Source organism: Megalobrama amblycephala, linkage group LG12, assembly GCF_018812025.1.
Source record: "Megalobrama amblycephala isolate DHTTF-2021 linkage group LG12, ASM1881202v1, whole genome shotgun sequence".
Taxonomy (NCBI): domain Eukaryota; kingdom Metazoa; phylum Chordata; class Actinopteri; order Cypriniformes; family Xenocyprididae; genus Megalobrama; species Megalobrama amblycephala.
Genome location: NC_063055.1, coordinates 15,780,081 through 16,356,796, shown reverse-complemented (window position 1 = coordinate 16,356,796; position 576,716 = coordinate 15,780,081). Strand labels below are relative to the sequence as shown.

Here is a 576,716-nt window from a genome sequence, read left to right as displayed (position 1 = left end):
CTGGAATTAGATTTTATCCATCATTATTTGATTGGGTTTTGAAAAACAGGCTATTTGGTTGATATAAATGTGGTCTTTTTCAGTGGAAAAAGTTAAAGTTATCATATTTTGATGAATAAAAAAAATATGATTTTATATAACGTGCAGTGATTGCGCATTATATGATCAAAGCATTTATTAAGCAAGTTTCTATGATTATTCTCGTCATCTTTTTCTTCAATTTTTTTCTTTGTTCAGAATGAAATGGACGATTGGGAAGAGCATGAAGAGTTGAGAGCAATTGAAGGACTTGAGGGTAAATTCTGTCCTGTCTAAATTTTTATATTCAGACCGATTATGAATGTATCTAAGTTCATTTCATGACAATTTTTTTTTTAAATCTTAATTTTCTCAAAAGGTATAGGCACTCCCATGAAAGTAGAAAGTTTTCAACCCAAGGAGAAAATTGTACCTATTCCTGATGGAAGTTCCTTTTTCATACTTGGAAAGAAAAACTGGTATGTTTAAAAAAAATTGTACAAATGATGGTTGCTAATAATTATAATTTTTCTTATCTCTGACCTGAAATTGACCTTGCCAATGTTCACATAGTCTCAGAGTTGCCTGCCACAACCTTATTCATCATCACTACTTCACCAACATCATCCTCGTCTTCATCATACTGAGTAGTTTTTCATTGGCAGCTGAAGACCCAATCAAAACTCATTCTGTCAGGAACGTTGTAAGTTCATGCATCTGTAGAATAGAGGACAAGGCCCAGAACGCTTGAGGGCCAGTCTGTGTGCAGATCATTCGCTGTTCCTTTTCTTCACATTCCCAAAGTCAGCCAAATTATTACAATTTTAAAATTCTGAAATAGTCAGGCACACTAACTGGCCCTGCAAATTAGCATTTGATAGTCTTAGAATAGTGATAGATCTCATATCTCTGCTGGATGGCATTTCTCAAGAGCACTGTGGTACCCATGATTCCCAAACACCATCCCTTGTGCCCTATAGTGATTACTAAAATGGTTAAATCCCATGAAGGCTTTCATATTTCACCCACAGTCAATTATGTATTACATAAATAATAAAGAGATTTTTATTTACAGTGACATTATTTTTGTAAAATGTATTATTCACATGTATTACTTATTAATCAGTTATACAATGAGTTCATCCATAAAGCAGCTCTGGAGAAAACAGTGATAACATCGCCCAGCTCAGTTCAATTCTCATCCAATAGCGTCAGTGCAGTCAAGCTAATAATATTGCCGAATACTAAGTGTCCCCAACTACGCAAGGCAGTATATATGAGTGTATATATATATATATTTCTTTTTTTTAATTTTGAGGTGAAATATGACCCAAACTCATGAGATTGACCATGGTACCAAAGACAATGACTGTACTCTTGATTGCTGTCTTCATGTCCTGTGATAGATGCTGGGCTATGCTGATTATGTCTTTACCACCGTCTTCACTATTGAGATCATGTTGAAGGTAAACTTTTGATCAACCCATGCACAGTTAAATTCTCTCTCCAAACCGATTTTAATCTTTTCTACATGTCTAGTAGTGGGATACATCTGTTGCCAGTGCTGGGTAGATTACTTACAAATTGTAGTCTGTTACAGATTGGAAATTAGATTATAAAAATCATCATCTGTTACATTACACATTGTATTCTGACTACTTTTTGATTACTTTTGACCTAACTAATCTATCATATTAATTTGAATAGGACAATTTTATTGATACCATATTGATATAAAAATACAAAGAGAAAGAGAAAATATATTCCACAAAATGAAGGGCATTAAATTTTGTTTCCCAAACTGTGGTTTGTGAGTTCATGAAAAGCTAATAATGAACTAAATCATAAAAAAAGGTCAAAAGAAAATAAATAAAAACAAATCAACACATACTAAAAAGATGAAATATTTTAGTTGTTTACCTGCATGTTGTGTCCATTAATCGACCTAAAAAAACACATGAATATGTGAATGTGTTGTTAAATTATTGACCTAATTATTAAATATATTAGGTCAAAAGAGGTTCACCTGAAAGTTTTGGAATAACTACATGAAATGACATGCATTTTAATGTGTTTGAAAGACAAAGCCTTCCAAAGACAGTAATAAATGGTTAAGTGATAATTCAAATAATAATAATTATATTGTGTTAATGTAATGTGTTCATCAGCAGTTGATTAGATATGCAATATTAAGAAACACTCCTTAAAAGTGAAATGATTTCTGTAAGTTTAGTGGTCAAGTGCTTTTGCCTCTTAATTTTACATGTTATTATATTCACTTTACTTGTGGTGTATGCAATTCCACAAATCGAGTTAAGTTTAAACATTCTGGTTAACCTTCATTTTGAGTGTGTACATTAATGACAGTGTGTGACTGTGTGTTTTGTTTAGATGACTGTGTATGGAGCTTTCCTTCATCAAGGTTCCTTCTGCAGAAACGCCTTTAACCTTCTGGACCTTCTGGTCGTCAGCGTGTCCCTCACCTCTTTCTTCTTGCAGTAAGTTTCCATCCATCACTCAGTTCATTCATTCATTCATTCATTCATTCATTCATTCATTCATTTGTTGTCATTTCTGCACTTAGTTCTAGTGCCATTTCTGTGGTAAAGATTCTTAGAGTATTGCGAGTGCTCAGGCCTCTTCGAGCCATCAACAGGGCAAAGGGTCTCAAGGTACAGTCTCACAATGCATTTATCAAGGTTAACATCCAAATTATCCAGCAGACTGTGCTGAAACAGCATCCAATACCATTAGGTCTTCAAAATATATTGAAATAAAATTAATATTGCAATATATTTTAGTGCAGTTTAATTGAAAACATTTATAAAGCGGGTTCTGTGAATCGAGCTGCTCTGAGATGCAGAAACACATGAGCTGCAAACATGAACACAGTGTCGTGTTGTCCGCTTGTCTTCAGAGCGTGATTCAGTGTGTGTTCGTGGCCATCCGCACTATTGGCAACATCCTCATCGTCACCACTCTCCTCCAGTTCATGTTCGCTTGTATTGGTGTGCAACTTTTCAAGGTACTTAAAATCAAATTAAAATGGACATTTATTACCTTTTTAATGCATGTTCCTGGTTTTATTTTGCCTGATTTATCAGTTCTTAAGAAAAGAGTTTTAGTCAGTCTTTCTTTAAAATGTAATAACTTGGTCCACTCCTGATTTTCCTTTTAAGTTGACATCACCTAGGCTGTGCAGGCTACTAGTTAGTGTTAATCAATAGTTAAATCAGTATTTTCATGCTGGTTAACATTAATGTACCTCTTGCAGGGCCGGTTCTACAGATGCACTGACGAGGCGAAACATACACCTGAAGAGTGCAAGTGTGTTGTTTGGCCATAAAGTCGTTTAATATGCACTTACAATGACTCAATTAGTTGTTTTCTGAGACTTGTGCATGTGACTTTTTTCAGGGGCACTTTTGTGGTGTTCAAAGATGGTGATATGAACCATCCAATGGTGAGGGAAAGAGTTTGGGAGAACAGCGACTTTAACTTTGACAATGTGCTGATGGGCATGCTTGCACTATTCACCGTCTCTACGTTTGAGGGCTGGCCACAGTGAGTGAGGGAATCATTCAACAAAACAGCAATGATTTTGAATCCTCCATACTTTAATTGTCTTTTTTTATTTTGTATTTCACAGGCTCTTGTACAAAGCCATTGATGCTAATGCAGAGAACAGAGGACCCATCTATAACTACCGTGTAGAGATTTCCATCTTCTTCATCATCTACATCATCATCATCGCCTTCTTCATGATGAACATTTTTGTGGGTTTTGTCATCATCACCTTCCGTGAACAAGGAGAGGCTGAGTTTAAAAACTGCGAACTAAACAAAAATCAGGTTAGTCTGAATTCAAGACCATCTCATTGGATAATAAATAGGTGATTCTAGGTCATATTTCTTTTGATTTTTTTTTTGGTCTCATGGTATGTCTCTTTTTCTCACAGCGACAATGTGTGTATTACGCATTGAAAGCTCAGCCAATAAAGATTTACATACCCAAAAACCCCTCTCAACTCAAGTTTTGGAAGATCATCAATTCCTCTCAGTTTGAGTACATCATGTTTGTGCTCATTCTGCTCAACACGCTCACACTGGCTGTACAGGTACAAACACACACACGTTTACTTAGTACTTACTAAATGGAGTTATTCCATAGACTTAAATTTTTTTATATATATACAGCCTGTACTGTAAATACATACCATCCCTTGTGAATAAGAAGTGTGCTTAACTGTATTGAATGTCCACTTGAAGTGTACTTTCAATCTTAACTGTATATATATATATATATATATATATATATATATATATATATATATATATATATATACATACATATATAAACTTTACAAGCAAAAAATATAATATTAATGAAATAAAAGGCCATGACTGTTTCTTAACACTTAAGAACACATAAAAAAGTGAATTTTGTAATGTCGAAAGAAATTTTACTTTAAAGTTTTACTTTAAATCATTGTTTTAATATTCTTTTTGTCGTCCTTAAAAGAAGTATACTTGTGATGTGTTGACTAACATACTAAAGCACATGTATCTGTAATGTGTTAATCAATATTACATTTAAATTTGATATATTTTTAATTGTACTAAATTGCAACTCCATTATTTTAGATGTATAATTACAAATATATTTCAATACATGACATACAAGGTTCAAGTATTCATAGCGCTTCACTTTTTCCACATTTTGTTATGTTACAGCCTTATTCCAAAAGGGATTAAATTCATTATTTTCCTCAAAATTCTACAAACAATACCCCATAATGACAACGTGAAAGAAGTTTGTTTGAAATCTTTGCAAATTTATAAAAAAAAAAAAAAAAAATCACATGTACGTAAGTATTCACAGCCTTTGCTCAATACTTTGTTGAAGCACCTTTGGCACCAATTACAGCGGTGCCCATCACCTGGCCAATACCATCCCTATAGTGAAGCAGACATGACACTTGCTATTCAGGCCAAAGAGTTCAATCTTTGTTTCATCAGACCAAAGAATTTTGTTTCTCATGGTCTGAGAGTCCTGCAGGTGGGCTGTCATGTGCCTTTTTACTGAGGAGTAGCTTCTGTCTGGCCACTCTACCATACAGGCCTGATTGGTGGAGTGCTGCAGAGATGGTTGTTCTTCTGGAAGGTTCTCCTCTCACCACAGAGATACGCTATAGCTCTGTCTGAGTGACCATCGGGTTCTTGGTCACCTCCCTGACTAAAGCCCTTCTCCCCTGATCGCTCAGTTTGGCCGGGCGACCTGCTCTAGGAAGACTCCTGGTGGTTCCATACTTCTTCCATATATGATGTGCCACTGTGCTCATTGGGACCTTCAGTGCTGCAGAAATTTTTCTGTACCCTTCCCCAGATCTGTGCCTCGATACAATCCTGTCTCGGAGGTCTACAGACAATTCCTTGGACATCATGGCTTGGTTTGTGCTCTGACATGCACTGTTAGCTGTGGGACCTTATATAGACAGGTGTGTGCCTTACCAAATCATGTCCACTCAAAAGGATGCACTTGTGCTCAATTTTGAGTGTCATGGCAAAGGCTGTGAATATTTATGTACATATAATTTTTTTGTTTTTTATTTTTAATAAATTTGCAAAGATTTCAAACAAACTTCTTTCACGTTGTCATTATGGGGTATTGTTTGTAGAATTTTGAGGAAAATAATTAATTTAATCCCTTTTGGAATAAGACTGTAACATAACAAAATGTGGAAAAAGTGAAGCGCTCTGAATACTTTCCGGATGCACTGTACATTTGACAGTGCACTTTACCCATATTTCAAAGACAATAGTGGTAATTATGAAATTATATATAAAGATGTACTTAAATCCTACTTGAGTTAGTCAAAAAAGCACTCTAAATTAAACCTTGCATTTAATATAAAATTAAACTATAATACATTTTATTATACATTTATTCACATTTTTATGGTGACCTTAGTAACACTGAAATGTTTCAAGCTGAAATGCTGCATATTTGTATTATGAGAAATGGAAAAACTAATTGATCCTACATTGTACCTTATTTCAGTGTAAAGTTCCTTTGGAAAGGTTCTGCATAAAAATGCAGCCAATCACATGTAGTCTAGTCCACTAATGATATTACATCACTGTGACCCCACAGCACTATGAGCAGTCCAAACTCTTCAACTTTGTTATGGACATCCTGAACATGATCTTCACTACGCTCTTTACTGTTGAGATGATCATCAAACTTCTGGCTCTGAGACCTTACGTGAGACTTGCTGGACACTTTCTTTCCTCTGTCACTTTTCATTTTGCTCCAATGGTTTGATAACACGTCTGTATGTGTTAGTGCCTTTACGTTTGTGCTTTTTCCTCTGTTTCTTTGCTCTCTCTCTCTCTCTGTTTCGGATTATACAGCACTATTTTATAGATGCTTGGAACTCCTTTGATGCACTTATAGTGGTGGGCAGTTTGGTGGACATCATGATTGCAGAGTTCAGTGTATGTAACTATGATTTTAAAACTATATCTGATCTGAGGGATTCCCATGCATGTGAACTTTTGTTGTGACGATGATTAAGTACTATACCATTTGTTATCTTAGACACATACTCACTTATCAATTTCTATCATGTCACATCTTATGTTTCCTGCTCCCCTGTGTGCGTTTGGAATGTCCTGTTACTGGTTCAGGGTGGAGGCGGCCATGGTGAGGTAAGAATATGCCAGTCACTTTATGAATCATCTAAATAAGTATTCATATCTTGCTAGCTTTATATTTATTGTTCATCAACAGAAAATATATACTATAAATTGTACATTTAAAATTCATAATAAAACCTTAATTGTGATCAATAAGAATTTGCTGCCAACTTGCTTCCGTTATTTTTAATTAACAAACTCCCAACTCAGAAAATAACTCCCTCTGTTAATTAAATGGGGCCATGAACTGCATTATTTTATTATTTTATAATGTTTCCTGGGGTGCACTTATAATGTTAGTATGATTTTTACATCAAAAATTTTTCCTACCCTGATTTTAGCCCTCTGATTTGAACGCTCTGTTTTAAGGGGTGTTTCTGCTGTGAGACTTCAGTGTAAATGCCCACTGCTGTGATTGGCTAAAATCTTTGCATATGAAAATAACTAAGTATTATATGTACTGTAAGTATTATAAGTATTATATGTAATTATATAACTCTCAAAAACTTTTAGCACATTTTTACTATTACAGTTCTCAAGGTTTACTAATTGTGAAAAGTGTTGATTATAGCATTATATTGAGATTGTGGCATGCAAGGTTGCAGTGATGAGCATGTAGCTGATCACAATAGTGACACAGTAAAATCTTTTTTACTTACACAAGTGTGGTGCGCTGTTCCTGTCAAATCCAATATAGAAGGCACAGCATAGTTTTTTTAACTTCAGGCTCTCTGCAAATCCAGTGCAAATCCAGTGCTACAGTGGTAACAATGTAGAAGTATGCGTTGATCTTCTTCTGCACAGGCTTACTTTCACCTATCTATGACATAATAAATAGGCACATTCCACTACCAGTCCTATTCTGGGCTTGGTTTAAATAAAAGCAGTTTTTGTACTAACAAGGAAGCTTTCAATTCTGAAACCTACAGTATATTCTTGTAGTATGATGACCTGTTATATGTCAAAATCTCAAGGAAAATTTGTTTTCTCAATTCATGACCCCTTTAAGACACTGTGGTGTTGCTTATGCACATTCATCTTTTAAAAATATGATCTTTCCGACATGACTAACACAAGTTCATGGTGCTGTTATGGTGACATTGTATAGAAATTTGCATAAAGAAACTTTGGTCTTGGTTCATGTGGTGACACATAGATTTAATTTAACCATTTGATTGTCTTTGGAGATACATTTTTCTTGACCATTTCCCAGTTTTCCACATTTTCGACAAAAAAACAACAAAACCTGCATTATATTTTGACTGCTTCACAAAAAAATCATGTTGAAATGTGCCACTGACATGATCAAGGACCTTGTTAACTGGACTTTTTGATATTATACATTAATGTTTTGTATGTCCTTCTCTTTCTCCACTTCAAAAGGGGAAAGATGGGGAGAGCGCCAAAGTGTCCATCACTTTTTTCCGTCTTTTCCGAGTTATGCGACTAGTCAAGCTGCTCAGTAAAGGTGAAGGCATTCGAACCCTCCTTTGGACCTTCATTAAATCTCTACAGGTGAGAAATTTAGAAAACAAACAAGCTTACTAGACTCCCTCATTCTCAAATCCCTTATTTGTATCATGTCTCTCTGCTTACCTTCAGGCACTGCCATATGTCGGCCTACTCATTGCGATGATCTTTTTCATCTATGGTGTGATTGGAATGCAGGTGGGTTCATCTTAATACGATGTCCTCTGTACAATGTACTGTCCTCTCCCTCTACTCATTTGAGAAACGTTCCAGATTGGGAAGTTTAAACTTTCTTTGCTGTGGTTCCAGACATTTGGGAAGATAGCTATAGACGACAACACTGAGCTCAGTCGGAACAACAATTTCCAAACCTTTTTCATGGCTGTACTGCTGCTTTTCAGGTAGGAATACAGCGACCTTAGCCATCTGGTTGATATTTGAATTGAGATTGGATAATGATCTGCTTTTTTTGTCTGGTTAGTAAATGGTTTGAAGTAAAGGTTTGTTGCGTGTCTTCAAACCCAGATGTGCAACGGGTGAACAGTGGCAGCAGATCATGCTTGCAGCACTGCCAGGGCGTCGGTGTGACCCAGAGTCTGACATTGAGCCAGGGGAGGAGTACAGCTGCGGAAGCAACCTGGCGTACCTCTATTTCATCAGTTTCTTTGCACTCTGTGCCTTCCTGGTAAGGGATAAAACATCAACAACATTGTCTCCTAAACGTTTTGCTTTCCCCCCAGAAACTTTTCCATTTGCGTGCATGTTTGTCTGGAGCTGGTGTGCTGTTGGCGACTAACAATGAAATCTTGCTTGTATACTTGTGTATTGTATGTTCATTTTTTGTTTTTCCCTGTCGTTCGTCCATCATCTTTGCTTTATTTCTTCCGAAGCATTATTTTGCTTCACTTCAGCTTTGATAAAGAGACATCCACTCTTGCATTGCATGAGCAATGAAGGGAAGGGTGTGTGCAGGGTTGCCAGGTTTTCACAACGAAACCCACTCAATTACTACTCAAAACTAGCTCAATTGCGTTTCAGGGGGGCTCCCCCGATAAAAAATGCGTTCCGGGGGGAAAAATCCACGATTTGGTGGGGCTCCCTTAGTAAAATTCGCATTCCAGAGGCTAAATATCATGTTATGTGGAGTCGCTTCAACCCACGGCAACAATGTAGCCCAATTCTTGGCAACACTGGGTGTGTGTTTATTTGGGTTGATTTCAAATATCAGCAGTGTTTCTTAGAAATTTAATTTGCAAAAGTTTTGCACTCTCTTGCTGACTGGTGATTGAAATAATATGAAGTGGGAGGAAAAACTTCAATGCTTTTTCTAGCAAATGCAATGTTTTTCGGGGAAATAGAATACTTTTGTGAGCAAACATAAAGTTTCTCAGGGAACTATATAACTTTCAAAATCCATCTCTGAAAATAATAAACAAATTTGTTTATTGATTAATCTGCATTTTCTCAGATCATTAACTTGTTCATCGCTGTCATCATGGATAACTTTGAGTATCTGACCAGAGACTGGACTGTGCTAGGCACTCATCACCTCGATGAGTTTAAACGAGTCTGGTCAGATTACGACCCAGAAGCCACGTAAGTGATTTCACACATCCACATACATTGTGTCTGTTTTTATGAGAGCATAACTAAATCCCACAGTCTTAAATAAGTATGTAAATTACATTTATAAATACTATTGCATCTCTTTGCACCAGGGGAAGGATTAAACATCTAGATGTAGTCACCATGTTGCGCAGAATTCAGCCTCCGCTGGGCTTTGGAAAACTCTGTCCACATCGAGTAGCATGTAGGGTAAGGACATTTGGATTTGTACTTTAACTGGTGAACAATACTTACATTTTAGCAGGAACCCAAGCCTCCAGGCTTCAAAAATCATTCTAATATGCTGATTTGGTGCTCAAAAAACCTTTATTATTATTATCAGTGTTGAAAACAGTTGTGCTGTTTAATATTTTTGTGGAAAGCATGATACATTTTGCTTTCTGGGTTCTTTGATGAATAGAAAGTTTAAAAGAACAGCATTTATTTGAAACAGAAATCTTTTGTGACAATATAAAAGTCTTCTTGATTAATTTAATACATCCTTGCTTAATAAAACAATTAATTTTTAAAACCCCAAATATTGAACTGTAGTATATGTAGAGACCAAATTATCATAGAGACTTGTGAGGCCCAGTAAACAACCGCCTAGCAACCACCCAGAACACAACTTAGCAGTGTCCTGGCAACCATTCATATCTACACTTTTCTGTTTCTCTCTGCCCATCTCTCTCTTTCTCTTTGGCAGAGACTGGTTGCTATGAATGTCCCTCTCCATCCTGATGGCACTGTGTCCTTCAATGCCACCCTGTTTGCTCTTGTTAGAACTTCACTCAAGATTAAAACAGATGGTGAACTTCTGCACATACACACAAACTCACTAACATACAGTACAATACACTTACTTCTGTCAATTCTAACATGTACAAGTGAGAACGTTAGTAATTGCTTCCATAAATTAAACTTTTCTGTGGAAAAGTATGATACTTGTAGGATTTAAATACTATGTTGTATGATTTTTGACAAACACTACAGCAAAAATGAAGCCTTTATCTATGCTAAATACAGTAATACAGTACCTTTCCGTTCAACACAGGCCCCATTGACCAGCAGAACGAGGAGCTGAGAGCTATCATTAAAAAGATCTGGAAACGCACCAAACCCAAACTCCTGGATGAAGTTATACCTCCCCCTGCAGGTATAATATCTTCTTATAGGCTTTACATGTTTAATGTGGACAGCCATCACCATATATACATCTTTTCTCCCTCCTTTTTTGTCTTTTTAAAAATCCATCTCTCTACGTTTCAGGGAATGAGGTAACTGCAGGAAAGTTCTATGCCAGCTTCCTGATTCAGGACTACTTTAAAAAGTTTCGTAAGCGAAAGGAGAAAGAGAGGAAGAAGAAAGGCAAGGACAAGTCAGCCTCTCTCCAGGTAATGAATTATGACAGTTGTCTGAGTATGTGTGTGTGTGTGTGGTCTTTTCTTGACTTTTCATTTTTCAGTGACATCATGTCTAGTCCACACAGGATAAAAGGCCGTTTATGTGCAGGAAATAGGGAGTCGTAGAATTAGAACTATTTCTGAGCATAAACAACATATTAAAGCAAGAAAATAACAGTTAACTTAATTTGCTCAAATGGACACATTCAAATAACTTAAAGCTGAATTGGGAAGCATCAAGTGAATCTTTTTTCTTCACTGTAACTCATGTTATGTTGTTGTGCATGTCATTTCAGACGACCTCTTTAATACATGGAGTATTTTTTAAAGTAACAACAATCAATTAATGGAAATTTCTAAGGCCTTATTTTCATTTTCATTTTCATTTTTTATAAATTATCAACATGATCAAAAGTTTGCTGTTGTACCTGTTGTACACAATCTACAACATGCCTTCTGTTTTCTGATTGTTTATGCTTTTTAGTAAGTAAAATGTCTTTTAATATTATTCTAAAAAAGTCCACCTTCAAGTTGTGGTACACATTTTTTTTTTTCTGTAAATATTTGACTGAATTTTATCAAGTAAGCATTAAAATATCATATTTTTAGTAATATTTCAAGATGAACACTTAAATAAAGCAGCTTAGGTTTACTTGATATAACATAACATTTACTTGATATAACATAACATAACAGGCTATTGAGAAAGTTTTAAATATCTCTGAATGACCATTGTATTGCATTGCATTATATTTTTGCTCCCAACAATTAGAAATACAGAGCTTTGATCATAAAACTAAGAATTTAAACAGTCTTACTAAGTCATATTGTGGGTGATATAGAGTGAGAACTAATATTATTATCTATGTATTTTTTACAAGTAGTCTGCTATACTCTTATATCTCATTGATTTACTCCACAAGCTAATGGAATTTCATCTTACTTTTTGCCATATAAATATAAGCTACCAAATTCCATATTTTTGGTCAGTTTGAGCCTTTTTCCCTCCTTGAGTATGAGCTCCATATTCTCATACTACATTTTTGCAGCATTCTGTGCAACCCTAGTGCAGGTAGATTAATTTTTTTAGCATCACTGGATTTGACATGACTCTCATCTTGTGTGGTCCAGGCTGGGTTACGCACACTACAGGATTTGGCCCCAGAGATGCGTCTGGCTATGGCGATGGAGGATGAGGAAGGGCTGGAGGGGGAGATGATGGAAGAAGATGAGTTCTTCAGGGTGAGAACACTTGGGAATAGTTTATTGAGTGTGCTTTAAACTAACCGACAGCATGCCAGATCAATAAACCTGTCAATAAACCTTAACCTAAAGTGCCCCAATTATGATATTTTAAAGGTTCCTAATTTTGTTTCAGAGGTCTCCTACAATTGGTTTCCATGCATCCAAGTTCAAACAACACATATATTTTCTCATAACATACATTGCAATAACAATGGCGTCGGTTTTACTGCATAGAAAAGAGCAAAAACAGTGTTTTCTCGACATGTCGACAACACAAACCAAATTCTTCCAGGCCTCGGCTACAACTAATGTATAAAGGCAGGTCATAGTAGATGTTTTTCGTGGGCAGCCAATGTGTTACAATCCTGCATAGGTTTGTGCAGAAAGTAAGACTGGAATTGCTAATGACTCATTTCAAGCAGTTCAAAATTGGTTCCTTCTTTTGAAGGACAATAACTCCATTTATTTATCGTAAATAAATTTCGTAAATAAAATATCGTAATTTTAATTTCACTAATTAATATTAACACTATTAAAAATGTCCACCTTGTTTGAGGTGTACCATAAACCTTACATGATAACATTTTTGTAGTAGGCCTACGTATGTAACTGTCCATCATTTATTTATTTGCCAAATGACGGTAATTTTCTTCAAATCTGCCAGTTGTGGAGGTTTTGGGGTAAGCGGATCCACAGCAGCTTTGGCGCCTACGCTCTGTTGTTATGTATCGCATTCTCATTGGTTTGCTGTCATATGGTGGACTTCATGCGCGGGGAAAGCTGTCCTCGAATCACTCACCCAAGCGAAAAAATGCTGTTGCTGCCAGATCTCGATCAACGAAAATCACATTGTATTTGATACAAAACTAACTAAACTATTAAAGACAGACCTACCATAAGTAGACCTACTGTAAATATCCAAGATTAATTGATTGTCTATGCATTTGTTAAAGTTATCAATTTGCATTATTTCAAAGAACACTAAAGATTAAATAATAATAAAGATTTTATTTATTATACTTATATTTATTATAATTATAATTTTACTTTTAAAGTTGTTTGATTTTAGCCTATTTATAATAGGCTGCTAATATTTATTATATTATACTTATTTTTAATTCTTAATTTAAAAAAGCATACATTTAAATTGACTACTACCATGGTGTTTCTAATTTGTCGTCTCTGATTAATATCTGATGCTGTGTTCGAAATCGCCCCTATAACCTCATTCACTATTCCCTACTTTACCCCACTAATATAGTCCACTTGAGGGAGTGAATGAAAGTGAGAGTGAATTTGGACAGTAAGTGTGCTGGAAGGGCTGCCACTTTTATATAGTTTGTGCTTGCTGTTTAATAATCATTTGAAACTTAACAAACTGGCAGCTCCAGCAGTAAGAAAAAAATATTTATCTTGAACTCTGCCATGGAAACTACGTATAAACTTTAATTAAACAATTTACTGATCACTTAAAAAGGAATTTATACCTGTATGATATTACGCTGTAGCCACATTGGACCATTGTGGTTTGGAAAATGGATGGATGAATGATTTGGGCGCCATCTTCTGGTGAAATGCGGGAACTCATTTGGCATGCGACTCTCACAGTGCATTATGGGTATTCTCTAGCCGTTAAGCATACATCAGTTGTACGCTCGTTGTACAACAACAAGCACAATTACAAAAATACAGCATTTTTTGCAAACGCCCCTTACTATAGTAAGTACAATTTGTTAGTTAATATCGCTCAGTGCTTAATTGTATAATTATACTGTAACAAGGACACTTAAAATAAAATGTATTACAACTGTATTAGTTAAAACTGTGATTTTAAGGTGTCCATATGCATTATAAAACTATATAGAGACAAGTCTCACTGCAACTACAGTTAATTCTGTTTCCCTTGACATCTACAGAGTGACAGTGTCTTCAGTGATGCTCCTCCCACACCAGTTATGTCCACCCCCAGAAGCACCCCTATGCCCCCCCATCTGGACGAGACCACAGTGAGCATTGAGCGTCCTCCTAGAATACGCAATGGGAGCTTAATGCTGGAGGAGGCCCTGGTGGACTCCCGTCCGGCATCTGCCCTATCCGAAAACGAAGTGATAGCTGATCAGCCTCAGAGGTTGTCTCCCCTGCCCAGCAGGTGGTCCTCAAGTCACAGCAAACTCACCCCACTCTGGATACTGAATACCACCCCAAGGCAAGCAGCACACTAAGATAAGAGACAAAAGAATAGAATTATACCTGTATAATTAGAAGCTACTCTTCTGAATGTAGAGAACTCTAATGGCTTGATCTGGAGTCTCAGTACCTGAAAGCTGTTTTGAGGGATTTTGACTGAAGGATGGGGTATTTGGTCCGATTTTAGTCCAAGACAAAACTTAATGTTTTAATCTGTTGTAAAGGGCCTGTAATTTGATAATTGTCAGTTCACAAATCGCTTTACAGCTTTGAGATGATGCAAAAACACATTTTCTTTGCAATTTAACATTATAGAAACTGAAAATACGCCAAGTAATTTTGGGGAGTTGCAATGCTTGCCAAGCTTGATAGACATGCCGTGTAGATCTCATACTCTTTAGTGTATTCTAAAATGGGAGTATGGCTGGTATTTTCAACCTTTACATACCCAGCGATCTCTCAGTCAAACCCAGTATAACCGTCAATTTTCTCAGGAACAATTTATAGTATCTTTCATCAAAAACTTTAACCACCATTAAAACATTCTATAATACTTTCTTTCAGTTATTACTATTAGCAAATTAGTATTTTGAAACATCATGACCCCCTGGAGTAACAGGTTACAATTTAACGAGATTAAAAAATTAAAATCCCTGACGACTAACCCTATTGTAACAGTCTACTAACAGTCTACTAATACTCTACAACTACACGCAACTAACTATCACTTTAAGGCACATTCACACCAAGAGCAAAGTGACAATAAAACTATGTAGTCATTCTCATGGTATAGCATAATGTAAGTAGAACACATTCCAAATTTGTCATTAACTGCTTTGTTTAGCTGCTTGTTGCTGCTGTAGCTTTTTAATGTTTCCTTTAACTCAGACTTAAAGACTCAGCTCTGAATATATCTAGAGTGCCAGTACTGGACACATGGCTCAGTAGTCTTTTTCATATCAAAATATGTGGTGAAAATTCACACTCTGTGTTAATATGCTTTTAGGCAGTACATTGTAACATTTACTGTCAAAGTAGTTTGCATCTTCTTGTCTTAAGGCTGGAATACACTACACAACTTTCACTAGGATTTTTGCCCTGATTTGCAGGGTGCTGCAATGCTAGGTGCTGAAAGTCAGTCAGTCTGCAGATTTTGCAGAAAAACACAGTGTATGATGGGCACAGACTCTGATTTCTTTTAGCTTCAAACTCTGATTCCATCCAGTCGGAAGATATCACATATGTTTGATATTTTCAGCTGATTTTAGAATACATGTTGTTTTAATTTGTTGTGCATCTCCTAGCAAGGTCATTTCTGCATGAGTTTGTTGTGTTTTTAATGACTTGAAAGTCTGGTAATGGTGATCCTCAGTCATTTAGTCCAGTGTTTCCCAACCCTGTTCCTGGAGGCACACCAACAGTGCACATTTTGGATGTCTCCCTTATCTGAATTATTGATGTGCCTTCGGGAACAGGGTTGGGAACCACTGGTTTAGTGTATGATGACCAGTTTACCTCATAAATTCCCCCTGTAGTCAATTTTATCCCTTAAAACTAATCTTTGATCACCAAAATGACATATTTAAACATTTTTTCCTGTGAAAAAAACTTTTCTTCTTGCCTTAAAGGTGCCCTCGAATGAAAAATTGAATTTATTTTGGCATAGTTAAATAACAAGAGTTCAGTACATGGAAATGACATACAGTGAGTCTAAAACTCCATTGTTTCCTCGTTCTTATATAAATCTCATTTGTTTAAAAGACCTCGGAAGAACAGGCGAATCTCAACATAACACCGACTGTTACGTAACAGTTGGGGTGTACGCCCCAATATTTGCATATGCCAGCCCATGTTCCCAACATTATGAAAGGCATTAGATAAGGGCAGCCAGTAACGTCTGGATGTGCACAGCTGAATCAACAGACTAGGTAAGCAAGCAAGAACAATAGCGAAAAATGGCAGATGGATATCATGATATTTTTAGTGATATTTGTAAATTGTCTTTCTAAATGTTTCATTAGCATGTTGCTAATGTACTGTTAAATGTGGTTAAAGTTACCATCGTTTCTTACTGTATTCACGGAGACAAGAGCCGTCACTATTTTCATTTTTAAACACTTGCAGTCCGTATAATTCATAAACACAACTTCATTCTTTATAAATCTCTCCAACAGTGTAGCATTAGCCATTAGCCACGGAGCACAGCCTCAAATTCATTCAGAATCAAATGTAAACAATATAACAGTATACAATACTCACATAATCCGACGCATGCATGACGAACACTTTGTAAAGATCCATTTGAGGGTTTTATTAGCTGTGTAAACTTTGTTTATGCACTGTTCAAGGCAAGCGCGAGCTCCGTGGGCGTGGAGCACGAGAATTAAAGGGCCAGTAGCCCTGAATTGGCTCATTTATAATGATGCCTCAAAATAGGCAGTTAAAAAAATGAATTAAAAAAATCTATTGGGTATTTTGAGCTGAAACTTCACAGACACATTCAGGGGACACCTTAGACTTATAATACATCTTTTTAAAAAAAGTTCTAGGGCACCTTTAAAATAGCTTGAATGTAGCTCTACACCCTTGCCTCATTTAGTATATGCAGATCTATGAATATGCTAATTAGCTCCGCCTCCACTCCACAAGCTCAGAGATCCACTTGGTCTACTTACTGAGGTAAATGGTTGCACAATGGAAATCACTTTTTACAATGTCGGACACATGACGGTAATTAATATGATTAACCTTTTGCTTGACTACATTATCAAACAGATGCTAGTAATGTGTTGCTAATGTTACACAAACCATGTTCCCTTTCGCCATCTGAGTTAGACAGCTGCCTTTTAAAAATCGGTATCCTTAGAAACGCTTTGAACAATTCAGAACGTCAGTGGAGAAAGGCATATAGTTCATCATAACATCCTAATATACTTCAACACCCGCTATATTTTTACATCAACAGAAAAATATACCGGGATAACCTGGCCTCTCTTGAGTTAATGATATGCTAAAGCCCGCTGGCATGTTGATGTGATTGGTTACAAGGTAGCTTGTGATGTCACAAATACCAGCAATTTCCAACTGCGTTTTTGAAACTGTCTTAAGATCACTGCAGTTTTAAACAGAAAATACTCAGTAATGGTGTTAACTTATGAATTTGCAAATGGTTTGTCTTAAAGCATATTAAAAAGTATATGATGTATAGTGTTTTAAAGTATGTTCAGATTTTGTCTCAGATTGAGTTGTGTAGTGTATTCCAGCCTTTAGGGAAACCTTGACTTTGAACATCATTGTGGAATATTATCAGCCATTGTAGCATTGGCTTATTTCAGTTAGCATGAAGAAATGCAGGTAACATGAATGTTCTTCATACTTTCAAAAGGTATTTGTTGAAGGACAACCTCAATTTCAAGGATTTTTTTTATATGATCTTAATGTATTTTTTATTAAACTCTCATATTCAGGACTGATACAACTAGAGCTTGTGGTTATATTCCTTCCCCATCACCGGATGGAGGAATGCAAAATGGGGTAGTCACAGAAGGGGTCGTCGTTCCACAAGGAGATGGAGGACCAGTCACAGGAGGAGCCATGGAAGGAGTCACAAGTGGAGGTGAAGGAGTCACAGGAGGAGGAGTCACAGGAGGAGCAGTCATAGGAGGAGCAGTCACAGGAGGCGCAGTCACAGAAGGAGCAGTCATAGGAGGAGCAGTCACAGGAGGAGCAGTCATAGGAGGAGGAGTTACAGAGATGTCATACCCTGCAGAGCAAGGTGCTGTCAACAAGGAGGACCCTCAGAGTGCTGTCTCACATGATAGGTGAGTAGGAAATGTTTTACTACCCATAATGCACCAAAATAATTCATTGCCCCGATATACTTCAAGCGAAATTTTGAATGAACTGGTGTGACATCATTTCAAACACAATCAGGCCAAAACGAAGTTCATTTGGAGTTCGAAACAGCTTGGCAAAGTGAACTTCCCGGAAAGGTTCGCTCCAGCTGGTAAACGCCTTCAAGCTACCACTGGTCCATTTCGATTACATAATAGATAGGAGCTTCTGGGACTCGGCCTTCTTTGATGTGGAAATATTCTCCGGTTCATTTCTTCTGTTCAGTCCAGAGGTCAGACATCCGCAAGTAAAAGCATGAACACACCGGCGAGCTGCTTTAGAAATTGAAGCTTTAATTCTAATCAAAAGCGACACACTTTTTTTTCCATGTTTAATACTGTAAAGCTGCGTGGCATTGGGTTGTTCATTGACACCACTGCAAAGGTTTAAACTTCTGTGTGAAGAATGAAAAAGAACTTTGTTGTGAATATATCAGGGCCTTTACTCAAACATCAGTCTGTCTGATATTTTACAAGCTTTTCTCACAAATTAAATATATATCTGTCTGATTTTGTGATAATGTTTTAACAGACAGTGGTTTCCTGAGGTTCCTCCGGCACAAACTGCAGCACCTATTGGGAGCAGAGAATGTGTGGCCCCAGTTCAGCCCATTGACAATAACAGCAGTAGTTACCAAGGCAACAGCCAAGATACTGGTGGCTACAATGGCAATGGTTACCCTGGAAATGGCTACAATGGAAATGGTACCAATGGGACTGGTTATCCAGGCAATCGTTACTCCAGCAATGGCTATAGCAGCAATGGCTACACTGGTAATGGCTACACTGGTAATGGTTATCACAGTAATGAATACAATGGTAATGGATACAACAGCAATGAATACAACGCAAATGGTTTCGCTGCACGGCGACGCATGCTTCCCCCAACTCCCTTAGGTAAAACCAACTGTTATCTTTCTGCAATGCAAAAAAAAAAAATAATGTGTTAAACTCTTCATTGAACCTAACATTGTTTACTTTTTCCTGTATCTGTCAGGCCGAAAGCCAAACTTTAACATCCAGTGTTTGAGAAGGCAGGGCAGCAATGAGGATCTCCCGATCCCAGGCACTTACCACCAAAACTCCCCACCTTGTAGGGCACGAATGCAGGTATCTTTTCTCCAGATTTGGAACTGTATCTCTGTAGGCGGCACCAACAGACACTGACCAACACTGATAATCATCAGAATATAGTACGGCACTTCTCAGACATTCCATGACCCAACAGTCACCAATTCAAGATGTTCAACTTGCAAAAACAAGCGCTGGTCAACGCCAACAGACGGCAACAGGGAAAAGCCACTGATCTGACAAAACCTGACAAAGTGTCTGTTGCCGTTTGTTGGTGCAGTGTGAATTGGCCTTATAAAGTCATATCACATATGATAGGCCTCGACAACATGATCAGCACTTTCCTGAAAAAAACGTTTGTTTTTTTTTTTCCTGAAAAACCTTTCGTCTGCTACATGTCTTCTGGTGGATTATCCAAGAAGATGTGCACACATCTTATCTTTGATGATTTGAATAAAGTAACACTAAGAATAACTTTGTTATTGTTATTGATATTTCAAAATCAATATTTAGTGGATTTAAGCAACTGATACTTAAAGATGCTCTATGTAAGTTTTTGACTGTACTAAAGCATAAATATACCACAATGTATTTGCAGATATTTATTAAGCATGCTGAGTTCACATACTAATTTCTCTAAAAACTATTGCTATAGCCAGTTATTTTACTTTAAAATTTGCGTTCCGTGTCGGAATTTCTGTTTTTGTTTTGGTCTGTGCGAGACCGCGCGTTGCCAATTTACCCAATAGTATTTCACCACCCCGGGTTGCCAGTTGGCAGAAAACACATGCATTGAATTTCAGCCATGGAAGGCAGCGAACAAATTGGGTCAGAGATCGCAGATTCTACCCAACCTAAAAAAACCTCAGCATCCATCTAAAAATCTCTATGAACGAGAGCATATTAAAATGCAATATCAACTCATCATTAATCAATAAATAAACTAATTATCTTACAGTGTGTAAGTCTTCCAATGTCAATTGAGCTCGCTCCTGTTGCACGTCTTCAAACTGGCAACCCGCGTGCGCATGGAGTCTGAGGAGGAGGGGGTGGGGCAAACAATATTTTGAATTTGGACTGCAGTACCCATTTCAACCACTAGCTGTCATTCTTACATAAAGCACCTTTAATATTTATTAAAAATATTAAATTATTATAATAAAAATATTAAAATTGTATCAAACATGATACAGCAGGCATTTGAAACATATTTCAGTTATCATTGTAATGCATTTCGTGGTACTATTTCTACCATAATAAAAATGTTAATGAAATCATTTAATCATTAAATTAAATGAATTGTTGCTGCTGTGGCTTTTTACAGTTTTTTTTTTAAATTGCTTTGGTGCACTTTTCACAAGCAATTGGTAAATTTTCAAAACTCTTAGTACTAATATCACAACAGATCATCAAAAGTGCACTTTTTTCAAACATTTTAGCATATTTTCAATTGTGTTAGTACAATACACAAAATACACAAAGTATCCTTTTCACTACACAAAATGTTTCATCAATATAAATGTTTCATTCACAGTAACTGCCTTTCATAAAGCTCTTACTATCAAACTTTTCATTTTCATCTCTTTTCATTTGTCTATTATTTAATCCAACTGAACTTAATGGTTAATCAGTGAATCATTTGGTACACCTATAGATTTCTAAAGATATTGATTCTATAGGCATAGTTTCTATAGAACTTATTAGCAATTTTCGATATGGATAACCAAATGTAATAAATTCTTTTAACATTATAAGCAATTTATCTTAGATGATAATCACAATTTTCAAAGTGTGTGTGTGTGTGTGTATGGTCCTGGTAAACACTGCGTTGTGAACCAAATGTCCCAACATGGATGGTACGTAATACCAGTAATTTTAGAAAACATGTTGATTTTCACTATAACAATATTCTTGCTACAATTTTTTAATAATTATGAATAATAATCATAATATTTATGTAAATAATCAATATATAAATATAAATTTAATATACATTTTTACATTTATATTTATCTTGTCACTGCTGAAATTCTTTTTTTTTTTGACTACCACATAGCAAAATAGATTTCTTTATGATTATAAAAGCAATAAAAATACATTTCCATCAATAAATTATAATAAAACCCTAATGTATCAAATATGATACAAAAACAAGTATACAAAAATATTTAATTATAAAACATTTAAAAAAAAACAACATTTAATTTGAAATAAAACTGTATAAATTAGATAAATGTTCTGACATATTTCTTCATATCTCAGACTTTACAGAGTTGAAAAGTTAAAGCATAATTTAGATATATCATAATGGATATATAGAATAAAATATATCACAGTATATATCATTATTTTGAGAATGCATCACCAGCAATTTACCATTAACACAAAATCAACATTGAACAACAAAAATAAAATAATCATTAAATTCTACTAATGACAAATTTCAGTTTCACTGTTTTCACACATAGAATAAAATGACTTTCTCACCTGCTTCCACAGACAAACAACAGCTACGACTCACGGCGAAGCAGCATTTCATCTGGGGTTTCTTCTGCCTCTTGGGTGAACAACCAGGCCAGGCGGGGTCGTCTCCTCTACGCTCCCCTCATTCTAGTGAACGAGGTGGGGGGCACTGAGGCAATGTGGGGTGACACCAATGGCAGCGCCAGCCTGCCAGCGTCAGCCCGCCCCGGGTGGATTGGCAGTGGAATGGCAGGTGTAGCCCAGCAGCCTCGGGCGTACACCACTCTCAGAGTGCCCTCCCAACACAGCCCCGGATACATAGAGAAGGGAAGCGCTGACAGCCTCGTGGAGTCGGTAAATAAGCTTCCTGTATGGTGTATCAAATAACCCTAAGTAAAAAGGATAGTTTTTCAGCAGATTCAGTGGCTATAAAAACTATTCAAGCTGGACTTTGTTTTGTTTTACAGCAGTGAATCATAGACTTAATTGTTGGGCTTTGACCAACAGAAAAAGAAACTTTAGAGGGGTCATGAAATGGAAAATCAAAATGTTCTTGATATTTACACATATAAGAGGTTGCTCTAAAATAAAAACATAATGCAAGTTTCATCTCATCTCCCCAATTCCCAGTTTCAAATATGAGTTTTCCATCTTTCTGAAATGCTAGGCTTTGAAATTCACATTTGAAGTCGTGATGCCGCAATTTTCTTCTGTGCCCCTTTACATGCATTTGTAAATCAAAAAGTGTCAGAGAGAGACGATCAGACATTGTTGTCCCTGGATGTAGAAAAACCTTACCGCCCTTCCAAAATATATCAAACTCTTAGAAATTCATGGATGGTTTATTTATAATATAGCTTGTTTTTAACAATGTCTGAGCAACTGAACAAGAATGTTTTTATTTGTTCGTCTCATTTCACAATGGACACTTTAAAAAAAAATTATTTTCAACATGCTGCCGGTATTTCTCACTATCTTGTATTGAAAGTTACAGCAGTGCCAAGTATTTTGTCCTCAGAGGCAATGGTTGTGGCCGCATTGGTTCATTTTAATCTGACCCAGGCTCAAACATATACGGCTCTATTAAAGAGATAGCCATCTCGACATCAAAACACGCCACACATGCTGTGGATATGGTGTGATGAAGTTCGCCAATCACAGCAGTGGGCCTTTACTTATGTTTCTGAAAGAGCCCCTGAAATGAAGTGTTTGTGACAGAGAGTGAAACTGATTATGGAAAATGATCATATTATAAACAATTGAACTTTGTGATGCTAAGCAAGTTCATAAGCTAATTTCCAGAAATGTAAATGTGACACTTATGACCCTTTTAAATTGAAGAAAAAATCTTCAATAATTCTAAATATATACTTTAAACCCCATTTAATATGACACACCTAAATTACCACTGCAACTAACTGCTTCTAGCAGACATAATTAAATGTGGAAATTTCAGCTGGTTAAAAAGTGGATTTCAGCTGGTTTTAGTGTAAATAAATCTGATCTAATTTCTGTGGTTTTCTTCTCTTTTTTTGTATATTTTAGATCCTGATCTCTGAAGGCTTGGGTCTATATGCAAAAGACCCCAAATTTGTTGACTTTGCAAAACGGGAAATTGCAGATGCCTGTCACATGACTATTGATGAAATGGAGAGCGCTGCAACTGACCTTCTAAGTCAAGGAAGGGCAAGGCAACCGGTCGGGCGCTTCGAGGAGGATCTGTCTGATGAGATGAACTGTGTTATATCATACTAAATGGGTTTCAGTTTGTTGGGGAAAGCAGAACATAAATTTTCAGTGTGATTGTGATGTTCCCTGCATCACAAAAGTGCATACATTTACCTCTTCAGAGTTAATTATATTCAATTCCTTCAGTAGATAAGGAACTTGTGGTGACCACAATGACTTGTATATCCCAATTGCTTTGCACATAAAAGTTTAGTAAGAGCCTAACCAGACCACAAGATGAGCTATATTAGTCTATGATTACAAGTCCTGAAGCAATTTCTGAAGAGACAGACTTTGTGAGATCTTAAAGTCAATATCTAAATTTGGTAAAACTTGCCCATTTATGATGAAAGTATTTGTGCTTGTGTAAGTCTTCATTTTTCATAAGATTAATTACCCTAATAAAAGACACAAAGAGCCAATATCTTTCCTATGACTGGATCACACAAACCAACAGGGAAATGTTACCATTTTATTAATGTTACCATTATAAATTTACGGGCTCATATACTTCTTTCATTCAGCACAAATCCAAATGTTTCCATGGTTGCGATGTAACATTTAATTGCTAACCTATTTATTTGTAAACAAACCTGTGCTTCATTTGTGTGGTAATGTTCACTTAAACAGCATTCACATACAAAAAGATGTTTTGGCATACCACCACCAGTTGTACTGTGCCACCGCGATGGTGATGTTAACTAGCAAAACCCTAATTTAAGTTTATTGCAAAATATGCATAATATTTAAGTATCTTGAGAACATGGAGAGACTGACTCTATTAAACAATTTGCAGTGCTTTATGGGAGTGGCCGTTCCCTGTAGAGCTCTTTTGGTGCCATTTGATTAGTAGAACATTCTCTAGTCTACAGCACCATTAGTAATGTAGCTTTTCCACCACAAATTCTGAAATAACATTTAAAAAAAAAAAAAAAAAAACCCACACACACACACACACACACACACACACACACACACACACACAAATTAGCAAAGACAATGACCCAATCAATTCCCGTTGGATAAAATCAAGTCCTGACCAACATTTTATCAGTGTTTGAAAAGCCGTTTCATTTGGATGTCACAATAAGGAAGAAAATGTCTGTTTCATACGGATCTCCTAAAGGGACATGGTGGTGGAAAAAATATGGGATGGGAGGAAAAAAAATATTATATTTGTGTTCTCTCGCAAAACCTGTTGTGAGTTCGGACAAACACTTCCTGTTTAATTTCCCACTCGCAGTGGTTCAGACAGCTGCGTATGTTAAAAATGGAGCAGTTCAAGGTAAGTGAAAGACACCTGAAAAGGAAATTATGCAAGAGGATTGTCTCAAGGGAAAAGTTACTCAAGCTTAATGGACCTGGTGGTATGGAGCCCCTAAAAGGACATAGAGAAGAAAAAACTATTTGGGGAAAAATTCATTTTTTCCCACCATGTCCCCTTAGGGACTCTAGTTTTTGGCACATAATGTGGTAAAGCTAAAACAGGTTAACATGTTAGCAGTATGGATGAACTTCATGATGAAAAAAAAAAATTATGCTATTGCTAGAAAGGAAACATGTAAAAATTTGTTTTGCGGAGTTGGCGCATTACAAAAAAACAAACAAAACAAAAAAAGTTACATCAATTAACTTTTTGTTTCAGGTTTAATTTATCACTTGATAAAAAGACACATTGAACAGCATAAAGTTAAATTGAAAAACGTTACTTTACTAGTTACTTGAAAAAGGTAATCTGATTACATAACTAGTTAATAGTTAATGCATTTCCCCCAACACTGCATGCATGCATGTATATATTTGATTCTTACAGGTTGTTCAAGATTCTTTACAATTGAACAGGCACATGACCAAGTTCACAATGTCATCACTAAGCCAGAAGCTTCTGGCAACTTGCAATCTTTATTTAAAATTGTTCGTGTGACCAGCTAATCTTTGATTCTTGCACATTTCGTTAATCCAAAATATATATATTTTTTTAAGCCAATCAGTTGAAATCAATGATTCAATGGCACCATTTGAATGGGAATAGTATCTCAGAAGTCCCAACCACTTCCCAGTTTCTATCAGTTAGTTTGACTTTACCTGGTGTGCTCAGTTGATCAGTTCACAAACATCACATACACCATCCAGTGTTTCCCACAGGATTTTGTGAGACTGTAGTGGGTGGACACCGGTTCCTCTAGGGGGGTCCGGGGGCATGCCCCCCCGTAGGAAAATTTTGTACATTTTAAATTTAAATGCATGAATCTAGTGCATTCTAAGAGCAAAATTAAGTGACTAGATCAATGAAGAAATTTGTTCTCTTGTAAACAATTTTGTGCTCTAAAAGTAATTTATTTATTGCTGATGGTTGGGCACATTAGTCATGTACACAACATATAGTAGGCTAAATGAGAGTTCGTAAGTGGTCAAACATGTAGAGTACACATTTAAACCATTGAAAATATGTAGCAAAAGAGGTTACCTTTGTTGAATTATTTTATTTGTGGGAGCCTGTGTCTGTATTTGTGGAACTAATGGTCACTCTTTGATTTGTTAACCAATCCAGAATGCACTAAACACACCACTTCATTATAGAGAAAAATAAAAAATGAATAAAAATATATAATCATAAGCTGACCAATAAATAAATAAGTAAACTAGATGAGTATGTAATTCAGCAGCTAAAAGTATTCTAGCCTAATTCTTGGAAGAAAAAAAAAAAAAGCTATGGAATGGCTTCAGATGACTTTGAATATAGTGCACGAAAACTTAATTGGTGCTAGTCTACTTATTTTGCTCTATGACTCCCACTTTTGCCATATAAAGGAGCGCAATTATCAGATGGTAATTTAAATATCCCGTCATATCCGTATTCATATTTTGAGACTGTGGTGGGACCAATTAGAATGTGGCGGGCCGCCACAGTCTAGTCAATGTATGGGAAACACTGCCATCAGTTATACTGCAAAATACTAAAAAGCACTGCTACAAGAACAAATGTCTTCAAGGCGTTTATTGCAAGGAAGAAACTTTAAAATCCGATTTGAAGAAGCCAAAATCCACAATTTCAGAGGTTGAATTCTGCAAGGAAACAAAGAAAGCCACCATGATTAGAGCTATCAATTTAGTCTGATACAGGAGTGTCTTGAATAACCCTATAATCAAGGTTGTACAAAAAAAAAAAAAAAAAAAAAAAAAAAAAAAAAGATAGTGACCACACACAGTAACACTTACACTTGGCTACACAGCTGTAAGAGACGTACAGATACTTGAATGTGCCAAAACATGGATCTGAGAAGACGCCATTGGAGGCTACTAGGACACAGCTATTGTTTCCTTCACACCTTTATATAAAAAAACAAAACAAAAAAAACAACACTTGACCAACTTATTTCTATGATAACGTCAAACTGCATTTAAACAAATTTTTTTTTTAAAAATAAAAAAATAAAATAAACCTCACCCATTAGTAACTATTTCCATGGAGTTTGAGGAGTAGCAGTCGGTTTTGGTAGTCTGAGAAACACGTCGTCTGACAGAACATGTGCTGCGATCAGTTCGGCCATAGTTAGCAGTGTGAATGTGGATGACAGCCCCTTGCTCTTAAAAAAAAAAAAAAAAAAAAAAAAACACAACAATTCAACTTCAATCAACTTGCTCTAAAAACAACAATTCAACTTAAAGCAACCCTCATGTAGCATACATGATACACACCACATTTCAGAGTATTATTTGCATGTTCACAGATCACACTTGTACCTACAGAAAAGATGATGTTAGTTCATTTTAGCAAAGTGAATATTTTAAATAAGAGGCTTGAGCTTGTGTAAAGTGATCAAGCTCAATACTCACGGAGCACAGACGGGAGGCAAAAATAAGAGACTGCAAGGTACTTGTACGTGCCAACGCAGGGATCAGTAAAGACTGTTTGTGTCGCAAACAACTCACAACTTTCCAAGCCATTACAGCTTTACAGATCATCATAAAAAAAAAAAATAATAATAAATAAGATGCTTACATTAGTTATTAGTAAACAAAGAGGTACAGCAGAAGTTGCATACATTATCCAGCTACCTTTTCGACACAGGAGCCAGTGCATTGGGAGAATAGCAGCTGGAGTTTTGGAGCTCACTGGATGGGCGTCCTTCAGAGCAAGTGACTTTATCTGTACGTCCATAGTTTGCAGTATTTATGTGAATTTTACCATTCTCTACATGGAGATTTAACAACAAAATTCTTACATGAACAAGTGGAAAAGGTCAAGATAAGGTAAATTTTCCAAATTAAAATGTGAAAAAATAGCTCACCACAACTCAAGTAAGCATATCCACCATGACAAGTCACACTTGTTTCTGGAAGAGGAAGACCATTACAGACTTGCACAGAAAGTTAATGGAGGAAATGGAGGAACAAAATTCCAAACCTGCTTGGATGCAAGTGTAGTTGGTAGTGTAGTACTTATAGGTGCCATCACAGGGATCATGTTCTGCAAGTCCTTGAGTGTTTAACTCACACATGCTCAGTCCATCACACCTGTTTAAAGGACCAAGATGCAAACCTGACTGGACTCTTGGAAACAGTCCACATAAGCAACAACAGTCAGCATTACCAACCCTTTCCAAAACTGAAGTATGGCCAAGTGCCTTGCACATCACTATTAAGACGCTAAAGGCAGCTGTAGGTACACTACTGTTGTTCAGTACAGGCAAAGTCCCTTTAAGACAAGTCATTTCACTCGGAAGCCATCTTTGAAACGCCTCTCAGGCATCCTGGGCATCATGCAGCTCCAAAGCTGTTTGCCAAGCTTTCGATTAAATTTCATATTTGAAATCAATGAAATCTGACAACAACTGTCTCATAATTTTTTTCCCCCAAACGCTCGAATCATGACAAAAAAAATAAAAAAATAAAAAAATTATGCTGGATCAAGCTAAAGCGCATGCGCAGACCTAAATGCGCGTCTCTTGCCTCATTTCGGAGGCGCGCGTCTGACTGTTTCTATAGAAACCGGTGCTTCTAACGGCCGCTGCAGTGACGCGATGACTTTACCAGTCGGCGATTGGCTCTTATTTAGAAGGCGGGACTTATTCCGCCATATTGCTCGTTACACTTTCTCCCATTAAAAACAATACGAGTGACACGTCTTGTGTTATTCTATAGTCTTTGGTACAGCTCAAGAGATGTAATAAATAAATAAATAATAAAGATGAGTATCAATTTAAACTTTTGAAAAACCCAGAAAGTCTAAATCTAAATGAAAGCATCCAAATGGCTATATTTAACATACTGGATGCTTTACAGTCATTACAAACGTAAACAACATTCCATTAAATGCTGCAGAAACTCATACACATGCCGTCCAAATACCCACACTTGTGGTCTTGGCCACTTGAGAGCTTGTGCATGCGACAGTAAGTGCGCAAGACTGTCCAGTGTCTTAAAAATGCCCAAGTGCAATACCCTTAATGCACACTAAACCCACACCATCTCGAATACGAGTTCGGGAACTCGCATGCCCCGAAATCACGAGATGTCAAGGAAAACATACGACTAAGTTAAATTAATTATATATTACATATAATTTGGTAGTAAAATATAAAGTATGGCGTATTTTATTGATGCAAAGATGAGTAGGCTATGTGTATTTTGTACTTGAAGAAGCCACCACTGAACAGACAGAACTGTATTTTAAAATGCAAAGTACTGAAAATAATAATAATTAAAAAAAAAAGCTGTAAACCCTTGCATTTTTTGCAAGACTATAAGTGTGTCCCATCGGGTAATCAAAAGTTCTACACATAGCCTACTTGCAGTCTTCACACCTACTTGAACACTTGAGCCAAATACAGGAAATACGTCATGTAAGTAGACAAGTGATCAAGTGCAAAGACAGCAAGTGTGGGTATTTGAACAAGGCTACAATCAGCATATTTTCAAATGCTCATGGCTGCCACCTTGCCTCTTTCTGGCTCCTGTAGGATTGAATTAAAAATCTGCTCCTCCTCTGTGTAAACGCACCGTTAATAGTGACACACAAAGCAACTGACCACGCTCACGTTTTTTGACAACTTTGGAGTGAGAACGAGTTGAAACAGTAATCAGACTCAATTCTACACATAATTCTTGTCTGAAGTCACAAAGAAAAAGATCTTTACCGTTTAGAGACTTCACGAACATCCACTGAACACAGAGTATTAGATGTCTGTCCTTGTGGTCGTCCTACGCTGCAAATGTTGCTATTTGTGCGACCAAAGGTTGCTGACTGCACACGGATCACACCAGAGTCTGAATAGAAAAATAAAGGAAAAAAAAAAAAAAAAAAAAAAAAAAAAACAGCAGGACATTATATTACTCTGAAGATAATAGTAATAAAATAACTTTGGTTGAATGTAACACTACAACATCTTACCACAGCTGAGACGCTGGACAAACCCATCACATGTAACAACAGTCTCTGAGAAAAGATAAGATTCCAGCTTCAAGGTTTCATTCATCATTACTAGCAAGGTGAGACTGACAAACTATGAGGGAAGAGAAACTCCAGATACTACATCAGCAAAATACTAAATACTGTGAGACCGAAAACCCCATACAGTAATGTTGGTTTTGGAGTGAATGACACATGTAACAAGGAGTGTTATTGTTAACTACAACACAACATTTAACTTTGGTTTGAGAATGTCAGATTTAATTTTGCCCTTCAGTAAATTTAAAACAAAAACAAAAAAATTATAGTGCGAGGATCTTACAGAGTATATATATATATATATATACTCTGAATAAAATGACCCAGTTCAAAAGTATGTGAACCATTGATTCTTAATACTGTGTGTTGTTACCTGGATGATCTACGACTGTTTTTATGTTTTGTGATGGTTGTTCACGAGTCCCTTGTTTGTCCCAAGCAGTTAAACTGAGCTCTGTTCTTCAGAAAAATCCTCCAGGTCCTGTAGATTCTTCAGTTTAAGCATGTTTTGCATATTTGAACCCTTTCCAGCAGTGATCGTATGATTTTGAGATCCATCTTTTCACACTGAGGACAACTGAGGGACTCAAACCCAACTATTAAAAAAGGTTCAAACATTCACTGATGCTCCAGAAGGAAACAATGCATTTAAGGGCTGGGGGGTGAAAAATTTTGAACAGGATGAAGATGTCCCAATTTCTTATTTTGTTTAAATATGGTTTTTCATTTAGTACTGCCCTTCGGAAGTAACAGAAGATACTTGCATGTTTCCCGGAAGAAAAGTTAAGTACAATTTACCTTGATATTCAAAAGTTTTCACCCCTCCCAGCTCTTAATGCATCATGTTTCCTTCTGGAGCATCAGTGAATGTTTGAACCTTTTTTTAAATAGTTGTGTTTGTGTCTCTATTGTCCTCAGTTTGATAAAAAAAAAAAAAAAAAAAAAAAAAAAAAAAAAAAAAAAAAGAGCTCAGTTTAACTGTTCAGGATAAACAAGGGACTCATGAACAACCAATCACAAAAAAATCTTTTATGTAATATATATTATATATATAAAAATGTGATAAATCTATCTATCTAGCTATCTACATGCAAAAGCCGGTTTGAATATAGCAGTCAACCAGCACTGAATGTTCTAGTCACAGTCTGTGTGATCATACCACAAAGGTTCAATATTGTTTTATATTAATATTAAGGTTAAATATTAAAAAGGGTGTATTCACGCCATGTATGTAATTTTGAGATTCCGTCTTGTAAAGTGTTCACATCCTTGTAGAACTTGTAACTACAACTTCCTGAGAGCTCCAACTCGTACCACGTGACCGCTGTAGATTCATCTAGGTGTTGGTATCGTTGTTGCCATAGAAACGAATGTCACATGTTGTCATCTTGTAATAGACCTTAGTCAAGGTACTACCATATTTTTTTGACAGGAATGAAAACTAGGCTGAGAGGGATGGAAGCAAGTCCTTTCAACGGACTGGTTGTTTAACATACAGTTTGTCCAGCCAATGAAATGGGTCTCTCTGGGGAGGAAGTGCACCATTGTAAAGACTGCAAGTCTATCCCTCACAGCATGGTTTTCATCTGTGTTGTATTCAATATGGTGTATACCCTGACTAAAGCCTATTACCATAATTACAACATCAGTGAACACAGCACAAGTAATGGTTGTGAGAATGCTGATTGGTAATATGGTTAATGGACTAAAGTACCGGCAGATATCAGCAACCTGGAGTTTAGAAGCACTGTAAAAGAAAAACAAAGACAAGTTACTAAATTAATGACAAATTTTAGATTTCATTACCCATAAATATAAAAGTTACAGGAAAGGGGGCATTTACATTGCAGTTGTTGTTTTCCTTCGAATTCCTGTAACGCTTTTTTTTGTTGCATATTTTATTTCTGCATATGGTGTGCTTATGTGGGAAACAAAGTTAGTACAAATTAATACGCAGTATTCGATCATTGCTCCAATTAGCTAATGTGTCATTAGCAAGGAGTAACAGAATAGAACTGCAGCTTTAAACGGTTAGTTTGGCCAAAAATGAAAATTCTGTAATTACTCACCTAATTACTCAAATTTGTAAGACCTTCGTTCATCTTCGGAACACAAATTAAGATTTTTAATGAAATCTGAGAGCTTTCTGTCCCTCCATAGAGATCCAACGCAACTACTTTCAAGGTCATGAAAGGTAGGATTAGGAAAGACATCTATAAAGCACTCCATGTGACCCCAGTAGTTTAATTTTATGATGTGATGCTAAAAACAATTTACCACTTTATTTACGAAAACATTGATCTGCTGCAACACACATTCACGAGATCATCACGACGTTTTGCGTAGACAAGCTTTGGATAATTTATAAATGAAGCGGTAAATTATATTTTTTTGTGCAAACAAAGCACTTGCGTCACTTCAGAAAATTGAGGTTAAACCACTGGAGTCACATGGAGTACTTTAGCAACGTCTTTCCGACCTTAGACCTTGAAAGTGTTAGTTGATCTCTATGGAGGGACAGAACCTCTCGGATTGCGTTAAAAATATCTTTGTGTTCCGAAGATGAACGAAGCTCTTACTGACGTGGAACGACAAAGGTGAGTAATTAATGATAGAATTTTTATTTTTGGGTGAACTAATCCATTAATTTTGACAAACTCTACCAGAGATAGTATTGTGCTACTAATGAATACTTATCCACTTTTTTTTTTAATGAGAAATGCTGTCCTGTTTGTCATGATGACGTCTAATGTCTCCACCAAAGCAACATTTAGCAACTTGTTAGCAACCACCGTTTTTAAGACACAAAGGTTTAAAAAACAAAAAAACAACAACAAAAAAAAAATTATATATATATATATATATATATATATATATATATATATATATATATATATATATATATATATATATATATATATATATATATATATATATATATATATAATAATAATAATAATAATAATAATAATAATAATAATAATAATAATGTGCCCGCATAGCCACTGTAATCTTTATAACTGGAAGTTGATGAAAACGAAATACTGCCTCAGATGCGGCTGTTAATGACAGACAAAGCATGAATCTCTGAAGTGTCTTACCATATATAAATTCATCCATTCATTCATTCATTCATGCTGCCTTTTTTTTCCCCTGATAATTTGGTTTGCAGTTTTTATACTCGATACGATTATACGATTTGCCCATGCACCCGGTTTTATGAAAGCCCACCCATTTCAACGTTTCTGGCCTCGTCCCTGCCCTATACTAATACTAACTAACATTTAGTGCTCATTTACCGTTGGTTATGTACAAGTTAGGATCAAAGATAAACTGAAACTCACGGCGCCTTAGTTCTGCGTAGGACTACGGATTAAGGCCGTTATTGGAGAACAGAAGGAAAACATTATGCGACTAATTACTTTACAGAAAGCGACCTACTACCTATGAACTATCCGAACACTTACATTTTTAAAACACGAAAGGAATTGAATTAAAAAACAAAAAACAAAAAAACTTACAGGTAAATAGGATGACACTCAAAGAATCCATGTTGATGATAAAGATATTAAACTTTACCTCTGCTCAAGTTGGAATCAGTTGAGTGGATCCATTTGTAACAAGTTCGTTCCGACGTCACGACCAATCCGTTCCCAGGTGATGCTTTTTGTAATTTAATTAGCTCAAGAACTACGCAGGGCGAATGGTAAATTTTTTTATTCACAAATATCTATTATCTTAATCTCCTCCTTTATATAAGGTTTTCTGTAACGAACTCATTCTTTTAATGAAGTCTCTTAAACTTGTGAAAAATATAAAAGATAATTCTATTGTTACATATTATGAGTCTGTATTTGGTGTCTTGTGATTTTTTTTCTCTCTCTCCCATTTATCTTTGGAGCTTTGTCGTTGGTGCCTGTTAATGAGTTCTTAATAAGAATAAAAATAAACTACGTAGGGCGAATTCATCCGAATGCCCCTTCAAAATTGCAGCGACGATTCCTCCGAGGGGAGTTTAAACTCCCAATATAGAGGAGACTGGGGATAGATGTAACACGGGTTAGTTGTAACACTTCCAATTTCTGCAATCAGGAACAAGTTACAAATCACCTGATTCACACATGCTTGGTTTAGTCCTTATTCCACATGAGGGAAAGTAGAGCCCTGTGGCAGACACAGCATTTTAAAGGAGAAAAACTCATTTTGATATAAATAACTTTTTTTTTTTTTTTTTTTTTTTTTTTAATTCATTTATTTTTGTTATGGCAATTCCTGCTTTGCAGTTAAACTCAAAAGTTAAATTATGTTTATTGTGTGTCCTTGTAGATATTTTTCAAGCAAGTTGTTAGTGCCAATGTTTTGGCTTTTAAGGCGGGTGCACACTGCGATTTATAATAGTCCTTTACAATGGTTGCTTGTCAGACTGTACGTTCATGATCCTCATGTCACACTGTGGGATCTCAGCTGTCCTATATGTCAGACTGTACGACAGTCAGGATGCGTTAAAAACTTGTCCGGAGTTTTACATCATCAACACACACGTGTTCGGTGACTGTGAGCTGCATTACACACGAGACTGAAATTGTGGCTAACAAGGACATCTCTAGCGTTAATTTTGATCTGGGCTTTTTTGACGTTGACAATTTGATGTTTGTCATAGGAGAAGTCACACTGCAGGACTGTGTGCCAAATCTTCTGACACTGGCAGAATTTTGTCAAAGGAAAATTTGATCTCAACAGTCAATAATCGGCTGTCGGTGAACATGTCAAACTAGCGATGAAAGACTACAGATTTTAGCCTAGGATTATAGGAATCTCAAAATTTGTCTCAGACGACATATAGGACAGCTCACAGTCACCGAACATGTGTGGGTTGATGATGTAAAACTCCAGACAAGTTTTCACACGCACTTCCGTTTTTAACGCATCCTGACTGTCGTACAGTTTGACATAAATGACAGCTGAGATCCCACAGTGTGACATGAGGATCATGATCGCACAGTCTGACAAGCAACAATCGTAAAGGACTATTATAAATCGCAGTGTGCACCCGCCTTAACCCGGACTATGGGGTGAATTATTCACATTTTATGTTTGTGCTACAAAGATAACAGCTATGTCATTTAATAGCTGACACTTGTAACTAGTTTTAATCACATTTTGAATGCACTGGCTTAAAAAAAATCCAAGATACAGACAAATGTCAAAAATGTTACAACCATCCCCAGTCTCCCCTATACTTGAATTATACTTTTCCTCAATTCCTTTAATAAAGTTATTTTACACCAATAACACAAAATAGTTACACTCAGCACATCAAGGACAAAAATGACCCCAATGACCATTGATGTCTGAAGTTGAAGCTTTATTTCTTGTTAATTTGGCCACTGTGTTAAATAAATACCTAGGGTTGTTAGGTAGGCCTTTCTGTACGCAATAACACATTCCTTCCACGAATTGCAAAACACCCCTAGTTTTAATTCCTTCCAGCGGCACTCCATTTTTCATTCTGCTCTCGAGGGCCCGAGTGTCCTTGTTGTACCACGGCATCAGACTATTTTTCTTAATCTTCATTAAGTACAAAGGAGCAGCCATGTCTAAAGTGCTGGAAGTGCTGTTGCAACATCAAGTTCTTCTAAATGATCTGGTATGCTACGAAGTAGAAACAGACCAGGAAATTATTTATAAAACAATCTTTAGTGGTAGAAGTGATAGTTCTACCATATTTGTAACAGGGAGTTGGTTTTGCAACCTTGGCTAAATGGAGTATACAGAAGACTAGATAATGATCTGAGATGTCATCGCTCTGCTGCAGAATTCCAAAGCCATTAATGTGGCTCTCTCCTTCATCAATATTGTAAGACTGTCTGGACCAACAGAGGGCTACTCTCTGAGAAAACAAATGAACTTAACATTTGAAGATCAGAACTCAGCATTATGTATCTTTCTGATGTCAGGTATGTATCTTTTACACTTTATTTCTGAGCATTTGATGTTTTGTATCAATTATCTTTGATTTGATTATGTAATTGGCATGATACATTTACCTGAGTAATAAATTGTTACATTTGATTTTATTCTGACTTGTTCTGAAATGATTGTCTTCAGTAGATTACGATGTATCCTTTGTTACCACAAATCTGTGACCCGGGGTAAGTACATACTAGATCTCGGATTGTATGGAGCATAGGGCACATCTGGCAAGATTCTAGATTTCTGACTAACTGCTTGACTTTAAGTTATTATGCAGTCGCATTCACTGTATGGGGCTAGACAAACGTAAGTACTAGCCATAACCTCTGGTATATGGGGCTACATGGGTATCTTTTAACAATAGCAAGCATGGGCGGCATTGTTAAATTGCTTTAGCCATAACATCTGGTTATCAATCAGTATAATGAACAGCCAGTGCGAGGACCCTGTGTGACTGAGAACTGAATGAATTTAATGAATTGAGAACTGAAACTGTAATTTATTACTTACCCTCATGCCGTTCCACACCCGTAAGACCTTTGTTAATCTTTGGAACGCAAACTGAGATATTTCTGTTGAAATCCGATGGCCCGTGAGGCCAGCAAAGGGAGCAATGTCATTTCCTCTCTCAAGATCCATAAAGGTACTAAAAACATATTTAAATCAGTTCATTTGAGTACAGTGGTTCAATATTAATATTATAAAGCGATGAGAATATTTTTGGTGCACCAAAAAAAAACAAAATAACGACTTATTTAGTGATGGCCAATTTCAAAACACTGCTTTAGGAAGCTTCGGAGCATAAATGAATCAGTGTATCAAATCTGCTGTTCGGAGCGCCAAAGTCACGTGATTTCAGCAGTTTGGCGGTTTGACACGTGATCTGAATCATGATTCGACACACTGATTCATTATGCTCCAAAGCTTCCTGAAGCAGTGTTTTGAAATCGGCCATCACTATATAAGTCGTTATTTAGTTTTTTTTGACGCACCAAAAATATTCTTGTCGCTTTATAATATTAATATTGAACCACTGTACTCACATGAACTGATTTAAAAATGTTTTTAGTACATTAATGGATCTTGCGAGAGGAAATGTCATTGCTGGCTATGGAGGCCTCACGGAGCCATCGGATTTCAACAAAAATATCTGTATTATATCTGTAAAATATTTGTGTTCCGAAGATTAACGAAGGTCTTACGGGTGTGGAACGACATGAGGGTAAGTAATAAATGACAGAATTTTCATTTTTGGGTGAACTACCCCTTTAATTCATGATACCTGATGCACTGATGTCAATGAATTAAACCTTATTGTAAAATGTTACCATTTTCAAGTATTTGAATCAATTCCTTATTAGCCTTTCTGTATTCAGAAAAAAACATCAACAAATATTTAACACCTTCTTCCTAGCATTGTTCCCGCTGTGGTGCAGGGTCCGCTTTTCGGCATTGTCTTCTCCATTTGGCGCAGTCTAGAGCGTCTTCGGGGGATACGTTGACCAACTTCATGTCTTCCTTTATTCGATCCATCCACCACTTTTTCGGACGTCTGCGTGGACGGCGACGTCAAATATTTAACACCAATAATCCTAAATTCTGAGATCTTTTCTTGTGATTTCCATTTTTCCAGCTTTATAAACCCTTTAAGGTTGTTACCCATTAGAAAGATCTTAGAAAGATCTTTCCCCCACGTGTACTTTAGTCAACGTACACTACCAACCAATGAATACACATCATAGGTGAATAAAAGTGTGATTAGTCCTTCAGTCAATCTTGAATATATTTCTAAAATATTGCATAGAATCCTTTTCCACGTCAAAGTCTCTTTTTATAAATCTGAACATAGTGGATTTCTCTAAAATCAAATCTGTGCATAGGCACATTTTATAAATTAGCCCCCTGATGTGCACATGACATGAATGCAGATAAAACAAAAACAGTGTGAATAGGAAAACAAGACTTTATTTATTGAAAAGAAACTGTCCTTTAGAGCAGGCCACTGAACCTAGTGGAACTTTAAGGGAAAATCTTCCCTGTACACTTGCTCTGTACAAACAAAGACTGAATGTTTATGTGAGAGAAATGGTAACACAGCCCCTTCTCTTGCATTAAAACATTCTTATTTCCCCTCAGTGGGCATGATGGTCATATGAGAAGTTTTCATGTTATGTTTTGGTAGAATACTGTAGTATACAGTAAATGTGTAACCAGGAATACAGAACAGAATTATTCTTACTACTTTAAGGCTTTGGAAGCCATTGGATGCTGCTTTCAACCTATTTGTGATCAGAAAATTGAGTGTTATTAATTATCGAGGTCAACTTTCATATTCTGGAATAAAAATCTTTTGTGTAATTACTTCAAAACTGTGGAAAGAAATTTTTAGTGTTGCCAGAATACTCTAGTTCTAGATGTAACACCTCTTTACTCTGATCTCTTCATAGTCACTGAGTCCAATAAAAGCAAGGTGTAAAAGCATGGCAACAATGACCTATACAATGACAAAAACTTTGATCTGTAGTTTGCTCTTAATAATCATCTATCTTGTAATTGTAGTTGTAGTCCAGTGCATCTGTCAACTCAATCTCTTCTGGTGGGGTTGTGCTCTCTTCATAGGTTTCCCCAATGGGCCAGGGGTCATACCAGGGGGTTGTATTCTCTGTGGTAGTTGGAAGTGAAGTTGTGGTAGTCATGATTGTGGTAGGGGGTGTCGTTTTGCTGGCCAGAAGCCTCTGCTGCCGTAGGTGGCGGATTCTCATTAGCCTTAATTGACGGAGACGGGCCCTTTTCATGTCCCCACCGTTACCATCAGGAATTTGGTTACTGAATTTAGAATGTGGGATTTGGTTAGTGCTGTGTGAAATGTGCCGCCCACCGCCCCTGTTGCCGCTGCTTAGCAACCGGATGGGCCTATTGCCATGGAGAGCCATGATCTGTTTGATGCGGTCCCAGTTAGACTTGTTGAGGTCAAAGTTGCACAAGGTAGCACCTGGGTCAAACCCCACCACACATAGACGGGTGAAGGAAGAGTAGCCGTCTGCTCGGGCAGTTACACGGTATTCACCAGGGTTTAGAAGTCGCCAATAATCTCCAGATTCACCTAAGAGTAGAAGTCTTTTTATTGAAACTCTTTAATACACAAACAGTTACATTTCAATAACTACAGAAAATATCTTACCTGTCCTTACATCATGGTTGACTCCCTCCACAGACACAGTGGCATTGGGAATAGGGTTTCCCTCTTTATCCCTCACAACTCCCTTAATGCCCCGATGCACCTGGAAAAACAACCATAGTTAATATTAGGTTGCACAGGGCAGTGTTGTTGTACTCAAGTTCGGAAAAGACCGGACTCAGACTGAAGTCAGTCTCAGGTCCAATACCATATTTTAAGATGGCTTTCACACTGGGCACGTGGTCTGGATCACGCTCAACTTGATTCTGTCAAACCTTGGTGCACTTGCATTCATCTTACATCATCACAAACATGCACGCCACATGATAGAAAACAGAACGTGGTCAATATATTGTTTTTTTTATTAATTTGATTCTATTATGCACAGCAGAGTAAACAGCCCTTTTTTTCTGTTTCGAATGGGAACTCACATTGCATCCTAGGATGCTTTGGGGAACGCCTCCTGCGTGACCGGTGTTTGAAGCACACGTCTAAACGTGACAATAACATTGGCTGGTGACAACCTATGATGTCACTACCAGTGCGACCAGAGTATAAAAGGGCACCTGTAGTACACGTCAACAACTTCTTTTGAAAGAAAAGAAAAATAATTACATAAAACAAGTACACATAATTGGGAAGTCAAGGTTTTAGTTTTTCTAACAACATCTCGGCAGTTATTGACCAGCTTTGAATAGTTCTGTCCTTGGCCCCACTGAGTTTAGCAGTGGTGCCCTCAAGTAAGGCAATGTCTCTGAAGTAAAAAAGCCAGATGGAAGTACAAAAGGTGGATGGTTCAATCCATAGTTTTAGGATATTTTTTTTAGCTGCAGTACCTGCAGCCAATAAGATCCTCTTTTGATGAATATTTAGCTGAAGTGTAGAGTCATCTAAGAGCAGGAAGATCAAGGGGTCCTGAGGTATTTCTAGATGTAAAATATCAGAAAGGGCCGTATATACAAAGGTCCGTAAAGGTACCACCTTAGGGCATTCCCAGAATGTGCAGATACGAACCTACTATAGAATTATTACATAGATGACAATAAGGATCAGATCTGATCTTCATTTCATACAATAAACTTGGAGTAATGTAAGCCCTATTAATAAGTTTATAGTGGATCATCTGATGCGCCAGGTTTTTAGATGCAATGAAACATCTGGCCCATACGACATCCCAATCAGGTTTGGTTGTTACTTCCTTTTCCCAGGAATAAATAGCTGGTATATAGGAGTACTGTTGAAAGAGAATAGAGTTATAGACTTTAGAGACTAAGCCACTTGAGGGGGTCCATCCACTTCCACAAAGGATGTGGAAGTGTGCTAGCAGTCCAGGGAACACCATAGGCCTTTAGGGCTGACCTCAGTCTTAAATATAAGAAAAAGGAAAATCCCGGTAAGGAGAATTACTGTAAATGTTGAAATGATTTGAGGCCCTCCTCACAAAAAAATGTAATTCAAAGTGTGAATACTGCAATCTGACCAGGCTTTTTAGACAAAGGGCTTTTTTCCAGTTTGCAAACAGTTATTATGCCATAAAGGGAGAAAGGACCTCCCATAATTTTCTCAACCTTTTTCCATACATCAAAAGAATTTTCAACAATGGGTCCATATTTTTTCTTTGAGTTTTTAGAAATACTTGAAAAGGGGAGATCTTGTAAGCGAACAGGTAGGGTGATATTCGCTTCTAGATCTCGCCAAGGAACAACAGAATTGGGGTTAACCCAGATTTTAAGTGTTCTTATTTGAAATGCTAAATGGTATGATTTAAAGTCTGGAAGTGACAAACCCGCATCAAGTTTCCTACGTTGCATTGTCTTAAAGGCGCTCTAAGCGATTCTGAGCGGAGTAACTTCCTGTTGACGTTCGAAGTGTTGTCAAACAAAACAGGCTAGCTAGACCCTCCCTCCTCCTCCTGGCCCTCCCCTCCGTGCTTCCTGAAACAGTCATGAACGCGCATTTAAAATGTAAGTAGCTTGCGTATTGACGCTGCTTGTCAGTTATTGGCTGGAGCATGTTTATTATGTTAAGTGGTCCAGGCTGCACCAGTTTGTTTTTATTGCAGTTTTCGGAGCTTGTGGCGACTACAGAGGCCGCGTTTTTTTTTACAGTGTGTTCAGGGGACAGGCCGCTAGCGCATAGTGAGGAGATGTTTGCGGTATGTGACAAAAAAAAAATTGGGCCTAAAAACGCGTCAAATTGCTTAGAGCGCCTTTAAGCCGGATTCTGGGTTTTTTCTTATTCCATATGAATCCAGAAATAGCCACATTGAGCTCTTTGAAGAAACATTCAGGTGGTGGTAATGGCAACATAGAAAATAAAAAATTGACCCTAGGAAGGACATTCATTTTAATGGTAGCTATTCTTCCATGTAGAGCTAAACATAATGGGGACCACCTATCTAAATCCTCCTTGATCTTATTTAAGAGAATTTGAAAATTATATTTAGGGATAAAGCGTATAGTTGGGGATATTGTGATACTCAAATATGTAAATTGATTGACTATAGAGATCAAGGGGGTAAGCTGCTCGATTCTTGTCTTGATGCATTCATTAGGGGCATTAAAACTGATTTATTCCAAATTGATTTTATAACTTGAAAGCTTACCAAATATCTTGAAAAGATTTAAACATTCAGGGACGGACACAGAAATATTGGAGACATAGAGCAAAATATCAGTGTAGAAAGAGATTCTATGCAAGGTATTTACAATGGGCTGTATAGCAGAAGATTGGCGTACTGCTTGAGCCAATGACAGCCTTGACGAGTACCTCAACCAAGAGCGAAAGATGGACACTAAAGAACCGGTGAGTACACGAGCTGAACAACCGTTATAGAGTGTTTGAAACATTTTAATAAATACATGTGCAGCCCCTATATGTTTAAGAACTGCCCAGAGGAAGCTCCACTCGATCCTATCGAAGGCTTTCTCCGCATCCAATGAGATGACTGCGGAGGAAGCCGAATAGGAGCTGGATCTATGAATAATATGTAGTAATCGGCTGATGTTATCTGATGCAAATCGATCTTTGAGAAAGCAAGACTGATCATAATTTATGACCTTATTTATACATTTATCTAGCCTAAAGGCTAAAGTTTTGGCAAGGAGTTTTGCATCAAAAGTAATTAAACTAAAAGGACGATAACTAGTGCATTCCTAGGGGTCTTGTCTTTTTTTAAGTAAAAAAATGTGATAAGAGCTGTATTCTGGTCCCTGTGTAGGGCTCCATTTTCAATCGCAAAGTTAAATGAATTTAGAATAAGCGGCGCCATATATCCCAGATCACAGAAATTAATTCAGGAGGAATTCCGTCGCTACCTGGAGCTTTGTTCTCTGGCATAGAGTTTTAATTCAAGTTCAAATTTTAATTCTTCAATTGACATAGGATTATTAAGTATATCATGACAATACTCCTCAATTTTAGGAAGATGAAACTGTTCAAGAAACAAAATACATTGCTGATATGACACAGAGGTATCAGAAATATACAACTGTTCATAAAATGTTTTGAAAATTTGGTTTATATCTTCTGGCTGGGTATATAGAATGCCTTCATTCTTTATACTATATATATTTGCTCTAGCCTCCATATGTTTAATCCGTAGCGCTAATAATTTGCTTGGTCTCTCACTGTTACAATAATATGACTGCCTTGTGCGGTGTATTATGAATTCAGCTCTATGTAAGAGTAGTCCTTTCAGTTCAGATTTAAGTAGTTTATCTGCCTTCCATTGAAAATAAGTATTTTTGAGGTCCTGTTCCATCATCCAAATTTGTCTCTCCAGTTGTTCTTTGTGGATATTTCTAGATTTTTATTGAAAGGAAGAGAAGGCAATATATTTCCCTCTTATAAAACATTTTGTCACCTCCCATAGAGATGGGATTCTTTGCAGATTTACTATTAAATTTAATGAACTCTACTAAGGAAGAACGTAGCTGTGACAAGAATTTATGATCACGAAGAAGGGAAGTATTAAATCTCCAACGTTTGCACCCAGAGGGAACAGTGAAAGGAAGAAGACACAGCGTTACTGGGGAGTGATCTGAAAGGAGGATAGGTAGGATATCTATGAACAAATGGAATACAAGCGGATGATATGAGCAGATAATCAATATGTGAAGAGCTCTTGTGACGGGCTAAGAAGAATGTATAATCTTTAACACCTTCACTTCTCAACCGCCATATATCACATACCTTTATTTGATTTATGAAGTCATTAAAAAACTTGGGTCAGATAGAGATTTTGAGGATTTATCAAGTGAAGGGTTATGGACCTCATTGAAGTCGCCTCCTACGACAAGGTGATAGTCATTAAGACTCAGTATGATATGGATGAGTTGCTGGTAAAATGCGCTATCATACTCGTTTGGAACATACACTGAGACAAAGGCGCATTTAATATTGGTCCAAGTACCAAGTACACATGTAATATGACCATCCACATCACTCTTCGAACAATGTATAGAAAAGGGAAGGTGCCGGGCAACCAATATCAAAACTCCCTTATTTTTCTTTACAGATGAAGAAAATGAGGCTATTTTAAAATGTCTATTCTGAAAACGATGCATGTCACAGGCTTTTAAATGAGATTCCTGTATTAATGCAACAGAGGCCCGTTTAGATCTAAAAAAATCCAAACATTTAGTTCTCTTAACAGCACCGTTTAAACCAATACTATATTAAGAGCCATAAATCAGACATCATAATGCAAGACATATTAAGTATGTAACAAAAAAGATTAGACTTACAAGAGTAATTCATGGCATCTGGAAAATTGAGGGAACAAAAAAGAAGAACCGAATGAGAAGGCAGAAAGCAGAGAACAAGAACAAAGTCTCCTGCCTGCCTGTTTAACAACTTTGTCTGGATACGTGGCCAGTATAACAGTCGATCACTCGAGTGGAAGAGCCGACTCGGCATACCGGTTCACCGATGTGATGCTCGGTATAATGTTAGTCGCTGCATTCGATGAGTCTTTTAGTCAGTTGCTATGGTTTGCGGGCTGGCATCCGTCAACACCACAGCTGCCGCGTCCTACGATTCGTGCAGATATAATGCGGACTCCTGGTGCTGGGAAGCATAAGATTCCACTTCGGCCGGTGTTTCCATAAGAGAGGTTGATCTGCAATGTGTCACCTTAATCGTAGCGGAGTAAATCATGAAAGAACGGATCCCAAGCTGCGTGGGTTTTTTCCTAGCCTGATTCATTTCATGTCTTTTCATAGTGGTTTGGCTGCTGTAGTCGGGGAAGAAAAGAAGCAAACTGCTTTTGTGAAGTATTGGACCGGCAGTTCGGGCTCCTTTGAGAATCTTGTTTCTGTCCTGAAAGCGTAGTAGTTTAAAGATCAGTGTTCGTGGGCCTTTTCTGTTGCTGTCATTAGTGTAGATACAATGCGCCCTTTCTATCTCGATTGATTTGTTTTTAAGGGAGGGAATCCACTGTGATAGCTGTGTTTGCACGGAGCCCAGAGGGTCGGTGCCCTCTTCCCCTTCTTTAAGGCCAATGAGACAAATGTTGCACTGCTAACTCTTATCTTGCAGTCTCACCATCTTGTCTTGTAGCATGTCTACGGCTAGCTTAACTTCGGCCAATTCATGCTTTACTTTACGAACCGCTGACTGAATATTATCAAAGTTGTTACTAATTAACTTCAACTCTCTCTCCAAGAAACCGATTCTGTCAGCAACAGGTTGAAATTCCTCCTTGAAGATTTCTCAAACAATACCAAACTGTAGCTTTAGCTTGTGCTGCACAGCGCTTCGTTGTCTGGTTCTTTCAGCCATTTTTTCTCAGATTGGAAAGCTGTCGTTAAGCCATCACACACTGGTAAACGAACCCAAGGAGCAGGTATTATTGATTTATACCGAAGCTATAACTTGAACGGATCAGTACCGAGTACGGGAGCTCCAGACTCAAGCAGCCATCTCTGTCAGTAGGTCACGTGATCTCAGTTACCAACATTCTTTAAAAAAATCTTCTTTTGTGTTCAGCAAAAGAAAGAAACTCATACAGGGTTGGACCAACATGGGGGTGAGTAATGATGACAACATTTTCATTTTTGGGTGAACTATCCCTTTAACCCACCCTTAAGCCTACCCACACCACCAAAACTGTCCCTAACCTTACCCGTATCCCACCTCAATAGCAGCACAAGTGTTTTGCAATACAATATGAACACAATAAGTACACTATACTTATTTTTTGATGTAAGTACATAGTAGGCCACCTAATATAAAGTGGGACCCTCCTTCTCTAGACCCTCTCTCTGGCAATCTCTGGAATCCAACAGGAAGTGTTTTTTTGCCTTAGTTTGTGAACCCTTCCTAGTTGTAGGCACCTGAGTGTTGGAGTCTAGAGAGCCCATTTTTCCTCGGGTTTGGCTGAAGAGCAGAACCCTCCCCCTGAGATGGGTCTTGAAACAGGGTGGTCGCAGCTATGTCTTCATGATTGAGTGTAAGTGGAATCCTTAATAGTAGGATTTCTGACTCCCTACAAGAGAGCTTAGCTTTGCTTAGCCCCCTTATACTTTCTTGTGATCTGCCAACCAAGGAATGCTCAGAGATTTTCTGGTCTTTGAACTCCAACAGTAAGTAGTCTATTCACCTTGGGCGAACCCCTCTTGTTGCATGGCCCCTTTGAGAGTGCTGGAGCCTAGAGACCAAATCATTTTACAGGTTATACAATGGTTGTAGCTAGCCTTGGATGGTAGCTCCCATTGGTCATTTAGTAAGAGAATGTAGTGGAAACTTCTCAGTTATGGGCAAGGTCCTCCGCTTCCTGTAACGAGCTTGTTCAGCATAGACAGTGACATCAAGTGGCCTCCTTGGTTGAACTGTTTAAGGTGGAGTGTCGTTAGGCCTCTGCTCGCTCTAGAGAGTCATCCTGCTGAGGCGTCCAACCTCAGAGCTCCTCCTGGATAGCAGTAATGAGTTTGTCAGGCTGTTTTGTGAGTCTCCTTGGTAATCAGTCCTTGGTGTAGAACGTAGTTAGGCCTCCTCTCGCATTAGAGAGTCATCTTGCAGAGGCCTCTGTTCTTAGAGCTTACTCTGGGTGGTCACATTGGGTTGAATGGCTCTCTGTCTGCCTCCTTGGCAGAATCACCCTTAGGAAAGCATTGTTAGGTTCCCTCTCAATTTAGAGAGTCATCATGCTAAGACCTCCACTCCCAGAGCTCTGCTTGGATAGCAGTATCGAGTTGTCAAGCTTTTTTGTGCTCCTGCTCGGTAAGCAGTCCTTAGTGCAGAACGTTAGGCCTTCGCTCGCTTTAGAGAGTCTTGTTGAGGCCTCTGACCATAGAGCTCCCCTCGGATACTATATCAGGTTGTTGGCTCTCTGCGAGCCTTCTTGATGATATTTTAGTGCTGCTAGGTCTCCTCTCTTTTTGAGAGTGGTTTTCCTGAGACCTCCACTCATCAGCGGTATAGTGTCTCCTGGAGTGACAAAATATTCCTTATCCTTGGTCATATTACCTTGAAGGTATTCGAAGGAATACCAGGCTCTGAGCTCTGCCCACGGGATATGTAGCCGGGTTTCTGGCTCTAGGTGTCACGGTTACACACAGAAACAAGATGTTAGGATCCAAGTGCAGCGTATTTTATTAAAGGGTAATCCAAAGTCGTAATCCAGAAACAGGCAAGGGTCAAAATCCAAGGAACAGTCCACATATAACAGAAAGTCAGAGGAACAGAAGTGCACGTAACAATAATTAACAAACCACAACCAAGGACAGAAACAACTGAGTTTAAATAGACAGACAATAATGAGGAAACACAAAACAGCTGAGTGCAATGACATGGGATAATGAGTCCGGGAAGTGTGTATGGGTAATGTAGTCCAAGGGGTGAAAACAAGAGTCCGGGATGGAGTACCCTCTAGTGGCTGATAGGGCACTCTCACTGGTGATCATGACACTAGGCAATAGTCACAATAGCCGCTGGTGCGTACCATCTAGGATGGGGAACCCAGGTGAAAAAAGTACACTTCTATAATGTACTTAAAGTGCTCTATTTTTGCGCACTAATTTTGTACTTAATATACTTAAAAATTCTTTAGTACTTCTTAAGATAATCTTATGAACATCTAAGTGTACTCAACTGTGCTATTTTGAGACACCATGAAATATGAACTAAAATGTGCTTTTAATATACTATCTCTGTATTTAAAAAATGTATTTAGATACCACTACTAAATATATATTTTAAATACAGAGATAGTATAATAAAAACACATTTTAGTTCATATTTCATGGTGTCTCAAAGTAGCACAGTTGAGTACACTTAGATGTTCTTAAGATTAGCTTAAGTACTAAAGAAGAATTTTTAGTATATTAAGTACAAAATTAGTGCGTGAAAATAGAGCACTTTAAGTACATTATAGAAGTGTACTTTTTTTCACTTGGGAATTGTGACTCCGGACCTAACTCTGTGAAGTCACTGATTTTATGTCAGCTGTTATGCATTAATTCCTTAAGCATGGCGGAGTGGGTATTTGTTCCCCAAAGCGTAGTGCGAGTTCCCATTCGAAAGGGAACATCTCAGGTATGCCTGCCCACATCTCCTTCAGACAAAAGTTGTTGTTGATGTGTACTACAAGCGCCCTTTTATACTCTTGTAGCACTGGTAGTGATGTCATAGGCTGTTGTCGTCAATGTTATTGTCAAGTTTAGACACATGCTTCAGACACCAGTCACACTGGAGGCACTCCTCAAAGCATCATAGGATGCAGTGTCTCATTCCCCTTCTCAGGGAACCATGGTTACATTCGTAACCTTAGATGTTTACTGTATGTGCGTCGCATGAAGGTGGCTTTCTGCTGCTTGCAAATGGGATCTTTAGAGGATGCCTCCCTGACTGCACTTGCTATGCGCAATTACACTGCAGGCTCACTCTCGCTTGTACACAAGGAAAATCATCAACACTATCGTCCCTTACATGTGTTTTACTGAACTACTGTAAGTACATCATTATCAGCTAAAATGCATGCGCAGGTTACTTTTCTTCCTGAACATGTGCGCACCCGAGTCCATGTTGTTTTCACATTCACTTGAATCGTGCCACAGTTAGAGTGCAACCGAACTCAGACCACCTCCTTCAGGTAGTAGAGACTCAAAAGAGATTGTCTTCACTAGTGATAGAAAATATGGCCCTGGACTCAGACTTAAGACTGACTTGAGTACTACAACACTGGTGCTGGGTTTTTTACCTACTAGTTTTAATTCAAGGGAACTTAATGCTGCATCATGTCATTGACGCTAGGGGAACGCCTTCAGCATGCACTGTGCCCACTTTCTTATGGGTGACAACTCACACAATCTTTGGGAGTGGAGCATAGTCAGTTTCTGAGGGGGACTGTGGGACTGTGTTCACAATAAGAAAGCTCCACTCCTGTCTGGCTCTCTTCTCGAGCGATGAGAGTCAGATATCTGCTCACCACTGGTTCCGGTCCTGCAGCGTGGTGGCCTTTGTTTCTGGGGATTGCAGGTTGAGTGGTCAATGCCATGACACAGCATCTCGTTCCCTTCTCAGGGAACCATGTTACATATGTAACCCAGAGACAAGTTTTTTTTTTAAACACTTGTTGTAGTCCCATTCACATGATGTGAATGTGAACAGTTTACCTGAGCCATGAAGGTCAGCAGTGCCTCTCGGTTATGCTCCCACTCTCTTAAAAGTTCACTCTGATGGGGGAACTTATCACAGCCCAAGAAAATTGACAGTTCAAAACAGTTAGTGTGAAGGTAGCTGAAGTCATTCATACCTACAAGAGAAGAAGGGACAAGAACAGGTATCAAAAATAAAGTCACTAAAAGCCCCAATATACTCATGTTAAGTTCTTTTTTGTTCCATCACTTATGTTTGCACAAGCTCTGCAATTCGGCTTTGCATTTAAGTCACATCATGCTTATTTATGTACCATTTTATACAATAGATTGCTTTAAATCAAGCAGCTTTACAGTTTTAAACATGAAAAAACAGTGAAAGTATCACTTCGATTAGATTTACAAATTCATTTTCTTCTATTAAGCCACTCTCCAGAGTGTTCATGTTTTTACTCGTGGACATTGACCTTGACAAACTGAACAGAAGAAATGAACCCGAGAATATTTCCACATCAAAGGCGGCGAAGCCTCAACGCACACCAACATATTGCATAATTGCCATGGAACAATAGTAGAACAAAGGTGTTTACCAGCCGGAGTGAACTTTTCCGGAAAGTTTGCTTTAGCAAGCTTCTGTATATCAAATTCCTGAAACAAACTCCAAAGGAATTTTGTTTTGGCCTGATTTTGTTCAAATTTTTGTTCTTCGATGATATACTGTATATCAGTGCCTTAATGTGTCAAAGCAGATTCAATTTGATCTGAAAGATCTTTCTAGATCAGGGGTGTCCAATCCTGCACCTGAAGGAGCACCTTCCAGGACAGTTTAGCTTCAATACTATTTAAACACCCCTCAACAAGCTAATCAAGTTCTTCCAGATTTTTAGAAACTTCCAGGCATGAGGAGGCTACAGCAAACCTTAGCAGGAATACGGTCCTCAAAGAGCAGGATTGGACACCCCTGTTCTACATTACCATTACAAAAAAATTCCTAATGCTCACTTCCTGGGATGGGCTTCCACTTGGCACGGTTGACAATTCCCAGCCCACCTGTTGGATCATCACTATGGCATCCACCCTGATAGGTCTGAGTCATGGTGCGGTGAGTAGAGGCATAAGATATGGCCAACCAGCGGAACAAAGACTGGTCCTCAACCACTCTGATCTCTTCCTCTGGTTCACTCTCTCCATATCCCTCTGGGTATCCTTCTTGATACCCTTCATGGTACCCTTCAGAGTGACCCTCATGATGGTACCTTTGGTTCTCATCATGGTACCCTTGGGTCTCATCGTGATATCCTTGGTTCTCCTCATGGTACCCTTGGTTCTGATGGTGGTAACCATAACTTTCCTGATGGTATCCATAGTTCTCTTGATGATATGCATGGTTTTCTTGGGGGCCACTGTAGGTCTCCTGATGGTATCCAATGTGAAGGTAAGGGTTGGGTTCTTCTTCCTCTTCCTCGTACTGTCGCTTCCGTCTATTTGCTCTGGAGTTGAGTTTTTTCTCCATCTCCTCAGACTCTTTGGTGAGGCGGCGCATGTCGAAGGGGTATGTCACCAGTCTCTCGCCACCCTGCAGGTTGGCACCAAGCACAAATGGATGACTCTCCATCCAGGAGATAAGGGCAAGAGTCTCCAGTGCAGCCTGAAAGGGAGAACATAAAGAATATTATACAACATTTAGTTCTGGTTCTCTAATGTAATTGGTCAATTTTAAGACACGTTCAAGACCAAAGTAGGTGATTGGTGCTTTGATTCATTAAATTAACATATATAACACAGTATTGTTTCCTTACTGAGCCATTGCTTGAAAGAATACCCTCAGGGATGGGTACATGGTGATTTGGTGTTAATTTGGGCACCATGCCCTTATCCTCTGCATCCCAAAGAAGGTTATTTATGTCTGGAAAGTTCTGGAAGATGTCATGGCCATCTTCAGTCCAGTGCCCTAATGTCCAGCTGCCCAACTCTGAGCCCTGTGAAACAAAGTTATGTTACTTACAATTCTTTAGTGAGATTAAAGTGTCACAACACCATTTATATTTGTACATTTGGCAGACTTTTATCCACATTGATCTGTCTATTATTAGTCAGTTTGCATGTTCCCTACGAATTTAACCTCTCTGGTTTAAAAGGTTGATGTTTCTGGCTCATATCCCAAAAGCAAACAACAAATGGTGCTAACATACATTGAATCTGTTTGAAAGCAGTAAATATTTTAGCAATCCCTGCCTATTGACAAAAATTACATATTCACTTTTTTATACATTTTTAAACGCACCTTCTCAAAAGCTCTCACATGGCCATCAGGATTGACTGATGGCACCAGATGAATTCGGGTCTCATCCACAAGGTGGCGCACTCGAGGGTTGCCATCTTTATACTCTCTACACAGGTACTGCATGAGCATTAGAAGAAGCTCTCTTCCCAAAGCCTCATTACCATGATAACCTGCTGTATATCTGAACTCTGGCTCTCCTGGGGAAAGATGATGGTATGTTCATCAATTGGATAATGAACACACATTGTTTGTTTCTCCTCCTCGTTTATGTTAAAATTTCAAAACTGATAACAAATCATTTAATGATTAGTACCTGTAATATAACCAAAATGGAATAATAATACTGGGCCTCATTTATGAAACAAATGTTTTTGGCCGTTTCCAAGCAAAACTTGGCATTTATCAATATTGAAGTGAGCGGTGGCTACGATCAAATCTCACATCAGGTCTCAGCTCATGTAACGTTATGCAAGTTTTTGACTTAGCATGAACTTGTGTGCAGCATAGTAAATCTGGTGGAGAATTGTAATAAGAGCATTTTGATCAATTAGATTATTTTCCCAGATTAGAATGTCAAATAACATGTATATTTTTTTCAAAAATTAAATTAGAATAGATGGGTGTTTGTGACCCATTAAAAACCATACAAAAATGCTTTTTTCAGGGGTTTAGCTCTACATGCGCAAATAGCAGCATAAACAAAAGAACATGAGGATTCACACATTATCATATCATGCACCTGCAGCGCTTCTGTGAACTGAATAACTGAAAAACTGAATAAAATCAGTCTACAGGCTATAAAATAAAATAAATAGGACTACACAACATATATTTAATTTAAATAATTAACAGATTAACAAAAGAAAAAACTGTGTGATGCTCGTTTTTGGGATGCATTGTATTTGTTTCTTTATATCTTTATTTTTTTAAATCCAAGTGATCGCGCAGGTGCCTCACGCACGCACACAACTTCAGTTCTAGCGTTTCTAACTTGACATTTCAGCCATTCATCATCAAACTAAACTGCAGACAACCAAACATAAAAGTTACACTGCTTAAATTAAATGGTCCGCTGTAAATCAACGTGCCCAGCGCCCAACCGCACACATTTTTGTGCATGTGAAGGATGCTGTTTTACGTGGATACTGGAACACGAATGAAGTAGGGCTACAAAGCCTTAATTGTTTACATAATGAAAAATAACTTAGCAACCAAAATGTTACATGCAAATATAGAAACATTTGGATTATTGCCAAATGAGAGAGGTAAGCCCATCAGTTTCGCTTTAGCCTAAAAAAATAATTTTGGCTTGACTTATGTTGTTTATAGCTAATGAATGCCACTAATTTATGTTTTATTTTATAGTTTAATATGTAATTTTATAGCTTTTTTTAAATTCTTGTTCTGTTCTGAATACCGTTAAACTTAAAAGATTTGTTGTGAAGGGAACTAGGCCTATGAATGTTTCGTTTTATTTACCGGTATTAAATAAACATAAATTAATGTAATTGTTTGCAATTACAAGGTTAACAGGTGTTTTTGGTGTAAAATTAATTTCTCTCTCATGAGATTACTTCCTCTTTTTGACCGGGTTAGGTTTCTCTGTTTTGTAAACTCTAGGGACGAGGCTTCTAAACCATGAATTTTTAGGAGCGTGATATTTAAATGACAATTGTTTTCAGCCACCATTTTTATCAACCTACGATCAATTCATACGCTAGGATTGACAGGGTATGAATGTTTGATAAATCACACGTGAACCCTGCCATAAGACGATGTCTGTGCTTGGATCTGCGCTCGTTTCTACGCCAGATTGGCTCACTGTGTCTTCCATATCTACTCTAATGTTCCTCACCTGTTTCGTGCATCCCAGGGTTATCAGTAATTTCCATGGCATAAATTTCCAGACCTTTAAAGCTCTTGCCCAAACTGTAGAACCTAGTGATGTTGGGACACTCCTCAGAAATGGATTTCATGAGCTGTGACAACAAGAAAAATCAAATTTTTATTTTTATGTGATTACCACACATTTAATCGTTTGTTGAAATCCATAAGCCTACAAAACTTCTGTGTAACTCAAATATGTGCTACACCTTGAATCTTATGGCTTAGAAACAGAGAAATTCTCTGGCAGCCACCCACAACCTCCTAGCATGATGGTGAGATTTACAATTTCTTAAACATAAGCTCTCGTTTATTTTTATCTTTTTTGCCATTCATGAACTTTTAAGACTCCACGCTCTCCCATCACCTTCTCCATGTCTAGGTAGTTGTGATGGGTGTAGTCCAGGTCATCTCGATGTGTCACTTCATTCTGACTTTGGTACTGGCTGAGAGGATCTAAGTAAAGAACAAATGCACAATGTTGATTAATGTACTTATAATTAATATACTTACAGTAAAACCAAAATGTATTCAGACACCTTGAACATTTCATTCATTAATACAGTTTATTCACTATAGTTTAAAAAAATGGTAATAAAATATGACAATCTTAATTATGTCAGATAACACTTAAGCAAAACATGGTCTGGTAAAAGTGTCTAAATAATTTTTGGTTCCAAATTTTTTAATCAATTTTACTGGTAGTCCACTGTATGATTTTTTGGGTATAATATATGTCACAGTTTACTTTATTTGGCTATCCTCACCTACATAAAGGAACTATAGTGTCCTGCACCCACTAGTAAAAATATATAAAAAATATCAAAAATGTCTTAAGAAATTTTTGGCTTGACTGTATATAATAAACTGTTGATGCTTAAAAAACTAAATAAATAAAAATAAAACAAACTTTTTCAGCATGCAATGCACAAAAAAAAAAAAAAAAAAAAAACAGAAGTGCCTGTGTTGAGTCTTAAAGGTTCTGAGTCTCACCTGGTACTGGACAGCCCAAAACCTCCATTCTCATACACATAGTACCATTCCAGCTCTGTGGTAAGATACGGATGTAACGTGCCACTATCGGCTCCATAAACTGAGACAACACTGGGGTGTTTTTATCTGAGTTGCCAAAGAATAACTGAGAGCAGAGTGAAAGAAGATAAAAAGTGACTCAATGACTAAACAGTTTTAGTTGAATAGTTTTTTTTAAAATTACATATTGTATAATATCAAGTGCTGCACTTTAAGCATGGCCTATAATAACATGGGTATAGAACAGTGGCGTGCAGTGGTGTTCTGAAATGAGGAGGCACATTTTATGAATCAATGTAAATTCATGTGCATTACTCTTAAAGTTGACACATCTTCCTTGTTAAATGAACATTACTTTACAGTACATCAAAAAAGAAAAAAAAAGAAACCAAATACAATTCTATTTTGTAATTTTACATTAACAATGTAATGTTCTATTTATCAAAACCAAGTCAATCTCATCAAGTTAGTGTTTTAAGCATTTCTACATTCATTCCAAAATAATAACTAAATGCAATAATAATTTAAACAATATATTTTATTTGTGTATTACGGTTTTTCTTTTTAATTGTCAACCTAGGATATTTTGGATCATCAGTCATGTCACGCTCCATTAACACCGTCTGTCACAGACACGAATTGTATTTTTAATTTCACCAAGCTGATTGCACTAAAACCCCCCGCAGTCACCATGCTTTCAGTCCATTTCAAGTTTGATTTGACATGACATAGAGCAGTGATATCTAACTGGGTGATCTGTTTACTTACTTTTCAAATAGTCTTCCGACTGACGCCATCATTTGTTCTGTCAAACTGACGCGCTGAACGCGCACGTCAACGAAAGCCGGGATTTATCACACAAACCAATCATATCCAATCATAACCAATTACATCCAATCATAGCGCGATGGAGACATTGCCTCCTCTCACGTGACTTTCCCCCATTCATTCTCAATTACCCCCCACAAAACCCACCGCACGCCGGGGGTCTGATGATTTTAAATGGTTTCCTATGAGAGGAAAGGGAGGCATGACTACATAGACTGTAAAGCATGACTCCTCTGTGTAACTTTACCTGCGGGTGTCGCTGTTGGGCAGTGTTCCTTAAGAAATACGCGTGACTTGCGCTCTTTTTAATGTCATAATTTGTAATATTTGTGTTGTTTTATATGTAATATGGATTATTTTTTCATCCTATTTTTTTTGAGGAGGCACTACCTCTCTTGCCTACTCGGAGGAAACGCCCCTGGTATAGAACCATATTAATTAGGGGTGAAGCGGTTCTCGGTAAAAATCGAACCGTACCGTTCTGCACACTCGGTTCGGCACGCACTTGCACCGCGGTTCATCTCATATCTGACGACGCATACACATTTATAATATGGTTTGAAGAAAATAAATAAAACAGACAGACAGAGTTAGACTATGCTCTATATATGAGCAGTCATTTACGCTGTCATTAACCGAGTGTTGATAGCGTGTGAGCGCAGGTGAGACCTGAACAGCGCACATTGATATCTGCGTTTAAACTAAACTCATTTAAGCCTTGCCAATTTAAACATTTGAGTGCAAGACGCGAAAGAGAACTTACGCACATGCTGTGAGAAGATTTGTACACTCATCCAAAGCGTGCATGCGGAACGCGTGTACAGCGTGCAAATATTGAGGTCTCTTTCAAGTCTTGTTTGAACTGACAAATTAACACAAAATTATGTGAATATGCCCATCTTGGCGAGCATCCTAGCAAGCATAGTTGGTTATGTCTTAAGTGAACTTACACACTCGAGAAAGAACGCATGTGTTCAGTATCAGTGTGTACTGATCCATGTATTATGTCTTAAAGAGACAACAGCCCTTGCATTCCTGCTGTCTGAATGTGTTTTTAATGTTAATAAAACAACAAAAGACAAAGAAATCTCTCGTTGCTCATGACTTATTAGTAACTTATTAATTAATAATGACTGATCTTCATTTAATTTATACAGTGAAGATTACATGGAATGTTGTTTTACATTTTATTAGCTTTTTTATTAAATTTCTGTACCTTTCTGTACTGGATACATGAAAAACCTGAAAAGCTTTATTTATTTGTATCTTTGCTTTACTTTATTTATTTGTGCTGTTTAATTATGTTCTTATTTTCTTTATTTTTATTTGACATACTGAACCGTACGGAAACCGTGAACCTAAAACCGTGATACAAACCGAACCGTGAGTAATCTGAACTGTTGCACCCCTAATATTAAATTATTTGCATACTTTAGTATGATGCTTTATTGTAAAACCATTCATATAATCATAATTGATGTAAAAATTCATATACTTGTACATTAATTCTACTTAGTACATTTTAATTTCAGAGCAACTATGTGACCTTTACCTGAATTTTAGTTTTGGCTGAAGTTAAATTAATATTTATTGTTTAACTACAAAAGGTAGTTTGAGATCAAATAATAAAAGGGTCTCCTTGTAATATCAGGGTCACGGACCCCCAGCTGAAAATCCTTGTCAAGTTAATGAGCTATGACCTTTAAGCATCACAGAAAGATCTGGAAACCAAAAGAAGAAGAGAAAATGGTGGCAATCGGGCAACTTACCCATTCAGCATATCCATCATCAAGGACAGTCCATTCTCTGCTGTCGTTACTAAACGCTACATAATAGGTAGACACATAGTCGCTCCTGAAACAACAAAACAATAACAAGTACTGTAGACATAGACTGTTTAGATAGTTTGGTAGTTCTTAAAATCAATTAACCACAGAGGTAATTTTTTAATGTCTGTCTTACTCTAAGGGGTCATCTCGACCTTGGGTGATAACGCCAGTGAACTCTGTTAGTGTACGTGCGTCCAGTTCAATCCAGTGGATCTTCTCTTCAGGGTTAGCACACCATGCCCCACCATTCATATCATCTTCATCACCAGACGCCTGTTACATGAACCAATATGTTCACATTGACAACATATCACATTTCATATACATTTCAGTGTTCAGTCTATACATTTGAGTATCTGTGCATATATTTATACCTGAATATTAAGACGAGCTCTGTGTGAGCCATAGCGATGTTGATAAACAGAGGAAGTCAGCAGCTGGTCATTGTCTATGCGATGAGACTCCATACCCAGAGGAGGACAAACTGATTCAGCAAGACATAAATCACAGGAAGAAAATAATATGGATGAATGTGTGCTACATCCTATGATGTTTGCTAAATAAATAAATGTGAATGTAAATGTGATTGACACAATATGTTCTAGTCCAGACTGAAATCAGTTTATCTGTGCTTTCACACTAAGCACTGCAATACTTTTCTGATTCTTTTTTGAATTTTCTTTTTTCTACTGAATTTTTTCAATTTATTTATATTTGTCCTTTCCTTTGTGTTCTAAAATGTGTTCCAAGTAATTTTTAAATTATTTTATATTTTATTTTTTATCATTATTATTTTGTGTATTACTTCATTCATTTTTATTTCTTCTATAATGTAAAATTGACAGTATGTATAAATATGTACATATATACTTAATATTAGTTTTAACTATCAAGGTAAATGGAAACTATAAACAAGACTTTGCAGAAACACAATAAACTCATCAAGATATAATTAAAAAAAAAAAAAAAACTGTAATAGAGACTAATAACTTATATTTAAAAAAATTTATTCAAAACAATTTGCTCTGCCACTTATTGTCTTCATTCAGAGTAGAGCGCATTAAGATGAAAGACTACATCCATGCATCTGTTTCATGAGCAGGGAGGACATTTGGAATTTTCTTTGAAAAGAACCAGCTGTTGAATTAAAGCAGGATTTGGCAGGATTCAGCATCTGAAATAACTTTAAAACAGCTGAAGTCTTTCACAGTGTTTTAAGGTATCATATTCACTTGAACGTAATGAATGCTTCATCAAGATCTCACTATTTAAATTACTTTTATGTTAACATTATATCTAAGACGCTACAAACATAAGACACTGAACTGAATGCCAGGGTTTTGCTTGAAGGAACATATTTGTTTGGTAAGATCTGTGGCCAGAACTGAGAGCTGGGGGTGCTCTTATATAAGTTTGTTGCATGTCAGTATTTTATTTATTTATTCACAGTTCCTGAGTGTATTTATTGTCCTATGTTATCTATTAAGCGATGGAGCTAATGGCAAGCATCCCATATGGCTACATGCCCAAACCAAGTCCCACCACTTACTTTTAGGCTCTCTGTACACGCGTGGTGGAGGTTTCTGAATCCTGCGTTCTCTTTCCTCCTCTTCTTCATGCCTCTTCTCTTCTCTTTCTGAGGAGACAAATTATTGGGAGAAACACAAAGTACACCATTAATACTATAGATTCATGAGCAAAACATGAAAATAAAGCTGGCAGTTAACTGCTGGTAGTCAGTGTTGTTACTGTTATCTAACTGTTATCTAACTGTTACTGTACTCTTACTGTTATCTAAAAACATTTTTGGTAATTAAACTTAAACTTAAATGAAAATTAGAAATGTTGCCTTGACAGTGTAAGTTGTCTACTACTAAAAATAAAAATAAATTAAATCTAAACAGAAAAAAAAAAAGAAAAAAAAAATAGTAAGAATTGCCAAAAGCACATAAAGTTACTAAAACCTAAACTAAAATTACAATGAAAAATCAAAACAAAAAAGCGAATTAAAATTATTAATAAATGCTACAATAACATACAAATAATACTAAAATAACACTGCTGGAAGTAAAATTATTCCACGTGCATTTAAAAAGCACCCTTCCTAAGTGATGTCCATTCAAAAGTATAGTTTTTATCTAAAATAATTTAGTCTGAGCTGTTTTTGTTGATGCGTGAACAAACTACTAAACTAAACATTTGTAGCATGTCTGCCATCCAATAACTGCAAAAAACTTTGTACTTTTTTACTTTTAATATCAGTTGAAGCAGCTGCACTGATCAAGTGCATGTGAACTGATCATCTCATCTCCTCTTTACTACTAGTTACAGCAAAAAATAAATATGGGTGATCACTAGAAAGATACATTCCAATTTACAGAAATGAATCCTGTCTCATGCTCATGTATGACCCGTAGGGGGAGTGGTTCTGGCATTTTAGTTGAAGCTGCTAGTTCTGACGTTTGTCTTGCCATTTTTTGGCATGCACTCATCTCAAGCATGGCGGCGTGGGTATATCATTTCCCATATTCGTTTCAAACGCAGTGTACAGTTCCCTTTCGAAAGGGAACATCTCAGGTTATGTATGTAGGAGTGGTGAGATTTGATAATTGCTTTCAGACACAGGTTCACGTGATGACGTTCCCCCATATGTGTTTCAAATGCAGTGTCTTGTTCCCTGTTCTCAGGGAACCACGGTTACATACGTAACCTGAGACGTTCCCTTTCGAAAGGGAACTCTACACTGCGTTTGAAACGCATATGGGGAACGATATACCCACACCGCCATGCTTGAGATGAGTGCATGCCAAAAAATGGCTAGACAAATGTGAGAACTAGCAGCTTCAACTGAAATGCCAGAACCACTCCCCCTATGGGTCATACATAGGCTGTCAGTGACAGCATTCCTTATGGCCAACAGCCCAAGCTATAAGCCTCAATGAGGCCTTCCACAGAAGGCCTACCAAGGTCGCTCAAAGGCTTCTGGGACCAAACTTCTTTTCAGAGAAAAGAGGGTACCTCTAAGGGAATGTGGCCAGGGGGCCCGAACAAACCCTAGCAAGTCACTTGTCAGGGGAAACAGAGTCAACCCTGAATGCCACCAGGGAGGCCGACCTGGTCTCACTAAAGCAACCTAGTCTTGGCCAACAACCTGACTGATCACAGAGTCTCAAATCACATTCTTCAGAGAAGATATCCAGTAAGAGTGGCTGCAAAGAGGCAGTAACCAACTCAGACCAGAGCGAAGAGACGGGCATCCTGGAGAGCAAGACTTTTTACCCTTACCAATGAGGGGAGTAACACTCTGCTCAATCCTAGGATCTACACAGTGCTTGATTATTTGCACTGAGGAGGCTGTCCACTCTAAAGGAACCCAACAAGGGGAGTACATTTAACAGCCTGGGGGCTGATCCTCAATAGGGAGGCCTCAGAGAGGCCTTCAACCACTGACCAGCTTAGGGAGCTAAGTACTATGCAGGACAACCCTCAAATGAGGGGAGTACAGAGCTCAACCTAACAGATAAACCGTACTGTAGGCACAAAATCATGGAGGTCCAAAAAGGGGCCTGCAACATGACACAAATTCTACGTTGTGTAGAAATACATCCCAGCAGCCTGTGAAGCTACATGCACAATCTGCTTAAATGGCGGCTTGTGAAGGCCACACACCTAGAACAGCTTGCTTGCTGATAAGCAAAAACCCACAAACATGGAACTTGTTCAGAATGAAACCGAGTTAAACCAGCAGATAAGACTGTAGAGTGGCGTCAGCTCATGGCAGTGTTCTACATAGGTGTGATTGGCAAAGGACAAAAAAGCAGGAAACTATACGGTGCACTTACCATGACGCGGCGACAGCCCTGCATGATGATTTGGCCTGCATGATGTTGGCCATCATACTAAATGAATTTCGCAAATGGACAGCGACTCTTAAGTAGCACGTAGAACACCAAGTCAATTATATTTTTTCAGAAAAGCACGTGGAATTGGGGCGAGCGTTTGTAACCTTGCACGTAGAGAGCGCTCTTTAGAGCAAAGATACATCGTTATCGGGAAACTCGACCCAGATCAGTTTTAAGCATTAATTAAAGTGAATCGGTTCAAAGGAGTCATTAGTTCGCAAATCGAACGTGTCATTATTGGACAGATATGCTCATATGCTCTGCACATATAACGTTACTCCCAAATATATTTTTAGGTCGCACAGATTAAATTTTTAGGAGCATATGCGACAAAAATGTTGGCAATTTTGAGCCTTGTAGAAGCTGCTAAGCTTTCTAGCTAGAAGTAAGCAATAACCAACATGCCGTTACTTTGCTAAATTAGCCCAGAATCGTTTAACATTAATGTTATGGAATCATGACAAAAATGATCAATAGATTGGTTAAATTTTACTAGACCTGCATATAAAAATGAAAGACAATATATTGGATTCAGGGCTTGACATTAACTTTTTTGCTCACCAGCCACTGTGTTTGGTTTTCCAAAGTTACTAGCCACTCAACATTTTCACTGGCCACAATTTTGCTGTTGGGAAAATAACATTTTATATGATTAAAGTTGACTTTGGCATGCTTAAATTAATTGATTTTGAGTCATTTTACTTGATTTACAAGATTTAAAACCCTTTTAAACTTTCAAATAAAGATTGACCACCAAAATCAAGACTACATTGTATATCAGCTGGTATGTACAGTTATTTTTGTTTGGCTATATAAAAAGAACAAAGCAAATTACAAATAGTAATTTAAAAAAATCTTTTTTTCAGATACATAGGTTTATTTAACACGTATACATTTAATCACAAAAGATGTTAAATAACATTAATGACAGACAAGTATTTATTTGGGGGCTGCTGAATGCATGTACATAATATACTGACATATATTCAGTTTTTTACCCACCTGTTTACGTCCACTTAAGTCATAACCGACTATATTCACGCAAGATACTCCACACGATGGGCATTTTGACATCTGTGTGTGCGGATATTTGACTATTCAGGCGCAAGGAAAACTGAGTGTGCGACAGAGAGAGTGTGCACGCGAGAGAGCGTTTCTGTTGCGTCATTCAGCGCAATTCCGCCTATCCGCCTTCACTGCAATTTAATCGATAGAGAATTGTGATTGAATTGTAATTTTGTGATACGAAGAGCTTGGCTACCTTTCATTTGGCTGTAGGCTGAAATTATATTCAACCCGCCAAAGTGGCTAGTGGGAGTGGCTGTCTTACCCGCCACAGCTGAAATCTACCCGCATTTGGTGGGTTGGCGGGTGTTAATGTCAAGCCCGGATTGGATTTGCTTACCTGAATCATCCGTGTCTTCGTCAGTCAACTTAAGCTGTTCACGTGAGTAGATGGTTGGGCGCGGTTGGGTGTCTGCGCATTCATAATGGTGCGCGTACACTTTGAACTTCAATCGTGACAAATGATTGGACTACTTGCGGAGTGACATGACGACATGAATCAGAGGCACAAAAAACGTTGACAGCGGTGAGCGGTCATTATGTTATGTTTACCAATACTCGACCCATCGCAACCGCCGCAACTACATGAGTGAGTCAGACAGAGGAGACTTTCAAAATGTGCAGTGTTGGGGGTCCTCCAGGACCAGGGTTGAGAAACACTGTTCTAGAAGGAGGCCCAAATGGGGCCTACAACTCATGGGGCCTACAAAGACACGTGACGCCAACTCTAGTGGCAGTTTCTAAATTCTAAGGGAGCCATATATAGAACCAAACTATCCAGTGAGGTTAACTATTTAGCTCAACCTGAGCTTAACCCTCTGGGGTCTGAGGATTTTTGGGGCCTTGGAGAAGTTTTGACATGCCCTGACATTTGTGCTTTTTTCAGTTGTTCATAAACATATTAATGAAAAAAGTGTCATTACACTGTATTCAGCACAAACTAGACTACAATAATATGTGAGGAACATGTATGTACATGTTTGTGTTTCTGAAGGAATAACGTTTATGTGTGGTTATTGAAAAAACAAAAAACTTAAGTCACTGGAATAAGGCCAAAAAAAAATATATTAAATCTGTTCACAAAAATTATCCTGCCTACTCGTTCATATAAAACAATAGAGAGATTTAAATTTTCTAAGACACTTTTTGTCAAGAAACACAGTATGCGTGAAGTTGAGAATCATCATGAATAATGCTGTAATTCACACCTGAGAAGACAAAAAATCCGCATAAGGACCTGTAATGACCTGCATATTAATGAGCTCTTTCAGTCAGGTAGGCTGTGAAAAAAAACCCTCTGTGATCATGCTGATAACAGGATTAATGTCCACTCTTGACAAAAAAAACAAAAAAAACATTATTTTTATGATCTCATGCATGCACATATTATTGCACATGATGTGAAGAAAATTTTGTATAGGCCTATGTTAAATTACAGTACCAGTCAAAAGATTGGACGAATTTTTTTTAAAAGAAGTCTCTAACAAAATAATGGTTTTCTATTTTAATATACTTTAAAATATAATGTATTTCTGTGATGCAAATCATCTGAACATTCCTACCTCTATGGCATTTCATATAGGCTAATATATTTGTTATATTATATAGCCTAAATGTTAATGTGCACTTGACAAACTATACATCATTAAAAAGATCTAAGACTAAAGCTTCACATTTTGACTCTTAAAATCTTATATTGACCGTAATTTCTTAATATGCTTAAAAGCATGCACATTTGATGAAATATTGATGGATTCTCATATGTTTATGTCAATTTTCTATACAGAGGAGTAATATTTATTCTAGATTTATTGTCATCACTGTGAGCGCTGGATACTGTGTTTTCAATTCATACTTGCAGCCAGAGGGTGCTCTGTGCACCTTTAGTCCACAAGTATCTCAGTAGAAGAAGAGGAATATCATGTGACATTCCAGGAACTAACAGGCTTCCAGAGATCGCTTTAACATACAGATAAACACATTTGAAGATAATAAATACACGATTGCGATGATATATGCATGTATTGCCTTACACAATTTAAAACCTGACATCTTAACGTTTCTTTAGACACAAGTCTATTTTTTTTGTGATTAGTATTCACTAAGTTACACTTCATTTTCTGAGAACTATCAGATTGGACTTCCTTCAGAGGGAGACGAGAGATCACGTATCATGTTAGTTTTCTTTATTTTGCAAACAGCACAACATTTTGTTTTTACTCTGAGTGTACACAAATAAAAGAAGATATTCCACAGATTAAAATGGTGTATAACACTTAACTGTATGTGCAACACTGACAGAGTATTTTGAGTCTCTTTCACACTGGTAAGAAAAAAACCGAGGTGGTATCGCCGGCGATACCTCAGACTCCAGAGTGTTAATTCTATTCAACACATTCCAACAAGCAAAGTACTCAGTAAAACACTTAAAACTCTTTAAGCAAGAGGAGTACAAAACTCTGCCAACATGCTCCAAAAGAGGCCCAAACCGGGCCTACTACTCCAGAAGACACGGGCGTCAGCCAGTTGCAGTGTCAATATTAAACCATCACAAACCTGCGCCATCATGTTCCTGAAGGAGGCCCAAACGGGGCTTGCGACTCCATTTGTCTAAGCTCTAAGGGAGCCTAATCTGAGAACCAAACTATCAAGTGAGGTAACCTAGCTTAACTCAACCTGAACTTAAATCTATACATTCCAACAGGCAATGTAGTAAAAACAGTCTTAACCCTTGTAGTAAGGGGAGTACAATGAATATATGCTGCCATGCTCTGAAGGAGGCCCGAACTGGCCTACTACTTCAAATAAACACGGGCATAAACCTGTGGCAGTGCTAGTTCTTAGTGAGCAAAACTCTGACCAAACATCTACCAACAGAACTTGTGACACAACAAGTTATTGTGTTCAGAAGGAGGCTTAGATCAAAGCCTTCAACTCCAAACAACGCAATCAACTCTTGTGGCAGTGTTCAAACTCTAAGGGAGCTACAAAAGAACCAAAATGAATAGTGAGGTTCCCTAAACAAACTCAACCTGAGCTATGCATTCCAGCAGGCCATGTACTCAGTAAAAACACCTTTCACCCTTAAAGCAAGGGGAGTATAAATTAGTCACCATGCTCTGAAGGATGGCCAAACTAAGCCTACTACTACAGAAACAGGTGCTAACCTGTGGCAGCAATAGAGTTACAGCTCACACTGTGTAGGGCAAAACTAGAACTTAAAGCACAAACAGTGCTTTACTTTTCATTCATACCATCCTGAAACTCAAGGATGGACGCTTTTTACCAAAACAGAAGTTCTTATAAGTTCTTCTGTACTGAACCCTAGGGAACGGGAGCTAAATCAAAGCTAACACCGTTACACTCAAGCTTGAATGTTAATTCAAGGGGTTCAGGGGAAAAGACAAAACACAATATGAATGAAAATGCTAGAAAAAGTGGGGCCTACACAACACTAGCATTCCATATAATGATAAGGGGCCTACCACCTGAGACAACGGCACCAGGGAGACTAGCAATAGCCTGCTTCCTTAGCTGCTATATATCTTGCACCTACACCAAAGGGGTAATGGGCCTTGGCCTGACAACTCTGATAAGAGGAGGCCAGAACTAGGAAAACTATACAACCTGACAAGGGAAGTAATAAAAAGGGTGAAATGATTTAGTATATCACCTGAACCCTAGTTCTAGCCTAGGCCAGCTATAGCTGTGGGCCTAGAGGGCCACACATGAGCATAGATCTGCCTGGGGCTTAAACTCAGCCTCTAAACTCTCACTAGAGAGGAGGCTACTCTCTAAAACAGGAGCTCAGAGGAGCAAAGCTCAACCCAAGCCAAACAATATCAGGAGGCCCAGAAGGCTGATGTTAAACATAGATCTATCTGAAGTAAAGAGTGCTAATCTCAAAACAAACTCTAGCTATGACCAGAGGAGAAGCTACTCTACCAATGGTGGCTGTAAAGGCGGGCATTTTGTTTGCCAACACCAAAAATAAATCGTTCAAGCCAACCTAATGGAACTTCAGAGCCCTAAATTCCCCTTTCCTTTTTTTCTTACATGCCCAGGAAAAAACTATACAGGAAACTTAAGGTCAAATATTTTATAACATAAATATAGACCAAGCTCACCGAAGACTCCTCATCATGGAAGGGATGGAATCTAAGGTTCTTTTAAGCCTAAAAGAGCCTCTTCACTATCAAGCCTGAACCCCTTGAATTATCAGCCCTCAGCTTGACTGTAAGAAGTGCCTGTGCGTGTTTCGAAAAATTTTCTATTATTCAGGAGGTGGAGGAGAGGGTAGATGTGAACTACCCTCACGGAGAGGAAATCAATCACTGATGCTGCTGGCGTCTGCGATTGATTACCTCCCTCAGATTCTGCTTCTTCTTCATGGAGTCCCGCCTTCTCTGGGACCTACTCCGAGGAGGAGGAGGAGGTGCCCGAGAGGCAACAATGGACTTCTGGCCCTGTCTCCAATCCTTGAATCCTGTCTGTCTGGGCCCAGGATCAGATGTGAGTGGGATGCAGGTTTTAAACGCTGATGAGCGTGCCTTCACCTCTCTGAACTTTCCCACCACCGCCTCAACGGAGGTGCTGAAAAGTTCTAGAGGGCGAAATGGTGCATCGAGAAGAAAGCCCTTTTCTTTCTCCCTGATGTCAGCCAGGTTCAGCCACAGGTGTCTCTCCGTGGCCACCATTGCTGCCATCGATCTACCAATCGAGGCAGCGGTTTGCTTAGTGGGCCAGAGAGCCAGATCCATGGTGTGGCACAGCTCTTCTACCGCCTCAGCGGACAGACCCTGCCCCTGATTCAGATCCTTCAGCAAATCAGCCTGGTAGGCCTGTAACACCGCCATAGTGCCTGTAACACCGCCATAGTGCCGCACCAGCCTGACCCGCTGCCGCGTATGCATTGCCATTCAAGCGAGAAGTAACTTCAAGGGGCTTGGAAGGCAGGACCAGAGCTTTCAGTGTCAGAGCCTGCCCTGTGACGAGATAGTTTGCAAACATTTCGCCAATAGGGGGCATCGACACATACCCATGCTGGCTCAATCCCTCAACATCAGCGAAATCCGGCCGCTGATGCAGGTGAATACGAGCCGAGTATGGTTTTTTTTTTTATGCCTTCTCGATGTCAACATGAAGATCAGGAAGGAATGGAAGGCTCACGGGGACTGCTGTGTTATGGCCAGAAAGGAACCGCTCGTCAAGCCGTCCACGTGCAGCCCCTTTCTTAACACGCTCCCAAGGCAGCTGCAGCCTGCCAGAAGCGCGCTCCATAACTTCAAGCAGCTCTGCATACGCAGGGCAGGGAGGCTTTGAAGTCTCACCAGGCTCACCTGCTTCCTCTTCAATATTCATCTCCTGCTCTCTTGGGCTTGATGCCAGAAGGGCACTCGCTGCTGGATCTGATGATGTCAAAGAAAGGACATTATCATCCTCCAGCAGCTCATCCTCGTCAGCCACTGAGGATTGAGAGAGATTTACACCTCTCTCAAACACCTCAGCGAGCTTCACCTGAGAACCCCATGATTTCAGCCGCCACTCTGCCTCAGCACGGGCACCACCACCACTCGAGAATAGGGCCAGATTAGAGCGGAGCGTCCTAATAGGCAGACGCTCACAATTCACACAGACAGCGCCCTCAAGCACTGTCCGTACGTGCTCCTCCCGCAGACAGAAAACGCACAGATGTTGGAGCTAAACTCTGCAGGACCGAGTTTGGACACCTCTGCCATAGATAAATCAACCTACAAATTTCTTGCTAATAGACACTGAAATTGGACAGAAGAATATATTTTGAAAAAATATACACAAGAAAATAATACACTAGTTTCATCTGGAATGCTCTGGATTCCCATTTCCAAGAAATATTTATCTTTACAATCTAGAGATGGGAGGATGTACAGTAATATAGATTTGTGCCCCGTAAATCTGAAGATTATAGTTCTTAAAAAGCTCAAAGACCTGCCGCAATAACATAATTTCAAGCAAAACCAGTTGAGAAGCCATGATCTAGAACATCAGTACACTCAAACCCGAACATTCTTATCTAGTTACTTATTAGAAACATATGTTTTGTTTTTTTTAAAAATAAAAATAACAGCTTCAAAATTTGTGTTTTTGATATGGGTGTGTGTAATTCACGTTGTCGAGCAATACGTTCAAGTATCGTCAAGTTATGTGTACCACAGACCTTATTTAACACAAATTATAAACCCCTATAATATAAAACCCCATAGGAAAATCTTGAGGGAACCAATGGTGTATTAGTCTTCCTGGTATTGACATCATTCCTGCACCCCTCTATAACTATGCTGTGGCATAGACAGTGTGTAATTATTTTACTTCAGGTTTAAATATATTGCAGATGATTTCTGATGCATTCTCATAAACCATAAATGTCCTTGTCCTTAAGAGGACAGATAATTTATACTGACTTTCCCCAGTATTATATTCCTCTCTTTGACTCCTTTTACAAACTGATTAACGAGATATAGTTATTTTCAGTGGTGATGCCACAGATGATGTCAGAAGAGCTTAACTTTTGTTAAACCTGGAACATTTCTCTCAAGATCTCTCAATCTCTATTTCTCAGCTTGCTTTCTTATTTTGGTTTATATTCAACAATATCATGCATATAAAAATTGTTTTAATTCCTGCCCAAGCCAGTATAAAGGACTTTGGTCAGTCTGTTAGGAACCAAAACTGAAAAATTAGTTCATGGGAACAGGGTCAGAGTTCACAGTTGTTAATGAATGCTTGTCATTCAGTAATTTCCTGCAACTGTCAGTCTATAATCAAGTGTAAGCAGAATGTAGGGCAGCTGGAAGACAAAACAGAGGTGATTGTCATGCTAACTGTGTTATTAATTTGTAGTGCAGATTTTTTTTTTTCAAGTTCAAGACAAACCAAATGGAATGAACAATGATTTAGCAAAAGAAAATATGTAATTTTACTTGTGTATTGTAATTTTACTTGTGTATTGTATGTCCAAATATCTGACTGAAACCAATGATAGTCCAATACTACACTGGAATAAACAACACAGTTACTACACTATTATTGTGGTAAACTGAATAACGCACTAGGTAGTTATGGTCCTCTAAATTGTATTGTTGTTCAGAATATCAGGCTGCTGCGTTCTAGTGCCTATGGCTGAATCATGTTCAGTACAACATAAAGTTTTAGTTGAGAACACAGCAAAAAACTATAAACTTTATTTATATGAGGATAAAACGCTGTACCTCTTTCCAGTTGTTCTTTTCTCTCCCTTTCCCTCTCCTCTTCCAGTTTCTTTTCTGATGACAAAACAAAAAAAGTAAGGGTGTAAGTGAGAGCATAAAATAACAGAGTCAGTATTCAAAAGGATTCAAAAGACCACTGAGTTTAAAAAAATTAAAACAAGGAAATGATATAATGAATTTGTAATAAATAAAAAAATATTCAAAATTTTGAGCTTTTAGTTTACAAATCAGATAAGTAAATCTGTGACATGGATCATGTGAACACATTAGTACTGTAGGTCGGATTGAAGCAGAAGATGCTCTTTGGATCATTCTTAAATAATGCAGGAAAACATGATTGTCACGTTTCAGTTTGTGTTTGGATTTTGTTTGGATTTTGATCAGCTCCTTTGTTCAGTTTCCCGCCACTCCTTTGTTTCTATGGTTACCCTCATTGAGTTCAATTGTCCCAGCTGTGTCTGATTTATTAACCTCGTTAGCTCCCCTGTTTCCTTTGTATTTAAGCCCTTGGATTCTATCCAGTCTTTGTCTAGCTTTGTTTATGTTACTTGGTGTATATAGTTACACCAGTTCCTGGTGATTTTCCCTGTTCAGTTTACTCCATTAAAAGTTCTTGAAGATATCTCCTTCGTTGTGCGTTTATACTACACCACCACTCTTGACAGAAAGCTAGACCAAAACAGAATACAGGACCGAAACGAGATGATCCTGGCTGAGGACTGACTGTGGAAACTGAGGCAGAATGGTTGTCCTTTGGAGAGATATGTGGAGGAGCTTCTTGAGCTCTCTCATCAGGAGAGCTGTCCTGATGCCTCTCTCAATGTGTGTTTTCGGATGGGACTGGATGAGGAGACAATTTGTTATAGCGAACCTGCTTGTTATTTCTCTCGTCGAATGTTATGTTACTTGGTGTTTGTAGTTAGTTTTCCTGGTGATTTTCCCTGTTCCTTGTTCAGTTTACTCCATTAAAAGTTCTTGAAGATATCTCCTTTGTCATGCGTTTAAATACTACACCACCAATTGTGACAATGATCATGATGTTTTACAGAAACTTGGAGTTCTTGCAGCTAGAGTGCTGTTATCATTAAAGCAACAGAGGGCAAACCAAATACTAAAGTCAAAATATGTAAGAGAATGCTGGCTGAAAGTCATATTTCCAAATGAAGTGAATTACTGTAGATATAGACTGAATCAGATAATCAAATCAAAATTGTTCCTGACACATTTGTCCTCAAGGCTACAATCTTTTCCTGGAATTCTGTTTTTATGCCCTAATAAAAACAGACACTGTCTGCTTTTGTTTTAGTTCTGGACAGAGTTTTGTTACTTAATAAAAGCTCACTTTATCTAAGATAAGTGCTCCATGCACCCCATATCATCTTGCCTCTTAAAACCTGATAACAAGGTAAAGTACATTAGGGTTTTTATGCACATAAGGGTTTTTGTTTTTGTTTCTTGAGTAAGATTTAGCTGGGGAGCAGACGCAAGACATTATAGAATTCTGGTTGGGAAAAAAAACAAACATTTCCACTGACATTTTCATTTAATGGCAACATGATTTTAAATGATCAGCTTCACCTTAAGCGGCACCTCTGTGTCTCTGAAAGTACTTATTTAAGGGCAGAAATAACAGGTCACACTGTCTGAACTCTCATTAAGACAAGAGGGAGGCCAACACCTCTCACTGTATGTTTGTTTTCTTTTCAAAATGGAGTATCAAAGAAGTATGTACTGTACCATGTCCATATTCATATTCTTCATACCAGTTGTTTTCAAATGGAGGGACGGTGGGCTCCTCTGTGACAAAAGAAAAGAAATGTAGGTTAAATTTGTGAGATTTACTGGGAGTACAGTAGAGAAACTTTAATGACTCATAAAATGTTTGCTTAAATGTCTGTTGCTGTTGGTTCACTGTCTTTTGTAAGAACCACACAAGACATTGTGGATTTTTAATGGTGTAAAAACAAGATCTTTCATGAGATGGGCGTATATTGTGGTAAAAGTTTTATTTGATTCACACACAAATTCATTGGGTGCTTAAATTCATTCCTTTGTAATAATAGAATAAACAGATGTATTTAAAAAGAAAGCAGAAAGCCATTAACCCAACTGCCCATTAAACCTACTTTTTTGTCAGTTTTTATTATGTTTTGGAGCTATAGTTACAATTACAAAATGTGTACTTAATGTAATTTTTAGACAGTAAGTTGTACCATTCTGCAATAATAGTAAAACAGAAGTAGCACAAGAATATTTCATAAATCATAGTTTATAACGCTATGTTATTTTGAGGAGGACACGTTTAGGACAGCGTTTAGAAGGAATGATCGCTTTACCTGTGGTAGTGAAACGCCAGTCATTGTCGGTAGAGCTGATCTCTTTGCCATCAGGGAAAGGCAGGTTTTCTGCCACCTCGTCTGTTGCCAAAGAAAAGACATTTTTGAAACTTATTAAAGTGTGTCCTAACTGACAATCGGTCATTTGTGTCTACCCAGGTGAAAAAAAACAAAAAAAACAAAAAAACAATTGAATGCACTAATGTACAAGCAAGTACATTATTAGTACATTTTTATTTTTTGTGCTAAATAAAATCATAAAATGTAGTTATACACTATAAATACACTAATTAAAAGTATATTTCTACTTCAGTAGTACTTCAGTGCACTTGAAAAAGTATACTAAATACCACTAATACTTAAATTGATTTTAGTGCTTTGAAATAAAATATACTATGTGTTTTAATAGTATATTTATTAAAGGGGACCTATAATGCCTCTTTTACAAGATGTAATATAAGTCTCTGGTGTCCCCAGAATGAGTCTTGAAGTTTCAGCTCAAAATACCTCACAGATCATTTATTATAGTTCGCCAAATTTGCCCCTATTTGGGTGTGAGCAAAAACATGCAGTTTTTTTTGTGTGTCCCTTTAAATGCAAATGAGCTACTTCTCCCAGCCCCCTTTCGAGAACAGCTCGCGCTTTGGTTGCTCAACAACAACGAAGCTGGAGAATCTCACACAGCTAAAATGACAATTGTCAGTAACAGTGTTCAGTCTTACATTGTTCAAACCAGAGTCGGACACTGATGGAGAGACTCAGGAAAAAGTTACAACTTTTAGAATGCAACTGGAGGTTTCTGAATGGTTAGTGGATACATTTATGTAGTTGCTGTGGAGTTGATTCAACTCATCGTCTAGCATGTGCCGTCATGTTAATCTTTTGGGAAAATCCAGCATTGTATTGACCCTCGCTTGTGAAGCAGTCCAGGTAAAATGACAGCATGGCTACAACAACTCTTCCTCTTCTCTAAAGCAGCCCAACATGGCCTCACCCCCTTTGTTGCGTGTTCTCGGGGGAAGGGTTTATGTCAATTTTAGGGAAGAAGCTCGTTGTAGTCTCTACTAGTTGTTTGTTGTAGTCCTTAAACGGTGAATTTTGTAAAAGGAAATATCTTCCTTTGCATTGAACTTTGTGTGTCGTAACTTTGCAGATGTTGTTTATGCTCAAACAGCAACATTACACACTAAAGTTAAAAAAGTGAAATCATAATCAACCACCCCTTTAAAAGTGTGCTTTGAATGCTTTAAAAATTAGTTCAATCTTATTAGACTTTTATTTAATCCTAGTTTAAATTGATTTTATTAAAAATACATTACTAATGTACTAATGTAATTTTAAGTGTGGTCAGATAAAGTAAACCAAATATACATAAGTGTTTTATAAGTGCATTACTTAAGTGTTATGAGTGCTTTACATAAACTTTTAGTGGATTTTTAAATATACCTAGTTCTATTTTAATGGATTTTCATGAAAAATTAAACATGCAGGTTAAATGTGTACTAAAATTCATAAAGTATATTCATAAGTATACTTTTAGCACAAAGTACTTAAAGTGCTATATTTTATACATTTTAATGTGGGGAAAAAGGTGCTAGTAATGACATACTAATAGTGTACTTGACTGTACTTGTTACAGTTCACTGGTTCACTCTGTCTCCCTGTGAGTGTGTGTTGCTACTGATGAGCTGATCAGTGTTAGCTGGGGCTCATCAGTGCCGCTATTTAATGTCTGTGCATTTTGTCCTGTATTGTCAGATTGTTGGTGGTTTCGTGTAGTGTTAGTCCTGGCAGGGTTTGAGTCTCTCTGGCCTCATTCCTGTTCTGGATATTCTCTGTTGAGGCAGTTTTGAATTACCTGTTGTATTCTTGTCGGAGGACTTGTTTGCCCATTGCAGTCTCTGCGCTACCAAGAAATACATTGCCACCTGCACCCACGACGTCTGACCCTTGCCATCTTTCCTGCTGCTATTTTTCTTTCACATGACAGTACTATTTAAAGACACCATTAACATGTATATCACAAGTATATCATATAAAGGAAATATGTGACCCGTCACGGAAACCAGGGACACAAGTCGGCAGCGCAACTATTGAGCAAACTGAGAAAGAAGCGTTTTTTTTTCAAAATTGGTGATTTTCGTTTTTTTCAGGATTTGTTAGTTGAGATCACGAAGAAGCATCTCCGTGTTTTAGGTAGCAGTATTGTTTTATTTAAAAGCGTACATTTTGAGGTTGAAATCGGCTTGTTTTTCTGGGATTCTATCTCACAGTAGGGGCGTGTCATTGTCTGTTTGTATTTCCATACTGGAATCGGATACGCTGGCTTTTGTTTCTTTTGTTATTGCCGCTGCCCTCCAAGGGAAGCGTGGCTACTTATTTATGCAGCGCTCTGGCCGGCTCTAGCTGATATCAAAATTTAATGAAGATGGACGCCGCAAAGAATATCGCAGACGAGCTGAACCGTGGCCGTTACACCGAAAATGTTTTGAAGTACAACATACGGCTGGATTCTTTAGCTGCGGAAAAAGAGTGGCAGGACATGCGAATTATTGGACATTTAGAGGCAAACAGACGCATAGTAGTGCAAACTTCGGAGATGGTTACATCCACAAAGAAGACCCCGACAAAGAGAAAGTGTGCCCGAACAACTTATTTCATTGGAGGCAACGAGATCTTTTCTGTTTCTTATGGGGTGAGTTTCTATAAACATCAAAGTTTGTCGTTTTGTGTTCATTCTAAGAACACGTAGGCTACACGTTATCTCATGTGTCTTTTGCTATTAGCTAGCTCAGGAGTTTCGTTTTAATTGTAATCGTTAGCATCGTATCACTTGCCAAAAACCCCCATTACTATAATGGGCTTTTAGATGGTAATGTTAGCATCTGCTATTAATTTGAATAACGCTTCAACTGCTTGAATTGACTGGTGTGAATGACTTAGCTCATGTAAACCTTACTATCCTTGAATTGAATGTGACGCTAATAATTTTAGCCAGTTACTACTTAATATTCTTAACAAGGATTTACTAATGTAATAGTAAATGTATCAGATTAAATTCCTACTAGGGCTGGGCGATATATCGCATGCGATTCTCACGCGCATTTCGTCAGTAAAGCCGGTTCCCTGATTACCGCTAAATCGCCATCACCTGCTTTCAAATGGAGCGGCATTTAACAGACAGAGCCGTAGTTCACTGATAAGCCACGCAATATCACGTTCATATCGCAGATGAATCGCCTTCGATAATGAACGCGATATTTGCGTGGCTTATCAGTGAACTACGGCTCTGTCTGTTAAATGCCGCTCCATTTGAAAGCAGGTGATGGCGATTTAGCGGTAATCAGGGAACCGGCTTTACTGACGAAATGCGCGTGAGAATCGCATGCGATATATCGCCCAGCCCTAATTCCTACGTAAGTATAAAGTATCCGTAGCCGTAAAATGTGCGTTATAAGTCAAAAGTAAAAGTATTTATTGAAGAGTTTAAATGTACAGGATTTTTTTAATCCTTTGACTCAAACCAGGTCTAACCACTAACTGAGGTCTAAACCAGGACTATACGTTATCACAGAATCCTGTTAAAAAAGTCCTAATGTCAAAAAAGATAAATTACTGACATTTACAATGCACATTATCCTTTATTATTAATAGTATGCGGTCCGATTTTTCCCGTTGCGTCTATCGTTGCTATGCAACCATGCAGCTTTACAGGGGGTATGGCTTATCTAAATGAGATGTAAATGAGCCCTTTTGTCACTCCCAGCAGGTGAGAACAGGCGAGAACTGCAAAATTAGAGGTCATTTTCTGCCCTTTGAGCATTTTTGAGTGCCTACCTTTAAATGGCCACAACTTCTCCAAATATTATCAGATTTCCATGTTACACATCGTTGGAAAGCTTGGAGACTACACTTTCAGAATCTGTGAATAACTCAAAATGCCCCAGAACCGACTTGTGTCCCTACTTTCCGTGACTGGTCACATATTTACATAGCTACAATACATTTGAAATGAATTATTTAAAATATGTGGGCAATACATTTATAAATACATTTTGTATAAATGTATCATATTATTATAAGTGTATTTTTTTCAAGTCTGAGTACATTTAAAAGTGTAAGAAAGATGGGTTCAAGTGTACTACAAGTGGTAACTAAATTTTTTTTTAATACAGAGATAGTATGTTAAAACACATTTTAGTTCATATTCATGGTGTCTCAAAATAGCACAGTTGAGTACACTTAGATGTTCTTAAGATTATCTTAAGAAGTACTAAAGAAGAATTTTTAGTGTATTAGGTACAGAATTAGTGCACAAAAACAGAGCACTTTAAGTACATTATGGAAGTGTACTAAGTGTAGTGAAATAAAGTGTATTATATTTTAGTGCACTTTTTTCCACCTGGGTATTTCTAACTAGCTTCAGGTCTTAATTAATGTAAAAACATTCATTTTTGAAAGACTTACATCTGGCATCCCAATAATCATCATCATCAGCTGGACGGCCAGCAATCACAGAGGTTGTAGGTGTGGGCTCATCCACCTTCCAATAGTCATCGTCTTCAAGTAAGTTAAAGGAAATGTTGATCATAATGAACAAAGTGGTGTTTATTTACACAGACATGAGAGATATTATGCTTACATGAGTCAGGATAAGGTTGGGAATACTCATCCGTGTCAGGAGGAAAATCTGTTGGGAAATCTGTGGTCTTCTCTGTCGGAGGGTTTGTAGGTTTTGCCGCTGTTGTTGTCTCTGCAGGAAATTCTATGGATACCAAACAGTCTTTGTGAGTGCAATTTATTTCCAGATGTATTCCAGATCAAGGAATAAAATCTTTCAACTTGACCTTATTCCAGACACAGCAGGTTCTCTAAGGTTGTTTAACAATGATATATGCTTCTGTACAGTAGCGGGTCCTGACCGTAAATTTAGGTAGGGCAGATTCTGGGTCTTAGCGCTACTTTATGATAAATACTTTGTGAGCATTAAATTTTAATCACTGAACACACACACAGACACTTTTGGCAGAGGTCTAACATCCTTGAGTTATTCAGCCTAAGGGTAGTCTAATGTTGATTGACAGGATTTAGGTACACACGACACACACATAGAATGCTATATTAGTATTGCCTTAATTATATAAATGCTATTCACATTAGCACATATAAACTTTCATTAATTTGATACGAAGAAAAGACATGCCAACTAGATACTGACCTGATGCAGACTAATATACACATAGCTGAAGCGGACTGATATTCTCTTGGTCTAGAGCAAGATTTAAGTAAGGCAACATGAACATCAGCGGGACAGTCTAAAATCTGCCCCATGGCTCTCAATTAGAGTGCACTGCAATTCAATTTTTCACCACAAATTTACATTGGAAAATTGTGAGGCACTGTAGAGCTGGGGAGGGCTCAGGCACCCGCTGCCCCGCTTAATGTCATAATACAAGCCTGGCGAAGCCATACGTTAAATTTTAATATATCAAGCTCACTTTACAGATTAAAATAGTCTAGAAAATCTGAAAATATTTGTTGCAGAATGCTGAACACATTTACAATTTATTATTGATGCAGTTTACAGTGCTTCCCACAGGCTTGAAATATACTTGCGGTGGTAGCCGGGTAAAAATTCTCCTATTACCCACGGCACAAAAATGGTCTACTACATGTGACAAACAAATAAAGTGTAATTTTTAACATTATTTTTATTTATTGAAATTAATTTTAATTACATAGCATACTATTACATTTAATTACATACTAATATTATGCATTATTATGCATTGTAAATTATGCAAAATTACAGCATTTAAATGGTTATCCTTTTTCTATGTTCTCCTTGCTGTCATATAGTGTCTCTCTCAGTGAACAGGACACAGATTTTACTAGTAAAATTTATATAATGAATAATATATGTGTCAAATAATGTTAGTCTTTTCTTCCTGTGGGGGAGACTACAATAATTTACTATGAATTAAATGGAAATCAAATTAAATAAAATTTATGTGAAACCAAAATACCAATAATGCCCAAAAGAAAAAGAAAAAACTTAGCGAAATTAAAACTTATAACTTTTAATTATAAACAAGCCCAAAATACACTGGGACTCTTATTTTGAAATGTCTGTACTATTGCAGGCTGATCCTTCAGATTCTTACAACCATATAAAAATTTTATATAAAGGCCATGAAGTAGACATTGTAATAATTCATCAACTTGAGTTCATTAGCAAAAATAGTGGGGAAAATACTTCTACAAAACCAAGGCAGTCAATGTTCTGCTCCAGTCACACCAAAATTCACAGAATCTAATTGAGTAAGTTATTTAATAAGAAGGGCTTCTCTAACCTTCATCCCAGTACTGGTCAGGTTCAGGGTCATAAAACTCCTCATCATACTCAATGGGCACAGTGGTTGTGGGTGCCACAGTGGTGGTGGGTGCCACAGTAGTGGTAGTGGTGGTGGTGGTCTCCTCCCTGTTCTTCTTGCCTTTCTTCTTCCCACCCTTCTCTCCTTTGGCTTTCTTCTCGCCCTTGGGTTTCTTGGTGGGTTTAGGAACTTTGGGCTTCTTGGTGGGCTTGGGCTCTTTCTGTCGTTTTCCTCTTCCCTCCCTCTCAGTTTCTCTACGCATTCTCTTTACTTAAAGGACACAGAGAGAATGAAAGGGAAGGAACCAACTTGGCAAATGTAACAATCTTGAATTTTGGAGCAAGTGAGAAGACTGTAGTTTATAGCTCAATCATAGACCATAGCCACACATGTAAAAGCTAGTTGAAGGTTACTTTGTGGTTAGTCTCAGACTGTCGGATGCATATTGGACACAAAACTGTAATTTTCTGAAAACATCAAGCTAATCTGATTGGCTACATTTATGCAATTTCCATTCCAGGGTTTACAGTTCATGTTTACAAAGTACTGTTTTGCTACAATAGGCTATCTTGGTTGTCATATGCAGGTCATTTGGTCTGTCTGTGTAACCTGCTCTTGTCTAGAATAAGTTGGGAAGTGGATCATACTTTATACCAATAGTCAAAGGTTTCTGCAAGACTTTTTTTTAATGTAAAAAAACAAAACAAAAAAACGGTTCATTTCCATTAGTCAATTCACTTGTATTACTTCATCATACTTTGCTTAAAAGTAAAAAAAAAAAAAAAAAAAAAAGTCTCAAATATATTATATTCTTATTTGAAAGCAATAATTTACAAGAGAAAATTCAATAACAGCCATGTCTTTAAGACCATGGAATGAGGCTTTATCTGAAGTGTACCATCATTCACTTGGGTTTTCACAGCGAAGAACCATTTTAGGAACCCCAAAGAACTTTTCAATGAACAGCTCTTAAAAGAACCAGTTTTTCTTAATGTGAAGAATTTAAAAAAAAATTATTATATTAAAAACCACTTTAGGAACATTTTGTGCAATTGAAATGTTCCATGCAAGTAAAGGTTCTATATGGAAGAAAAACCTTTATTTTTATGAATGTATACATATTTCCCCGCCAAGACAAAAAAAAAAAAAAAAAAAAAGTAACATTATCATCCATGAAAATAGAGTCTGTAATGATCAATAAGCTGCTTGATCAAATGAAAAAGCACACTTTAAGAAGTTTGGGGAAAACAATCAGCCAATTCTGGCTTTTCTAAAAGTCTAGTTTTCTGCACTGCAACACTGACTCCCTCAGTCAACTTACGCTTCTTGGACACTTGTAACAGGAACGTACAAAGAGAAAGGAATGCATCTGTCTAACAGGATGTCTGGCTACACTTTGATAATTCCCTCCAAATTTCCAACACATTGTTCTGGATGACTGACTAATTCAAGCATGATTCAAACAGCCCTTCTAGTAACTTCTGCCCCAGATCTGGAAACAGGAAAAAGATTCTCTAAAAATACTATAAATATTAAAGGAACTTAATAACATACACAATAAAAATCTTTGATCAAGGTCTGTTTGACTATATTCTACTTCTATATAAGACCCTATAGGTCATTTTCAAGCACCTTATTATGACCTATAAATACGTTTTAAAGTCATGCGCCCTCTAGCGGGCGTAAAAATAATGAGTGTCGTGTTACGTCTGGCGTCATGAAATGACATATGACTGTCGTTACCAATCAAAATGCATGTTCATTTAAATACAATGTGTGGACTTTTTACATCATTTGTCCTATTTCCATTTAGAAAAACTCATTTTTCTATTAATGTCTACACCCACCCCACCCCTAAACCTACCCTTAGTGATTTATAGTGCATAGGCTATACACTTTATGAGCACATGCGTTCCCTGGGATCGAACCAACGATAGCATGATCACATGATTGCAAATTGTTATATATTGCAATGCTCTGCCAATTGAGCTACACAAAACCCAAAATATGACACAGATAAAAGGGAACAATGCATTAAAATGAAAGTGTCCTGTTGTCGATAGGTGCGCAACTTTAGCAAACGCTCCTATGGGTCGTATTTCAGGGAAGTGACAAACGACCTATATAGGCGTATTGGTTGGAGAACATGTTGTTCTATATAGCTGGATTATTCTACTTTAAAAACTGTTTATAAACAATGCATGAATGTCCCTAATATTTGAACATCCATCAGAAAATGAATCTATCAGAAACATTCTCTGTGTGAGAATCATTTTGCATGTTCAGGTTTGCTCACATTGGGTTAAGCTGACATTGAAAGGTGGGTTTTGAAAAAGGGTGTGTGTTTAAAGATAGCAAAATGGTGGAAGTAAACAAAATGCTAATACCTTAAAACATTTAAGATTGAACACATTTTAACCATTTGAAATACTAAATATATATTCAAACAGTCACATCCTTGAATGTTTGAGTATATTATCAGGTACTGACAAAACAATAAACCCAGAATGTTAAATAAATCAAAAATGCACAGGCTGGACTTCACGTTCTGCCATAATATTTGTGATAATATTGACTGATAATATTAAGGTAAATACTTACAAATGATGTCCAGCTTGAACGTGGCTTGTGATTCTGTGTCTCCGTTTCTGGCCACACATTTGTATATCCCAGCATTGTTCAAATTGGCATTGAGAACAATGAGAGAGGACAAGGAATTGCCATGATTGCGCACCTTGAGATTGTCATGTTTTGTTAGAATCTTCTCACCATTAGGAGAAAACCAGTGAATCTCATCTGCTTTCCCAACAACTAGGAAAAAATAGAAAAATTACTTAATTGATACAGTAACTTTAGCATCTGATTTAGTTCAACAACAAATGCATATCCAGCTACTGCCTAAAGTTTTTTATTATTTATTAAATACTCTTGCACTATATTCCAAGCCATATGATATGCTTTGTGTGAAGAACAGACCGAAATTTATGTCAATGAAATTTAACCTCAAATGCAGCATTTTTGTAACAGATTTGATTTTTGTTGTCCAATTGAGAAATGTATTGGCTAGTTAATTTAGTGAATGGTGACTTGCATTTGACGTCTGTCCATCACATAAAGCCATCATAGGACTCCAAAAGACTTGTTGCTCATATAGACCACTTTCATTATACTTTTTTTGTCATTTTGTAATTTGACAGATCCGCTCCCCTTTCAATTTCATTGTCATAAAAAGAGTAGCCACAATATTCAACAAAAATGATCTTGTGTTATCCACAGAAATAAAGTCATACGAGTTTGGAATGACACGAGGGTGAGTAAATGATGACAAAACTATTGTTGTATGGTTAAACTGGCCTCTCACCTTTGCACAGCAATCGTTTGTACTGTCCAACTTCAATCCTTGCATTGGGTGGAATTATCTTCACTTGTGGAACATCTACAGAAACATAACAAATTATTCTTAGCTCTTGATTTCCACATTGTCAACTAATTTTTAATTGAAAATACACTCTAACACACACACACACACCCACACCCACACACACAAACTGTCCAATTTTAGAGTTCATAACCTCATATGTTGACACAGACGCTTTGGCCCTTGAAATTTATCCTGTACTGTCTCCCAAGGGCAGTTTCACCCCTGCTGGGAAAGATTTAAGCAACATTCTTGCCTGTTGCTGTGAAGTCATTACCCACACAGAGCTAGTCAACGCCAGTCCTCGGGAGTCTGAGTAATCTGGCAAAGGTTTACTTAGCTGTCGATAAACACTAGCTTCCAATGAATGGGGTTTCAAAACAGCCTTTTTTTCACCATTTTTATTGCCAGAGAGAACACAAAAATTATTAGGAGAAAAACAAGAACAGGATTGTTCAGTTGGAGTCAAACTCATATTGTCAACGTGAACACTGTGGCAACAGAGCATATGCACTAACCAGTACGCTACAGTTTAGGCCGAAACAGGACAAATGACAGCTGTTGATAGCTTCTTTGAAGATTCTTTTTAAACCTCCAAAAATTCCAGAAAGAAATTTCCAAAAATATTACTAGTGCTTTTCCAAGTGTTTCGTGAAGAACAGTTTGACCTTACAAAAAAGAACTGCAGTATAATTAAGCACAACCATAGATTTGCAGTATAATGAAGTATAATCACAGTACAACTGCAGTACATTGAAGTTCAACAGCAGTAAACCTGCAGAAATTGTATACTGCAAAATTGCAGTTTTTTCGTGTCCAAAAAACTGCAGTTTTCTATATGTAAAAACTGCAGTAATCTTGCTCATACAACTTCAGATTGGATCCAAAAGATCAAATTTTACAGATTGTATCAAGTATTATTTTACCCTTTTCAGTCTGACAGAGTAAGAGTGCTAAATCATCTAACAGACAGGAGCACCAGGGTAAAGCCTGGGCTGGTGTGCAGGTGTGTTTACCAGAGCATCTTCAGAATGAAGAACCACAGCTGGGCCAAAACTGAGCCAAAAAGCCAAAAGTCTTAAAGTTGATGTGAAACCCTGTTCAAAACTCATTTTACTTGGTTAATGTGTTTATATATAAATAAACAGGATTCAGCTAATAAAAATGAAGGGCAGCACTTGATTTTGTTCACTTGTAATTGATGAAACCAAGCCTGCTCTAATAATGCCTAGCTATTATTTGTGAGTAAATGCAGTCATTATGGATTTCATGTTGACTTTAAGGCCTAAAAAGCAACCAAAAGGCTCTTACACTCCCACCAAGGCAACAACCTTTATAAATATCTTGTGAGAGGCTACAAAAAGAGTGACCAATAACACTACAGATATTTCTGCCAAAGACATGTATAGTAAATACATACACTCCTATTGGGTTCCACAGGGTAATTCAACCATGTTGGGATGGTTCCTCTGTTTTTCTCATTACTCTTTGTAATTTCACTGATCAGTCCAGTTTCTAAAAGTGAATCTGCATACCTGCATTTAATGGAAATGCTGTGTTATTGAATACCAGAAGCCTGCCAGTAACCATATTTTCCAAACCTCAGCAACAGTGCTGCTATTAACTCTTAAATTAACTCCTTAATCCGAGTTGCAAGAATAATGAAGCCATCACATTCTTTTGAAACACAAGGATGAAAGTCTGTCTTCAATGAGTACAGTGCTAGTTTTTCATCTTCTCCATTAATCACATCATGTCAGGTAAATATTAATTTATTCAGGCGTTCAGCAGCGTTTTTCTTCCTCAGTGAAATCTCTTCTTAGACAAGGCTTCTCCAAACGCAGGTGCAAGTATTGCTGTTGTCACCAAGAGCTTTGCTCACATAAATGCAAAAACTCCTTCAAGAAGAATCCTTGTCTTTTGTAAAGTATCACTCAAAAATGTGCTGTAAACTATGTGCAAAATACAACCTGTCAAAGTAAATGCAGTGTGCTGTTGGAAAACTGAATACTAATTTGCAAGTGCTTTTTTTTCCAAATCACAGAAAATTTGTACTTGGTTAAAGGTGACATCACATTTAACCCTTATGTTCTGTTGAGACCCTGGAGATCAACCTGATAGCTTTTATAGAACATAAAGTTTAAAAAGAAGTATTTTGTCATTTGTACCTGCTCCAGATGTTGCCTTTCCGTCCTCCACATGTTGCTCTGGAGCTGTGTGGCTGATCTCTGATTTGCAGTGTTCTGTCAATCCGTTTACAGTCCAGAAGTAAACCAGCAGGGATAGATAGAGAACAGATTGTGCCGTCTGGTCCCTCAGTCCCGGCATGGTGCCTTATTCACTGCTGCAAACAGAAGAAGTGATCCACAGACAGTTTTTAGCAGGAGACAAGTGAGTGTGGGAGAGGGAGAAAGAGAATGTGTGCAAGTGAGACAGCGGGGTGGAAGGCGAAGGGGAGGGTGGTAGAGACACATGAGGAGCTACAGAGGAGTGTAATAACAGACTTAAAGAGAGGGGGTAGGAGAAAGAAAGAAAGAAAGAAAGAAAGAAAGAAAGAAAGAAAGAAAGAAAGAAAGAAAGAAAGAAAGAAAGAAAGAAAGAAAGTTGTAATGTATAGATCACTGAAGCTTTATCCCTCAAGAACCATATATGGAGAAAAATGGTTGGTGATATATAGAGGGCTTTTTGTTGAATCAAAGTACTGCAAAGAACTGTTTAAGCTTTTTTTCAGAGGGCGTATTTCTGTAGTTTTACTAGGTGATGAGAAATTTATGCAGTCATCTGTATAGAGTAGAGTTGATGAGGACAAATTAAGAGATCCAATAGGTGTGGCAAGATCCAAATGCAGGATTATTGCATGTAATATTTATATTCAGTGTTGGGTTTTCGATGTTGTTAAAGAATTAAAGTGTTCAATCGATTAGACATTTAGATTGATTGATTTGTCAGAGCTGTAGCCATGTTGGAAATGCTTTGACAAAATGGAACAGCTGCGCTTTACAGTAGTTGACCTGCTTGAGTTCAAGTACCACCAAGGTCCTGTCCTGACCCTGTTCACCTCACTTCTTTCCAATGCTTCTCTCTTTATATATATAAACGCTGCATTCTAAGCAGGGACAGAAGAAAGTATTATAACATAAATAAAAAATACACACAGCACGGTTAAAACATGGTTTTGAGTAGGTGTCATTCAACACACTTTCAAAATCATAATAAAGGGGTAAATTGTTTCAGGCTTGGATCCACTTTCTTTATATTAACCTTCAGCTGGAAGTCCAATGAAAGCTCAAAAGAGAGAGGAAAGAGGGACCTAGAGTATCTGATAGTATAGGCTGGGGGAGGGGAAGGATGAGGAGGAATGAGAGAGAATGAGAAAAAAGTCTGAATTAATTGGAAGTGGATTCAGAAAAACTGGACACCAGTGTGTCCAGAGAATTATTGTAATATCATGATCTGGGGATCGGAAAGAAGTTGAGAAGTTTGTAATAATTGATTTCTTATGGATTTAAGGCATAGACTTACACTTGGCATCCCCAAAGATTTTTTTGTTTTTGTTTTTAAATATTATTTAAAATTTGTTGCCCCGTTTTTCCAGTTTGGCTGTTGTCACTGCACCAAATGCTCCAACAAAACATAAAAATGCTCTAGCTATAATGAATCCTTTACCTTCAGCTTTTAGTTATTTAGGAGAAGACTTGTAAAGTAAAGTAACGCATTACTTTTAAATATACAAGAAAATATCTGAGCTACTTTTTCAAATAAGTAACACAAGTTACTTTGCTTTCCCATTTATTAACTGACAGTTTTCCTGTCCCATGTTGAGAGCCATTGGAAGTAAGAGCCGAGGCATTGTGTGCGCTGTGTGAACATGATGGTTATATAGTTCTAAAATAAATGTGAGCATGCACATAAACGGATTCAGTATTCCTCAAAATGAATAAAACAGTGAAATGCGAACTAAAAATATTACGCAAACCTGCAATAAATACGATAAATTCACAAATATACTTTATGTATTTAATCTCACTTTATTAACCAATGTCTTTGATCCAATTCAACCATACTAATAAGCAAAAATGACTTTAGATTTACATCGCATTTGTGTTTCCTTTTTTTTTTTGTTTTTATTGCTTAAGTAAGAGTCTTGAACTTTCTTCTCCTGCATCCTATTCTTCTGCAATCTAGAATGGCAGCACAGCCGAACGATTTGTTTGAGCTGCGCCCTCTACTGTAAAGGCATGAATTTGCACTTCCTACAGCCTGAGGCTTATTCTTTTCACTTTTTGGTTTGAAAGGGTGTTTACATTTTCCAAAAATATAATTTTTTTTCCAAAAAAGTAATGCAAAAGTAACATAAAGCATCACTTTCCATAACAAGTAACTATGTAATTAGTTACTTTTTTTAGGAAATAAAGCAATATTGAAAGCATTACTTTTAAAAGTAACTTTCCCCGACACTGTTTATTTTATTCTTGTTATTTAAACATTTTTAATGAAGTTGACCTCAAATGTGATGTGATTTGTCTCTCTGCTAGTAGGTTGGAATATGGATAGACAAATGAGATCTAAGCAGTATGGGCAAAACTTAATGCGGTATGGGGATTTAATTTTCATCATAATGTGGAAAACATTGTGTGCATTCCATAGAATAAGAAAGTCATTCTATTTTCAAATGACGCATGCATGAGTAAATTTTTTTTCCCTTTTCTTTTTTGGTTGAACTAACCCTTTAAGCAATATGCTACCAGCTCCACCATATAGTATTGTTAGGTTATTCCTCAGCACCCCAAATATTCTCAGCCCCTTCAGTCAGGAATACACAGCCACGGGAAGAAACAGACACGGAAGCTATTTCAGAGGTTTACTGTTCAGCTAAGGTATATATACACTCAATGGCAAGGATACATTGCCATATATAAGTCATGAGCTAAGATGTAAGGAATGTCCAAGGATGTAAGGTACCAAGGACAGGGACAGATACAAGGGACATCACCAGGCACTGATGTCTTCAGCACAGATAAGCAGCGAGGAGATATGCGCAATGGCATGCACAATACACACAGCCAGTACTTCTCTTAACTGAGAACTGATGTCTTCAGCACAGATAAGGAGCAAGGAGATATGCGCAATGGCATGCACAATACACACAGCCAGTACTTCTCTTAACTGAGAACTGAGAGCAGGTCTCTATTCTTACAGTTATGCTAAAGGTTGGTAATTTATGCAGTAGTCTAATTTTTAGGCAAGGCAAGGCAAGGCAATTTTATTTGTATAGCACATTTCATACACAATGGTAATTCAAAGTGCTTTACATAAAGAAGAAGAATAAAAATAGAACATGAATAGAAATAACAGTGCTGATACATAAAAGATATAAAATACATTAAAAATGAAATAAAAACAGGAAAAAAAAATTAAAGAATAAAAAGATAATATGTATAAAATAGGATGCAAACAGTTCGGACGTAGCACAGTGCTCAATCAACAAATGCATAGGTAAAAAGATGTGTTTTGAGTCTGGATTTGAATGTGGCTACTGTAGGAGCACACCTGATTTCTTCTGGAAGCTGGTTCCAGCTGCGGCTGGCATAACAGCTAAAAGCAGACTCTCCCTGCTTTGAGAGAACCCTTGGTATTTCTAAGTGAGTTGATCCTGATGATCTGAGTGATCTGTTAGGTTTATATTCTATGAGCATATCTGCAATGTATTGAGGTCCTAGGCCATTGAGTGATTTATAAACAAGTAACAGAACTTTAAAATCAATTCTAAATGCAACTGGAAGCCAGTGCAAGGACCTGAGGACTGGTGTGATGTGTTCATGTTTTCGGGTTCTGCTCAGAATCCTGGCAGCAGCATTCTGTACGAGCTGCAGCTGTCTTATGGTCTTTTTGGGAAGACCAGTGAGGAGCCCATTACAATAATCCACCCTGCTGGTGATGAAAGCATGAACAAGTTTCTCTAAGTCTTGACTGGAGACAAAGCATCTAATTCTTGCAATATTTTTGAGATGATAATATGCTGATTTAGTTATTGTCTTTACATGGCTACTGAAACTCAGGTCTGACTCCAAAATTACACCAAGATTCCTGACTTGATTTTTAGTTGTTTGACCCCTAGAGTGAAGGTACATGTTCACTTTGAGAACTTCATCTTTGTTTCCAAACGCAATGACTTCAGTTTTGTCTTTGTTTAACTGAAGGAAGTTTAGGCACATCCAATTTTTAATTTCATCAATGCATTGGCACAGGGAGTCAATGGGGCTGTAGTCGTTAGGTGAGAGGGCTAGGTAAATCGGGGTGTCATCTGCATAGCTGTGATATGCAATTTGGTTCTTTCTCATTATTATTTATCCGCATGTCATGGATGTCCACTCAGACTTATGGTCACCGATACTCACATAATAACCTCTCCCTTCTAAGTATGACCTGAACCATTTAAGGACCATCCCAGAAAACCCAACCCAGTTTTCGAGCCTGTCAAGAAGAATGTTGTGATCGACAGTGTCAAACGCAGCACTGAGGTCAAGTAGAACCAGCACTGATAATTTACCTGAATCTGTGTTTAGGCGAATATCATTTATTATCTTTATGAGTGCTGTCTCTGTGCTGTGATGCTGTCGGAAACCAGATTGAAAGTTATCAAAGTATCCATTCAAGCTTAAGAACTTGTTCAGCTGATTGAAAACAGCTGTTTACTTTAACTTTTAAAGAACTTTAATTTTAAAGAACTTTAATTTAAAGTTCTTTAAATTAAAGAACTTACATTAAACTAGTTACAAAAAATAACATTGAAAAAAGTGTCATGAATCCCAATGTACAATAATTACGAACAGAGAAAAGCATAACAATAAGCAAAACATGTATTTGATAGAAAACTAATCAATGAAGTAATTTTGGAAAAATCACTATCACACATAGAATGACTCCTGTTAGAAAATTCCTTCCACCTCCTCGAATGGAATTACTCTTGGCCTTTAGTGTCACAGACTAATGTAATATACCAGTGGTGGCAAGAAAATCTGAGCAATATGGAAAAGACACCTCATATCATCCACCAACACACACATATGCAGTCTTGCTGGACCTGATCTCTTGACCCAAAAAGTAAATCTTCACTATGTCCCTTGTTTAAACTTTCACAATACATCAGTTGGTTTTCTAACTTAAAAAGAGGTTTGCTCAGATAGATAGACAAAATGACAGCATTATTTAAAGGAACAGTTCACCAAAAAAAAAAAAAAAAAAAGGAGATATTTAGCAGAATGTCCTGGCAGCTCTTTTCAATATAGCAAAAGTGAATATTAAAGGTGGGGTAAGTAAATTTTTGAAGATGTTAACAATAGAGAGCTAGCATTCAAAGCATAAGATCCCACCCTTCAGAGAGTCTCCAAAGCCACACCTCCTCCAAAACACATGAACACACCACAGAAGAGTCTGCAAAGCGTAACGAGACAGTGTTAAATTACCTCATGTCTCAAAACACATAACATTACAATAATAATGAACATAACTTAAAGAGCACTGACCTGTACCACCTGACTGCTGCAGATTAATTTTGCCGTTGCTAGTGTTGCCATTGAAATACATAAATTTGAGTCACAAACCACTCTGAGTATGACATCACGGGTTTCCCTCTCTCCCAAATTACGGTAGTTGTGGTGTGAACGCAGCATAAGTTCATTGTTTTGGTACAGGAGGTACTGTAAAAGGTGGCTTCTGTTTCGGTTGTGGTGCTTGGTGACTGTCTAACTCTGCATACCATAAAACGCGGCTGTGACATATGATGTCTGCGGGAACAAGGTGCACGGAGGTATGGAAATACATACGCTGACAGGCAGATAGAACATTGTATCATTGCATTTGGACCGATTGGATGAACATTTTATGGTCCTATGCCTTCCACAGATGATATATATACATATAAATATATTTAGGCCACTTAACTTTTTGATTGCTATCAGGATGTGAAAAGACTTTCAACTAGCATTACAAAAAATGTTTCTGGAACAAATTGCCTACCTTGCCTTTAAGCTCACAAAATGAACAAACAGATAAATAGAATGAGCAACAGATAAATATTGAATGAGAGATATACATAACACATTACAAATTGTTTGTTGAATGACAGACAGACACTAAATGACAGAGAGACGATGCAGTATTTCCACTGAAACGCACCTCTTGTATATTTTGTGAGCAGTCCAGACCACAAACAGTTCCTATTCAAAGGAGAGCTGTATATTTGTGTTTGTGTGTACACATATGTCTTTGAATTGTGCTGAATGAAAACACAAATTAACTGTCTGACTGACCACAAAATGATCTGGGACGTACCAGGTCTGCAGACCCTAGCGAAGATTGTCAAGAGTGAAGAGGAAAAAAGACTTTGAGGGCTTTGTAAGGCAAGGAAGGGGAGTCTGGTATAAAAGTACTGAAAGTAGGAAAATCATGCATTAAGGAGGGGGAGGGAAAGAACCAGAAAATACAGCTGAGAGAGCAGAGTGAAATGCAGAGAGAGAGAGAGACAGAGAGAGAGAGAGAGAGAGAGAGAGAGGTTATGAAACACAGAGAGACGGAGGAGGGGGATATCAGCCAGAAGGCTCCCAAGATTCAGATGGGGAGCAGGTTGAAATAATGTCTCATCACACACAGTCTACATTATTATTCAACTAGCACAAAGCTTTTGTTAAATATGCACACTATAAAAAGCTAGATTTTTCTGGAAGAAACACTTTCATCTCAGTCATGGAAAGACCAGTGTGCTTCTCTGACTCACAACACTAAAATGCTGACAGAGGTTTAGCACAAACCACTGAGCCTGTGATGAAGGGGTAAGAGGGTCTGCCCCAGCTTGCGACAATGTTTAAAGCAGTAGGAAGGGGTGAGGGGAACTGTGGCCAGCATGCTTATGTGCAAAAGATGTAGCCATCAGTCTAAAAACAGTGGGCACTGCTCAGCATTACTAAAACTAACATGCAAAAGATCTGGGACAGAGAGCAGTCTGATTACATACAGATGGGTAATTGCAATACAAATTTCTCTCTCCCTTTCTGTTGCTTTTTGTATCGTAACCCTTGGTACAGTCAATGTTGAGTTGAACAACTTAAGAACAAAACTATCACACAAAATGACAGCATTATTTAAAGGGACAGGTCACCCAAAAATTCAAATTCTGATCTGATCATTTACTCACCCTCATGTCATTGCAAACCTGTACAGCTTTGTTTCTTCAGTGGCGCATTAAGGCGATGTTTAGCAGAATGTCCTGGCAGCTACCTTTGTGTGAGAAAAAAAACATTCACTTTTTTTCTTTACCTTATATCTCATATCTCACAGGTTCAATGCTAATACAGGCATCATGCACTGTGACATGCCTTATTTGAATGTACACCATCCCCAATCACCTTTATTGTATGAAAAAAGAACAGCTAGGACACTCTGTTAAATAACACCTAATTCAGACCTGTTCTATTATCGAAATTAGTATCTGTGTGCATACTGTATATTATTCTGTCAATATTTACCGTTTAAGAACACCAAGTTGTGTCTCCTCCATTAATTTTCCTTCTTTTATTGTTCACGTCGATGTGGTGCAGACTCCCAATCGAACCTGCTGACTTTCTCCTTTTTTAATTTTCTTTGATTACTAGTTAAAATGGTGAATTATGCTTTTAAAAATTATGATGTAAACCTTTTATTATAGAGAACTGAAAGCTTTCCTTCTAAGTAGTAGAATGGAGACAAATACAACTCTGCTGTTCTCTGTTCCAAGCATGCGACTATAAGCACACGCTCCTTGGCCATCATTTGTGTCCTTCATCCAGACAGGATGTCATCTGGCATAAGCATTTCCAGCAGAGAGCGGTTCTTCAGCCTAGCCAGATTCAGATATCAGCCAGGTCTGTTCTGGAACTAAAGGAGATCTAATAAATCAATCAATAAATTAATAAATGTTGAGGATAAAACAACTATTTATTGAATAATTTGTTTTTGTCCTTGCCTCTGAGGATGCAATCCTGCCTTTTTCTTTGGCTCTCAACAAAGCAGGCCAGATGTTTGTCCTCCTTGATTCAGAAATTCCTGGAAGAATCACCGACCTCTCTAAATTGAGTCCTGTGAGAGCAGTCTGGATCTGTTAGCCTGACTCGGGGACAGAGGGACAGCATCAGATCCACAGCAGGTTTGCATTTGATGTTCTGATGTGTCAGCCAGGGAAATGCAGGCCAAACTCCTCAGACGAGCTGTGTATATAGGTCATTGTATGCAGGAAAAACAGTCCTAATGAATACAAATTAATTTCTGGATTACAATACTAAGGAGAAAAGCACTTTGAAATTGTGTATTTAAAATAAAAATAAAAAGTTCCAAAGTATTAAAGGCATGAGAAAATTTAAAACACTTTACAAGGTTCACTTTGTTAATTATTAGTTAATGAATTAGATATAATGATCAATGCTTTTCATCAAACTTAATCTACAGGAATTGTAATTTTTCAATAGTGTTGTTTAACGTTCATTATAATTAATTAATGTTCATTATAAATAATTAAAAAGAATAATTCATGTTCATTTAACAAACGTTAATGTATGCAAATTGCAATTTCCTGTAGAGTTATGCAGCGCAGATTTCATGTGGGTCTTTATAAAGCAACAAAGATAAAAGTAATTCCTGATGGATACCACAGTTGTTATTCATTAACAGATTAGAAAACATTCAATGCAGGAAAGCACATGCTATTCAGACTGCATGAGCCATTACTGTCGACTGACCCCTAATGGTCAGTCCACACTATTACAATGCAAGAACAATGATCTATGATGATAAGGACATTTTCCATTTGGTTAAAAAAAAAAGAACATGTAAGAACTGCAATGAAACACATTTTAACACTGTTTTTTAAAGTTGCATTTATTTATTACTCTTCATACGATACATCACTGTACCACCGCATATATTCTGAAATATATTTTCATTATAAAATAGGGATTCTACAATCAAGGTTCAGATATAATAAAATGCTCTGAAGGATCATAACAGACAATAATGATGCATCTTTAAATGAAGTGCAGGATATTTTGGACTTACTGTAATTTGATTCAGGGCAACTCAATGAATCAAATTGGACATTTGGGTTTGTATCTTCTCAAGAAATAAATGTCATCTCTGTAGGCCAGATAGATGGAGTATTGTGGAATGCTTTCTTCTAAAACACACAAAATCATAACGGAGAGATTCTAACATTTAGGACGGCAAGGTTTCTCATTAAAAGAGCTTGACCCCCAAACCAGCTTCAAACCCACAAATGTTCCTTTTGGTCCAAACAAATATTGTTACATTGTGCCATAGTAGAGTGAATCGTTTTTGACATTGTAACGCTGCAAAAAACCATTCACAAAAGCACAGTAAATACCAAAGGCCACAAAATCTTCTGATTTGTTTTGACGTCAAACCATTAAGATTGTTAAAAACATCCTCCAGAGAAGGTTCGGTTGCGTTTCAGCGTGTAAGACTACAGTTTTCACAAACATGGGCTATAGAAATATATACTGTATAAGTCAATATTTTGCAGTGCTGCATTAGTGTACATACATATACATACAGTACATTCCCAAGCTAGGTAGATTACTGCAAGAGACACCACACCATTTTGTGCTACGACATGGGATCATGGCTGTCCTCAATAAAATGTCTGCCCAGAAGAGATTTGTCTGAAGCCTGAGGTATGCATAATATGCCCCGGTAACAATCATAATGTTACAATCATATAACTTTGTTATATATATATATATATATATATATATATATATATATATATATATATATATATATATATATAAAATCACACATACAGACCACCCTCTCCTTTATAAAAAAAAAAAAAAAAAAAAAAAAAAAAAACAGCAAAACAACCACTAAACAACTAATTGTGCACACATATACAAGAAAAGGTGCCAAACCAGGCTCATATCATGATCAGGATGATTGCTTGATTTGTAGGTTTGATTGTTCATAAGAAGTTTTGAGCTACTGTAGTATGCAAGATAGAATCACACTTTTGAGGAGTTGCACCAGTTAGTAACTGCACATGACAGCTTGAAATATCCTACAACAGAAGGAAATGCAAATGTGCGCTTTCCAGCGTTTTTTTAGGCAGTACTCTCACTTGACAACATTTGTGTCTCCTCTCAACCGTTTGACACTGAAATTAGCCGACATACTATCACGCAACATCATAAAATTCACTCTTGCTTTCAGCAGGTCAGTGTGGAAAACAGATCACTGGGTAGGAAACACATTAATGCTTGCCATGGAGTTTACAACTGCACTGAATTCACTCGGATATATAGGATTATGAAAGTGTTGAACCGGCTTATCTAAATTAATACAAACCAGCCAAACTATTAAATAACCCAGGAAAGGGTGATTTGCCTTTGTATATAAACATTCTTTTTCCCATCATGCTTTGCTCTTATTCAAGTTTATAAAATACTACTCTGCTTTATATAAAATTAAACTGGCTAAAGTGACAGGACTTCTAATATACATCCACTGAGTATTTATATTCATGTGTCGTTTAAGAAAAAACTACAAAAGAATAAAACAAGAGCGTAAAATTAAACCTGAAACATACAGAACGCACTGTACTCATATCGTACAACAACACTTTGGACTAGGTAACTTAGACAAACATATGCAACCATACCGAGTTAGATTTAACAAGCTTTTTTAACAAGGAATTTAAAACAACGATTCCTGGATGCTACATCTCTAGCGCTACCTGACATGCTAACAAGACGAGAGTGCAGGATAGGGTTGCAAAGGGAGGAAAGACTTTCCCCATCAAGTTTTTTTCCAAAATGTACAGTACATCACTGTCAGTTTACATGACTGTTGCAACCCTCACATCTTTAATGGACCTGGACTAAGGAGAACAAGACGCAAATGACAAAAATACATCAAATTCTCAACTATTTTCTGCACTAACCTGATGTGGCTCAACAGTAAATAAGGTATTCTACTTTTTTTTGTGTTTAAATCAACAAGTCTCACGGTGTACTTGACTACACTATCAACAGGTCTCACATGTCTATTTGAATGCTGTATGTTAGGTGCAAGAAGTTCACTAAAGTGATTCACTTTTTGATACTGAAGTTTTCGACGCGTCTCATGCAATTCTGAAAGAAATAATCGTTAGGTTACTTATAACATACAGCTTAAATGACCTGCAGCTTCCTGGCTAACGTTTTTTAAACCAGACACAATTATCCCTAATAAGCCTTGTTTACACACTTTCATTGCTAAAAGTGCTTCCTGGAGCTGTAACGATCTAATCACTGTCCAACAGTTTAAAAATAAACCATCTATTCTCTCAGGACAAGCTAGTAGACAGCTTGAGAAAGCTGTACCGCATAAGAAATGTCATAACAAGTAACCGATAACAATTTTTTTTAGGATTATTTCTGGCATAAGGATCAACAACATATTTGGGGCTCGTCTAGGATACTAGAAATGACCCAGCACAAGTTTTTCGCCATGGGATCATCCTCACTCTCGTCCACAACACGTCCAAAGTCACGTTATGACTACTTAAAATTGGAATGTACCTGCTGTAATTAGAGAAAACGTAGGCTTTTGCTTCATGCAGACAAGCACAACACCTCCAAATATCACATTTAACTTTGATTACTGCCCTAATTTAAGCTCAAAGCTCAAACAGAATTTAGCTGATAAGGAAAATTCTGTTAATAGTAATCAGTCTGCAAGTGTCAACATTAGCTTTGTAACAGAACTGCGAAATAGATACTCACACATTCATACATTTTGGTCTACAGATCACTAAAATGCACTTTCCCATCAAAAAGATGCCCTGACTTTACAATTTCAGGCTCTTGTTGAAGAGTTCCTGCCAACAGAAACATGTCAGAAAATTTCTGAATCATATTGTGACATTTATCTCTCTAAAGGGACAAAAAAAACTTTGGCCTTTTGAGGCTATTTCCATCCAATGTTTTGATACCTCGTTCCATTTTTCAACAGTGAAGAGTAAAGAGCCAACATCAATATAAACTCTGCCAACTTTCTTGAGCATTGACTCGGTCACAGTGAACATGTTCAAATGACCATGCGGACCACAAGGCTTTCACTTGACTAGTCTCAATCAAATACATGCCTAATTAGTCAGGCCTTCACACAGGAAGTCATTCTCACTCAATACCACAGTCGCAGAAGCACTGGCTTGCTTCTGCAACTGCACACCCATGAGGCCTATAAATAAAGTCTCTTTCTTCCTGACAGGTTCAAGACAACCTGCTGCCACTGAGGCAGTTAATTCTAAGATTCTCCTTTTAAACTGATAGTTGGCAACTAAATCTCCTGTTCTTTTTCAGAAAAAGCATTAAAGAGCCAATAGGTACTATAAGAGAACAGAAGACAGTAAAGAGTTTTATAGCAACTACAATTACAACATAGACTTGTTTTTGAGTGTACTTGAGCAAGAAAGGACAGAAAGGAAACAAAGAAACAGAGAAAGACCAAGTTAGAGCATGAGAGATAGTCAAGACTGTACAAATCAAATGCCTCTATGTCTCTCAGATGAGTCTCGCCTCGCCCTCCATTTCAGGTGGCAGCTCACACACTCCAGTGAAATTTATCTCTTTCCCTTCCTTCCCGCCTTGACTCCCTGCTTGAGACCCACTGTCACCAGGCGAAGCGTTGCTATGTGATAGTGTGTCAGGTGATGTTCGGTGTCCTGTCCCAGCACGTCGCTCCTTCAGGTAGCCCTCGAGACGTTTGAGAATTTGCTTGGGGTTCTTCTTAGCAAAAAGCTCCACTTCTGTGCATCACAGAACAGACAGGGACAAGGTCAGGCATTTTCTTTTTCTTAGTAGATAGACTCAAATGTTCAACATCCAGGCTACCTTGACCAATGGTGTTCAATCCTCTTTTCATCAGAATTTAGTCCTAGCCCAAATTAAACACACCTGAAACAGCTAATTATGGATCAAGATCCCTAAAAATTTCCAGGCAGGTGTTTTGTAGCAAAACCCAGCAGAAAAGTGGCTCTACAGAAACAGGATTGGACACTCCTGACCTAGACAATTTATGGTAAACTAAAAAAAATAAAAATAATAATAATAATAATAAAAAAATATATCATTGGGAAACTTGGCATTCAAATATGACCACCCACCCTTATATCTCAGCATCTATTGAGTATTAGGACTAGGACAATAAATCGTTGCATCACTTGATTCTGAGATTTTCTGAATGCATCACGATTCTCTATTGAATCTATTCTGAGCTTAGTTTTTAACAGCAGATGGTGCTCTAGGCTAGTTTTTAACCACAAGCTCAAATGCTCACGAAGAAGAGCGCTCGTGAGTTCAGCTGTGTCTGAGAATGTACTTGCACCTCAGAATGCTTTTATGTAAAGAATGTAAACAGCCCACTACAAACACTCTTGTAATTCAATTCAACCTTTTTGAACTTTATGAATGATTATTTTAAAGAAGGTTTAACTCTCTGGAGTCGGGTAATGCGCTGGCGCATTTTGCAGGATTTTTTTCACATTGCAGCAAAACAGACTTAAAATACTCTGTCATTTTTTGTCATAGAGACATAAGTAATATATCAATTGAAACTATAGAATATCTTCTTTTATTTGTGTACCCTCAGAGTAAAAACAAAATGTTGTGCTTTTTGCAAAATAAAGAAAACTAACATGATGCGTGATCTCTCGTCTCCCTCTGAATGAACTCCAATCTGATAGTTCTCAGAAAATGAACTGTAACTTAGAGAATACTAATGACACAAAAATGAGACTTATGTCTAAAAAAACGTTGAAATGTCAGGTTTTAAATCGTGCAAGTCAAATCGAAAACAAATATTCTCTGTTTATGTAATCTGTATGAAAAGAGACATGTCAGACCTCCGTGATTCAGCTCATTATCCGCTAATGCGGCCACGCCCACGGAGCCAGCGCTATTCAGACGCAAATTCTGAGGCAATACATGTATACATCGTCTCAATCGTGTATTTATTGTCTTCAAAAGTGTTTTGAATAGCCATAGTTAGCGATCTTTGGAAGCCTGTTAGTTCCTGGAATGTCACATGGTGTCTGTTCTTCTTTAGATGAATTTGTGGACTAAATGTGTACAGAGCGCCCTCCGGCTGCAAGTATGAATTGAAAACACAGTATCCAGCGCTCACAGTGATGACAATAAATATTGAATAAATATTACTCCTCTGTATAAACTTGAGAATCAATCAATATTTTTCCAAATGTTTATGCTTTTAAGCTAAAAGCCTATATGAAATGCCATAGAGGTAACATAATTATTCAGACACTTTGCATCACAGAAATACATTATATTTTAAAGTATATAATAGAATACCATTATTTTAAATTGTAATAATATTTCACAGTATTGCTGTTTTTTCTGTATGTTTGATATTGAGCTTGAGATATGATCACAGAGGGTTTTTTCACAGCTTACCTGACTGAAAGGCCTCATTATTATGCAGCTCATTAGAGGTCTTTTATGCGATTCTTTTGTCTTCTCAGGTGTAAATCACCCATTATTCATGATGATTCACGCCTCCACGCATACTGTGTTTCTTGACAAAAAGTGTCTTACAAAAACTAAATCAATATATTGTTATAAATGAACAAGTAGGCAGGATAATTTTTACATAATTTTGAAGCAAAAACTCTAGTCTACAACCTCCAATACCCAGAAGTTTTGTGAACACATATATAACAGTTTTTGGCATTATTTCAGTGACTTAAGTTTTTAGTTTTTTCAATAACCACGCATAAATGTTATTCCTTAAAAAACACAAACATGTACATACATGTTGCTCACATATTATGGTAGCCTAGTTTGTGCTGAATACAGTGTAATAACACTTTTTCCATTAATATGTTTATGAACAACTGAAAAAGCACAAATGTCAGGGCATGTCAAAACTTCTCCAGGCCCCAAATCAGCCTCAGACTCCAGAGGGTTAAGTGGTGTGTGTAAGGAACTGGACACCAACAGAGTACGGGTGTTTCTAAAGCACGCAGTGCCATCTGCTGTTAAAAACTAAGCTCAAAATCGAGAGAGAATCGTGATGCATTCGGAAAATCTCAGAATCATTTCTTGATTCGAGATGCATCGATTTATTGTCCTAGCCCTATTGAGAATGCAGCAACTTTTACCCTAATGAATGACAGTGTGAACTAGCCAATCAGAATAGAGGGCATTTACATGTAAAACTTTAAAGGTACAGTTATAAAAACAGCTTGTTTCATCTGTGAGAGTGAAACATGTTTTTGGTGCAAACCTTTACTAAGTAAGAAAAATAAATTACGGCCCCTTTAAATGATATTGACCAAATGACACAGTGTTAATTTTAATCTCTGCTAAATGTCAGTAAAACAATACCATGAACAAATACAACACTGTTAATTTTTAACGGAAAAGTCACCTTTGAGTACATGGCCAGAATCCGAGATAGTTTTCTGCTGGTTCTTCCACAGCTGGTAGAGGTGCAGGAATGTTGCAACATAAAAATCATTCAGCACAGCTACAACCTGTTGCCTTCGGTTACACTCCCTAGGTGACATCACAAAGCAACAAAATGTTTTACTGCCATGGAAACAACCGAAGTGGTTATGGTAGGCTACAGCACAAACAGCCAAATGATTTCAAAGCTTGAAAACATGTAATTAATATTGCACAAAATAATCTTCAGATAATATTATGACAAATGATGACTTACTTGGACAGCACTTCCTCTCTAAGAGCATGCAGGGCGATTCGGGTCATGTTGATTGACATCACACTGAACGGAAAATTCTGCAGGTGTTAAAAATAAAAATAATAAGTATTTTTTATTGTAATTGAATGATAATGATAAGTTCGTAGTTTTTAAGGCATGATACCGGAGCAAGTGTATGTTTGTTTGTGTTTTGCATCACCTGGACTGGATGCTGAGAGAGTCTGTAGATGTCTCTAGCAAGTGGTAGTATCTCTGGGTCCATGACGAAGTAAAGAGTGTGCATCAGACCCAGAAAACCAGTTCCCCTTAGATCTGTAGCAGGGTCTGAACCTAGGAGTATGAAAGACACACAAAAACAAATATTGCAAACAGGTGACTTCTATTTCATGGCATCATGAATAAGTTGATTAGTATGGTTAACCCTCTGGAGTCTGAGGCTGATTTGGGGCCTGGAGAAGTTTTGACATGCCCTGACATTTGTGCTTTTTTCAGTTGTTCATAAACATATTAATGACACAAGTGTCATTACACTGTATTCAGCACAAACTAGGCTACCATAATATGTGAGGAACATGTGTGTACATGTTTGTGTTTTTGAAGGAATAACGTTTATGCGTGGTTACTGAAAAAACAAAAAACTTAAGTCACTGATATAAGGCCAATAAAAGTATATTAAATCTGTGTTCACAAGACTTTTGGGTATTGAAGGTTGTAGACTAGAGTTTTTGCTTCAAAATTATGTAAAAATTATGCTGACTACTCTTTCATTTATAACAATATACTGATTTAGTTTTTGTAAGACACTTTTTGCCAAGAAACACGGTATGCGAGGAGGCGTGAATCTCCATGAATAATGGCTCATTCTCACCTGTGAAGACAAAAGAATTGAATAGTAATGACCTGAAAAGACTTGCATATTAATGAGGCATTTCAGTCAGGTAGGCTGTGAAAAAAAACTTCTGTGATGTCTCAAGCTCATCATGGTATATGAAACATACAGAAAAATGTTATTACAATATAAAATAATGGTTTTATATTATACTTTAAAATATAATGTATTTCTGTGATGCAAAGAGTCTGAATATAGGCTTTTAGTTTAAAAGCATGCACATTTGGAGAAATATAGGATTCTCATATGTTTATGTCAATTTTCTATACAGAGGAGTTATTTTTTATTTAATATTCATTGTTATTACTATGAGCGCTGGTGTTTGCAATTCATACTGCAGCCGGAGGGCGCTCTGTGCATTTTAGTCCACAAATTCACCTAAGAAGAAGACGATATTCCATGAATGGTGTTTACCAATTCATACTACAGCCGGAGGGCGCTAAAGAAACAAAAACTCACTTAAAACTTATCAATAGAAGAAAACAAACAGGAATTTACTGCATGTCTTCCAGAGATCGCTAACCATGGCTTTTTCATCCAGATAAACAATTTTCAAGGCAATAAATACACGATTGAGATGATGAATGCATGTGTTGTCTCTGAATTTGCCTGTGAATAGCGCTGGCTCCGTGGGCGTGGCCGCATTAGCGGATAATGAGCTGAATCACGGACTTCTGACATGGCTCTCTTTTCATACAGATTACATAAACACAGAAGGTTTGTTTTCGATTTGACTTACACGATTTAAAACCTGACATTTCAACGTTTCTTTAGACATAAGTGTAATTCTTTTGTCAGTAGTATTCACTAAGTTACAGTTCATTTTCTGAGAACTATCAGATTGGACTTCGTTCAGAGGGAGATGAGAGATCACGCATCATGTTAGTTTTCTTTATTTTACAAAAAGCATAACATTTTGTTTTTACTCTGAGTGTATACAAATAAAAGGAAATATTCTATAGTTTCAATTGATGTATTACTTATGTCTCTATGACAACAAATGACAGAGTATTTTAAGTCTGTTTTGCTGCAATGTGAAAAAAAACCTGCAAAACGCGCCGGCGCGTTTTTAGACCTCAGGGAGTTAAACAGTTTATCTGGATTTTTTTATGAACACATATTTAGCAGATGTGCTCAATCTTTGACATACCTTGAAAGCCCACATTCTCCCAGTGTGGTCCATAGCGAGGGCAGTCTGCTCGAGTGCAAGTCAGTTTCCTGTAGATGGTCTGGAGTACACGCATGTGCACTGGCTGTCCATTATCCAGGGAACCTACAAAATTACAAACATTTGATATAACAAACCAATAGTTTATTAATTAACTGCGTGAAGGCACTGAGTTGTATGGATTTTTTCTGCCTCATTGCCATGTGGACTCTGTCTAATCTATTGCGTGTTTGTGACACCAATGATTTTGATGACCAAGGTCAGAAGCACTACTCGAGAGAGGTGCGGCTGCAGCTTAACTGTGGGAGTTCGATGTACGTGGTGGATTTTGTCCAACAACTCCCGGACTTTCTTTTGAGACAACCCGATGAAAAACTGGTAAATGCGGGGAAAACGAGGGGAAGGAGAAGGAACCCGGGAAAGCGAAGTGGTGTCAAGTTATGCCTAAGGAAGCAGGGTCTGACCAGGACTCCTCTTCCCTCGGTGATCCTGGTTAATGTTCAGTCCCTAAGAAATAACTGAATGAGCTTCAAGGGTATGTTTGATTCCAGAAGGTTTTGAAAACTGTGGCGTCCTGGCTTTTACGGAGACATGGCTCAATGAGCAGGACCTAGACACGGACCTGTGCATTGACGGTTTTGGAAGACCACTTCGTCTGGATCGAAATGCAGAGGTGATGGGAAAAAACAAGGTGGTGGGGTATGTTTGTATGTCAATGAACGATATTACATTGCTGTGACGGTGCGATATTGGACTTGCACGTCAGATGTTGAACTTTTGACCGTATCACTGCATCCTTTTTATTTGCCTCGAGAGTTCCCACAAATTTTCATGATTGTAGTGTATATCCATCGAAAGGCAGATGCTGTTTCTGCTGCCAGCACCATTTCTGAGGTGGTACAAAAACTACAGTCAATTTCACCCAAAGCACCTTGTTTTATATAAGCGATTTTAATCATGTCGCTGAAAAAAAGTATTGACACTATTATCAATATGTTACCTGACCAATCAGACGGAATAAAACATTAGATTTGTGTTATGGGTCAGTGAAGGATGCCTACAAATCACTCCCATTACCTCCATTGGGCTCGGCCGATCTCAACTGAGTGTTTTTATTGCCAACATATAAGACTGTTTTAAGGAGAGAAAAAATACAAACAAAAGACGTAAAGGTTTGGACTGAAGACGCGGTGCTTTCTGTTTCTTCCAAGTGTCAGCCTTTACATTTGTTTGCTTCTCTGGTGCTACTGTTTGTGCTCACATAATTTTATCATAAAGGTCTTCAACCCTGTTCCTGGTAGTAGCTAATCAAGCTCTTCAGCATGTTTGAAAATACTCAAGCAGGTGAGCTGAAGCAGGTTGGAAATAAACTTTGCAGCACAGTGGGTCCCCAGGACCAGGGTTGAAGACCTCTGTGCTATGGTTCTACTGTGATCTTTGTTTGAAAATATTTTCGCTGCTAAAATTGAACAAAAACAGTCAATGTTCCTTCTAAAACGTAAGTGACTTGTACAGCCTATTATTATCCACTATCGATCACCACTTACACTAAATGTAATAAAATCAGTCATTCTCGCGTTTTGGTGATTTCCAAGTGATTTTGGTGATTTTTTTGGTATTGACGTTTTAATCAGGCTCCTTGTCCGGCCGGGCACTTTCACTTGACCCTTCAAAAAATCCACTTATCCCGGACTAATGGACAAGCGTTTACCCAAAATTACCCATAAAGAAGTTTTTTTATGACTTTTTTTTTTTGACAATTATGTTTCTACTTGTGTTTTAGGCTATATAAACATTTAAATACTGTCATAAAACAGATGTATTCAAACATGCATTCAATATTGAACCACATGTTAAGTACTATTACAAGGAATATGCAATAGCCTATAGTGCATATATGTAGCACAATGCTCCTCTCTAAGTTCAGTTTTGTAGATAACTAACGAGTTTTTGGACACTGAACGGCTTTCCTGAGATATGGGGCGGTAAATATGACATCGGTTTTATTGATGTCTTTCCACGGTTGAAACACTCATTGAGCGATTACATTAAACATGATACGGATTTTCAACATGATACAATCTTTCAACATACCTTCAGAGGCTGTTGTAACTAAAGTGGAAGAGATGATCAGTTCGTGCTCTCTGCTTGAACTGAGGAGCGTGAACACCAGGAACGATCGTGACAGAGACGTGACATCTATGATCTCACTTCAGTCTATGGGAAAGTAGCCCATTTTTCGATAAAATGATCACTCAATAGTATCTATTTTATTTATTCTCTGACAGAGCACACAGCCTCAACTGAATGCGCTGCGCCTCTTAGCAGCTCACTGAACAGAACAGACGCAGAGAGAGGTGCACCAGCGGCAGTAACGGGGAGTCTTGGAAACTAGATAAGGTTTCAACAAGTCGCTAGATTTGTCACAATGCGCTTTCTTGGAAAAAAGTTGCTAAGTTGGCCCTTCCATCTAAGAAGCACCCGATTTTACTCATCCAGGTCCCAGCCCGCCGCTGTCCAAAACAGCGTTATGGCATTTTGCACCGGCCAGATACAATTACAAAACTGGTTCCGCGTGTGTATCACACAAGTGTACATATTTTGCGACAACAAATCAGTTATTAATTATGAAACCTATACTCAAAATAAACTGGTAGTATTATTTTTTTATTCAAAACTCTAAAAAATGTAATGCCTGTAGGAATAACTTAATTTTATAGTCATATCTCCACCAGCTGGTAGCAGGGAGTGTGGCAAATACAAATGACTGACATTGTCCTCCTATATTTATATACTTAAATGCATATTGCCCACCGTGCTCTGTTTTCTTAAAGCCACCGGGTGACGGTGACACGGGTGCGAGGGCCCTTTCATCGCTTTAAATTTCATATTTATCTTTGTTCTACTATATTTATGTAGGCCTGTCGAATGTTAAATGGATCCAATCAATGTTCAATTAAAATAATTTGATGTTGCAGCAATTATCTAACTAGTATACTTTAATGCATGTGAAATTTTTGAAATTTGCGGATTTAAAACATTATCAAAATTATATATTTATATATATTATATATATTTTAATGACAATAGCTCAAATCGGTATCAGCCAAAAAATTCCATCGGTGCATCCCTAATTTAAACAGTTACTCTGGTAGCCATCTAAACAACTTAAGAAATAGAAAATAAAAAATCATTTTATATTTACATTTATAAAAAGGGTACTCTACAATAAAAGTACTCCAAGTTTTTTTACACCTTTCGAAAACGGCACGATTTGAAATCGCCCCGGTCGTGACGTCACAATTTTCCTCAACGCGCCGCTAAACATATGTATGTTAATCAATAAAGTGTGTTCTTTGCAAACTTCATAAGCTAACCTCCAGAAACATAATATAAAGATAGTATAAACATAAAATGCATTTCACCACCCCTTCAACTGATTCATCAACACTAAAAAAAATTATGCATTGAACATTAGTCAAAAGATGTATGTACAGGTGCTGGTCATATAATTAGAATATCATCGAAAAGTTGATTTATTTCACTAATTCCATTCAAAAAGTGAAACTTGTATATTATATTCATTCATTACACACAGACTGATATATTTCAAATGTTTATTTCTTTTAAGTTTGATGATTATAACTGACAACTAAGGAAAATCCCAAATTCAGTATCTCAGAAAATTAGAATATTACTTAAGACCAATACAAAGAAAGGATTTTTAGAAATCTTGGCAGACTGAAAAGTATGAACATGAAAAGTATGAGCATGTACAGCACTCAATACTTAGTTGGGGCTCCTTTTGCCTGAATTACTGCAGCAATGCGGCATGGCATGGAGTCGATCAGTCTGTGGCACTGCTCAGGTATTATGAGAGCCCAGGTTGCTCTGATAGTGGCCTTCAGCTCTTCTGCATTGTTGGGTCTGGCATATCGCATCTTCCTCTTCACAATACCCCATAGATTTTCTATGGGGTTAAGGTCAGGCGAGTTTGCTGGCCAATTAAGAACAGAGATACCATAGTAAACCAGGTACTGGTAGCTTTGGCACTGTGTGCAGGTACCAAGTCCTGTTGGAAAATGAAATCTGCATCTCCATAAAGTTGGTCAGCAGCAGGAAGCATGAAGTGCTCTAAAACTTCCTGGTATACGGTATACAACACCAGCAGATGACATGGCACCCCAAACCATCACTGACTGTGGAAACTTTACACTGGACCTCAAGCAACGTGGATTGTGTGCCTCTCCTCTCTTCCTCCAGACTCTGGGACCCTGACCCTGAATGCAAAATTTACTTTCAACAGAGAACATAACTCTGGACCACTCAGCAGCAGTCCAGTTCTTTTTGTCTTTAGCCCAAGCGAGACGCTTCTGACGCTGTCTGTTGTTCAAGAGTGGCTTGACACAATGCGACAGCTGAAACCCATGTCTTGCATACGTCTGTGCGTAGTGGTTCTTGAAGCACTGACTCCAGCTGCAGTCCACTCTTTGTGAATCTACCCCACATTTTTGAATGGGTTTTGTTTCACAATCCTCTCCAGGGTGCGGTTATCCCTATTGTTTGTACACTTTTTTCTACCACATCTTTTCCTTCCCTTCGCCTCTCTATTAATGTGCTTGGACACAGAGCTCTGTGAACAGCCAGCCTCTTTTGCAATGACCTTTTGTGTCTTGCCCTCCTTGTGCAGGGTGTCAATGGTCGTCTTCTGGACTACTGTCAAGTCAGCAGACTTCCCCATGATTGTGTAGCCTACAGAACTAGACAGAGACCATTTAAAGGCCTTTGCAGGTGTTTTGAGTTAATTAGCTGATTAGAGTGTGGCACCAGGTGTCTTCAATATTGAACCTTTTCACAATATTCTAATTTTCTGAGATACTGATTTTGGGATTTTCCTTAGTTGACAGTTATAATCATCAAAATTTAAAAGAAAGTTGACAGTTATAATCATCAAAATTTAAAAGAAATAAACATTTGAAATATATCAGTCTGTGTGTAATGAATGAATATAATATACAAGTTTCACTTTTTGAATGGAATTAGTGAAATAAATCAACTTTTCGATGATATTCTAATTATATGACCAGCACCTGTAGTCATTAAAACAAAGCATGCTACCTGACTTGTCAAGTCATATGTTCTACTCACATTGTGCAATGGCAAACACTAAGTCTCTCTCCTCTACAAGGTCTTTGTGTAGGCGTGGAGGCCCGAACAGGAAATGGGTGATGGCAGCCAATCCAGTCCTGCGAATGGTGGGCTGAATGTTCTTCTGATCAAGTATAAAATAAAGAACAAAGAAAGACAATGGCTTCAATAGTCATGACAATCATTGTGTCATCATGTGTATTCACTTGAAACAAACTCACAAGCAGGTCTCCAAGATCAGTGGTCTGAAAATGCTGCAGAGCCTCATTGAAGGAGATCAGTGGTGATGGAGTGAGATCCTCAGCAAGAACTATAAAAGATACAATCCCTGCATTATAAACATTGTTCAGTCTTGAAAATCAGAATATATAAAACATATTCTATCAGTAAAAAATTATTCCAATATGGAGGGCGAAGCAAGAGAAATGTGGATTATAAAAAGTATTCAGTTTTGCTTATTACAGAGTTCCTACACATTTCTCATTTCAAAATTCCATACTTTTCCACACTCAAATTTCCAGACTTCTCTATAGATTTTTCAGAGCATATTTAACATTTGATGGTTTTAAAATCCTAATGTTAACATGTATGTTACATTCTGACTACACTATTAAGTTACCAAATAATTGCCAGAATAAACTAAAGGATTGCATACATTTAAAATATTTTAATTCATATTATAAGTTTAACATAGATTTAAACATAGATTTTAAACTTAAAAGTTGTGATACACTATCCAGTATAATAATGTTTGTTTGTAATACTATAAATTTACTGAGGAAATCACTTCACTAGTAAAAAAAAAAAAAAAAACCTATACCAAAATTTATTTTAAAAACATTTATTTCATACAAAGTAAACTTCAAATCCATTAACATATTTATTGACATCACTTAAAACTTGCTGATATAAAATTAGAATTAAACTTTACTTGGAGTATTTCTTCATTGCACAATGCACATTTCTTAATATTATGCCTAAAAGTGTTTTAATATATCACTATTAATAAGGATTGTATGATCTTTTTTATCAGTCTTTAAATGCAAGATATTTAAAGTGTACCTAAAGTATACTATATTAGTATATTAATTGGACCTCAGCACTACTTCTGCACAATGGACCCTTCGCTAAACCCTGTCGTCCTTAGTTACTGTTGCTATGCCTGTCAAGCTTTCACGCCTGGCAAATCATTTACAGTATGTATGCACCGGTGTCAGGCATTTCCAAGGAGATAATTAGTCATTTTTGGCGAACAGGTGAAATATCTGAGAGAGCAAGACAAAAGGGACTGCAGTATGCATTCGAGGGATATATCCACAACATAATATGCAACTGATTAAAAAATAATTTGATCAAAATTGAAGCTAAAGCTCCCAGCGCAAGCAGCAGCCACTTCATACACTGACCATTCAAATGGGAAACACACAAATTAAGGAACAGCTTTGTTCATCCACAGCAGGTTAAGTGAAATTTGTGAAAATAAGCTAATAATTATAAATCAAACAGCTTATCCATAAGTCTTGTGGAATAAACACAAGACATTAGCCTGACCACTTTGCAATGATAACATTCCAGGCTACTCCGTCTTGACTTTAATCATCTTATTTTATGTTCAAATATATGCATTATGAACAAAAAAAACATAATTTTTCCAAGCAATGATGTGCTGAGTTAGCTAGCTAGCTAACCTACCCGTCAGATTGTCCTACCCGGGCTTACTGCATGTGCGCACATCAATATTACATCATTGTTGTCATGATAAATAACACAAACCTACTGTATTTGCATTATTGTAAGGGTAGGTTTAGTGTTGGGGTAGGTGTAGACATTAATTAAGCACAATCTGATAAGTAGCATTTTTTGCTATCGATTTATATTTGTTCTAACGATTAATGCTATATAATATTGTGCTACCACTACTGTACTTGCATTATTATAAGGGATGGGGTAGGTGTAGATGTTAATAAAGCCACAGACCACGTTAATATCACGCTGGAAGCACAATCTGATAAGTAGCATTTTTCGCTAACAGATTTTGCTAACGTTACCAACTGTAAATCTGACAGGGTAGCACAAATTGTCAGAACACCGGCATTTCTCCTCTTGGGTTTTAGGTTTCGGGAAGGGAAAAAATTCCACCACCCCGTCCAAACTTTTAGGATACCGTGTGTCAGATTTACACAATCCATACGCACAATGCTTCGGCATGTTTCCCTTGCTCGAAAGCTTGACAGACCTCCCGCGCCTAGTTACGGTTGCTAAACCACGATTGGACTGTGCCGGTTTTCGGGCGTGGCTTAGCGAAGGGTCAATTAAAGTGCATTAAGTACAAAATTAGTTGTTCCAATTTAGCAGACTTTAAGTATATCAGTTTAGTATACCAAAAGTGCAATTGCAAGGTATTTTTATTTAGCACATAAATATGTAAATGTATTTGTAGTATACTTTGCACAAAATAAATGTATTTCAAATTTTCACTAGGGTTATCAGGAATTATTACTTCATCCAAGTCTTCACCCATTAAATATTCACCCATTATTTTACATTATTTTCAGCATTTTATTCAGTAAATAATACAGTTATCTGTAAAAAATTAATCAAAATTGTGCTTATATGATGAGAAAAAACCTAAAACGGTTTGATAGTACTGTTTTGATACTATAAACATGGTTTGATATTGCACGATCACCAAACAGCAAAGTACAGTTTGATTTAAATAGCATGAACCCTTTATCTGTTGCTGGTCTGTGTGACAGGGAATCTCACGCTCATTCATTTAGTGAAGATCAAAAGAGACTTATAATAAAGATTTGTTTTGTGTAATGAAAACATGCACCTTTAATTCATTTTAAACTATCTCTAAACTTTTGGGCCAGTTGCATAAACAAAGCCTCTATGTAAAGGCAATGACTTAAGAACAACTGTCTGAACAACTAGCAGTTAGCCAAGGGGTAAGCAGTCTTACTTTTCTGATTCAAATGAGACTAATCTACATTTTTATGTAACTTAAAAAAATTATGACCAGTCTTAAAGAAAAAAACTGATGACTAACTGGTAAGACTATGCTAAGCAGTTTATACAACTGGCCACCTGGAAATTACCAAAATCTTAGCCATAGTTTTCCATTCTGCATAGGAGCCATGCTAGTGCATCACATGTGTGCAGGTTGTGGGTTGAGTCTCCTGTGATAACCACTATTTGTTGCTAGATTACGGTTCAAAAGTTTAGGGAATTTTTATATTTTTGAAAGTCTCTTATTCTCACCAAGGCTGCATTTATTTGATCAAAAATACAGCAAATCATTACAATTTAGAATAAGAGTTTTCTATTTTAATATATTTTAAAATGTAGTTTATTTCTGTGATGGCAAAGCTGAATTTTCAGCAGCCATTACTCCAGTCTTCAGTGTCACATGATTCTTCAGAAATCATTCTAATATGTTGATTTGATGCTCAAAACTATTTATTATTATTATTATAAATGTTGAAAACAGTTGTGCTCATTTTTGTGGACACCATGATAAATAGAAGTGAATAGAAAGTTCAAAAGAACAGCATTTATTTTAATACATATTTTAATTCATTATAAATGTCTTTACTGTCACTTTTAAACAACTTAATGCATCTTTGCAGAATAAAGTTTTAATCTCTTTAAAAAATTTTGCTGATCCCAAAATTGTGAACAGTAGTATATGATGAATGCTCCAAATTAGTCACTAATGACGATCCATCTCTGTAAAGATGCCTATGTCTGGATTAGACATTGAGGCAGCACACTGGATTTGGGAACAGACATATTATATTTACTCAAGCCTGATCTACATGCATCTGCCTGAAATTACTGTAAAGTGTTTTTGTTTTTTCTTCCTGTAAATTATCTTTTAATTACAGAGTTTGAAAGGTTTGTTCTAAACCTTTAACTCTAAGTATCAAACTTTTTAAATATCAATTCATTCTGAACCACCTAACATACAGACTCCACTTAAACTTAGCTAAAAGTCTTTAAATTGGCTTAAAGAATCTCGGTCAAATTTTTTCAGTTTCAGAGCAGTTTATGGTTCAGTTTACAGAACCTACACAAGTCTGATATTTCATGACACCTTATTTACCAAGATCTGTCAGGGGACAGATAATTTGTTAAATATTTTTTAAATTTCTCATATAATGAAGTAAGATTTTGGTTATATCGCCCACCCCTATGTCTATTAATGCCCATTTGTTGCCTGCATATATCACCAAGAGATGCTAATTCTCCAGATTGTATCTGACAGCGATCAGGTTTCGTAATGTATCTATTTTAGCCAAGGAGGCGATGCCATCTCTCTAGGGTAGGGGCGTATGCTTAGTCATGATGACGTAATGTGCTCAGTATCCAGGCTAACAGGACGTTGTTTCCATGGTGACAAGGTAATTGGTCTCACCTGGTTGGATGCTCTCCAGGGCATCCCACTCCTCTTGTGCTCGCTCCACCTCCAAGCTCACCTCTGGGCAAAATCACACACACATATAGAGTAAAGGTTGTTGTTGAACTACTGACATCATTCTGTGTGTAACAATGTTTCTGAGTGATGTAGTCTTTACCTTCCGTTTTAGTCTGACTGCCTCCTGCTGCCAGAGACTGCAAGAGTCCATTCTGTTTTAGTGCTGAGATCTACGCAACCACAAGTTCACACCATTACCATCGCTATTCACGCCAGTAACAAAGAACATTGTGTGACTATGTTTAAGTGAAATACTCACTGGGACAGTTTTGAGATAAGGATTGCCATTCACGTTGCCATTCTCTTTGATGCCATTACCTGGAGTCAATCCATTCAGGATCTAAAAAAAAATAAAAAAAATCCAAAACACAGCAACAGAAAGCAATCGTGATCCAAGCAGATAGTGACAAGACGTAATTTCACTGAACAAATTTTAGCAATGTGTTCTCACAGTTGTGCATTTGGAGTGCCCATTAGTTAGATCCTCTGTCTGTTTACATTCTTGTGGAAAACCATTCAAGCCCTAAAAGGAAGAAATTAAAATACATATTAAAAAAAATCTATATTCGTAATATTATTCCTTTCCCCATATGTTTCTGAAAAGCTACCACAAATGTCTGAAATGAAACTACATTTAAAATGTAAGAATGTCTGAAATTAATTCTAAGCATATTCAATTGAAACTGCAATCTGACAGTAATATCAATTCAAATTTCTATCACCCTATCATTTTCAAATACAACAATGCACCACGTCTGCCAAATTTGAAAAAGAATCGCAATGTCCATTTGATGCTGCACTGATAAAATCAAAATTATGAGCACTGTACAAATGTAATTAAGATTCTCCCTGGTCAGTGTATTTTCCATGTTGTGAAATTCCCTCTGTGTTGTCTTCTCATAGAGTAAAATAAAGAGAGGAGGTGTAAATGATGGCATGTCACCTGTTAAGAAATTTAAAATGCAGCATTAACCGGACATCTGTATAGAATAGTACAGTATAGTTCAGCTTTTTCATGGATTTGCAGACTCAATGGACTTCTATGTTTTATATCAGTTCTCAGTTTCATTTAATGATCTTTGACTCGGATGTTCCTCCAAAAATTCCTTAGTAGCAATAAACTCTATAAAACGAGCAGTTTAGATTAGGGATGTCACAATATACCGGTATTGACAATATAACCATATAATTTATCAATCTCATGTGAATACTACACATACGATAATATCGTAAATAATCCAGAGCCAGTATTTATCTGGTTGTCGCCTATCGTAAAGAAAAAAAAAAAAAAAAAAGACAATGCAGTGTGTAGATACTATTGCTGCACAAAACCATGTCGGAGGAAACACTCTACATGCACCCAAAAAAAAACGTTAGCTTGCCAATGTGGGAGTTTTTTTGGATTTCATAAAAATTACCAATGTTTCCCTACCCTGTTTCTGAAGGCACACCAACAGAACACATTTAGGAGTTCTCTCTTATCAGACCCATCCATTTCAGGTCTTGGAGTCTCTACTAAACTGTGTTTCAAAAATGTGTACTGTTGGTGTGCCTCCAAGAACAGGGTAGGGAAACAATGTGTTAGACAGCCCAGTCTGGATGACGCACCAATAAACATTTAATTTCTGTGTGCTTTTTATACAGTTAAGGTTACAAACTCTCTCTCCACCTCACTACACTTGCAGTTTAAGTGTGACTTAAAATTATGTACGACTTGGCCAAAAAAAGAGAAAACACAAAATAAAGTTAAAGATGAATTTGACTGACAGCATTATTTTTTATTTATTTTTTTTTTTTTTTATAGATATTGTGATAAGATGGTTATTTTGAATTCTTTTGGCCCCGTGTATTGATAATCTAATATTGTAACAGCCCTAGTACAGATCATTTAGGCTTGAACTGAAATCTTAAAATGTTTTGTATTGCAGACTAAGGTATCTGCAAATCTGGCTTACAACAAAAATAACTTTTATATTGATGGATTAATTGCAAACGTGTCATGGATTTATTGCATTTTGGGGGAAAAATAATCCGTTTTTATAATAAACCTTTTAAAATCAAAATGTAGATTTGAATTTTTAATGTTTTTATAACCAAAAGATGCTATGTGAAAGTTTGAAACAGAAAATTTCATCTTGCCACTTTCTTGGTAAAGAAAACACCTTTTTACTCAAATTAATCAAAATGGAGTTATAGCGTTTTGGAACCAAACTCTTCATATACACATACAAACATCCCGGTAGCTGTTTGGATTTAAATAGGCAGAATATATCATTGGATCATTATTGCAGTGATCATTATAATGTTAGGCAACAGTTCTTCTAACCCTAATTGACCCTTCAAATTCTCACAGAGAGAAAAATACTTTTCAGGGCAAAGATTACACTGACAACGTGCTGACAGACAAGATGCAGGTTATTTTTGGTATGAAAAAAAGTCTCAGCTTTCCAATTTTATAATTTTTTTAAGAAATTCAAATGATAAATACCATTTTGTGGCTCTTTAATTTGTCGTGGCAGATCACTGTAGTGTCTTAGTTCAAGTGGCACGTGAACTGATCATCTATTCCAACTGGTAATAAACATGAATTAACATTAGAAGGTATGTTGTTTTAAATGCAGAAAAGAAAGACATCAACACACACCATTTTTTAAGTTCAAGTCCACCAATGTTAATTTAGTAACTCTCCTGTCTGGTAATTAATTGGAGTAACATAGCCTATGTTTTGTTTAGACCTATTCCTTTTACAGGCTATAATTTAATCTGTTTTTCTCCGTTTACAGAAGCGCAGCAGGTGCGATGTGACCATGAACAGGCTACCATGGTATTTTTAATAGGTTACAGACACATCCCTTCAGATTTAATTTAATAAGCATACAATTTGCATGATATTGAGTGGAAATAAATCATGTAATCGCGCCTGCTATGTTACACATATCTGAATGATCATTTGTGATGTTCTTGAGCTGAAAACGCCAGCGAGTGAAATATCCTAACATCCAACTTCGATAACAGAATACAGCAGAAATATAGTAATTATAGAGTTATGTGTGACTGTTACGCATGCTAATCACTTCCATACTAAATATACTTTATACTAAAACAAATAGGAATAGCAGAGACCCCCAGAGATAAATGTCTGGCATGCTGAGAATTATTGTTCTGTAATTGGCCAAAATGCAACGTTCAACTTTTCCGAGATCCTCTACTCTTCCCTGTGGAACCCGGAAGTTGGACCTCTGACCTATTTTCAGTACGATCTGAATTTCTGCATTTTGAATTTTAGAATATTGAATTTGGTGTTTTGAATTTGTTATTCATGTTGAAAACTTGAAGCTGTATTTTTAAGAAGTGAATATTTGCAGTCTAAGAATTCAGAACAAAAAATACACTGTTTGAAAATACATATGTAGAAAATTATGCCATAAAAAAATGCTAAATTTATGCAAAATTCACTTTTGCATGGTGTTGACATTGTGTGTACACAATCACCCTATAATGGTAAAAATCCAACCACTCCTTTTTTTTAAATCCCAATAAATCATAAGCTGTGCCTCAGAACAAGCCTTTCCAGATCCCTGGTAATGTGACGTCACTTTAGCCACAGGCCCCACCCCACGAATGTTAACAGACACTGCTGTTTTAACATAGAACTGCCCTGAGCGAGTTCACAGCGAGTTGTACAGTCCGCCATTGCTGCACTGACGAGAATGTCTCCCAAGCATTTTAGGTGTTCCGTAGCTGGATGGATTAATCCACATAGCTCTCTCCATTTACTCCCGAAATCTAAGGTCTTTATATATTTGTTTACTGTTAGTTGTAATGAGTGTTTCTGTGTACTTCGCTGTATATGTTGATGATAATGCAAGGGAGAGAGAGTTTATGGATAATATTTTAATGCACACATGCACTGTGTTTTATTAAGCTCTTACAGTGATTTTCTAGAGTGAAAACAGACGCTTCATACTTTGTGTGAAGTACAATAAATGTTATAAAACTCATCGGTAAACAGGCTTGTACTAATATAGTGGATAAAAACAAGTAGACAATATAACGGTAATTAAACTAAACTATACCTGTTCTATCTCTATGCAGCATATATTCGCCATTTCTGACATTATAGTGCGTCCTGACTGACTCCTGACACCGGAGAATGAGCTTTTGAAGCTCCGCCCTCTTAGGCTGGGTGCAGCAGCTCATTTGCATTTAAAGGGCACACACTGAAATAGCATGTTTTTGCTCAACCCCAAAAAGTGGCAATTTTAACATGCTATAAAAAAATATCTTTGGGGTATTTTGAGCTAAAACTTCACATAAACACTCTGTGGACATCAGAGACTTATTTTACATCTTGTAAAATTGGGCATAATAGGTCCCCTTTAAATGACACTTGTCAATAATTCAGAATTCAGACAATAAATCGAATTCAGATCATTTTGTCATATTTCTAGCTCCATATAATCCCCTACGCCATTCTGAAGTGCGTATTTGGACAGACCCTTGACCCTCGATTTTGACCAAGGGAGTGAGTCTACTCAATATGTACACTTCAGGCAGATCCAAGGACCACAATGCAACATGATTGTGACGTCACTGCAAATCGCGAATCACACCCCACACAACTCTACTGTATGATATTGGGAGTTATTTTGAAAAATTTAACCGCATAATACTTGTAGCTGCCTTAAGCTGACTGTTGTAGCTTATTGTATTGTTATCATTTTCGTTTGCTGTTTGTATATTTTCTCCAAGCCAAGCATACATACAGGCCTATAGAATGGTGCGTAAAATAAATTCATAAGGAAAAAAAACTAAATAATAAATCAGCTCCATTGCAGATTCTAATTGTACAATGGCTTAGGACGTTCCATTTAATTATATTTCAAGGGTTTCGCCAGTAATGGGCACTCGTGCAACATAAGCAATGATATACATCCAAGTGAAGGAGACAGAGGGAAGTTAGCGAGGGAATGTCATAAAAAATTGGACTTAAATGCAGCCCATGTGTGATTTGCTAGAACAGAGGTCATTGGTTCTCACGCATCACACACACATTTGAGCTTCTTCTTTTGCTTTTTATGGATTCTATGTATTCAAAAAAAGGTAATTATTGTGATTCGTCTAGATCTGAAGAATTTTTGAAAATGGTGATGATTGATTCCAATCCTGATGGAAAATGGGGGGTCCTAAATGGGGGTTTAGAGCACATACTAAATTCATGTGTCAATATGAATATTAAACAGCTGAATTGCGATGAATGCACCTGTGCATTTCTGATTTACTTCAACACAACTCTAACTAAGCAACAAATAAAGGTGCACTGTTGTTTTTTTTTTTTTTTTTTTTTTTTGCTTTGAAGGGAATAGCGCAGACCTAAGAAACATAATGTGGGGTAACTAACCCCAGTTTAAAAAGGAAAGAACCACCTAGCAATGATGAAGCACATCTACCCATTTTTAGCAGACCCTGGCCAGAAATAAAATGTAATAGATACAATCTTTAATAAATAAAGATTGTATCTATTACACTGTAATACCAGTGACTGTTAAAATGTATTTGATAAAGATTCGTTCAAAAACTCTGGACGGAACAAGTCTTTATTCATTCATTTCAAACAATTTTTTACATAAAAAAAAATATTTTAATTTAATCCATTAATAGACTCATTTATACCATTAAATGAGTCTATTAATTATAACAACGTTTCGCATGCAATGCGCAAAGTCCTGCAAACCACTTTAGGTATGCCCCTCTTGAGCCACCATGCTTGAGCCAGCATGACAAAAATGCGAAGTTTTCATTAACTAAAACTAGACTAAAATACCCAGATACTTATCCCCGGTTTCACAGACAAGGCTTACATCTAGTCTCAGACTAAAATGCATTATTGAGCTGTTATCAATCATTTATAAAATATCAAAAAATGTATGATATCGCATAAAAAAAATGCTGGATGGAAATGCCAAGATGCGCAGAGATTCTCAAAAAAGCATATAAAACTTATCCGCTCAAATGAGTCGGATACATTTTTTATGTGATACGAAAACAAGTGCATAAACTACGATGGAAACACTTTTACAGAATAAGTTCCTTGATGCGCATCAAAAAAGACATTTAACTTTGCGATGGGACGACATAACTGGACCAACCAGTGAAACGATCTCATTGCACAGCATCTGAAATGCTGTTTTGGTCATTCTGTAATGCCTGAGTAAGGCATTAAAGTGGTTTGGTATAATTCCCTCCCAGAAGTGCCTCACACGATTGCGTTCACAAACACCAGGCATCTGAATGCAAGACAACATAGTGTTTCTTGCGGTTTGTCTGCACACTCAGAGGGGCAAGTAATTTATTATATATGAAAATTATTATATACAGTGGCTTCTACTGCAGCAACTTCGATTTTTACAGGAAGTGACTTTTTTTTTTTTTCGCTTTGACTGACTGGATATTCCAAATTTGCACACAAGTTAAATTCGATTCAATGTTGGATGGAAACATAGGTATTGTTTTGACTCAAGATGCACACCAATAATGTATTTTTCTAAGGCACTTTTATAAAAGCTACTTAAATGTCCTAATTAAACTAAGAACTAATCCTAAGCCCTGTCTGAGAAACCAGGCCTTAGTCGACAAAAACTTGACTAAACAAAAACAGGACAAGGTTGACTAAATATGATAAAAACTAAAAAGTATATTTGACAAAGGACTAAGAATAAATTTAAAAACAGCTGACAAAATGAACACTAGTTAAAGGTGCTAAAGAGGATCTTTTCGTCAACTGAGAAACCAAAGACTGTTAGTGAGTTTCGAGGGAACGCCTCCCAAAACTCGTGCACGAGTATTGGAACACGAGTGTTTATCACCACTGTGTCGTGTGGATTCATTATGTCGGACTCACCGCAGGTAACTCATAATCTGCAGTTGTTATTCCTGTCTCCTGACAAAAACATTGCATGCGGCGCCTGTAGAGTGTGGAAAGTTACTGGAGCGCACAGCTGCGCACGTCTCGCACAAGGAACGTCATGGCAGTGACTGACAAGCCAGAGGGCCAATCCGCGCACGTCTCTCACAAGTAACGTAATGGCAGTGATTGACAAGCCAGAGGGCCAATCGTTTACGCGATGATCGCGTACACGATTGGCTGATGTTTTTAAGGCCCTACCTCGTGCACAGATGATGTATATTAATATTATTCCTTTCAGTGCACCTAATAAATAGTCTTTTATCAGTTAGTAAAGACAGTTTCAAGTAATATTGCAAAAATGTATAAAACATCCTCTTTAGCACCTTTAATACGGAGATGCTGCACAGACACAGGTCTTTCTTTCACACACACCTCTTTCTTTCTCTCTCTCCCTCTCTCTCTCTATCTCTATCTCGATAGGCTAATTCATTCAAATAAATCAAATAAACCATAGCTGTCAAAAATATTTTTAATATGAATTTTTAACCCTTGCAGTAAAATTTAGTGATACAAACAGCAATGACAGCTTAAACTTGTCAATGCTAGTAAATGACTATGGTATAGACAGGATAATCCATGGCTAGCTGTGCTTGAAATTATTTTAATGCACAATGTAGATGCAAAGATCCACCCAACGGCTAGCAGTTTCAAAATAAAGAGTTAAAAACAATAAAAAAATTAAAAACTTACTAAAAAGGATATTTTAAACATGCATTTGTGTCATTAAATTGTTGAAATATTAACTTAAAATCTATATCAAGTAAATATCTTAATCTTACATCTAAGAATTTCTGCTAACAAAAAAAAAAACTTTGGGGAACCCAACTCTCTCTCTCTGTCTCTCTATATATATATATATATATATATATATATATATATATATATATATATATATATATATATATATTGCTGTCTAATACAAACAGCTGAAATAATAACCATATCTGATTCTATTTTTTTTTTATCTGTGGAAGTATATTGTAGTATAGTGGCTTGATGTACTCTGGGTAGGGATGTCATACATACCTCTGTATGTGCTGCGACTGCAAGAACCCCTTCCATGACATGAGTCCACTGTCTTGCTGTCCCCCTACTGTCCACCCATCCTGTGGACTAGGCCAATTGTAAACACTGCCCAAAGGACACACATTGTTCTAGAGCACTTTTAACGCTTTCAGAAGCACCTGCTCCTTGTCCTACAAGCGTAGATTAAGACTGAAACAGCAGAAGAGCTTTCAGTAGTGCATTGTTTAACCGTGCCGCTTCTTGTGATTCAAAGAGGGGCTGGTAGAAGAAACAGAGCTGGGCCAAGGAGCAGAAGCATACTTTCAATAGTAACAGGCCTATGGTTTGTTTCTAGTCGGATTGTGCAACGAGTTGTGAATTGTGATGGCCGTGTTGGAGATGGATTTCTCAAGTCCGTCAAGTGCTAATTGTACCGGGTCTGTGACACATCAATAGGTGAGCGCTAGGCTTCCTATTGGTCCACTTATGAGAAACTGGAGTGTTGCAAAAGGAGCAGAAATTAGAAATAGATAGACAGCAGTGATGAATCTGTATTTGACAGTGCCTCTGTTAAGATGAAATCTCTGATGAAATTTTAGAGAAAGCAGAATAAAATTCTACTTGGAAGATTGAAGGCTTATTATAGGGGTGTGTCACTAAAAAGGGAGTTTATCGATGGATTGGAGGGTTACTATGGGTCTCTTCAGAAACCTCCCTGTGGCCTTCTGCTGACAGCTACAGCAACATCCAAATAAGTCTCTGTAGGATACAATAATAAATATTAGAATATGCAAATTGTATAATATATAACACACTTGAAAAGGTATATGCAATGCAAACATCAATGCGTGCACAATACATAGGCATGCACTCTCCAGTTTTCATTATAGAACAATGTAAAGAAGCGCTGCACAGAAAATAGGCATCCGAAAGGGATGACGTCATCTGATCAAGACCGCATCCCTATGAAATAGAAATAGATAGAGGCCGGCAATACGACCACCAATTACCACAGGTGAAATTTCAAACGGTCCCTTTCGTTTTGCAATGTCTTTAATGTGCAGACAGGCTTTATATGGCGGATAACTGAATCTATTGCATTCAAAACATAGAAAGGCTGAGGGGTGACGTCATCTATATCCTGACTCACAAAACCTGAACTAACTAAACATTATAATAAACATGAACGAGAGACAACCCAAAAGCAAAAGTATTAATCGATAATTAACGCTAATTTGGATATCAGCGACATCAGATATGATGCATCAGCTCCAAATGCGGCACAGCATGAATGTATGACAGCATCCAGTGAACTGTCAAACACCTTTACAAAGATACATTAACCATTATATAGAGACATGACGGTATTTGCACGTATTTTACTTCAGCAGTCACGAATTTAGAAACATATATTGAACATAAAAGATTTATCTGACGGCTAATAATGATAAAGACCAACAAAAAACTGACCAACTTACTCACTTAACAGTTGTTTCTGCCACAAATAACGGTACATTTCAGCCCCCCTCGTTATTCTCTTCAAGTTAAATGAGTAACACGAAACGCTCACATTTACCTCAGCACTCAAGACCTGCCGTTACTTATTTCAGTTTAAAAATGTGTTATTTACTGTCACATTTCAGTCAGTGACTGGTAAAGCGTCTGTCTCGCGACCTGCTCGAGCTAAACTGCCTCAATCTTTTTGTACTCTCGCTTCTAGCTTAACGTTAGCTAACTTGCCTATAATTAGTCTTTTACGAGACAATATACACCAAAACGTGCGAACAATGTAGCGTTATTTTTCTTATCTGCTAATTACGCATTTATACCTCTGCTAGAATGATAGGTATTAAATATTAGTTTTATTTTTACCTCAGTTTCTCTCCCTCCAATCTCAGCTTCCCTTCCCCCTTTCCACAGTAACTGAAAACCCTGCCGCCTTGTGGGAATTGTGGTTCTTCTACTGTAAATAGACTTCCGGTACTGTAGGAGCGCTTAAGTCACGCTGTAAAGTTCGTTTTGTTTTGGTTTGGTTTTTTGGGGGTTTTTTTACAGTTAATTTCAAACAGTGTCAACAGTACTTAATCTAAAACTATATTAAATAATATTTTTAATTATTGTATATATTCCATTTTATGACTTTTTTAAATTCTACATGGAATTTACTTGTATTTTTACAACAACAATTATTGTAAATAATGGCATAGTTTATGCTTAAATGCTTTTGGCTCAACAGTCCTTCAAGTAACCGAGAAGTTCAAAAACATTAGTAGGCCTATGTGAAAACACCTCCTTGCTGTAGCAAACTCAGGCTAACCCACACTTTTGTTTCTTTGGTTGTTTTTTTCTTTGTTTGTTTTGTTTTGTTTCAAAGTGACAACAGTAATCAGAAATTATTTTAAATTCTTGTATAATTATGCAATTTTATGACATATTTTAATTAACTTAAATATAAACATATTCTTATTTGTTGTATGTTTATATTAGAATGATGTCCTAGAATTTAAATGGATGCACAGGTGAATGCTTGAAACTGTATGGTAGCCTACTTTTTTTGGTTTTTGGTGGCTTCAGTGGAATAAAATGTATAGCTTTTGTCTACATTTTTGTGTCTGAATCCTTTTTTCTGACTTCATTACATCTGGTTTGCATCAACTCACCTAGATGTTTTGTTTAAACTTTTTTATGGATTGGTTGAAGAATGTTGAACCTCTGGCAAACACAAAAATATTTTACAGAAAACAAATCATGGACAATTGCTCATTTATAGCTATAAATACTTTAAGTGAAAATCCATTTGCATTCCCTCTGTAAAAATCTAATGCTCAGTATTTCCTCCTCTTCAATGACGTAGGCCTACTATTTATTTGATAAAGTCCCATTCAGAAATGGAGTGAGACATCTCACCAAAATGCCGCACGACAGGAGATTTATGGTTCTTTCCTTCTTATCGCACTTGGTTTCAATAATACGTGTTTCAATCTGCCTCTTTGTCTTTTGCTTATTGCATGGAAATGAAAGTAAATAAATCATATTTTCAGAAGCGCATATAACAGACTCTTTAATGTTATATATACACACAAGCAACTTTTAAAGGAAAATGTTCTTTTACATACATTCTTACATGCAACACATTTAAGGCAAGGGGGGAAATGGCAATTGAAAAATAAATTGTTGAATAAAGTAGTTATTTTTGTTTTGTTTTGCACACAAAAAGTATTCTCGTCACTTCATAACATGTTATATTAAGGTTATATTAAGGTTGAACCACTGTAGTCATTTATACTTTTTTTTTTGTCATTACTTTTAAGTGGAAATAGCCTACACTTTGCATAAATCATTTTTGGTTTTGGATTCTGTCAGTCTTTCTGTTCCTACTGCTCATTCTTCTGAATCCTATTTGCATACACATCTTTTCTTGATTACTGTACTGTTACATAAGAATGGCAAAGGAGATAAAATGGAATTGAGCAAAGAACTAACTGAGCTTGTATGTACAATGTCTCATAAGGCTGTTAGTAGAACCAGAAGTGAACTGTTAGTAGAACCAGATCGTGTCTGATGACTGAATACTACTAATAACTTACTAATTTAAATGCTTCAGTTGGACTATCACCTGCTGTTTAACAACAAATATTCATCATGTCTTTTTCAGAAATCTCCATAAACTGTGGATGCAGAGAGGTCATTTACACAACTTTTGCTTTGAAATTTATTTAATATAATCAGAAATGGCCAACTGCATCGGAAAAAAATGAAAAACATTAGAGAGGGAACTGTGGCCCGCCTTTGGCCAGGACATCAGTGTTTACCTCATTTCCTCCTTTGTGCAATGTTGGCTCAAACAAACCTTCAAGGAGCCGAGAAGTTCCTAAAACACATGCGAATGACCAAACACCTCCTTGCTTTGGCAAGACCATGCTAATCCAGTCCAGACGACAAGACATTTTTATGGACTGAATTTCTGGCTGTAATACGATTCACATTCCCTTTCCGGGGGCAGCTTGCTTGAACATCGTTGAGACGCTAATGGGCATAACTGACTCAAAATGTTGTTTATGTAACTGGCTGAGTGGCCTGCCAAAGTATGCTGATGAAGCTATTTCCTGTATTTCCTTACGCAGTCTGCAAATTGAGGCTTCGGTCATAATTTGTGCTCCTCTTGTGTTTTGACCCTTTTGAACAAAAAAAAGACTGATACTGTAGTTTGTCGTTTTAATTGTTTTAATGAACATTCTTTTAGCAGACATCCTTTTCCAGGGTGATGCAATAATTATATTAACTTAAAATAAATACTTTTTTTTTTTACACAAAAAATGATAAAACAGGAAATAATTAACCCAAAAATAGTAAGTGGTGTTCTGCAGAAGTATTTGAGTGAATAAAAGGAAGTTAAAGCCACAAAATGAAGGTGACAGAGGAAGTCAACTGAATTTACCATCAGTTTAAAATCAAAACTTACTAAACCTCCATTACAATGATCCAGTAACCTACAGCATAAATGTTTTAGTTATTATAGTTCTGTGCATGTGAAAACATTTAAAATGGTGTGGCTTGAACAGCAAAGAGCAGCATATTGCTTCGATGGACAATTTAACTTCTGCATCTGTGTGAAATGTTTACAAGTGTGGGCTGGAATGGGTGTGACAGCTTTGGGTAGGATGAGCTTGACCCTGAAAAGAGTCTGCTTGTGTTATGACATCTGTGTTTTTATAGGGTATAAATGTAGACGTCAGCAGGCAATGGCTGCTTCCACACTACCATTGGATGCCATTCTGTGCCTGAGGTGATTTGCGAAATCCACCTGGGTTTGAGAAAGTACCCGGTTGATGACAGTTTTTGGGATCCAACCCTGGAGAACAGGGACAAACTAGACATTAGAACACTCATTAAGCATATTTAGTATAGTGTGATACTACAGTATACTGAGAGTGACTTTTCTTATCTTCCTTATTAAAGATCATTACAAGCATTAACTCTCAATTATTATTTAATTTCAAAGCTGCTTTAAAAGGTAAACTGTGTCATTTTTAAAGCCACCAGAAACACCCAATAAAACTGAAAAAATAATGCTTCTTGAAAACTCCCCCTACTGGTTGAGAAAGAGATAGTCCCACCTCAAACGCATGCTATTGGGTGAATTAATGGGCTCAAACAAACAGAGCAATGTTTTGATTGCAACAACAGTGCAACTTTTCAGGGGAATCAGTCTAGTAACGGCTTTCTTATAAATATTAAACTGGAATACGAGAAAGTATTTAACATCCAAGACATTGCATATGTCACTTTTTAACTGAGAGGGCAACTGACTTACCTTAAGGTCTAAACTAAGCAACCAGGTAAACTTTGTCTTATTGGGATCATCTGCACTTGGTCGCATCACAATACAGGTGGGTCCATTCTCAGCCCTCAAAAAATAAGACATTTTGTAAATTGAATACATTGCAAGAGGTTTGAATTTTTGTTTGCTTGTTTGTTATTTGGTAGGGGTAGGGGGAGTGATTCAAATTTTCACTTACCTCACAAATCCTTTCTTTTCAGGCATTCCAGGGTGCTGAGTGGACATCCCAGCAAGAAAGCATGTAGATCCCCTGCGCTTGGCACAGCGGACACTTACAAAATCTCGTGGGCCCACTACATTTCCAGGTGTTTCACCTGAAATCTCATGTGTGATCATAGTATCCTGACCGATCTTCTGAAGAATCTGAGAGGGACCAAAACTGTACTGAATACCAAATATCTCTAGGCAACTGTAGCTGTATGTTTTGTTACATTGTTATGGAGGCCTATGAATAAGATATGAGAAGGCAGTCCTTCAAAAGTGCAGTGACTAAAAATGCACACAGGCCTGCAGCATAGGAAGCTGGCAGTCTGTAGATCTATTTCTACCCACCTTGACTTGTTTGACATTGGGATTCCACTCCCCCATTTGTTCCATGTTATCCACAAGCTCTTCATAAAGGTCATCTGTTTGCTGTTCCAGCATTACTTCCAACTTAAAAACCTTCCCAATGTCCGGTAATACTTTACTCATCACCTTATCCCCACTGACCTGAGAGAGAAAAGCCCACATTAAAAAACTTTTCATTACTATTGTTATAGTATATATGAATAAAAAAAGGGTTTTGCCTCTAAAGGCCTGGGACACCAAAGTGCAGTGTAAAACTTTATAATAAAATATGCATGTATACATGGCCTAATCAGAATGAATGATGAAATTACAGTCTCAATCTCAGTTTGCCAGCCATCCTGGTCACTGAGGATGCTGATAGACTTCTGCAGAGCTTCTTGTCCCTGCTGCACATAGCACTGCTCAGCTTCACTGTACGTCTCCTCTGCAATCCGACTGCCTATGCAAAGAAACACACACATAAATGTGATCATCTCCATAAAGAAAAAACAAATACATACTAGATTTCTGTAGAAAATGTGCATGAAAATGGTGGAGAATTTTCATTGACCCTTTCTGCAAATTACATTGTTATGGCAGTAAGTGGCAATAAGTGTCTTCATATGTTACTGAATCATTCATTCAAAAACACTGAATCATTCAGGAAACAAGTAATGCACATGTGCACTTCAGAATCCCGTTGGTAGTAGTAGGTGTAATTCAAACATACAACTCTTTTCACATACTGTTTTTCGCCTACTACATAGGGAAGTCGGATTTGGATTCAGAGACTCATTATCATTATGTCATTATGAGTGAGTCATTGAATCATTTACTCAACCAATTCATTAAAAACACTGAATCATTTGGGAACAAAACAAGTAACCTCATCCAAAATCACATAGGTTGAATTCAGGTGTCCCATTAGCGTGACATTTTCAAGTGTCCCAATTTACTTGAGAGGGTACATTTGATAAAGAACTTACTTTACCGTTAAAGAAGTACATTCTATATAGTATGAATGTGTGTAGTATGAATGAAATCAAGACATACTACTGTACATCCGCAATGTTGTCATTGTCATGTGACCTATGATATCCATTGTGTTGCTTCACTGCCATTTATATCTCCTCTGCCGTGGCAATATGGAACAGTAAAGAGTCCATCAGATACACACTTCATAATCGCACCAAATGTAGTAGGTCATCTGGGTACTTTTCACCCACTATGAATACTATGGATTCGGACATACTACTTTTTTTTTCACCTACTGTACTATATAGGGTAGTATGTGATTTCAGATGCAGGGACTGTCTTTATGTACGTCATTGAATTATTCACTCTGATTAAAAACATATATTCATTCAAGAACAAAACAAGTGATTGTTTTTATGAGTAATTCACACTCACTAATATTCAAAACAACAGCACTATTGCTCCTGTAATATTGCTTAAGCCTTAAATGATACAGTATATTGAACAGACAGTTAAACAGGACAATAACTGAGTAAATCATTTCGAGAATTTAGTTGGCTATTATTATTATTAGCTATTACATGTACAGTTGAAGTCTACAGCATCCATATTTCTTTAATATGAATGTTCAAGGTGTGTGGAATTTCTCTTACTGAGCAGGGAGCTCCTTCTTCGGATGTGGTTAATCCAAGCACTAGGTCCAGGTCCAGAAAGCTTGTTCAGCTCATGATGGATTGCAACCATTGCATTCTTCCTCAGACCTGATTGAAAAAAGTTTTTTTTTTTTTTTTAAGATATGTATATGGTCGGTGATTTTGCCAAGTAAGACATGTTCCTGGATCAATATATTTTGTTGAAAAGCCAAATCTTGACATAAATTGTAAAGTTGGTCCCTTAATAAACTTGAATTATTATTTATTATTATTATAAAAAATATATTTCAGAAAGCATTGATATATAAAACAGCTTCTTACCTGTCATGTTTCTCATGTGCCTGTAGGAAATGCCAGCACACAGTTTGAACGTTGCAGGCAACATTATAAAATTTTCTTTACTGATAAATGAAATGCAGGCACGGTGAGTTAGAAGTGGAATCTGAAGAACAGTTGGATGCTTTGGCCCCTTTATAGCCCCATCAGACAAGGTCACATTCTCGTCACCTCGCAGATAAAACAGCACCATCACTCAACGCACGGGGGCGACCATGTGTGTCAAGGATGTGCAGTGAACATGACGGCCTATCTGTTACCACTATAAACATATTGTTACAGATAACGGCTAGTGCCTGAAAACTACCCACACAGAACACTGGTTAGTACTGTTTTCACTTATGTCTTTTTTTCTTCCTTTTTCGAGTCACAACAAACAGTACAGTACAACTAAACTTATATACAGATATATTTTCACATTTGATAAGCCGGAAACTCTCAAAATGTCACACATGACTTGCTTGCCTGGTTTCATTACAGATTTAGTTCAAGAGGTCAAGTTTATAATGTGACAAAATCATCATCATCATCATCATCATAAGTCCAAGGGGTCAAATAAAATGACATCATTACTTGGTGGCATCCCAAAAAATGAGGTAATTAGTGGCTTCTCCAAAAATAAAGCTGAGTGGCCACTTTTAATGTTACCTTTCAACAATACCATATTCTGCAAATCCAGGTTACATCTTATTACACGCTGTGATATATAAACTCACATCAAAGCTGCAACAAATCAATTCTCCATCAATGACAACATTAAGAGGCCGGGCTGACAGCCTTGGACACAACGGCAATGGAAACTTTCCTAGTTCTATGAAAATATTGGTTTAATGACTCGTTGGTTTTTAGCTTGATGTAAAATCAACTTGTTCAAGAACATTTAAGCAATATGTTGTGGGGGAAAGTGGCTTTATGAGTGAAACTACCTTAACCCACAACCCTGCGTCCTTCAAAGTAATTTATACTTCAGGCCTTAACCTTTATCAGACAAACTTCTAATCAGGAGATGTGGAACAGCCTCAGACTGTTGAAATGAAGCGGGAACAGGTGCAAACCATGGCTGTCAATGGATTACAAACTTACGTACTCATGAAATAGCTTCAAGTCATTATTTTAATATGGTTACTGATTGGTTACTGACTAACTATCCATTTATTTAAAGAAACATTTGAACACTAAAAAACTCATAAAAAAAATCATGTATTCTCTATGCATGGGATATAAATGAAACCTGAAAACTGTTTTGTTGTCCTAAAAAGGGAAAAGGCTTGACTGTGTACAATAGAAGTATTATTAAATGGTCAATTCTGACTCCTCTTGGAGCTGAATTGAATCATGCACTCAACATTGAACTTAAACAGTCATATTAAAGAAATATGAATGCTGTAGATTTCAACTGTACATGTATTGCACTGTAACAGTGGCAACTATTGATCTATTTTTACTTCACCAACTAAAATATTTATAAACAAAGCCACAGGTCTTTATGAAATGTACCTACTCAGGTGAATTCAAGTAAATTGGGACACTTGAAAATGTCACGCCAATGGGACACCTGAATTTACCCTATGCAGTTACTTGTTTTGTTCCAGAATGATTCAGTGTTTTTAACAAATTGGTAGAGTGAATGATTCAATGACTGTCAATGGATTACAAACTTGAATTAAATTAACTACATGATGACATTTTTTAAAATCAAATTACTTATATTTTATCAATATTTCCTGTGAAAAAAGACATTATTGTAGCATATAAGTAAAGCATTGAATTGACACAACAAAAAGTGCTTTTTTACACTAAAACATTTTTCTTTTTGAAATAAATTACAATAATACTTTTATTTATCTGGGTTTCCACAAAAAACGCTGATAAAAATAAGAAATGTTTCTTGGACACCAAATCAGCATATTAGAATGATTTCTGAAGGATCATGTGACACATTTTAAAATGTTAAAACTGTTTTAAATTGTAATACTATTTCACAATATTACTGTTTTTACAGAACTCAATGTATAAATTAAATTATATAAAGTACAATTATTAATTTTTTATTTTATTTAATTTTTTAGTTATAAAATATTTTTATATTATCTCAAATATTATATATTATAGATATTTTTATATTATCTCATCTAAAATATTTTTTATATTATCTATTAATTTAAATTGACATTCCTAACATAAAGTAAAACCATTTAAACCAAAATAATTCAGTTTTCCTTTCCATTTATTATTCAGTTTTATGTTTATTTATCGTTCATGATAATCACGTATGTTATCATAATACAAACACATTCACATTTCTAAAAGAACTACACAGTTATGTTCAGGCCAGCACAGGTTTTATTCAGAAGGACTGTCAGGTTTGGCTTCACATGCAGTCAGCGTAGTACAACACCTCTCTTTAAAATGTGTGTGTGTGTGTGTGTTTGTGCGTGTGCATGTTTACATTGTGTGAATGACTGAAGTGACACACAAAGTGCAAACCGTATCATGGGCACTAACCTGGACTAGACTACTAAAAAGGAGGCACTTCATTGGGTTTTTTTTTTCTCTAGAATGTAATTAAAACTCACTTCATGACTTATACAAAAAATGAATCCAAAAGGAGCCATGTCCTCAAAATCTTGTCTTCTCTAATTTCTCTAGTTTTTACTCTCCAAATAAACATCACTTCAGTTCCCTTTTAGTTTGGTCATTGTTTTAAAGGCAAAGTTCCCTTTTATGCAGCAATTACACGTCACCACCAGTTCATTCGTCACATTGTTGTATGGAGGACAAACAGAAAGTATACATAAGCAAAGCATTAACTCCTAGTCTGAGGAAAGGTTCATTTTTCTAAACTTCACAGCTGTTAAATTACTTCAGAGGATACTGTAGAAATATAAACCTATAGGTTTGAAGTTTAAACCATCAGGCCTTCAATTTACAACCCTTTTGTTTAAATTACAGAAATAATTTACTGTGACTCAAAGCTTTCCCGTCCATTTAGAAAACTCTAAATAAAATTAAAAAAGTGGCAAACCTTTCCCTTATGTTTCCATAGACCAAATCAACATCTACTTGCTGATATAACATAATATCAGTTTACATCAGTCCCTCTTAATGATAAAGAGTGCAAGAAACACTTAATGAACTAATACAAAAATAATATGCACTTTATCTATGCATATTTGGGGAAAAGTCTGATTCAAAATCACTGTAAAGTCAGTAACACGACTCTCAGTTGCTGGAGTATCATGTTAATCAAGTTTTATAATAACTAACCCAATTTAGATACACAAGTGGCAAAAGTGATGAATATTCCCTGTAATGGTAAATAAAGTACTTCCAAATCAACATTGGTCACAATTTTTAAAAATAGGAGAAATGCATTAACATGAATCTTTTCTGAATTTCACATGAAAGTGACCATGAATCATCACAACTATGTGGCGTATAAAGTGTCACCACAATGAACAACAGCATGGCACTAGTATACACAGAGATCAGACCCCTAAAGCGTTAACAGACACATTGGTCCCGCTCGATGAATAGTTGATTGACCATGCAGAGTGCAGTGCAATTTATGTAACATGTCATAATACAGTGCAATAACCAGTTATTACACACATTTCAGACGAGAAGAAGTTTGAAATGTTAGAACCTGCACTAAGTATACACTTTTTTTCATTTTAAACCCTTCAGATGAAATTTCTAGCATGGTAAATTAATGGCATAACTGATCCATAATTTGGTAAACACACATCAGTTTAATGATTGGAAATGACATGGCACTTAGCATACGTACTCGTGAAATAGCTTCAAGTCGTCATTTTAATACACTTGATTTGTCTTGAGATTCGCTATTGAACTTTGAGGCATAAAAAAACCCTTGGAATGGTATTGTAAATGCAAGATTATGAGGTCGAGATTCATATTCTGTTCCTTCTTGAGTCGCTCCATTTGGTTACTGATAAACTATCCATTTATTTAAAGAAACATTTGAACACTACAAAACTATCATGTATTCTCTATGCATGGGATATAAATGTATTTTTAGGCCAGTGTGTTCTGGATTCCCATGATGTCTATACAACTGAAATCCTGGACACTTTTTAAATGAGTACATTTACAGTTGGGGAAGATGAATGAAATGTCTTTCTACCAATTGGCATCTGAATGGAAACTGCATAAGTATGAGAAAACATCTGCTGAGGTATGAAACTTCATGAGTCTGGTGTATTGTGTGTGTGCATAAAGGCTGAAGTGAAGTGGTGCCAGTTTCAGTCTATTAGTGGTTGAAATCTGATTAAATGAAGGCATATTTACATACGGAATCTGGAAGAAAACTGTTTTGTTGTCCTAAAAAGTGAAAACGCTTGACTGTGTACTGTAGATGTATTATTATTACATGGTCAATTCCGTCTCCCCTTGGAGCTGCCGTGATACAAATTTAGCACATTTTTAAACTCTTTTCCACATCAGCAAAATCTCACAGTAGCTCAGATTGAAGAGTCCAGCAACATCCTCTGATTCAATGCCAAATTGCCTATGAAAGCTGAATTAATCACCTTTTATCATATATTTTCTGTAAATCGGGTAAATGAGCCACTTATGAATAATGTGATGAGATGAGAAGTACTCCCTGACTGATTTATTGTGCTGTGATTGGCTATGTGTCTGCTGGTAGGTGGCCTACCAACCCAAAGACCACGTCCACTGAGATGGCTCCGCCTTTCACTATGGTCAATGGCCTTTACGCACAAAGAAACTGATCATACAGAGATACTTTTAGCTTATGTTTGTAGACCACGTAGTGTCCGACAAATGGAGCAGATGAGATTTTAGAAAACGGACGCTGGTCTTAAGTGGACTGGAAGAGGCTGAAGCTGCCAAATTGAGTTTGTTTTTCAGTGATTTCACATAATTTGCAGATGACAGGGAAGGAAAACGTATACAGCTAAAATGAGCTCCTATTTCCTTGTGCTTTTAGGCCTTTCGTCACTCTCTGCAGCGAAATATGGCAACGGTTACTCAAATACGTGTCTTCCTGTAATAAGCTCTTTGGCCTGAGAGAATGCAAGGCAATGCACATTTTGGGTTGAGGTTGGAGGTGTTACATGTAGACGGAAAGAAAAAAGGGGTAGATAGGTAGGTATAGCGAGAGAGGGATGGAGGAGGAATCGAGAGTGTGCGTGTGTTTGTGAGTGAGTGTGTAGTCTCTTAAGTTCACTATATTAGCTTTCCTTTGCAAAAGAACATTTAAAAAGCCCCCTTCCCATTCCCTGTGGAGGCCTCTCTTTGTCGATAAAATCCCCTGAATAATATGAGTTAATATTCTGTCATTGTCAGTGGCTCTTTACTGTTCCAGCAATCCTGAGGGAGCGTGAGGTGAAGGAATAAATGTTCTCCTTTCGGTCACAAAACGGATAAATAAAGGTCTTTAAACAGGAGTTTGTTTTTTCTCCTGTCCTCTCAGCGGGCCGTGGATGGGTAGTGAGGGCCAAGGCAAGGAAAACAGACTCTTCCACGCTCTGTCGACTGGTCTTTAAAGGGCAGGAGGAGTTCTTCACTCGTATTCTTTCCTCTCTTTATCGCTCACTCGCTTTTGTTCCCTGCAGTCCAGCAGCGATCTGTCCACTAGGGGGCAGAGTTTGACATGGAGTCAACAGAGTTGACACTGGAAGACGAGACCCGGCTTTGAGCGATGGTCACCTCTGGATGCTGAAGGATGAGAGACAATGACAGATAGAAATAATTCATGTTAGTTATGATTTAGAAATTCTCTCTCACATATAGACAAGTACAATCAGGGTCCAAAATTAACACTCGCCAGCAGCGTTGGGGGTAAGGCACGTTACTTAACCAAATATTTTTCCCCGAAACGATTGAAAAATTCTCTCTTCCCCATTTTTCTCCAGAAATAGGTGCTAAATGAAAATAAATGTGCGTGCTTTAGTTCAGTCCAGTTGGACTTGTTTATTTGTAGGCAAAATATCAGAATGTGGGTAATGCCTCGCAACATAGATCTCTGCATGTGTAGAATGTAACACATGCAGAGATCTACAATGCAAAAGTAACAATGCATTGCTTTTGACAAATTGTGATTAGATATCTAGGCCGCCTAGTTATTTTGTAGTTTATTTACAAAACGCATACGCTACCATTCAAATGTTTGGGGTCAGCACAATGTATAAAAAAGAAATTCATACTTTTATTTAGAAAAGACTGTAATTTGATAAAAAATAATGGCTGCTGAAAAATCAGCTTTGCCATCACAAGAATAAATTACATTTTAAATTATATTAAAATAGAACACTACTTTTAAGCTGTAATAATATATGCAGAATGCAACTTTTTGAGTAGTGTATGTATTTCTCGTAGTAAAATAACAAAATAAAAATATGAACATGTGTCTTAATGTTTGCAGTTTAACATCTATATATTTCAATGTTGATATTGTCTCATTTAGATATATATTATTATTAAGATTAATGTCAAATACAGCTTTATGGCTGATATGAAATTAAGTTAAATTTAAGAAATAACTGAAAATATATGATTCAAAATCTAATTTAAACCTGGAAATAAAAAGAAACTTTTAGGATTCTGAAAAACATAAAACAAAGAAACATTTTAATGTACAATGAAGAAGAAACATAAAAAAAAAAAAATCTGCACTCTCTGTAAGTCACTAATCAAATAAGTAATTTTTTTGAAATTTATCAAGTGAATTCCTGTGTAAAAACAAAACAAAAACAAAAACAAAAAAACATGACATTTTCTAAATTAATGTGGCAAAGTTATTTTTGGCCCCTGGGTACAATGCTTCCTGATTGTTGCTGATCTGCTCTACATGTGTGAGCGTGTGGTGTCCTGATGGGGTGTTTGACCTGGTCTGTAGTTAACTATTGTGTTCTCTGGGGTGTTCCTCTGTGGTGGAGGTGGAGGGGATCCTCACATGTCTCCTAAAGATCCTGTCCAGCAGGCTACGCCGAGGCGGCTCGGGAGGCTGGTTCCAATCCAGGTCAGGGGGCCGTGTCCCCTGAGGCCCGAATACATTAAGGTCGCTGAAGCACTCTGTCTCGATCATCTGCAGCAGGGAAAAAGAATATAATAAAAGGAAGGACAGAAAACAGACAAAATAGCAAGAGACAGACAGATACAGATAATCAAAAAGAGAGAAATGATGATGAGAAGGTCAAATAATCCTTTCTTAACATCTTTACAGAATGGATAATTATAGTTCTGGATGCTGATTAGTCAATCAGAACTGCTCCAACATTATCTATTTTTAAATTTATAAATTTATAAATAATTTTTATTTGATCTGGCTTTGAGTTAACTCTTTGAGTTAAATCTTTATGTTTAAATCTATGTTTTGTTGTTTACTCGTGGCTTTGTCTTTGTCTGAATTTTATCTAATGGTTATTAATTTTTGTACAGCACATTGGTCAATGGCAGTTGTTTTTAATTGTGACCCTGGACCACAAAACCAGTCATAAGGGTAAATTTTTTGAAATTGAGATTTATACATCATCTGAAAGCTGAATAAATAAGCTTTCCATTGATGGTTTGTTAGGATAGGACAATATTTGGTCGAGATGCAACTATTTGAAAATCTGGAATCTGAGGGTGCAAAAAAATTCAAATATTGAGAAAATCATCCTTAGCAATGCACATCCACTCATAAAAATACATTTTTGATATATTTACAGTAGGAAATTTACAAAATATCTTCATGGATCATGATCTTTACTTAATATAAAATGATTTTTTGCATAAAAGAAAAATCGACAATTTTGACCCATACAATGTATTGTTGGGTATTGCTACAAATATACCCGTGCAACTTATGACTGGTTTTGTGGTCCTGGGTCACAACTGTGCTATATAAATAAATTGAATTGAATTATGCAGCCTTCCAATCATGCTAATATACACTATAACCAGCTATAAACACTATTAACACCTGTACAACTAAGGGTCAGCGACCTTTTTAATTTTTTCTTGTTCATTACTGTGCCAAATGGAATGTTAAAGATGATGCCAGGCTGAATGATTCATTATCGTGTTATCGGAAAAAAAGTTGCCATATGGCATTACATTGGCAGCAGGGGATTTTAGCAGCTTCATACCTCATTTTGCCATGGGATGGAGACACTGCCAGTGGCAAACTTGGAGTAGAAATCATTGTCTGTTTGGTCCAGGTTGACACCCTTAACGGTGGAGAACTGCTCAATGTCCAGAACATCTTTACAGTAGACCGCCCTGGGCTATGAAATTAGCAAAGAATGGAAACAAAAATAAAAAAACAGAGTAATAAGGGAATTCAACCATACTCAAATTTTGATCAAAACGTGTTATACACAATCTACAACATGCTTTCTGTCATCTGATTGACAGTCTAAACTGTTTTTTGTGAGTAAAAAAGTAGAATAATTATAAAAACGTTCCCCTTCAGCTTGTGGTACACGTGTCGTACTACTGATTTTTAAATGTAAACGTAAGAATAACTTTTATATTGTTGGTAATATTTCAAGATGAACTCTTGATTGGTTTACTTGATTATCCATACATCATGTTTTAGAAAAATCATGTTAAAATGTGAGTATCAAATATGATACAGATTTTGAGGAAGGTTTATTACAAACCCGATTCCAAAAAAGTTGGGACACTGTACAAATTGTGAATAAAAAAGGAATGCAATAATTTACAAATCTCATAAAATTATATTTTATTCACAATAGAATATAGATAACATATCAAATGTTGAAAGTGAGACATTTTGAAATGTCATGCCAAATATTGGCTCATTTTGGATTTCATGAGAGCTACACATTCCAAAAAAGTTGGGACAGGTAGCAGTAAGATGCCGGAAAAGTTAAATGTACATATAAAGGAACAACCTCTCAGAATGGCAGTGTCTCTCAGAAGTCAAGCATTCCCCCAATGCTGCGGCGAAAAATAGTGCAGCAATATCAGAAAGGAGTTTCTCAGAGAAAAATCGCAAAGAGTTTGAAGTTATCATCATCTATAGTGCATGATATCATCCAAAGATTCAGAGAATCTGGAACAATCTCTGTGCGTAAGGGTCAAGGCCGGAAAACCATACTGGATGCCAGTGATCTTCGGGCCCTTAGACGCACTGCATCACATTCGCTACTGTAATGGAAATCACAACATGGGCTCAGGAATACTTCCAGAAAAAACTCTATAGGTCAAAAAAGAAGCCAAATCTAAACATGATCCAGAAGCACAGACATTTTCTCTGGGCCAAGGCTCATTTAAAATGGACTGTGGCAATGTGGAAAACTGTTCTGTTCTGTGGTCAGACGAATCAAAAGTTCTTTTTGGAAAACTGGGACGCCATGTCATCCGGACTAAAGAGGACAAGGACAACCCAAGTTGTTATCAGCACTCAGTTCAGAAGCCTGCATCTCTGATGGTATGGAGTTGCATGAGTGCATGTGGCATGGGCAGCTTACACATCTGGAAAGGCACCATCAATGCTGAAAGGTATATCCAAGTTCTAGAACAACATATGCTCCCATCCAGACGTCGTCTCTTTCAGGGAAGACCTTGCATTTTCCAAGATGACAATGCCAGACCACATACTGCATCAATTACAACATCATGGCTGCATAGAAGAAGGATCCGGGTACTGAAATGGCCAGCCTGCAGTCCAGATCTTTCACCCATAGAAAACATTTGGTGCATCATAATGAGGAAGATGCGACAAAGAAGACCTAAGACAGTTGAGCAACTAGAAGCCTGTATTACACAAGAATGGGACAACATTCCTATTCCTAAACTTGAGCAACTTGTCTCCTCAGTCCCCAGACGTTTGCAGACTGTTATAAAAAGAAGAGAGGATGCCACACAGTGGTCAACATGGCCTTATCCCAACTTTTTTGAGATGTGTTGATGCCATGAAATTCAAAATCAACTTATTTTTCCCTTAAAATTATACATTTTCTCAGTTTAAACATTTGATATGTCATCTATGTTGTATTCTGAATAAAATATTGAAATTTGAAACTTCCACATCATTGCATTCTGTTTTTATTCATAATTTGTACAGTGTCCCAACTTTTTTGGAATCAGGTTTGTAGAACATCTCTCAATCATCATTGTATTGCACTGCATCATATGTTCCCTCAACAACTACAGTTTTTATCATAAAACAAGGCATTTGAATACCATCTGACTAAGACAAATTACTGAGCGATATAGAGTGACAACTGATATTTGTATGTATTTTATACAAGTTGTCTGCTATACTCTTATAATGTTTATGCACTGATTTTCATCACAAGCTATCAGAGTTTCATCTTACATTTTGGCCACATAAATATGAGCAACTGCACTAAATTGCATTTTTGATAAGTCTGAGCTTCTTAATAAAATTCAGGTGTTTTTACCTCCAAGTATGAGCTCCATTTCCTGCTATACTATATGAGCCATAAAAGCCTGATGTTTCAAATATGTTTTTTTTTTCTCAAGGTTCAATAAACTGTTCCATTAAAAAAAAAATTATTTTTCTGACTATTATTTAATTTGTCAGGCTTTACAGTGTTAACATCAACTTCATGAGAACAGAAACTCACATCAGGCACAAAGGAAGGTTCCAGAATGCCGGCCTCTAGCCTCTTGAAGTTGATGTTCTTAAAGAATGGGTGGGCTTTGACTCCAGCAGCTCCATCCGCCTGGCAGCCGAGCCTCTGCTTGGGATCTTTGGCTAACAGCTGTGGGACAAGAAGCGGAGAGCAGCCAGCCAGACATTAGGAACACAGGTTTGTACATTCTTCAAGAGTGGAATTTGAGAGGCGAAGCTGGTCAATGGCTTCGAAACACTAGGAAAAAGAGCTTGTGTGCCAAATGAAGACATTTAAATGGAGCAAACATCCTAAAACTAGGGTCAGCAATCACAAACCAGACATCACAAAACCGCACAAAGGAACGTGTTAGGCTGGGAAGTTTTATGAGCTCAAATGTGGAGGCCATTTGCATGACGCAACATAGAATTTCAAATTAAAGTCAGTTAAAAGGATGGTTCACCTGAAAATCATCATCATTTACTTATCTTCATGTCATTCTCAAATCCAGTTCAATTCAATTCATATTTGTTTGTATAATACTTTTCACAATACAGTACATATTGTTTCAAAGCAGCTTTACAGAAAATGCATGTGTCTACATTATAATTTAGAGTAATCTGTTATCAGAGGTTACTGTGTCCAAGTCATTTTCATATTTCAGAAATTTACAGTTCTAAGATAATACAAATCATCCTGTTAGCCTACAGGTATTAATTTGAGGCAGAAACAAGCTCATTAAAGTAATTATTACAAGTTGTGAACACAATGATTACAATATATAGAAAATTTGACTTTCATTCTTCCATGGAACACAAAATAGTAATGCTGCATTTTCCATACCAGATTAAGCATAGTGTGAATAACAAGTACTCCATATGATATGAGCCATTTTTAAGTCATTTAAATGAGTTTCAGCAGAAGGCCAACTGTTGGTCTTCATGCAAAACCTAAATCAAATGTGTGCTTTAGCTTCTTAAAAAACTTTAATTGGGTCAGAGTCAGTTAACTGAGAAGATTTTAAGCTTTTTTTTTTTTTTTTTGCCAAGGACCCCCAAATATAATGACCCCCTTTTGAGGGATCCCCTTCTTAAATTTAAAAGCAGCTACACTACCGTTCAAAATTTTAGGGTCTGCAAGGCTTTTATTTTTTAAATGTCTTTTAAAGAACATTCATTTGTTTGTAACTATGCATAATTTACTGTTATTACTATAGTAAGTTCTTGTAGTAACGAGTGCTGTAAAACAATGAATCGCATCCAAAATAAAAGTTTTTGTTTACATGTGTTTAAGAAATTTGCATGTATATACTGTATATATATTTATATAATTTACATAGATGCATGTATTTATATACACATAATTACACACAGTACACACATATTATGTAAACACAAGCTTTTATTTGGATGGCGATTAATCACGATTAATCGTTTGACAGCAGTAGACGTATAACTACGTCACCTTAAATTAAAGTGTTACCATCATTTTAACATTATAATGTCTTTACTGTCACTTTACAATGAAATTAACGCTTCCATGCTGAATAAAATAATTAATTTCTTTAAACAACTAAAAATATTTATACTATGCAAGTAAAATTTCAAATGTGATATTGTAAAAATATTGTTAGAAAAATTAAGTAGGCTTTTATATTATAATTGTACCACAGCAAATGTTAAGATATTCTCTGGACACACGTCTTATAAAGCAAAATAAAATAGTAATTTTATCAAATTTGGTGAATGTAAATTTTTTTTTACAAATATTTCATTATCATCTTATGGTGTAACGGTGGCTGCCCCGATTAAACTTAAAGTATTATTAAAGGGTTAGTTCACCCAAAAATGAAAATTCTATCATTTATTACTCACCCTCATGCCGTTCCACACCCGTAAAACCTTCGTTAATCTTTGGAACGCAAATTGAGATATTTTTGTTGAAATCCGTTGACTCAGTGAGGCCTACATAGGGAGCAATGACATTTCCTCTCTCAAGATCCATAAAGTTACTAAAAACATATTTAAATCAGTTCATGTGAGTACAGTGGTTCAATATTAATATTATAAAGCGACGAGAATATTTTTGGTGCGCCAAAAAAGCAAAATAACAACTTATTTAGTGATGGCTGATTTCAAAACACTGCTTCAGGAAGCTTCGGAGCATAATGAATCAGCGTGTCGACTCAGCGGTTCGGAGCGCCAAAGTCACATGATTTTAGCAGTTTGGCGGTTTGACACGCGATCCGAATCATGATTCGACACGCTGATTCATTTATGCTCCAAAGCTTCCTGAAGCAGTGTTTTGAAATCAGCAATCACTAAATAAGTTGTTATTTTGCTTTTTTGGCGCACCAAAAATATTCTCGTCACTTTATAATATTAATATTGAACCACTGTACTGATGATGAACTACATGAACTGATTTAAATATGTTTTTAGTACATTATTGGATCTTTAGAGAGGAAGTGTCATTGCTGGTTATGGAGGCCTCACTGAGCCATCGGATTTTAATTTGTGTTCCGAAGAGAACACAAAGTATAAAAAGTATTAAAAAAAAGTTTCCCAGTAAACAGCTCATAAACTACCGATACACAAAATGAATGCACCTGCTAACTTTCAAATCCCTAAAAATATGTTTTTGTAAAATCTGGTTTAAAGCAACATGAGGCTAAGTAAATGACATATTTTTCACTTTTGGGTGAACTGTCCCTTTAAGATTAACAGAAAGACAGTCGCATGACAACTCTAATAAAAGACAGCTGAGGTTCTTTACAATACATTTAGAGTATTAAACAATCCTGAACTGAGCTGGTCTCAGAGAGCTCATTATCAGCTTCTTTCCCAGGCGAAAACATGCACTAGCAGCCAGAAAAATGAGCCAAACATACAGAATGGACTCAATTTGACCAGTTTTGTGCGCTCAATCAATGGACTCTTAATCAGCTTCTATGGCGTGTTTGACTGAAGAGATAATGTAGCTTTGGATACAAGCTCTTAGTTGTACTCTACTGTGTCATCTTTGATTTTGACCAGCACAGAAACTTCATTCTTTTATGTTTATGCATGTGTGTGTGTGTGTGTGGCCTCACCATCCTGCAGATGGCTTTGGTGTCTTCTGAAAACTTGTCGCTGTACTCCTCTTCCTCCTCCTGCACCCTCTTCTCCACTTCTTCCCTCTTCACTCGCTCTTTGCGAGCGCGGAAAGGCGATCGGCCAGCGGTCATCTCATAGATCAGACAGCCCAACCCCCACCAGTCCGGACTCATGCTATACCGCTCGTTATTGATCACCTCTGGAGCTGTCCCATCAATACAGTTTGAGTTCATCAATCAATAAACATTTCAAATGTTTCATATTGTCATGAATAGATATCTAGTAGGACTGAGTGGTGCAGCTAAAAACAGTTTTTATTATATTATATTTGGTATGTACACTAGTGTTCAAAATTCAAGATTTTTCATGTTTTTGAAAAAAGTCAAAACCACAGTAAAAACAGTAATATTGTGAAACTGTATTACAATATAAAATAAATGTTTACTATATTACCGTAATATATTTTAAAATGTAATAACTTATTCTGTAATGACAAAGTCTTTAGTGCCACATGATCCTTCAGAAATCATTCTAATATGCTGTTTGGTGTTCAAGAAATATTTCTTATTATTAGCAATGCTGAAACCATGATAATTTTTTCCAAGGATTTTTTGATGAATAGAAAGTTCAAAAGAACAGCATTTATTTGAAACAGAAATCTTTTGTAACATCATAAATGTCTTTACTGTCACTTCTGATCAATATAATGAATCCTTGCCATTGAAAAGTATGAATTTCTTTCGATTTTCGAATGGTACTGTGAATCAATACATTTAATACTTGTTTATTTGATTGCAAAAAATACATTAGAAAAAAAGTTATGATTCATTTATAAATTATAGATGCTATTTTGCTTCAATTTTAAATCAACAGCAAAATCATAAATATTTTACACAAGCTGTAATATTTCATACATTTATAAATCAATACAGCTAAAGATCATTACCCATGTAGCCCACAGTCCCCACTCGACCACGGATCTGTTCTCCATCAGGCACTTTAATGGCCAGCCCCAGGTCTGAGATCCGGATATGACCTGTAGGGATAGAGAGGGAATGGTAGCAAACAAACCATTAAAAAAAAAAAAAAAAAAAACGCTAAATGCTAAAATGTTAAATGTAAAATGATTTATTGTTGCATTTTACAATTTATTAAACTTTAATTTACTTTTATTTAAATAAACATGTTACACATGCTACACATTTTTTGTATGCATCATTTTCTGTATTTTATAATGATGTCATGTTTAGTTGAAGCTTTTGTGTGAATTGATAAAAAACAAGCTTTGCTATCAGATGGAAGCTTGTTTCCGCCACAGAATAAATTAATTTAAAAGATAATTTATCTCACAATTCTGACTTTTTTCCCTCACAACTGCGAGATATAAACAATTGGGAATTATGAAGACAGAATTTTGGAATATAAACTCTCAATTGTGACTTTTTTTCCTCTGAATTGTGAGATATAAACTCACAATTCTGAGAAAAGAAGTCAGAATAGTGAGATATAAACTCGCAGCTGCGAGTTATCAAGTCCAATTCTGAGGAAAAATAGACTGACTTTTTTACTCAGGACTTCATAACACGCAACTGCGAGATTATATCATGCAATTCTGAGAAAAAAGTCAGAATTGTGAGAAAAAAAAAGTCAATATTGTTAGATAAAAAGTCACAATTACCTTTTTATTTTTTTATCCAGTGGCGGAAACAAGTTTCCCTAAGTATCAGCCAGTAACACGAAGAAAAAGTGGGATCAGTACATCCCTAGACCAAATCCAATTTAATGTAATGCCATATTTAACTCATTGAATGAATGAAAAATTGATTTGACTTACCATTATCATCTAAAAGTATATTCTCTGGTTTTAAATCCCTAGAGTGAAAGAAAGCAACATAAAAATGGCTCAACCATAAAATTTCATTATCATTGAGGATGGATGCATTTGAGGATAGTAACACATTGGTTCCTGCTCACCTGTAGACGATAGACTCTCTGTGCAGGTGTTCTAGACCGCAGCAGATCTCGGCGCCATAGAACTGCACACGCTCCTTCTCAAAGCCCGGGGTTCCCATGTTATAGATGTGAAACTTCAGATCACCACCGTTCATTATGGTCAGCACCAGACACAGGGCATCTTTGGTCTCATATGCGTACGCTAAACTAACCTGAGAGTCAGAGAAAAGAGGATGCCGATACTCAAAAATACATTCTTTCCCCCTTTTATAAGTATTCATGCTGTTAGCAAGCCTTTATTGGACAAAGAATTGGACAGAGACTGAGGTATATGCATTTGAGCTTTTATTGCATGGCCACTTGTGACTGGATCGCCCAAGATGGATGTTTATACCAGGTGTAAACATGACCAAAGTAAAGTAAAAGAGATGAAAGATAACAGATAAATGAATGATTCCACTTACCACAAACCTGCTGTTGACCTTCTCCAGAATCTGTTTCTCATTTAGAGCCATGGCCTCCCCCTTTCTCTTCTTTATCCTTTTCTTCTCAAGCTTTTTGCAGGCATACATTTTACCTGTGGCTCTCACCTGGCATGCACACACCTAGGCAGGGATGGACGTATATTATCACTACATATACGCACACATGGGAATATGGGAATAAAAGCCTAAATTCTATGTTCTTCATCATAAAGTGATCAAGTCATATGGATTAGTTTTACAACTTTTTGAAGCGTCAAAGTGGTAGTTGCATAGCTGTCAATGGAGGGACAGAAATTGTTTAGATTTCATTAAAAATATCTTCATTTGTGTTCTGAAGATAATTGAAAGTCTTACAGGTTTGGAACGACAGGAGGGTGAGTAATTAATCAAAGAATTTTCATTTTATGGTGAACTAACACTTTAAGGTTTGGCAGCCAAAAAAAAAAATTGAGAGCTGTCCATTGTCAATAGTGTAGCACAGCTCACATGTCACTTTAAAACTTTTAAAGCTTTCTGTTGGTCAAAGTGGTGAATTCGCAGGACCAACTTGAACATGAGCGAAAACTGCATAGGTTATTTAATCACCTTCATGAGAAATTTCTGCTCGTACAGATTCCTTTTGAAATGACCGGATTTTGCTTGTGAAACACAGTTAAATGTTACCACACCCTTACAAGATAGCATCTTAACTGAAACGAAACATCAAAAAAAAAAAAAGGGTTGCTCTGCAAGATTTTGAGGGTTAAAAAGTTTTGCTTGTGTTTAAGTTGGTCGTGCAAATTCGTTGCGTTCATCAGCAGAAAGCTGCTTGGTTTGAAAGTGACTTCATACATTGCTACACTATTGACAATAGACCATTTTTTAGGGATGCACTGATATGAAAATTTCGGTCAATAAGATAACTGATAATTCTTTATATTTGAAAGCTGATAACCGATATATTGGCCGATAAATCTAAATGCAAATTTTTATATAATTTTTGAGATCCTGCTTACAGAAACACAAGTCTCACCAAGCACACAATTATAATGTTCACGTTATAATTTTATGTAGCCTATATGACAGACTTGTGCTGTACGTGTTGCATTTAACCATTTTCTGTAAAGTGATTTCAATCATATTTCAAGCAATTCAAAACCATCATTGCGATCAGTGCGCATCTGAAGTGCCTCAGCTGAAGGAAATAATCCATTATTTATTGGCTTGAAAATATCAGCCAAATTTTCTTATTGGGTCGATAATGATAACATTAAAAATGAACATATATTGGTTGTTACCGGTATTGTGGCCGATATATCATGCATCCCTATCATGTTTTTTGTAAAATGTCACTAATTTGACTGTACCTCTTCAAAGGCAGCAACTCTACACACAAATAACACTTTTTATGTGAGTTAGACAAGTGACTTGACTCAAAACTGATTCCAAAAAAGTTTGATTTGATGTTGCTAAGGTAAGTGGAAGACAATAATATATTCATCAACTATTCTTTTTGTTCTATCTGTCATCTTTCACAAAGCTTTTTGCAGTGCATTCTGGGACTACTTTATCTATGATGAGGATACATGCTTCTTTACTGTTTGGCCAAAAAAAAAAAAAAAAAAAAAAAAGAAAAAAAAAAAAAATTTGAAACAGCCTTTGTGTCAGGAGCACACTTGTGATGTCTACAAATACTGTCTAGGTAGGTAGCTAGCTAGGTTTTGATAGAGAGCAAATGAGGAAATATTTAGTACAGACACAGTGTGCAGGTCATGACAATACCCTCACCTCTCCAAAGCCTCCTTTCCCCAGAACTCTATACTGCCGAAATGTGTCTTTTGTGATAGACTGCCTGGAAATGAAACCACAAAATCTGATATCAAACCAGCACAGACAGGAAACTGACATTTTAACATTCAGATCCATTAATAAAACTAGGTGGAGCACAAGCTACATTACAAGTTATACACAACATTACAATTATAAAGCATAGTCAATAAGAAACACATTTTCCACCTCATCTGTGAAACAAAGCCTTCATAGAATTGTGTTTGCAGAAAAAGTGAGAAGGAAATTTTTCATAACTTTTTTACGGGCCACTTAAATGTAAACGTTCAAGTTACTCTGCAGCCTCCAAGTCTACGCTAGATATGAGCTGAACAACTCAGTTCATATCTAGCATAGACTTGGAGGCTGCAGAGTAACTTGAACGTTTCATGACCCAAAAATGACTGTTTGCTTTCATGTGTTGAGCTGTTAACAATTACACTAACAAATAATTTAAACGGATTAACGTCCGCACTGCCATAACAGCTGAATATGATTTAGACAAATGAAACAAAAGCAGGATGTCTGGTTTAAGCAGAGCAAAGAACTTCCTTCAGCAAACTAAAAGAATGAAATACACAGCATTTAAGTAGACTAAAAAGGTAACAGACAGAGAAATAGGAGATAAAGTGTGTAACCAACCTTTCCAGCATTTTCCATTGGAGGAAGCGGTCGAAGTACATACTGTTCTGATAGTCAGAGAATGGAGCACTACTTAAGTAGTCATGAAGAGCTCTGTGAGATTTAAAACAGCATGGAGAATGTTAGACAATAAGCCGCACAGCTAGTGCAGTTGACCACAGACAAAATATGCAACGGTTCCAGAAGTAATGTTTGCTTGCTCCTTTAGGGACAAAAATGTGTTAAATGATCAATATTCCAGAAAAACTACACAACCCTTAATCCTGCATACTGTCTTTACTATATAGTATGCAATATTAGGTTTACGTTGAAAATAGCACAGTGTGTGAAAGGTGTCCAGACTGCATACAATTTCCAGTGGATTTTGGGCTAATTTTGTCCCAAATTATTGTTGCAACCTGTCCCAATTATGGCAATGCCTACTATGTACTACATAGCCTATAGGGTCAGTAAGATTTTTCCCCCCAAAGAAATTAATAGTTTTATTTATCACATATAAATTGATCTAAAGTTACAGTAAAGACATTTACAATGTTAAAAAAGATTTCTATTTAAAATAAATGCTGTTATTTTGTAATAGTATTTCATAATATTTCTGTTTTTGTTGTATTCTTGATCAAATAAATACAGCCTTGGTGAGCATAAGAAACATCTCAATGGTTGTGTACTTCCCATCACTAGCGAAGAACATATCTTTAGCACATAGTGCAAGTATACAAACTAATATAAAAAAGTATTTATTTATATAATATTTAATCTTTTATATTATAAATAACATTTTAATACAAATCTAAAAACACCACAAGATATCTGTAACAAGAACGGTTGGGGCCAAGGTTAAAGTATTTGAATGTGCTTAATTTAAGACCAACAGTAGTCCAGGTGTTTACAAGTGTATTTGCATTTGTCTTACTTGCGACAGTCACTGAAGATCTCCTTGCAGGGACTCAGTTCTAGATTTTCTCTGCAACTTTCAGCAAGACCTTCAGCAACATCCACACACTCAGAGGACTGTCAGAGAAACAACATGCTCTGATTACTGATGCCCACTGGGACATTCAAGGTCCAAAATTAACACACACACACACAGTAAAGTTAAACCAAATCGCACCTGCTTGGTGAGAAATTTCTTGATGATCTCATCTCCTCGACTCTTCCTCTTCTCATCGGGTGTCACCTCGTAGTCCTCCTAAATTACCAGATACAAACAAATTACTCACAACAAGTTATAACTGAACATTGAGATAAACAAGCCATAACATAATCCAAAATATAAATGACACCTTATGACATAATGCACTTCATTTAGAAGTTATTGAAATAGTAGGCAGGCTCAGAAGCCAGTCTGATGTATTTTGCACATAAAAATGGCAAATTGCAGTTTCTAGGAGTCAATAAAAAAAACAAAAAAAAAAACAAACAGGTTTTTAATGAGTCATCCACTGAGAAACAAAACTGGGTTTAGTTCCCAGCCCTTCTTGAGTTCCCAAGTTTTTAAAGTTTCATACTATTAAGATCAAACTGAATTATTCACACTTCACTGAGTTATTTCAGATTTATCTGCCCATCATGACACTTAAATTCAAAAGAAGATATTTTGAAAAATCAGTCAATGTTTAATGAAAGTCTAATGTTTTTGATCCCACTGACTTTCATATTATTGACAAAAACAACTGAAACATTCTTCAATATATCTTCTTTTGTGCTTCACAGAAGAAAGAAAGTCATAGAGGTTTGAAATGATATGAGGGTGAGTAAATGATGACAGGACTATAATTTTTGGGTGATCTATCCCTTTAATTCAGCAATAAATTTATTTTTTAATTTATTAATTGACAATCAGTTTGTTATTGTTAACTAAAACTTAAACTATTATAATTTGTTTTCGTTAATTCATATAAAGCTACAATAAAATATACAGTATCTCACAAAAGTGAGTACACCCCTCACATTTTTGTATATATTTTTATTATATCTTTTCATGTGACAACGCTGAAGAAATGACACTTTGCTACAATGTAAAATAGTGAGTGTACAGTTTGTATGACAGTGTAAATTTGCTGTCCAACACACAGCCATTAATGTATAAACCGCTGGCCACAAAAGTGAGCACACCCCTAAGTGAAAATTAAAGTGTCCAAATTGGGCCCAAAGTGTCAATATTTTGTGTGGCCTCCATTATTTTTCAGCACTGCCTTAACCCTCTTGGGCATGGAGTTCATCAGAGCTTCACAGGTTGCCACTGGAGTCCTCTTCCACTCCTCCATGACGACATCATGGAGCTGGTCAATGTTAGAGACCTTGCGCTCCTCCACATTCCGTTTGAGGATGCCCCACAGATGCTCAATAGGGTTTAGGTCTGGAGACATGCTTGGCCAGTCCATCACCTTATTGGAGGTGTGTTTGGGGTTATTATCATGTTGGAATACTGCCCTGCGGCCCAGGCTCAGAAGGGAGGGGATCATGCTCTGCTTCAGTATGTCATAGTACATGTTGGCATTCATGGTTCCCTCAATGAACAGTAGCTCCCCAGTGCCGGCAGCACTCATGCAGCCCCAGACCATGACACTCCCACCACCATTCTTGACTGTAGGCAAGACACACTTGTCTTTTTTACTCCTTGCCTGGTTGCCGCCACACATGCTTTGACACCATCTGAAACAAATAAGTTTACCACAGGACATGGTTCCAGTAATCCATGTCCTTAATATGCTTGTCTTCAGCAAACTGTTTGCGGGCTTTCTTGTGCATCATCTTTAGAAGAGGCTTCCTTCTGGGATGACAACCATGCAGACCAATTTGATGCAGTATGCGATGTATGGTTTGAGCACTGATAGGCTGACCCCCTCACCCCTTCAACCTCTGCAGCAATGCTGGCAGCACTCATAAGTCTATTTTCCAAACGCAACCTGTGGATATGACGCTGAGCATATTCAGTCAACTTCTTTGGTCGAGCATGGCAAGGCCTGTTCTGAGTGGAACCTGTTCTGTTCAACCCCTGTATGGTCTTGGCCACCATGCTGCAGCTCAGTTTCAGGGTCTTGGCAATCTTCTTATAGCCTACGCCATCTTTATGTAGAGCAACAATTCTTTTTTTCAGATCCTCAGAGAGTTCTTTGCCATGAGGTGCCATGTTGAACTTCCAGTGACCAGTATGAGAGAGTGAGAGCGATAACACCAAATTTAACAAACCTGCTCCCCATTCACACCTGAGACCTTGTAATACTAACGAGTCACATGACACCGGGGAGAGAAAATGGCTTATTGGGCACAATTTGGACATTTTCACTTAGGGGTGTACTAACTTTTGTGGCCAGCGGTTTAGACATTAATGGCTGTGTGTTGAGTTATTTTGAGGGGACAGCAAATTTACACTGTTATACAAGCTGTCTACTGACTACTTTACATTGTAACAAAGTGTCATTTCTTCAGTGTTGTCACATGAAAAGATTTAATTAAAATTTTTACAAAAATGTGAGGGAAACATTTTGTCAGTGCTGCTCTGACGAATTAACTTTTCACACCAGTCTATTATTATGGTATAATCCATTTCAGAACCCAAAGCATGTAAAAACAACTATGGTATGTCAAATTATAATGTCAGCGAGACAATCTCTTCCTGTCTAAGTAGATTTTTTATGGTCATTACAAGCTGTAACGTGGACCAGACTTTATGTATTAGTCAAAGATCTAGCCACTAATGTGGACCAGACTTTGTGCCGATACTGAAAAATCTTGAGACTAATGAAACCGAGACAGACACAGAGTATTAAGTAAACTCATATCACTTATTCAACACTGGAAAAAAGAAACTACATCCAATGACTTCATTACTGATGGTATCAATTTCTATATGCTGAATGAGTAAGAGGCATCATGTAATTGAGTCTGCGAGTGATTACACAATGAATGAGCTCCACAGTCTGGCACGTCCTTTCCCTAAGGGTCGAAAATGTGCCTGTGTCTGTGTGTTGGGGGGTAATACTTGATGACACCCTCATCAACACTCTCTCCAGCCCTCGTGCTCTGTGGATCCCATTACGCAAGACTCTCCATGACCACCTGCCCCCCTCTCAGTTCCATCCAGATTGATGTAAACACATACACACAAGATCTCGCGCCCACACTGAAGCATATGTACCCACAAATATGTTTTCGCACAAATCACGTGTCCGCACCCGCGTCACACGGCTCTGCTCTAGAGTACGAAAGGCACATACACATATGCTTCACGGCCGCACACACATGCTTCATGAAGCCCACCGTGTGTGACTTCAGGTTGCTTGGTAACCAGCCAGTCAACACGGCAGGATTCCATAAGGTCCTGGAGCGCCACAGCACGGCCCAGCAGCGTCACTAAATACACTGAACGTCATTACATAGTGGGAGACTGTGTGTATGTGTGTGTGTGTGTGAGCATACTGTCTCGACACATACAGAATGATTTCCATTCCCCTTAACACATTTGGCAACTCATCCACTGGAAGATTGCCGGGAGTAGTGACGGAGAAAAAGAATGTTACATGGAATGTTCAGAGTTCAATAGAAGTCATGTTCTATTGAAATAATTTCAACTAGTTCCTGTGAAAGGGATAGTTCACCCACAAATGAAAAATTTGTCATACTCATTGTGGAAGCTCAAACATGCTTGTGTGACACGTAAGAATAAACCTCATTGTTTCTTGTGCGTCAAGCGAGTTTGAGCTGTCATTGACCATATTTGATGACCTCCATGTATGTGTGTTGATCAATGTTTAAATGAGAATAAAACACTAAATTAAAAGGATTAGTTCACTTTAAAATGAAAATTAGCCCAAGGCTTTACTCACCCTCAACCATCCTAGGTGTATATGACTTTCTTCTTTCTGATGAACTCAATCGGAGTTATATAATAAATATCCTGATGCATCCTATCTTTAGAATAGAATAGAATAGAAATCTTTATTGTCACTGTACAGCTGTACAACGAAATTTAGTTATTTAAGTGCACCCACATACAAATAATAAACGTAAATAAGTAATAAATAATATATATTCTTTATGTTGAATAAACTTTCTTGCATATGTAATGTAACATTATGCTAGGTGGCATTTAGAGCTTGTACAGCAATTGGAAAAAAACTGTTTTTGAGTCGGTTTGTGACTTTATGATGATAGTGAACGGGAAACAATGAGTATGAAGCTCAAGAAAGTGCATCTATCTATTATAAACATACTCCACGTGGCTCCGGGGGTTAATAAAGGCCTTCTGAAGCAAAGAGATGCATTTGTGTAAGAAAAATATCCATATTTAACAAGTTATAAAGTAAAATATCTAGCTTTCGCCAGACCGCCTTCTGTTTTCAACTCATTTTACGTAATTTGAATACGGAAAGCGTAGGATGTAGGATGTAGCGTAAGCATTTTCTTCGAAAGTTGAATACGGAAGGTGGCCTGGTGAAAGCTAGATATTTTCTTTATAATGTGTTAAATATGGATATTGTTCTTACACAAATAGACCGATTCGCTTCAGAAGGCCTTTATTAACCCCCCGGAGCCATGTGGAGTATGTTTATAATGGATGGATGTACTTGAGCTTCATACTTGTTGGTTCCATTCAGTGCCATTACAAAGCTTGGATGCATCAGGATATTTATTAATATAACTCAGACTGTGTTCATCAGAAAGAAGAAAGTCACATACACCTAGGATGGCTTGAGGGTGACTAAAGCTTGGGGTAATTTTCATTTTAAAGTGAACTAATCCTTTAAATCTGTTCATCATATAAATAGATCACGATCAACATCTATTGATCACATCAATAGATCATAATTCATATAGATTACTTTTACGAGTTTTGGTGGAATGGACTTACACCAGAGAGACAGAAATCTGTTATCTTCTTTTGTGTTTCAATAATGGATGAAAGTCTTATGGGTTTGGAATGCCATGAGGGTGAGTAAATGACAGAATTTTTATTTAATACAAAAAGCGCAAAGGTAAAGTTAGTATTTTTGTTAAAGCACTTAAAACACATGTAACGCTTTTTTATTATTTTTCACGGTTGTCTAATTTTTTATTTTTAAATCCTCCTAAATTGTCTAATTGTTTAAATAGTCTGTTTTGAGGTGATAGGCTGAACCTCTGGTTGTTAGTTACTATAGTAAGTTCTGCGGGTGGAATTTCAATTTACATGTAAACAGTGCTTTACAGTTTGTTAAGTCGCATCACTTTCTGCCATTCTTGTGAGTATCTTGCAAAAATGACCGGGTGTATTGACTTTATCAGCATAAATTTGTTCTTACCCTCATATGTTGGTATGTTGATGAATCTGGATTATTTTAAAGTGTGTGTCCACAGTTAGTAAGTAACAAGGACAAGTTATGTTTGCCATTCTCAACCATGATGTGCATACAAAAGATCAAAAATTTGGGGTCAGTAAGATTTTTATTTAAAAAAAGAACTTTTATTCAGCAAGGAGGCAATAAATTGAAAGTAAAGACAAGAATCCTGAAAAAAAGATCACTGCAGAAAAACATTAAGCAGTAATAATAAGAAATGTTTTTTGAGCACCAAATCAGCATATTGAAATGATTTCTGAAGGATCATGTGACACTGAAGACTGGAGTAAACATTATGAAATTTAAACCTTCACAGAAATAAATGACATTTTGAAGTATATTAAAATAGAAAACAGTTATTTGAATTGTAAGTTTTCCCACAATGTTTTTACTTTATTTTTGATCAAATAAATCCAGCCTTGGAGAGCAGAGGCTTTTTTTTTTTTACTGACCCCAAACCTTTAAACAGTAGTGCAATTTTTGTTAATATTATTATTAATAATAATAGTATAATTCAATAATAATAATAATAATAATATACACAATGCTGCGTATAAAAACTCACAAAAACGTACTGGATTATTACAATATTTGGAAATGTTAGAAAATTAAAATTGATGTTTCCTAAAAAAACACTAAAGCAAGGTTATAAATGTTATTCTTTTAATCATGTACAAATTACTACTTCTGCACGAAAATATTCACACAAAGGGTTTACACATAAATAAGCATCTACGCACAGTTAGTGAATGTACAATGTTTAGATCTTCTGGCTATACTTGTAAAACAATGTGTATTGTCATGTTTATTCCCTGGCTCCACGTACTGCCATTGTAAGCACTTTATTGGAACAGTAATTTTTGCTGGGTACGTGCCAATGTTCTTTTTTGGCGTGTTATTGTACCACAAATACTGTTGATTGAAGTTCATCTAAACTGAACCCAGAAAACATCTTTTTCTACTTTATATTTTATACCGTTGTTAGATGATAGTAACATTAGGAAAGGAGACACAGATTAAATTCTGCTTTCTCTGCCATCTTTCGAATGGGAAATGATGGAATTTGCAGGGGAATTTGCTATGCCTGCATGTTAAAGGTCACCGCATGGAAAAAAGCAGCAAATATAAACACTCGCAATCTCTCACACTCACGCGTTGGGTTTTCATGTTTTATGGGTGACTTTCCACAGACATAATGATATTTATAACGTACATTCTATCCCCTAACCCTAACCCTACCCATCACAGAAAACTTTTGCATTTTTACATTTTCAAAAAACACCACTTTGTTTTATTTATAAGCTGTTTTCCTCATGGGGATCAAAAAATTTTCCCACAAGGACAAACATGGATCTATCCATGTGGGGACATTTTGTCCCCATAACGTAGGGTTAACCAGGACCACACACACACACACACACACACACACACATACACAAACACATATATAAAGAGAGAGAGATAGGGAGAGAGAGAGATCCAATCATAATAGTGGTTTGAGAACAGACCTACGTCAGTGGCTTTGAATGGTACAGTAGAGCTACCAGGCCAAAACAAATGGCGGGCTGCCTCTGACACAGGGGAACTGGGCCAATCTGATGTGTGTGATAACATCAGAGTATTCCGCCTCCACTGAGATGGAAAAACAAAACCCAGACCAAAAAGGTCAGCGGCATACACATTTCATTTGTCTTTGTGTACACATAAACCTAAATAATGTGCGAGGAGGTTTCTCGCAATAAAGTTCTTGCACTTCTTTCGTTCTGTCACACACACAGAGATCTCACACAGAGCAGACACAGATAGTGCCGTCTAACTCGCCACAACAATTGAGATCCCGCTAATTTCTGACGTCAGAGCAGGCCTCAAAATACCCCCCGGGCTCTTTCCTTATGGTGGCTCGCACAAACACGCACATGCACACTTGCTGCAGGCAGAACATATGCGTACATACATCAAACACATTCATGTATTTTCAGTTCAATGCATCTCTGTGTTTACATTCAATTTTTTATTCAAATCCAGAACTGATTTTGATGTATGTCAGGCCATGAAGGGCATTTTTTCCTTCTTGACTACAGAATACAGTTTAATTGGGTGAATCTCACAAAGCCAAGAGTATGCAGAGTATTTCACCCTATAAATCAAAATCAATAAAACATATTTTGCATAAAAAAGTTTGGGGTCAGTAAGATTTTTGTGACAGTAAAGACATTTATCATGTTAAAAAAAGATTTCTATTTAAACTTAATACGGGCATAAGTGACTTTTCTTTCAAAAACATTTTAAAAAAATCTTACAGAACCCAAACTTTTAAGTGATCATGTTTATTTTATTTTTTTAATAAGAATTGTGGGGTCCTATTTTATTTCTAATGACTCTTAAATAAGTTTTATTTACTGCAGGCAAAATATTATTTTCTTGACTTGACTTTGGGGTGAAGCACAACACTGAATCTCCAAATTAATGTAGAAACAACAATAAGATGGTTAAATATTTGTTTAATGGCATCTTTTACTAAGTACTATGAATGAAGGGCAGTATTTCTGGCATATGGACATTTATTTGTCACTTCTGATAACAGATTACTCTAAATTGTAATGTAGAAACATGCATTTTCTGTAAAGCAATTTTTAAAACAACATATTGTGAAAAGCGCTATACAAATAAAAGTGAAATGAAAATGAAATGAAATGCAGGAAAGGAGACCAGAGGCATTTTTTAATGGATGTCAATGGAAGAGAGGCTTTACTATGCTGAATAAGCTGCTTTTGTGGGAAAACAGCTTATCGTTTAATGAATCAACAGCCTATCGACTAATCTTTAACACGTTTGCCATTAAACATTAGATTTGGATTGATCTATTTTTAGAGTTTACATAGAAAAAATGCTGTTTTATAAGATAAGTCATAGACAATTTTGCAACACGTAAGATTCCGTTTATGACACTGAACGTAAGTGACTGACTGTTGAACAACTTTAAAAAAAATTTAATGACGTCAAGGCTGTAATGTGTATGGTTATCAAGGAACACGTGATCCTAGTTGGTCATTATGCCAATGGTAGAGCCTCAGACCCTCGAAGGTCCAATGGTAACGCCACGGACCCTCGTATCTCCCAATAATAAGACCATCTCTGGTAACCCAGGGATGACTGTATGATGCTTTTATGTTTAGGACTTTTTTTTTTTTTTTCATTTGACTTTCAGACATTCACATGCGTCTCTGTTACATATTAATAAAGCTTCCGCTATTCAAGTATACAGTGCCACAGCACAAAGACTTTTTGTTAAAATGAGGAGGAAAAAGTTCCAAGACCTCATAAACAAGATGAACACCTTTTTCATGTCCTAAAAAAACACAAATATGCTGCCCCATGTTTTATGATAGTGACTTCCTGTCATGGGTTCAGGCTCCTGGGGTTCAGACTGTTTGGGGTCTATAGGGGTGTTGGAGAGACCAGACAATGGACTCATTCAGTGACCACATGCCGGTACTGATATTTTGGGCTTTATTCCATGATAGCCAAGCTAGTTATGTGGGAGGCATGTAGTCCAAGCCAGTGGAACATTGGTGGAGGGGTTAACAAGAATCCTGAGAGAGTTTAAGCAGGCAAGAGATTTTGAGAGAAGATGAACTGCTGGAAAGAACCAGCAATTAGTGACTAAAACGCTGTTTTGATGACCTTAAATTCAGTTTTTATTAGAACATAAAACAGGTGCATTGACCGTTGGAGACGTGTGTATGTGTGCCCTGACATACCATGGCGTCCAGAAGTTGGATGCATCGCTGCATCTCTGGTCGGGTCTCACAGTAGAGGCGGAACAGAAGTCTTCCGATGGGCTGCTTCTCACACAGGCTGAAGTAGTCCCGCTCTGAGACACAAAACAAAAGGAAAATTTCTCAAAAATGTGCTGTGGTGCTCTCATGATACAGTGATTGATGGTGACTTTGATATATAATGTGTAAAAAAAGATGTAAATGGGAAAGTATATACTTTCATAGGAAGTTTTGTCATCATTTACTCACCCTCATGTTGTTTCAAAACTGTATCTTCTTTGGTAGATAAAAGATGACATTTTGTCCATACAATGAGAGCCAGCAGGGCCCAATGTTGTTTTAAATGCCACTGACTTTTATTGCATGGACAAAAACAGTTCTTCAAAATATTATATGCAGAAGAAAGAAAGTCATACAGGTTTGGAACAACCTGAGGGTGAGTAAATGATGATGTTATTTTCATTTTTGGGTGAACTATCCCTTTAAGTATGTATTAAAGGCGCTAAAGAGGATGTTTTGTTTTATACATTTTTGCAATATTACTTGAAACTGTCTTTACTAACTGATAAAAGACTATTTATTAGGTGCACTGAAAGGAATAATATTAATATACATCATCTGTGCACGAGGTAGGGCCTTAAAAACATCAGCCAATCGTTTACGCGATTGGCCCTCTGGCTTGTCAATCACTGCCAATACGTTCCTTGTGAGAGACGTGCGCGGATTGGCCCTCTGGCTTGTCAATCACTGCCATGACGTTCCTTGTGAGAGACGTGCGCGGCTGCGCGCTCCAGTAACTTTCCACACTCCACAGGCGCCGCATGCAATGTTTTTGTCAGGAGACAGGAGTAACAACTGCAGATTATGAGTTACCTGCGGTGAGTCCGACATAATGAATCCACTAACACGACACAGCAAATGTCGGTGGTAAACACTCGTGTTCCAATACTCGTGCACGAGTTTTGGGAGGCGTTCCCTCGAAATGAGCTGTGAAGGAGGGGGGTTGTTCTTACGCATGCGCTCATTTCAAAAACTCACTAACAGTCTTTGGTTTCTCAGTCGACGAAAAGATCCTCTTTAGCACCTTTAAGACAATGAGTAAGTATTGGAACGTGATACCATGTCATAAAATCACATATCGTTAGCCTCATAGCATAATTGCCTAAGTCATTTTAGGGCCAAATTGTGATATCTGCCTTTGAAATATGATCTGGGCAATTACGCTATGAGGCTAACGTTATGGATACCGCAGTCCCCTTTTTCTAGCATGTGTTAGCATCTAGCTAAATTAATTACATTAAAATTGATCATTACTTAACTTTATACATTTATAATTTTGATCTATAATATACACAACAGTTTAGAAGTTTGGGGTCAGTTAGATTTTTGTTTTTTGAAACAAATTGTTAAACAACTGAAAATGTTGATGGATGTCATTCCTTCTCATCTGTAGCTAAAGAAATTGTACACAATATTACATCAAAAACATGCAAGGATGCATATTTTGCAAATCCAGTTGGACAAGCATGACATCCGGGCTCTTTTGACTACTTTTGACGTACTACTACTGTAATTTGGGAAGCTCCGATAGTAAGCAAATTGGGATTCAGACAATGACAAAACTCAGAGATGTCTAAACAATGCTGAACAGCAAAATGACATCACAGTTTGGCCAGGAGACCACCACAGCTGACAAGGAGCCAGAAAATAACAGGAAGTTCATGAACAAGACAAGTTGAGTGTGGACACTTTACCGATGGTTTTGCTCAATTCTGTGCACTGACTGATATGAGGAAAACGAAGAATCTCCCTCCATTTTTTACTTCTTCCTTTCCGTTTTCCTCCTCCACCTAGATAAGAAAAAATAAAAAACAAAAGTAGCCATTAAAAAAAAAAAAAATTGTCTAATCAACATCAATATAAACAAGTAAAAACAACATTTAAAATTGTAACCATATAAAGTCTGTTGTATCATATTTGATAGGCAAGTTTCTAAATTATCAACATGATCAAAACTTTGCTGAAAAACCTGTTGTACACAATCTTCTTCATGCCTTCTGCCCTCTAATTGATAGATCATGCTTTTTTTTAGCAGGTTAAAAGCCTTTTAGTATAATTGTAAAAATGTTCCCCTTCAAGTTCGTGGTTCACGTCTTTTTGCAGAGAAATCTTTACCGACTCTTATAAAGTTTATAAATGTAAGAACAACTTTTATTTTGTTATTAAAATTTCAGGATAAACATTTACTACACAGAAGCAACTTAGGCTTACTTGTTTATTCATATATACATTTTGACTTCTATAAAAAAATAAAATAAAAAAAGATTTATCAAATATGATACATAAAGACTTTGAGGAAGGTTTATTTGAACAACTGTCATCATTTTATTGCATTGCATTATATGTTTTGCCCACACTATTAAAACTACAGAGCTTTGATCATAAAACTAAACATTTAAATATAATTTTAATAACACATGTAAATATCAGTTGTCTCCCAATTACGTCTTATTAAAATATTTAAATGTTTAGTTAATTATTTAAATGTTTAGTTTTATGATCAAAGCTCTCTTAGGTTTACTTGTTTATTCATATACATTTTAACATGACTTTTCTCAAAAACAAAAAATTATGTATCAAATATTTTTACATCAGCTGAGAGACCAGATGCTGACATGTTTTATATGACCTGTAATTGGGAGATATCTGTGACAACTGATATTTATATGCATTTTATGTAAATAGTCTGCTATAATGTTATCAGATCTTTGGCATACTTTTTGGCCATATATAAATAACAACATCTGCACTAATGTGCATATCATACTATATGAGCCATAAAAGCACAGGCTCAATAAACTGTTCCATTTTAAAAAAAAAAAAAAAACTATTATTTCATATATCAGACTGTACAGGGTTAATAACTGTGCATGAGAAAAGAAAAATATTAACCAATAACAAAATATCACACATTTTTCAAATTACAATTCCAAATCCCTATGAATAAAATACCGTTTACAGGACAATAGTTGAATTCCAGTTGAATATGCGGATTTATCTCAGAAATACATCATATTATACAATGCGTTGCGAATGCCGTTTCATGCTGTCTTTAAATGCCAGGATACTTTATGTGACCGCTAATTAGCTTTGAACCTCATGAAATCTCCTTGTGACTTTGAACATGTGCAGTGTAATAAAACATGTCAGCATCTGGTCTCTCAGCCTGAGAGTAAGTAAGCTCTAGTTAAAACGAGTGTGTCATTTCTGACGTCAACACAGGTCAAAAATATGCATTCCCTCCCAAGAGAAAAGAGGAGCTTTTACAACAAACTGTGTCACGCTCTGCAATAACTGTTTGCCTTTTGAATCATTCAAACTTATAGAGGACAATAAAACAGAGCAGCTTCTGCTACAGTTAGATACAGTTAGTACAAAAGTGCCCTTTATCGCTTCTTTTCACTCGGGATTTGAATTCAAGGAGAATACGCTGTATGGTGCTCCCACTCTGGAATGGGAACATGGAGCATTTAGCCATTGACCATTCCCAGCACTGTGAATAATGCTGAATGTTTCCTAACACAAACAACCAGGGTAGTTAAAGCCCAAGTCCGGTCCTTAAAGACATTCATCTCACGTACATGACCGGCCTTGCTAATTAGGAGCCACTGGCTCATGAGATGCCACAAATCAAATCTTTTCCCACCAAACTGCAGGATTTTTAAGGGATGTTAGTACAAGCCAAATTTAGCCACCTTAATAAATATGAGAGGAATGTTACAGTAATTGTGTGTGTCTAAATTAACAATTTTCAAGAGCAATGGACCATATCAAAATTACTAGTGGAATATTTGGTAAAACTTTATTTAAAGTCTTTATAATGCATCATAAAATTATATTAATGCATTAATTATGCCTTGTAATGCACCTTATAAATTGCATTTTTTTGGTCCATGAATAATTGTAACTACAGTTATAATACATTATAATACTTATCTATTCACTGTTACACTTTTAGAAAGTATGATGCATTAAAACATGACAAACAACCAATTTCAGATGTAACAAGGCATCAATATGCAATCGCAAATATTATAATGCATTTTTACTTTGGTTATAATTTATGAAATTTATGAAAATAAATGTACAGTACTGTGCAAAAGTCTTAAGCACGTCAGTATTTTCACCCACCCAAAAAGATTTTAAGCCAGTTATTTATATCTTTTGCTGTAGTGTGTCAATAGGAAATATCCAAACATTCATTTTGCCATTAATTGTAATAATCCAGTGAGATTTTTGAATACACAAGGAGTCTGACAACAGTTGGTGCTCTACACAGTGATCTGATCTCACCATCATCGAATCCGTCTGTGATTACATGAAGAAACAGATGAAACTGAGACAAACTAAATCTAAGATGCTTGAAGAAACCTGCCTGCAAAGATACGGTACTGTGAAGAGTTTTAGGCACTTATGTAAAAATGCTGTAAAGTGAGGATGTTTTTAAAAAATACTGTTATAAATAGATTTTATTTATCAATTAACTTATATTAACTAAATCAAAACAATATTTTGTGTGACCACCCTTTGCATTTAAAACAGCTCTTGTCCAGGTACACTTGGGCATCATTTTTCAGGTAGATTTGGAGGCAGATTTCTTAAAATCTCTTGGAGACACAGCCACAGTTCTTCTTTGTCTCAGTTTCATCTGTTTCTTCATGTAATCACAGATGGATTTGATGATGGTGAGCTCTGATCTCCATGTGGAGCACCGGCTGTTATCAGTCTTATTATGTATTCAAAAGTCTCACTGGATTATTACAATTAATGGCAAATAATGTTTGCAAATGTGAATGGAATTCCTATGAATACAGCAAAAGATATAAATAACTGGCTTAAAACCTTTTTTGGGGGGTGAAAATACTGACTAATAAAGACTTTTGCACAGTACTATATTTCTGTGTGTTACTGAATATTTCACACAATGTTATTCATCTTTTTCCTTTTTACATTCCCTTCAAATCTTATTTTTATGCAGGAAATTCAGTTTAGCATGCTCAAAGAGTGGCTATAAATAAGTGCGGCTGGGACAGGGCTTCAAAGGGGTACTTTTGGCCCTGTGGACTTTTGGAAAATAAAATCTCAACACTTTTTACACTGTATCACAAAACAATTCTGTCAATTGTCTGAATTGTCATTTTTGAACCAACAGATTTAGTTTTTTTTTTTCAGTCACATCTTCTACACATTTTTTTTTTTTTTTTTTAATCAAATGGCAGACTCCTTTGTCTTCCATATGCTAATTTCATATCTAGTACTTTAGGTATCTCAAATACAATTAAATATTTTGCATCAAATTACAATACTGACAATTTAAAATAACCAAATTAGAAAAAATATTTTGCTCGCAAATGGTATTTAACTTGATATTCGTTTTCTTCATACCTCACGTTTCAATATTTCATTTCAAGCTCTTCACTGACACTGTTACTGTCTCCTTAGTAAACAAGGAAAAATTGTTGATACAGACTAAAGATATGGTCAAATGATGAAATTGAGAAAGTTTTCAAACAAAAAAGCTTTCAATTGTGTAATTCTGTTGTGTAAAGAGAATTTGTGTAACCAAAACATTTAGCCCTCAAGCAAAAAATAATGCGTTACAATATAAGGTTACTCCCAAAAAAGTAACTAACTGTATAAATAATTACTTTTTATGGAAGCATTGTGTTACGTTACTTTTGCATTACTTTTTCTCATGTGGGCTGGGCTTGCTTGTTTGTTTTTTAATAACAAAAAAAGTTTCATTTTGGCAAATGTAAAGGCCTTTTCACAACAAAAGTGAAATGAATTAGCCTCAGGCTGGAGGAAATGCAAATTCACGCCTTTCAGCTCATTCTGGATTGCAGAAGAACAGGACGCAGGAGAAGTTCAATACTCTTACTTCAGCAATATTAATAATAATAAAGTGATGTTTAACCAAGTCAAGCTTATTAGTATGTTTGAACTGGATCATCAAAAGTCAGCAGCAAATACATAATAAAGAGAGATTAAATACAAAATGTATATTTGAGTAATTTAACATTTAATTATTGGAGGTTTGTTTAATTTTCTGAGTTTACTGCATTTTGCCATTTTATTAATTTTGAGGAATTTTGTGCAAGTGAGATGAGTAAATGCAAACTCACATTTAGTCTAGATCTACAGTAACCATCATGTTAACACAGCACACACAACATCTCTGCACTTGCTCCTGATTTCTCTCAACACTGGAACAGGGAGGTGTCAGTCAATGGGCCCTATAATACACCCGGCGCAATGCGACGCAAGGCGCAGCGCAAGTGTGTTTGCTAGTTTGCGTCCGGCGCCGTTCGCGTTTTCCCGTTCAGCACCAGTCCTTAAATTAGTAAATGCATTTACGCAGTTAGTGCGCCCATGGGCGTGCTGGTCTAAAAAAGATTTTCAGGCGCATTGCCGGCGCATTGCTATTAAGGAGCTGAAAATGACTGCGCTATAGACCAACTCAAACCTGGTTAAAGTTAAAGTCAATGGCGCAATATTTTTTTGTTAAGCGCGTGAGAAATGACCTCTGGGCGCGTCCAAGTGCGCGTTGACTTTGCTTATTACACAAGGGATGCCCTCACACAAACATGCCAAATTTAAAAACAAAAGATTCAGTGTAAAAGAATATTATTGTGTCATAAATATAAAATGTAATGGTGAATAGTATTGCGTGTATTAGAATTAGGCTACCATTTTCATCAGCCTATTACTACTTATAACGATGAACGAAATTGGCTAATTAATTGAACATCGTGCCAAATACACACACATATATATTAACTGACTCATCGCGTGTACGCCATGTAAAACATCTGCCTGGCGCGAGCGCATCTCGCTCTTAAAGGGAATGGGAGATGACTCTCTAATTGGTTTATTGAACGTTACGCCCATTACTCATTAAGAGAATAGGGACAACCCATTTCAAAAATGCGCCCCGGCGCACTGACCGTTTTTCTGTCGTTAAAATACAAAAGTGGATTTGGACAGCCCTGAGTGACCTGCGCCGTGCGCTTTACACTTTCGTTTAGAGTTAAAATAGGGCCCAATAAATGGGAAAACAAAGTAACTTGCATTACTTATATAAAAAAATAAACGTAGGTATTTTATTGAAAATTTAAAAGTAATGCGTTACTTTACTAGTTACTTGAAAAAAGTAATCTGATTACGTAACTTGTGTTACTTGTAATGCTTTACCCCCAACACTGCTTTTACACACACACACACACACACACACACACACACACAAAAAGGTTAGTTTTTTTTTATAGAATAGAAAAAGATGGAAAAGACTAAACCATTTGCAACAAACGCAATGATCTGATCATGAGAAATGCACTATTTGCCAAAAACTTGCAGCTTACATAATCCTTAATGTGTGTGTGTGTGTGTGTGTGTGTGTGTTACAGATTCAGGGGAATGTGACGGCAGGAGTAATGGTGACCATATTGCCACAGAAAGAAAAAAACAGATGCTAATCACACCAGAGAAGAATGTTTGCTTTACATCATCATTCTGCCAGAGGTCTGTTCAAGTCAGAGCACGCATCACGGGCCAGCTGAAGTCAATGCATCAAACAACGTTAAACACCTGGAAGAATGTGGGTCAAAAAAACGGAGATGTAATTAACCTCCTTCCTTTCAGTCTATCCAACTAGAAGAGTCAGATCGACAGCGAAGGTCAGAAGGCTTGATGCTCACTCATCCAAGTAATATAAACAAGAATCGAATTTTCTGAGAATGACATTTAGAGAGATGGAGCCCTTGCTGATTATTACAGCTGGAAAAGTGAAGTTAAAGCACCACCCTTATGACTGAAGCGGGACAGGGATCCGGTCTCATTATTTGGAGAGGTTTAGGTGGATGCGAGGCGTACACAGTTTTATGTAAATGTTTTGTACATATGCGCTCAGATCAGCTCGACATGCATCAGATCAGAACAACTGCAGTAACCATTTACTTGGTCTTTATTTTTAAATTACTGGGACTCTGATATGCATTATGAGATGAGATGATGAAAGAGAGCATTGGTGAAATCTGCAGTGCTTCATCCACTTGCATTCCACAACAACACTACTCTCATATGTCTCCCTGTGACAAAACTATTGAAAACACTGTCTGAACAAACAGATTTAATCATCTTCAAAATGACAGTGCAGATATTCAGTCCTAACAAATCGGACAGTTAGTCAAATCTTTATCATTAGTGATGACTACAGAACTACTCCTCAAAAGTAAACAAGTCACATACACACACGGCTGAAAGCTGAAAACACTGTGAAGGAAAGCGGATCCCAGCGTTTAGCATTTACAAGTGCTTGGCAAACTCACTGTGTTGTTATCATTATCAAAATGAGTGAGGATTCAGTCCTGGAATTCCAGTCATGGCATGAATTACTGTGTGTGAGCCACAGCACGGTTAGGTGTATCTTCATTTAGGAATGGCAAGCACCCTTTTGTATTGCGCCTTTTTCAGTTTCTCACAACCAGCTTCAGTAAAAATGTATAATATTTCTTTTGAGCGAGTGAAAAAAAAAGGCCCGTAGGCCTCAAAAAATTACCCTATTGTATACAACAGAATTTATATTTTAAAATGGGTCCCATGATGGCTGGCCAGCAGGATTTTTGTATTTTGAGAAGTTCCTGCAAATTTTCAGAAGCTGTACTAGGATGTGCTTGATGTCATATACATTCATAATTTTATCAGTTTTCAAGTCTTCAAAACATTATTTCAATTTGTCTGGATCAGTCAAAAATGTGGACACACATTTCTCATATCTTAAAGGGTTACCCAAAAATGAAAATTCTGTCATTTATTACTCACCCTCATGCCGTTCCACACCCGTAAGACCTTCGGTAATCTTCGGAATGCAAATTAAGTTTTGTTTTGTTGAAATCCGATGGCTCCGTGAGGCCTGCATAGGGAGCAATGACATTTCCTCTCTCAAGATCCATAAAGGTACTAAAAACATATTTAAATCAGTTCATGTGAGTACAGTGGTTCAATATTAATATTATAAAGCGACGAGAATATTTTTGGTGCGCCAAAAAAACAAAACAAAATAACGACTTCTATAGTGATGGCCGATTTTAAAACACTGCTTCATTAAGCTTCGGAGTGTTATGATTCTTCTGTGTCGAATCATGATTCGGATCGCGTGTCAAACCGTCAAACGGCTGAAATCATGTGATTTTGGTGCTCCGAACCGCGGATTCGACACACTGATTCATAATGCTTCGAAGCTTAATGAAGCAGTGTTTTAAAATCGGCCATCACTAAACAAGTCATTATTTTGTTTTCTTTGGCGCACCGAAAATATTCTCGTCGCTTTATAATATTAATATTGAACCACTGTACTCACATGAACTGATTTAAATATGTTTTTAGTACATTAATGGATCTTGAGAGAGGAAATGTCATTGCTGGCTATGGAGGCCTCACGGAGCCATCGGATTTCAACTAAAATATCTTAATTTGTGTTACAAAGATTAATGAAGGTCTTACGGGTGTGGAACGGCATGAGGGTGAGTAATAAATGACAGAATTTTCATTTTTGGGTGAACTAACCCTTTAAAGCATGCTCAAATGCTGAAAAAACAACAACCCAGTAACAATTGTGCCTATATTTATACACTACCATTCAAAAATTTGTTTGGGTAGCCTTATTTCATGGATTTTGTGACTTCATTACTATTATTTTTTGACTATTACTGGTAACCTTTGACTGTTCGTTTATTTTGACAATAGATCTCACAATTTGGGCAGCAATTATAGAGTACCCTCACTGTACATAGAGTGATCAATACACTAAAACACACACCACAAAGACAATGACAGGAAATCAATTGTGTGTCTCTCTGTGTCCTTACATACACATGAATGTATTACATGTCAGAGACGGGCTTTAAAAAAAAAAAAGGAGGCCATATTATGTTGAAGAATTAGTGAGCCTGTTTAATTTGTTCCACAAGACTCAGACTACACCCTTTTGTTTCATGTTCGTTTTATGGATGTGACCTAATGTGCACAATATAAAAATATGCTTCACAACGGTCTGCAGTGCGTCAGTCAGAAACATGGAGAGCGACGGCAGATACACACCCCGCATGACGGTAACATTGTCGTCATTTACTGCATTGCAACTTTAGGCCGTTTTACTGTTGATGATTGTTTTACTTGGTGATTCAGAGGTTTAAGTCTTTAGAGAGCACATTAACTACAGTTAAATGCAGATTATATAACAATTCAAATAATGGGAAGCAGAGTTGTTATAGGAACGACAACTGTAAAATAAAACAATACAATGAATTGTAGAACCTGCTCAAGTAATTATGTTCACACGTCTGTGAGCGTCACATTAAGGGTTTGTTTATTGACCGCAATCCACAAACTGAAGTACAAACCATTTACAACAATTTTACACCACCTCAGTATGTAAAATCCAGGCTGCTGAAATTTATAATTGTATTGCTCTGTATACTTTATATAATGCCTCACATTCCATTCTTCAGACTGAGTGATTTTAAACTCAGGAAATTAATTCTATGGAGCTTCTGTACTTGGTGCACTTCAACTTCATATTATGACGTCCACTTTCTTGATCCCGTGGATTCAGTGTCTATTTTCTTTTTCTGCAACCAGAGCGCTGGTGTTTTAGTTGGTGGTCTGGTGAGACTATAACAGGTATTGACTCAACAGACGCGGTGTCATGGAAAAACGAGTAGCCTAAGCGATTGCATGCAACACCTAGTCGACTTGATAAACAATCCATGTTCAACATCAGTTAAGGGTCTAAAATTAGCAATGAATTGATAATGGATTATGATCAATTATTAACTTTTAGTCTTCATGGCTTGAAATAATACCAAAATCCATTCCGCAAATTGTTAAACAGAAAACGTTATACTCTTTTGGTGGCTGAAAGCATAATTAATATTAGTCTAATTATTAAATGAACACATGATGAAAATCTAGTATTTTTAAGAATTATTTTGCAAAATCTGTCAAAATTGTGTCACGTACTTATGATACTTTGATTTAATTTAGTCAAAAATGATGACAAGACCAAAAACTAAAATATTACAATTATAGATAATAAACATAAAATTAAAATATCATGGGTTTTAATTAAGATAGTAATTAAAATACAGCTGAGGAAAATATTAACAACATAAAAACAGTGCAAGATATTAACAAATGCACTAACAATGTTTTTAGAAGATGGAAAAATTAGGAAAGAACTTATTTAAATAAACCAATCCAAACATTTTGCATATTAATGTATAATAAATATTGTTCCATTTTAGTAAAATTTACTAAAAAAAAAAAAATATTGCACGTGAACATGGCACAGCACATGTACATTACACTTGGCTACACATGCGCAAAACTAAACTAAATGACTTGTGACTGCTTGAAAAAAATTGACTGTGAATTTAACGCCTGCAGTCAGCCATGACAGTTGTTTCAAAACCCCATAAACTTGTGATTGACCACACTTTTATCATGATGATTAGTTACAAGACCTGCTAGAGAATTATTAAGATGTGAAAGCACGAGAGGAAAAGAAACAGCCGACCGACCACAACCTAGTTTCACTTTCTGAGCACAAAACGGCGCTTTTGTGTATACTGACTCTGTGTATGTGTGTACTATACCTCTGGCTAAATATACATGTGTGACTGTGTGAACTAAAGAGGAACCTGACCGCACTTTGATTGACGAGAAATCTGCAACGCAGCAGCAGCACTGCTGTTTCCTTGTATGGTTATAGAATCGATCTTTGGGGAGAGGTTTTTCAATGATGTCTTGTAGGCCAGCTCACATCGACTGCTACATCGGATATGGTGGAGGTTACCAAGTATGACAGATAAATGAAGAAGGCCTAGATATCGACAATAGTTCACCCAAAAATAAAAATGTAGTTATTTTGTTATTCATTGTATGTAAATTACTTATCCTAATGTCATTCTCAATTATTTTACATAAGAAAAAAACAATAGCATACAAGTTTGAAATGAAACGAGGGCAAGTACAGTCAAACCAAAAATTATTCAGATATTTTTTATATATTTTTACTAGTGGATGCAGAACACTATAGTTCATTTATGTAAGTGAGGATAGCAAAATAAACTGTGACATATTATACCCCAAAAACTTCATTCAGGGGACTACCAGTAAAATTGATAAAAAAATTTGGAACCAAAAATTATTCAGACACTTGACCTGACCATGTGTTTTCTGACATAATTAAAATTATTTTTTTCTGAAACAGTTTAACTCTGAGATCTTGTCATATTTTATTACCATTTTTTTAAACTATAGTGAATAAACTGTATTAATGAATGAAATGTTCAAGGTGTCTGAATAAATTCTGGTTTGACTGCAATATATATATATATATATATATATATATATATATATATATATATATATATATATATATATATATATATATATATATATATATATATATATATATATATATATATATATATATATATTTAATAATAATCAATAATTTGTTTATATATTTATAAAATAATTTATATAAAATAACATTTTAAAGGTGCCCAAGAATGCTTTTTCACAAGATGTAATATAAGTCTAAGGTGTCCCCTGAATGTGTCTGAAGTTTCAGCTCAAAATACCCCATAGATTTTTTTAAATTAATTTTTTTAACTGCCTATTTTGGGGCATCATTAACTATGCACTGATTTTTTCAGCGCGCCGCCCCTTTAATTCGCGAGCTCCCTGCCACACGAGCTCTCGATTATATTACAGCACATTTACAAAGTTCACACAGCTAATATAACCCTCAAATGGATCTTTACAAGATGTTCGTCATGCATGCTGTATGCATGCTTCAAATTATGTGAGTAAAGTATTTATTTTGATGTTTATATTTGATTCTCTATGAGTTTGAGGCTGTGCTCCGTGGCTAACGGCTAATGCTACACTGTTGGAGAGATTTATAAAGAATGAAGTTGTGTTTATGAATTATACAGACTGCAAGTGTTTAAAAATGAAAATAGTGACGGCTCTTGTCTCCGTGAATTCAGTAAGAAACATTGGTAACTTTAACCTCATTTAACAGTACATTAGCAACATGCTAAGGAAACATTTAGATATAGACAATTTACAAATATCACTAAAAATATCATGCTATCATGGATCATGTCAGTTATTATTGCTCCATCTGCCATTTTCGCTGTTGTTCTTGCTTACCTAGTCTGTTGATTCACCTGTGCAGATCCAGACGTTACTGGCTGCCCTTGTCTAATGCCTTTCATAATGTTGGGAACATGGGCTGGCATATGCAAATAATGGGGCGTACACCCCGACTGTTACGTAACAGTTGGTGTTATGTTGAGATCCGCATGTTTTCCGGAAGTCTTTTAAACAAATGAGATTTACATAAGAAAGAGAAAGCAATGGAGTTTGAAACTCAATGTATGTCTTTTCCATGTACTGAACTCTTGTTATTCAACTATGCCAAGGTAAATTCAAATTTTGAATCTAGGGCACCTTTAAAGTGCTATATTTTTAATTATACCATCATATTGCATAAATTATATAATAATTTATACAACATTTAATTGAACTAAAATAGATGCATAAAATTGCTAATACAATTCTGTTTAGTGGTGTGAGGGTGGGACAACCTGTCACTCACATTAGATCACAGCAATAGAGTGGTGGAACTATGATGCATTTTTGTATGCCAAAACCTGGAAGCAAGTTAGCTTTTCAGCACTTCCAGTTCCATCTTCCCAAAATCTATTTTTTTTAAATGGGTTTTTGGTTAAATGGCTGAAATAAGGTAAATACAAGCTCAAAATACTTTCACGTTTTATTCTACGACATAAAATACATCAGTGATGTCTTGAAAATGACAGTTGCTAACAAGTGGCTAAATCGGACAACAGAGGCTGTCGGCACCATTAAACATCATCACGCCAATCAGGTAAGCTCATTCCACTTTTACAGCCTCGTTATGCTTATAACTGCGCTCTTACAAACTATTTTAATTCAAACTTTCAGGGAAAATGTTTTTAGATAAAAACTGAAAGAGTTGACTGTGGTGTAGTTCATTTATAGCCTACCTTTAGCTTTTTACTTCTGGTGACTGTATTTAGGCTTTGTTCATCTGTGAATCTTGATGGACAAAACATGTAAGTATCATAAATTTTGTTGAACACAGAATGTTTTTTTGTTTTTTTTTGCGATAATCTAAAAGCCTATTGGAAAATCCTATTGGGTTTTTGTCAAGGGAACCAGCGTGATGCTAACTGCTGATTGGCCTACAAAGTGACGTCATAGTTCCACCACTCTATAGACCTTATGCGCCAGAGAAACAAGCGTGCCGCCATCTTTATAATATTGTCTTTGAACTTTCGTTTTTGCGGTAGCTGAAAAAGAATATTCTGTGCTGTCAAAAAATATTTAGCTGGTGAAGTGGATTTACTTGTAGAGTTAATGAAAGAGTTAATGAAAGTTAATGTAGTTAATGTAGTTATCATAAAAGTTATCATGAGCATTGCAATGTTTAAAGCAGATGTCTTAATGTCAGTAGAAAGGGAAGATTTTAAAACGAGCAGTTCATTCATAAATACGTAAGATCGCTGTGGAAATACAAATCGGTAGACAAAAGACAACGAGTGCAGCGCTGAAAAGGGGTGGGGCTACAAACAAACCAATCAATTCCTAATGGACAAAATCAAGTCCCGCTCTACATTTTTTCTTGTTTAAGAAGTCGTTTCACTTGCATATACGTCACAAGAAAAGAAAAGTCTATCACAACTTCCGTTTACATGCTGACTTTAAATGTGCAGGAATACTGTAGTTCTTTATCTCTAACAGATCACTCATGTTGTGTGTTTTTTTCTTTTGTGTGCGAGCTGCAGAGCTCAGACACCAAAGTGCATGCTTTTGCTGACTGCATTTTCTTGCTTAATCGTTCATCCACACAGACTGTTCACCAGTAAACCACATCCTGAGGAAGGGAACAAATCAGATGAAAAATAGCAGGCCCATATCAACCAGACAGAAAAAAAAACAACTGTACATGTACTGTATTGTTGCAAACATGAGGTAGCAGGTATATTTTTACATCGGGGCGTTTTCTCTGAGAAGGCAAGGGATGTAGTCTACATAAAAATAAAAATAAAAAAAAAGTAAAAAAAGCAGACAAAAAATAGACAATACAAAAACTAAAATAGTTAGGCTACAAGTAATGAGATCAAATCAGTGTATACTTTTTATTTTTTTTAGCACACTTGTTTTTGATGGTCCACTTTAGACATTCTATGTAACTCTGCAACCACATGTCAACTAACGCTCATCAGAGTATTAGTAGACTGTCTGCTTATAGTTCACCCAAAAATGAAAATTCTCTCATCATTTACTCCCCCTCAAGTTGTTACAAACCTGTATAAATTTCTTTGTTCTGCTGTACACAAAGGAAGATATTTGGAAGACTGACTACATTTACATGTGTACCAACAATGCGATTATTTCTAATAATCAGAGTAAGGACGTAACGGCATTAAGATGTTTACATGACACGAGCAGAACTCTCCACTAAGTATGGTTATACCACACTCAGATAGGCATATATTATACATGTTACCGGCCATTGTTTTAATCTAATCAAATTCAAAATAAAGTTTTATGGACGTACTGGATATTAAACTTCAGAATAAATGTCACAGAGTTCATTCATGAAGTTTTGTGAACAACACACGGCATCAGTGGTACGTCCGAACACATGCGCACTTTGGTCAGAGCGGTAATAATGCGATTAAGGTGTTTACATGCATTTATTTATTTATTTTTTTGTGTATGCCACATAGTTTAAAGCAGAACTAAGTAACTTTTTTTACCTTCATAAATAGTTTTCTAAGTCCTTACGATGGTTAATTGACTTGTAGTGGTGTGTTTGAGGCGAGCGCTAACCCCCTCTGGCACGTCTACGCCAGAATTCAGCACTTGCAAGTTGAGCTGCACTGACCCGAAACAAACTCGCCTCATGTTCACGTTCACGCGAGAGTGACAAAATTCTTTATGGTAATTCAAAAACAATGTATATATTATGACTTTATAAGACAATTTCGAAAATTACCCACCTCCATCGAGTGTACTGTTTTTGCAAATTACCCACCTCCTCTTTCTTGTACTGTATTTGCAAAACTACTGCGCTGGTGAGCGTTGTAGTCATTGTAGTCCAGAGCTGCGCTTGGAGTATTTACGACAGTGTGATTCACTGAAGGAAACTGTAGGGGGAGCTTCGCAAATCTTACTGAGTTCCGCTTTAATGCGATTATGGTTACTAAGATTATGAGCTTAAATCGCAGTACTTTAAATCGAAGTATTGCCCCTGACTACCATAGTATTTTTTTCCCTACTATAGTAGTCAAAGTGGGGCAAGATCTGCTTGGTTACAAACATTCTACCAAATTCCTTTTTTTTGTGTAAAACAGAACAATGAAATTTATACAGGTTTGAAACAACTTGAGGGGGAGTAAATGATGACAGAATTTTAAATTTTGGGTGAACTATCCCTTTAAGCAGACAGTCTACTAATACTCTAATGAGAGTTAGTTGACAACCACACCAAGTTGCTTCGTTTGGCCAAAGGAGAACTGGCCCACCAACTGAGCTTGATTCCTTCCAAGCTTTTTTTCTCCATTCTGTCACCTGAACCTGAAGGAACCTTTGGGTTCCTTGCCACTGTCGCCTCTGGCTTGCTTAGTTGGGGACACTTAATATTCAACAGTATTATTGATCTGACTGCACTGACACTATTGGATGAGAACTGAACAGGGCTGGATGATGACATCACTGTTTTTCTAGAGCTGCTTTATAGCCATATTGAACTAATTTAATAATTGATGATAATTACAATGGAACTGAATCAGCACTGAACAGACTATAAAATAAGACTAAAACCAGACTAGAAAAAATAAAGGTGACTTCACTTGACATATAGTTGCAAAAATACTTCTAGTTAGTAGACTGTCTAAAGCGGACCATCGAAATAAAGTGTTACCAAATTTCTTTTTCTGAGAGTAACAAACAGTGTCTCTTTTGGCCCACTTTGAACTCATTGTGTTCTCAATGAGATTATTGAGAATGTAAGGGGAGAAATGCAGGTGAAATTCTCATAAGAGAAGGCAGTGTTTCCATGGCACTGTGATTGGCTGATTACTCAAATAATACAATATTCCAAACCAATCATAATTGCAAAAGTCTGCAAATCGGCCTGAAAGGAGGCGTTTCTCAATGTCAAGGAAGGATCCTCGGAAGCCAGAATTTCGAGGATTCTACGTCATCGACATCCGTCAAAGGACTGTTCCAATGTCGAGGATCCTCGGAATTTGAAACAAGGACTGAGTCCTTCGTTCGAAAAATATCCCATATACAGGAAAGGATGCATATGTATAGCCTTCGCGCTCTAAAATCACCCACAATCCTATGCGCGCAGTTTTGCGATCTTGTTCAAATTTTTTTTTTAAAATGTCGGACGTTAGCGGGCAATATGCTTTCAAATGCAAGTATATTTACGTTACCAAACATTTGTTATAACTGTAGTAAATATGTCAGATAAATAAAGTTTAACGTTTAAATGCCAGTACAAATTACTACCGTATTGATATTATAAATTATACAAATACAAATTACGTTATTGATGGCTAACTGAACCGGACCGTCATTTAACAATTGTTAGCTTGGTTGCCGTCACCGGCATTTCTTTTACCTTTCCACTGACGTAATGACGCAATGACGTGCACTTGCTAGGTCTGTTCCATTTACGTGTTCTCCGAATGCTAAAGAGGAGCCTCGCCTAGCCTCTGAAGGAAGTGACTTGGAAGGACCAGTCCTGCCAAGGAAGTATCCTTGACATTGAGAAACGCCTAGGGTCACAGTGGTGGAATAGTGACAGAAAGTTTGATTGTTTTCTGCTAACCAGTTCTTTTAGACACTTCAATTTCAATGAACCGGTTTAAAAACAAACAAACAAACAAACAAAGCTATTATCCCGGTGGATTAAAATACATGCTCAAACACATTCCAATAAAGCCATGTAAAAATGAACTTGAAATACTTTTAAACATTAATGATCTGTGAGTGAGGTAGTTTGGGGGAACATTCAGCTCTGTTAAATTAAAACTGATTTTCATGACACCTGCAAGTGTTTTCAGAGCATCTGAAGTCTAATGATAATTTATCATGCCATAAAATTAATATGTAATATTAATAATAAAAGCTAAAGAACAGTTAATAATAACTAAATTGCTACATAAAATATGCTTTTTATTTTGAAGCAATTTAAACATGTTAAGGCCAATTCACACCGCACAGACAAACACGTTTGTTGGGTTTTGTCTGATCAGTGTGTTACCCCTATTGCCGTCTGTTGGAGTTGGTCGGAGTTGGTTTTCACCTGACTGACCATGTTCAATCAGTGTTTGTTGGTGTTGGCAGTGTGAACATGACAGTTATTCTTCATAAAATTCTAAATCCAACTGCCAACTTGTTTGTTGGCGTTTGTCTGTGCAGTGTGAATTGGCCTTTAAAGGCTAAACCATTACTAAACATACCAATTGCTTGTTGACAGTGTATCAAACATCACAGTCTTATCTAGCATCTCTTGTGCTCTGATGGCTGAAAGCAGATGTCAAACAGGAAACACTGGCAACATTCAAACACACTATACCACAATAATAAATTCTTTAAGTCAGAGATCAACATCAAAAGCACGCATAAGCAAAATGGCGCCTCTTTGGTTTGCATGCACACCCTGACAGAAAGACAACCACATTATCAATTAAATAAAAGGTGACGTTGATGACCAATAAGCTGCATGTGATGAATGAAGAGAAAACAGACTTCTCTTGTGATGGCAAAATGTCAGTTTCTGGAAAGCGATTTGCATTTACGCCACACAGTCAAATAGTGCCACATGCAAACCTCAGTGGCATGTAATCATGCAAAAGACTAGGGTTTTAATTTGTAGTGCTTGTTTGAATGGCATTCTTTTATTTACCTCAATGTTAACTCAGCTTCTTAAAAACTCATTAAAAGCGCTCAAATGCAGACAATATGATTTAAGCATGACAGAATTTGATAATATAGCACAGCAGACTAAGTGACTACATTTTCAAGACTTATTCATGCTCACATGGTGGTTGGATGTGACATAATGAGCATTTTGGCCCATGGGGATTTTAGAAAACAACAACAACAAAAAAATATTTTATATTTATTTGTTCATTTAAAATTATATAAATACTATAACACATCTATTTTTTTTATTTTTTATTTATTCATTATGATTTCATTCCAGCTTATTTGTGGCAAAATTGTTGGTCAGTGGAAATGATACCACAACAAACTCGATGCAGCATTGTTCCCCTTGGTCAGGGATGAGGGTGAATAAAATCTATACATGAAAAGTATTTGGAAAAAGTAGCTTAACTAAATTAAGGCATGAAAAACAATTAAATAGTATTACATAAAATGTGCTAATGGCTGAAGAAACTTTATGACAGCACTTCTGGTGCTATGTTTGCCATTTGTGTACATTCACTTTCACGTTTTAAGAATGAAACTACAGTCACTGAATTCGCAGAGACATACACACATACAAAGACACACACACACACACACACACACACACACACACACACACACACACACACACACAAAGTGTGAGTGCATGCATTACACGAGCCTTTTATCGAGTAGAGAGGATCTTCCCGGAAGACAAGACAAAGCTGTTTATACTTATAATAATAGCATGCACAATAAAAAGAGATTGTTTCTTTACTTGTGTTTAACCCTCTGTGTAGCACTTCTAAAATAATGTCAAACAACTCAAAGAGCCATAAAAAAAAGAGATAAAACATTGAACCACATTATATATATATATATATATTACACACACACACACACACACACACACACACACACACACTTTTCTAGCTTGTAGACCCTTTTTGTGTAGGAAGGGGTGAGAAAATGGGAAAAATGCCCCAGATATATAAAATGTGGGGATGAAAATGCCCTCACAGCGAACTTTTCTGTTTTTGATCCGTTATCTAAAGTTAAATATGTTTCATAATAATTTATTGCAGGTGCATCTACCTAAATGCTGCCGGTGCTCATCCCGGAGCCAGTTTGAGGATCTGTGAACCACTCTCAAAAACCTGACTTCCCATAAAGACAAATACTGCATTACAGTCTTTTTAAAATTCACCTCTGTTTGGTAAACATTTGAATATCCAAAGTAACTAATTAACCACAAGGGCATTTAGTGGGTTGATGTAGTGTAATGATTTCTTTTTCATTGATTTGACAGTCAGAAGTCATGGTTGTTTAAAGTTGAGAATTTATTTAAAGGGACAGTTCACCCAAAAATTGAAATTCTGTCATCATTTAATTGTAAATTTGTACAGTTTTGGCATATAATGGTCAAAAGTTTAGGGTCAGTAAGATTTTTTTAAAAGAAATTCATATTTTTATTCAGCAAGGACACATTAAATTGATAAAAAGTGACAGTAAAGATTCTTAAGGAAAAATAAAAGCTGTTCTTTTGAACTTTAACTCTTTTCATCAAAGAACCCTGGAAAAAAAGTACCAGGGTTTCCACAAAAATATGAAGCAGTACAACTGTTTTCAACATTAACAATAATAAGAGATTTTTCTTGATCTCCAAATCAGCATATTAGAATGATTTATGAAGGATCACAAGACACTGAAAACTGTTGCAGGAATTATTATTATTTTTTTTTAAATACATTAAAATAGAAAATATTTTAAATTCTTATAATATTTCACATGATTACTGTATTTGTGATACAATAAATGCAGCCTTGGTGAGCATAAGAGACTCTAAAAACATAAAAAAAATCGTACCTTTGAATGGCAGTCTAAATTGTTATCAATAACAATCTGTGTTTTAATAGGTCTAGGAAAAAATGCCCTTGAAAATCAATTTCAGGGCCAAATACTGTGCATCAATAAAAATTGTGACCATATATGGAGTGATATTAAGGCAGCAAATTTTAAAGTATGTGATAATAAACAGCGTGAAATAATGTTAAAGGCATGGCTTTATCAGGTTTTATGTCAGTCCATGTCAACATAAGTGAGAACACACAACTGGTTTCCAAAAGACGGCCGATGTGTTAGAAACTAACAAACAAAACCTCAGCACAGCTGGTGTTTATTTAACTCTGCTTTGCCACGGCCCGGACTACTAACGGTAGCCAACACAGTCTGGGTACAGAAAATAAAAGTGACCAGACTACCTGTGTTAAGTGAAAACAAACCTGCTCTATACATAGTTGATCTTCTTGTCCATGTGCTTATGTGTTTAAGGACTTCTCCAAGGTGTGGCCCCTCAAACTACAACAGAAGCCTTTGTGCCACAGGATGTAAAAAAGTGCCGCCTTTTCCAAAGGTGAAGGCCAGCACTATTGGAGGAAGAGGCCTTTTGTTGAAATGTTCCAGTGCGATGCGGTCATTTGTCTTTTTATTATCGCTTTAAGGGCACTGGCTTCAAACAGCTTCACAAAGAACTCAAGGAGTCATGACCAAGAGAAACTTAGCAATCAGGCCATGCTCACTTTGGCTCAACTTAACAGTGCTTGCTTTGTAAAAGATTCAACATAAAGTCTGCGCCATTTAAAGGGACAGTTCTCCCAAACATAGAAATGCTGTCATCATTTACTCACCCTCATGTCATTCCAAATCTGCAGGAATTTCTTCACAAAAGGTCATTTTTGGAAGAATGTACTGGCTGTGTTGAGGTGAATGAGGACAGTCAAGCTCCAAAAATGACAAAAAGCACCATAAAGGTATTGTAAAAGCAGTCTATACAATTTCTTTGCTTCCACAAAGTCATATGATAGCTGTATGTGAGGAACAGTTTAAAATTTGAAACATTTTCACAAAGAATCTTGACCTAGGTCCAACCTCTTCTTGGCAAATTCATGATGTCGGAATCATGAACGAATCCTTCTTTCGAGTCAGATCTTTATAATAAATATGTTGATCCAGTCTGCAAAACCTGTTGTAAGATGCATTTACGTGTCAGACCAACCAATTTCTCGAGACTCAGTGATCCGGATCATCTGCGATTAACATAATTTCTGTCTGTTAATTAAAAAAAAAAAAAAAAATTCTATGGATTCAGAAGACTTACAGAAATATAGAAGAACTATAGAGATTTTATGGTACTGTTGCATACTGTTTGAAGGTCAATCTTCAAAAGTGTCCAGATATTCTTTAAAAATTATATTTTGATGAAATAAAGTCATACGTGTTTGAAACAACATGAAGACAAGTACAGTACTGTTTTACAAGGTTTTACATCAATTTTTTGCTGTAGTGTGTCAGAGTTTACATTTCCAAACATTCCTGTCTTCATTTATTATAATAATACAGTGAGATTTTTGTATGCACAAAGAGTCTGACAACAGCAAGTATGCTCCACATGAAGATCTGATCTCACCATCATCGAGTCTGTCTGTGATTACATGAAGAAACGGATGAAACTGAGACAGACTAAATACAGAAGAACTGCGGCAACAGAAACCTACCTGCAAAGCTCTAGTACTGTGGAAAGTTTTTGGCACTTGTGTAAAAATACTGTAAAGTGAGGATGCTTTCAAAAAATTTTATTTATCAAATAACTTCTATTAACTAAATCAAATCAATATTTGGTGTGAACACCCTTTGAGTTTAAAACAGCTTTTGCAAAATTTGCATAGTTTTTCAGGTATCTTTGCAGGTAGATTTCTTCAAACGTCTTGGAGACGTTGCCACAGTTCTTTTGTGTTTTTTTCCTTTTTCTTCATGTAATCTGGGCTGGGACAATACTTCGATTCTCGAATTGCGATACAATAACTCTGGATCGCTTTTGGTATTTTCTCTCTCAAATCAATTCTGAGCTTAGTTTTAACAGCAGATGGCACTCTAGGCTAGTTTTTAACTGCACACTCAAATGCTCATGAAGAAGAGTGCTGGAAAGCGATTATGCGTAGTCAAGTAAGTGGTTAAATACACTTGCACCTCGGCTCAGAATGCTTTTATGCGCGGGATTAATGGAAACACAGCCCACTGCGACCCTTGTAATTCGCTTCAACCTTTTCGAACTTTATGAACGATTATTTTAGGTTTAAGTGGTGTGTGTAAAGAAACCGGAGCAGAGTACGGGTGTTTCTAAAGCATGTAGTGCCATCTGCTGTAAAAAACTAAGTTTAGAATCAATTCGAGAGAGAATCGCGATCGGAAAATATCAGATTTGCTCCAGATCTTCAGATCTCCGTGTGGAGCATAGAGCATACCGGCTGTTGTCTGACACTTTGTGCATACCAAAATCTCACTGGATAATTACAATTAATGGCAAAAGGAACGTTTGGAAATGTAAACTGATATTTCCTACTGACACACTACAGCAAAAGATATAACTGGCTTAAAACCATTTTTGGGGGGTGAAAATATTCCTTTTTGAGTCAATGACAGTCAAACATGAAACAGGATTCTTGTGGTACTCTGATAAATGCAAATGGCTACTTCCTTTTTTACAGCTGTACAAAGATATCAAATTTTTTATAATATCGATCTTTGATCCTCAATGTGTCTATATCAGATTACAGAACAACAGGAAGGCAGTTATCTAATCTACAGGCTGTGCGTCATCAAAAACGTTTTTCATTGAAAGTACAAAAATATTCTGCATAAATAACTAGCTTGGTCATATGAGGGGTATGAAGTCACTATTCTTTTGTTGTCTGCGATTATCTCAAAACATGCTCCAGGCTTTAACTGCCACTAAGTTAAGGATCACTATTACTAGTGATTGAGGACAGGTAGGCTAAAACTTTTCTAAGGGATCAGGTTCACTGAATTTTGCCTGGTGAATGATAAAACTGGCAAATCCCTTTTGGACTTCCATTAAAACCCAAGACACATCTAGGGAATATTATAGAGACCATTGCTGCCTCTGAATATGCCTACATCCCTTCTGTATAGTATGTCAAAAGCAGTAAGCCAAATGAATAATAATATGCCCGAATGGGCAGAAATCATGAAACAGCTGGTGAAAAATATCCACCCGAGAATCTAATATGTGCATCCGATGGATAGTTTCACTACCCTATGAGTAAAAGCAGCACACAAGTAAGCCATTATGTTAATGCCTTAGCAATGCCATTAAAAAACAATACCCAGACCATCTTAGCAACTGCATAGCAACACCCTGCCAACCATCCCTAACAATCTAGCATCAATCTGGCCTTAGGCAATACTCACATTTTCATAAGGAAATGTAAAAAATGAAAATTCCTTCTAAAGAACCGAGCAGCTGTTGTGTTGCTGCAAACCTGAATGCAAACTTTATGAATGCAAACATAATGCAAATTTCTAATTGTCTTTGTTTACATATTGCATAACTTTAACGAATGATCTTTCTTGCATTCTCATAATACAAATATGTTGAAGAGGCAGATTTAACAAGTATGAGCTCATTTTTAGATTCTAGGTGTAAAAACTGGTGTCAGTTTAATTCACTTGATTGAATATTATTTCACAACTAACAAAGATGACACTACATCAGTGTTTTTTTTAACAATAATCAGAATTTTGAACAAACACCAAAGAAGAACAGCTTGTGGCAAACAGCTGATATACGTTCAATTAGTTCTCCTGAAGCCATGCATACTTAATGTGACATTTGATAATTACCAGAATTAAAAATAGCTTTTGAGCTCGGGGGCAAAATCTGTTGGTACACACAAGTCAGATGGGGTCGGATGCAAGTACGTCGACTGGGAACACAGTCGGGCTAGTGTGTGACCTTAGAGCAATTCAGCAGTGATTGTGAATCAAGTTCAGTCCTATTGTGCAAAAATGATACTCCTCAGTTCTGCTGGCCCAGTGAGATCAATAGTTCAGACAGTACTCCCCCCATCATAAATAAATATAATAAATACTAATATTCATAATACATTTAAAAAAAGCATTTAAAAAACTTAATTATTCCAAATCAGCAAATCAGAATGATTTCTGAAAGATCATGTGACACGGAAGACTACAGTAATGATGCTGAAAATTCAGCTTTGCCATCACAGGAATAACACATTTTTACTATATATTTTCTTCAAATAAATGCAGCCTTGGTAAGCATAAGTGACTTTTTAATATTTTTAAAAATCTTAATTCCAAGCTTCTTTTTTTTGCCGGTTGTGTATACTAAATATTTTATTCAATTATAAGTTTCTTAATAAAAACTCTAATATACACAAAACATTGCAAAATATTTTAAATATATATATATAGCATCTAAAAGGTACAATAATCAAAAATACATTTTTTGCTGGAAAATTATGTCATATGGTGCAAATAATGCATTTATAATTTTGGACAAAATCGCATCTATATTAACCAGCTAGATAACATGTGTCATGTTTAAATAAGCCCATTTCAAAACAATGTTTAATACATACAACCAAAACATGTAAAGCCAAAAACTAGGTGTGGGTCAAGATGGTCAACTAGTTAACATGTTGATCCTGCATTCAACTCTATTTTGTAGTGCTCATGTAGCTGAACGAATCAAGAGCGCATCCTACGTATACCACTACGAAACGTGTCTAATTGGTCAGATAAACTTAAAACCAGCCTCATTGTTTAGGTTTTGATTAAAGTGCCCATTTTATGTTATTTTTATGGGTCTCCTACACTAGGTTTCTTTGCATCCAAAGTAAAAAAAAAACAACACTTTAATTTTCTCATAATATACATTGCAACATCACCGGTTAACTCACAAAGTCTTAAATGGTTCGATAAAGAATTCGGTCTCTCTAAACCCCTCCTTTCCGAGAGCCTACCCTGCTCTGATTGGTCAGATATCCCAGTCTGTTGTAATTTGGTCTACCGTTTACAGCATATGTCAGAAACAAAATGCCTATTACGATGAACCCATTTGAATTTCACATCTGGAGGATTTCTCAGCTTTTCTATACACAGTGATAGGTTGTTTTTACCATATCAATTTGAGCCCAAGTTCTCATCCTTTGGAAATGCATGCTAAGTAGATTTGCTATCGCAGAGATGGGAAAAAAAGAAAGAAAACAAACCTCCTTCTCGATATGTCGACAACTTTAACCAAACTAACCTCAGCTACAACTACATGTTTGAGGGCGGGTCAAAGTAGATGTTGTTCACAGGCAGCCGATGAAGAACCTACGTTGACTATGCAAAATTTGTAACAAACCTATGTAGGAAAGACTGGAATTAACTAAAATATTCTGTTCTGTCCTTTATGAGGCAATAACAACATGTATCATGCACTTTGATCTTTGAAACTTTGCAGACCTTTTACATTCACAAACAGCTATATTACATTCAACAAGAAATTATATCTAAAAAAAGCATAAAAGGGCAGTTGAATCGACTAGTTATTCAGGCAACCCATCAATTAGTCAACTTTGATAATGTAGTTTTGCACATTCCTAATTAAAACACATTTGAAAGATAACCAAATGGTGACAACACAGCACTTCAAATAGGATGCTTTTTTGTGTTTAAAAATGTAGGGTAGATTCCCCTAACAGTACAAACAAACTCTCCCATGATCCTTAATGTTGAGCCCTGGACAGGATTGTTTTTTTCGTACGCATATTACTCCCAGGTGCAAGGGAGAAAACATGAAAATGTATGTGATATATGTGTGTATTTGAGATATGCATTTCGGAGAATTGGCATGAGTGGGTGTGTGAGCGTGTAAATCTGTCTATGTTTAATCCTTGTAGGACCTGTACCACAAAGGAATCATTAAACTCTTCCTGAGATTTAAGCCAGGTGTCGTATCTCTCCTTGCACTATAAATAGCCTCAGTGTGGAATGTGAGAAAGCATGCCGGTCTGAATGCCATCATGGATGCTTTGTGCTGCAATTACATAACACAAAAGCATCACATAGCATTTGCAGTCAAAGTATGCCACACAATGCTGTCACCAAGGCATCATCTCAAAAGTCCACAGGAAAAGAATAGATAACAATGGGGGGGAAAAAAAAGTGGAGGAGAGGCCAGTTACCTCTCGATACCTGCCCCAACATGAAAGATCAAGGAGAGGCAGATGGCATTTATCTCTTACACACACACCATTCTTTCTTATACACAGGTCATTCAGGTAAACATAAAAGGCCTGTTGTAATTAGGGATGATGCCTTAAATGGTTGCATGGAATGCCATCAAGAAATCTGACAATGGTTTTGTTACAGAACTTCAAAGCGGCGAAGCAGAAATACGTTCACAGTAGTTGTTTTGGACAGGGGGTCAAAGTGGTTTCGCTATTCCTCGTAGAGCCCCTAACTTCCTCGCCAGCTGTTCTTGATTTCCTCTACACCACTGCTGCTCCCTCCACCTCTTCCCCCTCAAGCTCCTCATATTCGTCCCATGGACTCCACCTGACTGTTGTTACGAGTTCAGAGGTTTCTTGTTACATCACTGTCCAATAAGAACATTCTGAGCAAAAAATAGCTAAGTTTAGTGCTGCATTAATTATGATCTGAGAATAAATCCAATTTGTTTCGTGCTATTGATCTTTTTCCTAAATGAAACCAAACAAAAGGAAAAATAAAAGAAAGCTTTGATGTTTTCTCCTGAATTGGAACAGCTGTTATTCCTCTCTACACAAGCCCCACCCCTCACATGATCGGCTATTAAATATTTAGGAGAATATGCTTGTGCTTTCAACTACCAATATGAGTGTAGTCCCTCTGCTTCATGCAACACATTTTGCAATTCATTCCACAAAATATTAGGATAGCCACCCCCCTCCCCCCACCCCCAATAAATGACAGAGAAATGTCATCTGGGACTACTTTACAAGACCTCAGACCTGCATTTCTCTGTAATGAACACCAATCATGTCCCTTCCATTTATGAAGGATGTTTCTGTCTGAAGAATTTTAATATGTATAGCGGAAAGTTGTTTAAATTGAGCCACTTTTAGTTAAGTTGTCCTCTATGTCAGCAGAAATGAGATAGAGGTAATATTAAAGGATTAGTTCACTTTAAAATGAAAATTACCCCAAGCTTTACTCACCCTCAAGCCACCCTAGGTGTATATGACTTTCTTCTTTCTGATGAACACAATCTGAGATATTTTAATAAATATCCTGACGCATCCGAGCTCCGGGGGGTTAATAAAGGGCTTCTGAAGTGAAACGATGCATGCGTGTAAAAAAAATAAAAAAAATAAAAAATCCATATTTAACAAGTTATGAAGTAAAATATCTAGCTTCCACCAGACCTCCTTCCATATTCATCGTACGAAGAAGTTGTAAATCTCTTGCAGTTCAAAAAGCTTACGCTACTTCCCATGCCTTCCCTATTCAACTTATGGAAAAAGCTTGTGAAAAAGGTGCCCTAGATTCAAAAATTGAATTTACCTCGGCATAGTTAAGTAACAAGAGTTCAGTACATGGAAAAGACATACAGTGAGTCTCAAACTCCATTGTTTCCTCCTTCTTATATAAATCTCATTTGTTTAAAAGTCCTCCGAAGAACAGGCGAATCTCAACATAACACCGACTGTTACGTAACAGTCGGGGTGTACGCCCCCAATATTTGCATATGCCAGCCCATGTTCCCAACATTATGAAAGGCATTAGACAAGGGCAGGACGTCTGGATGTGCACAGCTGAATCATCAGACTAGGTAAGCAAGCAAGGACAATAGCAAAAAATGGCAGATGGAGCAATAATAACTGACATGATTCATGATAACATGATATTTTTAGTGATATTTGTAAATTGTCTTTCTAAATGTTTCGTTAGCATGTTGCTAATGTTAAATGTGGTTAATGTTACCATTGTTTCTTACTGTATTCACGGAGACAAGAGCCGTCGCTATTTTCATTTTTAAACACTTGCAGTCTGTATAATTCATAAACACAACTTCATTCTTTATAAATCTCTCCAACAGTGTAGCATTAGCCGTTAGCCACGGAGCACAGCCTCAAACTCATTCAGAATCAATGTAAACATCAAAATAAACACTGTACTTACGCGATTAGACATGCTGCATGACGAACACTTTGTAAAGATTAATTTTGAGGGTTATATTAGCTGTTTGAACTTTTTTTATGTTGTTTAAGGCAAGCACGAGCTCACCAGATTTAAAGGGCCACACACCCTGAATCGGCTCATTTCTAATTATGCCCCAAAATAGGCAGTTAAAAAAATGAATTAAAAAGAATCTATGGGGTATTTTGAGCTGAAACTTTCACATTCAGGGGACACCTTAGACTTGTATTACATCTTTTTTTTTAAAGTTCTAGGGCACCTTTAACAGACGCGATGCCAGTTTACACTTTCTTCGTAACTTGAATATAGAAGGCGGTCTGGTGGAAGCTAGATATTTTACTTTTATAACTTGTTAAATATGGATTTTTTTTTTTTTTTTACACAAACTCATCACTTCAGAAGGCGTTTATTAACCCCCCGGAGCCGTGCGGAGTACGTTTATGATGGACGGATGTGAACGGAAGCAGCTTATACTCATTGGTCCCATTCACTGCCATTATAAAGCTCGAATGCATTAGGATATTTATTAAAATATTTCCGATTGTGTTCATCAGAAAAAAGAAAGTCATATACACCTATGATGGCTTGAAGGGGAGTAAAGCTTGGGCTAATTTTCATTTGAAACTGAACTAATCCTTTAATACTCCTTATATCCGAGGACTGTTAGCAGCTGAAATTACAAGAAAATACCTAGGGTATAAGGCCATAGAAATAAAATGTTTCCTTCAAAAAAGTCCCGCTGTGTCATGTCATAGGATAAAATTAATCGTTGGGTTTTCACAGCAATGCCATAGAACCATTTTTTGTTTCACCAAAGAACCTCTCAGTGGTCAGTTCTTAAAAGTGCCATTTTATGAACATTTTAATAATCTAAAGTGCCTTTTTCAACATTTTGTGCAATAGAATGATTCCATGGATGTTAAAAGGTTTTTCATGGAACCATCAATGCCAATAAAGAACCTTGCGCACAATCCCACATTGAAAAATTCCAATGTCTTATTTTGCTGCACATTATTAACCTTATGAAGCCTGACATTTGAAATAATAATAGTCTAAAAATTAAATTTTTGTAATGCAACAGTTTATTGAACCATTTTACAATTATACTAAATGTTTTTTTACTTGCTAAAATTATAAACTATCAATCCGAAGACATAAGGCATAGATGATTGCATACAACAGGTTTTTCAGCAAAGTTTGTCATGTTGATAATTTAGAGGCCTTAGAAATTTGTATATCATATACTGTATGCTACAGTAGGCTTTATAGGGTTATTATCTGCATAAACCAGCAAAGAAAAGATTCAGTATTTGATATAATTTAGTGTAGTAAAAATGTTTAATATTTTGGTAAATTACATTATACATTTAAAGGCAAAGCTCTCAATTACTACTGATTGAGCCGCTGGCACACTTTACCCTCACAGCTACCAAAACATGCTTAATTGAATAATTTATAATATATTTTTTTAGCAAAATGATTTTACCTGTCATATAAAACAGGTCATTTTTCAAAAAAAAGTTTAGCCTTACTGCTTGTCATTTTTCTCATGTGTATCTTTGAGTCACGTACAGCTCTGTCTGATGAGCCTATTCTAAATATATACAGCAGGAAATACACAGTGTGGTAGATTAAGGATGCCACATCTTTCCCCACTTTCCTCTATATACTGTAAAAATTTGAGGGTATTCAAATTTTGTATCAATAGGACACATTGTATTCGTTCGGACAATGTAATATGCAAAGCATGGCATGCACTCATGGTTTGTAATATGCAAAGCAGAATTTCAGACATGTAATGAGATATTCTACCAATCATCTGTCCTAAATGACATTCAAGGTTGGCACCATGGTACAGAGGTAATGGGGTAAATCGTATCATTCCCACTTTTACCTCCAAAAGTAAAAACAATCAAAAAAATTATTTTAAAAAGCTGCTGATAAACACACAGGGTGATTTTTATTTTTTATTTTTTACAGCCAGTCCAAATTGAGCCTAAATATTTCACAGTTGGCTCTGTTCTCACTCTCACATAAACACAAGCAGGCTCTCATGGTGAGTGAGTGGGCTGAAGGCGAGGTTCAGACTTCATGATGATGGACCTTCCCTTCCATTAGAGTCTCTCCACTCAGAAGAGCTTTTAAAACTTTACTGCATTACGTCACACAAAAAAGACTGCAAGAGACTGCAGTTAAGGACAGGCAATAAAGCCAGTAAAAACCTTTAGAGGAAAATGTGGCAGATGAAAACGAAAGAAAACTCCCTTGCACTTCAGCAGGACAGAATGTGGTTAAAAGTTCAGCTGCTCTGACTCGAGCATTCTTAGCTTCATGTCATTGCCCTCACTGATGATGCAATCGCTGAGCTGCTCTTCATGGTGGAACATCAACTACAAGCACCCAAATCCTGTTGCAACATGCTTTAGTTTTATCAAATGTTGTTCATTCTGTACTGTTGTGGTGAAAATGGAACTCTATTTTACACCTTTTTTTATACACCTACAAGATACCATCTAATTAGTCCCAAGTCCCAAGTCCAAATTCTCTCCACTGTAACAATGCCCTTTACAGGAAATATTATTTAGCTTTTCTCTACAATGACTGGCAAGTAAATAGCAGGTGATTCACAAATATTCAATGTTATATTAATTTCTAAGAATGAAAAAATAAGCAAATGATTGAGCAAAACAATGTCTAAATTTCACCATTATTTAATTTACACTTAAAAAATGCATAACAATGCCATAGAAAACACATTTTTAAAAGAACCATCTTTTTATAGTGTGAAGAACAATTTTAAATCTAAAGACCCTTTTTCCACTATAAATAACCTCTTGTGCCATGGAAAGGTTCCATGAATGTTAAAGGTTCTTCATGGAACCACAGATGCATATAAATAGCCATTATTTTTAAGAGTGTACATTCATTAACAGATTGAGATCAGATGGATAATTTTCCCATATTTTCCACAATTGCACCTTGGCCCAGTTCTTCTAGGGCTGTCAAAACCCAGTTCATGCCAACAATTATCTAATCATTCAGCAATGTATTGTATGAGTACCAAGACAGCTCAAGGTCACACTATCTTGACCTTTCCTAATGCTGGAACTCTGTTCTAGCACCTCTTCACTCTCAGTGAGCTGCTCTTAAAGGAACAGTTAAAAAAAAAAATTGTCTTTTATTTACTTACATCAACACGGCTTATTTCTATACACTAAGTTTGTAGTAACCGTGCCAATCAATATCCAAAAAAAGACGTCAAACGCACAATTAATAGTAGTCCATAAGAACACAAATCACTATATTCCGACTCTTTTGAAGCCATATAGCTTCATGAACTATGTCTTGAAAATTGGTGGGTGATTACTATTTAAAGGAATTAAATAATTAAAGGATTAAAAGAGATTTAAGAGAAAAAAAAGAAAAAAAAACAGTCAGAAGAACTAGAATTTATGAGTAATCCATTTGAACTTTTGCAAATAATATTTTTGTTTTAAATTTAGCACACATTCACTCTTAACCAAATTTCTAATATGTTGAAAAAGGCTGTTAATGTTTCTTGTCTTGTCACAGCACATTTAATTACGAATTACATGAATCACTTGAATTCTAAATGGCGAAACTCAATTCAAAATGGCAAGTAGTTTGCCTGACTACTGGATATTACTGTCAGTCACTTAACATTTCTATCATAAAACAGTTGTCGAATACTAAATGTTTAGCCGATTACATCTTACATTCACATTCTTTGCTAAAACTGAAATGTCACGCTGGAATTCATGTTTGCCTTCTGTGAACAGTAAAACCCGCCTTCAAACATTTTAACATTGAGAATGTTTACATACATGCCGATATGAAGAAAAAATCCCAAAAAACAGCTTATTGAATTAAACTGTTGTCCCGGGTTACATGCAAATCAATAATCCATAAATGCAAGTAAACTGTGTTTACAAGTCTTTATTAAAAAAAAATCAGGTTATTCTCTGGTAGTGATGTTAAAACCTAATAATTTGTGTATCTGCCTCCAAGTATTCTATTTGTAATGTGAAATGTGATGTGAAATAAATAAGCAGTATTTTGATTGTACCACTTCTACTTTGGCTGGACGAGATGAGAAAATATTTTTATAATTTCTTTGGTCAAGAAAGAGTCAGAGGTCAGCGCCCCGACATGTAGCGCCAATGCGCTTCGGGCGACCCGAGTTCGAGTCCCGGCTCGTGGTCCTTTCCCGATCCCGTCCGCCTCTCTCTCTCCCACTTTGATTCCTGTCTAAATCACTGTCCTATCATAATAAAGGCAAAAAATAAATCTTTAAAAAAAAGAAAGACTCAAGAGTTTGCCATACATTTCCAACCGTGACATCCTTGCTCTGCCTGAATGCATTTAAATCCAAATCAGGGTAAGGGGCAAAAATGTTAATTGGTTAATTGGTTTAATGTGTTTACATAACCACATGCATTGTCGGATTATTAAGCATAATCGGGTTAAGAACGTGCATGTAAACACACGAGCGCTGTTTGATCACTGAAGCAGACCAACCTAAAAATGAACTTTTAAAACTTTTTGTCATTCTAACAACATTCAAAGTGGTGCATAATAGAATGCACTAGAGCAGCATCAAGAATATCAAAAATTGTGGAGGGACAATTTGGCCCATATCTGATTATTGGGGAAGGGACACATCTTTGACAGTGAAGGTCATACTTTTTCTAGATTTTAAGATACATTTCCCAAACCCCCTGCCATCTTCTCTTAATACATCCACATTTGAATAAAAAAACATTAAAGTCTGACTTCAAACATAACCCAGCCATTTCAGTAGCACACGTGACTTTCCCTCGACCACTTCTAAATGTAACCAATGCCACAAGTCAGTCAACAAGTTAGTATGGATATTGACCGTGTGGAATTAGATCAGACAGAAATGACATCAGCTAAGGCAACAGACGTCCGCTCGCAAACCAACCGGCCATTTACAACAAGTCAAATTCAATTTTCACGCCTATCAGTCTCAGCCCAACACGAGCTTCAGCACCTCTGCTACATATTTGTGTTGCTTGTACCACAGCACATCCATCCTTGTGGCAGTCATTTCTAGACTGGGTGTGGATAAACAATGGTTCAGCAAAATGTTATGTGAGAATTATGTATGCCTGGCCTCCTCAAAGTAGCAATAATAATAATAGTAATAAATAATAGTAACAAATTTTAGCCTTTAGAAGACTAAATTCAGAGTTAATAAAATGGATCCCATTGTTATTGTTATATTCATATAAAATTGCTACAAACCAATTTAAAACTGTTTTTCTATTTAGAGAAATGAAAGATTTTTAAATAGCCATTGTTTGATCAAGCAGTACAGTAAATACAGTAAAATAATCATGGTATAGCTTTTCACTGAATGAACACTAAGAATTATGCTTAATTTTCAGTTATGCTATATGCACCAATATACCAGCCTACATGGTATTATGCTATTTAAGTAAACCATGTCAATAAATGAATAATGGCACACTGACACTTCTATGAATTACTTTGAATTATTCAAAAAATGAGTTATCTTATGCAGCTAATGAAGAATGAAACAGAAGTTTACAATCACATTTATGCATTTGACAGACACTTCCAAATCAACTAACACTGTATTCAAAGTACACATTTTTATGCATTCTCTGAGAATCAGACCCATGACCTTGGTGTTGCATGGTCTACATTTTTATCTACAGGAATTACTTTAAATATCTTTTACATATACTATTAAATTTTATCGTTAGGACACTTAACCAATGTTAGGCCAATGGCCAGTAAAAGCATTAATTCACAGTGTTGCTTAACTGTATACTGCCAGCAAAATCATTGCCAATGCCTAGTACTAAAGATGCTTACTTCAGCAAGCATCACCTATGATAGAGTAACTACATAAGACGCTTCTGTGATGAAAGAGTGCATTTTAACACAGGAAACTGTATATTAACAACACAGGAATGTAATAACTCGACGCAGTGGCGCAACTTTTTAGCATCTGGCAAAAGCAGCAGCACAAACCAACCTGTTATGTGTGTGACAATATTTCTTTTTCTCTCTTAGTTCTTTCACATTTCTTTCACTGCCTCGCATTCTCTCTCTCACTCTTTTTTTGGTCTCTGCACTTTAGTCTCCTCATTTGCCTCTGACTACCTCTTCACATGGGTCTGGATGACGTTTATTCTTCAGGATTTCACACGGCACAGTTTCCAGCGAAGAGGAGCAGTCTGCCAGATCCAGAGTTCTTGAATGGGAAGGAGAGCCCCTCGTCCACCGTCGTCATGGGTTACGACATGCACTCCACATCGCCTATGCTGTCTGAGGAGGCCAGGGTCAGATTACAGCCTTGCTTAGGAATTCACCCCCCACCATCTCTCAGACACAGTCACTCACTCACTCATTCTTTGAAAAGAAACCAATACAATGCTACTTCCATCAGAGGTTGCCAAAGGAAAAACATTACCTAAGGTCCTGGTTAACAGGGCTGCTCTTGGGTATTGTTCCATGGTACATTTAATTCTGTCAGCTTAATAATGGACCAATCTACAAATTGGGATGGGTCAGGATGATTGAATAGTCAACCACCAACTGACTAGCTGGCTAGTGAGGTCGACTAGATTTATAGATTTTTTCCCTAACAATTAAAAAAAAAAATACTTCAGCGTCTCACAGTTTTTCACATTACGCATGAAGTTCAACTTTTAATTAATTATATTAAATATATAGACCACTGTGTTTTTTTCCATTCTGCTTCACACTACATGTTGTTTTTAAATGTAACGCAAGGATGGCTGTTTTTAAACTACATGAATGGCTAGGGCTGAGCAGTAAGACGACATATATCGCAGGAAGGATATAAAGGGTCTATCATTAGAGATTTTGCCATATCGTTTATATTGTGGTATGAAAATAGCAATAAAACTGCTAACTACTTAACTAAAAGTTATGAATAAGAAAATAAAGAGCATGAATGTCTAGTCATGAAAAAAGAACTCAATGTGGTATTCGCGCTAACTGACACACACCTGAAACGCACACAGAAAGCCACCTCTTAGACAGCATGCAATCTCAAATTCAGTTCTCTTTTGTGGCTAATTTTGATTATTCAGTTTCTTACTTTATGTTAAATGAACCCATTTAATTTGTATCTTTGTTCTATTGTATTTGTCTTATTTGCAATTTGCTTCTTTGTTCTTATTTTTAAAGGGTTAGTTCACCCCAAAATGAAAATGATGCCACCCTCATGTCGTTCCATACTCGCAAGATTCATCTTCAGTACACAAATGAAGGTCTTTCTGACGAAATCTGAGAGATGTCTATCTCTCCATTGACTGCCTTTGCAACAAACACTTTGACACTTCAAAAAGATCACAAAGAGATCCAAAAACGAATCCATATGAATTGAGCGGTTAAGTCCAAATTTTCTGAAGAGACTTGGTCATTCTTTTATGATAAAAAGATATAATTTATGCTTTTACTTACATGTAAACATTGAACATGAATAACACACAAGAACAAACCTCTTCCAGAAGCTCAAATGTGCTGCCTATAACACACGAGAATTAACCTCATTGATTACGCAGCACGTTTGAGCTTGTGTGTTATTCATGTTCGGTTGAGCTTCTGTTTATGTGAGGAAAAGCCTAAATGGAGCAGAAACAACACAACCTCAGTGTCCATTTTCAGGCCTTCCTGTTTTGTTCTCCAGCACTAGAAAGCTTTTCTAATATTAACGCAGGTCCTAAAGCTCTTGCCTGATCATAACTCTTCTTTTTCCAGTGATATTCCTCTGACATTTTCTCTTTTGTAATGTATCTCTCTCTCTGTCTTTCTTCAAATCTCCTTCTTGCTCACTCTCTATCCTCCCCCCATCATGAGTGTATGTATATGACCCCTACTGCTGATTGGCTACAAAAGTGTTGTGGTGCTCGGTCTGATCCACTTCCAACAGTGTTTCTCAGAGATCACTTACTGCACCTTTAAGACTGATCAGTTGTCCAGAAAATGCACTGACATTCAATTGTCAAAGTTATGAAAATACGGAGATAGAGCTGTGGAATATAATAGTTTTTACAATGCTGTTGTAAATGATTCTGCATCGATGAATAAAAATGAAATAATCAATTATTTCAAAAAATTAAATAGGCCTATAGTACATATTAATGTACTGTTTTATTGTAAATAAAGTACTCTTACTATATATGAATATGAAAAAAAGTTGTGTATGTCCTTTGGAATCAAAGCACTTGCTGATGTTTGCAGATAACAACAAAAGAACTATATTGTGATTATTAATATAGTAATTATTATTTAAAAAAGAATTGGATGAAGATGCATCGTGATGAGATTTGATACTACAAATGATAGTAATTATTTTCCTCATAGATCTTTTACTGTTATTTGTTTTACTGTTTATTCCACCTCCAAACCATAATTATTCAAAATTGTATGTGGAACCATTGTAATGGTAAAATGGTTGGATGGTAAAAAGTGGGTGATCTATAATAGAACGAAGCCAAATCAAACGAAAACATTTGCTAAAATAATGCCAAATAACTGTCATCAGTGACATCAGCTGAAAAGAAAAGTTGTTTCAGAGGAAGAGTGCGTTAATACATTTAAGGATTATTAAGAAAAACAAGTATTTCTTTGGAATAACATCCACCAATGAACCATTCCAATTACATTAAAAAAACTAAATGGGTCAGATTTGATTTCATGTTGACTTTACATCCTACTCTGCGCTGACCCTGGACTGAAGACAATGAGGCTATTTTATATGGCCTATCTGCCTGTATTGTCTGTCTATGATAATGACACCAGATATATGAGGTCATGAACTTGACTGATATGTTTGCCTTATGTCATTTTGATATTTCTCCTCTTGCGAATGAACTTCCCTCATCAATTCAAGCAATTCATGCAACTCATGCTTGTGGAAATTCACAAGGCATAAAAAACTACATAATGTAGGCCTATGTGCATCGGGACTTACTATAACATTGAATCGCTTCACTTGGTGCAGCAGCTTGCACAGCGTCTACACCGGAAGCAACAGTTGTCGCATCGCGTCGCCACAACTAGATGCTGTCTAGTTGGAATTTGTCTTGTGTCACATCCAGTGTAGACAACATCACTGATTATAATGGGTTCTATTTGTCTTTTGGCACGTCACGCCACTTGCATCTGGTGTAGACATGGTGTTACAGCAGTAAATGTTGTCACTAGTGGTGGCAGGAAAGGCTGATCATGATCAAAACACTCTACTCAACTGTATGCAAGTGTGAGCGCAAATGCTGCAATGCTGGCTCAACGTGTCAATGCATTCCAAACTATGTTATAGTGCAATTCATGATGTGACACAAGAACGAGTTCTCAGCAAGTCCCTATATTATAGTCCATATAATATGGAAGCCCATTTTGTGCCTTTATATCTGACATTTGCTACTTTACATCCTGCATTTAAGCAGAGCGAGAAACTCTCACACTTTTACCAATTACTTTTTATCTTTTACTAGGCTTCCATATTATAACGTGCATAAGTATAACATGTTTTCTGAGTTCTGGCTACGTCAAAGTGGACTGACAGTTCAAAGAGAAAGTTATAGTTAAACTGTCATAGGCTTATAGCAGGCTCCATGAATAATTGAGAATATTCAATGAAATTAAATATTCAAATTCAGTAAAGATTAAAACTACACACAAGGGCCTACCTTTTTCATTGTCAACATGATGTCCGTGCTTGAATATCTCCAAGCAGAATATCATAGCAGACGTAGATGGGCTTTCTGTTTAGTTTGGGGCTGCCTGGCTCTGGCCGGACTCTCTAATGATTTCGGAAGCATGGCTTCAGCCATGTAAACAGACTGTGTGGCCTGTAAACTCTGCTTTTCCTGTTATCTACTGCTAGTCGAACATTTGGACAAGACTCTGCGTGCCTTGCGCCTCATTTTCTGCTCTGAACACAGCGTGATAAACAAATGGGGGGGGGGGGGTTCAGTCACACACATGGACATAGAACAAACAAAGCAGACCCTCACTGAACAAGTGCTCTCTCTCACACATATGCACACACACAGAGGCCTGCACACATCAATAAACACAAGACCACTTTAAAAAGACTGATTTCCTGATGTTCACTGTATGTTCAGAAGGGTTTGAACTTGAATAAGAGCAGTAGCATGACGAGAAACATGTTTGTAAAAAGGCTTTTTTCAATATTTGTACAAAGCGTTGTGAAATGTCCCTTTAACTATTAAACTATGTACACTCACCCACATTACCATCCACAAAAACACTCTTGCAAAGCCTGCTGTCTTTTAAAAGAAACTCTTTTGTCTACTATCTAAAGCGTGTAAAAGCAAAATAAACCAAGCTATTTTTAATAAACGCACATTTTAAAAATTCCTCTACATTATTCGTCTACAGTATATTCAGTTAGATCAGCTAACATTACTGGCCTTGGCTAGTGCTCTCTGTTCAACAACATAGTAAGAGTACACTGTAAATCTTACACTTGTCAAAACCTGGGTAGCGTTTCCCAAAAGCATTGTATGCCTAAGTTGATCGTAGCGCCATTGGTGGCAATGGAGCTACGATCAACTTAGGCTTACGATGCTTTTGGGAAATGCAGCCCTGGTCATTTATGGTAAACTCTGAGCAAAGGAACTCAATGTTTGGGCTTGTGCCTCCAGTCGACCAGCCCACAAGAGAATTTGGAGCCAATGGAGCAAAAAGTTTGTGGAAGCTATATGGCTAACAAGGTTCACCAGCTCCATATTTTGCAATTTTTGCTGAACTATGTCATAACTGAGCTCTGAAGGATCATTTTGATCCTTCGGATGGCAAGAAGCACAAACTGAAAGACACATTGAGAAGTAACCTTAAGATTAAGATCACAACAAACTGCAAGAAGCAAAATTTGAATGTAAATGTAACTGTTGGCTGGGATCAAAAGAGATATAACAGTTAGCAATTCACTACAGACTCACTTTCTAAGCAAAAAGTGAAGTGTGAATTGTAAATGGAATCTTGTTTAATGTCATGTTGCTTTTGAAATGGACAGAAAAGTGGCTACCATATCTAAAACAAGTTTGTTGAAATCTCGTTTCTCGCCTTTCCTTCTCAAGACCCATCAGGACTCCATTATAATTTTCCATGATGCACACAGGTTCAAGAGAGCAGCTTTGCACTAACAGTGCTTTTAAAGCTAAAGCGTTTTCTCGCATTGATTGTCAAAATGGGGGGAAATGTAAAATTAAAAACTTTGCCCTGTGATAATTCTATTCAAGGCCTGACAAAAACACAACACATACTACAACTCTTCCTACCCAAGTATTACGGTCCTGGTTTACATTTGGCTCATTCTGAATCAAAGTCAATTCAAGCTTCAGCGTAATAATGGTCGTCTTACGAGGCCTTATATCAAAACACCAGCAAAGGAAGTAGCGGTTATTGTGGTATTCGTGGTAACGACGACAAGCGTCGTTTAACATCGCCTTGTCGACTGCTGACCTGGTTTGGCGGACCTACCGAGTTAATATCAGCTAGTATTGTGTGTTTGTGTGGAGAACGTTAAAAAGGTGGTAGCTGTAACATATCTACCATTTCCTTACACACAGCTCACGTTATGTAGCCTACCTCGCTGAAAATGCATCGTACAGAAAACAACATAAAAAACGGGCTATTCAAAGAGAGAAGTTTGTAGTCTCCCTACACTTAATAACTTGCATTTAAAAAAAAAAAAAAAAAAAAAAAAAAAATCACGACACGCTTTTCAACGCGTAAAACGGATGTGGGAGACTGATGTTTTCGGGCGTTCAATCCGTAACACGTACCAACTGTCAAACGATACAATGTTACAGCATTATGACGCTGGCGTTATGACGTCGGTTACAGATGAAAGAACCGCTGGAGGTGTTCGAAACAATGTTACATGTAGTACTGGATAAATTCAAACAGCATCTGTTTGAGATTACATCATCACAAAAGGTGCACGAGCAGCGGTTTCACGGCTTTTCCTGGCTGTAAAAACTAGCATAACTACACACGATTAAAATATGATAATAAATCACATTTTGTTCATTTTCCGTACTCACCCTCTCTTGCCTTTAAGAGTACCGTGTTTGCAACAATATTCTCCAGCTCCATCAAAAAACCACCGTGATATTGCCGTGGAAGCCGAAGAGTAGATAGAGCTCCTTATTGCTCCTCCCAGCAGAATACGCTATTATCCGTCCTTATAAAAGTATTTAAATCAAAACCTAGGCATTTTAAACTATCAACACACGTATACACAAGTAAAACAACGAATCGCTGACACACGCGTGTGGTTGTTGTAGTTTGCGCCACAAAACGCGTAAGGAAGGCATTGCCTGTTGAAACACAGCGTTGTCGAGCCACTGGCGACAAGTCCCGTTAAAACGTACATGCCAAAGATAGCAGGCCGATGTCTACATCCTTTGAGGGTGCACGGCAGAAAACGGATCAAGTAGAGTAGCTACGGTCGATCATAGATGAGTTGTTGAAGTGCCGCTGTCACTATCAGCGTGCTCCCTCTCTCGGTGCGTAATCGAAGCAGGGCTGGGTTTCTGCTTTCAATTGTAATTTTTGGCTGGATCCCAAGCGGCTTTCCCCGTGGCTCCGTTCAGATTTACAGCGGTAGAGCGGCATTCAAATGGCGTAGCGATGCGAAAGGATGAGCACTCGCGCAGTTATAACGGTATATGAAATTCATCTTTAGCGCTTGTCATGTTTCCTTGTCATTTCTATTGAACAAGCGTTTGGAAGGGGCGTGTTCAAATGCAGCTGTGACGCACGGGCCTTGAAGAACAAGCATGCATGGCTGTCAAAGGATATTTGATAGCAGCACATTCAAGCCGCTCCCGCTCTTTCAGTCTGCACTGGGCGCAATAATAGAAAGAGGGATAGCCCGGGATTGAAAGCCAAGGCCAACAAATAGCAAAGAAGACAAATTACACTTTTTTTTTGTTTCACTTAACATTTTACATGGCGCGTACAAGTTTTGCGTTCTTCGGCTAATTGAGCACCATGAGGACTTTGAACAGATGTCAATTCAAGCGGGCAGGATTTTTTTCTCTATATAACACAAACAAGAATGCTTTTGAACACACGTGATTCAGCTGCTGAGTTAATCAGCCATGCTGACATTTAGACCAAACAAAACACAAATGCGATTTGTCATATTGCTTCTATAAAATAATTCAAGATATCAATACTGAATAACTTAAGTTTCGGACCAAATTTGATTTAGTTTGTGTATTTTTGCTTCTTTGTCGACAAAAGCATTAAGCAAAGCATCACATACTGAAATACGGACCGGAAATTTCAATGGTAACAAAGAAAATTTCACCTCCCAAAGGGATTTCTAATCACCCGGTTCTAATTCCGCTCCGGGTTTTGTGTCTTCCATTTCCACTCACTGTAGTGAGAGAGAAACTCGCTTTAGGGAGTGTGAACATCAAGCATTAATTGTACAGTCACCTGTATCACTGTGTTTTCTTATTTAAAGTAATATAATAATACTAATAAACACTTAAATCCAAGAATGTTAAATTTAGGGCATTTCCACCCTATGACATTACTGTACATTTGAGGTATTCCGAAATACAATGAGCTTATTAATAGGAAACAATCATTAAGAGCTTATAAACTGTGATTGGGCATCAAACTCAGCCTTTGACCTCTAGATAAAATTATTATACTCACTGTAATAAATGTGCAATTTAGTCTAATATATTAACTGTAGCCATGACATGCCCTCTTCTCACTATGTGAAAAAGGACCGTTGTCTTAACACAAGCTTTTGATGTCCTTCTCTCTGAGAACTACTGCCTCAAAACAGAACAAATGCAAAATCACCCCCTAGCTACCGATGAATGCAAGGACATATTTTACATGAGAAACCTTAAATCATATTGGGCAATAAGGACACTATATAAGCATATGGGTCAATGACTTGACACTATTTTTTTATGTGTGTGTGTCCATATGGTTTAGTTAAATTTAAAAGGGTTAAAATTTCAAAATAAATTTGCAAATTACTTGTATACATTCTCTTTTTTGAGAATAAAGTCGAAAATGTCTGATTTTAATTCATTTTGAGAGAATATTTGGGGGATGATTGCAAAAACGTCAATGAGGTGTAACTGTAAAAACTGTACCAAATAATTAATCTTGTTTAAAAAAGGTGAAATTCTCAATAAAGAAATTCAGAAAATAAAAGTAAATGGAACACCATTGTTCTGGATATTATACTTAATTTGGGGAATCATGTGAGTCAAATCAAATTTCTGAAGTGTCAAGGTGGTGTAACCACCTTTCAAGGAGCCATTTTGTTCAAATTGTGCAAGACCATGTGACATAAGTATTAACTTTTTAAAATATTCCCTCCAAGGCCATGTGCTTACATAGGTGTCTATGATAATGCCTGTCAAATTTGATTTTAAATTGAAATGTCAAATGGTGTAACCAGTTACACCATTTGACTCCTATTACAAGCCTTTCTGTTATAGGGGCCAATTTAGTCAAATATCCCTAGTTTATGATGCTGATTAAGTATGTAACATAAACTAACCTACTATTTGGAACTGTTTTTTTTTTTTTTTTGAGAATTTCACATTTTTTAAACAAGATCAATTATTTGGTACGAAGTTACACCACACTGACATTTTTGCAATCATCCTCCAACTATTCTCTCAAAATGAATTAAAACAGACTTGATCCTCAAAAAAGAGAATGTATGCAAGCAATTTGCTAATTTATTTTGAAATTTTAACCCTTTTAAATTGAATTAAACCATATGGACACAAAAAATGTTGCATCACATCATTGACCCATATACTAAATCTCTGCATACTGTATGTATAAAATAACTTAATGATATTACTTAAATATAGAAATATAGTTTTATTTTATAATAATTCCATTCTCTTTGTCCTAATCTAGTGTAAATACACCCTGTTTTAAAACACCAGCCCTCTGTGTTGATTGGCTACTAAGAACATTCCTGGAGATTAGTAATAAAAAAACATAATATATCAAAATTATATTTGGTTTGTCAGAATCATGTCGAGTGACAATTAATTGAAAGACTGTCATTAGTATAAAACAGGTTTAATAGAACAAAAATATTTTCAGTGTTGTTTCATGCATTTTACATTATACCATTATACAGTACACCAACTTAACCATAGCGTCATATCCATAACATAGTGAACACTGAAATAAACTTTTCTTGTATACCATTTACAGTTACTTAATTTTAAACTAAAAGCCAACAGGCCAAGTGCTTCAGTTTGGTCCATCCTTTATCTCACTATGGCATCAGCCATAAAAAAAAACAAAGATGGTGGGCAATTCTCAAAACGTGCCTTTACAGCAACTAGTGAAACAAAATCTTGAAGTCACAATCTTGTGAGACTCACTCTATCTTGGACAGAATGATTTCAATGTCAAGACAGACTGTCATCTCATACCAAACAAAACCATCCAATAAAACAGAAATAAAATCATCCAAAAAAACCCTAAATGTTGTTTCAGAAATCATCTAACGTGTCAGCTTTAGGGATCGATAAACCTCGCTCTTTCACTGCCTGTAGCTTCAGTCTCTCTGACTCCTGCTTGGCTTGCTGTTCTGTCCGCTGTTCCTCCAGAATTTCCTCAATGGAAACTCTCTGGAGGATTTGATCACATTCTTTATCCAGATCCTGGAAGGGAAAAAAATAGCACAATATTAAATACTACTGTATAACTAAAAAATTATAAAAGTGAGTAGTGGCAAGATTTCTGATTTGTTACCCTCATGAAATGTCATCTCATCATACACCACATGCCTTGCAAATATTACACAAAGTCATAAAATCATTCCAAAGGTAACAGGACAATGAACATGTACTTACTACTTCTCCAAGCAAGACGACATTTTCTCCTCTGACGACAAATATTCCACGAGGTATGTCACCAAATTTTTTTCCTACGTGGATTCGTTCAACTGTTTGATGCAAAACTAAATTGGCTGTGGAAGAAAAGAAAAAAAATATCATGCAACAGGTTCACTGCTCAAATATAAAATGGTAAATTTTACAATAAATTTTAAAAATGTTAATTTAAAAAACAAAAAAACACAAACTAAAGACTGTCAGTTTTTCCTTTTACATTACTACTGGTCTTAAAGTCATAATTCAACCAAAAATTTATATTCTGGTCACCCTCATGTCATTCCAAACCTGCATGACTTTCTTTTGTGGAACACAAAATATATTTTGAAAAACATTGGGGTCCAAATAACATTGACTTTACTGTATGGACAAAAACGAAAAAGAAAATGTTTTCCCCTAAATTTTCAGTGTGTTCATTGAAATGCATACAGATATGAACTGACATTAAATTACATACAAGTATTGACCTTCAGAGGAGTGTGTAAATGATGACAAATCAAACTGTATTTAAATTATTTAGACCTTCACCTGAACACCAAACAGCGGAATATCTTGGAATAATAATAATAATAATAATAATAATAATAAATATATAAAGCTTGCAAAATAATGTCAGGCCACTATACATACCAAACTGATCTATGCTTCTCAGGATCCCAATCAATGTTCTTCCATCCCGAAGAAGAACAAGATGTTTTTCTAAAAATGGGGAAAATTTAAAGCATCGTCAGTTACATGAATACTGTTGAACTTTGAGATTTTTGTCATTAATTAATTATATGTTATCACACGAACACCTATATTGAGGTCATTATTATTCACGCGAACTCTGTATTATTTGATTCATCTGACTAGTTCAGCTCGCGGAACAATAACAAAGAGGACTAGATTTCTATATTAAGCTTAAACATGTAACACCAACGTGACTTTTATAAATGCTCAAAGACCCTAAGCGAACATCATTACACAACGCCAACTGTGTGAGTGTGTGTCTCGCCGGGGTGAATTCACTCATATATATTTAATTATTTTGCAATTAACTTACTATCAATGTCCTCGATGAGGCTCGCAGTCCCTGGCATGTAATTCATTTTGCTGACATTTGGGAGATTTTAAACGTAAAGTATCAAGCCATGGACCATTTCAAATGTGTATCCTTATTTCACAGGATGTAACACAGAACCAAGTGCTTCCGGTTCAATTTAACCCTTTAAACTCCAGCTCCTTACTGCTTTTTCCAAAAGTCCCAAGCGTGGCTTTTATATATATATATATATATATATATATATATATATATATATATATATATATATATATATATATATATATATATATACATACATACATATATATAATGACGGCAAAATTGAGCTAAAGTTATTTCTCTGTGTTTTTAGTTAGATTCACTCATGATTATAAAATCTAACCAGTTGCGATATCCGATTCATGAATCGTTAAAGTAGAATCTTTTCAATGAACTAGATGAATGAATGAAACCTAAAACATTTTAACTCAAGAGATGTAAATGAATTTAAGTATTATTTAATGTAACTAAGACTTGTATTTATCTTCTAAATTATTGATATTTTCAAGTGTTCAAACAACTGAACCGTGACTTATTACAATAAAACTCTCATGTACATGTTGATGTTATAACGTTGTGATGTAAAAGAATCACTGAAATGGTCGTTTAAATTTTTGGAAAGACCTTTGTCACATGGGTGTGGCGTCACCATTGTGCTCGTCTCCTATTGGCCGGTTGAGGTGTCAGTCAAGGCGCGTCTGCTGGCGAGTTGAACTGAATGACAGCGCCGTGCCTCAGCAGTGTATGTACCAAACAAAATGGGAAATATATCCAGTTGACGCACTCTAGCTATAGCATTTTTTTTTAAACGTGGTGGCAGATAATTAAAGACCAGTTTTGTGAAGATCTGTTTCATTCTAAATCAAGTTGTGATTGATAGAAGTGAACTTAAGACAAAAAGAGTTAGTGGTTTAGTCACGAATGGCTTTCGATTCAGTTGGCAGCGACAGAGGCGGAGGTGAGGCTGCGTGGATCATGCATCAGCAGATGCAGTCTGATCCCAAGTCATCCTGGCCTTCCAGCTACAACTCGGAGAACAATAACTGGAACAGCGGCATGGTGAGTCTTTTGTCATCTGATACTGGTAGAGGTCGCTAGGAGAAATAGTATAGAAGCCGTTACAGCATTTCCAACCATTTCTATCGCTCACACGGCAAAGCAACGAGCTGTACGCCACTGACTCAACAGTATGGCCCGCGGGGTTTGTTAGTAAATCATCAGGAAAAACCACATGCTTTCTGTCGTGCATGCTAGGGTTTGCATGGACACTGGATAGTATTGTTTACCAGCGCAAATAAGTATGACTGCTATAGAAACGCTCATTTAACGTGAAAGGTAAAACTATTGCAACGCGTCATTACACATGGATTTCATTCACAGCTTGTGTAGTCCCACCTTAAGTAACCTGAGTTTAAATACCTTAAAAAGACCGTGTTGATAAAGCAAGACTGTGTGCAGTAACTCTTGTTTATTCCCTGGATAACTTCTTCCTGAGCCTGAGCATGAACAGTTTACCACTCACTGTTCATCCTCATCAGATAATAAAATGACTTGTCAAATATGTATGTATGTTGACCATTCCGGCATTCACTTCGAATTAATGAATTTAGACTACAGGATAGATTCAAAATGATTTAAAATGTATTTTCCATCAGAAAATCTCACCGTGCTAACTGAATGATTCTGCACATCACATGTGTTAAGTGTAGTAGCATTTGTTTTTCTGGTGTTGCTATAGTTACTCAGGGGTGGAAAGAGTAATGAAGAAATATACTCAAGGAAAAGTACCATTACTTTCCAAAAAATGTAGTGTCCAAGCGTAAAAATGTGTAGCTTATTTAAAAGTACTCCTGAGTACTGAGTAGTGAGTACTGAGCTGTGGATTCTACCTCCTTATATAATAACCAGTAGGCTACACTACAATTTAAAAATGTAGAAAACACTGTACATACTGTAATTCACATTATCTTTTGCTGTTTGTATCTTATGAGAGCTTTTGTATAGTTTTTGTATTCTGTTCTGAAGATTGATATATTATGAGCAACAATAGCTTGCTTAGTGTTCTTTAAAGCAGGGGTTCTCAACCTTTTGCAACTCATGGCCCACCAATGACTGTTTAAAAGCATTCCGAGGACCACCTTTCGAAATATGATAGTATGAACAAAGAATAACAGAAAATTCAAAAAGTACAATGGTATACTCCACTGTTAATCTGTTATGCCACTGTAGCAGACTAGGTCAAATCAGCTATATAGATGAAAACTGTCCTTGCATAAAAAAAAGACTTGGCAGGTTTACTCAGTAACTTTAACCATTTATTCTTGTAACAGGGTAGATTGGACCAATGACTGGTTCAGACACACAAGGGGAACACTCTTTTAACAAATTAATTAATAATAACATCCATGCTAAAATACCTGTAACATTCTCTCTATTCATTTACAGAAGTTAATTCACCCCAATTTACGTAATTTATCAAATACTATTAGTGATATGAACATGACTGTGTATATAGGGTATATATATATATATATATATATATATATATATATATATATATATATATATATATATATATATATATATATATATATATATATATATATATAGGGTGCGATTTGTGAAAAAACAGAGGGGAGGATGTTTTGAAGGAAAAAAAAAAAATCTTACATACACGTATACCTCAGATTTCATTAGATAGAATACAAGCTGGACCATACACAGGGTGTAATTACCGAGTTCAGAAAATCTAGTTTGCTAGGGGGGTACGGGGGCATGCTCCCCCGAGAAAATTTAGATTTCTTTGGTGTACATATGTGCATTTTTATGACGTTTTAAGTCCAACGAATTGGATAACAATAGCTTTAAAACCATGTCAACAACATGCACAGTTTTGAGGCAGCTTTAATTGCATGTGTGGTAATTTCATGACTTAACTTACAACAGAAAAACGAGGGTCATTGCTAGTAGTTTCTTTTGCGCTTTATATAAGCTATAATAAAGTAATTATGCACCGCGCGCCGGCGCATTTGCGCATGCAATTCTTGAGTGCGCGTCGTGAGCAGTCGTGTTAATTTTACCGACATACCGACATAGGCTGACAACATCTCATCTGACCGCAGTTCACTGTTGTTCAACTGAAGCTCCCTCGTAGTCGTCACCCAACACCTTTTCCGCGCTCGTTTGACTTGCGCCTGGCGCTGAGGCGAACTCGGAATGCGCGTCTGAAAAGTGTCCCGTTTGTTGTGGTCGTAAAGAGACAGTTCTATATAAACGCAGTGTTTTACTCGGCGATGTTTAAAAAAAAAAAAAAGATTTTTATTTTTGGTATTTTATATGCTCTGTTGGTGGTTTGTGGAGAAGGCCTAACATAACACAGGGGGGATTTTTTTTTTATCCCCACCGAGGATAAAAATAATTCAGCAGAGGCAGGGATACATAGACCAGAAGAGGGGAAATCTGCATTTCTTTTCAGAAAATGATCCATTTTATAGTAACATAATGTTACGGCATTTGATCGAACAGATGTTCAATTTGACATTGCAACGTGATTGGTGTTGCGATATTTAAAAATAAATTACCTTTTAGATAATGCATCTTGACTTGACTCACATAATATGTGTTTTTGGTCACATAAATTCATAAGAATAATTAGATAATTAGAAAAAAATCAAGATTTGTCAATTAAAAAAAAAAAATAATAATAATTTGGGTGTAGTCTAACACTGCTTACGCGGCCCACTAGATGGCGCTCCAAGGCCCACTAGTGGGCCGCGGCCCACCGGTTGAGAATCACTGCTTTAAAGGGTTAGTTTAGTTCACCCAAAAATGAAAATTCTTTAATTTATTACTCACCCTCATGCCATTCTACACAAGACTTTTGTTAATCTTCAGAACACAAATTAAGATATTTTAGTTGAAATCCGATGGCTCAGTGAGGCCTCCATAGGGAGCAATGACATTTCCTCTCTGAAGATCCATAAAAGGTACTAAAAACATGTTTAAATCAGTTCATGGGTGTACAGTGGTTCAATATTAATATTATAAAGTGGCGAGAATATTTTTGGTGTGCCAAAAAAAACAAAATAACGACTAATTTAGTGATGGCCGATTTCAAAACACTGCTTCATGAAGCATCGGAGCACAATGAATCAGTGTATCGAATCATGATGCAGATCACTTGTCAAACTGTCAACGGCTGAAATCACGTGACTGGCGCTCCGAACCGCTGATTCGACACACTGATCAAATTGATATGGTAGAACTGATGCCAGCGTTACTGTTCATATCACTGTGTGTATAATATAAGTTCTGAGGAAGCTCCTAAGCTGACATTCAGAAATTATAACGTTTCATTTCTGACATGCTGTAAGTGGTAGACCAATCACAACAGACTGGGCCGTCTGACCAATCAGAGCGGAGTAGGCTCCTGGAAAGGAAGGTTTTAGAGAGACTGAATTTTGAACTGTTTTCAGTCTCTTTGAGAAATAAGGTGATGTGCAATGTATATTATGAGAAAATGAATGTGTTTTTTGACCTTAGATGCATGTAAACCTATTGTAGGAGATCTCCAAAACAAATTGAGGCACCTTTTAAAGGGTAGTTCACCCAAAAATGAAAATTCTGTCATTAATTACTCGTTCCACACCTGTAAGACCTTCGTTCATCTTTGGAACACAAATTAAGATATTTTTGATAAAATCTGATGAGGCCTCTATTGACAGCAAGATAATTTACACTTGCAATGCTCAGAAAGGTACTAAAGACATATTTAAAACAGTTAACGTGATTACAGTGGTTCAACCTTAATGTTATGAAGTGATGAGAATACTTTTTGTGCAGCAAAAAAACCCATAATGACTTTATTCAACAATATTTTGAAATGATGCTTCATGAAGCTTCTAAGCTTTACGAATCAGTGGTTTGGAGTGTGTAACTGCCAAAGTCATGTAATTTCAGTAAACGAGGCTTAGTTATGTCGTTAAGTGATTCGAAACGTTTCAAAATTGCAAGGGTTCACCACTGGAGGGCGATATTAAAATTTCGAAATGTTTCGAAATACGTGACTTTGGCTGTTTGATACACGCTTCGAACCACTGAGTCAAATAAAAGATTTGTAAAGCTTCGAAGCCTTATGAAGCAGTGTTTCGAAATCGCCCATCACTAGAAATGGTTGAATAAAGTTTTTATTATTATTATTTTTTTTTTATTTATTTTATATATATATATATATATATATATATATATATATATATATATATATATATATATATATAATTTTTTTTTTTTTTTTTGGTGCACAAAAGAATTCTCGTCGTTGCTTCATAACATTAAGGTTGAACCACTGTAGTCACATGAACTGTTTTAAATATGTCTTTAGTATCTTTCTGGGCATTGAAAGTGTTAATTATCTTGCTGTCAATGGAGGCCTCACTGAGCCATCTGATTTCATCAAAAATATCTTAATTTGTGTTCCGAAGATGAATGAAGGTCTTACAGATGTGGAACGACATGAGGGTGAGTAATTAACGACACAATTTTCATTTTTGGCTGAACTAACCCTTTAAAATAGCATAATAGGGGCACTCTAATATTTTGTCTGACCACATCTATAACTGTATCTGCATATACTCATTTTTACGTTAGGAATCTCAGTATCCTGGCTACTCAAATTATTGGTACCCCCAGTCACACACAGCAGGACCTTATGGCAACTCGTACCCCCCCGGAACAGAGGTCAACGGACAGGCATCGTACAATCACCAGGTACTGCGAACACTTCATTCTTATGCAACACACTCTGTCAGTTAAATACACAGCTGACTTATCCAACTTCACTCTGCTGTGTCCTTTTCAGGCAATGTCAGCCTATCCCAATGGGGTGTACAGTCCAGCACAATACTCCACGAGTATGCTACATCCTTCCAATCCATTCTACTGCAGTGACCAGGTTCCTTCAAGACAACCTCAGTATCACAACCAGACCTGCCCTGAACAAAATGTGAGGGGCTCGGCTCCTCCCCCTTACCCTGTACCTCACTGCCAAGGGGTAAATTCAGTTATATAGAAACATAATATGTGAATATAAATTTGGTTTTGTACCAAGCACATTTCTGGGTCAATTGCAAATAAGAGTTTTCATGATAAAGAAATGAAAAAAAAAAACCCCCAAAGTTCTTAGTACGTGTTAGCCCCTACCGGCTATGTTATCGTTAACTAAAACTATTAAAAATGCATTTTTGGTATTATTTGGCATATTTTTATTATTATTATATTCCTTGAAAAACTTAACGTAAACAAAAATTAGAAATGTTGGCTTAAGTTGGTATCCAACTTAAATTACTAAAACTGAAATAAAAATAAATTAAAGATAAATAGAAATATTTTTTAAAAAATTCATAAAAATGACAAAAGCACATTACCTACTAAAACTTAAACTAAAATTGAAATAAAAAAAGCTAATTCTAAATATTAATAAATACTATAGTATAAAAATAATACTGAAATAACACATTCTGATCATTATTTTCAAAATATAATCTTTAGTTAGGAAGTATTTTTTAACAAATATCATGAATTATTCATTCATAAATGTCATTACATTTTTGAGTCACACCACAATTTACAAACTGAATTAACCTTCTCATATTATCAAATATTTTAAAGTGCCCCTATTATGTATTATATACGAATATTACCTTTCATGCAATGCGTAATGTAGCTGTCTGTGAATGTAAATGATCTGCAATGTTGTAAAGCCGAAAGTGCACAATAAATAAAGTTATTGTCTCTCAAAAGAAAGAACTGACTCTGAACAGCCTAAACGAGTCGTTAGGAATTCGAATCCCATTTCCGTGATGGCCACACATCACAAAGTAACACATTTGCCTAATGCCCATCATGGTCTTCAATGGCTGCCCGTGAATGTCTACTTTATACATGTCATGATGATGCTGTTTTCGGCTCAGCAAAACCAAATTCTCTTTGTAAACACTCCCAAAGATGAGGATTTGAAGAGTCAGTGGATAAAATTACCACAGCGATACAACAGCAGAATAACATTTTCACGATTGTTTCTCAAATCTCCTTGAGGTCTAAATGGGATTTACAAAACGCCATTAAAGATAGGAGAATATCCACTTTATTTGGACCAACTTGCTTCTCAGAATCACAGCCTGTAAGTATGATTAATTATGGATGTATATATTTTCTACTGGGTGTTTAAGATACATAGTTTTGTGTTTTATATTGTGCTAGGTCTCCAGCTAACCGTCTAACTCTGGTTATCACTGTCTTACTGAAATACTTCTGTAAATCAGCTGTGGCTCACTGTTACCTAAAATTGTGTCCATTAATGCAGATTATCTGTCGTTCTTACTACTCTGAGAAATGATAAAGGATGGAGCAAGATTTGTTTTACAAACTTTAATGTTACATCAGTTATTCACGTTAGTGCTTTGCTAATGTTCGCACTATTATTGATACAGTTAATGATACAGTTTCTACAAGTGCACCACAATAAATCCGAAATATACACATCGGTTTGTTGATGGACACACACTTGTTAATGCTGATGTAGAGAAATTTACAATACAGTTGCAACATCTCATAATATACGTCAAACTGAGTACTATCACTGAGAAACGTCCTACTCAAGTCATTCTTGCGGTAGAGGTTTGGGTTGAATAACTACTCCAGTGTTTCATCAGCGGACTCGCGCTTGAATTGATATGGTAAAATCAACACCATCGTTACTGTCTTTACAGTGTATACAATAGCTGAGCTACGGAAGCCTCCGGAGCTGAATCAGTTATGGTAATGGTCGTTTGTTTCCGTATGTGGTGTAAGCGGTAAACCAATCACAACAGACTGGGCCGTCTGGCCAGTCAGAGCAAAGCAGGCTCGCGGAAAGGAGGGATTTAGACAGACTTAAGCATCGAACGAGTCATTTGAGAATCAATGAAAAATGTGGTGATGTGCAATGTATATTATAAGAAAATTAAAGTGTTTTTTGACATTTGATGCATGTAAACCTGTTAAAGGAGACCTCCAAAACAAAATTAAGAACCTTTTAAAATAGCATAATAGGGGCATTTTAAGAGACTTACTGACCTCTGAATTCCTCTCTGTATTGATTGCACCACATGAAAAAATACCTCTCATTCTCAGTTCTTTTTGGTCTTCTTAGGCTCCTGGCTACCCAGCAGGATCTTACCCACACTATGGAGAAGGATGCCCTCCGAATGCCCCCTACCCCAACCAGCAGCCCATGCTCTCACGACCCCAGCATGAGGCCTGGTCCCACTCTGGAGGGTATGGGCCTACACCGCCCCAACAGCAGTGGCCATCCAATACCCAGACACCCCATGGCCACTACGGCAATCATGTACGACCACCTCACCCCCCGCCTTGGCAAGGACCTGCACCGCCTCCATATGAACACAAGGTATTTGTGATGTTTTACATACATGTATTAATGTCCATTTTAATTTGCAGTAGCAAATTTTCTGCCGCTGAATAATGTTTCCAAATTTGACCAGCCAAAGCAAATGTAATATTTGTTTTTTCTTTAAGATGATTGTGATGCGATATGGCAACAATTAATTTCTACTCAGAAAAAAATACAATATATTGCACTAAGGGAATTAAAAGGCTAGGCCTTTAGGTAGCCAATGATGTGCTTTTTTTAATTCACATGACATTTGAATGTCCCACAAAAACCCATTCCCACTGTCACCCTCACACGGAAGACACTTGTTAAAGTGCTCCAGAAATTGCTCTATTTACCTCATTTCTAAACATTCTAAACATTTTTTTGCATCATCTTTGATAAGTAAATTAGAAAGTTTTATTCTCAAATCAACTTTGTCTAACATAGTTTCTGTAAATTGAGAAAATCTTAATGTTGCCATATGGCAACATTGTACCACTATGGAAAAATAGGTATGTTGCCATATGGCAACGCTATACCACAGTGGAACTGCAGTAATGTATTTCCCCATTGGTTTTTTTTTAAAGATAGTAGCATCAACAATATGATTGCTGTTATTTATTTATTTTGAAGTGTTTTTTGTAGTGTAGTTCTATTTATGTATAAATAACAAAATTATTTCTTCTTTTCAGAAAATGAATACAGCAATATTTTACGGAAAGGGCAATAGAAAGAGTGCAGAGTTAGCTCTTCTATGTGATGTGAGTGAGGATGAGTTAGCCAAATGATAGGAAATGATAAGGAATGATAGGGATCTACTTATTTTTGGTTTGTATGAGTTCCAAGTGTATAAATCTATCAATTTCTAAAAGAAATGTGCATTTAAATAGAAAAGAAAATCATAATTTTATAGAAAAACTACTTTTTTGACCATTTTCCATTGTGGTACAGAGTTGCCATATGGCAACGTTTCCCTAAAACTTTTTTACCCCATTTTTTATGATAATGATAATAACTCGATTTTCCAGTAAAAAAGGAGTCTGCTTAAACCTGTTTTTTTGTTTTTTTGTTTTTTATACGATTTACTGCAAGGTCACATTCAGATCTTTTTCTTTTTCACAAAAAGTCTTAGGCCACCATTAAATGTTGTTTTAGCAATGGTATAATGACCATATATAATTATTTCTCAGTCTCTTTATTAGAATATAACCAGAAAATACAGGAAATTTGTATGCAGTATTAAAAAACAGAAAGAAATCAGAAAAAATGGCTTCTATAGGCTAAAGTGGTAAGTATTTAGTAACAACCCCCCCCCCTCACTTGAGCAGTAGCAGGAACTGGCTCTCTTAAACCTAAATGGAATGGAAAAGGACTGGAAGGCCAAGAAAACTATCTGATAAGTTTCTCAGAGTTTCTTCTTTGAGAAACTGGAAGAAGTCCAGGAGGTCACACTAAGTACTGTTTTTTGCTGAAAGAAGCATCCATTGCCTCTGACATGTTTTCTCAACGTCAAGCACCTAACTCGGAAACTCTTAAGAAAATCCAAAGTTACAAAAACTCACAATTATTAGTTGTGCCGATGATCATGTGCAGTATATCTCATAAATAGATTCTTTCTGACATGACTTGAAAACACAGTAACTGCTGAAGCTAAACCTTGACCCCCACTGGCCTGCCCCAACATCCTACCATTAGTTGAACCAGAAGTTGACACATATAAACAGCTAAACACACCATAAAGCTAATGCCATCACACTCACCAACAATCAGAAGCCATTTTGTTCTGATTTATTTATTTATTTTTTACAAATTTCCTGTATTTTCTGTTTGTGATCTTAATAAAGAAAGAGAAAAATAAATATGGATGGTCATTAAAACATTTATAAAACAACAAAGCTGGTGGTGGCCTAAGACTTTTGCACAGTACTGTATGTCACAATGCAGAACAAAAGATCTCTTGCTACTTCCGTTCCATCACGACTTTAAATCAAAGGATTATTCTGCATTTAGAAATAGTTCACCCAAAAATGAAAATTGTGTTTCCCTGAAAAAACAAAATGAGGGTTAGCAATGACTAATTTAGTAATGACTAATAATTTATAATTATTAGTGATATTTATATATCATTTTTGGTGAACTATTATAGATTATGGTAGGTCATAGAAATGACAATATTACAGGTTGGCATCTTAATGTTTGTCATGTTGAATTTAAAGACATCAAGCTCTATTACATGCAAGGTTATAATTGAGCTAAAGCAAGTTTTGACATTGTCGAGCTGCAGTCTTCATCTCTATGTCCTGGTGTTCAAGATAGTGTGTATTTGATTTTTGAATGATTAATAATACACACTGCGCGTCACCTCTGTCAAAACCGAGGCCAAAATCACATCTAAATTTATTATTTAAATTTTAGTTGGACAAAAACATTTACATGACATTTTATAAAGACAAATTATTGATTTAGTCTGCCAGATATCGAACTTCTAAAGTGCATGTAAACGTACTGACTGGCACTTAGGCAAACATGTGGGAAGGCTTATTTAACAGTTAAGAGACTGTTGGATTCACCTCATGTAACCCCTCCATCCCTCCCAAAGCTGATTACATAAGACAGCTCAAATCTCCCACGATCAGAACATGTTACTGTACATCACATGGGTTGTATACTGTATTTGTTGTATAGTCTCATTTTAATAGTAATTTCCTTTTTTCTGCAAGAAATGAAGGTGTACAAATCAAGGGAATCTTAATCTTAGACTTTCAGTTGTTCAAAAAGACTTACAGTTGTACTTCCTGACCAAAAACCCAAAGTATACTTCAGGTTTGATGCAAACACTGCCTTTCAAAATATATATTTGATAATGTGCAAACGCAGGCATATGACACATTTGCACTAGGTTTCATTCTCAACTTCTCTCCAGAAGTTGAATGTCTTTCTACCCTAATGAAAAATAAAAATACTAAAATGTATTTGAAATACATTTATTTTATGCTAAGTATACTACAAATGCATTTACATATTTATGTACTTAATATAAACACCCTGCAACTGTACTTTTAGTTTACTAAATTGGTATACTTAAAGTCTGCTAAATTGGAACAAATATTTTTGTGATGAGGTCCAACTAAAGATGTACTTAAGTATATTTGTTTGTGCTAAAGTGGAACTATTGCAAGTATACTTTAGGTACACTTTAAATATCTTGCATTCAATGATCATACTATCCTTACTAATAGTGATATTAAACACATTTTAGGCTTAATATTAATTAATATGCATTTTGCAATAAAGAAGAACTCCAAATCAAGTATAATTAGAATATTTGTCACTAAGTCTCAAGCAATATGTCAGAAAATATATTAGTATATTAGTATTAGTAGGTTAGTATGAAATAAATGTAGGCCTATTTTAAATACATTTTGGTAGGCTTTTTTTTACTAGGGCAGACTCTGCATCCATTGCCTCTGACATGTTTTCTCAACATCAAGCACCTAACTCGGAAACTCTTAAAGGTTCTCTAAGCGATCCTGGGTGGAGTAACTTCCTGTTGACGTTCGAAGTGTTGTCAAACAAAACAGAGGCTAGCTAGACCCTCCCTCCTCCTCCTCCTCATCTCCGTGCTTCCTGAAACAGTCATGAACGCGCATTTAAAGGTGCCCTCGAATGAAAAATTTAATTTATCTTGGCATAGTTAAATAACAAGAGTTCAGTGCATGGAAATGACATACAGTGAGTCTCAAACTCCATTGTTTCCTCCTTCTTATATAAATCTCATTTGTTTAAAAGACCTCTGAAGAACAGGCGAATCTCAACATAACACCGACTGTTACGTAACAGTCGGGGTGTACGCCCCCAATATTTGCATATGCCAGCCCACGTTTCCAACATTATAAAAGGCATTAGACAAGGGCAGCCAGTATTAACGTCTGGATGTGCACAACCAAATCATCAGACTAGGTAAGCAAGCAAGAACAATAGCGAAAAATGGCAGATGGAGCAATAATAACTGACATGATCCACGATAACATGATATTTTTAGTGATATTTGTAAACTGTCTTTCTAAATGTTTTGTTAGCATGTTGCTAATGTACTGTTAAATGTGGTTAAAGTTACCATCGGTTATTACTGTATTCACGGAGACAAGAGAGCCGTCGCTATTTTCATTTTTAAACACTTGCAGTCTGTATAATGCATAAACACAACTTCATTCTTTATAAATCTCTCCAACAGAGTAGCATTACCCGTTAGCCACGGAGCACTATCAAACTCATTCAAAATCAGAAGTAAACAATATAACAGTATACAATACTCACATAATCCGACGCATGCATGCCGCATGCATGACGAACACTTTGTAAAGATCCATTTTGAGGGTTATATTAGCTGTGTAAACTTTAAGGCACTGTTCAAGGCAAGCGCGAGCTCTGTGGGCGGAGAGCACGGGATTTAAAGGGGCCGCAGCATAAAATCGGCTTATTTCTAATTATGCCCCAAAATAGGCAGTTAAAAAAATTAATAATAAAAAATCTATGGGGTATTTTGAGCTGAAACTTCACAGACACATTCAGGGGACACCTTAGACTTATATTACATCTTTTAAAAACATAATCTAGGGCACCTTTAAAATCATTCTTGTTGGTTATTGGCTGGAGCATGTTTATTATGATTTGTGGTCCAGGCTGCACCAGTTTGTTTTTATTGCCGTTTTCGGAGCTTGTGGCGACTACAGAGACCGCGTTTTTTTTTTTTTACAGTGTGTTCAGGGGACAGGCAGCTAGCGGATAGTGAGGAGATGTTTGCTGTATGTGACAAAAAAATGTTTTGGCCTAAAAACACGTGACATCGCTTAGAGCACCTTTTAAGAAAATCCAAAGTTACAAAAACTCACAATTATTAGTTGTGCTGATGATCATGTGCAGTTTATCTCATAAATACATTCTTTCTGACATGACTTGAAAACACAGTAACTGCTGAAGCTAAACCTTGACCCCCACTGGCCTGCCCCAACGTCCTACCATTAGTTGAACCAGAAGTTGACACATATAGACAGCTAAGATTGATCTATGTTTCAAACACACCATAAAGCTAATGCCATCACACTCACCAACAATCGGTTTTGCTGTACTTTTGCTAAACAACTGAACACAATTGAGTGCACACTATTGGGAATCTGTGTTGCAGATTTGGCACATTTCTCAGAAGGAAACCTTTAGATTCCAGAAGCTCATTGTAGCTAAAAAGTCTCAGCATGTATTTCAAATCTGAGAATGATGACATTATTTTTAGATGATTTTTTTTTTTTTTTTTTTTTGCAAACCAAAGAAAACGTGAGGTATAAAGTAAAACATCTAGTTTGTTTTCATGCTAAAATGTGCTGTAAGGGCAGAATTTTTTGCCTACAGCTCAAATGTAACAATGAGCATTTTTCAAATAAAATCATATAATTTGTTAAATATTTAAGTACTACTTCAGTCATTTATTTTTGTTGAATCCTCTGTTTACCTGTTATGATTAAATGTACAATTTAATGAATTGTATTTGAGTTCTACTTGTTAAGTATAAAAATAGTACTGGCCTAGATAAAAGTTTACAGGAAATGTGTTTTCAGTTGCAAAAAAAAAATCATGAAGTCAGTTTTATAATTATGACCTTTACCTTTTTAATAATTTGCCCACACTTTGAATATCGGGTATTTTTTTACAAATATTTACTTACAAAACTTACAAAAGTAAATATTTGTAATTATGACAAATAAAGAAAACAGTCATACAGTCAGTTTGAAACATACCTGATTAGAAGTTTTAATACTCCAATGTACATGTAATACACTTTTCCCATTAATTAGTCCTCAAAAATTACACAAAAAGTTAAAATGTGAAATAAATTCAGAAATGGTAACTGCATAAAAAGTAAATAATTTCAATTTATGCATCACATTTAAATCTGCAGCGTAATGCAAGACCGCCAAATCATTTCATTGCATTTTACGTCAGGAGCAGTTGTGCAGTACATTGAGAGTTGAAGCACGCAGAGACGATGGGCAGAGAAATGTTAGAGATGGTTTATTGCATCCGCACGCACTGAAACACAAGCGGTTCTGCAATTTCAAATTTTTCCACCAATGAACTGAATAAAACTAATGTTATGCCGGTTTATGCAATTGCATCATGCTGCGTTAATGACAGATCATATAAAGTGAAAGGGAAGCAAAACATTCTTGATATTTAATGCTGCTGGTTTTACTTTCGTGTTCTATACGTCGTCTCGCGTTTATTTTCACGCACTACTTACTATGCACCACCGCCTATATTGAGACTTTTCTCAGTGACTTTTCTCGCAGTCTTTTAATCCATATAATTTATCATTTGTGTTGTCATTAATGGAAAAATCTGTTTGCTTATACAGTAGCTGTACTTGTAACAGTATAAAGAGAACACAAAGTAACCCTAGTTTTGAGCAGCCCATATCTATGTGGTGGCGCAACTGGTAAAGCGAGAGCTCTTGTGTAACAGCGACCCGGGTTCGATTCCAGCCCGTTCTGGTTCCTACGTTCAATATACATATATATCTGTTCCCATTGTCTCATTGATGTTCACTGGTTAAACAAGTTACTGGTATACTAAGGGTTTCTCTAAAAGGCAAATTCTTAAGCTGTGCCATCATTTATAAAGATTACTTTATTGTAGCTTATTTGAAGCACACTATAATGATGCCATTGGCACACTTCAGGTTTATTTGAAATGCCATTGCAATGTGTTTTAAAATCACTAAAAGTCAGTATAATATTAATGTATGTTCAACACTTTTACTGTATAATTGAATTGCAATTCTCAATGTTACCAAAATACATTTGAAGTTTATGCTGAGTGAATTCTGCATTTCAAAACTTAAATACAAGTGTATATTTAAAGTGTACTTAAGTATACTTGAAATAGTTCCACTTTAGCACAAACAAGTTATATTTAATACAACTTTAATATAACTTAAGCACTGCTTTAGGACAACTAAAATGCATTTAGTACAAAATTAGTTGTTTAAATTTAGCAGACTTTAAGTATACCAATTTATAGCGTGCCACAAATTCATTTAGATATACTAAAGTACATGTGAATAAATTGTGCTTCAGTATACTGTTTTGTTTTTTTTTTCTCTTGGGTACTCATTTAAACTAAATTTGCTGTTTTCTCTCAACCCTCTCACACAAATGCTCATCAACTCAGGAGTCTACTGTTGTTGTTCCATCCCTTTTTTGACTTTAAAACAATGGACCAGGCCAGTGTTGCCACCATGTGGACTATTTAGTGAGGAAATTGATTATCGGACTTAACACATGCAAAACCCACTTTGTGGTTTTGGAATTGGTATATTGTGTAATATTGAGGGTTTAATTGTATCTAAATGAATATCTTTCTCTTAGGATCCACCATATCACAGTCAGCCTCATATGCACCCTCGAAACCAGCCTCCAGGCTCCAAACCACGTGCCAGCACTCCAAACCCAACTCCACCACCACCCAAACCTGCCCAGTTCAGCGCTCCGCCTCAAATCTACACCAAGGGTCCATCTGGAGGTGGAGGACCTGAGATCAAACCAGCCCAGAATGAACAACCTCCAACGTCTTCCCGCCCAGGGTCGTCCACCCCAGCCCCATTAAGTGATAATCCCGGCCTGGCTCGAGTTCAACTGGTTCTGGCCAGAGTTCAGCTCCTCCAAGAGGACGTGGATGAGTTTGTGGGGAAAAAGACGGAAAAGAGCTACCGGTGTCTGGAGGAACTTTTGACAAAAGAGCTGCTGGAATTGGACTCGGTGGAGACCAATGGGCAGGATGTCGTTCGACAGGCTCGCAAAGAGGCCGTTCAGAAGATCCAGGCCATCTTAGACCGCCTTGAGAAAAAGGCTTTTTAATAACAGGGTGGAATGATGATGGTTCTGGATGTTCTTTTGTTGCTTATTCTTTTTAACGATCTTTTCTCATGATCAGAGAATAGGATTTTCAGTTTCCCAGTTAGTTGCATTAAATTGCAAAAATGTTTTTGGGTCATGTATGCTAATGATGGTAATGTATTAGTGGAAATACAGGCGCAATATGTCCTAATCATTGCAGTGCCATACTCGAACCAGCCTTCTGCCATCTAGCAGTTTGACATCTGCTCATGTCAGATCAAACATAATTAAACAAGTCTCAAAACATAATTAAGTCTCATTGCATAACACGTCTTAAGAATTATTTTTTTTTTTTTTCTTGAGTCTATTCAGACTGAAAAAATAAAACAGCTAATTCAACCACATTTTAATATTTCCAGGGTTTTTTGGTAGCACAACTTTTCAAAATAAAAAAAGCCTCCATTGCTCATTTTGCACTTATATATTGTTATATTGTTTAACACTGCTATTATACCAATACATTCATGATTTTATTGTATCTTGATTAATAAATAAAGGAAGGTCAGTTTTTGGTAACTCGCTCTTAATCCATTTAATTTCACCCACTTCTTTTTCTTTTGTACTAGTTTCTTCATTTGTTTCATTGTCACCTTCATGGAAATGTATGTTGTTCAGCAAAAAAGGTCCATTCTCCACTGTTAAAAGTGTAGCGATGCATGAAACACCGCTCATACAGAAGTCAACATGGCAAATTCGTGTGAAAAATGTTGAGGGGGAAATGTTCCGCCTTTGCGCAAAACTCCCGATTGTGCGTATTCCTCTTGAAATGATTTGATGTCACTGGCAAAATTTTGCAGAGCAACTGTAAATCTTACACGCGCTACTTTTCGTACTCAATTATTGGTCTGTCTTGTCCAAACTGAGTGTTATAAACCCGCAACCTGGACGGACTTTAGACCAGCTCTCACTGCCATCGGATCCATAGCTCCCCGCTACTATTTTTCCAGGCCTGCATCTGGAGTTTAAAGACTCTTCGAAATCTAAATAACCATTTTGTGGATTTTACACCAATGTCAGTTAGCTTTGACACCATCTACATGCTAATGTACTGCTGAAAGTTGACAAACCTTCAGTACCACCTGCCTCTAACAAGCAATATCGAGTAGCAAATCATGATTTTCCTAGGCTGTGATGTAAACTAGGCTATTTTATAAAAAGAGATGCCCTTTGAACTTGTTTTAATATTAAAAAAAAAATGCAATGCATTCATCAAACCATTTCATGGGGTTTCTAAAATGTTTAATAGACCTGTATCTCAATGCATCTCTTCAATGCACCTCCATCTCAGTTCACCTTTAACAGTTTTTCTCAATCGCTTTGGCACATTTTTCGAAACAGCCTTAACATTTTCTAAACTGTAAGTTCAATTGTCACAACTGTTTACTGGAACATTGGAACTCTATTGCATGTCTACAAAATGTAGTTACTCACCCAAAACATTTAATTCATGCTTCAAAACCCAGTTATTGCTTCAGTAAATCAGCCAATGCCATCAAAATAAATAACAAGTGTTTTTGTCATCGTGTGAGCCACACTGGTCAAAAGGTTTACATGTTTTTTCACTATGGAAATATATGTTATATACAAATTGTGTGTGTTTTCTACTTTTTTGTTGACACTGACTGTTTTCTTCACTGTACAAGAATGTCAGTTTTGTCTAGATGAATGCTCCTGCGTCTCACATTGAGCTTTTTAGATACAGATTTCAGCTGTAGGTAAAGATTTACTAGGAAAAGTCAATACTGTAGTACACAAAAAGAAAATTGGCATTTGGTAACACTTTATAGTAGGTGTGCCTGTTACAGTGTACTTATTGTATTGCAAAACACTTGTGCTGCTATTTAGGTGGATATGGGTAAGGTTGAATTTTTTTAATTTTTTTATTTTTTTATAAATAAGTACAATGTAAAACTTTTAAGTGCATTGTATCAAATAATTCATTTACAGAAAATGTTAGTACAAAGTAGTTAAAGACACCTAATATAAAGTGGGACCAAACATTTTGATTTACACAGCACATTTATTGTTGAAGACATGTCTTGCATGTAATCTGAAAATTCACAGTTGCTTGTTCTTTTTTTACATATTCTATACAGTATGTCTTTCCCTAACACCACACATTCTTACATATCTTCCCATTGCTCTTCTACGACAAGCAACTGTGTTTAGTCAGTTTATAAATGTAACACATTTCTACAAAAATAAACTGCTGTTGCTGTTTAGGGATTTAGACGTTCCTGCAAGTTTAACAGTGGCAATGATTGTGCTGGGCCAACACCATATAGCCTATTGTATGCTTCCAAACTTGATTATTGAGATTACAATAGCAGCCCATTTGCCAGTTTAGCAGACATTACAAATATTCCATGCCATAGGTATTTATGGAATATACATGCAAGTCTAACAGATTTTGATAACTGAATGGATCATTTTACATGCGATGGCTCACACGATGAAAGAATGTTTAGTTGTGAAGAGTTTGACAGTTTCACTGAGAATCAACTCATAAGTTTTGATCAACAAGCCATGTGTATTTAGATATCGTGCAAATTCTAGACAATTGTATTAAGTCTTTTGAACATATGTGACAAAATACATGCAAATTGCTTAAATCAATAAGAAATCCAAATCTGATGTGAACAAGAAACAAATTGTTTAGAGACCTGAACTTATTGTTTTGAGAGAAAAAAAAAAAAAGTCTTGTTTGAGAATTGAGCCAAAGCGATTGAGAAAAACTGTAATACAGGCCATTGTGTTAATATTTTTGTTTACATCCTGCAGTTCGGAGGACTTTTGGGTATTGTTTGTTTCTTTTTCTTTGTGAGACTATTGATTTGTAGCTGATTCAATGGATGCATCTGCGTCAGTGTTCAGGTGGCAGCAGCCATTGACGTGGCTGATCTCCAGGCCTGTTTACAGTCAAACAATGGGCCTTTTTTAAAAAGACATTAAGGAATAACATACCGTTTCTATCTGAAAGACTGGAGTGGGGATGCGGACTATGGACAGACCATCAGCACTTCTCCATGGAATAAAAGCTCCCTTTAAATTCACTACATTTAATACTTTGCACCAAAGTCACTGACGTCACGGACCGTCCAACAGGTCTTCCTCCTACCACAAGGACTTTATGTCTGTTTTGTAACCAGGAAAAACAGTGCCATAATATCAGCAGGTGCTTTTTCATACCACAGCAGAGAAGTATCTCAAATACAAAAAAAAAAAAACTGCAAATCAACTGAGCTCTGCATGAAGTCTCAGATTCCATGTTTATCTTTATTGTATGTGTTTTCTGTTCTCCTCTGTAAATGATCTATTATATATTCCTGAAATTGTTATTAGATTAATCTTTAAAGGAAAAAAAAAGTATATTTGTATAACGATTATATTTGAAAACTCATTTCCCAAATAAGGACCAAAAACCTGCCTGCTGAAGTCCCCAATGTAATGCATGTTTTTGAACACAAGCGGGGGCTGTTTCTCCATAATGTTGTAGGACTGAATAAAGGTCAACTGACTGTAGGGTCTCTCATATTAAACATCAAGACATTCAAAGTATTGTGTCATCGGCTCATGACATAACTTTACAGTAAACAATGTATGAATTTATTTATAATTATACCGGTAAATAGCTTCACTGTAGTAGTAGCTCATTTGAACAAAATATTTATTCATAGTTAATCAACCCCAATAAAAAGGAAACAAATATGTACTTTCTTATTGCCATAATTTAGCATAACGAATTAATTAAAATAATGTATGTTTTACTGATAATTATTTATTGTTCCTAATGTGCTTAAAACAATTAGATTTGCATTTTATGAAAGAACTATCCCGAGGTCAATTCTGAAGACAGCCTAAGTGTACATTTTCTGTTTTGGTTTTGTGTAAATAACTACACTATATTGCGGTACACTATTTACAATATTATTGACAGTTGTCACAACATGCTGATTCTATACAGGACTGAAAGACCAATCACAATTCAGTATGCAAATAACCCGTAATTAGAAAAATAGCAATTCAGTAGCCTATACATCACTGGCCAGTGGTATACATTCAAATATTACAATAACGACATTTTGAAAGGTGAACATTTTAATAATGTAAGTCAGTAAAAATATTTCAATTTTTACTTTATATTTCTTAATGGGAAAAGTATAATCTTTATATTTCTTGCAGTGGCCCATTTTAATAACCAACTTATGTGATGTGTTCACAACCAATCCTAATTTATTATTTGATGCCAATGTTTCTGTTGTCAAAATTGAATTTACAGTTATATTTTTCTGCATTGCCTTAAAAAGTGTTGTGTACAGGTACATATTGTAATATCAACAAAATGATAATGCCGGTTATAACTGTACTGTTGATTAAAGCAATTGAAATCTGTCGGTAAATCATCGAACATTTACAGTATTGCATGAGTAACGTAAATGTTCTGGTGTGAATGCGCAGGCACAATTTGAAAGATATCCAACTCCCTAGTCCTAAAATAACCCCCTGCACTGGAATCCATAATACGACTTTTCATTCATGCAGACTATGAACTGACAGTTTGAATAACTTTAACAGGAGTATAGCCTACGGACCTGATATTGTGTCGTCGTGTAGCCTATACTTAGATCAAGCAGAACAATTTCGTGAGGCCAATAGCCTACCAAAAGAAGTGGACACTAAATGCCTATTTACATCTTCAAATGTCTTTCAGGTCGAAATATTCAGAAGATAGCTCAAGTTCAGCTAAAGCGAAGATTGATTTCACCTCTCCCGTTTTAGCTTTAAGGGAGATTGAACGTCTTCTATCAACAGGAAGAGCTATCAACTGTAATGCAGATGAAGTCTGGCCTAATCTTTACATCGGCAACATGTAAGCAGTCTGCAGTTTTCCCCATTTCTCCAATTAACTTATATTTATAGCTTTTTAAAACTGTTTTAAACGTACTTCTGTAGTATCTACTGTATTTTTAAAGATTTTTTAGTCAAGTTATGCAGTTATCTGCACGTTGAGTGCTGCTTTTCCTAATAGTACATGCTGTTGAACACAAGAGGGAGTCCATATTGTAAATGGGCTGATATAAAAATTAGAATATAGTTGTGCAACGTTTAACATAAACACAGCGTTTAATTTCTAGTGAGAAAATTGTCTTTCATGCCCAAAGAACATTTTGGAGTATCCAATGCTTAAAAATTAGATATTTTTATAAGATAAGATATTATATAAACAGTTTTACTGCTAGTTCCATTAACAAAAACCCACTGAAATAGGCCTACCTGCAAAACAAGAGTTCTGCTGACATTTTATAACTGCTGATATTGTATAACATTTTATAATAATAATGTTGTGTGATTCTCTTCTTTAGAGATATAGCTGAGAATTGTGCAGAGGTGAGAAGGTGTGGCTTCACCCATGTCCTGAACTGCACCCACAGCTCCAGACATGGTGGCAAGATTTATGATGGCATGGGCATCACATACATGGGCATAGACGCACAAGATTCACCCTCGTTTGACATGAGTGCCCACTTTAACAATGGGGCTGAGTTTATACATAGAGCACTTAATGAGGGAGGTAAGTGGTTGTGTGTGTCCAAAACCTAAACCAGTTTACCTTCCTGAAAAGTTGAGAGTCACTAAACTCAAATATCTTCTAATCAAAGGCAAAATCCTGGTTCACTGTCAAATTGGAATAAGTCGATCAGCAACTATAGTTTTGGCATATCTCATGCTGAAACAAAACATGACGCTGGTGGAGGCAATCAAGAAGGTAAAAGATGAAAGAGGCATCTACCCCAACCAAGGCTTCCTCAGACAACTGATCAACCTCCACATGAAATTATATGGCTGTAGAAACTAGATGCACGATCACCATTCACCATCCACCAATGAAAATTGAGGGAAGAGAAGAAATATGAATCAATGTGCATTTTAATATTTTTAGGGCAGTAACTTTGAGCAACTTGTTTATTTGGTCAATTTCCCTGCTTTGTATGGGTTTAAGGAACATATTAAAATACCTGACAACGTATTATCTCTCTTGCTTTTTTTTGCTGAATAAACATGCACATATACTCAAATGCAAATACTGAACATAATGCAAATATTGAACATATGAACAATTATGCATATAAAAATAAAATAAAAAAAGAACTAGAAAAAAGAGGGTAAAAAATCTACATAAACAAATAAAAGTTTAAAAATAAATAGCCTACATTGTAGAGCTCACAAAAGTTTTTATAGTTTTCTTATTCAAAGAGTTTCTGTTACTGTCTATGTACAGCCTTTCTTCAGTCAACAAAACCATAAAGTTTGTAAACATATTAGAAAAATAATTAAATAAAAGCACTTTTTAGAATATGCAGTAAAGCCAAAAAGTACACTATCCCATAAAAGGTCTTGAACACCGAATATTTTCATTGATACATTTCTGTATTATATACAGTATCTCTCTTGTTGTTGAAGGAATTACGGAGTTTACGTTACTGCCTGAGAAGAGCTATGCGTTAATTCCGTAGTTACCATAGGAACCTAACTATCCACGGAAGAATAAAAAAAGCAGAGGACGTTATAACTAGCGAATAAGGTAATATATTTTTTAGAATTTGCTGGCCTTCAAATTCTGATTTTGAACAGGCAAATAAATTAGGAATACTTGTTTTACATTGTGAATGTATAATGAAACTTGAGAGTCGGACATTAAAATAAATAACTTTTAGATATCTAAACACATTTAACGAAATCACATTTGAATCACCCTGTCGAAGAAGATGGCAAGTCCGCAAACATCCGAACAGCCCCCGCCGCATATTGACCCGACACAAGCGCCGGTCGCTTTCGGTAACTGGGCGCTTCCAAAGCTGATCATGGAGCTGCAAGACGTCGAGCTGTTTACCCGGCAGAGGGCGCTCGCTGCCCTCTGCGACCTCGTCCATGACCACGAACGGGCATATGAAGCCATTCTCAATGGTAAACACATCTTTAATAGCTTTTTTGTCCATTCTAAGAAACGAAATTTATCCCTAATATTGAAGCAATCATTATAATTAAAAATGTGTGTATTAATCTAATTTTTGATGATCCCACACGCTTTCAAATTGTTTTATGCCCCTGTGTATAGCAACCATAACATTTCTGTACCTCATCATAGGGTGTATGGAAAGACTCAAGGTTCTGCTGCAAGATGAGGATAACTTAATCAGGGTCAAAACTACTGAAGTGCTTTATGTGCTTGCTTCACACAGCTTGGGAAGGTGAGTCATACAAGAATCCGTGGGCCTACACTTTTCTCGTGTTTTAGTTTGTGTAAGCTTTTGGCATGAATGTGCTTGGCCCTGTATTGTAGCGTATGTGTTTTTCTAAAAGACAAGTTATGTAAATATATTTTCTATGCCAAATTGTTAGAGAGTAAGTGAAACCTTAACAGGATTCAATGACAAATATTATAATATTTATTTAAGTATATTTATATTATTATATTTATTATAATATTTATAAATACATACATTTTACAAAAAGAAAAAAATGCAACAGCATAACAATTATATAGCTAGAGAAAATGTAATTAAGTACCATTCAAAAGTTTGGGATCACAAAGTTTTTTATTATTATTATTATTTTATTTATTTTTTTTTTAAAGAGATACTTTTAATACTTTTATTCAGCAAGGCCACATCAAATTGATAAATTGACTGTAAATTTAAATTAAACTAAATTGTGTTAAATGGTTTAATGGTTTTGCTATCACAGGAATACATTACAATTTAAAATTAAAATTAAAAAAATTAAAATAGGAAACAGTTATTTTAAATTGTAATAACATGTCACAATATTTATGCAATTACTGTATTTTGATCAAATAAATGCAGTGTTGGTGAGTAGAAGAGACGTTTTTCAAAAACATCTGACCAACATCTGAGTGGAAGTGTAAATTCATAAACGCACTTTTGCTGCATACTAGTTTTTAGTTTTTAACACACTCTTGATGCTTTCAAAAAATATCAAGAAAGTATTATTTCCAGTAAAAAAAAAAAAAAAAACCTATTCTGATAAAATGTTTTAGAGTGTCCAACATTTGAATATTGAATATTTAATATCACAAGAATGGATGTTATATTTTTGTGATATTACAACTGTAATTTTGGCAATTTTGACCTTTTGTTTCCAAAAACATTCAGTATATTGATATATGTGTTCACACAGAGATGCCTTTTTGAAATTTGACATTGTGGGTCCCCTTGCAAACCTGTTAGAGGACCCTGAGAATGCCTGTCGTAAAAATGTGCACCAGGCACTCAATAGGATAGCTGAATTTCCCTCAGGTAACTATTGTTTCTTATTCTTCTGTTTCACAGTAAATGTATTTCAGAAGCTTTTCATTTGAAGGGTCCTCTGTTATATTCTCTACAGGAGCAGTATTTATGGTGTGTATGGGGTTGGTGCCTAGATTGGTGATGAAGGTCTCAGATGAAGAAGAGAACATCCGTGCTTTAATTCTCTCCACATTGAGCTGCTGTGTGAGTGTGAACGCCTTGCCTGCACTGGAGAGTGATGCGATTCTGGTCCTGAGAGATCAGCTGTCTCACCCCTCCCCCGCCATCCGCCAGGCTGCCACATCTGCCTTAGTGGGAATCAGGTAGGCAACATGGCATCCAGCAATCTAGTTTGGGTTTAGTTCACTAGTGTGATTAGTGAACAGAGACCAGGTAAAAAAAAAATTCAATTTCTCTCCTGTTCTTAGTGTGCCTGCAGATGGGAAGATGAAGGTGTGTGAGGAGGATCTTCTGCCCATGTTGGTCAAGCTGCTGTCAGATGATGACCAAGGGGTTGTCGCTAATGCTGCAGGGACCATTATGAACACAGCTGTTATCACTAAGGGTCAGCACAAAATCAACTTTGTGCATGTTTGTAATTTTTTAGCCAATCAGCGAACGGCAAAGTTAGAAACACTTCAACATCTGGTATAATGCCGTGTTAAAACATTGAAGGGATAGTTCACCCAAAAATTAAAATTGTGTCATAATTTATTCACCGTCATGTTGCTCCAAACCTGTATGACATTGTTCTTTATTCTGTGGAATGTAAATGTAGATATTTTGAGAAATGTCTCTTTTTTTCCCTCTTTTTTTATTGTCCATATAATGGAAGTCAATGGTCACCAAAACATTTTGGTTACCAGGAATCTTCAAAGTATTTTCTTGTCTGTTCTTGAGAAGAGTAAAGTCATACCTGTTTGAAGCAACATGAGGGTGAGTAAATGATAACCGAATTTTAATTTTTGGGTGAACCATCCCTTTAAAACCTCTAGATGGTGTTTACATCAGGGGTTTTCAGACTTTTTGATGTCCTGGACCCCCAAATATGATGGTCCACATGTCAGAAAAAATCAAAATTTCAAACTCTAGAAAAATTGAAACACTCACTCTACTAACATAAACTTGGCTTTTTTTCTTTGAAACAATGACATTGCGGCCAACTTAAAGGCCTTCATTAGACATCAAATGTTTCTCAGGCAAACAGTATTTTAAAAGAACATTTACAATAGGCTACAGGTACTTCTAATAGAGGGAGTGGCTTTCAAATGAGATTTAAAAACAACCTACAGCAAAAATGCATTCGGTAAACAATGGAAAAAATGTATCTAGAAAGAAAATCGAAAAAAATCCGTCAACTCTTCCTTGAACAGAAGTCTCAATTTTTCCAATTCCATAGATAAAGCGTGAACGATCTTTAAAATGTTCTGCAGGGTTACTCATATTGCCACGGCAAGCAGTAAAAACAAAAAAATTACAAATGTCAAATATTATCTGAAGAATATTTAGTTTCTATTACATTGATAGCTTTTTCTGCTCTCCATCAAAGTACATTTAGACCTGAGAAGAAACAAAATGTTGACTGTTGAATAAAATAATAATAATTTCTAATAATTATAATATCATTTTTTAGAAAGAAGCAGTGGTAATATCAAAATCTGTAGATTTCGATAATTTTATTAGTTAACTTTTTTAATTTGTTATATATATTTTTTAAATATATATTTTACACTATTTTTTCTCTGAACTTTCCTGCTGACCCCTTAGCACTCCCTTGTGGCCCCCTGGGGGTCCCAGACCCCAGTTTGAAAACCCTTGTATATTATTCTATGCAAGATCTCACCGTCTGCCTATTTCTAGGTAAGTCCGAGGCGCTGAATGCAGGTGCCATCGCACCTCTGCTGCGGCTGGTGGTGAGTGAGAATGTAGCAGTGTGTGCCAATGCCCTCCGTGCTCTTACAGTCCTGGCCGAGGTTCCTAGGGCCCGGGCACAGCTGCTGGAGCATGTGCCTCTGCTGAAGACTAGACTGGCACACCCTAACTCCATCATCCAGAGAGCTGCCTCCACTGCCATTGAAGTCATCTCCTGGAAGCCATGAGGGATACAAGAGTTCTGATATAAGCCAGATCTGATGTGATCTTTTAAATAAAATTAAATAATTAACCACTTAAAACACAGTAATTTAAGGAAACGTCATGAATATTAAGTTAACAGAGCAGAATAATAAAAAAAATTAAGAATTCTGAAGGATGCTACGTTTATGTTTGTAGATAAGCTGCGTAGCAACTATTCTAACTTGCGTGTTTGACTGAAATGCTTTGTATTGATACAGTCTAAACGAGATAAACATGTATCGTAAGGCCAACTATGTCATATTGTTTTGGTGTGGTTTAATCCCAGTGTAGTGTAAATGTGCAGTGTCATGTTTTCGGAATACCCCTCGGTGCGGCGAATGGATTGAACCAGCGGTCAACGGCAGCGAGCACGTTCGCGCTATCTGTCACACGACATGCGGAGTCACGACAGATAAATATTTGTGGCTGGTTATTGGCAAGCAGTCCGAGCGAACACAGGGCACGCGCTGAGTTTGGTTTGCCCGCTCCAATCTATTAAGTCATATTTATTTTTGTAGAATTAAACGTGAGGATTATATCGCAGGGAGAAGTGCGGGGTGCAGGCTGTATATTTTGGGATCATATTTGCTGGATAGGTAAGTTTATACTTAACATACAGTGTCTTTTTGAATGAATTCAAGTAAAATTATTTTGGACAGTGCAATAAATTCTCCGGGATTGAACCAATTCCGCCACGAGTGCAATTGGTCTGATACTCAAGCATATCTATAAAACTAGCTTATATGTTACTTATATAAGTCGAACAGTAATATGAAAGGAAAATAGAGCAAGTGTCCGTTATGACATAAGATGATGTGTCTGGTTCTTCGTCAACCTAAAATCACAAATCGCCACAGGATTGATGCAGTCGGCGAGATTATGGCAGTGGATGATGCGATGCTTTTACATAACACGAGGCGACAGAGTCGGAGAACAGGTGCCTATGGCAAGCCGTTTGAGCACTTAATAGTATCTGGTTTTATGTTGCTAGCGCTTGTAATGTGTATGTTATTAGTATATAATCCTTAAGTAACTAGAATCTTTTTCAGTTTCACTAGTAGGCTATCTGTTCACTAGATACTTTTGCTGCTATTCATTATCCCTGTAGTGACAAGTAACTATTTCATTGTAACCGGTAACAAAATAGGGTAGGATGGGGGGAGATGGCCCCCTTAAAGGATTAGTTAATTTCCTGATCATTTACTCACCCCCATGTCATCAAATGTGTCTTTCTTTCTTCAGTTGAAAAGAAATTAAGGTTTTTGAGGAAAACATTCCAGGATTTTTCTCCATATAGTGGACTTCACCGGGTTGAAGGTCCAAACTGCAGTTTCAGTGCAACATCTAAGGGCTCTACACGATCCCAGCCGAGGAATAAGGGTCTTGTCTAGCAACATTTTCTAATAAATATGCATATGCTTTTTAACTACAAATGCTCGTCTTGCACTGCTCTGCTCTGACGCATTACGTAATCACGTAGGAAAGGTCACATGTGACAAAGGCGAAAGTACCGATCCAGTGTCTACAAAGCGAACGTGCAAAGGCTAAGTCAAACGGCCTTTACAAAAAAAAGTAAAACAATGATGTTGGATGATTTTGAAGTTGGAGGAGAAAAAGAGATGGAGATTTTCAACCTACTGCTTTGTACGCCTAGTGGTGCGTTCACACCGGATGCGAATGAAGCGGTAAGCGCGAGTGATTTACATGTTAAGTAAATGCAAAGACGCGAATTGACATCCTGCGGCACGATTCGCGCGAATGACGCGGCGCAAACTGAGCGATTCGGGCGTTTGACGCGCTTAACGGGTGATTCGCGCGAATCGCGCAAGTTGAAAAATCTGAACTTTGGCGAATTTCCGCGCCGCGTTAACCAATCAGGAGCTTGCTCTAGTAGTGACGTGACGTAGCGAGCTGAGGCAGAAATTCAATGGAGGACAAAATCATCGTCGCTGTACATCTTCATACATTTATAGAAACAGAAATAAAAAGGATCGTGTTTGAAAGAAAGTGAGTGAGGAGGTCGGACAATCTGATAAGTTGTAAAAAAACGGCCTTTAATCAATTTGAGCTATATATATATATATATATATATATATATATATATATATATATATATATAGGCTACATATTAAGACTACAAGCCAACTAAAGACGACCAATTGAGCTTATTCGCTGTAATTTACAATTATTTCCCCACTGACAAGTTGTGTTTATTCAGAGGAAGTGTGCAGAAAGCAGTGGGAGAGTCTGGGACACATAAAGGAGCGGGAGAGCCTCTCTCATGACGCATATTCGCGAGTAATGAATGAAGCGAGTAAACTCAAAATGTTCAAGTGTCCAACTACGCGCGAATAGCGCGATTTATTCGCGCAAGTCGCGTCTGGTGTGAACGCAGCATCAGTCACGCGTGACCTTTCCAACGTGATTACGTAATGCCTGGTGCATCTCAGAGGGGGGTTTGACCAATCCTTTCACTAGACAAGACCCTTATTCCTCGGAAAATCCTTGAATATTTTCCCCAAAAACCTTAATTTCTTTTCCAATGAAGAAAGACATAAACATCTTGGATGACATGAGGGTGAATAATTAATGTGTTAATAAAGGAAATAAATAGAAACATTTGCTAATTTAGTTGTTACAGCACAAAATGTCAAATTTTAAAAGAGGGGTAAGATGGCCCCCTACCTGGGGTAAGAAGAAGAAAGGGAGTCTTACACCTTTTATTTATTAGATGCTAGTAACTTCCCCAATAATTGCAAGTATTTATTCAAGCTTTACTTTTACTAGTACTAGTACTCACACATCATATTTATTCAATACTAGTGCTCGTTTATTATGAGACAGAAGAATCTGTCCCTATTATTATGTTATTACACATTATTGTCCCTACTAAGATTTAAAAATGTTATTACTAGTAACAATAGGAATCCACACTAGTCTATAATAAATATGTACTAATGTCTGTTCAGTTACTTCTAAAAAACTGGAACAGATGTGAATAGTTAACAACTAATGATAAGTATATATAAACAATATAACAAAGTTATATTAACAAATACTCAAAAGTGAATGGTCGGTGTCTAAATCACTGATTCCAATGGAATAATTAGATGTTACTATTAGGATAAGTATTAGTAAATAATTTAAATAGATATTAGTCACTATTAAAAAAAGAGCAAGTACAGGCTACAATAAATAGCTAGTTAAATTAAAAATATATACTAGTCACTGTTGGATTACTAGAAATTCACTAGGCATTCAAAAAAATAGTACTGAAAATAATCACCATTAGGCGCTCAGAAAAATCTTTTCAACCATTTTACTTCCTGGTTTTTGAAAACAGTAATATGTTTGCATAAAGTTGTTTGTTTTCAGTTGTGTCTAGTCAACAGCGAAATTCGTAATTTATGACTCGACAACCTAGTTGCAGAGTTGTTTTAAATTTCGTATGAAATCTCAGAGGAGTGTGCGGCATGTTAATTACTGAGAGCCCATCAAATCCCTGATTACGATAGATCCTAATGATCAGTAGCTGAGGTATAATAATATACAGTAAACTCTCTTAGTAAGACAGGTTTCGAAATCCAATTAACCAGTGGCTCTTAATACCAACTACTCCTCAAAGTCTGCCTGAGCTCTTCTGAACAGACATTTGCATGAGCAATTTAATCAGATACCTATTTACGTATCACTTTATATCAAACACCCACATTGCACCTGACATCCATACCTTGGAGAGGACGAAGGTATGTGGCCGATATAATTGAGATCTGTGGATCAATTGACCACATGTAGCAGTCCATCTGTTTGCTCAAAAGCAGCCATCTGCTGTGTGATGACTCATCAGCCAGCTTCTTACCACTTATTAAAGACGTCTCTGAAACCCACTATCAATCACAGACAATAAGCCCTTTACTTACTATGAGGCTGATTTAGAAGGTGTTGAAAAACAGGCTGTTTTTATGTGAAAATACAAATTCATGTGTCAGGGATTGGGGTGCATAAGCATTTTTATATCAAGCAACACAGTTACACATAAATGTAGTACAATGTCACTCATTAAAACAGGGACCACCTGTATAGGTTGTCACTTTGTAAAGAAAGACTAAGCGTCTGCGCACATACAAACGCACATACCTATAGACTAAACATGTAAATGAGCGGCAAGAACGCATGAAAAGTCTTCTGTTTTCAGTTAAAAAGGTGTCATTTAAGCGGCCCCTAAGTGAATAATGAATGATTTTTAAGAAACAATCTCTGTCCATTAATTTTCCTATTATCACTGTGAAGCTGCTTTGAAACAATCTGTATTGTAAAAAGCTCTATATAACTGAAGATGACTTATCCACATGCATGATCTGGTGCTGGGATATTGCATAAATAGTGTGTTTGTTTAGTGTAAACAGTGTCTGGTGTTAGATGAAGTCTAAGATTTGTTTGAAGAGACATGAGTCTGATTGACAAGTTCACCAGATGGATTTGATTACAGCCTTAGGACAGAATAAAGCAAAGATTTATGTGTAGTCTTTTGTACTCACTCTTCCAGCTTCTTAACCGGGGAGGGATTACATAGGACCCTTCTAGAGGATTTTAATTAAAACGTGACCAACCCCATTGCAATCTGATCTTTGCAGGGATGAATGTATAGGAATAAGAGAGGCAGACAGAATGTGGGTATGTTGATAGATAAGTGATAGCAAAACATTGCATGGTTGAGTATCCCAACCATAGTTGTCTTTTTAGTTTTCAATTACAATATTCAGTAATAATGAGCATTTTAAGAATTGATTCGAGCATTTATTGACTGGATTATTGGCAACCTGATTCAGCTTTGACTGACCGTTTATAAGGAGTGTCAAGCTTTAGCCTGGTGTAATAGGCTGCGAGAGAGAGATTGATTCCTGAAGAGGTTGAAGATGATTCCTGCATGTGGAAAGTAGAGGAATGGTGGTAAAGGCCTGAGTTTAGGGACAGCAGATGGGATGGGAATGGGGTCTAAAGAGAAAACCCAGAGTGAGTCTGACTAGAAAACTGAGCCCTGCAATGTTTCAGAGGGTGAAAAAAACAAACAGGCTAAAGCAAACTAGACCTTTTATTGTGTTAAGCTTGGTTGTTCCTTCAGCAGTAGCAAACCTGTATGGTTTTCTTTCTTCAGCAAAACAAAACAAGTAGATACTTTGAAGAATGCCTCTGTGTTTTTTGTCCATGCAATAAAAGTCAGTGAGGTCCAGTGCTTTTTTGGTTTACATTATCTTTCATTGTATGGTCAAAATCAGTTGTTGTTGTTTTTTTTTTAAATCTGTTAACATTTACTTACTCTCATGTCACACCATAACCTGGGTGACTTTTCTTGTTCTTAAGTGGAACATGATTAATATACAGTATAGTTTAAAAGTCAATGGGGTGTAAACAATATTGGACCTCATTGACTTTGTTGCATGGACTAAAAACACTAAAATGTTTCTCAAAATATCTTCTGTTCCATAAAAGAACGAAAGTCATACAGGTTTGGAACAATATGAGGGTGAATAAATGGAATTTTCATTTTTGTGTATACTATCCCTTTAGTAAAAGTGAATGTGACATGAAGTGTAGCCAAGTTTGCTGTCCCATACTCGGAATTTGTGCACACACACAGCAGTGAGTAGTGAACACACACACACACCGTGAACACACACCCGGAGAAGTGGGCAGCCATTTTTGCTGCGACGCCCAGGGAGTGATTTGGGGTACGCTGTTCATTCACCTGTTCATACACCTGTGTGTAAATATACAAAGTATATAGAAACTCTAGATGCACAGGCTAATAGGTCCTTAACTCAACCTGCTTGTAATCACATCATCATCTTTAGGACACAGATGATTGGTTCCTGCTGTATCAGTAGCCAATGAGCTCACATGCTCAGTCTTCAAATACATGAATAGCATTTGCCTTAGCAGTGCAGTGTGCTTTCAGAAACCCTCCACCTTCCCCAGCTCCACCTGTATAGATCTGCTATGGGTAATTCATGTATGTTATATTGTACAGCAGCTGCATGACTTACTTACTCACAGCAGTGTGTTGTGTATGTATTGGCAGTAGCAAGTCCTTATAATATAATATAATACTATATTATTAGTACAATATAATACAAGTATAATAGTATAATACTTGCTCTGTAGCAGCAGCAGCGATAATCAACAGCAGCAGTGTAGAGGATCTATTCCGCCAAGACCAAACAAATCAGCATTGTCATACCCATTACCATGCCAAACAATCCGAGAGTTGTCATGACAGAAACATGTTTTTGACCAGCGTCAAATTACTTGTAGTAATTAAATATTTGCTTAATTATCACCAAAGCCTGCTGTCTTTTACTGTAGATAATTAAACCGTTATGCTGCCTCAGAAGTCTCAGAAGTGAAGTGTCACATGGAATTCTGGAAATTTAAATTTACTTTTTTTTTTACTGTAAATTATAAGATGACTTTTTCCTTTTTCACTTCCAAAAACTGTACATTTAACAGTATTTTACTGTAAAATTATGTGAACTGTCCCATTTGATATATTACAGTTTTTCACCATCTAGAGTATGGGAATTTACTATTAACCAATTAACAGGTTTTTACCATAGCATTTTTACAGTCTTGTACTGTTAAAATAATTTTTACTGTGTAGTTTGTAAATAATCAATCGCCTAGTGTGGGGTTAAACGGCACCAAAAGGCCCCTGGCGGAACTTTAATGATATAGTGTTGATATAAGGGCAACAGCGGTATGTCAAAATTTTGCACCATATGCAAATGCTTTCTGGCATATATAGTTTAATTTTTAATTTTTATATCATGCTTAGCATTACATAACCTCTTAACTAAGTATTTTATAAGAACTCCTTTATTATTATATTTTTTACGGTACAATGCACATCTTTGAGTAAGTGTTTGTGCATATTTCGCAGATGACTCTTCAGAGTGATTGATGCAGCCATTTTGAGCTCTCTTTGCGAAACCTCAGACTGCACATATTATGATAAACCATTTTTTAGTGTAAACAGGTGTTTAGGAAAAGGGTTGGTTTTGTTATTGATAATAATTTTTTTTTTTTTTTTTTTTTTTTGTCGTCTCAATGTTTTACATGTGAAACGTGTACATGTTTTACATTCATAATAGAATACTCACCTCGGTTACAGTAAAGCAACACCTCTGTGCCTGTGGCCATAACCTGCTACAGAGAATTTGTTGACCAGTGGTCCAACAAGAAGGTGATATTAAAATAATAACCAAGCAAAGTGTCAAGAGTTTTATATAAAAGTGAGATACAGGTAAACATACTGTATGTGGTATTTGTGCATTTATTTCTATGAAACTGACTTAAGGCAAACAGCATGTTTCCTGACTGTGTGTGAGAGAGAGAGAGCGAGCAGGTCACACTATATCCTCTCTTATCTTTCACGGCAGCTTTCTGGTCATGTGTTTTTGCTGAACTGAGATAAGTGTGTTTCTCTCTGAGATGAAACACAAGGATCTGTTTTGGAGGATGGCCTGAAAATGACAGGCAGCAAATAGAGACAAACATGTTATGAAACCTCATGTGACAACATGATTTGTGGTATAACTTCCAGAAAGTTATCGTATCTAAACTGGTTTAGCTAACCTGATTTTGGACTTAAAGGATTAGTTCACTTTAAAATAAAAATTACCCCAAGCTTTACTCACATATACACCATCCTAGGTGTATATGACTTTCTTCTTTCTGATGAACACAATCAGAGTTATATTAATAAATATCCTGTCGCATCCAAGCTTAATAATGGCAGTGAAATCGCAGTTCAAAACACTTAGGCTATGTCCTACACCTTCCGTATTCAACTTGTTAATTTTGTTTTTGTAATTTGAATATGGAAGGCGGTCTGGCGGGAGCTAGATATTTTTCATTAAAACTTGTTAAATATGGATATTTTTCTTACACAAATGCATTCTGTAAAAGTTTATCCGGGTCATTTCCGTATGGAGTATGTTTATGATGGATGGATGCACTTTTTTCAGCTTCATACTCATTGGCCCTGTTCACTGACATTATAAAGCTTGGATGCATCAGGATATTTATTAATATAACTGATTGTGTTCATCAGAAAGAAGAAAGTCATATACACCTAGGATGGCTTGAGGGTGAGTAAAGCTTGGGGTAATTTTCATTTTAAAGTGAACTAATCCTTTCATCTTAACAGCATTGCCATGTAAATTTATTTTACAGGCTTTTAGAAATGGGTTTACTAAGGGGCTGTTTACGCGACACCGTTTTCAAGTAAAAACGTAAAACTTTTTATGTGTTTTGGCTGTTCATTTACATGACAACTGCGTTTTGGGTGCCTGAAAATGCAAACTTTTGAAAACTGGTTTCAAAGTGCAAGGTTTTGAAAACAGTCTCTGTGTAAACGACAAAAATGCAAATCTGTGAAAATTATGACGTCATGCATGCGTATTACATTCCAGTCTATAGTGTTTCATCGCCATCTAATGGCCTGCCATCAGAATATAGCATTTTTAGACGTTTTCACGGAATTCTGTGAATGGGGATCGTTTTGACAATGGTGACGTTATTACGCGGAAAACTCAAAGGAAAAACATCTTCGTTTTAAGCATATCATTTTCATGTAAACGTACCCTAAGAGGTAATTTCAAGCAATTCAAATGCAAATAAGCAATTAATTAATGTTAATTTCTGTTACTGGGGATTGTATAGAATATATCGGTCAACTAATTGATTTTTAAATAACTAATGCTGATGTCAATTTAAGCATCAGTTAGATGGCTGATATAAAACTGATATGCATGTTTATTTATTTATGGTATTGAGTAACTTAAATTTTAAATGCAGACTCTGGTTGTCACATGTTTGTTTTGGATTGGTTTAGTTAGTTTCCTTTGTTCCTATTTTCTTGCCACTAGTTAGTTTCCATAGTTACTGATTAGTTCCACCTGCATTTCATTTAGCTCCCTTTGTTTGCTCAGTGTATTTAAGCCCTCAGCCCTGTGTTTATGTTACTCCTGGGTCCTGTTTCAGAAAGGAGGTTAAGTGAAAACTATGTTAACCCTAAAATGAGGGAAACTCTGGGTTTTCCGTTTCAGAATGGGAGGTATGTCAAACGAAAGCAGGTTAAGTCAAGCCTGTTTCTGAAAGAGAGGTAACTTATGGCTTGTTTCCACTGAGCGGTACGGTTCGGTTCGGTACAGTACGGTATGCAATTTTTGCCGTTTCCATTGTCAAAAGTTGTGAGTAACCATGGTAACTTACTCTGTGAACCTAACCTGGTCAGGAGCAGGTTTTCTTTGGTAAACCCAGACTTTCTTTTGGTCTCCTCCCCCTTTTTAAAGTGCAAGTGATGTTTAAATAGTTCGCTCATTCATTCACACTATTTCAAGTACAAATATCTAAAAATTCTTAAATCAAGATGGATTTTGCATATACGAAAATGATATAAGATGTTTAGTCTTGTTTCCTGGGGGGATCTAAATTAAGTGCATGTTACTTAAGTAAAATGATCAATATCTTCCAGTGTGGTAATAAAAATAATAATGCAAACGGAAAACAAGATTATTCGGAGTGTCTATTACTGCAAATTTATAGTAGCTCCGCCCACCAATGTCACACAAGGTTAAAATTGACACACATTCTTGTCGCTGCAGTGGTGTAGGCAGTAGTGTGTTGGGTACGGAGAATTAACTTGTGATGCGATTGACTGGATTTGAATCCGCCTTCTGCCGAGCTCGCTATTCTCCCTTTTCCCATCCCATATCACATCAGAAAGGCATTTATTTTCAACAAAAATGAAGAAAATGTTCTAAAAGTAGAAGTAAATTGGCTAACGAGTGTTTAATAATGATAAAATCATTTACACTCTTATTATTGCATCCTGTTAAATAATTTTTTTCTTCTTCTTTTTTTGCATGTGGGATACCATGAAAATGAATATTAGTTCAATAACTTACCGTTCTGCCAGTTTTCACCTTTGATATTATAACAGTGATAAGAATTCAACTTGCATTGACTCAGAAGTATGCAGACGTCATTTTGTCATGTGCTGTTGCCATGGTGAATCGTAATATCGGAGCTCCATTGATGATGGCTTTTCTTAGTCGTGGTGCACACACTTAACTCCGAGTCAACCTACTCAGAGTCGACTGAACGAACTGAATTCAGCTGTTCGGAAACTGAAAACTCAAGAGTTTCCCATTTCAGGGTAAGTCAACTCAGAGTTCAAGTTTTAACTCAGAGTTGGTTGAACCTCCTTATTGAAACAGGACCCTGGTTGGTTCTCGTTGATTTGAGTGCAAAATAACAACATGAGTGCAAAATAACACTCGTATTGTGTTATTTTGCTTCTGTGGTTTTTCCAGTGTTCCTAAGTTTTGTTTAGTTTAATAAATATTGTTATTGAGATCTTCGTTGTCTTCATCATGCGCTGCTACCATCACACAATGTGAATGGTATTAGAAGTGAGGATTTTTCAGTGACACTTTCTGCGAGGTACCTTGTTACGCCAGTAGGTGGTGACAAGCAACTGTCATTTTTTTAGTAGCCGCATTTCCATTACAGATTTGCGATATTTTCTAAATGTCGATAAAAAACTATTGAGAAATGACGGCTGTGACAAGCATGGTGGGGCGAGAGCCGTGAGAGAACGTTCTCTCACAGCTCTCGCCTTGCCCTGCTTGTCACAACGGCGTTTCGATAAACCTAAGTTAAAACTCTCGCGATGAGTCATTTTCCTCTTGCGATTATTCATTTTCCAAAACATACTTCTTTCTGAGAGCTTTTTGGAGCATAATATTTGCTATGGCTTCTAAAAGCCCTTCTCCCCAATGTATGCTTCCCTGGGTGCTTCTCAATACTCCAGTGGATGCTTCCTCATTTCTTCGCTCGAGTGAGAAAGCTTCCTGAGGACCTATGATAGAGGATGCACAGGTGCATAGACATCTAATACTATTAGTTTCTATTATGTTAATTATTAATTGTTAATATATTAATACTATTAGTTTTAGATGTCAAATTTTAATAACATAAGGGTTCCCAGATCCCTCGAGGCTTGAGTGCAGCTGATGACGCTTTAAACTTACACATGAGGGATCAAGAATATTCCAATATACAAATAAGATTTCCTTCGATTACCCCGTCCTCGTTCTCTTGCATCCTCCCGTTGCATCTATGGGGTGAAGCTGAGGCGCGAGGAAAGAGATACACAAATAAGAAAAGAAAAGCACTCCCGTCTCGTCTTCTGTACAAACATACCATGCTATCTTTAAAGAATGATGATGTGACTGTATGTCAAGTGACCTGTAAATGCAATGTTTCCATTGCAGTTTTGCAAAATATTCATTTTTCGAATTGCCTGAAAAACCACCTCATGTGAGCGTATATTTGGGAGTTTTTGGAAATTCACGTTTCCATTGAGCGTAATTTCAATTTGCAATTACAATTTCCGCAATTTGAAGGGTAATGTAAACGCAGCTAGTGAGTCATTGAATCATTCATTCAACCAGTTGGTTCAAAACCCTGATTCATTCAGTAGCAAAATACCACTATTGTGTGTTTTTGCTGTAAGTGGTTTTGCTGTGGCTTTGTTTGAAATTATTTTCATTAGTACTGCAAAAACAGACAAAGTAACTGGCAATACTCCAGTAAGTTCTCAAAACCAGCTGTCGTTGCTAGCTACATTGTGACATTTTCGAATTAGTAATGAGTTGGGCCATTCACACGGAACACATTTTGCATGCTACTGCGCTCCATTGTTTTTCTGTGTAAGCATCTAAAAACTCAGCACTGAAGTTAAAAGTTCAACTTTTAAAAAACACGTCTCTAGACCTTGCAAAAAAACATGTTCTATGGAGCAGTTCACACAGAAAACATTTTTTGCATTCTTTTCCATTCCTTTTCCATAGACGTGCACTAGACAGACATTTTTTGACTATTGCATTCATGTCTTGGGTCTTTTGCAGGATTTTGTGCATGACACGCCATTCTAAAAATGTGGCCGTCAAGTAGATCAACTTTTAAAAAATGCATCTCAAGACCTTGTGTTTTACAGTGCAAAAACTCCTAAGAAAGTAGTTCCACACACAGGAGCACACATACTATATACAGTATATATTGACCATCTCAACCACAGCTGTTTCTTTTAATAAGGCTATTTCTTTCTATAAGGTAATTCTTTTCTAGCGGTTATAGTTGTACCAGGATCCCATGGTGCTGTTGGCCGGAGTTCTGTAATGTGTTTCAGTGTTTTATGCCCTGTCCTGCTGCCAGTACAGCATTCTAACACAATAACGGCCAAATGGATGCTTATAAACATCAATCAGTGGGGCCATTAGCTTTCAGATCTGCACTCATGTTTCAGTTTTGTCTAAAAAAAACACACACACACATACCAACATTTCTGACAACATACTTAAAGCAGCTACACTTGAATTGAATATAATATCTAAATTGGTTTTCATATACACACACAAAATAACAACATGCTCATGAACACACAGATTCAAACACCCAGGCATCATCCAATAAATCTGTGCAGTGTGCCGCCCATGGGCAACAGCACAATGGCTGGGCTCAAAACACTTAATCCCTCACATTATGTGTATGTGTGTGTGTGTGTCTGTGTCTGTGTGTGTGTGTGTGTGCACGCGCGTGTGTGTTGGTGCGTGCGTGTGTATGTGTGAGTGTGAGAGAGAGGGAGGGAGGAGAATTTCTCTTCACAAAACTAGGCCCACACACAGCCTGCTGTCTGCAATAACATTAATTGTTATGAAGGCATTCAAAACCTGGCCCTCTACCTGGTATTACTTCTCATTGTTTGCCTCAATCAAATTAAATGTATGCTAAATAAGTGTCTGCATACATTTAAATATATATATTTACATAAGTGTGCTTGTGAAGTGATGCATAGATTTAAAATTGTCCCATTCCAATAATTATTTTTAATTATTTTATGGCCAATAACGGGTAAATGGTTGATATTAAAATTCTATACTATTTTGTCTAAATAAATTAAAAATAAAACACTAATGCAGTTGTTTTCAATGTTTCAAATTAACTTATGACATGCAACATGATTTTTGAACATTTTGTCACAACTAAATTTCATTATGTTCAATCCACTTAAATCTGTAAAATGGAAGTTTACATAATGCTTAAATGTTGGGACTACATGAGTTTTTCATTGCGGAACAACGCACATGTACCACGATCTCAGTGACACTGCAATTCTATCAGGGTACATCTTAGTCATCACACTCACCTTTAAAGAAGACTTATGTAAGAAACCCTAACATGGTGCTTTTGTATTTTAGCTAACACAGTCTGACATCTCACATCTCTGTAAAACCTTGTGTCCTCCATGCAGCACAGATGGATGAACAGACCTATCAAAGCTTTTGTTCAAAGAGCAGCTATTCTCTTGGATTATTTATAGCTAGATTGTCCCTGTGCTCTCCTATCTAGTGGAAAAATCAAGACTGGTCTCTGGAGAGAAAACAGCAGACAAACCTCTAAGACGGATGAGAGATGCTTTCCAAGACCGATGTAAGCTCAGCTGTTCTTTTGACATTCTACATGGACAAAGTTTTTCAAATTAATCTACAGATCAAATTGTATATACTGTACAATGTTGTCATTATTAGATGTTATTTACAGTATTATAAAAAAATAAAAGTAGATTTTTACACTTTCAGAAAAAAAAGTTTGTCACTCAAACTTCAAGCTTTTTAATGTAATGTTACGAAGCGTAAAATATACACAGAATATATTCAAAATCTAGCTGATATTATTTTCATATTATGGCCAATAACTATTGTTGTTACTGTTAACTAAAACTATTGTTTGGTAATTGAAATAACTAAAAAATAACATAAAAATGTAAGATGAAAAACTTGTTTTATTGGCAACTAGCTAAAATAAATGCTAATTTAGGCATCATATTATTACAATGTACAGTATGAAAAATGAATAATAATTGATATATTATGTAATTATTATATGCTGGTATTTTTAAAAATATAATCACAATGTAAAAGCATGTATGTACACAGAAAGAACTTGTATCAAATGAGTAATTTAAATGTTAGCACATCATAGTTAAAGACGCCTAATGTAAAGTGGGATCAAAATATCTAATACCAGCTGATAACTGATATAGTACGGATATATTATTCTTCCCTACGAAATATATATTGTAATATTACTAAAATGCGACTGGTGTTTCACTGTACTAATATAAGGCAATTGGACAGATGTGAATCATGGGCAAGACGTGCTTATCTTTACATTCATATGGTGTTATATTCATGACAGCAACACACAAGCATAGAGTTGTCAATAGTCACCCAAAAACAGATTAATACTGTACGCACACAGCAAACACACGCAGCTCAGTGTGTATCCTGTGCCTTCCTCTTCTGCATCCTTCTCAAATCACTTGCCGTTCAAGAGAGGAGAAAGAACACGAGAAGCCTAAAAATATCCTGCAGCATCTCCCACATTAAGCTAGCCAGACCTCTCACCCTCTTCCTATTCCTACTGCATTATGTAACATTGGATCTGTTGCTATGGCAAACGACACTTCGCAGTCCACACATCTGAACAAAGCCGAATTTAGTCACTCTACAGAGACACATGCTTTTATTGGCCTTTTCGCCACTTTATATTTGAAAAAAGAGTGGAGAGTGGATAAGAAAAATGGGGAAAAGATTGGGAATGTGATGTTTGTTTACATAAAATGTATGTTTTCATAAACTTTTATCAAAATGTAACTTTCTTTACCTCAGAAATTACCTTTGCTCTACCCAGGCCACAGAGGTGGGGTAATAATATCACAGACCACTTGAAATCAGAACCCACCAAAATTATTAGGGCCCGAGCACCAATGGTGCAAGGACCTTCCTGGAATTGCTCTGTTTATTATTTCCCTTTTAAAATTCTGTTTCACTCATTTTTTATGTCTTAAATTGCATCCTTGAAGTCATTAACAGAGAAGAAGTCAGTAATGTGGATGAGCATACTGAAGATTCTGTGCAGCTAGTAGGGGTGAGAGCTGGTTGGTTTGTAAGCTGCTTTGATCCTGGTGTGACACAGATTTAAAATAAAATTGAACTCAGCCGGAGGACAAAATTGCATTTTGTAAAATTACTTAACCGCAATTGTTTCAAGCCATAAAATGTTGATAAAATGTTCTAGAAACAGGAATCATAGAGTATAAAGCCAAATGTCCAAGCCAAATAACACATCTAATTACTGTCATGTTATTATATACATCCCATTACAATGCCAGTTAAAATAAGATGATTTCATAACTGCAGAATTGTATAATTTGCTTTATGTCCCTGAAATAAGACATTTTTTCAGAGTTTAATTAAGATTTTAAAAACCATTATAAACATTTTTCAGATTTAAAAAAAAAAAAAAAATTATAAATAGAAAGTTCAAATAGAAATCTTTTCTAACATTTCAATTGGTGACTGTCACTTTTGATCAGTATAATGCTTCCTTACTGAATAAAAGTATTAATTTGTTTTAAAATAAGAAAATAAAATCTTACTGACTCCAAACTTTTGAAGAGTTCAAAAAAAAAAAAGAAAAAAGTCCACAAAGTGTGGTTGGTCATTTAAGCAATCTCATCTTGTCTATGTGGTCCAGCGGTCATGGCTCTGTAAGTTTTTTCCCATTCATTTTCTCCTTTGCCAACTTCAGAAAAAGTAGTGGGCCTCATTCTTGTCATATGTGAGAAGAAACATGTCTATTGGGAAGAGGGGTCCAAACATGTCGGGATCCTCAAGGGAAATCAGACACATATGTGCACATGAATGTGCAAACTTGAAACGATGCAGTGCTTTTAGTGCATGGCCATGCTGCTACTAGGGTCTTCTGGGTGACTGTATACTGACTAAAGATCTCACCCTGAAATCTCTATATTCGGGATATATATTAGGGGAGAGTGGGGCACAACCTAATGCTTTTTGACTTTTTCAGTTTTTCAGAGAATTTCTTTTGTTCCACATTAATTTCACACGTCTGGTACAAATATGTGGCTTTGTTTCATTAATACAGTGTATACTTTTTTTCTTTATTTACCCCAAAAGAAGGGAAGTCGAATGTGACAACATGCCCATAGATATTTAGTTGTTAGAATATTTTGTTTATTGGACTAAATATGAGCTACATATTTTTCTATTTGAGCGATCCACATTCCAGTTCAAGGTCAGAGTTCATGGAGGCATGAATAATTGAGTGAATTTAGAAGCTCAGCCTAGATCAATAACTCAGAGACACTGCATAATATTATACACTAATATTGTATATTTCACTGCATTTGTGAATTTAACACTGAATTCAGTACACTGAACAGTTTTTGCTTGATGTTCGAATCAACTGTCATGTCATGATGAGTAATGAAATCCTGTATTTGGGTGTTTCAGGAATGGTCTAGGGCGAGGAGACCCTGTAAATGTATGTCATGAACCTTCTTACCACCTGAGGTAAGATCTGACTGTTCTGTCTTTCTCTTCTTGTGTCTATCTTATTCACTCTAGTTTATAGTTGTATCACCTACATTACATTATATTGAACATCTGGAATTGTTGTTGCTGATTTATTTCCTGAAAGATCAAAAAAATCTTTCTAATTGTCTACTCTACAATTTACACAATTTAACAAACATTCTGGATCTGAATTTCCGCATACTGTTCTGGCAAATAAAAATTGTTCATGTAGTCTGAATGTACAATAAATGGATTAAAGGGACAGTTCATCCAAAAATGACTAAGCCAACACTAAGCCATTTTTCAAAACATCATCTTTTGTGTTCCAGAGAGAAAAGGTCATAAATGATGACAGAATTTTCATTTTTGGGTTGAACTATCCCTTGAAATGAACTTTACAAAAGTAAACTGATTGCACACATTGATCTTTGTGCCATATTAGCTCATTTTAATGAAGCAAAAATATTTTTTGAGTGATGGAATAAAGTCTGTAAATGTGTTATTCCTGTAATTTTTTGGACTTTTAGTTCCTCATGCTAATCCTCAGTCTCAATGCTAACCCTAATTTTACTCATTTTAAGATGACTGACAGGATTTGTAGCCTGCATTTGACATAGTTACTGGTTAAATGGGGGAAGGGAGGCACAGTCATCTGTCACGCTATCCGTCTGTGCTGACTGCAGGGATGTAATGTTTTTATCATCTCTCTCCATCTCCATCACATCCCTCCCCCAACCTTCACTTTCTCAATCCTTCCGTCTCTCTTCATCCATCGTCTCTATCTAATTTATCTGCCCTTCCCTGCCCTCTTCCCTGTCACCCCTGTCCTCTTACCTTTTCCTTCACTGTGTCCATCTCTGAATCTGTATCTCCTAGTCTTCTTGCTCGCTTTCCAGAGTAAACATGGTTTGTGGGTCTAAATGAAGTTCTCAATTATGTTTAAACAATTTTCTATCTTGATATCTTGAAAGTATTTTTGAGTTGTTTTCAAGTGAAAATATCTCAAATCTGTACAACCACATACATTTACATAAGAAGGAAAGTTATATTAGATATTAAAACTTTTCACCAGTGCTGTAATATGTAAATATTTTTTTAGTTAGTTAGTTATGCATAATGATATTTTTATTTAACACAGTAAACATAATGATTTAATTTGCCATTAAAGGGTTAGTTCAACCAAAAATGAAATTTCTGTCATTAATTACTCACCCTCATGTCGTTCCAAACCAATAAGACCTATGTTCATCTTTGGAACACAAATTAAGATATTTTTGAGTTATTTAGAGTTTTTTTTTTTTTTATCCCCTATAGAAAGCAACATAATTACCACATTCAAGGTCCAGAAAAGTAAGAAAGACATTGTTAAAATAGTCAACGTGACTACAGTGGTTCAACCTTAATGTTATGAAGCGACGAGAATACTTTTTGTGCGCAAAAACAAAACAAAAATGATGACTTTATTCAACAATTTCAGTCTCCTATGCTGTTCACATTGTATAGACAGTGCAAAATGCACAAACACAATGCAAGAGTGGATGTCTCTTTATCATAACTGAAGCAAAGCAAAATATATATCACCATACAATCAAGACCGCTCACTGAGCTCTTAATTTAATACATTAACCACAGAAATCCATTTAGACCTCTGTCAATCTTAAAAACCATCACACTGACAGGGTCTGGCTTCATATTGGAAACCATTAAGATGGCCTGACAAGATGAGCATATTTTGCCGTATTTCTGATATGAATCATCCAGTCACTTCCTTTATTTTTTTAGCAGTGTTTTATTGTACAGGCATGCTGCAGGGTTATTTTGTCAAAGGAATGAGAAATGTGTCCTTTTCAGTAGAATACAAAAGACTCACAGGATGCTAGAATAAAGCTTTTGTATTGTGATCCATCAGAAAAGCCCAGAGAAACACTGTCATTGTGCTCATAGTCTATTGACTGAGAAGGTTTTAAGGTCCTTACACTGCTGACTTTTCTGTACTTTGTGTGTATTAGCAACTTTCTGCAACCTGCTAGGGTCTTTTGACTTGAAGTTGGTAAAGGTGATGTTGAAAAGCATCTGTAAATCAATCCTGGTCACACAAATGTCTGCTTAGTGATTTTCTGTAAATTTGCTTTGAAACAATATGTATTGTGATGACGTACATCTGCATGGAGTCTTTTAGAGGCCATTTGACATCCATCTAAAGCCTTGTTCTCATCTACAGTTTCGTCTCTTTCCACAGTGACCTCATAAAGGGAGCGCGTTCTCTTTCAAAATGATGCTGCATAAGGTAAATAAAAGTTAAGTTTTTATATCAGATTTGTTTTAAGTAGATTGCTTATTTGTTCATAATAAAATAAGAGGTTTAATAAATAAATAAATAAATAGGTCATCATAAAACAAAATAAAAAGATTAATGTAATGTTTGACCTTTGACCTGTGTGTGTATGTGAACAGCAATTGGCCCGTACCTCCCCGGGCACTGTTTGTTCTCTACGTGCAGGAGGTGTTCCTGGATCCCCAGCAGTCACTATAGTGGTGTGTATAGCAGTGCATGCTGGGATATAATTCTCAGCAAGCTTTCCAAATGTTACTGCATAGGCCTAATGTAAAACTACACATAACTAGGCCCACACATAATTCGGCACAACAACAAATCAGGTTTTTTCATATAGTATGTTTATGGGTGCTTCTCAATCAGCTCCCTAGTTCAGAAGGCAGGGCACTGATCAGGGTGTCGGCCATTTTAACCCTCTGGTGCTCTTCTGTCATTTTTTTGACTGAAAAATTAATGTTCACGATGTATATTTTAATGGACCTAAAAAAATAGTCACACTTGTAGTCCTCACGGGCAAAAATGACCACTTTGAAAATGAATGGGAAACAAATTTCATCTAGTTTAAATGCTTGGTAGCATGCCCAACAAAATCTGACTGAAAGCTCATTTTTGCGATATCAACCTCAAATTTGGAACACAACTTGTTTAGATATGGCTTTTATTTTCTCACAGTTTTAGAGTAAAACATGTTTTGGATAATATATCTAAAATATATTATAGCATTTTTTTGTGCATTTTTTAATGACAATAAACTCAAACTTCAAGTTCACTTTTTTTTTTTTTTTACTTCAGCTTCACTTCAGTTGTCACGGTGTGGCTGTGGTAAACTCATGACGACAGAAAACTAAGCAGAAACAGATTTTAATTGCAATAATCAGGAGAACATAGTAAATATATCTGAACAACCACATAAACTAATGACAACACCGAACAAAGAACTAGGAGAACTGAGGGCTTAAGTACATAAGGGAGGATAAACAACAGAACAGGGAACAGGTGTGTGTATTAATTAACAACAATTAAACTAACAATGACTAGGAACACAGGCGAAATGGGTACAGGGAAAACAAAATTAAAACACAATGAAAGATATAGGATAGTTTAGACAGATTCAGGATAGATTTAGGATAGATTCAAGGTTTATGACAGTTTAAGTTTAATTTCATTTTCAGGTCTATACTCAGAAAATAGTTAAATAAAAAGGCAAATAAATGAATGGAATGTATGGATGGATAAATGGATGGAAACTTCTGCATAAATATAATTTAGTACCATAAAATCACCTAAAAATGCAAAATATTAAATAAAAAACATTATTAAAGGGTAAGTTCACCCAAAAATGAAAATTCTGTCATTTATTACTTCGTTCCACACCCGTAAGACCTTTGTTAATCGTCAGAACACAAATTAAGATAGCTGAAATCCGATGGCTCCGTGAGGCCTCCATAGGGAGCAACGGACACTTCCTCTCTCAAGATCCATAAAGGTACTAAAAACATATTTAAATCGGTTCATGTGAGTACAGTGGTTCAATATTAATATTATAAAGCGATGGGAATATTTTTGGAGCACCAAAAAAAACTAAATAATGACTTATTTAGTGATGGCCGATTTCAAAACACTGCTTCAGGAAGCTTCGGAGCAAAAATGAATCAGTGTGTCGAATCTGCTGTTCGGAGCGCCAAAGTCACGTGATTTCAGCCGTTGGCAGTTTGACACGCGATCTGAATCATGATTCAACACACTGATTCATTTATGCTCCGATGCTTCCTGAAGCAGTGTTTTGAAATCGGCCATCACTAAATAAGTCGTTATTTTGTTTTTTTTGGCGCTCCAAAAATATTTTCGTCACTTTATAATATTAATATTGAACCACTGTACTCACATGAACTGATTTAAATATGTTTTTAGTGCCTTTATGGATCTTGAGAGAGGAAGTGTCCATTGCTCCCTATGGAGGCCTCACGGAGCTATCGGATTTCAACTAAAATATCTTAATTTGTGTTCTGAAGATTAACGAAGGTCTTACGGGTGTGGAACGGCATGAGGGTGAGTAATAAATGACAGAATTTTTGGGTGAACTAACCCTTTAAACTAAAATCTAGTACATGCATTTCACTGAAATTAAAAAACAAAAAATATGAAATTTTTGACTGCCACGCAAGGAGCACCAGAGTTAATTAAGGACTGTCTCAATCACAAAATTCTTCCATTGCACAGAAATGTTCACTCCCCATAAAGTCCCACAATGCACAATGGTGAAAACCAGGGATCATCGATGCTCACTCCCTTACTGGAAGTTCTGAAGCGTGAAAAATAAATTGCGCCATCTCACAACACATAATGAAATGCGATAGATGTTTTGAAAAAACAAACCGTTATTTAACTATATTTCAGTATAAACATACATTGCTATACAGATACTTAACATAGTATAGCTAACATTTATAATTAATTTACGGCTGAAATGTTGCAGGTATATGTAACAATGAAAGTATTTATCATAATGTACTTTAAATAACATTAAAAAATAACTGTAATTCATATAAATGAATATATGAATAAATGCTGTTATTCATAACGGAGTGTCTATTTACACTAGTGCAAATAGCGTCCCTTGTTGGCAAACGCTATTTATACTAGCTCCGCCCACCAATGTCTGGTTGGGCCACTCAAGTTTTAAAAAAGACATAAAATGTTTTCAGTGGTGTAGCAGTAGCGAGTAAGGCTTGCAAACCTGGCTTTTAACGTGATCAACGCGGGTTCAAATCCGTTTTTTGCCGAGCTCGCATTTATTTTCAATACAAATGAAAATAATGTTCAAAGAGTAGAAAATAAACTGCAAACTAGTGGTTAATAATATTAAAAGTGTTTATTGGGTAGGATTAGGAGAAGGTGTTAGGACGGTTTTTATTATCCCTATAAGGCAGCATCCATTTAATAATTTTAATAGTTATAATCATTTACACTCTATGATATTATTGTATCCTGTTAATGTACAAAAATACTGAGGTACAAATAGTATCTGCCAATATAAAGTATAGATAGCATCTAATTACTATTTACTCTTATTGCAAAGAACTGATACTTTTACATGGTGTAAATAGAATCTATAACTATTTTCCCCTAGTGTAAATAGCATATATTGCTAAGAAAATATGCTATTTTCACTTAGTGTAAATAGCATCTAATTGCTATTTACACTTAGTGCAAATAGCCAATGCCTATTCATAAATTCCAGTAGTGAAGTGTGTCCAAATGTGTCCAAATGTGTAGTGAGCCACTGTCCTTACTGTCTTTACCAGTGCCCGAATTCATGTACATCATATGATTCATGACCTAGGGAGCAAAGGGAGCTGATTGAGATGCACCTTATGTCTCTGAGGTTGCCAATAATTTCCCCTATTCCTTTCGAATTTTGGATTTCTACAGGCCAAAATGGACAAACAAGTGATTGGGTATAAGGATCTAGCAGCTATACCTAAAGACAAGGCCATTCTAGACATAGAGAGGCCTGACCTAATGATGTATGAGCCCCACTTCAGCTATTCACCAATGGATCGCTCAGAGGTATGTATGCATATATGTACCTGATCAATTGCTTAAAATATATACTCAGCCAATCACATGGCAGCAACTCAATTCATTTAGACATGTAGATGTGGTCAAGACAATCTGCTAAAGTTCAAACTGAGCATCAGAATGGGGAAGAAAGGTGATTTAAGTGAATTTGAATGTGGCACGGTTGTTGGTGCCAGACAGGCTGGTCTGAGTATTACAGAAACTGCTTATCTACTGGGATTTTCACGCACAAGCATCTCTGCGGTTTACAGAGAATGGTCCGAAAAAGAGAAAATATTTAGTGAGCATCAGTTATGTGGGCAAAAATGCCTTGTTGATGCCAGATGTCAGAGGAGAATGGCCAGACTTGTTTGAGCTGATAGAGAGGCAACAGTAACTCAAATATCCACTTGTTATAAACAAGGTATGCAGAAGAGCATCTTGAACCTTGAAGCAGATGCACTACAGCAGCAGAAGACCACACCGGCTGCCACTTCTGTCAGTTAAGAACAAGGAACTGAGGCTACAGTTCACACAGACTCACAAAAATTGGACAATAGAACTGGAAAAAATAGATTGGAAAAACATTGCCTTGTCTGATGAGTCTCAATTTCTGCTGCCACATTCAGATGGTAGTGTCAGAATTTGGCGCAAACAACATGAAAGCATGGATCCATCCTGCCCTGTATGAACGGTTCAGGCTGGTGATGGTGGTGTAATGGTGTGGGGGATATTTTCTTGGCACACTTTGGGGTCCTTACATGTCTGTCTGTCAGCATGTGTGATGTGTTCACTGGTTAGTTTCCTGCTGGATGTAATGTCTCGCCATCAGAGTGCCTGGACAAAGATCAGTACGCACACACAAACACACGTCAGTTTGGCTCTCCCTCTGTAATTTCCTTTTTTGTTTCGCTGTAATGGAAGCTTTACGCTTCATTAACTCTGTAAACCTGTCTGTGGAAATGCCTGGATATCTCACTTACTGCCAACAACTGACCTCTCTCACACTGTCTTTTTCTCTCTCTAGAGGTCATTATCTCCTCGCTCTATTTCCCCTCCTCCATCTCCAGAGGTAAGTTGCTTTGTTCATGTCTGTGAAGTTAAAATCACAAATGAGTCACATGCAGTCTAATATCTGTCAACTGAATGGCAGGTTTATATGCTGTTTATATTTTATCAACACTCTTAGAGGACCGGTATTAATTGTTGTGTAATGAAAAGACGGTAGTTCACAAATAACATAGACGTTTATGTTACAAATTATGTACACTACTGTTCAAAAGTTTGTAGTTGGTGAGATTTTTAAATGTTTCTTATGCTCACCAAGGCTGCATTTATTTGATCAGATATACAGTAATAGCAGTAATATTGTGAAATATTATTTCAATTTGAAATTACTTTTTATTTTAATATATTTAAACTGTAAAATAAAATAAAAACATTCTTGTGACTGCAAAGCTGAATTTTCAGCAGCCATTCACTTCAGCCTTCAGTCGCACACAATCCTTCAGAAATCATTCTAATATTCTGCTCAAGAAATAATCATTATTATTATCAATGATGAAAAACAGTTTTAGCTGTTTAATATTTTTTGGAGACGGTGATATTATTTTCAGGATTCTTTGATAAATAGAAAGTAATCAAAACAGCATTTATTTGATGAATCTAATGTGTCCTTTCTGAATAAAAGTATTAATATCTTATTATCTTAAAATCATACTGATCCCAAACATTAACGGTTGTGTAAATGTAGAACTTAATTGATTCATTTTATAAGTGCTGACAAATTAATTTTTACATTTTTAAAAAAGTCTCTCAATTAATGTGAGTTCATGTACAGTATATATAATAATTAGTCAAGAATTAGAAAAATGCTGTTTTAAATAGCTTTAGTTGGAATTCAAACCGCAGGACACTGCTACCACCACTTGACATGTTAGTTCCTAAGACTATAATAATTTATAATTGTATTTTTTATTACCTTTTTGACAAAATTTGAATATGCTCAAGGTGTTCCTGAAAGAAAGTTTTTGAAAGAACACAGTTGATAACATTGTCACGTAACGTGAGTACAAGGAACACACAATGAATGAGAGTCAAACAAACAGTCTTTATGTAGAAATCCACAGGGAAACGTAGGAGATAAACAGAGAATACTCTACAGCAGTGTTGCCAACTGCTTTCAATTGAAAGTAGCTAAAACTGGTAACTAAATGTCACTAGATGACATCCTAATGGAAAATTCATTGATTTATAAAAATTGTGGGCAAAATAAGAATCTAGATAAGGTTTGTCCAAGAAGTTGCTAGATTTGTCCCTAAACTTTTAAAAAAAAGTCTCAAAAGGGGGAGGGAAGTCACTAAATCTAGTGACAAAATCATTAAATTTGCAACACTGCTCCACAGCTACACAGACGTAAAACATTGACGAGATCGGACAACCAACTAAAAGAAACAGGGAGTATATAAATACTAGAACAACTGAGGGAGCTAATGAGTTAATTAATTAACAACAGATGAACTGAATGAGAAAGAAACAGACATGAAAACCATGGTCACAGAAACACAAAGCATAATCCTGACAAAAATCAGATTTTTTTTTCTTTTTAAAAACCCAGTATTGAAGCAATAAGCCACCAGTGGCCTTGCAGCCGATATTTTACCATGTTCAAAGATCAAACTATTTTATGATCTGCTTTAGAGTCTCTCTTCATGATTCTTAATCACACAGTCCTTCTACGTGTAATTCCAGAACAGTCTATCAAAGGATGTGCGGGATTGGTCAGAGCCCAAGTCATCGGGAAGCTCGTCTCCTGCCTCCACGCAGCTGAGTAAAAGCATAACTGTCAGCACGAAAGTCCCACATCAGCAACAGCACTTCCACAGGCCAGGTTAGGCAGTACAGCCCCTCATAAACACAACAATGAAACCTCAGGCACCATCACACGCTAAAACTAAACAACCATAATTTTTCCTTCCAGACAATGGAACCAACATATTCAAGAAGCCGCCTATATATAAACAAGGTATGAAATATCAGTACTGCTCTTATATCAGATTCAATGTAAATGATTTTCTTGGGCATATTGAGTATATGTATGTGTATTTGAATGGATGTAGATGTCTCAGCAGCTGTTCCGCACTCTAAACACATGGAGGATTTAATCATTGAGTCATCGAAGTTTCCTGCCGCCCAGCCTCCAGACCCCAACCAGCCCTCTAAGATAGAGACAGACTACTGGCCCTGTCCACCCTCACTAGCTGTTATAGGTAATACACTCTCACACTAAGATCCAATTTTTGTTGTTGTTGTTTCTCTTAAGGAATTTTCAGGAGAAACACTAACTGCAGTTCAGTTAGCCCTATAAAGCCTACTGTATCATATTTAATAAGGCCTCTACATTATTAACATGATCAAAACTTTGATAAAAAACATGTTGTACACAATCTTCTACATGCCTTCTGTCATCTGATTGATAGTTTACATGCACAATACATGCAAATGTACAGTATTTGATATCGTGACACTTTTATGATGTGGTACTATTGACGTTCTTACACTCTTCATCTCATATTTATGGACATTTCTGTTTGTGCAACAGAGACAGAGCGGAGAAAGATTGTGGCATCCAAGACAGCTGAGGGAGAGGAGGGTGAGGAGGATGATAAGTATGACGACAATGATCTGTCTGAAGACATGTGGAGACTTCGGCAAATGCAGAAACAAGAGCTCAACAAGGTGTAAAATTATCTGTACAATTTTCTTATTCAAAGAATTACAGTGGTTGTGTGACGTCCAGCAGTTTTACTGTTAAACAATTTTAAATGGCTTTTTCTCATTCTTTTCTAATTTTTTTATAAATGTATACATTTTTTCTGTAAGGGTGCATTAAAACAATTCAATTTAAATCAGTGAAACAAAAAAGTCAACAAATGTGACAATAAAGACATTTATAAAGTTATAAATAAATAAATAAAAACATATTGTTCTTTTGAACTTTCTATTTATCAAAGAATACTGAAGAAATGTATCACATTTTCCACAAAAACATTAAGCAGCTGTTTTCAACATTGATAATAATAAGAAATCAGCATATTATAATAATTTCTGAAGGATCATGTGACACTGAAGACTGGAGTAAAGATGCTGAAAATTCAGCTTTGCCATCACAGGAAGAAATTACATTTTAAGTTATATTAAATTGTAATAATATTTTATAATATTACTGTTTATACTGCGCATCTGATCAAATAAATGCAGCCTTGGTGAGCATAAGCGGCTTATTTTAAAAATATTAAAAAGTCTTACTGACCCCAAAAGTTTGAAAGGTAGTATTGTACATACAGTCTTTATGTCCAGCTATTAATAACAAATATTTAACTATTTGTGTATTTAAAAAATAATAATAATTATTATTTCACACTACAAATTCATCAAAAGTGACCAACCACACCACCTAAAATACACACTTTCCCTTTTACACTCATTTAAATTTTCTTCTTAAACCTTATTTTCTTTAGAAACTGAAGCTAAAGGTTTATTGGGTTGATTTTTATTTGTAAGATCTTTTGTCTCACTCGACCTTCAAGTGAAGGCCAAAGTTGGTTTCAAATGAAGGACAAATCTTTAGGGATTCTTGCATTTCCTGTCGAAACAGGGAGCCATGCTGATCAATTCAGTCTCTCAGCCTGAGTATATTGTTTCAGTTTCCACCTCACCCCCCCAAACTCCCTCTTCATCTCTCACTCTCTCTCTTTGTCACAGATTCAGTCTAATCTAGGAAAACTGATACTAAAGGAGGAGATCGAGAGATCGGCCCCTGTCCGTAGGAAAACACGGTCCCTGCCCGACAGGACACCCATGAATCTGGGTACTTTTGAATGTGTGTGTATGTGTGAGGGTTTGTGTCGTCCTGGTATTCCCTATGATTCCTTATGTAATGGGGAAACAGCTTTCCATGAGGAAAACAGCTTATAAATCATATTAATCCTAAGTGATGTTTTGTTAAAAATGTAAAAATGCAGAAAGTTTTCTGTGATGGGTAGGTTTAGGGGTACGGTTAGGGTTAGGGGATATAATATACAGTTTGTACAGTATAAAAATCATTATGTCTATGTCCCCATAAACCCTCCGGAATGCGATTTCCACCCCCCACCCCCTCAAAAAAAAACTGACACGTAAGGAACAGAACAACAGAAAGATAAGTAGCATTACTGACAGCAGCTGTTGAATGTAGTGGAGATCTGAGTCAGTCTTTCCAACTGCAGTCAGATCTTATGTATGACAGACTAATAATCTGAATCAGATTAGATCTACAGGTCTACAGGGGAAAGGTCAACGTCTCTAGAGACCTCTTTCATTCAACAATTTCATTATTGCATTACATTGAACCCTGCGTCACCGAAAATGGTTGTGATTCCAGTTAAAACATTGACCTTATGTGGCCCCTTCTGGTTGAAGAAATGTACTGCATCCACATGATAAACATTCCTAATGGAAAAACAAGTTTGCTTCAGCACCACTACTTTTATATGATGAGTATTTGGATGCCATTTTTAACATGTTTCTTCTTTTCTTTTACACAGCATCCAAATCCCCCTCATTTCCTTCCTACACTAAGACTGGGCTTACTAGGGTGAGAAAATAAAATCTGATTTGATATGTCAGCTTTGTTGGAGCCATCCTTAAAGGGATAGTTCACCCCAAAATGAAAATTATCCCATGATTTACTCGCACTCAAGCCATCCTAGGTGTATATGACGAACACAATCGGAGATATATTTAAAAATATTCTTAGTCCTCCAAGGTTTATAATGGTTGTGAATGGGGGGATGCGTTTTGAAGCCAAAAATAATGCATCCTTCCATTAAAAAAAAGTAATCCATACGACTCCAGGGGGTTAATAACGGTCTTCTGAAGTGAAGTGATGCGATTTTGTAAGAAAGATATCCAAATTTAAAACTTGTACGCAGAATGTGCAAGTCGATTTGTGTGTGGAAGAATATCCACAGAGGCACAGAGGATAGAGCAAAACAAATCACCGGTCACGGATTATAAGTCAAAAACCATAATTAGAAAAGAGGAGCTTAAATTTGTTGCACGGCCCTATTTGTTTGAATCACGAGAGGCATCTAAGCTTACAATACTCCTGCGTCATACATCGCATCAGAGGATTACTCATTTGGCGCAAGTCGACTTGTTAGTTATTTGAACTTGTAAAGTTTTAAATATGAATATAAAATGCATCACTTTGCTTCAGAAGGCCTTTTTAACCCCCTGGAGTCGGATGGATTGCTTTTTTTTATGGATGGATGCATTATTTTTGCCTTCAAAATGGATCCCCCCTTTCATAACCATCATAAATGTTGGAGGACTAAGGATATTTTAAAATATAGCTCTGATTGTGTTTGTCTGAAAGAAGATAGTCATATACACCTAGGATAGCTTGAGGGTGAGTAAATCATGGGATAATTTTCATTTTAGGATGAACTATCCCTTTAATTACACTGATATAATTAGTCTTGTGTTTATGTGTTACAGCTGCAGTCTGCAGAATTCTCCTCTTCAAACAGTGATAAAGGGAGTCAACGTAAGTCTGGGGATTTAGATTTTACTGTTCTATTCTATTCTATTCTAAATAGTAATTTAGAATGCCAGTATTGAGTTATATTTCTATTCTATTTTAAATAGCAGAGCATTTTTTTCCAGTATTAAAAGCACCATGGCTATATATATATATATATATATATATATATATATATATATAGTTATATTTCTATTCTATTTTAAATAGCAGAGCATTTTTTTCCAGTATTAAAAGCACCATGGCTATATATATATATATATATATATATATATATATATATATATATACACAATTATATTAAGAATCATAATTTTATTCTGTTTTCGAATAGTATAGAATAGTATTCTATATTAGAATGCAATTATAATAGTATTCCAATATTTAGAATAGTAGTCATTTTTATCATGTTTATTTATGCTTTAATCAGAGTGCCTTTTTTTATTATTTTGTTTATTATTCTATTCTATTCTATTCTATTCTGCTGTTGTTATCTATTCTCAACATTTTTAAAGGAATAGAAATCAAATTGAATTGACTAGGAGAGATCTTTGTGTGAATGTTTTTATACCTCCTGCTCATTATATTATCATTTGTTTCTCTCTCTGTCTTTACAGATTTCCAGGTATGTATTAATTTGCATTCAAATAAAGTGTAACCAAATTAATTGATATTCTTAACAGCCAAAACTGATCAAATTACAGGTTTAGTTAGTTCATTTAGCAGATACTTTTATTTAAACCAAGTTAAAATGAGGAATACTACAAAAGCTGTTCAACGTAAATAGACAATAGCAGTATTAGCATTTCAGAAATAATCAAAGATATTAGTGAGTCAAGTTTTGCAACCTTCAGTCTCACAATTTTACTATCAGATTTTTATAATAATGGCACTAATCACAGTTGTGGTTATATGTGGTCTTACAGTGGTCTTCTCTCTTTTATAGAATGGAGATGCCCAAAGCAGAAGGATAGACCGAGGGAATTCACTCCCTAGTATGCTGGAACAAAAGGTGATATAACCATGTCATCTGCCAACTAATCAAGAGTGTTTTGTATTCATCAGAGCTCTTGTACATATTGTTGTATGTGACATAAGTGACTGCTTGCTCTTGGTCAAAGTTCATTAATTGTGTGTTTGTTTGAAACTATGTGTTCGTTTGGCAGATTTACCCATATGAGATGCTCATTGTGACCCACAGAGGCAGAAACAAACTCCCACCTGGTGTAGACAGGACACGATTGGAGGTAAACATTGTTTTTGCTCATTGTTTGACCCTGTTGCACTGTTCTGTTGGGAACAAAGGTTGACCATTGAACATCTCTCTCCAGAGGCACCTGTCACCTGAGGAATTTCAGAATGTCTTTGGAATGTCCATAGAGGAATTTGACCGGCTTTCCCTTTGGAAGAGGAACGACCTGAAAAAGAAAGTCTCTCTCTTCTAATAGAGGAGAAATGTGTTGTTTTACAAACACTGTCACATGTCTGCACTTCCACTTGTGAAAACAGTACAAGCGATAAAAGTTAAGGAAAGACGAGTAAATGTGATACAAGGAATGTGATTTTGGAGCCAGCAAAAAAATCAGTTATCCTTATCATTTGATAAGCCCCATATCTGATTGCAGCCAACAATCATGTCTGAGTCATTGATGTTGTCTCTTTTTCTAGTTGCAGCTACTATGTCAGGACTTTACTGAGGTTACTGAGTCCTCTTCTCTGTGTGCTTTGTAAAGCTAAAATGATATACACAGACATGAAGGCTAGCAGTACACATGAAGCAGATATGAATCGCTCTAGTCATTTAAGTAGACCAAATCCCTGCAGAACAGAATGATTCAGAAGTCCAGTTGAACCAGCAGGAACCTGTGAGTTTCATTCACTATGAAGTCACTGCCACACTTCTCAGCCTTTATGCGCTAAGCATGAATTACCTTCAGAATATGGGTCAGTGACATAACTCTCATTCCCGCCAAGATATATTAATTTATTAAAATACATAAAAAATGCAATTCATACATATAATGACTTCAATACACCTCTTCTATGATGAGCATGTTTTTTGGGGAGCACACAGTAAAAATTGTGGTGTATAATGAAGTAAAAAAAAAAAAAAACAGTACTGATATAATGAAATCACCAAGTCCAAATTAAAAGAATGAAATACTTAACAAGAAACCTTATTAAGTAGTTTTGCATTTTTTAATAGGCAATATTTTAACAAAACTGCTTTACTGCTTATTAATATTGAAAAAACTTTTGTCTGCTAAATCAAAGTCATGTGGTCCAACCACCATGCAGAAAAAAAACATAACACAGGAAATTATAATATAGAGGTTGATAAGGTTCTTAAAATGTCAAATAATTTAACCTTTGTATGACGTGGTAAGGTATAGTTCAGGTGGTGCGACTCCCCAAAATATTCATTATATTTATGAATTAATAAATCATGATATTTCTATAATTAATTCATGATATTTATAACAAATATGACATTTTTAGTCAATAAATGTACACTTTATTTGAAAATGGTATAAACATTTTTAAAAGCCATATGAAACCAATTTACACGAATACAAAGAATGCAAACTTGGCACTAGATTTTTTTTTTATTCTTTATAGTCTTATTTGTCATTGACCCATATTTGTGAAAGCATCTGAATATTTGAATTAAGCAATTGCTGATAGTTCGGAAATTAGTACAGTTTATACTAGAGACTTAAGATGCACATATATTGCACACCCTCATTCTTTATACCTTAACACCAATATAAAACAAACAATATAATACCTTAATACCAATGCAAATACCAGCGGTACGATATACGTACACGTATAGCAACAATTCTCATGGCAACAGCGGATGTTACAGAGTGAGTTTGCTGTTCCAAAGAGAGCTACTGTACATTAGTGAGAGTTTACTAAATATTGGATATGAGACGTACGAATCCCGCATGGCAAATGTATCCTGCTTTTCTTCAATGATGATGGATTGTGAATTGTGAGTGTAATCAATACTTCTCCTCTTCCGCAAGATGTATTGATCAAACATTTTTTTCCGTCTTTTTTTCGCTCCCTCTTCCCCATTTTGCTGCTATTGCCTTGTAAAGCACCTTTACTGTTTTGGTTCTATCCTCTCTTGTTCTTGACGGGTGGAATTTTCTTTTTTACAGTGTTCCTGTTTTATAGGATAAGGATAGGTTAGGATATAAAGGGATTTAATTTGTTAACACCTGATGGTTGCTGCTTGCCAGATGGTTTGATTTTGCAACCCTGGTTTTTGCTTTCTGTAGATTTACAGAATTTAACTGGCTCCCTTTCAGTGCACGGGTGTGAATTTGAATTGAATTGGTCACGACTCACAGAATGATGAATTGGAATTACAGGAAGATTAATTTACTGAACAAAAAAAATCAACACATTCACACAACAGAGATGTATACATAAGTATACATAATTAGATTAACTATATTATAATTATATGAAAATGAATGAACTAATCTCAAATCTGTTCTGAACGGCACAGATCCCTGTAGTTCATATATTCTTCTTGCCCACTTCTAATGACATCTTATGTGTGTTGATCTCTGAGCAAATGAAATTATTATGCTTTTATTGCTCCAATGACCAAATGAAGTGCTTAGATAGAGCGCATGCTTTGTACCTAGAGTTTGTACCTACAGAACGGAAATGTAATGAGCAAAACAATCACTAAAAAGCAACACATATCAACTTGAGAATGTAGAAGTACAAAAATAGACATTCCACATTCAGTTTTTTAGAAGTACTGCTCAAAAGGAAATATGTGACTACTGGCTAGAGAGCTATTCTTAGCTTTTTGCCTATTTACAAACCATTAGTATTATTTGTTGTTTTAATTGCCTGCTGCCAGCAATTTGCTGTTCCTTCAACAGGACAAATAACTTATTTTATGTGAACACAATCTGACACCAGATTCACACTTCACAATAATCAATAATCATAAAATTATGCTACTTATCAATCATGATTTTTTTTTTTTTTTCCCCTAATGACAGCTTAAAGTTGTGTTTTGTGGCTTCAGAAGTTAGGCCATCTTTATGAAATACTTTTTGCTGAATATTTTGCAGTAAGGCACTCGTACTACATCCTAAAGCACTTGATTCACTAATACACTTAAAAGGTTGAATGTTTTCACAGTGCGAAAATATGCTCTTTTTAACCACATGTACATGCATCCGACAATTTTCATGTGAATAATGTTCCAAATATTAACATATTACTTATCTTTCTCTACTTCATGAATAGTGCTTTTCTTCTTTTCCTTTTTTTATGTGAAAGTGTGATGAATGAAAAAATAAATAAAATGGATTTAGTAAAGTGAGTGTACATTGTTGTGATTTTATCAGTGGTATTGTGGTTTTATTATTTTGATTTGTAAGTGGCTTAATAATGATTTTAACAGATCATTTGAATTAATATTAAGTTTAATAAAGTTTATGATTTTAACAGCATTTTGTGTCTGTTTTTTTTGGTTGAAAATGTGATTAAGCCTTTCACGTCCTAGATAATAGGATAAATAAAGTTAAAGTGGGAAACTTTTGACAGTCATCTTAACATAGCTTGAATTTGTTTGGATGCTAAAGTGAAGAAATGTAAAGTTTTGTGAGCGAACCCAAGGTTTCTCACAAAAGCATTGATATAGAATTTTTCTTCCTCCTATCAAATTTTTCACATCACCAGTATTAAGGTCATGTAAATTGCACCATGTTTTCATTTGTAAACTGATTTTATTATTATTTTCCTATTATAAATTAAATTAAAGGTGCCCAAGAATGCTTTTTCACAAGATGTAATATAAGTCTAAGGTGTCCCCTGAATGTGTCTGTGAAGTTTCAGCTCAAAATACCCCATAGATTTTTTTTAATACATTTTTTTAACTGCCTATTTTGGGGCATCATTAACTATGCACTGATTTTTTCAGCGCACCGCCCCTTTAATTCGCGTGCTCCCTGCCACACGAGCTCTCGATTATATTACAGCACATTTACAAAGTTCACACAGCTAATACAGTATAACCCTCAAATGGATCTTTACAAGATGTTCGTCATGCATGTTGTATGCATGCTTCAAATTATGTGAGTAAAGTATTTATTTTGATGTTTATATTTGATTCTCTATGAGTTTGAGGCTGTGCTTCGTGGCTAACGGCTAATGCTACGTTACACTGTTGGAGACTGCAAGTGTTTAAAAATGAAAATAGCGACGGCTCTTGTCTCCGTGAATTCAGTAAGAAACGATGGTAACTTTAACCTCCTTTAACAGTACATTAGCAACATGCTAACGAAACATTTAGATAGACAATTTACAAATATCACTAAAAATATCATGCTATCATGGATCATGTCAGTTATTATCGCTCCATCTGCCATTTTTGCTGTTGTTCTTACTTACCTAGTCTGTTGATTCACCTGTGCAGATCCAGACGTTACTGGCTGCCCTTATCTAATGCCTTTCATAATGTTGGGAACATGGGCTGGCATATGCAAATATTGGGGCGTACACCCCGACTGTTACGTAACAGTCGGTGTTATGTTGAGATCCGCGTGTTTTCCGGAAGTCTTTTAAACAAATGAGATTTACATAAGAAAGAGAAAGCAATGGAGTTTGAAACTCAATGTATGTCTTTTCCATGTACTGAACTCTTGTTATTCAACTATGCCGAGGTAAATTCAAATTTTGAATCTAGGGCACCTTTAACATTTACTACCTCACATAGATAATACTTGACTGTTCATTGGTACAGATTTTTTTGTAATTGCCACTATTGTCTAAGAGCATAGGGTGGCGCTGTTGAGCTGCTGTACATTGGCGGATTTCAGAAGCACAGCTGGAGGCGGAGAGTTCAGTGATACAGAGATGTGGAGTGGATGTTGACAATGTAGCTGCTTGTTTGGACAGTTTCGCTGTTATCTTCGTTTGACTGTCGCCTGACCTGCAAGTCTCCCTTGATTCACTTCGAAATTGCACTTAAATTAACTTTAACTTCGTTTACACATCCAGGAACAGAACCAGCGATGAACTCTGGAAGCGACCGAGAACATTTCACTTGGACGCTTTGATCATTTCCAGCGATGGACAAGCAAAAAGGTATTTCTCTGTTGTCACATCAGTCTGTAGTCTGTATGAGAGTCTGAGTGCTCCTGTGAAAGCTTCATATAGGCAACATCATATCCACATATCATCCACACAGGTATTTTCCATATGAAAAAAAAAACTTTTTTGGTGTTACTGGGGAGTCAGCTGGCGTGGAGTGGCATTGGCACTGTCATTTTGAGCTATCGAGCAAGATACTCTAATCTTAACTGTCCTTGTAAGTCACTTTCCACTAGTTAGTAATGCTAGTAATCATATTGAATAGTTTCAATATAAGACCTCTTATGCCAGTTTTGTCTCATTTAGTCACTCAAAGCCTGCAGAAAAAGTATCATTAACTTTTTTTTTCCTTTTTTTTTTTTTTTTTTGTAATGTAGTTGAATCTTTTATAAAAAGTGACATAGTGAATTAAAGTGCCTAAATGTCTTGATGAATCAGTCCCACTGGGATTCAAACCTACAACCTCTCCACTACCAAAACTACACCACCACTGTAAAAGATCATCCATTTCTGAACACATCTCAGTAGCTCTTTCAGAACTCAGGTGTTGAATTTTTCATTGTGGATTTCTCATAATTGCAGTTAGTGTTGTTGTAGCCGTGCAGATTTGATCATTGTTCTGGAATGTCAGTAATAGTCCTACAGCTTCCCCCATCAGCCACTCCACCACGACTGAAATCTCAGGAGAGGAGCGAGTTTCTCGGTTTGTTTAAGTTAAGGTCAGAGAGCGGTGCTAATTTCACCAGCGGCGGCATAGTGTGAAGTCTGACAGGAGCAAATGAGCTACTCCACCTCCTCCTGTGCTCCTTTCTGTTTCTGAAAACAAAACAAAAAAATTGTTGGGAAACAAAACTGACATTATGGATAATATTACTGTTTAGCTTCTATGCACTTTTTTCCTGAGATTTTCTATTGTCACATTTGATTTTCTGTCACATTTTTTAGCCTGGAGAATTTACTAAATATTGAAAAATTATATATGTTGTTGATATAAAATTAAATAACTTTGCAATCATTTTAATTTAAATATATTTGTTGTATGAGAGCTTAAGACAGATTTAAATCTCAGCAACAAGAACGGTGTTGGAGTTGATCATTTCAAATAATTTCAGTGAATCAGTTCAATCTTTTTCAGTGAATTATTAAAAACAAATGGTTGAAGAGCATTCACACACCCAGTGAATTGCACTGATGAAGCAACCTGAACCCAACTGTTGACATTTGCATTGTGGCTATGTCTGATAACTTGACAAAGTTGAGAAAAGTTAAACTTTATGCAAATGAGCAGCAACTACCAATTGGAGTGAAGACAGTGAGTGGAGTGGAGGTCATATGATCTGTCACTTACTGCAGTCGAGGGTCCGAAAGATGAAGTGAATCCTTGCAGTTATTAATTTTCCAATTTTATGTAAGAAAATGTCACAATATACAGGTATAAAGTTACAATTGCAATTACAAAATATTAAGTCACAACCTTTTATTTTGTTTTGACTTGGAACTGGCTAGGTAGTCATTTCCAAGTAGGGCTGTCAAACGATTAATCAAAGTAAAAGTAAAAAATAAAAGTTTGAGTTTGCCTAATATATGTGGGTGTACTGTGTGTAATTATTATGTATATATAAATACAAACACATTCATGTATATATTTGAGAAATATTTACAAGTATATGTATTTATTTATATTTATATATAATTTATATTATATATAAATAAACATTTTGTACATAAAAATATTTTGTACATAAATAAAAATATTTCTCAAATATATACATGAATGTGTTTGTATTTATATATACATAATAATTACACACAGTACACCCACATATATTATGCAAACTCAAACTTTTATTTTGTATACGATTAATCGCGATTAATCGTTTGACAGCCCTATTTCCAAGGTAAAACAAAATAAAGGTTTGTGTTTGGTAAGACTTGAAAAAAAATTGAAAACAGCTGTAACTATGCAACCGTTAGTCCGGTTGACTTGAAATTTGGTATGCAGTGTCTTGGTCCAAGGGGGCTTGACAATCTATGAGGACATTGGCGTATCTCAAAAAACATGGCCGCCATCAGCCAATGAAGTTTGAGCACCTATTAGACAGGGTTAACGGAGGCCGATCGGAACAAAACTCGGTGGGGATGTTCGATGGTTGGTTAGTTAGTGCTAACGAGTTTTACGCCACAGTATTCACATGGTGTTTCACAGATCCACACAACATGCACATCATTTGATAGATCTCCTCATTCTGAACAACTTTGCCTCAAGAAACAATGCTGTCAATCAGGCCCGGTACTAGGCTTGCTGGACTGGGGGGGCAATCACAAATTTTGGTAGGGCAGCATTTTCTAGGCTAATATTCATAGCTAACTTATTGTAACTGTTTTTTTGATTCATCAAGAATCGTCTTGTGGCTAACAAATTATAGGCTATAGCCTAATTTGTACTGGCTATTGCTTAGTAGGCTATGTGAATTATTTATGGACATAATCAGGGGTGGAGCCAGACATTGTAAACTTTCGTGGCTTAGCCAAAATCTATATTTGTCCAATGCCATTTTAATTTACTGACATGAAAGGAGCTTTTTTGTAGTATTCTTGGTTAAAGTTCATAAAATGTACATTATTTCCCACTGTAATTAGTAAAACTATGTTTGGTGTAACTCATCTAGGGGGGTCCGGGGGCATACCCCCCGGAAGAAATTTTTGTATATTTTAAGGTTAAATGCATCAATCTGGTGCACTCTGGAAGCTCAAAACTGAGAGCTTCAACCCATGTACAGAGTGCAAATTGACCAAAGAAACAGCATTGTACCTGTTAATGAAAGATGGCTCAAACATCTTTTTTGTTGTGATATAGAGTCTCAGTCTACATTGTATTTTAGGATGCCAAACAATTATTACAATAATATAATAATGTTTTAGGCCTATATAATTATTCTTATGACAGTATTGTAACAAATGCACTCTAAAATAAATTACAATTTTTATTAGTTACTTTACACAACAGGGAAATTACAAAACTTTTGTACTAATTTCTAAGATAAAGCCTTGTGCTTTTATTTTGATCACACAGATCACCAGCTGATCGTGTGAGTAAATGTGCACACTTCTCTTTAAAACACACATCACAGAAACCTCAAACCTGAAAGATTCGGGGCTCCAGCCCCTTTAGCCCACCCCTAACGCCGCCCCTGGACATAATGTACGAATTATTCATTGTTAACGAAATTACTGAGGAAATGTTCACTGACAGCTATCTCAGCATGCAGAAAATATGTTTGGCTGATGCAGATGTGATCCTCATCGTGATATTTTTTAGGCTACTTGCTTGAAGATTAGGTGTACACTGACGTATTTTCTGATTAATGTTCGTTACTTCCCAGTTCGCACATTTTTGTGAGATTAAATATCATTATAAGCATAATATTCACTTTTTTTCTGTGAATAAAGTGGCCGATCCTTATTCAATAGATAAGACGTTTTTAATGTTTATGTATGCCTATTCATTTTTATTGTTGGCTGCACATTTCTGGGGGGGCACAAGGAAATTCTGGGGGGGCAATGCCCCCCTAGCCCCCCCTAGACCCGGCCCTGCTGTCAATCAAATCGTTCATTAATTATATGCGAACTAGTCCTAAGTTTTTCGCCCTATCGGAATGAAACCAGTGCAGAACAATTCTCTGGACTCTCTAGATCAATAATTATCAAAAAAAGTTGAACTTTAATTTCTGGGTCACTATAACAGAGTCATTTAGAAAGTGGGCATGGCTAAATATACCCAAAAGCCTATAAAGCCTAAACGAAAACTTAGAACTTCACAAAAAATAGGTGAGCACATGCATATGACTCTAAAGAAGCATGCCAATTTTTATGGAGATTGGACCATAGGTGGTGCTATAACTGTAAAAAATCTTTAAAAAACATATGTTTTTAATGGTTTTGGATGAAAATGTTTATTATTTTGGGTGTGGTCGACTTATTTTCACAGGAGTCACATGCTTAGACTCCTGAAACCTTGCCGAGTCCAGGGACACCAGACTTGCCAGGTTTCGGCTTATGGTTTGTGCAACGTTGTGATTTAGCGCTTAAAAAACTTTTGCGAATATCTTCGAAACCGTTAATCCGACCAAGACTAATCCAGCGTAGGAAACACGGAACCTAAGTTGATTAACTAAATGTTTTAGCCCAAATGTCAAAATTTTGATAGGAAATGGCAAAAAAATCCAATAAAAGATGTAAAATGAGAATTGTTATTGTAATTTAAAATAACTGTTTAATATATATTAAAATGTAACTTATTCCTGTAATGGAAAAGCTGAATTTCCAGCAGCCATTACAGCCACAAAAAAAACAAACAAACAAAAAAAATCTTATTGACCCCAAAATTTGAACAGTATTGTATGTAGGTAAATTTTACTGCTTATTGTTATTTTGGTGCATATACAATTGGTGCATTAAAAGCTAATTATGCAATTTAGATGTATCGAGTGAAAACTAGTGAGGAAGATGCTTTGATTTTTGAAAGATTTTAGCTTTTTTAGTTAAACACAATTTTAAGCTGTTTTATAACAAATACATAAATATATAATGTATATAACTCATTTAGCCTGGTCATGCTGTTTTTCTTTTTCTTTTTTTCAACAAGATTTTTTCCTGTTCCCTGTTCTGTCACTATCGGTCAAAACAAGAATGTGACCTCCCACACAAACACACACACAGGGGCATAATTTGCGGGTGGGACATGTCCCCACCATTTTTTTTTTAAATCCACTGAAAAAATAGTGTGGAAGGCTCAAGAAAAATCCAAATCCAACATTCTTCATAATTTAATGTAACACAATGTAATACATGTAACACAAAATACATCTGCGGTTACCAGACTGGCCTGATCTGTAAAACACACACATATTGGGATTTATAAAAAATAAACAGCAAAAGTATGTGTGCACACTCTGGACTGTACACAGTCTGATCGAAGTGATGGAGTACACAGAATGCTTTACATTTACACATTTAGATTAAATATGTCTCTCTTATGAATTTTAGATAAACACACAAATTGCATGAAATTATTAAATTACATGAAATTATATGTAAAATTACCCAGAAGTTAAAATAAATGACTTTACGCTATGTATAGAAATGGATGTGCTGCTTTTCTAATACTTTTCCCATGACATGCTACATTTTAAAGGTTTAATGATCATGAGGATTGCTTAGCTGTAAAAATGTATCTCTATATTGCAGAAATCACAGTCTGAGTGCAAAGAAATATTTTTACTTGAATAATGTTGCTGCATACTTGACTTAGAATGATACTGTACAGAGAGGCTGCTCACTGCAAAACTAATGGGCGGAGCTTGACGTCCAGCTCCCCCTCTCTGGACCTAAGGTCCAAACACACCCTAACTTTAACCTTAAGTAGGTCAAGCTCCATTCATTTGGCTCTGCAGTGAGCATCACTTGACTGCACAGTCTGCTGTTGGTGTCACTTGGCAACTATACATTGCGCATCCCATTCCAGTTGCACGGTCCATTAAATGCGCTAATATTCAAAGATCTGGGTGCTTCTGTCTCTTCTTAGCAGAGTAAAAAATGAAAAAAACAAATGGCTGAGCCTGACGCTGAAGTCTGTTGATGTCCTAAAATTACAAATTAAGTACAAATTAAGCATATCATTATATTTCTTCCTTCCATCTACCATTTCAGTGCAATCCTTGTAGTAATCCAGCATGCAATGTATCTGGTTGCCATAACAACTTCACACACTAGCTGATGCTTTGCTGTCATAAAAGTGCTTAAATATTATGTATGAAGTTACAATAGTTCAATGTTTCAGCATGAATATTTAAAGCAGATGTAACCCCCCCCACCCCATATAAAGCACCACAGTCCCCACCTGTAACATGTAGTGATTGTAGTAAGTGCATGATGAATAGGGATGTCCAAAAGAACAATCTTAAATCACAAATCAACAGACTGAGATAGAGCCGATGGAAGTGAAGACCCAGGTGGAGCTGCAGAGCCAATAAGACCATGCAACACCATTGGATCAGGAGACTGAGGTGGAGCCACAGTGACAAGCGTCCACGTTGGAGCCAGGGTACCAGAAGACTGAGGCAGAGCCAGTGTGACTGAGGACCAAGATGAAGCCGGGCTGAAGGCAGAGCCTGACGTAGCTGAAGGGGTGGAGGGACAAAGTGCAACTGAAGGCATGGAAGTCCGTGGCGCAGGCAGAGCGACGACTGACCAAGGCAGAGCTGGAGGGACGAGGGAGCCCGGTGGAGCCATGAGGACGACGGTTCCAGGTGGAGTCAAGGGAGGGAGGAGCCAAAATGGAGGCGACTGGTTGACAGGCTGAGGTGGAGTGATGGGCTCGGTGGCTGGAGGCAGAACCAAGGGATCCTTTTGCCAAGGCGGAGCTGGAGAACATCAAAGGAGGAGCCAAGGAACTGAAGGGAACCAGCAGAGGTGGAGCAGAGGAACTGGCTGTTATAGGCGGAGCAGGTGGGAGAGGGAGGCTGGGTGGATCTTTGTAGACACCTGAGACTTGGAGTTGGGAGGGACTAGCAGAGACACAGGAGACCTGGAGCTTGGCAGGATCCAGGAGACTTGGTTAGGGCATCTGGTCAGAATCTGCATTGGGCTCATGCTCAAAATTGGCTCAGTCATGCTTGCTGGAGCTGACATTGCGGCAGGCTCGGGTTCTATGTCTAGGTGGGCTCTGGCATATGCTCCGTGCAGGGTATGGGAGGTGGCTGGCTGGGCTCTGGGTCTGTGCCACGCATTACATAATCACATTGGAAATGTCATGCGTGATGTAAGCGGAAGTACCGAGTCAGTGTCTACAAAGCAAATGTGCACAGACTGTCAAACGACCTTTACAATAAAGGTAAAACATCGATGTCGGACGATTTTGAAGTTGGAGGAGAAAATAAGATGGAGTTTTTCACCATACCCCGGTACTTCTGCCTACGTCACGTGTAACCTTCCCAACTTGATTACGTAATGCATGGCATACAATGAAGTATGGGCTGTAAAACCCTGACTTCATCTCGGCTGGAGGGATAGGCTCTATTGGGTGTCAAATTTGAATCGGATTCAGCATAAGCGAGCATCCTAGAGGGGGGAAGCTCAGCTTCATCTTCCTCTCCAGAGGCCACTCTTCGATGCAGCTATCGACATCTGATCCTCACACGGAGCACTGAATGACACGCTGGGTCCCCAGCTAGAAGGACCCATGCCATCATCCCGCAACTCGACAGCACACGCCATACTAGAGGAGCGAGAGGTCTGTGGGGACTGGTCCGGTGGAAGTGCTCCCATTGTAACCATCAGGTCTCCCAGAGTGCTAACCAGATTCGTGGCTCAGAGGGGACTCTTACCTACATGAAGAAAGAGAGTCGCGAATGCAATGCCGACATGGTCATATGCTCTCGCAGTAAGAACATGAACCATCCACTAACACCATGTTAGTGGCCCAGACATTTGAGACAGCAATCGTGGCCGCCAGATGAGGACAGGAAACAACAGCATCCAGAAACACACGGACGGAAAGACATCTTTAAAAAGACACCTGTGCTTGCTCTTTTAGGGAAATCTGCTCATTTGCACCAAAGCACCAAAGTATGAAAACACATACCAATCCACCTATGGATTGGATATGCCAGTGTTGTGCTAGCCAGTGTTGTGCTGTTTTCGCAGATGTTAAACCGGCCAGCCAGACAATTTTTTGCAGCTTTGAGAAATTCAACTGAGAGTCGTCATTCAGTAATAATACAGAGTCGGAATAGGTTCATCGGTATAGGACATTCAATCATCTTTTATAAAATAGCACATATCTCCTTCCAAAAGTTTTTAACTTTTTCACATTCCCACATCATAGCAAATGCTCTTTTATGAATGAAAATTCAGATTCACTCTGGAAAGGAACAGCAGCATATAGTGTTTCCTTGGTTACCGCTGTACACAAAGCATCGCTGCACTCATAACTTATACATAGATAAGAGGAAAAAATTGTCATTAATATATTTCTGTAGATAGAGAGTTGCCTTAAGAGGTACATTCATATAAACCCCTAACACCAATTCAATGTTCATATTTTTCCTGCTATATTTCAGACATCGCAACAGTGGCATTCTCCTCTTTGCATCCATCTTCGGCGTGTCCAATCTCTGGCCTGTCTTAATGTCCTGTTTACAGACTTCATAATATTTCCACACAAATGACATTTTGGGAAATTAATGCAATGCAGTTTGTGTGTAAGTCCGGAATAGAGATTGGCCAAAATAAAACTAAAAACGTATTGGTCCCCACAACATAGGGTTTACCAGGACCATACACACACACACACACACACACACACACACACACACACACACACACACACACACACACACACACACACACACACACACACGTTTGTTTTTGTGAATTGTGGGGACATTCCACATTCCATATTGTATTTTCTATCCCCCTACACTACCCCTACCCCTAAACCTACCCATTACAGAAAACTATGCACATTTTTACTTTCTCAAAAAAACTCATTCTGTATGATTTATAAGCCTTTTGAAAAATGGGGACATGGGGTAATGTCCTCATAAATCACCCTCTCCTTGTAATACCTATGTCATACCCATGTCATTATACAAATTTGTGTCCTGATATGTCACAAAAACACACACACACACAATCTCTCTCTTTTTCTGTTCTTCATAATATAAATTGCATAACATCCACTCCAGAATAGATTAATCTGTCATATTTCATTCATTCATTACACATTTGTCTCATTTGTTTGTCTACTTAGGATTTGTTCCCTGCTCAAAACACAGCTTAAATGAGTTATGGGGTTGTATTTTTCTACATAAATGCTCACAGCTTGGATTCGTGAAGTTCAAATTTGTTCAAAGTTGATTGTCAATCACACACTGCTCTGACATTATGATTTTAGGTGTGCATATGTTTGAGACACCATTCTGTGAATCTGCTTGTTTGGCTATCGTGTGGTTACACCCAATAGTGGCATCAACTGCCATGTAAACATATTTAGATCCAAATGTATGTGTGTATTTGTGTATTTTTCCTGTATTTACTCATTTTGTAAACACAGTGCCACTTGAAAGCTTTGGTGGCCATCATGTTGTGGGCACAGGATATAGTAATAATGTGAGGACAGCGTTTCTTAAATGTATCATTTAGAAGAGATTTGGGGTACAATTAGTGAAACTGCAGAAGGTCACAAACGACACCTTTTTTCCACTTTTTTTTTCAGATCTGTGTACATATTCAGAATAGTAGTTAGTATTCCAATATACACTATTATTTTGGGGTCATTACAATTTGTTTTTAAGAAATTTAATAATTTTATTCAGCAAGGATGCATTAAATTGTCAAAAGTGACATTAAAGTCATTGTAAAACATTTCTATTTCAAATAAATGCTGTTATTTTGAAAAAATGCATATCACAATTATGTGATTATAATGTTAGTATTATAATTTTATTATTATAACATCAACTTAAACAGGGTTCCCGCCAGTGCGTAATTAATCTCATCAAAAGAGAGTGATGCAGAGGCAATTGTCATTAGATTTTGAGTCTTTGCCTTGGACAGGCAACTTCTCGTGGCAGTTTTAATTTTGTTCTGGGGACTGAACCCCACTCTGCAGCCACACTGGAGAGCACTCACCACCAACTGGACAGGGGTGGGAATTACAGCTACAAGTTACTGTAGATCACCCTCAGTGTAATCTGCCAAAATGACGGACGGTCTTCAGATTTTTCCGTCACTGCTAAAAATATTAAGTCAATGACGGAAAAGTTTCAGTTAACTCAATCTTTGGTTGTGATTGCTATTGCTTTTGATCCCACTGAGAGCTAGCATATTACCATGGACATCTGCTCAAGATTTCATTCATTTTTCTTTCCAGACAGACTTTCTATTGTATCAGACAAAAGGGTCAACTGTCAACAAGGGGTCAAATCAGTTGACCAGAGGTTATACACCCTTTTGAAGCATTTTGGCCAGGAATGCAAAATGTCTCTCTGTGTCCTCAGTAACACAAACACACAAAGTGGGTGTTTGAAGCATTTCCGAAATGTTGAAGACGCCCATGCACCTCAGGGCATTAGTTTTGCTAATGAATCAAATGGTCTCACCCCCTCATGGGACATGGCATCTGTACAAGGATCCTGAAGTGGTTGCGTATTTACATGAATATGAATGCAGCCACTGTTGTGTGAAAACATATGATGAAAGGCTTTTATTTCATATTGATTAATCAATGCCAATCATTGGAAGCATGCAAAACGTTTTGGTAATGTACTTGGTCCAAATTAAATTTACAAGCAAATGCTCAAATTTTAACTTGAAGGAAGGTTAAATATAGAGATAATGAAGTTACACAGCTTGTACAAAGTGTATAGTAATTTACCTTGTCAAACAGTTCATGTAATTTTTTTTCATGAAATGGATATAAAATGTTCATTATCTCTTTCTATAATGTAAAGTATCACTTTGACTTTTTAGTGTACACAGACAGTAGATCACCACAGAAAATAATTTGGCCTTGTCCCAAGGTTTGTGAAAACCTGTTGGGAAAAAAATGTGTTGACAATAATGCAGTTACAATGGAAGTCTACATTGCAGTATAAGCCATTTTGCATCTACTGCATTATTATTATTATAAATTATTATGGCAAAGTTTGCATCTACTGCATTATTATTATTATAAATTATTATGGCAAAGTACAGGACAGATTAAGTCACATTTCCTGGAACATTCCTTTAATGCCATTGCTAAAAGATGACACAAGTTATGTTTTGAACAATGATTAGTAACTAATACGATGGATCCATGAAAAAACATATTCCACATGATTAGTACAATTTATTACCCAGTGTTAGTGTTTGAGATGCCAAGGCAGAAATTAATAATGTTGAGGTACAATAAGACACATCATCAATCCAAGGGTTTTCCTCTTTAGGTTGGGCCCAGTGATAGCAAGGTACAGTAATGTGCTCCAAGGAAAATTAGGACAGAAGAAATGACTTTAGAAATAAAGGTTCAGTAATAGAACCTCAGAGCAATAAAGGATGCGGGTTTGTGTGTGTGTGTTTGATTTCGACGGAAGCCAGTAGCTGGCTTCTTTGACCTTTGAAACGTTGTTATGACAATGCTCAATATTTATCCTCCACACATTTTACAGTTCCTGCACAAAGCGAGAATGGGTGGGGCAACTTCTTAGCGAACAGTTGTTATTGGCTCAAGTCTTCGAGAAACAGTGGAAAGTCAAAGAAATCAAATGTTATTTAAATGTGAATATATCTCAATAACACATGAAAGTGGGTGCATTCTTTTCAGATTCTCACATACATAATAGTCTGATGAAGGCTACATATTGCTTTCTAAAGTGTGGCAGTGAGACATGGGGGAGTTTGGAGAAGAAAAGAGGCTACTGTGAAGACTGAGGCCTTGAGAATGACAATCTGAAGGACAGAGGGCCTTTGCCACAGTCAGCTATTGACATCTGGCTGGAGCTCTGTTTGCTTAATGACTTTACTGTTAGCACTCCATTGCCAGCTTTGTCACGTCTGAAGGTCAGTGTGTTCGATAAATGAAAACAGAAGTCTCGTACTTTTTTTACAGGAAAGTTTTTGGAATAGGTGCTTACTATGTAAGTGATATTTGCCATCTCATTTACAGCCCCATTTTTCTGAAAAATAACAGATTTCTGGTATTTTTTACATATAATGTTTAACTGTGAGCTGTGCATTCACACTATCTTTTATTTGCATTTACTGTTTACATTCATTTGTGACTGCAATATTGTCTCAGTTACTAGTGTAACCCTCATTCCCTGATGGAGGGAATGGAGACATTGTGTTGACATATTCAGAAAGGCCAATGAAGTTGGCGTGTGGAATTTGAATGTCTTGCCACTCCCCCTGACATACGGGTATAAAAGGAGGCCAGCATGCTCCACACATTCAGGTTTGTGCTGAGGAGCCGAGACGATGTGTCAACCACTTCAGCAGGAGTTCAGAGTTGTGGCAGGAGAGACACAAAATCTCCATTTCCACCATCAGGGAGCAAGGATTATATTAGTAACAGTGATGTTCCCTTTCTGTTGGTCACTTTCGACGTTGTGTCCTTGCAACGCCTTGGGTAAATGACCTCAGGTCTGCCCATATCAGGTGACCCCCTCACCTCTTGGAAGAGGTCACTCCAGCTGTAGGGCCTCTTCTGTGTTTATTTTTATTTTTTTGTGTGTGTGTGTTGTACACCTGGTTGTTAATGTTGGGAAGCATTCTCCTCTGTCAAGAAAGGAAACCACATCCTACCCAAAGGGGAGGTTAATATGTGTAAAGTACATCCCATGGACTCACCTAATGGAAAAGAGTCCCTGTGGTGGGCTCTACCTGACAAGGGAGTGACTACCGGCCACAGGAACTAGCAGCAGAGCAGGCTCCGTCCAGGGGAAGACCCAGGGTTTGCCGATAGGGAAATCAAACTGTGGAAGAAAATATCATATGGTATCACCGTTATGGAATCACTACATATGGAGCACTTAGCCAGATTACAAGGGCTCACCTGAAAGGGGCATAACATGAAAAACGGGCCTGGTAGTGCGCTTGGGGAACTCTCTGAGACAAAAAGGCGGACGTTACCACCTCAGAGAGGGAGAGTGTGCCCATGCAAGCTAAAAAAAAACTCAGTTGTCTGAGTTTTACATGTTCTCGCCCAAGACTAGAGATGAAACTAGTTTCATGTGGAGATATTAAAATCTTGTGAAGGTGTTGGGTATAGCCCAGCCCGCAGATGGCAGAATGGCATCCACAATCCATCCCAATTTCTGTTTGGAGACCGTTTTCCTCTTCTGCTGAGCTCCAAAGCACATAAAAAGCTGCTCAAATCGTCTGAAGCTCTGCGTGCGGTCCAGGTATATGTGCAAAGCACGCAATGGACACAAAAGAGACAGGGTTGGGTCTCCCTTGTTAGGAGGGATCGCTTGTAAATTCACCACTTGTTCCCTGAAGGGATTAGTGCAGTGGTTCCCAATCCTGGTCCTGGAGGCACCCCAACACTGCACATTTTGCATGTCCCTTTCTCTGACACACCCTTTTCAGGTCTTGGAGTCTCTACTAATGAGCTGATGACCTGGATCAGGTGTGTTTGATTAAGGAGACTTGCAAAATGTGCAGTCTTGGGGTGCCTCCAGTGTCATGATAGAATACAGGAAACAATAGCGAGTTAACACGTTTATTGAAACGTATAAAAATGGACAGTCACTGAACGTTGAGTTCACTGGTGGCACAGGGACTGAGATGGTCAGCGTGAAGACAAGGTGCGTTGATGAGATGAAGTGTGCTGGTGAAGATGACAGAAGAATCCAGACAAAGAACGTAATCCACATAGACACCGAACAGGAACAGGAACAGGAATCACGAGACTGGCACGCCGAACAGGAACAGGATGGTAGACACAGCACGGAGACATCAAACAACGATCTGACAAATGAGATGAGATATGAGTGAGTATATATAGGGTGAGCAAATGAGCTGCAGCTGGTGCTGTGATAGGTGTCAGCTGGAAGCGCTGATCATCCAAGTGGCTCGGGCACGCCCACAAACACACACACACACACAACAACAGTGACACGAGACAAGCAGGAAACAATGCATTCAAATACCGTGACAGTACCCCTCCTCCTAGGAACGCCTCCTGGCGTTCCCCGACTCCCTTACCTGTCGATTGTAATCATCGATAAGGGAGTGATCCAGAATGTCTCTGGCAGGTACCCAACTTCTCTCCTCCGGACCGTAACCTTCCCAGTCCACCAAGTACTGAAATCCGCGTCCCCTCCGTCTAGCATCCAGAATGCGATTAACCGAATAGGTGGGTTCCCCATCTACGAGTCGCGGCGGTGGGGGAACCGGGGCTGGCGGATTAATTCTAGAATGAAACACGGGTTTTACTTTGGATACATGAAAGACGGGATGAATCCTCCTGTACGCTGGAGGGAGTTTGAGGCGGACTGCCACCGGACTAATGATCTTGGTGACAGTAAACGGACCAATAAATTTGGGAGCAAGTTTATTAGACACGGAGCGGAGAGGAATGTTCTTGGTAGAAAGCCACACCTTTTGACCAACGACGTATACGGGAGGCTTAGACCGGTGGCGATCGGCTTTGGCCTTGGTGCGCTCCCTCACCTGGAGAAGAGTCTCTCGGGCTCTAGTCCAGGTGCGGTGACACCTCTGGACGAAGGCGTGAGCGGAGGGGACCGCGACCTCGGATTCCAGACTAGGAAAAATGGATGGCTGGTAACCTACACTACACTCAAACGGAGATAGGCCCGTGGACGACACTGGCAACGTATTGTGGGCGTACTCCACCATAGAGAGTTGCTGGCTCCACGAGGAAGGATTCTTGGAGACCAAACATCGCAACGTTCTTTCCAAATCTTGGTTGGCTCTCTCAGTTTGGCCATTGCTCTGGGGATGAAACCCTGAGGACAGACTGACAGTCGCTCCTAACAACTTACAAAATTCTTGCCAAAATTTAGATACAAACTGGGGTCCTCTGTCGGAAACCACGTCTGTCGGGAGGCCATGTAAGCGAAAGACGTGATTCACGACTATCAACGCTGTCTCCTTGGCTGATGGCAATTTGGGCAAGGGAATGAAATGGGCCGCCTTCGAGAATCGGTCCACCACGGTTAAAACTACCGTGTAACCCTGAGAGAGCGGAAGGGCGGTGATAAAATCTAGTGCGATATGGGACCAGGGTCTCGAAGGGACAGGCAGCGGTTGGAGTAGCCCATCAGGAGGACGATTGGAAGTCTTACCAGTGGCACAAACTGAGCAAGCCAAAACAAAACTGTGAACATCACGAGCCATAAGTGGCCACCAGAATCGTTGCTTGACTAGAAATTTAGTGCGTTTAACTCCTGGATGACAAGCCACATTAGAACAATGTCCCCACTGGATGACCATGGACCGTAATCCCTCCGGCACGAATAACCGGTTCGGTGGGCACCCGGGCGGAGGCGTTACCCCTTCTAAGGCCGTCTTGACCTTCGATTCGACCTCCCATGTGAGTGTGGAAACAACTAGAGTCTCCGGAAAAATGTACTCGGGAGTAGACGGGCGCTCGGAATGATCAAAAATGCGCGACAATGAATCGGGTTTGATGTTTTTGGAACCCGGGCGGTACGAGAGAGTAAAATCAAAACGACCGAAAAAAAGTGCCCACCGAGCCTGCCTGGAGTTCAATCTTTTAGCGGTTCTGATATATTCCAAATTCTTGTGGTCGGTCCATACGATAAAAGGTACCCCTGAACCTTCTAACCAGTGACGCCACTCATCCAATGCAAGCTTGACCGCCAGCAACTCTCGGTTACCAATGTCGTAATTACGTTCAGCAGGAGATAACCGATGAGAAAAAAACGCGCAAGGGTGCATCTTGTCGTCTGTGGGAGAACGCTGGGATAACACCGCCCCTACCCCCACCTCTGACGCATCGACCTCCACCACGAACTGCCGTGATGGATCAGGGGCAACGAGAATAGGGGCTGAAACAAAGCAACCTTTCAGTTTGGCAAACACAGCCTCGGCTGTGTCTGACCACCTGAACGTAGTTCTGGGGGAGGTCAAGGCAATCAGAGGCGCGGCTAGTTGGCTGAAATTGCGAATAAAACGCCGGTAGAAATTGGCGAATCCCAGAAACCTCTGTAGGGCCTTACGGGAATCCGGACTTGGCCAATCCACCACAGCCTTAACCTTCTCGGGATCCATGCGTACTCCCTCAGTCGACACAATGTACCCTAGAAAAGGAACAGACTGTGCATGAAACACGCATTTCTCCGCCTTGACAAAAAGCCCATTCACTAGCAACCTCTGAAGCACTCGTCGGACGTGCTGCACATGTTCCTGGAGAGAAGAAGAAAAAATCAATATGTCATCCAGGTAGACATATATGAACTGGTCGACCATATCTCGCAGCACGTCGTTGACGAGTGCCTGGAAAACCGCGGGGGAGTTGGAAAGCCCAAACGGCATAACCAAGTATTCAAAGTGCCCCCTAGGGGTGTTAAAAGCGGTCTTCCATTCATCCCCCTCCCTGATGCGGACCAAATGATAAGCATTACGTAAATCCAATTTTGTGAAAATTGACGCTCCCTGCAACCTCTCGAATGCTGAAGACATCAACGGCAAAGGGTAAGTATTCTTTACCGTGATGTTGTTCAGTCCCCGGTAATCAATACAAGGTCGCAGAGATCCGTCCTTCTTCCCCACAAAAAAGAACCCCGCCCCCGCTGGAGAAGAGGAAGGGCGGATGAACCTAGATGCCAGTGAATCAGAAATATATTTCTCCATGGCCTCCCTTTCCGGAACAGAAAGTGAATATAACTTGCCTTTAGGCGGAGATTTACCTGGCACTAAATCTATGGCACAGTCATAGGGACGATGCGGAGGGAGAGAAGCAGCCCGAGACTTACTGAACACCTCCTTCAGGTCGTGGTACTCCGCGGGCACGTTAGATAAATCCACTGTTTCCTCCTGAAAAACAGAAACAGAGACAGACGGACATGCAGACACAAGACACGACTCATGACACTTATTGCTCCAAGCCCCGATGGACTTCTGGAACCAGTCCACCTTGGGGTTGTGTTGAACTAGCCAGGGATGACCAAGGACGATGGGTGCAAGAGGAGAGTCCAAAATAAGAAAAGATATGATCTCGGAGTGGTTGCCTGATGTGATGAGGGTGAGGTCTTCAGTGGTGCGTGAGATGGTGGGGAGTTCTTGACCGTTAAGAGCGTGTACTGCAATCTTGTTAGTGAGGGATTTGAGGGGAATCTGAAGTTTGAGTGCAAATGCATAATCCATAAAATTACCTTCGGCCCCGGAGTCCAGAAGTGCTCGACAGTCGTGAATGTGATTAGACCATCTCAATCTTACCGGGAGGAGCGTAGATGTGGATGAGGTCTTCTCGGCGGAGATCCCACCCGATAGTAGCCTCATACTTACTACCGGGCTTGACCTTTTACCGGACAGTTGTAAGCGTAGTGGCCAGCTCCCCCGCAGTAGAGGCAAAGGCCCTGGGATCTCCGCCTCTCCCTCTCCTCCCGGGAAAGCCGAGCTCGCCCTACCTGCATGGGTTCGTGATCTTGAACGGGGCTGACCGCATCCCCACCGCTGGATCGTGAACTCTCTATTCCTCCAGAAACACGGCTGGGTAGGACTCGTCGCTCGACCCTGGTCAGTCGAGCATCCACTCTCAAAGCCAGTTCAATCAGTCCGTTAAGTGATGTGGGAAGATCCAAAGCATAAATCTCCTTGTGGATGCGGTCAGCCAACCCATGCAGGAACATGTCCCACTGCGCCTCCTCGTTCCATTGACACTCTGCCGCTAAAGTCCGAAACTCAATGGAAAAGTCAGAAACCGACCTCTCTCCCTGACGTAGCTCCGCCAGCATTCTGGCCGCTTCTCTCCCGGCAACCGCGCGGTCGAACACGCGTTTCATCTCAGCGGCGAGTGTCTGGAACGAGGCGCAGCACGGATCTTGATTCTCCCACACCGCCGTTCCCCATAGCGCCGCCCTCCCAGTCAGTAGAGTCAGCACAAAAGCGACCTTGGCACGTTCTGTGTTGAAAGTTCTGGGTTGAAGAGAAAAATGCATAGAACATCGTGTGAGAAAAGATCTGCAGTAACTGGGTTCACCTGCATATGATTCAGGAACTGGTAGTCGGGGCTCCAGCTGGGCGACGCTTTCTGGTGGTGTGGGGAGAACGGCCGGTGTGGGTGGCGCAGTGGGAGCACGTAGAAGTTGGAGTTGTTGGGTGAGCTCGGACACCTGCGCCACCAATGCTTGGACAGCACGACCCGTGTCGTTCAGGTTCTTCTCCTGTGAATCCATTCTATGAAGACTGCTGTTGATAAAATCTTCCAGCGCTGAAGATGGATTACTCGCTGCTTCCATGCTTTGGTCAGATCGTTCTGTCATGATAGAATACAGGAAACAATAGCGAGTTAACACGTTTATTGAAACGTATAAAAATGGACAGTCACTGAACGTTGAGTTCACTGGTGGCACAGGGACTGAGATGGTCAGCGTGAAGACAAGGTGCGTTGATGAGATGAAGTGTGCTGGTGAAGATGACAGAAGAATCCAGACAAAGAACGTAATCCACATAGACACCGAACAGGAACAGGAACAGGAATCACGAGACTGGCACGCCGAACAGGAACAGGATGGTAGACACAGCACGGAGACATCAAACAACGATCTGACAAATGAGATGAGATATGAGTGAGTATATATAGGGTGAGCAAATGAGCTGCAGCTGGTGCTGTGATAGGTGTCAGCTGGAAGCGCTGATCATCCAAGTGGCTTGGGCACGCCCACAAACACACACACACACACAACAACAGTGACACGAGACAAGCAGGAAACAATGCATTCAAATACCGTGACATCCAGGACCAGGATTGGGAACCACTGGATTAGTGGGAACTTTGGGCACATAGCCGGCCTGAATTTCAGGCATGATTCACTAACAGAGATGGCTTGTAAGTCCCCCACCCTCTTGATGGAGGTAAGCACAATCAGGAGGGCTGTCTTCATAGAGAGGGCACTAAGCTCGATTGATTGTATTGACTCAAATGGATCTTTCTGTAAGACCTGTAAGACCAAAGAAAGATCCCAAGATGGGGTAAGGCAAGGTCTTGAAGGATTCAACCTTTGCGCACCTCTCAGGAAACTAATGATCAGGTCCCCTGGGTTCTGTCACCCACAATGTTGTGGGTTTGCCACTATTGCAGCCATGTACACTTTCAGGGTAGTGGTGGATATGTGCCTCTCGAGCCCCTACTGGAGAAAGGAAAGCACAGACCTGACACCACATCTCCGTGGGTCATCACCTCGGGAAGAACACCATGTAGTGAAGAACCACCAGGAGAACCAACCATCACTCAGGGCCCTTGCCTGAGTGATCTTGTTTATCACCACTGGTGACATCTATCTAATTTCAAAGCCTTTTGTCCACCAACAATTGTCATGTTGTGCAGCCAACGTAGAGAAACATGGAGGAAAAAAAGTAAATTATATCATAGAGATGTATAAGGATGTATAAGGAAAATATGCATTGTTTTTACATGTATACCTCACATGATATTTCATGACAAGTCATTAAATTTAAACTTGTTTTTTATTTATTTATTTATTTATTTATTTATTTATTTATTTAAGTTTTTTTTCATCTTGCACACTCTTATTTGTTATTGACCCATTCACAGAATGGAAATGCCCATCCTGTACAGTTTTCCCTCAAATCTGTGCAATAAAACCAAGTCAACAGATTCCATCTTGGCTTGCATATCTGTTCGTAAACTATCAGCAATTCTGGAGGCAGTTGTTAAAGCTAGAACTCTCTTCCTTTATTTTTCTCAATCTGAGAAAATTAAACAAGTTGTGGTGTGATTTACTGCATTCTCATAGCTTTTTTAAAATGTTTTTGAAATGTTTGTTTTTAATAGGGCTGCTGAAGCATTGTTAGATGTCAACTAGTACTCGTCCATGACCCTGTATAAACCCATGGGAATTCAGATGTTTACTCCCAGGAGATGCAGCCACAGCTGGAGCTCTAAACCACCACCCTGCAGACATGGGACTGAGTTCTGAATAGACACAATCAAGATGCTCAACTCTGGCATCCTATTTGGGAAAGCAGACTGAGAACTGAGAGCAGTGGTTTGATAGACCAGAAGTTCAGTTTCTATTCAAGCTTAGGAGTTTGTAAAACTATTGCAGTGCATTTTGGTTTTATTTTTGTTTAAATTGACTAACCTTAATATGAATGGGAACACTGTTTTATTCACATAAACTTGTTTTTTATATGTAGTGGATTGTCAAAGCTGCCAGTTTTCCACTGACTGCATGTTTCAGTGAGATTTGACTGCAAAGAAGAAAGAGTCAAAAAGGGAAATTCTTTGAAACTGCACATCTTGGATCCTGTGATCCTTTCTCTGGCAAATGATAAAAGCTCTCCTCAGATAAGAAGCAACGTTTACACTGCTCTTCAAAACTTTGGAAACACCCCTGGCAAAGTGTGGTTTTGGACGATATCAGCATAAATACTTATCATTTTTTGGTGCAAATACATTAAAGTAACTTGACATTATCATTGAAGACCAGCAAGAATAATTTATTTTGATTACATAATAATGGCAATATATACATGTCAAAGTCAGACATGCCCCTTTGCCAGCTGTGATGCCTGGTTACTGGTTTAAACTTGGCCCAGGTTTGTAAAAGATATTTGGGTCAGCACACCTTAATAGCTTCAACAATTGATTGCCAATTAAGTTTAGAATACAATGAACCAATTAGAACCCAGTTTAGGTCAGATAGCTGCTAATAGTGGATGTTTTGATTAATCAAAAATGTAAGTTTTTTCTATGTATAAACTGTTTATATAATAAAATATGTTTTCGTAGTTTGTGTTGTCCCTTATCAGTGCAAAATTAAAACAAATTAAAAAGGATTCATGCCAATATTGTCCAAAACCCCACTTTTCTAGGGTGTTTCCAAACTTTTGGAGGGCAGTGTACACTTCTTCTCTCTCTGGTATAAATTACACAAGTGCTGAAGAGCATTTGCTTATCTAGTCGCTATTCTTCCAGTGTAATATTTAATGCTGTAATTGAGAAAGAATTATTAGACTTCCTGTTATACTAGAGGAAAACAAATATTAAGATTAGAGAATTAAGAAATAAGAGGAAAGAGTTTCAAAATCCTCAATTTTAAAATGAGTAGTGAAATAACAGTACCCATGTGTTTCAGAGGCTTTATGTAGGTTTTTATGTGGTTCCCTACGAGCTTGTCAAAAGACCATTCACATTCAGCTTTATCACAACAGCAGGCCTGTGTTGAGGTTTTTGAGAGATCAAATTGGTGCTTTGTGAAGGACTAGGAATATCTGACCTTATGATTTAACACTCCTTTTACACACTTTTAAAAAATAAATAAATAAAACAATTCTAAAGAAACCTTTGTAAAAAAGAAATTCACTTTAGCATGCATTAAAAAGAGTACTTATGGAAATAATATACTTTAGAGTGCTTTTTTGACCCACTTGTACATCATCATATGTAATTTCATTAGTACTTATATTGTCTGTAAAATATGGTTAAAATGTACTGTATGCCAAGCATTTATGGTTAAGTAAAATATACAAACCCGATTCCAAAAAAAGTTGGGACACTGTACAAATTGTGAATAAAAACAGAATGCAACGATGTGGAAGTTTCAAATTTCTATATTTTATTCAGAATACAACATAGATAACATATCAAATGTTTAAACTGAGAAAATGTAGCATTTTAAGGGAAAAATAAGTTGATTTTAAATTTCAAGGCATCAACACATCTCAAAAAAGTTGGGACAAGGCCATGTTTACCACTGTGTGGCATCCCCTCTTCTTTTTATAACAGTCTGCAAATGTCTGGGGACTGAGGAGGCAAGTTGCTAGGAATAGGAAAGTTTAGTAATAGGAATGTTGTCCCATTCTTGTCTAATACAGGCTTCTAGTTGCTCAACTGTCTTAGGTCTTCTTTGTCGCATCTTCCTCATTATGATGCGCCAAATGTTTTCTATGGGTGAAAGATCTGGACTGCAGGCTGGCCATTTCAGTACCCGGATCCTTCTTCTACGCAGCCATGATGTTGTAATTGATGCAGTATGTGGTCTGGCATTGTCATGTTAGAAAAAGGCAAGGTCCCTGAAAGAGACGACGTCTGGATGGGAGCATATGTTGCTCTAGAACTTGGATATACCTTTCAGCATTGATGGTGCCTTTCCAGATGTGTAAGCTGCCCATGCCACACGCACTCATGCAACCCCATACCATCAGAGATGCAGGCTTCTGAACTGAGCGCTGATAACAACTTGGGTTGTCCTTGTCCTCTTTAGTCCGGATGACATGGCGTCCAATTTTTCCAAAAAGAACTTCAAATTTTGATTCAGTGAACAGTTTTCCACTTTGCCACAGTCCATTTTAAATGAGCCTTGGCCCAGAGAAAACACCTGCGCTTCTGCATCATGTTTAGATATGGCTTCTTTTTTGACCTATAGAGTTTTAGCCGGCAACGGTGAATGGCACGGTGGATTGTGTTCACCGACAATGTTTTCTGGAAGTATTCCTGTGCCCATGTTGTGATTTCCATTACAGTAGCAATCCTGTATGTGATGCAGTGCCGTCTAAGGGCCCGAAGATCACGGGCATCCAGTATGGTTTTCCGGCCTTGACCCTTACGCACAGAGATTGTTCCAGATTCTCTGAATCTTTGGATCATATTATGCACTGTAGATGATGATAACTTCAAACTCTTTGCAATTTTTCTCTGAGAAACTCCTTTCTGATATTGCTCCACTGTTTTTCGCCGCAGCATTGGGGGAATTGGTGATCCTCTGCCCATCTTGACTTCTGAGAGACACTGCCACTCTGAGAGGCTCTTTTTATACCCAATCATGTTGTCAATTGATCTAATAAGTTGCAAATTGGTCCTCCAGCTGTTCCTTATTTAACATTTAACTTTTCCGGCCTCTTATTGCTACTTGTCCCAACTTTTTTGGAATGTGTAGCTCTCATGAAATCCAAAATGAGCCAATATTTGGCAAGACATTTCAAAATGTCTCACTTTCAACATTTGATAGGTTATCTATATTCTATTGTGAATAAAATATATGTTTTTATGAGATTTGTAAATTAATGCATTCCTTTTTTATTCACAATTTGTACAGTGTCCCAACCTTTTTTGGAATCGGGTTTGTACTTTAATGTAAGATCTATTGAAATTTGTATGTCATGTATTAAAATATATTTGTATTAATTACACATTTGTAATGTTGAGGTTGCAGTTTAATTTGTATTAACTTTAAACGTAATATCAAATAACAGTTCAAATTATAAATCAAGTACTTTACAGATTCTTTAATGTTCATCAACATCAAAATAAGTCTACTAAAATTTAAAAGTATTTTTTAAAGTATACTTTAAATAAGTCTACTAAAACATGACTAAAGATTATTAAAACAATATTAATAAAACTTTTAATTTGACATTACAAAGTGCACTTTTTTAAAGTTTACTTAAGTGTGTTAATTAACATAGTCATCAAAATGTATCTTTAAGTACACTTAAGTGACATTTTGTTTCTCTAATATTATATTATCTGCCATTTATAGTTTTTTTTTTAAAAGATTTGAAGTACACTACAAGTGCACATTCAATACTATTAAGCATTCTTCTTTTTCACAAGAGAGAAAGATGGTAGAACAGGGGTATGCAACTAAGTTTTTACATATTCTGAAGAAAATATGAGAGACACTTACCTGTGCAAAAGGTTGTAGTTGTTCTTAGTGTTTTTAACGAGTTGCTATGTGGTTGCTCTATACCTTCATGGCTCAGGTCCCTATTTCATAACTCAGAATATGTTATGTGCTGAAGTTTAATGCTTTAAAATATGTGTGAGAAATAGTGAGAGGATTGACTGCAGCACAAAGTCCCACTGATGTGTCTCTGTGTTATATACACAGTGTGTGGAGTCTCTGTATGTTTACTGTGGTGAGGGCTTGAACAGTGCCCTGTTTGTCTGTGGCCAACATAATAAGGCAAGACAGAGAGCAGGCCTCACTTTAAACCATTATAAAACAGGTAAAGGTCTCTTTTCCTTCTCAAGTCATCAAATATCACAGCATGATAGAAAATTTGCAAGCTTTGGCCACAATTTCAGCCATTCAGGATGGGAGAAATGTGTTTAATTCAATATTAAAATAACTCTTTAGGACAGTAAAGGTACAACAGTGTGTGTTAGGGGCACATGTGCTGATGTTTGTGTGGATACAGGTCTAATGTAATGAATGGGTTCAGCTACAGGAATGCACTCATTGTTATAAAGTCACTTTAGTATAAATAATTCAAAGCAACATCGAACATGCTTATTTAGCTTAGGGAGTAAATAAATCAGCAGTTTAGGAGCCCTTCACTCCTTACCAGCTCTTGAAGGAATGATTGAAAATCTGAAATCTCAGATAATTTGACTTGAGCCTGTGTTAATTAATTGAACACAGATCTCTCCTGAAAACACTGAACTGTAGTTATAACAGCTTATTCAGGCAGATAGTTAACTTTTCATCAAGCCTTCTTCTGTTTTTGTTAACGGAATTTCAAAAGTCTTTTTATGTGTAGATTTTATTGTTTTACCTTGGTCCTACTTTCAATCTAAAACAATGAAAAATCCATCATATATCCATCAGACATCAAATGATCATAAACAGTGTCAGTCAAGTGCTTGAGTTAAGAGACGTGATGCATGAAAACAAAGAAAAATCAAGGATTTTTATAGTCATTTCTAATCATTTAATTGTGTGTATTGATGATACATATGTCTATTTTCTTTGATTTTGTAGTGCTGGCTCGGCTGGTTTCGGACCTGCAGGCATTCTTGCTGGTTCTGGACAGTGAGAATCTCAGTTATATTGCTCAGGCCCAGAAAAAATCCATCTCAGAGCTGCTATATAAACTACAGGACAATAAGGACACACCAGGTAACCACTTCATTAATATGAAGTAAATATGTGATTGTATATGCAAGTATATCCTTATTGTAAAGTGTTATGCATTTTTAATGTCTTTGAAAAAAGACTCTTACGCTCACCAAGGCTGTATTAATTTGATCAAAAATACAGTAAAACCAGTAATTGTCACAGAATGACTCCGAGCGAGACAGGAGATGAACTCAAATACTGGGTTTATTTACAAAATAAAAACCAATCTATAAACTAAACAAAACAAAAACAGGAGGAAAACAACATGGAAAAGTCACAACACGAAAGCACAGCTAAATACAGGTAGCGATGAGGTCTGTAGTCCGTGTAGCAAAACATTGACAATAGCTGACTGTGAGTGTGGTGTGCGTCTCAGTCGGCTCTCTAGGACATGAATCAGTAGGCAGTGACCTTGACATCACTACACAAGTATTACAAATGTTTGTTGATCAAAATTATTCATTACTATTTTTCTTGTTGTTTTTTTTTTGTTTCTTTGTTTTGTTTTTTGTTTGTTTTTTTGTTAATTTTTCATACTTGTTAATCTTTAATGGTAATTAATTTCCCCCGTACAAAGAACGCACTTTTCTTAAACATCCCATATGTGTGCTATCACTTCTGCACAGCTCCAACAAAGCTGTCATGTTTTATACTTTTTTTTTTTTTTTTCATATATGTCTGGAAACACTGCAGATTCACCTGCAGCTGTAGTGATTGAGCTGAACTGAACTTTATCCATTTGCAGGATATAGAGAGTCAATGCAAGGTCATGGTAAGATTGGGGGGGACAGATGTTCAATTCATAGACCGCTACTCTCATATAACCTTAGATATTTACCACTATATCTTTAAGACTTTTATAAATGACTTCTGTTATGGATGTCGTGCCTCTTCAGACTTCAGTTTATAGCTCCACTTTGGGTTTTGGGTTCTTTTCTGTATAGATTAAAATTGTATGTGTTTATATTTTTTTATCTTTAGCAGAGGATGCAGAGTACATGATTATGAACTGTCCCTCTGGAGGCCCCAGCGATCTCAGGGAAAGCACCACCGCTGAGGCTCATTTGACAGAGGAACCTCTTTCAGTCACCTCTACTGAACGACTGCAGCAAGGGGTGAGTCCAGCCCTCCAGCCAACATGACTCCATGATTTGATATAACACTGAAAGATTTATTGACATGGTATGAACTCTAAATAGAATGTTACAGCTTTTAAGTACTTGCTCTTCAAAGAAAGATTTTTATTTTGTATGAAAGCCAATTTTACATATAAACAAATATTATTTGAGTTGGTATGGACACTGTTTGCTTGCTCATTCCTCATAGTCTTATCATGCACCATTTATCTGTTCATAGTCAGTTTTCCAAAAAAAAAATCTTTCTAATCTTTCATCACAATGTAATTACTGCTCCAGTCAGATCATGTCACCAACCTTTTATTCAGCCAGCCCCTCCAACTCAGTCACATAGCCCTACATTTTAATTTTAGTTTGAGTTTTAGTACATTTTTAGGTGCTTTTGTCCTTTTTATTAGTTTTTATATTTCTAATTAGATTTATTTTTTTTATTTCAGTTTCAGTTTTAGTAATTTTAGTACTTCAGCTTAAAACTCATTTTATTTCATTTAGTTGCTGAGGCAACATTTAAATTTTTTTTTTAAGTTTAAGCTTTTCATCCAGTGTTTGCATTTTATTTTATTTCAGCTATATTTCAATTAACAAAAACAATTATTTTTTAACACAGTTACTACATATTAAAAATATTAAGGACAATTTTTTATTATTATTAAAGCATCATTTTATTCAACAGTTTAGTTGTTCTCTATGGGTGCTTCTCAATCGGAAGGCTGTGTCCTAGTCAGGCTGCATATCAAGGCTGCCATGTTATCAAACGACGTCAAAGGCCATCTCAGTTTGAAGTATTCATGGAAGGCAGCCTTTGTTTCACGTCCTTCATTTTGAAGAATGCATCAAGCATATCCTATGCGCCCTCCAGTCACCCACAATCCTTTGCACACATTCAAATTCACTAAAAAAATGTTTGCAGAAAATTAATCTGTGCTGAACTGTTTTTGTTTTGTTTTGTTTTATTTTGTTTTGTTGTAAATTAATCATATAATGCAAAATTGTTCATGTAAGCCGCTGGGAGACCACAGACAGTTGTAATTAACTGTATTGCATTAATGCAAAAGTCAGTTAATATAAAGATTTTTAATATAAAGTATTTTTTCAAAATTAATTTTAACAGTATTTTCGCACCGTCAGTACAAGGGTACAAACATTGTAGCCATACAGACTTATAGTACTAGCCTGTCTTATTCTAGCATTTAATGGTAAGGAGATAAACCTGTTACTTTATCATTAAATATAACACTGCTGAAACACTGTATGGATCAAACAGCATCCAGGGTTGGAACTATTCATTTATCATAGAAAATCTATGATAATGTAGTTTCAACGTAACTCTGAAGTCTTGCTCACAAGCAGCCAACTACAGGCCTTGATGAATGAAATAATGATTGGATAATGAGTTATTATCCAACAGCAAAAATGTTATTAGCTTCTAATAATATGCTTGTGTCTTTTACCAGTCTGAGGTAAGAGGTGAGGTAAGATATTATAATTTACAAATATTTTTCTCATATGTTGCTTTACCATGCAAACAACATTGTGACATTTGCCAACACTGTCTGAATGGACACCCACTGCCAAGCATTAAAAGCTGTTTTATGTGTATGTGGGGGTATTTGAATTACAGTGGAGAATTCCAGAAATGCATTATAATGATGTCACGTACTATACTGGCTGTAGTAAGCGCACAATGCAGGAGATCCAAAGAAACACTTTATTTAACAACACTAACACTCAGGATATTTCACAACCACGTAAACTCAAATGATACCGGACAAGGAACAGACAGAACTCAGGGTTTAAATACACAGGGAACAACAATTAACAGAATTAGAAACAGATGTGGAACTAATGAGTAACTAGGGAAATTAACAGGCAAACAGAAATCAGGCAAATCGTAACAGGGAACAGAATGAAAACGAAAACGAATTAACAGAACAAAACAGAATGAGACCTTTACAGAAATTCCCCTCCCAGAAGTCCAACTAACAAAATCTAACTGAGGATGGAGGAATGAGGAGGATGAGGGGCTGGTGAAGGGTAGACCACAAGAGGAGATGTTGGTGGGAGAAACCAGGGTGATGATGATGGCGGGAAGAGCCAGGGAGAATACGAGAGCAGGAGGAGCCAGATGGGGACCCAGACCACAGCCAGGACGAAGGCCCATGGTGGAGTCAAAGGATGAAGGAGCCATGGGGAAGACGGATGGAGCTGATTGAAGTAAAGACCCAGGCAGAGCTGATGAGCCCAAGTGACACCAATGGATCTGGAGACCAAGGTGAAGCTGCAGCGACAAGCATCTGAGGTGGACTCAGGGTGCCAGAGGACTGAGGCGGAGCCAGTGGGACCGAGGACAAAGGCGGAGCTTGAGGAAAGGCGGAGCCCAATGGAGCTGAAGGCCCGGAAATCCATGCCGCAGGCAGAGTGACAAGGCGGAGTCGGAGGGACATGGGAGCTTGGTGGAGCCATATGGAGGATGGGCCCAGGTGGAGCCGACTGATCGACAAGCCAAGGTGGAGTGATGGCTAGGTGGAGCCAGGGGATCCTCTTGCCAAGGCGGAGCGGGAGACCAGAAGACCCGGGGTAGATCCACGCAGCAGAGTGGAGTCAGAGGAGGATTTATTTAACAATACTAACACAGAAAAACATAACCACATAAACTCAAACGATACCGGACAAAGAACTGACAGAGCTCAGGGTTTAAATACACAGGGAAAGGTAATTAACAGAATTAGAAACAGATGTACAACTTAAGGCTGATTTATACTTCTGCTTCGAGTGTACGTCTTAGCTACGGTGTAGCCTGATGTGCAGCTATTCAGAAATGTAACAACGCGTCAATTCTACGTGGACAACAGGCACTGTGATTGGTCTGCTAGAACCCCTCCCTCAGGTCAAAAAACTAGCATAGAACTAGCAGAGAAGAGCGAACATTTTCAACTTCCATAGGAATTAAAAAACACTCTGTTTTACACACAGCGTGATTCTGCAACAAAAGTCATTGCCTATTTGCTGCCATCACTGCTAAAGCTTCTTCAGCTTTTGACTTGATAATCAACATGACACTGACGCAGACACTGACTACTAGCGGTTTGCATGCACATCGATGTGGACAATGACGCAGAATATAAATGAAAACAGACGCATAGCCTACGGTGCAGAGGCTCCGGCGTAGGTCAGACGCAGAAGTATAAATCACCCTTAATAAGTAACTAGGGAAGCTAACAGGCAAACAGAACTCAGGCAAACTGTAACGGGGAACAGAATGAAAACAAAAACAAAAGAGAACGAGACCATTACAGATGTAATTCAGCCCAGTAACAGTGCAAACAACAGTGTGTCAAGGTCTTGGTGTATGAATAGGTTGTGTGATGACAACAAGATATCAAATATAACATTCCAATGATTGATTCATGATGAAAAAAACAACAAAAGCAGCACTTGTTTCAAGGATAGAATCCACCTCCAAATTATGAGTGAAATTAATATAGTTAATTATTTGTTGAAAGAGTGGGGAATGGTGTTGTGTGCAAATTTTATTTTATTTTATTTTAACTTTATTACAAATTGCAGCATCATACATGGTTTAAAAAAAAGAAAACAGACTTTAGTTAATTAGTACTGTCGCAACCAACATCTTCTAACAGCTTTTACGTCAATGGACAATTTTTCCACTTGAAATTAATGGTCACTCTGAATTTTTTGTTTGTTGCTTTAGCCAGTATGTATGACAGCCGTCGTGGACTTTGACTGGTTATATATATATATATATATATATATATATATACAGTGGGTACGGAAAGTATTCAGACTCCCTTAAATTTTTCACTCTTTGTTATATGCTAAAATCATTTAAGTTCATTTTTTTCCTCATTAATGGACACACAGCACCCCATATTGACAGAAAAACACAGAATTGTTGACATTTTTGCAGATTTATTAAAAAAGAAAAACTGAAATATCACATCGTCCTAAGTTATTCAGACCCTTTGCTCAGTATTTAGTAGAAGCACCCTTTTGATCTAATACAGCCATGAGTCTTTTTGGGAAAGATGCAACAAGTTTTTCACACCTGGATTTGGGGATCCTCTGCCATTCCTCCTTGCAGATCCTCTCCATTTCTGTCAGGTTGGATGGTAAACGTTGGTGGACAGCCATTTTTAGGTCTCTCCAGAGATGCTCAATTGGGTTTAAGTCAGGGCTCTGGCTGGGCCATTCAAGAACAGTCACGGAGTTGTTGTGAAGCCACTCCTTCGTTATTTTAGCTGTGTGCTTAGGGTCATTGTCTTGTTGTAAGGTAAACCTTCGGCCCAGTCTGAGGTCCGATTGCAACCAGTCGTCCTGTCCCTGCAGCTGAAAAACACCCCCACAGCATGATGCTGCCACCACCATGCTTCACTGTTGGGACTGTATTGGACAGGTGATGAGCAGTGCCTGGTTTTCTCCACATATACCGCTTAGAATTAAGGCCAAAATGTTCTATCTTGGTCTCATCAGACCAGAGAATCTTATTTCTCACCATCTTGGCAAACTCCATGTGGGCTTTCATGTGTCTTGCACTGAGGAGAGGCTTCCGTCGGGCCACTCTGCCATAAAACCCCGACTGGTGGAGGGCTGCAGTGATGGTTGACTTTCTACAACTTTCTCCCATCTCCCGACTGCATCTCTGGAGCTCAGCCACAGTGATCTTGGTTCTTCTTTACCTCTCTCACCAAGGCTCTTCTCCCCCGATAGCTCAGTTTGGCCGGATGGCCAGCTCTAGGAAGGGTTCTGGTCATCCCAAACGTCTTCCATTTAAGGATTATGGAGGCCACTGTGCTCTTAGGAACCTTAAGTGCAGCAGAATTTTTTTTGTAACCTTGGCCAGATCTGTGCCTTGCCACAATTCTGTCTCTGAGCTCTTCAGGCAGTTCCTTTGACCTCATGATTCTCATTTGCTCTGACATGCACTGTGAGCTGTAAGGTCTTATATAGACAGGTGTGTGGCTTTCCTAATCAAGTCCAATCAGTATAATCAAACACAGCTGGACTCAAATGAAGGTGTAGAATCATCTCAAGGATAATCAGAAGAAATGGACAACACTGAGTTAAATATATGAGTGTCACAGCAAAGGTTCTGAATACTTAGGACCATGTGATATTTCAGTTTTTCTTTTTTAATAAATCTGCAGAAATGTCAACAATTCTGTGTTTTTCTGTCAATATGGGGTGCTTTGTGTACATTAATAAGGAAAAAAATGAACTTAAATGATTTTAGCAAATGGCTGCAATATAACAAAGAGTCTCTTATATTCACCAAGGCTGCATTTATTTAGTCAAAAATGCAGTAAAAACAGTAATATTGTAAAATATTGCTCATCTTTGTACACAAAACAAGCACACAACAGAAACTTTTGTTTAACTTTTATTTTCCAGTTCCCGTTTTACTCCTTTTTTTTTATCCAAGGCACATAAATATGATTTGAGATCAAAGCATGACAAAATTCACTATTTAATGCAATATGTGTCTTATAAACACTCAGATACATTAGTAAATGATTAGTTCACTTCAGAGTTAAAATTTCCTGATAATTTACTCACCCCCATGTCATCCAAGATGTTTATGTCTTTCTTTCCTCAGTCTAAAAGAAATTAAGGTTTTTGAGGAAAACATTCTAGGATTTTTCTCCATATAGTGGACTTCACTGGAGTACAATGGGTTGAAGGTTCAAATTGCAGTTTCAATGCAGCTTCAAAGGGCTCTACACAATCCCAGCCAAGGAATAAGGGTCTTGTCTAGCAAAATGATCGGTCATTTTCTAAAGGAATAAAAATGTATATACTTTTTAATGCTCATCTTGCACTAGCTCTGCGATGCACGACACATTACGTAATCACGTCAGAAAGGTCACACGTGACGTAGGCAGACGTACCACAGTAGGGCGAAAAACTCCACATCATTTTCTCATCTAACTTCAAAATTGTCCGGCATCGTTGTTTTACCTTTTTTGTAAAGGCCGTTTGACTTAGTTCTTTGCATGTTCGCTTTGTAAACACTGCATTGGTACTTCTGCCTACATCACATGTGATATTTCCAACGTGATTACGTAACGCGTTGAGCAGTGCAAGACAAGCATTTGTGGTTAAAAGGTATATACATTTTTATATATTTTAATTATTTTATATATTTTATACATATTTTTTAGAAAATTACCAATTGTTTCACTAGACAAGACTCTTATTCCTCGGCTGGGATCATGTAGAGCCCTTTGAAGCTGCACTGAAACTGCAATTTGGACCTTCAACCTGTTATACCCCAGTGAAGTCCACTATATGAAGAAGAAATCCTGGAATGTTTTCCTCAAAACTTAATTTCTTTTCGACTGAAGAAAGAAAGACATAAACATCTTGAATAACTTGGGGATGAGTAAATTATCAGGAAATTTTAATTCTGAAGTGAACTAATCCTTTAACTTGAATTTACAGTTATAGTTTTACCTGTAGTTTCAATGTAATACTTAATTATTGCTTTCCAGTGATCCACAAAAGCAGGTTTATTGAAGGCTCCCTCTATAAGAATCGGGAACAGGATTAGTTCCTATAAATGCATAATTTGTTACTGTAAAACATACTAAAGGTATTCTTGAGCAAGTCTTAAACAGAGGACAATATCAGATTCATAGAAAAGTTCATACTGTTTAAAAGTTTAAGACTTTTTTTATGTTTTTAAAAGAAGTCTTTCATGCTCACCAAGGTTTTTTCAGTACCCATTACTCAAGTTTTACTCAAGTTCTTTTCTCCGTTTTTTCACCTGATCCTTCAGAAATCATTCTTACATGCTATTTTGCTGCTCAATAAACATTTCTTATTATCAATGTTAAAAATAAATATGCTGATTGATATTTGTGGTAATGGTTATTTTTTACAGGATTCTTTGATGAATATAACTTTTAAAAGAACAGCATTTATTTGAAATAGAAATTTTCTGTAACATTATAAATGTCTTTACTGTCACTTTTGAAGTATTTTTAGAGGATGGTAAAAGTAATGGGGCCTGGGACTAAATTGTTATGCTTTCCACCTGGATACTTTCCAAGTACACTGTACTTTTGAGGTCCTTAGTGGTCCCTTCCTGTGAAAGGACCCGGGGCAGTGTTCCCAACTGTTGAGTGTGAGTGTGGTGGTGTGCCTCAATATGTTTGACATAGACATATGTAAGGGATATAGATGTATAATGTAATGAATACCCTAAAAACATCATGGTGTGTGTATGTGCCCTGATGTGTATTTTAGAGTACACTAGTGTTTGATGGTGTTGTAATGTATACTCTGGGGCTCATTACAGTGTGTACTTGCACTGTGATGTGTATTTTAAGAGACACTAGCTCTATGGCCATAATAACAGGGCAGATGGGCAGGCTGCACACTAGTGGTTACGAGGCCCAGAGCGCCGGAGTTGGACCAAATCTTGTGTTGTGGCCACCTGATGAGTATCTCCCAGCTTCAGCGTAGCCTCACTGTGGTCTTCCCCCTCATCTCACCCAAGGGTTGTGCAGGGCACGAGGTCAGAGGTCAAATCTTGCCTCGTAACCAAGGTCTTTCAAGTGGGCAATCACATATAAACAACAGGGACAGAAAGTACTAAAAGAGAAGAGCATCGCTGGAGGAGGAATCGCTATGAAAACTCATTCATGGCTGTTAAGAAGACACATTAGCAACATTTCTGTGAAATTCAGAGAGCAATAAATGTCCAGTTGTCCATTGTCAATAGTATAGCGATGCATGAAGCACAGCTCACACAGAAATCACTTTCAACCCAAGCAGCTTTCTTTTGGTCAAAGCAGCAAATTCGTGTGACCAACTTGAACATAAGCGGAAATCTTCTGCCCTCACGTGGAATTCCACATTGAATTGATTCTTATAGAAACTGTTAGATGTTATTTATACCAGTGTATCATTAATATAATATTATAGTTGTTGTTAATAGTATGAATTTGATTTGATTTATTTATTTAGAAATATTGCCTTGGCAACTAGCTGAAATAAAAAGTTTTTTTCCATTTAACATATTTTGCATATTTTTAAAATGGTTTTAGTTAACGATGATAACCCTGATTTCAGTAAGGACAACTGGTCCCACTTTATATTAAGTGGCCTTAACTACTATGTACTTACATTTAAATTAATGATTTGATACAATGCACTTATTGTGTATATACATGTTTTTACATTGTACTTATATTTGAAAAACACCTGCATGTAATTATATCTGTAATTAATTTCTGTAATTACATTTATAATTACACTGTTGACCCATCCCTTACACCTAACCCCTACCCTTAAACCTACCCATACCACCAAAGCTTTCCCTAACCTTACCGGTATTCCATTTCAATAGCAGAAAAAGTGTTTTGCAATTCAATATGAACCCAATAAGTACATTGTACTTATTTTTTGATGTAAGTACATAGTAGTTAAGGCCACTTAATATAAAGTGGGACCGGACAACTTTTGAGAGTAATACATTTATTGACAATTCTTGAATTTGGCGAAAGGCTTAGGCTTTAAGGTGCTCTTTAAAATTGAGTAAGGAACCCTAGGGTTCTACATAGAAACCCATTGAATCTTTTTTTCTAAGAGTGATAGGCTGTCAATCTAAAAAAAATGACAAAGAACACCATAAAAGTGCTTCATGTGACCTGCATGCACAGTATTTTAAGTCTTCTAAAACCATATGACAGACTGATGTTTATGCCATTTTTGACTGAAAATCTTTCCTTTTGCTGGACAGTAAATGGTATTCACTGTATACAGTTTTTTTTTTTTTTTTTATTCACTTTTATTCATACTATTTTAACAGGTAAGGTGTACATTTTCAAAACTCTTAGTACAAAAATCCAAACTGATCACACTTGTAACACAGCCAGTCATTTTTTCAAAACCTGATCTCATGCTTTCATTCTAGTTGTACATATTTTCGTTATACATAATCACTTTTTCAAAACAAAAGATCATTGTAATGGGAACATTTGGTTTAATCACCGAAACAGTATGATCTTCTTTCAGTTTAGTACTTTTAACAATCAGTTAATTCAGTAGCAAACCATGCAAGATATGTGTTTCAAATCAGCCTTGTTGCTGAAATACAGTTTTTTTTATTCGCTTTGGTACTATTTTCACAAGTAAGGTGTACATTTTCAAAACTCTTAGTACAAAAATCCAAACTGATCACACTTGTAACGCAGCTAGTCATTCTTTCAAAACTTTATGGAATGCTTTCAGTAATTTTGCACATGTTTTCAGTCCACATAATCATTGTTTCAAACACAAGATTATTGTAATATGTAATGGGAACATTTGGTTTAATCACCGAAACACAACAGTATGATCTTCTTTCAGTTTAGTACTTTTAACAATCAGTTCATCCAACAGCAAACAATGCAAGATACATGTTTCAAATCACCCTTTATGCTGAAATAATTATCATTATCATAGTTATCACAGGCTACAGATGCCACATTAGAAAAAAACACTTACATTACCTAAATTACATAATTGACTTAAAATCCATAATGTTTGTAATAATATCTATTCAGTATGCTATCAAAAGGTTTGATAAAGTATGACACAGTCATGAGGTTTTGTATAGAACAGAGTGTGCTGGCAATACAGTAAATGTTCCCACTGTACCACATGACTGAATCTATACTGTAGTTGATCTTTACTGATGAAGGGTGAGTTACAGAAATGTGTCTCTGCCATGGTAATGCCCCTTTTTACAGCATCACATGGCATTCTATAATGTAAAATGATGTTGGTTTATGTTTTATGGGGACTTTCCATAGACATAATGATTTTTACTTTATAAATGCTATATTCTATCCCCTACCCATAAACCTACCTATCACAGAAAACTTTCTGCATTTTTACATTTTATAAAAATTGTATTTCATAAGATTTATAAGCTGTTTTCCTCATGGGGACATTTGGTTCACAACGCAGTGTTTACCAGGATCACAGATGCACACGCATACACACACACACACACTTTGAAAATTGTGGTTATCATCTAGGTAAATCTGAGATAAATTGCTTATAATGTGAAAGGAATTTGTTACATTTGGTTATCCATAACATAAATTGCAAATATGTTCTATAAAACTATGCCTATAAAATCAATATCTATAGAAATCTATAGGTGTACCAAATGATTCATTGATTAACCATTAAGTTCAGTTGGATTTAATAATAGACAAATGTATTAAACTGAACGAAAAGAGATGCAAATCAAAAGTTTGATAGTAATAGCATTATGAAAGGCAGTTACTGTGAATGAAACATTTATATTGATGAAACACTTATTTTGTGTTGTGAAAAGGATACTTTCTGATTTTGTGTATTGTACTAACACAATTGAAAATATGCTGAAATGTTTGAAAAAAGTGCACTTTTGATGATCTGTTGTGATATTAGTACTAAGAGTTTTGAAAATGTACCAGTTACTTGTGAAAATTGCACCAAAGCAATTAAAAAAAAACTGTAATAAAGTTGACTTTCTGACTTGGCTTTTATGCACATTCATATATATCATATATTCATATATATATATATACACACACATACACACACACACACACACACACACACACACAGTAAATGCACACAAAAAATCCAAACTGATCACATTTGTAACACAGCAAGTCATTCTTTCAAAACCTGATCTCATGTTTCATTTTAGTTGTACAAATTTTCATTCTTCATAATCACTGTTTTAAAACACAAGATCATTGTGATATGTAATGAGAACTTTTGGTTTAATCACCACAACACACAACAGTATGATCTTCTTTCAGTTTAGTACTTTTAACAATCAGTTAACTCAATAGCAAACAATGCAAGATAATTTAAGTGTATTTTCTAATATGGCATCTGTAGCCTGTGTAAATGTAATTATTTCAGCAACAAGGCTGGTTTGCTACTGAATTAACCGATTGTTAAAAGTACTAAACTGAAAGAAGATCATGTTGAGTTTCAATGATTAAACCAAATGTTCCCATTACATACCACAATGATCTTTTGTTTTGCCATTTACTGTTCCTGAATGTGCATAAAAGCCAAGTCAGAAAGTCAACTTTATTTCTAGTGCTTTACAGTATAGATTGGTTCATAGCAGCTTCACAATAGTAACAAATTCAAGTCAATAGTGTCATTATACAGCTCAATTCAGTTAAGTATTGATTCAGTTCAGTTCCATACCTTTGTAAAAATCATCAGTTGTGCATACATGCTGTATTATACAGTGCATTTGTGCACATGTACGTGCTAGTGCTTTGAAATAACTCCTGTACACTCCACTGCACACTGAACAAGCAAAAGACACGAGAGTAGTGTTTTACATTTTTCACATCTGTGTGTAGTTTGCTGTGTATGTGGCTAATCATTTGATGTTTGTGTGTAGAGTTACTACACAGAAATACAATTTTTAGAATAGTTAAAATAGTTTTGAATGAAGTGTTTGCTTTTGAAAGAAATGTGTGATGTTTTGCATGTTGTTTTGTGGTTTTGTGTGTAGAGATTTGAGAAATGGAGCCACAGTCTCAAAAACTGTGTGTAAGAAATTTGAAAAAACTATAATTAATAGACAAATGTATTAAACTGAACGAAAAGAGATTTAAATGAAAAGTTGATAGTAATAGCATTATGAAAGGCAGTTACTGTGAATGAAACATTTATATAGAGGAAACATTTAACACAATTGAAAATACGATGAAATGTTTGAAAAAAGCGCACTTTTGATGATCTGTTATGAAATTAGTACTTAGAGTTTTGAAAATTTACCAATTGCATGTGAAAATTGCGCCAAAGCAATGAAAAATCTAACATGGAATGGAAGTTTTGGGTTAGGGTTAGGGGTTAGGGTTCCATCAAATGTTTTTTTCCCCCTTTTTTATTTCTTGACAACCATTATGACTATGAAATGTAATTATATGCAACATTTTTTATTTCACTGATAAAATAACAGCAGGCTGCACTGAAATGACTTTAGGGCAAGCAAAAAATGACAATTTTCATTTTTAGGTGAATTGTTCCTCTAATGACATAACTATATATTCTCTGCACTGTTTTCTTCTCACAACCCAGTGTGGACATTTCTAGATCATGGCAATTAAGTGCAATAGGAAGTTCACCTAATTCCAGAACCCTGAGCAAAATCAAAAGCTTGTTTGAAAAAGATTGAGGGGGAGGAAGTGAGGGGGACTGGCCATATCTTTAACAGGAAATGCCATGTTTAAACGAGAGGCCCTTCTTGGTGACCCAACTCTGCAGTATGATTGGCTAGAAGGGAAGAAGAAGGGAGGAAGTGGACTTTGGGAGGATAATTATTGCTGTCTACGTGATATAGGACAATGATGGAGTGATAGAGAGATGGACTGATAGGACAACCGCTCAGAGGGAAAGGAAGTCGGATGGTGCAAGGAGGATCTCCTGGGAGGTGTGGGAGGGATGAGGTCACCAGCCAAGTGTGTGCCAAAATCTTGGGGTTTCCATGCCAACCAGATGGTCTCAGTCCTGTGAGCATGAGCACATTGAGCCCACAGATTTGGCACATGTGCATGTTTTCAATATTACAGTGTGAGGGGGCTTAGAGTATATACTGATAATGACCAGGAAGAAAATAATGTAATGTATCCTTATTTGTGCATCTTTAACAATTTCTATATATCTTAATTATTGTTAATATGTAATTCATTTTTCCAGGAGCTCATTGCTTCTACGTTCAGTTAAACTGCTAACAGTGATTGTAAATTAATTGCCTAAATTATTACATTATTTGCTAACTGCATTCTTTAAATTGTGATGTTGACATGCATTCTCTGTAAAGCTGCTTTGAAACGATATGTATCGTGAAAAACGCTATACAAATAAATGTGAATTGAATTGAATTGAATTAACAGAGTAGCTCTTGAAGTTAGCATAAAATCTACTGTTGATCATATTTAATTTTCCTTTCAATTAAAACATCAAAATATGAGAAAAATATTTAACATTTGTAATAAATATTACACAAAAACAAAACACTAAAATTGGTTAAGGTATTTATCTTATAAAATGATTTGGCAAAAAAGCAAACTACAGCTACAGGTTTTATTTTAATAGGCAAAAAAAAAAAAAATTATAGAAAAACAAAAAACTCAGGGAAAAGCATACATTGACTTCAACATATTAAGTTAATAGTTCTTTCTTAGCACTCTTTAGATGGCCTCAGAGGTACAGGTCCTGTGTAAAACATTCGTTCAATAGTCCTCATGTAATTTGAGTTTGTGTCTGTGTGGGTTAGTAAGAGGTGAGATGTTTTAAAGGCTAAAATTGGTTCCTCTTGTGCTTCATGAGGTAACATAACAAGCTCAGTTTGACAGGGTTAAAATGACCTGCATGTTTTAATGTGTGTTTGCCTGTGCAATGACAGCAGAAGCTCTCTTCATTTAATTAAGATCTTTTAAATTGTTCAAATTAAAGGAGGTAAACATGGAATGTGCAGTAAATGTTTACAACCTTAGTGAGCATTCAGGACCCCTTCTACCTCCGCTACCCATCATAAAAGTGTTGCGAAGGTTTTTTGGGGGGTTTTTTACTACTCCATGGCACGCAATCTACAATGATGCATTTTCAGGGAATAGTGGTTTACTCACTCTTTAAAGTCAAAATGAGCTACAAAGAGCAATTCACATGTACTATTTTCTTATTTTTTTCTCTTCTAGCTTCATACATACATAGTTCTTATGATTCTTATCATTTTTTATCCTTGCTTTTGGCATCCCTTACAAATGTTTTCCAGTCTTACATCTATATTTCTCTCTGGGTCTCTATCCCTTGTTCTCTCACATACACGTGAACACACAAAAACTCCTTTCATCTTTCATTCACAGATATGTATCTGATCCCCAGAGCTATACACGCTGTGCTCTCAAACTCAACCACACCTCCCCCCAAGAGCGAAAGGGGTAAACAGAAAGAATGAAAATATGCAAGAGATAAAACAGAAGAAACACTCAGGAAAAAAATTTAATTAACATTCAGAAATTCTTGAGTCACACGTCCACGTTCCAACTAGGAGTGCAACGGTTCAGATTACTCGCGGTTCGGTTTTTATCACAGTTTTAGGGTCACGGTTTCAGTACGGTTCGGTATGTGCTGTGTTCAGGGAAAATAGGACAACTGTCAAATAAAAATAAAGAAAATAAGAACAAATAATCACACTACAAGCAACAGCACAAATCAATATAATAGAGAAAATATTCAAATATAAAATAACACAGCATACCTTCACTGTATAAATTAAATAAAGATTAATCATTATTGAAGTTACAAAAGCTACTCTGTGAAGAGCAGTGAGTGATTTCTTTGTCATTTGTTGTTTGATTAACATTAAAAACACAGAGAGCAGAAATAGTTTCTTTCCCTTTAAGACAATGCACAATCCAGTACATATACAGGAGCTGGTCATATAATTAGAATATCATGAAAAAGTTCATTTTTTTATTGTAAATTATTTTTAAAAATGAAACTTTCATATATTCTAGATTCCCTACATGTAAAGTAAAACATTTCAAAAGTTTTATTTTTAATTTTGATGATTAGAGCGTACAGCTCATGAAAGTCAAAAATCCAGTATCTCAAAATATTAGAATATTTCCTAAGATCAATCAAAAAATGGATTTTCAAAACAGTAAAGTTCAAGTTCTTTAAAGTATGTTCATTTGTACACTCAATACTTAGTCAGCAGCACATATTACAGCAAATGACTTGCTCCTAGCACAAATTACAGCATCAGTGAAGTGTGGCATGGAAGTGATCAGCCTGTGGCACTATTGAGGCACTATCTGTATATTGTTGGATCGACTGTTTCTCATCTTTCTCTTGAAAATGTCCCATAGATTCAGGGGTCAGGCATGTTGGCTGGCCAATAAAACACAGTAATATCATGGTCAGCAAACCACTTGGAAGTGGTTTTTGCACTGTGGGCAGGTGCTAAAGTCCTGCTGGAAAAGGAAATCAGCTCCATAAAGCTTGTCACCAGATGGAAGCATAAAGTGCTCCAAAATCTCCTGGAAGATGGCTGCATTGACTTTGCACTTGATAAAACACAATGGACCAACACCAGCAGATGTCACGGCCCCCCAAATCATTACTGACTTCAGAAACTTCACACTAGACTTCAAGCAGCTTGGATTCTGTGCCTCTCCAGTCTTCCTTCAGACTCTGGGACCATGATTTCAACATGAAATGCAAAATTTACTTACTTACTTATCTGAAAAGAGGACTTTCGACCACTGTTCACTGTCCAGTTCTTTTTCTCCTTAGCCCAGGTAAGATGCTTCTGACGTTGTTTCTGTTTCAGAAGTGGCTTGGTAGTCCTTTTCCTGAAGATGTCTGAGTGTGGTGACTCTTGATGCGCTGACTCCGGCTTCATTCGACTCATTGTGAAGCTCTCCCAAGTGTTTGAATCAGCTTTACTTGACAGTATTCTCAAGCTTGTGGTCATCCCTGTTGCTTGTGCACCTTTGCCTACCCAATTTCTTCCTTCTAATCAACTTTGCATTTAATATGCTTTGATACATCACTCTGTAAACAGCCACCACATTCAGTAGTGACCATCTGTAACTTACTCTCTTTGTGGAGGGTGTGCCAAGTCAGCAGTCTTCCCCATTAGTGTGGTTTCAAAGAACAAGAGATACCCCAAAAATGTATACTGTAGGGATGGTCATTTAATGAAACTCAAATGTAAATATTCTAATATTTTGAGATACTGGACTCTAATCAACAAATTAAAAAAAAAAAAAACTTTTGAAATGTTTTACTTTACATGTAGGGAATCTAGTATAAATGAAAGTTTCATTTTTTAAAATAATTTACAATAAAAAAATGAACTTTTTCACGATATTCTAATTATATGACCAGCACCTGTAAGTGCATACGTAAGTGACTGGTCATAGAGCATACGGCACTCGCACTGACCAAAGTTTACAAAGACTGACTGTTTTGTCCACACTTTTTGATTATCGCTGTTGTAATGTTTTGGGAAACCATAATGCGTATCCATCGACTGAAACATACATTATCTGAACTCTGTCTGTCTGTTTTCCACGTTGCTATTTTCAACAAACCATATTAGCCTATAGATGAGTCATCAATCGAGATGAACTGCGGTACAAGTGCGTGCCGAACCGTAAGTGGAGAACAGTACAGTTCAATTTTTATTTTTTTTTACCCGAGAACCGTTGCACCCCTAGTTCCAACATGGAGGCAAAAATTGGAGATAAAATGGTTAAAGACCCTTGCTTCAAGTCAGTCCCTTTTAGTCTATTATTTGGTCATTTTCTGCAGGTTAAAAGCATTTTCTTAACAAATGTTTAAGCAGGACTTGACTTTAATCAAGCTATAAAGACCAATCAAGCAAAACAACAACAACAGCAATAATAATAGCCAACATAAATGCTTCAATAATATCCTTATGGCATTCGTATTCAATTGTGCTTTAAAAGTGCCTTTATTGTAAGTATACTTCACTTTTTTCTTTTCTTTCTTTCTTTCTTTTTTTTTTTTCTTTTGTTATTTTCTTTAGGTGGATTCTTTTTTTGGAGGTTATGCCAATGCACTTCCCAAAGAAAACTTGCATTGAATCTTGAAAAATATAAAGTTAAGGCGAATGGGAATTACATGAACTTGAAGAGTACAGGACTTAAGACCTTAAAAATTCTGCTTTCTGCATTTGCTTTTTTGTTTTCAACTCCCAGAAGGCTTTGTTTCAGTGCCACTGATTTTCCCTCAATGTCCGACTACAAATTACTGACCCCACTGCAGACCACAGCCATTGTCCTTCAGCTGTGCTCCTCTAGAACAGTCTGCACCATACTCTCATAAACACTGTGGACTGACTGACCCTTAGTACAACTAAAAACATAGTCTCTCTCTCTCTCTTCCTATAAATGTTATGCTGCACTTAAACTCTGGGTTTTAAGCTCCATATGAGATAGATTTCAGCTCAGTTTTGTTTTCCTCCATGTAAACCTCAGATACAGTGCCTCTCATGTGCACATTCAGGTGATCACTCTGGCTAGCTGTGTTGCTGTCATTTATAGCTGTGTGGTTTGTCATGAACAGCTCATGTGAGTTCTGATTGATCAGGGTCCAGATTTTGTTGTGTGGTCTTCACTGTGGCTTTGCCTCTACAGTGTTGATTTATATATTTAATTACAGGGTCAGTTAAAAAAGAAAGAAATTAATACTTTTATTCATCAAGGATGAATTAAATTAATGGAAAGAGACTTGTATAATGGTATAATGTTTTTTCAAATCAATGTTATTCTTTTAAAATTTCCACAAATTTATGAAGCAACACTGCTACTGATACACTGATGATAATAATAGAATAACCAACTTTCTTGAGCACCAAATCAGCATACAAGAATGATTTCTGATGGATCATGTGACACTGGAGACTGGAGTAATGCTGAAAATTGTGCTGAAAATTCATCTTTGGCATCACAGGAATAAAGTACATTTCAAAACGTATTAAAATAGAAAACAGTTATTTAAAATTGTCGTAATATTTCAATATTACTATTACTTATTTTACTGTATTTTTGTCCAAATAAATTCAAAATTGGTATGCATAAAAGGTGTCCTTACTTTGAAAATACATTTAATGTGCTTTTCTTTGTGTGTTTTCAGTCTATGAGTTCTGCTGTCCCCCCACACCCCCCTTGTTTAGAGGATGAGGACTGTTACGAGGAGGCAGAACCGTTTGTCCCGGCCAGTCAGACTACAGGTCAGTGTGACAGCTGACTAATATAAGACAAGTAGCTGAATATTACAATGAATATCACAAATTTAAAGCAGTTGCTATATTAGTTCATTTTTAAAGTGATAGTTCTCTCATTTACTTACCTTTGTGTCATTCCAAACCTGCATGATTTTTTTTACATGGTACAAGAGACGATTCAGCAGTTTAAAGAGTTAATTCACCCAAAAATTAAAATTCTGTCATTTATTACTCACGTAAGACCTCCGTTCATCTTCGGAACACAAATTAAGATATTTTTAATAAAATCTGATGGCTCAGTGAGGCCTCCATTGTCAGCAAGATAATTAATACTTTCAACATATTTAAAACAGTTCATGTGACTACATTGGTTCAACCTTAATGTTATTGTTACAACCGGCTCACAACTGTAACATGAATGAGAGGCAACACGGACAGGCAAGTAGAGAAAAGAGATGATTTATTCAACAAAATAACATTTAACAAAAAGTATTCAAACAATCAGTAGTCAGTATATGGGCGTCAGTAGTGAAGAGTGCATGGAAGAGGACTGTAAGCTCCAGGTTAGCATGGATGTTAACACAAATAAATATAATCAACAGAAAAACAATAGAAGATCTATTTATAATAGAATAGAAGTCGCTAGGTCAAGTGCAGTCACATCTTAACGCGTCCCCACCAATCCACTGTAATCCTTATAGCCCCAATGATGAGCCTCAGGTGGCAAAACCACACCCCCACAAACATCATACCTACAAACCAAACACAAAAGAAAAAACACAGGCCCAGCACTGACTGGGACCTGACAGTTATGAAGCGATGAAAATATCTAGTGATGGGCGATGTGATGGGGAATATCTAGTGATGTTCAAAACACTGCTTCATGAAGCTTTGAAGCTTTACGAATCTTTTGTTTCGAATCAGTGTATCAAACTGCCAAAATCACGTGATTTCAGTAAACGAGGCTTCGTTACGTCATAAGTGTTTACTTAAAGTTGCAAAAACAAAAACATTATTTAGTTTTTTTTGCACACAAAAAGTATTTTCGCCACTTCATAACATTAAGGTTGAACCACTGTAGTCACATGAACTGTTTTAAATATGTCTTTCGTAGCTTTCTGGGCATCTGAAAGTGTTAATTATCTTGCTGGCAATGCAGGCCTCACTGAGCCATCGGATTTTATCAAAAATATCTAAATTTCTGTTCCAAAGATGAACAAAGGTCTTACGGGTGTTGAACGACATGACGGTAAGTAATTAATGACACAATTTTCATTTTTTGGTGAACTAATCCTTTAATAAATCAACTGTGTGAGATTAAAAACGTTGTAATGCTAAAATCTCTATCTTTGCCTCAGATAAAGTGGACTCAGACAGCAGTCACTATGAGTCATATGGTGAAGAGGAGGAAGAGTTTGTGAAGGACAGAGCTCACTACATCCAGTGGAGCTCCTCTCAACCCTGCTTAAGACCCGTGCCAGAGTCACGCATTTGCGGATACCTTTGGAGGAAGAAGTGGTTGGGTCAGTGGACCCGCCAGCTCTTCATTATTAAGCACGACTCACTACTGGTGAGAGCCTCAGTTCGGTTTCATCTATTTAAAAATATGCTTCTATTATTCCCAACTGCTTTGTGCTTTGCTATTTTGTTAACACAGGCATCTCCCATTTATGTGCTATTAGGTAGTGCATTTCTCTTAGGGCTGGGCATTGACACAAATTTCACGATTCGATTTCGATTCAATTTGATTTGATTCGATTCAATACCGATTAATTTGGGCCTATGATGTACAGTATATGAATTTTTTTCAAGGAAAACAGTACTGTATCTCAATTCTGTAACCTATACAGGGAACCCCAGTTGGTACACCACTATAATATTAAGGGCCAGATTTACTAAACAGGGCAAATTAGCATGAGAGTGCAAATGCGCCGATGGAGTGGCAAGTTTTGCGCGTGATTTACTTTTTTAATTAAAGAACATGGACACAGTCAAATCATTTACATAATGACCAACACAATCTACCAAGAGCAGTGCAAATTAGCTTTGGGTCACAAATAAGCAGAGCTGATGCTCATCAGGTGCGGGTCGGCACAGGTGCAACTTGTTACATGTAATCAAAACATGCACACACACACACACACATATATATATATATATATATATATATATATATATATATATATGCAGATTTTACGCATATGCTTTTCTCAGGAAACTAAATAATAAGTAAAAATAACATGGCTTGGCAAATGATATGTTCTCTGGCATTCCAAAGAAATTAATAAGAGTGGAAAATATTTTCTCCCTCCTACCAGGCACTCTCTGTTCTCTGCGGTGTCCTCCTAGCAACAATTACAACCATGTCGCAAAATGTGATAAGATATGCTTTTTTGGGGCATTTAATAATGCCGCAAATACCAGTAACATTTGTAGCAAATTAGCTCTAAAATTATATGAATTATAACTAGATATAATTAATTATAAATATTTGGATCAGTTAATAGAATTAACTTAATGTAGTAAAATTAATATTACAATCAATTAATCTGTTTCATTTCCGGGCTATGGGAAATAACATTCTTACTGTACAGTACTACTCAGAGCATGTTGTCAAAATCTGCATGATTAGGGACTCCAGTATATGAGCATGAAACACGGACAACTCTAGAGTTCAACTAATTGCATTTAAAATTGCAACTAATTGCAACTAAAATAAATTTTCATTTACTGTAATAACATGAAATTACATGTGGTTAAGTCTCTAAAACATTGCATTCAGTCTACATCTGTCTTCTATTTACATTTTTTACATCTTTACAAAGAACTGCATGTTGTAAGTTACTGTTCAGTTTGTAATACATGCATTTTTCCCTGGCAGTGTTTTAAGTGTGCTAAAGACTTACACCCTCTACTGGAGCTAAACCTCACGGGTTGCTACGTGGTCTACAAATCTAAAAACAGCAAGAAGATGCAGCACGAGCTGAAGGTGGTGGCCGGTGCCGACACAATCATCTTGGGCTTCCAGAGCAGCACGCAGGCTGAAGAGTGGAGGAAGGTCTGATCAAGTCTAAACTTAGACTTACGTATACATTAAACTTAAAGTCAAAATGAAATGGAAGTAGCAACAGATCTTTTCTTCTATATTGTGACGTACACTCACCAGCCACTTTACATCCGTACATCAACTGCTTGTTAATGCAAATATCTAATCAGCCAATCACATGGCAGCAACTCATTGCATTTAGGTATGTAGACATGGTCAAGATGAAGTCCAAACTTAGCATCAGAATTAAGAAGAATGGTGATTTAAGTGACTTTGAATGTGGCATGGTTGTTGGTGCCAGACGGGCTGGTCTTGAGTATTTTAGAAACTGCTGATCTGGGATTTTCATACACAACCATCTTCAACTGAATGGCAGTTCTATGGGCGAAAATGCCTTGTTGATGCCAGAGGTCAGAGGAGAATGGCGAGACTGTTTTGAGCTGATAGAGAGGCAATAGTAACTCAAACAACCACTCGTTACAACCAAGGTCTGCAGAAGAGCATCTTTAAATGCACAGCACGTCGAACCTTGAAATACATGAGCTACAGCAGCAGAAGACTACACTGGCTGCCACTTCTGTCAGCTAAGAACAGGAAACTGAGGCTGCAGTTCGCACAGGTTCACAAAAATTGGACAATAGAAGATTGGAAAAACGTTGCCTTGTCTGATGATTCTCGAGGTTTGCTGCAACATTTAGTTGGTAGGGTCAGAATTCGGCATAAACAACATGAAAGCATGGATCCTTGTATGTAACGGTAATGGTTCAGGCTGCTGGTGGTGGTGTATTGGTGTGGGGATATTTTCTTTGCACACTTTGGGCCCCTTAGTACCAATTTTAAATGGCACAGCCTTCCTGATTATTGTTGCTGACCATATCCATCCCTTTATGACCACAGTGTACCCATCTTCTGATGACTACTTCCAGCAGGATAACATGCCAGAGAGTTCACTGTACTCAAATGGCCTCCACAGTCACCAGATCTCAATCCAATAGAGCAACTTTGGGATGTGGTGGAACAGGAGATTCACATCTTGGATGTGCAGCTGACAAATCTGCAGCAACTATGTGATGCTATCATGCCAATATGGACCAACATATTTGAGGAATGTTTCCAGAACCTTGTTGAATCTATGCCACAAAGAATTAAGGCAATTCTGAAGGCAAAATGACCCCCTTACTGCAACCCAGTAACTAGCAAGGTGTTCCTAATAAAGTGGCTGGTGAGTGTACATCCGAGTGTAACAGATTATCAAAAAAAGACCAAATGTAGGGTGAGGACTTCTATCCATCGGTTGTTGATTGGATTTGATGTGGCCGTTGCACTCAAAATACATAGGGTTTTCATTTCATGTCAACTTTAAACTGTAACTTTAACTTTTTTATTGTTTGTCTCCTTTGTAGATTATAGAAGAAGTGAGTGGCTCCTCTTATTATGAGCCTGAATCCCAAAGCTCCTCATCCATCCTGAGAAGCGAGAGGCTGGACTCCTGCAGGGTAAATCACACATACTCACTGACACCATGCCAGTTTCTGCTCTCTATGTTAACAACATTATCAATGTGATGGACACAGCAAGAGAGTAACAGCATAACTTCATTTCTCTGAAAGAGATGTTACTGAATTAGCTTGGAGGTTATTCATCTGGAGACTTTTCCCTTACGTCCATTCCATAGAGTCTCTTTCATGAATGTTCTGCTGGCTTGAGCCATGTACTAAACTGATTAGCAAAGTCTTGTGTTCCATCTTAAGCCAATTTGTAAATAAAGGCCTGACTTACCTGTGTTGGAGAACATTCTGTGCCTGCTTATGTCAATTAGCGAGTTCTTATGATCTCTCTTTCTCGCTGTAGTCAAGTACTGTCCTCCATACAGACTCGGATGAAGAGAAAATCTCAAGTCTTCCATCTGCAATTAGCAGTGTGGAGATTAAAGACAAAGACAGAGGTGAGCAGATACATTTGCGTTTGGACACACAAAGGAGTTAGTTGGATGATGAAAAGTGGGTGTTTTGTATCAAAATGGAACCAAGTTTTTGGAGGGGAAGGGTTGAAAAATAAGAGAGCTTGTCTGCATCTGAAATCACATACTTCCTTATTATATAGCAGGTGAAAAACTGTATGTGAAAAGAGAAATTTGTTTGAATTCACAGTTTTCATAAAAAGAGTCGGCAAGATTCTGATGTGTGCATCCAGTGGACACTTTAATATCCCATGAAGCCACAAGAAATAGATTTGTGAATGGTAGTGTAGCAACACATCTGACGCTGGTAGGTCACATGACAATGAGAACATGATGGATGTAGTAAGTCCGAATTCTGTAAACTGTAAACATTTAGTGAAAGGCTCTCTCTATGAATGCAATGCTAATCTTTAAAAAAAAAAAAAAAAAAAAATAGGGTAGAATGAAGTGACATTTTTGTACTCACCCTTCAACCACCGAACATTGAAAGGACATTTAAAAGTGTAAAATGATTAACAAATTACTACAACAGACAATGAATAACCCCAAAAGCTTGATTCTTTCTGCAGCAATATGATGAATTGGTTAAATATCACGCTTAATATTTGTCTATATTATGTAATGTGTGCCTTTAATCAAAAATGTTCATTAACTTTAGCATTGAGTGATAATATTTCAAAGTGCTTTCTGTCATTTTGACAGATAACATATATTCTATTTACCTGCTTTAGAAACATTCCAGTACACACTGCTAATAGGGATTAGAAGTGAAAAGGAGAGACAATCACATTTTAAAGAAGGGGTGTTCAAACTCAGTCCTGGAGGACCACTGTCCTGCAGAGTTTAGCTCCAACCCCAATTAAACACACCCAAACCAGCTAATCAGGATCTGACTAGGCATATAGAAACTTCCAGGCAGGTTTTTTGATACCAAACCTGTAAAAGTGATGTGAGGATTTGGGGAGAAAACAAGAGATTATTAGTGCATTCCAGTGAATCATTCATAGGATATATTGTATAGTAAACTGGGAGAGCAGACCACAAATGCACAGTATACAGTGGTGTGAAAAAGTGTTTGCCTCCTACCTGATTTTTTTTTTTTTTTTTTGCATGTTTGTCACACTTTAATGTTTCAGATCATTAAACTAATTTAAATATTAATCAAAGATAACACAAGTAAACACAACATGCAGTTTTTAAATGAAGGTTTTTATTATGAATGGAAAACAAAATCCAAACCCACATGGCCCTGTGTGAAAAAGTGCTTGCCCCCTAAACCTAATAACTGGTTGGGCCACCCTTAGCAGCAAACACTTTTTCACACCACTGTATATTGTCTTTTTTCATTGGAATACAAAGAAAAAAATAATAATCATGAGGAAAAGAATGCAGCAGACTGAAAAGAGCACTTGCAACAGATATTCTTGTGATACCAAATCACATTAAAATACCAAGCGTTATGTTCTTCTGACAACTGAAAATAAAACATAAAGAAAAATTGACAGCTCATTCAGTCAAACTGGCTGATAGTTATTATTTTGGGTAACACTTCAGTATAGGGAACAGGTATTCACTAATAACTACAAATTTTGCCTCAGCGTTTCGGGCTGTGCAAAACCAACTCAATGGAGTTAACTGTCAACTTAAATGGAGAAATACTGAGATCTCACATTTAAATATATTTCAAATCAGAATTTAAATCTCACATTAACAGTCCCACAAATGTTATTTCTTGTGCTTAAATAGCATTAAAGAAAGTGCACATTTCAGATTGTTTAAGCTAATGCGCATGTGCAGTCCTAAGCGTGTCTCAGGACACTGATTGATTCTATGGTAACTGGAGCTTTTAACGACCACTGCAGTGATTTTACTTTACCAATTGCCAATTGGCTCTTATCTTTAGAAGGTGGGACTTATGCCGCCACATTGCTTGTTGCAGTTTCTCCCATTCATAGTAGTATGAGTGGACTGTCTTGGTAAATAAACAGTCTTTGGCTTGGTGATGTCAGCCATAAAGGAAAGTTGTTTCAGAGGGGGATCAAGTTATTACATTTTGATTGCCCATTCATTCAACAACCATTTCATTCAAAAGATCTGTCGCTGTTTCTGTTACATCATGACTTTATGCACTCCAGCCTACCAAGGTTGCAATTTGTTATTTCATTTTAAATGAAAAATTATGCAATTTTTGCACAATAAAGTGCACTGATGAATCATTCACCATAACATCAGGAACAAATTTTAAGAATGTAAAAAGGGTCAGTTTTGATTCCATTGTTTAATGTCTGCATTTCCCATAGTTCTTTGTTGTCATTCCGAAACTCAATGCTGTTTCTAATTAAAGGAGTCTGCCAACAACATATGCTTAATACCCCTTATGTGGAGAAGGTCTGCATACATTGCATCTGTGCTAGCCCTGCTATTAGCACAAATGTGTCATTGTTCACTCGCTAGTGTTTTGGTGTTATTCATTAGGGGCTAAATTCACTGCATGCCGTACAGGACACTGGCTGGGTGTTTTCCACACTGTGTCATTGTCTGTGGATGGATTCCTGTGAGATTTTATTGTCACCTTTGACATTGAGGTGACAACCACAGCAATGAACTCAGAAGTTGGGTTTTAAATATTTGGGTGAACTTTTTGATAGTGGCTCAGCATTTATGGAAGAAGAGCGTGTATTTGTTTATGAAGTAGGAAAAGCTATTTATTTTATGAAAGAAATAAGCTAATTAGATTTTGGGGAAGATCAAAAGTTTAGTTGAAACTTAGAAGTGGCTACGGCTTACCACTTGCTGAGTAATGTTTTAATGTTTTGTTATTGAAAACGTGCGCTCACTGATTACAGACGTGTAGATGTCTACTTCACGTGTCTCCACAAACAACTTAAAAGGGAAACCTTCAAACAAGTTTATTTGTTTATATGTGTTTGCATAAGCATACTTTGATTATAGACTCAGATGTTTGTTTTATGCTAAAGTGTGTAATTTCTGTGCCACTAGCTTCAGCCAAACAGAATGGCAAAAATTGTTTGAAATGTTTTCAAGTATGATCTTCTAAACGCTCCCCCTATTTGCAATTGGTCGGTTAACAGACACCCAAACATACATCACTGGTTGAGCCAAGTCAGGATGTTTAAACAATTCTTAGCGATTTCCAGTTTTGATTCCAATAAGGTTTACATTTAGCTGTCCAACATATTCATTATGTGTCTTTTATTTAATATGGACCCGCAGAAAAAACCTGCAGCAACAACTTAAAAGTAGCCCAACTTGGCAACACTGGATATGTGTGTGCAACGAAAACTGTGCAATTACCGAATCGAGTTCTCTTTCGCATCTACATGCGCTTACATGGTTTAAAATCACATTAAAATGCACACACATGAATCAAAATTTTAATTTTGTAACAAGTATCTGATTCCACAATTTGAATCAATTTTCGTAGCCCAACCCTAACAACTAGTTTACGTTTTCGTTTTTCTTGTGTATGGCAACTATACTGTGAAATACAAGAGAACTTGTCGGTATACTGATAGTTTACTAGCTATATACTTCAGCATACTTGTAGTTTTCTTTACATGAACTTAACATCATACTTATAGTTTACAAATTTATTATTTTTGCATTTTTCGTATACTAAGTTTCTATTTATTTTTTATACATCAACAAATATACCTTTAATTGTACTTTAAAGGGATAGTTCACCCAAAATGAAAATTCTGTCATTAATTTACTCACCTTCATGTCGTTCCAAACCCATAAGACTTTTCGTTTATCTTTGGAACACAAATGAAGATCTTTTTGATGACATCTGAGAGCTTTCTGTCCCTCCGTAGACAGTCCCTCCATAAAACTAAGGTTCATAAAGAGGTTGTAAATCTAATCCATATGAATTGAGCAGTTTAGTCCAAATTTTCTGAAGAGACACGATCACTTTATATAATGAATTTCGAATTTAGACTTTTATTCACACATAAACAGGGCTTGACATTAACTTTTTCATTCACTAGCCACTGTGGCTAGTGGTTTTTCCAAAGTTACTAGCCACTCAGACTTTTCACTGGCCCCAATTTTGCTGTTGGGAAATTACATTTTATATGATTAAAGTTGACTTTGGCATGCTTAAATTACTTGATTTTGAGTCGTTTTACTTGATTTAGAAGATTTAAAACCCTTTCAAACTTTCAAATGCAGATTGACCACCCAAATCAAGACTATATTGTATATCAGCTGGTATGTACAGGTGGGCAAGGGGTGGGCAATATGAGAAATTTATTTTTATTAAGCTATATAAAAATAACAAAGAAGCAAAATAGCAAATTACAAATACAATAGTAAATAAAAAAAAAATCTTCTTTTCAGATACAGTAGGTTTATGTAACATGTATACATTTATTTAACATATTTTGTTGTTTGATTAACATTAATGACAGACAGGTATTTAATTGGACTGCTGAATTCAGGGACGTAATATACTGACACATATTCAGTTCCACCTATTTACGTATACTTAAGCCATAACCGACTATTAACGCGAGATACTACACACGATGGGCATTTTTACATCTGTGTGTGCGTGTATTTGACTATTCAGGCGCAAGGAGAACCGATCGCTCGCGACAGAGAGAGAGCGCACGAGAGAGAGTGCTTCTGTTGTGTCATTCAGCGCAATTCCGCCTATCCCACCTTTACTAACTACAAGTTAATCGATAACGAGTTGTAAATGAAATGTAATTTTGTGATACGACAAGCTTGGCTACCTTTCATTTGGCTGTAGGCTGAAATTATATTCAACCCGCCAAAGTGGCTAGTGGGAGTGGCTGTCTTACCCGCCACAGCTGAAATCTACCCGCATTTGGTGGGTTGGCAGGTGTTAATGTCAAGCCCTGCATATAAACATTCATCAACTAACACATTGGTTGTGGTAAACCAATGAAAGCATGTTTGCTTGACATGCGAGAGCCAGTGAGGTTCGTTCTCGTGTGTTACTCTGCGCGTTTGAGCTTCCGCATGTGGTTTGTTCTCACGCATCAAGCAGGTTCGGTTGAGCTTCTGTTTATGTTTGCTGATCAATATTTATGTGAGTAAAAGCCTAAATTAAATCTTTTCATGATATAAAGCAATCTAGTCTCTTTAGAAAATTTGGACTAAACCAGTCAATTCCTATGGATTAGTTTTTCGATCCCTTTATGAACGTTTTGAAGTGTCAAAGTGTTGGTTGCGTAGCTGTCAATGGAGGGACAGAAAGCTCTCAGATTTCATCAAAAAGATCTTCATTTGTGTTCCGAAGATGAACGAAAGTCTTACAAGTTTCGAACGTCATGAGGGTGAGCAAAAAGTAGACTTGTAGACCCTTATAGCTGATTTGTTAACTCCTATGTACACTACCAGTGAATTTATACCAATGAGTTATGTATTACATAAAGGGACTGGCTCATTTTGCTATTTGACTTGATGTTTTATTTAGAGAATTATTTATTCTGGTAACTGCTTATAATAGAAGCCAGTATAAAGTTTTTTACAATACACTCACATCTTGAAGGAATTGTCAGTAAAATCAGCTAAATGTTTCTATGTGTGTTGAGAGCACTGTGAAGATCAGATTCAGTTCCACCCATGTACTGTACTATTTACTCTAAACTATTCCACCCCACATGTTACTCTAAACTTAAACATGTAAGTTTATGCATAGTGTGTTAAGCATGTGCTGGAGTACTACCTCAAAGAAGCCATTATGTGTGAAAAAGTATAGACTACTCTAAACAAGCCAAACATACTTAAAATAAGTATACCTTTCATACTGTAAGTATATCTCAATCAAAAGATCAGGTATATCATAAGAACAAGTATAGACCAAATATATTAAGACTTTTCTGTGTACTTGTTACATAAAAAGTAGATTGAATGTATTGAATGTATGTATTATATTTCTTTATTTTACAAGTTTACTAAAAGCACAATTATAAACCTCTTTTTTTGTAAGGGAATGGCGTACTAATAGTTGCATCTGCTTTTCAGCTGAAATACTATAAAGTATTTAAACTAAACTCAAATTAAACATGGCAGCTTTAGAAAACACCAGCCAACCAATGTCACGATTTGAAATGTTATGAGCTACACACAAATTATTATCAGGCACTGATAACATGTGTGGACAGACACTTCTGTCTCTCTCTGTCCACTGTCCTCAGCGGCCTTCCTGAACGTGCTGATGAACTGTCAGTGGCAGAGTCTCTGGTGTCGGGTGGAGGATGGGGTTCTGAAGATGTATCGAGATGAGGAGTCAGAAGAGACCCCTCAGTACACGGTTCAGCTCAGAGGGAGTGAGGTCCGTCCCGGCCCAGATACAGCACATGCTTACCGCATTACCATCACACAGCACGGAGACCAGGTGGCTGTACTAGAGGTACGATAAAGATTTTTGCTCATGATTTTTTCAATTTGCTTACCTCAGATTTTGATCTCTATGCTGTGAACTGAAGCTACAGTAGCAACAGTGTTATTTTAATATTATTTATATACTATTATAGTATTTATTAATATTTTGAATGAGATTTAGTTTTCAGTTTAATTTTAGTTTTTTAGTTTTAATAATAAATAATAATTTTTATTATAATTTTTTTAAATATTACTATTTAGCTTTAATTTACTTTTATTTTGGAATTTAAACTAAAATTGGAAGTTTACGTTTTTAATAAATTTTTTATTTTATTTTATTTCAGATTTATTTCAATTAAAAATATTTTAATAGTAACAACATGGCATGAAGTCAGATAGGAGGGTTCAAACATGTTAGGATATTATTTGCTAATATTTTTTTCGCTCCTCACACATCGTTTTAGAGGCAAACATTTCCACACTAACAGAAAGTCCCTGGATATTTAGGGCATGGTACTATGGTAATGCCTTTTTTTTTAACACATACCATGGTTCCGAACAATATCAAAAAAGTACATTACCATAGTGCTTTCATTTATTTATTTATTTTTTTTTTTTTTTTTTTGACATGGTACCATATTCTTTTGTTCATGTACTTTGGTATATATAAAATTAGCACAGTATCTAATCTATGTAATATATGTAAAATTAGCACAGTATCAAATCTATCTAATCAGCACTGGTATCTAACCATCTGATACCAGTGCTGTACCATAGTACTTCAACAGTAAGGCCTACTTATAAAGGACAGGGATGTTTATGAGCAACGTGAATGTGGTCTATTTTGATTTCTTGTCGTTTTGAACTGTTATCACTGTTTTATTAATTACTGTAGATTTTTTTTCTTCATGTATGAATGTACAGGCAAATTGTGAAGATGATAAAGAGCAGTGGGTTCAGCTCCTGCAGGATGGGAGTTCCACTGTAGCTGGTTCTCCATATCAACACACCAGCCACGAGTCACTGAGGTACGCACAATCACATGCTGTCTGTCTGCTGCCATCATTCCATATGAACCAAGGATGAATCACTGAACTACACACACACTCACAAAAATACTCACATTCTTTCTGCATCCTCTTTCCATTCTTCTGTTTCCTCTGTTCCTTAGTGGTCTGAAAAGCCGCAAGTTCCCCACCTCAAACATGTACATGGACGACCCCTTTCAGCAGCTGTGTGGTGGAATCCACTCTCAGCCCATCTATTCAAACTCATCCATACTTGAGCACATGGTACGGTCCAGCAGGGGGGTTTTAAAAGACCAATGAAGAAAGAAGATTAGAAGATTTTAAAAAATCTAATAGTAGTTCTCTGGTTTGAGCAAACTGGTCAGTTTTGTCTGCAGATTAGTTATATGTCACTTGTTATGCTTAGTGTTTAGGCATTTTTTTAAAATCAACAAAATAAATATGTTTGTACACTCCCATTCAGAAGTTTTGAGTTTAAAACATGTTTGTTTGGGGTTTTTTTTAAATAAAAAAAAGTAATTGATCAAAAGTAATAGTAAATACATTTATAGTGTTACAAAAGAGTACTATTTCAAATAAATACTATTCTTTTGAACTTTCTTTTCATCAAAGTATTTTTTTAAAAATGTATAATGGTTTTCACAAAAATATTATAAAACTTACGTTGTGAACATTGATAATAATAATAATAATAATAATAAATGTTTCTTGATCACCAAATCAGCATATTAGTGTCAGACACAGACGAGGACACAGAAGAGGTAAGTGCAACAGTGTTTATTAACAGAGGTTTCAGACACAGGTGGAGAATCTTGACACGTAGAACGGACAATGGGAATCACAATGATAACTTTCCTTGGCAGATGACGACAGAGACACAGATGATGACGGAGGACTCAGGACCAGGGATGAAGATGATGGAGACAATAGCAGGTACAATGTTCAGGTAAGAGAAGATCAGGAAATGTGTAGGGATCGGTGCAAGACCAGACAATGAGTGAGTGGAACTGGTGTGCTTATATGGGGCTCTGGTGATGATGCGCAGGTGTTCAGTATTCCGGTGATTGTGAACGAGTGGGCGTGGCGTAAGTGTCCGTGTCTGAAGGTGCAGGTTGTGTGGCTGTGACAGTACCCCCTCCTCCACGGGCGGCTCCTGACGGCTGGGAATGACGGCGGCGACGGGGTCTACCACGGCTTCGAGGAGCGGGACGGTCTGGATGTTCCTGGTGGAACTCGGTAAGTAGACTGGGGTCAAGGATATCCTGGCGGTTGACCCAGCATCGCTTCTCTGGGCCGTAGTTCTCCCAGTCCACTAGGTATTCCAGTTGGGACCCACGTCGCCGCGAGTCAAGGATAGCTCTCACCCGGTAGATGTTGGTGTCTTCATCGATGGCAGGAGGAGGAGGTACGGCATCATCACCAGGCTCTGTGGAAGGAGGAGACAAAGGGTCAGTGAAGGGTTTGAGAAGTGAAACATGGAAGGATGGTGAGATGCGGTACTGTGCTGGGAGTTGGAGACGGTAGGTCACTTCATTCAGCTGCCTCTCGATGGTGAATGGTCCGATGTACCGGGGACTCAGCTTACGGCAAGGCAGCCGGAGGCGGATGTCCCGAGTGGAGAGCCAAACTTGTTGTCCTGGTTGATATTGAGGAGTGGGTCGTCGGCGGGCGTCAGCTTGCTCCTTGTGCCTCCGGACTGCCTGCTGGAGGTGCACGTGAGCTGAGTCCCAGACCCTCTCGCTCTGTCGGAACCAGTGATCTACCGCTGGGATCTCCGAGGGCTCACCCGACCATGGAAACAAGGGAGGTTGGTATCCTAACACACACTGGAACGGGGGGAGCCCTGTGGTGGACTGCTGGAGGGAATTCTGGGCGTATTCGGCCCAGGGCAGATACTGGCTCCAACAGTCCTGGTTACGGTGACAGTAGACCCTCAGGAACCTCCCGATTTCCTGGATTTTCCGCTCAGTCTGGCAGTTGGTCTGAGGGTGGTATCCTGACGAGAGGCTGACGGATACCCCTAGGAGGCGGAAGAATGCGGTCCAGACCCGGGAGATGAACTGTGGTCCGCGGTCAGAAACGATGTCTTCAGGTAAACCGAAGTGGCGGAAGACGTTGTGAAAGAGTGCCTCGGCCGTTTCGAAGGCCGTTGGTAGTCCTTTGAGAGGAATGAGCTTACAGGATTTCGAGAATCTATCCACCACAACGAGTATACAGGTGAATCCTTGAGAGGAAGGAAGATCTGTCATAAAGTCTATTCCAATGTGGGTCCAGGGTCGTTCTGGGATGGGCAGAGGCACAAGCTTTCCTTCAGGCAATCTCCTAGGGGTATCCGCGATGGCACAGACTGAGCAGCCCCTGATGTACCGGGAGATGTCCTGAGGCATGGATGGCCACCAATAACGTTGTTGAAGGAGCGAGAGGGTCCTTCTCCTGCCTGGGTGTCCAGAGCCCGGAGATGAGTGAGCTAAGTCCAAGAGGGTGATCCGGTGATGAGGTGGAATTTACAATCTACCCTCTGGACCTCCCGGCGGAGCAGGTTGGAGAAGGTTCTCTTGTTGGATCTGTTGGTTGATGGTCCATTGGATAGGGCTTACGATCATGGCTGGAGGGAGGATAGGTTCTGGAGTTTCAGGATCGGGATCTGCCTGGTGAAGACGAGATAGAGCATCCGCACGGTTGTTTTGATCTCCTGGACGGTAGGTAACTTTGAAGTTGAATCTGGTGAAGAATAAAGCCCATCGGGCTTGGCGATGGTTGAGTCTTTTTGCGTCTCGTAGATATTCAAGGTTGCGGTGGTCAGTGATGACTTCAAACGGTAGTTTCGCTCCCTCCAGCCAATGTCGCCACTCCTCCAAGGCTAGCTTAATCGCCAGGAGCTCACGATTGCCAATGTCGTAATTCTGCTCCGCCGGGGATAGCTTCTTGGAATAGAAGGCGCATGGATGGAGTCGTGGAGGATCCCCCTGCCGCTGGGACAGTACCGCTCCAACCCCGGTGGAAGAGGCATCCACCTCAACGATGAACTGGTGGTTTGGGTCAGGATGGATCAGGATTGGAGCGGACTTGAAGGCGAGTTTCAACTGATGGAAGGCGTTCGTGGCCGCGGGGTTCCAGGACAGAGACTTGGGCCGGTTACGGAGAAGAGAGGTGAGTGGTGAACTGAGCATTCTGTAGTTGTTAATGAAACGGCGGTAGAAATTAGCAAAGCCCAGGAACCTCTGAAGCTCCTTGATGGTATTGGGTTGCTTCCAGTGAGTAATGGCTTCCACCTTCCCCTGGTCCATCTTCACACCATTGGGGTCGATGACATAACCCAGGAACTGGACTGAGGAGGTGTGGAATTCGCATGTTTCCAGTTTAAGGTAGAGTTGGTGTTCACGGAGTTTCTGGAGGACGAGTTTGACATGGTTCACATGGTTTTCATAACGATGAGAGTAGATGAGGATGTCGTCGATGTATACAATGACGAACTTGTTCAGGTAATCTCGGAAAACTTCATTCATATAATTCTGGAACACAGACGGACTATTGGACAACCCATACGGCATCACCTGATATTCGTAGTGCCCGGACGGGGTGATGAACGCTGTCTTCCACTCGTCCCCCTTCCGTATGCGAATCAGGTTGTAGGCACTCCTCAAGTCCAGTTTTGAGAATATGGTGGCTCCACGAAGTTGTTCCAGGGCAGCAGGGACCAGAGGAAGGGGATAGCTGAACTTAACTGTCTGTGAATTGAGATGGCGATAGTCAATACACGGCCGCAAGCCTCCGTCCTTCTTGGCCACGAAGAAGAAACTCGACGCGGCAGGGGAAGTCGATGGTCGTATGAATTCCTGCTTAAGGGCTTCTCGAACGTACTCCTCCATGGCCTTCTGCTCCGGGATGGACAATGGATATACTCGTCCCTTTGGTAACGTAGCCCCAGGCAGGAGGTCGATGGCGCAGTCCCATGGCCGATGAGGTGGAAGTTGGGTTGCCAACCGCTTACTGAAGACATCCTGGAACGCCCGATAAGCAGAAGGAATGGTTACTTGGACTTGGGTTTCTGGACTTTCAACTGAGGTAGATTGGATCGGTAGAGATGAATTTCTGGATGAAGAGGATGATTGAAGAACTTTTACAGGTAGGGTGATGCAATGTTCATGGCAGTTCATACCCCACTTGAGGATTTCACCAGTTGGCCAAAGGATGTGAGGTTGGTGTTGGTTTAACCATGGGCGTCCCAGGATAATGTCAGCGGTTGACTCCTCCAGCACCATAAATGTGATGTCCTCCACATGCAAGTGACCGACGCGAAGGATGAGTGTGGGGGAGAAGTAACGGACCTGACCTCGGCCCAGCGGTTTTCCCTGTATGGTCGTTATTTTCAGGTCGACGGGGCTGCGATGACGTTTGGCATTCAGGAGATTGAGGGTTTGTTGGCTGATGAAGTTCCCCGCCGACCCGGAGTCGAGGAGGGCTTGTACTGAAACAGAAGATTGACAATGTCTTAGGTTCACCCAGGTTTTAGTTAAGCGTGCTGTGTGAGGAGGTAATTGGATGGTACTCACCGCTGGACGAGGAGGTCGAACTGGACAGGTGGGTAGTTGATGTCCGTCTCCCCCACAATACAAGCACAACCTTGAGTTGATGCGGCGTTGTCGTTCTGAGGTGGTGAGATGGTATGTATCAACTTGCATGGGTTCAGGTGCTGGAGGCGCGACAGATGGTGAGACGGGCGGAGGATTTACAGCGGGAGCAGTGTGGCTGCAAGCAGCGAGTCGTTGGGAGACCCGGATGTTTTTTTGGATCAAACTTTCTAATCCCAGGGAATCTTCATATACCACAATCAATTGCTGGACTTTTTCGCGCAATCCATGGCGAAAAGCTGTGAGGAGAGCAGTTTCATTCCAGCCGCTGATATAGGCGAGGGTGCGGAAGCGCACAGCATATGAACTCACGGTCTCGTTCCTTTCTTGTCGAATGTTGAATAACTGATCGTGAACGGACAAGTCAGCTGTCTGCTGGCCGAAGACTTCCTTTATCTGGGAACAGAAAGAGGACACGGAACCAAGGATCGCAGAATTGGCTTCCCATAACGATTGGGCCCATTGCAGGGCTTTACCTGATAATAGATTGATGATGAACGCCACCCGGCTTCTTTCAGTGGTGAACAGATGAGCATTGGCTTCCAGGTAAAGAGAGCATTGTAGTAGGAACCCGCTGCAATCCTCCGCCGCGCCGCTGTATGTCGCTGGTTTGGCCATGGGACTCGCAGGGGCAGCTGAAGAAGTGAGCGGTGGAGTAGGTGTTGGTGAGGACGGTGCGGTGGTTGTGGTATTTTGAAGGAGTGAGGACCGTACAGCGTTGACCAGTTCCAGGAAGGGGTCCGTGGTGCGGTCCCCGCCTGTGTCTGAAGAGCTCTGCATCTGGTCTGGTCTTCTGTCAGACACAGACGAGGACACAGAAGAGGTAAGTGCAACAGTGTTTATTAACAGAGGTTTCAGACACAGGTGGAGAATCTTGACACGTAGAACGGACAATGGGAATCACAATGATAACTTTCCTTGGCAGATGACGACGGAGACACAGATGATGACGGAGGACTCAGGACCGGGGATGAAGATGATGGAGACAATAGCAGGTACAATGTTCAGGTAAGAGAAGATCAGGAAACGTGTAGGGATCGGTGCAAGACCAGACAATGAGTGAGTGGAACTGGTGTGCTTATATGGGGCTCTGGTGATGATGCGCAGGTGTTCAGTATTCCGGTGATTGTGAACGAGTGGGCGTGGCGTAAGTGTCCGTGTCTGAAGGTGCAGGTTGTGTGGCTATGACAATTAGAATGATTTCTGAAGGATTTCTGAAAGACAGGAGTAATGGCTGTGGAAAATATAGCTTTTCCATCATAGGAATAAATAATTTTTTAAAATATATTAAAATAGAAAAGAGTTATTTTAAATTGTAATTATATTTCACAATATTACTGTTTTTACTGTATTTTTGATTAAATAGCCTTGGTGAGCATAAGAGACATAAAAAAATATTACTGATCCCAAACTTTTAAATGATTGTGTACGTGTTAACGCACAATTGGTACTGTGTTCGTTATCAGCCGATATTACAGATTTTTTTTCAGTAAATATCAGTCAATATTGGATATATATCGGCTGATACTCCATATTTAATTGTGATGCTCATTTTCTCTATATTTTTACATTAAGATTGCATTTACTGTCATCTAACAATCACTTAAAGTTATTTGAAAAATAATAACACTAATCATTTAATAACGCTGTTAAATGTAATGTGTAGCAAATCACAGAATGAATATCCATACTTGGTGACATCAGCCATAAAAAGGAAAATGGTTTCAGAGCAAGTTAGCATATTTTGATGAAAGATTACAAAGACAAGCATTTTTAATAACGTTTTAATATTTCATAATAACCCATAATTGTTCTCAATGTGCACTATGATAGTAAATTTTGATTTCATGTTGCCTTTTTTTGAATTCATGGACAGTCCTTGCTTGTTCATTGCAAGTCTGACAAGCTAACATTACTTATAACTTATACATCTGTTCCATCCATTTGTCAGTTTCAGAAACCCTACACTGGTGGAAATGGAGAATTGGTGTCATCCAAGGATTCTGCCAACTACAGCAATAATGAAATCTTCAGCAACCACAGTGAGTCAGTCATATTACTCCAGTCCCTAATCCTGAGTTGCACTTTTTAAGAAAGGAAATGCATTAAGATTAAAATATACTGTACATTTATAGTTCTCTCTCATTTTGTCCCATTTTCTACTCTCATTGCCCGATCCCACTGATTCTGTCACCAACTTGGTTGTAAAAGTCATTTTAAAACTGCTTTTACATTCATAGGCATTTTTTTCACTCTAACCTCATTGCTTTAAGCAGATCAGCATCATCACATATAATCAGTCTTTCCAGGTCATTTTTCTCTCGTAAAAATCTTTAAGAATACTTTAATGCATTTGGTCGATAAAATGAGAGATGCAAATGGATGTTGGAAGTTATGATCTACATTTATAGACCCTCTCACGGGCTCTAGGTGACCGTGAGCATAAGCTCATTTCCCACTTGAGCACAAAACATATGATTAAGACATACACAGCTTTCCCTCACCCGTCACTCCCTCGTCTACGGCAAATACTTGACAATTTAGAGGCATCTGCTTTTAATTTGAACAGTGCTAAATAATTATATGGTGGATGGTGCCTGAGCTCAAAGCTCAGCTTTCCATGCTCATGTTTTATGGATATCCATAACATCCCAGAGCATAATTTTGTGCTTTTCAGATGTTTTATTAGCTTAATTAGACCAGTGTGATCTGTATAAAACAATATTTTACTTAACATTACATACTTAATTAATGTTAATTAATGTTTAGCTAATGCTCTTAATGTTTATGTTAATGCTTTGATCTTTTCTTGTGCAAATGGACATTAAGTTTTTCTACTGACTTCTACTGACAAAAGTGTTTTTAGTGACTTCTAGTGATTTATTAGATCGTGATTATGGACCTATTTACAGTGCTGTTTTTTTTCCTCGTCAGGTTTGTCAAATAAAGTTTGTACTGTAAAACTTTTACTTTGTGAAATATTATTAAAATTTAAAATTAATCTTTTCTATTTTAATATACAGTATTTTTAAATGTAATCTATTCCTGTGATGACAAAACTGAGCTTTCAGCATCATTACTCCAGTCTTCAGTGTCAGATGATCCTTCAGAAATCAAAATAATATGCTGATTAGGTGCTCAAGAAACAGTTGTGCTGCTCAATATTTTTGTGGAAACCTTACTTCTTTTTTTTTTTCAGAATTCTTTAATGAGTAGAAAGTTCCAAAGAACAGCATTTATTTGAAATTGAAATATTATAATATTATAAATGTATTCTTTACTGTCACTTTTGATCAATTTAATGTATCCTTGCCAAATAAAAGTATTAATTTCACCTTTACTGACACTTAAAGTTTTGAATGGTAGTGTTGGAGCTGTGTTTAGAATACGTCACTGTGTAAGCATGTGTTTTATAGTGTGTACTATAGGGCATGTGAGGTGACTGTGTTTCTGGACTGTCTCAGCAGAGGAAAGCAAGACTCTTGTGCTCCCATTTTGGTAGGGATCAGTGGTGGCTAGCGTTTTTTTCCCTTCTCCCTTGTGGTTTTGGTCGCAGTTCAGGGATGTAGCATTGTGGCATGCACGCACGCACACACACACACACACACACACACACACACACACACACACACACACACACACACACACACACACACACACACACACACACACATCCTTTAAGATTCTTCAGTCAAAACCATGAGAATATCATGTTTTCTTTTTGAACCCAACTTTCCAGGACGTGCTATACTCGGGGAGGAGATTAAGACAGGGTAAAAAGTAGAAAAGTGAACATCTACATCTAAAACATCTGCAAGACAATGAATAACCATACAGTACCTTTTAGAAAATACATTTCATACTCAAACTAGTTTTGCTTACTAAAACTGTTCAGCAGTGGACTTCTGAAAGTTATGAATATTTCCACAAAATGTCACTTCCACCACATCTCAAATGATGTTTAGTGTTTTAAAAGCATTCTGTGGTGCACAATAACACAAAATTACAGAAATTATGCACAATATAAATATTTCAATTAAATTGATCTTGATTTTTTTTTTTCCCTTTACACATCACATCTATCATATTTTATCTCAAGCCCTTCATTGACACTATTCATGTTATTCACATTATTGGTCAGTTTTTACGAAGCCCCACCCATGTACATCAGCATGTTTTACAAATTTTTTCCCTCATTTTAATTAAATAGTGGGCACAATATAATAATGTGTTCCCTTGTTTTAGTTAAATCAAAATGAGTGAACGAATTAGTTCACAGTGCCCACAATTTTACTAAAATGAGAGAATTAATTCCTAATTTGTGGGAACAAATTCGATATATATAAAACTATATATATTTTTTGGCTGTATGTCATGTACGTGTCAGGTGTGACTGTAGAGAATGCATACGACGCAGGAGTATAAATAGAAGTCTTTAAAGGGTTAGTTCACCCAAAATTGAAAATTCTGTCATTAATTACTCATGTTTATGTTGTTCTATACCCGTAAGACCTGCATTCATCTTCGGAACACAAATTAAGATATTTTTCAATAAAATCTGATGGCTCCGTGAGGCCTGTAACTGAAACTAAAACAGAACATACATGTTACAGTGCTTGACTCCTAAGTTTTTATACAAAAATGACATCATTGTTACATACACTACAATTTAAAATTTGGTTTGAGTAAATTTTATTTATTTATTTTTTAAAATTAACACTTTTATTCAGCAAGAATGCATTAAATTGTTCAAAATTGACGGTAAAGACATTTAAAATGTTACAAAAGATTTCTATTTCAAATAAATACTGTTCTTTTGAACTTTCTATTCATCATTTTTTAAAAATGTACCAAGTTTTCCACAAAAATATTAAGCAGCACAACTGTTTTCAACATTGATAACAGTAAGAAATGTTTCTTGAGCAGCAAATCAGCTGAAGGATCATGTGACACTGAAGACAGGAGTAATGGATGTTGGAAATTTAGATTTATCATCACAGGGGGAAAAAGTCATTTTGAAATATATTAAAATAAAAAAGTTATTTTAAATTTTAATAATATTTCACAGTATTACTGTATTTTGTAATCAAATAAATGCAGTCTTAGTGAGCATAAAAGACTTCTTTTTAAAGGGGCCCTAGAATTAAAAATTGAATTTATCTTGGCATAGTTAAATAACAAGAGTTCAGTACATGGAAATGACATACAGTGAGTCTCAAACTCTATTGTTTCCTCCTTCTTATATAAATCTCATTTGTTTAAAAGACCTCCGAAAAACAGGTGAATCTCAACATAACACCGACTGTTACGTAACAGTCGGGGTGTACGCCCCAATATTTGCATATGCCAGCCCATGTTCAAGGAATTACACAAGGGCAGGACGTCTGGATGTGCACAGCTGAATAATCAGACTAGGTAAGCAAGCAAGGACAATAGCGAAAAATGGCAGATAGAGCGATAACAACTGACATGATCCATGATATCATGATATTTTTAGTGATATTTGTAAACTGTCTTTCTAAATGTTTCGTTAGCATGTTGCTAATGTACTGTTAAATGTGGTTAAAGTTACCATCGTTTCTTACTGTATTCATGGAGACAAGAGCCGTCGTTATTTTCATTATTAAACACTTGCAGTCTGTATAATCCATAAACAACTTCATTCTTTATAAATCTCTCCAACAGTGTAGCATTAGCCGTTAGCCACGGATCACAGCCTCAAATTCATTCAGAATCAAATGTAAACATCCAAATAAATACAATACTCACATAATTCGATGCATGCATGCAGCGTGCATGACGAACACTTTGTAAAGATCCATTTTGAGGGTTATATTAACTGTGTGAACTTTGTTTATGCACTGTTTAAGGCAAGCGCGAGCTCCGTGGGCGGGGAGCGTGAGCATTTAAAGGGGCTGCAACCTGAATAGGCGCATTTCTAATTATGCCCTAAAATAGGCAGTTAAAAAAATTAATTCAAAAAAATCTATGGGGTATTTTGAGCTGAAACTTCACAGACACATTCAGGGGACACCTTAGACTTATATTACATCTTGAAAAAAAACGTTCGATGGCACCTTTAAAAAAAATTACAAAATCTTACCAATCCCCTGTGCGTTTGTTTTAGGTACAAAAGTGTTTGAGATTGAGAGGGGTGTACAGAAGCTGGACCTGACAGGAAAGAGTCGTGTGCAGTTACGAGCAGGGTCAGAGATCAACCTCGTGAGCGTGGGGACAAAGCCAGCTAAACGGAATTCCTTCAGACGGTCCCTTGCTTTCTGCACTGAACGAGCACAGGTAACAACTATCCACCTGATACTTCCCTTACAATAAAAGCACAGTAGCCATTGGTACAGTGATGATATCAGATTATAATACCATAGAACTTTTATATTGTATCACGATACTTAATGATTACTTATTCGTGCATCATGGTATTTGGTACTCCAAGGGAAGACACTTCAAGGAAATCCATGTTGTTACCATACTTACAAAATTACCAGACAGTACCACAGTAATACCGTGTTTGTTTGTTTGTTTGTCTGTTTATTTTTGTTTTGTTTTTTTGATCATATATCATGGTAGTACCTTGTTATTCTTGGAATACCATGTAAATTCATGATATTTTAGTATCATTGAGATACTATTATAGTTTTTTGTTAATATTTTGAAGTAGTTTTTATTTTTATGTGCCATTTTGATTTTAAATTTTAAGTAATTTTGTTGTGTGTTTTTGTCATTTTTATTATTTTTTGAATATGTCTATGTAGTTTTTATTAATGTTTATTTTGGTTTTAGTTTGAGTTATTTTCTGTACATCAAGTTAAACTAAATGCTAAATGACTAATTTCCTTTAACTTTTTTTTTTTTTTTTTTTTCAAGTAACAATTTTTTGTTTGTTTTAAAATTTTTCTTTTGTTTTAGTTAACTAAATCCTTGTATGCTGGCATTGCCATCTGATGATATCGCTGTATCATGGTATCACAGTGCCCTTTTGCACCACAGCAATGTTAGAAGAACCACAGTAAATTTAGTACATGCCCAAAAAACATGATAATACCATAGTATTATTTGTAAGGGCTGATGGGAGCCGTTTAAAGTGGTACTTGGGTCTCGGTAGATGACTGAACTGCTGAAGTTGAAGTTTTATTATTACACTGCCATCTGTTGTTTGGATTGTGTAACTGCAACACTTTGCAACAAGTTAGTATTAAATATTGATTTGTAAGATAAATTACATGAGACAAAGATGAGAATGCTTGATTTTGGGCCATTTTTTAATGTAATTTTTTTGTGGCTAGTCTTGTTTGGCGCTTTGTTTGTCAGTTGCTGCTGCTGTTGTGAGTTCAGTAATTACAGTGGGTTGGATTGGGAGCCACTTCCTCCCCGAGGAGCAGAAAATAACGCTCAGATAAGAGCTGTTTTAACCGACCATTACACCCTACTTTATCAAACAATGATGAGTAGGCTCAGTGGAGGAGTCTGTTGACTTTTGACATGTTTTTAGAAGCAGCTGTGACTCTTGTTTGCGTCATTTAGGATATTTGACCATTTCACCCTATAAAAGGAAATGTCTTGAACACTCACCTCTGTTTTTCTGTCTCTCAAAGGGGGGCTTTCTGACCCCACTCTTGAGAAGAACTGCCTCAGCAAAAAACACACTAAAGAAAGCTCCATCTGCCCTGTTTATCGAGCATGGCAAGGTCTTCCAAAGGAGGAAGGTAAGATTCCTTCAGCATGAGCACACTGCACAGCCTCCCACATGGAGTTGTGATTGTATTGGATTTCCCGATGATTCAGTAGATGAACTGACAACTAAAACCAGCCTCTGACTTGAATGAATTTTGACCTTCATTATATGGACAAAAATGTTCCACTGGAGAAACTAAACTAATAATTAACTAATAAGAGTCATAAATTGCATGATTAAGACCAACACATAATTTTTCTCAGTAAATGTCACCCAGGGTTATTATTGTTAACTAAAACTAAAACAATTTTTTGTGAGTTGAAGTAAAGCTGAATAAAAAATATTAAATGAATTGAAACTAAACTCTTACCTTAAACTGTAAACCTAAACAGTAATATTTTTTTAAGCTGTCAAATCGGTTAATCACATCTAACATAAGTTTGTGTGTGTGTGTGTGTATATATATATATATATATATATATATATATATATATATATATATATATATATATATATATATATATATATATATATATATATATATATATATATAGTGGGTGCAGGACACTATAGTTCATTTATGTAAGTGAGGATTCCAAAATAAAGTAAACTGTTGACATATTATACCCAAAAATTCTTCATAATAATAATAATTAAAAAATTCTTCTCTTTTTTAATCAATTTTACTACCAGTCAAATTGATAAAAAAAATGATTAAAAAAATTGGAACCGAAAATTATTCAGACACTTTGACCTGACCATGTATTGCTTAAGTGTTATCTGACATAATTAAGATGATTTTTTTCTGACACAGTTTAACTCTGAGATTTTGCCATATTTTACCTTTTTTTTTTTTTTTTTGGTTTGACTTTGAATTTTGGTGGGTTTTTTTTTTTTTAAGTCTATGGAGAGTCCACGCAAACCACATATACAGTGTGTGATAATAATACTAATAATAACATTGCTATGACCCTTAACCTCTTTCTGTTTGTGTTTGTAGGAGTGGGAAACCAAAGCTTCAGGTTGACATCAAGAAAAAACTCTCCCATATTCCCCTCATATTGTCAGTATATTATTGCACTGAAAATAATATTCTTTCCAAGCATGTGGATCATGCAGTGGTTTGGATTTTTAAAGTTGTTTGTTATTTTTTGGGGTCCTTGGTACTGCTAGGAAAATGACTGATCAAACAAACACTTTAGCGCCATATTCTGTTCATATACAAAATTTCATCTTCACACACAGAGGGTTACAAAATAGGGAGCAACTGCAAAACATTTTTACATTTCTAGTAAATGTTTGTTGTGATGATGCTGATGTGCATTTCTTTAGAAATGTGAGATAACTTCGACACCATCATTTCAGGTAGAATAACTATGTGTATAGAATGGCACATTTAAATAAAGTGGAGTTTTACGTGTATCATCATAGCACAATATTTATCCTTATGTAAATCACTTTGCACTTGAACTCAACCTAAACTGTTTTTGCGGTTTTCAGGAAGGCATTGTTATGGTCAAAATCAGGAATCATCTGTGAAGATCAAACAGGATATGCTTATAGCCTAATGATTATTGATTATGATTATTGAAGAGTAATTACCTCTTTCTTTTTTATTTTCACAAGACTCACAAATCTGTGGTAATTTATCAACAATTGTACAGTTTATTTCAGTGCACATGCAGTATATTATGTGTTGAGCTTTTTTAATTATGTACCATAACCACGTTTTTTATCCATGTTTTTTATGAAGCATTGATTTGTCATTACAGCTGAAGAGATTTTGCTGGTATTGATCCCACTTTAGGGAAGTTTTTTTTTTTCTGTATAGTTTGGTAACTTGTTTATGATAGAATAGCCTAATATTTCTGTACAAATGATAACTGTGGAGAACAAAAACACCACTAATGAGCATAGTATTTGTACAATAATTAAAGCAATGCTGGATAAAGCATAATTTATTCATTTTTCCTTGTCTATGAATCTTGTTATTTTTTCCTGCTTGTTTTCTCGAGAGAGTAAATTTTATGTAAAATGGTATGGTTGCCATAATGTGATGATTTCATTCAAGGTTAATGTAGGAACAGTGAGGAGGCTTTTTTGATATCGTTATATGAAATTTCTTCTATTGTCCTTGAAATATGGTTAAAGTGTACTGCTGTATGTACTGGCAAGCATTTATGTACACTAAAATATACTTTAATTTCTTATACTTTAATACTTGATTTTCTTGAATTTCTTTGATTAATATACAGTGCAACTTACGTACAACTTTAAATGTAATATTGAATAACATACTACAGTTAAATTCATAATCAAGTAGGCTACTTGACATCTGCTTTAGTATGTTAGTCAACATTTTGAAATAAGTGTACTTATTTAATGCATGAAAGATTATTCAAACATAACTTAAAATGTATTTAATTTATAAAAAAATATATTTAATTTTGCATTATTACAAAGTGCACTTTTTAAAAGTGTACTTAAGTGTATTAAGAAACATAGTCATGAAAGTTTACTCTTTAAAAGAGGGGTCTCTAAACTTCTGCAGAGTTTAGCTCCAACCCCAATTAAACCTGAACCAGTTAATCAAGGTCTTGTTAGGCATACTAGTAACTTCCAGGCAGGTGTTTTGAAGCATGTTGGAGCTAAACTCTGCAGGACAGTGGCCCTCCAGGACCGAGTTTGGACACTCCTTCATTAAAATGTGATTGTCTCTCCTTTTCACTTCTAATCCCTATTAGCAGTGTGTACTGCTTTAAAGTGACTTTCAGTAATATTTTATCTGCAAGTACAGTTTTTTAATGTTATACTTTTAAAATTTGAAGTACACTACAAGTGCACAAGTATTATTCGTGAAATTTCATATAAACCCTTGTGGAATTTGAATTAAGGTAGGCTACCTTTTCAAATATCCTGTGGGTTTATCAAATTAACATTTTTTTCACTGGACATGATTAGCCTGATATGGAGATAAATTCTACATAAATTGAAAATTAAAATTGATTGACTTTTTTTTTTTTAAAGTTTCAGATTTAGAAAGTTTCAGTCACACTGCTGTGTATTGTGTACACTGTCTGTACACTTTGACAGTCATGACAGTGGGGGTCAGTGTTTGCTACTGCAGGCAGATAGTGAAGCTCAAGCTAAGCAGCCACATAAACAATGTTTACAAACTACATTAGCACTATATATTAACGATATAAAAATGTCCAAAACGTAATATAGAATTTGATAAGCTTTGCTGGGAACCAGCCATGGACATGTTTAATAAAGTGACGGCTTTTCTGCAGCAGGCTTTGGAAACAGTGAGTAAACAGTGACTTTTGAATATCTTCAAACTAGCCTGTTAGCTTAGCTGAGCTAATATAGAAAACAAATCTCGAGACACTTGTTGCGCGATACTGTAAAACTTTATAGAAGTTTTAACTGCTTTATATATACGAAATACGCATTTTGGTAGACTGTCAACGTGTTGTCACGCCTTTAAGTGTTGAAGATATATACATTGTCTTCAGTTTAGCTTGTGTGCTACAGAAGTTGAGTAACGTTACATTTCATAGTACAGTAGATTGTGTTGATTTGCTGTTATTTATTGTTTATTATGTCCATGGATGAGGTATTTACGATATTAGGGGATATATTTGAGGGGTTTTTTGTTCCCCATACACGTTTGGGTTTGTCATTAGAGAATTTATTCACGTAGAAGGTGCGGGTCTGGACAAGTTTCTGACAGGACAAAAAAGTCCTTAAAACCTTAAAAAGGTTGACAGCATACATGCATATACAAAAGTACATACATAACATATTTGAAGACTTAAGCCACACTTAAAATGCATTGGCATTATAACAAAATATCAAACCAAGTGGCATTTTCTTTTAACAAAGTTTGGGGCAAGATTTTGAAATTGTTCAAAAGTCACAGTAAAGACATTTATAATGTTACCAAATATTTCTATTTCAAATAAAAGCTGTTCTTTTGAACTTTCTAATAGTCAAAGAAACTGCACAGTCGTTTTCAACATTGGTAATAATACAAAATGTTTCTTGAGCAGCAAGCTTTGATGATTTATTATGTTTAATAATTATGTTTTAAGGATTGTGCATTTACAGGATCTCAGTGTTAATGATCATATACAATTAATGACAATAACAAAAGTGTAATTGCAGTAAAATACTGTTGATCCTGTTCTGATTCTTATAGAGAGAGCCTTCGATAAACCTGCTGGACTCTTTTGTGGATCACTGGAAAGCAATAACCAACTATTACATTGAAACTTCAGGTAAAACTATAAGTTTAAATTGAAATTAAGCAGTCATTTACTAATGTATTTGAGTGTTTATAACATACAGTGTGTTAAACAGTAAATTATGCCATGCTTCAATCTTATATCATTGGGAAAAAAAGAGAAAAACATTAAGAGGAAAGGTAAAGTAGTTAAAGGAGAGTTTAAATTGCATGTTTGTCTCTTGTACAAAGATGAGTCTTGTCCAGTGAAGCACACAGACATCCCATGGAGGCTCAGACAGATGCTGGACATCCTGGTGTATGAGGAGAAACAGCAAGGAGAGGAAACAGGTCCCTGCATGGAGTACCTGCTCCAGCACAAAATACTAGAGACACTTTGCACACTGGGAAAAGCACAGGTAGTAGGACACAGCCTCAAGACACAAATAAAAAATATATAAAGCTGTATATAAAGCTGTAAATAAACTGAAATATTGCTTCATTGTACAGTATCCTCCTGGAATGAGTCAACAAGTGATGCTGTTTTTCTCTAAAGTCCTGAGCCAGATCCAGAAACCTGTGCTACATTTAATCAATGTCTATCGGCCCGTACAGGTAAGACATGATCAGTAGAAACTGTTATTGAATGGAAAAGAATTGGGTGAAGTTTTTTTTTTAAACATTGTCCTTTGAAAAAAAAAGAAGACATATGGATTTGGGACAATAAGATGTTATTATAAGACAATAAAATATTTTAAAATGTTTTCAAAAGAAGTCCGGAGCTGCTGTTGAAATTTCAAAATAACAGCATTTATTTAAAATAGCAATCTGACTCCAAACTTTTGAAATAAATAATGACAGAATCTTTTAGGTCAAGATTCCTTTAGCTTTTATATCATTAGGTGAACAATAAAACAATTAAAAAAAAATCAATTTTCATTTTTTTTTAAATATACATTTTATTTAATTTGATTTGCGGCTTAATTTTGTACAAATTTAAGCACCGTGATTTTTTTCATTAAAGCCACTGTGATTATTTTTAACGTTTGGAGAGCATAACAGTCACCACATTTTGGTATGACTGAAGCATCCAGTATTTCTATGGAAAATTAGGTTGCATTGCACTCTCTGAAGTGAAAAATAATGTCTAATTTATTCCCTCATGTCACTCTCTGTTATAGAAACTGATCCATCTGTGTGGCCTCCCTGATTCACAGACAGAAAAAGAAGAGTCTCAGTTTCTCTTTGCTGTTTGCACTCGAGTCAAAAAAGACCCATATGTCCTCAACTATATCCTTGAGGTACTTTCTTTATTATGTCCTCTGACACTACTGTGTTGACTGTCATTTAAATTTAATCTGATTTAGATTGTGAATCTTAAAAATGATAACAAACACACCCACATTTCCATCACAAAGATTACCAAAGACTCTCAGAAGAGGTCCAGTTCTACCTCTGACGAGGCTGTGGAGAAGGGCTGCAGTGAAGCCTCCCGTCCTGAGAGGGCTCCCTCTCCATCGTCTCCCTCTACCAGTTCTGCCGCCTCCAGCTCACCTCAGGAAGCCACAGGCATTATCCCTGTACTCATTCACCTGGGGAAAAGTGAGGTGATTCATCATGAAAAAAAAATAATAAGACGGAATGGATGTGTATCTAAACAAAATGCATGACTGGGGAGAGGTATCCCAAGGCTTATTTACACTAAGTTTTTACTTAGCCTTAGAGTGTATCTGAAGACTTTTACTGAAGAAAAAAAAAAAAAAAACTTCTTTTTTAATTTCCATTCACCTATTTTTATGTGCAGTTTGGGATATTGCATAAAAAATCTTCTGTGGACCCCCCAGCATTGCTTTGTGGTCCCTTTATTAAATGAAAACAAAAAAAACAACATAATGCTAAACAACATAAATTACATGCTAAATTTAATTTTGTACAGTTTTAAGCACTTTTTTTTAACATTCGGACAGCATATACAGTAGATTCACCAAATTTTGAGATGAAATGAAGCATTTTTTTTTTTTAAATTGATCCTTGCCGCCCCTTGGTTTAAAAACAAAAAAACAAAACAATAAACAATAACCAGTACAATTGTTTGCAACATATTTGTAAAAATACAGTCAATAGTTCAGTGATGTGTTGTGCATTAAAGCCAATGAATTTCACTTTCATTCGAGTACAACACTCTTTTCAGAAAATGGTTGGTCTGTAAAACTGTAAAAAGTTGGTCAGTCAACTTTACATTCAGAATCATTGTTTTTAATTAGACTCCATTTCCCTCTCTCTTAGAAAAGTCGTGTTGTGCTCAGATCCATGGAGAGTTTGCTGCTGCTGGTCAGTTTACCACAGGAAGACACTGGACATCTGCTGGCTGAGAGAACTCCACTGTGTCACCTACTCGCTCAGAGACTGACTGAACTTTACTGCCTCATACCCTCATCACTCGACCCTGCAGACATCCACAGCTACTCCAGTGTACAGTGGAGGTTTGTGTCTGTTATGAAGTGCTGAATTGTTTACACTTTATTTGTGGACATGTGTCTTATCTCCTTATTACCTTACCTTATATCCTCCTCATCTCCTTATCTTGATAATCTGTTGTTGGTTTTGCAGGACTCCATTCACACAGGACAGTACAGTGGAGAACCAGTCATTTCCTGGCAGTGAGAACGTCCACAGATTCTTCTACTTTTTGGACTACTGCAATGAGCTCATCAAAGAAGCACCAAGGGTTTGACAAAATCATTAATTTTGTGTTGAGCATGTATGTATTTTATCTGTACATCTACATTAGTTTGTCCAGAACATGTCCTGAATAAAATCATTAGCTACGTTTCCATCCACCTATTTTTATGCACATTTTGGGATATCGCATAAAACATTTGATGGATGGAAATGCCAAGATGCCCATAAATAAAAAAAAAAATGCACATATAAAAAACATATGTGCTCAATTAAGGCACATACATTTTTTATCCAATAAGAAAACATGCATAAATTATGATTCGAACACATTTACGGAATAAATTCCTAACATTAAAAAAGTCACGTGACTTTTTGCGATGGGACGGCATAACCAGACTAACCAGCAGACTGATCTTGTTTCACAGCATCTGAAATGTTGTTTTGGTCCTTCTGAAATGCCTTAGCCAAAGTCTGTCATCAAAGTGACTCCGAAAGAAAGATAACAGGACTGCTTTTATTGTGTTTTGTCTTTTATTACATAAAATTTTTTTTATCAATTATTCATTTTGAGTACTGATGGGTACTCGGGGGTGGAGCATGTCTGTCATGGCGATAATGAAAATATTTTAATTAAAACACTGTTATGAACATTTATGTTGATAAAAATATTACATGAAAAAGTCTATCAAAATATGAAAATGTGACTAGAAAAATAGCACTGCTACATAATCAATAATGCATCAGTGTTTTCATAAAAGAAACATCTAAAAGGAATAGCTGCATGAGGTGAAGCTGAAGAATGAATGAACACCAGTAAACTGAATGAAATATCCTATGAGAATAATCAGATATCCTAGATACACAACATAAATATAACATTACAACTTGTATCTGCACAAAAGGATGCAAATACAAGTGAAAGCATTAATCCAATTGTGGATGCGCGCTTCCCATAACAGCGTGCTGAAACACGAACAATAAAGATCAAAGAATTCACAACAGTCTATAGTGTTCTCATTATAATAATATGTATATGACAGATTGGCGCTGCACTTAACTGTATTTTCAAAGAGAAAAAATAACTCTGCTGGATTATTAATAATATCATCAGTGTCTTTGAAAAACACACATCTACAAGGAATATGTCTCAAATAACCCAATCATAGTCAATAATGTCGGGCATTGCTGTTTGAGCTGATGCTGAAGAGTGAATGAACACCACTAAACTGAAGTGCTTTGCTAGCTGTTGATAAACTCAACCAAACGCATCGCATATGAGATTATTTAGATATATACAACATAAAAGTTATATTACAACTTACATCTGCACAAAAGAATGTGACTGCTCCTACATGCTTTTCTGAATGTGAAACTCCTGTTGTGGATGCAATCTTCCCGTAACAACAACGCTGAAACCGGCAACAAAAGCACCAAGAATTTACAACATTCTATTACAATAGTTTTCTCATTATAATGTTCTGTATATGGCAGATTGCTGCTTAAAGACATAACCCACTGTGTTTATGCGAATACTCTCCAAAAAGGCATTTTGACATTTTTGTGTGTACGTGTTTAGGCATGGGGTTGGGGTTGTATTTTTTTATGGTATAGAAATGGTCTCACACTGATTATAAACATATTGCACAAAATGATATGTTTTTTTTCCCCTTTAGGTACTTGGTGTTGAAATGGCCAGAGCAATTCACCTTCAGTGGCTTAAAGGAGTCATCCAGCCTCACCTGCTTCAGATGTGAGTAGAAAACCTCCTCAAAGGTTGCTGTCTGGCATCATAAATTAGAATTGTGAGTTTGCAGGATGACAGGAAGAGTGGTGCAGATTTTTTTAAAACTCTGGGTGTCTAGGTCAGAGGTTGGGATCCTGGTACACACCGCTCTGCTGTCCTGTTCTGTACGTCACATACGTTCTCCAGTGCTCCTGGAGGAACTGGTTCAGTTTCTGTTGGGCAACGACACTCATTGTGAACAGCGGCAGGACACACATACACACATTCTACGTTACCGCCTTATTGAACACTGCAACCACATCTCAGACGAGGTAACTAGGTTTAAAGATTCACATATTTTCACTCTTGAGAGCATCACTTTAAGTGTTACGTGTCTTTTGCCCTTTGTTAGATCAGTATTACAACGTTGCATCTCTTCGAGGAGCTTTTACAGAAGCCCAGCAGGAGCATCTTGACCAATCTGGTGCTACGTAATCTTGAGACGCGCAGCTACAGGCTGTCCGGATCAGGGGCCGCAGACGAGAGACATGCAGTTGAGAGTGATCTTCTGGAAGAGTCTGAGTGAGCAGAGAGACGGAACACAGATACTCTTACTTCTCATAGTGGCTCATCATTTATCACTCACTCTCTTTCTCCATCAGGGAGCTGGAAGAGGATCCATTTTTCACAGACATGTATGAAGACAGTGGGTTCAGTGGCCAGGAGCCTCTTCTGTCTCTGCCCAGTGGCAGAGAAAGACCTAATCCCAGTGCGCACACACAAGTCGCTGACATTGTCAACAGGTATCATTAGAAGACAAAGAACTTTTTGTTTTGTAATATAAAACCAGAGCATGTGAGTGGAGTGGAGCGGTAATATTTTCTCCAGAGCGGAGAGCGCCTTTCTGAAGATTCGGCTCGCTCAGTCAGCTCAGGGCCACTGGCTCAACCCAGAATGCCCTTTTTGATATGCTGTTTTGAGAATATGTGGAATAAGCAATAGGTCTAAGTTTATGGAGTTCAAATATTGTTTTAAATGGATAGTTCAACCAAAATTGAAAATTCTGTTGTCATTTATGCTCCCTGAAGTTGTTCCAGAAGAAATTTTGAAGAATTTTTGCAACCAAACAGTTGTGGGGCATCATTGACTTCCATAGTATTTTTTTTACCTACACTATGGAAGTCAATTGTGCCCCACAACTATTTGGTTACAAACATTCTTCAAAATATATTCATTTGTGTTCTGCAGAACAAAGAAATGTATACAGGTTTGGAACAACTTGAGGGTGAGTAAATGATGACAGAATTTTTAATCCCTTTAATGAAGTTGTGAACCTTATACATCAATTCACAGTAAATGTCAAAGTTAAAAATGAAGAAGGAGAAGAAATTGAAAGGGAGTGTGGAGAAAATTAAAAAATTCATTTTGTGAAATAGAGCAAAGTTCTTTTTTGTTCTTTGCTTAGTGGTAAAATGAAGTTTGAAATACCTTCGCAGCTCTTAGGGAACATCCCAATGCCGCTCACGCTGCTGAGAGCAGCGTTTAAATGAATATGTAAATATGTGCTGCGCCCTTTCCTCTCAATTACAAAATAACATAAAACTAAAATAACAGCGGTGAGAAAACAGCAGTCAAGAAAGCATCTGATCATAGCGATGTGGATATGTTTGCATGAGCTCTGCAATTCGGTATTATCAAGTCATGTCACATTTATTTGTACCACTTTATATAATATTGCTTTAAAGCCACAAATAGGCCTATCATAACTGTTATCTATAAGCCTAGTGTAATTGAGACATTTATTTAAAAAATTCCTTACAAACAGAAATTCGTATAGTACAGAGAAATTTTAATGTCAGATCCGAATTTGAGCAAACGTCATTTTACCAATGAGCAATTCAGTTGGGCCGTGAGCAATTGAGTGTAGTATTGAGGGGAGCATCACACCACTCCACTTCACTTCACTTCACTTCACTTGCTCTGTATAAAAACAGAATTTTTGAAGGACAAAAGTTATAGTAGCATCATAACCGTACTGCCCTTTCAGTAATGTTGAAAAAGTGTTTGTCCCCAGTCTAGTTTTCTGTATTTTTCCATATTTTTACACTAAAGTTAAGAAGATCTTCAACCAAAACCTATGAAGGCACAAAAATATTTTTTGTTTAATAATAAATAACAATGATAAATGTGTCAGTATAATGACAATATAAAAATCACTTGGAAACAACATGTTTTCATAATATCATGCTTAATATTTTTCTCACACAGATGAGTTTGTATACATCAAAATATTGGGCTGTCTTTATATTTTAGGAAGGGGATCATCATATTTTGAGCTCCTTGAGATCAAATAATTTGGAAACCCTTTAGTGTATAGGATATATACACACACACACACACACACACACACACACACACACACACACACAAACGCACTACTGTTCAAAAGTATGTGGTCAGTAAGATTTTTTTTTAAAGATTTTATTAGGCAAGTATACATTTATAATGTTACAAACGATTTCAGTTTCAAAATATTTCAAATAAATTCTGTTCTTCCTATTAAAATATAAAATATACTTATATTCAATATACCTAAAATATATTAGAATAGATAAGTTATTTTAATTAATAATATTTCACTATCTTACTGTATTTTTGAATATTTATTCTATTTTTGATTAAAAGTATTCAAAGATTTTTATATAATATCAGTCTTACCGACTGATATTATATAATGCCAATAATCTCAGAGTGGTGAAATATTAATATTTTTATTAATATTAATATTAATTGGCCTGGTTGAAATATTGGATGTCTATACATGTGATTGATTGTTTGAATGTTTCTAATTTGTTTTTAATTTTATTAGCTTCTTGTGTTTAGTGCCCCAAGAGGCAAAAACATCCCATCTTGTTCAGGGAGCAGGATACGACACGTATGTTCATGATGCGCACAAACAGGTGAGTTGGCACACTGAAAATAAAATAAAAGTTGAACCAAATTTTTTGTTACATACTAAATACTCAGGTGATGTGTGTCATTGGGCTGTCTTACTCAGTCAAGTTGAAATTACAGTTACTATCAACTGTGAGCAAAAACTATCACTGTTTTTGCTTTTTTGAATTTGGTTTTCAAGTATTCTGATACTGAAACTGTCCCTCTCTCTCTATAGTTAAAAGAATGTACTTCTCTTTCACGTGACTGGAACTGGTCAGATTCTGCCAAAACCACTGAAAACAACCCAGCTACAGAATTCTATGAAGGGCACTTCCTACAAATCCTGTTTGACAGGATTGCACGCATATTAGAGCAGGTAGAGTAGTATTCTCAAACATGCCTCGCTCTCAGCTTGAATATAAAGTGGATATAAAAGGTCTACTTACCCCTGTTAAAACAACTGGTTTTTGTGATGTAAAAAATTAAATGAAGATAAATCGTGTCAATACTTTTGCATGTTTTATGTAAAAATTACAACCTTGTGCAATGCCACTGAAAACCAAAGTAACACATTTCAGAGAATTTAAAAAAAAAAAACTTGGAATAACTAACTAATAAATGTGCACACCCCTGAACTAAAACTTAGCTGAAGCACCCTTTGATTTTATTACAGCACAGTCTGTTTGGATAGGAGTCAGCTTGGTACATCTAATTTTTGGAAAAACCTAAATTTCCTGAAAACCTACTGTGACTCTTCATGTCCCCCCACAGATTTTCTATAGGATTCAGGTCTGTGTTCTGGCCGGGCCATTCCAAAACATGAATCTTTTTTTGCTTATGTTTTAGGCAATATTTAGTTGGGCTTGGATGTTTTTTTTAGTCAGAAAAGGTTTGCATCTTTGCTACCCTGCCCCATAGCCCAGACTAGGGCTGGGTGGTATGACGATATATATATATTGTCTCAGTTTCTATTGTTAGAGATTTTGCTGTATTGTTTATATCATGGTATATAAATATATACTGCAATATCAGATAAAAAGCAGGAAATTCATGACATTAAAAAGAGTTAAACGCAATAAGCTGTGAACAGTAGAACTCAATGCGCATACTTACATGCACCCGAAACGCACGTGCAGAAAGATGCCTCTCTTAGACAGCAGGTGATCCTGAATTCAGTTCTCTTTTGAGGCTTATTGCACTGAAATGATCAAATACTGTTACGCCCAGTCTAGGGGAAAGGGTGCAACATGAAAGACTCTGAGAAATGTAATGAAATTAAACAATGATTTATTGATTTAAATTTATTGAAATTTGGGACTTATGATTCAGGAGCCAACTGGGCCAAAATAACAAACAAAACTTCCTTGTTTTGAACCTCTTTCCTAAACCCTAACTGAAAAGAAAAGAAAAGAAAAGAAAAGAAAAGAAAAGAAAAGAAAAGAAAAGAAAAGAAAAGAAAAATACAATGTACAAATCTAACTCCCTAACCAAAAACAAAGATCGAACAGTTTACAATAAAAAAAATGTCATCAGACTCCCTACTTTCCCAAATAATCAGTATTTACAATATATACAACCAGGCAAACAAAATTGAAAGGGCAATCCAAACTCAGCGTCAAGACAGGCAAGTGGGTCAAATATAACAAAGTTCCTGAGAACATACAAACAATTTAAATTCAAACAAACAATACTCAGTCTCTAATACTCTTAACACATTCAAACTCTCTTAACACACACAACTTCTGCTCAAAACAAAAGATCTCTGTCAAGAGGAAGTGATGACATGCTTTTTTAAATACTGTGCACCAATCAGGACATAGCATCAATCAGCCTGCAGGAACCAATCAGGATTAAGTTCCTAGACAGACACACACAGAGAGAGACACTCACAGAAAAACAAAAATAGAACAAAACACAACCATAGGGTCATAATAAATGCACACACGATTATATCAAAATGCCCATCGTGTGGAGTATTCACATAAACATAGTCAGTTATGTCTTCACTGAACATAAACAGTTGGCCGAAAACCACGTGTGTCAGTGTATTCTGTCTTCAAGTGACAGCAGCATAATAGTACCAAACAATAAAATGCAAAAAGAAAATCACTCACTGATCTTAACTGAATAACTTTCATATCATAAATAAGAATGAATAATAAGAATCACATTTTCCATTTTTTTCCAGCCATATGAGCTAAATCTGCAGGTGACATCAGTTCTGTCCAGATTAGCTGTGTTTCCTCACCCTCACCTGCATGAGTACCTGCTGGACCCATACATCAGCCTGAGCCCTGGAGCACGATCTCTTTTCTCCACTCTAGTCAGGGTGAGAACCATGTAAAAAGCTGATAGTTTGTAAGAAAGTTGCTTATGTTGTTGTGAATCAAAGCTTGCTGCCTGATGTATCAGCTACAGACTTTCAGAACAGCAGCCCTGTCTGCATTTATTTCTCAAGAAAATATGAGCATTGTGTTTTCCTGTAGGTGATAGGGGAGTTAATGCAGAGGATCCAACACATCCACAATGTGACAGACAGACTGATGATGATGAGGAGACAGCTGATCGGACTGGAGGAGGAGACTATGTAAGTTAGTCACTGCATGTATTAAGATGACAGTTCAACCTCAAATGAAATTTCTGTCATCATTTACTCACCCTCATGCACCTCCAAATCTGTATGCTGATATGTTTTAAAGGCTGGAATTCTCTGCAATTCTACATTAAACAATCAACTCAAAATATCAAACATGTTTGATATCCTATGAATGGTTGGAATCAGAGTCTGAATTTAAAAATGGAGCTTGTGCTCGTCATACGCTACAGGATTTTCTGTGATATCTGTCTGCTCAAATCTGCAGACGGCAACTAGTGTCGATGCTTAACAGACTATTGGGGTAGACATCTTGGCAAAAGTTGTGTAGTGTATTCTAGCCTTAAATGGAAAGAAAATGGGTCAGTGATGACAATTTATGGCTGATCTGTCCCTTTAAGAAGCATTCATAATGTGTAAATGTTTTTTTTTTTTTATTGTTGTTGTTTTAATAAAATATTATGTCTGTTGTCTCTATCAGGGTGGATCACATGACCCTGTTGAGAGGTGTGATAGTTCTGGAGGAGTTCTGCAAGGAACTGGCTGCCATAGCATTTGTCAAACTACCCATAGAAGAGCAATGAATCCATTATACCTAAACCAATGACAATACAAAGGATCAGGACCCAACAACAGCTGTTGGATGGCTCCATCAGTGGGAGAAAATAGATTTGCACAGAACAGACTTAAGTGGCGATATTTGTAGATTTGTAAGTCTTTTTTGATGATTATTTTCAGGGAGCTGTCAACCTGTCTGATGGCAGTTTAACTTTTGCCCAAGAAAAAAATTACTTAAAAAAAATAAGACTGGTGCTATTGGATTTCACAAACTCTGTCTGACGTACAAAGTTGCTTATTCTCCACAGCTGCACGTCTTGCTGAACAATGATGACAATTCACTTTAAGGGGAAGCAATAGAAAAAAAACATCTCTTGCACAATAAGTTTTTACTATATACACTGTATTATATAGTTTTAGGCCCAGTCATTCACTCCTCTTTGAATTTGAGTATTTCTGGTTGGATGTCTGCTGCACTGTGCTGCAAATCTGCAGCTCGTGCCAGATGGAGAAGAGCAGACGCTTTCCATTTATAATTATAGCATTTGTTGTCAAATTGAATTAAATGGTTTTTATTTCTATAAAAAAAAAGCAAGACAACAGTGGTGGGCAAGTAATGTAATCGGTGTACAGCTGAACACCGTGTAACACTGGTAAAACTGACTTCCACAGCAAGCCTATTCTTTAATTCCCTCGGTCAGTGTTTTTTTCATTCAAATATGCAAATCAAAACCTTTCTTACAATTCTTACAATATGGATTTTAAGCTATTGCACATCCCCTCTTTAATTTTTTTCCCCCTGAAATATTAACTACATTTGTTTAAGTGTATCATTATGGTGTGTAAAGTAACTTTATTTATCTTTGCTCTATGTCTCTAAAACATGAATAATCAATGTTGTTATATTTCTGAAGATTTTATGGCTGAATCTAAGGGCTGGAGAGGTATGCAGATTTGTGAATTTGTAATTTGCCATTGGCTGGTACTCTCAATAGATCTTTATTTTCTACAGAGGTCTTATGTGACGACTGTATGCAATACTTGCTTATTTCTGTTGTCACAGCAATAAACTCATAAAATATTAATGCAGAGTTCATTGTATCAAATGTCTCTTGGTCTTAAATGTAAATGTAGCTGGAAATAAAGTTTTGCTGTAAAAGGCAGTTTGTAAATGGTAAAATAACAAATAGTTTCAGACAGTCAAGGCATGTTCTCATATACTATAAATGTGTTTACTAACACAAAACCATCAATATACAGTATATAACCTGTTTAGTTCATAATGTGACATATTTTGCTTTAAACAGAGTTAAAGGTATATTTATCGATTTCTGAGAAACACTGTTGATATTTGAAATTGACACCCAAACAAACACACCCCTCCCTTTATTGCTCCGCCCCCAAAATAACAAACAAGCTATGTAACACAGGCAACCACTAACAGCATTATGCAAGTATGGATGAATCAGCTGTGATTCAACAACAACAGCATATCTTGGTTCTGTGAAACGGCAAAAAACATCTCAGGTTAACGCATATAACCATGGTTCCCTGAGAAGGGCTTCAGAGGCCAGTCACGCTGGAGGCATTTCCCAATGTGTCTTCGAGTTCCCATTTGAAAGAGAACCAATGTTACTCTTGTATCGAGCAGAAACAAAGCAACTTCTGTGTCCACTTTCAGGCCTTCTTGCTCTCTAACTCCTATGACATTTTCCTCTTTCAGGGTTCCTATGCAGTCTGGATTTGATTTGAGTAATTTCCAGTGTTTCCAGACTATTTGTAAAATATAGAATTAAGAATTTCTAAAAATAAATTTAGTGATTTCACGGAAAAAGTTTAGTGATTGTTTAGTGATTGTCGAACATGGCTGAATTATTTCAAGGCACACATTTTCATTACGAAAAACTGTTTGTCTTTACATAAATGAGTCTCTTATGAACTTCACTAAATGAATGTGCATATGCCACTCAAACCTGCAACAGATAAAGGAGCAAACAATCATCTAATTCAGAATGTTCTTTGCTGTTGGGTCATCATGCAACATCAAACCAGGATTACAGTATCAAACCAGAGGTGAATATTTGCAGGTTATAAAGCATTTTATGTTTCTACTCATCATGTAAGCGCATGTTATCACGTCAAGAAAACCAATGAAAAAATATTGAAATATTTATTTGAGAAAATATTTACAGACACCGTACTATATACCAAATATAATTCTGTATGAACCATTCATGCTAAATAGGGTCTGAAAAATCTATAGAGAGTTTTTTTTTTAACCTTGCTCTTTGGTAATATCTCAGCTATCCCTCTTACTACAATCTTTCTACAAATGTCCCACTTGCTCACTCTCTCCTCCCCCATCATGAGTGGTTACGCCCCCTATTGCTGATTGGCTACAAGTGTTTTGGTGCTCCATGGATCAGTCGATCCACATTGGGTTTTTTTTTTCTTTTTCTTATTTACACTGCCAGGACTATGTACAAACACAATATTTTTTCACCACACACAGAACAGACATCTAGCAAATATCTGCAAAATTGTTTGTGTTATTAATTTTTTAACAGCGTTTCTCAGAAATCCGCTATTGCACCTTTAAACAGGCTAATCAATGAGACAATATAGCGGGAGACTTGATTCTATTAATCTAATTGATTGAACTGTGAGATGTAGTCTTTATATGACAGTTGGTTGGATGGGAGGGGTTAAAAATAAGAGGACTTGTGAGTCAGTCAAAAAGATATGTTTTGCTTTGGAATAACATGGAGTAATTGTTCAGTTTGGTTCAATAACTGTGTAAAGTTAATAAAGTTTGCCTAAATAATACAACACAAAACACCTAATGCCTAAATGATAAAACACAAAGTCTAAACTGAGAGAAGATACTTTGTGTTTTCATTCATAGGCTTTGAACAGGCAGGATGGACCCTTCTTGAATCTTCCATAGTATCTCGGTCCTCAGCCTCTGATTGGTCACTTCATACTATCTGAAATAATCCTTCTCTGATTTCGGTGGACTGCTAAGATCAATTTCCTCCTCTTCCTCATTATACTCCAATAGCACGAGAGTGTTTAAACATACTCCATCAGTTTTTCCAGGAACTCTTCCAGTGTGCTGCACTCCCAAAATTCCACATGTATTTACACTTAGCTGGTCATAAATGGAGGGCATGCACTTCTTAACCAGTTTTTTGGGGTGAATGCGAGAGTTTGTGCTTCGACTGAGGCCGCAACAGGAAGCTGGAAGTTGTTACCTAGCAACAGCCATACGCGGTCCTCATCACTGTTGTCACTGTTACCATTGCTGGAGGTGAATCAGGGACCTTGGCAACATTTTATCCTGGCATCAATGAGTGTGAGAATGTCACGTTTCCGGATGTTCGGAGGTAGACAATCACGATTGCACCACCGAGCTTGCAGAGAGTCAGCGTTTTCTTGCTCTGGAATCTTCAGAGAACCCCCTGGTGGATCGAGGAGGCAATGAGAGAACCACTAAGCAACCAAACAAGCAATTTATGAAACATTTACCATATCTAACCTGTTTTCTCAGCAAGAAAAGTAAAGCGAACCCAGTTTGGCCCTTTTTCTTGAATCTGCAGCAATGTGATTGTCTGGCAGTTAATTCCTGCCTCCTCTTTGACTTCTCTCTTTAGGGCTTCTACAATAGTTTCACCATCTTCCATAAGACCTGCAGGGAGATAAGCCACGACACTCTGCATATACGATACATGACATCTTATTTAGAGTGGATGGGGGAAAAAAGCTGTAATTTTTGCCATTTTGAATGATTCATGGTCAGTCATTTGTTTACATGCAACACAGTCAGAGCTACTTTTCTCTGTGTACAGATATGACATGACACAAGGGCAAATTAATGCAATTCCCAGCTAAATCCATCCTAACAGCTCGAAAATGTCATTATTAGGTTTATCAAAGTGTACAGGTTTTTTTTTTTCACTCACATTAATAACATTTTAGTTTTTATAAGATAAAACATTAGTGTAACTTTACAGATGGAGAAAAGAAATTGTACACTAGTCATTTGAGAAAACATTTACACAGCCTAACTGCTTGACAACTCTTAAGCTCCTAGCCACAAATTGAAACAAAAGATATTAATCTGAAACTAAACCTTTTGGAATTCACTGGTTTTACTATAATGCATGATGAGATATAATTGCAAATAACAAAGGATTAAGAATTTAGGAGTTTGATAAATTTAGCAATTTATAGCGCAACAAATAGAACTGCTAGAAAATATATTAGAAATGCCAAGTATCTTTACGACAGCAAATTGATAAGAATTGTATTTAGTTTGTGTTTAATGGCATATCACATTTATTAAAAGCTTACACATTCTATTTAGTTTATGTAGTAACCTATTATGTGCATTTATACATACAAATTCTATTCATACCTTTTATCTAGCTCTAAGGATGTCTTCATAAGATGTTTTCGAAGTAAGGTTTTTGCACCATATAGCAATTTTGACATTACCTTAGAATTGAAGATGACCGCACAGACTGCAAAACATGTTTTTTCATGTTACTGGGCTCTTTTGTTCAGGGACTAAATGATGCTTGGTGACCTCCAGTCACTCTCCCCTCAAAACCCTCTCCACCCTCTTCTTCAGGGACATGATGAAACGAACCTACAACAGACGCGCTTGTTACAGTAGAGACACCGGAGACAGATGTAAAAGCAGTTTGGATGTTTATTTGGATAATCAGCAGAGCAACAGGTAAGTGCAATGATGGATATGATGATCTTGGAGATGAAAGAGAGGTAATACTGTCCTTTGTTTGTGTTGCAGATGCAGGTAGATGAAGACGTTGGAGCTGGCAGACGGGAACACTCACACACATAGGTAGGTAGAGACACGAGGAGACCAGGAGACGATGGAGACGATGGAGAGTATGGAGACAGGTAAGTATCGCTTTGGGAGTCCTTGAGGTAAGCATACAACTTGTGTATAACGAACGAGACCGGACAATGTGTGTGTGTGAGTGTGGGGCTTAAGTAGTGCGGTGATGATTGTGATAATGAGTTGCAGGTGGCGGTGATCAGTACTCCGGTGATTGAGTGCGTGGGTAAGGGAGTGAGGTGGAACCTGACGTGTCTGTGACAGTACCCCCCCTCCCACGGCCCGCTCCTGAGGGCCGAGGACCCCGACGTCGTGGTGGTCGTCCTCGAGGTCGTGGGGCAGGTCTGTCTGGGTGGTTGGTGTGGAAAGTCTGTAACAGAGTAGGATCAAGGATATCATTCTTGGGGACCCATGAGCGTTCCTCGGGGCCATAGCCTTCCCAATCCACCAGGTATTCTAAGAGACCACCACGGCGCCGGGAGTCCAGGATCTCTCGCACCACGTAAGCAGTTCCATCGTCCAGGATGAGTGGAAGGGGGGGCTCGGCGGCTGCCACGTCAGGTTCTGTGGAAGGAAGAACAGAAGGGTGGTGAGGTTTTAATAGTGACACGTGGAAGGTGGGATGAATTCTTTTGTACTGTGCAGGAAGTTGTAGTCTGTAGGTGACGGGGTTGATCTGTCGAAGGATGGTGAACGGGCCAATGAAGCGGGGACTCAGCTTCTTGCAGGGCAGGCGCATCCTGATGTCTCTGGTGGACAGCCAGACCTTCTGCCCCGGTTGGTAGGTTGGAGCTTGGGAGCACCGAAGGTCGGCTGTCATCTTGCGCCTGCGCAGGGCTCTCTGCAGCTGGTGGTGAGCTGAGTCCCATACCCTCTCGCTCTCCCGGAACCAGTAGTCAACTGCAGGAACGTTGGAGGGTTCCCCGTCCCAGGGGAACAGTGGGGGTTGGAAACCGAGTACGCATTGGAAAGGTGTTAATCCAGTAGTGGCTTGACGGAGGGAGTTCTGGGCGTACTCGGCCCAACCCAGGTACTGGTTCCAGGAGTCCTGGTGGCCGTGACAGAAGGTACGCAGGAAGCGGCCGATCTCCTGGATCTTCCGTTTCGTCTGCCCGTTCGACTGAGGATGGTATCCAGACGATAGGCTGACGGTCACACCCAGGAGGGAGAAGAACGCCTTCCAGACTCGAGAGACGAATTGAGGTCCTCTGTCAGAGACTATATCTTCGGGGATTCCATAGTGACGGAAGACATGGTTGAACATTAATTCCGCTGTGGCCATGGCAGTCGGTAGACCTTCCAGGGGTATTAGACGGCAGGCTTTGGAGAAACGGTCTACGACGACCAGAATGCAGGTGTGACCATCAGACTCTGGGAGATCGGTGACGAAGTCCACTCCCAGGTGTGACCAGGGTCTCTCAGGAATGGGCAGAGGATTGAGCTTGCCGGTTGGAAGATGGCGTGGGCTCTTGGAGATGGCGCACTCCCTGCAGCCCTGCACGTACCTTCTGACGTCGCTGGCCATGTTGGGCCACCAGAAGCGCTGTTTAAGCAGCGAGAGGGTCTCATTGACCCCCGGGTGACCAGTGCCAAGTGAAGAGTGAACGGAGTGCAGGAGTGGAGTGCGTCGTGTCCGGGTGATGTAGCGTAAGCCTTGGGGGCAACCCGGCGGAGTGCGTGAGGAGGCATTGGAGGAGGGTAAGGTCTCTTCTGACCATTCGATGGGGCTCACGAAGATGGTTTCAGGCAGGATAGGTTCAGGTTCGTCGCTCTTTTCCTCGGGAGCGTGGAGACGTGAGAGAGCATCGGCTTTGAGGTTCTTGGCACCAGGGCGGTATGAAATGGTGAAGTTGAATCGTGAGAAGAACATTGCCCACCGAGCTTGACGAGGGTTGAGTCGCTTAGCAGCTTTCAGATACTCGAGGTTCTTATGGTCAGTTAGAACTTGGAATGGGTGGTTTGCTCCCTCCAACCAATGCCTCCACTCTTCAAGGGCGAGCTTGACAGCCAGGAGTTCGCGGTCCCCGATATCATAGTTCACCTCCGCCGGGTTGAGCTTACGGGAGAAGAAGGCGCATGGATGGAGCCTACTTGGATTCCCCTGCTGCTGCGATAGTACCGCTCCCACTCCGGTGGTGGAGGCGTCCACCTCCACGACGAATGGCAGGTCTGGATTGGGGTGGACGAGGAGGTGAGCGGTGGTGAAGGCCTTCTTGAGCGACTCAAAAGCTTCTGTGGCAGGCTGGGACCAGGACAGAGACTTGGGCTGCTTCCGGAGGAGGTTGGTGAGTGAACTGACAATGGTGCTGTAATTCTTGATGAACCGACGGTAGAAATTGGAAAATCCGAGGAAACGTTGGAGTTCTTTTATGGTACTTGGAGTGGGCCAGTTCTGGATGGCAGAAACCTTCCCCTCGTCCATCCGGATGCCACTGTGGTCAATCACATATCCCAGGAAGTGAACTGAGGGCTGATGGAACGAGCACTTCTCTGCTTTTAGGAAGAGATGGAACTGCCGTAAGCGCTTGAGGACCTCCGCAACGTGGTGGCGATGTTCGGCCAAGCTCCGGGAGTAGATGAGGATGTCATCAATATACACGAGAACGAACTTGTGGAGGAACTCCCGGAGCACCTCATGGATGAAATCCTGGAATACGGAGGGGGCGTTGACCAGGCCATACGGCATAACTAGGTATTCATAGTGGCCGGTGGGCGTGACGAAGGCGGTCTTCCACTCGTCCCCCTCGCGTATCCGGATGAGGTTGTACGCGCTGCGGAGGTCCAGCTTGGTGAACAGTGGCACCGCGGAGATGTTCCAGGGCCGCTGGGACGAGGGGAAGTGGATACCGGAATTTCACAGTTATCTTGTTTAATGAGCGGTAATCAATGCAAGGCCTCAAGCCTCTGTCCTTCTTGGCCACGAAGAAGAAGCTTGAAGCAGCAGGGGAAGTAGACGGGCGGATGTATCCTTGATTAAGGGCCTCTTTGATGTATTCCTCCATGGCCTTCTCCTCCGGTACTGACAGGGGGTATATGCGTCCCCTGGGCACTGGTTCACCCGGTAACAGATCAATGGCACAGTCCCATGGCCGGTGTGGAGGAAGCTTGGAGGCGCGTTGCGGGCAGAAGACGTCACTGAAGGGGGCGTAGTCGGGTGGAACTTCGACGGAGCGTTTTTCCACAGGACTTTCGATGGAGGTAGCGTTGATGGAGAGACTTGTGGAGAGAGGAGATCTTGGAATAGGAAGTTCTGGGAAACAGCCAGGGAAACAGTGGTCGCCCCACTTCAGGACTTCGCCCGTGCGCCATGAGATGTTGGGATTGTGGAGTTCCAGCCACGGGCGCCCTAGAACCACGTCAGCGGTGGATTCCTCCAGAACCAGCAGATGGATGGATTCAGTGTGGAAGATACCCACGTGCAGTTGAAGGGGTCCAGTGACGCGTCGAATCATCTTGCGGCTCAGGGGTTTGCCCGTGATAGAGTGGACCTGGTAGTTAATCGGAGAGGGCGAGGTCTTGATCCCGAGGTGTCGACAGAGGGCGCCGGAGATGAAATTTCCTGCTGACCCTGAATCGAGGAGCGCCACCACTGGAATGGAAGCATTAGCAGCAGTAAGGTTTACTACAGTAGTGAGTGGTTTCATCTTTTGGATAGAGGGAATGATAGCACTCACCACGGGTCGAGGAGGACGGGTTGGGCATGTGGAGATGACATGCCTAGGAGATCCACAGTATAAGCATAGATTCAGGGTCAGCCTTCTCTGTCTTTCTGTGGGTGACAAACGGGAGTTATCCACTTGCATGGGCTCGGGGGCTGGTTCTGGGGAGCTGACGGGTTCGGACCGACGGAGGAGAGGTGTAGTCTGTGGCTGGCCCTGGTGCTCGAGGAGACACGACTGCATACGAGAACCCACGCGGATGGTGAGTTGGATGAATCTTTCAAGTCCTATGGAGTCCTCGTATGCAGCGAGATGCAGCCGCACATTAGGCTCCAGACCTTGTCGAAAGGTAGTGATGAGGGCTTGTTCATTCCATCCGCTGGTTGCGGCGAGCGTTCTGAACTGCAAGGCATAATCGTTAACAGTCTTATTTCCTTGTTTCAAATTGTACAATTTCTCACCAGTTGAAGAATCAGCCAAGGGTTTTCCGAAGACTTCTCTGAAATGGGTGACGAATGCCGTGTAGGATTTGACAACTGATCCTTTTTGAGTCCAGAGGGAATCTGCCCATTGCAGGGCCTTACCTTGCAGTTGGGAAATAATGAACGCTATTTTCGCCGTGTCGGTGGGGTAGAGGTGCGGCTGCATCTCCAGGACCAACTCACACTGAAGGAGGAATCCGCTGCAATCCTCCGCCGATCCTGAGTAGGGCGCCGGTTTGGCCATGGGACTGGCGGTGAATACAGGCGATGTAGAGGTGACTGTGGAGGCGGTGGCAGCAGCGGTGGCTGGCGCTGGTGACGGTGACGGTGGTTGAGGAGTGAGTGCTCGCCGAACTGCGTCCACGAGCTCCTGGAAAGGGTCTTGACGGCTCATGCTGATAGTTAGCTGTTAGGGTCCGGTCTTCTGTTACAGTAGAGACACCGGAGACAGATGTAAAAGCAGTTTGGATGTTTATTTGGATAATCAGCAGAGCAACAGGTAAGTGCAATGATGGATATGATGATCTTGGAGATGAAAGAGAGGTAATACTGTCCTTTGTTTGTGTTGCAGATGCAGGTAGATGAAGACGTTGGAGCTGGCAGACGGGAACACTCACACACACAGGTAGGTAGAGACACGAGGAGACCAGGAGACGATGGAGACGATGGAGAGTATGGAGACAGGTAAGTATCGCTTTGGGAGTCCTTGAGGTAAGCATACAACTTGTGTATAACGAACGAGACCGGACAATGTGTGTGTGTGAGTGTGGGGCTTAAGTAGTGCGGTGATGATTGTGATAATGAGTTGCAGGTGGCGGTGATCAGTACTCCGGTGATTGAGTGCGTGGGTAAGGGAGTGAGGTGGAACCTGACGTGTCTGTGACAGCGCTAAACATGTAGAAATAATTGTTAAGAATATGTATTTATCGTTAACTATTATATTACATGTGGTGAGTGTTTTCTCTTGGACAGCATCTGTACAAACAACCTGTCAAGCAACTTGTCAAACCTGTTCATTAGATGCTCCTTATACACATCTCTAAAACTAATGTTTTAATATGTTTATTGTTTCATGATGATGATGATAATGAACTTTATTAATCCCCTAGGGGAAATTTACATGTCACAGCAACACAACAATAAATAAATAGATGGATGAACATAAACAACATTCACAACAACAGCAATACTTTTCCTCCTGTATCAGATTCACAAAGCATTATGATTATATACAACCAAGTAGTCCTAAAATATATACTCAATCATCTTGTATAACGCTGGTTGTACAATCTAATAGCGGTTGGTAAAAAAGACTTCCTAAAACGCTCCTTATAACAGCAGGGATGAATCAATCTTGAACAATAAGTACTCACAAGAGCTCGTTTCATGAATGGGATGACCACCATGATTAATCATAAAATCCTGCACTATCTCCTCAAAGGGGGTTAACACACTCCCCACAACAGAACCTGCCTTCTTTATAAGTTTGTTTAACTTATTCTTCTCCTTTTCCAACAGTCCCCCTCCCTAACACGTGACAGAGAAAAAACTCACACAAGAGACTATGGAGTCAAAGAAGGTCTTAAGGGGTGCATGACATACACCAAAGGATCTCAGTCGCCTTAACAAATGAATTTGACTTTGACCCTTCTTATAAACTTGCATTGTATTGTCAGACCAATCAAGCTTGTTTTTCAAATAAACACCCAGATACTTGTAAGTGGTTACAATCTCAATTTCTGATTTTTACTGATACCACTTAATGAGGAGATCTGCTAAAATCAACCACAATTTCCCTTTGTCTTACTAGCATTTAGCCTGAGACAGTTTTCCTCACACCAGTCTACGAAATTCTTTAATAGCTCCCTATATTCACTCTCATCAAGGTCAGTTATGCAACCAACAATTGCTGAATCATCAGAAATTTCTGGAGATGACAAGATTCAGAGTTATATTGAAAATCTGATGTATAAAAAGTGAACAAAAATTGAGCTAAAACTGTTCCTTGAGGAACTCCAGTACTATACTTCACTACTTGAGACACACAGTCCTGCATCCTCACATACTGTGGTCTAGAGAGATAATCAGTTATCCAGTTGACCATACTCTGATGTACTCCAGCATTCTCCTTCTTACTTCATAGTAGTGTAGGCTGAATAGTGTTAAATGCACTAGAGAAGTCAAAGAATGTAATTCTGTCTGGGGTCTCCAAATGACTTAAAGATTTATACAAGAGATACAGTAGATAAGTGCATCATCTACCCCAACACCAGTTTTATGAGCAAACTGTAGTTCATCCTTGGCACCACACAGTACTGGCTTTCAATAATTTAATAACAGTCTCTCAAAAACCTTCATTAACTGTGCTGTTAAAGCAACTGGTCTATAGTGCTAAAAACTCTGTAGGGTTTGTTAACACCTGATGTCTTCCATAAAACGGGTATCCTTTCCAGATGCAAACTCAAATTAAAAAATTATGATGAACCACCCCACAGATCTGATCAGCACAGGCCTTAAGGACTCTAGGATTAATACCATCAGGACCTGGAGATTTCTTCATCTTAATTCTCCTTAACCCGCTTCTTACTTGTTCAACTGACATAGAAAAACCAGGAACATACTTACAAATGGGTGCAAAGGATGAGCTTAGAGCGGGAGGTGAATGTGATGAAGAGCTCTGTGGTATTTTACCCAGTGAGGACTGTTCAAAAGCATCAGACCCTCCATCAAATCTATTAAAAAAATAAATTAAGTTCATTCACCCACATCCAGCTCCCATTATGCTAAAGAAAACTTGAACTTGAGTTTAACCAAGTTTAACCAACATGTGCGTTAAACCAGAGGACATGTCATCTGTGAGAAGCAAACTAGTATATTCAGAATGTAAATAAACACATTTAATTTTAACATAATTGTATTCTTTATAGGCAGACTTGCCTGCTAACCGAATATAAAAATCACAAAATAGCCTATAAAATATCTGTTAAAAGCCTCACGTTCACACGCATATCGCCTGACACTGTAATGCGGATGAGATGACTTTCCCTTTCGAATTTACCTGATTCCTGATAATTCCTGATAATTTACCCAATAACTGATTTTATAAAATGTTAACCAGATTGATTCACATGGAGGTAGAGCTCTTTTCCTTAAAACTGTGGCATGGCTGGACTCACTTTCACGTTTGTACATGTCCCTTATAGCTACTAGGAAATTATATGCAAATATAAAATAGACAGGCAGATAAAATACAGACTTAATATTTACTATACATATTATTTAGTAAATTAATGTGAAATGCATAATTTCATAATATCTTACACTGTATTTCTCATATTAACATATATCATAAGCTCAAAAATCACTAACAGCATTCATTTATATGAAATTATTGATATAGCCTAGATGACTGTGGTAAAGTGCTACAAGAGTGCTATGTGTATTTTAGAAAATAATGTCCCTAATGTCCAAAGTCCCTTGTGAAAATGAAATACACTTTAGCATACTATTAAAGAGAGTACTTATTATGGAAATAATATACTTTAAATCTGTCACAGTCTTATTTTTTGTGCTAAATAAAATTGTAAAAGTTATACACTATAAATACACTAATTAAAAGTATATTTCTACTTCATTGCACTTGAAAAAGTATACTAAATACCACTAATGCTTAAATTGATTTTAGTGCATTGAAATAAAGTATACTGCCGCAAAAATATACAGAGTAGTTTTATTAGTGTATTTCTGAAAAAAGTGTGCTTTGAATACTTAAAAAATTAGTTCAATTTTAGTAGACTTTTATAGACTTGTAATCCTAAATTTAAACTAAATTAATTTTATTAAAAATATATTACTAATGTACTAGTTATATAAGCAGTGTCGGGTAAGTTACTTCAAAAAAGTAATTAATTACTAATTACTAATTACATCATCAATGTTGTATTTAAAATACTAAAAAATTACTCAATAAGTAATTCAACTAATTACTTCTTAAAATCCCTATAAACCTTGACTGGATAGACAATAGAAAGGAAGCTCTTTTAATATTTAAATATGAGTCAAACATGGAATAGTTTAGCGTTTTATAGCTTTTTAAAACATTTTAGCTTTATTAAAACATACTATAATACTTAAATTTTTTAGTAACATATAGGGACATCACGATACCAAAAATCTAGTATTTGGTATGGTAGGCTACCGGTACCACCAAAAGTGCAGGTAAAAATATTTAAAGAGACATTTTTATTTTATTTTTTCCAGGTAGGTCTAATAGTAGTAAGTAAATATACAACAGAAATTGAATAATCAAATATAAAATAACTCTGTAAAGTCATAACTGTATAAATTAAACATAGATTAATCCTTATTAAAGCTTTTCTTTTGTTATTCGATTATCATTTATAATACAGACCAATAGTAGACCGTAGCATGTTTTAAAGGTTGCTGTCACTTGTACATAATGGACAGAGACAATATGCTTTTACGCATTTACATAACCAACGCGAATACAAGACTGGCATTTTGACAAAACTGTGTGTGTATTTGAATGTTTATTTGTAATAAACCGCGAAAATTTGACACTCGTGAGAGGCGGCTATGTGTGTGCTCTTTGGTTGAGAGCGCATTGACTGAAGAGCGTCTCTCAGAGAGCACGCAAGTAGTTTTTTCTCCCTAGGACATAGCTTACATTTTACCCTATAATGTTCTTGCCTACCTGTGTCAAAAAAGTGAAGTAATTGGAATATTTCCATTCTGCAAAACAGCCACTCGCTTCTGCCGACATCTTCAGACAGTGACTACGCAGCCAATTGGTACGAAGCTGTGAACTCACACGCAACTCACTACAGCAAGAGGCAGCATTCACTCTTACCTATAGATGACAAATTTAGATTTTAAATTCAATGCTGATTTATACAGAACTGTTGAACTAATTTACAGTATGTAACGCAACTGTAATTAAATTACCTAAAAGTTAACAGTAATCCCTTACTTTACTTAATAATACTTTACTTAGTAATTTAATTACAGTACAGTAATTTAGTTACTTAGTAAAGCGTTACACACAACACTGGTTATAAGTACATTTTCCCAGTACTTAAGTAAACGTGATATAAATGCACTAATTAGCACTAACACTTAAATTGATTTTAAGTGTAGTCAGATAAAGTAAACCAAATATACATTAAGTGTTTTATAAGTGCATTACTTAAAAGTGTGCTATGAACGCTTTACATAAACAAATTTAGTGAATTTTTATATCTACTGTCGCTAAGTTTTATTTTAATTGATTTTCATGAAAAATATAACATTGCAGGTTAAATGTGTACTAAAATTCACAATTTAACAGTAAGTATACTTTTAGCATAAAGTATCTAAAGTGCTATATTTTATAAATTTTAATGTAGGGGAAAAAGCGCTACTAATGACATACTATAGTGTACTTGATTGTCACAGTTCACTGGTTCACTGGTTACTCTGGGTATGTCTCAAACAGCTCCCTAGTTCAGTAGTCAGGGCATTGTGTATTTTAGTGCACTTTTTTCACCTGGGTAACTGTAATGAATGCGCACGAAGAAGGAGTGGAGAAATAAAGCAGTAGTGTCTTTAATAAAACAGAAAACTCAGGAAATTGCAGAAGAATAACTTAACGTGACCACATTAACATTACAAGACAAATGAAATGAAAAAACTCAGGGCTTAAATACATGGGGAGAGTAATCAAGATACAACAGAACAGGTGTGTAGAACTAATTAACAACCAAGGAAACTAACTGGGAAACACAGGCACAACCAGAACAGGGAAAAGAGAATGAAAACACAATGAAACTAAACCAAAACAGTAACACGTTACAATATCCTTAAGTTCGAACTTAACATTTTTTTCTGACACCTAATTGCATGTTAATTACAATTAAATGAAAATATATTATAGTTTAACTTTATATTAAATGTAATTAGCTGAACTTTAAAGTGCTTTTTTTGACTTTCTGAAGTAGGATATACAGTCAAACCAAGAATTATTCAGACATTTCTGATATTTTTGATATATTTTTACTAGTGGGTGCAGGACACTATAGTTCATTTATGTAAGTGAGGATAGCAAAATAAAGTAAACTGTGACATATTATACCCAAAAATTCTTGGGACTACCAGTAAAATATATAAAAATTTGGAACCAAAAACTATTCAGACACTTTGACCTGACCATGTTTTGACCTGACAAAGTATTATCTGACATAATTAAGATACAATTTTTTCTGACACAGTTTAACTCTGAGATCTTGTCATATATATAGAGAGATCATTGTGTATGTATATATATATATATATATATATATATATATATATATATATATATATATATATAGCCAAAAGTATTGGGACGCTCCTCCAAATCATTGAATTCAGGTTCCAATAACTTCCATGGCCACAGGTGTATAAAATCAAGCACCTAGGCAGACTGCTTCTACATTTCTACATTTTTAACATTTGTGAAAGAATGGGTCGCTCTCAGGAGCTCAGTGAATTCAAGCGTGGTACTGTGATAGGTTCCCACCTGTGCAATTAAGCCATACATGAAATTTCCATACTACTAAATATTCCACGGTCAACTGTTAGTGATTAGTGGGGTCAGCGCAATGCGCAATGTGCACAGAACTTTCTGCAGAGTCAATAGCTACAGACCTCCAAACTTTGTGTGGCCTTCAGATTGGCTCAAGAAAAGTGCGTTCATGGAATGGGTTTCCATGGCCGAGCAGCTGCATCCAAGCCTTACATCACCAAGTGCAGTGATGTAAAGCACGCCGCCACTGGACTCTAGAGCAGTGGAGGCGTGTTCTCTAGAGTGATGAATCACGCTTATCTGTCTGGCAATCTGATGGACGAGTCTGGGTTTGGTGGTTGCCAGGAGAACAGTACCTGCCTGACTGCATTGTGCCAAAGTGTAAAGTTTAGTGGAGGGGGTATTATGGTGTGGGGTTGTTTTTCAGGGGTTGGGCATGGCCCTTAGTTCCAGTGAAATGAACTCTTAATTCTTCAGTATACCAAGACATTTTAGACAATTTCATGCTCCCAACTTTGTGGGTACAGTTTAGGGATGGCCCCTTCCTGTTCCAACATAACTGCGCACCAGTGCACAAAGCAAGGTCCACAAAGACATGGATAAGCGAGTTTGGTGTGGAGGAACTTGACTGGCCTGCACAGTCCTGACCTCAACCCAAGAGAACACCTTTGGGATGAATTAGAGCGCAGACTGCAAGCCAGGCTTTCTCGTCCAACATCAGTGCCTGACCTCACAAATGCGCTTCTAGAAGAATGGTCAAAGATTCCCATAAACACCCTCTTAAACCTTGTGGAAAGCCTTCCCAGAAAAGTTGAAGCTCCAAATTAAACCCAACAGATTAAGAATGGGATGTCATTAAAGTTCATGTGCATGTAATGGCAGACGTCCCAAAACGTTTGGCAATATAGTGTGTGGGTGTATATATATATTACATCTGTAATAATGAAGTTGCAATTTGGTGCATTTAGGCCTGGTTTCACAGACAAAGCTTAGATTAAGCCAGGATTAGTTCAATTAGGACATTTAAGTAGGTTTTTTTTAAGTTTTATAAACATGCCTTAAAAAAACATTACTGGTGTGCATCTTGAGACAAAACAATGGCACTGAGATATTTTAAGACATGCCAGTGCAATCTGCTTTCTGTTAAAATAGCTCAAACGTGCATTTTAGCCTGGGACTAGGCTTAAGCCTTGTCTGTGAAACCAGGGATTAAAATATACTAATATACTTTAATAATGAATTAGAGTATATAAACATACAAATCCGATTCCAAAAAAGTTGGGACACTGTACAAATTGTGAATAAAAACAGAATGCAATGATGTGGAAGTTTCAAATTTCAATATTTTATTCAGAATACAACATAGATGACATATCAAACGTTTAAACTGAGAAAATGTATAATTTTAAGGGAAAAATAAATTGATTTTAAATTTCATGGCATCAACACATCTCATAAAAGTTGGGACAAGGCCATGTTTACCACTGTGTGGCATCCCCTCTTCTTTTTATAACAGTCTGTAAACGTCTGGGGACTGAGGAGACAAGTTGCTCAAGTTTAGGAATAGGAATGTTGTCCCATTCTTGTCTAATACAGGCTTCTAGTTGCTCAACTGTCTTAGGTCTTCTTTGTCGCATCTTCCTCTTTATGATGCGCCAAATGTTTTCTATGGGTGAAAGATCTGGACTGCAGGCTGGCCATTTCAGTACCCGGATCCTTCTTCTACGCAGCCATGATGTTGTAATTGATGCAGTATGTGGTCTGGCATTGTCATGTTGGAAAATGCAAGGTCTTCCCTGAAAGAGACAATGTCTGGATGGAAGCATATGTTGTTCTAGAACTTGGATATACCTTTCAGCATTGATGGTGCCTTTCCAGATGTGTAAGCTGCCCATGCCACACGCACTCATGCAACTCCATACCATCAGAGATGCAGGCTTCTGAACTGAGCGCTAATAACAACTTGAGTTGTCCTTGTCCTCTTTAGTCCGGATGACATGGCGTGTTTTCTGGAAGTATTCCTGAGCCCATGTTGTGATTTCCATTACAGTAGCATTCCTGTATGTGATGCAGTGCCGTCTAAGGGCCTGAAGATCACGGGCCAATTGACCTAATAAGTTGCAAATTGGTACTCCAGCTGTTCCTTATATGTACACTTAACTTTTCCGACCTCTTGCTACCTGTCCCAACTTTTTTGGAATGTGAGGCTCTCATGAAATCCAAAATGAGCCAATATTTGGCATGACATTTCAAAATGTCTCATTTTCAACATTTGATATGTTATCTATATTCTATTGTGAATAAAATGTGTGTAAAAACACACATGTGTGTGTGTGCACGTAAATTTTATATATATATATATATATATATATATATATAGTGTACATTAGAATTAATATTTGGTTGCATTTTATTTTATGATTTCACTGGAACGGAGAACTGTGTATGGGCACGGAATTATTGTGTCATAACTGACAACATATTGTGTTATTTTATAGAGAAACCCAGATTTGGAAAGCCAGAACATCCCTGCAAATGAGGTTCAAGATGAATATTTCAAACATGCAAAGTTATTAATGCTTTGGGGCCATGACCTAACAGTTAGCAGCACACATGCATCAGACACATTGAGCTTTGGTTCTCATGTGGAAAATGCAGGTTCAGTTCTGGCCTGTGTAATATCCTGATCCTCTATTAGAGCAGCAGAGCATCAGAACTGACTATGAATAGGCAGAACAGACCTGTCTTTAATCCTCTGTATTATCTTTGCTCTTAGGCTTTGATTGGTCACTTCATGCCATCTGTAACTGTCACTCTCCAATGGTGGTGGGCTGTTGATTTCAGGCCCGCCCTCTGAATTTTCCAACAACACAAGCGTGTTGAAGCAGATGCCGTCTGTTTTCCCTGGTATTCTCCCATTGTGCTGCACTCCCAGAACACCACATATAACAACATTTATGGACGACGAAGGCATGCACTCCTTAATCAGTCTGTGCGCAGCCCACGTGATGTATGTTTTAACTGATACTTCAATTGGAAGACTGGGATGAGAACTGGCATTATTATTGCTCAGCAGCAGCCACAGACAGTCCTCATCACTGGTGTCAGTGTTACCACTGCTAGAGATGAATGTGAGGAAAAGTCTTTGGCAGATAATGTGACAAGGGAAGTCAGCAGGTTGTAACACAGGAAACCAGGGATTTTGGCGATATTTTATTCCAGCATCAATGAGGGGCAGTATGTCACGTGCACGAAGAGGAAGTGGAGATTCACGATCCCACCACTGAGCTTGCAAGGATTCAGCATCCGCCTCTGCTGTTGTCTTCAGAGTCCCCCCTGGTGACACAATGAGAAAAAAAAGAGATTTTTCCTGTTGATAAGTAAATAGGTGCCTAATAATTGAGCAACTTGGATAATTAATAAACATTTTACTATTGGGAAAAAAAGAAAAAAGAAAACAGGAGGTAATATCTGTTGACTTATATTTCGAACCTTAAAGGAGTGAATGTGTAATGGCAACCACACTGCAAATTAATTAGGGCTGCACAAAGAAAATCTGGTTTTGTTTTTTCTTCGCTATATATTGCGATATGATAAAATGCACCAATTTTCACCAGATTACTTGAATAGCTCTATTTGGGTGTTCATATACAAGAACCAAGAACCAATAAAAAACAACTCAAACCATAAAGTGAAAAGAGTGAAGAAAAAAAAAAAAAAAAAGGCTCTTTCCACTTAAAGGTGCAATAAGCGAATTCTGAGAAATGCTGTTGAAAGTGGATTGAACTGAGCACCAAAACACACTTGTAGCCAATTGACCCTTCGCAGGGAGTTTGATTGACAAGCGATCTAACCAATCAGAACGCCAAATCTGCCATTTTGTCCGACAAAGCAGTCAGGAGTTAGATTAGGAGTAAGATTAACCTCGGTGGACTTAAACTTGAAAAATGGTGTGTACTGACGTCTTTCCGCATTTGAAACAACATTACTTCTCATGTTCATTCATGTTTATTTGATGCTATACATAAACTAGTAGGAAGAGATGATCGGTTTACGAGCCTCTTGAGCTGAGGCGCTACAGCAATCTGTGACAACACATTAAAGAGCCACAAAACAGTTTTTATTGTTTGAATTTCTTAAAAAACTACACGTCTAAATCTTGTTCACGCAGATGAGCAGGGAGTCAGGGACCCTGGGTATCTTTCTTTTACTGTTTTTCAGAGTCTTTTGCTGTTTTTCAGAGTCAGTAGAAAGGTCCCTTTAGTGACCTAAGCTTTTAACTGTAAACTTAATTGCCTACCATCTGTAAGCTGTTAGTGTCTTAAACCATGTCTTACACCGTGTCTATACTGGTCGTGTTGCGCCACACCACAACAGCTAGAAGCTGTCCACATTGGATGTGACAAAACGACCATTGCAAATCCATTCGTCCTTCATATCAGAAGTAGTGTGAGTGCTTGAAGTCATCAGAAATAGAACAGGGCATCAGTTTACCGTCTGGAATTTGCCGTGTCTCATGACGCTGCATCCAGTGTAGACAGCATCATTGATTATAATGGGCTCTATTTACTTTTGTCACGTTGTGTCGCTCGCATCTGATGTAGACACGGTGTTAAAGGGATAGTTCACAAAAAATGAAAATTCTGTCTTCATTTACTCACCCTCAAGTTGTTCCAAACCTGTAACTTTGGCCCTCTAGCGGTTTAAAAAACAAAAATGCATGCATTTTGTGGAAGAACACTGTTTTGGTTGTGCTTTGGGTCTGCATTATTGTGCAAATGAATATGACCCTTCAAAATAGATAAATGCTTTACAATAGAGCTGCACGATTTTGGATTAATTGAGAACAGAGATCACATATCTACCATGATTCTAAACAATCAACTAAACAAAATAACATACTAGAGGTTCTGACAAAATGTTAATTGCTGCAGTGTACTTTGTTTATGTTTAATTAATCTGAATGAATTATTAAAAAACAAAACAAAAAAAAAACGGTTTGAATGAACGATTCAATGATTCACTCATAAATACAGTACAGTCCAAAAGTTTGGAACCACTAATATTTTTAATGTTTTTAAAAGAAGTTTCGTCTGCTCACCAAGGCTACATTTATTTAATTAAAAATACAGTAAAAACAGTAATATTGTGAAATATTATTACAATTTAAAATAACTGTTTTCTATTTGAATATATTTCACAAAGTAATTTATTCCTGTGATGGCAAAGCTGAATTTTCAGCATCGTTACTCCAGTCTTCAGTGTCACATGATCCTTCAGAAATCATTCTAATATGCTGATCTGCTGCTCAAGAAACATTTAATGTGTACAATTGTACAAAATATTTGTGTACAATATTTTTTTTCAGGATTATTTGATGAATAGAAAGTTCAAAAGAACAGTGTTTATCTGAAATCTAATCTTTTGTAACATTATAAATGTCTTTACTGCCACTTTTGATTGATTTAATGCATCCTTGCTGAATAAAAGTATTAATTTCTTTAATTTCTTTTCAAAAAAATAAAAATAAAAATTCTTACTGACCCCAAACTTTTGAAAGGTAGTGTATAATGCTACAGAAGCTTTGTATTTCAGATAAATGCTGTTCTTTTGAACTTTCTATTCATCAAGGAATCCTGAAAAAAAAAGTACACAACTGTTTTCAACATTGAAAATAATCATAAATGTTTATTGAGCAGCAGATCAGCATATTAGAATGATTTCTGAAGGATCATGTGACACTGAAGACTGGAGTAACGATGCTGAAAATTCAGCTTTGCATCACAGGAATAAATTACTTTGTGAAATATATTTAAATAGTACACAGTTATTTTAAATTGTAATAATATTTCACAATATTACTGTTTTTTACTGTATTTTTAATTAAATAAATGTAGCCTTGGTGAGCAGATGAAACTTCTTTTAAAAACATTAAAAATCTTAGTGGTTCCAAACTTTTGGACTGTACTGTAGGTGTGTTCAGCATCGGCTGCAGCTGGATGCAACCGATCAGTTGCATACTTTATGACAGGATGCATACTTTATCACAGATGAAGTGAAGTAAATGCAATATGTGTCAAATACATAGATGTTTCTGAGACATTTTTCATTCAATACTTTATGTACTGCTTAATACAGCGTCTATTTATACAAAAATAAAGCTCAACATAACATAAGCCTACTATTTAGGGTAGGGTCTACATTTTTTATCAGTTTTATTTTGATAAACATGACAATATAACATCGCAACTACATGAAACAAGCTTTTACTTTTATAAAAATACAGATTTGTGAGCATTAGTGGAACTGAAGGAGTGAGAATAAACATGAAACACATGTGTCAGGCGGTGGATTCGGCCAATTGTGGAACAGCTGTGTTGTTATCAGTGCTCGTGCAGCTGCTATTGAGCCGGCTGACTCATCTGACTGCTCTCGAATCACTCTCGGGGTACTTTGATGCCATACGCCACAGTCATGTGGCATCGCTGCTGTCTCAAGTCGGACAAAATTTCTAACCGGCATGCACTGCTTCAAGTCAGCCAACGATCGGTCTGCGCAGCGCTGCATGAAGTCGAACAAGCCTAAACCTTCACTTGTTTCATTCCTGGATGAATCAGCTTGAATGAATTAAATGAATGATTCAATGACAAATATTTTTTTTCCAGTCACTTGTCTCTTGTGGCATAACAATGTAATCGATACAATCGTTATTTGAAGAGTCAAGTTACTTTCAAAAGGTGATTTGCTCTATTTGATCACTTCCATAGACATCTGTGTTTAAACAACTATAACTATAAAATATAAACTTCTTTGATAATATGAATATTTGTAACACAAAAATAACAATGTGGTTAAAAAGACTGTGAAGTTGTTTCATACCTATACATGATTACTGCTTTCTCTGGATCAGCGGCAGCACAAACGCAGATTTGAATGTTCCAGTTTGATTTTGTCAAAGGTTTAATAGGCGAATCGTTGTTATTTGGGAATGAGATTGTGTGGGTGTTTGAATCAAGATCGTGATCTTTTAATGATTAATCGTGCAGCTCTACTTTACAATGAACTCTGTTAGAGAGCTGAATATGGCAATTTAGCTGTTCAATAAAATACCTTACTCACCTGTTGAGTTATAAAAAAAACTTTTACAATATTTTTAAATCAACAAGCCAATGTTGATTCTGGTTTTATTGCAAACTCTGTCGTGTTCTCTTTTTGCCAGCAGACTCGCCCCGTTCAACATTTTTTTTCCTGGAGGTTTGAGATTTAGCATGCTCCATGTCAAACCTTTCTCACTCATTGTGACAACTAACCTATGCCACTGATCTATGTATGCAATTTCCTGTGAAAACCACCCCGACAGGTCTAAAATATAAACACTTATGATATAATAATTAAATTTATTTCATTCTATTTATTTAATTGCAGCCTGGGCAATTTGACAATCGCACTAAGCCATATTGTGATATCAACTTTATTTCGGTATTATGCAGCCCTAAAATCATTTAATCTAACCTGTTTCCTCAGCGAGGAAGGTGAAACGAACCCACTTTGGCCCATGTTCTTCAACCAGCAGCAGTGTGACTGGCTGGCAGTCTATTCCTGCCTCCTCTTTGACCTCCCTCTGTAGTGCCTCTAGAATGCTTTCACGTTCTTCCATACGACCCGCAGGGAGATACCAACTGCCATAACACTCTCTCTTTGCCTCCTGAACCATTAACACCTCCTCCTGTATAACACAAGCAAACACACATGCAAAACTTTTATGTCTGGAGAAGTTGACATTAATCATGGCTAGTGGAACATGGAGAAATATTGGTTACACACTATTTTAAGGTGTCCTCGTTAGAGTGTAATTATACATTTAAGCACTGATTAATATTAATTAACTACATGTACTTACTATTGGGTTAGGGTAGGATTAGTGTTTGGTTAAGGGTTAGTTTCATGTAATTATGCATAATTAATTTATAGTTATTACTGTAGTAACTACATGTAACGTGTATCTATAAAATAGTGTTACTGAATTATTTAGCAAAGATGAATCTGAATATTTAGATGAGTAAGCAATTTAACATATTTTTAACGTATTTAACATAAACAAATAGGGAAGGGCGAGGAAGGTGTGTTAGTTGATAAGATTTGTAACCGTTACACTTGTGAATGAAACATAGACATGAAAAGTGCATACTCAAAACTGAAAAGCAATTTTTTATGCTTCAAAACTATTTTGGCATGTCAAAGCAGTTTTTTTACAAGGTAAAAGCAAACTTATATACATCTAAAATATGTGTCATACATGCTGGTGAATTTCCAGTATATAAAATATCTACATTTTAGGTTAAAGATTAGCCATGAATTTAATATTTAAATTCATACACAAATATTTCAAAAGTTTAGGATCAGTAAGATTTTTAATGTTTTTAAAAGGAGTCTCACCAAGGCTGCTTTTATTTGATTAAAAATACAAAAAATGTTGTAAAATTGTGAAATATTATTATTTTTTAAATAACTGTTTTTTATTTTAAAATGTAATTTATTCCTGTGATGGCAAAGCTGAATTTTCAGCATCATTACTCCAGTCTTCAGTGTCACATGATCCTTCAGAAATCATTCTAATATGATAATTTGCTGCTCAAGAAACATTTATTGTGTACAATTTTTTTTTCAGGATTATTTGATGAATAGAAAGTTTAAAAGAACAGTGTTTATTTGAAATATAAAATTTTGTAACATTATAAATGTCTTTACTGCCACTTTTGATCGATTTAATGCATCCTTGCTAAATAAAAGTATTCATTTCTTTCAAAAAAATAAAAATAAAAATTCTTACTGACCCAAACTTTTGAATGGTAGTGTATAATGTTACAAAAGCTTTGTATTTAAGATAAATGCTGTTCTTTTGAACTTTCTATTCATCAAGGAATCCTGAAAAAAAGTAAACAACTGCTTTCAACATTGATAATAAGAAATGTTTCTTGAACAGCAAATCAGCATATTTCTGAAGGATCATGTGACACTGACTGGACTAATGATGCTGAAAATTCAGCTTTGCCATCACAGGAATAAATTACTTGTAAAATATATTCAAATAGAAAACAGTTATTTTCAATTGTAATAATATTTCACAATATTACTGTTTTTACTGTATTTTTAATTAAGTAAATGTAGCCTTGGTGAGCAGACGAAACTTCTTTTAAAAATATTAAAAATCTTACAGAACTTTTGAATAGTACTTTATGTATATGGATATCTTAAAAACTGCAGCATAAAATGACTCTGGGATGGCACAGTGCATTGTGATGTTTTTTTTTTTTTATACATTTATTTATTTTCATATTTTAAATCTAACTTGGCTAGCAAAAATGAACAGATCTTACAATATCTGGATCATGTTAAGGATGACCAAGAGTGTTTCTGTTCTGTCCTAAATGGACACATTACTGGATTATGCGAAGTGGAAGAGAAAGCCACCTTGGCTGTGTTGTCGTCTTCAGTTTTATGCCTTGCTAGCTACCAAACTACTTTTTTGCCAGTACAAAGAGAGAAATGTCATGCTCCCAGTGGAACTAATTAGGTGATGTTCAGCAGGGGGGCTGAAGGTAATAAGTGGACACTGGACAGACTCTAAAATTCTTAAAAACATGCAATAATGACACCATCTTTACCTTTGAGTTGAAGATTACTGCGCTGACGATGTAACACACGTTTTTCCTCAGTGTGACGGGCTTCAATTCCGGGAGTAAATCAAACTCTCTCAACTCAAGTCCCTCACCCTTCAAAATCTTCTCTAAGTTTTCCTCCAATATTTTCGTTGAGTCCATGCTGAAGCTGCCTTAATTCCACTATACAACATAATGAATATGATTATCAAATAATCGTTCTGTTTCAGATCTAAAACTCAAAGCCAGATGCCAATGGAGAACCTTTAAAGTTCCACAAAAATATGTTATTCTCTTTTTCTTTAACCCATATATGTACTGGTGCTTAAAGATAACACATTCAAATACAATGATCTGCAGAATATCTGCTTATCATAACAATAACTGTTCAGTAGATGTACTTATATTATCTGGAATATAGCTTTCGAATAACGTCCATTATAACACAGTGGCTTATCTTAAAGGAATGAAAGTAAGCTGGTGTTTGTACGTAAAAGTTAGCTAAGCAGGATAAATACACCGTGAAGCAAGTTAAGTCATCCAAGTTAATTAAGCATTGTTATTATTGTTTAACTTATGCATCTACATTCATTTAAAAATCCATCTACATTTACACTAACCTAATACCAGTCGTCATAAAACAGATGATGTGAAGTCTCGCGTCGGCTGCTTGAGCTCTCGCGATAATATGAGACACTTACCTGGGGACCGAGTCAAATTACATTATTTGTAGTTTCGTTTTGTTCCATAAATGTTGCTAATTTCCGCTTCCTTGGTGATAGTGAATAGATTAACGTCAACTGTAGTCAAACAATGTTTGTTTTTAAAAAGAAAAACGTCGCAGTTATTTTCGTTAGAAAAGTGTTACATGTACGTGTAGTTTTTAGATTATCCCTAACTCATCTAACAACAATAACAGACAAAGAGTGTGTTACTTTTAATAGTCACTTAAGTTATTCTTTTTGCAAAAGAGTGGCTATTTTTGTTGGCGGGTGAAAGTAAGTTAAATGCGAATAAGAAATAGTGTTCTAGTGATTTGCATTGCCATAGCAGGCCAAAGTAAAGGGTTAAAAAGCCAAACTGTTTCGTGACGCATGCTCGGTTTCGCCCTCTACTGACGGGGCTCATTGGAGATGCTAGTCCGAGCGAATTGCCTAATCCAAAGATTTAGAACAGAGTACTGAAACGGTACCCTTTTTCTGATATACAAACACATCCCGATCAGCGAGCTGGGAGGAACTGTTTAACAAACTTATTACAGATGGATAAAGTATAACAAAATGACCAGGTAGCTGAAACTGTGCGGTATTATTTTTTCTCCACGGGAGCGTTATGTGGAGAGGGCTCATTGCCATTGCTTGGAGGACAACGCCTGGATAAGGAAGAGAGGGCAACATTTGACGTTACTTCGGAACGGACTTTGAGAACGGATACTTTACAGACATGGTTAATGCAGTTTGTTCTCGGCTCGTTAAAAGCGCCTTTATGTGGCTAATGCTTCACGCGCTCATCGACTGCAGTGGAGGTGAGAAAACAGCGACAGTCCAGAGCGACCATTGCGAGTCATATAATGTCCACAACAGCACTTAACGTTACCAGTGTTGACTGTTTGAATGTATTGGCACTATGACAAGCTGTTTTAAAATGTATTCCTTAAAGTAAATTGTAGCTATTTTGATGTTAGTACTTTCGGGCCAAGTAGCAAGTACTCCTACGGTGACTAGTAATTTTTTCAGTTCCACTAGAAACTATAGAGTAGTCTATAGAACTCTAGATAGAAACTATCCACTAAAGAAACTATTCATTAAATACTAGAACTTATTCAAATTACTAGCATCTATTCATTTAGTCACTAGTAGCCTGTAAGTAAAATGCATGAATATCACCTTTGCTACTATTGTTAGCTGGTAACAAACTGGAAATTTTTGCTATTTAATTATATTAGAATCTGTGACCAACTGTTCACTTTCAGCTAGCGTTAGTATGTCTTCCAAATGTTACTGGTACCTATTTTAGTTTTACTGTCAAATATTCATATTTATACTAGACTACTATCTGTTCCAATTTTTCTAGTACAAATGGACACTAGTACCTTCACTAGTGTGTATTCCAAGTTTTGGTAGGGACATTTTTAAATTTACAGCCATCTACAGACATGCTTGATTTGTCATATTAAACGCTTATTATTTGCCATGAAAAAGTTACAGAACGTTTATGGTGCTTGACACATTATTGTTTAAAGTTTCTGTAAAAAAAGACTAACAATTTCTGTGGGCATTCAGGGAACTGTCCTCAGTCGGTTTAAATCTTATTTGACGAATAGAAGTTTCTCTGTTAGATTAGGTAACTTTTCTTCATCGCCTACTCAACTCTCTTGTGCAGTACCGCAGGTTTCAATTCTTGCACCTATTCTTTTTTCTCTGTATTTACTTCCTCTGGGCTCCATCTTCAGAAAACATGGTGTATCATTTCACTGCTATGCAGATGATAACCAAATCTATTTACCTCTGAAAAATAACACAAATGCTGCTCTGGAATCTCTTTTTGTATGCCTAGATGAAGTGAAAATATGGTTTTCTCAATTTTTTTTGTTTTTGAACAAATCAAAAACCGAGGTTCTAGTCTTTGGCCCCCCATCATAGCTCTGGGAGCAGAAGCATCGAACTGGACTACCTTGCTCCATTTACCTCATCCTGCATTAAAAACTTGTGTGTTTTTTGGGATCAGAACTTCACTTTTGAAAAGCAAATAAATTCTGTGATTAGTTCTTGCTTTTTTCAGCTGCGTCTCCTCTCTAAGATTAGATCCTCGCTCTCTGAAAAAACCTTAGAGATTGTGATCCATGCGCTTATTACATCTCACTTGGATAACTGCAATTCTCTTTACTATGGTATGTCCAAATCATCTATCGCTCGTCTTCAATTAGTGCAAAATGCCGCTGCAAAATTTCTCAAAAGAAAAGGCAAATTTGATCATGTTACTCCAATTTTGAAATCGTTGCACTGTTTACCTGTACATTTTGGAATTTAATTTAAAAATCTTCTTTTTGTTTTTCAAATCTTTAAATAACCAGTCACCGAGCTATCTGTCTAAGCCACTCCACCCCTACAATCCCACACGAAATCTGAGATCTGGTGATAAGAGAATTCTCTCTGTCCCCAGATCGCGATTAAAGAAGAGAGGTGATCGAGCCTTTGCTATTGCTGGCCCCAGGCTGTGGAACAGTCTACCGGCCTATATCAGATCGGCACAGTTTCTAACTATTTTTAAATCTTCTCTTAAAACGTACTTTTTTTCCCTTAGCTTTTAATTCAGTATAAGTGTCTGGTGTGAATGTATGGTTTCGCTTTGTACTTTCTTTTTTTTCTTCGCTTTATGTTCAGCACTTTGGTCAGCCATGCTTGCTGTTTTTAAATGTGCTATATAAATAAAACAACCTTGAACAATAATACAGATAAAATGCTACTGCCACTACTATAAATAATAATAAAACGCACTAAGATTTACAAAAAATTAAACACTTTAAATTAGGGCTGGGCGATATATCGCATGCGAGCGCCATTTAATATACAGAGCTGTAGTTCACTGACAATCTACGCAATATCACGTTCATTATCGAGGCGATTCATCTGCGATAATGAACGCGATATTGCGTAGCTTGTCAGTGATCTACGGTTCTGTCTATTAAATGGCGCTCCATTTGAAAGCAGGTGATGGCGATTTAGCGGTAAGCAGGGATCCGGCTTTACTGACGAAATGCGTGTGACAATCGCATGCGATATATCGCCCAGCCCTACTTTAAATTAAATATTTTCCTTAGTTTAAAAAAAATAACTTACAATAGTCAAAGATGACTTTTCACGTCTTCCCTCAGTGTCTGTCGCTGGGCTCATGAATATTAATCAAGTTGACTGCGTTTGTGCAAACTGATTTACAGAAATCAAAACGTGGACGGTTATGTTGTATATAATTTGCAGGTGTCATGGAGCCACTATCAATAGCGAGTATAGTGCTTGGTGGTATGACCAAAAATGTGTCTCAGATTGAAGGAACTTTGGAATGGGACACACTTAAAGGGATCCAAATTTTCTGAAGAGACTTGAACGCTTTATATGATGAACAGATTGAATTTAGGCGTTTATTCGCATAAAACATTCATCAACTCACACATCAGTTCACACAAATGGGAGCTCAAGCATGTTTGCTTGATGTGTGAGAACCAATGAGATTTTTTCTCAGCACTTTTGAGCTTCTGTTAGAGGTTTGTTCTCGTGCATCAATCAGGTTCGGTTGAACTTCTGCTAATGTTTTTATATATAAAACATTGATAAGCAAATTTAATATTATATTTTAATATTTTATAATATAATATTATTTATATATATATATATAATTTTTTTTTCCTTTTTTTTTTTTCAACTTGTAGTGAAATCACTATATCCAAAAGATGTCCACATAACATTACAACATGGGTGTTTCACTGTAGTTTCACTTTGAAGGCCAAATCAATGTTTGTTTGAGCCTTTCAGGTTTTGCAGTGATGATGTACATTGTCTATCCTATAGAGTTATTTTATTTTAATAGGAAAGAATATCATGTCTGGTCTACATATACCTTCATCTCTGCCTCTTCTGGCCACGTGTAAGTATAAGAAGCTTAAGCAGTTCAATAATGGCATATTTGGGCTAATTCCGAATTTATAGGCGCCTCCTCGCCCTTTAGTCTAAAGAGCTTTTAATTTATTATCAGAATGAAATGTACAGTATGAATCAGTATGAAATGTAATTTTTGCCACTTTTAACAGCCAGTTTGCTCAAATCCAGTAGCTTAACATCTCTGCATTTTTCCATAATTTGAATTAGGACAAGGATGTTGTCTTGGTTGAGTAAACTGACAAAAAACTGGTCTCTACTTGAAAGTAATTCTTGAATTACACTTAGTAAAACAGGAAAATGTAGTAAAATATGTGTTAAATACGTTTATATATTTATTTATTAGCATCAATAAATATATGTATGTTCATTATATATATTTTTTCATTAAATGTTTAATTTCCTTTGCAAAAACATATATATTTTTGTTTAATTTGCTGTAGCTAATAATGTAACATGGCAGATATAAATATATTATTTTCACAAATTCAACACAGTTGTTTTGTAACCATGGCATAACAATGCATGTATATGACCAGTAAACAAAGATGTAGAGACAGTGACAGTGACATAACAATTCTGTCAACTGGCCCAGAATGCTCTTACATTGGCTGTGGGCCATGAGGCCCATTAAGCCCTGTGTAATAAGTAAACTGTAAGTCAATTTAAAAGCGTCTGCTTACACTTATTTTAGCATTTAGCAGGTATAGAAATAGAGAGGCTTCTACATGAATGCTAACACACAGGCTAATAGAGAAATTGAGGGCATGTTTTGAGATGAGAATGATGTGAAAGCCTGAAGGTGATCAAGATAAATAGTTCTCTGAGAATTTTGTGTGAATGTTCAGTAAAGAGATCAAGGAAGTAAGCATTATGAATTGTTCTGTCTTATCTACCCTTTTTGGGAAAATTACACAGGAAGACTGATTCAACTTGTTGACTGATGACTCAGGAGTGGGTGGGATGCCTCTCCTTCCTGAGGTCTTTCTCTCTTCATGATTCCCACCAACATAAAAAACACTTGGCACTTGATTGCCAACCAATAAATTGCACTCAATTTAATACCCATAGTCACAATAGTAGTTTCATATAAACATGTTTTGTTTGAGCAGTGAGAGGAATAATGGAGGGAAATAGTCAACTCCTGATTAACCCCTCCAGACCTGAATTATGTTCCACTGAGCAAAAAAAAAAGTTATCCACTTGATATTTGTTCTTCTTTAATGTATAAACGAGTCAAAAAAAAAAACTTTTTATTGGATTTTTTTTCATGTCCACTACAATGGACATCAGGGTTTAGGCAACACAATAAATTGTCATATTTTAACCATACAGTTCTTATGAGCTAGAGTTCAAACACAATATGTGAACTATAGCATTGAAGATTTTGAAAGTAACACATACTGTAACAAAGAGCAATGCAGTAATAAGAATGTAGAGAAAATGTAAGATGATAAGATAAATTCTCAAAAAACTTGTTTTATTATTTTTGTTTTTTACAGTGGGTGAATGGGAATATGTGTGTGTTTGTGGGTGTGATTGTGTGTACTTGCTGGTTTTGATAAATATATGATTGTGTGCATATAGCATCAGGGCATCTGTGTTTGAGTGTGTGTGTGTGTGTGTGTGTGTGTGTGTGTGTGTATGTGTATGTGTGTGATTTTCAAATTAACTTTGAATATTAACACTTGATATTATTAAGATTATAATAGGTGCAAGTTGATGATGCTACCATGAACATAAATCTGCATATAAAAGATAAAACGGAACTCCTCCTGTCTAGTTGGTTAGCGATGCCTGTCTTTTGTGATGCCTGAAGCTCAATCAGATTAAGTTATGGGACATACTTTCATTGTGATTGGTAGATCAGGGACCGATCAGTGACCAGGCAGTAATTATATTATAAAAATATAAAATCTTATTAGTTTAAACCAAAATCCATGTCCATTCCAATTGTCTTATTCAGTGCAAGTTTTCCTGCATATCTTAATTCATTGTGTGTGTATTGATCTTATGGGTAGACAGTGTTGTGACGGGACTGTTTCTGTTTATAGGCTCTATAACCCAGCAGACCTCTCAGCTCTCTTCATATGAAGTGACTGTACCGAGACGCATCAGTAGACATAGAAGAAACCAGGACAGTGCAGATAAGGTAAACGACTCTCTCTCTCTCTCTCTCTCTCTCTCTCTCTCTCTCTTATTGTAACGACTGAGACAAATCAGACACAATTATTTGTTATAGTTAACCAATAATTGTTGGGGCCTGTCCCCCATCCCCCGAGAAGTTCTTAGTTACAAGTTTTATTGCGCTAAAGAATGTGGTTTCCACAGAGAGCAGAGAAGAGACACACGAAAACGTGTCTTTGCGTGCATCTTTCCTGCATTATCCCCACATAACACAGACTCTCTTGCATTAATGTATAGACAGACTGTTCTATAAATGAACATGCACATCCCCAGGAAATGGTATCCATTATTACCGTTGCTATATTACACTCATTGTATTCACATGTTTTATGATACATTTAAGGTAACTTCAATTTTGTCGTGTTTAGTGTCTATGGGTTTATATAGAGAAGATTTAAATGCTTGTGTATGCGGTATGTCCATACCTGTGCAACACATCAGTATTAAAAGAATATTTCTTCAACAAAAACTCAGCCAGTTAATCTTGCTCGGTCATAAAAGCCCTGACAGGAGGTGTGTTGTCACCCGGAAATACAACATCTTCATTGGCCCCATCATCCCTAAGAGGTTGGACTTTGACCAGAGGTTAAAAACTAGAGAACAATGCCATTCCTTCTCTTTCCTTGTTTCTTGGACGACTGAAGAGACCCCCTTCTTGCTGCAGGCCTTTTCAGGCCTAGGCCTGCGGGCCTCGGCCTACAACCCAGCAACCCAGCCATGTGCTCATTTTTAAGTTGTTTCATAGTCCTTCATCTAATGCAGAAGATACTGGCAACAACTTCGGACTGAATCATCAAGATACTATATACTGTATACACATTGACTCGCACTGAACAAATTGCACACAATATGACAAGCATTTATTAATAAATTATGGTGATTTTAATGTTTGGTATTTGTAATTATAAATTCTGTATACAGTGAGAAAGGTGCAGTTTTATTACCTGTCTTTTACATGTAATAGTCCAGTAAGAAATTACGGTAACACTTTTTTTAGTGTCCTTCTTACACGTTACATGTAGTTACTGTAGTAATAACTATAAACTATGCATAATTACATGCAACTAACTCTAAACCAAACCCTAAACCTAACCCTTCCCTATAGTAAGTACATGTAGTTAATTGTTATTACTCAGTACTTAAATGCATAATTACACTGTAACACAGACACTAAAATAAAGTGTAACCAAAATAACTTTTTTAACATTATTAACAAATTATTACATTATTTAACAAATAACATTTTCTTTTTTCATTTTTATTATTTTTTTAGTTTATTTATTTATTTATTTTTGTGAGCTCCCACACAAACACAAGAGTTACTTGACTAACTGTGTGGATAGGATCTTTAGCTTGTCCCACTCATTCTCTGTACATCCTCGCCTCCGTTTTCCATTTTTCGTGACCTATCAATGATGTTGTTCTAATCATATCCATCTATACCAGTGGTGCTTCAAAGATAATGCCACAGGAACCATCTGGCAGGCACACATGCCCGGCAGCGTGGGCGTAGTTATTAAAAGCCTGCTTTTGCCAGGACCATGCTGAGAGATACTTACCACCAGCATGGCACAAATAAACACACAATATTACTCTGACCTCTATGTCATTGAGAAACTCAGAGTTTGGTAGATGAGAGAATGAGTTTGAGAAGAAGACAATGTGTTAGTGAGAAAAACTATTTTTGCTGTGATCTCATGTGAGTGACAGGTTGTCCCACCCTTGCGGCAGTAAACGTCATCAGTGAAGAAATGAGGGGAAGTTACTTAATTCAATATTATGAGGGAACATTTTAACTTTGATGACAGGTCTTGTGGTATTTTTGCATATTTATAGACCTTAGCAGTGCTATTTTAGTATTATTTATATACTGTTAAAGCATTTATTAATATTTTGAATTGGCTTTTATTTTTATATTTGCACTTTCATGTTAATTTTTGTTTAAGTTTTAGTAATTTCTTTGTCATTTTTATTATTTTTTGTATTTTGATGTTTCTATTTAGCCTTAATTTAGCTTTATTTTAGTTTTAGCTTTAGTAATTTAGTACTTCAAAAAAATACTTTTGAACTTCAACTTAAAACCCTAATTTTATTTTGGTTAGTTGCCAATGTTACGGTGTTGGTGTGGTAGAGATGAGGCATACACAGACTTCCACAAAACTGGGTATTTAATCAATGAAGGAGCAGACATACAACCAATACACACTTTAACTAACAATAAGAATCGACAAGGAGTGAAGGGAGTGAGTCCATTATAAAGGCAGTGGAGATGATTAGGAGCAGGTGCAGGTAATCCGTGAATAATGGGGTGATGAAACAAGGAGGATGATGGGAAATGGAGTCCATGAACGAAGGGAACTGTGACAGCCAAAGCAACTTATATGTTTTTGTCATGCTGTTTGTGACTATTTATGAGGTGGTTTATCATTTTCCATAAAGTAACTTTTTAAATCCTTGTATTTCAAAAGAGTGTGAAAAGTCCTGTTCTCTCTTTCTGTAATATCATAGAGTTTAAGGCGAGACAAAGAGCAAGAGGAAGAGTCATGTTTGTTATTGCTAAATAACTGTAAATGTCAGATAAAATTTTAGCATGTTTCGGCAGGTGTAAAATTAGATCTTTCTTCAAAACCACCCGTCACACCCACCATGTTGGTAAAGCCGCCACTTCCTGACACCCATCAATCTTACAATCTAACATATTGTGATGTTGTCATGTAAAATTCATTTCAGAATTTAGGCACATACATGTATGTGTGTGTGTGTGTGTGTGTGTGTGTGTGTGTGTGTGTGTGTGTGTGTGTGTATTTTGTTTATAAGCTAATATATTCAGATCAAATCTCATTCAGATCAAATTTTGCCATGCAGTACCCTCAAATTCTAATGATCTCTCTGCTGGTTTAGTGTTATGCAAGAGCTTTTTACTTCTCAAATTTGTGCTAATCTGGTGTTGCACCAACATTATTCAAATGTTGCTGCAGTTGAAGTTGTTTTCCTACTGTACAATAAAGGCAATGAAGTCCTAATTCAGTCCAGCATGACCGTAGTCCACATTGCTCTGTCTCTTTCTGACGTGATTCATTTCCTGCATGCACAGAGGTTTATTGATTTATGGGGCACAGTACATTTTTAGAAATGCAGGCTAAACGAAAGTATTTGTTTGGTTTCATCACAAACAAATATGAGTCAGTGGTGATAGGAAAGAGATCACATAAACTGTAGCAGGAATGCAATGCTAGATGTGTTATGCTTTATTAGTATACTTACAAAAATGCCCTTCACTTACAGTTGAGCTCACTGTATTACATTTATTTAATAAATGGCAAGAAAAGAATTCTAGACTCTTTTTATTGTGTCTCTGTGCTGCATGTTTTCTTTATCTGTGAGGTGACGGTTTCTGTAATTTTTTCCCTTTTTTTTTCTAAGGTGTCATACATAATCCAAGCTCAAGGAAAAGAACATGTCGTCATTCTGGAGAGAAATGAGTGAGTATTTTCCTTTTGCTTCTCTTGCTTTCTCTCCTAAAGTCTTTAATACTAAAAGTCAATTTGTACACTTGCCCAAAGATTTGATTTGATCTGCACAGGCAAGGTAAACGGAGAACAAAAGATGCTCACAATGTTTAATCTTGTGGCCAAAATTAAAAAATTGTGTGCTTTGTGTGCTAAATGCTACATATTTCTCACTTGGATGTTATGTAAAAAAAAATTGAACTCGACCAAGCTAAGGTATGCTATTCAGTAAATACACTACCTTTTAAAAGTTTGGGGTCAGTAAGATTTTGTTAAAGAAATGTATACTTTTATTCAACAAGGATGCAATAAATTGATCAGAAGTGACAGTAAATACATTTATAATAGACGTTTATAAAAGATTTATATTTCAAATAGATGCTGTTCCTTTCAACTTTCTATTGAACACATAATGCTGACTATGATTTCCACAAAAAAAATATGATATAATCTGTTTTTAACATTGATTAAAAAAAAAAAAAAAAGGTTTCTTGAGCTCCATATCAGCATATTAGAATGATTTCTGAAGGATCATGTGACACTGAAGACTGGAGTAATTACTGCTGAAAATTCAGCTTTGCCATCGCAGGAATACATTACATTTTAAATTGTATTCATATAGAAAACAGTTATTTTAAAGAGAACCTATTATGCAAAATTCACTTTTACCTGGTGTTTGAACATGAATGTGTCGGCAGTGTGTGTACACAACCACCCTATATTGGTAAAAATTCACCAACTCCTCTTTTTAATCCTCATAAATCGTAAGCAGTGTCTCAGAACAAGCCGTTTGCAGATTCTACCTTTTCTACCCCGTCCTGAGCGAGTTGTATACTGTCTGCCATTTTTTCCAGGCCAGAGCAGCTGTAGTGACAAGAATGTCTCGTAAGCAACTCGGGTGTTTTGTTGTTGGATGTAAATGTGAACATAAGACTTCATGTACTCCCGACATCAGAGCCACTGAAAACACAGGGGATTAGTTTTATTTTTGAAGGGAATATACCTAAATTTGTTTATGTCTGCACAAAGCATTTTACACCAGACTGCTTTGTGAACGAGGGTCAATACAAAACAGGTTTTGCTAAAATCTAATTTGTTTTATGGATATAAAGTTTATCAGTTTATTAAGCACCCCCTGAAAAGGCATAAGGTCTGTATTCATGTGTTTACTGTTAGTGTAATGTGTGTTTTTGTATAATTTGCTTTGTATGTTGATGATAATGCAAGGGAAAGAAAGTTCATGGATAAGACTTTAATGAGCACTGCTTGTACTGTTTTATTCAGCTGAAAACTGATGCTTCGTCTTTTGTATGATGTACAATAAACATCATAAAACTCATCAGTAAAGTTTTGGCCATCATTCAGACGGGGTCCGCTACAACAGGCTTGTACTAGTGGATAAAAGCAAGATGACAACATAAGTTATATTTTATATGACAGCATATATTCTCTGACTCTGTAGGCATCATTGTCTGACTCCGGTTCGAACTGAACACTGCTACTGACAGTTTCATAAATTTTCACTGCGTGAGATTGTCCTGTTCTGTTGTTGTCGATATGCTGGAGCATAAGCTCTTGAAGCTCTGCCCTCTTCTTGAAAGGAGGCTGGGATCAGCAGCTCATTTGCATTCAAAAGGGACACACATAAAAACTGTGTGTTTTTGCTCACCCCCAAAAAGTGGCAATTTTAACATGCTATAAAAATGATCCGTGGGGTAATTTGAGCTAAAACTTCACATACACACTCTGGGGGCATCAGTGACTTATTTTACATTTTGTAAAAAGCGGCATAATATGTCCCCTTTAAATTGTAATAATATTTCTCAGTAGTACGGTTTTTACTGTGTATTTACAGTAATTGCCATACAAATAAAGTCCCTTGATCATATCAGATTTGACATGCAGCTGAACAAAGTATAGAGGTGGACGTTTCACTTCTTGTTCTGCATATCATGCCAGATAAAACTTTCCAATACTCCCCTAATGCATCTTCAGCATTTTCACTTTAATATTGACATACTCAAATAGCAAGAACATTTGGTAGCTCTTTATTTTGTGTCCTTATTACATATGTTGCGTGTTTTTTCTGTAGAATTAACAATAAATTATGCATAATTACAAGCATCTAACCCTACACTGTAAAAAAAAATCCCAGTAAAATTTATGGTAAAAAAATGGCAGCTGTGGTTGCCAGAACTTTACCGTAAAAAAATACAGTAGCAACGTAAAAAAAAAAAAAAATCTGTTAAATTTACGGTAAAATAACGTATTTCATTAACTGATATAATGTTAATTTACCAACCTAATGAAGTACTAATATCTGTTTTGTACCTTTTATAATACACTGACAGTCACCAAACACAGTGGTGATGAGAGTCACATGATGAATCAAAGTTCATCACAAGCAGATTTTCCACAAGCTGAGATGGACAACACTAACATATAGAAGGTGCACACAGTGTCATTCACACACACACTAAACACCATCATGGTAACATGCATGAAATTTTAAAAATGCAATAAACATTAATTTAACAACATTAGATGTAACATAAAACCCTAATGTACATAACTGATTAGAAAAAAAATGAGAAAAACTAAGAAGAAACAGAGTTATTTCAACGAAAATATATCAAATGTGAAGTGTCACGCAGGGAAATGTCAATGTCGTTGACATTGACATTCAAACGTAAATTGAATGTCAATTTACGTTTTTTCACTGTAAATTTTACAATGAATTGTTATTTTTCACTTTCAAAAACTGTGAATTTAATGGTATTTTAACGTAAAATTACATTAAATGTACCGTTAGATCTATTACAGTTATTCACCGTATATAGTACGGGAACTTTCTGTAAACCAATTAACAGTTTTTCACCGCAGCATTTTTACAGTCTTTTACTGTTAAAATCACGGTCATTTTTTATAGTAAGTACATGTTGTTAATTGACATTACTCAATACGTAAATGTATAATTACACTGTAACAAGGATACCTTAAAATAAAGCGTAACCAAACATTCTTTTCCCCTCAGTTCAACAGTTTGTTGCTTCTTTGAAGGCCTAGAGCTAGGAGACGTTTCAAAGATGTTCCTTCAAAGTAAAAAAAAATGTTTTGTACCATTAACAAAGGAGAACTGCTTCACATTTTGAGATAAGATATAAATAACACACTGTATGACCACATAGCACACTGAGTTTGACAGTCAGTGCTAAATGTGTTGTGGCAAGTGTTTTAATTCTTTCAGAAAAGTTGATGATTTCCAGCTATGGTTACCGTCTGTTGCAGAGGAGATTTGACTTAAAGGTCCGCTCATCACCAGATATTAGGTTTTTTACACAATGTGTGGCCTTCTCAGATCATCCAAGATCTTAAACAATCTTAGAACAAGCCCACTGTGCCCGGTAAACTCGAACCCCTGATATCTGTGATATCTGTATGATGATATCTCCCTTGTCAGCATTCTTAGGAAAACAAAAATGAGGAAGCAGAAACTTGAAATCTTCATTTCTGAAAGCAAAAAAAAAAGCTTTAAAGACAACATGAAGCCATTGTTGTAGCATGTTTAACTTCTGTAATGTGACAACCTGTAAAAGAAATAATGGGACTCTGTTTTACCATAAGTATTTGATTTGATCATGGAAAGTTAGGCCATGATATTATTAACTTTGATATTTAAACAAACATCATTAATAATGTTAAGTGATGTTTTCCCTGTCACGGCTGGTTGCAGAACGAAGGAGAGGATGTGTGGATCTAATCATAGCAGTTTAATTACATAAATGAAACAAAAACACTCAGGAGCAGAGGAAAAATAAATAGAGCATCAGAAAACCAACCTATACATAAATGTAGAGCCCTCTACCCTTCTAGGATTTAGTTGTGTTAGGGTGGAGCACCGAGTTCTAGTAATGTGTTTCTCGACAAAAAAAAACCTAAAACAAAACAAAAAACACGGCAACTATAGTCTCGCACAGGTGTCTTCATACCCTTCCTCTGTTAAAATAACACCAGTTCTTAAATTAGGGTGTCCCACTTGGGGTATGATGAGCTTGACAAACGCCTCCCTTATGGGCTGGGGGCATGGTCCACAAAGGCCGGCCAGCCTTTAGACTGACGTAAAATGCAGTCTACTTCGGTACATGTTATTAAGCTGTGAGAGAACTACGCTGTTCCCCAGGCAGCTTTCTGTGTGTGCGCTTTGAGTTGGAGCAAAACAGGCAAGCAAAGTATACCTACTTTTGGGCTTTGGATCCATCCCTAAATGGTCAAAAACAGTTGGGAGAAAATTGGATGTGTATAAGTATATTAGATTCATGCTTTTGGTCTTAAAGTGACAGCAGCTTAAAAAACACCTGCTGCCGTCTGTGTCATTAATATTATTTCAAACAACAAAAGAAAAAGGAAAATCACTCATTGCTTTTGACTGAATAACTTTAACATTAGCTTTAATAAGAATCAATGTATATTTAATACATACAGTGTTTTATTTTTAATTTGTTTTATTTGTATTTATTTATTTACAATCTATTTGTATTTATTTATTTACAAATGTGACCGGTTTGGTGCTGAAATGAGCTTCAACATGCCTTTTCTACAATAATGGAGCTTTTTGTGGTGAGCGTGCATGGAGGCTGTGGCGGTGGAGTGCATTTCCTATTGTTTTCAAAACTTATTTTACCCTCTGTGTGTTTGCACTCATCTCTTTTTTTTTTCAAAGCTGTACACACTACTTCAGTCAGCACTTCCTCTCGGCTCTCTTTCAAGCTTCTGCTTGTGACTACAGGCCACATGGTCATGCCGCCATTGCTCTCTAATGCCTTCTCTCATCTTTTTCACATTTGCTCATTCTCAGCCCTGATTTTGGTCTTTTTGGTTTCCTGACACATGGTGTTTTACATGAACCAACTAAATATGATGGCTATGCAAATAAGACATTATAAAGCGTCAGGAATATCTTATATGCAAGATAGATGTTTGTGCATACAGTACCGTTGTGGGATCATTAATATTTTTTAATGTTTGTGAAAGAAGTCTCTTATGCTTACCAGTGCATTTGTTTGATCAAAATAAAACAAACAAACAAAAAAACAGTGAAAACAGTGTTGTTGCGGAATTACTTTTTTTCTGTTTTAATACAGTATATTTTAAAAAGTAATTTATTACCGTAATGGCAAAGCTTAATCGCAGTTATTTCAGTCTTCAGTGTCACATGACCTTTCAGAAATTTTTCTAGTACTCTCAAGAAGTATGTTTTATCAATGTTGAAAACAGTTATGCTGTTTAATATTTTTTTTGGAAACAGTGATACAGTTCTTTTAGGTTTATTTTGATGGATAGAAAGTTTGAAGAACAGCATTTCTTTGAAATTGAAACCTTTTGTAACATTATGAATGTCTTTACTATCAAGTGGCCATGAATTGAGAAATCAAATTTTCCTTGATCTTTTGACATATAAGAGGTCATTGTACTATAAAAATATTCTGTAAGTTTCAGAACTCAAAACTTCCTTGTCCAAAAACAGCTTTTATTGAAACCAAGCTCAGAAAACAACTCATTTCAGATTTTGTCACATTTTTACGTCATAGTGCGATGAAAGACTGCCTCTGCAGAAGAAGATCAACACCTACTTCTACATCAGTGCCTTTTTAGCCCCGCCAATTCGCGCATATCATGTAGATGTAAATACGAGAGAGACACAAACATTGTGGACTGTACCTTTGCATGCTAAAAACTCCTGGGTCAAAAATAACCCATAATGGGTTATTTTTGACCCAAATCCTGGGTTAAAAAGGGACCAACTAATTTCTGGGTTATTTCAACCCAGAAAAATGGGTTATTCTTTTTGACCCAACTTCTGGGTTAAATACCTGACCCAAATTTTGGGTTAAAATAACCCAAAATTGTAGTTAATATAACCCAACTTCTGGGTCAAAAGAACAACCCCAATATCTGGGTTGAAATAACCCAGAAATTAGTAGATCCCTTTTTAACAAAGGTCAAAGGTCAAAAATAACCTAACTTGGGTTACTATGCCAGTATGCCTTATTTCAGAAAATAAAACTTCAGGCACTTACACACTTCAAGCACTTTTACATTTTTATTGCATTAAATTAAACTCTAAATAAACTCTACACACTTAGACCTATTTATCTCACTGTAATAACATTAGACAAAAATAGAAAAATAAACAACTCATTCTCTCTCAAACATTTGACAACATTCAATAACTGGATTGAACTTGAGGGACAAGATTTTTGATAGTGTCCTCATCTAAGAGAAGAAATGCCTCCTCATCTCTGTCTTCACCTGAAAGACAGAAAACAAGACAACATGAGTATTGTTAATAAGTCGAGACAATTGTGAACCACTCACCAGACACTCTTTGATTATCAAGCTAACAAATAATCACTTTTAAGGGAATGCTGTTGTTTTTTTGTTTTGGTTTTTTTTGTTTAAAAAAAAAAAAAAAAAAAAAAAAAAAAAAACGTGGCCCAATTTGCTAGTTAACTAATGTGGTTCTTTTGCAGCATTACCCATTTTGTGTGAATGACAGTCTATACTGTCCATCTTTTCTTTCATTAACAAGTGTAATAATGACATTAATGCAAAGGTGAATATCTGGCCCATTATTATGCATAACAGCTTAAAGACGAGGCAAAAGTATCTTTTAACTATAAGGGTTATTATAGAGATGCATTCCTCACTGTCGAAGAAGTTGTGACTGTAACAAAATCTTGCACTGACACATTTAAGCCATATTAAAGAAAAATGTTTAGGTATAGAGAGATGATATGAGGGCAGTTAAAGGGATAGTTCACCCAAAAATGAAAATTTGATGTTTATCTGCTTACCCCCAGGGCATCCAAGATGAAGGTGACTTTGTTTCTTCAGTCGAACACAAATGATGATTTTTAACTCCAACCGTTGCCGTCTGTCAGTCTTATAATGCGAATGAATGGTAACACAATTTATAAGAGTCAAAAAATATGCTTAGACAAATCCAAATTAAACCCTGCTGCTCGTGATGACACATTGATGTCCTAAGACACGAAACGATCGGTTTGTGCGAGAAACCGAAAATTATTTATATAATTTTTTACCTCTAAAACACCACTACGTCCAGCTGCTTTCAGCAATTGCTTAGGTTTCTTGCACAAACCGATCGTTTCATGTCTTAGGACATCAATGTGTCGTCACGCACCGCAGGGTTCAGTTTGGATTTGTCTAAGCATATTTTTTGACTCTTATAAATTGTGTTACCATTCACTCGCATTATAAGACTGACAGACGGCAACGGTTGGAGTTAAAAATCATCATTTGTGTTCGACTGAAGAAACAAAGTCACCTACATCTTGGATGCCTTGGGGGTAAGCAGATAAACATAAAATTTTCATTTTTGGGTGAACTATCCTTTAAAAGAGTAAAACGCTCACCTCTAAAATTCTCTATCAGCTCAGACATCCGCCACTCAGTTAGCTTATCAGCGACAAAGCTGTCCATTTAAAATGACCTGGAGAAAACAATAGAGGTTAGCAACAATTTGAAGACTTGAAACGCTTCTTTAACTCTCACTACTTAAACCAGTAGAGCATTGTATAATATGATAAGCACAGCGCAGCTGGTTAACATAACTCAACTATTGTGTTGCCTCGTCGCTCTAGCCGCGGCTAAAGGGGGTCGCACACTGGAAGAGAAGCGTATTTAAAAAAACACATTATTCTCTACGAGTGTACACATAGAGAATAAACTTCTAAACACATTAAATAGGTCATACGTTTCTCAACGATGTGTAAAAAGCATTTCAACCATTTTGACACCTAATTTCATGAACTTAACGTTATTTTTAATCATTCAGATTTGGCTGGGTGGTTAATAACACTTTCTTATTTAGTCTGACAAACTCAAAACACATATTTATTTTGACTTTACACAGACTTTAAACTAGTTAGATGTTGTTGCGATATCCGCAGGCGGCTACATGCTAACCACAGAATTACTATGGTAAGCCATGGTCATTTTTTCAACAAATGGTGCTAAACTAGCAACGGGGACATGGACACAGAAAAATTTACGTTACATTGACACTGAAAATACTTGCTTACCTTGAATACGCGACGAAGTTGCACTGAAGAAGCCCAGGCCAAAACGGATCGAGTGCGTTCAAGTTCAAGTGACGGTTATTTCAAACGACTGTTGTGAGAAAATTCCAGAACAACAGCGGGGGGCAGGGGGAAGGGGCGTTAACCCAGAACATGGGTTACTCTTTGAAAAAATAACCCAGAAACCTAAACAACCCAGGAATTAGGTCAAAATATTAGCCCTATAACCCAGAAAATGGTTACTCTCTGAAAAAATAACCCATAATTTTAACCCAACACAAATAACCCAGAAAATGGGTTAAAGAAATAACCCAGGAGTTTTTAGAGTGTGGAAACAAAATGAAAGAGATGCGTCTGAGGATTACAAGACATTTTGAAATGCCAACTTGTGGAAAAACACAGTCTCTGCATTCATTGCCATCCTTGTGATCCTAACATTAAGAAAGCGTGGATGAACTTTCGAGTCAGTAAGACGCTGTTCATTTGTTCGCTTCATTTTACTGCGGATTCGTTTTAAACAAGACACAGTTCGACGCAGGCTTTTCAGAGAGACTGAAAATAAAAGATGATGCAGTGCCAACTACATTGGATTCAACAGTAATGTCGCAACACACAAGTGTGAGTAACATTGTTTTTACCATGTGTCACTATTGCTTTGTCATTTGTTATGTACTGAGTATTTATACTGTAGTGCCTCAGTCAAACTGAATAGTTGTGATAGTTGTGATTTGCTGTTTTTTTTTTATCTTTGCTTCGGCATTTATGGGGCTAATTATTGGATACAGACAAAAGCAGGTAGAGAACGCTGCTTTTGTTATTGTTTTGATCTAAGCCATTCTTACAGCTTCAGTGAGCGCCATCTTCTGTTTTGTCATCGGTAAGACATTACAGTGTTTCATTTTATTTAAAACACTGCAAATGACAATGTATACGTTTTTCACTTCATCGAAAAGAATGAACTATAATAGCCTATAAGAATGACAGTGTGACAAACAATGGTTCATTCATTCATAATTCCGTTTACACAAAACAACGTAAGTCATCAATTATAGTGGTAACTAAGTACTTAAACTTTTTATTTGCCACAACCAAGACTTATAAAGCATATGTAATGCACATAAATGTTTCAAGTTGTTGGCAAATGTTTCAGCTATGTAACGAGATATTTTTCAACATTGGAAGTTTTCAAAACAATTCCACACGTGTAATGGCAGGGACATTGACAATTATTTTTTTATGCAAAACTGTTACTCCATCCATAGCAGTGGAGCTGCTTCCAACTATCCTTTCACTTACTTTCAAGTCTTGAATACGGCATGCCTGTAAAAACAGTGTTCAAAAGAAACGGTCAGAAAATACCTTATTACTTCTAAATGAGGATGTTTTTTGATTTAAAAGTCTTGATAACATTATAAGTGGACCTCAAAAAACATAACATTTTTAAAAATTCAGTTCATGACTCCTTTAATGCAATTTTATCCGTTCTTACTAAAAGATTTATTAATAACTTAATATAATATATTAGTTTCTTTAAAAATACTGACCAAAACTTTTAAACGATAGAGTGTGTCACCAATTTTAGGCATGTACAGATTTTAGCCTATGTATTGACAGTCTGTGTGTGATTGCGAGAGTGTATTAAATACCTTCAACAATGAATCCTTACCCTACATGTTGTGTGTGTGTGTGTGTCTCTCAGATTGCTTCTTCCAGAGGATTTCACTGTGTACTCTTATGCCAAAGATGGCTCGCTGGTCACTGAGAGACCAAACATGAAGGTAAGTCACCAAACACATACAAAAACTGAATGAATCTTTCTGCCCATGTATTTCCCCAGAAATGTTACGTCACACCAGTACTTGGTTTCTATTAAACAAGAGAAAGCGTATAAAACCAGGCAGTTTTAGCACTTCTTTCCTAATCTGTTATGAGCTGTATCACATTTTTGTCAGATGTGTCCGATCTGTTTCTAAATGGATTATTACAAGTTATTTTACAGCATCTCTCTGTTCTTTAAGTCATTTATAGAAAATGATTGGCTATATAATTTAATTGTCTACCCAGCATCACCCTCAGTCTCCACTGAGAGTTTAAGGATTGGTTTATTTATATTTGGCTTAGACTCACAGGATGTGAAACCAAGAACACTCAAAAAAGTCACTTGTGGCACACAAAATGGCACAGGTGAGAACAGCTCCCATGTATCATGTTACATTGTTTGCTGTTGTTGATGCGATTTCCTCAGGGCGTCGACCAAACACTCACACAGCATCTGATGCCAAGAGCAGTGGAGTAGTTCTGGGAAGAGCTGCATTACTCACACTAACTGGAACTCAATTTTACACGACTGTAAGAAGTGATAGAGGCACAAAACATCATTTAAAAAGAATGTAGATTTTATATGCACTGAAAAAAAATGGTGTAGAAACAATTTTTGCTCAGAAAATGCTTGTAAGTTTCATAAAAACTTATGGCAAGTAACACAATGAATTAAATGTGAAATTTTAAAGTAGAAACAAAATTATTTTTGGGGGGGGGGAATATACTCCAATAGTCTTTGTTTTATTTATAACTTTGAAAAATATTTGGAAAGAGAATAGTGGGAAGTGCATTTCCAGTGAAGTTCTTTATCGTTGTGTTCACAGATAGAAATGAATGTCTGCTGAGAGAGATGTAATTTGAGTCACTGGCCCTGACCTGAATGAAGTCATTCAGTGTTTGCTACATGCAGTTGTGATTTGTCATACTTTCTTTCATTGCACCGACTTACTGTCTCAGTTCATCTACACTGTAAAACATTTGGAGTAGATTTATTTGAAAAAGCTAAGAAACAATTTTCACCCAGAAATTGGTAGTAAATTTAACAGCATGTTTTCAAGTGAAATCTACTCACAATTCTTTAGCTTTCATTTTAAATTCTCAAGTAAATTTAACTTTGTTTAAAGTAAGTTTACGCTTATAAAATGTTTATGTAAATATATCTTATTTCAGTTCCTGAATAATGTTTACTTTGGGTTTTTTTTAACATTACTACAATTCATTTGTAAAGTAAGACATTGCCATCACACATACAGGAAAGGTCATTAGTATTGTACAGGTTGTACAGTGAGTATAAACTCAAATTACCTTGAGCAATCTGTGAGTCTTCAATCTGTAGACATAAACTGATGTCCAGCTGTTCCTACCAAAACAAAACACAGGCAATGAATTAATAATTCATTACATCGAATCAAGCATTATTTTAGTATATTTAAGGAGGAACAAAGCAAAAAAGCACAGACTCAAACAAAGCTCACACAGTTCCAAGGCTCATATTTAAATGAATGACATATTTTGCCAACAAATGCAATCTCAGATAATGCAGTTATTAGCTAGTATAATTAGCTAGCTAATTGGCTCATTAGCATGTAAACTCAACTCTGTTAGCTATATTAATAGTTAATCTCAGTAACATGTTAAAGCTAGGGTAGGCAGTGTTTTTAATAAAGACTTTTTGTTATATTGTATATATCTGATCTACACATCCTGATAGCAATCAATAATTAAAATGGTATAAATATTAAAACAAATGTATATATTTTCTGGAAGTCTCAGGACCAAAAAATATTCATCCAATTATTGCAATGATAGGATGCCCCTTCCTATATATTTGCATACCCAGACACACAGTTTTGTTTTGTCTCTTGAAGTTTACCTTGATCATTTCCCGGTTCGCGCCTCCTTCTTCCCCGAACATGGACTTTGTTACAACATTCGCTATTATTGCAATGTTCTTCAACTAAAGGAGTTATCAAGTTGACAAAACCAAACAATTCTAACCAGATTGCAAACCCAAAGTTTATGATTAACTCTTGCTATGGTTATTACTATGTCAATAATTTCAGCTTTGGGAATGACTCATGGAATGGAAATTTAGTGGATTAACACCTGCTTTTGGCCATTGCTTCTCTTAGCAGCTGAATGGAGTATATACAAAAAGTGAGTAAAAAGTGCTCCCTTTATATTCACTGATCTTGTCAATCACTTCAGTTCAGCACAAACTCGCTGAGTTCTGTGCTCTTGCAAAAACTCCTGTTATAATCAAAAAACAGTCTATACTGACTGAAGAGTAAATCTCTTACAGTTTTCTGAATTGCTTTGGCTCAATTCTCTAATGATTTTTTTTTTTTCTCAAAACAATAAGTGCAGGGGCCGTATTCACAAAACAAAAAAGTTAAAGTAAAGAAGTAAAAAAATAGCTCCTAACTTGCTGATTTAGGAGAAACTTTTAAAAGAGTTTTCCACAAATAATTTTAAAACTCCTAAATCTGTGAAACATTAGGAGGACTCCTACATCACTAAGACCAAATCACAAACAATCCTAATGGCCATTGTTGCCAATCCGCCTCAGCAGTCAACCCAAAAACACTGTACACCATTGAATAGTGATAGTGTCTTGGGTGCTGAACCTTTTCTTCGTAAATGCAATAAATATTTTGACTTACAGATTTATAGAATCTTTAATAAATAAATAAATAATGTCCAATTACCTGTGGCAGTTGTTTTCACGAGTTCACACTCACAAATGATCGAATAGAGTAAAAAAATATATATATAATAAGTGTATTTGGCATGCTGCCCAATGAGATTGAGGGCTCCGAGCTTGGAATTTATTTAGCCCAGTTCTCCCCCGTATCCTGAGCCTAGAGTGAGGAACAGGGTGGCGGAGGGATACAGAAAACTTTCTAGGTAACTAGGTGAGTCAATTATCTAAACATATACTAGTTTAATTAGTGACACTTAGCGTAATTTTTAAAACCTTTATTTGAATATGGCAACATTTTTATTTTAAAACCTTTACTTGAATATGGCAACATGTTATCTCATTCTACAATATTTCTATGATTAATTCGCTGACAGAGACCCATCCTCTATCAGCCAATCACTGTGTGTATAGTTAGTAAGTGTGTTGACATCATCCACAACAACAAGGTCAACCCTGCCCTTAATCCTAGCATAAGACTTCTCTATTTCTTAGTAAAAGTTTGTCTCAGCAGCTTTGTGAATAGGTTTTAAGAGAAAACTCTTAACTAAGAACTTTTACTGCCATTTTGGAGAACTTTTAGTGGTAAGATAAAATGTTTTGTGAATATGGGCCCAGATCTCTGAACAGTTAGTTTCTTGTTCACATCATGTTTAAATTTCTTATTGATTTAAGCAAATTGCATGTGTTTTGGCATGTTCAAAAGAGCAAGTTCAGTTGTCTACAATTTGCACAGTAACTACATGGCAATAACTAAATGCACATTGCTTAAAACCTTTTGGATATGTTCTGAAATCTTTAGTGAAATGCTGATCTGAGACTGTAGTGATGTGAAAGTCTGATGACACAGTTCCTTGTTACAGAACAGGAAACAGCTGCATAGTGATTATTGCCTTGTCATACACTTTCCTCCCACACAGCTTTCCTCCCCATGTGGACGTCAGGTGTATCAAAAAAGTTGGTGTGAGCAGCATCAAGTAAAAAGAAACATTTTAAGTGAATGTGAATTAATTTTAGTTTCTACACACCAAACTAAATTTATTACTGACTGTTCAAACTGTTTATCCAAACAATCTGTCACTGGTTGGATAAATCAATAGTCTTGCCCTTAAACTCACACAATTGGTTGATCCATTGTTGCTGCAAATGTCAGGCTGGCTGTGATGTTGAAACAAACATGTCAATATTTTTTTTTAATTGCATCATAGAAAAATGATATTTAAATTTTCCAGAGAAAATAACCACAAATTATTTATTTATAGATGTCTCTGTTTATAAAACATGGCATCAAAGAAAGTGTTTAAACATTTTTAAAAATAAATTAAACGTATAACTTAAAACAGGAAGGTTTAAATGTGATTGTGCTTTGTTCTCTCATATCTTAAAATTGTGATTAATTGTGAACATCCAATTAAAGTACAGTGGTCACCTTCATCTGTTTTCCATTCTAACTGCTAGACATTATTTTTTGTAATAGCCTAAGAATGATTTCCAGAATTTAGTTTATGAGGAAATAGCATGAGAGTGATTTTGTGAGGTTATTTTGAAGAATTTTGTTGCTGCCTTAAACTGGGGACCCTTGTGAAAAATAAGTACACGTTAGCATACTTTTAAAAAGAGTGCTTATTGTGGAAAACAAAAAATATAGTTTAAAAGAATATACTTAACTGCAGTCTAAATGTAATTTAATGTAAATGTTAGTTGCAATTAAATGCAAAATGTATAGTTTAAATTTATATTAAATTTAAACTTAAAAGTGTTTTTGACCCACTTAAATAGGACATCTTTATTTGTAATTTCTTAAATACTTCTATTGTCTTTGAAATATGGTTAAAGTGTACTACTGAATATACTTACATTTATGGTACACTGAAATATACTTATGTGATATAATATCATTTCTATTGAAACTTGTGTATCTTTTAAATATATTTGAAATTACACATTTTTGTAATGATTAAGTTAAGCATTCAAAGTTAATCATTAGGGTTTAAAATTATGTGAAATATACATTTAACTTGACATTATGAATTTTTAAAAGTGTACTTAATTGTGTTAAGTTTTGTCATGAAAGTGTACTCTATTTAATTGACATTTTATTTAATTAATATTATATTGTCTGCAAGTATAGTTTTTTTTATATATATACTATTAAGATTTGAAGTACACTACAAATGCACATTCAATACAATTCAAAAAAATTTTCTCAAGGGGATATAGATAGTTTAAATTTAGAAGAATCATCCATTCAGAAAGCAGCGGCTGGGAATCAGCGGGTCGACCGACCCTCACTTGTGGGTCTGGGTCCCTGCCGAGGATTATTATTATTATTAGTAGTAGTAGTAGTAGTAGTAGTAGTAGTAGTAGTAGTAGTAGTAGTAGCAGATCACATTAAATTTAAATTGGCTTTTTGCTCATTTATAGACAGAAAATTTAAAGAAAATGACATACAGCAAGATAATACAAATATAATTTCACTCACCTAGACTATCTCTTGAAGCAAACATCCATCCCTCCCTAAATGTCTGTGTTCATTCTGAGATATGAAACAACACAAATAACTGAGAATTTTATTAAATTAAATCATCCTTCTTCCATTTTCCCCTTAAAATTTGGCTGTGTCTCCCTTGACGAGCCACCACTGTGTGAATGATGTCCAATAGGATTTCTACAGGGTGTATTTTCTGATTCCCATTACATCAGACATACACACAATCAGTCAATAAAAAGTGCTGTTTGAAAGCCTCCATGCTAGATCAAATAAGGCATTTCTTAGTATTTGCAAAAGTATCAGGGTAACTAGCTGCAGGTGGACAAGGTGGACTAGATTATTTTTCTAATAAATACACACACATACACACACAAACACATGAGAGAACAAACCCCTCTACTGTTTAACTCTAATCACTCTCATGGCATTAAGCTGGAAAACAAAGGAATGGGTCTTAATGATGTAGAGAATGACACTCTAACTAAACAAATGACAAGAGAGGGGAACTGGCATCCTAGAGCTCGCAGGGCATTTTTTAAAGCACAATGCAACGAACTGCAGTTACAAATCATGACTACAGACGCTATGTGACTCACAGTAAAGAAAATGTGAGTGGTGGCTTTCCCACACAAAATTTGTTGCTACAAGTATGTGGTGAATGGTTGTCAGTGTGTTGTTAAGTGGTTGCAAAGTTCTTATGAGTGGTTTTGGGGGATTTTTTATTTTTACTATTACACATTTTATTGTCTGTTGGATGGCAGTTGTTGTCAGTGTTATTTTAGTATTATTTATATACCATTATAGTATTTATTAAGTATATTTGTTTGTGCTAAAGTGGGACTATTGCAAGTATACTTTAGGTACACTTTAAATATCTTGCATTTAAAGACTGATAATATACAAAGATCATACAATCCTTATTAATAGTGATATTAAACCCTTTTAGGCTTAACATTAAGAAATGTTCATTGTGCACAAGCAGTAGTCGAAATAAAATTTAATTATAATTTTTATATCAGTAAGTCTCAAGCAGTATGTCAGTAAATATGTTAATAGATTTAAACTATACTTATAATGAAATAAATGTATTTTAAATATATTACTTTTTTACTGGTAGGCCTGGCACAGTCATATAAATGAATTAAGTCTTATAACTCAATGAATTGTGATGATGTTTATAATGAATATACATTTTTCTATTTTTGTGAGTAAAAATATTTTTAAAATTCCTTATGCTTAATGGGGACCCATTATGCCCCATTTTACTGTATAAGTCTTAGGTGTCCCCAGAATGTGCCTGTGAAGTTGAAGCTCAAAATACCCCACAGATCATTAATTAGCTCCTAAATTGCCGAATTAGGAGAAGTGATTGACATTCTAGAACGTTACTGCAACAATGGATCTACCAACTTCACATACTTTTGAAAATCAGTTGATTCTGGATCCCGTTTAGTTGATCCTGGTAATCGCTCATTGTCACAGTTGTAAACACAACGACATTCTTCTTCCATGAGGGGATTTGCCGTCACAGCATTTGTTTCCAGGCGGACTGTTTAAGAACGTGACGCGCACGTCTCCCGGAAATCCTGTAGAATTTAACCAACCAGATGACGACTTCGAAACTCCTGAAGTGTTTCCAGTTAAGTGTGTCATGTGCATCAGACGTTCAGCCAACGTTCTGTGGGCGTGACGTCTGAGGCTGAGACTATCTGGGTTCTGACATCTTACCAGCACCACTCTATAATATGCTATATATAGGCTATGTAGTTTACATGATAAAAAATAATCTTAAAGTTAAGATATACTTCTAGTTTTAATCATTTAAATAGGCCTTTGAAGTTTGGGCAAAAACTCCTGCCAATGTGTTTTTGTGTATTTTATTTAACTTATTTTCACAGTGCTGAATGTCATATAGTGACTGTGAAACACGGAACACCTCATATGATTTTATGGTGAAATTTGTTAATTTTGTGTTATCTCAGGTGTATTTTGACCAAGAACAATACTCTGTGGCTTTAGTTTAGCATGAGAGGTGAAGCAGAAATAGACTCGGTGCTGAAACGATCGCGGCACTGCCGCTCTCTGCTCCTACTACGTGCTGCTGTGCCCCCACGGCGTGCGGCAAAAAAAAAATACTCTGCTTCTGCGTCCAGTGTGAAACAGGCGTTAAACTTTTCGAATGCGGTTTCCTGCGGGAGACACTTTGATTTATGCTGGGCAGCATACTCTGCTGCAATGTGACTGTGTTCCCCTCTTAGGCTGCATTTAACTTCACTTTTAGACATACACGCGCTAACTTCCCCAAGCACTTCTCCTCTGGGAAATCCAAGCCACCATTTTGAAGTGCATTCAACTTCGTCAAGTAGGTGAGGGAGGCTTATTTGGACAGACTCTCAACCCCTCGATTTTGACAGAGGGAGTGAGTCTACTCAATATGTGCACTACTGGCAGCTCCATAGATCACAAAACAACACAATTGTGACGTCACGGCAGATTGTGCTTAATTTACCCCCAACCCACACATTTCTAGTGTATGATATTGGAGTTATTTTATTTTAACATTTAATTGCATAATACTTGTAGCTACCCTTAGCGGACGGTTTTATATACAGTTATAGTTAATTGTACTGATATCATTTTTGTTTGTGCAATTTTTTATATTTCCTCCAATAGCCCAATAATAAAATAATAAAACAGCTCCATTGTGGATTCCAAGTGATCAAGGGTTAGAGCATTCATTAAACACATTTCAAGGGTTCCGCCACTGGGTGCTCATGCAATGCAAGCAATAACGTACATACAAGTGAACGAAATGGAGGGAAGAACATAAAAAATTGACTTAAACGCAGCCCTACTACCCCACACATGCTGTATATATGTAGATTACATGAAAAAAGTAATCTTAAGTTAAGTTAAGTTACCTCTAGTTTTAATCTTTTAAACAGCCCTTTGAAATTAGGGGAAAAAACTCCTTGCATGTGTATTTTATGTGTATTTTATGTGTATTTTATGTGTATTTTTTTTTTTTTTACAGCGCTGAATGTCATATGGTGACTGTGTAGCACAGAACACCTGACTTATATGATAGTATGGCGAAATGTGTTATTTTTCATATTAACTGTATTTTGACCAAAAACAATGCACTGTGGCATTAATTCAGTGTGAGCAGCGCAGTAAAAATAGATTTGACATTGGCATCACAGCATTGCCGCTTCTGCTCCTGCCACGCTGCCTTGACATGCAGTGTAAATGCTAATCTGTTGGCATGGGCACCAAAAAGAAAAGCACTGCTAATGCTCTGATTGCGTGTCCAGTGTGAAACAGGCGTAAAAGATGCAAGATGCGAACGCAGCGGTCAAACACGTCTATCTTGCGTGTTTACATAGAAAAGTAATGGAAAACTTTTCGTATGTAACCGTGTTTCCCTGACAAGGGAACGAGACTCTGCGTCGAAACACTGTGGAAACAGCTCCACTTGATTGCGTCGTGAAGCACGTATGGAATCAGTCCAGTGGCGTGGTGGAACATCATAGGCAGGTGACGTCATCGACCAGAAAACTATAAAGCATACCCAGACCAAACGGCATTAGCTTCTCATAGGTTGAAGCATGTCGATCACATGCATGCCAGGAGTATGGCAGGGTGACGCAGCATCTTGTTCCCTTTTCAGAGAACCATGGTTACATACGTAACCGAGACATTCCCTTTCAAGGGAACTCGTGCTGCGTCAAAACACTGTGGGAACGCTATACCCACATTGCCACACAAACAGTTGTTCAGACTTTCTCCACAGGGCAGCTCTGTGGACATAAGCATCTAAAGTCCTAACTGGGCAGTGCAGATTTAGTTTCTCTTGGTCTGACGTCCTGCAGTACAAAAGGTCTTACCATATTAGTAGGAACATAGCCCAGTCTAGGGTGAAGAAAAGCCTTTACCATACCAGGTGCAAATTCCAGGCATGAGAGAGAAACCGAAAGTGCTTGAATTTCTCCAATTCTTTTCAGAGTGTGACACTTCTCAGAAACTTTCTCAATAGGCTTGTGGAGCTCTTGAGGATGGTCTCAACAACCTCAGTTGAGAGACCTGAGCTTATGAGCTGGGCCCCCTCAGAGGCCAAGCCCACAGTTTTCACAACTCTGGACAGAGGTAAAGTATCGACCCCTTCGCCTGAAAGAGAAGGTCCCTCCAGCTAGGCCAAAAGGAAGAACTCAATATTGGTACGCTTCGCCCCCGAAAGTGAACCTCAGGAGCTTCCTGTGTTGTGGAAGGATGGAAACATAGAAGTATGCGTCCTTCAGATCTATCATGACAAACTAGTCCTCGGACCTGATTTGTGACACGGTTTGCTTTAGAGTAAGCATCTTGAACTTGAGCTTCCCTACAGAGAGATTCTGTTGGTGCAGATGTAGAATTGGACGCAACCCCCCCATCCTTTTTTGGAACAATAAAGTAATGGCTATAGAAGGTGGGTCTGTCTGCTGGGAGGAGGAAAGTGTTCTATAGCCCCTTTGGCCAGCAGGGTTTTACTTGCTCCATAACCAGAGCCTGCTCAGGGCCCACCACTGTGGGCCCTCCCTTAATGAAGCATGGGCAGGGAGAAACACAGTTTCTGAGCTGCTGTTCACTCTTCATTACATATATACTGTGTATATATATATATATATTTAGGAACACTTTGAAAACACATCAGATCTCAATGGGGAAAAATATCATGCTGGATATCTATACTGATATGGACTGGGTAATGTGTTTGTAACGAAAGGATGCCACATCATTTGATGGAAAAGAAAATGATCAACCTAAAGAGGACTGAATTCAAAGACACCCCGAAAATCTAAGTGAAAAAATGATGCAGCAAGTCCATTTTGCTAAAATTTCATTGCAGACACTCAAAATGGTACTCAAAACTCCGTAGTTTGTTTGGCCCCCACGTGCTTGTATGCATGCCTGGCAATGTCGGGGCATGCTCCTAATGAAATGACAGATGGTGTCCTGGGGTATTTCCTCCCAGATCTGGACCAGGGCATCACTGAGCTCCTGGAAAGTCTGAGGTGCAACCTGGGGGCATCGGATTGACCAAAACATAATGCGCAGAGGTGCAATTGGATTTAGGTCATCCTCCAGGTACTGCCTGCATACTCTCGCCACATGAGGCTGGGCATTGTCGTGCACCAGGAGGAGCCCACTGCACCAGTGTAGGGTCTGACAATGGGTCCAAGGATTTCACCCCGATGCCTAATGGCAGTCAGGGTGCCATTGTCTAGCCTGTAGAGGCCTGTGCGGTCCTCCATGGATATGCCTCCCCAGACCATCACTGACCCACCACCAAAACCGGTCATGCTGAACGATGTTACAGGCAGCATAATGTTGTCCACAGCTTCTCCAGACCCTTTCACCTCTTTCACATGCTCAGTGTGAACTTGCTCTCATCTGTGAAAAGCACAGGGCGCCAGTGACGGACCTGCCAATTTTGGTGTTCATTGGCAAATGCCAATCGAGCTCCACGGTGCCGGGCAGTGAACACAGGGCCCACTAGAGGACGTCGGACCCTCAGGCCACCCTCATGAATTCTGTTTTCTGATTGTTTGGTCAGAGACATTCACACCAGTGGCCTGCTGGAGGTCATTTTGTAGGACTCTGGCAGTCTTGCACGAGTATGCTTTACAGTTTTTCTATAAGACATTCCGTCACACCATTGGACTGATTCCATACGTGCTTAATGACGCAATCAGGCAGAGGCATTCCCACAGCGTTTCGACACAGCGCAAGTTCCTTTGAAAGGGAAATGCTTTCGGTGTTCATTGATACATGAAACAACAGAACATTTAGATTGTTCATCAAATAGTTGACACATTCTTGTATTTCCACTAGCTGCTCTAGCGAGGAAGTAAACATAGCAAACTTTGTACAGCTCACTCAGGGTTGGATCTAAGCTAACAGGGCAGATAACATCACCAGTCGTGGGTGGGGCCTGTTATTTGTGATGTAACAATGTATAGATTATGATTTATGGGTAATATAAAAAAGCGGATGGCTTTTTACCATTATAGGATGACTGTGTACACACACCGCTGACTCACATTTATGTTCAATCACCATTTAAAAGTGAATTAGTAATAGGTCCACTTTAATGAGAAAATATCAAAAACAATACAACGAAATTTAAATTGTTTCAAATTAATCCGACATTACATTCTGAACCAGGCGGCCCTGCTGTACATGCATGCTATGATCTTTTCTCATATTTCATACTGCATGACAGCATGGGCCCAGGCAGCTCCCTCAGCTACAAAGCACATTGGTTCACTTTATAACCAAGCAATGAAAATGATGGATATAAAACAATTCGCTTTCATCACTGCCACAATCTTAAGAAATATAATTTATTAAGTTTTGAAAGCTTTAGTAATTTATGTTTTCTTAAATTGTTATTTAAGTGTACTAATAATTTGGCTCCTGAACCCCTGAGTACATTTATCCAAGGGCCAAACAGCAGTAGAGTGACAAGAGGCTCTTTAAACCAAAACTGTAAAATCCCACCGTGCAGAACATCTTTTGGCAAATCAGCCTTTTCTTACAGGGCTTGTAAACTGTGGAACTCACTGCTCACAGAGATTAAGAACATTTCTGAGTTTAAAATGTTCACCTCTAGGCTCAAGGCATGGCTGAAAACAAACCAAAACTGTACCCATTTGTAAATGTCTGAGCGCGAATGAGTGAGTTTTGAATATGTAAAATTGCACTGTGTATTTTTTTTTAGAATTGAATATCATTTTATTATGTGTTATTGTAGAAAGGCCCATCCAGGGACGGGAGTTGAAAATTAGCACTCGCTATAAACTTTATGTGCATCACATCGGCTGCAAACTTTGCTCTGTAGCTATGTCTGACTGCATTGTCCCAGTCAAATAAACGAATAAATAAATAAATACTTTTCCAGTAAACCACAAACATTTGGAAGAGTCATGGGGCCTTCGGATATCGTTGTAAACAATGAAAAAGAGTAAAAAAGGATGAAAAACATTGCTGTAGAGCTTATGTGAAAGAGCAGCATTCATTGTCTCGCCTGCAACCAATCAGATTATACAAGCATGTGAACTTAATGTTAGACATTGTCCTGCTCTGAGGGGCTCTGTTAATACTGTGCCAAGCCAATTTACAGGGATTTAAATGGACTTTATACACTTAATTTCAGTTTGTTTTAGCTTTCACAGCTGCTTTATCTTTAATAATTATCATTTTCTGAAAGCATAACATGCATTAGCATGTATACAAATGTATAACAATGTGTGGCGGCTCTGTTTTATTAGCGCTGTGTTCATGGTGGAGTGTGTGTGTGTGTGTGTGTGTGTGTGTGTGTGTGGCCCGTGAAAACAAGCTGTCAGCAGACCAGATGAATCAGTTTGTGAACATCAGACACTGAGCTGCTCTAATGAATCACTATTTCAGAAAAACAAGAACAGAAACACTTGATGAAACCATTGGTTTCCAAAAAAAAAGTAACATCACAGTTCTCTGGAGAAGTTTAACCTCTGGGTTAAATTGCTCATACTTCAGTTTAGTGATATGAACAAACCCCTAATCCTAAATATTAAATGTCCACACATAACTCATTAAATTGAATTAATTTTTGTTTACATTTAAAAAATTTAAATGAAAATAAGAAATGTTGCCTTGGCAACTAACTAAAAATAACCCTCACACATAGGGAGTGGAGTTAATTAAAATAAGAAATGTCTTGATTTTAGTTGCTTTGTCTTATTTTAATGATTGTTTTAGCTTATTTTAAATCATCCTGAGGCCCTAGTGGAACTCGGCCTTGTGGTTGAGAACCTCTGCCCTACGGTAAAGCTGTCAGACCATCTAACTAGGTTCTGGTCCCTGACAAGCAAATACCTTGAGCTTAATTCAGGTTTTGAATGACAAGGATGTTGCTGTTTGTTAGTCAAGGCTTTGAAATTACATTTTTGGTCTTGGAGGAATTTATTGTGGCTTCTTTCTCTCTGTTTTCCATCAGGGTCATTGTCATTACAGTGGTTACATAGAAGATGTGGAGGGCTCTTCTGCAGCACTCAGCCTGTGCTCTGGGTTAAGGTGAGATCACAGAAGCTTAAATGGATAGAGGTCTAAAAAGTTGCTGACTGTAAAACCTTTACAGCTATAGACACACTTCAGAATTGACTTTCTTAATAGATGTTTTTAGCCTTAAGGTACAGAATTCATGTTAGTAAAAAATATTTCATCAAAACATAAATACTTTTTCTGCCTCTGAAATTATTTTTCTTTTCTGTATCCAAGGCCACATAGGCAGCAAGAAAATATGAATATCATATTTATAGTCTACTTTTCACAATCCAGTCAAATCCCAATGGATAAAATTAAGTAAATTTGAAGTTACTGTTTTGGTTGGAATATGTAACTTTATATGAATTTAAATCTAAATTTATCTTTGAAGTTTAAATGAAATATTAAATGAAAAATCACCCCATCTATTTTCTAAATGCATGGTACTGCTCTTATGAATAATTCATCCATTTAACTTTTAACATTTACATTTCTGTTTTTTAATCATAATGTTTAATTAAATAGTCATAACTCTTCTCCCTGGTGATGAATGCTGGATTTATCATTTAGTCCACTTAAAACCTGTCCCTTTTCTCTCAATTGACCATTCGCAAAGACCCACCTCCTTTAGTTACTGTTGCTATGTCTGACAAGCCATGCCGCTCTCACGCCACACATCATGTTCTCACACAGTGAAAAATACTTCGCGGAGCAAAGAGGACACTGACAACGTATTGACACACAAGACAGAGCAGGTTACTTTTGATATGAAACAAAGTCTCAAGTTTAAAATTTTGTAATTTATAAAGAAATTTAAACAATACCGTTTTGTGGCTCTTTAAATATCAAGCGGCTCATGAACCGATCATCTCTTCTTACTAGTTAATTTATATCATCAAATAAACATGAATGAACCACATTTCAACCACAGAAAGATGTTAGTACACATAATTTTTCAAGTTCAAGTCCACCAACGTTAATCTATTAACTCCCCTGATTGCTTTGTCGGACAAAATGACGGATTCAGCGTTATGATTGTTTAGATTGCTGGTCAATCAAACTCCCGGCAAAGGGTCAATTAACAGCAAACGTGATCTAATTAGATCTGCTTCAATCTAATTAACAACCAATGGATAGAACCAGATCCCTGCCCTCCATTTTTTATTTTTTGAAAATTCATTTCACTCAGATTTCACAGTACTGAAGATAAGATCTATCGCTACTTTCATTTCATCATGACTTTAAAGAGTCAAAAAAGAATCCCTTGTCATTATACACAGGGTTCCCACAATCCGGGAAACATAGAAATATAAAAAAAATTCAAAACTTCCTTTTGAGTTCAGATCACTCAACATTGTGTCATTGTGTAGCTGATGCTTAGGAGGAACACCTTTCTCCAAACTTACTGAAGCCTTATTTATATAGCGTTCAAACACTCAAAACAGAGGTGGGCTCCTCCACTCTAAAGGGTGGTGCTGACCGTCATTGCCTCAGAATCATTCTCCTTCGGACAGCTGCTCTGTCTTTGCAAAGCCTTCACCAATCAAGCCTTCATAGAGGACTACACTTTACCAGTTGCTCTCCTACATACATTTCGCCTTTAAGGACAATGGCACAGAAAGAATGCCTCTCCTGTGAGGGACCCATTCATCCCCCTGATGTGCATGAATGCATGATGTGTATTCTGCCTGGGTCACGCCCATGCAGAGGTAGTGCTAAAAGGGTCTGACTCTACTCACTGCAGCATAATGACAGTCAAAACCCTCTACCTTTGAAATGCCCTGATTGACAGTGATTGTCTTCTGTCCCCCGCCGCCCCTGAGCTGTGAAGAAAGAAGCAATGTCAGCCTGAGGCCAGAGGTTCTGATGATGAACTCACGCCGGCTCAGTGCTCTAGTTATTCTTGATGTCATATGCACCACGGTCTGTGCAGCACATTTTCTTTTTAATTTTCCGTGAGATTTGCTTGGGCAGCATAAGAGCACGAGACAGAGCCTGAAAGTGTGTGTCTCAAGCTAAATGCGTGAGAGTTGGCAACTCTGTTATGCATTTGTCATATTTGTAGAGCATATGTCGTAATTTAGATTTTTAAGATGGACAAATGTGGTTTTACAGATGCCAGAAATGTGGCTTTCAAATGAAAGATTGGTATCAAAGGGCAAACCCAGGTTCCTAACTGATGACGAATACTTGACAGAGCAGCCATCAAGTGTTAGACAGTATTCTATAGGGGTGTGACGAGACAGGTAGCTCACGAGACGAGACGAGACATGAGATTGAGTTCACGAGAACGAGACGAGATTTTTACACACTATTTTTAAGAAATCCTCGAAGATGAAATACATGATTAGAAAAATAATCTGCAGGTGTATTTGAAATGTTTTAACTAATCATCTTGTAATTAATGTAATTTCAGTTCTACTTTCTGAGTATGAATTATCATATGCAGTAAAAGACAACAATATTCAAGCACTGTAAAACGATGTGCCGCAAACTGGCTTCTCTCCTGTATGATTTCATACAAGTCTCTTCAGACCTTACTGTACATGATTTATGAGCTTTATGAACTCCTTTCCACAAATTGACCATAGAAATAAAAACAGTATAAGTAAAAATGGTAAAATTTTACAATAAGGTCTCATTTATTAACATTAATGTATTAACTAGCATCAACAATGAGCAATATCTTTGCTACATTATTTATTAATCTTTGTTAATGTTAGTTAAACATAAAAATAGTCATTCATGGTTAGTTCATGATAGTGCATTAAAGGGTTAGTTCACCCAAAAATGAAAAATCTGTCATTTATTACTCACCCTCATGCCGTCCCACACACGTAAGACCTTCATTAATCTTCGGAACACAAATTAAGATATTTTAGTTGAAATCCGATGGCTCCGTGAGGCCTTCATAGGGAGCTATGACACTTCCTCTCTCAAGATCCATAAAGGTACTAAAAACATATTTAAATCAGTTCATGTGAGTACAGTGGTTCAATATTAATATTATAAAGCGACGAGAATATTTTTGGTGCGCCAAAGAAAACAAAATAATGACTTGTTTAGTGATGGCCGATTTCAAAACAATGCTACAGGAAGCATTGGATCATGCATGAATCAGTGTATCGAATCTGCAGTTCGGAGCGCCAAAGTCACGTGATTTCAGCCGTTGGCAGTTTGACACGCGATCTGAATCATTATTCGATAAACTGATTTATTTATGCTCCGATGCTTCATGAAGCAGTGTTTTGAAATCGGCCATCACTATATAAGTCGTTATTTTGTTTTTTTGGCGCACCAAAAATATTCTCGTCACTTTATAATATTAACATTGAACCACTGAACTCACATGAACCAATTTAAATATGTTTTTATTACCTTTATGGATCTTGAGAGAGGAAGTGTCATAGCTCCCTATGAAGGCCTCACAGAGCCATCAGATTTCAACTAAAATATCTTAATTTGTGTTCTGAAGATGAACGAAGGTCTTACGGGTGTGGAACGGCATGAGGGTAAGTAATAAATGATATTATTTTCATTTTTGGGTGAACTAACCCTTTAAGTAATGTTAACAAATACAACTTTTGATTTTAACAATGTATTAGTAAATGTTGAAATTAACATTAACTAAAATGGTGTAGAAGTATTGTTCTTCCTTAGTTCATGTAAAGTTAACTAACGTTAACTAATGAATCCTTGTAAACACTTGTAAAGTGTTACCATAAAAATAAATAAGTTTTCTTTTAGTCTCATTAAGTGCAAACAATAAGTGCAACCATAATCAAAGCACTCTCTCAATATTCAAAGTGCAAATAGAGACCAAAGTTTTCTTTAAGCATGATACAGAGCTGAGAGATGCTTACAACTACACTGCCCAGCCTAAGATAGCTTTCATATTGGAAGATATTTGCATGCATCAGGGAGCCGCTTTCAAATGCAAGATATTGACATCGAGTTTGAATATGCGTTTGCGTTTACTTTCACTTTTGCGATCGCGTGTACTCTGTGAATAGGGAGCGTTATCCAACTGAATTAAATGTTTTTTTATTTCTATAAAAGCAAAATGACAGTGGAGGCGTAATGTAAACGTAGCGGTGGCATATTCTTTCCTAATTTCACCCTCACACTATCACGAGACTGCTTTTCGCCTCGACGAGAAATCTCGTCACAATTTAATCTCGCGAGATATTGTGACACGAGATCTCGTCACACCCCTAGTATTCTAGGTTATTAAATGCTGAGGTTTTTGGTCAAATAATTAAAACCTCTTTTTTTCAGAATTTAGTAGGAAATTACTAGTAGCATTGACTGTATGATCTAATGGTCAGCTATTGTCTTCCTTCTTACACAATATGTGGTGTACTCAATGCTTATGCAGCTTACTCAATAAGGTCACTGTGGCAAGCAGGGCGGTGCCTCGAACCTCACGGAGGAGCTTGGAACTGGAAGGATAAAAGGAGGAGTGACGACAGTGAAGGATAAGAAAGGACCAGGCCTGGACTTTTTTTTTGTTTTATTGTGTTTTTATGTGGCAGTCTACCATGAGGGACTGACACTTTACTTTTGTAATGTTGTTTGATTATTTTATGATTAAAGTATTGTTGAATGTTCGCTGGTTCTCGCGTCCTTCCTCCCTAATCAATGAACATTGTTACAGTCACTAAGAAAATTGTCTTCCCCTTAGGGTAAGTACTGTTATCTGTGTACTGAAGCGCTGTACCTTTGCTTTAATATGATCTTATAGCGACAGATACTGATGCAATGTCGAGTGAACTGAACTCAAACATCTCTGTTACATAATGTAACCGTGTAACTGTGATCAAGACATTGTATAAGCTGTCGTGTTATATAGCTCAGATTCGTTACAGACTATGCTTTTTCTTCAGTTTAAAGATTCTGAAGCAGTGGCATTCCTCCTTATATAGCAGAGGAGCTTGCCTCTATTTTGTGCACTGGAATGCCATTGGCCCGTGTACTTAAATTGGCATGATTCAGTAAGGCTTCAGTATTTTGGGAGAAAGGCATTCCCCCCATAGTTTGAGCTACTGAAGCAATGTCTAGTTCCCTCCTCTCAGGGAACCAAGGTCACATTATTAACTGGAGATCAGTGTTAATTTTGTTGACGAATAATTTTTGTCATAATTTTCGTCAACAAAATTTTTTCACGGACGAAAACGAGACGACGACTAAATAAAAATGCTTTTTGAATGACTATTCATCAATGAAAAAAAACGAAACGAAAATTAAAGAGAGTGACGATTTGGGAAGATATCCAGTCAGGACTGCTGTCCTGTGTGGAAGATGCGCACATTTGAAGTGTAACGTGCTGAAAATGAACTTACTTTTTTTTTTTTTTTTTTTTTTTTAAGTTATGCTAAAGTAAGTATTTCATTGGCATAATAGTCTTTCTTGATGTGATCTCTATAACTTTTTTTTTTTTTTTTTTTTTTTTTACAAATTATTATCCAGTTGTCACTGTATTTTAAAGGTACAAATCCAAAACCCAGAACATGAAACATAAACTGTGAACAAAATCTAAAACATGAACAAGAACTTAACTTGAAACAATGGCCTCAGACATATACAGCATATGTACTTCAATACATGACCACTAGACAAGGCAGACATAAGGGCTTAAATGCAAGACTATGGGGAGCACATGATAAAAAAAAAAATAATAATGAACAGACAAAACTAATGAAACATGAACCAATGAAAGCAAGACTCATACTAAGGAAACAAGATCACATGAGGGGAACAGGGAATCACATGACATGGAACCAGGAAACATGACTATGACAATTTTCAAAATAAAAGACATGAAAATACAGACTTGACAGTCAAAAATGAATAGAAAATAGATGTTTGTCAAAATCTTTTATAAGTGTGTAACCTGTATATACCTTAGGGGTGTTATCTACACGGAGGGCACCAGTTTCGGTATTGAACCATTGGAAGATTCCTCCAGTGATGAGCACTTGGTGTATCGTTTGGAGGATGTAGAGACAGAACCTCTCACCTGTGGAACACCTCACTTTCAAAACCATGATGATGAAGCTTCACCAAGGCAACCTAAAGACAGCCATGTCCATAACATCACATTTGGTCAAAGCAGCCATCTGATCAGGGTGAGTCATTCCAAATCCAATGACATGAGCAATTGTACAAGCTTTAGAACACAGATAATTAACAGTGAATATTGAACTCCTGCAAAAAGAAAATGTGTATGTGCATGTATATTACAGTAGTGTACTTTTGCATGATGGTGTAAGTTCATTTTTAAGTGTTTAAATGTTCTGCACTGTCATGACTGGATTTCTTACAGTATTTATGAATATTACAAAATCAAATTGTGTTTTAAAATTAAAGTCTGTTTTAACAGTAAGAAATATGTGTATGGTTTAGCATTGCAATTCTTCTCTTTAGTGCATCTTGTAGAAAAACACTTTTAACTTAAAGAAAAATACAGTTGTGGCCAGAATTATTGGCACCCTTCATAAATATGATCAAAGATGACTCTAAAAATAAATCTGCAATGTTTATCCTTTTGATCTTTAATTCATAAAATTAGCAAAAATCTAACCTTTCATTGAAGGAAAAGAATTGAAAGTGGGGGGAAAATAACATTAAGAAATAAATGTTTTTCTCCAAAACACATTGGCCACAATTATTGACACCCCTAGAATTTTTTATGAGTAAAATATCTCTGAAGTATATTCCCATTCATATTTACATTTTTTTAGCTCACCGGGGTGATCATGAACATGAAATTGTCCAGCCATGACTTCCTGTTCCACAGGAGTATAAATATGCATGTAGCATGTAGCTGTGATCGTAATAGTTATCAGTGACACTGGTTAATAAGCAGATCAGAATCAACTCGCAAGAATGTGCACACAAGTTTTATTTAACTATATCATGAACACATTGCTAGACTAAACACACAAAGAGATACAAATCACACATACATAGGAAATGAGAGAGTGGAAATGAATTTGAACCATAGCATAACAGGTTAGAACCATCAGTTTCTCATTATAACGCACCTTTGTTAACAAAGGGGTTCAAACTTAATACTAAATCGCCGTTGGCTTGACCAATGAGAAAGGTGCACTTATCTGGCAGGAGAGTTTCTTTGTTTGAAAGTGACCTAGTAAAATTTATTTGAAAGTAAGCTAGTAGTTTGTGTTAATTTATACTCTGATAAATATAACAAATAGGTAAGCAGCCATACCATTTTTTAAGGACCAAGTACGAGTACCGATATTTTTTTCGGGTACTCGCCGATATCAATACCAATTATATACGACTATACATTTATTTATTTATATTTTATTTTTTTGGTGATGTGGCAGTTTTCCAAGCACAACACAGTGAGACATTAGTATGTATTCATTAGAATGTAGGACAGTTTCTTTATTATTACTCCAGTGAAAAAAAGTAATAATTTTTATGTGCTTGTCACAAACTTAAAGCACAAATTTCACAGTGTCCAATAACATTCAAAGGGCATAATTACCAAAAAGGCATAATAAAAAACAAAAACAAACATCAAGTCTTTTTTAACCTGCCTTTCAAAAAGTGCTTAACAGATATTACAGAATAAATGTTTATAACATAACACTGTGAACCATTGTAAACATGACCATGATATGAGAAATTTTATTTCACTATATATATATATATATATATATATATATATATATATATATATATATATATATATATATATATATATATATATATATATATATACACACACATTCATTTAACATCTTTTGTTGTTTTATTAACATTAAAGGCCCACTGAAGAGTGATGGAACGCGCAGCATAATTCAATGTTGACGTAATTTCAACTGAAACAGGAAGACAGGGCGATATATCGAACAGCCCCGCCCCTTTTTTTAAATAGCCAATAGCGTTTCGTTTATGTTACAGCTCGGTCAGAGCGATTAGACTCTGTAAAACCTCTGTTTCCTTCTAATCTCTAACCATTTCTCCTCATAATGTCCTTTATATTGCTTATATACAGCATTCTGTGCAGAATTCAAATGTGTCCGATACCTTTTGTGGTCTGTGCTGACTCGCGCATATGATCCTCTCTGGGCCAGAGCAGACTGTGCTGCTCGCGTTGCGGCGGTTCTTGTGACACTAACGCGAAAACGGACTACATTTGCATCAAAGGAAAGCATATTTACACTGTCTGAATCGTTCCCTATTCTCTATATAGTGCACTATGTGCCATTCATCATGTGAAAACTAGTAAATGTGTGAGCGAATGACCGATTTCAGCCGAGGCTTCAGGGTCTGTTGATAGCGTAGGAGGAGGCGAGACTTCAGATTCTAGAGAGCATTTGATTGGACCGAAGATTTGACGAGAAACTGAAGTGTGATGTGATGTCATGAAAATCCGTGATCCATTTTAGCGGAAGTGAGAGGACTGTAAGTTTGAATGCTTATATCTTCTAAATGCGAATTTTGTCATTGTTTTGGAACACACCAGCTTATTAATAACCTTAACCTTAACATATTCATACTAAAAGCTAAAAAACTTAAATTTTGATTTCAGGGGGACTTTAATGACAGACAAATATTTAATTAGGCTACTGTCATTTTAAGACCGAATCCATGGATGTAATATCTGACACATATCCTGTTTTCACCCACCTGTTTACGTCCACTTAAGCCATAACCGACTATATTTACGTGAAATACTCCACACGATGGACATTTTGACAACTATTTGTGCATTTGACCATTCGGATACAATGAGATTCGTGCAATGAGATTCGCGCTGTCTGAGAGAACTGGGATTGCACACAAGAAAGAGAGAGCGCTTCTGGTCTGTGTCATTCAGCATAATTTGCATGCAGTTCGCAATGTGTGGGTTGTCATCATTAATTTTCAAGTATTTCCACACCCCTGAGGCTGACATTGTTTCATTGAGTCATTGTTCACATTGAGTCTCTGTGCACGGAAAATTCTTTCAGTTACATCACGTGAGGGATCAGTCTTTGGTATCGAGGGTATTTTTATGAGTACGAGTACAAGTACATGAGCTGTATCGGTATCAGTGCATCCCAAATAACAAACGTACAATGCATTCAGACATTGTGGAGTCTGCATGTTGTGAAGATTGACTTTTTCAACTGTGTGTTTGATCGCTCAAGACATTACAATTAAGTGTCCCCAACTAAGCAAGCCAGAGGCAACAATGGCAAGGAACACAAACTCTATCAGAAAACTGACAGAAATGGAGAACAAAAAAACTTTGGGAGAAACCAGGCTCAGTCGGGAGGCCAGTTCTCCTCTGGCCAAATGAACAAACATGGTGTGATTATGATTCCAGGCTGCATCGCAAGTCAGCTTGTGGATTGATATTATTCAGAATATTTCATCCATCTCATTCTTTAATCTAGATTTAAACTGACAGAGTGTGTCTAGCAAATAATGATAGGAAGACTGTTCCAGAGTTTGAGGCCTATTTAGGAAAAGGATCTACCACCCGCAGTCGATTTCAATATTCTAGGTATTATCAACTGGCCAGAATTTTGAGACAGTAATGGACATGAAGGACTATGTGTCCTTCACGAATAGGAGCTTGCTCAAATACTGAGGAGCTAAACCATTCAGGGCTTTATTAATAATTAGCAAGATTTGAAAAGGAATATGATGTTTAATTGGGAGCCAATGCATTTTGACAGCACCAGGCTAATATGGTTATACTTCATGGTTCTAATAAGAATTCTAGGTGCTGCATTTTGGACTAGCTGGAGTTTGTTTATTAAGCCTGCAACCACCCTGTAATGCATTACAATAACCTAGCATAGAGGTCATGAATGCATTAATTTACTTTTCTGCATTTGACATTGAGAACATATGTTGTAATTTGGATATATTTTTAAGATGGAAGTATGCGGTTTTACAAATGCTAGAAATGTGACTTTCAAAATAAAAATAGCACACCTAGGTTCCTACCTGATGATGAAGACTTGACAGAACATCCATCAAGAGAGACATTATTCTAATTATTATGTGTGGAGGTTTTTGGTCCATTGAATAAAACTTAAATTAAAATTAAAACTGAAATTACTAGTCATCCAATTTTTATGTCAACTATGCATTCCGTTAGTTTTGTGAATTGGTATGTTTCGTCGGGCCTCAAAGAAATATAGAGCTGAGTGTCATTAGTGTAGCATTGAAAACTAATGCCATGTTTCCTAATGATATCTAGCATTTGCACAGTGAAAAGCAATGGTCCTAGAACTTAGCCTTGCGGTACTCCGTACTTAACTTGTGATCGATATGATACCTCTTCATTTACTGCTACAAATTAATGACTGTTAGATAAGTATGATTTGAACCATACCAAAGTTCACTAATGCCAACGTAATTTTCGAGCCATTCCAAAAGAATGATGATGAAAGCAGTCTCAGTATTATTATATGGTCTAAATCCTGACTGGAAATCCTTGCAGACTCATTTCTCTCCAAAAGGGCACATAGCTGTGAGGATTCTGTCATTGTATCAAATAAATACCTAGGATTTGTTTTCTTTAAAAGAGTAAAAATTTCATTTAATTTATTACATTTTTAATGGCAATTAAACACATTACATTTGGCAAAGTCACACTTATTTTAAAATAGTTCAATTATTTATTAATGCTCTTCAGTTTATCATTTAGTCCACACTACAAACAATGGTTGATCATTTAAAATTTTTGAAACTGTAAACAGCCTTCAGTTAGCCTTTGGAACTGTATTAATATTATTATTATTAATATTATTATATTTTTTAATGGTATAATAATAAGAATTTAATTTGTATTCAATAGTAATAGTAGTAAACACAGCAAACACAGCTGAAAATAAGACTAAATTCTTTGTCTGTCTTTCCAAACAGAATAAGAGGGCGGTGCTGCACCAGACACACTATGTGGAACTGCTTGTTGTGGTGGATAATGAAAGAGTAAGTCATGTAAATCTAGTACAATCTTCTCTTTTCTCATTATCTGATGGTTATGTTACACTCAGGGAAATGTCAGACAGTAGCTCTTAAACTGAGAGCAGTTAGTGTAAGAGAATTTAATGGAAGTGTGGAGACATTTATTAAACGTTTTGAGACGTGTGGGATGAGAACGTGATCGCCCCATGCCTGGGTCATTAAAGCATCAATGTGAGAATTGTCCAATGTGAGAAGTGCCCAATTTCTGAAAGCCTTTCTTGTATTTCTTTTTTCTCTTTTCTACAGTATAACTACAAAAACAGAAATCAAACAGCAGTACGTGAGGAGGTGGTTCAGATTGCTAACTATGTTGATAGTGTAAGTTTTCTTGCATATTTTAAGATGGATACAAAGAACGCCTTTTTCAGTTCACATTTATTTGTCAAATATTACAAATCTTTATTTATATATCACTAAAAATATTGATTATTAAGAGGCCTGATTTTCTCACTTTCTTTTTCCTGCTTCCCCTTAGATGTACATGCCTCTGAATATTCGCATTGTGTTAGTGGGGCTGGAGATCTGGTCTGCGCAGAACTTCATCAATACTGATGGCAGTGCTGGAGAGGTGTTGGGCCGCTTTACTCAATGGAGGGAGAAAGAGCTAGTTCACCGTCGACGTCATGACAGTGCACAGCTCATCCTGTAAGGGCCTCTCTCTGTTACAATTTATATCAGATGTTTGAATTGCATCAGGAGAACATGTATTATATAATCAATAAATTCGTAGTAATATCACCCAAAGGGAGCTTGTACAGGGAACACAGGGAAAAGGACATAACAAAAAGCCATGCTGCACACCATAATTTACCATTACAAGATCAGTTGTCTGTTCATTTACATAAACAAAGTGGTAATGTCACAGTGTCTGTAATGAAGTGTACAAAGAAAGAGACAGAGACAAAAAATAGTCTTTAATAAAATAAACAAGGAACACTCAGGAGATGGTATGAGAAAAAATTAACACAATATTGTTAAAAAAAAACACAAGAAACACAGGGCTTAAATACATGGAGATGGTAATCAAACTGAACAGAAACTGGTGTGAGGGAGGGACTAATTAACAATCAAGGAAACTAACTAGGAACTCAGGCAGGCAAATAGAAACAGAACACATTGAAATGAGCTGAACATACACGTTACAGGTAACTGAGATGAAGTATTTTAATGAGGCTAGGGCCTGTCTACTTATGCCAGCCTAATATTAAAGCCAGTCCAGAAGAATATGATGATCTGTAGTGTCAAACGCAGCACTTTGTCGAGAAATACATGACAGGTCTTCATGAATTTCTCTGCAGCATAGTCTTGGGGACACAACTATGTTATTTTAAGTATTTTTGACATGAAATGAAAAGTTTAGATGTTTAATTATTCATTTCACATGAGCCAAGATTTGGCTTTTTCTAAAAAGAGGTTTAATAACTGATATATGTATAAAAGATTTAGGGACGTGTTCTAGGGTGAGGGAACAGTTAATAATATTTAACAGGGGTCTGACATTATTCACATTACTTACGTTCTATAAGCCTGTTAAAGTATGTAGATCTAGATGTAGAGTATTCCAGACTTGCTCGTAGCCGGAAACACTGTCTTTCCAAGCAAATCGAAAAACCTCCAGATTAGGTTTTGCGCTAGTAGCTCTCTGTAAGTGATTGGTGTCGAAAAGGGAAAGTCTTTGCATTGTAAAGTATATCTTCAAGAAAAATCCAGTTATGTGTCCTTTTAGATTTATTGTTCTATGAATAATGATGTGCAGTTATGGCTGCAGAAATTGCCTGTCTGATTCTCTTTCTCTCTCTTTTTACAGAAAGAAAGGATTTGGTGGAACAGCAGGCATGGCTTTCGTTGGCACAGCTTGTTCCAGAAGTCATGGTGGTGGAATTAATGCGGTATGATGTCTCTGATCCACTTCTCATATGCTACAGATACTCACACACACTGTTACACAGTGTCTGCTGAACAGTGACTTTCACCAGTATCTAAATCTCTGTCTTTGTATGTATATGTGTGCATTTTCCCCTCAGTTCACCAATAATAATGTGATGTCATTTTCCTCCATCGTGGCTCATGAGCTGGGCCACAATCTTGGGATGAACCATGATGATGGCCGAAACTGTAAATGCGATGTCACGCACTGCATTATGAACTCAGGGGCAACGTAGGTGTTTTTTGTCTATGTTTGTTTACAAATTTCAGTATGCTGTGAGGTTTTTGTTTTCACCCATTTCTCTGTCCTCAGTGGTTCTCGTAACTTCAGTAGCTGTAGTGCTGATGACTTTGAGAAGATGATCTTGAACTCAGGTGGCCGCTGTCTGCTGAACATACCGCGGCCGGACGAGGCATACAGCGCCCCATTCTGCGGGAACAAGCTGGTGGATGTGGGTGAAGAGTGTGACTGTGGATCAGAGGAAGTGAGTTGTCTAATTCCAGATCAGTTTAGTTATTGGGTAAAGAGAGCTGAACGTAGTAATTGTTGGCTGATTTAGGTAACCAACTTTGCTGTTGAGCCAGTGATGTTAAAGGTCATGAAGACCAGGGTCCATATTTACAAAACATCTTAAGGGTAAAAGTAGCTCCTAACTTGTTGATTTAGGAGAAACTCTTAAAAATAATGGGTGTGTCAGTCCAAAATTTAGGACTCCTAAATTTAGCTCTAAGAGTATTTCTAAGTTCTAAGAGTTTTTCACAAAGCATTTTAGCACTAAAACTAGCTCCTAAATCTGTAAAAAGTTAGGAGTAGTCAAGAGGACTCCTAAGTCACTAAGACCAAATCACAAACAATACTAAAATGGCTGTTGCTGGCATTCCGCCTCAGCAATCCACTCAAAGACACTGTAGCCTACACCATTGAGCCAATAGTGCCTTGATGAGCCTTTTCTTTATAAATGCAATAAATATTTTAATTTATAGATTTATAGATTTGTCATCTGCAATGACAACATAAAGGTTCATTTATGTACAGGTGTAAAAAGTATTGAATGATGGAGAATAAAACATTGCGGTAAAGTTGAAAATAATATACTAGCCTTGTGGGCAGCTCGCGTGATCTGAATTCAGTTTCCGGCTCGTGGACCTTTCCCAATCCTGTGCTGTTGGAAGGAAGGCTCCGAGCTCAGAATTTAGCCCAAACCCAGTGTACTCCCCTGTATACTGGGAATAGGAACCAGCCAAAAGTGAGGAGTCGGGGTGGTGGAGGGGTGCAGAAAACTGTCGAGGTGACTGTGAGTCGGCTGTGTATATACTGAATATGCCTCCTCTCGAGCTGATTAGATAGACCATTTGAACACGCTCTTCCCAAACTTTGTTTTTAAAACATAATTTGTCACCTGAATTCTGCATTCTCTCGAGATGCATGTAAGAGGCTGACAATTAACTGAACATATACTTGTTTAATTAGTGACATTTAGCCTACATTTTAAAATCTTTATTTGAACATGACAACATTTTTGTTTTAAAACCTTTATTTATATATGGCGAAATGATACCTCTTTCTACAATATTTCTATGATTAAATCACCCACAGAGACCCCTCCCCCATCAGCCAATCACTGTGTGCATAGTTAGTAAGCATGTTGACATCATCCATAGCAACGAGGTCAACCACGCCCTTTCTCTTAGCTTAAGTCATCTCTCTATTCCTTAGTAAAAGTTAGTCTCAGCAGCTTTGTGAATAGGTTTTAAGAGAAAACTCTTAGCTAAGAACTTTTACTGCTATTTAGGAAAACTCTTAGTGGTAAGATAAAATGTTTTGTGAATACGGCCCCAGGGCTGCAACGACTAATTAATAAAAAATCAATTCTAATTAATTATGAATATAATCATAATAATAAACAGCAAAAAAAGAAAAAAAAAAAAGAAAAGTCCTCTCATTTTCATCTGCTTTTATTCCCAACCAAAGTCTTAACATATAAATATTAGTACGACCATAAAAAGATTCAACACACAAGAAAGACTGAACAAGTTTTAGAGACATTTGATGAACAGAAATGGAATAATGAGGGGTCAGTATCAAAAGTAGCAGTCAGTATCTTGTGTGGCCATCAGTACTATAGTACATCTTATTCTCATGGACTGCACCAGATTTGCCAGTTCTTGCGGTAAGATGTTACCCCACTCTTCCAAAAAGGCATTTGTAAGTTCTCAAACACATCTGGGAGGGCTTATGATTTACACATGGTTTGCCACTGTAAAAATGATCATCTGTCCCTCCTGTCTCCCTGTAGCACTGTCTTAGGTTTCTTTGCTCACTTTCATCACTTTTGCGACTCATTCACTAAGCTGAACAGCCAATTAGAGTCCTCCCTCACTAATGGCCCAAAACCCTGATGGCATCCGACCAGAGCCAACGTTGCAGAACACACCGAAAGAACTAAGCCAATCGACACTCAAAAACGACCTGACATCGCTCTGCTCGCTCAGTCCGCTCAGGGCTGCTCGCTCAAACCAGAATGCCCTTTGTGATATGCTGGTTTGAGAATCTGTGAAATAAGTAATATAAAATATAAGGTTATGGAGTTCAAATAATTTTTTAATTAAGTTGTGAACCTTATACATATAAGCACAGTAGTTAAAGCGATAATTCACCCTAAAATGAAAATTCTGTCATTAATTACTCACCCTCATGCCGTTCCAAACCTGTAAGACGTTTGTTCATCTTCAGAACATGGATGAAGATCTTTCTGATGAAATCGGAGAGCTTTCTGTCCCTCCATAGACAGCTATGCAACTACCATTTTGACACTTCAAAAAGTTCAGAAAGAGATTGTAAAACTAATCCATATGAATTAAGGGTTTTATTCCAAATTTTCTAAAGAGACACAATCACTTTATATGATAAACATTGAATTTAGGTGTTTTTGTTTTTTTACATATAAACGTTCATCAACATCAGCTATGCTAAACGGAAGCTCAAGCATGCTTGCTTGACATGTGAGAACCAATGAGGTTTATTCTTGTTTTACGCAGCACGTTTGAACTTCCACAAGAACTAATGAGGTTTGTTCTCGCGCATCACGCAGGTACGGTTGAGCTTCTTTTATGCTCCCTGATCAATGTTTATATGTGAATAAAAGCCTAAATTCAATCTGTTCATCATAAAGCGATCAAGTCTCTTCAGAAAATTTGGACCAAACTGTTCAATTCATATGGATTAGTTTTACGATCTCTTTATGAACTTTTTGAACTGTCAAAGTGGTAGTTGCGTAGCTGTCGACGGAGGGACAGAAAGCTCTCAGATTTCATCAAAAAGATCTTCATTTGTGTTCCGAAAATGAATGAAAGTCGGCTTGGAATGACATGAGGGAGAGTAATTAATAACAGAATTTTCATTTTTGGGTGAACTATCCCTTTAAGAACGAAAAGGGAAATGAAACTGAAAGGGAGAAACTAAGTTAGCAAAGAAGTTCTTTTTCATTCTTTGCTCAGGGGTAAAAAGAAGTTTGAAATACCTTTGCAGCTGTTAGTGAACATCCTGCTCATGCTGCTGAGAGAGGCATTTAGATGAATATGTAAATAAGTGCTGCGCACTTTCCCCTCAGTAACAAAATGAACACAACTAAAACAACAGCGGTGATAAAACAGCAGTCAAGAAAGCATCTGATCATAGCGATGTTTGATTCAGTTCTGCAATTCAGCACTCCAGTCAAGTCACATTGTATTTATTTATAACACTTTATACAATATATTGCTTTAAAGGTGCCCTCGAATGAAAAATTGAATTTCTTGGCATAGTCAAATAACGTGTCAAGTAAGTGTTCAGTACATGGAAATGACATACAGTGAGTCTCAAACTCCATTGTTTCCTCCTTCTTATATAAATCTCATTTGTTTAAAAGACCTCCGAAGAACAGGCGAATCTCAACATAACACTGACTGTTACGTAACAGTCGGGGTGTACGCCCCCAATATTTGCATATGCCAGCTCATGTTCAAGCCATTAGACAAGGGCAGGACGTCTAGATGTGCACAGCAGAATCATCAGACTAGGTAAGCAAGCAAGAACAATAGCGAAAAATGGCAGATGGAGCAATAATAACTGACATGATCCATGATATCATGATATTTTTAGTGATATTTGTAAATTGTCTTTCTAAATGTTTCGTTAGCATGTTGCTAATGTACTGTTAAATGTGGTTAAAGTTACCATTGTTTCTTACTGTATTCACGGAGACAAGAGCCGTCGCTATTTTCATTATTAAACACTTACAGTCTGTATAATGCATAAACACAACTTCATTCTTTATAAAACTCTCCAACAGTGTAGCATTAGCCGCTAGCCATGGAGCACAGCCTCAAATTCATTCAAAATCAAATGTAAACAATATAACAGTATACAATACTCACATAATCCGATGCATGCATGCCGCATGCTTGACGAACACTTTGTAAAGATCCATTTGAGGGTTATATTAGCTGTGTAAACTTTGTTTATGCACTGTTCAAGGCAAGCGCGAGCTCCATGGGCAGGGAGCACGAGAATTAAAGGGCCAGTAGCCCTGAATCGGCTCATTTATAATGATGCCCCAAAATAGGCAGTTACAAAAATGAATAAAAAAAAAATCTATGGGGTATTTTGAGCTGAAACTTCACAGACACATTCAGGGGACACCTTAGATTTATATTACATCTTTTTTTTTAAAAAGGGCACCTTTAAAGCATAGGTCTTCAAGCCTGTTCCTGGGCTCAGGTTAGCTTGAAAATACACCGGCCAAGTGATCTGAAGCAGGTTGGAAATAAACTTTGCTGGACAGTGGATCCCCAGAAGTAGGGTTAAAGACCTAGGCTTTGAAGCCACAAATATCATAACTGTTATTACAAACAGAAAGACATATTGTACAGCGAAATTTCATGTCTGAGTGGGATTTGAGTGAACTTTGTTTTACTGGTGAACATGAGAGGTACATGAGTGGAGTATGCACACGGGCATAAAGCGGTTACACCACGTCCGGTTCACTCACATGCTCTGGTTTAAAACCTGTCCTGTAAAGCTTGTTTGTATTTTACAAAATTATCTTTAAAATACAGTATCCTAAAAAAGGGACATTTCTTTTTTTTACTGAGTTTAGTTTGTTGCATCCCTAATGAAGAATTGAGAACTTCTGATGGTTGATTATGTAAATGTTTCAGGAGTGTGAGAAGGACCCGTGCTGTGAGCCGAAAACGTGTAAGCTGAGGTCAGGAGCTCAGTGTGCGTTCGGGGTCTGCTGCAAGAACTGCAGGGTAATTGCACCTTTTCTAACACTGTAGCTCTGCTCCAAACCTTAGTGAGATGCACTGTTATTGTTATTGTTAAATAAATTTATTAAAAAACATTTTTAATTCAAATAGAGCTGAAATAAAATATAAATATTGAATGAAAAACTTGAAGTAAAAAAGTTGCCTTGGTAACTAACTAAAATTAAAGTTGACATACTAACATTGCTAAAACAAAAATAAAAATACATTAAAGTTAAACAGATATAAAAAAAAAAACTAATACAAATGTCAAATCCACATAACAAAATATACTACAGCTTAATCTAAAATTAAAATGAAAACTGAAAATGTAAAAATAAAAGCTTATTTGAAACAATGATAAATACTATAATAGTATATAAATTACACTAAAATAACACTGGCAAGATGCCTGCCATGCTGCTTTATAAGATAGCTTGTTCTGGCCAAATTGTAAGGCAATATTGTATGTGCCCTTCACGCAATGAGTTTTAAGACAAAATTTGTCTAGTTGGGTCATATATTTTTTCTCCACCAAAGCATCAAACTTTTTATATCACCAAGCACCTCACTAGGACAGAGCTATTAGCCTATACCTGCATATGCCATTTGACAATATGCAGTAGTACTTTTTTACTCACATGTTCTGATTAATTTTTCTCTTTATCTGTCAGTTTTTACCTGGAGGCACTGAGTGCAGAAGCAGCACTGATGAATGTGATTTGCCAGAGTATTGTAACGGCACATCTGCCCTCTGTCAGAATGACGTCTTCAAACAGAACGGCCATCCCTGCAAACAAGACCAGGCTTACTGCTACAACGGCCAGTGCCAGCACTATGACACCCAGTGTCAGGCCATATTTGGCACAAGTGAGTACATGGTTTTGTACTTGTAGGGGTGGGTAATATAATTAAGAGTATTGTTTATCCTATATTGATTAAAATGAAAAAAAAATATTCTTACGCTTATGAACAGTTCGTTAGAAATTGTCTGTGACATAACCACAAAATTTGTGAGCTGATCATTTACTAATGTCATATATTGTATTTAACATTAATCTAAGTTGAAACAATAAATCGACATGAGGGGATGATTAATATTATGTTTATGTAATTATATGGAATAACACCAATGTTATTTAGAAGTGTTAGAAAATGTACATTCCAAATGACTTTCATACTTCCTGTTAGATATTCTTAAATATTCTGGGCCATTTGAAATACACAAAAGAGAACAGATAGATAATAAACATACAGCAGAACAGTATAATGTTTAGTTAGTGTATTGCAAAAGACTCAGTGGTGCCCTCTGTTGATAAACTGACCTGCAGCTCCATCAAGAGCACACGTTCTATGCTACAATATGTTTTTGCAAGAAGTCTCTTGTGATACCAAGTCTGCATTCATTTGATGAAAAATACAGTAAAAATGATATTGTAAAATAATTTTGCAGTTCAAAATAACTGTTTTCTATTTTAATATATTTTAAGATGTAATTTATTCCTGTGATGGCAAAGCTGAATTTTCAGCAGCCATTACTCTAATCTTCAGTGTCGCATGATCCTTCAGAAATCATTCTAATATGCTGATTTTTTCAGTATTATTTGATGAATAGAAAGTTCAAAAGAACAGCATTTATTTGAAATATAAATATTAACATTTTAAATATCTTTAACTCCCAAGAACATCTAACTGCATGACGTAAATTACTTTAATGACGCGTGCTTCATTAATTTATTTGCACATTTAAGATTTTAAATTAGGCACCAGCTATTTACATTAAGTGCAAATAGCGATTGATGTTATTTACACTGTGTAAATAGCAATTAGATGCTATTTATACTAAGTGAAAATTGCAATATATTCAATTTACACTGTGACAATAACAGTATTTTTTTAGCAATATGCTATTCACACTAGATGAAAATACCGATAGATTCTGTTTACACCATGTAAAAGTATTCTTTGCAATAAGAGTAAATAGTAATTAGATGCTATCTATACTTTTTATTGGCAGATACTATTTGCACCTCAGTATTTTTGTACATTAACAGGATGCAATAATATCATAGAGTGTAAATGATTATACTTATTGAAATTATTAAATGGATGCTGCCTTATTGGGAGAATAAAAACCCTCCCTACATCTTCCCCTAACCCTACCCAATAAACACTTTTAATATTATTAAAACTGGTTTGCAGTTTATTTACACTTTTAGAACATTATTTCATTTTTATTAAAAAATATATGCGAGCTCGGCGAAAGGCGGATTCGAACCCGCGTTAATCGCATTAAAAGCCAGGTCTGGAGCCTTACTGGTGGGCGGAGCTAGTGTAAATAGCGTTTGCCAACAAGGGATGCTATTTGCACTTTGTGTAAATAGACACTCCGTTTATATTAATCGCATGCGTTAACATTGACAACCCTAAAAAAAATTAAAATAAAATTAAAATGTATCAATGTTACTAAATAGCTATACTCAGTGATACTAAATAGCAGGGTAAAAAAAAAGGGTTTTTGTTTAAATAAAATAAAAGAGAAAATAGAAGTTGATATTCTGTAAATGTAACCCATCTGTCTTTTCTTGTGTGTAGAGGCTAAAGCTGCTCCTGAGCTGTGTTTTAAGGATGTGAACTCTAAAGGTGATCGCTTTGGAAACTGTGGCTACCATTCCAGTGGATTTAAGAAGTGTGAAAGCAGGTACAGTACAGCAAGATATATGCCATTACAATTAAATTCAAATTCATACTCAGGAATCCAAATTTAGAATTTTTATAAGAACACACTCATGCTCTCATTCTTTTAGGAACGCCATGTGCGGGAAGCTACAGTGTGAGAACGTTCAATCATCAGTCATATTTGGCATCAAGCCATCTATCATCCAGACCCCCATTGCCGGCACTACCTGCTGGGGCGTGGACTTCCTCCTGGGCTCTGACGTACCTGATCCCGGCATGGTCAACGAGGGCACCAAGTGTGGAGATAATAAGGTGACAGAGAAAAGCAACATTGAACATACAAAGTTTCTGCTTAAATTATGCACACAGATTAGCAAAATATGTTTGCTGAATTGTTTAGCCACTTTCATGAATGTGCACATATTCTCAGGCTTTCTGCAGGTCTTAAAAAAAGTCCTAATTTACCCTTACACAAATTAAGGCCTTAAAAAGGTCTTAAATCAAAGCAGAAAGTCTTTGTCAGGTATTCTAAATGAGGGAGGCCCAAACGCAGAGCTGAGCCATGACAATTTAATGGCGGAACTGTAAACAAGGCACAAGAAGGTATAGAATAGTGACAGGCCAAACAGTATGGCAGGGCACACGACAGGAGAACTGGCCGGTCGGGGTAGACTGCAAGGAGGTGATGGCCAAAGATGGATACAAGGTGGCGGCTCAGGGAACCAGAGGCTTGATAGCTGGTGAAGAGACTCCAAGTAGCACCAGACTAGCCGCCATGCCAGGAGAGTCAATGACCAGGGTGGAACAGGATGCGGGGCAGGGCAGGAATCAACACAAGACACACACACACACGACTCAAAAAAACAAGACAACAAGAGATAACAGAAACAACACTAACAACTAACTAAAGAATACAAAATAAACTAAAATAACTGAGGCTAGCAAAGAGAAAAAAATAAGTAGATAAAGTGAATAAATTCTAGAAATAATTTAACTAAAAAACAAAAGAAAATTAACAAGACTGCAACATTACAGGAAAGAAAAAATAACAGATTAGTTAGCAACCAAATCAAAAACAAGACAGAAACAAAAAAAGGCTTGGGAGAACTAGAGCAAAATAAAGACTAAAACTAGACTAGAATAAAATAAAAACTCAGGAATAAAGAAAAACTAGAATATATCAAAAGGAAAATAATCAGATAGAGAAAACTAAATGTAGCACTGACAAGATCTTAGAGAACCGCACGCACACATAGAATGCAATGAACCAGTAAAGACACGAGGGAAGGAAACACAATATAAAGGGACCAGAGCACATGAGGATCAGGGGCCCGTTTCAATAAGGAGGTTCAACCAACTCTGAGTTAAAACTTGAACTCTGAGTTGACTTACCCTGAAATGGAAAACCCAGAGTTTCCCTCATTTCAGGGTTAACATACTCGGAGTTTTCACTTAACCTCCTTTCTGAAACGGGCCCCTGGTGAGCACAATTAGTGAAACAAGAACTAGACAGGACTAAACAAGGGGGCATGGTAACCGCAAACAAGGAGGTGGAACAAAAGGAGTAGCGCAAACAAACAAAGACATAACCATGTGCTCAAGCACAAGACAAACAAACAAACATTAAACAAGGACAAAACAGACAAAACAGGGGAGAATTCATAAAGTCATGGCATTAAATGTTGCATGCATTGCAAAAACAATAAATATCTTCCTCAGTATTTATGTCCTGTTTTCCGATACAAATATCTAAACATCTTTAAATAGATATATTTACTTCAGATGCAAATGTATGTCTTGAATAATTAAGTTTATGCTTTAAAAAAGAACAAATACCTGTCAATAATAGGGCTGGGCGATATATCACATGAGATTGTCACGCGCATTTTGTCAGTAAAGCCGGTTCCCTGATTACCGTGAAATCGCCATCACCTGCTTTCAAATGGAGCAGCATTTAATATACAGAGCCGTAGTTCACTGATAAGCTACGCAATATCGCGTTCATTATCGCAGATGAATCGCCTTCGATAATGAACGCGATATTGCGTAGCTTGTCAGTGATCTACGGCTCTGTCTATTAAATGCCGCTCCATTTGAAAGCAGGTGATGGCGATTTAGCGGTAATCAGGGAACCGGCTTTACTGACGAAATGCGCGTGATAATCACATGCGATATATCGCCCAGCCCTAGTCAATAAGTTATTAAAACTTCCTATTGAATTAAGTTGATTTTTCTGAGACCATTGGCAGATGGTCTTGTTTTAATCATAAACTCACTTCATTTTGATAAATTTCACAGAAAACAAGACTTCATATTTTATGTAATTTTGTATCTAAATTCATCTTGATTTAAGAATCTTTAGACATTTGCATGGGAAAAAAGACAAAATACTGTGTGTGTGTGTGTGTGTGTGTGTGTGTGTGTGTGTGTGTGTGTGTGTGTGTGTGTGTGTGTGTGATGCATATCTGATGGAAGTTTTATTTTCAAGTTTTGCAAATATAACTGATTGTGTTTCTCCCTAGACATTTACATTTAGATAACATATTGATGTATTATGTTCCTTTCAATTTATTCCTTAAATTGTCTTTACTTGGTCTTAAAAGGGTCTTAAATATTTACTTTCATAAATCCTGCAGAAATCCTGATTCTGTATGAGGATGATTCTTCAATTAGATTAAATGTTCTGTCCACTAGGAGAATTGCATTATTTTTCTCAAAGCAATCATTCTAGCTTTAAAAAATATATTATAACATATTTTATTGTCTCTTGAACTACCTATTTTCCCCGTGTTTTTAAATTTAATGTTAATTATGGCATAATTATTTCTATATTTTCAGCTTATCCCCTACCCCGACTTTTTTCTCTTTAACTTTTTCTCTCAATAATAAATATATAAAAAGTGTAAAAAATATGGAAATTCTACATTGGATTTATTCCTAATAAAACAAAGAGTTGCTGTTCCCAATACTGCTGCCATTACCATCATGTCAAGCATTGCAGAGAACAATCAAGTTTCTCCTAAAATATATTATATTTATGATGTAAATATGAAATGACTGAATGACAGTGAAAAATCAGAAGTGTCATTAATTTTATGATTTTTTCCATAATGATCAGACAGCAGCTTTATTTATCATTACAAAACTGGTCAGTACATGACATTTTTCATTAAGAAACATCAGTTTGTTTATTTATTTATTTTATCAAAGTGTGTTGACTGCTAGTTAACTTGTGTTAGTACACCCAATACTTCTCCAACTTAAAAAAAAAAAAAAAAAAAACTGTAAAACAAACATCATTCACTTTAAGGGATAGTTCACCCAAAAATGAAAATTCTGTCATCATTTACTCACCATCAAGTTGTTCCACACCTGTATGAATTATTTTCTTTTGCTGAACACAAAAGAAGATATTTTGAAGAATATGGGTAACCAAACAGTTGATGGGCCCCATTGACTTCCAGATACTATGGAAGTCAATAGGGCCCATCAACTGTTTGGTTACCAACACCAAACTATCCAAACACATTTTGAAGAAATCCACTTAAAGGCTGATTGAGGACATGATTAGATATTTTTTTCCATGATAAAACAGTTTAAATTATTATTATTATTTTATTTTATTTTTTTCTAAGATTTCATGATTTTACCTGCACACTGTATGTTTTTGACTTATTATTATTTGTATTGCAGATTTGTCTGAATTTTGAGTGCAAAAGTGCAGACATGCTGAATTATGACTGTGACGTCGAAAAGAAATGCCACGGCCATGGGGTACATATGCATGCACTTCCCACAATTCAATGGCACCATTTTTCATATACCTACATATACATAATTTTGGTCACACTGAAGTTTAGGGTCCAATTCTCACTATTAACAATTAACTATGACTTTTGCCTCAATAAAATCCTAATTACTGCTTATAATATAAAATAATATAATAGTTAGTAAGATAGTTGTTAAGTTTATGTATTGGGTTGGATTAAGGTATGTAGAATATGGTCATGTAGAATAAGGCATTAATATGTGCTTTATAAGTACTAATAAACAGCCAGTATTCTAGTAATATGCATGCTAATAAGCAATTAGTTTATAGTGAGAATTGGACCCTAAACTGAAGTGTTAACAAAATTTTACATACACCTATTTGTCAAATGTGTGTTGTGTGTTGAGTGTTGTATGTTTGTGCTTGACTACTTTCAGGTGTGTAACAGCAATAAAAACTGCCACTGTGAATACGGCTGGGCTCCTCCATTTTGTGAGGCCTCTGGATATGGAGGAAGCATCGAAAGCGGCCCCACCTGGGATGGTAAGACTGCTTAACAACGGCACAGCTAGAGCTTCACAAAGGATTATCAATACTTTTAACATTTGTCAACCGTAAATGTGATTACTAGTGCTGTCGATTGATTTAAAAAAATAACTATTTAATCACACTTTTTTTTTTTGTAATTATTCACACCTATCATTTGAGTTTTGAATAGATTTTTATATTGTAATACTTTCACATTAAATCTTCAAAATAATGTAGAAACAACATAAAGATAGTATATTTGAAATATTTGTTTAATGGCATCTTTTTACTAAGCATTATGAATTAAGGCCAGTATCATTTATACCAGTACTGATACTGATGTTTTTTTCCCCCTAGTTATTATTATAGCTATTCAAATTACAGTGTAATTGAAAGCTGTCAATTTTAACATTTAATAGGCTTTAAAAAATATAACAACTTAAGTAAACTTAAAACAATCTTCACATAAACCCATTGTAATATATGTCACATTTAGCTGTGCCTTTAATATATTAGGTCTCAACGCTAAGGATTCAGTTGAGATTTTTACCTGCCCTGCTGAAATGCACTGAAAAGTTGTTGTTTTTGACCCATGTAACCTTGTAAACAATGCTTTCAGATTTTCAGGTAGTTCTAATGGGTAAATATACAGAAATTGAGTAATCAAACACTGCACAGTCTTCAGTGCATAAATTATAAATTGAATGTAGATTAATTCTTATTAAAGCTATAGAAGTTATTCATTCAAGAGCAGCGAGTGATTTTCTCTTTGTCTTTTGATTAACATTAATGACACAGTCAGCAGCAAGTTTATTAGGCTGCTGTCACTTTACGACCTGTCAACAGGAATCTGACACATATCCTATTTTCTCACATCACTTTACATTCATTTAACACTTTTTAACTCATTTAAGACTGTGCTTATGAGGATACTCGACAAAACTGGAATTTTCACACAATTTTGTGTGTTTTTTGTCTGTTCAAGCTGCAAAGAGAACTGTCTGAATTGGCATTCTGCGCGCGCATTTCGGGTGTTTGTTCACAGAGAGCCACTTCACAGACACTAGTGTACCAGTACAGATTTGAGTTCTTCTCATTTTTTGCGTCTTATCGTGCTTGAATGGTTTAATTGAATGAACGATGGCATGATCATAATGTAGTGCAGCCAAAGGATGACAGAAAAGGCATGCTGCATTAATTGCATTAAAATATTTTTTTTAAACATTAAACTGAAGAAAAAAATCATCACAATATTAACACATTAATTTTGACAGCCCTAGTGATTACCTCGATTTAAACTCTCTCTCTCTCTCTCTCTCACTCTGACCTTCACTCAGATAAAGATACTTCCACAAGGGATGGTCTTCTTGTGTTCTTTTTCCTTGTTCTTCCTCTTTTGGCGTTGGGTTTATACGTGTTCTTCAAGAGGAATGAGCTGAAGCAACGCTTTTTCAGAAAGAAACGCTCTCAGGGTTATGAGTAAGTATTAAGAGTGACATATTCAACCTTTCCCTACACTATTATGATGTCATCAACTCTGAACAAACCAAGTTTGTTGTTTAAATGATAACTGATGATGGACTGTTGAAAAGTTGAAAATTAAATTAAATTAAATTACATTTTCATTATTCTTAGGCCTGGTTTCACAGACAGGGCTTAGATTAAGCCAGGATTAGGTCTTAGTTTAATTAGGAAATTTAAGAAGCCTTTATAAACGTGCCTTAGAAAAAACTGGTGTGCATCTTGAGACAAAACAATGGCACTGACATGTTTTATTATATGCCAGTGCAAGTTGCTTTCAGTTAAAACAGCTCAAACATGCATTTTAGTTTAAGACTAGCCTTAAGCCTTGTCCGTGAAACCAGGGGCTAATGAAGTTTTGCCTGACTTTATAAGGCTATATGGTTCTTTTTGAATTTCTGATCATTTGCTATGGAACTATCTGTCATGCATAATCAAAAACTTCATTCAGATCAAGGTGAATAGCTAAATAATTAATTAATAAAAAGCTAATAATTAAAAGTTAAATCAGTTAATCATTTAAAACATTATATTAAATAAAATAAATAAATACATTTAAAATAAAAACAATAAAAATAAAGCACTAAAAAAGATTAAATATTTTGTTTACCTGCATCATGTGACCATTAACCGTCATCAGAGAACCGTGAACATGGGAATGTGTTATATTATTCATATATTCATTTTAATTTGTGAGGAGAACTTCAGGTAAATTTTAGGTCAAAGGGATTTGGCTGCCAGTCAAGCATTCAACAGTGCAACGGCAAATACTTAAGAGGCATATCAAAACAATTCCTATATCTCCAAATCAGAATTGTAATGTGTATTTAAAGTGCCTCTTGCCTCTATATTATGCTTATGCTTTTTCAGATTTTACCTTTCATGTGTGCACAATAAATGATGTTATTGTCTCCCAAAGAATGAAATCCTGAATTGCCTGAAACAAGCCGTCAGTAATTCCAGTCTTAATACCTGCACGAACCTGCGTAGGACTGTAACACATTAGCATAATGCTCTTCATTGGCTGCCTGTGAACGTCTACTTTGACCTGCCCTAAAACACTGTAGTTGCAGCTGAGACCTAGAAGAGTTTGGTTTGTGTTGTCGACTTGTCAAGGAGACGCTCTTTTCTGTGCTGTGAAAGCAAATACAATTAGCATGCACTTCCAAAGGATGGGAACTCGGCTTGAATTGATACGGCAAAACCAATGCCATTATTGCTGTTCAAACCATTGTGTATACAAGTGCTGAGGAAGCCTCCAGAGATTAAATTCTGATATGGTAATGGCCGTTTCATTACTGACACAGTAAGCAGTAATCCATATTCTCTGTGAGCCTGCTCTGATTGGTTAGAGAGACTAAATCCTTTATCAAACCATTTAAGACATTATGAGAAAACAGGTGATGCTGCAATGTACAGTGCTCTCCACAAATATTGGCACCCTTAGTAAATATGAGCAAAGGCGGCTGTGAAAATAAATCTGCATTGTTTATCCTTTTGATCTTTCATTCAAAAAATTCACAAAATTCTAACCTTTTATTGAAGTAAAACAATTGAAAGTGGGGAGAAACTCACATTATGAAATAAATGTTTTTTTCCAGTGCATGTTGGTCACAATTATTGGCACCCCTGAGTAAAGTTATGAGTAAAATATCTCTGAAGTATATTTCAATTTATATTTACATTTTTTTAGCATACCAGGGTGATCATGAACATGAAATTGTCCAGCCATGACTTCCTGTTCCACAGGAGTATAAACATGAGGAAACACAAAGGCCAAATTCCCTTAATCATTCATCACAATGAGAAAAAACAAAGAATATATTTCTGATGTGCAGCAAAAGATTGTTGAGATTCACAAAATAGAAAGTGGCTGTAAGAAAATAGCTGAAGCATTTCTACTATCAGGGCAATAATTAAGAAGTTCCAATTAACTAAAGATGTTACAAATCTGCCTGGAAGAGGACGTGTGTCTAAAGGTTTCAAGAAAAAGGTTTCCTCGCTCATCCAAAAACAACTTCAAAACTTCAAAAGGGACCTGGTTCTATGGTCAGATGAAACTAAAAAAGAGCTTTTTGGCAGCAAACCCACCAGATGAGTTTGGTGCACACATGGATAAAAAGTACCCCATGCCCACGGTTAATGCCTGCTGGATCTTTAATATTGTGGGACTATTTTTCTGCTTGAGTACATGGTATCATGGATTCTATCAAATACTAACAGATTTTAAAAAAAAAACTGCTTCTGATAGAAATCTTATAATGTGCCGTGGCTGGATCTTCCATCAGGACAATGATCCAAAACAAACATCAAAACCAACACAAAAATTTGTCACTGGGCACAAAATTAAGCTTCTGCCATGACCATCCCGGTTTCCTGATCTGAACCCTAAAGAAAATGAGTGGAGTGAACTGAAGAGAAGAAGCACCAACATGGAGCTGGGAATATGAACGATATGTAGAAATTCTGCATGAAGGAATGGTCTCTGATCTCTTGTCAGGTGTTCTACAAATTCATCAGGCATTATAGGTGAAGACTCAGAGCTGTTATCTTGGCAAAAGGACTAATAATTGCAATAATTGGGTGCCAATAATTGTGTCCAACGTGAACTAGAGAAAGACATTTATTTCATAATGAGCTTTCTCCCCCATTTGCAATTGTTTTACTCAAATGAAAGATTAGAATTTTGTGATTTTTTTTTTTTTATTATTATTTATTTATTTATTTATTTTTTATAAAAGATCAAAAGGATAAACAATGCTGATTTATTTTCACAGCCACCTTTGCTCATATTTACCAAGGGCGCCAATATTAGTGGGGGGCACTGTATATTATGGGAAAAAATAAAAAAAATATAAAAACATTTTTGACCTTGGATGCATGTAAACCTATTGTAGGAGACCTTTTTTTGGATGAAATGTATTGAGCAAATGATGTTTAGTGTGTTAAATATAACCTAGATATTTACAATATTAATATTGATCAGCATTCTTTGGTTGTTTCCTCAGAGCTGACAGCAGACCGCAGGCTACTGTATCTCAGCGGGGAAACCCCAGCAGTATAGTAAAGGGTGGGGTGAGTGAGCAAATCCACAAGCAGACTTCTACACAGCAGTACCCTACTGACTACCATACTGACAATGTTTAACTCACTAAATGTAACATTAACGTAAATCTAACAAGTGTCCTACTGTATAGTACTGTATCTTTAGATTTTAGATTTTTTTCCAGTTTATGTGCCTGAGCATAACACAACTGTACAAATGCCCACTAAATGCCTGAGGAATGACAATGCAACAGAATTATTACTAGTTAGTAAATCAGTTCATTAATGTGTGAAGAGGGAAAACAAGTTTGAAACCTTCCAAGTTAAACATTTCCATTACATTTCCAGTTCTTTCTATTGGAAAGAACAATACACGGAAAGAACAGGTTAATGAGAAATCGTCTGTCCTTCACATTTAACTGAAGTCATTAAATGTTACATCTCAGTTAAACAATAGTCTGCTGATACAAAGATAATAATCAGGCTCCTTTTTTTCTCTTCTATGATAAAGCACCAGGCTCAGTTATTGCCACCAGAGGAGGTAAATAACTGCATACTGTACTAAGAAGGTTTTACTGTGGGGCATCTCTGCTGCTGTTGCTTTTAATGTGCCTTTTCTGCTTCTGCATTTCTTTGTCTTCTTACACTTTGTCTTTTGTAAGAAAGACACAAGCTATGTGTTAAGAACCATCTTGCACATTCATTTCATTAAATAATTTTTTATTGTTTAATTAAATAGGTAACACTTTACAATAAGGTATTAACTAACATGAACTAACAATGAGCAATACATTTGTTACAGTATTTTTTAATCTTTGTTAATGTTGATAAAAATACAACTTTTGATTTTAATAATGTATTAGTAAATGCTGAAATTAGCATCAACTAAGATTAACAAATGCTGTAGAAGTATTGTTCATCCTTAGTTCATGTTATCTTAAGTAGTTAACTAATGTTAAGTAATGAAACCTTATTGTAAAGTGTAACCATTAAATATTAAATAATTTAAATAAATGAAATAATTTCTGTAAGCAATAAAGTACGAGAGGCTGTGCTCCGCTTTGCGTCGTGCCTAACAGTGCCCTTCAGCCGTGACTTATTCACGGTACAGCACTAGCCTCGAGTACCTTATTGCTTTTATAAAACGGTTACCACACAATACAAATATTAAAACCAAAAAATATGTATCAATGCAACTTTCATGACGTAAAATCACTAAAAGCCTTCCCGACACGAACTAACTGTTTTATAATTAAATACATTGAATAATCATTATATTAATAATAATATCTTTAATTTACATCTACTAACCCTGATTTCATGTATACTTTAATAAGATTAATTCTCACTTCAGCACTTAAGCAATTTTATTTTCAGAGATTTATTTTGTTTCAGATATTAATTAATATGCATAAGAATGTACTTTCCTGCAGAGTTTAGCTCCAACCGTGATCAAACTCACCTGCTTATAACTTTCTTGTAATCCTGAACATAGACATATAAATACATAGATGGCTCATTGGCCGCTTTGTCCCGTTGATGCAATACATCCGCTATATTGGACCAGGCAAGACTGCTCTATAAACAAATACAAGTAAACGGGATCTGCTGTTTACATTTCTCAACCAATTTCAACAGTTTATGATGTGCATGGAGTACGGTTCAGTCTCCAAATGCTTAGAATCTCTGCAGTTAGTCTCACACTTGTCAAGCATAGATTTGGTTTATTTTTCTTGGTTAATAATTGTGGAGTCGTTCCTAATGTAAATGTAAATAATGAGACACTTGCAGTCAGTCAGCTTTCTATATTATTATAGCAATTAAAGGATACAAATACAGTCCAAAACAGTCAAATACAAAGATAAGTATATTATACTAATTATATGTCTATATAGTAGTGAATAGCACAATAATATAATAGTATAAGTAGTATAATAATATAATAGAGGAGGTACAGTCTCTTGGAAATTCAAAGACCAGTCCACACAACAGTCTCTTCAGCCTTCCTTGAGGTTTGTGTTGTCCTGGTTGCCAATGGCTAAAATATGTTAATTCATTTAAATCATATTTAGTTTAGTTCATTTATACTTGAGTTACCCATCATGCAAATGTTTGTGCAATAGTAATTGGAGTTTCTGTCTCTTTGCAGGTGGTTCAGACTAATAAATCAGCCTCTGTGCCATCTTATGCCACCAGACCGCCGCCACCACCATTTGCACGGTAATAATATACAATACCGGTCAAAAGTTTGTGTCAGTCATTTTTATAAGAAATTAATACATTTATTTATTCAGTAAGGATGCATTAAATTGACAGTCAAGACATTCATATTCTTACAAAAGATTTCTATTTCAAATAAACGCTACTTTATGTGAACTTTAACTTTCTATTCATCAAAGAATCCTGAAAAAAAAACATGTATCACAGTTTCCACCAAAATATTAAGCAGCACAACTCTTAAAAAATTACATTTTAAAGTAAATTAAAATAGAAAATATTAATTTTAAATTGTAATAATATTTCACGATATTGCTTTTTTTACTGTATTTATTATCAAATACAGCCTTAGTGACCATAAGAGACTTGTTTTAAATAGAAAGATCTTACTGACCGCAAACTTTTGAATGGAAGTGTAATGCATTCCAAAACATTAGTGAGCAGCCTACTTAGACAGCTGTCTTTTAAAGCAGCATTTGAAGTAGTTCCTCATAAGTTGCTGCTTAATAATCTTCTACACAGGAAGCAACATTTTGAAAGCATAATATGTTCATAAATCCAGTTTTTAGAGAGCTTATTTCTGACCCTCACCTACCCTCTGTCCACTCTCCACAGACCACCTGCTCCTACCCAACAACTAATGCCTCAAAGACCAGCGCCTGCACCCCCAGTATAACACACAACACAGACTGACAGTTGTATTTCTGTCTGGGATGGACAGGCCAAGTGTGAAATGTGCAGTGGGAGGAGTTGAGGAGGCATCACCCTCTCCCCCACTTATTCCCCCTGTCCTTCTGTAAACAGCTGTCAACTGTCAATCAAACAGAGAGACAGTCACTGTTGCCAAAGGAACCTACATCCGCAATACATCAGAGTACACGATAGGAGCGAGAGAACTCTTTAGCCAATTAAACGATTCCCACCTGTCACGTGACATAAGATGCCTATGGCAACAGACCGATCTCCTTAAATGTTATGATTCTTATGTGCTATATAGGACCACTGAGACTTATTGCACTTCAGTAATGTTCACTGTTTATAGGAATGTACAGAGACCCTTTGATCATAGGCTGCCCCTCTTTCTTTTCTTTTTTTTCTTTTTTTTACACAATGTAATCTGTACATCCACAGTCAATCATTGTTCCAAAAATTGTTATATGTAAAGGACAAATGCAATAATTTAGTTTGCTAGGCATCCCTAATGTTTTACAAGGTTATCAAGTCATTAGTAGTATCTAAATGGCCCGTGGTAACTGCAAATCATTCTCTTTGCACTGTGGCGCATAATATTCGTAATATAAATAATTTACATCTTGCAATACTGGAGTGCAAGACAAGAAACAAAATACATTAAGTAATTTTGTTCTTTTTATTATCATTTGAAATTGTTTGTACCAACTCAGTGATTTGAAACTACTATTTTACCATTTTTATATAGTTTTATTTCCATACTTTTATTTATATGTAACTTTTATAGAAAATCTATTTTTTACTTTATTTGCCAAGTGAAATTCTGTCCCCAGTGAGGCAAAAATCAGGTAAACATGAATACTTGTTTTTGAAAATGATTAATTTCTGACACTTTTTTTTCTTTGTGGTTAACATGGCTTTTTTTTTTTCTTTACAAAAAAAAAATACAAACAACAATAACAATGAAAACAAAGTGGAAGCTTTTCTCCTATCGTTTTTAAGGGCTACATGACTTTATGCATGATATCACATCCTATGCGATAAATACAGAATTTCTTCCTTTATGAAACTGATTGTCTGCATGTTTCATAGACTTCTTTCTTTGCAATGACCGTAATACCACACGGGGTATAGTATGTGTATAAAGTCATGCACCCGCAATTAAACACACACAAACATGTCTGTTGTAGGCCACATTAGACTGTATCCTCACACTAGGACATTTACATCATAGCAAAATCAGTAAGTGCCATACAGTACATGTCTGATAAGTGTTATTTTACATTTGTATGATTAACTGAATGAATGATGGACACAACAACCCACCCCCCACACATTGTATTTCAATTTATGTGTACATGATAACATGACAGGTGAAGCAGTTGTGGATTGTTGATGTTTTATGGATAAAAGATGGACTTAGTTTATTTTGGACTACCTACAGTGTGATGCTGATGATGGTTTTTTGCATATGAAAATAAAAAAAACACTGGTATGTTTTTATTGATGTGAGGTGCATGTTAAACAATTTGGACAGCATTCTTTTCAGTGAATCAGTGTCATGAACAACTCAGTCATGTTAATTGAAAATTTATGTTGTAAGCAAATTTCTATTGATCATAAAAAATGTATTCATGCATGCTGATGTTTGTTTTGATAGTTTGTTTTAGCAATTTTGTTGTAAATTTGTCGTTTTTATCAAATTTATATTTCTATTTAGCTTTAATTTAGTTTTAGTAATTTTAGTACTTCAACTTAAACTTCTTTCAGTTATGTGCCAAGGCAACATTTCAGATTTTTAAGTTTACATTTTTCATCTGATATTTATATTTTATTTGAGGTCAGCTTTATTTTAATTAAACTGTTCATTTTGCTGATTATGAAAACGCCAAGGAGCTCTAAAAGACAGACGTGTGAGACAAAACTATATTGAGAAATCTTCTAACGCACGAGTCCTTTGCTCATTCATTATGTATTAGGGCAAAATGTTTCCTGTCCATATGGAATTTGAAATTGTCCATTACTCTGATCAAAACCACTTGAACACAAATCACGTCGTGAGGAACTTACCAGAAGCGCTAGAAAACAGTATTACATTAATAGTTAAATCGTTTTATTGAAACGTTCAAATACTTTTTTCAGTCAAGAGATGTTGAAGATTTTGACTTGTTTAATAGAAATGTGTAAATTATATTTAGGATTGCCGGATGTCACGTGATGACGTAATTAAGTTATAAAGAATAGCATAAATAAAAAACCGTTTTAATAGGTTCTTTGAGAAGAACGGTTTGAATAAACCGATTGTTTATTAACTCCGAGAGAAGATACCGCGCGAAACCTAGAAGTGACGTCGGAAGCGGCTGACGTTCTTTATGACGGAGCTGTTCTAGTGGTGTCGACTGTCACTCTCGTGAGCAGCGCAGGGGTCGGTGGAGCCAATACCAACTCCAGTGCATGACCAGTTAACAACGGCTGTCGGTACAAGTAAGTTTTTCTTGTTTTATGTGTACACACTTCCATCCACCGTTAAAAGGATACTGAATGACAACGTCGGCAAATACTGTACGGAAGAGGCGCGTTCCTCTCTTCATTTCTTTTTAGCATGGCTGCTTTGCTCTTGTTTGGTGTAGCACGAAGTTAACTGATATTTGTGGACATAAGTAGGTATTTAAGGAGAAGGATACTTAACTATCCAGTTACAAAACTACGTGCCCGAGCCGACCTTAATTAGCTCATTATTGTTGCTAGGTCAAGGTTTTGTGGTTCACAGCGGAAATACGTAGGGTGTGTGTCTTTATTCATTAAACAAATACGTTTAACAATAAAAAAAAATAAGCAACTTCGTAATAAAATTTGAAATTGCATGATTGAACTCCAGTATCGGCTTTCGATTTGACGGTTAGCATGCGCTGCTAATATTTTCATAAGACCCGTTTAGTGAAAGGACATAATGATTGACACCCCATGTCTCCATTAGCCTTCCACTAGGCATGACCGGTGGGCGGAGTTAGGAATCTCCGGCCAATGGCTCTCTGAAACGCTTCAGTAGGCGGGCGGGGTTGAGTGACTCATCAGTGAAGGGGAGTGGAATGTGGACGCAAGGTCAAAACATAGGCGTGTGGAGGGAGAGAAGGGGTCCATGTTTATTTCAACCACATGGTCATATTAGTTTAATTTTAGCGGAAAAGGACACCGATATTATTATTATTATTATTATTATTATTATTTAAAAAAAGAGTATAGTTCAGTTTATTACATTAGCAACGGATCTGATTTATTTTTTTTATGTAGGAAGAAAAGACAATGCTTTGTCAAAATGTGAGGAAAAAACTCTCTTCCCAAAGTTGCACATGGCATATTGTGTTGAAAAATATTAATTTAATGAGGCCAAAAATACTACCGAGATATAAAATAAGTAATCTGTTGTGGGCTTCAAGGGTTTGCAGTGTATCATGCATTGAAAGTTATGTAATGTTTTTTACACGTGGTTTCTACAATAAAAATGTGACGTTATAATTAACATGCTTTTGCATATCAGATAGCTATGTGATATCAGTTAGAAATATCAGATATCAGATAGAAATCTTTTTACCTACATGCTGTATAGTTTGTAGTATGTTATATGGGTGATTAAAATAGACTCACCTTTAACCCCCAAGTTCTTTGTGTGCATTAGTAAAGATGTACTTTTTTTTTTTTTTGCAACAATGGAGGTTCACAAGCATTAAAGGTTTTTGTAACTTGATAACATCAGTGTTATGCAAGTTATGCTCTTGTTTATTGGCAAAGCAGCAGTTTAAAAATAAATTCAAACTTCACATCATTCAACAAACACTACATGGTTGCTGTGTGCCTAAATGTAAGCCACTCCAGCCAAAACCCTTCGGACACTTTATTCCACAATCACTTTATGTAAAACACTAAGTCTTTTAATGTTTACAGGACAATGAAGGCATCATGTTCTCAGAAATAAGGTTCTTTGTAGCTCTTGTTCTTTATCAGGAGCTTGACTAGCTCTTTGACCTTTGTACCGGGGACTTAGGGGAGCCCGCTTTTTTTATATATATATATATATATATATATATATATATATATATATATATATATATATATATATATATATAATTTTTACAACGGGGGGGTGGGGTGGGGGGGGTCTTGCACTTGCGCACTTACAAAGATACATAACAGACTGTGTACACTATTTATGCAAGCACTATATAGGATAAATCACTATACAGGATTTACCCTATTATACATTATCGACATGAATTGAAAGGTGAAACAAGTCTATAAACAAAGCATCAGGCTGTCTTTGAGTTCACAAGAACAATGGTTAAAGTTACTCGTCAGGCTACAGAAGAATACCAAAATTCCTCCGTTAAATTAGGTCTAATACATCGAGAGTCACGCAGAGCTATAACAACCCAGCCAGAACACATAATTGTAAATAACATGCCTCACCTTAACACAGGCCTGGGGTAGGGCTGGACAATAATTCAATATCAATATATATCGCGATATAATTTTTTTCGATAACGGTGATATGATTTTTAAACACATTTCCGGTATTTCGATATATAACGTACATTACAGCATTTCTCTGAGGCGCAGCGGTTAGAAAGAGCAGAACGCGATTGGCTATTTGCGTGATGACGTACACCACATAGACACGCAGCCATCAGCCAGTGCTCAGCGTATCTATTGGTTAATATGCTTTGTTTAAAATAGCAACGTGGAAAACAGACAGACAGAGTTCAGATAATGTATGTTTCAGTCGATGGATGCGCAAAACGTTACAACAACGATAATCAAAAAGCGTGGACAAAACAGTCACTCTTTGTAAACTGTTAACAGCTAGTGCCGTCTGCTCTAATGTCCAGTCATTTACGCCGTCATCACCCGTTGATAGCGCGCGAGTGCAGGTGAGACCTGAACAGCACACGCTGCTATCTTTGTTTAAACTAAACTCATTTAAGCCTTGCTGATTTAAACTTTCAAGAACAAGACGCGAAAGAGAGCTCGCGCGCTGTGAGAAGATTTGTGTGCGCTCATCCGAAGCGCGCACACGCTTATTTCAGTCAGCGTGCAAATACTGAGTTCTCTTTCAAGTCTTGCGCTTCGGCGGACAAATTCATACAAAAATTATGTCAACATGCCCGTCTTGTCGAGTATCCTAGCAAACATAGTCAGTTATGTCTTAAGACTTAAGTGAACGTATAACAGTCGAGAAAGACAGCGCATGTGTAACAGTAATATGTACTGGATCGTGCATGTCTTAAAGGGGAAAAAAATATTCCTGCTGCCTGTTTTTAATGTTAAATCAAACAACAAATAACAAAGAAATCACTCACTGCTCTTGACTGAATAGTTTTTGTAACTTCAATAATGATTCATCTTTATTTATTTTATACAGTAAGGATAATATGCAGTGTTATTTTATATTTGATTACTTTATCCATTTTCTGTACCTGAAAACTACTGTTAGATACCTGAAAAACCTGAAAAGCACTGTTTATTTTATTTGAATATTTGCTTTATTGTACTTATTTGTGATGTTGCTTGTAGTTTGATTGTTTGTTCTTATTTTCTTTATTTTTATTTGACAGTAGTCCTATTTTTATGGTCACGGTTTCGGTACGGTTCAGTATGTGCTAATAGCACGTACCAAAACCATGACCCTAAAACCGTGATACAAACCGAACCGTGAGCAATTTGAACCGTTGTACCCCTAGTGTCATCAACACTCAACAACGTCCTTGCCCCAGCAATGTGTTTTTGTTGTTTCACACTGTTTTTTTCTGTTTTTACTGTTCATAATCTTTATCTTGGCTGAAGCACTTTTGTTTTAATCTATATTAAGGATAATAAAATCAGCCTACATTATAGTTTAATGTTAAAGATATTAATATTACTAAAGTGATTGAGTCTTATGTTTATTTTTTATGTTTGTATGAAGGCTAAATACAAATAAAAGCTGAACATAAATTTATTTGTACTGTTTTTTTTCTAAAATATTATATAGTTTTATAGGAAGAGATTTCATAGATTTGGCAAATTCTTTTTTCAGACATTTGTAGGTACAGACATCCATTGTGGCCGTTCTTGGCAGTTTTTCTGAGGCTATTATATAGTTCATATCGATATCGGAATTATATCGTATCGACCGAAATTAAGAATTATATCGTGATATAAATTTTGTCCATATCGTCCAGCCCTAGCCTGGGGTCAGCTTAATTTGCTGTTCGAGTTAACGTGTACTAAACATAAGTGGAATTTGCACCGCAGCGCCCCCACACCTTGATGCTCATGACAAGAATAGCATGTATATAGTTATCTTTATTGAAGTGAATTAGGTTTAAATCGTTGTCATGCATGAATGAATGATATTTTTGCAATTTTACACATCATAATCCATGAAAACTGAAATTGCACGTCAAAATAACACATTGTCATGATTTTTTTGAGACCCCCCAAAATTTCACAAATCATATTTTCAGGGGAGCCCATGTCTTCTTAAGGGGAGCCGAGCTCCCCCTAGCTTCCGTAGTTCGCACCCTGGTCTGGGCTCTGGAGGTGACCATTGTGCCATGTGAAGTACTAAGCTGCATTTACTGCATAAACAGACATGAACGATTACATTCAGAGCTGTATGAAGATGTTTTGTCTTGATGATGACTGCATGCTTACTGTTGTACTTAAAATTAGGGCCTGATTACCGATGGTGTGAGGACTCCATTGTAATTTCTCGGTCAATTATTCTTCTTCTCCGAAAGGAATAGCATTTTTGAGGGCCTAAATGTGCTCCAAAACTCATGAAAGTTTGCACATGTGTCAGATGTGGTGAAAATTTACATCTGAAATAGATTTCATTATTAAGTGTGGCAAAATAGTTCGATAGCGCCACCTACAAATTTTTAATTAAGTGCCCTTCAGTCACTGGGTGCAAAATCTGAAAACCCAACAGGAAGTGAGATATTTTGAATTTTCTCCACAAAATTTTGGCAGTTTTTGCCATTTCCAGACATTGTACTTTAACAAACTCCTCCTAGAGCTTTAATCAGATCAAGGTCATATTTGGTCAGTCTAATCTAAAGGCCTTTGCAACCTTAAATTGCAAAGATCTTGAATCTTGAAGGGCGTGTCCGTGGCGGCCTGACAAAGTTCGATGTTTTGCCATGAAATAGGAAGTTGTTGTAACTCGGGTGTACGATGACCAATCTGCCCCAAACTTCACGTTTTATTAGAGTGCCACCTGCAGGCAACAGGAAATGTCATGTTTTACACTGTGATTAACTCCTCATAGACATTTAACCAGATCAACATCACATAATTTGGTCAGTCTAATCTTGCATATTGCCCACCGTGCTCTGTTTTCCTAAGCCACCGGGTGGCAGTGGCATGGGTGCGAGGGCCCTTTCATCTCTGCTTGCAGCTTTAATTTATATATTAGATTACAACTGTTTAGGTGCGTCCCAATTTGTGTACTTATGCACTATTCTAAGACATTTTGAGTATAAATAGTGCAAGTATGTGTGCTCACACTGAAAATTCCAAAAAGAAAAAGTGCACTTTAAATACCCGGATGATGCACTAAATTTACGGAAAAAACTAATTGTGGAATGTTGGACACTTCATGCACTCAACTGTCGCATCTTTAATTACGTTGTGGAGTGGGAGGGGCTATCAGTCTCTGATGTTAAATGACGAAATAACCTTATAAAATTCACATGCTACACGGATGAATACATAGTGCATAAGTACATAATGTATAAGTGCATAGTGTATAGTGCGTCATGTGGGACGCAACTTTTGTTTTGCTTTTGCACTAAAAATCTAATTTCTCCATGTCATACCCAGGGCAGGAACTTCCTAACAGCATACTATTTGTCTTTGTCTTTAAATTGTTGAGTTAAACTGCACATCTGATTGACTTTTCTATTTTTCTTCCAGAGTGCAAAACGCAAATAGGAGTAAAAGGTCAAGGGCTTTTGGAACGTGACCGTCCTTCTACAGGAAATTGAAACACATTTTCCGTTTTGGGCTAAAGAAGGAGGTGACACTTCTCCTTTCTTTTGTGGCACTGGGGACATCCAGGAACTTGTGAGTGTGGGTGGTGTTCATTCAATAGACTGCGATGCACCGCTTAAGGACTTGTGCGGCACGGCTCCGGCCAATCACGGCCTCACAGACTGCTAAAAATCTATCACAGCAGAGGCCAGCAGCCACCCCTAGGACGTTTCAGCCATTCAGGTGCTACACGGCACCGGTGGCCGCAGAGCCGTTTCTGAATGGAACGAGCTCTAACTATGTCGAGGAGATGTACTATGCATGGTTGGAGAATCCCAAAAGTGTGCACAAGGTAAGAGGCAGAGGACATGCAGTTGGATGATGTGAAGAAAGAATGAAGAGACGTCTCTGTTGTCTTGTCCATTCTCAAACTAAAGTTTTGGGTCTTGGGTATTTGCATAAAAATGCCAAAAAAATATCTCAATCCAAGTATACACTGAATTTCCATCTGTCTACAGATGCTGGGTAGCAACTTGTGTGTCTAAGATCACATTACTGGGATCCCTGGTTGTATTTTTAGAGCAGTCACGGGAGTGTGCTGGTTCCAGGACATACTGACACGCAGCTGATTCATTATGGGCAATTAGTTGCTTTCACCCTCTGCACTTCTAATGAGGTTTTATGTAATAAACTTCCATTATAATAACCACCTTTATAGTTCAAAAGGGAGTACAAGGTCCACAGTATATTGGGTTAATGTTTTGCTCACCGTCCTGTGTATGGATATTTCCACCTATCCCTCAGGCATTTACATTTTGGCCATCTAGATCAGATATTCTCTCAGGTTCTGAAGGAATGGTACATTTAAAAGATGGTATGGTGTTTTGATTCCCCCCACCACCACAGAAGTTGCAACATTGCTGTGGTTTCTTGATCTGAATTCCCCCCAACTTTATTGTTTTCAGTGTTATGGTTGCTAACCTTAAAGTACCTTAGTAATTTGTATAGTCCCCACATTCATGGAAACCATGGAATTCTAAAATGGTGTTTTCCAGGCAGGGGTACATATAAAATCTTAAAAGTCATGTAGTGAATATAATTTTTTTCTTAGGGCTGGGTACTATTAACACTGATTTCACGAACTGATAAGATTACAGTTTTGTTTGATATTTGGATATATATCAGGTATGGATATGTAAAGTTCATGTCATTTTTTTTTTTTAAGGAAAACAATAAACTTCTGTAAACCATACAGGGAACACTGTCAGTTGGTACATTACTAACAATAAATTCAATTGCTATTTATTTTTAGATATAATCAACAAATCAAAACTAGGTTCTATAAAAATGTTTAAATTGCACATAAGACAGTTTTTATATCTTCCTTTTAATGACAGTTAGGCTAATATAAACATTTAAATGGTGGCTGTCATAACTAGTTTTCTTATTTCATTTGTGTGTTTGAATAAATTTGCCATAGTGCTGGATGAACAGGTATACTGGTTTCAATTTCGCATATAGTATGATCTAGTATAGTATCTTTTCAATGGCCACGAACAGCACTGTGTAGTGTTTTGAGAGGGGACTTCTGCATACCCTTCTTTCTAGTGGTTATAACTTAAAGGTGCCCTAGATTCAAAATTTGAATTTTCCTTGGCATAGTTGAATAACAAGAGTTCAGTACATGGAAAAGACATGCATTGAGTTTCAAACTCCATTGCTTTCTCTTTCTTATGTAAATCTAATTTCTTTAAAAGACTTCCGGAAAACACGCGGATCTCAACATAACACCGATTGTTACGTAACAGTCGGGGTGTACGCCCCAATATTTGTATATGCCAGCCCATGTTCCCAACATTATGAAAGGCATTAGACAAGGGCAGCCAGTAACATCTGGATCTGCACAGGTGAATCAACAGACTATAGGTAAGCAAGAACAACAGCGAAAATGGCAGATGGAGCAATAATAACTGACGTGATCCATGATAGCATGATATTTTTAGTGATATTTGTAAATTGTCTATCTAAATGTTTCGTTAGCATGTTGCTAATGTACTGTTAAATGAGGTTAAAGTTACCATCGTTTCTTACTGAATTCACGGAGACAAGAGCCGTCGCTATTTTCATTTTTAAACGCTTGCAGTCTGTATAATTCATAAACACAACTTCATTCTTTATAAATCTCTCCAACAGTGTAGCATTAGCCGTTAGCCACGGAGCATAGCCTCAAACTCATAGAGAATCAAATATAAACATCAAAAGAAATACTTTACTCACAGAATTCGCGAATTAAAGGGGCTGCGCGCTGAAAAAATCAGTGCATAGTTAATGATGCCCCAAAATAGGCAGTTAAAAAAATTAATTTAAAAAAATCTATGGGGTATTTTGAGCTGAAACTTCACAGACACATTCAGGGGACACCTTAGACTTATATTACATCTTGTGAAAAAGCATTCTTGGGCACCTTTAAGAACAAAAATAAATAACCCACACAACTTACTCTCTTTAACATGGCAAATACCATGCAGTGCCCTATGATGACAGAGCCAACAGAATCCAGTCACATATGGAACTTAATGTTTAAAGGTGGGGAAAGTGATATTTCAAAAACGCTGTTGTTGACATTTGAAATCAACCCAAACAAACCCACCCCTCTCTTCATTGCTCCGCCTGAGAGTGGTGAGAGTAGATGTCTGTTTATCACAGCTGATGCGCAACAAAATAATGCTTCATGAAAAATAAGGCACAGATGATGAACGAACGACAAGGAAGCACAAAAATGAACGTACATTACACAAGAGTAAATACAAACAAGAGTTTGTTGTTAGTTGCCAACAGCACAGCAGCTCCAGACATTCAATGACACTCAAATAGAGGTCTGCGTGGGACTGTTTTTTTTTTTTTTCGTCCCGCTCCCGCAAGGATCCCGCCTAAAATTCACTCTTGTGTTCACCAGCTATCCGCATATAGTGATTTTCTTCCTGACCTGATGGGTCTCACTAAATTTAGACCGTTTCCAGAATCTCGCATTTAAACTTCCCCTACAGAAAGAGAGTGATTGGGGATAACAAATATAAAATGTTGCATACAAGATTTTTATTTGTTATTTGTCTTATGATGCTGTCAACACCCTAAAAAATGTCAGAGAAAAAAAGTCACAAAGAATAATAGGCTAAATATCACACAGACAAAAAATAGGCTAAATTAAATAGCCTAACAACTTGTCCCTCAAAACTATAGGCTAAGACAAAAATACATAAAAATGAAAACTGTTGGCTTACTAGCTATACTGCAAAACGAAATCTTTTAACATCCATGCAATAACAGAATGACGCTGAATGACGACCTTTTCAGAATGTCTCTTCTGTGTGAACGCCACCACGGCAGAAAGTTTTGTTCACTTCAAGTTCAAGCACAGATGCGCTGATGCCAACGCATCTCGGGAGCAACCAGGTTATTGTCAGACCGCCCACTCCCGCCTAATGTACACTATAGTTACCGACCGCAATCCGCCTTTCATTCAAAAATTAATCCTGCGCAGCAAGAAATCTTATCGGTTCCCCGCGGGAATGCAGACCTCTACACTCAAACCCAGTGTTACGTGTGAAGCGGAATCAAAGAAGCCTCCATGTCTGTTTTCCAGCCTTCCTGCTTAGCTTCTCCAGTGCTAGAAAGATTTTTTTTTTAATATTAATGTGTGTCCTAAAGCACTTGCCCAGTAATAAACCTTCATTTCAGTGATATTCTTTTGAGCTCTTTTGTATTGGGTCTCATTTCTCTTTCTGCAGTCTTTTTTCAAATCTCCCTCTTGCTCATTCTGTCTCCTTGACTGTCATACCCCCCTAATGCTGATTGGCTACAAGTTTGTTGTTGGTGTCGGTCCAACTAACTTCCAAACAGTGTTTTTGAAATATGGCTTACCCCACCTTTAACCTTGAATGTCATAGAAAATGGCAAATTTTGGATGAAAAAATCAAACATAGGGTTGTACAATGAATCAAATTGTGATATGAACTGGTGTCTGATATCAAAGTTCAATAAGACTGTTATGTAAATCTGAAGTCTGCATGTACTGCATGTCTCTGTGTGAATGAGTGCCACTGTTTCGTCTACTACACACATAAGCTACGTCTCATTTCAGAGGCTACATTCTCGGATTTGAAGGCTGCATAACATCATCAAAGATGTCTTATTTAAGAAAAGTAACCGTAATAAAATTGACTGTTATTCCTTATGAGGTGTAAACTAGTATAATTTCTTTCTTACTTTGCAATCTTAACTGTTACTTTTCTTAAAAGATGACCACCTTGATGACGTATGCAGCCATCAAATGCGACCTCTGGAGGATGCAGCCTTTGAAATGAGAGCTCTGAAGCATGTGCAACGCGTGTTGTTTCAGTTGTTTTCATCGTCTACCTTCTCACTATGATGAGGACATGAACACATGAACTTCATCTGCAGTGCAGCTCTAAGAGTCTCTTCACAAGCATTTCACCATTAAATTTTAAAAAATTATCATCATCAAAAACTCAAAAGTCTTCACAACAACCCGTCGAAATACAGGTTTGGTTTAACTTGAAGAAAATAATATGGAAGAAATATATTACTATTGCACAGTAGAATGTACTTCTAAACTTTATTATTATTATTATTATTATTATTATTATTACTTTAAGGAATATCACAAGTTTTCATACGTTTAAATTTAAACAGTGAACTTGCCAAAAAATACATTTTCATTTGATTTACATTTTAAAAGATTAACTACATTTGATTAACACCATTTTTTTTTTTAAAGTACTTTCTCTAAGTAGTGTTTTTGAAAGCCACTAAAATGCTATATAAAGGTCCAGTCATGAAAAGAAAAAAACACCCTGATAGACAGTGAAACCGCCAGAGTCTAAAATACTGTGATACAGATTTTTGGTCATACCACCCAGCACTAATTTGTCATCACTAATAGGTTAAGCAAAAATATAATGAATATGTAATATGGCGCATACGTTTATCAAAATACTCCTTTTTAGAGTTCTTTTTTTTTTTTCTTAGCTAACTAATGAGCTGTGGACACTGAATGGCTTTCCTGGCATAAATGTAAAGTTCTATGAAATATGGTTTAGAAATTGTTTTATTGTCTTTGAGACAATAAAACGAGACCAGCCACCAAGGTCAGATGCTGCAGTTGCTCAAAATCTGCTGTGAAAGCCTTGATGATGACACACTTTATTCTCATTGGTCAGATTCTGTGATGACTAGGAAGACGTGTGTTGTGTTATTTTCTTAGACAAGTTCCTGTATTTAACCAATCTTGATATTGAATATCAGATATTCTAACCATGAGAATTTCAAACGCATCCGCATCAATGAAAAATCGTGTGGTCTGCCATGAATGACATGGTTCAGCACACTATGGAAAGCACAAAGTGTCCGACCTAACGGCCGTCTCTGTACTCCTCCCCTGCCTGCAACCGGCAAATCTCGCCAGCCAGTAGCAGGCTAATGTAGTTTATCTCGATCAAGCCTCTTGTGTATTTAAGCCCTTATGTTAGCCAAGCCATGCCAAGCCTTAGTTTTGTGTTTATTTTATGTTTGATCATGTAAATGGAAATAAAGCTGCACTTTCAAGCTTGCCTTCATTGGACTTGATTACACCTGCAGGCAGCACGTGAACAACACCTAATTGTTTTTTTGTTTTTTTTTGCTCTAACGGGCACATACACGCAAAATTACGTCACAATGCCCTTCTCGCCAAGTATCTTCGTAAACACAGTCGCTTATGTCTTAAGACGTAAACAATTGAGAAAGAAAAGAGATGCGTGTAGATCCATGCATTAGGTCTTAAAGTGACAGCAGCCTATAAACCTGCCCTAACAAAAGATTACTGCAGTTTTTACATACAGAAAACTGCAGTTTTTTGGACACGAAAAAATGCAATATTGCAGTATAGCTGCAATACAACTGCAGTTTTACTGCTGTTGAACTTCAGTGTACTGCTGTTGTACTGTGATGATACTGCAAATCTATGGTTGTACTTAATTATACTGCAGTTATACAACTTCGTACTGCAGTTTTACTGCCGTTGTATTTCAATATACTGCATTTCTTTTTTGTAAGGGTGCTGCCGTTTGTCATTAATGTTAATCAAACAACAAAAGAAAAATACAATCACTTTTGTAGCTTTAACAGTTAATTATATTTAATTTATACAGTACAGAGTTTGCAGTGTTATTTTCCATAATTCAATTTCTGTCAGTCTTTACCTGAAAAACACACTGTTTGTTCTATTGTATTTAACTATATGCTTGTAATTTGTTTTTCTATGCAGATTCACTCCCCTACAAAATCACCCCAATCATTCTAGAATGAATATAATTCTTTCCAAATAGAGTTTTTCAAGTCAAGTTTTCATATTGCAATATATATCGCAGAAAATGTCAGGCTTTTCCAATATCATGCAGCCCTAGTTAACGTCATTGCACAGGAATCTATGGCCACTTGTGATTGCAAGCAAGTAAGTGTTTTGAAAACATCCAAATAAAACCGTAGTTTAGACAAAACATTATGAAATCATTTACTTAGAGTTTGTGATGCAGCTATGGTGCAATGGTGTATAACTATTTGTCTGTGTTTAGCTCTGGAGGCAGTCGTGTGCAAATATGTTTGCCTGGGTGATATCATAGATCCCGCAATATTAAAATTAGCCATTTTTGGAGCTTGATTAAATAAATTATTTGTTTATGAGGAGGTCATTTTAAACCATGAAACTTGCATGATGTTTTAAAGGTCCCGTTCTTCGTGATCCCATGTTTCAAACTTTAGTCAGTGTGTAATGTTGTTGTTAGAGTATAAATAAAATCTGTAAAATTTTAAAGCTCAAAGTTCAATGCCAAGCGAGATATTTTATTTAACAGAAGTCGCCTACATCGAACGGCCAGTTTGGACTACATCCCTCTACTTCCTTCTTTAATGACGTCACTAAAACAGTTTTTTTGACTAATCTCCACCCACAGGAATACACAAGAGTTGCGTTTGTAGAGTGTGTTTGTCGCCATGTCGTTGAAACGCTGTTATTTTCATCCCGCAGTCCAATCACCGGGTCTGATTCCGGCTCAAATTGATAGGGTAAAATTAAAGACATGTTTACAATAACACTGAGCGCATGCATCTCCACGTTATGGTAAGAGGCGTGACCTTTCCGGGCAAGGAGCGCTAAAGGTGCGTTCACGCGGCCTCGTAATTCCTGTTGTTACGAGATTCCTGCTTGTAAAAAGCGTTCACGTCCTCGTAGAGCTCGTAATTACAGCTTGTAAGTTGGGAGTTTTCTGAAAGCTCCCACATGTACCACGTGGCCGCTGTACCACCTGACCGCTGTAGATCGATTTATTAGGCGTTGAGAGTGGTGCCATGGAAACGCATAATTCCCAGTCCAAGGACCAAAAGGACGTGAACAGCTCTGAATATAACGTCACGTGTTGTCATTTCAAGATTCCGGTAAATACAAGGTGATGTGAATGCAGCTTAAGCTGCTGTCGAATCACAACACAGGAACCGCTGGCACAATCAGAACTCATTACGTATTTCTGAAGGAGGGACTTCATAGAACAAGGAAGTCATCAGCCCGTTTTTATGACAGTGGAAACAGCGGTATACAGATAAGTAAATTATGTGAAAAATACTGTGTTTTTTTACACGCGAAACATGAACACATGTTATATTGCACACTATAAACACAATCAAAGCTTCAAAAAACCACGAAAAACGGGACCTTTAATGTTACAAAGGTCTTTTATATGTAGTATTAATCCAGCTTTTTCTAGTTTTCTCAGACCACATGGTTTAAAGTCTGTATCTGTCGCACAAGTAGTGCTGGATGAGTTACTCATCGAAATGTAGTGATGCTTACCTTAGCCAGCACCACCATTATCCAACATGTTTTGTAGATGGGTCATATTCATAAACAAACTATGAATATATTGGGGCAGTCGTGGCCTAATGGATAGAAAGTCGGACTTGTAACCCAAAGGTCATGGGTTCGAGTCTCAGGTCCGGCAGGGATTGTCGGTGAGGGGAGTGAATGTCCAGTGTTCTCCCCACCCTCAATACCACGACTGAGGTGAGACCCTTGAGCAAGGCACTGTACCCCCAACTGCTCCCCGGGCGCCGCAGCAATGGCTGCCCACTGCTCCGGGTGTGTGTTCATGGTGTGTGTGTGCACTTGGATGGGTTAAATGCAGAGCACAAATTCTGAGTATGGGTCACCATACTTGGCCACATGTCACTTCACTATGTCAAAATAAATCCCTTCATTTATTCCACAGATGTTTAATTTGGTGAAAATAAACCAAGAGTTTTGTTACGGAGTGTTATGTTCACAAAGTTTTAAAACCTGTTGGAAAAGGACAGTCACTATGGATCAGACTCCAGACTTATGTACCATGTTATAGGGTTCATTCTTGTTTTCTTCATTAGATCTTGTTCAAAATGATTCAGTAATATCATATCCAATTCAGTATGTCTGTTTAGCCATTGAGTGCAACTTAATTGTCTACCTAGAGTCTAAATCCTGATTCTTTTTCTTTTTTTTTAGTCTTGGGACATTTTCTTCAGGAATGCTAATGCTGGTGCTCCTCCAGGTACAGCCTACCAGAGTCCTCCTCCACTGGGAGTGAGTCTAGCCGGGCTTACTCAGGCCCAGTCTCTGGTGGGGGCCCAGCCGAATGTGGAGAAACTGGTGGAAGACCATTTGGCAGTCCAGTCCCTCATCAGGGCCTATCAGGTACACAGAAATTTGAAAAACCCTGTGTATTTTTTTCTTTAAAAATATTGGCTTGAAATTGATATTTCAGTGCTGCCTTTAATGAGTTTGCAGCTTGAACCTTTAACAAGGTAAGAGATCTATGCATTTAGTGTTCATTTTGAATAAAAAATTTAAATCAAAATGGATTCTTTTGACGCTATTTGAGGTCACAGGAGAATATTCACTAAGCAGATTGTAGGGGTCGACCGATTTTTGAGTTTGCTGATAACAATAACTGGAAGATCTGGCAAATAACTGATTGATCAGTCGATAGTTTCTGAAATCAGTAATACGAATGAAAACTTTAAACTTTAATACAAAATGAACAATAATGACTTAAATGTTTAGAATTTTGAAAAGCTGTGTTTCACACAGTTTTTTTTTTATTTTTATTAACAATTGAAATATAAAAATGATGTACCTTTTAAAGGAGATGAGAAAAATAATTTAAGAAATAAAATAATATTAGAAATAAATTAATAAAATAATTATTCTGTGTGTATTTGACCATTCAAACGCAATGAGCCGTGAAGAAAAAAACTTGTAGTACTACTTAGCCCCTTTCAACCCCAGAAAATAAAAGCTTGCTGGATCTGCATAAATCATAAGTGATTTTTTTCCTTTTTTTTCTTTTCTTTTCAAAAAGGCAAATTAATTAATCCTTGACTTTGATTTATTGCACCACATAAAGTGAACTACAGGGATATTCAATTAGCTTCATTAGAGGGCTGGATTATCAAATCAAAAAAGTTGAGGTGGGCTGGGGGGAGGGGTCTTATTGGTAAGAATTATTTTATTTATAATTATCATAGGCTTAAATGAAAATATTCTGACAGTGACCACAGGTAAAACCATGCATTGCGACCGACTACCACTGTCAAATGATATATATCGGATTCAGCAACTATCAGCATTCATTTTACCTGATAATGAGAGTTCCATAAAGCAACTATCGGTGCCAGTTAATCTGTAAAATTGATGTATCGGTCGACCTCTAGCAAATAGTCCCATTTGGTTTCAAATACCAAATTTTGCAATTCTTGGTTTTGATTGCATTGTTTTGCATCTTACATTTGTGACACTGTGGAAGAATGGGCTCGATTTCACAGTCTTGGGATCTGCTTGGTGAACTCCTCATGTCTTGTGACTGTGTTGCCTTGTTTCCAGGTAATGGGGCATCACAATGCAAACCTTGACCCACTTGGCATCAGTTGTGTAAATTTTGACGAGACCCCAGTAGCTACTGGGTTCCAGCATGTTGGTGAGAAATGTTTTCTGTCTTCCACAGCTCAACAGACCAATATTAATGAGCCTGTTTTGTGTGATTGTCACTTTCCCCTTCCCTTTATCTGTCCCTCTTTCTCCCATTTCACACTTTCTCCTGTTTTTCAACTCTTATACCTCATCCCCCTCTGCACCCGACACTTAATTTCATCTTCGACACTTCCTACATCATGTCAATCTTCTTGTTCTCTTGCTACACTTCCTCTTCTATCCCTTCTTTCTCCCCCTTCTCTATCTTTTCCTTGTGGGTGGTTTTGCGTTCGGCTCCCATGCTTGTGGGGGGACCTCTTGTCTCCTGTAGATACGTGGTCACCATGTGGCTCAGCTGGACCCTCTTGGGATTATGGATGCTGATCTGGATTCATGTGTTCCCACCGACATTATTACATCATCGGATAAACTCGGTGAGGAATTATGAATGTCCTCCAAACCATAAATGGTTAAAACTGCTTTCCATGACAGTTGGTGATTTGAATTTGAATTCCAATTTCATCTTCATAATTTATTCAAAATTATGGGTAGTGTGTTAAACTTTTCTGGAATGCAGTTTTAGACTTTTTTTTTTACTGATTGTTGTGATTCTGGATTTGCTGTGATGAAGGGCAGTAGCACTGTATTTGGCTTTCACAAAAGTGTGAAGCCTGTCCATCAATCTAAACTTGGCTTCTCTGCCCCTTTCCGTACAGTATCATGCTTGAGGTGGCTGGAAGTCTTGAAAGACGTGCTTTGCCCCATTCAACTTACATGATCGGTCTTTGTAGAGACTTGGCTTGCTCATGCGTTTTGAACTTGCAGTTACATGCACACTACTTTCTATTTTCTGCACACTGTTTGGTAACCATAGCAACATTATCAAAGATGGCAATGTCCATTACACCGAAAATTTTTATCACAATTGACAGCACATTATTCAGTCCAATAAAGGTGGGAGTTCATCCATCAGATATTTCAAATAACCAGTAACAGTTTTAAATGCTTTGTAACCAAGTGTAGAGAGTGCATTTGAGGTGTGCTCTCCATGGTTCTGGTGGATCTTTTTCTGTCTCTGTAAGTAAACTAAACCACTTATGATTATCACAGAACTTAAATTAACATTATTATACCATTCAGCTGGCACGTGCACCGATAGACCCCAAGTGGTGCTCAAGGACCTGCCCTTTTGGCTTCTGACTAGATACGTGCCTTTTTTGCAAGAGTTTTTTTATCTTAAATTTTATTTTTTGTTTTGTTAATATTGGCCTGTAGCATCAATTCTCAAGTAATTCTCTAGCAGGTTCTTGACAATTTATTCTTAATAATTCTGCGAGAACGCAAAAGCATGTCTGTGCATGGCCCTGTCATTTAATGCGGAACCTCACTGGACAGTTGTCGCCCACGTCAAATAATGCCTCTCACATTATTTGACATGGACAACAACAGTCCAGTGTGTTTTTGTTCATACAGCAGGAGTTTGGCGAGAATGCAGTTGTAAGATTTCCTAAAAATTTGCGGGTGTTAGTTAGGTTATAGAATGTGGCTGTGACACTCATACAAAAAAACTAAATGGATGAACACAACCGTATTAAGCACAAAATATAGGACTGATAACCTTATTCTTTTGCTGTGTGAGCACAGCCTATATCCTGCCATTAGTTACTATATAGTGTTAAGTATGATTTACTTAACACTGAGATTTGAGCATTCGGATTTAGAAATTATTTGAAATTACATGACACCTAGGACCTGAAAGTACACTGAACAGACTGTTTCTGTCCAAACTTACATTTCTTTTGTGTCAAATGAAATTTGGGACACATTCAGACTTATAAAACAAGCAGTCCTGGCTTTTGATTGGTCGATAAGAATTCTAGTCACTCTAAAGTCTATGAGACCGTAACAGATAAAACACCTGTTCACCATATCGTTATTGTTTTTGTTGCATAGCAACATTCTATAATGGCAGGGGCATTATCTTTTAGTTGAAATATTATTTCGTTGAATGAATTTGCTTAAAGGGGTCATGAATTGAGAAATCAAACTTTCCTTGAACTTTTGACATATAACTATAAAAAAATCCTGTAAGTTTCAGAATTCAAATCTTTCTTGTTAGTCCAAAAACAGCTTTTACTGAAACCAAGCTGCCAAACCGACTCATTTCGGATTTTGTCTCAGTATGACGTCATAGTGTGATGAAAGACCTAACACCTACTTCTTTATCATTGCCTCTTTATCCCCGCCTACCAATCTGTGCATGTAGTAGGAGGTCAGGTCAAATCCCCTTATTTATATAGCGCTTTATACAATACATATTGTTTCAAAGCAGCTTTACGGTGATAAACAGGAAAATAACGATTCAATGATGCAAACAGAATTCAATTCTGCCATGAAGCAGCCCTAAAAAGACAATAGTATATAGCAGGGCTTTACAGTGTGACCATTTCGCTCGCATTTGCACCTAAAAAATAACTGCATGCGAGTGTGAAGAAATATTTAGGCGCATCGGTGTGAGTAACCCGATCGATTCTCATGAATAGAACTATAATACAATCGGAACAAAAAGTACAACTTCCAAAATGCATCTACACTGAACAACAGTTATGTTTCGTACTGCAATCGGCTGCTTTTCATGCCTTCATTCAAAGACTTTGCTTCAGTCAGCAGAGCAAGTGCAAAAGACATGCACGACAGACTACATTTTGCTTTGCAACCAAATCATCTATCATCTTGTCATTCAGAGACATGAGGCGAAAAGGAGCGAAGTGAGGTGAAATCTGACTCCTGCTGCTGATCTGTGCTGCGACTCTCGTTTGGCTTACGCTGAATTGAGCAGACACATTCAGTTTTTAACTGTATCTGTTCTCTAACAAACTAAATTATTTTCATTACTATAAAAAAATCAAAACGACGGTGGGTAGCGGTGCCACGGTCACAGTGGGCAAGTGAAGTATTCAAGTGATGTAACCGGTGTTGCGGCTGAACACTGGTAACACCGTAAATCTCAGTAAGCCTAATATGTAAGTTAAGTAATATCACACGAGTATACTCCTGTTTCTCTGAGTATTGGCATGATTGTAAATGTGATATTTACTGATCTTATTGAAGTCCAATAAACAAGTTGATATTAAGTGATTTAACACTTGACACAATAATGTCTGTTTTTGCTCCATTTCATGAAAATAGTTTCAAACAAATATCACCCTGTAATGTGAAAGTTAATGTCTGTTATTGATCAGAAAGTGCTTCTAAATTTTTGACTGTGCTCCCAAATTTTATTTATTAGGAGCACAAGTTAAAGAAAAGTGTTAGCATAGAGCCCTGTATAGGGATGGGCATTTTTGCCAATTTCTTATTTTGATCATTGATAGGTCTCAAAAAAACGAGCACTCAGGGGGCGTGGTGTGTGTAGTGGGCGTGGCGGGTCCATCATGGAGATAACAAAAATATTTTAAGACTGTTACGAAAATTAATGTTGACCAATAAAAATATGACATGAAAACATGAACATATGACTAGAAAAAATAACACTGCTAGATGATGCTTCTATGTTACTGATTACAACTTCTGCACAAAAGGACACGAATGCGCACGTGAACTTGACCGTGCTAGTTTGAAAGGGTAACTCCTATTGTGGGTGCGATCTACCAGTAACAACAACGCTGATACATGGGAAACTAAAGCATGAAAAATTCCCAACATTCTATTACAATCTTGTTCTCGTATTGCTGTCTATATTGCAGATTGGTGCTGCTTGCATGATCAAAGTGATTTGTCATCACTGCACAACTTTAAATAAAACAGGTCTACTGTTATAAAATATATATGATGAGAACAAAATAACATTGCTGCATTATTAATAATATCAATGTTTTTGGAAAAGAAATATCTGAAAGGAATATATGAATATGTATCAAATAACCCAATTACAGTCAATAAGGGTATTGCATTTGAGCTGAAATTGAAGAGTGAATGAACAGGTCAGTAAACTGCAGCACTTTAGCTGGTTAATAAACTCAACCAAACATGTCCTATATGAGATTAATCAGATATAGACAACATAAAAGTAATCTGACAACTTACATCTGCACAAAAGGACGTGAATGCGCACGTGAACTTGACTGTGCTAGTCTGATAATGTTTAACTCATGTTAGTGGACGTGCTCTTCAGCGCGCTGATACACAGGCAACTAAAGCCGCGCACACACTTAACGATCGTAAGGCCGATTATGAATGTAAATTGATACTTATGACTGATCGCGCTCAAACGCGTCCAGTCAGAGCCAGTTGCGTTCAGTCTGCGATTACAGTAGGTGTTCAAATTCCATGTGAAAGTATATAAATCTGCTTCAGTCGCAGGAAACAATCGCTGTATGTTGATCACAGTCTTAGAATGTTTTAGCTAGTCGTTAAATGTGTGCCCGGCTTAAAGCACAGAGAATTTACAACATGTTAATGTTATGTATATAACAGATTGGCACTGCACATCTTGCACTTAACTGTATTTCATGATCAAAGTGATTCTAGGCATCACTGCATGCTTTCAAATCCAGTTTCACTTTATTTCACCAGTCTGGAAGGCATGCTGTCTACCACTAACAAATCAGACCTCAGATACCACCCAAAGTGCTGCAATTACCAATCAGAAAAAAAGAGAAATATATTTTTTTTTAAAAGTCAGGGCAATCATAATTTTTATGATCGATCGTCACTGTCACGTTCAAGTACTCGAGAACTCGTGCCCATCACTAACAGTAAACAGTCATTATTCAGTTGAAATCAGTTCAGTGTTGATTCATTTCAGTTCAGTAACTGTGTAAAGTACATCAATTATGAAATTAGTTCAATTCAGCTGTAAAACAGCTCTACAGAAAACAGTGATGTCATCATCCAGCTAAGTTGGGTTCTCATCCAATAGTGTCAGTGCAGTCAAATTAGTAATATTGCTGAATATTAAGTGTCCCCAACTAAGCAAGCCAGAGGTGACAGTGGCAAGGACTCCATCAGGTGACATGGAAAAAAACCTTTGGAGAAACCAGGCTCAGTGCATTCAAAATATTTCTTCCAGTTCCTTCTGCTTGAAGATCGAAATTCATCACACTGGTATATGGAGATGAAGCTGGCCATAGGGGTTTGTGCAGAGGGCTTGTGTGGTTGTGTGTTTTTTTTTTTTTTTTTTTTTTGCGCTGAAGATCTGTGCCAATGGCTGTCGCGTTGGCAAGGTCTATCCGGGGGGATAGTTCTAGTAGACACAGTCTCTGCTGACATTCAGGGCTGCGATGAGGTTGTGTCTAGGTGCAGGTCCACCACCTGATCTGAATATGACCTGGATCAGGCTGACTACGGTAACCTTGGGATAAGGATGAGACAGACTGACTAATATTAGCGTAGATGCCATTCTTCTTGCGATGTAACATGTACATCTGTGGCCGTATTCACAAAACATCTTAAGGTTAAAAGACTTAAAAATAATGGGCGTGTCAGTTCTAATTTTAGGAGCCCTACATTTTTGCTCATTTTAGCGTTAAAACTAGCTCCTAAATCTGTGAAACGTTAGGAGTAGTCAAGAGGACTCCTAAGTCACTAAGACCAAATCACAAACAGTCCTATTCCACCCAAAGAGTACACCATTGATGCAATAGTGATAGATTCTTAGGTGCTGAACTTTTTCTTCATAAATGCAATACATTTTGATTTATAAATTTGAATCTATGATGAGACACCAAAAATAAATCTTTAACTAATAAATAAATAATGTGTGATTACCTGTGGCAGAGTTCACACTTACAAATGATTGAATAGAGGTAAACAAATATATATAATAAGCGTATTTGGTGTGCTGTCCAAGGGGATCGAGGGCTCCGAGCTTGGAATTTAGCCCAAACCCAGAGGACTCCTCCCCCATCAGCCAATCACTCCATAGCAACGAGGACAACCCCGCCCTTACTCTTAGCTTAAGACTTCTCTCTGTTCCTTAGTAAAAGTTTGTCACAGCAGCTTTGTGAATAGGTTTTAAGAGAAGACTCTTATTTAAGAACTTTTACTGCTATTTAGGAGAACTCTTAGTGGTAAGATAAAATATTTTGTGAATACAGCCCCTGGTGTTATGGGAAGTACTGACCTAATTTATGCAGCCTAACAATCCTTTTAACAGATTTAAATCATAGAAACGTGATCATGTGTTATGTGTACGCCAGGTTAAAGACGTGTTTTTAGATTTAAACTGACAGAGTGTCTACTTCCTAAACAAGGCTAGAAACACCAGAGTTTGGGTGATAAATAGGTAAAGGATCAACTGCATGCAGTCGATTTTGATATTCTAGGTATTATCAACTGTAGGGTTGGGTACCGTTCACATTTGAATCTGTACCAGTATCTGTACCTGAAATTCGGTAAAAATTTTTCAGTACTTAATAACAAAAACATTTATTTCAGTGAAAAAAAAAAAGAAAAAAGAAAAAAAGAAAGGAAAAAAAAAAAACAAGTCCAAACCTCTCAATTTCAACTTTTTTTTTTATTTATTTTGAAATTCTACACACTAGACAAAATAAACTATTATGTGTGAGCTGTAGTATGCATGAGGACGCATTACAAATGCCACAAAAGACTGTTTCTCGTGCTGTTCTTCACCTCTGCTGTTTAGCGTTGCATTCAGACGTGCTGTGAGTGTATGCTTCCTTAGCACAGTAGCACAAAAGTGTTGTTTCATTTTCCCCACGATGCTGTCAGAGCTGGAGTTTTACTAACAACACATAGAAAATATGACTGTGACAATATTTAGTATTCATGGATCATAGATCATATACGGACTGGACTAAGCGCGTTTTTATGGACCTATTGCAAATAGCGTTGTCTCAGTCTGCATCTAGTTTTGTGAAATGTAACCACACTTCAGAACATTTAGCCATTGCCCTGTGTGTTGTTTGAACAAGTTGCTAGGGTTGACTCTCTATTTCTCTCTCTTTCTCTAACGTACCTTAATCTCGTGCCCAGATGCGTTCTCGGGTACTGAAATTTGGCACTGATTGATTTAATGTGAATACTCGGTAGTACCGATGTAATTCGGTCGGTGCAATTAAAAGTACTAAGTTCGGTACCCAACCCTAATCAAATGGCCAGAATTTTGAGACCGCAATAGACGCGACTATAAAGTGTAAAGTGCCTGGCTCAAGTACTGTGGACATTTTAAATCAAGATTTTAAAATGTATGCAATGTTTATTAGGGAGCCACTGCAGTGTTGACAGAACTGGGCTAATATGGTCATATTTCCTGGTTTTAATAAGAACTCTAGCTGCTGCAATTTGGACCAGCTGGACAGTTTGTTTATTAACCGTGCAGAGCAACCACCCAGTAGAGCATTACAATAATATAGCCTTGACGTCATGAACTAACTTTTTTGCATTTGTCATTGAGAACATGTCATAATTAAGATATGATGTTTAAGATGAAAAACGTGGTCTTACAGATGCTAGAAATGTGGCTTTCAAATGAAAGATTGGTATCAAAGAGCACACCCATTGTTTCTTACTGATTACGAAGACTTGACAGAGAAACGTCCAAAATTTAAGTTTTATTTCTCATTAATCTATCTACTGTATTAAATAAATGCCCAGGGTTGTGTTTGTTCTCTTCTAAGTGGATCGAAAAGTAGATCTAGCAGATCTAGCTGTTTTTAAGGCCTTTCTGTATTCAGTCACACTGTCTTTTCACGAAATGCAAAAAACCTCTAATTTTGTTTTCTTCCAGCTGTGCTCCATTTTTTGGGCTGCTGTCTTGAGGAAATGAGTGACCTCAGTTATACCACGGTGTCTGACTATTTTCCTTAATCTTCTTTAAAGGATCAGTTCACTTTACAATGAAAATTACCCCAAGCTTTACTCACCCTCAAGCTATCCTAGGTGTATTTGACTTTCTTCTTTCTGATGAACACAATCAGAGTTCTATTAATAAATATCCTGACACATCCAAGCTTTATAATGGCAGTGAACGGGACCAACGAGTATAAAGCTCAAGAAAGTGCATCCATCCATCATATACATACGCCACGCGGCTCCGTGGGGTTAAAAAGGGCCTCCTGAAACGAAGCGTTTGAGTAAGAAAAATATCCATATTTAAAAAGTTATAAAGTAAAATATCTAGCTTCCACCGACCGCCTTCCGTATTCAACTTATGAAGAAAGTGTAACGCCTCTCGCAGTTCAAAACACTTACGCTACGTCCTACAGCTTCCATATTCAACTTACGAAAAAAGCGTTGTTTTTTTTTGTTTTGTTTTTCGTAAGTTGAATACGGAAGGCGGTCTGGCGGACTTTTGTCTGTTGTTGTTCTTCTAAGCTATATGCTGAAGAGTTAAATCTGATCAGGAAGATTTATAAAACAGTCTTTGAAAATTATTTTAATATGCAAAACTGTTACCAAATCATACCTCAGAGTCAAAAAATTTTAAAATGCAGTTTATGACCCCTTTAAATATTTGTTTCCCTAATATTTTAAATATGCGGTAAACAGTTTCAAGAGCTTAAAGAGTTAGTTCACCCAAAATAATGTAATTTATTACTCACCCTCATGCCATTCCACACCCGTAAGACCTTCGTTCATCTTCGGAACACAAATTAAGATATTTTTGTTGAAATCCGATGGCTCAGTGAGGCCTCCATAGCCAGCAATGACATTTCCTCTCTCAAGATCCATTAATGTACTAAAAACATATTTAAATCAGTTCATGTGAGTACAGTGGTTCAATATTAATATTATAAAGCAATGAGAGTATTTTTGGTGCACCAAAATACAAACAAAATAACGGCTTGTATAGTGATGGCTGATTTCAAAACACTGCTTCAGGAAGCTTCGGAGTGTTATGATTCTCCGGATCGCATTTCAAACCGCCAAACTGCTGAACTCACGTGACTTTGGCCCTCCGAACCACTGATTCATAATGCTTCAAAAAAAACAAAACAAAGCATTTAAAATTAAATTATATAATCCTTCAACATTTCAAAGACAAGGACAAAGACCGAAAGGGTCTAGGCTGAAGTCTGAACTTATTATGCCTAGCCCTCTTACCATAGAACAATATATCAAGAAGAAAACAAAGTCATACATACAATACTTTACATTACCAAAAACAGAAGTTAAAGCAGAATTAAATAAGGTTAATCATCTTCCCATTAGTTCACACCTTTATAATAATAATAATCCTATTAATGAATCATTTATTTATTTATTTATTTTATAATTCTAATCCCTTATATTTTTCAATGACACTAGAATTGTACATTTTTTAAAATACTTTTACTGTATAACACCCTTTTAATTTATCATCTAGACTATTCCACAAATTTACCCCTCTAACAGTAATACATTTACTTTTTTTATTTGTTCTCGCATTGTTTTTTGAAAAATACCTATTCCTCTGAGGTTATACTGACTCTCTCTGAGCTTGAACATCTCCTGAAGACTGTGAGGGAGCTGATGGTTATATGCCTTGTAAATCACAACTACTGTATTTAAATCAACAAGGTCATGAATTTTCAAGGTATTTAATTTTATAAATAAAAGATTTGTTGGTGCAGAATATTTTTCCCGATTTACAATTCTAATTGCCTTCTTTTGGAGTAAATAGATTGGATTAATATTTGACTTGTAATTATTCCCCCAAATTTCTACACAATAACTAAGGTATGGCAGAATGAGAGAATTGTACAGTAATAATAATGAGTGTTGATTTACAAAGTTTTTTATTTTACACATTATAGCAATAGTTTTAGCAATTTTCATCTTTATGAAATTTATATGCATTTTCCAATTCAAATATTCATCAATATAAATACCCAAGAATTTATTGGCAGTTACCTTTTCAATTTCAATATCATTTATTTTAATTTTAACTTCTTTTTTTAATTTTCCTGTTGCCAAATATAATATATTTATATATTTTTTTTATTTAAGTTCATTGATAGTTTGTTTATATCAAACCATTTTTTTAATATCCTTAGCTCATTTTCAACAGTATTCAGGAGTTGCTCTAGATCTGTTCCTGAGCAGTAGAGGCTGGTATCGTCAGCAAACAGAATACAATCTAGATTTTGTAGGACCTCACAGACATCATTTATGTACATTATGAATAATTTAGGTCCTAATACCGAGCCTTGTGGGACTCCGTGTGTAATTATTTTTTTCCCAGAGTTTACATTATTCATTTGTACATATTGTAGCCTTTCACTTAAATAACTTTTCAGCCATGCAAGTGCAGTTCCTCTGACACCATATCTTTCCATTTTTTTCAATAGCAATGCATGGTCTATGGTGTCAAAGGCCTTACTGAGATCTATAAATTGGGGTCAGTAAGAATTGGGGTCAGTGTTGAACTCTGAGGAGGAGGGGGCGGGGGTAGGGCAAACAATATTTTGAATTTGGACTGCAGTACCCATTTCAACTACTAGCTGTCATTCTTTCATAAAGCCACTTTAACTAATGTAGTTAACTAATGTTAACTAATGAAGCTTATTGTAAAGTGTTACTGATGAATGTTGATGTAGGTATGAGTGGGTTTGAGCATGTCCTGCTGCACTTACAGAAGAGGACAGCTCACAGAAACTTTTGCGCACTGTACATTGTAACCGCATGTAGAGGAACATACAGTACATTAAAAATGTTGTCATATATTTAAAGGGTGCATGTCTCCAAAAATTATATTTTCTTTACTCTTGATGAGCAACATTTTATTAATAATAATATACATAGTACATACCTCTCAAGCCCCTTCCCCAGTCCCCACAATTTAAAGGTGCAATATGTAAGATTTTTGCAGTAAAATATCCAAAAACCACTAGGCCAGTGTTATATATTTTGTTCACTTGAGTACTTACGATAACCCAAATTTTCCAACTATTTGTAAATCGTGAGAAAATTGCAGTTTTAACCAAGGCTCCGGGACGTGTGAGGAGTCACCTGTCAATTGCGTCATGCCCGCGTTACCCTCGGTTTCCGATTTTATTTTGTAAAAACCATGGAAACACCAAAGACGCTTTAATATATTACATGTTTTAATAGGCAAAGGAACAACTGTTTGGTTATGTTTATAGTCAGAAAACTAATTGTTATATAGCTCAACATGTTTAGTCTTATTGTTTAAATCAATTTTTTTTTTTTTTTTTTTTTTTTTTTTGCGCGAGTACCATGCTTTACCATGCCTCAGAGCATAATCAGATGCAGCTTTATTTTTAGTAACAGTAATACAGAATTTTCTCCATCATAAAATACGTTTTAAAATTAATTTCATGCCATTTATCAACACAAGTCATCCAGCATTTATTAGTATGATATTCTAAAATCGATCTATCTTACTGCAGTGTGCAACAGGTGTCTCACAGCAGCCGCCGAGCAAACGCACAAAGTAATGTTATAACATAATTTTCAACACTCTCAAATGCATCTATGCAATCGCTCCAGTGGCCTCGTTCAGCTCCCACAACACTCGGTCCTTCTCTGCTTCATACTACAGTAACATTAATAATCTCATCTATGAATATGATTTCTTCCTGAGTTCTATCCCGATTGTTTCCACCGGCTGTGGTGTGAAGACCACATGTTCCAAGATTCCTACGCCTATGTTTTGAATGGGCCTCTAGCGACCTCTAGCAGACAGAAATCTTACATATCGCACCAGCAAATTACACTGAAATTTAAAAAAACAATAATAATAATAATAATTCAAAACTAAAAACAAGGTCAGAGAGAGGGCTGCGAGCTAAATTACGACTCAGGTGTGAAAACTTTATGGTAACTAATTTTTTAAGTAATGTGTTTAGCCTCCCAGGGTCTATTCTTGGCTTTGCCTGGCAGTGTGTGGGACAGTTGTGTAGGCTCAGGCTGCGATGTATATTGAGCCCTGAAGCCGTGATTATATTGCTGCAGCATTTAGGAACTGCTTGGTTTGGTGCCTGGTGTGATTTAGTGAAGGAAAGTTGTGTTTTATCTGGAATCTATAATAAGATGTGTGGTTTACCTCAGTGACCAACTCTTTACATTTAATTAGTGCAGCTATTCAGTGCTATAATTTTATGTTTGTTAGTCTCTCTCAGTGGGATTGGCTATGTGAGGTATTAGGAATCACTAACTCCCAGTGGATTTCTTTTTTTTTTTTTTTTTTTACTGCCTCTCCAGACCTTACACATGTCAAGAAGCGTCTAAGTGCTCTAACCATTGGAGGTAGGCTTTAATGATGAGAAGTTCTATGCCTCTTGGTATATAGCTTTGTTTTAGTAGTTGCAAGTAGTTTTAGCTGCTTTTTGTGTGTATTTTGCAGTGCTAGTTAGCTTTGTGGCCACTTTGGTTTATTGCATTATATTTTTCATAATTTTGAAGAATTTGTAGAATTTGAAAATAAAATCCTAAATGTTCTTTGGTATCTAAGAATGGCAGCAGTAACTAATGTTTAAATACATAAAAAAAAAAGTCTTTCTGAAAATAGATATATTATATCAGTTAATTAGAATAAAGAGACTGTGAACATAAAAATTCTAGAGAAGCTTTACTAATCCTTGTCTTGAGCACTTTGTTGAATGGCGTGTACATTTTTTCCAGGATTCTTTAAAGAAAAGTTCAAAAGAACAGCATTTAATTTGAAACAGAATTTTTTTTAAAGCTGCTGTCCGCGATTTTTGGCCCTCTAGCCGTTAATAAACAGAACTGCACGCGTCTTGCGGAGGAACATTCTAGCCGGAGCTACTTTTCTCCGTGTATGTCTATGGCGATTCACGCAGTTACTGTGATACTCTGCGGCGAGTCCTACCAGTCCGGTCTGAAATAGTCCAAATATAAACACTTATTATAAGTGTACCATAATGATTCAGGATAAGACAAAAACACGGTTTGGAAAATGGATTCATGTTGTATATTCTCATTATATAATTTTTGCAAATTTTTAACACAAAAAAAGTTGCGGACTGCAGCTTTAAATAAAAGACAATATAAAAGTCTTTACTGTCACTTTTGATCAACAAGGATTCATTAAATTGAATAAAAGTATTACTTTGTATACTGAGAACTCTAAATAGATAGACGCTTGAGCCACACCGTTTTAAACTTATTGTTTGGCATTTTAGTATGCTTTTTGTTTTGTTTATAGTCAAATAAGGTTAAGCCTTTTGGTGATAGTAATGGTGATACTTATGTAGTAATGTAATGACAAAATGTACATTTTCTGTATTTGCTGTTATGTTTTTGTTGATATATTGGTCAAATCAGATATATGAATGCTTAAAAGTTTGTTGCTTTGGAGAACTTAACTGCTTTAGAGATACTAAATGTATATCTCTATTTTTACCTTGCTTTACAGAGTCTGAATTTCACTTTGCTGAAATTTCTCAAACCTGTAATTGGGAAAAGGGTAATTGATATGCTCTAAACAGCTGTCCAAAAAAAAAAAAAAAAAAAATAGTAAGAGTGATTTATTAATGCCTGTTTTGCATAGCATTGTGTTAGCAGCTGCACTATTTCAATTAGCCAAAAAGACACAGAAGTCTTGATTCCATGGTCTGTGTCATGAGTGTGTGTGTGCCAGCACATGAGTCCATGTTTATGCTGGTGCTATGGTGAATGGCTCAGTAGTCTACATGAATACTGTCATACTTCTGTAATGTCCAGAATCCCATACAGCATGTTAAGAACTATATGGTAACTGCTGTTCCATATTTAAACGGGGAAACATAGCACTCAGAAATGTACAGAGATTACTTTTCCCTTAGTTTTATGTTTTAGCTTCATTGTTTTTAATAGAAATTTTGAATAGATTTTGATTAGTAAGTATTTGCCAAATTATACACCAAAAGACACAAAGACTAAAACTAAAATGTTTGGATAATGATTGTAGGACAATATGCCAGTCATGTTAAAAGGAAAAATGTATTTATTATTTTAAGCTTATTGTCTTTGTACATCATTTATATAATGTTGAATACCACAAACTGCAATTTCAACTAATCCCTCAGTTTATAAAACAAAGAATTTTTTTTTATAGTAGTATGCTTTCCTACCAAACAAATGGTTTGAGGGTTTAAAATCTGAAACTGTTATTTTTTGTTTGTGGAGTTTTAATTATTAATTTAAAAAAAAAAAAAAAAAAAAAAAAAAAAAACCTTTGAAAAGATCTAAATTTGGGCGAATATAAAAATAACCTTTAATGGTTATAATATTCCTTTAATGTTTTGAGATTTAAAAGATCATAGTCATAAAAGAGGCTGTTCAAAAATACTAGGATACATTAATTTCTTAATTGGATGGGATGTGTATGTGGACATTTGTGTTTGTAGTTAAGAATGCTTCTGCTCAAGGTCTGGCTTTTTGGAGAGGTTATTTTTGTGCCAAGTGTGTTTTGGTGGCTTTGCTGTCCTCTAGCTTCAGATGTGGTGAAGGGAAGCTTTATGTAGCGATTAATGACGTCTACATGTTTAATTTGGATGCTCTTGTAAAATCCCCAACACAACAACAGACACACAACTACACTTTTCTATTCACACATGCACACATACACCCCTAGAAACTAGTGATGCACCGAAATGAAAATTCTAGGCTGAAACGGCAACCAAAAATTACATTTTTATTCATTTATTTATTTATTTTAAATTATTTTAAAATATTTTTTGTATAATTGTTAATTTTAGACTTTAATTAATTTCATGAATTAATTTCATTCATTTTACTTAAATTAAAATGTTCTGAAAATGAAAATTCGTTTGAATAATCAAATAATTAATTACATTTATTTAATATTCAACACTCAAATAAAACGAAAATTTAAATTGCACACAAGGCAACTTTTTTTTTATAATGGAACTGTTTCTACTCCCAGTTTGTTGGTGAATTATAAACATTTACATGATGGCTGTAATAATTTGTTTTAAAGACTGATTTATTTAAAAATACATTAAATAATGAAGACATCACTAACAGCTTAAGTAAAAATATAATGAATATGTAATAAAGTGCATATATTTAGCAAAGTGCTCCTCCCTAGAGTTTTTTTTTTTTTTTCTAGCTAACTAACAAGATATGTACATTAAATGGCTTTCCTGAGGTAAATGAAATGTTACAGGACGTATTGTTTGCGAGCTGTTACATTGATGTCTTTTTGCCGTTGAAACACTGATTAAGAGATTACATAAGACATAATATATTAAAATAAGTCGTTCTATATCTTTCAACATACCGTCTGATGTTCATGCTTCTGCTGCTTGAACTAAATTGGCAAAATTTAGTTGAGACTTTGTTTCATATTAAAAGTAACAAAGCTTGTTGCGACAGCACAGAATAGATGCTGAACAGTCAAAATGCACCAGCAGAGAAGCTCTAATTGAACATCGCATTTTTGGTCAATGATTTCAGCTCTTCAAAACTGTTTTGCCCCGAAAATTGTTGTTTCGGCCGAAATTTTTGTTAGCCAAAATTTTGGTGCATCCCTACTAGAAACAAGTTAATTCTCTCTCCCTGCGCTCACCCTCTCTTTCTTCCTCTCTCTGTCTATCTTGCTCTCATTAGTGCTCTTATTAACACTTTGATCTATAGGTTAATCTCTCTCTTTAACATATACACTCAAATGCCTTGAGGTGCATGGCCTCACTGACAGGTCAGTTTCCATGTGTGCTGACCTATCAGTATCCCTGAACAGCCTAATGCATGTCATGTTTAATTTTTTGTTGGTGCGGTATGTGCCTCAGTATTTTGTTAATTTATAAAATTAACTTGCACTGCCCAAATATACTAAGCATTCAAAGAAACAATAAGTGTTTTAATATTCAAAAACTAAAATGTTCTGTCAGTTTGTTAACTTGCATGTTTTGGTTTTTGAATTAGTAGTGCTGCTGTGGATTATATAGAATCTGTGACCAGGGTATGTTTCTGACAGGTTTTGTGAGATCCACCCTCAAATGTTTATTAAAACTTGTGCTGTAAATAATAATATATAAAACTTTGATAAATATTTAATAACCAATTTTTAAAAGAACATCCCTGTGTAAAGATATTTAATCATTTAATTCTTACTGTAAAGTAATACAGTAGTTGATGTTTATTAATTCTAGATATATTAACTGGATAACTGCATCTTTTGCTATAAGTATATACTTGAGTGTATACAATAAAACGGTGTATGAAATAGTTTTTGACTTCCACACCATTTAATGCAATGATACTATTAACACCAATATTATATTGACAGTGATAATGATGTTAACCCATTTTTTTCCTTCTTTTTTTGAAACCCCAAAATTTCCATCTCTCTACTCACCAATTTTTAAACCACCTTTCTTTTGTGTCTTATTTTCTCTTGTTCGTTCTCCTTTTCCATCCATTAACTAACCACTTCATACTTCATGTCCTATTTATTTTGTCTGCTTTGCTGTTGTTATAATTATAACATGAATCGTGCTATTGGCTGGTGCTTTTTGTTGTGCTTCCGTAACACTCCAATCCACCATGTATCTGGTTATGCATGGCATCACTGTCATCTTCATATTTACCCCATCCCACACTAACTCACTGTTTTGTTTTGTTTTTCTCTCTCTGTCTGTCTGTCTTTTTTTTCTTTTCTTGTTTCACTGTTTCTATAATTTATCTCATTCCCTGTCTCTACATCTGGACTTCTCTTCCTTTCGCTTTGTTACTTTATTCCCCTCCATCCCTTCTTCACGCTCATTGGCATCCATGCTGGCCTTTTGTTTCTTCTCTTTTCTGTTGACCCTGTCCCCCTCCCTTTCCACCTTGCCCTTCTCTCTGGGTTGGGTTGGACATGTTGTGTGTTTGGCTGTCAGGTTTCTATGGGTTGGAAGAGTCTGATCTAGATAAAGTATTCCGATTGCCCACCACCACCTTTATTGGGGGCAATGAGAGCGCTCTGCCCCTCAGGGAGATCATCCGCCGCTTGGAGGTGAGTGAGAACCACAAGGAAGCTAAAACAACTAAAAAGATCATTCAAAAAAAAAAAAATAATAATAATAATAATAATAATTTTTGAAGGGTTCCGACAGTGTTAAAAAAGCTTGTTTTTTTATAAAGTGTAATTTATTTATTCATTTTCAATCCTATTACAGCATTGCATCATAAAATATCAAACCAAGTGTACTCAAATGCAGTTTTTAGTTAGTTCTCCTCAAGTTCACACAGGTGTCCTATCAGTCACAATGCATTATTATTTTAAGTGTTTTATAGTAGTACTATGTAGTATTTTCTTTCAGTTTGGAATAAAACAATTTACTTGTTGCTAAAATGTTGTGTTTCTCAGATGGCATATTGCCAACACATAGGGGTTGAGTTCATGTTCATCAATGACCTGGACCAGTGTCAGTGGATCAGACAGAAGTTTGAGAGGCCTGGAGTCATGCAGTTCAGCCTCGAGGAGAAGCGGACACTGCTGGCTCGCATGGTTCGCTCCACCAGGTACACACACACTCATAAAGGCCAAATGTATTGGGAACACATTATGGGAATACATGCATTAAACCTCTCAGAATGTTTGCATCGGTCTGAACAGACACATTAACAGCCCTTCATTCAAAATAAAATGATTAGCGCACCGAATCTTCGCACCAAACATTTGTCTTGGTGTGACTATTCTTTTCTTTCCTACTGCAAACAGTGCTATTTCTGCCATCTCTCTCTGTGAACTTAAGTGTGGCAAAAAAAAAAAAAAAAAAAAAGAACTGAATCTCCATGTATACTTGCTTCTCAGACATGAAAAATATATCTATAGAAAGTGAAATGTCTACTTTTAAATGGAAAACAAATATTCTTTGGTTATGTAATCCATATAAAACATGCATATAGGTGCATCCACGACTGTGGAGATGACGAGTCCGCATCGTCAACTTCATCACTGCAGCCGAAAATACAGAAATCACTAGTTTATCAGTTCATTATTAAAATGTTAAAGCAGTCTCCTTGCTGTTTTTCTACTAAAGGACACAAAACACAAAATAGTTGTCATTTTAAAGCTAAGGAGCTGTTTACACAACACTGTTTTCAACTAAAAATGTAACAAATTGAATGCCTTTTGAGAACCAGTACAAAAGAACAATTCAATTCATGAATCGGACATAACTAGTTAAAGAGATTTCTTGATATTTTGAAGAATGTCTGTAACCAAACCGGTGTCGGTAACCAAACTATTGACTTCCTTAGTATTTTTTTCCATACTGGTTATTTTCTGTAATGGGTTTAGTTACCCATATACTTCAAAATATCTTCTTTTGTGTTCTTAAGGGTGAGTAAATTATGACAGAATTTACATTTTGGATGAATTATCCCTTTAAGCTAAAAAAAGAAAGATGGTGTTTTTAAGTTGTGGTTGGTGGTCAGTTTGTGACAGTTTTGACTAACATTTTTCACTTTTGATGTAATTTCTAGCAAGAAATTACTATTATAGTAATTAAATATTTGTTTAGTTTTCACCAAGACTCCATCTAGTTTGCTGTAGAACATTAAACCGTTATGCTGCCAGTTTCGTGATGTACCTCGTGCGCAAACTTTACCTACAAAGTCATTCCCTGGTAGGGCAGCGAGGCAACAAGTTAGCTGCCTACGTTTTCTGATGCAGCCAATGCATAGATCACGGAGTGACATGACATGCTGCTTGGCTAAAGCTATAGGACTTCTGACGCAGTGTTTTCTATCATCATTTGAAAGTTCAACCAATGGAAACTAGATCACAGGTGTGGTCGGTGTGTATATAGGGTAGGGAGATGTTTAGAGACCAATCGGACACTGTTTTACAGCTGGAGCATGCTTGGATTGGTTTGATCGCTCAGATTGATTGGTCTTGATTTACCGTGCACCATAGAATAGAAGCACACAGCTGAAAGCTGAAACAACGCTGGAAGATCATCACTCATCAACCAGGATCTTATTACTTGTTTATTCTATGTACTTATATTGTGCCGTTTACATGAGTAACTAGTTCTTATATTCTGAAAAAAATTTGATATTGCTGCAATCTCATGTGTGTGACAGGTTATCCTGGCTTCGTGCCAATAAACACATCAGAGAACAGATGTTACTGCAAGATGTAGGGGAAATTATTTTGATTAAAAATTACGACGGCACAATTTTGATTTAATGGTGACTTTAAAAAGATGTTGTTGAAACCCATATTTGATGTTTACTGCAACTCTGTAATATATTACACATGCTGATTTCTGCAGGTTTGAGGAGTTCCTGCAGAGGAAATGGTCATCTGAGAAGCGCTTTGGACTGGAGGGCTGTGAGAGTCTGATTCCTGCGCTCAAAACCATCATTGATAAATCCAGCCAGAATGGAGTAGACGCTGTCATCATGGGCATGCCTCACAGGTAGAGGAAGAGATGCAAATGTTTGGAGGGGGAAAAGGGAAAATAACTGATATTACAGTGGCTACATGCTGTTATGGTGATTCATAGAATCAATTATTTTTCTGTCTGTCTCTATAGAGGGCGTCTGAATGTGCTTGCCAATGTGATCCGTAAGGAACTGGAGCAGATTTTCTGTCAGTTTGACTCTAAATTGGAAGCTGCTGATGAGGTCAGTGACATTTTTTTGTCTATATATACTTTGTTGGATCCTCATGAACTTATTTCATCAGACATAGTTGTTTGTGTATATATATACAGTACAGTCCAAAAGTCATTCTAATATGCTGATCTGCTGCTCAAGAAACATTTAATGTGTACAGTTGTACAAAATATTTGTGTACAATATTTTTTTTCAGGATTATTTGATGAATAGAAAGTTCAAAAGAACAGTGTTTATCTGAAATCTAATCTTTTGTAACATTATAAATGTCTTTACTGCCACTTTTGATTGATTTAATGCATCCTTGCTGAATAAAAGTATTCATTTCTTTAATTTCTTTTCAAAAAAATAAAAATAAAAATTCTTACTGACCCCAAACTTTTGAACGGTAGTGTATAATGCTACAGAAGCTTTGTATTTCAGATAAATGCTGTTCTTTTGAACTTTCTATTCATCAAGGAATCCTGAAAAAAAAAAAAGTACACAACTGTTTTTAACATTGAAAATAATCATAAATGTTTATTGAGGAGCAAATCAGCATATTAGAATAATTTCTGAAGGATCATGTGACACTGAAGACTGGAGTAACGATGCTGAAAATTCAGCTTTGCATCACAGGAATAAATTACTTTGTCAAATATATTTAAATAGTACACAGTTATTTTAAATTGTAATAATATTTCACAATATTACTGTTTTTTACTGTATTTGTAATTAAATAATTGTAGCCTTGGTGAGCAGACGAAACTTCTTTTAAAAACATTAAAAATCTTAGTGGTTCCAAACTTTTGGACTGTACTGTGTATGTATATATATATATATATATATATATATATATATATATATATATATATATATATATATATATATATATATATATATAATATGTGTGTGTGTGTGTGTGTATATATGTATATATGTGTGTGTGTTTGTTCTGATGATTGTGTTGGTACCTGTAACAGGGTTCAGGAGATGTCAAGTACCACTTGGGCATGTACCACAGGAGGATAAATCGTGTGACTGACAGGAATATTACATTGTCATTGGTGGCCAACCCTTCCCATCTAGAAGCGGTGAACCCGGTGGTGCAGGGCAAGACTAAGGCAGATCAGTTCTATTGTGGAGACACAGATGGCAATCGGGTGAGACATAAAGTGCATCAAACTAGGGCTGTGACAATACTGTCATACATTACTATTCACAAGTTTGGGGTAGATTATTCTCTTATGCACCCAAGGCTGCATTTATTTAATCAAAAATACAGTAAAATATCATTACATGCCTTTGGCTTACGTCGCCTTTGGCTTGCTTAGTTGGGGACATTTGACATTTAATTCAGCCAAAATTATATACCAGTTATCACTGTAAAGCTGCTTTGACACAATTTGCATTGTAAAAAGCACTATATAAATAAAGGTGACTTGACTTGATTACAAATTGAAATATATATTTTTTTTAATTTTCAACATCCATTACTTAATCCTTCAGAAATCATTCTAATATGCTGATTTGATGTTCAACAGCATTTGTCGGGGGAGGGGAGGGTCGCTAATATGACAACGTGTACAAAACGGTAATGAATCTTTCAAAAGTTGGAAAATTCCTGTTTATTGATTATATGTATCTGCTGTCAGACAGCCATAACGCGTTGCTGCGGGTTTGCGTCTTGCATCTTTTTTCAGAAATGATCAATGTACAACTTTATATACCTCTGTGTGTGGAAGTGATAATCACTCTTTTATGTGTTAAATACAGACTTCATTATAAAGACAACAACAAATGAAAAAAATCATAATCTATTTTTTATTTTTGTGATTTATTTTTCCTAGTATATCCCATTAACAGGTCGATATTTGTGTTCATACATATAATTTTTTACAGTTACAGTACAATTAATGAAGCAGGTTGTCTAAATAAGCATATCAGTGCCATCATCTAACACTAAGTAAAAATGAATCTTTAAAAACACTAATAATTTAAAAACACTGTAAACTTAAGCCATTATCTAAATTAATATCTATTTTTCATACTGTGCATTGCAATGCCTAAATTCACTTGTAGATCTTATACAAATGATTTTAGTATTTTATTTTGAGCAGAATTTTAATATCCGTACATCCTTAGTACCTTTAAGATGTATTGTAAATGGATCAGTTATGGCTCAGATTTTTTTTGAATGATATGCCCTGATTTGAACCAACTGCTGTGTTTTTGTATTAGGTGATGTCCATTCTACTCCATGGTGATGCTGCATTCGCAGGTCAGGGCATTGTCTATGAAACCTTTCATCTGAGTGATCTGCCCTCCTACACCACACATGGCACTGTGCATGTGGTTGTCAACAACCAGGTATTTGTGCACAATCAAAACCATGCATGATGTACCGTTCCCTACCAGATGTCCTCTTACTACCCCTCTGCATCTTTCTCAGATTGGTTTCACCACAGATCCTCGTATGGCACGTTCCTCTCCGTATCCCACTGATGTTGCCCGTGTGGTCAATGCCCCGATATTCCACGTCAATGCAGATGATCCTGAAGCTGTGATGTACGTTTGCAATGTGGCCGCAGAGTGGAGAGCCACCTTCCACAAAGATGTGGTGGTAGACCTGGTGAGAGATAGTGTTTTTTGTGTCTTTTATATACACTTTTATAATTTATTGTGATGTTTTGGGAGTTTGTGACATTGGTAAGGCAAATGACTTCTTTTCTTTAGGTATGTTATCGCCGTAACGGCCACAACGAGATGGATGAGCCGATGTTCACCCAGCCACTGATGTACAAACAGATCAAGAAACAGAAAGGAGTTCTTCAGAAATATGCTGAGAAGCTCATTGCCGAAGGTGCCGTCTCACGACAAGAGTATGAGGTCAGTCAGTCCTGCCCAGATCCAATTAGCTGCCTAGTATCTTCAGCTGTCCTTATAATGTGTTTCTCATCTCTGTCCATAGGAAGAGATTTCCAAGTATGACAAAATCTGTGAGGAAGCTCATGCTCGCTCAAAGGATGAGAAGATCCTCCACATCAAGCACTGGCTGGACTCCCCCTGGCCAGGTGTGTGTGAACGTGTATATTATTGAATTAAAAAGAATTGCATCCTTCAATTATGAAGGCAAGATAAAAATAAATAAGTAAATAAAACACAAATGGATGATTCATTCACAATAAGATTTATAACATATAAATGGGTTAGTTGAATTTCCATTTTATCTCAAATTAAAGTGATTTATTAAACCTAAAAAAAAAATCTTTACACATTTATCTCTGGGTGCATCTTGCTGTGGCCATCTGAAAGTGGGCAGTTCAGAATAAGCTGCAATATGTATCAGACTTTATGATGATAGTCCAAAAAAAGAAATTGGTGGATTGGTGGATCTTACAGTAAATTCATTGTGTTTGGTGTGCAGGTTTTTTTACTCTGGATGGCCAGCCCAAGAGTATGAGCTGCCCATCCACTGGTCTGCCAGAGGAGGATCTGACCCACATTGGTCAAGTGGCGTCATCAGTACCCGTAGAGGATTTCACAATTCATGGAGGTACACTAGACATACAAAATAATATGTAAATATGCACACATTTCATGTTCTGTTACAATAATGCTCTTTGTGTACAGGTCTGAGTCGTATTCTGAAGGGCCGTGGTGACATGATCAAGAACAGGATGGTGGACTGGGCTCTGGGAGAGTACATGGCCTTTGGCTCTCTGCTCAAGGAGGGCATCCATGTGCGTCTCAGTGGCCAAGATGCGGAGAGAGGAACCTTCAGGTATAAACAACATTCATAATCATTCAATATTCAATTTTCAAAATCATTCAAAACGTCAGAATTACCAGAATAATATAATTATTACATTTAGTTGGGTAGTAACTGTACATTTTTCTGTTTGATAGACTTTTATTTTAGCCACTATTTCAAATGCAACATTATTTTGGATTCCAATTCAGTGTAGGAGATTACTGACCTGTTGTTTGTTGCATTTCCAGTCACCGTCATCATGTTCTCCATGATCAAAATGTGGACAAGAGGATTTGCATCCCCATGAACCACATATCCCCTAACCAAGCCCCGTACACTGTCTGCAACAGCTCTCTGTCTGAGTATGGAGTTCTAGGTATTCAGGCACTCGGAGTGCATGTTAAATTATCTCTGCATTTAAATGAAAGGTTGAGGACGCTCATAGAAACTTGTTTTCTTTCATTCTGTGTGACTTTTTCTTAGGCTTTGAGTTGGGCTTTGCCATGGCCAGTCCCAATGCTCTGGTTCTGTGGGAGGCCCAGTTTGGAGACTTCCATAACACAGCTCAGTGTATAATAGACCAGTTCATCTGCCCTGGCCAAGCTAAATGGGTCCGCCAGAATGGCATTGTCTTACTGCTGCCACATGGCATGGAGGGGATGGTATGGCTATATTACCCACAATTCATATCTCCATGCTCCACTTTTGCACACACTCACCTGTGTGAGCTGGCTGTAAAGGATTTGAAGATTTTCTTTCATTTTGTTCCTTCACAGGGTCCAGAGCACTCGTCTGCCCGTCCAGAGCGCTTCCTGCAGATGTGCAATGACGACCCCGACTTTAACCCTGTAAGACTGGCTACCTAGCATGTCTATAAACATTCATATGGTGTTGGTATAAGCAAAGATTTCATAGCCGTTCCCAGAGAGAATATATCGATATGTACCTTTAATTTCGACTGCAGAAAATCACTGATGACTTTGAGGTGCGTCAGCTGTATGACTGCAACTGGATTGTCGTAAACTGTTCAAATCCTGCCAACTATTTCCATGTGATGAGGAGGCAGATCCTTCTTCCTTTCAGGAAACCTGTGAGTTCAGCTATCTGAGAGCATCTGGATGTTCATTAGTTCATCAAATGCATTATTGGTGTTTAAATGAATGATTAGAATTTTTAACTGATTTATTTATTTTTTTAGCTTATTATCTTCACCCCCAAATCTCTTCTGCGTCATCCGGAGGCAAAGTCTAGCTTTGACCAGATGCTACCAGGTCAGAAACTGTTTCTTTCTCATTATCGATTTTAGGGGGAAGATTTTAGAGAGAACAGTTGTGCCACTTTGGTTTGATGGCTTAAACACATGAGAAGGAAAGTTTTCATTTGTGGTCTGCCAATATGTATTTTTTTGATAGGTGATATCTTGGAGAGCAGAGTGGCCAGTGGCCAATAGGAAAGCCTATATATCGTGCTAATTTAAAGATTCTATATAACGTGTGTAATTTCCACAATTAAATTCTATTTATTTTACATAATATTTAATTAATTAAGAAGTAAATCATTTAAAAATTAACTAGATAAAAATAAACCTGTAAAATAAACAAATTTATTCTGTAGGTAGCAACTTGATTCTGTAAACCTATTATTAAAAAGGACTCCGTAATCTGCACTCAGTAATCTGATAATTCTGTGCGCACTGGGAATTATTAGGGCTGTCAACATTAACTCATGCGATTAATTCAAAATTCTTAACGAGTTGAAATAATAAAATGCAAATAAATGTGAAATTTCATCATTAACGTAATTTACGTCATGCAGTTAGATGATCTTGGGAGTCAGGAGTTTATCACACTGAGCATCTATAATGGCGCAAGCACATGTAACCCTGTAGGTGAATTTTTATTCTTACCCTTTAACCCAGTTTTGCTTCTCTGTTTGCGATCCGATCATTTAGAGCCACTGAACTCAAAAGCCACCTGGAAAATCTAAAAGTGGATTTAAACATTTTGGAACAGACACATTTTTGCAGAATTTCTCCATGGAATCTTAAGAAACCTAAAATTCATCTGGGTTTAGCAAGAAACCAAAAATCAAAAACTCATCCGAATGAATATCAGCAATAATTTCTTGACATAAGAGAAACAGCATACCCCAGTATATACAGATGGATCTAAATCTGGAAATCAAGTGGCAGCAGCTTTTGCAACTAATCAACTATGTCAGGGTACACGTATCCCTAACCAGAGTTCAATCTTCACTGCAGAGGCAAATGCTCTAATATTGGCATTGGAGTTCATTGAAACTTTTCACAACAGAATTTTTTAATAATAACTGATTCAAAATCATGTTTTGAAGCATTGGAATCTATAAAAAGTGATCACCCAACCACTGTTAAGATTTTATTGTCATCTCTTGAATCACAGCATTTTATTATTATTTTCTTCTGGGTACCTGGCCGCTTAGGAATCTCTGGTAATGAGCAAGCAGACAATGTTGCCAAAGAAGCATTATCAAAAGAACCAGTAAAATGTTCTATACCCTTTACAGACCTGAAAACAGCTTTAAATACATACACTAAAAACAAAAGGCAATTGGAATGGGATCAGTGCTTAACAAATTACAAGAATTAAATCTGGATGTTGGAACAAAACATATATTCCCCTTTAATAATCACTGGCAAGTCATAATGGAGAAAAGAGAGCATCTCCCGCACTTAGATATAACAGTAGTACAGGGGAAGCTAAAGGAGGGTTCAGAACAGGGCCATTTGATTGTCAATAAAGGTTATTGGAGTGTCTGTATTGGATGTGAGATCTCTCCTGTTATCATTCTAATAAACGTCATTATGCATGCGTGTCTCTACAGGCACTTATTTCCAGCGTGTGATCCCAGATGATGGACTCGCAGCTCAAAACCCCTCAGAGGTCAAGCGCATTGTCTTCTGTACAGGAAAAATCTATTATGAGCTTACACGTGAACGCAAAGCACGTAACATGGAGAACTCTGTGGCTATCACTCGCATTGAGCAGGTACCGACGTCTTCAGTAGAAACTCAACAATCCTTGCTTGGGTTCTTTCAGCAATGGCCTATATATATTGTAAACGGTGGACTGATTCATGCTTTTGCTCTTCCCCAGCTCTCTCCTTTCCCATTTGACCTGGTGAAGGCAGAGACTGACAAATATCCCAATGCTGACCTAGTCTGGTGTCAAGAGGAGCATAAGAACCAGGGATACTATGACTACGTCAAGCCCCGCATGCGCACCACCATCAATCGTGCCAAGCCTGTCTGGTAAACTCTCGTCTTCTCATAGAGAGCTGTGACACTGCAGGTGCTCTCACAGATTCTCACAAATCCTCACTCTGTCTTTCTGTGCACAGGTATGCTGGCCGTGAGCCTGCCGCTGCCCCGGCCACTGGCAACAAGAACACCCATCTTCTGGAGCTAAAGCGTTTCCTCGACACTGCCTTTAACCTGGACGCCTTCAAAGACCACATCTAAATCTGTCCTCCAATCAACAAAGAAAACAAAAACTCACAAACACCCCTTTCATCCCGGCAACCAAATACACTACACCAAACCATTTTATTCATCCCATAAATAATAGTAATACAGTTTATCCTGTGTTCAGTATCATGTATCCACAATTTTCAGTTCAGTCTTATTTACCCTTGTTGCCCAGTTCAACAACACAAAAATATAATAAACCACAGAAAATAAATAAACAGCACAAATTTAATAATGGACCTAATGGATTTTCAACCAAAGCACAGTTCAGATCCTGCTAAGAACTTCCCCGTATAGTAATCGGCATCTTTGCCTCCAATTTCACTTTTTCCTAAGCTTTCATGTAGGGTTGTCATGAATTCTGTATGCTACTTGCATCCCAACTTTCAACGGCTATATGGCTTTAATTTGTATGTTTGTTTTCTTTTGTTTTTTATTTTGTTAGAATAAGAGAGAATTTTGGCACATACATTTGCCGTGTTTCATTGGTGGACAAGATTGTAAAGTAAGTGGTAAAAATGACACTTTATCTGTACCTTTGCACTGTTTTCTGGTATGAAGAAAAAACAGTTGGTTCTCTCAAGTGGATGTTGCAGTTGTATGATTGTATTTATGTAAAAATTACTTTATTCAGGGGAGAAAAGGCTTGATGTCAAAATCAGGACAGTGTGGAAAATTCTTTGCGGCACATTTACATTACAGTATGTGCCTCTTTTCTCGTCCAGTATCATCTATAGATTGCATTGTATACTCTGCACACTTGGCTAATCATTGATGCAGCCTGATGCAGACAAAAATCCATTCATAACCATCCTAGCCATATGATAACTTGTGCCATACAACCCAACCCAGCAGCAGGAACATTTAATATGGCAAGACAGACAGAATTACACCTGTTTGCGGTCACTCTTTTAAATAGAAACCGGTTACATCTTTTTGGCTTTTTCAAAAAGAAAGCAAATTATTTTATTTATTTTGTTTTTTGAGGAATCAGATTGTTCTTGTAACGGTTTAGCTTCATACAATAAACTCATAATCTTCTCAAATTCCTGAAGTTATTCATTTATTACTAGTTACAAAAACTGGATTGTGTGTTATGCAAGATGGCATGAACTTTTTTTGAGGATGACACAACATATGCTAATGGAGTCTAGATCAGTGGATCTCAACCAGGGGGCAAGAACCCACTAGGGGGCCTCAGCCTTTTAATATTGTGTTGGACAGTGGGGGGCCTTAAAGTCAAAAAGGATGAAGAAGGCTGTTCTAGATCCATGGTTTCACCGAACAAGAAGATTTATTATGTTTTTATTTATTAATATTAACCTTTATGCGCTGTTCATTTGTGGTGTACACTTGTGCTGTTTGGGGTCTCCAGAGAGCCTTAGAAACCTTTTTTTTTTTTTTTTTTTTTTTTTAAACAAATGTAATTTTACTCCGTTTATTAATGTGTTAACTCCACATTTCTGCAGTTTTTGGAGGATTTGTTATTTTTTAAATTTATATAAAAAAACATTTTTTAAAATGGGTTTTTATACAAAAACAGCTTTTAAAAGTAAAACAATTATCACTTTAACCAGTAGATGGCTGCAGAGCTCCACTGTTTAACAGTTTTTCCAGTTGGATTCATATCTACATATTATAAAATAACAATTATAACAATAAAAATTACTTTTTGTCAAAGTTTAGCATTTTTTTTGTACTGAAAAAAAAAAATCTGTTTTTCAATAATTACATTATAATTAGAATCAAACCTGAACAAGATGTTACAAAGAGAAAAGTCTTTAGAGTTTATTATTTGTTTCAAACATCTGCTTTTCATATAATTCTACTAATTTAATGACTTGACTTGACTTGACTTGACTTGACTGACTAATTTAATCTACACTTCAGTTACTAAATAAACAACAGAAATGGACATATATTACATACGTACAAATACACGACGTGAACATCAAAACGCAATGAACGGAACAGCAATAACAAATGAGCAGATAAAGCATGGATTCTGTGTGTGTGTGCGTGTGTGAGCATGATCATTTTGCATTGTGGATGTTTTAATGTGCCACTTCATTTCTGTCTATGTGTGTTCTGCATTGTTTCTGATTTTGAGGATGAATTTTTTCCATTTTCTAATCATGATTGCGACTTTTTTTTCCACACTAACGTGAAAACATATCATCCCAATTCATTTTTTTATTTGTATATCTTGAAAGTGTTGACAACTGTACAAAGTCTCATTTTTGTCCCATTTGGACAAAGACAAACATTTTTTTATTATTATTTCAGCAAATGTCATTTTGGGTCAAAAAGACCCCGAACAGCACCCAAGGGTTAACTAAAATCAATGACAAAATACTCTCTCTGTCTCTAAGTTTTGTGAATTTAGTATTTTTTTCATGTTATTACATTGTTTAGAGTATAAGAAAAAAATGGAGAAAAATATTTTATTCATAAGTTATGCTATGTCCTCTGTAGTGGACACCAGGACTCAATTTTTAAAATAAATAGAAATTCATGAATAAGGAAAAACAATGGGATTTTTTAAAATACATTTTTAGGTTTCAGGATTTTCTATACCAAACTTTGTACAAAGATGATTATAAGCGGGTTTTCCCATTATATACAATGTAACTATATATGCTCCTAAATTATGGAATTCATTACCCCTTACACTTTGTAATATATCATCTTTGTCTACCTTCAAGACTCAGCTAAAAACATCTATTTAATATGTATTTTGGATAATGTGGCTATATGCTGCCTTATGTGGCTTATATTGTCTATGTGGGTGTGCACAATGTAAAGTGACCTTGAGCTATGGAAAGGCACTATAAAAATAAAACTAGACCTTCTTCTTGTAACTAAATAATTTGCATATTGTGTTCTTGGGGCGACATGTAGTGGAAAAAATAAGTATAATAGTGTGAGTAATAATTGGCAAGATTTTCATAATATCTAATATTTCATAGGAATATTGATATATAATTTATTTCCCTATTCACTTGTCGTGTCTCCCAAAATGCCTGATAAACATGCTTTAAGTCCTGGTGTCCTCTACAGTGGACATGTATGAAGTTGACGTCCTGTTTTGTGACAAAGTCATATTTTGATTTGAAACCCCAAAACGTTTTCCTGATATGTTGAAGTGTTAAATTTGATCACTAAATTAATGTCAGTTAAAGACCAATGAGAGGGAGTTGTCATTATGAAACTTTCAAACGTTTGGAATCTCTGGAAAAGCACTGAATTTGCTCTTACAGGACATCCAAATGGTGTATTGTGTGTGTGTGTGTGTGTGTTTGTTTGTTTGTTTTAAAAAAAAAACAGTTCCTGGAGGGCCACAGCCCTGCAGAGTTTAGCTTCAACCCTAACTAAACGCACTTGATCCAGATAAATAAGTAATTCAGGCTTATTTGAAACCTACAGGTATGCGTGTTGAAACTAAACACTGCAGGACTGAGTTTTGCACCCCTGTTTTAAAGTATCACCAAGCCAAAATTGGACGCATTTCATGTTAACAGCAATATACACGACTTAATGCCGCTGCCGCATGCCCAAAAGCGCATGTCGACTGCAAATTCTCAATAAAGATTTTTCATTGGTTCATATTTGTGTCTTTCAAAGCATCGACACGCTCTTATTGGACAGTTGCAGCTTCATGACGTCCCTCTCCTGTAATTATATAGCTTGGCGGCCTTCATCTGGTCTTTCCTCCATTCCAAGGCAGTTAGTGACACACTGTTGAGGCGCTTCAGCCGAGCATCATCTAAGCGCAAAATAATTTAAAGCCATGGCAAGGCCTAGAGTTTTCTTCGATCTCACCGCCAACGGCAATCCACTTGGAAGAGTGATTATGGAGGTAAAGCTTCACATAATATTTTTAATTTCACCTTAGCCTTATTGCAAGGAACAACTCACTGACATTTTTCCTGCAAGTCGTGCAAACGCCTTTCTTGAGCGGGTCTCATCGATAGCCGCATGTGCTAGGCTACCTTATGTTATGTGCACCTAAACCCTGCTGTGCTGCAGAACTTGAATATCCTTGTACCATTTAAGTGTTTTGCATTTCTGCTAGACAAATCTCATGATTCAGTCATGCTTAACCTGTTTGTGCAATTACCTGGCAAACAAATGTATAACCTTTAGCCTAACGGTGCTATAAATACTCCCGGCCAAAACGGCTTGCTTGATTTATATCTAACGTTAATCCCGTGTACAATTTTGCAGCATTGTGCAACGAGCAACAGTGATGTTGTGAATCTGGCAGTATGTAGGGTTTTAATGTTAGATTTCATCAGTCGGGCTATAAATTGTTCATTTCCATAGTGACGCTTTGAGGTATTTGCATAAAACTGCTGTTATTGTTATATAACGTAGGTATCGGCAAAACCTACTTTGCAAGTAAAGCTGTAATACTAAGCACGCGCCGCACTAGGCCGCGTTAACCCTACGTGGTACTTCACCTACAGCACGCTTATATTCTTGAATGCTGCCAATAAAGTTTACTGACAGAATAACTTGTCTCATACGAAGAGTTTACCACAGAATAGACAAAGACTTTGCGGTTCCAGCGCTTGCTTTGGGAAGAATGCAGAAATGTATCATGCAGCAGTACGCATTGAATGAATGGGCCACAGATCTTTTGTTTAACCCGGATTCTCTGAAGGCGACTTTATTTTGCGGTGTCCAAACTTCATGCCACACAGAAACTCAAACAATTGCGACAAAGTCAGCGCTTATTTATTTTTTAAATATATTTTTATCAAATATATGCCGGATGCTGAAATCGCATCCGGCAATCTCTGTGGAAAGATGTTCTGGAAAGTTCGCCGGGGTGTGTGGAGGGGGATGGGAGGGTACCGTTCTCGCAGCCCAGGCTGAGATTTCCATACACTAGCCGCTAGACTCCTTGTTTTTTTTTTCAAATGTAGTTGTACTTTTGAATTTGACTAATATTAAAGTTAATTTGGAGGAGGGGGTATTAAAAAAAGTGTTTAACACTGCATTACTTGCGCTAGTAAATGTATACTTTCTGAGCGGCCATTTTAGTTTTAGTCTAGTAAAACTCAGAAAATGTTACAGACGCGCGTGGTCAGGATTTCTTATAAGCACTTAAAGTGAGTCTACAGTCAATACATTTTGTGCGAGCAAAACTGTACAATGTGCTGCACTGCCTTGAAAGCCCAGATTATTTTGTCTTCTGCATTGTCGCGGTTTAACTGGAGGTGTTTGTCAGGCTGCATGAACTGGAGGTGTTTGTCAGTCGCATGAAGATGAGACACTCGGTCTCCACACGAGCTTGTTTCTATTTCGCTTAATTGGCTGCATGATGTAGTCACTCACTTGAACACCTTATTGCTGCTGCAGTCATTTTAAATGTTAATTTGTGACGTTTTCTTTTAACAGCTGAGAGCTGATGTTGTCCCCAGAACTGCAGGTATTTATATTTATTTTATTATTAGTACTTTTCCCGTGTGTGTGATCATAAAAGTACTCATCACCTGTCTGTCATCTTGCAGAGAACTTCAGGCAGTTGTGCACAGGTCAGCCTGGCTATGGCTACAAAGGATCCACCTTCCATCGTGTCATCCCCGGCTTCATGTGCCAGGTATAAAAGATTTAGTCCCAATAGCCTTCTGTGATCTTAGTAGTTTTTTGACACTCAGTTCTAATCTTGAGACCTTTGGATACAGGGAGGTGACTTCACGAAACACGATGGAACTGGTGGCAAGTCAATTTATGGCAGCAAGTTTGAGGATGAGAACTTTACCCTGAAACACACTGGCAGTGGCATCCTGTCCATGGCCAATGCAGGCCCCAACACCAATGGTTCCCAGTTCTTCATCTGCACAGAAAAGACTTCATGGTGAGCAAAAGAATTGTGAATGACCATGTTAAAACACTCCTGGATCCATGCTGTGGAGTGTCTTGTCCTGTCCTGACTTTTCATCCACGATTTCTTTCCACCAGGCTGGACGGCAAGCATGTTGTCTTCGGAGAGGTTGTGGATGGCCTGGACATCATCAAGAAGGTGGAGGGCTACGGTTCTAGCAGTGGAAAGACCAGTGCCAAGGTTGCCATTGCGAACTGTGGCCAATTGTAAACACCCCTTCCACTAACATTCACCCAAACCCTAGTCTAGTACCCCTCAGTGCCCCCTTTCTTAAATCCTGCCGCTAACCACAACATTCCCATCCAAGTTCCCTCCCTCCTCCCCACCACCACCTCCTTCAGTTGTCCATCTTTGTCTGATGAGTTGCCTTCGCTGTTTTGTTTTCATTTGCAGATTAAGTCTTGTAGGCCTTTAATTTGTATCAAAGCCTGAAAATAAAGGGGAACAATGACATTAAACGTAATACCTCTTGTTTCAGTTTCTCTTTAATTCTTAAAATTTGTCTGTTTTGTTGCTTAAGATTAATAATGAACTTGCTGGTCTAGCTCAAATCTAGTAGTTTAGTGAAGACATTTAGTTAGGAGTTCAGTACTTCACTGAATCTGGTCACAGCAGTTTTTGTTAATAGACTTGCCCTCCAGGTAACTTTTACCTCTGTTCTTCAAACAAGTCTATATTGTGTCTTAAGATTTTGAATATACCATGTGTATATGTATAAAAATAGACATGGTCACTATGAATGGTGGTCCAATGGAGGAGCTTTGCTAGAATTTTTTTTTTTTTGCGACCCATTCATTCAAGCCTTTTTTAAAAGTTGACATGAAACTGAAATTGCACATGCCCTTTTCCCCCTATTGTACAGAACTCCCAAAGGGACATAGTAATGTGGTTTTGCGAGGGAATGTAAAGTTTCTCAGTGGAATGCAATACTTTTGCAAGAGGATGCAAAAGCATTGATATAAAATTTTCACTTCCCTCCTTTTTTATTTTTATTGTTTTGGGTTACTTTGTCTCCTTAGGGGCTCTACTATATTGTGACCTATGTCTGAGTGAAATGTCTTGAATAAGGAACAAAATGTAGGGTGGGTCATTATTTCATCCATCAGGAATTGATTGGATTATGTTGTAATTTTGTAATTGCTGTGTGTGTGTGTGTGAGACTGATTACTGTGGGGAAGAGGTTATTGTCCCACCGGTGCACATGCCATCAGAGAAGAGGTGTTGTTAGGAGGAGTTCATGTTTTTGCTTAAAGAACATGGGGGCACATGAATATAAAAAATGTGCATGCCTGTATAAATCAGTTGTAATAATCACTGCAATATTTCATAAATAACAATGATGACTTTCTTATTAAATGCAGTGTCATTCAGCATAATGTTATTCCTATCTTTATAAGTAATGATGCCAGCCAAGATGACAGCTGACAAATGTAATCTTAGCTGTGTGAACGTTCAATGCCAAATTCAAATGACCTCATTGAACATGTAATCACCAGAGCCTGCTTGGCCCTATTAAGGCAAATGCATGTTTGTCATTGCGTTGCATTTAGATGAATGTAAGATTTAAAAACTGAATTGCTTTGGCCAGGTTTTATTGAATAACTTAATCAAGTGTGCTCTGAACAATGGTTAAAAACATAATTCTTTGTGCATGTACATACATTTTTAGTAAGATGCATTCAAAAACTACATTAAGAACCTTAAAGTTTTGACAATCTGGTTATTCAAATAGTAAAGATGTAAGGACTACTCCATTGTTGAATGATGTTGGAGTAGGAATTTATTAAAAATAAGTCTGAGTGGGGTAGATTTGTACATTTCTCACTAATGCTGGTCATGGAAGCTATTCAACACTGCACAATATATGTCTAACTTATGTTTAATTCAGTTCATCAGCTCATTCCGTGAGTGCTCCATGACATCTGAACTGAGCTGCTCTGTGCCTGCTTAATATTTAAGCAAGATTAAATGGTGTCAGGTCTGACTCACCTCAACACCGGTATCAAAATATACTAGTAATTGCTGTGTAAATGCATTTATGCCACCTCTGAAAAGCAATAAACAGTCTGTGTAAAGACATAAAATGGCACTTCAGTGTAAATTTGGCAAAAGATACGGGAGACAAGGCTCAGCAAACTTATTCACCCGACAGAGGGTGCTCGCCTCAAACGTTTGTACAGATTTAAAGGTACAGGAAAAGAAAACCAAAGCCATGTGCTCTGTTGTCAGCGCGTTTGCGTTTTTCTCTTTTTTCGACTTATACACATTTTAGAAGCAAAGGAATAGCAGTAATTTAGTAATTTTAGAATGACCTCTTAAAGGGTTAGTTCACCCAAAAATTTAAATTCTGTCATTTATTACTCGCCCTCATGCCGTTCCACACCCATAAGACCTTCGTTAATCTTCGGAACGCAAATTAAGATATTTTTGTTGAAATCCGATGGCTCCGTGAGGCCTGCATAGGGAGCAATGACATTTCCTCTCTCAATCCATAAAGGTACTAAAAACATATTTAAATAAGTTCATGTAAGTACAGTGGTTCAATATTAATATTATAAAGCAACGAGAATATTTTTGGTGTGCCAAAAAAAAAAAAAAATAATAACGATTTATATAGTGATTGCCAATTTCAAAACACTGCTTCAGGAAGCTTCGGAGCATTATGAATCAGCGTGTCGAATCAGCGGTTCGGAGCGCCAAAGTCACGTGATTTCAGCAGTTTGGCGGTTTGACACGCCATCCGAATCATGATTTGACACAGAAGAATCATAACACTTCGAAGCTTCCTGAAGCAGTGTTTTGAAATCGTTCATCACTATATAAGTCGTTGTTTTGTTTTTTGCCGCACCAAAAATATTCTCATGGCTTTATAATATTAATATTGAACCACTGTACTCACATGAACTGATTTAAATATGTTTTTAGTACGTTAACGGATCTTGAGAGAAGAAATGTCATTGCTGGCTATAGAAGCCTCACTGAGCCATAGGATTTCAACAAAAATATCTTAATTTTTGTTCCGAAGTTGAACGAAGGTCTTACGGGTGTGGAACGGCATGAGGGTGAGTAATAAATGACATTATTTTCATTTTGGGGTGAACTACCCTTTAATGATTACTTCAAAAATACTCTGAATTTACTGAACTAAATAATAATTCACGCCCCGTTCCTTAGATGTCTGTGATTAAACAGTCCTCTTAGCTCCTCGGATCAGGATGACACACTCCCTGTCCACGAGGACTATCAGGTTGCACACGGCAGTACAGGTTCTTCTCGCAGTCGCAGCGGTCCAGTCTTCGGCGGAATTTGGCGCGTCCACGCAACAGGCAGACCTCGCCCAGAGCAGGCACGCGCTGACATCTCCTGCCAGTCAAGTACAGCGCGCAGCACAGACCTTCTTCACAGTCGCGCGAGCGCACGCACGGGGACATCTCGGGCACTGCAAGCGAAAAAAAAAAGGTAATTAGGGCAGTAATGTAATGTCTTTCTTAAACTTACAAAGAAAATGTTTAACAGGGTAAAATTTGCATATTATCTTAAAAGAAATGTCTTACCTTACAAATGACCTTATAACAAAAAACTTATTAGGTAATAACTATACACTTTGATGTTGTCATACAGGTTTCTGCACATAGCTACTACTGAAATAGGCTTAGAGAAATAACACTTGTGACAGCCCAAGCCTCTGTAAACAGCATAAAAGAATCTGAGTGCAATTTAATTTCAGCAATTATATTTTTACTATCTTTAAATTAAATAGTGTAATATAATATATATATCGATCATACTGCCCTCAAGACATCGGTTTTGCCCATCAAAAAAATCAGTATTGGGTGATCACTATTTTTTTCCACACATATTATTTTTGAATTTTTTTATTAAGGCTACATGTCATACTTAATATGAAAACTGGTAACCAGTCCTAGCCTTGTCCTACTTTATTAATAGTTTATCCTAGTAAGGAACTGTTAATTTTGAATTAACAGTTTGATAATTTGTATTTTTATCCTCTGTTGTGCTATATATAACTGTACTGTAGATATATATCCTGTTGTTGACACAGCAACGATTACCTGTGAAGAGTTTTTACAGAACTTGCAAGAATGGGGAAAATTACTAACATTAATCAACACCTGAACAAAGGATCATCAACAAAGGATCATCGTTTTTTCATGATCATCAAAAACATGACTTTAAGTTTAAAAAGAAAAAAAAAATGCAAACATAAATAAATCTCTCTCCTCACCTTTCTGACTTCCTCGCCCATCCAACTGAACCTTTGTCTTGGCAGTATTATGCTGTTTTTTCTTGGAGCCTTTGCAGTCAGTTGCCTTGTGAAAAAGAGTCATTTTTAATAAGCCTTTAATTTCTGAAAGAATGTCCATTAATGAACTTGAATTTGCTGAATGAAAATTGGCATTGTAAGTTTGATATTAATGATATTAAGCTATCCAATGAGACATGGTCAGACATAACTTAACAGTTTTTTTTTTTTTTTTTTTTTTTTTTTCAATTGCTAACAAGCGTTTATCAATACTTAAAGTACTTTTTTTCTAAACTCTTAACACAGCAACATACCTACATTACACAATTTTCTGCCCAAAACCATATTTTGTTAAATAAATACAAACTCTACATTTCAAAATGCTAAAAACCATTATCTACATATACTAACTCTATCAAAACACAGCAAATCTGATTCAAAATCGAGCCGTTCGGTCAAAACACTAGCACTAGTTTTCTATCCAACATGAACATTTAGTCAATCATTGTGCAATGACTGTCAAAATATTAACAGTTGATGGCATTACAAAAACTGCATTACTTGTCATGTTTCACCTGCAGACAATATGAAATCCATAGTTTTTATATAATTCAGTTTCCTTTTACTGTAAGCCATTCTATGTTTTTGGTTGAGTGTTGAAAGTGTGCATTCTTGGCAACATAGCAACATACTATTTTGAAGTGCATAAGGCATTACTTTATAGAATGTACAGTAGAAAAAAAGAAGAAGAATAAAATAACAAAATTGCCCGGGACAGCCACAGGTCAAATGGGTTTCCTATGCAGAACTTTAGTTGCCCTCTTGGTTGAAATCTCTTTCTGGGGGTGGGTGTGTGGAGTTGATGGTGCCCCCTTAATTAGTGCCCTACACAGACTGCATATTCTGCGTATATAGAACAGTGGTACTAAAATCGTTGTAGTAAAAGCTTTACACAAAGCTTTTTCTGAAATGAAAACATGAAATTGCTGCCATTGATCATCAACAAATCCAACATGGCCTTTGGTTATGGAAAAAATAAAAGGTTATTGTGGCTTTTTATGTCACAATTCTGAAAAAAAAGTCAGTAATAAACTATAAGCTAGTAATCGAAAGAAAAAAGTCAGAATTGTGAGGGGTAAAGCATAGAGATGCACAGTCCAGCACACATTCTTCCTCCTCTCCCCTACCTCTTCTTCTCACTTGTCCTGATCCATCTCCTCCATCTATTCCTCTCACTCACCCAGACATTATTTTTCTCTCTCTCTGCTCCTCTGAGTGGTTCCACATCCACACTGAACAAAACCAATTCATAGAGTCCTATTTTACTGTATGTCCACGTAATGAAAAGAACTTCAACACCTGACTATGCTTCAAACTGAGATTGGAATCTGCGATTTCTCAATATTTCAGTGATCTGATATTTTTTTCAATACTTTTGAGCTGCTGTTTTGTACTATAGATTAGAACATTAGGTCTTCAATTCTGACATACTTTGTGTAAGCATTTGTAAATACGATCAGAAAGATCCATGATTTTGGTATTGGGTAAACTTGTATGAAAAAATTTAAGAATTTTAGAAACGTGTAAATTGATATTGTGTGAAAATGACATGAATTGTGTTAATGGTATGTTGTGCTAATTGTGTTTAGAGTTTTGAAAATGTGACTAGACAAAACGATGTTAGCAATTGAAAAAAACTGTAATATAGTGTTGAAAAAAATTGAAGGAATATCTTACTTGTGCAGCGGTGCAGTCTTGCACAGGAGGCAAAGTTTCTCCTTGGAGACCTGAGGTTCTTCTAACAGAATTATGGGAATTTGCAACTTCGTCACTCCGTAAATGCAATACTGACTGGAAGAGATAGTTGAGCTTGTGTCATACAGATTTTAACACGATTAATAGTTGTAAAAGTGCATAAGAAAGAATAAGAAATCATCTGCTATGACACTAACAGCTTTGTGTGTTCATTAGTTGTGTGATATTGTTTCATGATAAACATGTTTAGGAAAAAAAAAAAAGGTTTAATATGTATATTCTTACCTCTTGAGAGTTTGTTATTTCTCTGGAGGAGCGGATAATGTTGGAATCCAGGCACTGTACTGCAGAAATAACAGACAGCCAAAACATAACAGTAATTGTCTGCATTGTTGTATTAAAACTGTCCTGACCACAATGAGGCTGTGTACAAGAGCAAGACGTCGAGCTCTAGTGTGGAAGAGCAACCTGTCCCGTGTTTTAATGGACCGACGTCAATTACCCAAATTAAACGGTGAGCGAAAAAAAGAAGAAAAGAAAGAAAGAGTCTTTCATTAGTGGTTACTTTCTGAGTGTTCCAATGTTTATAGTCTCAGCTCATGTAGGAAGTGTGTAGTGCATTGCAGTGGCAATTAAGGCAAATTATGGCCCATACGCATAACAAACATGAAAGCTTGGATGTGCCTTTCATGGCACGTAAATCCACATAGACCCTTTACACATGTAACACCTTTGAAACTTGTTATGATGAAAAATATGACATCCTTTAAATGACAGCCATCAGTTAACCGCATCAGTAGACTCGGATGTAAGTTGCTTCCTGGAACGGAACAGGTGATTACCTACACCTTGAATGCTGGCTTAGTGGGGGTTGGGGGTTGGGGGGGACTCAAAATCCATGTTTCTCACCGGACTAGGAGGTAGATAATAACAGTGACACTTCCAATCTATATATGTTTAGTCACTAAATAAAAATGTCTTGTTCAGCTAAAACATTCTTGTCATGTCAACTGCAGATTTATTGTTCAACAAATTATCAGTTAGCAACAAGTTGCTTTCATTTGTCATAACCTAATTCTTACATACAGCTTTACATGACTCTTCTATGTGTTTCTCTCTCTGTCTGTATGGTGAACAAAAATATAAAAAAGATATATATTAAATGTATTAAAAACACTAAATAAACATATTCATTCTGAATAACAAATATGCATGTCCTCATAACAGTTTAATCAAAAACACATGAATGCAAATGTGTGTGTGTGTGTGTGTGTGTGTGTGTGTGTGTGTGTGTGTGTGTGTGTGCGTGCGTGCGTGCGTGCGTGCGTGCGTGCGTGCGTGCGTGCGTGTGTGTGTGTGTGTGTGCGTGCGTGTGTGTGTGTGTTGTGACATATCAGGACACAAATTTGTATAATGATATGGGTATGATATAGGTATTACAAGGAGAGGGTGACTTATGAGGACATTACCCCATGTCCCCATTTTTCAAAAGGCTTATAAATCATACAGAATGCATTTTCTGGAGAAAGTAAAAATGTGCACAGTTTCCTGTGATGGTTAGGTTTAGGTGTAGGGGTACTGTAGGGGGATAGAAAATAAGGTTTGTACAGTATAAAAACCATTACACCTATGGAATGTCCCCACAAATCACAAAAACAAACCTGTGTGTGTGTGTATTTGTGCGTGTGTGTATTTGTGCTGAACATAGGGCAGGTGATGGAAGATCACCCACCAGTCTTCAAACCCTCAGGCTGATTTACAAAAGCCAGCCATGCTCAGATAGATAGAGCAGCAGCAAACTCCAATCCCTTTAGCATAAGCACTTTCTTCAAGCTCATATTCATGTCAGTGTTATTTTAGTTTTATTGATATAGTTTTAGTTACAATTTTGAACTATTTATTTTTATATTTTCTGTTATTTTTTTTTTATTTTTTTTGTCATATTACTTTTTATATGTCTGTATAGTTTTTATTATTTTTTTAGTTTTAGTCTATATAGTTTTAGTTATTTTAGTACTTCAACTTTTAAAGTAAATGAAAATGAAAAATGTTGCCTTGTCAACTAGCTGATTTCACTTAATGTTGTTTTTATTTCAAGTGTTTTTTTTTAGTTATATTAACCCTGATTCATATGAATCATGTTGTGGAAATATTTTGTGTTACCAGCCAGCAGTCCCCATGGGGGAAATGGATTAATAAACATACTAAATGATGTTTTTTGAAAATGTAAAAATGCAGAAGGTTTTCTGTGATGGGTAGGTTTAGGGGTAGGGGATAGAAAATACAGTTTGTATAAAAACCATTATGTCTATATAGAGTCCCTACAAGGATAGTAAGCCAGACGTGTGTGTGTGCACGTGCGTTTTTGTGACATATCAGGACACAAATTTGTATAATGACATGAGTATGACATAGGTATTACTTGTCATAGGGTGTCATAGGGTGACTTATGAGGACATTACCCCCTTATAAATCATACAGAATTAGTTTTTTTTTTGTTGAGAAAGTAAAAATGTGCACAGTTTCCTGTGGGTAGGGGTAGTGTAGGGGGATAGAATGTACAGTTTGTATAGTATAAAAACCATTACGCCTATGGAATGTCCCCACAATTCACAAAAACAAACCTGTGTGTGTGTGATCCTGTTTAACCTACATTGTGAAGACCAAATGTCCCCACAAAGAAAGTAAAACTTGAAATTTTTGGTGCTGTGTGGACATTTGGTCTGGCCCCATCTGAAAAACGGCTTATACAACATACTAAATTATGTTTTTTTTAAATGTAAAAATGAAGAACGATTTCTGTGATGAGTAGGTTTATGGGTAGAACTAGAGGATAGAATATACAGTTTGTACATTATAAAAATCATTATGTCTACTGAAAGTCTAAAAACAAGTTTATTGTTGTGTGTGTGTGTGTGTGTGTGTGTGTGTGTGTGTGTGTGTGTGTGTGTGTGTGTGTGTGTGTGCTGTATGTGTGTGTCTTGAGATATCTGAATTACCAGAGATGGCACAGGGCAAGGGTGAAATCTGTTGAGTCATTTAACATTTTCCATAGATGTTCAGTGACTGAATAGATTAACATTACACAGGAAATGAAACTGACACAGGTCATGATGCATCTGTAACAGGAAATGCATTGTCATTACATATACAGACTTTTGATATTATAAGACTTTTGTGTGGCAAATAATGAACAATCACCATTGGTGGTATATTCCAACAATTGTAAAGTTGACTGTGGAGTATTCACAAGTAAAATGTAGCCGCAGCTGCTGATTGTGTGCGTTGAGGCTGGATGAGAGATCAGAGATAAAGGCTCATTGTGATGAAAAGAAGCCTGCAGGTCATTCACCTATCCAATAAAGAGCAGCAGATGCACACAATTACTCTCGTTATGACGCAGTGTTTGTTTGTGTGTGCGTGTACATGTACATGTCTGTATATTTCCCTCAACAAATCAAATGCAGGCGGCAGTGGACACAGCCAGCTTCCTTCCTTTAGCAACACTCACAATTCAACAACTGACCCCTGTATTACATACACCTGCACTGAATACACTCCTGTGCTGAAGAAGAGAATGCATCCAAAGGTAAGACTAACTGTTAACACTTTACAATAAGGTTTATTAGTTAAACATTTGTTAATTTATTAACTAACATGAATTAACCATGAGCAATAAATTTGTTACTGTATTTACTAATCTTCGTTAATGTTAGTTAATGAAAATATAGTTGTTCATTGTTTGTTCATGTTAGTTCACAGTGCATTAACTAATGTTGACAAGATTGTAATATTAGGAAATGTTGAAATTAACATTAACAAAGATTAATAAATGCTGTAAATAATAATGATAATTCCTCATAAGTCACCCTATGACAATTAATAAATGCTGCACTTATGCAGTTCATTATTAGTTCATGTTAACTAATGTTGTTAACTAATGTTAACTAATAAACCTAATTGTAAAGTGTTACCGACTAGCTTTAAAAGTAATGTTTAAGGTATTTCATTTGGGCAGTGATTTATTAAGGCAGTGATCAGGGAATGATTATGGGTTACATGTTGTTGTATAATGTCAGAAAACTGTTTTGTGTTTTATGATGGATTTTCTTGTCTTTCTTTTCAGCCTCGTATCAAAAAAAAAAAAGAGAAAAAGATTGGTATAAATACTAATAGGTTAATGGTTAAGTTAAAAACACACAGAAACCCATTTCTTTAAGCAGTGTTGAAAGTTTGGGAACACAAAATGGTAATGTGGAAAGGTTGAGTGATAGATGGATAACACAATAAGGAGCTAACTAATGTTGCACACATCGCAAGCATGGTCTCAGTTAACAAGTATTGACACAGGTGTTGACTTGTGGATCTGCTCTTTGTTGTATATGCTTACGCCTGTAAACAGGAACAGAGTGAAAATGCTACTAACAGAGTCTTATGTTCACCAAGGATGTATGCATTTATTTTGCCAAAACTACAGTAAAAATATTGTGAAATAGTATTGCAATTTAAAATAACTTTTTTATTTGATGTATATAATAATAGAATTTATTCTTGTCATGGCAAAGCTGAATTTTGCCACACATTACTCCAGTTTTCACTGTTAAATAATCTTCATAGATCATTCTAAGATGCTGATTTGCTGTTTAAGAAACATTTATTATTATAAATATTGAAAACAGTTGCGCTGCTTAACATTTTTGCGGTAACTGTGATACATAGTTTTTTTCAGGATTCTTTGATGAATAGAAAGTTCAAAAGAACAGCATTCATTTGAAATATAATTTTTTTGTAATATTATAAATGTCTTTACAGTCTCTTTTGATCAATTTATTGCATCCTTGCTGAATAAAAGTATTACATTACTTAAATTAAAATTAAATTTACACACTTGTTTTTAAAAAAAATCTTACTGACCCCTGAATTTTTAAGAGTACAGTAATTAATACAATGTTAGAATTAGCATTTGTCACAGCATATAACAGAGGTATATAATACAGTTATGTACACAAGACAATCGTAACAAGTCAAAAACACAAAGTACTGCTCATTTTTCCAAGGGCAAAATTGATAAGACATTGACAAAGATAAAAGGAACGTTTTGAAACACTGAGGCTGTTCCTCATGTGCCCTACAGCAGCTGTAATCCTATTGTTGAAACTCAATCACACAGTACGTCATTTCTGCCCTGCCGAAAGAGCCCATCAAGAACAAACCTGTCCTCAAGACATCCCAGAGACCTGAGCACTGTTACAATGACTCTATTTTGAATCCCTGTTGGGTTTTAGTTGGATGCGAATTATAGTTCTTAGGCTACCTCTGAACATCCAAGTACCACCTAGTGTCAACAATCTTCCCTCAGATTGTTCAGTTAAGGATTGTGAGCAAACATGCCATTTGTCATTTTGTAATATAATATTCCTGTAGTTCAGATAAATCATGGTTCTGCAACACGTTCATCATCCCTTGACCTTTACCTTTTTAAATGTGAGGAACCCTTTAAACATGCCTTAAAATAAGAAGTAATGTAATCTCATAATGTGTGTCTGTTTAGAAGTATTTAGAACAGACCGGTATTGTTGTTGATTGGCTAATGCAGCTTGAGAAACACTGGTTTAGAGTTGTCCAACTTTACAGAATCTTCTGGAAGAGCTAGTGTAGAGATACAGGGTGAGAGTTTATCACTTATATTTGGGTAATTTTTTTGACCAGTTTTCGTGAAAAAAGGACAATTAATATCACATCTTGGTATCAAAAAAAAAAAAAAAAAAAATGCAGTATACAGTAATTGCTCCATATAATAAATGTTTCATCTGTGTGTCCAGTTTGACTCATATCTGTAAAAACAGTTATAAGCTTTCAGCATGTTCTGCAGATTTATTTTTTTAACCTACTAATGAAATTTGTACATTTTCTAATATTCAGGCTCTCAATCATACTCTCTATGATAGGATATAATGGAACTAAAGGCTTCCGCATTCAAAGCATTTAGCATTCAAATTTGAAAAGCTGAATAATACCTAAATTGTTACACAATATATGAGAAATGTATCAGTTTCCACAAAAATATTAAGCAGCACAACTCTTTTCATTGATAATAATATAAGAAATCAGCATTTCAGAATAATTTAAATAGATTAAAATAGATTAAAAAAGAAAACAGTTCTATTAAATTGGAATAATATTTTACAATATTAAGTTTTTAGTTTTTTGATCAAATAAAATGCAGCCTGGATGAACATTTTTTAATGGTATATCTATAATAAATACACTTTGGGGAAATGAAAAACATTTTCATTGATGGGGATCTTTAGCTGAAACATAGCCTACAAATGTTGTCTCTCAGTTAATATGAGGTCATCACCAGTATGAAAATTAACAATTATTTGACACATAATTGTGTGTCCAGTGACAGAGGTCGATTATGGCTATGCTGAACCCTATGGACTGGATCAGCGAGAGCAGGGGCTCTCCTCGCCTGGTGCTTGCAGTTGTGTGTGTGGCCTTGCTACTGGATAACATGCTGCTAACAGTTGTTGGTAAGTAAACAACCATGCTAAACAAATGATAGATGTTGGAACATGGATGAAGGGATTTGCTGCCATTTAGACACATTAAATACTAAAATAAATTTACTCTGTAAAAAAGAATTGTTGGTTTAACTTAAAAAAGTAAATTTTGAGTTTATTGAAATTAAAAAATTGAGTTAACACAATGAAGGTGATTGGTTGTAATCAACAGAAACTCATAATATTTTGTTATCTGAACTGCATTAATTATTGAAGTTGATTTGACAAAAGAATAAATGTTGTGATAAATCATGAAAATAATGCTTTACAGTGTATGTATATATATATTTTATGTACTTGTTTGTTGATCTTTCTGATTACAAGAAGGTGTCCACATACTTTCGACAATGTACATCATTGGTTTCCCTTTGTGTCTATATGCAAAAAGTCAAAACATCTGAGGAAATGTAAAGCAGGATGAGTGTATGTTAGACAAGCGACTCTGCTCTCAACAAGCCCATGACATTTATCTTCTTGCGTCTGTTTGACCTCTGCCGCATACAGACCGCAGAAGGCAGAGAGGAAGGGCTATTCGCAAACACGCACTCTTTCTCTTCCCATCCTCATGTCACCTTTCATTCTCCCCAGTTCCCATCATCCCAACCTTCCTGTATGCCACAGAGCACCAGACGCAAGAGCGCCAGTCTGCCACCCCCTCTGAGGCTCAGCCCACCTATACCTCCATCCTCTCTCTGTACGACAACACCACCTACACCATAACAGTCACCACTGCCAATCTCACCATCTCCTCCAGTGCACTAAGCACTAATGGAAGTTCAGGGGTCAACAGAAGTTTTGCTGACCGACATGGGTGTAAAGAGGACAGTGAGTTTTTGGAAGAGGAGAATGTGAGGGTTGGGCTGCTGTTTGCTTCCAAAGCCCTGGTGCAACTCATGGTCAACCCGTTTGTAGGCCCACTGACTAACAGGTACTTACACAACATGCTTAAATCAGATCATCTAAAATGACTGTTATTTATCTGAAGCTAGTGCATAATAACAATAGGGTAACAATAAAGTGAATTAATTAAACTGACATCTGACAATTGCCTTTTTAATAGGATTGGATATCACATACCAATGTTTGCTGGGTTTGCCATCATGTTTGTTTCCACAATAAGTAAGTCATATGATGTAAGTAATAAATGTGGTTCTCAGGGCTAGGCCATGAACATAATTGGTACTGTATTCAGTGCCTGATTATATTATATTATATTATATTATATTATATTATATTATATTATATTATATTATATTATATTATATTATATTATATTATATTATATTATATTATATTATATTATATTCCTTATATTAAGTCCTTCTAATTCCCTTTATTGTAAACAACTCATTCATGCATATGTAAAATGTTTTGGAGCTCGTGTCTTTTAATCAAAATGTCTATCTTCCTGTGAAATGACAGACTTCTCGCTCCTGTCATTTAGTCCACTTAAACCCTGCCCCTATATTACAATCAACTGCCTCCATCCAATCAACAACCAAGAACCAAGTCCCTGCCTTTAACTTTAAGGTCTTTTAAGTCATATTACCAAAATATATTACATAAATTATATTTATATAGATCATACATGCATATATACATTAACATACATAATGTATTTTGTCATCCAGCATCAGAGTCTGATAGCCCTATATACTCGATGTGACAGTTGAGTGCCTGAAGTGTCCAACATTAATTAAATATGCATCATCCGGGCATTTGAATTGCATTTCTTCTTTGTTTGAATCTTGTTGGAAGTGTACTATCTTAGAATATAGCTTAGTCTATATAATCTACGCTAGGGGTTCCCAAACTTTTTTTAAACTTTTTTAAATATTTATTTGAAGATAAAATGTAAATAATTTAAATATTACTGAGATTTTACGTGAATATTTCTATAATATAACACAGTAGCAGGTTCACTCTTCACAAGTACCAACTAACACAAGTTTAAATACAAATATTTATGTCTTCAATTCTTTAGTTTTAAACGTTCAAACCCTGGGGCATTAAATTGAAAAATCCTGAAGCTTTTATTTTGACAGATTACTTGTGAAATGCTTAAACATCTCTCCACAGAAATGTTGGCAATTATGTAAATGTAAATAAAGTGAAGCTAGCACACATTGTGTTTCCAAATGCGTGTTAAACTCACAGCTGTTGCGGAGATGGAGTTTAGGAGAGGCAGTATTCATAGAGAATGTGAAGCTGACGTCATGCCACATTGAATTTTGAGAAAACAGTTTGTTTTACTCCCCATATTGTGAGGATCCCACTGCCTTTCTGTGATCCTAAAGGATCTTAAATCAGTTTTCCATTTATTTCTTCTCAACATAGTTAAATATCTTACTCAAACATCTGCCCAATGAAAGTAGACAAACCTACATTTTTAACAAGGTCCAAAATCATAGCAAATATTTTCTATTATGCGACTGAGTAAACCCACTGCCTATAGGTGCATTCACGCCATGTCAGAATTACTGAGATTCTGACTTGTAAAAAGTGCTGACATACATAAATGCAGATTCTTTTTGCCATTGATAGTGTTGCCATATAGAAATCCCAACATAACATTAAACACTTACTTATGTCTCCCTATTTTAATCTTGTGCAAAAACACAAAATAACACTTATTTTCAACATTTATACAGTCTGCCACAAAGCATGCTGGGAATTAGAAATCTGCTGCATCTCAACTCAATCATATTAAGTTCAGCTTACTACAATGAAATTTTGAGTTCACACAACTTTTTTCTATTAAGTACAATGAACTTGAATTATTATTTGGGTGAAGAAAAAAAAATCATTCCATTTAATTAATTTCACTGTTCAGTTTTACAGTGCATAGTTATCACATGATGTGAATGCAGCATATGACTCAATAAAGTAATCACAGTATTTTTAAAGTTTTTTATTTTGTTTAGTATAATAATTATGCCAAAAATAGTTGTTACAGCTGGTGGTGTAGAGATGAGGCAGATACGGATTTCCACAATAACATCCAATACTTTAATGAACACAAAAGGTAGAGTACACCAAACAAGCTCTTAACATAAACAGAGAACGGACAAGGAGTGAATGGAGTGAGTGCAATATAAAGGGAGTGCTGACAATAGAGTCCAGGTGCAGGTGATCCGTGATGATGGGGAGATGACGAGGGAAGTGAGTGCAGGTGTGGAGAACAGGAGGATCATGGCAAATGGAGTCCAGGGGAACAAGGGATCTGTGACAGTACCTCCCCCTCCCGGTAGGCGCGTCATCGCGCCGTAGATGGAACAACCGGGAGGTGGGCGCCCTGGAGACCTCAAGCCGGAGCAGGGGGAGGAGCAGAGTGGAGTGGAGGTCTCCAGGGCGGGCTCAAAAGCCATGGCAGGTCAGGAGCCAAAAGGCGGCCATGGCGGGTCAGGAGGCGAAGGCGGCCATGGCGGGTCAGGAGCCGAAGGCGGCCATGGCGGGTCAGGAGCCGTTACCGAGGCCTTGATGCCGTCGAGCCCAGGAAACGCTGAAGGACCGGCGGGAGATGGCGGAACTAGAGGCTCCGCCGACCGAAGCGCAGCCGGGGCTCCAGAAGGCCGCAGTTGAAGACAGACGACAGACAACAAAGTGAGCACCGGAGGGAGTGAGGAGGCCAACTGGAACCGAGGGACGGAGGGACGGAGCGGAGACGGAGGAGTGCAGTCCAGAGGGGAGGGGAGGGCAGGCTGATGAGGGACCAAGGTGTGAGCGGAGGCAGGATGGAGACTGGTGAGACTGGTGGACTGATGGGCAACGGTGGAGGAGAGGGAGGTTGGAGCCAGGGTGAAGGTAAACGACCAGAGGGCCGAGGTGGAGATCTGGGCGAGTGGGCTTGAGGTGGAGGTTCAGTGCAGACTATCAATCAGACCATCTTTGGGCTGGATATTTCAATAACACAGTTCATAATAGGAGCGGCTGGCTCGGCGGCGGAGACTGGAGATTCCGGCTCGGCGGCTGAGACTGGAGATTCCGGCTCGGCGGCTGAGACTGGAGATTCCGGCTCGGCGGCTGAGACTGGAGATTCCGGCTCGGCGGCTGAGACTGGAGATTCCGGCTCGGCGGCGGAGACTGGAGATTCCGGCTCGGCGGCTGAGACTGGAGATTCCGGCTCGGCGGCTGAGACTGGAGATTCCGGCTCGGCGGCTGAGACTGGAGATTCCGGCTCGGCGGCTGAGACTGGAGATTCCGGCTCGGCGGCTGAGACTGGAGATTCCGGCTCGGCGGCTGAGACTGGAGATTCCGGCTCGGCGGCTGAGACTGGAGATTCCGGCTCGGCGGCTGAGACTGGAGATTCCGGCTCGGCGGCTGAGACTGGAGATTCCGGCTCGGCGGCTGAGACTGGAGATTCCGGCTCGGCGGCGGAGACTGGAGATTCCGGCTCGGCGGCGGAGACTGGAGATTCCGGCTCGGCGGCGGAGACTGGCGCTGCTTGCTCGGCGGCGGAGACTGGCGCTGCTTTCCGGCTCGCTGCGGCGGAGACTGGCGCTGCTGGCGGCTCGCTTGCTCGGCGGAGACTGGCGCTGCTTGCTCGGCGGCGGAGACTGGCGCTGCTTGCTCGGCGGAGACTGGCGCTGCTTGCTCGGCGGAGACTGGAGAACTTGACTCGATGGCTGAAGCAGAGGGCCAGTCCATCCCCTCAAATACAATGAGAATCCCCGTAGGAACGGGTGCGGGCTCGGCAGAGACTGGAGCTGTTTGCTCGGGGGCAGAGGCTGGAGTGGACTTGGGCCTTCTCTTCTTCCTCCGCGTTCTGGACCCAGCAGTGGAGTGTGGGTCCAGCATGTAACAGGCAGGAAGGTCGCTGGAGGGGTATGCGGAGGAAGACGGTGGCTGACTGACTGGCCCGGCCAACCGTGTTTCTGGATGGACTGGAGACAAACACTCATCCTGAACCTTGTCGACAAAGAATTTGGAGCGATTTAAACACAAAATTAAATTGATAGTTTCGCTTAAGGAGAAACGATAATCAGGTTCATCCAAACGGATAGTGTCGTCATCCAGTCCATCCAGAAACAGGGAGATCAAACATGCTTCAGGCCAGTCAGACAAAAAAGCAAGCTCAACGAACTCCTCCACATACCTCTCCAGCGAACGACCCACCTGTAGGAGTCCAATGAGCCGATCGCCAGCTGTCCAAGAAGAGAGAGGCATGGGAGAAGCTGGAGCCCGGGAGATGAAGGAAGCTTCCATTCCTTTCTGTGGAAATCCGGTCGGTTTAGGGTCCGTTCTTCTGTTACGGCTGGTGGTGTAGAGATGAGGCAGATACGGATTTCCACAATAACATCCAATACTTTAATGAACACAAAGGTAGAGTACACCAAACAAGCTCTTAACATAAACAGAGAACAGACAAGGAGTGAATGGAGTGAGTGCAATATAAAGGGAGTGCTGACAATAGAGTCCAGGTGCAGGTGATCCGTGATGATGGGGAGATGACGAGGGAAGTGAGTGCAGGTGTGGAGAACAGGAGGATCATGGGAAATGGAGTCCAGGGGAACAAGGGATCTGTGACAATAGGAGTGACACTTTTATTTATTTATTTATTTTAATCTGGCTTGTGGCTTAGCAGATCTTGTACCCACCCAGCCACTGCAAAATTGTTCATGAGCTTTTAAGGATTTGTCAAGTCAAGTCACCTTTATTTTTATAGTGCTTTATACAATGCAGATTGTTTCAAAGCATCATTATGCTGCTGCACCGGTAAATGATCCCAGTGGTGCTCTTCACTCCAAAACATGCAGCGCAACTGCTTATATACCAGTGGCGATAGGTGACTTCTTTAACCGGGTATGCTGAATGTAATATAGTATAGTTAATATATTATACTATAAGTATTATATTACATATAGTATTATTTAATAAATATAATATACTTATAGGCCTTGTGTTATTTATTATGCCTATGTATTAAATATAGTGCAATATAATAAATATAAATATAAGTAGCCCATTATAAATCAAATTTAAGTAAAAATATAATTAATTATAATAAATATAATAAATAAAAATATAAGTATTAATCAAATTGATTACTTTAACAAATACATATTATCGATTAACAACCTTGGATAGTTACAGTAGGTCTACTTACAGTAGGTCTGTCTTTAACAGTTTTATACATTTTTGTAAAAAAAAAATTAAATAAATAAAATTCCATATGGAGAAAATGAAATACTATAAAAAATAGTTTATGACTTTTTTTCATGAAATCACAGACTTTAAAAAATCAAACATTGTCATTTGAATATAAAGATTATTGTGAACTATGTGGAGCAACAATATAAAAAATGACTGCTCATAAAAATGTTTGAAGTAGGCTACACTACTGTGAGCCACTGAGTGAAAAGTTTGTTGAAGTGGTTTATATGGTTTCACTTTATATGGCTTGTGCAAACTACAAATGAAACGAGGTAGACTCTGACTTTGCATGCTTTTTCCGCAGTGTTTGCCTTCTCAGGGACATATGCACTGCTGTTTTTCGCCCGCTCATTGCAAGGAATTGGATCATCTTTTTCTTCTGTGGCAGGTATAATGATTTATGTTTCATATAATGAACCAAATATTGGATGTGTAAGTTTGCAAAGACTACAGATTTTTTATGTTTTTCAAGGATGTCTCTTATATTCTCACAAAGGCTGCATTTATTTGATCAAAACTACAGTAAAACAGTAATATTGTAAAATATCATTACAATTTAAAATAACTATTTTCTATTTCAGTATATTTTAAAATGTAATGTATTCCTGTGATGGCAAAGCTGAATATTCAGCAGTCAATACTCCAGTCTTCAGTGTCACATGATCCTTCAGAAATCATTCTGATATGCTGATTTGATCCTCAAGAAACATTTATTCTTCTTCTTCTTCTTCTTCTTCTTCTTCTTCTTCTTCTGCTTCTTCTTCTTCTTCTTCTTCTTATTATTATTATTATTTTGAAAATAGTTGTGCTGCTTAATATTTTGTTGAAACCATGATACATTTTTTTCAGTATTGTTTGATGAATAAAAAGTTCAAAAGATAAGCATTTATTTGAAATAGAAATATTTTGTAATATACTGTCACTTTTGATCATTTTAACGCATCCTTGCAAATAATAGTATTAACTTCTTTAAAAAAAAAAATCTTACTGTCCCCAAATTTTTTAACAGTAGTGTACAGTGGATATTAAAGGTCCACACACCCCTTTTAAAAGCTGGTTATTGTGATGTAAAAAAAAAAAAAAAATGAAACCAAGATCAATCATATCAGAACTTTTGCACCTTTAATGTAAAAATTACAACCTATGCAATGCCACTGAAAACCAAAACAACAAATTTCAGAGAAAATTAAAAATAAAAACACTTGAAATAACTAACTGCATAAGTGTGCACAGTCCTGGACTAATTCTTAGTTGAAGCACCCTTTGATTTTATTAGAGCATTATATAGGAGTCTTGGCATGGCTTGACTTGGGAATATTTTCATTCTTCTGAAAAGTCTTTTTATTTTCAGCTTTCTAGTAGATGGCAGAAGGTTGTTTGCCAAAATCAACTGGCTTTTCATGATTCCCCCCACCTTCACTAAAATCCCAGCCCCAACTGATGCTGTCACCACCATGCAAAAACAACACAGCATGGTGTTCTTTTGCTGATGTGTTGTGTTGTTTTTGCTCCAAACATTTTAACAATTTTGGCCAAAAAGTTGTGAATCTTGGTGTCATCAGGCCAGGCCATAACACATTTTCCACATGTTTTAGCCAGCTTTTCTTTTTTTTGTTTTTTAATCAGAAAAAGTTTACATCTTGCTGCCCTGCCATCTATGGAGAATACAGGAGATAGTTGTCACACGTAGCAACTAGTGCTTGCAGTAACTCAGCCTCACTGACCAGTTTTCTCTCTGTCTTTCCATCAATTTCAAGTTATTGATAATGCCATACTTTCTACACTTGTTCCCTGTGTTTAATGGTGTCTCTCATCTCTTTCTCTTTCTTTCCTTCAGCTTGCTCCCTTTCTTGTCAGGGGTCGCCACAGCAGAATAATCCACACAGCATGTTTTTGCGCCAAATGCCCTTCCTGCCACAACCCCAGTGCAGACACACACACACACACACACACACACACACACACACACACACACACACACACACACACAGGTTTGTTTTGCTATCTTAGTGAGGAAATTCCATAGGCGTAATGGTTTTTATACTGTACAAACTGTACAATCTATCCCCCTACACTACCCCTACTCCTAAACCTACCCTACAGAAAACTACTCATGAAATGTCCTCATATTTCATGTTTATGTCGTAATACCAGTGTAATACCCATGTCATTATACAAATTTGTGTCCTCATAATTCAAACACACACACACACACACACACACACACACACACACTAGGCACCTTCTTGCTGTGAGGTGACAGTGCTACCCACTGAGCCACCATGCCACCCCTGTTTCATAGTGTATCTAATACCTTGGAAATGACTTTGTAGCACTCACCTGAGTGATACATTAGATCCCATTGATGCTTTGTAAGCTCTTTGTGGCCCATGGCCCTTGTAGTAACATGCAACCAAGAAGATGTCAAAAATTCTTAAAAGAACAGCTGAGATTTATTTAGACTTTATCAGAGTCACTTCAGGTGAAGACAGATGTGTACTATTTCACATAAGCTTGATGATTATTTAATTCTGACCACAGCCACAGGGTGTGCACACCTGTGCAGTTAGGCTTTTTTCTCTGAAATGTGTCACTTTGGTTTTCAGTGGCATAGTATTGGTTGTAATTTTTGCATTAAAGCTGCAAAAAAGTGATTTATCTTTGTTTAAACCCAGCTGTTTTAAAAGTGACTGTGTGCTTCTGTAGGTCTGGGAATGTTAGCAAGTGTTTACACCGATGACAATGAGAGAGGAATTGCAATGGGAATTGCACTGGGTGGACTTGCCATGGGAGTGCTCAGTAAGTGTAGTACTGTATTTTTTCTTTATAGTGTTATATTGTAAAGTAACACCATGTAACGCACCAAACTGAAACACCTGAAAATGACGAGCAATTATAATGCACCTAAATGAAGTTAACAGAATTTGTGCCACAAATGACAATTTTTGACAATGCAAAATGTATTCATTTCAGTTGGAGCGCCATTTGGCAGCGTAATGTATGAGTTTGTTGGTAAAAGTTCTCCCTTCCTCGTCCTTGCCTTCCTGGCTGTGTTTGATGGAGGTATGATATTAGTAAAACTAATAATGAATATGCCCCTGAATATGCCATAAATTAAGATGATTTATCTAATTGTTTTCAAACAATTCTGAAAACACCAGCTCTCCAGCTCTGCATCCTTCAGCCCTCAAAAATATCCCCAGGGGTGAGTAGCATTCATTTATTAAAATGAGAGTTATGAAAGTTGATAGATGAGAAAAGTTTGCCTTAGTGTTACTATGATAAATTGGAGTGATTTTTATGTGTCTTCTGTTCAGAGTGTGGAAGGAACACCATTACTTACCCTGCTGAAGGATCCCTACATACTCATTAGTGCAGGTGTGTGTGTAAATAAAATCAAATCCTCAAATACTGCCCACAGTCAAACCAGTTTAAAAAGTTGTTGTGGAGGTGTAGTAGCTGTTTCTGTAATTACATGTATGCCTCCATAAAATCATGGCTGTATGTTTTGATGTGAGCAGCTAAAACGATTTGTAAATGAAGCGGATGAAGAGCTATGTTGAGTGAATGATGAGTGAGATTATGGTTCCTGTATATAATTACAGGTTCTTTGTGCTTTGCAAACATGGGGGTGGCTATTTTAGAGCCCACTCTTCCCATCTGGATGATGCAAACAATGTGCTCGCCGAAATTGCAGCTTGGTAAGAAACTCTATTATCCAAGTCATTAAAATGTGATTGAAACAACTTCACTTCCTGCTTATTTAGTTAATTTTATTTAATTCCTGTTTGTTTCCTCTCTCACAAATTTAATGTTAAAGTAGGAACTTGAAATCACTTGAAACAAATTCAGAACCATTTTATCATTAGAGTTTTAACAAAGAAGCCAGCCAACATGGTTTCTGATGGTTCTGATGACCCTGTTAAATATTTTGTGTTATTTTTCTTGTATTTTCTGTGGTTCTGTTGACTGAATTAATCGACTGGTATTGTAGGTATGGCTTTCCTACCAGCCAGTGTTTTTTACCTCATTGGAACCAATCTGTTTGGTATACTGGCCAATAAAATGGGAAGGTAATACTGTATTTTTTTGCATGTCCCAGTGGTACGTACAAGAAAATTAATTAATTGATGGCAAGATCTTCATCATTTAGAAATGTGTCTCTGATTTAGGTGGTTGTGCTCCATGATTGGCATGCTTATAGTTGGCATCAGTCTGCTCTGTGTAAGTATCACAAATCATGTTGCATTACACTTAAGAACAGCATGGCCCATGCATGCTTGAACTGTATATAAAACAACTACACCACTCTTCCAAAGTCAGTGCAGTTTTTTTTAAGGAAAATTAATACTTTTATTCAGCAAGGATTCATTAAATTGATCAAAAGTGTCAGTAAAATCAGATTTTTATTTTAAATAAATGCTGTTCTTTTGAATGTTCTATTCATCAAAGAATCCTGACAAAAATGTATCTTGTTTTCCACAAACAAAAATATTATGAAATATTATAAAAAACTATTATGGAAATGCACCAAATTAACATAATAGAATGATTTCTGAAGGATCGTGTGGCACTGAAGACTGGAGTAATGGCTACTGAAAATTCAGCTTTGCCATCACAGGAATAAATTACATTTTAAATAAAATATGTTCAAATAGAAAATTATTGTAATTGTAATAATATTTCACAATATTACTGTTTTATTGTATTTTTGATCAAATAAATTGAGCCTTGGTGCAGATAAGAGACTTCTTTCAGTAACATTAAAAAATCTTACCTTAACTATTAAACAGTACTGTATATATAAAAGGACTGTGGTAATAGTAATTGTCATGCTGTAGTGAGCACACAACGGACGAGTATCCAAAACAAAACACATTTTATTAACAAACAGATTAGGAACACGCAGGAGTAATAATAACTGTAGATAAACAACCAAATCAACATAGACGACATAATAGTGAACAGACAGAACTATGGGATTAAATACACAGGGAGAGTAATCAAGGTAAAACAGAACAGGTGCAGGAACTAATTAACAACCAGGGAAACTAACAATGACTGGGAACTCAGGCAAAACAGAACACAGCACTGACTGAAAATGAAACCAAAACACAACATGTGTATACATTACAGTAACATAATGTGAATTTGTTGTAGGTTCCCTTTGCCAAAAACATCTATGGTCTTATTGGTCCCAATGGAGGGTTGGGATTTGCTATTGGTGAATATTATTTAATAATTTCTCATTCAGTATTAAAGAGAGAGTTTACCCAAAAATTAAAATTCTGTCATCATTTACTCGTGACTTTCTTCTGTGGGGCACAAAAGTAGGTACAGTTTTTTAAAAAATGTCTCTTTGTTTTTCCCCATACAATGAAAGTCAGTGAGGTCCAATTTTGTTTTGGACCCCACTGACTTTCATTGTATGAGCAAAAACATTCTTTAAAATATCATCTTTTGTGTTCCACAGAACAAAGAAAGCAGGAACAATGACAGAATTAAAATTTTTGTGTGAACTATGGCTTTAAGATACATAACAATCATTTATCATTGCATGACATATAGAAATAAACATTAATTATGTGTGCTTTTAGGAATGGTTGATTCTTCTATGATGGCAATAATGGGTTACTTAGTGGATATCCGACATGTCTCCGTGTATGGAAGCGTGTATGCTATTGCTGATGTGGCACTCTGCATGGGATTTGCTGTTGGTAATTACACCTCAATGCAAATATATTTTTACTGATAAACATGTTTTGTACAATTTATTCCTAATGAAGGGAGACGTTTACACAACACTATTTTCAACTAAAAACTGAAAACGTTTTATTCATTTTGGCGGTTCTTTTACACAACAACAGCTTTTTGAGGGGCCTGAAAATACAATGCAAAAATGAAAATGCTTGAAAAAGGGTTTCAAAGTGCAAATTATTGATAACAATACCATTATCATTGCCATTAAAACTACAAAAATGTGAATTTGTGAAAAGGTGACCATGCACATGCTAATTACATTCAGTCTATATAAGCATTGTGTTTCTTTACAGAGTGATATCGCCAACTACTGGAATGGAATGCATAATAGTGTTTTTAGTCGTTTTTATAGATCTGTGTGATCTGAGTTCATTTGACAACGTTGTAGTCTGTACGCGAAAAACGCAAAAACTTTTGTAGTTTTTGTAAATCTTTATTTGTAAACGTATCATAGGTGATCTATTTTCTGCTCAAAACTTCTGTTGACCACATGTAGTGTTTGCTCAACTTAAGAACTCTGGGAGCCAAACTGACTCTTCCTTCTTGGTGCGTTCATGCTGCAGGTCCATCTACCGGAGGGGCAATAGTAAGAGCTATCGGCTTCCCTAATCTCATGGTGATCATTGGCATTGTCAACATCCTGTATGCGCCCCTTTGCTTCTTCCTCAAAAATCCTGCTGTTCGGGAAGAGAAGATGGTGAGACTCACACATGTAACTATTCCTGCATGTCTTTATCAATATGCTTACAAATGTTTCATAATGAAGACTGACGCTTGTTTCTCAAGGCTATTATAAATCAGGAGTGTCCAATGCATGTGAAGAGCTACAATACACAGCGCGGGTACAGAGAATTCCCGCTAAGTGATGACAGTGAGGAGGACAATGAAGAGTGATGTACTCATAGAGGAACTTGTCAATGAATCATCAAGATTTACAGGTTTATAATGTTGCAACTTTCCCCATCCTTCACTATATGATTACATTTTTGTGTTCAACTAGTGCAACATAAATATTGCTTTCTTACCTGTACGCTTGTGTAATTGTTGTTTATCATGTCTTTTGTCAGTTGGATTGAATGAAATAAATGGGCCTACTTTGTCAATTTGATTTGATTGTTTTCATTGTGATGCGTCATACCCTTTAGTATGGTGACCACAAGTAGCGAAATTGGGAGCTTTGTCCAAGATGTAAGCAGTTCTCCGCATTTCAATTATGTCTGTATTATTATTTCTTCCCTGAAATTTCAACACCATAATAAAAAAAATGCAACTGGTGTTTAAAAATCCATTTATGCGGCTGTCATGTTCTACATAGAGCAGGGAAAATTACCAACCTCTGATGATGACTGGCTGAAGCAAAGGAATCATGTGGACCTCATCAAAAGTTGTTACATACAGCTACACCAGCCAAGATTTCATGAATAAGGTCATCCTGGATAAGGATTTCTTGAATGAGGACATCCTGATCAAACCTGCCAAATCCAACAAAAATACAAGTTCAAGATGCACTGAATCTGGATTATTTTTTTTATTTTAATCATTAAATCACATTTAATGTTTGCATGGTCTAATAAAAGAAAATAAACTAGTTGCTACTGTATTTTTGTAAAGTGTGATTTTTACCTACTAGCCTGTTACTCAGCTCATTATATTTAGCAGACTGAATATGTCATGTAGAGTAAATTATTGTATCACTAGAACCTTGGCAAACTGAGTGCCAGTCACAGAGCTTACTGGCTTAACTAACTAACTAACTTACTAGTTAACAAACTTACAATTCACAAAGCTTACTGGCGATTTAAAACATGTTATCATCCATCGTAATGGCAAATAGGCTTTCCAACTAATGTAAATCAATATTTGCATTTTATAATAGTAGTAAATTGATGAATGTCCCCCAAAAGTCCTGCAACAGAGCAAGTCACCCTTTTGTGCAGGTAGGACAAAAGGAAGAGAAGATGTGATGGATGATTTAATCGCTATATCTTTGAGATCAACAACTAATATAAATCCAAAACTAAATTAATAACCGGTTCTTCTAGGTCATTATACAAAAAAGGTGCTTTTGTGTCCTTCATTTACATGTAAATTCTAACATGAACAGTAATTTTACAAAACACTTCAAGAAATATCCAGTAACTTAATAATATACTTTAAAAGATTGTCACAGCCACCAGCACAATCACCAGCTCAGTACCTGTCTGCACTACACTTCCCAGCATTCCTTCTGATCCACACCTGCCAAAAATCACCTCCTGATCACAGATCACCTGCACCTGTGCACACTCATCAACACTACCTTCAAATGCCATCGTTCCTCATGGTCTGTTCTCATCAACTTCAAGGACAAGCACTGCAGACCCTAGACACACCTGAGATACCTACCAGTTCTACTCACCTGAGAACCTGCCTGTATCTTCTGATCTGTCTTCATCTGTTTCCCTTCATCGTCTTCCTGGATCCTCCGCTCAGTCAGCACCACCTTGTCACCTGCACCAAAGACACAGCCTTACCATCAGCTACAGTCTACAATCAACATTCATCAAAGTCATATATCCTTACCTGTTGCAGTCCCAAGCTGCTCTCCCTTTCTCTACAAATAATAATGTTTATACATACCATTTTCATATTGTCTATTTCCATAGTCTTTGAAATATGGTTAATGTAAAGTGTAATGTCAAATAATAACAAGCATTTATGGAAACTAAAATATACTTTAATGTCATTTCTACCTAAAGTTTTATGTAATGTATTTAAATATGCATTTTGTAAATGCACATTTGTAATGATGTTGCAATTTAGTGCATTTAAACATTAACATTGACTTTTTTTTTAATTTTTTTTTATTTACATTAATATAATTTACATTACAGTAATTTTTTTTTTTTTTTTTTTTTTTTTAAATAGGTGTAAAACAGTCATGAAATTTGCTGCGTTCATGCTATGTTGTAATTACCGCAAGGCAGTTGCTATTTGTATATTGTATATACAATATAATTAATAGATTATATTTACACTTTGTGCAATTAACGATATGCTATTTACAATAAGTGTAGCAATACACTAAGTAGCGAGTGATTCTGTTTACCCTTGTCACTTATGCTCTCCATCAGCCCATCTTACATCCAACAGTCCAGTCTGTTGGGGATAAACAGTTTAGGACCCTTGAAACCAGATATGTTGAATAAAGACCCGGAGTCAGAGTTTAAAAAAAATAATAAATTGAAGAAAAATTTAATGAAGAATAGTTTGCAGTTTCATCAGTAGAAGCCAGCTTCAAGTCTCTCATGGAGTTCTTAGGCCGCTCCGTGTACATTCACATTTCCACAACAATTACACTCTAACAGAGTCAACTAACTACATCATTACTTCAGGTTGAATGATTCTGATTGGCTAAGAAAGATAGACAAATTTGGTAATCTTCCACACATGGACAGATAGTGAGAAGCATATCTTCCTTTGTCACGATGCTGACGAGGGGACCCTGGATTTAGGTACCGGATGTCTTTTTGGGGTCACGACATAGCGTCTGCTGGTCTCAAGCAGAATGCCAGTTGTCCAGTATAAAGGGACCTGCACAGAACACTTAGCGCACATACACAGATACATGATTCACAGCTTCTTCAAGGTTGAAGTTGATCTGAGCTCTGCTCTGAGCAGGAAACATTCCCCAAACATACTGATAACATGTTCTTTTCTCTCAGTGAGAGGTACAGAGGAAAATAAATGCTTTAACATACATTGAAGAAGTCATTCAAAGAATTTAACAGAAATATAAATGTTGATTAATAACTTAAAAGATATATATTGAATCGGCAGTGAATTCCAGAATCCACCCCTTCAAGTCATTAGCCAAAAACTACATTTCCCAGCATTCTTCCTGTTCATCACCTGCACTCATTCGACCATAACCCACACTTGTTTCCCATCAGCACTCCAATCTGCACCAGAATAAGTGAGAGGCTACTTACTGCAGAGCCATGGGTGGAGTATAACCTCCAGCTCCCCCTCTCTGGAGCTCCAGCTCCCCCACTCTCGACCTACTGTGTGCATGATAGGTGGAGCTGCATCCTCCAACCAAACCCTAACCTTACCTATAATCCTATCTCTCCACCCATTAAACAGGTTAAGCTCCACCCTTGAGCTCCAGAGAGGTGGAGCTGGAGGTCATCTGCAGCAAGCATCACTTGGGATAAGAGCACACACCTCACAGTTACTCTTGGTTTAGTCTCAACTACAGATAACAGACTATTTACCTTCTCTACTTACATTGGCTCTCCTAATGCAGGGGTTGTGAACATCGGTCCTGGAGAGCCACAGTCCTGCATAGTTTTGTTTCAACACACCCAAACAAGATAATCAATGTCTGAAGGGTTAAGCTACAGGCAGGTGAATTTTTATCAGGGTTGGAGCTGAAATCTGCAGGACTGTGGCTCTCCAGGACCAAAGTTCACCACCCCTGCATTATATTATATATATTTTTTAATTTATAAAGCCACTTTAAACTTTACCATTACATATTATATTGTTATATTACAATGCTATTATATTTTGTACAGGTAGCAGCATTCTCTGCTGGAAGACTTACTGACCACTGGTTCCTTTGAGATTTTCCTATGGGATTTTAAAATTAAAGCCTGTGGTAAACATAACTTGTCATGTTTGTACAATGCAAATTGCACACACTTATGTCCCAAAGTATTGTCAAGTTATGTTTACCACAGGCTTTATTTTACTCAAAAATTGAAAACCCCCATTTTAAATCCCTATAGGAAACCAGGAGACGGAGTTTTGATGTCATACCTGCACCACTCTATTATGGTATTCTGTTACAATATATTCGGTTCCTGAAATATTCTGTTCCACTGGGTGGTGCTTACGCGAATATTCATGATATCCTGCTATTGTGGGCGTGTCCTTGAGAGAACGCGCAAGCGAATGGAACTGAAAATATTAGTACACGCTTCTCAAATCACAACTGTTTAATAGATTATTTCAAAAAGGTAATAAAATATTCCTTTGGAATATAAATCTTTGGAGCTTTGTTTTGATGACAGTCTTCTTGGACATGCCAGCAGCTACTTAAAGAGTGTTATTTTTGTTTAAAATATTATAATTATGAAATTATAATTCAGTTTCGTTATATTTAAAGTTTGACAAGGCATGGTATTGCATCACAAAACCCTGAAATGTGTCAAAAATAACACATACTCAAACAACCTTATGTATCTGATTTAAAACAATTTAAAAAGCAGTCAAATCAAATAATTCTGATAATAATAATAATAAAATTTATTTCTGTGAGGTAATAGCCTACAGCACAAATACACAGAAAAAAAATAGACAGCTACTTTACAAGATGACGTTTTTATTATCATCACCAATGTCATAATATGGTTTTGTTTTGCTTTTGTGATTTTCCACATTATTATCATCTTTTAAAGTGAATCTCTCTGAGGAGGACACTGTCTGTTTCAGACTGGATGTGAGAGCTGAAGTCTTGGATAGCTCTGACAGTGTGTGATCTGGACAGACATGAAGGCTGTTCCAGAGTGTCAAGGCCCTGTTTTAATATTTACCTCAGAACCTCACATTCAGCATTGCTTCTTTTCACACATTGTTTTGAATTTTTAAATGTCTTTTCAATTTTAGTTACATTCATAGAGTAATTACTTCTGTACTTGTTATAACATTTAATGTAATTAATATTTATATAGGCTACAACTGGATTTGTTGTAAAAAAAAAAAAAAAAAAAAAAAAAAATATTAACAAAAGTCCATTTTCAGGATAATATTTTAAAGATAATTTTGTACAATCCAAACAAGTTTTGCAGATCTTTATAAAGGGTTTTAACAATGTTTGTCATGTTTTTCAATTATTGCACATGCACCTATAGGTCAATCAAGGTCACAGTTACAATAATTTAGGACACTAAAGAGCAGAGGTGTGGACTCGAGTCATGTGACTTGGACTCGAGTCAGACTCGAGTCATGAATTTGATGACTTCAGACTCGACTCGAGAAAATGTACAAAGACTTGCAACTCGACTTGGACTTTAACATCAATGACTCGGACTTCACTTGGACTTGCGCCTTTTGACTCGAGAAGACTTGCTACTTCCCATGAAAACCTGGGGAAAAAATGTTCACACGGCCACGCCGCTCTCAGTGTATCTGCATCTGTGAAAAAAATGTGCACCACCTGTATGCATGCAGAAAGCACGCGCGCTGCCTGCACGACATCCAATCACTGTAGTCCCACGTTGGTTTGTTTCGACAGCATCTAAGCAGGCACATTGCAAGACAACCACTGAAGCGCAACAAGCAACAACGCGCCAGTTGGCTAGTAAATGATACCAAAGATAGTTTCGTTTGGCTATAAAAATTACGTGGTAGTCTAGTGCAATATGCTGATGAAATACGAGCATATTTTCTCTCTCTCTCTCTCTCTCTCTCTCTCTTAGAGCTTAGATCGGGCCCAACAAATCAAGCCCGACCCTACCCGAGCACGTTGTGTCCTAACCCGGCCCGGCCCGACACGTCCACTGTAATTATGAGCCCGAGCCCGATTTAAACCCGACCATTTTTAATATGCGGGCCGTTATAACCAGGGGCGACGCCAGATTTTTTTTTTAACGCAGGTGCTGCTGCGCTAGATCATTTACAGGGGGGAGCTGCGCAGTTATATATATAGGCTACAGTATTATATAAATACTATTAATGAATGAGCAAAAATTGGCCACTCAATATTAAATATTCAATTATTTTAATTATCATAATTAAAGTTTTAATTTTATTAAATTGAACAAGCACAACATTCAGCATTCAATCAAATATTCTTAAAGATTAATTATTATTAATAATGTTACTTCAACATATTGTTATTCCAACATAATATGTGTGTGAGCAACAAGCAAGATGTGCATTTGTAAATTCGGTGACAGCATGTGTTACGAGTTTCAAAAGGTGCAAGTGTGACCGCGGCGCGCCGGCGCCTCCATGTCATTATTATATTGTCTGCTATATTCTTTTTATGTATTAAATCCAGGCAATTGGTTGATGAAAAATGTATTAAAATGAAGATACAATTTATACTAAACGAAATTCACTTTAAAGAAAATCTTTCTTCAAAACAAAACTTAAACTTGAAACTAAATGTTTTTATTTAATGGCTAAAACACGTAGGCTACAGACTCTCTTTTTGTACAAATTGCAGCACATTCATTTAATTCTGTATTTTGCACATGTAAGTTGAAAGGCATTTGTTTTTGCATAGTAGGCTAAAACATATCTGTAGCATTTATCAAGTTCATAATTGTGCGTGCATTTATTAATTATTATCTCAATGAATAATACAACAATGAAGAAGCATGCAAACTACGATGTTTGTTTATTAAAACTAGTTTAAAATGTTTCCATACCTCCGATTTTCCTCCAGACTTGCTCAAAGTTAATTCTCCTGTTTTAATTTTTTTCTTTGCTTCTTGCACTTAAGCTACTGAATAGTACAACACGCACAGCAGGTGATGAGTCACGCGTGCGAGACTGCAAGTGCGAGTGGACGAGACGCTGTGCATGACACGCGACATGCTTTATCAAGGGCTTAATGCGACCCGGCCCGAGGACGGTGGCGGGAAATATCGGCCCGACCTGGCCCGCGGGTCGAGTCCGGGCTCGGGCAGAGAATCTAAGCTCTACTCTCTCTCTCCTCTCTCTCTCATATTATCACGTTGGTCCAGGACCAACCAAAAGGACCCATGTCTATTTGAAAGTTAATCTGTTTTGCAATATGAGATCAATACAATACAGGACCGAAGCTGCTGTGCATTGTTCTAATGCAATATGCTGTTGAAGTACAAGCATTTTTTATTGAAAATTTCAGTTTTCTGTTTTTACTGTATTTGATTAATGTCATTGTATAAAAAGAGGTTTAAATAAATACAAATCGTACAGACATACATGATTAGTATACATTTTATTTCTGTGGTAAGAGGACTTGAAATGACTCGAAACTAAAATGGTAGGACTTTGGACTCGACTTGAGACTTGTTGGCTTTGACTTTTGACTCGACTCGGGACTTGCCTCATCTTTGACTCGACTTGACTCGGGACTCGAGGGCAAAGACTTGAGACTTACTTGTGACTTGCATAACAATGACTTTGTCCCACCTCTGCTAAAGAGACCTTTCTACTGACTGATTATATAAAAGAGGCCTTTTATTTCATTAACATTATATTATGTACAAGTCGTTTTTTAATAAGTTACTTAGGACAGTGTCATAAGAAATAGTTTAGTATAAGATTGTTAAGATAGTTTAGGATGATAATTTATTAGCAGTTTATTTGACTTAATCTGTAAAATCTTACAGAAACATCACCGTTAGCAACAGAAAAAGTCACAAGTGATCACTAGTATAATAATAATATTTTGATTTTTTTTTTTTTATTCAAAGTGCCTAGCTGTTTAGGCTACTTATCTTGGATTATGTCGTTTCAACATAGGAACCTTTAGAGTACGGGTCAAGTTTCTGAGGAAATCTTTTTGGTTGCACTTAAATAACCCGCTGTTTAGGTTGAAGTGATGTAGTTACAGATTATGTTATGATAAATAATTTCGATGTTTTAAATTGACCAAATGTTTTAAGTACGACTAAAATGATTAAATGATTCCAGAAAATACACGCTAGATGTGGTAAGACTATTATAGAAATCAGTGGTTTTTGAGTCGCTATTTTGTCATGTAATCTAAATATTTTTCTACGTTCACGGACAGTTAAATTTAAAACAATGCAATGGAAGTGGCACACATTCTTCAGAAGATGAAAATCGGAGACACAGTGGGCTCCTGCTCTGTGTTTGTTGCTTTGAGCCACATTCACGAGCAGTTCGAGGTGGAGGACTCGCATGAGAATCTAGCGCGCATCTTGGAAAACACAGCAGAGCTGCTCGCAAACGCTCCTCTTTCTTGGCTCTTTCCTAAAGTGAACACTGATATACGAGGCCAGTATTTGGGCTTAGTGAACTCATTTACCCGTTACGCTGCCCTGCCAGTATGTGACACAGACAGCGGCGCTTTACCTGCTAAGAATTACGAGGACATACCGGCCAAAGCTCAGGCTGTTAGTACTGTGTTACTTGTGTTGTCTCTGCAGATTCAGAAAGCACTGGAGGATCAAAACAGTCCAGCTATCAGGTCTCTCGGTCGCACACTAGCCCCCACCTACTGTATATTCTCCATTACACATTTGCAGGAGCAGCCTTGGACCAGTGCAGCCTCCAGAAAAAGAGCTCGGGAACTCTTAACATCAGCTGTGGAATTGACAGGGAGCAGGTCAGTGCAGGAGCTGCTGTCTGGAAAACTTGATGACGACCAGAAAGGAGTTCTGGGTCCAGTTCTTGACACACTGAAGCCAGAATTAACCAAGTAAGTTTCATAAAGTCACATCATAAGTACAAAAGCTCTGCGAACCTATATTTTGTAAATTAGATCAGTTCCTACTATGCAGTACATTTAAGACATAATATATTGTAAGTCTTAATATACTCTGTATAGTTTTGTGTATAATAATTTTTAGTTTGGTTAGTGTAGTTTTTTTAGAATTAGTTTTCTTAAATATGAGGGTCAGGGTGAACTGTGTTCAAGGAATTCAAGGAATTTTAAAATTGTTTTCCAAGCCTGAAATTATTTAAATTAATGAAATATTAAACAACATGGGAACATATAAATGTTTTTATGTTTTCTTATCTCAGAAATATTTTATTAATAATATTAAATGAATATTATTATTTTTAATGATCTCAGAAATATTCAGCTAGATGGTGATCGTTCTTTTTTTTAAATACAGTATTTGGTCTTTGAACAAACAATTCTTTTTAAAAAATCAGTCATAAATATCATTAGCAAATTGGTCTGAATCAAAACAACTTTTTAAATCCACATCCAGTAATCACAAATGACTGGAAACATTGTAGAACAATCATTGAAATTCATTGGTCAAAAAGTCAAGTCACCTTTATTTATATAGTACTGCATCACACAAGTCAGATTTGTAGATTGATATTATTCAAGATTTTTCCTCCAGCTCCTTCTGCTTGAAGATCAGGATAAATAAAGCCAGCATTTGTTGGAAAGGAGGAGTAATAGTCAGACCAGCAGGTTGAAACATGAAGTAGAGCTGTCGTTTAGCCAGTAGTGGACAACAGGCTTATCAGTGACTGTAAGCACGATGAAACTGAGTTGCAGTCCTAGCTGGTCTGGCATGGTGCATTCATAGTGCCAAGTACTTGTCTGGCAGCCAACCAGTAATGCATTACATTAATCAGCAAGATTTTAAAGTCTCAGTATTGTGAAATGGTCTAAATCCCAACTGGAATTTCTTGCAGATAACATTTCTTACCAAGAAGGAACATGGCTGTGACCACTTTTTCTAGTATTTTTGACAGAAAAGAGTGATTTGAGATTGGTCTGTAGTATAGAAAAGAGTGTGAGTCATGTTAACTTTCTTGTCATTGTGTAAATGATCGAGTGACATTTATAAAAGCTTGACCGGAGCATATTTCTGAAAGTCTGCTTTTCTTTCTTAAATTACTAAACAGAATTGATTGACCCAGGAGCACTTAATAAATAGTATGGTGTAGTATTAAATGCACTCAAGTGTATCCTTCATTCTGTTCAGGGAGAGCTGGAAGCGTAACCAGGCAGTGAAGCATGTGTTCTCCTGGGTGCTGGTTCAGGTTGGACGACCCTGGTTAACTGAGTATTTGGAGAAGGTGTTTCCACCGTCTTTGCTTATATCCGATGATTATTGCACAGAAAACAAAGTATTGGGTGTGCACTGCCTGCATCACATTGTTCTCAATGTGGTAAGTCATTTTTGTAAATATTGTGTCACCACAACTGTCTTTGTGTGCAAAAAAATTTTCCAGAAACTAAATCTGCCTACAGAGCAGCACTATGAGGCATCATAAAATGTGACATGAATGGAGAAGGTAATCCTAGAATACGTTAAAGTAAGCTCCATGAAATAATCTGATGGCAGATAAGAGCAATGTCAATGATAAATATGTTTGTACTTCAATAAATACTGAACACTCTGCAGCTGTTCATGTATCCTCAAAATGTGTCTCTGAATTTAAGTGACTTTAATAATGTGCTCCTAGCATTCATAAGACCGACGCTAGAGAACATTGTATTTATTGTCGTTGTATTTTTTTAATTGATGTACAAGTATTTGATGCGTGTTCATTTGGCTTTCTCCTTCCTTAGCCAGCCGCTAATCTGAGGCAGTTCAACAGAGCACATGTGCTCTATCATGCTGTATTCAATCACTTATACACATCTGAGGCTACACTTATACAGGTGATGCTTTCACATGTGTGTACTTGAATGCAGATTTGTGGTTTTCATTTTTAGATTAGCCTATGTATCTCACCTTTTTGTGTATTATCTTCAGGTTGTGCTGCCCTGCCTTATAGATTTGCTGTCAGTCCTTGAGAAACCTCCATCCTGTGCAGTTATACCACGTAAACCAAATCGCTTTGACGATATGCTCCGGCACATCTTGACATACATGGAAATGGAGCACAAGCTTGACCTTCGTCGTGTATATGCCAAAAATCTTGCCTTACTTATTGAGAGGTGAGACCTAAATTATTAGGTGGCCTACTTGATATTGGTTATTTCAGTAATTGGTTCCTAATATATACAACACTAAGTTTTTTATATGCAAAAGTAAGTTTTGGAAGATCATTTTTAGTCTGTCTCTGCAAGACAGACTTTTCAAGATTGGAGATGGATGTGGATGTGGTCCTTAAGTCACTTCAAAATCACAGTCAAATAAAGCCTATAAAAAAATCAGTCTTCATGTATTTTACTACACTTCTGTATGTGATTCTTATTAAGTGGGGGTCATTTTTTAGGATTCTTTACCTGACACTTTGCACTTCTGGAGACTCCAGGTAGGTTGCAGTTCTGGAAAATTGTGTCGCTGGAAACTAAAGGGTTCCTGATGGTTTCACACTTAATTCTTCACCTTAATTCTTAATTGTTTTGCGTTAAACGTGTCTTTTCTTCTCCACTTGTTTTTGTCTGATCCTGCTGACCTAAAGAGCATTTTGCTGTCCAATGGTCATGTCTTAACTTTGAAATTTCTAGTATTGCATTCTTCTCAACCATATTTGACACACAAGAACAAACATCATTGGTTCTTGCAGAAGCTTAAAGTGCTTGAAACTATGTTGCACATTTAAAATATTCTTTACTATATTTGCATAATTGTGATCATCTTTAGATACTTTTATGTTCCAAGTTATCTGTTTATTATTTCATGTTGTTATCTTAAAGGATGGGTATTGTAATTATTCGTCACCTTAAAAAGCTGGAGAGGGTGATTGTAGGATACTTGGAGGTGTCAGATTCTCCAGAGGAAAAATGCAGACTGAGTATCCTGGATGCACTACAAAAGACAATACAGATTGCTTGGCCATGGTAACCATACATCACCAATGCTTCAGTGCGACTACATGAAATTGAAAGTTCTTATAATATAATACTCTACTTTCTTGTATTTCAGATGTATTTTGCTTAATACTCTAAACACAATGGTTTTTTTATGTATCTCTAGTATGGAGAAGAGAATGGGTTTGCTAACTCAGAGTCTTCTGAGGTTTCTGGTTGACATCTCATCAGACTCCTTACCCACTCAGCTGAAAGAGCACCTCATGACCGAAGCATCCCACTGTTTACTGCTGCTTAACCACTGCTTAAAGGGAAAACTGCAGGTGAGAATATTTTTATTTTTGTGAAATCTTGTGATTATAGAATACAGGTGTCAAACTCAGTTCCTGGAGGGCTACAGCATAGACATAAATAGACACGTCATTGGCCGCTTTGGACTGTTGCTGTGATACACCATATTGCTCCGGGTCAGGACCGTTTAATAAAAAAATGCAAGTTAATTGGGAGTAAATTTTTGGGAAGTAAATTTTATTATTTATTTACTTTTATGATCTATGTGGAGTACGAAAAAGGATCTGTGTGTCTTCAGCACCGTCATTTTACCTTTTTCTCTCATGCCTTTAGCTTTTTCCCTTGAATCATATCACAGGATGTCACAGGACAATTTGCAGCTCAAAAACGTATTTATCTAAAGCGTTTATCTTAAGGCCCTAATCATTTTAATAATTTATTTCTATGTGTTGCCCCCCTAACCTTATGCTTGCAGTTTAACACACAAAAGTTTATTATTCATATTCATAACACCGCAATAAATGTCTTTTATAGAAATGTTATATTATAATAAAAAAGACAAAATTGTCTCTTCATTTTAAATGTATTGTAAATGTAATTTATGAATTATGAAGTAAAATATCTAGTTTTCGCCAGACTGCCAGTGCCTTCTGTATTCTACTTACAAAGAAAGTGTAAAATTCTAGCAGTTCAAAAAGCTTACACTACGTCCTACGTCTTCCCTATTCAACTTAAGGAACTGACGCGAAGCCCAATCTTCTTATAGTAACTAATAAATGACTAATTAGAACTTATGAAGCTGTTATGAGATCTTGTTACTCTGATACATATTGCATGCAGTTTTTATGTTAAATTCACTTTTCCATTTTCTACTTGCCATTTTTCACACTCTTTTCTACAGACTCTTCTGAGAGAGGTAGACAGCAGTTGTGTCCCTGACCCTGTGTTGATGTGTATCCAGAAAGTCACAGCAGCACCACTGTCAATAAGCTGTTAGCCAACTTCATCTCCATAAATGGGAAAAGTGGAAAGTAGTCTGAGTAGAATCTGATTCAGTGACAAGTTCACTTCAAGCTGTAATAGACTCTTTGTGTGGACTATCCAAGGGAACTGTTTATACATATCTCAGAGAGCAAGAGTGAAATAAAATAAGGATAATACAACCTGACTTTTTTCCCTCAAGTCTTTTCTCAGTTACATTTAAATAAAACATTTTGAATAAACTGTACTTGCTATACACAGCCAGGTCTCTTTTAAAGTGACCATACTTCATACAGGTTTTGTCCATAGTTACACATTTTTGTTCATTTGTAAATACAAGTTATACTTTTGTTCTAAATTACTTCAGGTAAACTGTAAATAATGTATTCATTCTAATGTATACAATATAGCTTATATACTGTATATAAACAGTGCCCTCCATAAGTATTGGGACAGTAAAGATAAAATTGCTCTGTTAGCTGTGGTGTTAAGAAATCTGTAAATATGATTAAAAGATTAATATGATGCAGAAGTACAGAATGTCACATTTTATTATTGGCTGTTTCAACACAAAATGTTTCAAACTAAGAAGAACATAAGTATCGGGACAGTTTAACTTAAAGCAAATATAGGCTAATATTTAATTGTAAATCTCTTGCAAGCAATCACAGGAGCGAGTCTGTGAACCATAGACATCACCAGACTCTTGGTCTGACACTTTGAAATGCTTTTCCAGGCCTTTAATAAAGCCATTTTCAATGGTTGCTTGTTTTGGGGAGTTTCTGCCTTTGGTCTCCTCTTCAGCCGGTGAAATGCTTGTTCAATAGGATTTAAAGTTCTGACCGAGTTCTTTAAATCACATAAAATATTTTGATAAATTAATTTGAATTTAAAATCAGTTTTCACGCCTTTTGCAAGACATTGCACCTTTTCATGCATTTTATCTTCAGAAAGATTTTTTTTCCTCCCCATATTGCATGAGAAATTTGACTTGCTTAATGTAGAACCTCTTTAAGTAGGGTTTACATTTACCTAAAAAGACCTGGCAAACTATTTAACAAACCTGTCAGATTGAAATCGGTATAAAAAGATGTGAGAAATAAAACACTTTCTTTGAAAAACTAAAATCTGAGTGTTCACAGACAGGGCTTAGATGGATTGGCCTTAGTTCAGTTAGGACATTTAGGTACTAGGTAGCTTTTATAAATGTTCCTTAGAAAAGAAAAAAAAACATTGCTGGTGTTTATCTTGAGACAAAACAATGACAGTGACATTTTAAGATGTCAGTGCAAGTTGCTTTCAGTTAAAACAGCTCAAACATGCATTTTAGTCATTATTTTCTCCATTGCTGGTAAAGTCTCAAGTCTCTTGCAGCTGGATGGATTCTAGGCAACATCAAAATTACAACCTGATAATACTCACCAAATTAATATTAATTTCATGGTTTTAAAGTTAACAAATCTTTATCTCTTTGGACATTGAGAACATCTTGGTTGGGACTTTCCCCCTAATTTTTCTCTTTGCAGTAAATTCTTTCAAATTAACAGCATTTTTACTATTGGCAGTCTGACAGTAGTAATGTTTTCTAATGGTCTGCAGTTTAATTGCTGGTGGGTGTATGAGATGTAACTAAAACATGCATTCAAACAAACAAAAGCACTAATATAAACGTAGAAATGTTTTTCCTCAGAACTCCAGCAAGAAAAAACGAACAGGCACTAAAATATATAGCCTGCATATATGCCATTTCAAATAAAGTTTATAACTATGAATATGGGTCAAAGTTGACCCAAACATACAATGGATGTGATGCTTTGCAACAGCATAAGCACAGATGAAACGGGTCAATGTACGAACAATTCCACCACATTAAAATTTTTGGAGAGTTACTACGGTTGGTGTGATCATCAGTTAAGTCTCTATGTGGCCTTGCTTTTCTGAGCTGGTTCCGTCTCTTCTTCGTATTCTATCTCTACATAGGCACGCTTTTTCCTGATTGGGCCTTTGAGTGGAGCTTTTCCTTTCGTTTTGGCCTTGATCTTTTCCTCCAACTCTTCTTCCGATTCTTCCTCACTGGATTCCTCTTCGTCATCCTCTTCTTCATCACTGCTTCCCTTCAGGTTGTTCATATCCTGTAAAATAAAATCAGGATTTAAATACCACTCTCAGATATTAAATCATGTGGGGTTTTTTTAATGTAACATTTTACAACACCTAAATTACCTCAAAATCACTGAGATCACTCTCTTCAAACTCATCCTCAGCAATAAATTCTCTCGACCCAGACACCTGGGGGGTGGGGGGGAGGGGAGAGAAATCAGCTTTGCCAACACAGGAATAAATTACATATTTAAATATAAAATAATAATAAAAAAGTAATCTTAAATTATAATATTTTGATGCTGTCTTGGTGACTAGGCAACTTTTTTTTTTTTTTTTTGGAAAGTCAAACATTTTTAAAATCTTACCATTCCCAAACTTTTGAAAAGTAGTTTACGCTGTGCTGTAATAGACATAGTAATAAAAACACTACACTGACAGGAAAAAAAATTAGTACCTCTTCATCTTCCTCTTCCTCTGATTCTGATTCAGTCTCCTCATCCTGTTTTTCCATAGCTTTATCAAAGGCATGGATGGGGAAGTTGTATATGTCTCCATACTAAACAAATGAAAAAGGAAACTTTAAATGCAATCACTGATCTGGTACAAAAGCAGGAAACGCATGTGCCAAAGATGCACGTACTGTTCCTTGTTTTAGACGGTCTAGCAGTTCTTTTTCTATAGCATTTTCCAGCTGAGCAGCAATAAGGGCTTTTTCCTGTTGATGAGAAGAAAAGTGAGTAAATACCACACAAATTCAACTCCACATCTGATCCAAAGAGTTATTTAAAATAAGAGTGAGAACTAAGCTAAGTCTGTATAAATACTCAATGAACAAAATAAAAATACAGGAGGTGGGGTTATATTCAGGATCGCATATATCATCAGTAAATCACTCACCTCCCTCCTCTTTTCTCGTCTCTCTACTTTTCGACTAAGTGGAACCAGTTTTCTCCTGGATACAAAAAAGGCACCATTTAAGAAATCATTATAGTCAGCCAGGCACTGAAATAACACAACTGTTCACCTTTTATTTTATTTTATTTTTAAAGAATTGAATATTGATCAAAAGTGACAGTAAAGACATTTACAAATGGTACAAAAGATTTCAAATAAATGATTTTTTTTTTACTTTATTTTCAAAGAACCTTGAAAATGGTTTTCACAAAAATACTAAGCAGCACAACCATGTTCAACATTGATAACAAAATGTTTCTTGAACACCAAATCTGCATATTATAATTACTTTTGAATTATCATGTGACAGTGACTAGAGTAATGGCTGCTGAAAATTCTAATAATATTTCCACAACATTTCATAATATATACATATATATGCCTGTGTCTGTGTGTGTGTCTGTCTGTGAGATATATACATACATACATACATAGCGTTCCAAATTATTATGCAAGAGACAAATCAGTAAGATTTCAGTACAATAAACATTCAGATTTAAGTTTTTCTAAGAAAATGTTTGTTTGTTTATTTATCCATGTCTTTTTAGATAACTGGTATCAATCTCAGACAAAATGATTTGCCAGGTCTATGGAAACCCTACTTAGAGGTTGTTCCACATTATTAAGCAAGTCACAGTTCTTATGCAATATGTGGAGGAAGAAAGATCTTTCTGAAGATGAAAAGCATGAAATGGTCCAATGTTGTGCAAAAGGCATGAAAACAACTAATATTGTGTGAAACTGAATGGAGATTATCAAATTATCATAAGATTTGTGAGTGATTTAGAGCACAGCAGAACTCGGTCAGATAAAGGCTTATTAATGAAAGTTCCTGTCAAAAAAATTAATTGTATTAAGCTATAAAAAAAAGCCAGTGTTGAGCAGCAAACAGGTATTTGAAGCTGCTGGTGCCTCTGGAGTCTCAAGAAGCTCTCCATGCAGGCTGGCAGTTGTGCGTAAAGATGCATTTTAGACACCATTAACCAAAGCTCACAAAGAGAAACATTTACAGTGGGTTTAGAAATACATGAAGACTCATTTTTAAATAGTTTTATTCCTTGACTAATGCCGTACTACAATGGACGGTCTAAATGAATGGACTTCTGGATGGTTGGTGAATGGCCACCACGTTCCAACAAGACTGCGACGTTAGCAAGGAGCTGGTGGGTGATGATTTGGGCTGGAATACTGGGAAGTGAGATGGAGGGTATTAAAATTACTTTTGCAAGATATGTGGAGCTCATAACTGGCCATTTTCAGCTATGGTATAAAAAGGAGGATAGTGCATAGTACAATGCACTATTTGTACAATGCACTATGCACTATCCCATGCTGCAAAAAAACACCACAGCAATAAAACTGTTTGAAAATGTATTTCTAAACCCACTGTAAATGTTTCTCTTTGATAGGTTTGGTTAGTGGGGTCTAAAATGCATCTTTACGCACAACTGCCAGCCTGCATGGTGAGGCTCTGAAGACTCCAGAGGCACCAGCAGCTTCAAATACCTGTTTGCTGCTCAACACTGGCTTTTTTTATAGCTGCCCTTTTAATACAATTAATTTTTTTGATAGGAACTTTCATTAATAAGCCTTTATCTGACCAAGTTCTGCTGTGCTCTAAATCACTCACAGATCTTATGATAATTTGATAATCTCCATTCAGTTTCACACAATATTAGTTGTTTTCATGCCTTTTGCACAACATTGCACCATTTCATGCTTTTCATCTTCAGAAAGATCTTTCTTCCTCCCCATATTGGATGAGAACTGTGACTTGCTTAATAATGTGGAACAACCTCTAAGTAGGGTTTCCATAGATCTGGCAAATTATTTTGTCTGAGATTGATACCAGTTATCTAAAAAGACATGGATAAATAAAACAAACAAACATTTTCTTAGAAAAACTAAAATCTGAATGTTTATTGTACTGAAATCTTACTGATATGTCAATTGCATAATAATTTGGAACGCAGTGTGTGTGTATATATATATATATATATATATATATATATATATATATATATATATATATATATATATATATATATATATATATATATATATATATATATACACACACACACACACACACACACACACATATATACACATATACACACACACACACACACACACACACACACACACACACACACACACTATTATATTATATATATATATATATTATATTATATTATATTACATTATATTATATATAGTACAGTCCAAAAGTTTGGAACCACTAAGATTTTTAATGTTTTTAAAAGAAGTTTCGTCTGCTCACCAAGGCTACATTTATTAAATTAAAAATACAGTAAAAAAAACAGTAATATTGTGAAATATTATTACAATTTAAAATAACTGTTTTCTATTTGAATATATTTCACAAAGTAATTTATTCCTGTGATGGCAAAGCTGAATTTGCTGATTTGCTGCTCAAGAAACATTTAATGTGTACAATTGTACAAAATATTTGTGTACAATACTTTTTTTTTCAGGATTATTTGATGAATAGAAAGTTCAAAAGAACAGTGTTTATCTTAAATCTAATCTTTTGTAACATTTCTGAAGGATCATGTGACACTGAAGACTGGAGTAATGATGCTGAAAATTCAGCTTTGCCATCACAGGAATAAATTACTTTGTGAAATATATTCAAATAGAAAACAGTTATTTTAAATTGTAATAATATTTCACAATATTACTGTTTTTTACTGTATTTTTAATTAAATAAATGTAGCCTTGGTGAGCAGACGAAACTTCTTTTAAAAACATTAAAAATCTTAGTGGTTCCAAACTTTTGGACTGCACTAATATATATATATATATATATAAATAATTCAGCTCAAAATAATAGTTAATGTCCGTTCTTTGTGTCCCAGTAGTAGTTATATATATATATATATATATATATATATATATATATATATATATATATATATATATATATATATATGTGACACAAATAAATAACTACTTGTTTGATGTGAAAAGAGAGATCAATGAATGACATGGGACTATCTAGCACAACCCTCACAGCACTGCACAGAATACAGCAGTTGAAAAAGGTACTCACTGTCGTTTCAGTGTGAGTTTGCGGATTCGAATTAGATACTGCGTGATCTTCGTCAAGCGCTGTTTGCACTTGTGTCGGATGTACCGCGGCCAATAGATAAGGTTCTCATCAATCTGTTCCAAAGCCTTGGCATAATTTCTATCAAGTTTCACCTGAGAAAGAGTTAAAGAATAGCACGGACATAATGTACATTTCAATATGAATATCATCAAATGATCATGCTTCTCGTTTTGATTCTCATACCTTCTCCCACATGCGGGCAGGGAATGCTGCTCTCTCAATAACTTTCATGTAAAGATAACACTGGCCTAATGAGACAGAACAGTTGTAATGATTAATAAATAAATATTCAGAATTATATCCACATTTTGCTGACGTTGAAGTACTCAGAGTTGAAAAAACTGCTTTTGTGAAGTATATGATTAGTCTACCTTTCTCCTCTCTTACAGTAGCATACTGACTGTTGGCAAGAGGACAAGAGGGTCGATTGCAAAGGCCTGTGATGTTGTATTCATTTCGACAGAACTGTTGAGTTTTCGTTCTTCAACAACAAGAAATCAAAAAGTTAGATGTCATGTTCTTTCATAATTTGGGGAATGGATATGAAAATAAGAAAACAATTAGTAGGAGCAATCACATATACTTACTTTACTTTGTAGGAACAAAAACTCTTATTGCCGATAAGGTCCCATATAACCTTTAAAAGACAGGCGATTCAAAATCAAAGATTATGTTCAACAACATAAAATAAACTAATTTATGTACATGGGACATTTCTTTATCTAAAACAGAAACATCACAATCTATGAAATATGTTGAAATATTTTTCTAAGTTTTTTTCTCAATTATTACTGGTTCATTCAAATGTTAACATTTAATTCAAATGTTATCATTCAATTCACCCGTGCTGTTTGTCAATAAAAAAAAGTATATGTCAATAGTATACATTATTATAATATATATAGATTATACGTTATATTTTCATTAGCTTTTCTTGTAACGCTTTACTTACGTCGTCGTGTTGCATTTTGGCTGCTTGTTTGGATGGTCTTCACTTTATCATTTACGATAATTTTATACAATGAAATTACGCATTACCCGCGCTAATTTGATACAATGAAATTAACGATAAAAAGTTAATAATGGCCCAATCAACTGTGATCAAATAAACACCACATGGAAGTTACAGGCGGCAGCCATGTCACATTATGAGCTACCGAAAAACACCTCGCGAGTGTGTAAATATTCTTCTTCTTGTTTAATGGCGAGCCACTCTTTAGCATTGCCGCCATCTACTGTACTGGAGAGCAAACCGTATTTCTTGCGTGGGTGCCTGGAGTTTAAAATCTGTATGGATGTTTCCGTCCCAATCAGAGCGCATGTTAGTCAAAATAAAATGAAATGAAATAAAAATAAAAATAACAAACTACAATACACTTACTCACAAAAAGTACATGATATGCCATCATATCATCACACTCACACACATCACATAACCCATTTTCATGTAAACCCATAAAGTTCCCATGAAGTTCCCATTGATTTCAACCCTGTGTGACCCAGTAATACCAGTAAGACAGTAGGCTAATAGTAAAATATTTTCTATTTCCTCCCTGGCAATTTTCCCTAATACAATCTGTGCACCATGCGAGCAGGGAATGCTGCTCTCTCAATAACTTTCATGTAAAGATAACACTGGCCTAATGAAACAGAACAGTTGTAATGATTAATAAATAAATATTCAGAATTATATTCACATTTTGCTGATGTTGAAGTACTCAGAGTTTAAAAAACTGCTTTTGTGAAGTATATGATTAGTCTACCTTTCTCCTCTCTTACAGTAGCATACTGACTGGTGGCAAGAGGACAAGAGGGTCGATTGCAAAGGCCTGTGATGTTGTATTCATTTCAACAGAACTGTTGAGTTTTCGTTCTTCAACAACAAGAAATCAAAAAGTTAGATGTCATGGCCAGAGTCTTTGATCATCAACACAAGGAAGACACAGTTATAATAAAATCAATGAAATTTATTAACAGTAGACATGCAAGAGTAAATACCACAACGATTATTAATGAAATAATGAATATGCACTTCTAAAAGATTAAAGATAGTAAAATAATAATCAAAGGAGAATACTGAATTAAATCAAAGAAACAAATAAATGAAGTGAACACAGAATGGATAAATGCAATGCTGTTGAACTGAATGTAGAATGGAAGAGAATTGTATGGGAATGCTTATGGAAGCCACCTAATGGCCCTGGTAAAATGGTGATAAATAATTGCTTATTTATCATTCAACAAATAATATCCCTATTATTTGTAACTAGCTGACCTCAAGTAACTGTTATCTTAACAGGTTAGAAAGGCGTGTGCTGCGTGTGTAAACTAATGCCATGGTCTCTAGAAAAGAGGTTTGGTAAGTTTATATTTACATTCCACACAGCTGGGTGATCAATCCAGTATCAGAGACGTCTTCCACTGATGATGCAGGTTGCGTGCAGTGGGAGGGCGCAGAGTTGCGATCCAGTAGTTGTGCCACGCTGGGCTGGAGGATGCTGAACTTCGGTTACACCAAGAGGTCCTTTAGTATGGACTGGGCAGCTGGGTCAGATGAATCTTCACAGGTTCCTTTGCAGGCTGGCTGCGTCGCTGAGGATCCGTGTGGTACAGGCTGCCGATGCAGAGATCCTTTGCGGACTGGGCTGCGCTGCTGTAGGAGCCGTAAGGGTCAGATGAAGTCCCTCAATTCTGGAGCCCTTCTTGCAGCTAGAGTGCAGCTGGAAGCAATGTAAAAGGTTTTGCTCACGAAAGCTTCACCTTAACCGTCTTGTAGTCTCTTTCCTCATCAGGTCAGAAACTCAGGACGTGGAGTGAGATCAAGTAACATTAATAGAGAGATACAACCACGATCTGATGAGAAGAGCAAATCATTTGTAACTCTAATGAGAGCAGTCTCAGTACTATGGTATGGTCTAAATCCTGACTGGAAATCCTCACAGATACCATTTCTTTCTAAAAAGGAACATAGTTGTGATGAAACTGCTTTTTCTAGTATTTTTGACAGAAAAGGTAGATTCAAGATCGGCCTGTAATTGACTAATTCTCTAGGATCAAGTTGTGGTTCTTTAATAAGAGGTTTAATAATAAGCCAGCTTAAAAGTTTTCGGTACGTATCCTAGTGATAAAGATGAATTGATATTAGGAAGAGGATCTATGACCTCTCAATAGCTTAGTCAGCATAGGGTCTAACATGCATGTTGTTGATTTTGATGATTTAATAAGTTTAGAGAATTCTTCCTCGCTCGCTTATAGCAACGAACTACAGTGCACTGTCTGATGCAATACTGTAGTTGTTACGAAGGGAGACTCAGGCAGGGGATCCAAATGCAGCGTTTTATTAACACTGAGCGTGGTCGTACAGGCAGGGTCAAACGGGAACAAACAGGAACAGCAAGGGACAGGCAGAATCGTAGTGAGGGTACAGGCAGTAGATCGAGGCAGGCAGATACCATTCACAGAACGGCAGACAAGGCAAGGGTCAGGACAGGCAGCAATGGGTCAGTAACGGAACAGACAGTAACGGCAACAGACAGGCAGACAGGAATATAAACGCTCAGAAATGATACCAGGGTAATCAAGACTTTGCGGTGAGGTGGTGTGTGTATGAGTCCTTTATAGTCCAGGTAATGCGTATCAGCTGGGTGTGGTGATTAGTGTGGAGTGTGCATGGCTGTATGTGGCAACAGGTGATTGGTGGAGTGAGTGCATGTGATTGACAGGGGGGATGATGGGAAATGTAGGCCGGGAACTGACAGGATTGTAACAGGAACAGATGGTGATCCTGACAGAATGTCCCCCTCCCGGAATGCGCGTCCTCGCGCCGTAAATGGCACGAATAGGGAGGGGAGGTGGGTGCATTGGAGTCTGGACGGGAGCAGGGTCTCCAATGCAAGTTCCAAGATAGCCATGGTGGGTCAGGTAGCCTGGGCAGCCACGGAGGGTCAGGTGCCTCGGGCAGCCACGGCGGGTCAGGTGCCACAGGTGGCCATGGCGGGTCAGGTGCTATGGGCAGCCACGGCAGGTCAAGAGTCTCTGGCGACCACGGCGGGTCAGGTGGCTCAGGCAGCCACAGCAGGTCAGGTGGCTCAGGCAGCCACAGCAGGTCAGGTGGTTCGGGCAACCACGGCAGGTCAGGTAGTTCGGGCAACCACGGCAGGTCAGGTAGTTCGGGCAGGCTTGGGCACCACGGCAGGTCAGGTGGGCTTGGGCAGCCACGGCTGGTCAGGAGCCACAGGCAGTTCGGAGGCCGCTGATGACCGCGGCCGTGCAGGGTTCCCACCTTGGGTGCTTGGGTGGTGCTGGCAGAGCAAAGCGATTGGGCGGCGCTGGCAGGGCGAGGAATACAAGTGGCGCCGGCAGGGCGAGGAGCTCAGGTGGCGCCGGCAGGGCGAGGAGCTCAGGTGGCGCCGGGCAGGGCGAGGAGCTCAGGTGGCGCCGGGAGGGCGAGGAGCTCAGGTGGCGCCGGCAGGGCGAGGAGCACAGGTGGCGCCGGCAGGGCAAGATGCTTGGGCGGAGCAGGAGAGACCTCTGGAATGGTCCCCAGGCCCACAGCGGCCTCTTGAAAGGGCGTCTGCGTCTTGAGGAGAGGAGGACGCTTTCTTCCTCCTCCTCCTCCTCCTCCGAGAGTGAGGCGATGATTCACCGACTGGCTGAAGCGGGTTCTGGAGCAGACTCACTGACTGAAGCGGGTTCTGGAGCGGACTCAATGGTTGGAACGCCCCCTACCTCCGTGAGCACCGAAGGGGCGGCCATCTTGCCCGTAGGCACTGGCAAAGCAACCATCTTGTCCATCGCGTCCAGGGCGCTTGAGTGCGTTGCAACCGGTGAATTTGAGTGCGTTACCATCGGCGACTTTGAGTGCGTTGCAACCGAAGAATTTGAGAGCGCTGAAACAGACGAACTTGAGAGCGTTGAAACAGACGAAGTTGAGAGCGTTGAAACAGACGAAGTTGAGAGCGTTGAAACAGACGAAGTTGAGAGCGAAGCGGCCGCCGGGCTTGAGTGCGAAGCGGCCGGTTGACTTGAGTGCGAAGCAGCCACCGGACTTGAGAGCGAAGCGGCCACCGGACTTGAGAGCGAAGTGGCCGACTGGCTTGAGTGCGAAACGGCCGGCTGATGCTTGGGAATACCAGCCGCTCGCGCTGAAATCAGCGGTGGATCAGCCACACTGGAACGCAATCCTAGCTGCTTTCTGACTGATCCAGAGACGTGACGTTGCTCTGGGCGATCAGCGGAGACGTGACGTGGCTCTGGGCGATCAGCGGAGACGGGACAATGCTCTGGGCGATCAGCGAAGGCGTGACGTGGCTCTGGGCGATCAGCGGAGACGGGACGATGCTCTGGGCGATCAGCGAAGGCGTGACGTGGCTCTGGGCGATCAGCGGAGACGTGACGTGGCTCTGGGCGATCAGCGGAGACGTGACGTGGCTCTGGGCGATCAGCGGAGACGGGACATTGCTCTGGGTGATCAGCGGAGACGTGATGTGATGTTGTTGTGGTAGCCGCCATTTTGTGAGTGTTCTCTTTAGCGGCCGCCATGACGTGATTCACCGTGGTGTCGCATTCCTCTGCAATACCCACGGTAAAAAGTGAACCGACAGTGAACAGGGCAAAGTCCAGAAATTCCGTGAGCGACCCTCGGGTAACAGGGAACAGACAGTAACAGGGAACAGGGAACAGACAGGCAGACAGGCAGACAGGCAGGCAGACAGGCAGGCAGGCAGGCAGGCAGGCAGGCAGGCAGGCAGGCAGGCAGGCAGGCAGGCAGGCAGGCAGGCAGGCAGGCAGGCAGGCAGGCAGGCAGACAGACAGACAGACAGACAGACAGACAGACAGACAGACAGACAGACAGGAATATAAACGCTCAGAAATGATACCAGGGTAATCAAGACTTCGCGGTGAGGTGGTGTGTGTATGAGTCCTTTATAGTCCAGGTAATGCGTATCAGCTGGGTGTGGTGATTAGTGTGGAGTGTGCATGGCTGTATGTGGCAACAGGTGATTGGTGGAGTGAGTGCATGTGATTGACAGGGGGGATGATGGGAAATGTAGTCCGGGAACTGACAGGATTGTAACAGGAACAGATGGTGATCCTGATAGTAGTAGATGGTTGCATGGTTATAATTTTCTCTCTAATATTGTCAATCTTGCAAGTAAAGACGTTCATAAAGTTACTGCTGTGCTGTTTGGAAACATCGGAATTTGAAGCTCTATTTCTCGTTAATTTAGCCACTGTATCAAATAAATACCAAAGGTTGTGTTTGTTATTCTTCTTAAGAGATTTGAAGAATAAGTAGATCTAGCATTTTTAAGGCCTTTCTGTAATCATTCTCTCTCTCCACGAAATGCGAAAAACTTTTAGTTTTGTTTTCTTCCAGCTGCGCTCCATTTTTCTGGCAGCTCTCTTAAGAGCCCGAGTGTGCTTGTTGTACTATGGCGATGGATTAGTTTCCTTAATCTTCTTTAAGCGCAGAGGAGGTAATGTGCTGGAAAAGACAGAGTCAGTAGTTTCTGTTGCAACATCTAGGTCTTCTAAACTGTCTGGTATGCTAAGGCAATGAAACGGATTTGGAAGATTATTTTTAAAGCAATCTTTAATGGTAGAAATGATGGTTCTACCATATTTATGGGTGGTGGTTTTGCAGCCTTGGCTAAATGTAGTATACACAAGACTAAATAATGATCTGAGATGTCATCACTCTGCTGCAGAATTTCAACGGCATCAATATCGATTCCATGTGACAATAATCTAAAGTATGATTACGACAATGAGTGAGTCCTGACACGTATTGTCTAACTCCATAGAGTTTAGAATGTCTATAAATGCCAATCCCAATGCTTTATCATATCATGGATATTAAAATCACCAACAACAAGGACTTTGTCTGCAGCCAGTACAAACTCCAATAGAAAATCAGCAAATTCTTTGATAAAGTCTGTATGGTGCCCTGGTGGCCTGTATACAGTAGCCAGCACAAATGTCAGCTTACATAACGTTACATAAAGCACCATCACTTCGAAGGAATTATATTTGAACAACTTTTGAGTAATACTGAAGATATTACTATAAATTACAGCAACACCTCCCCCTTTGCCTTTCTGATTAGTATTGTGTCGATAATCGTAACCTTGAGGGCTAGACTCATTTAAAGTAATGTAATCATCTGGTTTTGGCCAGGTTTCTGTCAAACAAAGCAAATCTAGATTATTGTCTGTGATAATATCATTTACAATAAGTGCTTTTGAAGGAAGGGATCTAATATTCAGCAACCCAAGCTTTATTTGTTTATCAGTATTATCTCTGTTTTTTATTTGTTGAACATCAATTAAATTTTTACCTTTAAATGTGTTTGATAGTTTTTTTGTATTTACTAATTTGGGGTACAGACACAGTCTCTATGTGATAATATCTAGGTGAAAGAGTTTCTATGTGTTGGGAATTTTCTGACTTCTGTGACGTGAGACGGCTAGCAGACGGTCGGTTTAGCCAGTCTGTCTGCTTCCTGACCTGAACCCCAGTTTGTCATGTTTTAGCTCTAAGACTATGTGCCATATTAGAGAGAAGAGCAGCACTATCCCAGGAGGGATGAATACCATCTCTTTTCAACAGGTCAGGTCTACCCCAAAAACTTTTCCATTTGTCTATGAAACCTATATTATTCTGCAAACACCACTTAGACAGCCAGCCATTGAGTGATGATAATCTGCTAACTATCTAATCACTTGTCTATAGCGCTTTTTTTTCTTTGCTTGTTAGCAACTTAATTTCCAGATATATCATATAAATAGGCTACCGCTTATATCACTCTTAAGTGTGAACATCCTTCAACAAATACAAGAAGGTTGATAAATGTAATAACTTTTTATAATAAAACTCCATGCCTGAAAACAAACCACCTTTTTTAATAACATCTAAGATGCAGAAAAAAGTTTGACAAGGTGGAGTGGTCATTTCTCTTATCTACAGTGCATCATTTCGTTTTTAAAACACATTTCTCCAACTAGATCAAAATACTCCCATGTAGCCTCAGTTGTGGAAGCAAGTCATTGTTTTGCAAGTCTCAACTAATGCTGCGTTCCAGACGAGGTTGGACCTGGGAATATAAATTAAATGTCCCACTTCAGTCAGTTCCAGTAAATCACACGTCACGTTCACATGTTGACCACATGATGTCGCCATGACACAATGAGAGCAATTATCATAACCATAAAGAGCTATATAGAGCTTTATTGCCAAGTGTGCTTTCACACGCAAGGTATTTTTCTTGGTACTGAAGCTTCCAGTGCACATAAACAATACTACAACAAGAAACAGTAATAAAATTAAGAGTAAAATCAGTGGCGGCGCTAGGCAGGGATTTGCAGGCCACCATGTGCTTAGCCCCGGTGTTGTGTAGCCTAATATTGCCTAAAAACTGCTGTGTGACAAGGAGTACAGCTAACAAGCTAAAAAAAAAAAAAAAAAAAACCCAGAAATAAGTTTTTATAAACTGTCGACCCCAAAAAACGAATGTTTAAGGACACAAGGGTGGATACAGGCAGCAAGACAGAGCGCAACGAGTCATATTACTATATGAAATGTATTGGAGGGGAACGTAATCGGCGACAGGTGAAATAATTCTTTGACATGGTTAAAAATAATGAATGGTTTGTTTTTGTTTGTTTGTTCAGCATATGTTGTCGCCTATTACGCCCCCCTCCATTCACTCCATTCACTTAATATTGCTTTGTTAGAGTTGATGAAAAGCATACAACTGTAAAAACAATCCAAATAAAACACTAAAAAAAGATGACATATTTAATTTGTTTACATGCACGTCACATTTAACCAACATCAGAGAACAGTGAACATGAAAGTGTTGTTGAATTATTGAAATATTAACTGTATTAATCTCAGTGGAATTTCAGGTAAATATTTTAGTTCATTTACATTTACGCATTTGGCAGACGCTTTTATCCAAAGCGACTTACATTGCATTATTCGCGGAACGTGTCCCTTTGACGCCGCCGCGTGTTTCATCGTCATTGCCCCCCGTACTCTAATCAGACGTAAATTCGGCCCCCCGTACTCTAATCAGACGTAAATTCGGCCCCCCGCACTTTAATTTGGGCACTCTCCAATGTAAACGCTCTCACGTTGTGTATGTTTCGTTCATACCGGACGGCGGAGGGCGCTCTCTCGCAGAAAAGCCCAAAGCGGACCAAAACGGACTCGTAAAAGTACTAATTTGTGACGCTCCAGGAAATACCTTATATGGACAAAGGCATCCAGCTGTCACTGGATAAAAAAAGCCGAAATGTTTTGACTTATAATAAACGTGAAGACAATAAACACACGGCAATAACAATAGCCATCTTCTTGGTGCGTTTTCATAACAGAATATATGAATATATGCAAATTGATACCTTTTTTATTTTATTTTTTTACAGTATAGAAACTATAAATGATATTTTCTGCCTTATTCTTACTGTCCCTGTTTTTATTGTTTTACGGTTATGTTTGTATGTTTTAAAAAAAAAAAAAAAAAAACATATTGTGTCCACAGCTACAAATATTTTGAGAATACAAATAGGCACAGAAACAATAATGTGAGGGCAAAGATTAACAACCTTTTTAATTTGCATAGATTTTTAGTCAATAAAATTTTTTTTGAATAGCAGTGCAATTTTGACATAACAGCCTGAGAAAAGAATAAATAAACCAAAACAAACATCTGCAGTGCAATTTTGACATAGCCTGAGAAAAGAATAAATAATAAACCAAAACAAACATCTGCAGTGCAATTTTGACATAACAGCCTGAGAAAAGAGTAAATAATAAACCAAAACAAACAGTTGTAGTGCAATTTTGACTTGACATAGCCTGAGAAAAGAATAAATAATAAACCAAAACAAACAGTTGCAGTGCAATTTTGACATAACAGCCTGAGAAAAGAATAAATAATAAACCAAAACAAACATCTGCAGTGCAATTTTGACATAACAGCCTGAGAAAAGAATAAATAATAAACCAAAACAAACATCTGCAGTGCAATTTTGACATAACAGCCTGAGAAAATAAAAATAAAAAACTCACACATGAATAACAAGGTAAACTTACCATTATTTATATATATATATATATATATTACACACATTAGGGCTGTTCAACGATAACCGTGGTTATCATGTACAAAATAAGAGTCTGTGTTTACGTAATATATGTGTGTTTGTTTTGTGTATAATTATTATGTATATATAAATACACACACAAACATACATGTATATATTTAAGAAATATAAGCATGTATGTATAAATATATAAAAGTATTTATATTTTTATATATTTAAATTATATATAAATGTAAATATTTGTATAGAAATATAAGATATTTTTCTTAAATATATACATGTATGTGTGTATATTTATATATACATAATAATTATACACAAAACAAACACACATATATTACGTAAACACAGACTCTTATTTTGTACACGGTAACCACGGTTATCGTTGAACAGCACTAATAAACATATATATTATATTATATTATATTATATTATATTATATTATATTATATCACATTTATACCTGAAATTTTTTTTTTAGAGATTTTTTTTTTTTGAAACCTATTATACTTTTTAGTCATTGTTGGAGACTTGTAAATTGCTCTATAATGCAAACATTAACCAAATAAATAAACAACAACAACAAAAAAAAACGTGCTGAAAGAGCAATTTTATGAAGCTGGAGGGTTGTCATTTCCTGGCTTTTTTTTCCTATAACCTCGTTCCTCCAGCACAGCCCTCCATTCACCGTATGATTGAGTCTCAGACTCTTTGCAGTACCAGTTACCAAAGTACTGAAGATGTGATGGTGGCCGTCTTTCTTTTTTACACTTTTTACAAAGAATGACATCTGTCTTCCTCACATATTTTCTTGTGACAGTTCCAGTGAGCTCCCTCTCCTGTTTTCTCTTTCTGTATTGCTGAGTGGAGTAAGGAACAGCTTGACTGGATGTCTGTGTCTGAGCTGATGGTGGCATAGCTGAAGGTAATGGGAGGTTGAAGAACATCACCTGTGAGGTACCAGGCACTGTAGAGGATGGCGCACTTGCGTCTATCACTGTAGGAAGCTGCACAGATGGTAAAATGAAAGGGAGAGAGAACGGTAGTGCTGGTGCAATAGGACGTGCTATGACAGGAAGTCCTTGATGTGATGGTGGAGCCTTGGAGATGGCCTGAGGTTGCGACCTCCCCTTGAGTTTTGCCTCCCCAGCAGTGTTTGGTGGCAGGATAAAAAGGTGAGGCTCAGCCAGATTGCCTGAATAGAGAGTGGGTCCTTTCTGTATAGCCGCAGGAAGCTCCTCAGGTCCTGCCATGGGTGCGTCTGGAGCTTGGATACCCTGCTTTAAAATCTCCTGTTCCTGAGACTTGCAACGCCTGCTGAACCTGGGAAAACATAAAACAACCAATATTAATAAACATTTAAGCAATAATACAAAAGATGGTGTGATCAACTACTATTTGATCACGACTATGATGCAGAAGCATGACACAGCTGAGATCACATAGCAATTGATCACACCCTCGTCTCATGTATTACTGCTTTTGTAAAATGGCTACTTAATTGAGATAACCATTCTATTATGGATTATGGAATCTTGTAGTCTGTTGAAGACCATGTCCTGAGCAATAAATCTTATCTTTCATATTGCTGAATTGTTGAATTGATTTGTTTCTAGACCCGTCAAAGCAGTCACTAACATTAAGTCAACTGCGTCAGTTACTTGAACCCTCTGTGTAGCCCTCAGATGCTTTAGGTTTAGGCTTAGCAGTTACAATGCTAATTTACTCACCACTGTGTGACTGTTGCAGCGTTCACTTCAGGGAGCTGGATGGTGGTCTCGCTCATCACCTTAGCATTGGTGAGGATGCACTCTCGAATGTGCTTGTAAACACGTGTTACCATTGTGAAGCGGGACACCCTCACTCCATCACAGCGCACCGCATTTGGGTAGAGAGCACAGAGCCTTGTGAAGATGGCCTCCACCACTCGGTTGCAGTCAGGCCACTGTGCAGGACTATGAGCCCCAACGAAACACCTGCAAGTTACAAAAGAATAAATATTATTAATGTATGATTGTTTTCGATTTGTGATCCTTACTCTGTTATTTTTATTTTATTTTCCCTTTTCTATTCTGTATGTTTTGCTTTGTGTTGTCTAGATGTTAATTTTTAATATCTGTGCATAGTTATGTTGTCTTGTTTGTTTTCTAGTTCGATGTTGAAATATCATATCAGTAAATTAGGTCTCTACTGGGTTACTGTGTTGTGGCATTATTACAGCTTTATACTGCATTATACGGTGTCGTTAGTCAGCCTGTCAGTTTTTTGTTTTTGTTTTTCACAATAATAGCTGCATATTATTCCACTTATTACACAGCTACTTACTAACAGACAGTAAGACAAATCATTTGACACAAAATATTGATCCAAAATGACTTTACTGATTAAGAAATGCTTGTGTTGCTTCTGCTAAATAGAATAGTCTGATGTGCAGTTGGAACTGTGTCCATAGCAACGTAACTTACTTAGCAACATAACATAAAGTCAGCATTAAATGTAAAACACAACTAATAATTTGTTATAACTAGGCTAGGTTTGAACTTAACAAGCTGCAGGAAGATAAACTAGCTATGAAGCCTTCAGGTTTTACTAATTTTACTAGAAATCCTTACTAAACAAATAAAGCTGGAGATGATATTTCAGCCAGTTATATATATTTAAACAAAACCTTTTAGACAAAGGCAATCAAGACCCTGTGTTTGCTAAATTTAAAGGTCCCGTTCTTCGTGATCCCATGTTTCAAACTTTAGTTAGTGTGTAATGTTGTTGTTAGAGTATAAATAAAATCTGTTAAAATTTAAAAGCTCAAAGTTCAATGCCAAGCGAGATATTTTATTTAACAGAAGTCGCCTACATCGAACGGCCAGTTTGGACTACATCCCTCTACTTCCTTCTTTAATGACGTCACTAAAACAGTTTTTTTGACTAACCTCCACCCACAGGAATACACAAGAGTTGCGTTTGTAGAGTGTGTTTGTCGCCATGTCGTCAAAACGCTGTTATTTTCATCCCGCAGTCCAATCACCGGGTCTGATTCCGGCTCAAAATGATAGGGTAAAATTAAAGACATGTTTACAATAACACTGAGCTCGTTCATCTCCACGTTATGGTAAGAGGCGTGACCTTTCCGGGCAAGGAGCGCTAAGCTGCTGTCGAATCACAACACAGGAACCGCTGGCACAATCAGAACTCGTTACGTATTTCTGAAGGAGGGACTTCATAGAACAAGGAAGTCATCAGCCCGTTTTTATGACAGTGGAAACAGCGGTATACAGATAAGTAAATTATGTGAAAAATACTGTGTTTTTTTACACGCAAAACATGAACACATGTTATATTGCACACTATAAAGCACAATCAAAGCTTCAAAAAAACAACGAAAGACGGGACCTTTAAGATACCTTTTAGTGCTCTCCACACCTGGTGCCACAATCTTCTTAGTGGCCCTGAATCGTCCCTGTTTTAGGGTGGTTTGATGACGTGATGAGTAAATGGTCTTTTTCTTGTCATACTCCCCCAGTGCCTGCCATAGGGTGATGATCTTGACACACTCTTCTCCAGTCAAGGCCAGACAGTGGTCTCTGAGGCTAACCAAAAACTCTGCCAAGTCCTGCACGGCTCCATACCCCTCAATATTATCAGGACCAACAGAATCCTGAAATGAAAGATAATTTAGGAACTTTTGATAGCAGCAATGAATATAAATATTTACATGAAAGCACAGCCAACATAACCCAGATTTTGTTTACACACATGTAAATGTACATTAAAAAAGAAACTGTGCCCTTACATCATGTGAAATATTCTCTTCAGATGTTGGAAGATCAGTTTCTGCAGATAACTGATCCACTGGGACTACATGAAAAGGATAAATATTTAGTTTAAATTTGTATTTGTGTCTTTCAATATGACAAATGTACAGTTAGTTTGACAACAAATACAGAAACCTCTATGAATAATTTGGTAAAACTCACAGCTATGTGCCACAAGAGAGAGTGATGGCTTTGATTGGAGATTGACAGGAGATTTCACTGGTGATGGAGGGACCACAGACAGTGATGACGTGGAGCTGGAAACAGGAGATTTCACTGGTGATGGACGGACCACAGACAGTGATGACGTGGAGCTGGAAACAGGAGATTTCACTGGTGATGGAGAGACTACAAACTGTGATGACGTGGAGCTGGAAACAGGAGGTGTCACTGGTGATGGAGGGACCACAGACAGTGATGACATGGGGCTGGTTGCTGGAGGGGTTGGAGATGATGCTGCAGACACTAATGCTTGTGAAGAGGCAGCAGGTGTCCGTTCTGTGTCAACGGTGGGGACAGTGATGTCCTGAAACTCCTCAAGTTCAGCATAATCTTCATCCTCCTCTATAACAACCTCAGTGGTCTCTAACTCTTCAATGGCCAACTTGTAGTCCTGCAGAACGTTACCAGTTTGCTCGTAAAGGTATTCCACTCCAATAAGCTCACCTTTAAAATATTAAAACATTGACAATTAAATAATATACCATGATATTATATTATAACTGAGTGGTTAAATGGTATGTGTACACTTGAATGAAACTGTCACCAAAAACAACAAATAGTTATCTACCAGTGTACTTTCTTTGCCCAACATAAGGGGTGATTTTCATGCCCATAACCTTCTCTGCAAGAGTATTGACAGCATGATGCAGAAGATGATGGTAGGAATGTGGCTGCTGCTCATCAGTTGTTGCTGCCACAGCCCGGTCCTCATTCCACCTTGCAAGTCCATCCAAAAGATACGCCTGGAAGAAGGTGTCACTAGCCAGCGTACCTGTAAATTCAAAAAAGAAAAAAAAAGACCACAAATTTCATATAAATACACATGTTCTTACAATTCTCATTATTATTTCAATATATAATTAAATAAAATCTTATTTCAATAATTCAGGTTAAGTTGCTTATTTACCTGGGATGAATCTGTTAAGGTGCAGGTGAAAAGACTCAAGCGAAGTGGAACCTCTGGCACAGCGGTAGGTTGGCAGCCGGTGCCCTCCCTTCACTACAGTGCCTGTCTACATGTAGAGCTGCACACCTTGAGGACCCTGGATGCAGGCCACATGCTTCCGCTGGGACTTTAAGATCTCCCTCATCCGGGCTGAGTTTATTAGTGGGACTCCAAGAGTGTCACGACCAGCATCTCCATCAAAGGCCTGAATATGGCTCTCAATCATCGCCAAGGTCTCCTTGGTACCACGGGTGGTCCTCCTGCAATGTAGGGCTAGCTCGCTACGGCTGATACAGCGCAGCACATCAGCCTCGGATGATGGTTTCCGGTCAGCTTCTAGCTCTGCACGCTTTGCCTTCTTCAGGGCCGTCAAGTCCCCCTGGTCCCACATGAAAATACAGTGGCTGAGGCGACTCATAAATGTGGCATACAACTGATGAGAGTCGGTGGTGCAACCCACAGAAAACCTCCGCATAAAGTGCCATACATCTAACCGGATGGTCATTTGCTCCCACTCTTCAAACATCCTCCTCAAAAGAGTGTTGCCACAGCAGTCTCGGTCGACATACAGTACCTCAGGAGGAGCCACCCCAGCCACTTTGTATCGCTTGATGAGGCCTTCAATCATTGGTCCGAGACCAAAACCTTCACTGGCTGTGAGTACGGACATGATCACCTGTCCATACTCATTTCCAACATTGGTTGCCCAGGTAGCTGTGCCATAGCTACGTCCTGCTAGTTTTCTGGCCACTTTTTTAGTAGAATCCATTTTTAAGATCCGACCATATTGTGATGTGATAGAGGCCTTGATCTCATCCAGCCTTTGCAGGACATCCTGGGCATACACCTGCATCAGCCACCGGTGCTTAGGGATAGAAGGCATTGAAGGAGCAGGTTCAAATGTCACAGGCAGGATCAGGCTCGACGTGACAGCACTGGCAATCCCCATGCAATCTGTCAGATACTGGACTGTCTTTTGCAACCAGACCTCAGCATGACGTTCCTGCAGCTTGCGCTGGATCTGGCTGCTGCTGTTTCCCAGCCCTCGTTGACGCATCAAACTTACTACCTCCAGGTCACATGCAAGTTTTAATGTAAGAATGCAAGGGAACTGCACCCTGTGGCCAATGTCGAGTTGGGAGACGATACCATGGCTCCAGCTGATGACCTTCATCTTACATCTTCGGCAGGCCAGGTACTCAGATGCCACAAAGTACATCTTACTCAAGGCAACCACCTGCCTGATCTTTTGATGCAAGCCAGCTGAGGTCAGAAGGTCTTTCTGACAGTCTGGATGGGGACAGGTCAGCTTCACTTGCCACAGTTTTCGTGGCATCCAGAGCAGCAAGGAATGGCCAAAGTAATTCTCCAAGGAAGGAGAATCAATGGCCCCTGTGCTGTCCACCTGAACAGGGCTTTGGATATCCACCTCTGATCCACTTCAGGCAGGGTGTGTATCCATCCAGCTGGAAGACAGACTCGTCGTGCTGGAAAAAACAAAACAAAAACAGAAATGAACACATAAATAAACATATATAAATTCACATTGCTTCACTTTATTATCCCTGGAAAGGAAAATATTTTGTTGTATGTTTAAATTAAGTATAAACATACATGCCACATATGCCTCCTCAAACATAGTTGCCTCTGCCAGCAGTGTGCCGTCATCTATATCAGTGGGGAGGGCGAGGGTGGCTGAGGGCCCTGTGGCTCCCTCAATGGAAGCAGTCGGTCGGGTGAGGGTGGCTGAGGGCCCTGTGGCTCCCTCAATGGAAGCAGTCGGTCGGGTGAGGGTGGCTGAGGGCCCTGTGGCTCCATCAATGGAAGCAGTCGGTCGGGTGAGGGTGGCTGAGGGCCCTGTGGCTCCCTCAATCAACACAGTCGGGCGGGTGAGGGTGGCTGAGGGCTTTGCACGTGCTTGGGCCAAAGCTATAAAACAAAACACAGGACAAAGAGATAAACATAACTACTGAACAGCAATAAATCCTAAACAAACCAAAAAATTTGTTTACAAATGTGTTATACAAATAAATGTTTGCTTACAAGGTGTGGCTTTGTGGGGGGAAACCAGCCTTTCTACAGTCTTGGTCAGACTTTTCTGGTTAGGCAACCTGGTAACCAAAAGGGAGCGGAGAGAGGCGGTGGAAGTATGGGTGGTGGCGGTGTGCTGGGTCGTGGGAGTGAGCAGGGTGGCGGCAGCGTGCTGGGTGGGAGGAGTGAGCTGGGTGGCGGTAGCGTGCTGGGGAGCTTTCTCAGCATATTGCTCTTCCTTCAAGGCAATGGCAATTCTGCCAGAAGGAAATAGCTCAATATACTCCCTAAAACTCCCCTTGTTGTGGGCATGTTCTTGGGAGTCTTTGCTGGCTCCTGTGGGGTCCCTCTTCATAGCTGCCACCAGGTAAGCAGCATACCCCAGAGCATTTTCATCCACCCACCTGAATGTTTGCCCACGAAATACACCAAACTGGATTTCAAAGAAACCTAGCAGGTGCTTTCGGTTCGCTAGATCTCCGTGGTGCAGAATTAAGCTTTTCTTGGCCTTGTTCAGCACTATCTCCGGGGACAGGGGTCTCGTGTACGGCTTTCCCTTGTTGGCCTCCTTCACCTTTGCCGCTTCCAATGTATCAGCCAGATTCAGGCTGCCATCAGCCCGTCTCCTGAAGCGCGGTTCCATCAAAATTAAAATGTGAAGATATAAAGACTATAGAGAAACAGACAAACACATTTGGTAACACATTAGTTAATGCAGCTGTGTATACTACATTACTTTATTTATGATACCCTTGATGATGATGATTTTATATAATGCTTTGCCTGTATATTTCCAACAGGCTCAAAATGTTAGCTAACATTTCAGAATCATTCCAGAGTAAGAGGAAATTGTTTCAATAATTATTATACCATTAAATACTATATACATATTATACCACTAAACTTTTGTCCCACCTGAGACAGAGGATTTTTCAAGTAAGCAATGGGTAGTGGATAAGGGAAAGTTTAGTCTATTCTACCACCTTTTGAAGTCAATTTTTTTTTCTATGTTATCTCCTTTTGAAGACGGATTTTTCACTTCCATTCACTTAACCTCCCCTGATGATTTTCCCCACTTTGAAACCCTCTGCTCTATAACATGTAAAGGTCATGCATTCAAAATTTTACTTAGCTAAAACAACTAAGTTTAGCACCAAAACATACTTAAAGTACTAAAAGTAGAAGCATAATGTACACTATATTATTGGATTATAATTAGTGATGTATTACTGTGTAAGAATCATTTTAATGCAGCTGGTAAAGCTGTAGTAAACTATAACAGTATATACTTTATATTCTGCTTGGTCAGCTAATCTATAAACATATATATAATATTTTGTAATAATATTTTGTATTAATTGCCTGAATTATTAGCTAGTCTGAGCTTCAGGTTAGTCATTTAAAACAAAGGTAACAGTTTACAATAAGGTTAATTAGTTAACATTAGTTAACTACATTAGTAAATATGAACTAATAATGAACTGCACTTATTTTACAGCATTTATTAATCTTTGTTAATGTTAATTTCAACATTTACTAACACATTATTAAGTCTTGTTAACATTAGTTAAGGCACTGTGAACTATCATAACTAATGTTAACAAAGATTATTAAATACGGTAATAAATGTATTGCTCATGGTTAGTTCATGTTAGTTATACATTTACTAATGTTTAACTAATGAATCTTATTGTAAAGTGTTACCAAAACAACTATATATAATTGCCCCTTTATGACAAAAGACTGACTTACTTTGCAAATGTTGGTCAGAAGTTAATCGATGAACGTTATCAATAGGCTAATCTATAGAGATATAACATACCTTATTTTTTAATAATATTTTGTATTAATTACCTGAATTATTAGCTAGTCTGAGCAACAGATTATTCATTTAACATCTATATATATTTGCCACTTTATTTTTTATCGACAAAAGACTTACTTACTTTGCAAATGTTTCTCATAAGTTAATTGATGAACGTCATCACCTTCTCCAGCCATATATGTAGGTCTCCGACGTTGATTGGTCGATTCCTGGTTGTTACTGGGGGAATCATGGTTGTGATACGAGCGCTGATTGGCCATAGCATTCGATTCTTGGTTGCAGCCGGGAACGTGATTGGCTGTCATAACCATGAATAACCACGATCTACAGGTGGCAGGGAGCGCTACAGGAAAGTCAGCAGAGTTTGGCTGACAAAAACGTTTGGGAATCCCTGCCCTACAATGTTGAAGATCAGAAATGGTACAATTGTATTGTAAAATGCGAGCTATAACTTTAGAGAAATGATTTTCAAATCTTAACGTTAATGCAACAGTAATTTTGGATGTTTCACTTACCATTATAAGACACATGACATGAAAGTAGGTTGTTTTTTAGTGCAACGATGGTCAAAGAACACACAAGTCTCTTTATATATATATACTGTAAATAACGGCATACATTGTGTGTGTGTGTGTGTGTGTATGTGTGTGTGTGTGTAAGAAATATTTACGTAAACCATATGGGACTGTCAGGTATTTCTCTAAATGGTATTTTAGTCTTAACTAAATACAACCTGTTTTTGTTACTGAAAACAGGATGTGCTTTTTTGCGGGTCCATGTTATCCGGCCCGTTCATTAAAAATAAAAAAATAAAAATTCTGATGGCCCGCATCTTATTTCAAAGTTGTATGACTAATTTTTATGGGACATAGTTTTTGCACTAATGTATCAGTGTATTTTTCATACAATGAAAGTCATGGGCACCAAATTAGTTCTACTGGTTCCCAATGTTCTTCAGAATATCTTCTTCTCAGAGGAAAAGAAACATACTGAAGTTTCAGAACGGTTGAGTAAATGATGACAAACATTTTCATTTTTGGATGGACTATACTTTTTAATCGAGTAGTACTTGGAGACTAGTGAAAAAATACCATGAAACTCTAATTTTGACATACAAGTACAAATGTGCAATGTGTTACTTGTAATTACAATTTGAGCATAATATCCAGTATAATATGAGAAAACAGGAAAAATGTGCAGTTTGGTTTGGATAAAGGAAGTTTGAGCCTTAATACTGACATGGCTGTGGAGGCTGGGAAACACTGCGCTATAAAATAAAGAATTACACAAATACTCACACCAGGCTTCATTTTATTACAGGGCATGAAATGTTTTTTTCTTTTTTTCTTTTCTTTTTTTTTTCTTGGCACAGATGTTTTTTTCAGCCATTGTTGTTAAGACTCTGCCTGTCAGCAAATGGCAAAAAGGTATAGTACAGGCTACTAACCAAAATATTCAAATTAAATCGAAAACCTCACAAATAAATAAATAAAAGATAAAGACATCAAATAGTAATAAAGTGTACAAAGCCTAGACGAACATGGTTTATTTGCTGATTATTTGCTGTCCTGGCCATGGTCCTGGCCCACATTTTCTTACATTTTTGTCTGTGAGAAAATGGAGTCTGTGTTATAGTTGCATAAAAGTCTACCTGTTTACACATATTCTGCAATTAATAGAAATGTTCTATTCTCCAATTCATTACCATTTTGCAAGGATGCTATTCACTTTGAGATGAGTGTTAAGGAAATATGGTGAAAAAACCTAAGGAGCTTTATAAAAAGACTATAAAAAAGTGCAATGTTTTCGTCTTACGGACAAACTCTCATCAGCCAGTGAACAACAGCCAGACTTGTGTAAATATTGAATCAGGATTTCTTTTCATCAGATCTAGCATGTGTACATTAAGAATACAGCAAGACAAGCTATTAACATTTTTTTAAATGTCATTTACCATGTCAGTGACACTTTAAACATGCTAAACAAATGGTCATTCATATATTCTTACTTCCAAAAACTGTATTTTACTGAAAAGAAAACGTAGTATATATTTTTATAAAATAACTTTGTGATTTGTATTTTAGAAAATGTGTAATTTAATAAGTTGTGATAAAATCAGTCTATAAATCTATCTATCTAATGTTTCTATCTATCTATCTATCTTATCTATCTATCTAAATCTATCTATCTATCTATCTAACATCTATAAAAAAAAAACTATCTCACATATGATCATATTGTAAAGGTTTATAGAAATAATTTTAAGATAGACAACAATTGGTCATATTGTAAAGGTTCATAAAAATATCTACATACACTATTTACACTGATTAGTTAAAGCAAAACCACAGCACAGACAAACATACCTAAAATCAACATTTATTCATCCTCTACATCAGAAATTATGTTGCTCAGAAGGGTAAAATTGGCAAATTCTCTAAATGATCAATTTTAGGGGTGAGGTTAATTTGAACTGTTGTAAGAAAGGATTTTGAAGATTTTCAGTCATACGACCCATGTACATTAGCGATGCGCCTGGTGTTGGTGTGGTGGTGTCTTCTTCAGAGAGTTGTGTGCGTCTCTTGGTGAATGCTGGAATGACAAGTTTCACCTTCCTTTGATATTCAACAGTGTTTTGATCTGTCTGCATTGACAACATTGTATGCAAACTGAACCTAGCTGGATGATGACATCATTGTTTACTCCAGTTCTGATATAGATAAATTATCATCCTGATATGACCACCCTAATGATCACCCTGCAATAAATTATGACGCAGCTCCATCAGAGTCATCAGGAGCTGATCCCAAGTGTGTAGCTGGAAACTGTTGGTGTATATATTGGTAAGGTGCTCGGCGACTGAATGAATGGTGGTTGTTTCTCAGCAGAGTTGTGTACAATGGCGCCAGCTCAACGCATTTCATTCTCATATCAGATGTAGGAGGCTTCAGATTGAGATGTGATTTTGAAGTGTAGTTGTGGTCAGAGACAGATGGATCCTCCCAGTGTGTTTCTGCATCACAGTTCAGGGTATGTGGATGTGATCATCCTCACAGTTGATCACTGACGCTCATCGATGCATCTGTGGAAATAATATAGCCATACACATTTTTTTTTACATTAGTAATTATTGTTCATGAGAATTAATATAAGATTGCACTCATACTTTAACAGAACAGTGTGAGAGAGAGATGCATTAAAAACGAGACAGTATATACACAATCTCTAACTCTAGTGTTAATAGTTAGGTCAATATCAATATGAGAGATGTAGCTAGCTGGCCTGCTATCACCTGCAATCTCTATAAATTACAGGAATAATGTAAGTAACTTAAGCTATTATTAAACTATAATGTACCACAATCCTATCTTATTATGTACCATTGTACTATCTTACATATGAAATATATAGGTGGCAATTGTAATAATGCAAGATTCGTTGTATTTTGTGAACTGCTCTTTACTGATCTTAACTGTATTCATAGAAGGGACTTCACAAATCTAACGTTAGGTTAACATGTACATGGCTAGCTAAGTTAGCTTACCTGAATCTGACAACCTGTTCAGCATCCGCCGTGACTTATTTACCGGAACATCGTTGCCGAGCCATTTCTCGGGGAAAGGGTGTTTGTCAGTCGGCCTCCCGTCCATGAAATGGTACGAACACACATAAGGGCGCTTGGGTGGTCACTTCAAGTTTAGCGCCTTCAGCCATTGCCTCAGGTGCTCCTCGTCTTAAGATGGTGGGTGTAAATTGTAAAGTGCACCACAACACTCGGACCGCTTCACATTGTATTCGTAACATCGTTGATGCCGTTTCAACTGTTCTCTCTTAATCTAATTGTTATAACAGCCCCTAACTGAGCATATAATACTCATCTACCGTTACAGCTATAGGATTACCGCTAGCAACTACTAGCTTAGGTCCCTCAACCGGAAGTAAGATGAGAAAACGAACGTAATGGCGCCACCCTTGTTGTCGCGGAAAATAAGGTGAATATATTATAAATATTATATAAAATAAATCAGTGGCGTACGGGACACCCCCGCAGCCCCCGCGGTGCGTGGGAGCCCCCACCCTATGATTTAGACTAGACTACTTTATAGCCTTTGCTTTTTTTTTTTGGAACTGAGCTCAACTGACTAAAGATGAAAATAAAGTATCCAACTGAAGCCCAAAAATGCAAGCAGAAGATCATAGAAAATTGTGCTAAATTACCACAAAAGGGGGAAAATTCATCACTGTTGTTCCCATCGCCGTTTGTAAGGTAGCTAAGCAGCAAGCTTTGATGCGCTGTGTTACTGTTAGCAGATGTGTGCCGAGACAAATAAATATGTTCGGTCTTTGCTGAGACATTATTATTGTTATTTATATTATTATATATTGCCCAAACGTATTTACCCCATCGCCAGCTCTGCTAATGGTCAGCTACCGGAATGTCTGAAGTTCTTTTCCAAATGTAGCCTATAGCCAATAAGTCTAGTTATTTCTTTATTCTTTTACTGTAACTACATGAATTTAGTTTAGGCCTACATCATTTGATGCACTGATCGAAATTACTGAAAATTTGCTGCCGAAACAGCAATTTACAAGCTTGTCTAGAAGGGAACCTTATATAGCCTATACGCAAATGTGTGTCTAACTTAGAATTTAGACCAGCTAAAATATATTGTTAGACCCAAAAATATCTTATCAATTAATTAAGCAATAAAGACATGTAATAAAAACAGAAAGACGTCTATTGCGTCAGCCTTATTCAAAGCCCATTGAAACATGGTTTCGTTTGTTACGCACTTCAATCCATTCCATAAATAAATATAGTCATCTATCTATCTATCTTGTTAGGTGGTACAATAGAAGGTTCATCAATATTTGTCTGTGATTGAACAAAAAACAAAAACAAAAAAAAATTTGATCAGTCAATCTCAGCGTCCTAGCCGATGTATAAATTCTAAAAGGTTAGTGATATAAATTGGAGAAATGTTCTGGAGAGCTTTAAAACACAATTTTTAAAATTGTTTTTTAAACACAATATTGTAATTTTCTCACATTTATATCTGTGAGAAAATGGAGGAGTCTGTGGTTGTTGCATAAAAGTCTACCTGTTTACACATATTCTGCATTCACAGAAATGTCTTTCTCCAATTCATTACCATTTTGCAAGGATGTATTCACTTTGAGATGGGGGGGGGGGGAAATATGGGGAAAAAACCTAAGGTGCTTTATAAAAAGGTGCTGACTGAAAGATCAAACAGACTGTGTAAATATTGATCAGCTTATCAGATCTAGCATGTGACTTTAAGACATATTACTTTAAGGTTGACTAAACATGCTAAACAAATGGTCATTCATATATTTTACTTCCAAAAACTGTATTTTACTAAAAAGAAAATGTAGTATATATTATAAATATTATATAAAATAAATAAATATAGTCATCCATCCCAGCAAGCAACAGCCGTCATTTCACCGTCTCGGTTAACTAGACCCGATATATAGTCCGGCTATATATAACCCACTTTTAGCCAAAATAATCTTTCATTTGGTTACATGTCGTTTTTGCCAAAATAACTTGCGAGATGTATGATATTGCATCATGTAAGCAAAGTCAACAGTGATTACAAGGTGTTTGGTTTCATATCTTTGACAAGTTATATTGCCTATAGGCAGTGCGTAGCCACGATTTAGCTCGTAGTCAGACCGGCTATTTGTAAACCACATATAGTCAATCCTAATTTATTGTAGTTTTTCGCAATGTCAATGATTTCTACAAGATGTAAGTGGCATTTCATGACATGGTCTATATGTAGTCACGATTTAGTTCTGAATTGGATAGGCTATGTGCAGTCTGCTTTTAGTCCACCTGGCGAAATCGAGGCAATCTATAGTCTAATATTTATGGTTTGGCTATAGCGCTGATTCAGACCAGTAATGAGCGTAACCAAAATAGTGTTAAGTAATTTTCGACCACAAAGCTTGTGGGATTCATGATATATTGCATTTATATATACATATAAATGCAAGTATACATTTGAAACAGCATATTTTTGCTGTCACACAATCCTACACATTCTATATACATATATATATACACAGTGGGTACGGAAAGTATTCAGACCCCCTTAAATTTTTTACTCTTTGTTATATTGCAGCCATTTACTAAAATCATTTAAGTTCATTTTTTCCCCTCATTAATGTACACACAACACCCCATGTTGACAGAAAAACTTTTTTCTGTACCCACTGTACGGAAAGTGGGTACAGTGGGTACGGAAAGTATTCAGACCCCCTTAAATTTTTCATTCTTTGTTATATTGCAGGCATTTGCTAAAATCATTTAAGTTTTTTATCATATCATTTTTTTCCTCATTAATGTACACACAGCACCCCATATTGACAGAAAAACACAGAATTGTCTATATACTTGGCAAGAGTCACTGGACAGTCACTTTCAGGCATTAAGTAACTCCAAAAATCATTTAATCCTTTAACAAAAAGTGCCTTGAGGGCAACATCATTAAGGGTCAGTCAGGGATAATGTCCTTTGAAGAGAAGTTGTTTTGCGACTCTTTAGGCAGGGCCAGTGATCAAGTTTGAACAAGTTTGAACAAAGTAAAAAGGGGGAAAGTTTTTATGATGCCTAGAACATGAGAACATGTTGATCACGTCCATTCATTACAGGTGCCACAATAGGCCATCTTACCTGAAAAATATAAAACACCCATTTATTTCATTTAAATCACCCCAGTCGTTCTAGAATTATTCTTTCCAAATAGAGCTATTCAAGTAATCTGTTAAATTTATTTAATATCACAACATATATCCGCAGAAAAACAAAACATGTCAATGTCAGTTTTTTTCCAATATCGTGCAGCCCTACATCCCATGTTAACGCAGCAGTAGGGATACACTCACGGGACTCTGCACTTATTTACAATCACTAAATTTCATTATTTGCATGTGCTTTAAAGCCTTGTTGGTTAAACATTTAATTCAGGTGCTGTTCAGATATGCGCTTTTTCTAAGTGTGTACACCCGAAGCGTGCGCACACTAAAGGCCTGTCAAACAGCGCCCAATTGTGTCTGATTGCGCCAACACAAGGCTTTCATAAACACAGTTGGTTATGTTTAAATTGAAAGTAATCATTTGAGAGAAAATCGTATGCTTGTCTTTTTGTTAGATGCGTGCAGGTCTTAAAGTGACAGCAGCCTAATAGTAAACATGCTGCTGCTTGTCCTTAAAGGGATAGTTCACCCAAAAATGAAAAATTCTGTCATTATTCACTCTTTCTCATATTGTTTCAAACCTGTATTTTCTTTCTTCTGCTGAACATTTTGAAGAATGTGGGTAACCAAACAGTTGCTGGTCATAATTGACTTCACAGAAAAAAGTATACTATGGAAGTCAATGGTGACCAGCAACTGTTTAGTTACCAACTTTCTTCAAAATAACTTTTATGTTCAACAGAAGAAAGAAACTCATTCAGGTTTAAAACAACCTGAGAATGAGTAAATGACAGAATTTTCATTTTTGAGTGAACTATCCCTTTAATGTTAATACATTTATTGCTATCTTGTTACAGGTCCATCTGATCTGTTCATTTTATGTTATTATTTAAGTATTTAATTTAATATTGTGCATTTTGTACATTTACATTTATTTTTTTTTTATATAAGAAGATACTGTTTATTACATCATTTTAACCCGAGGGGCCCCCAAATAAAATTCTGCTTAGGGCCCCATAAAGGCTTGGGCCGGCCCTGTGTGAGGACATATCCACATGGAGCCAGAGCTTTCCCTATCCAATCTTTTTTTTTCCTCGTCTCAAGAAATATTTGTGTACACACGAAACCGCTGAAACAAACTCAAAACAATGTAGTATACATACCAGATCAGTATGTGGTGCTGAATTTTCTGCCATAGAGTTCTGCCAACAGGAGACTTGAAGCATGCGCATAAACCTTTCGTGCTGTATACAAACTTTAGTAAAGCTTAGAAATAAAGCTTTTTAGTTAAAAAAAAACACACAAAAACACAAGGGTGTCTTTTTTAGATTTATCCACTCTGGGACCCAGTTTCAAAAAATAGCAGTTTCATGCTCCCAAAACGCCTATACGATACATCATTTTTGCATATAATTTTTTCTGAGTTTGGATTGCCCTTTCAATTATGTTTGCCTGGTTGTATATATTGCAAATACTGATTATTTTGGAAAGTAGGGAGTCTGACACCATTTTGTCCCAAGTCCCAAATTTCAAGTCAATAAATTTATGATTGTTCAATTTCACTACATTTCTCAGAGTCTTTCACCCTTTCCCCTAGACAGAGTATAACACAAGGACTAGACAAGGACTTTACAAGGTAAATATCATACTAGTCATTGTTATTTGTGCAAATAAAATCTAGTATCTAGGGAAGTGTTTCTCAACCCTGGTCCTGGAGGACCCCCAACACTGCACATTTTGAAAGTCTCCTCTGTCTGACACACTCATTTCAGGTAGTGGAGTTTCTTCTAATGAGCTGATGAGTTGAATCAGGTGTGTTTAATTAGAGAGAAAGACAAAACCTTCAGGACCAGGGTTGAGAAACACTGATCTAGGGGAAAATATTTGCACTTATTTGCAAATATTTACACTAACTCCTGTGAAATTGTTCAGGAATTAGGAAGTGTTTGCACAAGATCACATTTTTTTTTTACATCAATGTATTTACTATCAAACATGTTTAAGGGAACATTGGAAGAGCAATCAGACAGGCCATATAAATATGAATCAACTTATCAGAGGTTACATGTACACCTTTGACAGCAACAACAGAACCATGTTCTCGATCAGTGTCCTTCTGCTTACTTGTAAGTTTCTTTCATCTGACTAAATTACAAAATTAGATGCAACAGTAAAATAACAGTAAACAGATGTAACAGTAAAATATAGCTGCACTTTTAGACATTTTAACAGCTATGTTCTAAGTTAAATTTAGGACAGAGAATAGTGTGAATGGTTTTAAGATTTGCATGGCACAGATATTTTAATCATTTATCTTATGTTGTTGTCATACAGTGGTGTTTCTAAACTCCAGATTGCTGATATCTGCAGGTATTTAACCATGAACCACATCAACAATCACCAGTTAAGCAAAGATTATATAACTTAATTGTGAAGTTCATATTTGTTGTTTGTGTGTGGGTTTTGTGGTGTCAATATGTCACCATACTGTGTTGTGTGTTTTTTAATTATTTAGTATTTTCCTAATGTAGTTTATTGTTTTCTCCTTGTACTTTGTCAAACACCTTGTTACAAATGACAAATAATACCTCGAAGGGGGCTCTTTAATTTTCCAGAGACTATAGTTACGTGTGATGAGTTTGTCCTGCATCTCAGTTGTGGTAAGATGTTGTAGTGTTAAAATCAACTAAGTTATTTATTATATAAATCATTTTTGTTATTGTTTTAACAATGTAATACATTATGTATGCACTTTTTATCTATTCAGACTCTGGTGTGATCAGTGTGCAATCAGCAACCTTTGGTCGTACAAGCAGCAAGATTTGTAGCGTTGGGCGACCACAAGGACAAACCTCTAATACTCAGTGTTCAATGGATGTTCCTGCCGTCTCTAAACTGTAATGAGCTTTTTCATTGTCTTTTTTCTTGACTGCAGACAGAAGAATAGAATTAGAGTTTCTTGTTTACTCTGTGGTTAGTTAATTGATTTGTAAGTTATATTGACTTACTGACTTGGAAATTTTTTTTAGTGATATCTTTCATTATCATTATCTTTCAACAGGTGTGATGGACTGAGAGAGTGTGAGTTAAACACTCAAGGACTTGCAGCAAAAGATCCATGCTTTGGAACCTACAAGTACTACACTATAAACTACATTTGCATCCAAGCAGGTTTGATTTTTCTCTCTCTCCTCCATTTATTATCATTTACATCGCTGTGCAAGCCTGTAATTATCTTCTGTCCTCTAACTTCTTCCAGAAACAAGTGTGACTTGTCATGGTGGATACAATTATTTGAAATGTGGTGAGGTATTTTTCCTTTTCCACAACTCTTATTTTGTTTCAAGAAATCAGATCACATGGATTAATTTAAGAAATTATTTCTCTCTCCATAAAGAAAATGGTAAGATTCAGATAAATACTGCAAACTATGGACGTACAGATAAAATCACCTGCTCGGAAGGACGTCCATCCAGTGAGCTCCAAAACAGTAAATGCTATTCTCCCAATGCACTAGCTCCTGTGTCAAAAAGGTATATATGGCTAAAATTTCTTTAAAATTTGGTCATTTGTAGGTACATCTGATCTTCTTTAAATATCATCCCAGCATTCTCAGAACATTCTGGCAATGTTCTCTCAAAGTAATGAACAAAGTTATGAACAAACATTCCTCCTTAAAGGTCCAGTGTGTAAAATTTAGGAGGATGTATTGACAGAAATGCAATATAATATACATAACTATGTTTTCAGTGGTGTATAAAGACCTTACATAATGAATTGTTATGTTTCTATTACCTTAGAATGAGCTATTTCTATCTACATACACCCGCGGGTCCCCTTACATCGAATTCGCCATTTTGCGCCACCATGTTTCTACAGTTGACCTAAACAAACAAACTGCTCTTCAGAGTGCATATGCTTGACTGGCTACTCTCTGCTGTCTCAGACTATGACCTCTTTGTTCTGTGTTGGCCACCATAGCTTCTCTATGTGCTTCGAAAGGGAGGGGTGAGCGGTGACCTGAGCCGTTGGTTGCAATTTGCAACCTCACCTCTACATGCCACTAAAATTTACACACTGCACCTTAATAGAACCTTCATTGAAAGTGGTCTTTGGCATAAATTACAGGAATATTGGGAAAGTGTATTTGATTGTTTTTCTAAAGTGTTAAAAAACACATTCTATTCTTGGAATAGTAATTTAGAAATGTTCATGAAAAAAAGCTTTATTATTTGGTATGATAATTGTCAAGAGGATGATTTTACGAATGTGGATAACTGATTCTGTGCCTAAGTTTGAAACATTCAAAAGTAATGTTCCCATAATGTTTTCTCTTACATTTGCATAACAAAATTTTAAAAACATTCAGAACATTGAGGAAATAATATTTTCATAAATGTTCTTCAAACATATTTTGTTAGCTGGGATAAATATACAATGACTAATGAAAGCCTCTTTTTTAACATGTAAAGCTGCAATGGCCTGGAAAGTTGTGAGGTTTTTGCGACAGACACAGTCTTTACTGATCCCTGCTTTGGCACATACAAGTACCTTGCAATCTCCTATTTTTGCCTCCCACCTGGAATTCGTGAGTATTTATTATCCCATTTGCTCCTGTTTTATCCTGTTTGAACAAAATGTAATGTTTTTTTTTTTTTACTTAATTGCATGTTAATTGCAATTAAATGAAAATTTATTTCATTAACTGAAACTTATGGTGCTTTGGTCCACTTAAGTAAGATTTAAGTATATTTTATATGTATTTTCATGATTTCTCCTGTTGTTTTTGAAATATTGGTTAAAGTGTAATGATTTAAAATGTAAAGTAAAACTGTTCATTTTACAATATTACAAAGTGCATTTATTTTATTTTTGTGTACTTAGGCCTTAAGACTTTACAATAAGGTTCATTAGTTAAAGATTAGTTAATGTATTAACTATCATGAACTAACCATGAACAATACATTTGTTACTGTATTTACTTGTCGTGAGGTGGATGAAAGGAGGACTCAAGTTGCGGTGAACAAAAATAATAAGTTTATTCAGGATAAAACCTGACACACAAAAATGAAACAGTCAAAGTAACAGGTGACAGTTCGAGGAAACTGGTGGCTCTCGTGGTATCTGCGCACACACAGCAGACAATGGCAGGAGAGACCACAGAGAAAGCAGGTGACAGGATGACCCAGCAGAAGACGAATACGAGCCCAGCAAGAGAAAATGACTTGCTTGAAAACTCCTCATCTAAGGGTCCTGAACACAAAATCAAACAGGTGAGACACAGAACAAAAACGCAGTGCGAGGGAACGAGCGACAGGTGTGGGAGATCAGCTTGTGATTAAAGGTGGTACAGAGGATGTTTTGTTTTATACATTTTTGCAATATTACTTGAAACTGTCTTTACTAACTGATGAAAGACTATTTATTAGGTGCACTGAAAGTAATAATATTAATATACATCATCTGTGCATGAGGTAGGGCCTTAAAAACATCAGCCAATCGTTTACGCGATCATCGCGTAAACGATTGGCCCTCTGGCTTGTCAATCACTGCCATTGTGAGAGACGTGCACGGATTGGCCCTCTGGCTTGTCAATCACTGCCATGACGTTCCTTGTGAGAGACGCGCGGCTGCGTGCTCTAGTAACTTTCCACACTCCGCATGCAATGTTTTTGTCAGGAGACAGGAGTAACAACTGCAGATTATGAGTCACCTGCGGTGAGTCCGACATAATGAATCCACGGCTTTAGGTCGCGCACACACTTAACGATTGTAAGGCCGATTATGAATGTAAATTGATACTTATGACTGATCGCGCTCAAACGCGTCCAGTCAGAGCCAGTTGCGTTCAGTCTGCGATTACAGTCGGTGTTCAAATTTCTTGTGAAAGTATATAAATCTGCTTCAGGAGCAGGAAACAATCGCTGTATGTTGAGCACAGTCTTAGAATGTTTTAGCTAGTTGTTAAATGTGTGCCCGGCTTAATAACACAGCGAATGCCAGTGGTAAACAAACACTGAAGGAGGGGGGTTGTTCTTCCGCATGCGCTCATTTCAAAAACACAGTCGACAAAACATCCCCTGTACCACCTTTAAGCACCGTAGCGCTGATTACTCCAATCACGAGCTGTTGAAAAATGACAGGACAAGACAAACAACAGGAAGAGCCAGTGTCACACCCTGAAATGTGACAGAATGCGCGGACGGAACAATGGCATCGGATTCTTGGGAGGGAAATAATGGGGACTGGTAGCCTAAACAGCACTGGATGGGTGATAATCCCGTAGATGAGACCGGGAGTGAGATATGTGCGTACTCGACCATGGTTAACCTGGAACTCCAAGTTGACGGCTCTGCCGACGCCACACAGTGCAGGACTCTCTCTAAGTCCTGGTTGGCTCGCTCAGCCCGACCGTTCGTCTGCGGGTGATAACCGGAGGATAGGCTCGCCGTTGCCCCCAGCTATCGACAGAATTTGGGGAGGGGAATAAAATGAACCGCCTTCGAGAACCTGTCCACCACAGTAAGAACCACGGTATTGCCACTAGACGGGGGTAGGCCTGTGACAAAGTCCATGGCTATGTGTGACCAGGGTCTTGAAGGGATTGACAGCGGTCGGAGTAGCTCTGTCGAGGGTCAATTAGAGCTCTCACCCACCGCACACGCAAATAATACGGAAATAATGGGGACTGGTAGACTAAACAGCACTGGATGGGTGATAATCCCGTAGATGAGACCGGGAGTGAGATATGTGCGTACTCGACCATGGTTAACCTGGAACTCCAAGTGGTCTTCCACTTGTCCCCTTTCCTAATCCGAAACAGGTGGTAAGCATTGCGCAAGTCCAACTTCGTAAAGATGGTTGCTCCCTGCAAGAGTTCGAATGCTGAAGACATCAATGGCAAAGGGTGGCTATTCTTTACCGTGATGTCATTCATCCCCCGATAATCTATACAGGGATGCAATGATCTATCTTTCTTCCCCACGAAGAAGAACCCTGCCCCGGCCGGAGAGGAAGAAGGACGTATTATACCGGCTAATAGAGAATCGCTGATGTATCTCTCCATGGCCTCCCTCTCAGGACCGGAGAGCGAATATAGGCGCCCCTTGGGTGGAGAAGTGCCAGGTTATAATTCTATCGCACAGTCGTATGGGTGGTGCGGAGGAAGAGATGAAGCTCAGGACTTACTAATCTTCATTAACGTTAGTTAGTGAAAATACAGTTTTTCATTGTTTGTTCATGTTAGTTCACAATGAATGATAACAAGATTTTAATAATGTATTAGTAAATGTTGAAATTAACATTAACAGAGATTAATAAATGCTATATAAGTGCAGTTCATTATTAGCTGATGTTAACTAATGTAGTTAACTAATGAACCTTATTGTAAAATGTTACTGTTTTATGAAACATAGTCATGAAAGTGTACTCTCTTTAAGTGCACTTAGGTGGCCTTTAATTTCATTATTATTAGATTATCTGCAAGTACAGTTTTTTAAAAATACACTTTGAGGTTTGAAGTACACTATCAGTGCATAATCAGGACAACTAAATACAACTTCTTTTTAACAAGGTAAAGCACAGTCTCCATCTGATATGCTTTTAAAATGCATGATCACAGTACACAGCACACACAATACTCACTAAGACTGTTTTACCTTTATTTTACATTTAGCCTACTTTAATTACTTTACAACATCTCTCCTTTTTCTGTATAGGTTCAAGTATGGTCTGTGAACATGAGGAAAATGACCTGAACTGTGGTGTGTATTCTGTTTTTTGTCTGTTGCTTATTTTTAATGTTTCAGCTGAAAATCCAGAGTTTATTACTAAATGGTGAAAGTTATAGTATATAATGACTGTTTTTTTCATCCAAGAGATTGTAAAACATTGAACTTGTTGTTTTCAGAGGATGAAACTGCCATACAAATTCACAGCGCTAACTATGGCCGAACTGATAGCAACACGTGTTCTACTGGACGACCTGCCTCTCAGCTTGCCAAAACTGACTGCTATGCCTTAAATTCACAGACAATAGTCACTAATGGGTCAGTTTACATGCACAATGTACATATTATCACATATAATCCAGTCTTTGACCTGATAAAATAAACAACCAAACAATCCAAACCATGCTGTCCAGGCTGGAGACTAGCTAAGAGTAGCCTAGGCTAGTTTAAGAATTTCCTTCCAGCAGGGCAATAAAATGATTTTAACAATAATAGAATCAAGTCAAGTTTTTTTTTTTAATCAAGCCTTTGTTTTATCAATTGATATTTTTATGGTGTAGATGTGAAGGGAAAAACAGATGCTCCATATTAGCCTCCAACAGGATGGCTGGATCCATGTATAGGCACATTCAAATACCTGTACATCTCATACTCCTGCGTATCTAAATGTAAGTGTTACTTGTACAGAGCAATGAATTTGCATACTTGAGCTTCTAATCTGTTGATTAGTTTTGATTTGGTTTTACTTATGGTGAACTTACTCATCAGGCTATATTGAATTGAATTGATATTTTTTCCTTTCTTGCAGAATACGGTTGCTGATCTTGTGGATTTGGGCTCTTCAGTTTTCTGTCAACATCTCTTCTGCTTTTGCTGCACTGAAACTAAACCAATTTCTTTCTTAAAGTATCTGTAATATTATGCCGTCTTGGGAAATAAAGATATGTGATATATGATGTAAAGATATGGCAGAAATAGTAACAGTAGAATACTATGCTATTCTGAATTCAGCCTTTGTGTGCGAGTTAAACTAGTGGCTGATACTTTTGAATAATTTTTTTCAGATTATTAATATTTCTGTGGTCCTTGGTATACACTATGCTGTGATTTGTATATTTCCTTACAATAAATGCTTTGAAAATGAGAATGAGGTGTGTGCATCCCTGTTATTAAAGTTGGCATAAAACGGAAGTTGTGATAGTAATTTCTTCCCTATTGTGATTTATATCCAAGAAACAGGGAAAACGATTAAACGGTTTCTGGAACAAGAAGAAAATGTAGGGCTGGACTGGATTTTATCCATTGGGAATTGATTGCGCCATTGTGGTTTGCTATTTCTGCGATCTTGTGTGTCAAAGGTTGTCCCACGCTCAGGCCAGTACATCATCAGAGAAGAGGGAAAAGGGAGAGGAAGTTATTTTGATTAAAGATTACGAGGGCACATGAATTAAAAAAAATAAAATGATGTGCACGGATAAATTATTTCTAATAAATTCTGCAACAATCCATGAAAATATAGGAATTGCCCATTGTGATTTTACGGTGACTTTCAAGCATATTGTGTGTAAACACAGGGAGCCGTAACATCACAAAACATTTTATCTTACCACTAAGAATTCTCCTAAATAGCAGTAAAAGTTCTAGCTAAGAGTTTTCTCTTAAAAACTATTCATAAAGCTGCAGAGACAACTTTTACTAAGGAATAGAGAAGTCTTAAGCTAAGACAAAGGGCGGGTTGACCTCACTGGTAGATTTTTCCCTACGCACCTGACTTAGTTAAACCTGGGTGTCCCTGACACCATAAACAAATAAACCTGGGTGTCCCTGACACCATCAACCAATAAACCTGGGTGTCCCTGACACCATAAACCAATAAATTTATACTCTACTGAGCGTACTTTTAATACCTGTTCGAGTCGGCCGACGTCTCGGCCTGTTTTGGGGGCCTATCACCTGATACTAAGCTCTTTAGTGCTCCCCACCGGCACTATCACCTGATAATAAGCTCTTTAGTGCTCCTCACCACTAAACACTATCACTATAGTATAGAAAAAGATCTCTAGTGCTTAGGTTTGCTGCAGCCTAAAAACCAAACAGACTCCAGTCTATGCCTCAGAATATGCTTTAATCACAGCCGGGAGAGTTCTCATCATTCCAGAGAATCTCTCTCCGAACAAAGGAATACAACAGGTTTTATAGGATTTCAGGTACACTTCATAGTCAGCATGGCATGATCTATTACTCATTATCATCAGTCTCAATATGATTAGTTTAGATTTAAGAAAAACATCTCAGTTCCTCTGTCCCGCTTACTGCCGGAGTAAATTTAGATTAGAACAACTGAATCACAGGATCATCAAAAAATGTCTCAGGGTTAATAGTTCAGATTACTCAATAGGTTAAAACAACCTCTCAAAGACTATTTTTTATCCCCAGAAGGATGCTGTCTAGCCAGCACAGCAGAATGTTTCTGAATCACAACACTCAGTCCTAATGACTGTTTCTCTATTTCTAAGTTAGATTATTGTTATTATTAGGCCTGTAGAAGAAAAGAAATGTTAGTTCATTATTAATTAGTTCAAAAATTCCATCACATTCCCCTCTCTTGATCATATTTTACTTCAATCAAAAATGATCAAACTTGATTAAAATCGACGTGCATTATTATCCTGCAGATTTTGGTAATCATTCCTGACAGTTGGCAACAACTCCACATACTCTCTTTCTTCCCTTGCTTCCACAATGCTTTGGACAAATCTCCCCAACACAACTCGAATGCACCTCATTAAACATCCAATTATCATCATTGCAACAAGCAAGGTTGCGAATATCATTGCCAAAAACTTAAGTATGGGTCCGAAGATATTGCCAAAAGCATTGCGGAAGGCATCAGAGATCCAATCTAAACTCCATCCTATCTCTTATTCTTGGCCTGTTCATCTTGCCACAAATCATCCCGAACCTTTGTCATGTCAGTCAGCACCTTTGAAATGCTACCATCATCAGCATCATAAGCTGGAACAAAAGTACAACATTCTTACCAATTTTCACACAAACTCCCCCCTCCTCTGCTAGGATCGCATCCAGAGCCATCCTATTTTCTAGTGTCATTTGTCTCAGAGCTCCTACTTCAGTTTTCAAATATGTCAAAGCCAATTGAGTGTCATTTGCAAATCGGAATAGTTCATAATGAATTCTGTTAATCCAATTCATGGAGTCAGTTACAGCATTGTGAATCAAAAAGGCCTTCCAAAATTGAGCCGTCTTGGCAATCACCCAAATTCCGCCTCTGCCTTCTTTTCTTACTCACATATCCAATTCTAATTCGTGCTCTGAGCTTAACTAAAGCACAGACACCTCTCCATGACACAGGCAGACTTGGGTAAGCAGTATGGCCACATAACCAGTAATAATCATACAGAAGGAAAGCCCCTCCCGCTATATGATCACTCATCCCAGTGGGACTGTCGCAACTTACGTTATGGATTACCTTACACCCCTCAAGAATCCCCATAAAATTAACCCCCTTTCGAGATTGGTAGCATTCTTTAAATTTTTGTCCAGGGTTAGGCCAAATCTTTTTCTTTCCTCCACTGCTAAGTGAGAGGATTGTCGAAGCAGAGGTTACATTCTCACACTCAAGGGGCTCTCCCCTTTGGAAAATCTTTTGAGAACACTCCGATCCCGGTCCAGCTATACGAATCATAATACACCTTAATTCATGATCTTCTACCGGCTCTGGAGACAATGGATATGGGTATGCGGCAGAGAAGGAGGCCTGTGCACAAACATAGCAATTTTTGTTAGGTGCATGCTGTTTGGCTGTGTAATTAGCATATTTCCAAAACATATTCAACCCAAAATGGTGCTGGTTCACATTGGATGAGTGGTCATGATGAACAGGAACTGACATCACCTCCCTTTTCCCTCTACTTGCAACACTCCCTGTAGAAAATTCAAACAGAAGCAAAAGCACAACCAAAATCACAACACTTATGAATGCAATAACACATATGCTACACTTAAACAATTTGTCGGCCCAGAGCCGCTCCCAGGTGCGCTGATCATCCCGTTGGCCCCACAAACGTCTGAAGCGTTCCATCTTCACCTTGATGACTCTTTGCGAGCCGTAGCAAGGTCTTTCCTTCGTTGGCAGAGGAGGGATCGTCACTAGTACGCCCTGATTTCCTCTACTTTTGGCTCGGATCTGCGTGTTGGTGGGGCTTACAATGTGACACGTGAACCCAGGTGTCACGTTCTGCGACCTTGATTGCGGTGTTTGTTGTTAGAATGATCTCGTATGGCCCTATCCACCTTGGGTTGTTCCACGCCTTTCGCCTGAGATCTTTGATCCAGACCCACTGTCCTGGCTCGTAAGAGTGCTGGGGTCCAATACCTGGAACTGGCAGAGCAGCTTTAACCTGCGAATGGATTGTTTTGATAGTTTTGGTTAAGGATAACATATATTTTCTCATTTGCTCATCCACCCCCGCCAAACCCTCCTGGGGAGGAGGTTCAATTCCTACTCGCATGGGACGACCTGTAAGAATTTCATGTGGGCTGAGGGCTGTTCTTGCCCCTTTTCGGGCTCTCATGGCCATCAAAACAATGGGTAAGGCTTGGACCCATGTCATTCCAGTTTCTGCCATAACTTTACACAATTTATTCTTTATCGTTTGGTTAGACCTCTCAACAGCACCACCACTCTGTGGTCTATAGGAGCAATGCGTTTTCAAATTTATTCTTAGTCCTCTTGCCAATTCAGTTATAACTTTATTTACAAAATGAGTTCCATTGTCACTAGACAATTTTGCAGGCACTCCCCATCTGGGAACTACCTCTCGTATTAGAGCTTTTGCTACAGCCGCAGCATCAGCTTTTCTGCTTGGGAAACACTCAACCCACTTTGAAAACATATCAACAATAACAAGACAATACTTAGACCCTTGACATGTTGTCAATTCAATGAAATCCATCATGACGTGCTCGAAGGGAAATTCTGGTACAGGGTGAGCAGAGGGAACAATCAGTTTACTCTGCTTTCCCACATTATTCGCTGCGCAGATGTGGCATTTCTGGCAAAACTTCTCTGCCACTGCTGTAAATCCTGGAGCCACCCAGGAAGTACTGATCAAATCATTCATAGCCAATTTTGAGGCATGATCTACCCCATGAGCCCAATTTGCAAAGTTTGGATACAGCTGTTTAGGCAGAAATGGCTTACCTGTTTCGGTATCTCTCCAGACACCTTCATCATCTTTTAACCCCTCTCTGACCAAATTTTCAACTCACGGTCAGTACCCAGTTTCTGAACCTCGCTTAATGATGGTGGTAGCTGGGTGCTATCGGTAGCGAGGGATGTAAAACCTATAAATTCAATTGGCACGCATCCCGTCAGTGCGGTGTTTTTTGCTATGGAATCGGCAAAATTATTACCTTTTGATATTTCGTCAGAACTTTTCATATGAGCCGCGCATTTACAAATAGCGATTTCTTTCGGCAACAATAAATTCTCCAATAATTTATCAATCAATTTTGAATGTGCCACGGGTTTTCCGTTAGCAGTAAGGAAACCTCGGTTCTTCCATACTGCTCCATGATCATGGCAGACGCCAAAAGCATAACGTGAGTCAGTATATATTGTGACAGAACGGCCTTTAGCTAATTCACATGCACGCGAGAGTGCAACAAGTTCTGCTGCTTGAGCTGAATGATGTTGAGGTAAACATTGGGTTTCAACTATCTCGAATTTAGTACAAATGACATATGCAGTTGAAAGCAGTCCCGTATGTGGATTCCGGAGACACGACCCATCCACATAATAAATCAATTCAGGATTGGATAAAGGTGTATCTTGTAAATCAAGTCGTGGTTTCGTCATTATCTCTACTACCTGTGTACAGTCGTGGGGTTCCCCATCTTCCTCTGTGGGAAGTAATGTCGACGGGTTTAACATGGTGCATCTTTTCAATGTGACATTTGACATTGTGAGCAGGACGTTTTGCCAGTGCAGTGAACGTGCAGCTGTCAGATGAGCTGTCTTTGACTGCAATAACAAAGCGTGTACTGCATGAGGAACATAAACAGTTAATTGATGGAAAGCCACCAAATCCGAACATGCTAATACAGCTTCGACCGTGGCGGCTACAGAACGTAGGCACTGTGGCATTCCTCTTGTGACAGTGTCTAATCGTTTGGAATAATATGCGATCGGGCGTCGACGGTCACCATGGGACTGAGTTAAAACAGCAGACATGAACCCTTTTTTCTCAGAGACAAATAATTCAAAAACCTTTGTATAATCAGCCAGCCCTAAGCTGGGTGCAGTGGTCAATGATAATTTTAATTTCTCAAATGCAATTTGGCGTTCGCCTGTCCAAGTGATCAGATCTGTCATTTTTTTTACCTCATGAGCTGCCATGAGAAGGGGATTTGAGATCTCAGCATAATCTTGGATCCATGGTCTACAGTATCCCGTCATCCCTAGAAATGTCATCATCTGCAATTTTGTAACTGGTTTCGGAATTTTTCGGATCGCTTCAATTCGATCTAGGCCTAAAGCTCGGCCATTTGCTGAGATTAGATGGCCAAGATACCTTACTTCCTGTTTTACTAACTGCAACTTATTTTTGGACACTTTATGTCCATTTTCTGCCAAGAAATTCAACAATGCACGTGTGTCGGCTTCACAGGAGGCTTTGTCTGGGGAGCAAATCAACAAATCATCCACATACTGAATTAATGTACTTCCTTTAGGTGGGATGAAACTTTCTAAATTTCGGGAAAGTTCTTCGGTAAACACAGTGGGAGATTCTGTATATCCCTGCGGCATTACAGTCCAAGTCCAGCGCTTATTCTGGAATTGGAATGAGAACCAGAATCTACTCTCTGGGTGGACTGGGATTGAGAAAAATGCATTTGCCAAATCAACTACTGAGAAGTAAGTGGCATTATTTGGAATCTCGGATAGAATTATAGAAGGATTAGGTACGATTGGAGAACGAGGCTGAACAGCTGCATTCACCAATCGCAAATCCTGCACAAAACGCCACTCACCTGATGCCTTTCTTACAGGGAGTATCGGTGAATTGATGGGTGAATCTGGACAAGGCACAATAGCCCCCTTTTCGACGAGCGCTGCATGAACTTTAGAAATTCCTTCTACAGCTTCTTTGCTGAGAGGATATTGAGGCCTATATGGCCTGTGCTGAGTTTTAGGCGTGATTACAAGAGGCGTTGCATTCTTTATCCGACCAATATCAAATTTATCTTTTGCCCAAAGAGTCTCTGGAACCCCTGATAAATCAAAATCATTTTCAATTGGAGTACTAGAAATACTATTTCTCTCTTCACTGCACAACCTGTGAACCGTCACTGTCTGCATTGTTGGATATGCTCTTACCCCTGCTTCATTTGTATAATACCCATCATCATGCCAAGTCCAGCCCCCCCTCTCCACTTGCTCCGTGAGCCACACTCCTACTTCCGCCCAGGAGCTTCCTCTTTTCCCCACTGAGACATGAGGCTGGACTTGCATCTGTTGGAAAAGAGTAGATTGAGATGGTGTTAGTTTTACAGTGAATGCTGAGAAATGCTGCGATATCAATAGATACTCAAGATTTAATGTCTCACCCAGAGATCCATCGAACCAACTTTCTTCATACTCGCTATTTCTTTCATGACCCACAAACCATGAAGTGCAATGGAAATGAGATGGTTTTTCATAATCAGCAGGTATAAAACTATATTCTGAATACGGATCAAATGAAGGAGTTATAGCCCAATTATAATACCAGTTTGGTAATATCTGAGCAAAATTAGCACTCATAGTTGTCACTTCAACTCCCCTCAAGGAAACATCGATTGTTAATCCTAATTTAGAAATTAGATCCCTGCCCATCAAATTTAAAGGACATGTTTGAGAAATCAGAAATGAATGTGTACACTTTTTCTCCCCATTAACTACTGCTAATGGCATTGACACTTTATCAATCTGTGCTATACCTGATATACCATAAGTGGTACAAGTTTGGTTAGAAAGTGGCAATTTATCAAATTTAGATGCAGTCTCTACCGTAAGTGTTGACCTCGTGGCCCCGGTGTCCAATAACATGGAGATTGGAAGTCCTTGTACAAGTATCGTCATCATTGGATTTGAGCTTGGGTCTTTAGTCAGTTGAATAAGCTGAGTTGTTCGGGTTTGAGTGTCTCCCACCTCATCCTATGCTGTGGAGCTTGCCGTTGGCGGAGGGGGAGGAAAAGAAGAAGTGTGTTGTTGCTCTCTGTAGTTCTGCCTCTGCTGCGGGTAGCTCTGCTGTGGCTGCTGTCGGAAGTTATTTTGGTACTGCTGCTGTTGGGGGAAGTTGTTCGGATTTTCTGGACACTCCCTGGCCCAATGACCTTTCTGGCCGCAGATTCTACACCTGTCTCTGTCCCCAATCCTGCCATTCTGTGCATTCCACCTGCCACGGCCTCTGCCTCTTCCTCTTCTTGCCTCTTGATAGTTGTCATCTCTTGGCATTTGGTTGTTGGACTGGGACTGGGACTGGTAAAACATGTACTGAGCATTCTCCAACTTCTGCTGTTTCTCTGTGTTCCTCTTTTTGTCATTCTGCTCAGCATGCTTGGCATGTTGCATCACCACTTCCAGATTCTGAGCTTCCCATCCAATGCAGGTCAATTTGACAGCTTTCTGTATGTTTGGAAGCAGGCCATTTACAAAATGGTGTTTCAGAACTCCTGTGTTGTCGGTTCCTTCTGGAAGACCTGCACATTCATCAACAACAGTCTTTAGTCTCGCAAGATAAGCAGTGACAGTCTCACCTTTCAACTGCTTCGTGTTGGCAATCGCTGCCCAGTCTGGCCGTAGTGGGTAAGCCAGTCTCAGTCTCTCAAGCATTGCTGTCCATTGAACTCTCCACTCCTGAGTTTCAGTTCCTTCTTCATCCAGACGCTGCAGGGCGGGGTTGAAAGCGTCTTCGCCTGCTCCACGCACTTCTGTCCACTTCAATCCCAGTCTTGCACTGAATATTGCTGACCAGTCTCGACCTGTGGGTTTATAAGTTACATCAACATTTGTAACTGCACTTATGAACCGTTCTACCCCTTTTTCTGGATCTGGGAGTGCGGCTGTCACATTTCGAAGTTCTTCCAAATCCCAAGGTCTCTCCACCCACACTGGCCCTTCAGCACCTGGAAACTGAAGCATAGGCAAATTACAAGTTTTCTCAGTCTTTTTCCCAATCACAGAGACCGACCGAGTTTTCATTGGGTGTGTGAGAGGTGGTTTTCCAGCTTTTCTTTTCACCCCCTTGAATACGCGGCTTAGGGGCTCACGCAACTCAGGTGTCATCGCCTCGTTCAGGAGTCTTCGAACTTCCTGATAAACCCCTGCATCCCTCTCATCCTCATCATCATCTGAGCTCTCACCCTCTGTCTTCACTTCCCCTTTCCTGGAGCATGGCTCTGCAGAGCTCCCAGCCACTGGCACTTGTCCAACTTCCTCTTCTCCCGCAGCATTGTATGGCGGGGGCCGCCTGCACCCACTCACTGCCTGCATATCACTGAGCTCTTGCTTCTGCTTCTTGGTCTGCAAGGCAATAAGAGTAACCTTTTCCTCCTCACCTTTTCTTTGCCTCTCGTATCGAGCCTCCGCTTCCCGCTCCCATCTGTTGAACAGCGTCCAGTCAATCTGTCTCCGCTTCTTTGGGGACAGATTCTCCAGGATACGCCTTGATTCTCCTAAAACTGACACACTCAAAGTACCACAGTTTTTCTCAAATTGTCCTTTTGTGAACTTTGACCACAAATGAATTTGAGCAATTTGTTCTTCTCGCAAATTCCACTTTCTAACCAATTCTCTGAAAGGACCCCGGATCTCAGTTTTTTCAGTTTTTATTTTACCGCAGCAATTCCCCATCGTTAATTAAGCAAGCAAGTACTTCTTTGCAGAAACAATAGCAAAAGCAAGATATTCTTCCTATATTTTCTTCTCTTATTTCAACGAGAGTAATAGCAATAGCAAAAAGAGGGCAGACAGAATAAGCAAATTCTTCGTTGCTAGAAGGAGAGAAAGAGGAAAAAACAATCTTATGAAATTCAGTTTACTGGATAAATATCTGAGCTATATCTCCAAGCCCAAATCATGGGATATCCTGGAATAGGAGGAACAGGATTCAATCCCAATTCTCCTGTGCTTCTATCTATGTATGGTCTTAAATTAGGTCTAGTCAGCAAATACAAGGATGTTTGACCTACCATTAAATATGGGTCTAGATTGTAATCATAATACCATGCTTTAGTAAAACCAATCCCCAAAACTGCAAAATCTTGCTCAAATATTTGTTCAACTTGGCCACTCAATCTCAATCCTACACGACGTCTTACATAAATATATCTTGTTAAATTGAAAGGATATCGCTGGGGTGAATTCAGTGCAAATTGGGGTGCATTGGGGTGCAAATTG

General features: G+C 37.0%; 23 protein-coding genes, 1 long non-coding RNA gene and 2 pseudogenes across 57 annotated transcripts in view; 13 read left to right on the top strand and 13 right to left on the bottom strand.

The window, feature by feature from the left end:
* The window catches only part of cacna1fa (calcium channel, voltage-dependent, L type, alpha 1F subunit a), a 40,633-nt gene extending 16,430 nt beyond the window's left edge, over positions 1-24,203 (top strand). Inside the window, exons 19-48 of the mRNA XM_048210490.1 lie at positions 238-295; positions 398-497; positions 592-721; positions 1,425-1,484; positions 2,410-2,516; positions 2,603-2,690; positions 2,936-3,043; positions 3,293-3,345; positions 3,436-3,582; positions 3,668-3,869; positions 3,977-4,135; positions 6,172-6,282; positions 6,432-6,515; positions 6,708-6,728; positions 8,100-8,231; positions 8,319-8,384; positions 8,496-8,587; positions 8,712-8,871; positions 9,655-9,782; positions 9,905-10,001; positions 10,498-10,600; positions 10,846-10,947; positions 11,061-11,185; positions 12,326-12,436; positions 14,356-14,645; positions 18,094-18,447; positions 19,052-19,416; positions 19,517-19,629; positions 22,090-22,407; positions 23,599-24,203. Of these exons, the coding sequence (XP_048066447.1) occupies positions 238-295; positions 398-497; positions 592-721; positions 1,425-1,484; positions 2,410-2,516; positions 2,603-2,690; positions 2,936-3,043; positions 3,293-3,345; positions 3,436-3,582; positions 3,668-3,869; positions 3,977-4,135; positions 6,172-6,282; positions 6,432-6,515; positions 6,708-6,728; positions 8,100-8,231; positions 8,319-8,384; positions 8,496-8,587; positions 8,712-8,871; positions 9,655-9,782; positions 9,905-10,001; positions 10,498-10,600; positions 10,846-10,947; positions 11,061-11,185; positions 12,326-12,436; positions 14,356-14,645; positions 18,094-18,447; positions 19,052-19,416; positions 19,517-19,629; positions 22,090-22,407; positions 23,599-23,808 (4,194 nt within the window). The 3' untranslated portion in view covers positions 23,809-24,203. The remainder of the gene's footprint in view (positions 1-237; positions 296-397; positions 498-591; positions 722-1,424; positions 1,485-2,409; positions 2,517-2,602; positions 2,691-2,935; positions 3,044-3,292; positions 3,346-3,435; positions 3,583-3,667; positions 3,870-3,976; positions 4,136-6,171; positions 6,283-6,431; positions 6,516-6,707; positions 6,729-8,099; positions 8,232-8,318; positions 8,385-8,495; positions 8,588-8,711; positions 8,872-9,654; positions 9,783-9,904; positions 10,002-10,497; positions 10,601-10,845; positions 10,948-11,060; positions 11,186-12,325; positions 12,437-14,355; positions 14,646-18,093; positions 18,448-19,051; positions 19,417-19,516; positions 19,630-22,089; positions 22,408-23,598) is intronic.
* Positions 24,204-26,764: 2,561 nt separating this feature from the next.
* Positions 26,765-34,259, bottom strand: LOC125280612 (L-rhamnose-binding lectin SML-like). 3 transcript variants are annotated; one of them, XM_048211270.1, is made up of 13 exons: positions 33,812-34,259; positions 32,076-32,150; positions 31,947-31,979; positions 30,176-30,220; positions 29,922-30,051; positions 28,190-28,299; positions 28,074-28,118; positions 27,841-27,976; positions 27,619-27,734; positions 27,481-27,525; positions 27,230-27,368; positions 27,001-27,110; positions 26,765-26,847 (listed from the first exon to the last, which is right to left on the bottom strand). In XM_048211270.1, coding segments are annotated over exons 2-13 (963 nt in total). In that variant the 5' UTR covers positions 32,128-32,150; positions 33,812-34,259; the 3' UTR covers positions 26,765-26,845. The 3 variants fall into 3 exon arrangements, with proteins under 3 accessions (XP_048067227.1, XP_048067226.1, XP_048067228.1); XM_048211269.1 differs by having other exon boundaries at positions 33,754-33,819; XM_048211271.1 differs by lacking the exon at positions 32,076-32,150 and having other exon boundaries at positions 33,754-33,849.
* A 3,891-nt stretch (positions 34,260-38,150) lies between these two features.
* aebp1b (AE binding protein 1b) lies at positions 38,151-90,972 on the bottom strand. 3 transcript variants are annotated; one of them, XM_048209173.1, is made up of 24 exons: positions 90,706-90,971; positions 90,375-90,457; positions 83,350-83,525; positions 81,125-81,199; positions 80,365-80,574; positions 77,743-78,033; positions 76,032-76,154; positions 75,857-75,949; positions 71,390-71,470; positions 70,791-70,850; positions 69,054-69,107; positions 58,389-58,475; positions 57,214-57,323; positions 56,973-57,112; positions 56,780-56,864; positions 54,144-54,288; positions 53,518-53,606; positions 53,122-53,245; positions 51,267-51,463; positions 50,782-50,961; positions 49,985-50,630; positions 49,001-49,140; positions 39,387-39,486; positions 38,151-39,308 (listed from the first exon to the last, which is right to left on the bottom strand). In XM_048209173.1, exons 3-24 carry the CDS (start codon positions 83,507-83,509, stop codon positions 38,737-38,739), a joined length of 3,762 nt encoding a protein of 1,253 aa, XP_048065130.1. In that variant the 5' UTR covers positions 83,510-83,525; positions 90,375-90,457; positions 90,706-90,971; the 3' UTR covers positions 38,151-38,736. The 3 variants fall into 3 exon arrangements, with proteins under 3 accessions (XP_048065130.1, XP_048065131.1, XP_048065132.1); XM_048209174.1 differs by having other exon boundaries at positions 90,375-90,453; XM_048209175.1 differs by lacking the exon at positions 90,375-90,457 and having other exon boundaries at positions 90,706-90,972.
* Positions 90,973-92,073: 1,101 nt separating this feature from the next.
* On the bottom strand, positions 92,074-120,603 carry elmod3 (ELMO/CED-12 domain containing 3). Of its 4 annotated transcripts, none has more exons than XM_048209176.1 (13): positions 120,477-120,603; positions 118,626-119,363; positions 111,084-111,155; positions 110,892-110,972; positions 110,733-110,802; positions 110,573-110,635; positions 106,374-106,462; positions 106,153-106,276; positions 100,987-101,109; positions 99,147-99,277; positions 98,948-99,024; positions 98,654-98,781; positions 92,074-96,014 (listed from the first exon to the last, which is right to left on the bottom strand). In XM_048209176.1, the coding sequence occupies exons 2-13, from the start codon at positions 118,659-118,661 to the stop codon at positions 95,770-95,772; spliced, it is 1,239 nt and encodes a 412-aa protein (XP_048065133.1). In that variant the 5' UTR covers positions 118,662-119,363; positions 120,477-120,603; the 3' UTR covers positions 92,074-95,769. The 4 variants fall into 4 exon arrangements, with proteins under 4 accessions (XP_048065133.1, XP_048065134.1, XP_048065135.1 ...); XM_048209177.1 differs by lacking the exon at positions 120,477-120,603 and adding an exon at positions 120,083-120,450; XM_048209178.1 differs by lacking the exon at positions 120,477-120,603 and adding an exon at positions 120,087-120,450.
* Positions 120,604-122,818: 2,215 nt separating this feature from the next.
* On the bottom strand, positions 122,819-127,493 carry star (steroidogenic acute regulatory protein). The gene is made up of 7 exons (XM_048211390.1): positions 126,444-127,493; positions 126,123-126,230; positions 124,827-124,954; positions 124,498-124,656; positions 124,124-124,308; positions 123,919-124,012; positions 122,819-123,456 (listed from the first exon to the last, which is right to left on the bottom strand). Exons 1-7 carry the CDS (start codon positions 126,649-126,651, stop codon positions 123,337-123,339), a joined length of 1,002 nt encoding a protein of 333 aa, XP_048067347.1. The 5' UTR covers positions 126,652-127,493; the 3' UTR covers positions 122,819-123,336.
* Positions 127,494-128,684: 1,191 nt separating this feature from the next.
* On the bottom strand, positions 128,685-197,122 carry grk5l (G protein-coupled receptor kinase 5 like). 3 transcript variants are annotated; one of them, XM_048209171.1, is made up of 16 exons: positions 196,401-197,122; positions 156,873-156,968; positions 155,101-155,213; positions 146,131-146,208; positions 145,933-146,030; positions 145,020-145,112; positions 144,339-144,402; positions 142,551-142,691; positions 142,108-142,298; positions 141,968-142,005; positions 141,080-141,169; positions 140,130-140,338; positions 137,051-137,188; positions 134,579-134,716; positions 133,402-133,533; positions 128,685-132,164 (listed from the first exon to the last, which is right to left on the bottom strand). In XM_048209171.1, exons 1-16 carry the CDS (start codon positions 196,450-196,452, stop codon positions 132,081-132,083), a joined length of 1,755 nt encoding a protein of 584 aa, XP_048065128.1. In that variant the 5' UTR covers positions 196,453-197,122; the 3' UTR covers positions 128,685-132,080. The 3 variants fall into 3 exon arrangements, with proteins under 3 accessions (XP_048065128.1, XP_048065127.1, XP_048065129.1); XM_048209170.1 differs by lacking the exon at positions 196,401-197,122 and adding an exon at positions 194,016-194,924; XM_048209172.1 differs by lacking the exon at positions 196,401-197,122 and adding an exon at positions 194,016-194,923 and having other exon boundaries at positions 132,027-132,164; positions 133,334-133,533.
* A 2,299-nt stretch (positions 197,123-199,421) lies between these two features.
* lsm1 (LSM1, U6 small nuclear RNA associated) lies at positions 199,422-201,467 on the bottom strand. The gene is made up of 4 exons (XM_048209169.1): positions 201,307-201,467; positions 200,892-200,960; positions 200,223-200,338; positions 199,422-200,030 (listed from the first exon to the last, which is right to left on the bottom strand). The coding sequence occupies exons 1-4, from the start codon at positions 201,350-201,352 to the stop codon at positions 199,860-199,862; spliced, it is 402 nt and encodes a 133-aa protein (XP_048065126.1). The 5' UTR covers positions 201,353-201,467; the 3' UTR covers positions 199,422-199,859.
* A 478-nt stretch (positions 201,468-201,945) lies between these two features.
* On the top strand, positions 201,946-218,241 carry bag4 (BCL2 associated athanogene 4). The gene is made up of 6 exons (XM_048209155.1): positions 201,946-202,087; positions 202,283-202,404; positions 206,992-207,111; positions 207,203-207,394; positions 209,534-209,791; positions 217,198-218,241. Exons 1-6 carry the CDS (start codon positions 201,979-201,981, stop codon positions 217,684-217,686), a joined length of 1,290 nt encoding a protein of 429 aa, XP_048065112.1. The 5' UTR covers positions 201,946-201,978; the 3' UTR covers positions 217,687-218,241.
* LOC125279471 lies at positions 202,275-202,823 on the bottom strand. The gene is made up of 2 exons (XR_007187392.1): positions 202,765-202,823; positions 202,275-202,439 (listed from the first exon to the last, which is right to left on the bottom strand). It is a non-coding gene; the product is annotated as an uncharacterized LOC125279471 (long non-coding RNA).
* Positions 218,242-221,710: 3,469 nt separating the features above from the next.
* LOC125279469 (dual specificity protein phosphatase 26-like) lies at positions 221,711-223,753 on the top strand. 2 transcript variants are annotated; one of them, XM_048209168.1, is made up of 4 exons: positions 221,711-221,831; positions 222,437-222,595; positions 223,089-223,297; positions 223,386-223,753. In XM_048209168.1, coding segments are annotated over exons 1-4 (567 nt in total). In that variant the 5' UTR covers positions 221,711-221,829; the 3' UTR covers positions 223,583-223,753. The 2 variants fall into 2 exon arrangements, with proteins under 2 accessions (XP_048065125.1, XP_048065123.1); XM_048209166.1 differs by lacking the exon at positions 221,711-221,831 and having other exon boundaries at positions 222,426-222,595.
* A 397-nt stretch (positions 223,754-224,150) lies between these two features.
* rsph14 (radial spoke head 14 homolog) lies at positions 224,151-228,403 on the top strand. 3 transcript variants are annotated; one of them, XM_048209164.1, is made up of 7 exons: positions 224,151-224,308; positions 224,493-224,691; positions 224,873-224,975; positions 225,925-226,043; positions 226,132-226,357; positions 226,463-226,599; positions 227,895-228,403. In XM_048209164.1, exons 2-7 carry the CDS (start codon positions 224,493-224,495, stop codon positions 228,131-228,133), a joined length of 1,023 nt encoding a protein of 340 aa, XP_048065121.1. In that variant the 5' UTR covers positions 224,151-224,308; the 3' UTR covers positions 228,134-228,403. The 3 variants fall into 3 exon arrangements, with proteins under 3 accessions (XP_048065121.1, XP_048065120.1, XP_048065122.1); XM_048209163.1 differs by having other exon boundaries at positions 224,228-224,308; positions 224,490-224,691; XM_048209165.1 differs by having other exon boundaries at positions 224,238-224,308; positions 224,442-224,691.
* A 129-nt stretch (positions 228,404-228,532) lies between these two features.
* Positions 228,533-261,315, top strand: LOC125279466 (dematin-like). 7 transcript variants are annotated; one of them, XM_048209157.1, is made up of 18 exons: positions 228,533-228,745; positions 241,626-241,706; positions 244,595-244,654; positions 246,897-246,944; positions 247,112-247,192; positions 250,425-250,562; positions 251,581-251,625; positions 253,305-253,443; positions 253,534-253,578; positions 253,673-253,822; positions 254,155-254,291; positions 255,318-255,423; positions 256,139-256,188; positions 257,094-257,142; positions 257,754-257,761; positions 258,083-258,148; positions 258,303-258,383; positions 258,468-261,315. In XM_048209157.1, the coding sequence occupies exons 4-18, from the start codon at positions 246,930-246,932 to the stop codon at positions 258,579-258,581; spliced, it is 1,224 nt and encodes a 407-aa protein (XP_048065114.1). In that variant the 5' UTR covers positions 228,533-228,745; positions 241,626-241,706; positions 244,595-244,654; positions 246,897-246,929; the 3' UTR covers positions 258,582-261,315. The 7 variants fall into 7 exon arrangements, with proteins under 7 accessions (XP_048065114.1, XP_048065116.1, XP_048065118.1 ...); XM_048209159.1 differs by having other exon boundaries at positions 246,879-246,944; XM_048209161.1 differs by lacking the exon at positions 241,626-241,706 and having other exon boundaries at positions 253,685-253,822.
* A 1,698-nt stretch (positions 261,316-263,013) lies between these two features.
* On the top strand, positions 263,014-333,521 carry si:dkey-220o5.5 (actin filament-associated protein 1-like 2). 5 transcript variants are annotated; one of them, XR_007187391.1, is made up of 15 exons: positions 263,014-263,262; positions 287,751-287,888; positions 288,870-289,003; positions 306,731-306,827; positions 308,180-308,391; positions 309,703-309,879; positions 311,271-311,363; positions 311,719-311,812; positions 317,986-318,233; positions 319,130-319,233; positions 319,377-319,497; positions 324,790-324,872; positions 325,816-325,906; positions 329,992-330,161; positions 331,475-331,514. XR_007187391.1 is itself a non-coding variant. In XM_048209151.1 (15 exons), exons 1-15 carry the CDS (start codon positions 263,247-263,249, stop codon positions 332,579-332,581), a joined length of 1,830 nt encoding a protein of 609 aa, XP_048065108.1. In that variant the 5' UTR covers positions 263,014-263,246; the 3' UTR covers positions 332,582-333,521. The 5 variants fall into 5 exon arrangements, 4 of the variants coding, with proteins under 4 accessions (XP_048065108.1, XP_048065109.1, XP_048065107.1 ...); XM_048209151.1 differs by lacking the exon at positions 324,790-324,872 and adding an exon at positions 332,555-333,521 and having other exon boundaries at positions 288,873-289,003; positions 331,475-331,585; XM_048209152.1 differs by lacking the exon at positions 324,790-324,872 and adding an exon at positions 332,555-333,521 and having other exon boundaries at positions 318,019-318,233; positions 331,475-331,585.
* A 1,124-nt stretch (positions 333,522-334,645) lies between these two features.
* fhip2b (FHF complex subunit HOOK interacting protein 2B) lies at positions 334,646-347,360 on the top strand. Its single transcript, XM_048209422.1, has 17 exons — positions 334,646-334,862; positions 335,759-335,837; positions 336,035-336,201; positions 336,293-336,397; positions 336,964-337,083; positions 337,201-337,389; positions 338,069-338,265; positions 338,393-338,510; positions 340,138-340,214; positions 340,327-340,519; positions 340,600-340,769; positions 340,850-340,990; positions 343,057-343,147; positions 343,360-343,500; positions 345,313-345,453; positions 345,611-345,711; positions 346,199-347,360. Exons 1-17 carry the CDS (start codon positions 334,812-334,814, stop codon positions 346,299-346,301), a joined length of 2,184 nt encoding a protein of 727 aa, XP_048065379.1. The 5' UTR covers positions 334,646-334,811; the 3' UTR covers positions 346,302-347,360.
* Positions 347,361-347,499: 139 nt separating this feature from the next.
* LOC125279576 lies at positions 347,500-350,096 on the bottom strand (annotated as a pseudogene).
* A 14,048-nt stretch (positions 350,097-364,144) lies between these two features.
* On the bottom strand, positions 364,145-372,310 carry nudt18 (nudix (nucleoside diphosphate linked moiety X)-type motif 18). Of its 2 annotated transcripts, none has more exons than XM_048209148.1 (4): positions 372,203-372,310; positions 371,508-371,684; positions 369,355-369,568; positions 364,145-365,178 (listed from the first exon to the last, which is right to left on the bottom strand). In XM_048209148.1, exons 2-4 carry the CDS (start codon positions 371,661-371,663, stop codon positions 364,553-364,555), a joined length of 996 nt encoding a protein of 331 aa, XP_048065105.1. In that variant the 5' UTR covers positions 371,664-371,684; positions 372,203-372,310; the 3' UTR covers positions 364,145-364,552. The 2 variants fall into 2 exon arrangements, with proteins under 2 accessions (XP_048065105.1, XP_048065106.1); XM_048209149.1 differs by lacking the exon at positions 372,203-372,310 and adding an exon at positions 372,122-372,174.
* Positions 372,311-372,524: 214 nt separating this feature from the next.
* On the top strand, positions 372,525-439,196 carry adam9 (ADAM metallopeptidase domain 9). Of its 2 annotated transcripts, XM_048209146.1 has the most exons (23): positions 372,525-373,026; positions 378,208-378,305; positions 381,764-381,822; positions 391,651-391,729; positions 404,982-405,058; positions 410,937-411,156; positions 415,931-415,996; positions 416,279-416,350; positions 416,508-416,677; positions 417,840-417,921; positions 418,057-418,190; positions 418,272-418,443; positions 423,158-423,250; positions 423,919-424,114; positions 425,840-425,945; positions 426,052-426,235; positions 429,617-429,697; positions 430,130-430,235; positions 431,558-431,699; positions 434,750-434,816; positions 435,298-435,327; positions 436,936-437,006; positions 437,619-439,196. In XM_048209146.1, exons 1-23 carry the CDS (start codon positions 372,945-372,947, stop codon positions 437,677-437,679), a joined length of 2,448 nt encoding a protein of 815 aa, XP_048065103.1. In that variant the 5' UTR covers positions 372,525-372,944; the 3' UTR covers positions 437,680-439,196. The 2 variants fall into 2 exon arrangements, with proteins under 2 accessions (XP_048065103.1, XP_048065104.1); XM_048209147.1 differs by lacking the exon at positions 435,298-435,327.
* Positions 439,197-440,022: 826 nt separating this feature from the next.
* On the top strand, positions 440,023-483,580 carry ogdha (oxoglutarate dehydrogenase a). Of its 6 annotated transcripts, XM_048209140.1 has the most exons (25): positions 440,023-440,177; positions 445,647-446,055; positions 454,291-454,479; positions 456,086-456,188; positions 467,923-467,967; positions 469,097-469,147; positions 472,566-472,681; positions 473,036-473,190; positions 474,951-475,097; positions 475,215-475,305; positions 476,259-476,438; positions 477,517-477,645; positions 477,728-477,907; positions 478,012-478,164; positions 478,247-478,349; positions 478,703-478,831; positions 478,909-479,059; positions 479,278-479,405; positions 479,513-479,691; positions 479,806-479,877; positions 479,994-480,119; positions 480,228-480,300; positions 481,892-482,055; positions 482,164-482,318; positions 482,408-483,580. In XM_048209140.1, the coding sequence occupies exons 2-25, from the start codon at positions 445,831-445,833 to the stop codon at positions 482,526-482,528; spliced, it is 3,165 nt and encodes a 1,054-aa protein (XP_048065097.1). In that variant the 5' UTR covers positions 440,023-440,177; positions 445,647-445,830; the 3' UTR covers positions 482,529-483,580. The 6 variants fall into 6 exon arrangements, with proteins under 6 accessions (XP_048065097.1, XP_048065098.1, XP_048065099.1 ...); XM_048209141.1 differs by lacking the exon at positions 469,097-469,147; XM_048209142.1 differs by lacking the exons at positions 467,923-467,967; positions 469,097-469,147.
* Positions 483,581-486,194: 2,614 nt separating this feature from the next.
* Positions 486,195-488,890, top strand: ppiaa (peptidylprolyl isomerase Aa (cyclophilin A)). The gene is made up of 5 exons (XM_048210070.1): positions 486,195-486,393; positions 487,941-487,971; positions 488,054-488,142; positions 488,228-488,400; positions 488,505-488,890. The coding sequence occupies exons 1-5, from the start codon at positions 486,325-486,327 to the stop codon at positions 488,635-488,637; spliced, it is 495 nt and encodes a 164-aa protein (XP_048066027.1). The 5' UTR covers positions 486,195-486,324; the 3' UTR covers positions 488,638-488,890.
* An 8,536-nt stretch (positions 488,891-497,426) lies between these two features.
* On the top strand, positions 497,427-514,028 carry LOC125280566 (chromaffin granule amine transporter). Its single transcript, XM_048211173.1, has 16 exons — positions 497,427-498,035; positions 500,853-500,982; positions 501,601-501,940; positions 502,073-502,131; positions 507,470-507,553; positions 509,872-509,964; positions 510,139-510,228; positions 510,327-510,370; positions 510,483-510,543; positions 510,771-510,866; positions 511,160-511,238; positions 511,338-511,389; positions 512,326-512,389; positions 512,763-512,882; positions 513,489-513,622; positions 513,712-514,028. Exons 2-16 carry the CDS (start codon positions 500,868-500,870, stop codon positions 513,817-513,819), a joined length of 1,539 nt encoding a protein of 512 aa, XP_048067130.1. The 5' UTR covers positions 497,427-498,035; positions 500,853-500,867; the 3' UTR covers positions 513,820-514,028.
* Positions 514,029-521,448: 7,420 nt separating this feature from the next.
* Positions 521,449-526,841, top strand: tti2 (TELO2 interacting protein 2). 3 transcript variants are annotated; one of them, XM_048209284.1, is made up of 9 exons: positions 521,449-521,617; positions 521,699-522,349; positions 523,602-523,788; positions 524,192-524,284; positions 524,379-524,563; positions 524,845-524,883; positions 525,269-525,412; positions 525,549-525,705; positions 526,575-526,841. In XM_048209284.1, exons 2-9 carry the CDS (start codon positions 521,718-521,720, stop codon positions 526,668-526,670), a joined length of 1,533 nt encoding a protein of 510 aa, XP_048065241.1. In that variant the 5' UTR covers positions 521,449-521,617; positions 521,699-521,717; the 3' UTR covers positions 526,671-526,841. The 3 variants fall into 3 exon arrangements, with proteins under 3 accessions (XP_048065241.1, XP_048065240.1, XP_048065242.1); XM_048209283.1 differs by having other exon boundaries at positions 521,450-522,349; XM_048209285.1 differs by lacking the exon at positions 524,845-524,883 and having other exon boundaries at positions 521,452-522,349.
* A 346-nt stretch (positions 526,842-527,187) lies between these two features.
* Positions 527,188-534,031, bottom strand: mak16 (MAK16 homolog (S. cerevisiae)). Its single transcript, XM_048209286.1, has 10 exons — positions 533,800-534,031; positions 533,435-533,484; positions 533,219-533,328; positions 533,031-533,095; positions 532,788-532,939; positions 529,655-529,709; positions 529,398-529,472; positions 529,212-529,313; positions 528,878-528,943; positions 527,188-528,786 (listed from the first exon to the last, which is right to left on the bottom strand). The coding sequence occupies exons 1-10, from the start codon at positions 533,812-533,814 to the stop codon at positions 528,574-528,576; spliced, it is 903 nt and encodes a 300-aa protein (XP_048065243.1). The 5' UTR covers positions 533,815-534,031; the 3' UTR covers positions 527,188-528,573.
* A 9,539-nt stretch (positions 534,032-543,570) lies between these two features.
* LOC125280139 lies at positions 543,571-547,792 on the bottom strand. The gene is made up of 6 exons (XM_048210469.1): positions 547,562-547,792; positions 546,934-547,437; positions 546,750-546,814; positions 546,361-546,614; positions 544,690-544,935; positions 543,571-544,282 (listed from the first exon to the last, which is right to left on the bottom strand). Exons 1-6 carry the CDS (start codon positions 547,605-547,607, stop codon positions 543,571-543,573), a joined length of 1,827 nt encoding a protein of 608 aa, XP_048066426.1. The 5' UTR covers positions 547,608-547,792.
* Positions 547,632-552,130, bottom strand: LOC125280606. The gene is made up of 5 exons (XM_048211261.1): positions 551,917-552,130; positions 549,983-550,640; positions 549,554-549,868; positions 547,901-549,426; positions 547,632-547,765 (listed from the first exon to the last, which is right to left on the bottom strand). Exons 1-4 carry the CDS (start codon positions 551,932-551,934, stop codon positions 549,251-549,253), a joined length of 1,167 nt encoding a protein of 388 aa, XP_048067218.1. The 5' UTR covers positions 551,935-552,130; the 3' UTR covers positions 547,632-547,765; positions 547,901-549,250.
* A 1,897-nt stretch (positions 552,131-554,027) lies between these two features.
* LOC125280137 lies at positions 554,028-555,673 on the bottom strand (annotated as a pseudogene).
* A 29-nt stretch (positions 555,674-555,702) lies between these two features.
* Positions 555,703-567,398, top strand: LOC125280177 (L-rhamnose-binding lectin CSL2-like). 3 transcript variants are annotated; one of them, XM_048210512.1, is made up of 14 exons: positions 555,703-555,787; positions 560,119-560,157; positions 560,526-560,647; positions 560,856-560,891; positions 561,137-561,181; positions 561,289-561,418; positions 561,583-561,692; positions 561,781-561,825; positions 561,919-562,054; positions 562,994-563,109; positions 566,240-566,284; positions 566,431-566,569; positions 566,812-566,919; positions 567,060-567,398. In XM_048210512.1, the coding sequence occupies exons 1-13, from the start codon at positions 555,756-555,758 to the stop codon at positions 566,915-566,917; spliced, it is 1,101 nt and encodes a 366-aa protein (XP_048066469.1). In that variant the 5' UTR covers positions 555,703-555,755; the 3' UTR covers positions 566,918-566,919; positions 567,060-567,398. The 3 variants fall into 3 exon arrangements, with proteins under 3 accessions (XP_048066469.1, XP_048066470.1, XP_048066471.1); XM_048210513.1 differs by lacking the exon at positions 560,526-560,647 and having other exon boundaries at positions 555,741-555,787; positions 561,117-561,181; XM_048210514.1 differs by lacking the exons at positions 560,119-560,157; positions 560,526-560,647 and having other exon boundaries at positions 555,741-555,787; positions 561,117-561,181.
* Positions 567,399-576,716: the final 9,318 nt, after the last annotated feature.

Bases quoted from the DNA above. Each gene is read 5' to 3' on its own strand.
- si:dkey-220o5.5 (XM_048209150.1), top strand. The intron at 289,004-306,730 runs GTGAGTCCAGCC...GTGTGTTTTCAG, and splicing joins CTGAACGACTGCAGCAAGGG to TCTATGAGTTCTGCTGTCCC. The intron at 311,813-317,985 runs GTGAGCAGATAC...ATGTGTGGACAG, and splicing joins GATTAAAGACAAAGACAGAG to ACACTTCTGTCTCTCTCTGT.
- ppiaa (XM_048210070.1), top strand. From the start codon at position 486,325: ATGGCAAGGCCTAGAGTTTTCTTCGATCTCACCGCCAACGGCAATCCA. The intron at 486,394-487,940 runs GTAAAGCTTCAC...TTCTTTTAACAG, and splicing joins TTGGAAGAGTGATTATGGAG to CTGAGAGCTGATGTTGTCCC. The intron at 488,143-488,227 runs GTATAAAAGATT...CTTTGGATACAG, and splicing joins TCCCCGGCTTCATGTGCCAG to GGAGGTGACTTCACGAAACA.
- LOC125280139 (XM_048210469.1), bottom strand. From the start codon at position 547,607: ATGGGCATGAAAATCACCCCTTATGTTGGGCAAAGAAAGTACACTG. The intron at 547,438-547,561 runs GTAGATAACTAT...AATATTTTAAAG, and splicing joins TGGGCAAAGAAAGTACACTG to GTGAGCTTATTGGAGTGGAA. The intron at 546,815-546,933 runs GTGAGTTTTACC...CTTTTCATGTAG, and splicing joins CTCTCTTGTGGCACATAGCT to TCCCAGTGGATCAGTTATCT.
- nudt18 (XM_048209148.1), bottom strand. From the start codon at position 371,663: ATGGACTCAACGAAAATATTGGAGGAAAACTTAGAGAAGATTTTGAAG. The intron at 369,569-371,507 runs GTAAAGATGGTG...TGTGTTATACAG, and splicing joins CAGTAATCTTCAACTCAAAG to GAGGAGGTGTTAATGGTTCA. The intron at 365,179-369,354 runs GTTAGATTAAAT...TTGTGTCACCAG, and splicing joins CTTCCTCGCTGAGGAAACAG to GGGGGACTCTGAAGACAACA.
- LOC125280606 (XM_048211261.1), bottom strand. The intron at 549,869-549,982 runs GTAAGCAAACAT...TTTGTTTTATAG, and splicing joins CCCCCACAAAGCCACACCTT to CTTTGGCCCAAGCACGTGCA. The intron at 549,427-549,553 runs GTATGTTTATAC...TGTTTTTTCCAG, and splicing joins TGAGGAGGCATATGTGGCAT to CACGACGAGTCTGTCTTCCA.
- LOC125280566 (XM_048211173.1), top strand. From the start codon at position 500,868: ATGGCTATGCTGAACCCTATGGACTGGATCAGCGAGAGCAGGGGCTCT. The intron at 509,965-510,138 runs GTAAGTGTAGTA...TATTCATTTCAG, and splicing joins ACTTGCCATGGGAGTGCTCA to TTGGAGCGCCATTTGGCAGC. The intron at 511,239-511,337 runs GTAATACTGTAT...TCTCTGATTTAG, and splicing joins CTGGCCAATAAAATGGGAAG to GTGGTTGTGCTCCATGATTG.
- tti2 (XM_048209284.1), top strand. From the start codon at position 521,718: ATGGAAGTGGCACACATTCTTCAGAAGATGAAAATCGGAGACACAGTG. The intron at 524,564-524,844 runs GTGAGACCTAAA...GTCATTTTTTAG, and splicing joins CTTGCCTTACTTATTGAGAG to GATTCTTTACCTGACACTTT. The intron at 525,706-526,574 runs GTGAGAATATTT...TCTTTTCTACAG, and splicing joins GCTTAAAGGGAAAACTGCAG to ACTCTTCTGAGAGAGGTAGA.
- fhip2b (XM_048209422.1), top strand. From the start codon at position 334,812: ATGGACATGTTTAATAAAGTGACGGCTTTTCTGCAGCAGGCTTTGGAA. The intron at 337,084-337,200 runs GTACTTTCTTTA...TCCATCACAAAG, and splicing joins TCCTCAACTATATCCTTGAG to ATTACCAAAGACTCTCAGAA. The intron at 340,991-343,056 runs GTATCATTAGAA...TAATTTTATTAG, and splicing joins GTCGCTGACATTGTCAACAG to CTTCTTGTGTTTAGTGCCCC.
- aebp1b (XM_048209175.1), bottom strand. From the start codon at position 83,509: ATGCCGGGACTGAGGGACCAGACGGCACAATCTGTTCTCTATCTATCC. The intron at 78,034-80,364 runs GTAAGTATTTAC...GTGTCCTTTAAG, and splicing joins GTTCAAGCTGGACATCATTT to TAAAGAGAATGCGTAGAGAA. The intron at 69,108-70,790 runs GTACAGTACATA...TTTTGTCATCAG, and splicing joins AGAATATGAATATGGACATG to AAAAGAAACTGGAAGAGGAG.
- mak16 (XM_048209286.1), bottom strand. The intron at 529,710-532,787 runs GTGAGTACCTTT...TTTTGTATCCAG, and splicing joins AAACTCACACTGAAACGACA to GAGAAAACTGGTTCCACTTA. The intron at 528,787-528,877 runs GTAATTTAGGTG...TTTATTTTACAG, and splicing joins GTGATCTCAGTGATTTTGAG to GATATGAACAACCTGAAGGG.
- grk5l (XM_048209170.1), bottom strand. From the start codon at position 194,070: ATGATATTCTGCTTGGAGATATTCAAGCACGGACATCATGTTGACAAT. The intron at 145,113-145,932 runs GTAAGACAAATG...TAAATCTCACAG, and splicing joins ATCTTCAGTGACTGTCGCAA to AGCTCTTCATGACTACTTAA. The intron at 142,692-144,338 runs GTGAGGGTATTG...ATCCCTGCCTAG, and splicing joins GGAAAGGAGGCTTTGGAGAG to GTGTGTGCATGCCAGGTGAG.
- LOC125280177 (XM_048210512.1), top strand. From the start codon at position 555,756: ATGGCGCCACCCTTGTTGTCGCGGAAAATAAG. The intron at 560,158-560,525 runs GTAAATATCATA...AACATGTTTAAG, and splicing joins CTAGACAAGGACTTTACAAG to GGAACATTGGAAGAGCAATC. The intron at 562,055-562,993 runs GTATATATGGCT...TAACATGTAAAG, and splicing joins CTAGCTCCTGTGTCAAAAAG to CTGCAATGGCCTGGAAAGTT.
- star (XM_048211390.1), bottom strand. From the start codon at position 126,651: ATGGTGCTGTTTTATCTGCGAGGTGACGAGAATGTGACCTTGTCTGAT. The intron at 126,231-126,443 runs GTAAGAAGCTGT...TTTTTCAATCAG, and splicing joins GCACATGAGAAACATGACAG to GTCTGAGGAAGAATGCAATG. The intron at 124,955-126,122 runs GTAAGAGAAATT...TTCTTTGCATAG, and splicing joins AAGAAGGAGCTCCCTGCTCA to GCAGTCGGATTGCAGAGGAG.
- adam9 (XM_048209146.1), top strand. From the start codon at position 372,945: ATGGTTAATGCAGTTTGTTCTCGGCTCGTTAAAAGCGCCTTTATGTGG. The intron at 418,444-423,157 runs GTGAGTTGTCTA...TAAATGTTTCAG, and splicing joins GTGACTGTGGATCAGAGGAA to GAGTGTGAGAAGGACCCGTG. The intron at 437,007-437,618 runs GTAATAATATAC...CACTCTCCACAG, and splicing joins CCGCCACCACCATTTGCACG to ACCACCTGCTCCTACCCAAC.
- lsm1 (XM_048209169.1), bottom strand. From the start codon at position 201,352: ATGAATTACATGCCAGGGACTGCGAGCCTCATCGAGGACATTGATA. The intron at 200,961-201,306 runs GTAAGTTAATTG...CCCCATTTTTAG, and splicing joins CCTCATCGAGGACATTGATA to AAAAACATCTTGTTCTTCTT. The intron at 200,339-200,891 runs GTATGTATAGTG...TTTCTTCCACAG, and splicing joins GAGAAGCATAGATCAGTTTG to CCAATTTAGTTTTGCATCAA.
- LOC125279469 (XM_048209166.1), top strand. From the start codon at position 222,426: ATGTCTTTCAGGTCGAAATATTCAGAAGATAGCTCAAGTTCAGCTAAA. The intron at 222,596-223,088 runs GTAAGCAGTCTG...TCTCTTCTTTAG, and splicing joins AATCTTTACATCGGCAACAT to AGATATAGCTGAGAATTGTG. The intron at 223,298-223,385 runs GTAAGTGGTTGT...TTCTAATCAAAG, and splicing joins TAGAGCACTTAATGAGGGAG to GCAAAATCCTGGTTCACTGT.
- rsph14 (XM_048209164.1), top strand. From the start codon at position 224,493: ATGGCAAGTCCGCAAACATCCGAACAGCCCCCGCCGCATATTGACCCG. The intron at 224,692-224,872 runs GTAAACACATCT...ACCTCATCATAG, and splicing joins ATATGAAGCCATTCTCAATG to GGTGTATGGAAAGACTCAAG. The intron at 224,976-225,924 runs GTGAGTCATACA...GTGTTCACACAG, and splicing joins GCTTCACACAGCTTGGGAAG to AGATGCCTTTTTGAAATTTG.
- bag4 (XM_048209155.1), top strand. From the start codon at position 201,979: ATGGGTGTGGCGTCACCATTGTGCTCGTCTCCTATTGGCCGGTTGAGG. The intron at 202,088-202,282 runs GTATGTACCAAA...CTTTCGATTCAG, and splicing joins CAGCGCCGTGCCTCAGCAGT to TTGGCAGCGACAGAGGCGGA. The intron at 209,792-217,197 runs GTATTTGTGATG...TCTTTCTCTTAG, and splicing joins CGCCTCCATATGAACACAAG to GATCCACCATATCACAGTCA.
- LOC125279466 (XM_048209156.1), top strand. The intron at 253,579-253,672 runs GTATGAAATATC...GAATGGATGTAG, and splicing joins GCCGCCTATATATAAACAAG to ATGTCTCAGCAGCTGTTCCG. The intron at 258,384-258,467 runs GTAAACATTGTT...ATCTCTCTCCAG, and splicing joins TAGACAGGACACGATTGGAG to AGGCACCTGTCACCTGAGGA.
- ogdha (XM_048209140.1), top strand. From the start codon at position 445,831: ATGCACCGCTTAAGGACTTGTGCGGCACGGCTCCGGCCAATCACGGCC. The intron at 469,148-472,565 runs GTAATTGATATG...TTTGGCTGTCAG, and splicing joins AACCTGTAATTGGGAAAAGG to GTTTCTATGGGTTGGAAGAG. The intron at 482,056-482,163 runs GTACCGACGTCT...GCTCTTCCCCAG, and splicing joins CTATCACTCGCATTGAGCAG to CTCTCTCCTTTCCCATTTGA.
- LOC125280612 (XM_048211270.1), bottom strand. From the start codon at position 32,127: ATGCAACAAAAAAAAGCGTTACAGGAATTCGAAGGAAAACAACAACTG. The intron at 31,980-32,075 runs GTAAATGCCCCC...TTTCTTTTACAG, and splicing joins AGGAAAACAACAACTGCAAT to TGCTTCTAAACTCCAGGTTG. The intron at 27,111-27,229 runs GTGAGGTTTATT...TTTTATATAAAG, and splicing joins ATGGAAATAGTTACTAATGG to GTGTGAAGGAAACAATAGCT.
- elmod3 (XM_048209176.1), bottom strand. From the start codon at position 118,661: ATGGAAGGGGTTCTTGCAGTCGCAGCACATACAGAG. The intron at 110,636-110,732 runs GTAAAGACTACA...GATTTTGCCCAG, and splicing joins CAGTCAGACTAAAACGGAAG to AGGTGAGCTTGGAGGTGGAG. The intron at 99,025-99,146 runs GTGATGCAAAAC...TAACACCTGCAG, and splicing joins TCTCTCAGCATCCAGTCCAG to AATTTTCCGTTCAGTGTGAT.